The sequence below is a fragment of the Lissotriton vulgaris genome, chromosome 7 (assembly GCF_964263255.1).
Source record: "Lissotriton vulgaris chromosome 7, aLisVul1.2, whole genome shotgun sequence".
Taxonomy (NCBI): domain Eukaryota; kingdom Metazoa; phylum Chordata; class Amphibia; order Caudata; family Salamandridae; genus Lissotriton; species Lissotriton vulgaris.
This window is the reverse complement of record NC_141695.1, coordinates 310881213-311368799: the sequence shown is the minus strand read 5'-3', so window position 1 is coordinate 311368799 and position 487587 is coordinate 310881213. Positions and strand designations below refer to the sequence as shown.

Here is a 487587-nt window from a genome sequence, read left to right as displayed (position 1 = left end):
GTGAATATACACCTCCTAATCCTTGCCAACTAATAACATTATATAGATGGAGCGGCGGCTATCGAATTGCTGTCTCGCTTTACTGGATCTGGGTCACCATTTCGCAAAAGAGATTCATTAAAAAATGGTTGCGCTGTTATCCAATATGATTCATCCTCTTCTCAACCCTCCCTTCCCTCAAAATCATTTCCAAATAGACCGCTTAAAACATGAACTGTATACTTGGTTCATATCAAGGGAAATATGTATGCATGAGTGGTTTTAAACGGTTTTTATTTCTAGACACTTACATGCCTGACACTACTTTGTTATACAGCACCATAACATTACAAGATAGCTGAAATATTCCCCTGAATCTACAGAACTGGCACCCGCGATCACGTGATTTACGTGATGACGCGGGGAGCCTGACGAGGCTATAGAATAACAGTCAGAGCTGGTAATCGAATGGTGCCGAGACAACGCTCCACGCCACACGAGGTCCCGGTAAGTACAGACTAGCAAAGGCGGCAATGGCAGCACATAGATACAGTGCAGAAATACCAATTGAAGGGCACTCTATCAATATCATAACTAGCATGGCCAGAGAATAAAACTTCCATAGTGGCAGGCAACCGCTAGGAGACACGTGTAAAGTTCCCCCCGGTAGCACGTCAGCAATGGGGGTTAAACGCTGAAACATGGCAGTAGAGATTAGACTCCATAGTGGATTCAGTTTATCTTTGGAGACTAACTCATTATGCTTTATGTTTTTACAGGCTGACTGTGGCAGTACATGGGATTTAACAATGAGAGTGACTTATGCGCACACCAACATGAGCATACAGGTATAGGTATGCCTGTCGAGTGCCTAACTACGGTAAATCACTTGTGATATGCCAGGGGGAAGAGTTCCATAAAAAAGTATTTTTAAAAAAAGTCTTTTAAATTATATCAACTTAAGACAAATAGTGCCCACTGACAAGGTTGCGTTGTTTTCCTTTTATGTTGTTCACAGGTTCATACATGAGAATTGGTGCAGGGTGGAGTGATTGACCCATGCCCTGAAGAAGTTGCCGTAAGTTATCTAGGGGCAACGAAACATGTTGGCTTTTTAAAGTGAGCAGACACACAGCACTGAATAAAGATTGTTAGGCCAGTGTAGTCTAGCTCAGTTTTATAATACGGGATAAATGTGCCATAAGGTCCGGTACATTATTCCCCCTTTCTTTGTTTGGGTCCAGACCTGCGGTACATCAAGATTGTTGATCAGGCAGGATCTGACACACTAGCACCACACATTTCTCTTTTCATTCTTTGGTGCACTATCACACTTCTTTTTGTTTGGAGTAGTGGGCGCTGATGATGAGAATGTAGGCAGCAGGCGAGTACCATCCTGCCAGCCTCCATGGTGTTACTCCCGTGAGGCTCCACCACTCCTCTTCCACACTTTTTTCTTCCTACATTTCCTCTCCACTCACTTAAGGTCACTCTTTGAGGGAAGGGAGGGTTGAGAAGAGGATGAATCATATTGGATAACAGCGCAACCATTTTTTAATGAATCTCTTTTGCGAAATGGTGACCCAGATCCAGTAAAGCGAGACGGCAATTCGATAGCCGCCGCTCCATCTATATAATGTTATTAGGATTAGGAGGTGTATATTCACCGCAGGAACAGGTCCTGAGTTGTATAGGATATGGTGAGAGGGGGACGACCTGTTCCTTATCCCCTTAGCTCCCTGTTGTAAGTGGTGTTGTTGGTGTGCCTTGAGCATGCCATAAATATTTTGACTCCGGCATGCATTACTTGCATAGGTGTATTGCTCATACATTGTCCACTTTTTCAAATGTCCATTTATGCCTTTAAATAGGTTATGTTAACTAGGTTTTTCGGTCGAGCTGTGTCCTCTCTTTTGGTAAAAAAAACAAACAAAAGAAAAAACAGTGATAGGGAAAAAAGTGTGAGAGGTACACAGAATGAATCGTTCTCCATGATAGAACTCCTTCGTTTGAGGTCTGCCTCGTTTTTCTAGAGCCTTACCCTGCATGGGTTAAGAGGTTTTGTGTCTGGTGGCCCTTCTTCTATTGTTCTTATCAGGGCAAGAGCCTTATGTGTTCTTTTGTACCCATTGTCAGTGTACTTGCGGGTCACATAAGACACCCCGACTGTTGTGTAGGATTTGCGGTCCATTTTTTTCCCCCCACACTCGGTTTTTACTAGCTGGGATTGCCTGATCCTCTACTTGGGCTAGGCACTGTGGCTCAGAGGCAGTGTCCTGTGCTATTGATGTATTTCTTTACGACTTGGCGATGGTGACTTTATTCATTTTGTGTGCTTGGACAAATTCCATTCACACTTTTTCATCATATCTTAGTTTTTTCTTTCCACTTAGCGGTTTGCTGTGGCCCCTCTAGTGACCACTTTCTTTCACGTAAGGTAGCTGCCATCCTCCGATTAGTTGGTCTGGTGGCTCAGCCCTCTATTGTACACAATGCAGACTCCTCTGCCCATTCTACTGGTTATGTACCCACGTTCTATTGGGGCCAATTAGGTTTAGTTTAATTGGATCCATGCCGATCTTTCTTGGAGTTGGGTTACAACGGGTGTCTGTATTACGGTACCACTATGCCGGGGTAAACATGCTCCTTACTCTTGGTGCATATTCCTTGCTTGCAATTTTGTTGTGGTTGTTACCACCTTTAGAAGAGAGCTCTCTCTCTCTCTCTTCCTTATCCTTCCCCACTGAGGTGTGGCCAATCTTAAGCTTGGTAAGCCAAGCCTCCTGGACCTATTGTGGGATTGGCCACAGACCCTGCTCCTGAAGATTATGGCTATTGTATCTAATTTACAAGTTAAGGAATCTGTGGCTAGATGTCTCTATCACAAGAACAAGTTACTTTCCTTCGGTAACGATGTATCTGGTAGACATCACCTAGCTGCAGATTCCTTAACGCCCGACCATCCTCCCTGCTCTGTGAATGACCTTTAGGTCCGGTTTTGGTGTTTTTGGTTCACTTACTTACTGATGCTATAACCTTTGGCGTGGGAGATTTCTTCCCCCCCTTTTTTCCTTATTCTACTTCTGTTTAAGGCGGGGTTCTCCATAACTGCTGATCTGGTCTCTTTGACCTTATATGAAGTTCAAAATTATGCATTTGTCATCTATAGAGGGATGGGCTTTAAACCTTCATTTGCTTGCACCTAAATCACCGGATCGGCTGCATTAATCCCACTCCTCTTGGTATACGGTCAAAGGAGTTCCATCCTTCCCTTCTGGTATAGGGTTAAGGGAGTAAGAAGTGTTTTTCTTGTATACTGTGTCATGCGCCTCTCCGCACTGTCCTACATGATTTGTCATTTATTGACGTTTTGCTCTTTTCCTCAAGGGTCTTCTCTGGTATTATCTTACCTTTCTTTTCACTTTTTTATTTGTTGTTCTAAGAATGTTTTCCTCTTTTTAGAACACAGTTTCCACAGCCAGTTTCTATGCGTCTCTGCGCGGAAAGTTTCACAGAAGAAGCTGATGTCAGCGTGCCGGAGGGGACTTATATGGCTCTACTGAAGTCATATCAGGAGTCAACGTCATATGAAGCCATACAGTACTGCCCCCCAGCGCGCAGAAGTACTGCTGAGAAAACTTTCCCAAATCCAGTCTGACGCCTGGAGAGAATTCACAAGTTAAGGAATCTGTGGTTAGTCTCTACCAGCTACTTTGTTACCGAAGGTAACTTGTTCTTCTGCTCTCTCTACATTCAATCAACCTACTCAATATATACGATACCAAACTACTAGACCTTCTTGCAAATGTACCAATCCAATAAATCACTGAACATTGAGAAGACCCTCCTAACCACTCCCATTGGTGGAATGCTAACTGCTCCACACACAGAATGGAAAACAACCTACTCCAAGACACCGGGATGCCATTCACTAACTCTGTCTCCAAAGGTCATATCATATACAAGATAAAGGATAAATTGCATATCCCAATATTAACATCAGAATGTCTTCAGAATTCACTCCTACAACGACATGAACTGATGTGCTGATCTAGCTAATATTTTAATGATTTCAGGTTTATATTTATTTGAATATCTTTTAATACAAATCAAATAAACTGAAAAGAAAAGTTATACTTGCATGAGGTACGGAGAAATTGGTGCAAGGACTATCTGTGTAGTTTGGGTAGGCAGCTGCCTTCCACAAAAGATGACTTTATATAAACAATGACAAGTGTTAATTGTAAAGTCTGTTCATTTGTTGTGTATGCATGCCATTATAAATAATCAGTAATCAGAAGAAAACTTAAATAATATGTTTTCATCTGTACATGACCTTGTCATATAACTCACCAGGGAGGAGGAAACAGGGGCCACATGATCATAAACTATGACTTGTGATGTTTACAATAGGCTATAACATCATATTTACCAAATAAAACATTTTGCAACATATTTTCATTAAATAAATTCAACCTCTGAACCAGCGATAGCTCTCAGTTGTAGAAGAATGCTTTTTCCTAAGTTTACCAAGAGCCTAAACAATGTAAATATACAAAGAATACCACAAAAGTAGTACACCAGACCAATTTTTAAGAAATGTACCAAATAGTTTTATTTAAAAATGAAAGTAAATTAAGACAGTCTTCTGGTTCCATGAGAGCAATGGTCACTTCCTCTGGAATTTGAAGCAACGCACACGGATCATTGAATACTTCCCAGGTTACTCCCACAGCACGATAAATATCAACCATTGCCCATGTGCAACATGAGGCAACAGGGACCACCTGCCTCTGTGCATAGTACTAAACTGCTACACAATGAACAAGTGTGCATGCCACACAGAGAAGCACCTTGATCCACCTTATGCCATTGTCCAAGTAAGTGTATCCTGGTCCTCAGAAGTGACCAATGGGGTCAAAGGAGTTGCTTTGCTTCCTTCGAATTAGGCATATTTGTGGTTTTCGTCCCAGAGATTAAAATGAAATAAAATATAAGTTCTTTGGTTCTTTGTTGGTACCACACACCCAGATTAACATTTAGTGATTCTAGCACACTTGGCTCAGAATCAATTCTCCAACAGACTGTTCGCTGCTGTCCTTTTCAGCTGGGCTCGGCACGAGTGGAACCCCTACAGAGTATGTGGAAGGAGAAAGAACAAATGCTGTCAGAACAAACCTGCTGAATGATGACAAATTGCAACAACACAATGAGATGTTACAAGTCACACACTCCGAACTTTAGTCTTTAAATCCAGCTCAAAATTATGCATTTGTCATTTACAGAGGGATAGGCTTGAAACCTTTAATCTTTTGCTTGCACCTAAATTACCGGATCGGCTGCATTAATCCGATTAGACATTTCCTACTCTTTTTCAGTTTCATTCTTCAAAACAAAAGCACTCGAGACACAAGTAATACTGCATGTACATTATTTGGCTATTATCGAAGTGAAGCATTATGTTGGGTCCAAGCTCAACATTCATGAACTCAATTAAGAGTAGATTTAGTTTATCCAGTCTTTCTAGCTTGCCAATGATTATAAGAACTATGTCTCATAAAACTTTAAAAATAAAACCATTTCATCCAGGTGATTAATACCACATAAAAGAAAAAAACGTTATTGAGCAAAATCTAATTTACTCATTATAATATTGAGTTAATCATTACATTTGAAATACTCACATTCTTCCATGTTTTAAACCTCTAACAAAATAGTCAGCCACATTTTTGAATAATGCACCTATTCCCATTCAGCAACACCATTATCAATTCAAATAGGGAAGCTTTCCCAAGCACTTATACTGTACTATGGCAAGGTATGCCAGCTAAAATCCTCTACATTTTACAAAATGAGAATTGTAAAAGATTCAAATTGTAGTTTTTAACTTCAAATATTATTTATCTTCAGCTCTTTCAACTATGAATAATTCCATTCACGTGGTATAATTTTAACACCTTAAGAATTTATGGAAATAATGCTCTCCCATTTATTAGCTCAATTTTGATTAAACAGCTTGTCATGTATGTATGTATGTATAAAATATTTTATTACGCGCTCTGCTACTACAGAGTATCCTGGCGCGATATGTGAGCTAAAACAGAGCCAAACCAAAGAGAGAGGAAAAACAGCTAGATGCTGAGTTTAAAAAGGTGGGTTTTCAATCCTTTCTTAAATTCTATCAGTGTCGCTCGCAGAGAGAGCGGCAGGGTGTTCCAGGCTCGGGCTGTTTGGACAGAAATAGACTGACCACCCAATCTCACATATCTGAATTTAGGCATGTCCATCAGAAGGAGATTAGCTGATCGAAGTGCTCGGCGAGGGGTATAGAAAATGAACCTTTTGTGCAAATATTGTGGTCCCTGTTGGTGCAGGGCACGAAAGGCCAGAACCAAGGATTTAAACACAATACGCTGTGCCACTGGAAGCCAATGGAGCTTTCGGAGATAAACAGATGCGCTAGTTCTTTTTGGAAGAGAGAAGAGAAGTCGAACCGCCGCATTCTGAATAATCTGCATTCGGTTAATGAGGTATTTAGGGAGACCACTAAAGAGAGCATTGGCGTAATCCAGCCTTGATAGGATCAGAGCACGCAGAACCGTCTCTTTTGCATCCCTGTGGAGCAATGGAAGGAATCTTTTTAGTGACTTGAGGGTCAAGAAACAGGTCGCCGTAAGTTTTTTTAGGTGTGCTTCAAACTTAAGATCCTGTCCAAACCAGACCCCCAAGTTTTTAGCCAGGCCTCCAAGAGAGCTGGGGCAAGCAAAATCGGACGGCCAGATGTATCATGTATCATTATCAACCAATCAAAGTTCAGGAACAATCTCCACGCCACACACTTAGTTCTTGAATTACCACATACAAAGAATACTCTTGGTGTGTTCCTTGTGGTTTGCAGCCCATACTTCAGAATGCTTTTGCTAAATAGAACTACATTTTTGATTCATAATTGGAGACAAACAATAACTCCTGTCATGGAGATTCATAGTGCATGACTTGTCCTTAGAATTATAGCTCTGCTTGATAGCCCTCTTTCAATACTTTATAACCAATCCCACTAGACAAGAGGAGCAGAGCAGTACATTATAAACACTCCCTATGTGTAGTGAATCAGCCACTTTAGTGGTCTGATGCTCTGTGATGACCCTCGATCACCACCGTTGTGTACTGACTATAGTGTGCTATGTTACCTTAGCCTTAATGTAGGATGGTCTTGCATTACAATAATCTTGCCAAAAAATAGAAGGTATGGGATGTCGAGGTGCAGTGTTGTTGGTGATGGTGCACATATGTGCTCCATAGTGGATATTTAGGGATTAAGGGCCATATGTATCAAGCCGTTTTTGAATCGCAAAGGCCGAAATTTGCGGAATTTCGGCCTTTGCGACTCGCAAACGGCCGTTTTGTACGTTTTGGAATGTATGAAACATTCCCAAAATAAGGAATTGCAAACTTGTGCGATTCCTTATTTTTCCATAGCATTTAGGGAATCGCACATTTGCGATTCCTTAAATGCTATGTATGTAGCAATTTTAGCTTGCGAATTTTGTTTAAGAATTCGCAAATTACCACCAACTTTCAGTTGATGGTAACTTGCGAATTCTTCCAGAAATGCACAAATTGGCATTTTTAAAGGTGGCATATGATGCACACACATGCCCATAGGGCATGTATGTGCGCCATATGCACACACATGTTCTTTTCAGGGGTGCAGCAGGGTGTCTTTGAGACACCCCTGCACCCTTGCAATAATTCTCAAATTGCGATTAGCAAATTGCAAATTCGCAATTTGAGAATTATTTTGCATTCATTCCTATGGGCCTCCTGGCCCATAGGAATGCATTGGAAATTATTCCTTGATTGCGAATTCGCAAAATGCGAATTCGCAAATAAGGAAGCTTAAGGAATCGCAAATAAAAAGCGATTTTGTTCATACATACCATTTTGCATTTCCTAAATAGCGATTCCTTAAAATTTGCTATTTAGGAAATGCAAAATAGTTTGATGATACATATGGCCCTAAGTGCATAATGTAATTTAAAGGTAGGTGAATTAGGACTTTAGCCTATTGGCTTTGACGTGGTCTAATATCATTCTGCTTTCCAAGTATTAGAGGCCTATGCTTGAGCAATTCCATATTCTAAACTGCAGCCATCTTCTGAGCCTCTGTAGGTGAGAGGTTATATTTGAGATTACATGTGTTGTTCACCGGCAGTGAACCAGAGCAGACCAGTTCTTATCAAGAGGAATGTGCTTTCTTCGCAATGGCATCATAACAAAATGCTTGGCAAGCTGCTGTTGGGTGCCTGGTGTGGAAAGGTACAGGAATCTTGTGAGAAAGGTAGGCGGGTTCTCCCAGAAGCTTCGATAGAGGACAGAGTTCTATATTAGAGAAAGGGGGTCCGAGAGAGGGACAGATGCTGAGATGCTAGTCTGGTGGTTTGGCGGTCTGGTGATACATCACAGTGCAAACGTGCAGTCGTGTTTGTGCAACAGAGAGTCCCTACCCAACCAGAGAGGGAAAGAGAGACAGACCCTTCTTCAGATGACAAGACGCCTAAGATCATGGTGAGGTGTTCCATGTGTACTTATTGTATCTAACTATGTCTTATTTTCAGGCTCTACGTATATGTATGTGTTGGTGATTGCTACAAATGTCTATTGTGATGTCTAGTTATTTCTTACTTTTGTCATCCTATTATCATGTAATAAAGAACCCTTGGATAGAATTTGTTTGTATTCCATGTGAGGGAAGGTCGAGACCCTTTTTTACCAAGTACTGACAGAGGGATGGGCGATTCCCCGCTAATGGGTAATTGTTGATACGGGAGGGAAATCGGCTCCCATGAGGGATGTCTAAATTCTAATTATTCTATCCAATACATTGCTAGGAGGAGCATGCGCTGTGTACCCTCTCAGATGGGGAGGTGTTGTGATTTGCTGCGTACCCTCTCGGATGGGGAGGTGTTGTGATTTGCTGCGTACCCTCTCGGATGGGAAGGTGTTGTGACTTGTTATTTGCGAGCTCCTCAGCAATGGTTTTATATGTTGTCAGTGTTTATTCCTTTCTTGGGTAAGTATTGTGAAATGTGGTGTCTTTCTGGATCCTGAGAAAGGATGTGGTAAGTAATGGATTGGTGACTGACAGTAGCAGCAAAACATACAGAGAAGTAGGTCATTACACCATGAAAGCATGTATGAATGGTACAAGACAAAGAGAACATGGATAATTAACAATGTAAGGATTCCTACAAATTAACTTCCATAGTAACTCCCAAGCAACTCTGCATTATCATAACTTTGTTTTTTTCAAACGTAAATGAATTTGAATTTATTTTTGTATTGTTTGTATTTATTTGCCATTTTACAACAAATACAAACACATTTGCATAATTTCATCCTTGAAGTCGTATAGATTCCCATATCTCAAATTCACTTTTTGCAGCAATAACACATGAGGTCGATCCCTAAAGTCTACCTACCCCCATCCCCTTACACTTGCTTTATTTATAGAGTTCCAATCCCTTGGACCTAATAAACATTTCTTCATTGTGTGTCTCCTGCTTGTTGCCCCTCACCCATGGGCCGGCCCATGGTCGAGCCCCAGCCTCCAGCACCAAACCATAATACAACCCCCAACTACCCTGGATTTTCTCTGATTTCCCAAACTAGCCCCTTCCCTTGTAGACCATTCTCTACCTCCATACACAGATTTACATATTGAGCTCTTACCCACCCCTGAGCAATATCATTTTTTGCTACCCCAGACCAGCGGAAGAACCAATCACATGCGATTCCTTTAAAAAAATGAATACATTGTATTTCCTTTTTTCTTATTTTGCATATCAAACTACATACAGTTTCCTTCTTGTCAATTAAAGTTTTAATGCCCGTCTCTTATGTTACTAGTCCTCTCCTTTGAGCCTCTTGTGAACTTCCTGTCTTATCTAAATCCAAGGTCCCTCAGCTAGCTGCGCTAAGTCCCGTTCCGGACTTTGTCGTATTGGGCTTCCTGGTTAGGACTGGGTTCAAAATGTTGAATTTTGGATCACAGGTCAGTGTGTCGCACACTCTCCACCAGAGCCTCCCATGCCCTGGCCCTTTCAATTTTGCCTAGCCCCCTATGTGCATCCCTAAGCAGAATCCTGCCCTCACAGCTCAACCATTTCTCCAGTTCCCGTTTCCACCTAGCAATGCTTGGTCCCCCCGGTGCTTTCCATCGGCTAGTAATTATGTCACGCTTGGCTAAAATATGGTACACAGAACCTCCCGATCGATAATTTGAGCTGTTTCAGTCGTCACTTCCTGCCAATGTGTAGTCAAACCCTGGTAACTCCAGATCATATGTAGTAGGTCAGCTCCCAGCTCCCCCCACCGTGGGCATCAGACATCCTCCCTGTTGAAGTAGCGGTTGATGTGATTTGGGGTGAGGTTTACCCGGTGTAGGACATAGAAGCTGATAAGTCTAAAACTATAGTTTCTTGAGACCATGAGTTCTATCCAGTATGTTCTCACAATACTTGTCTTCTAGGGGTATACCTAGGCCTACTGTCTAATGGCCTCTCAACGTCACCAAAGGTTTGATGGAGTCTTTGCCTATTGCTCTGTAAAGGCAGCTGACAACCTTTATGGTGCCTCTCGCCTTTCCAATGTATCCACACGTGGAGTGATGGTCAGGTACTAAGTTGAACGTCTCCAAGAGCCTTCGTAAAGACCCTGTAATCACTCTATGGAGCAAAAACTGGCCTTGAGGCATGTCTCAGTCCGTTCCAACTGTTTTGAATGGTATTAGTTCTTCATCGCTGAATAGGTCTCCCAATTTGGTGGCCTCCGCCTGCATCCAGTCCTCTAATCCCCTCCATAGACCCCCATGCGGCAGCGCTCAGATCGTAATCAGTGGGAGGTCTGGAGAATAGGGTTGTTGTGTCTGTGTCTTCTAAAGACACCCAGCCCAGCCCGGTGTATCACTTTTTTGTTTGTCTGTGCATTCCCGCTGTGTTTCCGCAGTCCTCAGGAGGGAACATAAGAGTTAGTCTCTCTCGGTGGTGAAGGGCCCTATTTCTGTATCTGGTGTCAGTCTCAAGGCTATCCACTGTGTAAGCCTCTGTAGTTGCCCTGCCAAGTAATATGATTCGAAGTCGGGGACAGCCAGTGCCCCCTCTGCAGCCGGTTGTTTCAGTGTTGCCAGAGCCACTCTCCGTCGGCTAGTCCCCCATATGAAAGATGATAGGCATGAGTCAAGTTCTGCAAACTATGCCATTACACACAGGTAGTGTGGTGAAGAAATATAGCAGTCTGGGGAGAGCCCCCATCTTTAACAGGGCGATTCTACCCACCACAGACATATAATGACCTTCTGGAGGGGGCCTTCCTCTATTTTAAGGATCTTAACGCTCCTCCTATGTTCCCTTCCTGGACGTCTAGTTGTGAATTATATATTTTTACCCCCAGGTAGAGAGGTTCCCACCTCAAATCCCCCAGTCACCCTGGCAGGGCCCTGAACTCCTCCATCAAGTCTCTGACTCCTCGCAATTCCCCCTCCAGGTCCTTCAAGAATAAGAGTAGATCATCGGCATATAGCGCGATGAGGTGTGCATGCCCTCCCAGAAGTAAGCCTTGGTATCTACCGCCCGTTCGTGCTAAGCAGGCCAAGGGTTTCATGGCCAAGGTGAACAGCAGGTGGAGAGGGGGCACCCCGGCCATGTTCCCCTCTCCACACGGTACTGCTCCAATATCATGCAATTCAGAAAAGGGGGTGGTGATGGACAGAGTATCTGAATTAAACAGAACACTCATACCCAGTCAACAGATCAGGGCTTGATCCATCACCGTTTTTTAGCTTACTGCACCATCCCAGCTCAGAACCTGGCTACATGCAAATGAGTCTGTCCCTGGCCCAGTGCATCATGGGAACAGGGCAGACCAAACTACCAAGCCAATTCTTTTACTGGGAAGGAAACAAGCTTCCGGGGACCGGTTTCTGGCATTACAGCCGTCTTCGGCCCAGCTTGCTTGAATCCTGATGGTGCAATGAGCAAGGGACTCACATCTGAGTATACCCTTCCACGCTTATGGTGGACAAAACAATTCAGAAAAGGGGGTGGTGATGGACAGAGTATCTGAATTAAACAGAACACTCATACCCAGTCAACAGATCAGGTTCTTGATCCATCACCGTTTTTTAGCTCACTGCACCATTCCAGCTCAGAACCTGGCTACATGCAAATTAGTCTGTCCCTGGCCCAGTGCATCATGGGAACAGGGCAGACCAAACTACCAAGCCAATTCTTTTACTGGGAAGGAAACAAGCTTCCGGGGACCGGTTTCTGGCATTACAGCCGTCTTCGGCCCGGCTTGCTTGAATCCTGATGGTGCAATGAGCAAGGGACTCACATCTGAGTATACCCTTCCACGCTTATGGTGGACAAAACAATTCAGAAAAGGGGGTGGTGATGGACCTTTTCTGTATCGTTTTTGGCCACTATAGGTGTGGCAGGGTATACTCAGACATGAGTCCCTTTCTCACTGCATCATCAGGATTCAAGCAAGCCGGGCCGAAGACGGCTGAAATGCCAGAAACCGGTCCCCGGTAGCTTGTCTCCTTTCTGGTGAAGAATTGGCTTGGTAGTTTAGTCTGCCCTGTTCCCATGATGCACTGGGCCAGGGACAGACTGATTTGCATATAGCCAGGTTCTGAGCTGGGATGGTGCAGTGAGATAAATAACGGTGATGGATCAAGCCCTGATCTTTGGACTGGGTAAGAGTGGTCTGCTTAATTCAGACACTCTGTTCATCACCACCCCCTTTTCTGTACCAATATCATGCAGCCTGTCTGCATCCTGGACAGTGGCCTACAGTACAGCAGGCACACCCATCTTATGAAACCCTGCCCGACTCCCATCTGTTCCGTGACAGCATAGAGAAATCCCCGTTCCAGGCTATTAAATGCCTTCTCAATATCTATAGCAAATCTTGCCCCCTCTCTTGCCTCCAGCCCGCTCATCTCTAATATGGATAAGAGCCGCCTAATATTGAGTCATGTTCCTTCCCGGGATGAACCCCGCGTGGTCTGGGCGGACAAGACTGGGCACATAGGGGAGCATCACCAGTAGTTCGCTTAGTATTTTAAAGACAAAGTTGAGCATTGACAGTGGCCTGTAGGCTGCACAGTCTAGAGGGGATTTGCGTGGCTTGAGCAGTGGTATCACGAATGCTTCATGTGTGGTCTTTGGGAGGACTCCCTCTTCTCCGGCTGCTGCATACATCTCTACTAGTCTGGGGGCCACTTCATCATATGTAGCATAAAACTCCATGGGGAGCCCATCTGTTCTAGCGGTCTTGACCTTGGCAAGCCCTAATTTCATGCTCCCATATTTCAGTCCCCAGCTGGTCCGCATTATCTTTGATCAGGGTGCGGAGGGGGAGGAGGGACAGGTATTCCCTCGCCACTCCTCCTTCTTGAGTCCCCAAACTCTTGTATAATCGTTTATAAAATTCAAGGAATCTGCAATTTATTCCAGTCTGTTTGTATAGAGGGTGTCCCATTTGATCAACTATTTCCATTATGGTATTGCCTCTGGGGGCTGGGTTGGTCAGCCAGGCGTCTACCTACCTTATCTCTACGCATGAGTGCGTTCCATATATTTTTTATGGTTGAAACATCTCAGTTCTTCCTGGACTGCTACTTCCTCCTTCACATCCAAGAGCTCCTGTAGGAGCACTGGGCGTTCTGGTCTTGGTTTCTCTGTGTCACGTAGCTCCCGGTCAGCCCTTTCTGCGTCTGCAATTAGTGTCCGGGGGAACCCAATGGATGTCGCCATGCACCTTTTCCTGATTATAGCCTTAAAGGCTTCCCATTCCGCCAGCCTTGAGGTGATGGAGTTGAATTGTCAGAGAATTAGGAAGTTATGTGTTCCCTAGTCTCGTGAAGGAAGACCTGGTTCTCTAGCGCTTCAGGTTTAAGACGTCAGGTAAGGATAGTCTGGTGTTTCATTCCTCATTTTAGCCTTGTCAAGACCAGGTTATGGTTCGATATTGTGCGGGTCATGTATTCCACCCCCTGCGTTAAGGCTTGCATGTCAGGCGATTACAGGAAAGTGTTCAGGAGTACGTGTAGCTCATGTACATGCGAGAGGTAAGAATATTCTCGGTCTAGTAGGTGTGAGCATCTCCAGGTGTCCACCAATCCACACCGGGATTGCCACTCTCTGAAGGCCTCTGCCGCCCTACAGACTGGGGTGTACTGGAGCGGAGCGTGGGAATGATCTAGGGCTGGGTCTGCTATCCAAATAAAATCTCCCCCTAGGATAATGGAGCCTGGATGCCATATATCTTATCTAAGAAAGCAACATGATCTGAATTCGGCCCGTATATGTTAACTATTGTTACATCATGTCCATCCAGTCTACCTCAGGGTTAGCCCTGTGTCCCGTATGTTGGAAGGGGACCCCCGGCCTTATCCAGACTAATACCCCCTTGCAATTGCAGAGTATGAGGTGTAGTATACCTGTCCTTACCATCTATGGTGTAACACAGCTCCTGATAAGGCCAGGGTGTGGGTTCCCTACAGTAGAGCAATGTAAACCAGTCTGTTAAGGTGGGAGAATATTTTGTCGCTTCTGCATGGTATGCATTCCCCTAAAATTCCAGGACAAGAGGTTATAGGTCATTCCACTATCCATTGCTCCTTTTCTCCCCTGCCAAACTCTCCTTGTTCCCAGGCCCTGTTCGAGAGACGAGCCATGCAGTCTTTATTAGTATTTGGCCCTATATATTTCATCCAGAGCTCCCTGCAGTGTCCCCAACTTAAAACGTTGTAACCCTCATAACTCCCCCACCCCAGACAGTTGAGAAACTCTCCCCCATCCAAACTTTGCACATGTGTGCAAAAACTAATCGAAAATGAAACTCTAGCGGGGTTGATCCAGGCGCACAGGTCGAAATGAAGCAGTGCCCTCTCCCTCCCCCCTCCCCGAACTTTCCCCCAATCCAGTGTGATCATAGTTCAAGCAGTATGATGCGGTCCCAGGCATATGCATTTCCACTTTGCCAGTGCCCTTCCGATATGCCCCCGCTTCCCGATATCCCCTACTATACTTGCATGACAGCCACTGTTCATATGTCATCTGCTCATCTGGGGTCACCGACGGGAGTTCTTGGCTGGCTCTCCCCACTGTACTGGAGCACTGGTCTGAGTCAGAGTCTCTAGATTCTTCTCCAGAAAGCGAGTCTCCCCCATCCCGGTTGCACGGAAAGATGCTATTGCCGCCACCACCCTGTCCTTTCTCATTTTGTTGCCTCTTCTGAAGGGCCACCTATAGACTTTTCTCCTCTCTCCCTTTGGCGGTAAATTCCTCTTTCCCGCTTGTCCTGCCTGGATTGTCTTGATCATGAGGTGCCTGTTGGTCAATCCAGTCCCATTCCTCCAGCGGTTGAACAACAGCGCTCTGCAGAATTCCCTGACCCAGTCAGGAGGCGGAAGCCGGGAGCTGGAGGTACGATAACATTGGAAAAATATCGTGTTTTTAAACATTTGTGTGGTGTCACTTAGTTTGTTTACTCTGCTATTTTTAAAGTAATCTGTGCCAACAGCAAACCTTCATCAAGCACACAGCCGATTTGAACGCTGTTGCGCTATCCTCTTTCGTTGAGCGGGCCACGCCCACTATAGGCCACGCCCCCCGCACCAGTTAGAAATGTGCATGCACAGGAAGCGCAGCGGGAGCGCCTAAGGCAAGCCCGTCTGCGCCCGTCTACGCCAAGACCGTGACAGGCGCAGGAAACTCTGCCCTAACCTCCTCATACATCAGATACCTTCCTAGCGACCTACACCTATTACGGGGTATTAACTACTGCTCCTGCAAACTCGACTTAACAAACCTCTCTGGCTCGTTCAGCTGCAAGCATTGTCACTGGTCATCCATCAAAAACCCAGCCCATGTACTCACTCCCCTATCCCTCCCCAAGGATTCCCTGCCGCCCTTTAAAGGTGGTCTGATTAATGCCCGTTCTATGTGCAAGCATAGCCAAGACATACGCGACCTCATCCTCGACTCTGATCTTGACTGTCTCATGATAACAGAAACCTGGCTAACGGAAGACAGCAATCCGGATATAGCCATTGCCCTCCCCCAGGGTTATTCCTTCTTCAGACAAGACAGACTGAAAGGTAGAGGCGGAGGAGTTGCCATTATACTGAAAAATACCTTCACTTGTCACACGTTCAATTTAGATCCCTTAAAAGACACAGAAGGCCCAGGCTTTTCAATTAAACTCAGTGAATCCTCCTCCTTCTCAGGAGGTCTGATCTACCGCCCACCCGGTAATGCTTCCGAGTTCCTAGATTCACTGTGCGACTCTCTGGGACACTTCTTACTCAGATACCCACATTTTACCCTTCTCGGGGACTTCAACCTACACCTGGAGTCCAAATCTGACTCACAAACCATCAACTTCCTTCAGACCCTCGAAATGTTCAACATCCAGCAAAGTGTCATACTACCTACTCATTCGCTAGGACATACCCTCGACGGCGTCTGCACTAATTTCCTCCCCCTAACTTCCCTACCCACTGTTCCCCAAATATGGACAGATCATAGCCTGATCCCGTTCCATATAAAAAATGTACGCCCACTAACCTTCAGTAAAACCAACCCTCACCATGACAACCCCGTCAACTGGAAAAAGGTTCAAGAAAATCTTACTCTTAACCCTACCTTCCATTCTCAGTCCCCCACTTTATCTGGCAACGTCGAACTTGACGCTGACCTTTTTCATAACTGGATTTCACAAGAAATAAAAACTCGGATCCCATCCAAACGTCTCTGCACAACTCATAAAAAAACTAAAACCAACGCCCCTTGGTTCACCTCGGATCTGGCTACCTCTCATCTACTGTGTAGAAAAGCAGAGCGAAAATGGCGCAAAACATATGACAATGACGACCGCCTCTCTTACATCCAACTTAGGAAAATTTACCTCTCCAAAATTAAATCTGCTAAAAAAATCTTCTACGTCAACGCCATCAATGAGTCCAGTCAAAAACAAAAAACATTGTTCTCAATAGTAAAATCGTTCACCCAGCCCAAAGCACTTCAACCCGAAATCCCCCCATCCCAAGACTTTTGCGACAAAATATCAGACTACTTCGAGGACAAAATCGTCTCCATCCAAAGAAATTTGCCCCCTTCACAAACTACTTCAGGTGCTCTGATGCCCTCCCAACTCGAATCCCGAGCTGGTAGCCTTAATAATTTCTCCCCTGTTACCTTGGCTCAAACCAGAGAAGTCATCCTGGCGTGCAAGTCTGGTTCTCCGTTTGACCCCTGTCCTCCCAAAATCCTCCACCAACTCATCGATGTGGTGAACCCAATCATTAACGACATAGTTAACTCATCACTTCGCACCGGATCTGTCCCCCACCTGTGGAAAAAGGGTATAGTTAAACCTCTCATGAAGAAGGCCAACAAATCCCCGTCGGACCTGACCAATCTTCGCCCGATCTCACTCCTCCCGGCGCTGGGAAAAATAACCGAACAGTTGGTCTACAGAGAACTTAAACGTTATCTGGAAGCCAATAATATACTCCATCCCCAACAATCTGGTTTTCGTCCTAAACACTCGACCGAAACCGCTCTGATCGAACTATCAGACACAATTAAGACGCTGCAAGATCAGAGGAAGAATTCAATTCTCATTCTTCTCGACCTCACTGCGGCGTTTGACACCATTTCCCACTCCATCCTAATCAGCAGATTGACGGACATAGGGATTTCGGAAATCGCTCTATCCTGGATAAAATCATTTCTCACCGACGGGTCACAAACTGTCGCTCTTGGCCCTTTCCACTCCAAGGAGAAGAAGGTCTCCTCAGGGATACCTCAGGGGTCCATCTTGAGTCCCCTTCTCTTTAATATTTACCTCATGCCACTCTTATCCATGATTGAATCATTCGGCATACCGGTAACATCGTATGCCGATGATACGCAACTCATCGTGCCCCTAGAGGATAATTCAACCCGAGCGGAGCTCAACCTCAAGAACTGTTTGACAGCGGTCTTCCAATGGATGGACACTAACCATCTCAAATGTAACTCTAGTAAAACGGAGATCCTCCCTATTGGAAAGATCACCTCCTTCTGCCCAGCCCTCTGGTGGCCGGATGACTCAGTTGCACCCCCCCCAGACGGTAACAACAGCTAGGAATCTCGGCGTCCTATTCGACTCAGATTTATCTTTCGACCAGCATGCCAGGACTGTAGCTGGTCGATGCTTTGGAATAATAAAATCGCTAAGAAAATTCTTCGACTTCCTTCCACTCGATGCCAGGAAAACAGTAACAGTAGCCCTCATAATCTCACGCTTAGATTACTGTAACGGTCTCCTTGCGGGGCAAAAAAGACTACTCTGTCCAAGCTTCAAAGTGTTCTTCACACGGCCGCCCGACTGGTCCTAAAGCTGCCCCGAAAATCATCTATCTCCACAGCTTTAAGATCCCTGCATTGGCTCCCCCTACATAAAAGAATACTTTTTAAAATATTGATTGTCGCCTTTCGAGCTTTTAACAAATCCGGTCCAAAATATCTCAATAAACGCTTCCCCCACTACAACCCCAACCGATCCCTCCGTTCATCCCAGGACAACCTCATCCTCCCCGCTAGGTACAACTTGAAGACTAAGGGGGGAAAAACCTTAAGTTTCCTGGCAACTAAAGCCTGGAACAACCTGCCCAAAAATCTAAGACAACAAACTCACGAAAAACCTTTCAGAAAACTTCTAAAGACTTGGATCTTTAACCTTTCCTATGACTACACCAAAGCAGCCATCTAAACTCATTCTGCTACCAGGACTGGCCCACCAGGAATTTCAGCGCCAAGATGCTCCCTTCGGAGCGAACGCTGCGCTTTAGAAATACCCCCACAATTATCACAATTATCACTCAGTTTAACTAGGAACATCATTGAATATTGTATGTCCAGCTGGTGCAGTTTCCTTTTGGCCGCCACGTACGATGCTTCCTGTTTTGGACCTCACGTGAGAAATCTGGGAAGATTCTAATGGTGTTGTTTCCACTACAAGTTAGCCCTTCAAGCGGGCTTGGCCGAGCACACGGCCTCTGTCTTTATAGAATAGCAGGTGTGCCACCACAGGTAGTGGAGGCCTCCCAGGCGGGGGCTCTAGCTGGTACTCTCTGGGCTCTCTCCAGAGCAACGTTGGGAGAGAGTCCTTCTTCTGCCACCTTGGTGTGGATCCAGTTCTCTAGGTACACGACCAGGTTAGCGCCATGATTTTTTCAGGTAGGTCCACGATTCGAAGGTTGATCCGCCTCGCCCTATTTTCGGCATCCTCCGCTCTGAGTTCCAGAGAGTGCACCCGCTTCTCCAGCTCTGAAAATCTGTCTGAAGTTGTGGCCCATTAGGTTTCATGTTGTGAATATCACCCTCATTCGTGGTAACCCGTTACGCCATCCGCCTATGATCCACTCTCAGCAGTCCCAGGTTCGAGGCGCCAGGCGGTCCTACTGCTATGGCCTCCGTCGTCGTACCGAGGGACTCGCCAGTAAATTGGATCGTTCCAGGGACCTCCTTTATATCCAGGGAGTGCAGGAGTGTGCTGGCTCCTCTTTTCTTTGTTTTAGATTTGATCTTCCCCAATTCTTGTTGAGCTGCATCACCTCGAGGTCCCCGTGGGTGGTCGGGACCTTCATTTTGTGGCTCCCCTCCTCCTTCGCCCATTCCTCACAGATGGGGCTCTCTTTGCTTCCCTCCTCTTTGGGCCAGTGTTTCAGGGTTTGGGCCGTGACCAGAGACCTCTTTAGTCTCTGAGACCAAGGCCTTCCATGCCTAATCTTTACCATGGTGTCTTTTTGTTCCTTTTAGGGTTTTCGTTTTGGATATTTTTTTTTATATTTTCCTTTTCCTCGCAGGGGTCAGTCTCCTGCCTCCAAAGACCGCCACCTCCGCTGTTGCTCAGGGTGATGGTCATGTGCTATTTTCTTCTTGGTTTCCCCTACTAGGTCGAAGGCCGCCAGTGGTGGCTATTTCCCCCTAGGTCTCCCCAGCCGCTCCTGCGTACCTGTTTGTTCCTCGAAGGGAAGCCGCTTCTGTCTCTCGTGGCTCCGCAGGTTGCGGCAGTAGTCTCCCTCCTCCCTTTTGCTGCGCGGCTGGGTGTCGGCTGCACTCGCGGCTCCCCTCCCTGGATGAAGGCTGTCAGCAGTGTTTATTTCCCCTTGGGTCTTCATGGCCGCTCCTCCATCGTACCTGGTTGCTCCTCACAGGAATCCACTTCAGTGGCTTTGCTGGGTTCGGCAGAGGTCTCCCTCCTCTCTTAGCTCTTTGCTGAGTGTCAGGTGCACTCGCGGCTCAGGTCTAGGCTGCAGATGCAATTTTCAATGCGGCCACCATTGTTCGGGGGGGATGCCCGGTTGTCGAGGCACTCCCTCCACTCGTCCTTTCAGGGTTACATCTTGTCCAGTACACTGCTTCTTCAGGGCCAGAGCGGGGGTGTACATCATCCAAGGATCTCTCGGTTCAGGCTATCTGACTGCTGCAGGCCATCTTGCCTTTCCAAGGGGGTCCTCTTTCCGGTCGCAGTGAGTGGCTCTCTTCGCCCTAACAGTCCTCTGAGTCGGTCTATTAATGTCCACTCCTTAGCGGGGGTCGTGTCCCCTTTTGTGGGTACCTCGGACCCCTCGATTGCGTCATGATGGCACTGGATGGAGGATCGCCAACGGGAGCACAGGCTAAAACTCCCTACTCTAGCGGCGTCACACCATGCCCCCCCCATCACATGATTCCTAGTATAACAAATGGTGTGTGTGTGTGTGTGTGTGTGTGTGTGTGGCATTTTGAACTCTAGTACTATTTCAAGCTCTTGTATAATGATATTTCAATATTTTCTTATGTATGGGCAGTCCCAAACCGTGTGCAGGAATGTGCTTTACGCTACATGCCATCCAGTACAGTTGGGGTTCTGCGCTTTCCCAGTTTTTAACAGTCTGCTTTTATTGTAATGACTTCTTTGTAAAATCTTGAACTGTGCAAGTCTCAATCTAGCTTTGATCTCCAATTCCACTGGGTAAATCAGTGCCACATCCTTGTCGACATCCTCCAGGGGCCCTATTCCTGCTGCAGTCTCTTAAGGGTATCCAGTGTATTGTTGGTTATGGTTCGGCATTTAAGAGGTATTGCCTTGGTGTTAGGCTTCACCTAATCGCTTGCCTTCCTATGGGCTAAAATTTGGAACTTCCCCACAGGTAAATCTACTAAGGCATGCTTAAGGCTTTGAAGGATCTTATACCCTGCGATTCAGTCACCTTCTGATCGTCGATATGCTGCAGCTGGGAGGCCCAACATTGCACCCTAACATCTTGGAGGCCTATTCCCCTCCTGCACACTGTTCCTAGGAATCCCCCATCCCAGAGAAGCTTCTAGCAAAGTAGGACGCTGGTTTGAAGAACGGGAGTTCTGTAAGATGTACAATGGTTTTGAGAGTTTTCACGATTTTATTTATAGCCACTCTCCCTGCAAAAGACAACCATCTCTCTGCATCCATCGGAAAGTCCCGAAGGACCCTCTACAGGGTCTTCCAGAAAAACTGTGATTAATTTCCTAGAACTTACATTCTATGATATTCCCTGGACCCAACTGAATAAATGTCACCTGCATCCATAACAATTGTTTACCCCACTTAATTCTGTACCCACAATAATTCTCAAAAGATCAAAATACAGATCACGGCGTTTGGATGAACATCTCTGGATTTGTGAGCATTAGAAGATGTCAGTGTATAGCAATATCATTTCTGGTTCTCCCGTGATCTCAGGGAATCCCTCTATGTCCACACGGAGTCTAACCCATTACCCGGGGGCTACATACGTGGCACGAAGAGCAAAGAGTGCTCTTCCCAAGGAGAATAAATCTGACAGAACTCCATTTACTTTCACAGCTGCCATTGGACAACATTATATAAAAGTGCCACCCATCTACAGAACTTGGGACAAAATTTGAACAGTCTGAATCAGGTACACCCAGTCTATGGACTGGGGAGAGGAGTTGGCCAAACGGCTACGGCGGTCAACCTGGAATCCTGGTAACTGGTTTGGAGTCACGGCAGGGACACAACATTCTGTGATTCTGGGCAGCTCACTTAATCTCCCTGTGCCTAACAAAATGAATGTGTCCTTGTGAGAAGTTGGCCTGGTATATGGTGTTCACTATTCTAGCGGGCACCTTGCACCAGTCCAAACGACCCTTATGGTGATTGGTTGTAAGTTAACCTTATAGATCAGCTATCCTAGGGGTAGCATAGACAAAAGCAGTCTTAGGCTAAACTCAAGAGGGCATGTGAAGCCAGCTGTTTTACCATATGCAACCCTTTAAAATACCAAATGAAAGGACACCACACAAGTTATATATTACAAAATATATGTATTTATTTCTAGAATAATCCCCTTAACTCTTTATGATCACAGGAGCACAAGCGTTAAACAAAGAACACAGTATAACATACAATAAGCTGCACAATTATGGATAGGCCGGGTGGCCACTCAAACCATATATTAAGAAAGTGGTATAAGTTCCACGTCACGAACAATGAACAGGCCTAGGGCATCGCTGGGCCTACACCTGACTAACGAAGGTTAGGTCGGAAGAGGCCCACAGGATACGGGTGCAGAGTCTATAGGCAACCGCGTTTACCATACAAATCAATGGTGCGTAAAAATCAGAAAGTGTTAGGTTTCGGAGACTTCCGACTGGACTAGAACTTAGCCACTTAAAACTAGGACACTAGAGGTGTAAACCACTATAGGAGCACCGGAGTTATATCGGTACCTCACCCACAGGAAGCGGGTGCATAGGTGCCAAAGTGTGTTGGGTTTCGCCGTGAAGTTCTATGGAGCCTGGAGGAAAAGATGCTGCAGGCGGCCAGGATAGAAGAGTCCGGTTGGATCCAAGAGCGGATCGAAGATGTAGAGTACCTGAAAGCAGAGGGGACAGAGTTCAGGTCACTAGCCAGTGACCAGCGAGGAACCAGGCGATGTCGGGTTGCAATCAGGTGATGTCGAGGTGTTTGTCTCCGCTGCCACATGGACCAGGAAGGATCGAGGATGAGGAGCTGGTGAACACGAGCTGTCCCACGAAGGCTCTTGCTGTCGGCTCGATTCGGAGTCACCAAGCCTTGGCAAAGGCAACCCACGCAGGACTCGAATAGGTCTTGTTGATCGGACCAGGAAGGTCAGATCGATGGCTCCTTTTCAGGGGAGCTGGGGCCAGTCTGGAGCAACCCGACCAGCAGTGTAGTTTCAAGATTTCGTCGTCACAGAGGCCACTAGCCAACGGGCAAGCGACCGGACAGCGCGTTGAGCAGGAAAAGTGCAAAAGGGCCCCACGCAGCACTCGGTGAGTGTGGAGAGGTGGTCTTTGGAGCACAGGCTGCTCGGGGCTGGGGATTCTCAAACCCCAAAGCACAGCGTCGAGGGTGCCTCGGGAGCTGCACAGGAAGCACTTCGTCGATTTTTCAAGATGGCCGGTCCCACGTCTCTCGTCACCTCCACGGGTCTAAGCTTTGCTAGGACTGTGGATCGGGCTGTTGGAAGTCTGGGAGTCCAGGTCTTGTCGGTCTCTGTCGTTCGAGCTCCGGCGGGAGCAACGGCAAAGAAAGTCTCGTCGCACTGATGGTGCCTGCTTGCACAGGGTGGACACTCCTTGACCACAAGGGAGATTCTTCAGTCTTCTACGTTGAGTAGGATGTCGAAGGGTCCAGAGTTTCGTTTCAAAGTTTCAGTCAGGATGATCTAAATTGCATTTGCACAGCTCCTACCTTTATTCCAAATCAAGGGGCTGGATCACCTGCTAGGTCCCTCCTATGGGTGGGACCCAGGAAGGGGGTGCTTACACCCCTTTCCCTTTGTCCAGTTTTGCGCCAGAGCTGGGGCTGGAGTGCCCCAGCACTGTTTTGAACTGGGCTATGCATGGGACGCCTTGTGCGCCCCAGGCAGTGTCTAGTTTCATTCAACTCTCCCTGCTACAATCCACTATCTCCTGTCTGGGGTGGTGTAACACTTCCCTGTGACAGGATACCATTTGTCCAGGCTTCCCCTGCCGGAGTTTCGGTCAGCAGCAGGAGGCCAGACTTGTGTCTGTGGCAGCAGCATCCATTTTGTGATGCTGGGGCTCTGGTTAGATTTATCCACGTTTAAGCAAAGTAACATGTCTTCTCCCTCTAGAAGGGTGAAATGCTACCCCCGTCGCCAGAACTGGCGAGGGGGTAGTATTCCAAAGCGTATGACACCTTACACGACATGTTTTGATAAAGCCAAACCAAAGTTAGCAAGTAACCGCGAGGATTATAATGCACTTAAGAGTATATAGTATGGCAATATCCTGGAACAGCTAAGGGAGTTGGTCCCGAAAGCTGCAGACAGGCTCAGCTCATGCTAGAGCACCATCTCACATAAAACCAAGCACTCTGCCTCCAGGATTGATAAGGCCTGCCATAGGAGTGACTTATAGGTGCATATGTGTCCAGATATAGGTTTAGATATAGGTATACTATATCTAAGCAAGGGGTGATTACACCACCTTGCCCGAGCTGAGTGATCAGCCAGTTGTGTCATTTTGGATAGCCAAGAAGGGGTGGCAAAAGATGTGCTGCAGCCCCTGGTAGACCTTGGATGCACCTATGCCCTGGGTACCTATAGTACAGTGTACAGGGGCTGATAAGGTGACCCAATGTCCAATTGGTTATGTACCTAAAGTACATGGAGGTGAATTTAGAGAGAGAACAGCAGGCTGTGGGTCTGATTAGCAGGCCCACAGCCACATCAAGTCGAAAACCAGTGAAGCAAAAGGCAAAAAAATGGGGTGACCATAGGAAAGCAGACCCTACTCTCCTACAGTCCTCATGTAATGTAACTGGTGCTATGTAAAGCGCTCGGATACCCGATTCCGGTCATGTTTGTGCTATTTAAAACTCTGTAAAAAATCAATACAAAAAAATTGAATCATATGCCTTTTCAGCATCCAACGGTATAATGGCCATTGGTTGTCATATATTTTATCTATCCAGTTGTGTAGCCGCCCAAGATTCAGTCTGGTCACCCTCCCCGGCATAAATCTTGTCTGGTCTTCATGAATCAGAGTATGTATTATTCAGACTAGTCTGATAACAAGAAGCTTAGCCAACAGTCAAGCTTCACTGTTTGTTAATGAGCTAGGCATATAGGACTCGCATACATTTTTGGGCTTGCCTGGTTCATGTAGGACTACTTGGCTCAGTTTGATGGCAGCTCCCCCTCCTTCTCTATGTTCTTAAACATGTCCAAGAGATGGGGTCCGAGCAATTCTTTAAGTTTCTTGTACAGCTCTACTGGGAGCCTGTTGGGCCTCGGTGTCTTGCTGTTCGGAATTTGGATCAAGGCCTCCAAAAGCTCTTCTAGGTTGAGGCCAGCTTCCAGCTATTCCCCATCTTAACTGCTTAGGGTGGTAAGTATAATTCTCCCCGGTAATCGAAGATGCCACTCTCTTTTTTATAGTTTGTAAATGCATATGCTAAGGACCCATATGTGTCAGGTATCAATGAGCTCTCTCATATTTCACTCACTTAATTTGAGTCTTCCTCTCTTCCACAGCCAGGACAGAGGTGCTCAAATGTATCCCTTGTCTCTTATTTCAGGTTTACCGGTCTCTAGGTAGAAGATTTCTAGCTCTTTAAGTTCCTTCTCTAGGACGTCTACCATTAGAGCCTTACACGTCTTGATTTCTAAAATGAGATTTTGTTCTGTCTCAGGACTGCTTTGCACGCTTTCCACAATGTTAGTTACCTCTACAGACCCCTCATTTCTGAGACAGAAGTCAGACATGAAACTCCTCACTATCTCCTTGCCTTGTAGTGCCCATGCGTCCAGATGCCTTGCTCGTCTCCAGTGATACCCATTGCAACCCCCAAAACCTCCCGTGGAGAATGATTGTAAATGCCCCTAGAAATATCTCAAGGTCCGGTGAGGCTTCTGCTGTTGGGGAAAATATGTAGCTCAACAGTGAGAATGTGTAAGGAGTGCTGCCTAGCTGAGTGGTGCTGGAGTCTCCACACATCTGACAGACCCCACTGTGCTAGGTAAGTGGCCATGCAAGCAGATCCAGTAGTGGAAGACTACTTTCTGGGACATTGATAAAGTCCCACACCCCTACCCGTATGTGTGTGCCAGCTTTAGATTCTAGTGAAATTGGACCTATGGAGTCCACAATTTTATGTTTAAGGCTGGGCAGGAGATACACATTGAGAATCATAAGCGAGTGCCTTCCCCATATTCTATGTAACCCAATTTTTTTTTCATTTTTTAGTTTTATTGTTTTATTAAAGTTTTCTAAATCCAAACAATAGGAACTGCGAGTTCCAACAAAACCAGCCAGCATGACAATGCATTAATAAAATGGCATTACCGTACAATACAACGGAGTTTCACATATAGAGTAATACATCAGGTGAGCAGCTCGCACAAAACAGTGATCAATATAAACATTCACATATCACTATCTTCAATTTTAACCATTGCAGACCTGAAATATACATGAATCCTCGGGGGCGAACAAATAGCAGAGACCAGATAAGCACATTATATCGGAAAAATACATGTATATAATATCAAGGCAGTCCACAACAGTACCTGGAGGTCATACATCATTAATCATCTACAGGTGGGCTGGGTTCAGGGGAACCGGACCTACTGCATGCTCTAGGTAAGAATGGTTCCCAAATGCCACGTGGCCTCGAAGTCGAAGGCATTAAGTCACAGAAAACGCTGAGTTGTGTGCATTCATACGTGACATTAGTCAGCCAATCCTTTATACAAGGCACTCTCTTTCTCCCCCATCGAATAGCAACCTGTCTTCATCCAAACAATAAGAGGAGTGCATGTAATTTGTGCTGTTTTGGTGGTGTGTCTTTCACATATCCCAAGAGTCCCAATGCCGGGTAAGGAACATCCGCTCTGCCTACAATTTGGTTAACTGCGGTAAAAACCTCCAGCCAAAATGTAGTAATGTGTGGGCAATCCCAAGCAATATATAAAGAGGAGGCAGGGTTGTATCCGCAGCATCAGCAGCTCTCATCCTCCCTAAGTTTCATGCGATATAAACTGACAGGTGTACTATAATATCTATGTAAAAATTTTAAATGAATCAGACGAAGCCTATAGTTTGGAGAAAGCTCAGTTAGCTGTCTACAGCAGAATTCCCACTGTTTGTCTGTCAATTGAATGTTGAGTTCGTTGTTCCAATGTTGGAGGGACTTGGACTTAACCACTGGATTCGTAGCTTGCATATGGGTATACAGGCGTGTAATTAGTTTGCGGGTGGAGGGTGATTTCAGAATATTCTCTAAAGCTGGCAATAATGGGGGAGCCTCAGGAAAACCTTCCCAAAGTGCACGGCATGCCGCACGCAGCTTGTGATATAGAAATAGCTCTGCAAAAGCTACAGCCTGATCCTCAGTCTCGGCGGGGGAGGCCTAAACTTGCAGTTTGGGTACTGGTCTGCAAATGTGTACAGGTTCACATCACTTACCAAGGTCTTACTCACCCTGTCTTTAATGTAGGGAAGCATGGGGTTTCGCGCAAACTGTATGGATGGAGCGTACAGCAGAGGGACATTGGCCCTCCTCCGAAGCGCATTCCACGCCCACCGCAGAGTGCCCGCCCTATCCACAGCCCTACTGGGGCCGTGTGACGCTTGATAAAGCGCTACCCTAAGCGGCACTGGGGCCACCGCATCAATCTCCACTGCTACATGAGGTTGGTATGGAGTTGGGTGAACCCAGAAATACCGGAACTGAGCCTGGGCGCATAGAGAGTATAGTTGCATATCTGGAGCACCCAAACCACCCTGCCGCAACGGGAGAGTCAATAGGTCCCATGAAACTCTAGCTTTACCTCCAGCACAAACTAGGGACAGCAGTTGCGATCTCAAGGTTGAAAAAAAGTGTTGCGTTAGAGGAATGGGCACGTTGACAAAAAGATATAGGAACTTCGGCAATATGACCATCTTGGCCATCGCGATCTTCCCAGCAATGGACAAAGGCAGTTTAGACCAAAGTTCGACCTTTCCGTCTAGCCAAGTGGACGCCAGACCGAAATTCAAGTTCCATATCTCCTGCTTGTCCCTGCTTAGCCGCACTCACAAAAATATGACTGCCTTAGCCTCCCATCTCAAGGGGAATTCAGACGTTATTGTGGGTGTACCATCAGTCAGTGGGAAAATCACTGATTTCCTCCAATTAACGGAGATGCCAGCAAGTCCTCCAAATCTAAAATTCTCCAAGAACCGGGTCCAATTTTCTTGTGAGTTGAGAATGTATAAGGTCACATCATTAGCATAAAGTGAGATCAGGAGGCTCCCCTTACTGAAGCCGATACCTTGCGCTGAATGGTGTTGACAGATAGGCCAAGGGTTCCATAGCAATGGCAAAGAGCAGGGGTGAAAGAGGACACCCCTGTCTGGTGCCTGGCGTTATATGTAATGGGTCAGATAATCCCTGATCCGCGTCATTGGCATAGTATATAATAGCCTTATACGGTTTATGAATAGAGGGCTAATGTTAGCTAAGCCGCATACGTTCCACAAGTGGACCTTGACCTGCCCCACCTCTTTGTTTTACTTATCTGGGAAGCTAGGAGAATCCGTCCTTCTAAATGGACCGCCAATAAAGATTTCCCCCGGTTGTGAATTTGTGCCATATACAAATAAACTATGCCAATGAATAAACACTCCCATCTCAACATGTCTGAGTTGCAATGCTTTATGCGCACCCTTCCCTTCTGATTATATAAATGTAAACCTTACCCACCCAATAGTTCCTGTGTGCAGGCTGCAAACTACCTGCTTCCCCAACTTTGGAAAGGTCTGTTGCCCCACACCCATCAATAAACCTACGTTGAAACTCAAGGCAGTCCCAATAAGCCCAATCCCTCCTTACCCAGTGTTATCCAGCCTTCTTTATCACAACTACGCCTACTACGGCGTCAGTGCCCAGTCTGTCTGTAGTCAGTGTAAAAGTCCTTGATCCTTTTACAGTGTTCTGCTCGGTCTCAAGGTTGTAACTGCTCAGGGTTCTTTCTCCATTTCAATGGTCACCTATGGGATTCCCTCAGTTGTCATCAAGTATTCCCCATGAGTCTTTCCCAGCCACTCATGTCCCCGGTTTTCTGCTGAGTCTTTCGTGGGTCCTGTGATTTCCCTTTCAGACGACAGTCAGATTTCTCACTGACCTATGTCCATGCATCTTCTGGAGTGTGAAAAAAGCTGCACTTCGTTTTCACATATCACTTTAATTCGAGCTGGGAAAAGGACCGTGCACTGGATATGAAGTTCTCTTTTTCCATTCGACCTCTTTGAAGGAGCGGCGTCTTTATTGTACTGTCCTCATACAGCGCAGAAAGAACACCATCTTGGCACGTTCAGAGGCACTTTCCTGATGATCCCTACTATCTCGAACTACAGCAGCTCTGTAATTAAGAAATGTGAGAAGCTGGACTGGTATATGATGTCCACTAATGTAAGTGGGCATCTTGCACCAGTTCAGACAACTCTCATGGTGATAAGAGGTCTTACACAACCTTAGAAAGCTCTCCAAGTGGTAGCTGTGGAGAGCAGCCTTCAGGCTTAGTCCAGAAGGAGTGTATAGCAGCTTGTTTTACCAGAATGCAATCATAGTATATATTAAGTGAAAAAGAATCACACCAAGTGTTTATAAAAAATATGTATTTGTTATAGAATACTCTCCAGTACGTTCTAATATCTCTAACACTGAAAAAAACTATGCACACAATACTTGAGCAAAGAAACACAGTTAATAGCACGAAATACACAGTGGCTCCGGGGGGGACCAAACCATATACTAAGAAAGTGTTATAAGAACCACAACTAGAGTCAACACAGTGTAGAGATGACATAGAAGTGCCAGGACCCAAAGGAACCACCGATGGTGAGTAGATAGGGACCCCACGGAGAGCATGTGCAAGTCACGGTTGAATCTTTAAAGATTAAGGACCCTTCCCAGTGGACCCTGAAGAGACCCCTTTGGAAGACAGAAGGTTTGAGAGCCACCTCAGCCGTGGATACCCTAGTACCCATGTTACCTATTCCAGGGAAGCCGGGTGCGTACATGTGAAGTGGTGTCAGAAACCGATGTAGAACCCAATCGAGGACTTCAGGAGAAAGTGCTGCTGCTGGAAGAGAAGAAAGTGTTCATGGGAATCCAAATGTGGATTCTTGAAGAGGAGTACCTGAAAGCAGAGGGCAAAGAGTCTATGCCACTCAGGAGGGACCAAGACTATGACGAATGCCCTCCGTTGTCGGGTGCTTCACGAAAGATGACCATGACTTTGCAGCTGTGAGGGCCAGGCGACGCGGAGGAAGACCAGGACCAGAGTGTGAGTTGTCCCACGAAGGATATAGAGTGCTGAGGGGTCGATGTCCGGCAGAGCACCAACAAGCCTTGGCAAAGGCAAGCCATGCAGGAATCAAAGAAGAAGCAACGTTGGGACCAGCAAGGTCCAGGGGACTCACCAAAGGCAGGAGAGTCAGGGCAGGCCCGAGCATTCAGTGGAGCCCAAAAGAAACCAGTGTGACCCTCAAGTGGACCCACAGGCCGGAGGCACTGGAGTAGAGAGAGGACCTCAAACAGCTCATCAAAAGATGCAGGCCACAATGCACACAATGTGGAATGGCTGAAGATTCTGGTCACTGGAGTTGCGCGTGGTTGGGGCTACTTGGAGCCCAAAGATCTTCTTGCCAAGAATTCAACAAGCGTTTGCAACTGCAAGTTGGATAAGGTGCAGACAGAGGGGTTCTGTTATTGCAACTCCCACGGGGGATACTGGCCTCAAACGTGGTGAGAGGGCAGGGCAGTCCTTGTGAGTTGTGGAAATCCACCACCTGTGTTGCGGAGCCCATTGAGTCCGGAGGAGCTCTGGATCTGCAGACTGTTAGACTTCGTTGGGGTGTCTGCAAATGCAGGGGAGTAACTCCTTCACGCCAGGGGAGATTACTTCAGGTGTCTTTCTTTGCTTCACATGCGTTGGAAGGTTCCTGTATGATGCACAATCACAGATGATGCAGCAGACTGGAAGGGAGACAAAGTCGGGCTCAAACTAAGTCAAGAGTGCGCACACGGTAGAAGTGCAGTGTTGTCGGATCTGAATCTTATCCCATGACGAATCTAGGGACCTACACCCAGGTAAGACATTAATTACCATAGGGAAATGGCTGGGAAGATTCAGGAGACACTGCCAGGGGAGAGTCTGGACAGGGGGGGAGGTTACCCCATGTCCTTTGTCCAGTTTCAAGCCAAACAGGAGCCAACTGCTCCCAGAACAGGTTTGAACTGGACTATGCACAGGGACACCAAGTGTGCCCCTCATGCACACTTTCTGGCGCTCGCAAGCGCACCCACCGGTCCCAATACACTAAATCCTGTCAGGGAGGTGGTCATACCTCCCTGTGACAGGATGCCTATTGTTCCACTATCCTCTGCTTGAGCTTGGCAGCAGGAGGGGAGAAATGCATCTCTGGTCGGCAGCAACCATTTTGTACTGTCCGAAGCTAGAAGACTACTACCGGGAACACAGAGCCTAACAGAGGGGTGACTTATAGTTTTTAAGTGCAGTGACCCTTGGATATAGTAAACCAGTAGTGTGCGCACCAACAAACACAGGCTGCAATGGCAGGCCTGTAGATCATTTTTGCATTGTCTCCCAGGGGAGGCAAAATGCATGCTTCAGCCCGTGGGAGACCTCAGGGGTACCTATGCCCTGGGTACCTTAGTACCATATAATAGGGACTGATAAGTCCCTAGTATACAATCTCAGTTCCCAGTTTACAATCTGGAGTGTACCCAAGTACTCAACACACCAATTTAGGAAGAAAGCAGACAGATTGGAGTTCTGATTAGCAGGATCCCAGGCAGACTAGTTAAAATGCAGCTTAGCACCAGGCAAAAAGTGGGGGTAACCATAAGAAGCCGATCCTCCTCTCCTACAAGGAATATGAGAATAGGCAGATGAGCCAGGGGCCCTGGCGGTGGCTTCTGTATCAGGGCTCTGTGTGTTGTTACTATGATGAGGCACAAGGACAGTTTCGCAGATCTAGTCAGGGAGCTTAACTACTCCTCCAAAAAGTGTTAAAACTCAGTACCTTTTATCCCTTTTGGGACATTGATGAGGTTATATTAACTTGTCCATCCATCTGCCACTTCTATTATTTATTCAAGTATTTTTGTAGCCATGTTCAGACACTGCAAGGTTGTCTGTGTGAAAGAGTCTTCCAACTCTAAGATCGTAGGCTGGGTCTCTGTGACTCTTTCTGCCACTTTCCTCAGGTCTTGTCTCAACAGGGCAACATCTAGGTCCACCACCCCCTTTTCGGATTCTAGTGCGATATACATGTCTTTTATGGCCTGTACAATTCGCAGGGCACTAAATACTGGATTACCCCAGGTCGTGGTCAGATTCTGCCCTAGTTCTGGCATCCATCATGGCCTTTCTAGCATATGTATCCAGTTTACTTTGGGTCTGTGATTGGGTATTGTCTATCCCCATAATGAAACCAAAAGGTAATGCAAGCTGTTCCTGCTGTGTAACCTGCTGTGTAACCGGATGCCTCCGGGACAGACATAGGCTGATCCTTTTTTGGACCTGTAGGTGGGCCACCCAACCTTGAACCAGGAGACCAGATTTACTTTGGATCCTCACTGTGCGAGGATCACTCCAGACACTGGCCGATGAGAATAACTTTTCTAACTAAGGGGGTTATAATAGAAAGACAGATTAGAACAGATAAGTGGAAATACATCCAGAGCTTAGGCAAGTGTATTCCCCATGTTGCCTCACAGGCCATGCCCACCTTGTATTTGTAATCTAAATCTTAAGTTTGGTGTTATTTAACTTTTATTGGACTGTTCGTGGTATCGGTTGCCCTGCAAAAGTACGCTTTGACTTTGTTTAGTACTCTGTGTTGACATGTATAAACGCTTTATGCTCAGTCACACGGGTTCTCTTGCTTTTGCATTATCATTATTTTAACGGTTCAGAAAATGTCAAGTTAGTTATATTAAATATACTAGTCACTTGTAGCCTAATTTTAAGGTTTCAACTTTAAGGGTACAAGTCCGGTCTCCCTCAACGGATATCTGCTTAAAGGTGTGTATCAAAACAAAGAGGTCCAATGTAAAAAGGTAAACTGCTTTAATTTAGAAAAAGATGGGGCGTGGAGGCTAGAACTGCGAACTTGGAAACAGATTCGAATCTCAGCCTCAGCACTTGACTCAACATTTTCTGATTCTGGGCAAATAACTTCGTCACACTGTGCCTACAAATTTGATATTGTAGTGTAGTTCCTATTTTCCCTATAGGCCCTGCGCATTGGAATAACAAACAGTAGTATAGACGTAGAAGTGCGGTCTTCCAGGTCTCTACTGACTATGCTAAACTTAATTGGGTTTGTACCAACTAGCTCAGAGGTCACTGGAAACTTTCTTGACTGAATAGGAAGTGATCAGCTTCCCTGGTACAGACAAGAAGGGATTTAGTTTTCCAACAACCGCATAAACATGACAACTTTGCTCCTTCGAATAAGAGTCAATCTCTAGAGTCGTGTGAAACAATAGACAGTTATTTTACTCAGTCAGTTGTGCAGATTACTTTCACCAAGATGCTGAGAAATAGAGAGACGGGCGTTTTCAATAAAAAGGTATTATTTACTGAACAGTCTTTCTTCTCATGCAAGAGAAATAAATTGCCACAATTGCAAGACTAGTTATTATAAAAAGTGCGTACAGTAAAATGAGGATTGCGAAATAATACTGTAAAAGCATTGATATGGTTTCTTAGCCATACAATGGTAAAATGAATAAAATATATACATTCATATATACATTAGGCTAACGTACTCAACTGGTGCTTCGAACTACGCCTACCCCAGTGTACCTGACCTAAGCCTAATACTTGGGAGGGAGTAAGTAAGTAGCAGTTTTAGTTAAGTTGGTTTTGCCAAGGTTTGCTTCAAGAATTCTCTCTAAGGGTTTAGTCAACACCATACCTCTGGAATAGAATGTTGGAGGTCTTGTATCTCCTTCCAGGACTCTATATCCCAGTCACTCGCAAGAGTAGGCTGGAAAAGCAGGAGCTGGATTTTCTCGGCAAGAGAAAAGACAGCGTCTCTCTCAGCGCGTCGAGGAGGAGGAGGGGCAGCGTCCGTGGGCAGCTTGTATCTGCTGGGCTCTGCAAGGGACAGCTGTTCTGCTCCTATATTCACCACCGCTATCATCGATGTCGTTGAGACAGCGTTTGCTTAAGGCAACGTTGGTAATATTTATACCTGAAAGGTGCTTTGTTTGACGTAAGTTTTTGGACATAAGACGTCAATAAAGATGTCACTAGGAAGTGATCGTCTCTTAGTGCTCATTAGAGTTCTATTACTAATCAAAACATAGCAAGCGGGGCTTTCCCAGGTTGCTGAGCTTTATCTTGTTTAAGAACTTGGAGTGTAATCTAGGAATCTTAGATAGTGGCTTCTGCTGTGTCATCTGCTCTAATGAGCTGCAGAGGAAGAGATTCTGAAATGTGGCTCTGATCGTGTTAGGCCAGAGACGAGTTTCTGAAATATCGCTCTTGATCGTTTATGCCATTATAGGGGTACAAATGGATTATAGCCGTATAGGGGCATAAGGTCACAGTATTGATCGGGGTCCTGGATTAGAACGCGACAATATGTGATGTGTTAATTGTAGTTGTGTAATTCCCACTTGATGTACACAAAAATAATATAGTCTTCCAACCCCCCACATTATGTTCAATACTTCATTGCTTCCCACCTAAATATGTGCAATGTAAATACCAATACATACATGCATCACAATGATTAATTATTTTGTATGTTTCAATGGTGCCAAACAAGCTTATACATTTGTTTTTTTTTCAGTGCTAACCTTCAAAAGGTTCAACGTCAAATATGTTGTGAACGTGTCCAAAGAGAACGTAAAACTCAAGGGGTTTGTTGGCTTAAAACTTGATATTTTAACCAGTTGTTTTAAAAAGGTTCCACCTCCCTAGAAGGAGGAGTCTTTTTGTTGATAGTTGAAACATGCTTATGTGTAACCCTCCATAGCCCCTTTTCATATCCAGGTGAAATCAATGTCTTTTTCAGCTTAGATTGGACTGTAAGGATTCAAAAGATTCACAATTACTGGTTTGAAAACATTGCCAATATGACTATTTCATTCAGAATACTGTCAAACCCAACATTTACGAAAAAATGATAAAAAATTCAAACTAAAATAAAAAAGAAAAATCAATTATTGAAGGTGTTTGCAGCTGCAACATAGTTATATGCAGATATGTTCTCCGGACACCTCCACTCAAACAGATAAGACATTGGTATGTTGTCTAAAAGACATGTTGACAAGAGAAAAATCTTGCCACTCAAAAATAAAATGCATAGGTGACGTTCTTATTAGACAAGCATTTGCAATGCAATAGGTCTCGCATTAGGAAAGTGTGAGCTATTGGTATTGTAAATGACAATTTTTTTTAATGTGTGTAGGCTTTGTAAATATATAAATTAATAGCATTGTTACTTACAAAGCTGACAGCTTACACTTTCCTAATGCGAGTCCTATTGGCTATGGCAATGCTTGTTAGTAGCAAGCAAGGACAGTGCTGCTGTGGTCCTGAGTGGTGATGTGGTTGGGCTGAGTGATGTGGTGGTGTACTAGAGTGATGTGGTGGTGTACTAGAGTGATGTGGTGGTGTCCCCGAGGGATGTGGTGGTGCCCCCGAGGGATGTGGTGGTGCCCCCGAGGGATGTGGTGGTGCCCCCGAGGGATGTGGTGGTGCCCCCGAGGGATGTGGTGGTGCCCCCGAGGGATGTGGTGGTGCCCCCGAGTGATGGAGGGTGGAGTTGGAGGGTGGAGTTGGAGGGTGGAGTTGGAGGTACTAACTTTTAAATTGATGAAAAGGTTCATCAGAGGCTGCAGGAGCGCAGAGGTGACGCATGTAATTGTAGTTTAATGGAAGGCATGGCAGATGTAGACTACAGGGGCACAGATTTTGCGCCTAAAATACAAACCACTGCAAACTGAACGGAATAGGGAAACACATACAGCAAATACGTATATAATACGCTAAAGTACTGTATTTTGATGACAGAATTAGCAGAAGAAGTTTAGCAAAGAGGCACGTGTTGCATTATGACAGAAGCAGTTGAAAACTTAAGTGCACGGACATAATATATGTGTTTTCCTGTAAAGTAATATAATACTATTGAAAAGTACACAACAAACTATGCTTACTATTTAAATGAGCAAGCAAATATGCACATAAAAAGCATATATAAAAACGGCATAGCAGTTATTGCTACAGGAGTACGACAATAAGAAAAGCACACATTACGCTAGTAGAATGTTTGTTACATGGTGTTTTTTAACAAGGGACAGAGGTACAGACTTGTTGTTTGATGAGAAGCTTTATGAGTGTGAAAAGAGGCACCGAAGCATAGTTGAACGACAGTGTTGAGGAGATGGTACAGCATATTACGACTGACTTGTAGTCTTCTATGGAGCAGCAGAAGTATACGCTAGAGATGGTTAAAGGAAGTATGCTGTAAGTAAACTACAGCAGCTTGGAATTGTAGTTATATGGAGGATAAATGTTATTTAAATGTGAGGTATTGCAGGAATAAAGAGGAAGAGGAGAGACTACTAATATAAAGGGGATGTTTGTTGAGGGTACTGGTGAGGGTGAGATGTAGATTTTGGAATGTTTATGACTAGAATAAGCTGAGATGGTGCTAGTGAGACGGCCACTGAAGTTCCTTTGCGAGAGTTTTAACACTTGTGTTTAACAACAGAGCAGGAAACGAATTAACGTGGCATGGCGCCAGTTGCAAGTGAGACACATGCGGTCTTGCAACAGCAGATGCTAGCTCGTGTTCCATAAAAGTGATGTCTATTATTAAGCTGAAGGAATGCGACTGTACGCACATAAAAATAGTGCAGTGTTCAAATAGAAAGATAGTATGCTGTACGTAAATTGGATTAGTGGCTGGGCTAAAGTATAGGAGTTTGAAGGTTAAGTGCGATAGGAGTAATAACCGTATTCTAGCGTACGGGCTATGTGTATTGCTAAATTTAATATAAAAATATTAAAAAGCACACTAAAAGATCATGCTTTCGTAAAGATTCAGTAGTAAGTAATGTAAAAATGTAAAGAGCTACTGCGAAGGTATACACAATACGGCAAAGGTTCTATTGCTACGGGGGCATGTGTGAGTAGCTGTATTGGTGAGTGAGTGGTAATGTGAGTGGCAGCTTAGGTGTGTGAGTGGCCGTATGGGTGTTATATTATTTTAAGTTAATATGCAAAAAAATGAAAATTGTAAAATTTAGTGTAGTACAGACTATTTTAAATGTATTTTACATATTTCTTTATTTTTAAATTTTGGTTAATTACAGCAGTACTTTCAAGGTAGTACTGCGCTACTCAGTTACTTTTTCTTTTTAGTATATGCAAACTTATAATTGATGAAGTATATCACCAAGGAGTACCCCGGTGGGTGAGAGTTCTTTAAAGCAAATTATTATTTTCCCCTTAGGCCGACAAGAGGCTTTTTAGATTTATTGAATAGAGTTCGGCTCTTTAGTTTGTGTAAAGTTCTGCGTCAGAAGAGGGTTAGCTTCTTAAATTTGTTTACAGGTATCTGTTCAGGGACACACACACAGAAGGACTCCCGAATCTAACAGGGCCCAGCTGACTAAACAGATGCTAGACCCTGCAGGTCACCTAGCTGGAGTGAGACCTTGGGCCCAGAAGCCATGTGCTTTTTTTGTCAAGAACATACTGTCTGCACTTACTTCTTAAACCATTATACAGTGCCTGATGGAGGCCTCATCACCTGCACCTTCCACTCCTTGTCAAAATGTTAAGTCAGTACTGATAAGTCCTACAGTGGTCTTATGCTTTTTCTTATCATAACATTATCAAGGACAAAAAGAATGCGTTTTCTAAACAATGGTAGCTGTATCCTACTTCTGGGCCTTTGAAGTGGCTCAACTCTCCTGATTGGGCATGTCGCAGGCACATAAACAAGTAGGCTAAAGTAGGGCAAAGGTAAGCCACCTCTGTAGTCAGAGTTAAAATAAAGACTGGAGTTTTGTGCACAGGAATAAGACGTGTACTCACTGCGTATACTTATGCATTTGATTTTCCATTGCTTGGACATGTACACAAGACTGAGGAATTTGGCAAGCACTAATTTCGGTTTCATATAAAACGTTTTAAAAGGTTTCTCTTTTATAAGCAGCCCCTCTGAATGTTAGCGCTGCCAGTGGTTTTACATACGTGGGTGAAAGGAGTAAGATTCACATGCATTACCATTTTAAAGTTCATATGTAAATATGATGCTACTGCGAGAAGAGTAATCGTAAAGCAGGTCTCAAATTAAAAATCTAAATTATGTTATTCTTGCAGTCCATTTTGGATTTAGAAATGGAACAGCCGATGCCGTGCGCCGGCCAAAGGATTTTGTTTGTTCACAATGCATTCTACATACCCGCGAATAACAACCCCCACGGCAGTAAAATCCTTATGCGCGCCAGAGCTTGATTGCCGGATCTCCTCATATCTCCTCAAGTTACTAAGTGTTACCAGTTGCCTAGCAAGAAAGAGTTTGTCATTAGTCATACGTGACAAACACAGATCAGACTTGCAGTTGAAACAGCGGGGGATGGAGGTTGTAATAGTCTGAACTTCAGAAGCTTATTAGAATAATTAATCGGATACTTCTGAAAAGCATGTTTTAGGCCCCACACCAACTGTGCTGCATCTAGGAATGTTCGGTTCTGCCTTTGAATCTGCTGTGCTTGAAAGGAAGATGTGGCGATGAACAACATGGCTCCTTTTATTGAGGCCCCAACATTTACTTCAGAAAGGAAAACTGTTAATAAAATTGGTTTGTGAATTAGCAATGTTGCTGCCGAGTAGGAAGAACGCATACATACTTTGGGATGGAGCCGGTCACAGAAAGACATATCCGCCCTTGTAAATCCGCAATCGGAGCCCAGAGTGCAGCAGGGGTTAAATAAATATCTTTAAAAAAAACTGTTTTCTGTGCAATGCTCACGCCAAAGACACCAGTGATAAAACAAGCACTGACAACCGGCAGCCACGGCGCAAAGTAAACATTAACAAGATACCTGCAATGGAGGCACGGACCACTAAAAGGAACGATTTGCGGGCTGATAAATGTAACAAGAACATCGCCGAAAGAATAAAAAAAAAGCGGCCGGGAAAGGATCCATTTGAAGTGGCCTTGACAGTGAAAGCAATTAGGGGGAGGAGAATTGAGGCCAGCACGCACTGCGCATGCTGGGGAAGCCTGTGGGAGGGAGGCTGATGGCTTTGATGTGGGGAATTGCGCGTGCTTGTGTTCACGTGAACTGTTTGAAATCCGCCCGATGGTTTGAGAACTTTTTTGCCTCCTATAATTCTCGACTATCCATTCCTTGCGAAATGGGATAGGCGAGTCCTAAAAAATAATGGGGGCGGTAAAGGAGAAAGAAGCGGACTCGTCCTCGAACTATTTATAAATAACCAAAAATAGTCCCTCCATGAAGAGAAGAACAAAAGGAAAAAACAACAACCTCGTCGTGGAAAGGAAAAGGTTTTCCTTTTAAGTAACCATCACCCACCAAGGTTACCCCTTGATGGCATGCTTCATCATAGGGTTCCTCCCAAGCCTGCTACGGAAAGGGGCGTGCTACGACCAACACATGTGGGAGAACTAATAGTTTGATGTTCCTAAACACCTATGCTGATAGTAATTGAAGTGGGTTTTATTGAGCCTAAAAAGAGGTTTAAAATATCTGACTAGTGGGAAAAAGGTTAGTTTATTCACTCCCCTAGCCGATCTGACTCCTAGAGTATATGACCCAGCGTTTCCCTGGTGAACTAGTTTCAGGCCCTACATATATATATATATATATATATATATATATATATATATATATATATATATATATATATATATATATATATATATATATATCAGCGTGGATACCAGGAAAGATCTTTATTGGAGCAATTGGCATGACGCTTTTCGGCGAGTATGCCTTTGTGATATGCCTTTTAAACAACAAGGTTTCCCTCCAATCAGCTTTTAAAATGTTCGAACACTCCCACATTAGTAGCCGCAGTCCAGCTGAGTCTATCATCAGAGCCTTGCTGCCACCCACGTTGGTGAACTACAGGTCCCAGCAAGCATCTCCCTGGCTAACTAGGTGAGTATCTCATCCCGTAGTGAGGGATGGAAGTTGGAAAACAGCATTTTAAAAGTCCAAGTTGGTGAAAACACAAGGTCACGTGTGTTGGGACAGGTAGTCCTACTTCACTTTTTATGTTTTGAACACTTTAAATGTATTGACAAACAAAACTACTTTACTTGTGACCAAGGTGCGGCTGCACTGAAACGCGTCGGGTGTTTGGGCAATTTTGTTGTGAATAAAATCTTCACGCACCACGAAGCTGGGCTCGAGTCTGCTCCTATTCTGGATTTAAAAGGTTTGCGCACTAATAACCTTTTCGGAGGATCGCCCTCTCGCTCGAGCCCGCCGCCATTGAGTGGCTGGGAAACCGCCGAAATTGATTTTGAATATATATATGTATTTTTTTATGGCAGACATGGGGGTTTGAAGGCAAAGAAAATAAAAATACCAACTGAGCACTCAAATTGGGTTCGCATCCGTTCTTTCCCATGGAAGGGAAACACAGGACGTGAACATCACCTCTTTCCATGGCTGCCGAGCAGCGCTTATCAACACGCGCTCCCTTCCATGCCACAGTCTGGATATCAGTGAGTTCATCATTGCTCACGATCTTGATTTTCTCTTTGCCACCGAAACCTGGGGAGACTCGGGCTCAGGACCAGACTTTTGCCAGGCTACTCCTGATGGATACAGTGTTGTGAGACATGACAGACAAATAGGAAGAGGGGGAGGACTCGCTATCATTTATGAAAATCAGTACCGCACTACGCTTGACCCCATTCAATCCATTAAGTGTGAAGCGGCATCCTTTGTTATTAACATCAATTGTAAACAAACTTTCAAAGGTATTCTGCTATACCGACCTCCTGGACCTCGAAACTCTTTTCTTGGCTCCCAGAGCTAAATGATTACATTATAGGCTCGACTGATTACACGATACTGGGAGATTTTAACTTCCCTTTGGAGGAACAGGGAAATCACGACACCATTCAACTCACTGCTGATCTCCTAGCCCTAGGACGTCAGCAATTGGTAAAGGGAACCACCCACCAGGCAGGACACACACTAGATGGTTTGTTCACCAATAACCCTCTCATCTCTGTACAAGACATTCTGCCCCTTACATGGACTGATCACAGGGCAATTATTTTCGGTATTCATATTTGGCCGGTTAATCTTCCCCTCTCCAGGCCACCCAGCAGGGTAGGAACTCGCGCCTGGAAGACTGCTGATATCCCTCAGATGCTAGACATCTTGACACTATCCTCCTCTACAAGAGGATCCAACCTTGTCCCTTCAGCTTCCGATTTCCAAGATTGGATCAGGAACGCTGCTGATCAGGTAGCCCTGGAAAAGTCTATTCGACCTAACAGAAGATCTCCGTCGGCGGTATGGTATACAGAAGAGCTCAGACTCCACCGACAACATTGTAGGAACCTAGAAAGACGTTGGAGGAAATCCTATTGCCCCATAGCTAAGCAATCCTACAAAGATGCCTTGACAATATATAAAAAGGCTATCACTGCTCAAAAAACGACCTTTTTCTCGACCCAGATAGACAACGCCAGGAACTCTGCTAGAGAATTGTTTTCGGTGGTCACCTCCCTATCTACTCCTCCCTCGGGTCCTGGAGTTGAACCTTCCCAGCCTTTCTGTAATACGCTATCCACCTTTTTTTTTTTTTTTTTTAATTTTTGAAAACCTTTATTGTGCTAAAAGACAGTACAAATACGGGCCCACAACCATCCGGCCGGCCACGGTCACACATTTAGCACTGGTGCATACAATACGACGCCATGGTGATGCGGCACGACAATGGTTGCAATACAAGAGTAGACTGGAAAGCGCCGTCATACCTAGGCCCAAGAGCAATGTAGGTTAATTTTCAAAGTCTTTTTTTTTGCGCCAAGAATAAGGTCAGGTCATACTGCTCCGCACTCAAGCAACGAAAAAGAAAAAGCAAGGTCCATGTAGGCGGGACTCGACAAAAACATCCATGGCTAGCTGAGCAATTCACAACATGCAAGTCCCGACCAGAGGATGGCAACAGAATAGTAAGACCACAGGAAGCTGACCCAACTACCCATCTCCAATGGCGCCACCACCCATCCCCCAGCATACCAACACGGGCCTAAGAAAGAAGGGAAAATCAAAAAAAGCAAAAATGGAACCATAGAAAGAAAAAACTCAACTAATAATTAAACCCCCCACCCTACACACATGCAGAGGCTATGGCTGACCCCCCCCTAGCAGAGTGTCTGTCGCCCCGTAAACCCGAAATATAGGAAGAAAGGAGAAAAGAGGAAGAAGAGAAAGCGAAAGTGAAAGTAAGAGTAAAGAACTAATTCCAATGACATAGGGAGTAAGAACAGGAACCCCGTCCCTGAACGTCCCTAAGAAAGATCCGGGAGGAGGGTCAATTAAACATGCGCGCAAGCTCCGCCAGTCCAATAATCAATCCCCACCCCAATAACAACATCAATAAAGCTGCAGCAAGCAATACAGTGGGGAGTGAATCAATACGTAATAAGCAATAAAGCAAGCCAAGTTCAGGGTCCACCCTACCTCCACACACCCGCCCGGGAATTAAACAAAGAAAGTCCCTCATCCCTGGCCAGTTCTGGGGCTCAGTCTCTCACCCCCTCCGCTCGCTAGTCCGGTGCAGTGCAGGAGAACAAAGGAAGACCGCTCGAGGGAGGGGGGAGGCGCACGGTCGAAGGAAGAATGGCGTCCGATCACAGGAAAAGAGCCCACCGCAGTCCCAGTCCGCTCTGACACAGTCCAGCCGTACCAGTCGCAAAGCAGTACAAAGCAAATCCAAGGCAAGCATGCCGGTGGTGAAGCAGGAGAACAAAACACTGGTAGCCCAGGCCATGATCTCTCACACTGCTGCACACGGTTCTGCGTGGAGCAAGGGAGATACACTGTGTCATTGTTGGTAACAGTGAGAGGCAACAGACCATTATCGGCTCCCGCGATGGCTACAATATCTTCCACTGCAACCTCACGAAACAATGTTGCGGCTTCAGGCTGTAACAACTCCCGTCCGGAGTCTTGTCGAAGACAATGCCCCTGCTCCAGGCTGGATTCTCGGGAGCAGGCATCGAGTCGTGCCCCCAGCGCGTTACCGATGTCCCACATCTCCATTTGCACCTCACCCAGGGCTGCAACGACGTCGGCAAGGGTGAATGTGGGCTGCAAAGACCCCATGTTCGCAGACTCGTGGGGAGGTGCTGCTACGATCCCTTTCACGCCGGAGAGCTCGCTGCTGTGACGGGGGGCTGTGTAGACTGCGTTGCAGCAGGCAGCCATCTGCTGCGCCATCGTAAATTCTGTCCAGCCCAGTGCAAGGAGAGGCAGGGGGGGAAGCAGCGGGACGCGGTCAGGCGGTTGCCGATCACCCAGCGGTCAGCAAAGGGCCGCCCTTCTCAGAGGATAATCCGGGGGCCGACAATTGCTCGGGGGGGTCCGCAGATCAGGGCTGGGGCAGCCGTCGTCAGCCAGAGGGACCCGGAGCAAGGAGCAATAAAATGGCGGCCAAGAACAAAGGTCCCACTGGCGAGGCGCCCAAGCCGACCAGCACCATGGAGCCCGGAAAGTGTGCTGCGGTCCCCGTCGGCAGGCAGTACGCTGGTCGCAATCACCCAAGGAAGCTCCGTCCAGCCGTTTCACCCACCGTCACAAAGCTGCTGCAGGAGGGGGCGCGAGGGCAGCAGGGCGCCGCGGAAGAAGCTGGGTCTCGGGCCAGGGCACGTCCGTCCACAGCATCCGAACCCGGGCGGGTGGAGAGGCCGGCGAAGCACCGGCAGCAGCAGCTCCGTCTCCCGCACCTTTTAGCACCAAAACTGGGTAGCCGGGCAAGCAGGATCGTGGTGCGGGATTCCGGGGCCGGCGGAGCCGAAGGCTGCGCGTCCGTTCAGGTCGCCATCTTGGCTCCTCCCCCCCTATCCACCTTTTTTATCACCAAAGTGGCAGATATTTACTCATCCTTTGCCGGGGATGTAGGGACAAGATCCACGGTCAGCAGCAAGGAAATACCTGCGACAGACCATGACCAACTTTCTTCATTTGCTCCCACCACACAAGATCAAATTAGCAGACTTATTTCCACTACCAAGTCTGGCTCTCCCTTGGATCCCTGTCCTCCTTCAGTGATGGCTAATCTAAGTGAGGTGATTTCTCGCCCACTTATGGAAATCTGTAACATCGCCTTTCAAACTGGCTACTATCCTGCCCCGTGGAAGAAGGCAGTAATTAAGCATCTTTTAAAAAAAAACGTCCTTGGATCCCACTGCTGTGGCCAGTTACAGACCCATTGCTTGTCTCCCCTTTCCTGCCAAAATATGCAAAGCACTGATGAATAAACAACTCTCAGAGTTCGTCGATACTCACCAACTTCTAGACGAATCGCAGTTTGGCTTTAGGAAAGGACATGGAACCGAGACTGCTCTAATAAAAGCCTCAGATGAGATTAGAGCCATCATGGACCAGGGAGGTGCAGCCATCCTGATTCTTTTGGACCTGTCCGCAGCATTTGACACGGTCGACCATGCCATTTTGGTCGACCGTGTCACAGCTCTGGGGATAAACGGCACGGCCAGAGACCTCATTTCATCTTTTCTGGCCGACCGTACCCAGACAGTTAAGTTGGGTAATTTCTATTCTCCCGTCTCTGCACAACCTTGTGGAGTTCCACAGGGCTCCTCGCTAAGTCCCACGCTATTTAACATCTACGTAGCGGACTTAGCGAGGGTAATAAAGGCCCACGGGGTGCGACTAACATCTTATGCAGACGATACCCAACTGGTGCTGGCAATCCATAAGGATGGCACAGCGGTGGCAGCCAATTTCCAGGAGGCTATGCTTGCTGTTAGTACATGGATGTCCTCCAACTGCCTGAGGCTCAACTCGGACAAAACCGAGGTTATGACCTTTGGCAATCTCTCCCCAGAATGGTCCTCCATTTGGGGCCTAACCAGTTGGGCCTTCCACCTGTCCCAGTGGAAAAGGCGAGGAACCTGGGAGTTATCTTTGACAGCAAGTTAACATTCAACCTTCATGTCAACAAGGTTGTGTCATCTGCCTTTTTTATTCTAAAAAAAAAAAATCAAGAAATTGCTGCCTTACCTCCCTATTTCAGCTGGGAAGACCCTAGTAACCACCTTGGTGTTTTCCAAAATAGATTATGGAAATGCCCTATTTCTCAATTCCCAGAAACGTGTGCTATCTAAACTACAGTCTATACAGAACGCGGCTGCTAGAATTCTCTTAGACATTCCCCACCGCCAGCCTACTACTCTCGCCATTCGCCAGCTTCATTGGCTTAGAGTAGAGAGCCGAATTAAATTCAAGACCCTCTGCATTGCCTATAAGGCAGTGCATGGCGCCGGACCCAAGTTTCTGACTGAGGCTTTTCAGCTGTACAACCCTAAAAGGTCGCTGAGATCCGCTAACACTTGCCTCCTACCGGTACCCCGCACAAGAACGGCAATTTGGGGAGACAGACGCTTTCTAGTTGCTGCGCCAAAACTCTGGAATCTTTTGCCACCTACTATCAAAAACGCCCCTAACTTGATGAGTTTCCGCAGGCTTTTAAAGACATGGCTGTTCAATCAGTAAATTCTGTTGTTTTGGTCCCGCTAGCCCTCACATGCGCCGAGACACCTTCGGGTATTTGCGCAGTAAAAATTCCAAAATAATAATAATAATAATAATAATAACAACAACAAAGACAGTTGTTTTGGAGATTATATATATATATATATATATATATATATATATAAATATATTGTCCTTGTTTCCTGCAGAGACGAGTTTGGAGCTAATATATATATATTTTCACTTATCTACTTACATTTTTGTTGTAAAGGCATGAGCGGTAACAGCATATTTGTGGTAAAGACATGCATGGTAAAGGCAATGTGCGGTAAAGGCATGGAGTGTTAAGGTACTGCCGTGGTAAATGATGCGCTGTAAAGGCGGTTTCACTTTAAGTTGTAGTTGAAAGAGTGATGATGTCTAAAGCTCTGCTCAAAAACCCTTGTCAGTACTTTTAAATGTCAGCGCACCGAATATCTGGGCTGTGTAGTCGTAAATTAACCTCATGACTCTGCCATCCTTTATCAAACATGCCCTAACCCTCATCTAACGCAAGCAAATTCCTGCTTTCTTCCTTTGACTTTTTTTCCTTCTCTTTTTTCTCCCTTTCTACTTTTTTCTGCTATGCTTGTTTTTCCCTGGTTTGCTATAGGCAAATGTCTGATGAGGAAAAATAAGTGCTGGTCCTCAACAAACATTGGCAAAGCCAACAAGTCTTGCCAATGCAAGAGCTATTGGCGTTGCTAATATGGTTTAGCCATGCTGCACACCAGCGTGGGTGCAGTTCACTATGGCTAAAAGTTAGTGTGGCAAAGGACACTGGCGTGGAGTGTTGTAAAATAAAGTAGAGTGGAGTGTTATGCAGCGGCGTAGAGTTGTGTAAAGTAGAGTTGAGTAGTATGGTGTAGAGTGAAGTGGCGTACAGTGGAGTGGAGCAGTGCCATAGAATAGAGTGGAGTAAAGTGGCATGCAGTGGAATAGAGGGAGTTCAGTGGAAAACTATTGTAAAATGGCATAGAGAGGAGTTGAGGGTCACATCGTGGCGTATTGTAGAGTAGAATGGCCTAGAGTGAAGGGGCGTGAAGTGCAGTGGTGTAGAGTAGATTGGCTTAGAATGCATTGGTTTTGAGTAAAGTGTTATTGAGAGCATTGACTTAGCGTGCAGTGGTGAAGGGTAGAGTGATGTAGAGTAGAATGCAGTGGCATAGAAAAGACTGATTCATAGTAGAGTGAAGTGGCGTAGAGTGGAGTGGTTCAGGGTAGAGTGAAGAGGTGTATAGTGGTGTGGTGCAGAATAGATTAGAGTGGAGTCCAGTGATGAGTAGTGGTATAGAGTGCAGTAGAATGACGTGGAGTTGAGTGCTGCAGAGTAGACTGCAGTTGTGTATAGTACAGTGGCAGAGTAGAGTGGTGCAGAGCAGAGCAGTGCAGAGTAGAGTGGCAGAGAGTACAGTGATGGAGTGTAGAATAGAGTGGCATAGAGTGCAGTGACCTAGAGCGCAATGGTTTAGAGTGGTATAGCCTGCAGTGGTCTAGCATGCAGTGATGCAAAGTGCAGTGGAGCCGAGTAGAGTGGTATTGAGTTCAGTGGCTGAGAGTGCAGTCTTGCAGTGTAGAGTGGCGTACAGTGGCGCAGAGTAGAGTGGTGTATACTAGAGAGGCGTAGAATGGTGCAGAGTTGAGTGGCGTCGAGTGGCGTACAATTGAGTGGTGTACAAAAGCAGAGTGGTGTAGTGTTGCAGAGTAGAGCTTGTGAAGTGCAGTGGTGCAGAGTAGTTGGCATAAAGTGCATTGGTTTTGAGTTAAAAGGTGTTGTTTTCATTGGTGTACAGTGGTTTAGAGCAGTGCTGAGCAGAGAGGCACAATGCAGAGTACAGTGATGTAGAGTGGCACAGAGTGGAGTGGTGGTACGTTGAATTAGTTGTGTAGAATAGATTGTTTCAAAGTAGAGTGATGTGGCGTAGAGTGGAGTAGTGCAGGGTAGAGTGCAGGAGTATAGAGTAGAGGCGTAGAGCAGATTGGCGTAAAGAGGAGTGGCGTAGAGCAGAGTAGCACAGAATAGGGGCGTAGAGTGCAGCTTTAAAGAGTCGAGTGGCATACAGTGGAGCAGAGTGGAGTGGAGTGGAGTGGCTAAGACTGGACTGGTGTATGGTGCAGTGGCAAAGAACACAGTGGTGCATAGTAGAGTGAGGAGGGTAGAGTGCACTGACATAGAGAAGAGTGGTGCAAAGGAGAGTACAGAGGCACACATTGAAGTAGCATGGTGTGTTGCACCAGATGCCAGCAGTGCTTAAGCCAGCCCTGGTGGTAGGCTGTTTCAGTGAAACATGTTCACCTGTTGCATTGTTGATAACATATGCATCCACCAAAAAGTATAAAAACTATGCTTTAACATAGGAAGGATGTTTGAGGCTGTAGTATAAATAATGTAGTGGGTTTCCAGGCTCCTGTCTGTAGTTTTCTGGAAAGCAGTAATCAGTGTTGTCCCAGTTTGTATGGCACAGTGCTACTGCACCTGTTGCCCATACTGAGGCTATTGCTCATTAAGTGTAGTTGTGTAGGCTAACCTTTTGGCTTGCCGATGTGTGGTATTAGTAAAAGGGTTTGGTATGTGGACTCACTGACTGGAGAATGTCGGACAATCTTTCTGTTTACAGAGGGTCACATTAATAAAAAATTCAACAGTGCTTTGAAAGAAGAACCTAAACATGAATATTTGTTTAGGGCATGCACCTACACCCTGCAGGCCTGTTGTAGGAGTTATGTTACAGCCTTGTAAAATGGAGCATAGGAGTGGCACAAGTTGGCTGCATGGAGAGAGTAATCTGCATTCCTCATGCTTTCCTATAAACGCTCTCACTTTGAAGTCACTGAAAGAAAAATAAACCCCAAGCTCATCCAGAAGACGGAGCCATACATTTGACCCTTGTGTTTAAATGTACAGCAAATGTGACAAGATAAGAACAAGATTTCAAGGCCAGTTTAGACAAGGTGCGATCTCGGAAGGATATAGTAAACAAAGGTTTGGGCAAGAGAAAGAACGAACTCAAGCAGGACATCCTAAAACATATATGGACAGAAAATAAAAAGCAAAGAAATGTGAGTTACAAACCACAAAGCCAATAGTAAGCAATGGGCAGAATGCATTCTCGGGGAAGCTTTCTCAATGTCCCAAAGATGTCTTCAGCAAACAAAAAAGCTGTGCTGTTTAGGAGGATTCGACCTAAAAATGAGTGTCAGTGAGCCCCAATGGCTTGAATTAAGCATTGAATGTAGTTAATACAGGTATTAGTACTACAATTATAATGAAGGTTGTGGGGAGTCTAGGTACTTACTGTTACCTCTGACACTACCCACAGAAAGCCGAAGTGGTTTGAATAATTACTACATGTTATTCATTCCAGAATGGCAGTCAGGTATTGATGGTATTACTTAGCACCTCTTGTATGGTGAAGGAGATGGAGTAAGCTATTAAATAATAATTACCTCTCATACAGCTTAATTGGGAAGGTTATTACACAAGGTTAATACACAGTAATTACCTCTGGTATGGCGGAGGGGGTGCATCGTAGGTGCCAGAGGCCTCCAGTGCTTCTTCATACGAGGGCAGTCCGGGTGCATCAGGTTCCAACCCTGGCAGTACAGTCAGTGGTACACCTTCTGCAGTGGGCGGCACAACTCCAACGAGGCTGACGGGCGCTCTATAAGCAACAGAACACGAAAAAGGAATAATGAAAGCCAAACGTACACCACTCTCCATGGCCATGCAGTGCTTATGGGCAACAGTATGGTCATTGTTAAAATATTACCAATGTACTGAGAACAGGTTGCCACCTTTGTTAACAATTTGCTTTTATCACTGGAGGCAATGTCTACAGGCAGGGTCCATGCAAGATCATGGGAGGTCACGTGAGTCATTTCGAAATGCCATGAAATCAAATCACTAAATCCACCATATCTCCATGGAATTTGGAGTATTACTGGCTTCAACGCTAAGACCAACAATACTATGCCAACTGAAAGCTATCATCACCACAGAAGGAAGTGAGGCATGCAGAAGGGGTTGCACGGTGAAGCACACACAGTAAATGTAAATGTAGGTGTACTTATATAGCGCAACCTGTCACCCAAAGGGCATCCTGGCGCTTGCTTAGGGAACCCGTCCTGGTATTCCCCTGTGAGAGGCCCCGGCAGGGTATCCACAAGGTGAAAGCCAGGCATCCCGCCGCGAGGAGCCGTTGTGGAGATTAAGCAAGCTATTGCCCAGAGTCGCAGAGCGTGAACCCGTGAGTCGAGAAGGCACCGGAGCGAGAATTATCGAGACCGTGGAATTTTTTTAGCCAAAGACCCGCCGAGGCGGAGAATTGAACCCTGGTCCAGGGCCGATCTCAGCTTCCGGGTCTGCCGCCTCTAACCCCTGAGCCACACTTCTCCACAGTATCCATGCTTGTATTTACAGCCACACTATGTGAAGTAGTGTGGCTCACTGGTTAGAGGCGGCAGACCCGAGAGCAGAGGACGGCCCGGGACCAGGGTTCAATTCCCGGCGCGGCAGGTTTCTGGACCAGGGTCAGCGGACTCGATAATTCTCTCGCCTCGGTGCCCACTCTGATCAGCGATCACACTCGGCAACTCTGGGCATTAGCTTGCCTCATCTTCACCAACGGCCCCACCAGACCGCCGGGGATGCCTGGTCTCACCCTGGAGATACCCAATAAGGGACCATCTCTCAGGGAAGCCAGGAAGGGTTTCGCAGCGGTCGAAGCGCCTTGGGACCCTACGGGTAAGTAGTGCGCTATATAAATGCCTATACATTTACATACATATTCATCGATAGAGGCATATTGCTTCATTACTTTTAGCGTAAGTACTGTATACGTTCAGATACTTTGTGGGCTCTTACACCATGATCAATAGTGCGTATGTCTACACAATGGTCACAAGAATGTAAGTTTCCATTCCAGATGGGCCAAGCCAGCCTGGTGAGCCTAGTATCATTACTTTGGGGTAACCAAGCAACAATAAAGATGTAACATTTTGCTGATATACGGATGAAAGATCCTTCCATTTTTGGGGTACGGATGTGTGTTTTAGAAAGGCGAGTGAGAGGGAGAAAGTAGGCCTGGAAAAGTGTGGGGTGCACTAAGGCCGTAATGAGACTAGCAGAACTAGGAGTGTGGGCCACAGTATTGAAAGAGCATGGCAGCAACATGCAAGGATAAGGTAAGGGTTTGAATGCATCCGCAAAGCGGTTGGTTGTTACAACTGAAATAACAGGGGGGCCTGTAAGTAAGGATTGTGATGTATCAGAGCTGTGGGCGCCAGTCCTAAAATTAGTACAGGGTGAGGGCAGTCATGCAGTATTATTGCACTGCTCTGGAGCACAGTCGTGAAATAAATAATGGATGGAGATGAATGCAAAATTCGTCCATTTGCAGATATTTGAACACAGTTCGAGAGACACACCGTTTCTCTTCCTGTTACCTGATTGTGTTGTCTTTCAAGCCCCCAGCCTTCCATAACCCATGAATACCTGCAGGCAATCTGGAAACATTTGAAGCAAGGTGGTTCTGACAGTGGTTTGTACTTCAGTTTTTCAATGTCAACGCTGATGTGTGCTGCTGTATTTATTGCATGTCGGAAGTTGTAACGCCTTTTGAGTTGGAATCATTAGATTACGAAAGTAACACCCACTCGGAATTCCCTTCCCACTATGGGCACGGAATGCTATTAGGGCGATCACCAGTTCCACACTCCCTGCCTTCGGAGTCAACTTTTAATCAATCTTTAACATTAAATATTTACAGGTGCTGTCCGCATAGCTCGAAACCAATTTTAGATTCTTTGAGCGAAAGAAAAAACACAATTTTATTTTAGTTTCACAAGCAGCTCAAATAGCTTTTGTCAACTGAGCACCAACATCAGTGTCCGATACTTGTCCTCCCGTCTGAATGTTGTACAGTGCTGAGAGGTAGATAGACCCTGAAACTGCAAAAAACAAGTTTTCATCTACATCAATCTGGAAGCCTCCAGAATTGCCCTTGTTGCCATAATTGGAGAGAGGGGTTTTCCAACTCCTTAAGAATGCATTTGCATTTTTTCGTGAATAGTAAGGTGTTTGTTTTCACCACTGGAGAAAAGCTATAAAGTGCCATGTTGTTCTTTAGAGCATTGTCTGCATGACGACAGAACCCTGGGCACCACATTCCATGGAAGAGGCTGCTTCCTGGTCCAAGCGATCATTCAAGGAAGGTAAGCAAACAAACAATCCACAGACCGCAAGAACCAGCTGCTGTGCTGGTTCCTCCACTGCTTCATCTACCGTACTGCCAAGCTGAAGACATCTTATGAACTTTAAAGGGTTTCTATTGTTCCGCTGTGACGTCAGAGTTTGAAAAAAGCCACATGAACCCTTGGGGAAGTCTCCTGCCCAAAGACAGTCCATATAACAATTACTCTTTGGAAACATGCAGCGTAAAGCTAGCTTACAACCCAGACAAAGGCGTGGCTTAGTAAATGGCCTTTGGGCCCCCAGTACCGCTCAGCCCTGGAAAGGAAAGTGCAGGATTGCACTGGACGTGTTCCTAAACCCCAACCACCCTGCAGTGGTGAGATATCCCTATTAATCAACCGGATCTGTAGGACAGACTGGGGTATGGCAGAAGGGGACGTGCCGCTGAGGGAGTGTTACACGGGCCACACCAGGGCTGAATGCTGTACACACAGACTCTCACTCACTATCATTCACAAGCACTAACATTTTGCCTTACAGGGAAAAAGGTAAGATACTGCAGCCACTAGCACACAGCCCTGATGGTACCAACAGAGCGACACAATTGCATTATCTTTCTACACTTCAAACCTTTTTTTTGTCAAAAAGAGGGAGGAGAGGTGATCGTTTGATCAATGGACACTAAGTACCACTCAGGTTGGTGGAAGGTCCAGTCACAGCGTGTGCCCGTATCTGAGAATACAACAAAAAGGAGTTGCCGGACTGTTCCTATGTGTGACTAAGGGAAAATCTAACTGGCGTGACCAAAGGTGTAAGAGTAACACCCTGGGGCATCCATTTTGTTGGATGGATTTGCCTCACACACCCAGAAGGGTGTCATGCTTCATCATCGGCGGTTGCTCCTCGTCGGGGAGGCGGTGCAATCCCCGACGGGCTCACCTCAAAGAGGGGCTCTTTGGCGGAGATCTTTTTTCCAACAGCCTTATGGTGAGGTGTGGGTGTGTGGGCAGGATGGTGTGTGGTAGTGGAAAGGGATGTTAAAATGTAGCTAAGGGTACCGGAATTAACTTTATTCTGGGGGTCCCCTGGCTTCAATTAAAAACAGGGGGCTAGCTCACTAGGTGTCAACGAGTAAGGTCAGGTGACCCTAGATGGGGCTAGGGGTGAAGATGGTCGACATGTTTCTCGCAATGGGTAAAAGTTACCCGCGATTCATCAGGACCTATAAAAAGGTGACCAACAACATGCTGGTGTCATGTGTGAAGTGGTGTGTGTAATACCTCTGTGGGGTTTGTCCTATGCCTAAACATAGGGAAGAGATAAACAACAAGGGTTAAAAACAGTTTGCAATATGCAGACAGGTCACGTCATGGAAAGGAACTGTGAATAGTGTGGCATGCTGTTGGTGTACATGTGCTCAAAGCACCAGTCATAGCATGCCTTAAAGGTTGTATGTGCATATTGAGTAAGGTGGGGCACACACAACAATCACTGAGCTGGGGAGGTGGATTGTTGTGGGGTTGTGGAGGTAAAAAGGTTAAAAATTATATTAAAATAAAATATACAACAGCTATCCAGGCTCCAGTGTGCACCTGGGTTCATACCTTGTGCAGGCATTGTCAAGATGTAGAGTGAGGGACACCATTGGTAAAATCAGGTGGTAAAGTGAACACTAACTCACACACAATAGTTCTAAAGTAACCACAGGTTTGACAGGCGCATATCACCAACTCACCTCTAAGTTAAGAACTAACAGCCACCAGAGGGGTCGGCGGGATTAGACATCAAGGATGAGTTCCTGGGTCAAAACTAAGGCAGAGGATAAACAGACCGCCAACCGGTTATCAGCAGGTAGGTAGGTAGGTAATGTCTAAAACAACAAGGGACTCCTATCCTTAACTCCATGGTAGGTCGCTACAGCACTCCCCTCCAATCTCTTGTGTCCTGGCTTCTTGACCTACCCTTCTCCGCCGAGCTCGAGTAGATATGTGAGCTCGGCGGTCAGGGTATTTAAACCGGCAACAACAAATCGGCATGAATCGCGCGTCTCCGCCTTTTAGGCGTGTCACGTGACTTCAGTCGATCTCGGAGCGGCCATCTTGGACTAGTGTTATGGCAATACCAGGGATGCTTGGTTATTTAAAATGCGTTCCGTGGAACTACGAACAAGTGCCTCGAATATCTGATAATCAGATGCTTTTGGTCTCAGCGAATTCTGGTTTGACCCATTTCAAAAACCGCAACAAATCGGCATGAATCGCGCGCCTCCGCCTATTAGGCGTGTCACGTGACTTCAGTCAGTCGCGGAGCGGCCATCTTGGACTAGTGTTTTGGCAATTCCCGGGATGCTTGGTTATTTAAAAAGCGCTCCTTGAGTATCTTATAATCAGATGATTTAGTCTCATCGAATTCTGGTTTGACCCATTTTAAAACCGCTGCAGCGGTATTTGCAGTGGGACATTAGCCATCTATTTAGCGCGATATCGACTAGTATGGCGGCGGCCAAGTTTGACTGGTGCAACTGTGTCTAAAGCCATGAGTATAATCAAAGCTAAGCATGATTTAAATGACCTGGTGTACAGTCATGTGTAAGCAATGTAGTCGCTTTAGTGGTTAGGCGCTAATGGCTCATATGCTGTCCTGAGTAAAGAAAGGGGCGGGCTGCATCGCCTGTTACATGTATGACTAGAAAACAGCGACCCATGTACATTTGTCATAGGGGTTGCACATTGTTGCGGAGTGGCTGAATGACTGGTGATTAGTGTGGCAGTGGTACCACAATGGTAAGTGCACCACGTGGAGTGTGTGTGTAGTTCACTAAGGGATGTGTTACCAGCGGGGGGAGGTTTTTATTATAGATTCAGTATATAGCCTCATGGTTGTTAGAAGGCTGCATAGAAATGGTGGCAACAGTATCTTAATTAGGAATGGATGGCTCAGAGAGAGTGCCACGGGATGTCTTCATTGAGACCTTGTTTATCAGAAGATAAACGATGGACCCATCTCTGTTCTTTCTGAAAGAGAGCATTTTTCGGGCAGTTGGGGCTGGACTCAAGTACTACCCACTTCACAGAATCTTTGTCATGGCCGTGGTCTACATAATGTTTACACATTTTTGTGTGAGTCTTCTTGCAGCGAAAGTTGCTGCGATGTTCAATAATTCGGGTTTTGATGGGACGGGTTGTCATCCCGATATATTGTAAGCCACAAGGGCACGTGAGAAGGTATATACAGTGTGAGGTGTTACAGTTGGTGTGGTGCCTGATCTCCCATGTGAAGGTCTCAGAGAGCTGTATTGTTTTAACTGTCATGGTGTATCGGCAGACTCCACACATGCCACAGGGATAGTGGCCCGTGACCGGAGGTAGATGCCACAGTGTTTGTTGGGTTTCCTTTCTGGCTTTCTTAGGTCGGGTACTGATTAGGATATCCTTTAAATTCTGTGACCTCTTGAAGGCGAACCTGGGTTCTTCCAGGGTCATGTCACCTGTGTTCAATATTCCCCAGTGGTGTCTGATCGTGTTCCTGATCTGGTTAGATAGGGGGGTAAATGTGGTCACACACGTGATGGGTTGGTTCTCTGCGGGAACTCTTTCCTGGCGCTCTAGTAGTGCCTCACGGTTGTTATTCCTTGCCCGTTTCTTGGCTTTCAGGACCTCGCTTCTCGGATATCCCCTGTCGAGAAGGTTCCTAGACAGGATCGTGGATTCCTTTTTGTAATCATGTACATCGCTGCAATTGCGTCTTATCCGCAAAAATTGCCCAAAAGGCAAGTTGGTGCGTAAGGCCTTTGGATGGTGGCTTTTGTAGTGTAAAAGACTGTTGCGGTCGGTGGGTTTACGATACATGGTCGTGCTTATTGACCCCTCGTCTAGTCTTATCGTTAGATCCAGAAAGGGGATCTCCTTGGGTGAGGAGGTCATGGTGAAGTTTAGATGGGGGTTTAGTGTATTGATCCACTCTAGGAAAGCTTCATGTGAGGTTGTGGGGCCTTTCCACAGGATCAGGATGTCATCAATGAAGCGTTTCCACATTTTGATGTTGTCACGGAAAGGATTGGCCTCATGATGTATGTGAGAGCTTTCAAACTTAGCCATATACAGACAAGCTACCGAAGGAGCAAATGTACTGCCCATAGAGGTGCCTTGGGTCTGATGGTAGTATTTGCCCTTAAATTCAAAGTAGTTTTCTGTCAGCGCTAGGGTGGCACATTCCATGATGAAAGTCTGTGGAGTATTGGAGTTCCACCTTTCCAGGCCTAGTCTCTCCTCAATTACCTCTAGAGTGGCCCTCTGAGGAATGTTCGTGTAGAGGGCCTCAACATCTAGGGTAATCAAGAGATCAATCTCCTCAGCGTTCTGGATGGTGTCCAGAATGCGTAATACATCCGTGGTGTCCTGGATGTAAGATGGGATGCTTTTCACCAGGGGTTGCAGGAAGGGATCACAAAATTGTGAGAGGGGCTCCAAGACGGAGTCTATCCCTGAAACAATTGGTCTCCCTGGTACCGGTCTGGTTGCTTTGTGGATCTTGGGCAAGATGTAAAAGTAAGGGACCCTTGGGTCCTTTTTGATCAAGAAGTCTGCCTCTTTCCTCGTGATCCATTGGTCACACTCGGCACTTGTAACCAGGCTCGTGATGGTAGTTTGCAAGCGCTGGGTTGGATCGTTAGTGATGGGGGTGTAATATTTACGGTTACCCAGTTGTCTGTTGCATTCTGACTCATAGTCCTTTGTATTCATTAGAATCGAACATGTCGACCATCTTCACCCCTAGCCCCATCTAGGGTCACCTGACCTTACTCGTTGACACCTAGTGAGCTAGCCCCCTGTTTTTAATTGCAGCCAGGGGACCCCCAGAATAAAGTTAATTCCGGTACCCTTAGCTACATTTTAACATCCCTTTCCACTACCACACACCATCCTGCCCACACACCCACACCTCACCATAAGGCTGTTGAAAAAAGATCTCCGCCAAAGAGCCCCTCTTTGAGGTGAGCCCGTCGGGGATTGCACCGCCTCCCCGACGAGCAGCAACCGCCGATGATGAAGCATGACACCCTTCTGGGTGTGTGAGGCAAATCCATCCAACAAAATGGATGTCCCAGGGTGTTACTCTTACACCTTTGGTCACGCCAGTTAGATTTTCCCTTAGTCACACATAGGAACAGTCCGGCAACTCCTTTTTGTTGTATACACTTCAAACCTGCCATACACACCAGCATCACGCCAAGACAATGACACATGCTGAGAAACACTGCATTATAACACTGCAACAAGATGCTAGAGGTGCATGCACTTCCTGCGATATCTGGATGAGTGCAGATTGTGCCAGGCCGTGACTCTAAGATCAGAGTAAGCTCAGGTTGCTATGGACTGTGAAAGGCCTCCACAATGCGCATCAACTCCTTGCGCGGCATGTTAAAGCGCTACTTTTACAATTAAGAAAAGGAGGCAGAAATGGTCTGCTCAATCGTACACACCCACCGCATGGGCAGAGGAATCCTGCTCTAGTTGCTTTGAGTTCCAGAGCAGTTAGGTCCACTTGAATCAGTGGATCAAACCTTAAAAGGCCATCGAAGGTGACATTTGATGTATATTACCTCATGTTATGCTATGTTAAAACGGATTTTTTATAGCGCACGGCTACTCCGAGGAGTGTCTGGGCGCTTTGACAAAACCAGAGAAAGAAAATCGTGGGCAGATGCGAGGGCGAGCAGGAAATTTACTGGGTAAAAAGCCATGTCTTCAGCTCCTTCCTAAAAGCCAGTAGGTTGCTGATTTTCCTTAGAGAGACGACTAAAAATGGGCAGAGAGGGAGAAGAGGTACATGATAGACTAAATAAAACCCATTTGTGACACAGGGAAGAGGTACATCATAGATTAAATAAAACCCCTTAGTGACACACTGATGAAAGATCCTTTTAACCATTACTAATAAGATGATGTTATTCAATTTCCCCACACGGAGGACACGGAGTCCTGGGTAAAGTGAAGGGAAAGGAGGGTGCTTTCCAAATCTTCATCCAGTTGTTAGCAGAACGTGCCTCATGGCATTTTCTTCCTGAAGAAAATCGGACCAACAGTGGGAACAGTTGCACGGTGGAATTAAGGTAGGAGCTGTACCAAGTTTCCAGCCAAGAGATCAAATCGACTAGTGTCTCTGTTTCCATCTTTTTTCTCCGCCAGGGATCAGTGCTAAACTGAATAACGTGCTCCATGACAGATGCAAAGGCCCTATGTATCTCATGAACGCCGTTCTGGCTACAGCTGGCATGCCACTGGTGGAGGGTTGCTGATCTCTACAGGGATATTATAATACCCCCTCAAACCATGCAAGTAAGATCATTAGGATTCTGCTCTAGGCCCTGGGGGGCTGACAGCACCGGTATGTGACAGAGGCTCAGGGAACAGACTGAAAGAAATGATAATAAAAAGGTTAATGACAAAGGGATTCCCAGTCCCCAAAACGACCACAGGAAAAAACAGACCCTGCTACTGCTAAAGCTGCTTTCCTCTAAAAGAGGAGATATAAAGGTGGCAATGTGGCTCTGTGTTTCCCTGGCGCAAGAATACCAATCTCAAAAAGTGACAGTCTATGATGCATCACACAGTTGACTAGGTACCATTTTATCCTTATTTAAAGCTTCCAGGCCTGGTGCAAGATGAGCCGCGCTGCACATTGGTCACACTCCAGAGGAAGGACTGAGAAGATTTCTTGTTGCATTAGCTTCTCATACAATAGGGAAACAGTCCGTAAAAATAAAAAAACTTGGATTTTGTCAACCGGCAAAGATTTTTCTCATTCTCAATCAGTCTTACAATGCCAGATCCAACTTTTGTCCAGGAGATTTCCTTTGCATGCGCAGAAGAACAATTCTTTAGAACTCTGTCACACTACAGAGTTTCAAAATATAAAATAGGGCATGGCCTGCTTTCCCCCACCACCCCTTTTTCATCAAGAATGATAAGGAGGTTCACAATACAGCTGGTGGTAGCTACTACTCACCTACACAGAGATCTTCACACTAACCCATATGTAGACTGGCTTGTAGCAATATCTTTTGGCTCCCTAGCCAGCAGATGCCGATCAGCTAAAAGTACTTCTCCTACAGTTTGACCTCGGAGGACGATAGGCTGATCACGGTGGGTGAGACCATATTGGCTATAAAAACCCTCAAGAAAGGGAAGGCACCTGGCTTGGACAAGCTACCAGGAGACATGTATGGGGCGGAACCGGAAATATGGGGTCCCTTACTTACTTCAGTCTTTAATGCCATCATCGGAGGAGGTGAGATTCCGGGGTCATGGAAAGGTGCCAAAATCATCCCAATATACAAGAAAGACGATAAGGGGTCCCTGGGAAATTATAGGCCAATTAGCCTCATAGATGTCTCCCAGAAAATCTTTGGCAAAGTTGTCCTGGCCAGAATTCATCTATGGATCGAGGAACATAACATCCTTTCCGATCTCCAGGCAGGCTTCAGGATGTCCACGAGTACAACTGATCAGGTGTTCAGATTTCTGATGCTAGTCTCAAAAGAAGTTACCATCGCTAGAGGCCACCTGTATGTTGTGTTCGTGGACTTTAAGACTGCTTTCGATTCCATTGATCGATCCATCCTGTGGTCTGTTCTGAGAGATATGGGCCTACCCTCATATTTAGTTGACATCTTGATCCGTCTGCATTTTAATACCTTTGCCAGAGTTAGATGGAACAGTGATGGTGGCCTAACAGGAAAGATCCCGATCCAAAAAGGTGTCAGACAAGGGTGTGTCTTAAACCCCACCCTGTTTTCACTCTTTAATAATGGGATTATAGGTGATCTCTTCAACTGTGGTTGTGATCCTCCTAAAATGGCGGGTAGACACATTCCTAATGGCTAGAACCCCAAGGGGAATTCAGAATCTACGAAGTAGTTTCAAAAGGGCTTGTCGAGCTCAGGGAATGACGATTAATTGTAAGAAAAACAAGTATATGGTGTTTAACCCATTTAAACAGGATAAGGGGAAATTAATGTTGGATTCCCAAGTCCTAGAGCGTGTTAAGGTGTTCGATTATCTTGAGTATCAGTGAGAAACTAGCATGGTCCTATCAAATTGAAAAGAGTACCATTTGCCTCCAACATATAGATAGCGTGATTGGCAAGAGATCCAGAACATCCCCGTTTAGACCCTTTTCTCCGCTACTTGAATTGCACAGGGCCAAGAGCCTGGGAGCGGCACTATATGGAGTGGAACTGAATTTATCAGAGCCATTCTGAATCTGCAAAAAAATACTCCCTTGTTTCCATTGAGATTGGACCTGGGACTCAGATCGATTGGCCTCTTTGATATCCTTAGAGCCCTGATTTTTTGGATCAGCATCTAGGATAGTAATACACAAGTTCCCATAAAGGAAGCCTTCATAGAGCCGATTGATCTTCACAAACAATCAGGGCGTATAAAATGGCTAAATTTGATCAGGGACTGGCTACTCAGAATAAATCTGGCTTCCCTATGGGAGGATCCTGGCTCGATCAAAAGAAGTATGGTTCTTACATTAAAACAAAGGTACTGGGAATTTCAAGATCGATCTAGTCTTGAGTGCAATGTACATGGCTCCTTGACATCCAGCTTTTTTAAATGTGAAGGCTTTTTACGATTTTGAGGTATGTCTGGATGATATCGAGCCGCCCCAATCTAGAGTATTGTTTCTCCAATTTAGATATGGGACTTTGCCCCTTAATAGTTGGAGATCAAGTTAGAGAAACACTGGCTTAACTTCATTATGTCCTGCGTGCCTTTCGGCACCTGAGTCCAATACACATTTTCTTTTTCATTGTCATGCACATGATGACCATAGGAGACAATGGATTGTACCAGTTTGTAGGCTACTGTCTCGTAGTAGGCCAGCCGAAGCATTTAGAATATTTTCATCTGACACTACAAGGTGTTTGGCTTTTGCTTTTTCCAGATATTTGTTATTTGCTTGGTGGAGGAGATCCAAGATAATCAAATCTGCTCTGGGGAGTAGATTATGATCTCGATATGGTTTATAGAAGTCTGTATTGACGCTGATGTATTGTAACTGTTTTTTGAATCTGACTATGCCCACATAAGAACACACTGACCTTTGAATTATGACTGTTATCTGATTTGTTTATAATTAAGTATGCTGCTAAAGGGTCTTGGGATCAAATGTTTAACTAGTATTTTTAAATTGTTGTTTTATGAGAAGTTTTTATTATTTTAAACTGTATTCCTTTTTGCAATGATCAAGTGATTGATCGAATAAATATTCTTCTAGTTCTTCTACATCAGTCGGTCTTCTACATTAACACCTTAGCTGCTTCGCAAATATCCCTCCCTAGTGCTGCGCTGTCCATTGGAACTAGTGCTGAATGGACGTCCAATGGTCGTGCGCAGCACTGGGGAGGTAGCGCTCGTGACGACCGTTGGCTGTCAGCAGCGCTTAAGAGGTTAACTGAGAAACATCCTGTACAATTCCTGACTCACCTTCTTGTAGGCATCGCTCAACAAATCGCAAACCGAGGTGTTCTCAGTGGAAAATCGTATTCATTCAGAACAGAACTTAGATTCATCTTTTCTCAACAATCACAATGTGAGTGCAGCATTTTCAAAATTCTGCTCTCACAGTTCTGTTTTAGATGAGGCCTAACCATAAACATATAGGACAGATTCAGAGGCCACCTTTTCTGAGAGTCAATAATTAGTAATGATTTTCTAGTCAACCTGTGCTTGGATGAAGTCAAGTCACAACTCTGGGCCCTTAGTTACCAATTGTATCATTCTAATAACAATCTAATCAAATGTATTTAAAAATAAATTTCATACATTCTTTATCATGGCCTTTTAAATATAGAATACCTATAACTACCCATTCCGGGGGTATCTTTTTCAGTTTTATGAAAGACATGTTTGATTAAGAACAGGATTCGCTTTTGTTAATCCTAGTTATTATTATCATCATTATTGTTAATCACAAAAGCCCCCACCCCCTCGTCCTCAGGAAGGCATATAGACAGCTCCATTGCCAAACGTGTCAATTCAACAGTAGTAACTGACCTAGTAAGGTAATTTGCAAGATTGCTCCTGTATCAAAGGTTCAAGCTCACGTACAACAGAGATTGTGGCAAGAGTCAACCTCACCCTGGACAAAGCTTACCCTATTGAGGCCATGTTTGTGTGCATTTGGACCACAGATGGACCAGCTTAAGGAAGGAAATAGTTTGTCCTCATGCCATATTCGAATGTGGAGCTTTGTGTGTTTTTGGGCCTTGATTGTGCAGTAATCGGTCATCTTAAATATTGAGAACATACAGCTCAGCAATGTGTGTGTGTGTAATATTTTGCTTTCTACTCATAACAGTGATGGACGCGCGATCACAACTTAGATAGGCTCATGGTTTACTTGATTGGCGATTCTCTTCCACTAACATTGTTTTAGGAACTGAGACAATCAAGTTGGTGCTAGGACCTGGATTAAAGTGAATCTCCAGTGGTGGGGAGGGTGTGGACTGCAGAATAAATATGCAGACCGCATGCAGCACAAGTTTAGTACAGGAGCATTAAAACATATAGCGAAGTCAAAACCCTGGAAGGATAGTTTGGGCTCCGATTGCTTTTTCTTCAAATTCTTTACAAAGCAATCTCTTGACGCAACTTCTTTTTCTTGCTCTAAGAAAAGTGAGTCACGTAAAGGCTGGATCAAAAGACAAAAACATACAGAATGGAATGTAAGAGGGGAGAACTGGAAGGGCGCGGTCAGCTTTTTCTCAAACACGATCAACCTGTAGGCTTATATATTTACGTCTTAAATGAAAATGATAAAACACTGTATAGCAATTAGTTGATCCCAAATGTGGGATATATGATGTAGCATAACCATACCATACAGGCAGGGCTGTTGAGTAGGGCAGCTTTATAATATCAAACAGTACTAGTGTAGTTTGAGTTCCTTGGGTACGAAAAAAGGGGGTGTGGGCAACTTTCACTGATCTAAAGTAACAAAAACACCTTTGCCTTGCACCACAGGCTCTTGGTATGAGATCACATGGTCAAAATGTACCATATCAAACTTAACCAAATAAATATCTTCTTGAGTTTTTACTTGCGCCTCTTCATCAGAGGAATTCCCAGCTGGTCTGCACTCTTCTCTCAGTTGCCATATTTAAAGCAAAGCATGTCACCCAAGAGATTCAATCAGACTGACATTACAGCGCTCTTATCCATCAATGCTAACCAGTCATCTTAGGAAAGCTACTCCACCTTTAAACGGTAAGACGCATGCTGCTCTAGAGGCTCCTACCTGCTGCGTCGGCGCTCCTTGGCTCTGTACTTCATGCAATACATCGCCACCACAGCTATCATGATTAGCCCCAGGATGGCTCCGGTCAGCCCCGCGACTAGCGCCGCCACATCAATGTTCCTCACACTGGCTGCAAGAAACACAGAGCAAAATGTAACAGAAGTGATACGCTGGGAGGCTCAACACAGCTGACTATACCTCCCCCTATTTTGACTTACTTCAGTATTTATTATATATTATCTATATATGAAGAGAGAGATGACAGAGACAGTTATGATAATTTAATATGAATATAAACCAAGAATAAAAACACTTGGAATCTGCAGAAGGAGTGTGGACAATAGAGGATCCCACATCTCACATGGAAAAAGAAACCATTAAGGTTGGATGTCCAGTCCTGTGACTGCTATAGTTCCCAGAATCTGTGTCCTAGTATGAAAATATATTGTGTGAGGAGGCCAACGTCCATGTAGTGGAGTAGTCTTCTTTCTTTTAAATCTTTATTCGCCCAAGAAAAGGCCATAAAAGTACACACATCACTAATCATCCATGAGTACATAACCATATTAAAATCGTGATAAAACCTTAAAAACAACCAGAGTACAATACATTATAGTACAGAAATGTCCACCGATGTACAGCGCCCCATACACCAATTGCACATCATCAGTAAATACACAGCAATATCAAAACAGTAATAAAACCTTAATAACCAATACTTTTCCTGGAATGTATAGCGCCCCATATGTGAAGTGCAATCCTGACGCAATCTGGAGGGTTAATACTGCAAATATGAGTTTTAAAGCATCTAAATAGTCCCTGAAATCCTCCCAAGGAAAAGTGATTTTAAATACCATTCCCTCAAACCCTCGAAAAAGCAGCAGAATAAAATTGAGTGCTGTGTGCTTCGGACTGACACGCCATCACAAGCACAGGGTATAATGGCAGGTGGATGCTTTTTCATTTCAGGGAAGGGGAAAATGTGGTGAGCTACTCCCAATTGTAATCTGGTTAACACAAAGCGATGCAGGGGTTGTGTCTGCGCATAGCCCCACATGCCTCCCCCAAAAGTAGCAGTTGTTAAGCCTCTTGCTTTATAGATTATGACGATTACCATAAGTGGTTGACTGCCAATCTTTTGAGAATTTAAACATGCCCTCACACATGTTTCTCAATTTCAGCTTAGTGCTTAGGACATGCTGGGCCCAAAACCACTACTTGAGGATAAAACCCCAAGGTGGCAAAAGGACCTAACGTAAGCAATTGGGGCTCCCTCGATGTTAAACATCCTCTATATCTGCACTTTCCCACACACTATGGTAAATTGAGTAGTCAAACTAAACTGGTGTGCCACAAAATCTTTGTTAATAAATCCAGGATTGATCAAATGATCCTGGTCACCTTCACTGGGGATAAATTGCACGATTTTAACCTTCCCCCTGGGAGGATTAGACAATTATTGGCACCTTTACTAAGGATCAATCAGATAATTTTTACCTTCCTTTGAAAGGATCGCATGATCCTCAACACCTTCATTTGGATGGATCCCATTATTCTTTTCTTTCCCTGGAATGATCACAAGATCTTTAACACATTCACTGGCCATTAGTCAGATGATTTGTCCTAAACTTGCTCTGGCATATCGCACAAATCGTGACATACTCGCTAGGCGTGACCTAGACGAATCTGGCCTTCCCCCGGCAAGATCACGCAACGCTTAAACCTACACAGGATGAAAAGATCCTTTAAACTGTCACCAGAGATTTATGGCATTATGCAGTTATCTTCACCAGGGATGATTCAGGTGAATCCAACATTCCTCTGGAAGGGCTTTGAGATCAAGTGATGAACCACGATTCCAACATTACCCTCAAAGGGATCCTTGACAGTTTTCTTAGGGATCCATCAAATGTAATTCACATAGAAAGATCATGTGACCCATGACACCCTCACCAGTGGCAAATCACATGACCACCAGCCACAGATCACATTACATAATTTATTAAAGTTACAAAGATAATGAAATCTGTAATGGATTAAATAATTGTGTGATCAATCCAGGAGCAGGGTAGGACTCTTGTTACCTATGCTTGGTGACTACATCTAGCTAGGATAGCAACATCTGTCCTAGAGAGGGTTCAATAATCAGATAATCCTTGCAGCATTTCATCAATAGATCATGATTCTAGTTAACTATCTTAGGGGGCGAACCACATGTTTCATCAAGGGGTAGGTTCCAAGGGTTGTAACATAACATGAATGGATCCTCATAGGCTAGGATAGTATTTATAAAGTGCACTAATACCAGATGGTGTCAAGGCGCTAAGCGAACAGGGAGAAGTGCTAGCACCAACAACCCACTAGGGGGCCAATAACCAGGTCTTTGAGAGATTCCTAAAGACAAGACGCGAGTCCGCCTTGGAAATGGGAAGGGGCACAGAGTTCCAGAATTTTGCGGCTGACACCGAGAAGGAGCGGCCACCCCACTTGGACCTGCAAAATCTGGGAGTGACCAGTTTCAGTTTTTTAAGAGAAGAAGATCTCAAGGTCCTCCCTGGAGAGTACCACTGAAACCTAGTATTAAGATAGGACGAGCCATTAATATGCATAGCCTTGTACACCAGAATCACAACTTTGAAGGAGATGCGCTTCCTGATGGGAAGCCAGTGCAGGGCTCGGATTCCTTCCCTGGCTGACTGATATTTAGGGATGTTAAGTATCAGTCATGCAGCAGTGTTCTGTACCACCTGAAGCTTGTTCAGGGAGCCTGTGCTGATGTTGAGGTACAGAGCATTGCAGTAGTCCACCCGGGAGGTGACTAGTGCGATGATAGTGGGCCGGTGAAGTTTCATCGGGATGTAAGGCAGTGCTCTCCTCAGGATTTTAAGGATGTAAAAGCAGGTACTGACAGTGCAGTTCATCTGGGCATCAAAGTACAGGTTCACGTCGAAGAGGATCCCAAAGTTTTAGCGGTATTGACCGGAACTGGAAGGGAACCACAATCTGCGAGCCACCAGGCAGTGGATCAGATGGAATTTTGTGGTCCAAAGACCAGCACTTCAGTTTTCTCTGCATTGGTTTTTAATGAATTGTCCTTCATCCAGTGTATGATACTGATCATACAGAGATTGAACTTTTAGGCAACCGGTGTAAGGTCATTGGACATGGAGGCAATGATTTGTGTGTCATCCGCGTAGGAGAGCACATGGAACCCGAATGCTCTCACCAGTTTAGCCAGGGGGGTCACATAAAGGTTAAACAGAGTGGGGCTGAGCGAAGAAACCTGAGGGACACCACAAGAAAGGCCAAAGCCCTTTGCTGTAAAGCGTCCACAACAGACAGTGTGGGATTTACAGGTGATAAAGAAGTGGAGAAGCTGCAGGGCCCTCCTGCCAGACTCCTGCTTCCTGCAGTTGCTGGGTCAAGCGTACTGGGGAGATGCTATTGAATACTGCTGAAAGGTCAAGCAAAATCAGCACTGCAGATCCGCTTAGGTCGACCTGCATACGGATACAGTCAGATGCCGCTACCAAGGCAGATTCAGTGCTCTGACCGGCCCAGGATTCAGTGCTGGGAGCGGTCCAGGATTTCATGGGATTCCCAAATGTTTCATCAGCTCAGCATTGATTAATTTTCCAAGATTTTGGCTGGGGCAGGGAGAAGGGAAATAGGTCGAACGTTCTTCAGCTCTGAGGGATCGTCGTCGTGTTCTTTTAAGTAGAGGTGAGACAATAGCTTCCTAATAGATTCAGGATGGTGCCCCGACAGGAGTGCATTATTAAAGACCCTGCATAGGAAGTTAGCAATAAGGTTGGGAGCAAGGCTGAGTGTGGACAACATGCAAGGATGAGAGGGTGCACCGGACTTGGGGCCAAAGAAAAGTTCCTTGGCGCATAGGGCTGTGATAAGAGGACAGGGCAGGTTTCCTCGGGACCTGGGTAGCTCCACCATTGGTGGGTCTGCTTGTTCGCTTATGACTACCTCTGTGATAGGTTCATCCTCTGCAGTCGGAGTGAGCTCTTGGAAGATCTTAAGGACTTTCTCCTGGAAATAGAGTGCTATCTTGTTACAAAAATCTTAGAAAGGGTTCAGCAGCTGTGTCCCCAGGGGCTCAGCAATCCCCTTTAGGACTTTGAACAGAATGGTGGAGGAGTTGTCTGCCAACACTGTCTTGTTGGTGAGGAAACAAGATTTGGCCTGGAAGTTGGCGTGTTTATAGTCCCGCAGGAGAGATTTCTGCTTAGCCTTTTCCCGAGGGCAGGGGTCCGCCCGCCATTTCCGTTCTTGACTACGGCATAGGCGCCTAACAGCCACAAATTTTTTGTGAGAACCATTGAGACGAGGGTTTAGCTCTTTTAATGACTATCTTTGAATGAAGCAACTATATCCAATGCCTCGGCAATCCAGTTGCGAAAGCCCTCTGCCGTGGGGGGTGAGCGATAGGATTCCCGTCTGAGCAGGCAACTAGTGCCTCAATTATCTACCTATGGTGGATACCCGGAGCCATATTTCAATATCTTCAGGAAGGAAATCCACTGTCTCCTGTCACCTTCCAATAAAGATTTCTAGAAGCAGAAAAACAATCTGTTCCCGCACATTATCGGACCTGTGTTACACCAATATTCATAAAATACGGATTATAAACCATGGCCTTTTCAGGCACTCACCAGAATCGCCACCTTTTCCATTGTGAGGGTATTTATCCCAGAACTGCTTCTGTGAGGGGTGAAAAGAAAATTATACATATATAACTAGTCAGAAAATAATACTGTCTTTCCAAATTACATATTTATATAGTGGGCAACTTGGATCACATATGGTCAAGTTTAGTATCAGCACATATCCACATATACAATTATATAAACAATAAAAAATGGAAATACATTTACAGTTGAAAACAATTAAAAATCTTACCACATTTAAAGTTCCCTTTAAAACTGCTGATGCCAGTTCTATTACTGGGGTGCTCAAAGTAAATGAAACCAAAGCAGACTTAAATTGCTGAAAAGCGTTCAAATAGCATTACATTTGGGGCACAATAATAGGGCACATGCCAGAGACAAGTCACCCCAAGGTAGCACCCGCATTGGCACTAGTCCCATCAGCTCCATCTTCTTTTTACTTTAAACTGGGGAAAAAGATCCACATGCAGTTTAAACAGATGTTTCTAGAAAACGGGGGACAAGGTGAAATGAAAGCTCACATTTAGGGTAGCCTCAAAATGCTTCCTTAGTGTCTATTGGTTGCTTGCTATACAATTTAGGGCAGCAGCATCAGATTCTACAGTTTCCTTAACTGAATTCTAATAAATACTTCTAAAGTACTAAAAGGTGGGGCTAAAGTCTGAGCGACAACCTCATGCTAGATAAGCAGAGCATGAAGCTGCTTGTGATGCTGTTCATTCAAAGAATAAGTGCTGCTTTATAGCTCACGAAATTGAGCACCACCTAGTGACCCAGAATCATTCAGACACAATTTAGTAACACAATAAAAGTAAAGGCATATTTTTGCTGAAAATGTTCAAGACTACTGGGCAAGATTCGTACAGAGTCTACCCAAGCCCTCATCACCAGCCGCCTGGACTGTGGAAGTTCCCTCTACGCGGGCATCACCTCACAACTACTGAGCAGACTTCAAACCATCCACAATACTGCAGACAGGCTCATCCTCGATCAGCATGTACTTTGTTTGTGAGAGAATCGGAGAGACTTTATGTGTAAGAGTTGAAGCATGAATTTTATCCCAGTCAAGGTCTATTCCCGTATTATTAGGTTCCTCTTCCCATTTAACTTCGTTCCTTCTATGGGCTTTTCCTAGCGTTGGTAAAAGAATTTTATAAGCTTTCGAGACAAAGTGACCTGTATATTGTAGGCGTGGGAGTGTTGATTTCAGCCAAGGGTCTGAGGGTGCAAACGAGCGGGTGGAAGAGGCCGATTTTAATTTCAGAAAAGCGTAAAAGTCTATTGGTTGAAGGCTATATTTAGCTTGCATCGTAGAGTACGGTAGTGGTAGTGGCCCTTGTACAAGTCTGAGACCATGTTGATGCCGCTAGCTGACCAGTGATCCCAGAAGGGTGATTTCCCGTAGATTTGGATGTTTGGGTTATGCCATAGGGATGATGAGGTCGTCTTTTTTTATCTGCAGGCCAGTTTTATGTGTTTGGTCTAATCTAAGGAGTGCTCTTCTAGTGTTAAGCATAATGTACTTGGAATGTGTGAGGTGTGAGAGGTCCATGGTGAGTATCGTCGGAAGAGGGGCATTGCCTATGATGGATTTCTCTATTTCAATCCATAGTGGGGTGTAACTTGAGTTTTCAATAAACCAGTATACCCCCTGTTTGCACAAAAAGGCAGTTTGGTAATTCGTAAAATTGGGAAGGCCTAGGCCACCTTGTAACTTAACCAATTGTAGTTTTTTCATAGCCACCCTGGGTTTCTTCCCTTGCCATAAGAAAGTACTAAATAATGTGTTTATCTTTTGTAGAAAGTCTTCCGAAAAATTTATTGGGAGCATACTTGCCAAGTAATTAATTAGGGGAGTAATCATCATTTTTAGTGTTTCTGCCCTTCCCCACCACGATAGATATTTTGGAGACCATCCATCAAGAAGTTGGTTTATTTTTTAGGGTCGTGATTAGGTCTTTTTCGAAGTCTAAACCCAAGTACTTAAAGCTCTTGGGTTGCCAGGTAAGCCCGGAATCGCCTAGTATGTCGTTACTACCCATATTATTCAACAGCTAGACCTCAGTCTTGTTTTTATTCAAGGAGTAGCAAACATCGGAAAACTCCTGTATGGTGGATAGCAGGGCAGGAATCGCTTCTTCAGCTCGTTCCGTGAGCACTAAGACATCATCTGCATAAGCTGTGAGTTTTAAAATTCAGTCATTAAAGGGAATCCCTGGAATGTTATCATTGTTGCTGATTTGATAAAGAAAAGGCTCAATCCCCAATAGGAACAGAGAAGGGGACAAGGGGCAGCCTTGCCTAGTCCCTTGTTGTAGTTTAAATGGTGACGAAAAGGCCCCTCCCGCTCTTACCTTCGCCGTAGGGCAGGCATATAGTGACATTACCATTTTGATGAAAAATGGACCCAAGCCAAACTTGTGCAGGAAAGCCTCTAGATATGACCAGTCTACTTTATCAAATGCTTTCTCTGCATCAAGTGTTACCGCTGTAGTAGGTGTGGATAGAAATTTTGCCTTTTCAATAACATGTGCTAGGATTCTAGTATTGTCACTTGATAGCCTGTTTTTAAGGAAGCCGGCTTGTGAGGGGTGTATTAGGGTAGGAAGGACTTTCTGTATTCGTTTAACCAATATTGAGGCCAGAAGCTTACAGTCTAGATTAATTAGCGAGATAGGTCTATAATTCTTTGGGAGCTTAGGATCTTTCCCTTCTTTAGGGATAACGGCTATGACTGCTTCAGCTAGTGTTCCTGTCACTTCCCCCGTCTCGCCTATTTCATGGAACATGTTTAATATTGGTGACGTGAGTGAGTCAGAGAAACATTTATAAAACCTTGCTGTAAACCCGTCAGGTCCTGGAGCCCTCCCACATTTAAGTGATTTGATCGCACTTGAGACCTCCGACTCAGAAATCGGTTTATTAAGGGTCTCTCGCTCCACCGTGGAAAGTTCTGGTAGATCACACTTAGTGAGGTAGTGTCCCACCCTCTCTTTTTCTACATTGTTATTTTTGGCATAAAGTTTCTCATAGAATTCTTTAAACAATTCCACAATTTTGAGGGGGTCTGAATTGGGTACTCCTTTGTCGTCCATCAGGGAGTTGATTTTTTTTTGTATTTTAAATTTAAGGTATGCGGCGAAACCCTTCCCTGCCCTGTTAGACTCGCAGATTTTAAGCCTCTTTCTTCTGTCCAACCAGACTCCTGCTCTTTCACTTATCAGTTTATTGTAAGTATACTTTTGGTTTGTTCATTTATTAAGCGTTACAGCAGATCTATCTTTTAGATACTCAGTTTGGAGTTGTGAGATGTCTTCTTCTAGTTTTAGTAGAGCAGCATTGTTATTCCTATTTGCAGCAGACGTTATTTTTATTAAGAGGCCCCTAATGGTACTCTTTAGAGCCTCCCATCTAATGGAATCAGTGGTGTCACCCTTTTTATTGACTATCAAATATTCTTTAATGGCCGTTTCTATGGTGTCCCTTCTTTTCCCATCATTAAGGATGGTGTCATTAAGTCGCCACATTGACAGCCGTAACATTGGTTTTACATTTGTTATAGTGAGCGAGACACATGAGTGGTCTGAGACCACCCTTGGTTCAATACTTGTGTCCTCAATCCTGGCTATAGCATTTTTGGTAATGAATAAGTAATCGATTCTAGAGAAAGAATCATGTGGTGGGGAGTAAAAGAAAAGTCCCTACCAGCGGGGTTTTGTAATCTCCATGTATCTATCATGTTAAATCTGGTGCAGAGCCTGGTGAAGTCTTTATGGGCTTTGTTGGGTCGGAAATTACAGTTAGAATCCCTGTCCAGGGTGGGATCTAGCGGGAGGTTGAAATCACCAGCAAGGATATGGGTCGCTGTGTCCGGAATGGTTTCCAGTTGCTTTGTTAATCCTGACCAGAAGAAAGGCTCGTATGAGTTAGGGGCATATACGTTTGTAATGTAAAATTCTGTGTCATCTTTAATTAATTTCGCCGTAACCCATCTACCTTTTGAATCCACTGAGGAAGAAACTATATCTATGTTGGCCTTTTTTGCGATTAGTATTACGACCCCGTTTTTCTTAGCAATGGCCTCAGATCCCACAAATTCCGTGTAGAATTTGTTACGTAGTGTATGGAAGTGTTTAGTCTCTAGCTTTGTTTCCTGTAGTAAGGCTATGTCTCCTTTCTGTCTGCGAGGGTAGTCTAATATTTTCTGTCTTTTAACCGGATGATTTAAGCCTTTCACATTTAATGAGAGAATTTTAAGATTTCCTACTCTCGTTGTCCCTATAGGTGTGTCAATGGAGGCCGCCATCATGCAGTACAGGCAGATCTTGTGGGAGAAGAGATTGAACCCAGCAGCCTATGATACATTGCAACTAAGGAGCCCCATAGTGGGAGTAGGGTACCGGTCTTGATTTCCGTAGACAAGACCACAACAACAATAGCTACGTGAGGTAGTCCGAACTGTATTAGTAGGTTGATTAGTTGTGCGCAGAGCATCTGTATTAATGCGTAGATACTGGCATTAGAGTATGCAAAAGCACTCGTAGATTCGTGAAACACAGCAAAAAGTATCGCAAAAAATAAAGAGTGTAAAAGAAAGCAACACACAACATTCCCATCCCCTGTCCCTGGGCCCTCCCCCCAACCCCCACCCTCTCCCTCAACCCTCCCTTCCCACCCCAAATGTAGAAAACGAACATGGCGACTCGGGAACGACCACGAGATCGCCTCCAAGCAACTCACTGAATCAAATTACTTTTAGGAACTGCACATACATTTCTGAACATGAGAGAAGCAAAAGGGACCCTTAAAGAGCCTCATCAAGGGTCCAACCTTTGAACTTGTCAACAGACTGCTTAGACAAACCACTTATATGTGTCAGGTATATCTGACCAACCTGCAGACAAACCATACTTTAAGTCAATAAGATTTGCAACGTTCATATAAACTTTAGAGCATTACGCAACGAGCGAAGAACCGAGCATACTGTTTAGCAATGGAGAATCACAATGTGAACACAGTAGCTTAGGCATAGCAGATAGTGATCAGAGTTAAAGGACCAGAACACAGGATGAAGACAACTGTGTGTAGGATATATGCAACTGATATCTGGCAACTGGAGACCAGAGCGCATGAGGATAGCGTAGAGTCAGTGTTAGTTAGAGTTCTAAGATTCCAGTGGCAGGTAATCACTTGTAATCAAGTGCAGTCGCCCCCACCAGCTCCGGTGAGGTAATTTCCATGCTTCCGTCGTCTTGGTTATATATTAGGCGTCTGAGCTTTTGTGGGTCAGAGAAAACATGGGTTGCACCATTAATTGTCACTTTAAATTTCGCTGGGCCAATGAACCCATATTGGTGACCCAATGATTTCAGTTGCGGTCTCAACGCAAGGAATGCTTTCCTGATATCCATAGTCTCTTTACTATAGTCTTGCGATATGTATATTTTGTGCCCTTTCCATAAAACATGGTTATGTTTACGGACAAATGTAAGAATTTGTTCGACGTGCTGGAACCTCAGGGGTTTACATATAATCGCTCTTGGGCCTTTTTGATCTTTTGTTAGTCTCCCGGGAACTCTGTGCACCCTGTTGAACTCCAGTGGCTGGGCAAAAGTGACGTTCGTGGCCTGTGTAAACTATTGCTCGAGAAAGGCTACGCATGTGCCATGGGAGTCTTCCGAATTCTCTGGAATACCAAAAATTCTCAGGTTCCCCCTCCTGTTTCTATCTTCCAATTCCGTCAGTTTTCTGGAGAGGTGGTCAGAGCACAGGGTGAGATTTTTAATAGATCCGCAGGTTTTGTTTTCAGTGTCCTCCAACTTACTTATTCTACTCTCAGTTTCTGCCAGCCTAGAGTTGATATCTCTAATGTCTTGTCTGACCGCAACTACTTCCTCTTTAGTGGATTTGGCCAGATCCTTGACTTCCTCTAGCCTGCTTAGAATGAGTTCCATAGCCTCGCCAAATTCTTTCTTCCCTTTGAAAGGTGAGAGCGGCAATGGTGGATCTGCTTTCAGGCGCTTAGAAGTCTTCCCGTTTTCTTTATCCCCCATTTTAAGGACAAGGCGATGGGAAGATGTTTGGTTCTATATCACTCTTGTATGTTATCAGGCCCCAATTCACTAGTGTTTCTTAGCGTTACAGCATCAAACAGTGTCCTTACGAGTCATAGTAGCACATGCAGAACCCTGCAGTACTCGTTTTATGCACCAGATAGGCAGGTCTGGTCAGGAGACGAGTGACTAGTATTGCGCAGTTAGTCAGCTCTCGTGTTTAGCCTTAAGGGTGTTACAACATTAGCCGCCATTTTGTAAGAGCCTCCTGTCAGCCGACTCCACCACCGGGGCCTTGTTCGGCAGAGGTAGCTTCGAGCAGGCTTCGGGAGTCGATTCAGAGTCTCGCGCAGGTTCTAGCGCAAGGAACACACAGCGTTGTCTTCATTATTCACTAGCTCACTTGTTGACAAAGTCTGGAAGATGCATTAAGGTTCATTAAGCAGAGATCATGCAAGCACTGCGCCTTCATTGAATATGGTCTCCATTACCTCAATTACTAGCCTGCTCTCGTTGCCTTGAATGCTTGACTGCGTGGCACGATCTCGGTGCAGTGTTTGAGCTACCCGCTGCAAGTTACAAGGGTCCCGCTACTTGCTCCATGAGATAATAGTATTGGCAAACTTTTTGGCCATTATTTAGCCTCCCCAAGCCATCACTTGCCGGATATAGTGATCAATTCAGAAAAGGGGGTGGTGATGGACAGAGCATCTGAATAAAGCAGAGCACTCCTACCCAGTCAACAGATCCGGGCTTGATCCATCACCGTTTTTTAGCTCACTGCACCATCCCAGCTCAGAACCTGGCTACATGCAAATCAGTCTGTCCCTGGCCCAGTGCATCATGGGAAAAGGGCAGACCAAACTACCAAGCCAATTCTTTTACTGGAAAGGAAACAAGCTTCCGGGAACCGGTTTCTGGCATTACAGCCGTCTTCGGCCCGGCTTGTTTGAATCCTGATGGTGCAGTGAGCAAGGGACTCATGTCTGAGCATACCCTTCCACGCTTGTGGTGGACAAAACTATTCATAAAAGGGGGTGGTGATGGACAGAGCATCTGAATAAAGCAGAGCACTCCTACCCAGTCAACAGATCAGGGCTTGATCCACCACCGTTTTTTAGCTCACTGCACCATCCCAGCTCAGAACCTGGCTACATTCAAATCAGTCTGTCCCTGGCCCAGTGCATCATGGGAACAGGGCAGACCAAACTACCAAGCCAATTCTTTTACTGGAAAGGAAACAAGCTTCCGGGTACCGGTTTCTGGCATTACAGCCGTCTTCGGCCCGGCTTGCTTGAATAATTCAGAGGCTCTGTCCATCTGTCCATCTCCACCCCCTTTTCTGAATCGTTTTGTCCACCATAAGCGTGGAACGGTATGCTCAGATGCGAGTCCCTTGCTCACTGCACCATCAGGATTCAAGCAAGCCGGGCCGAAGACGGCTGTAATGCCAGAAACCGGTCCCCGGAAGCTTGTTTCCTTTCCAGTAAAAGAATTGGCTTGGTAGTTTGGTCTGCCCTGTTCCCATGATGCACTGGGCCAGGGACAGACTAATTTGCATGTAGCCAGGTTCTGAGCTGGGATGGTGCGGTGAGCTAAAAAACGGTGCTGGATCAAGCCCTGATCTGTTGACTGGGTAGGAGTGTTCTGCTTAATTCAGAGACTCTGTCCATCACCACCCCCTTTTCCGGGTATAGTGATCGGGCGTCTGCACAACTGCTTTTGTAACTTTCCGCAGCTATATGTACACAGCGTCTCCTGGGTGTTATTAGCGAAAATTCAATTCTAGTGCCCTGCCTTGATTTGTCAGAGGTAAATGGATTGGACTGGCTGTTTGAAGAGGTGATAAATGACTCCTGGAGTTAGGTGGCCTGTCTGAGAGTAGAGGTTGCTGGGCATAGGAACGCCAGAGCCAGGGGAAGTGGTAGTAAACAATGCTCTTCAAGAGAAGGAGACAAGCTGGAAAAATCACTTTCATTTACACCTCTCCCACAGCTGTATGGGGGGATTAAGGAGGAATTCCCAGATGTAAGGGGAGGGGACCTAGGTATATGAAGCCATCCTGTAGGCTGATTGAGTTAGTTCTGCTCCCTCTGCTGGAAAATCAGCCATGATGAATTTGAGAAATTATGCTCTCTTAGGAAAATAATGCCCCACTTTAGAGGATGTGTTCATACCCTGGAGCATTGCCCTGCACCTCATTGGACAGGAGTGTCCTCCTTCTTGACCCAGAGAACTTGGAATAAGTATCTGAAAGGGACAAAGCCTCTCAGATGATGCTGCTTCAAACTTGGGAGAAGAAGGGTCCCTGCTGAGGAGTTTGATTTGAACCAACCAGGCTCTGGACTGAAGATTGTGCCGGTTCCACAATATGGAATTACAGTCCTATGGACTACCTTGCTTCAAAAGGACTAAAGAGTGGACTCCCTGCAAGCTGAAGGTTAACAGAGCTAACCTGGCCCACCAAGAATCCCCAGCCTGGAGAACTACCAGTGAATTTGAAAGGGTTTTGTCCAAGTGGATTGTGGTAACTGAAGTCCATTTCAAGGACCATCTTGGAGATTCCAGACCCGTGGAGTAAGTTTTGGACACTTTGAGACCCTTTGGAAAACTTCAGAAAGACGTTCCAGAGGTTTGGAGAAGTTTGGAGCAACTTTGGTAAAAAGCTCTATAAGTGGACCGACTCACTCTGACCAGCCAAGCCGACAACCATCAACCATGAGTTGGCCTGCCGCCCAGGTTCTTCCGGCTGAAAAGCTCCAGGGGTCTGACTTCCAGAGTTTGATTGGGCGTAGGTAGAAACCCAAGCTGGCGAACCCTCACTGAATCTGGCCTAGTGAAAAGCATTGAGGGACCCTGCAAGAAAAAGCTCTGCAAACATTTTTAATTCTGAACTTAGAAAAGGTGACCGGGCCAACCAGGAGAGCCAAGCCACCCACCATCAACTGTGTGCCAGCCTGCATACCTAGCTCGTACCACTGGAAAGCTCCGCAGGTTGGACTTCCATAAGTTTGACTGGGAGTTCGTTGCAAGGCAAGCTGGCGAACCCTCACCGAATCAGGGGTGGCTGAGAGCTTCGACGGACCCCGTGAAGAAAAGCTTCAGAAAAGTTTAAGTCAGAAGGTAAAAACTTTGACCGAGACCTACCGCAAGGAGTAGCCCCTGCAGGGCTTCATCGTGGTCAGCCTGAAACTTTGACTTTGAGCAGGTGCAGCATGACCAGATGTACCAAAAGGGGATATAAGTTTCTATGTGCTATATCGTGCAAAAAATGTTAAAAGTCATATTCTCGCTTCCCTGCATTGGATTTTTTTCATTTTAAAGAAAAAAATATTTTTTAATTTCATAAATTGGTGTTGGATTTTTATTGTGTTGTGTCTTAATTATTTACTGAATTGGTGTTTTTAAATGCTTTACATACCTGCTAACAGCCAAGCTAGCAAGGGTTGAGCATGAGAATAATTTTCAAAGACTGGTATGGAGCTATATATGGAGGTAGTGTCCTTATTGCCGGGGACAGATATACATTTGCCCCTACTATTAACCCACTTTCCAAAATCCAGACCAAACACTCTTAAACAATACTGTCTACAAGTATGGATGACATGTGACTCCTACACCCTGTAGTTTTATTTAACATTTCCTATACACAGATTCACACACCTATGATTGACTGCCTCTGTGTAGTGTGAATGATGTAAAGTGTTGATACCCTGCACTGGTATGAGTGGCGCTATATAACTAATTGAATGCTTCTGAGAGAGTAGGTATGGAGACTTGGGCAGCACTATTAAAGGGTGGTAGTGAGGGAATCTGTGTCAGAGCTGGGTTGTTGAATACCAAGGCAGTCTATCTGATTTCATCTCCTGCCTCCTTCATCCACCAACATACTCTCCCTCCACATTATCTCACTCTTCCAGGTTCTTTCTCATCTTTGCTTATTCCTTATTCTCTGTTTTCCATATTTCCCCTCCTCCCTCTGCCAACAACTCTTGATGCCTTTCCCTTCTTGTTTTACAGTCTGATGGTTTAAATAATGTACTGGTCTCTAACAAAGAATACAGTTCGCCTCACCTGCAAACACCAACTTAAATTAAGCATCATTAGCTTGCAGCCCACAAAGTAAATGCCAGAGTGGCTATTCCGGCCCTTTCTGCATTGTATATCCTTCCTGAAGAGCAGATACACCCTTTTCTCTCCTTTCTGCAAGACACAAGGATCCTAGCCTTCTCCCTTCCAAATGGAAGGGAGAAGTGTGTGTGGCGATCGGTCTCTCCGAGTGCCAGGGAACCGCCCGCCATTGGAATATGCTGGGCAGTAATACAGTCATCAATGGTGGTGGGACTGTCAATGATGCGGTGATGTGGCAGTCCCACCACCATTATAATCACCCCCTGAGGTTAATGTGCATGCACATCCAACATTACCAACCCCTGGTAAGTTGCACTACTAGTGCTGAAAAAGTCCAATGGAGGTACCAATGACAAGGTGGACTGGCCTCAAGGGTCTTGTGACCTCAGTGACAGAGTCACTGTCGCTCTAGTGTGTGCTTCTTCGTATGCCTGCTCGCAAGACTGGAGATGAACTGCATGGATTGTGGTGGACAGGCCTGCAAGGTTAACCCACACTTGCCACCGTTAGGGTCAACCTGCTGGTGCTAAGACACCAGGGCTTCTAAGGTCTATCGGGCCTTCTAAGGTGTAGCATCGGAATGAGCTCTGTCAGGAGTGTGGACTGGTGGACTGGTCATGAAGGCTGAAAATAGTGCGCCAGTTCCAAATTTGGCAGCTCTGGCCAGAGTGCCACATCCTGTCCCCCATTGAACACCATACTGCCACACTGGATTAAACTCGCACTGCCTTCAGCTACAACCCAATTGTGCTGAGACTCAATTCAAATTATGCATTGGACAAGAGTAAAATGCTGCCTGAAAAAAAGTAACAACACCCTGTAAAAAGCAAACACTGAATGCAAGGATGAGCAAAGCATGTGAAATGTAAGCAGGAACAACAAGGTTACCTTAAATGTTTTAAACTCATTATTCAGAAATCAGAAAGTGATTTTGCCTGAAATGTTCTGGACATGACTACAGGGCTAGGAAGGGCTGTTTCAATGTCCATTGCTTATATCATTATAAAATATAAGCAGTTTGGTAAGCATGTTGGTTTAAAAAAGACCAAATCCCTCAACACAGAGCTGTGGTACACATTTTATAGGCTAAAATAATTAAAACAGTTGAAAACTCTCATATTAAACGTTTTCCAGTCCAGCCCTCAACCAGGTATTGCAGTCCCTTTATGAATGGTGCACTTCCCCACCCTGGGAAAACAATGTTGTTCAAAGAAAGAAGATAAAAAGAAAGTATCGCTTCACTGGAAAACTCTGTAAAGCAGCGCTAAGGTGCATGGGTGTAAATAACAATCTGGCCTATCTGCTGACCACTCTGTATTGCTTTATTTGGTTATTTAATAATTTTTCTTATTTTGATACTTTGTTCTCTCCATCCCGAGGTTGTACTTTGGAATAGAACCCGGTCAGAAAATTAGGACATTTTCAGCTAAAGTGTTCTGCTCATTTTTGGATCCATTTCACGGGGGAACAAATAAAGAAAAGGAGAGGCGAGAGAGAGTATGTAACAGCTGTCTTTTGAAATCCGCACATAAAGATAAGCGAGACAGCGACAGAAAGAGATGGAGGAATAAGGAGAGAGAGGGGGGAGGAGGGAAGCTACCAGAGGCTGAGCAGGAGAAGCGGACACTGCCCGTGCCTTCTCTGGGAATGACGGAAAAGAGACAAGAGTTTTTTTCCCTTCTCTGCCCTTCCCAGACTGGCCAAGCCTTACGGCAGAATAACAAAGGGCAGAGGGCGGGTGGCCTCTGACTGCAGGCAGGTGAATCACATGTCAAGTACAGGGCCATTAGGTAGCGCTTTCGCGCGCTAATGGTCCTGTGCATAACAGAAGGGAGAGGGGAAATTCTTTTGTCCCCTTGTCCCCCGTGTCGCCCCCACTCCAAAATCTGGGGGGGGATATATCCCCCAGGTCCCCCACAGTTCCTACGCCCATTTTGTCCACTACCTACCATTGGTTGGCTTCTTCCTCACTTTTTGTTCCCTGCTCCTTATTGGTCATCACATGCAAAAACTCACTTCCTTTTCATGTGTGTTTTTTCCTTTTTATGGGGCATGTGCCAAGACCTGATTAATTGGCCTTTATTTGTGTCCTGCTGGTGACACGCTTGCATTGAGGTTCTTTATTTTTCCATACCCATGTCATCATTTTTTCATTATCATTGCTTGCTTCTGTTGCTTACTCCTTGCACCTGCACCTCCCTGCTTTCCTTGCCGCAGGGCCAGTGACTGCTACAGAATGTTTCTGCTTCCAAACTCAAACCAAGTCTTGAAAATATGTTACTTGGCTTTAACAGTCATAACACTCACGCATTTTGCTTTTGGTACCTTTATGTAAAACTGCGCAATCTGCAGCATTTAGAAATATTGATACTTTTTTCAGAGCTTATATTATTGTTAGTAGTGTTTTCAAGTAGGTGTCCTGCTTATTTTTTATTTTATACAGGGCAGACAATGAGCTGGGGGCAGATCAGTTTTCAACTTTAATAGATCTTTCGGCAGAATATCCCCAGAGACACCAATGACAGCAAGGAAACATATTTAAGAAAGGTTTGAATATGTGTTTGGTGAGTAAGTGTTATAAACAAAATGAGGGAGGCGTATGAAAACGCTTAACATAAGCTGACTGAGAATTGCCCATCGCTGTGCACAGAAGAGAACCAAGAAATGAACGGCCAGCACGTGTCAAATCAAGACATTTCACGAACCTCTCCTTTTTATACAACATTACGAGCTATCAAAGAACTGTAGGTCAATTAGCGCCAGACTGGTCACGTCTTAGATCTCAATATGTTAAGTAAGATTGGCTTTCTCTAGGTCAATGGTTTACTCTATTATACGGCTATTATATACAAAGACCCCATAAAAGCCACTGTGCTAGATCAACACATTAGCGACAACTTAGAAGTGATCATATTCAGACTAGATCTTCATGCGCAATTAAGCTGGAATGGCGCTCTTGTTTATCGTCCCCCAGGTCCCATCGCCAATTCCATTTCACTCCTCCTGGAGATAATTGCCCCCCCTCCCCCACCCCCCACGTATTCTCTTCAAATAAACGTATCCTTCTGGGTGACTTCAATGTCCACAGCGAAAACCCCCTTGACCCAGAGGCCTCACACTTCCTCAAAGAAAAATGATGCACTCTCACACAGAGCTGGCCACACTTTGGACCAAGTGCTTTCCAACTCTCATGACCTAATCTACAAACACACGCTTCCTCTGACTTGGACAGATCACTATATAATCACTTTTGACTTAGTGGGCCCCAGTGAGACTATCTTAAATCAAAGACCAGCCACGCGCATCTTTAGACAATGGCACAAACTCACTCCAACGCTCTTTCGAGAAGCATTCACCACCCCCCTTCAACCCCCTGGCAATACAGTAGAGGAACACCTTAAAGCCTTTCACGATGCCATTAGACTCACTTTAGACGCCACCATACCTGCGAAAAAATCCTCCACCACTGCTCGCCGTCCCCAGGTCCCCTGGTACTCACCAGAGCTCAGAGCAGAAAAAAGCAAATGCAAGTCACTGGAACGCATATGGCGCCATACCAAAGAACAACAAAACAGGGAAAAGTTTAAAGAGATGTTAGAAAAATACCATGAAAACGTAAGATCCTCCCGCAAAAAGCATATAGCAACTCAACTTGAGCAAGCTGACAACACTTCCAAAACCTTATTTCAGATTCTGAACTCCCTCACCAACCCCAAAGCCTGTAACCCCAGGGCTTAATTTGAGCCGGAGCCTGCCGGTGCTCAGCACCGGCACTTAATTATGGGGGCCGGGTCTATCACGCGGCATTAAGTGCACCTGTCCTCCTGCCTCAGAATTTAATTTTTTAAGAGTCGTGACTCGTGCGTGTCACTGCGCACTGACTGGTGACTCTGGCACACACAGAGAGCGTGGCTGCGTGACGCTGCTGTGCTACTGCTGTTGTGCCAAACTTGTTGATTAATTTCATTCACTTCGATGATCATGCATGCACTGGCAGTACTTACTGCTGTGTCGGTGACGTCACGTGCCTGCTGCTCCCCGTTTACTCTCTCTCTTCCAGGCCGCGGCGCGGATCAGGGCCCCAGTGGGCGGGACACTGTTGAGTGTTGTTGCAATTGCAGGGGCCAGGGCAGGGCACTGGGCAGGGCTTTGCTGAGGGGGTTGGGGCTGTGCGCGCCAGAGGAAGCGACGCGTGCGCAGATTGCATGCAATTTAATGCATTGCACGCGCATTTTCTCTGCCCGCCCCAGCATACCCGCACCTCTCCCTGGCCCTCGGCGAGTATCTGGTATTCGCCGCCCAAAGTTGCTGGACTCGGAGTTGGGAGCGCATCCGAGCGCTCAGGATTGGTCTACCTACCACTGCTACGAGCAGCACCTGGACAAGATGGCCTGCCCTGGGGGTAGGCCGGCGCCGGCCGAAATAAATAATCCTCATGATGAGCAGAGCTGCGCTTCCGCAGGCAGGTGAGGCGAGGCAGGCAGGGCTGGCACTGGGCAGGGCCTGGCTGGGGCCGCAGGCACAGGATTACGTTTTTTAAAAATCAATTCTAGTACTTCAATCAATGGCCGTTAAACTTAAGTCTCCAGCGACGACCGACAACTACGTTGGTTGAGGATCGCAGGCAGCAGTAGTAGTGGGGCCATACTACACAGGCAACAGCTGCAGCACAAGGTGAGGCAGGCACTGCACTGCAGGCCTGCCTGGCCCAGTGTGCCCTTATTTTTCAGTTAACGCACGCACCGCAGTGCACTTTCTGCAGTCACTACGTGTCTACGTTCTTCTGGCTTTGCTGTATTTTCGAACACTGACTGACTGATGACCCATCCGGTCCCCGGCCCCCTCCCCTCTCCCCCAACGTTCCATTGATCCTACACCCCCCACTCCTTGAAAGAGTATGCTAGTCTACTGTAGAATGGGCACCTACCTGGCACATTGTCTGCGTGCGTCTGCGGTAGTAGTTCACCTCTGGCCTTAAAATGTTAGCACAATAATATAAACAAAAGAATGCATTTTATTTCGAATGCAAACTTTTTTTAGTAATCCAGGCCAGCCGCCCGGCCCACCACGTCAACAAACAAACCCTAAGTTTAAGTAGATGTAAGCAGGAAGTTGGTTAACTAAACAAGTAGTGTAGTAGCAAGTGCGATGTAGAGTAGCCACCATGCGCCTGCCGTCCATGCCATGATGATTGATGATCATCTTCAGCTAGACATACCTCTCCAGCGCTCCAGTTACACTGAGCACTTCATTGTCTGCCTTGTTTTCCCTGCAATGTCACCTTAGGGCCCACAACATCGCAGTGCGAATTTCCTTTCAGATAAAAAAAAGTTTTAGTTTTAATATGTTTATGTAATCTTTTTATCGATCCACTTAAAGGACATATTGCAGGTTTCCCATTGACAGAAAACACGAAGTGACAAACAAACATATTGTGGATAATGGCGTGATTAAAATGAGAACCCGATGTTCAATCCATAAGTAATTTAACAAGACTGTTAGTGCCTTCCAAGTCACTGCTTAATACTGCTTTGTTTTCGTCTCGTGTCTTCCGTGCCCCTGCTACCTCATCTCCTCTTGCTGTGTTCTCCCTAGCTGCTTTAAAAACACTCTTCAGATGGCCTTTTTTTAATGTGCACTGTTTGTGTGTAGACTGACTCATGGTCTATCAAGTTACCCAATCTGGTGGTAAGTGGTTTTATTTTATAAACTGTTGTAATTCATTTTAATTTTCAGGCTGTTAAGTTGTAGTTTCACTCATGTTTTTTTTTTTTTACTCACTTGTTTCACTTGTTCGAATGCCTGTTTCACTTGTTCAAATGGAATATGCATAATGATATTACTTTCACCCTATTAAATAACAAACTCGTCCTGCTTCTTTCTTTTCTAATCACACTTTACGCTCTTTGGCTTGTTACCTGATCCGCCATGTTTTATTGTAGAAAGAACACCATATCAGCCAAAATACTCCAAACAACAATTAATTTGCAATGCAACAGGTCTTGCATTTATGCGAATTCGAGCTATAGGCATGTAAATGACAATGCCTTTTATGTATGGTTTGGTTTTTAAAACATAAATAAAACGCATTGTCATTTACACTACCAATAGCTTAAACTTACGTAAATGTGAGACCTATTGCATTGCAAATGATTGTTTTGTCTGCCTGCACAGTTCAAAGGGTGCTTGACCTTAAGTGATCAACAAGAAAGAGCTTTCAGAGTCCTACTGAGACAGGGGCTCCATTCACATATTAATACCTCTGAAGACCTCGAAAAATCATAACCCCCAGGTATGCTAACTTGAAGAATCCTTTTGATCTGTCCTGTACATGACCCATAAACTGGTCTCATTATGTCATCCTATGCAAATATTTTATTTTTCATAGCCACTTTTTTCTTCATCACTTCAGAGAGCATGTTCCAATTTGTGAGTTCAGCATTCCTGCTGTACAAAAACATTTATTTGGTTTGATTTAATAGACTAACCGTTAGCTCTGTGCATAATAAGAATCTAGGAGGGGCTGAGCTACTATATTGGAAGGGGTTAGTAACCCTGTTCCAATGGTGGCTGGGATGCTGCTTTCAGGAAGTTTCTGTCTTTCCAGCCCTGAAAGCAACTCTCTCAGCCCTCCCTCATTCACAGCACACTGCACCCCAGTCAAAGCAGGAGTCCCTCTCGCCCCTTTGCTCGAGGGTGCCAAAAACAACCACTTAAGAGGAACCCTATTATTAAAGCAGCAGCGCATACACACCACTATCCCACCTTCAGCTCTGTGGAGAACACCACCTACTACCGTACACTACCTATGTTTGCAGGATAGATTATGTCGCAGCCATGTGCATTGCAGTGCGTGTGCAGTGAATTTGGAGATGTTATAGTGCATATGATGACTGTGTAAGCCTAATGCACCTGGATATTTGATGGACATGACCCAGTATGTTTATTTTTAAAGACATGACCCCCCTATATATCATGGAATCACTGGGTATTACATCTGGCTTTCCGAAGTGCCAGTTGAGGATGTGGGTACAGCCAATAGAGTAAGTGGGTGGAGCCAGTAGATGAAGTGGGTGGAGCCGGTAAAGTGGGTGTGGCCTCCCTCAAAAAATGTGAGCACCTGCACTTCATATTTTACAAATTAAGCACTGTGTAACCCTGAGGATGAACCGTCCCAAACTCTTTGCAACAACATTGCCAATCATCTGACTCAGAAGATTGAGGATATCTATACCAAAATTTCCACCCCCTGCAATCACATGACAGATCTGCCAACTGACAGTCCTTATCCACCCACCCAGATCTTCCTTAAAGAATTTCCCCTGCTCACAACATTAGAAACAGAAACCCTTCTTAAATCGGCTAAGTCAGGCTCCCCCAATGACCTCATCCCCGCTAAAATTGCTAAAACCCTCGCAGCCGATCTGGCAGAACCCCTCGGCGCTGTTCTTAACAGATCGATTACAGAGGGAAAAATTCCGATAGAATGGAAGGATGCACAAGTAATGCAAATTAGAAAAAAACGATGTCATCACCAACTACCGTCCCATCTCACTGCTCCCTTTGCACAGTAAACTTCTTGAAAAGCATATCAACAGACACCTCTCAGCTTTTGTTGAGACCTCCAGCTGTCTGGATTACTCCCAGTCGGGCTTCCGCCTCCGTGACAGAACAGAATTGGCCCTGGTTAATGTTGTGGACGACATTAGAATGCAGGCGGATGCTGGCCGAGCAGTAATCCTCATACTGCTCGACCTATCCGCCACTTTCGATACCATCTCACACCAGATCCTCTTAAACAGATTACAATCTATAGGCATCAAGTCACTGCCTTAGAATGGCTAACAGACTTTCTCAAGGATGGATCTCATACTGTCAATCTGGGACCACAGGGCTCTTGCCTCAGCCCCACCCTTTTTAATATATACATTGTCTGCCTGGCCGTACTGCTTAGGAAGATCGGTTCATCCCGATTTCCTATGCAGACGGCACACAACTGCTTCTGGCTTATGACAAAAACACTCCCAACATCCAAGAAATCTTTTCAGAAGGCATCCTTAAGTTCACTTTGTGGATGAGCCACAATTTCCTACAGCTCAATACCGCTAAAACTGAAATCATGCTGTTCACTGACGCGGTCACCAGCTGGTCCCCGAGTTGGTGGCCGGAAGAACTTGGAACGGCACCCTCTCCCAAACCAGAGGTAAAAAATTTAGGAGTCCTGGTCGACAACAATCTGAACATGGACGAACACATAGCATCCACCAAACGCTCCTGTTTCCACGCCATCAGCCTGTTGCGCAAAGTCTTCCATTTTCTCCCCCCTTCAACCCGGAAAACCCTCATACATGCCCTGGTACTTAGTCGCCTGGATTTCAGCAACACTCTTTTGATGTCCACCAAAGAGTCAGCCTTGCAGACCCTCCAAGTGGTACAGAATACGGCGGCTCGCCTGGTTACCAGTGCACCCCGCAGGACCCTGTCCCTCCCTCTCCTACACAAACTTCACTGGCTCCCCATCTGCAAAAGAATCCACTTTAAAACATGTTGCATTGTCTTCAAAGGTCTACACCAGTTAGGCCCTACCTATTTGGCTAACAAACTGACCACATACACGCCATCACACACTCTCCGCTCTGAAGTTAAAGGCCTTCTCGCCATTCCCCGCATTAGAAAAACCAGATGGGGAGGCAAATCTTTCTCTCACCTGGCGCCTAAAATGTGGAATCAACTGCCTGTGGAGCTCCGCCTATCAAACAACTGTCTAAGCTTCAGAAAAAAACTGAAATTGCTTCTGTTCTAATCACCCTGGTTTCATCCTTCTCCAGTCCGCAGCGTGGAGATACCCCATTTGGGGTGATTCAGTCGCTTTATAAATGTCTAAAATAAATAAATAAATAAATAAATAAATAAATACTCTTCATAGTGTGATCCAAAAAAACGAAGAAGTATTTTTTAAAGAATTTGCAAGAACAAATGCAAGTAAAAATCAGGGAATTATTCTGTACATCATTTTTAACATTTCTTTAGTCCTTTTGTGTTATCAATTTTAATTTTACTGTTATCCTATGGTTGTTTTGTGTTATTATCCCGGAATGTGATCAGCACAGTGATGAGGCCTGCATATTTTTGGAGTGTTTTTCTACTGGATCACATATTTTGGGTTGTGGGCTCAGGTCAAAGGTGACACCCTTAAGGAGTTTATGCATTTATACCCACAAACATTTTTGGGATATACTTTTTCCCTCAAAAAACGCATATTTAAAACAAATGCAGTACAAATAAGTGGACTCATCCGAGCTAAACCAGTATAAAACACCTCATAAAATATTTACAATCAATATAAAAGAAAAAACACACTTCTTAAATAAATAATAAAGTCATAACTCAAAAGAGAGCAATTTGCCTTCCCACTTAAATAATAAATCACCCCCAACACTATATTATGGGCACCTACCATTTTCAAATCTGCTTCAGGAATTTGAATGCTGTATTCAGACCTTTCACAAAGTGGTCGTAGTGGGCGGTAGCTAAGGGACACGACGTGCCCATACTTTCTTATTTTAAGAAAAACAGTTCTACTTTTCTGAAAAAGTCAACTGTCCCAGGACGATTCATTCTGAGAGTTAAAATTCTTCGGTTGAACTGCATGGCAGGGAGTCTACAGTGCAATGATACCGAAGGAGAAGCAGATAGCTAAACAAGTCTTCTTGCCAGGGTGCCTGCTTTACTGAAAGAAATGTAAATGTGCAAAACTGGTTAATCTTCAAATGCCCAGGGTGCTTGGAAGCCAGTATTGGCTTTAAATTATGGAACCATTTAACGCTTCCTGATAACACAGATTATTATTGAGAAGTATTTCAAGGGAGCTACTAGATGAATCGAGAAGTGCAAAGTTTTAAAGGGCAGTTATAAAAAAAAAAAAGGGCACTATGTACAGTCTGGCTATTACTGAAATCTAGATTTTGGAAGTACTTTTTATCTTAAACCTTTTTTGTACATTTTGGAGCAGCCTTTCTTATACTGTGTGTAATCCAAGTTTAAAATAATGACTTACATATTCGCAGTGCTTTCTGTAACATACTGAGACCTTGTAGCAATACACAAGCCACTTTTTCTCCCCTGCATCAAACAGGATTCAATTATGTGGCTCTCTGGTTACAGGCATAGATCTCTGCAGTGATTAACTAATAGAGGTTTCCTAATGTACAATGGTGCAATTGCTACTGATTAATTTCACTTGCATTTATTTTTCATTTAAGATGTTTCTTTTAGCTATACCTTTGGCCAGCACATCAGTGGCGTAACAAAACGTGAGTGGGGCCCGCCTACAAGATATTCTGAAGGGGCACCTCACACTCACATTGGTAGGGGCTGAGGGGAGGGGGGGAAGCCTCCAGTATGAGTAAGCCTGGGGCCCCTGCAGCACCGAGGGGGCTGCGGGGACCTATGTTAAGCCCCTGCAGCATATGTGCTCACTTACCCAGCCACTCATTGCACACAGCATCACAGTTCACATACTTTTGTTCAATGCACTTCGATCACTGCTGTCAGGTAATTCATGTCTTTTTAAAAACATCATTGCTTCATTTACTTGTGCTGATTGTTAGGTCATGCATGTGCTGTCGCTGGGCAATGACTATTGTTCATTAAACAAATAGTTTCTAAGTGTGAATCGTGGGATGAGCTGGGTCTTGTCAGTTCACCTCGTGTCCCCGGCTTTGATAAGCGCAGGGAGCTTCGTCTGGACAGTAGACTTGGCATTTAAAGTGAGATGACGAGGACTCCTAGCCGCAGCTTCAGCTGTGGGGGCTGGCTTTATGTGGCCCACTATCTGTGGATCACTTGGCTCGATGTAGCTGTTGCACATCATAGACCCTGATTAGAACATTTAAAAGCGTCTGAGTTAACATGGTATTCTGAGACGGTGCCATCTCCCTCGTGCTCGTGTTTTCTATGTTAAGTTGCACAATTTTTCTCTGCCTGTCATAAGATACCAGTCAGTCCCGCCTACTGAACAAAAAGTTTTGCTTCATCCACTTTTAAACATGCAATCGCCCTTTTTGCGGCTTTGGAAAGCTGACATTTGTACTGATGCGTCTCAACGAGTGAGGGTTTGCAGCGGCTTCAGATCTCTCCAGTAGCTGCAGTGCACATCGCTCTGCAAGTCCCACCATTTTTGTACCAGCCATTTCCCCTGCCCACAGGTGATTTGCACCCAACTTGTATATGTGTGGAGGTCACTACGCCAATAAAAGGCACGCACTGGCAGGTGCATAAAGTATGACTGGAGACCCCATAGATTACACCACAGAACATAGGGGATTGGCGCTTGCCTACTGCTCCGTCCCAAGTCTCTTCTTCACAGCCCTCTTCTTTGTCCATCTTCACACATTCCGGCCACAAAAGCAAGCTCCCTCCCTCTAGCAACCTACGATCCCTCCTGCAGTCACGACAGGGCACCCGAGAAAGACAAGAGTGTGGTATCTGCTCCAGCTTGCTGCTCAGCCTGTGGATGTCTGTGTGGAATGTTAGTATACTGGATGATGTCAGAGTGTTGTATGCAGCAAAGAGACTGCTCCTGTTGGGGTTCGTGTATCTACCTTACTTCTACCTAATAAACTACATATAAGCTACCACCAGGATCCGGTCATTCTTCCGTTACGACAATGGCGACGAGGATGGGGTATTTTAAATCAATTAAATCAATTTTCTAGCATCACTGCATCTGTTCCAAGAAAAAGGAAAGTACATGGTTGTGCTTTTTCTTCAAACTGTTGTAATTGCTGCATGATGTCTTCGTTGGTCATCTTTCGACTAAATCCATGGCAAGGTACTGTTCAATTTTGTTTGAGCATCAGCTGGTTACTACGATGACAACGGGGACTACTTTATTTGTTTTATCTTTATTATTTTTTGGGAACCTTGCTTTAAGTTTATCATTTTTGTTATGAACCATTTTTCCCCAACATGCATTCATTGTGTTTTTGCATCTTACGCTGACATTTATTGTCACATATTGTTAGTACTTGAGAGGGCCTGTATTTCAATGACTTAGTCCATCTGTTTTAATAGCCTACTGGCGGTATACCTTACCATACAGGGATGTCTTCTCAGTTTGTCGGTGAATCTTCATTTGTACTGTTATAGTATTTATTGCAACGTTAATTGAATTGAAAATTCCATATGGAATTCTTTATTGAGATCTACTAGACTTTTCTAACAGGTTACGTTATTTTCAAATCACTTATGCAGTTATTTGTTACAGTGTATTTTTGTGCCATTTTTAGTGACTTGCCAGGTCACTTCACCATGTTGCATTACGGTACATTCTTTTAATGGTTTTGTGACTTGTCAGGCCACACATATGCTTCACAGTTTGTTACATTCATGTTACGTGACTTGCCAGGTCACCTACAATGTTATCCATTTTGTATGTTACTTTGCCTTGTTCGTGACTTGTCAGGTCACTTTCACTATTCTTTTTGTTATGTGTGTTCCGTCTCTATTACTACGCTTCTGTTGTTCTTCTGTACTTTGTAGTATCTCTTACCTTTTAGCATTCGCTATTGTATTCTTCCTTTGCTCTTCCTACACATCACTCTTTGTCGTTCTATTAAAGGGGGAAGATGGGTGTGGGTTATTTGGTTATTCCAGGTCGAGGTACTCTTTGTCCTCGTCTTCTTTATTTAAGTGTTTACGTTCTCATTGTTATTATTTCCATTGTTTTATTGCATACTTTTCTATCATAATATTTGCAATATGTTCTCATTTAGTTACTTAGGTTATTTATTTTCTGACTACTTGCTTCTTCCTTATATTGCCGTTATTATGCTTATTCTTTGCATTTTCAATTTTTGTGTTTTTATAAAGGGGGAAGAAGTGTGGTATCAGCTCCAGCTTGCTGCTCAGCCTGTGGATGTCTGTGTGGAATGTTAGTATACTGGATGATGTCAGAGTGTTGTATGCAGCAAAGAGACTGCTCCTGTTGGGGTTCGTGTATCTACCTTACTTCTACCTAATAAACTACATAGAAGATACCACCAGGATCCGGTCAGTCTTCCGTTACGACACAGTGCTTTGGAAATGTGCAAAATACGCAAGACTTTGCAACCTCCCCCCTCCCTCTGCCCCCGGTTGCTGCTTGTTTCACATCTATACGGTTGAGCTGCTCTTTCATGAATGATACTGTGCAGGGAATATAGCGATCAGTCGCTCACAAGTTTTAGCATGGTGTACTGCTTCTGTGCAGCACTGCGGAAACTAACCCAAGAAAAGCGATCTGAAGCGGTGACTCGGTTATGGCACTAAACAGGTTGTACGCACAGCTGCAGTGCCCTGTACCACTTGCCTAAATAAAATACGGACAAAGCCAGTAGTTCTCGCATAGACTAATTAGCGTTGCCAATGCTTGTTTTATTTGCAGCAGTATTACGCCCGGAAGCCATAAGTCTTCTTTCTGGGCGTCGGCTCAACTTTCCGTGATTCTCGGCATTACTTAATCTTCCCGTGTCTTTTTGAAGAAAAAAATCTTACGTTCTTTAATGCAAGTTGGTGCTCGTGTAAAGTGATCTAACGTCCCTGGGCCAAGTTCGGGTCACATAGCCTGCTCGTAACAAACATAGAAGGGCGGCTGCGTTTTATAAGAGTTAGTTAACTAGAGATGTCCTAATCTACGTCAGAAACGCACACATTTCCCACTAGAGGGCGCTCTGCGATCACAAATGAAGGTTACCCCCTGGTTGCCCGAAATGGATCTTTCACCGTCCACCGCTGCATTTCAATACAGCTCATTTACCTTTAGTTGTTGTGCCCCAAAGAGCTCTTCACCTGGTCGGGTAAAGTGGATAGTAAACAATCTTCCATCCACTGCACGGCTGAAGAGCAGGTGTTGGCCGGCCCTAAATTGGTTTGACCGGGGGCGGAAAAAAACTAAGCGTTTTTTTGTTTGTTATTATTTTCAGTTATTTTTTATATAGCGCGAACTTGACCCGAAGGTATTGGAGTGCTTTAGTAATGGGGTTTCGCCTACTTTATATGTATTAAAGTCATGTTGGTGGTGTTCTGATTCTTAAGAATTAGAACAGTCGTGGTATTCCTTTTATATATAGAATTGTTGTAAAGTGCTGGGGCAGTCACTGGTTGCTGGAGCTTGCAATTTTAAAAGGCCGCGCTAGGGTTGTCTTAACGGAGAAGCTATTCTACAATTCATCTTGCTTCCATCCTGATTACTTCAATAATTTGGGGACGAGATGACAACCTCGTGAAGTCACAGCTTGGACACCAGGCCCGGCTCCAGGAATTTTTATTTGGGTGGGCCAAGGGTGCATTTGGATGGGCCACTGCGGGCCCGATTTGTCTCTTATATGTCTAGCCAGACCTGCATCCGGGCACTCCTTTATCTCTTCTTAGTCATACAAGGCCCAGTAAAATGCACTCTTTTCCAAATCTCTTTCTAAATATTATCACTCTCAAAAAGTGTTTTTTTTCTTCCATGTAATGTCCCTTTGATGGGAAGAGGAGGTTTCTCAGGTGGGAGTATCAGACAAGTGACACTACTGGGGCTCCCTCTATGCGACCCTTCAGGGAGAATCCCTCTTCATTACTACCTCCACCTGACTCAGCAGGGCACATCCTTACAGGCTTGACTATCCACTTTTCTACCACCCCTCTCCAGTGCACCTCATCTCATAGCTGACCTTGGGCCCCGGCCCCAGCCCCATACCAGCCACCATCCAGTTCCACTCTCATTGTTTCCGGAAAAAAACATTCGTAAAATCACCTTCAAACTTGAAACATTGAATATAGCAGTAAATGTAATTAGCATGTACTTTAAAGTATGTTCCACCGTTGCCCTAATGACCCGACTGTTAAATAAATAACCAAAAACTGAAAGGCCATGACAGGGCCGCTTTAGTGCTGGTGCAAAAGTCTTTTTTGGCACCCCACCAATGACCTCTTTCTCCGTAGATACCTTTACTATCACCCTCCCACAGTGCCCTTCATCTCTCCGTAGCCTCACCCCTTCATGACCTCCTCCTCAGACCACCTCACTACCACCCTCCACCAGAGTCTCATCTCTTCATAGCCCCCACACCCCATGACCTCCTCCTCGTATTACCTCACTGCCACCCTCAACTAGTGCCCCTCATCTCTCCGTAGCTCCCCCCCACCCCATGACCTCCTCCTCGGATCCTCTCTTTGCCACCCTCCAACAATGCCCTCATCTCTACGTAGCCTCTCCCCCTATTGACCTCCTCCCCGGATTCCCTCACTGCCACCCTCCACCAGTTCCCCTCATTTCTCCGTAGCCCCTCCTCCTATTGTCATCCTCCTCGGATTCCCTCTATACTACCCTCCACCGGTGCCCCTCATCTCTGTAGCTCCTCCCCTCCACCACATGACCACCTCCTCGGATTCCCTGTTTGCAACCCTCCAGTAATGCCCCTTATCCCTCCATAGCCCCTCCCCCTATTGTCCTCCTTCTCAGATTCCCTCAATACTACCCTCCACCGGTGCCCCTCATCTCTCTGTGGCTCCCCCTCCTCAGACTCCCTCACCACTCAGTAGCCCCTCCCCAATGAACTTCTCCTCAGATTCCCTCATTACCACCCTCATCCCTCCGTAGCTCTCCCTCATGAACTCCTCGGATTCCCTCACTGCCACCCTCCAATAGTGCCCCTCATCTCTCCGTAGCCCCTCCCCAAATGAGCTCCTCCTCGGATTCCCTCATTGACACCCTCCACCAGTGCTCCTCTTCGCTCTGTAGTCCCTCTCTCATATGCATTTCATTTTTTGTATAGCGCTACTCATATCAGTGTAGGGTGTCACAGTACTTTACATCAAGCACACATTATACAGAGACAATAAATAAGATAACAAGGAATGTCACATAGATTCATGAGGATTACAATGTGTAGGAATCAAGTCATCTGTACTGGTGGGCAATATATTTTAAGAGTGTTTGGTCTGGAGAAGCACAAACACAGGATTTAAAGAGTACTCCAGTGGTTGTGGGTTGGCTTTACTGATAAAAATGTATATCTGCCCGAACAAACTCCTTTTAGCAAATTATATTAATGAAAGACTGGGGAAGTTCCAAGTATATAACACAAAAAAACGAAGTTTGTATGCAGCTCTTTGATGAGGTCACTGTCCGATTTTAGGATTGCAACTTCTGAACTGCAAGTAACACAAGGATCACTGTGACAAAGGCAGTAACCCACTGAGCTATCCACATAAAATACATTTTATCTGCATTTGAAAACGACCAACAGACAAATGCCTGCTATCCGTCAGGATCATAAATCACCAGTTATCGGAATTTTTTTTATTGTTGTACATCAGTGGCAGATTCACTGCAAGGGCCAAGGTTCATGTTTGGGTGGGCCAGTGTCATCTTTGGGTGGGCCTGGCCCACCCGGCCCACCCTCTAGAACCGGGCCTGTTGGACACTATGGATCACAATTTTTTCTACTTCTACTTTGTGGCCGTTACTTCTTGTAATAAGTGGATCGGTAGCCGAGTTGTGATGATTCAAGTAGATTTATTGAAGGATAATTAGGTTGAATCATAAAGACAGGATAATAAGAAAGGCACGTGGCATCCAAACCAGGATACCACACTTCTGCTGGACTCTACGTTTCACCTGTAATACTTGAGGTGAAAATCTACTCTATCTCTGTGCTCATTGCTGGCACATGCCTGCTTCCGTGAAATTCCAGAGCTTTTATCGTCATTTGGGGGATTTTCTTTTGATGTATGACGATACAACGCGATCATTTAGATCGCGGTACATTACATTGCGGTTTTTCCAACGAAAGTCGGTAAAACAACTTTCGCTGGAGGGCGCTGGACTTAGGAATAGTGTGATTTACTATTCCAACACTAGTCTTCGTATAGTAGGGAAGGTGTTGGAATAGTAAATCACACTATTCCTTAGTCTAGAGCAACCTCCAGTGCAAGTCGTTTTGCGTTGTAAAAACAGCGATGTAAATGTATTGCAGTGTTTTGAACGCGTTGTAAAGGTCGATTTCTATTTTCTTTGAATTTCTATGTTTCTTCAAAAGAACAGGTAGGTCTTATTTTCACTTAAACTGACTTGCCGTTCCAACGATCGTCACAACTGTTCAATGAAAGCGATTGTAGAGCACGCGCCACCTTCTCGTGCACACACCTTGTGGATTCCTTTATTGTGATTACGTCAAGCGCTTTACGTGAGCAACAGTTACATTACACAAGGACACATTCGTTGGCGTTTGTTGTTGGGGCAGTCGCAGTGTGTCAGCAGGAGGTGTGAGGAAAGGTGGGAGGAGGGAAGGGGATAGATAGGGTGCTAATAATTATACTGAGGTACATGAGACAGGAGCGGCTTCTCCACTATGGTGGAGGGGCATAGCCCCACTGCTTTTCAGCAGTGAGAAACATAAAATGACAATAACTTGCAGTATTTGTCATTTTATGATTCGTGTCTTGCTGCTTTGCTTGGGGGAGGCAGGGCTGCTCTGCTCTCTATGCTGGGCAGGGGAGGATGGTTTGCATACTTCTTTCGTTAGGGGAATCCTATTCAATGTTATTGTCCCTGGATACAGATGAATTAATTTTCCGCACTAGCACTTTTTTTGAGAATCATAACAGGTGTACGCAAAACCATGGAAAGCCCTTGAAAATTGTCTTATGAGAAATGCTTCAGTTTTAAAAAATTTATGAATTTTTATACTTGCCTTTGTTGTGTAAATGTACGTTTTTATTGTGGTACTTTTATGAATTTTACGAAATTTGAATAAAGGTCTTTTGAACTTGAACTTGAAGTGCGCAATGCCCGTTTGGTCAGCCCTCTCTGGCCACCCAAACCAGTAATGCGCACTTCCCTGTTCTCATGCAGGCTGCATTACAGCCTGCATGGAGAACATGCCCATCCTTCCAGCCGCTGGCTAGACCCATCGCAATGTTGCATTGCAGCGTTGTGATTGGCTCAGGGGAGGGAGCCTGCTGCCTGTCGGAGGCAGGAGCAGAGAAGACACGGGACCCAGTCTCGAGGTTAGCTTTTTAAAATTTCCGATCACCCCTTGTGCGCCACCCGCGAGCCATGCCGGCTGCGACTGTACATGAGGGACTGATTACAAAGCCTTTCACTGGACCGAGTGAGAGACAGACGAATGCTGTGAGCCCAGCTCACCCATGCCCAAGGCCGGCCCTGGGGGGTACTCTAGTGGTCAGAGTTTTGGGGTTGTGTGAGAGGCCCAGAGTATGTGCTCCTCTTCAGGGCTGAGGCTTGTACCAGTAGCTTATGAAGCAGAATGCCATGGGAATAGGAGGGATAGCGTCATATGTTGGATTCATTCAATTCTTTAATAACGCTTTAAAGGCGAGGTGGCTTTGAATGCTCTCCGACAAAGTTTTTGGTGACAGAAGTGGCATTTCTAGAATTTGTGGGGCCCCTGTAATTTGCATGCAACGTCTGACAACCAAGGAAATTACATCACAGGAAGTGCCATTAATTCTAGTCGTCTTGCACCTTGAAGCGACTTTGTAAGACATAATTTTCCCTGCGTGGCTAGCAGTAAAACAAAACCAAAAAAAGCACAAAGAACCCCATTAAAAATCAGGTCCTGAATTTTTTGAAGTTCTGTTAAGTGGAAATTAATTATATTATTCACACTGGGTGGAAATGTTTGGCCTAGATCTCTTCAAAACGCATATTTTTTATCAAATGTTAACAAATTTGTCCAGATTAGTGAATTGGTATATGCATCTATGTGATAATTACTTAGCACAAACCTTGCTGAAAGGAGGCGGGCAGAAGTACATTGTCAAAGCCAAAGACACTGTCAATATGTGATAAGAAGGGTAGCTGGTTTGTGAACTGTTGCTGCATCACGATGTACTGCTCTTAAAAAAGGTAAGTATTTAGCTGTTTTATAAATTAGACTTGGTTGGGGCTGTCCGGATGGCCTTTTGCCTTGTTTTTTTGCATTTCATCTTCTGTCCGAAAGGAGATGGAGAACTAAGCATCCAAGTCGGCAGGGGATCCACAGTCATGTCGTCTTTGTAAATGATGCAACTGATTTTGAATGCGAAGTGGGCTGGCTCACTAACCTGCCTGTTTCCTTGGGCCTCAAGGTGCTGAACTATGACTGCAAGGCTCACAGGAGGGGACCAGGCATCTAGGGTTTCTACCTGGCCAGCATTTTACCATCATGGCTGGCATTTTCATTCATTTTGTTCAATTATGTTTTCATCTTTTCCACTTTTTATAATGCGATTTTGCTATTATTGGGGTCTATTGCAGCACTCTTTGCTCTTTTAGTATTTTGTGTGACCTCTTTGATGTCGGACTAGCCCCCTCCAATCAGGAGCAGCTCTTAAAAGGCTGTAACGCATGGAGTGCTCCAAGCCTCGTTTTCACACAACATTCTGCTTATGAAACTGCTTGGTAGGTACAGTATAGTGGGACAGCACTCCGAGCACATCGGAGTACGTCGTTGTGATATTCTGCACTTAGAATCACGCAGGAGACTTTGGGGACATATTTGAATCCCCCTGATATACACACAGCTGCAGTTAAGATGTCGTCAGACAAAGAACCCCATTTGTGGGTCGGAATTATCACCACAAATAAAATACTACATCTCAGAAGACATAGCCTTGATAAAGTCTTGGGACGATGTCACATGTAAGCGACGAAACACGTGTCGCCTGTTTGAAGACCCTGAGATTAAAAGAAACAAGAAAAGGATTCACCAACTTGTATATTATTTGTGCTTACACTGCACATCTTAATAGCATTTGAGACACCCTTGACGTGTGCTGAGGATTTCTATCTAATTGCTATCATCCTATATCCCTCATAGATTATAATGGGTAGTATTCAAATAATAAATAAATAATAAATAAATAAAGCCACATTTGTAAACCGCACAATCACCGCAAGGGTCTCTAGGCACTGGGGGCCGTCGGCAAGATTAAGCAAGCTATTGCCAGAGTCCCATGGTGCTGGGCTAATCTGCCGCCAGTGCTGGGGATCGAACCATGATCCCCAGATTCCGGAGTCAGTCGCCCTAGTAACGGCGCCACACCTCTTCCACTCAAAGTTCTATTAGTGTTAGCAAAGATTGGAAGAAAGAACTATTTAAAACTATTTGGGCATTCAGGATTACACCCAGTGGAACTGGCAACAGCCCATTCAGAATATTAAGAAGTAAGGTACCTTTTACAAGAGACAATGTCACTTGGAATCATAAGAGAATTTGCAGTGAATGGTCTCCAGCTGTTGTAAGAGCCAATCTTAAAAAACTTCAGGAGAAAAGTAAAATCCATTATGATCATAGACACAACACAGGGGATGTTTTTCTTTAAAAAAGGTGATTTAGTTAGAGTAAAATTTGGACATAAGCTTGAGAAACGTTGTAGTAAATTCTCTAAACCACTCAAAGTTTTGGAAGTGTATAACAAATCTGCTAAACGAAGTGACTGTAAAATCTGGCACTTCAGCAGGATGTCTAAATGCAATAAAAAGTTAAATTGGGGTAGCCTTAGTGAAGATGAAACCGGTTCTGCCACCAACTGGTTATGGGATGAGGTTACTGATTCAAACACTGATGGCTATACCCAGGGTAATTCATCCTCAAATACTCTTGTGATGATCTAAATGTGAATCCTATTGCTTCTTCATCAAGAAGTAGACAAATATTTCTTCCTAAGAAATGTAAAGATTTTGTAATGTAATTTATTTAGTTACTTTGTTAGGTGGGTCACATACATTCTTATTTTCATTCTTAATTTCATTCTTATGTTATTGTATTAGTTACTTTTACATTGCTTTCTTTACAGCGTAATCTTAAATGTCTTCATTGTTGAATTGGGGATACACTATTACAGTATAATCCAGGTTCAACTAATTTTACGATGTTGTATTGTATTTGTTATTATAATTATATTAAAGAGAGGGGATGTGGTATCTAGGTTACCTGTCTCCAGGTAACTGGATGCGACTAGTTCTGGAATGTTTTGCATAGAGTCAGTTGCTGCTGGCTGTGTAGAAGTGTGGTCACACTTGCCTGTTCCTGCAATAAATTCACTTCTACTTCACTTCTACTTCACTTCCCTCTGTTGGTGGTTACTACACGACAGTCGCGGTGTCTGCTATCTCAGGCAGCTGCCCCAATGGCTCTCGGAGCACAGCGCCATTTTCAATACGGGCCAGGTGCCAGACTCGCGCCTTCTTAACACCTCCCCAGGACTCTCTGCCGCTTATTAATGGGCCGATACCGAAGCAAGTAGAGAAACGGGATCGACTCCCCCCTAGATTCCAGGTGCTCGATGGAGTAATTCACCGATGCATGCCAGATCGGGCAGACAGGAGTGGGGAGACTCAGGGAAGCACATCTTACCCACTCGCTATCTTGGCCACGCCCCCCGGAACAGTTTTTAATTATTTATCATTCGATAATGGTTATTGTGTTAACTTGTTTTATCTTTTACGGTTCATCATTAACTGAATAAAGATTTTTTGATTTGAACTTACAATAGTAATTGACAGTTCTTTGCTTTCACATGAATACATATCATATCCATTACCATTCTATCTACTGGTTATGCTTCACAATACCATGTAACATTCCTTTAAAGCCAGAACTACTGGTATTACCAGTGCTCGTTTAATGATTTATGCTGATATACATTGCTTTCAATGAAAGCGCCATGTTAATCTGCATAAATGTTGTTAGCTTGTAATATACTTAGAACTGCAACTGTGTGCTTTGGACATAATTAGCATCTTTTTTGTAATGTCACTTGTAAGCGAGGATTTCTAAATGACTAGCTCAGTGGCTGAGAAAAGTATATTATCTGCATCATTTTAGGGTCCTCTTGATCTTTCTCATGACAAAGCTTGCCACCTACTGAGACTCCCAAGGTCCTTATTTTCTGTCAAGTATCTTATCTAGTACTGCTTAGATCGATTATTGGGGGCCGCTAAGGACATACAACAAAGATAGCAAGATAGATTCACAAATACTGCAAACGGATGGGAAACATTCACAAAAGAACTAGGAGACACATTTGCCATCTCAACGACGAGAAGAGATACACCACAGCAAGGATCGCGCCAAAGTCATCTCACTTTCACTCCTGGGCAAATAGACCAAGTCAAGGCACTTTAGAGAAGCACAAACTCAACACTTGGAAAACTTCGCTGGAATCCGTGCGACAACAGGCTGCAGCAGGATTTGGGATAGTACAAAGCAACACGGAAAAAAATTGTTATGGACAAAAAAAAAGGGAAGAAGACTCGCTTTGGGCAAGGCTCCTCTTGGACATAAAAAGTAATGATCAAGCGCGGTTCTGGCGTAGAGTAAACATGCTACAGCTTCCTACTCATCAAGGGATCAGCTCATTTGACTGAAGAATCTTTTTTTTTTTTACAAAAATTCACCTTGAGGAAGGGCAGAATCAATCAACTGCACTAAAAGAACCTCACTCGACTCGTCTAACAACATAACTAAAAAGGAAATTGAAAGTACAACCCATGCCCAACGCCCATTTCAAGGCCTGATCACGGACTCCCTTATACTTACTAGTCAGCAAATAAAGAGACAGATAGCCAAAGGAAGACTGGAGGGTGCCCCAGGCCCAAATGGGATTTTCCAACAGGTATCAGTGGACACTGTAATCACGCCCTCATGGAAAGGATCTATAATCTCACCGATCCACAAACACGGCGATAAGAGCAGCGCAAAAAACGATTGGCTTGTGACACTTATTGACAAAGAGGCCAAACACTTCACTGGCACCATTCTAGATGAATTAACATCGTGGACCTCAGCTAATCAAATCATCCCGCTAACCCAAACCAGTTTCTGCAAACATATGGGAAACATATGGGAATTATATTACATTGGCCCTTTCCTTACTAATAGATGGCTCCAAAAATGCAAAGCTACCACTGTATTTTTGCTTCATAGATTTCCACACCGCTTTTGACTACATTGATCGTGGTACATAAAGGACAAAGCTAGCTGACAAATGCCCCGCCTGCCCTCCTGAAGATACTGATTCTGCTGCACAGAGACACATGGGTGCAATTAAACTTAGGGAAAGGACTCATCTTTTAAGATTTATCCCAACCACCAAGGGTCTGGGGCAGGTCTAAGTCCTCGCCCATACCCCGGTCAATCTCTTCTTAACTGACCTAGCAACAAAATTAGATTGTTACAACTCCCACTGAAGCTGGGTAAGTTAGTCCTCTCCAACCTCCTCTATGTAGATGACTTGGTGCTATTAAGTCACTCCCCGATCGACTTGCAGCACAGTCTTGATTTCACCCAAGCATACTCAACAGAACATGGGCTAAACATCAACTTTGAAAAAACAAAAGCAATGACAGTCAACAGCACAAAAAGAAAAGCATCAAGCTGGCACATCACCTGCCAACGCCTGGAGTCAGTGCCGGAATACAACTATTTAAACATGATCAAAGATCAAAAAGGCCAATTTAAACTGCAGAAAGAGTCTTTTAAATGGAAGTGGGATGCCCTAGCCCTAAGACACCTAAAGAAGAAAGTGGCCGGCTCCACTTTAACATCACTGCTCCAGGTAATACACGCAAAACTGATCCCGAAAATAACTCATGGGAGTGAGCAATTACTTGGAATTGGACGCATCGACTTTGGATGGGATCATGGTCGGATCCTAGAGAATGATCTTCAGCCTTACCAAATACACCTCCCCAGCTCATATACAATTGAAGTTTGGACTTCAGAAACAATTCCGCACCAGGAGAGGCACAATTCCTCACCAGGAGAGGCGCATATATCAAGAGCTGTCACAAAATCAAGAATGCTGATCCAAACACACTAAACACATCCATGGCTGGTCTATCAGGAGCAACTCTCCTGCTAAGGCTTACCTTAATGAATCAGTCACTCTTCTTGGCCTGCAGAAGTATAAGAAATCACCGGCAACCAATGCCAGCTTTAAAAAGCTGATAATCAAACTATCAAAATAGTCTCGTCAATTGAGGACAAGGCAGTAGTGGTAGGTAGAGCCCATGGCTGGTATATGCTGCACAGTCACGATAACGCAATACCCAACCCTACTTTTACATGGGGTAATCCAACTCAATAAAAGAAAAATGTCTGAGATACTGATTGGGCATATTACCTTTGCTCCTAAACCACCTACCCTGAAAACATAGCACCACTACGACCGATTGCCGGTTGTGCGGAATAGGGAAAGGCGATATGGTACACTTGCAAGGAGTTAAAAGTTGAGCTAACTTTTTAACCAAAGAATCATCCGAACATGCAGAAAAGCAGCACTGGCCTGCTTTTTGCCCACAGCTGAACTGTCGCTTTCTGAAATTCCTTAGTAAGGCACAAAAGAAATTTCCTCTTGAACTGACCTTTTTGCACACAGAACATGTTAACGCCACCGCATTCTTTTTCATTTTAGAAAGCCCTAGAAAAAGTCACTATGCACATAGGTAATTTAAAACCTCAACATTTTATTTTTGTATTTAATCCTGCTCACTCTGCCGCAGAAATGTTTAATTCGTTGATCCAATACTAGTGACACTCAATGATTGGTGGGGTAAAGCCCCTGTGGTTAAACATCTTGCTATTTTGTACATTGTTTGCCTTAAATGTCTGCACTCCATTTGAAAAGATTTACAAAAATGTACTCTGCATTGTAGACCCCCTAGATTGCACCTTCAGCTTTCAAACTCCTATGTTCCAATATGCCTTAAGTTTAACCCTCAACAGTCTGCCTTTTTGGCACTCTAAGACTCAAAAGGCACTTTAAATATAATACAGGCTTCCACATATTTCAAATACATTGGAAAATTGCGGATTCAAATTTTGTTATTGATGTACGGCAACATCGCCACTTGAATTGTTTTAATCATGTTTTTTATTCGTTTTAATGTTGCATAATTTTTAAATAACTAAGCAATACTAAAACGTGAAAACGAGTACTGCTTATGGGATGCAATTGCATAAAAACTGAAATTGTGGAAGTTATTAACATTGCATTGCTCACTGTCTCAGGAGGTGAAGTGCTGTCTCTATGAAGCTTTTGATTTGCTTTTATTGTAGGTGGTAACAGATTAGACTGGCAAGGTTTTTAAGGGCAGTTTTGTTCCTGCATTTATACATCCAGAAAGCACGATTCAGGCTAACACTGTTCCATAATGGGAGACAACGAAGCAATCTTCTAGCAAGTCTTGTATGTGTTTTCCCCCAAAGCCTTTAGTTTAATGCAAGCGTTTCAGTAACTGGCTGGCATGAGTTGCAGGTACACCTGCCACAGAAACAGTTGCAATAATCAAGCCTGACGGTACCAGCAAAAGCCAACACCTGCAAACTACACTGCTGGTATTGGTGCAGAGAGCCAACAGTGAAACCCAAATGTTTTGAAGCGAATGTCGATATTTGCCCCAGGAAGTCAGGAGTTCGGAGAGTGGCTAGGCTAGTTCTATGTGTGGCCCGAAGAGACTGACCTATGTTTTGGATTTAAGGATGAGATTTTCCTTACGGATACCCGGCCCAGTACAGGCAGAAACCAAATAAAGAGTGGTGGAATGCTAGAAATCTCAGAATAGAGTTTCTTGTTTGTTGCATATTCTCAATTTTCTCTGCCCAGTTTCCCTTCCCTTACCAACCACCCAACACAAGTCACTCTTCACCAAAGATCTCTTGGACTAAATACTGGACTTTACGTTTGACCATCCAATCCTCTGTTTTATAGAGATCTCAATCCTTAGCTTGCTAAACTAGCTCTACATCACACGCCATGCCTCCTAGCTAAGCTTGGAACAAGATAGGATGGTTCAACACAGATGTAAAATTATGTAAAACAGAAACGTGAACCTTGCCCTCCATGCATTTATTAAAGCATTCATCAAGAAACCCGTGTATCAGTACCAACCAAAGCATCTTGAACTCGGCTCTATGAAATGGAGATTCCCTGAAGGACCTAAAACATTATACAGTAAACCCAAACTCAAGAAGCAATGACTTGATCAATCAGACCCGGCAAATTATACAATATTTAACAGACAATTTTTGGGTCAACCTATTAAAAAGGCAGCTTCCTCTTAAATCTCTGGCTTCACTGAACACCACAAGACTCATGTTACCCCTGTCAAGCTCTTCTTTGCCAGACCGACAAGGTTCAGACCAGGAAACAGTAGCGACTCAGTATTAGTGTCCATCTCTGAGGACTTAAGTGCACCATTGAAGTGGGTGGAGCAACAAAATCGTTCTTAACATATCATCAGCGTTTGACAATGTAGACCACACACTGCTATTTCACAGACTAGAAAACACAGGAAATCAGGGCACGGTTCTGAACTATAATAAATCCTATCACACTGAAATAGCCCCAAATATTAAATGTCCATCTTTCTGCTTTGCCAAGTTCATCTTCAGTAGGTGTCCTCTTTATGTATGCCTGCCCTGACTTCCTGATCTTGTTGGGTCCTTAAGGTTTATCTGCAGTAACAAGACTCAAGTGATGGTAGTCCTGTTATCTCAAAACCCCCAAAATACAAAATCAAGATGCCACGCTTTGCCAAACACCGGTCAGAAATGGACCTCTGGATGCTATAGAACCATGACCCCTACAGCTAGGTCATCCACCAACCACACAGAAGACGTAAATAAAGTAACTACAACATATCTTCTCTTATTTTGGCCTAATGCACTAGATTCAGGCATCCAATCTTGTTAGACCTGGACTGTGAAACCTGAGCAGGTGGTGTCCCATAAGCCTGATATTCAAAGCCCTACACCGATTACTGACAGCAGGAAGAATCTTTAACAAAGAGCACCGATTCCAACACCGAGCGATCCAGTGACCGGCACCATTTTCTTAGAGACAAAACTGAAACAGCGGAAGAGGAACTTTGAGTCAAAAACGTCCTATCTCCTGACTAGTCCCTCTGTTTAAAACCAGGCTGTTTCCGTAATCATGACTCAACAACCTCACTGATTACAAGTTACTTTGGTTTGCACATTTAGCATTTCAAATCATACCTCACATTCCATTCCAATATCAATTCATGTATAAGACAATGCTACATGCCACTGCATCAAGACTAGAAAACATCCCCTGGCTTCACACATTACCAAAACACACACACTCACACCACAACCAACATATTCCTGCAATCATACACAACGATTGGACTACCTACTTATGCTAACAACTGATAAACACTTCAGGCCGTATGAAGGAGTGTGAACACACAATACAATAGCCTTACACTGTGCATTCCTGTCTGCAATAAGGTAGATAAAGTATTATTGTGAATAAAGCTCAGCATTTACAAAAGAAAGAGCACAATACTCACTACAGAAACACTCAAATACTCTTCTACCTTGCATTGCGAACTATTTCCCAACCTTCTAGCAATCTTCTCTTTTAGATATTATCCAATATTTCAAAATAAGCTGGACATGGTGCAAAGAGCCCGCTGTAAAAGAAAGTAAGAACAGTAAGGGTGGTCCAACAATACTGCACGTTTACCATTGGAACTGGATTCCACTTATAAGTTTAGGAACCTTAACTTAAGTCTTTCTTCATCTGGTTATTAAAATTCCACAATGTGTACGTTTTTCGGTGCATTGTCATGATTATTGACCAGATTAAGATCTATGTATTACCTTCTTTCAGAAACACTTTGTTTATCCATGCAAGCATTTGCTCTGATAAAGGTTTATTATGAGCCCAAAATCCAATACGAGAGAATGGCTACAGAACTGCCCACACACAAATCAGAGCACACGTTTGAGACTCTTCCAATTGATCATTATTTAGTCTAAACCACAATACAAATATGGCAAAAGCAACCAAAGAGTTTTTTTTTAAGTCAATAACAAACTGGAATACTATTGAAGTAATTCTCCAAGAAGGTATACCAAGGCAGTGCAAGGGACAGCTATGCACAGCAGACGGATAGTAACATACATGAAGTCTTGTAGGAGCAAAACAAAAATAGATGAAAGACAAAAAGCCGCAATTTTGTAATGACTTCCGGCGAATGCTTAAATAAACAAATAATTAATTCTCATATGCTAGTCTATGTAAGTTATCCAGTGAGTTTTTATTTTTTTGTTTTGAAATCCTTAATTCCATTTTATGAACTACACTAGCAAAGGACAGTAGGCAGCATGAGAAGCAGACCATGGTGAATACAATAAGATGATGATACTGTTGGGAAGTGGGAGAATATTGTGCGGTGGACAGTGTCAAAAGCAACTGGCGCTAGTAGATTGGGACAGGTTGGTAATGTGGGTGGGCAGGAGAAAGGCGAAACTAGACCTGGTAACTGGTGGGCAGTAGAAGGAAAAACTGGCATGCAGGAAGACGACAGCACTGTTGTGCGGTGTGAAAAGTGGGCTATGGTAGACGTATGCTAACACTTGAAGGCCGCATGACGAGCTGGCACTTGTGAGCAAGTTAGGTAAACCAGGACGACAGATCAAAAAGCTTAAACTTGACACAAAATAATAGCTTTTTTTGGAAGAACATACCAACATTTTTTAACAACGATAGAGAATGTGGAATCCAAGTGTAATCATATTTAAGAAAGCTTGAAACTAGTTTTAGTCTTCAACCATCTGACACCAGAAGAAATACTTCTCTACCACTGCCAGTTGCTACACGGATTACATTTAGGGAGATTACCTCATCTGCTTTTGTGTGTATTCAATTTTGTTCATACCAGGCTATTTCTAGCTGGTAGCATCCTGTTTAAGTTTTTAGATGATCTGTAAACTATGGGTGTAGGCACCTCCTGTTCTTGCTTTTTTGTAGAGTTATTTGTTTCTTCATTGTGGGTAATGCGGTCTCTGAGAGAGCAGATGATCTTGTCTACGGCGTAGTGGGGTATTGTGCAGGTTATGCTGCAGTGTAGTCCTAAGTGTAGGACTGAAGAGGTTTAGGATTTGTTTTTTTGTTAGTGGTAGTGTTGGAGTGATGGTAGTCCAACATGAGGGACTGGCAATGTGCCATTTTCATGCTTCTGTAAGTCACGAAGTGAAAAAGATATTGAGCAAAGTACGTAAAAATGCTATGTCAGCAAATGCGTAGCGCACTCTTACCTATACAGGCGTCCTGGTGCTGGAGATGAGGAGTAGAACTGTACGAGATCTAAAACTGTAAAGTCGATTGAATGTACAGCCAGGCTGCCAAAGCCTTGCAGAAGCAAAATAGATCTCGGATTTTCCACAAAGTCATCAGGGTTGTATTGACCTCACATACCCTAAACTTGCAGCAGACGATCAAGCAGAATTAGAGGCTCCCATCACTAAAACTGAAATCAAAGAGGCCATCAAGGAACTCCCCCAAAATAAGTCCCCAGGTTTGGATGGCGTGCCGGCCTAATTTTATTCGGTGTACGTTGAGAAACTAGCCCGTGCCTAGAGAATCACGGCATTAGAAAAGTGAACTCTCCCGTTAACAATCATGCAGGCACTAGTTATCTTTCTCCCCAAACCGAACAGAGATCTGAGGGACATGTCAGGCTATCACCCTCTTTCATGGTTACCTATCGAGTATAAAAATACTTAGTAAAATACTAGCCAAACGTCTCCTCCCCTACCTTCCAAACTTGATCCATTTCGACCAATGTGGATTCATACCTGGCCGCAATACATCTCTTAATATTAGACACCATCATTATATAATGGAAACTGCTGCGGATCTCTTATACAAAACTGGATGTATCTCCCTCGATATGCAACAAACATTCAATACACTCAACTGGGCGTATATGCTGGCCTCTATGGAAAAACTTGGCATTCCAAGAGGTTATTTACGCTGGGTTGAAGTCTTGTATACTGCCCCCACAGCCCCGGCTAGGACTGGCTCTCATATTTCCCCTGTTTACTCCATAGCAAGGGGCACTAGGCATGGTTGTCCCTTGTCGCCATTATTGTTTGTCCTGGCGCTAGAGCCACTTCTCATTAAACCCCGGAAAGAAGCTACTGACCTGGGGATTCCAATTAGGAATACAACACACATGGCATTAGCAGATGATATTATACTTTAATTAAAAGATCTTACTACAGATTTGAAACCTATTCCATCTATATTTAAACAATTTGAACAGGTATCTGGCCTCGCAATTAACGCAAATAAGTCACATGCTTTCTATATGCGGTATAAAGACACCCCAGTTCCAGTTACATTTGGCGCCCTCACCCTATCTACTGCCCCACACACTTAAATATTTGGGTATACAAATATATAGGACTTCCCATGACCTACTAAATGGCAATTTATTGAAAACAATAGGATCAGTTCGAGCACAGGTCTCTTTTTGGACTTCATTGCCACTGTCCGTGATGAGTAGAATCGCCATCTCTAAAATGGTGATGCTCCCTCGACTCTTATATTTCTTCACTAATAAACCGGTCATGGTTCTAGCCAGATTCTTTAGCACACTTGACACACTTCTATCAGAACTTATCTGGGAAGGGGATGCAGAAGGGTGAGACTGGCTAAACTACAACCGCGTCTGGAAGAGGGAGGTCTTGGTCCTCCAGACTTTCGGGCATATTGTATGGCCAGTCAATTACAATTGTTATCTTACAGGCCGACATATACAAGAAATAAGTTATACAACACAGCTCCTTAGCCATGGTACCCTTCATTCAATATTGCTGCTGCATGCTAAGATTCCACATACTGCCCCTCCCCTGCTTAAGACCGCATTAATTTACTGGGAAAAAAGCCCTACAGTACACTAAAAAGACCTCCCCATACTCTCCTAACATTCCCTTGCTTGGGATACCTACAGCAACGGGGTTAATCTCAAGAAAAGCTATGGCCCCATGGGCCCAAGAAGGTGTGACGACGATTGGAATGTTATTTATAGAAGGTACTCTAGCCGATCATGATAACTTTACTCGAGCTCAGGGGGTTCCCCCGACACGGTTTCTCCTCCACGCTAGATTATCTCATTACATTAACTCCGCTGGTCCCCTTCTGGGGTCGAACCTCCTACCCATGAGCTAGTCTATGCAATGTATCTGATTGGAACAGAACGCCATCTTACCCGCTGGTTATACAGGAGTATTAGGACACACTTGAAAACCCTGCTAACCCCACTCCGGGCCAAAGGTCAATGGAACTTAAAGAACTGACAGATAAAGACTGGGCCTCTATGTTGGAATTTCCCAGGAAATGCTAAAATCAAATATATACAATATATGATTTTGCATAGGGCATACCTCACACCGCACTGCCTCAACAGTATGTACCCGAATGTGTAACTTTCTTGTCCTAGGTGTCGGGAGGCAGATGCAGACCTGCTTCATATGTCATGGGAGAGCCCATGACTGCGAGTATTTTGGAGCACAGCCAGTTACAGAGTGCCAGAGGTTACTGGCACAGATGTTTGGACGACAGCAGATCGTCGTCTGTTGGGACTGCATGAACGTCCAAAGGTGCAGAAGGTCCAGTAAAGATTTGCAGACATGGCAGTGTTACTGGCGAAGCGTGCCATCACCATGAGATGGAAATTAGCTTCTCCTCCTACAACACTTCCCTGGCACACAGAACTGACACGTTGGAGCACTGCAGAGAGAGCGATTTTTAGGCAGGAAGAATTTTGTGGTCTGCGCAGGATCCCTACCTCTATGGAGTGGGATCAGATGTTGGAGGCATTTAAAGCGATTGATCTCTTGTCTCCTCCGGCATCTCCGGTCAGGCACATTCTGCTCACACCTTCCATATCTCTAATTGCTCACCCAACTCAACCTGTATAATGTTTTATTATTGTTTTCGTATGCCTAGGGAATTATAAAGGTGTATGCTTTGTATATATCTTCGCTTTTATAAAACGAGTACAATCTGCTGATTCAGTCCTATTCAATCAGAAATCCAGTGAATCGGGGGTAGTTTTTGTTGTATTGTAACAAGTTATAGATCATCATATGAGTGCGTATCCTACTATATTTGGCTGTTTTATCTATATGAGAGATCCAAGAATCCTACATCGCCAGGAACGGTTCGGAAGTCATTATATACAAGGTAATCGTTTTAAACTCATTACCCAGATGTATCATTTGTACATTGAATTGCTATCTCAACACTATATACTCCAATGCCAAACTACAGGACATGTATGGATTACCCCCGCACTGAAATTTCGAAAAAGATCAAGATTACACTATGGCTTCTTATCAGATGAGAGTCCAGTTTTAATTGATTTTATTATTTTGAACACATCATTGTACCTAAAGAAGTGAGATAACAACATACACAGGAGGTGTCTACACAGCTCAGGAACCTGTAGGTTATGGTTACAAGAACAAAGATATTGTGGATACTTACGAGAGGAAACAACTAACATGAGATAAGGAAGGAAAGTGGCAACCAACCAGTGGCGGCTATAAAGAGAGACATTTATAATTTGTCTTGATAAAGATGGACTATCATACATAAACCATCAAAACGTGTTGATGCCCTATTTTACACAATCAAGGGAAACAGCATTTACATTAGATATGAAATTTGGAGCATGTCTAGGAATGGCTAGGAATCGGTTTTAACCCGGATGTGTCATTTCATGACAAAAATCATTGTCTGTCTTTTGTCTCTCTCTGTGGTATACTGCCTACAAGCAAGGAGCTTGTGGAGTGTAGTATAGCACTCTTTAGGTTTTTCTTTGTGTTTTTACAAAAAAAACGTTTGTCTTGCTTGATGAATTACGGTCTTATGTGTATGCAACATTATCGTAATTGTTTTTAATGGAAATGAATTTTTTAGTATGGATTGTTATCATATTTAGGATGCTGTTTTTAACCAAAAAATAAAGAATTCATTGTATCTATTTACCTTGTTTTAAATGGTGTTGGAATTTATTGTAAATTCTAATACATGGGCTGCAATTTGTGTGAAGAGCATATAGCTTTTTTAAAAAAGGGTTTGGTCCACCAAGGGATCCCTCTTTCTCTACCATGTATGTATTAAGAAATGTGAAAATGCAATAAAATTGTGTTGAAAAAAAAAGTCAGCAGGGTTGTATTCCACAGCTTAACTGCTGACACAGAAAAAGACCTACCTCCTAGAGACACTCAATTAAATTTCGGTACCACCACTGAAGAAGAATCAGTGGATCAAAGAGTGTGGCTAGCAACATAACAAGTAAACCTTCTCCTGAAATAGATTGTTGTGTATCATGGAAGGCTCTATGCACCCCGCACAGGGATTTGCTACTAATCCTTTTAGCCACTGGTAACTAGTGTCAGGAGTGCAGTGCAGTTGATGCAGAGGCCTAGCATAGAAGACCAAGGACTAATTTGTCTCTAGTGAAGCAGGCAAACCATTTGTTCTGTAGCTGTTTTTTTCTGACTCAGGTGTTAAGGCAAATAACTCTTCTCCCACATTCTGTGCATCCTGTGGTGGTCCAGGCGACTATTCCGAGTCACCTGGACTATTGTAGTGTACAATGTTTGGATGCCCCTACTGTTTGGATAACAAGGCTTCAATGCTTTCAAATGCGGCTGCTGAGATGGTCCTTCTCATTGGTGGGAGAATGTTCAGCCTTTTCAGATCTCCATAGGACAAGGTAAATAGTGCTGTGTGCAGGTATACTCTTCCTACCGCCACTACTCGGTTTCTTGTTCATAATTTGAATGCCAAGGCATTAAAATTATACCACAGTGGTTTTCTATCCAAGCCACTGTTGTTGATTTTAAATGCAAATAAAGTCCAGTATATTAGAACAGCCATTAACTCGAACATCAGCCACCCATCCACACATGCACACATGCACTTCACCCACGCACTGCAAAGCATTCCCAACAGGGTAAGTTAGAGTTCACGCCAGTGACAACTCTGCCCTCTCCCCACAGCCCCCCTAGCAATTATGTTTGCCTCCTCCTTAAGGACCCAAAGTCCCCAGACCTGAAAAGGAGCTACCCCTGCACTTCTTCCATTAATATTCAAATGGCCAATAAATTTGCACAACCATACAGTTTTACTGATAAAACTATATATTAGACAAATTATACTATGTGGAAATCAGGTGTCAGTGAAAATGTATTTGTGCATTACCAAGTAAAGTGTCTTAATTTGGTCTGATCCTATTAAAATCTATGCTTCCATCAGATTTCACATCAGACTTCAGAATACGTTTTAAAAATGTGCTCCATTTTTGCTTTCCTAACTTATGAATATGTATCGTTTATTTACATTTCATTGTGTAACGAACAAATCACAACCTACCGCCTTTCTGCTCACACTTTATGTACCCCAGCAAGATTGTCACATAATACATTTTACTATTCTTTCTCTCACTACAATGGGGGAGGGGGTTGTAAAGACCAGTCCTCATGTGAAAAAATAAGCAGCAGAAGACGTAGCCTGACATTTGACCTCTGTCTTTGAGGTCCAGCAAATGTGATAAGATGAATACAGAATTTAAAGGTATCTTTATTTATTGTTTGGACTTTTGACCCACCAAAAATCGACTCCCAATGACCCACAGTTTAGGAAACACTAATTCACAAAAAGTTTAGGAAAAGTTGTACACAATATAAATAGACTGTCGCAAAAGAGTGTGTTTAAATGTTTACAGTTGTCTTAAAAATTACCTTTTTAGTATCATGTTGGCTGTAACTAGTGCAAATCTATTATTTTTTTATCGGTTTCCATGAAGATTACAAAGTCCAGATTCTATTAATTAAAGCCTATACTGGCTCACTAGCCGCCTTTAGAGTTGCCGATAACAAAACCAATTTCACACATTTACATCTATTTCTGGAGCAGGGGCCTGGAGAGAAGGCTCGCTTCTTCAGCTACGTCTCCCTTCTCTCACTTCACAGGAGAGGGGTCTTGTCCTCTTTACTTTAACCCGTTTCAGCCCAGCCGTTCCGGGACGGAAGTTTTTTTTAAAATAACAAAGTATAGGAACTGCTTTCATCAATTTAATAAAGCTTGAGAACGTAGTTTCACAGCCCACTTTAACCTCTGCTGGAGCAGGAAGAAAGGAGGAGTAAAGATTACCCTCATTCTCTCTATAAAATTACAAATTCGATGGCTTGACTTTAAAGCCGCAAGAATACTAATACACTTTAACGGATGTAAAATATTACCTAATAGATCTGGTTTAATACTTACAGAACCCAGGCAATTTTTTTTATAAACAATTGTATTGATTTTATAACAATACAATATCACAGTCACATCTAGGTCACAGTCACTACCACTTCTTATATACAGAGATGTGATATATTCAATACTGCACCAAGGGTGGCCCCAGAGACAACGCTATGATAAAGACTATCACGGAGCCACATCGGCGTCTCCCCACCGTTTGTTCCAAATTTTACCATGTCTGCCGAACATCCTCTAGCCTCATACACCAGCTTCTCTTGCAGGGCACCCCAGTCAACTCCACGGCACCACTGAGCTATCATAGCAGGCTCAGAATGTTTCCAGCCGGATGCAATCTTTTTCTCTGCCCCTATAACTGACGTCCCCAGCAGGATCTGACCTGCACCATCGAGCACTCCCAGTTGAAGAAATGAGGGGGACAGGTCCACCTCCCAGCCCACGACCATCGAAAGTTCTGCAATCACTGCATCCCAGTACTGCCGTATGACGGGACAGGAGCAGAACATGTGGGGAAAATGTGCAGGTTCATGGGAGCATGGAAAGCATTTAGGACAGATAAGGAGCCTTGCTTTGAATAGAAGGTCCGGAGTAACTTAAGCACAATGGCGGTAATAGGTTTGTTTTAATCGAAGTTGGGAGGATATTGTAATCGTTCTGGGGGCCATCAGAGCGTCTCTCCAGTCGTCATTCTCTCTAGAGCACCCAGCCAGCCCTCCCATCTAAGACAGAGGTGTATAAGCAGGCGCCAGATCTGGGAAACTCCCCCTTTCCCAAGAGCACTCTGCATTACCTTAGCCTCGAGAGGGCTGAACTCCGAGAGGGATGTGACCTGCGGTATGTGTGTACTCAAAGCATGGGGAAGCTGTATTAGTGGAACATGGTCATCGACAGTGCATATATGTCCCGGAGATCTTGGAAGGAATGCATTTGTATACTGGACCAGACATCACCCAGCTGTGCAAGGCCGATGGCATCCCAGCAACCAAAGCCCTGCAGCGATGCCGCCTCCCTCAGCCATCTGCCCTGCCACAATGGACTTAGTAATTACTTGGAAGAAGCAAGGATGTGGTAGGTAGATTAAAAGCAGAGGAGGACTGAAACTATCATGGTGGGAAGCTATGGGTTGGTGGAGTGGGGGAATGGAGGTGGGACGCCCAGACACTTCCCCTCTACTCCTTCCCCTTCTACACTGGGGACAAGACTTCCATTTCTAGAATATATTTGTTTCAAATGTGGCATTCCTGGTCATTTATCCATTGACAAAAGATGTCCTGCCATTGGTCAAGTGTGCAGATATTGTAAACTAAAAGGACATTACACAAGGATGTGTAGAAACAAGAACAAGTTCAAGAATAGAAATATAGACTATAAAAACCAGAATGCTGAGAATGTGAAAGAAGTTCGAGGCGATATTGAGGATGATGAATTTTTATTAGCTGTTATGAAGTTAAAAGGAATATGAAAGATGCTCCTTTTTGGACTGTTGTAATTGGGAACAAGAATGTGAGAGTTATGGCTGGTTCCGGTGCCAGACATACTCTCAAAGGAGATGAATGGTTAAAAGAGCTTCCCGATGTATGTTTATTACCTCCGGATATCAAACGGGTTGGGTATGGAAGAAAACCTATTGATGGATTAGGGTTTTTCACAACTACTCTTAGCTTTAAAGGCAAATCCATTTCCTCCAAGGTGTACGTTGCAAGGGAAGGCTCATGTCTTTTAGGTGTGCCTCAACCAAGAGATCTTATGATGACTTTAGATCCAAACCATCCTGACCAGGGACTTGGGTACTCAGATTTGATTATTCGTGTTGATATCGATCCTGCATCTCAGTGGGAAAAAAGATTTCCCAGTGTATTTTCTACTGCCAAATTAGGCCTTCTTAAATATTTTGTTCGCAAAACTATTCTAAAACATGGTGCAGTACCCAAAGTTCAAAAGGTTAGGAATATTCCTTTACACTTAAAGAGAAGCTGTCATGGGAAAACTTGAAAAGATTGTGTAATCTTGATGTAATTGAGGAGATCGAATCATCAGAATGGTTGTCCTCCGTTGTTGTCGCACACAAACCAAATGGTAAAGTCAGACAAATGTAAGTTTGGTGTATCATCTGTATATTACCTAGGTCATTCCATTGACAAGCATGGTATTTCTCCTAAGCAAAATCTGATCAGGGCCATTGAAAAAGCACCAGACCCTCAAAATAAGGACCAGCTCAGATCCTTTTTAGGCCTTGCTGAATATTATGCAAAATGTATATTATTATTTGCTGACAAGACTGTACATATGAGAACCTTCATGAAGAAAAATAAGTCGTTTTTGTGGGATGACAATTGTGTTAGCGAATTCAAGCAATTGAAAAATTGCATTGCATCTGCACCTGCTTTAGCCACTTTTAATACGGTCTAGGACCCTGTAATTGTTTCTGACGCCAGTAATGTTGTCTTAGGTGTCTTTAATACAAAATCAAAATGGTCATTTAGTCACAATTTGCTTTGCATCCAGACCATTGACGGTTGCTGAATGCAAATATTCTACTCTAGAAAAGGAAACTCTTGCATGTTGGTGGGGTATTGAGTTTTTTTGAAAATATGTTTATGGCACTGTTTTCAAGGTTCCGTCTGATCACCGTCCTTAAGTAGATTCATTTATAACAAAAAGGTGTGGAAGAGCCACTTCAGGAATTCCAGGTGGCAATACAAATTACAAGATTTTCATTTCAAAGTCGAGTATTTTCCTTGGGTAAAAAACATTCTAGCGGATTGTCTCTCAAGACTACCATTAGCTGATGACAATGTGATTGAAGAGGATGGTGATTTAGAAAATGTGATTTCTATTTGTGAGGTATCCAACGGCTGCATACAGGAGAATGAGTGGAGATTATCATGTGACAATGATATTGTCCTTAAAGAAGTTATTAAGCACATCAATTCTTCGTGGCCTAGAAAGGCAGACTTTCAGGTAGCCCATGAGTTATCTTTGAAGAATGATGTGTTAACTGCATGCGCGCTAGCGGGTTTTCCCGCTGCGCGCTGAAATTTGAAAATCGCGTTACGTGACAAAGCCAGCTCGTCATGCGCGCAGCGCAGGTAACGCCCATGACGAGCTGGCTTTGTCATCCGCATCGAAGGGGTTAATGAGAGGTCTGCAACTTGCTGTACCTGTTGATTTACAACAAACTATCCTAGACATGGCACATGAAGGACATCCAGCATGACGAGTATAAAAAGAAGAATTAGAGTGAGTTTTGATGGCCAGCTATGGATAAATCTATTGAACACAAGGTCAGGGATTGCATTTAATGTTGCATTAGTGATAAATCTCAAAAGACTGTCTCTTCTGATCGTCTTCCCATCTCCAGACCGTCCTGTATGTGGCAATGTGTTTCCTTGGACATTGCGGGTCCGATGTGTTCGGGTCACAATCCTTTTTATGCCATAGTACTCATTGATCAAATATCTCAGTGGCCTGCTATTAAGTAAGTTCGAAATATTACCTTGAAAGTTGTAATTCAGTTTTTAAATGATGTGTTTGAAAGAGAAGTATTCCCAGAATCTCTTCTTAAAGACAGTGGGGTGTAGTTAACATCCACCGAGATGAAATGTTTTCTTGATGGTCATGGCATTGTTCACAAACCTTCTTCTGTTTATTATACCCAAATTAATGGAATTGTGGAGAGGTGGATCAACGTTTTTAAGGATGGGTTGCAATTGGCCATTTCCAATGGGAAGAATTGTAATCAAGCCATCAGAGAAATTCTTTGGCGTTACAGAAATACTCCCAGGTGATCTTTCTCCTTTAGATAAAATGAGGGGAAGGAAGAGTGTGTGTAACATGAGTCAGGCATGGATGAGACATTTGTTGTGTAGTAAAGACAACATATCTGTGTCTGTTCAAGACTGTCACAATAGAGTTGTTAACTCCTTGGACGCTCATGACGAGCTCAGCTCGTCATGATGTACACCTCCATACACTCATGACGAGCTGAGCTCGTCATGAACAATGGGAATAATCCAAAGCCAGCACAGGAGGAAAATAACGCTAGCATCGATGGTGTTAATTCTCCTGTAAAGATCTATGATTGGGTACGAGTGAAGAAAGGTAGGATTGTTAAAATCGTGTGAGTCTCGATTTTCACATCCTTTAAAAAGTGGTCCGAGTTGTTCGTCAGGTTGTAGAACTATCTGACGGGAATGTTTGGAGTTTATTCAAGGTGGTGAAAGTTCCTTAGTGGATGTGGCAAGTGAAAAGACTGTCGACTCTTCTTACGCTGTCTCCCAAGCTTTCATGCAATAGAACAAATTGGAGGAAGTGAATTTCTCCACAGCCTGGAAATCCAGATAGCCACCATGTGCAAAGACCACGTCAACATCCGGTCTGGTATAAAGATATCATTTGGGCAAGTGATGTTTCTTTGTATATTATTACTGATATGCAATTCATGTATACATTATCTTATGTTACTGTTTAATTACTTTTGTCATTTTCCTTGTATTATTGTTGTCTATCTGTTAAGGCAGAGGATGTGAGATGTACTGCTAATCTCACCTTGAATCTGGAATACCGGCTGTGTTCCAGATTCCAGTTTCGTTACAATGGGGTAACCCAGTATCCCTCAGAACCTGGGCAGTAATGAAGATTACACAGTTGGTTCTGTAGGGGGCGTACTATTACTTTAGGAATTCTCAAATTAATTTATTCACAATAAACCAGGCTTAATCAAAAGAAAAGAAGCCCAAATCCAAACCATACAGGATATTTCAAGAATTTTTATAAATGGCATCATTTATAAATACTTTTGTTTCAACATTTACAAGGCTGTTAAGGGCACATAGTGACATATAATATGTGAAGAATGTGACGTTCAGTGCTCAGTGATATCGTGAAGATGTAATATATACAAAGGTGAGAGGGAGTTGACCACAGATACAGGATTTTTAGGTAATTCTGCGGACTAAGTGAATGAGTCTCTTTGTAGGGTCCTATGGCTGGTCGAAGTATTGTAATGTCCAGGGCAGACTGTTTGGCCCAGGCCTACAAGACGGATCTGGCTTGTTATTCTCCTGAAGAATAAAGCTTCTTACTTCTACTCCTGTGTGCTGAGATACTTCTTTACTACACTTTGCTGTTTTATTGTATTTTTTCAACTTATTCAGGATTTTATCCAGAATCCCAAATAGTTTTTCTCAATCAAATGGTGCATTTAGTAGATTAGCTTGCAACTCTGGCTTAAACCGTGAATTTCTTAACCAGGGCTGGCGAATCCCAGGGATTCCTATCATTTGTCTTCCTGAAGTTTCTGCTGCATCCAGAGTATATTTTAAGCAGGTATTGGTGATATTCTTGCCATCCTCCGCCAGGTGTGCTGTCCTCTTTTGGTACTGTTTCTGAGAGATGTTTCATTAGTTTTCCTATTTCCTCCGGATGTTGGTAGGGTTGATGATTTAGCAGGGCGTTTGATTTTACATTCTACAATGGTTTGTAGCACTCTTTTGTACCTTTCACTTCATAAGGCCCATTCTCTTGCTCTCTTTATCTGGAGGCAGCCTTGTGGTGCTTAGGATGTTTGCTCTTTTTGTGGCTGTGGATATCAAATCTGCAGGGACTGTTCCCTTTTATATAACCTGGGTCTTTTGAAGAATGTCAATACTTATTCTCTGACCTAGGAGTGACTGCTTTACATGTTGCTGGTTCCTTAAAAACCTCCTTTCCCTGATCAAAGACACTGAGGAGCACTGGTTAAAACGGATTACTTGATTGTGTAGGCAGGAGAGTTTTGAATAAAAAATCATGATTGTTGTCTCTCCTCTCAACTGTACCCCATACCCCTCTGCTGCATTTTCTATTACCTGGATAAACATTCCAATATCATCAGGTGATAATGGTCTTGAAAGATATGTCAACCCGTTCTTCGGTGGGTCTTTTTCCAGGTCTTGCCATTGTGAGTCTTGGTACTCTGAAGTCTCAGAACCCTGGTAGATTTGCTCTTCCTCCTCACAGATCTCTTGATCTTGATCCTCTGGAGGTTCTGGATTTAAAGGCTCTATTTCTTTGTCCCCTTGATCCTTCAACGACGAAGACTTACTTGGGATTCGAAATTGTTCTAGAGTTGACTTTCGCCAAAGTCTTTCTTCCTTTGTTAAAGGCTGGTAATTTCAGCTTCGAGTCGTCTCCTCTTTTTCTCGAGCTAAGCTGCTTGTTGTTGTCCATTGAGATTCTCATGCGTACATTTTGACAACAAATCTTCCGAAGACAGGGGGGGCGTGGCTTGGTAACATGGTGGGCTAGAAGTGTCTCAGTGAAGCTCCAGCCCCGAAAAGCGGATATCCTACTGAATCCTGGCGTAAGGGTGCCCTCATAACGCATATAAACAGCAGTAACCTCCCCTACCGTGGCGATGCACTGAGCAAACAGCCTGCTGTGACGGGACAGCGGTGCAGGCCGAGAGAAACCCGGGGGTCTCCTGAGACACAATGGTGGCCGTCCTTTGTCTTTGAGCAGGAGTGCCTGCAGGACATTGGTGGAGGCCCATGACACTGGGGAGTCCAACCGAGTGGCAGAAACCGAGCCTTGATCCAAGGAGGGGGAACAAAAGAAAGCGGACAGGAGGCGCCAGGCAGCTGTGACTGACGAACGGTCTCCGTGGACTGGGGGAAAGTGATCAAAGAGGCCGCGGTGTGAGGTCTCTTTCTGGGTAGAGAGCTGTGGCGGCCTTACCGGACTCCTGTCCCAGTGTGCCGGGGAACTCCTAGTGGAGCTGGGGAGGTGCACATCGGGGGAAAGGAGAAGAGCCCAGGAGATCGCGGTGAGTCTAGCCAGGCAACTGCGCTGACGGAACAGCCCCCTGCTGCGGTGTAATTGACGACGTGCGGGAGGTAGCGGCTGACAGGACCTCGCGGGCCGGTGGAGTGAGTGACGCGAGGCCGAGGTGGTGGCAGCCTGCATGACTTCTGGCCGGCCGCATCTGGAGACTGCGAGGAGACCGCCTGGGGGCCTGATTGCCTATGGTGCTTGGAGGCTGCCTGTAGAACAATGGTTGCAGCATTGTGGAGCCCCATGCCCCCAGTGACTGCCCCCCTCGGATCCTTTCCATGATTGTCTAGGAAGGCCAGAGATAGAACTGAACGGAGGCTGAGGGGGCGAGGTGCGGCCTAACAGTGCTACAGCAGGTGGGTCGGGAACGTGTCTGGACACTTTCTTGGGGGCTACCCAGTGGTGCACAGAGCCGGGGACCGGGGGACGTACCCAAGGTGGTGAGGCATGGGGTTCCCCCCCTCCGATTAGAGTTAACCCCCTTGAAGTGTGGAAGTGGGCAGGTGGCATTCGTTCTGCGATTCCCCAGAAGGCCTGGCTCGCGGAGGTACCGCACAGGGGTGGGCCGGAAGAGGTTGAAGGAAAAAGGACGATTGGCCATGTATGTTTCGTGCTGCGGACGAAGGGCCTGCTTGCCATAGACAACGCTGTAGCCCCTAAGGGGAATTGGACTGTCGGTGGGAACCCCTTCCCTAGACTGTTGTCAGCAAGACTAGGCCACAGCGCCCTTCACTGGGACAGCCTCGCTGATAATGGGGAAAGACGTACCCCTGAGAGGCGCCAAAACTAACAAAATCATACACTACACTGTCCCCGGGCCAGCGGCGATGGACCACCCTCAGGTAAACATGGAACAGGGGCCTCACCAAGACTCAGCCACCCGAGATAAAGCTGACATATTAGAGGCGATTCGAGACTCCAGAGTGGCGTTAGAAACCAAAATAGATGGGATGGCCATCAACATCAATCATCTGCGTCTGGATCTCAGGAAGGTGGCAGACAGGGTTACGGTCACGGAAGGAGATCTATGCACGCTGCAGACGGAGGTCAGGCAGCTGCGGGAGACGGTGGCGGCGCTCCAGGACAATGCAGCCCGGCTAAAAGACAGGGCGGAAGACGCGGAAGGACGCTCTCGAAGGAGCAATCTCTGTTTTTTTGGAGTTTCCGGAGAAGGCGGAGGGACCGGCAGCAGATGTATTACTGGAAGCCTGGATTGGCAAAGTGTTCCCCACCTGAGACTGTCCAAAATGTTCGCGGTAGAACGGGCGCATAGATCACTGGGGCCGCCACCGAAACCGGGATCCCCACCCAGAGCCTTGATAGCCCGGATGTTCAATTTCAGGGACCGGGACATGATCTTGCAGCACATTCGTGCCAACAGCCCGCCCCGCTTTGAGAACCAAGACATTCACATGTATCCCGATTATACAAAAAGAGTGCAGGACATGAGGAATGACTTCTTGAGCGTCAAACACAAGATGCAAAGTCACAATATCAAATATAGCCTGACATTCCCGGCTCGCCTTCCTGTGCAATACGCAGACAGAGTCCACTTGTTTGGTACCCCATTGGAGGCAGCAGATTGGATGGATGCACTGGGCCTGGCCGGCCCTGACCAGAACCAGGGATGGCAGGAGCAGAGACGCCAGAGCAATCGCCAGAGGACCCAGAGACGCAGAGGAGATGGGCGGCGGGGGCAGGACCGGGCAGATGAGGGGCGCATCGTGGTGGGACCAGATGGCACTCTCCGTACGGAGCGAGAGGCGATCCCGACGTAGAACCAGTTTTCTTCGCTCAGTCTTGTACAGGAAACACAATCAGATGTGGATGGTGCCATGGGACCAGCTGGAGAGGGCTCTGGAAAAGAGTGAGCAGGGGGCCGGATGCTAAGTTGGGGAGGTGTTCAGTCACAGACACCGAGTACCGGGTTTGACCCTCGGGACATTTGACTTTACTAAGGAACTCCTGCGTATGGGATTGGTGCCCAAAGGCCAGGGGAGGGGGAAGGTTTGATAATGATTGGAGGAGGGTACACTATTTCGCCTATCTGCTGGGTAGGTTCGACGGCTGTGGAGCGCTGAGGCAGACTGGCTTGACCTCGGTAAGGCGGGTCGGCATGGTGCCAGTCAGTCGGCTGATTCACAGAGTCAAGGAGGGGAAGGGGGTTTAACTTCATTAGTGCCAGTTAAGAGTATTCTTGGTGCTGGGTGGAGCTTTGGGGCTGGGTTCTGAGTCCTCAAACCAGGTCTGGTTGCGAAAATGAAGGGCTACCGCCTGTGGGTGGGGGTCATTGGGGTTTCAAGTTGGTGGTTTGTTGGGGTTGCTGCCGGGTCGGGTCTATGTTGTCACGCAGCAGATTGAAGTTATCCTTACATGGGGGCAAGCTATGGCACTACAGGAGGGTCTTCACGCCAAGGGCAGGGGGTTGTGATTCAGACAATTGTTCATTCATGCCAGGGGATAACCAGACTTACAAACTGATTACGTGGAATGTCCAGGGGCTCAAAAACAGGGTGAAGCGGATCCGAGTGGCCTCGTACCTTAGACGCTATGGGGTCAGTGTAGCTCTACTACAGGAAACCCACATATGGGGAGTCTTAAATTCATCCAGCGCAGATGGAGAGGCCAGTTTTGTGCTACATCCTACTCTGGGTTTGCTAGCGGTGCGCTTATCTGGGTGGCACCAGGAGGCCCCTTTAAAGGCTGGACTGGGCAGGTTAGGCGGGATCCTGATGGGAGGTGTGTGGTGGTTGAGGGGACACTAGATGCGTACAGTATATGCCCCGAATAGTGACGATGGCGGGTTTTTTAACCGAGTTATGAGACAGCTGGACCTGGGTCCAGATACAGAATTGGTGGTGGCAGGTGGTTTTAATTGTGCCCTGGATGGGGACATTGACAGATTCCCCCCAAAATTGGAAGCCAAGCCTAGAGTCAGGGAAGCGATGGGCTTCATAATTATGGCTTACTGGATGTGTGGCGCCACCGTAACCCTAGTTATAGAGTATACTCATGCCACACACCTGCTGCCAATTCTAATAGCAGATTAGATTACTTCTTCATTCAAAAGACGACGATATATCGGGTAGTGGAGGCGCAATACCTAGCCCGTTATTTGTCCGATCATTCCCCGCTCCTAATTACTTACTTGCTGGCCCGACCGAGATCTATGGTACCGCTCTGGAGGCTCAATGTTGAAGCCTTTGGCGACCCGATTTATAAGGACGCCATATTGAAGGGGCTGAACGATTATATGGAGGTTAACTGGGGCTCCGCTAGCACGAGGGCGACTGAGTGGGATGCAATGAAGGCGGTGCTTCGGGGGATCTGTATGTCCATGGAGGTGGGGGTTAAAAAAGTGTTGCAGCGTGATCTGCAATGGCAGGAGGAACGATTGACGGCATTGGAAAAAGAACTTTCCAAGAATAGAGAAAGGTCGGCTGAAGGGGAGGGTGTGCAGCAGCAGATCGGGGACTTATGGGACTCACTCGGCAAATATGTCCGGACTGCGAGTAGACGTCGCTCGTATACGGAAGGGGATCAAGCAGGGCGGCTGCTGGTGCGTCTGATAAGGGAAGAGACACAGCCTCACCTAATCCTGGCAATACAAAATTACTTGGGACAGATGGTTTATGCCCAGCATGAAATAAACAATGTATTCCTGGCCCACTTACGTAAAATATACTCCGAGACACATTTACCCACGACCCTTGAGGCTGTGGAGGCCTATTTGACGGATGTGGATCTGCCTAGTATTGACGCGGACAGTCAGGAAGCTCTGGGGGCCCTCTTTAGTACAGAGGAAATAAGGGCGGCTATCACTCTCCTAAAGACTGCGAAGTCCCCAGGAATGGATGGTATGGCCGCAGAGCTCTATAAAGAGTGAAGCGATGTCCTGCTCCCCAAACTAATTGAGGTCACAGTGGAGGCTGAGGAAAGCGGTACGCTCACGGACTCCATGAGGGAAGCACTAATCGTGATGATCCCCAAACCTGGGAAAGACCACCTACTCCCCAGCTCATATAGGCCCATCTCTATGCTGAACGTTGATCTTAAAATTATCAGCCAGGTGTTGGCGTCCAGGCTCCTCCCCTACCTGCGGCGGCTGGTCAACGACGACCAGTCCGGGTTTATACCGGGCAAAAATACTCTGCGGAACATCCGCTGCCTAGCGCACATTATGCAATCTTTGGAGGGACGGGCTCACCGAAGCACCTTGGTGTTCCTCGATATCGAACAGGAGTTCGATTTCATCAGATGGGATTAACTCTGGCGGGTTCTGCTGAAAAAGGGTCTAGGGGAGGCGTTTGTCAACTGGATTAAACTATTATATTATCGTCCATTAGCAAGGGTCCGTACAGGCCAATTCGCATCAGATGCCTTTTCTATAGCAAGAGGGATACGGCAGGGCTGTCCGCTCTCCCCCTTGCTATTTGCCTTGGCAATTGAGCCGTTGGCATGTCATCTGCGCAAGATACTGGAAGGGCAGGGGATACGTGTCGGGGACTCGGAGCATGTGGTGACAATTTATGCTGACGACGCTCTAATATACCTGAATCGACCGACCCAGTCATTGCCGACACTAATAACAGTGCTGGCCAGGTTCGCGGACGCCCCGGGCTGTATATTAACAGAACAAAGTCTCCGCTTCACGCGCTTGGGACGGAGGTTGACTGGGGAGAAGACCAACGACCGGTACTAGAGCTTCCAAGGGCGGAGGACACGGTCCGATATCTTGGGATAGGTTTGCCCCGTCAATGCAACATGGGGAGGATACTCCGGGTGCTACGGGGTAGTATTTCCTTTTGGAACACTCTCAACCTTACCTTGATGGGAAAAATTGCAATGACATAGATGGTGGTCCTGCCCCGATGTCTCTATACTATGCAAGGCTCCTTCTATGAAATTCCGCACCGGGTATTCAGGGAACTGGATACACTGGTGGCCCAACTCCTATGGAATGGAAAACGATGCAGGGTCAGCTTAGAAGTCATGAAGCGAAGTTTGGGTACGGGTGGGGGTTTGGAGATCCCGGACCTAGAACTTTATTACTTTGCATCGCAATTGCAACATGCCATAGCTTGCTTGGATGCGGATCCCTCCTTTAAGAGGTCCCTGCTGGCAGGGACGTACGGAGACTGGCAGCTCGGGGCGCTGCTGTGGCAGGCCGGGGCTCACGGTGCGTGGTCAGGCACTTGGTGCGACTTGGGGCTGCAATTTGGAATCGAGAGATCCGTACAATAATTCAGGAAAGACCGTTTGCCCCGGAGGCGGACTTCTGGCAGATGCCGCACTTTGCTCAGATTGACCAGGTGATGTCGACAGAGGCCTGAAGGTGGGGGGCTGCCTGATGTGGTCATACCTTTATCCAATCAGGAGGTGGTGACTGCCTTTGAGTTGGGAGCAGGGCAGTTCTTGCAATATGCCAAAATTACGGCAACAGTACGGCAATTATGGCCCACATTTCCAGAGGCCCCGGGACACATCTGAACCCAGGTTACCAGGATTGCTATGGCGGGAGGGCGAAAGTATGTTACCCATTTTAATAAGGCGTTGAGGGATGATAAAAAGAACGGCCCTCTGAAAATAGAAGAAAAATGGCAGCAGGTATGTCCGCAAGAGGACACGAGGCATGATTGGGAAAAGATACACGGGAGTGTGAGGAAGGTGTCGGTGAGCAATTGCTTTAAGCATATCCAGTATAACATAATACATATGACGTACCTCTCACCTAGGAGGCTGCACGCCATTGATGGCTCCAGAGACCCTCACTGCCCCAGATGTCGCCATGGTCTGGCAGATTTTCTGCATATGGTATGGACGTGCTCAATGATCCAGACGTATTGGACAGCGGTTCTCAGGGAGCGGATTCGGATAACAGGATGGACAGTAGATTTGGATCCACTCGCTTGTCTTCTGGGCTCGATTCCTCGAGACCCCAAACACAAGATAAGTAGGCTCTTCCTGATCCTGGGTCTAGTTATAGCCAAGAGGCATATTGCGATCCACTGGTTAACTCAGCAGGGACCGCTATTGAGGAAATGGAGGACAGATCTTAGGGAGTGGGCCCTAGCAGAGGATGGGCATATTAGGGGCACCAGAAGGGATGCCAAGTTGCCCGAGGTGTTAATGGCGTGGGGAGTGATGATGCAGGAGATTGCGGGACAGACCTCCCAGTTTCCTATGGTTGAGTTGTTTTTGCATGTAAAAGGTACACAAAAAGATGTGGTGGATAACGGACGCTCTAGGGTCGGGAACCCAGACATTACTGCTAGCATGTATTTGAATTGTGATGCTCCCCACCTCGGCTGAGGTGGATGAAATGTATACATGTGGTTCTAGATGTGAACTGCTGCGCTGGAGAAAACCTAATAAAGATATATTTAAAAAAAAAATCTATTGAAGACAGCGTGTTCGGCGAACAGTGTCGTTTGGTTTTCAACCTCTACTGTTATGACGTCGATGCGTCTTTTCCTCGACCGTCCTTGAACGTCTTGATTTTTCAGGGGTCTTTTACTCTGCTGTGTCCTTTTCAAAGGAACAGAGAGTACTCTTCTCTGGTCATACTTCCAGTCTACGAATGCTTCAACGCCGATGGCGCCTTCAAGGTTTTAGAGTCTGATTTTCTTGGCTGGGGTGAAATTTTTAAGGAAGCAGTCTCTCTGACCTCTGATCTAGAAGTCATCTTGCCCCTGCTCGGTCGACGTCCACTATTGAAGGTTGGCCTCCGCATCCCCTCATGGACCTTCAGCGATGTTCTCTTCCTAAATCGCTGAAGAGTCCGAAATATCTTACAGATGAAGTATGATGTTGGGCCTGCATTGTATAGTGGGCTGCTCTCCGTCACGGTCTTATCCTCAGAGTTTTGGGGGCGAACACTGCACATGTGTTGCAAACTTCACTTTGATAATCTACCGACAGAGGTTGCAGACCGGGTGCTGATCCTTTTTAGCAAACTTAAGATGACAGTTCTTGCAAAACTGGAATGGTGTCTTCTCCATCAACAAGTATAGGGAGACCCCTACATGCGCATTTTCACTATCTGTCGCTGAAAATACCTTGTCCTACTCCCATAACTTTCCCGGTATCTTTTATTGAGGACTCCTTCGCTCCGGTGAACTTTAAAAAAAAAAAATTATTGGCATTTATAAGACTTACAAAGTCAACAGTAAATAAGCAAATTGACCCTCGCACAACAACATCAATCTTCCAGCTTAAACACAGTATATTAGACCTCCAAAATATAAATTTGATGACATAGCTTGGTACATGCATTCAGTCAATCTGGTAGACTTTCAGATATTCAATTAAATACTTCCAGTAATCTCTAGGTCTTGAACTCGCAGGCAGTTCTTCCTCATATGGTAATAGGGTGTCTTTACAATACGTCAGGTCTACAATCCATATGTCAGTAAGGCACATATCAGACATAATATCTTTTGGTGTGGCTAAAGCACGTTTGTGAGGCTCGACTGTATTCCCAGATCTGTCCAGGCCATCCTGTAAAGCAATATTAAAATCCCCGCCCCACAGAAACTGAACGTCTCGCAACTCACTCAGTGTACGCCACACTCTATGATAAAAGTCAGGGTCATCTACATTACGGCAATAGGTATTTACTAAAGCTAGTTTTTGCCCTCTCAAGACCCCTATCACTATAACATATCACCCTTCTTCATCCTTTAGGGCCTCTGACCTCTGTGAGAGAACTTGGCACTGCACCAACACCCACTGACCACACATGCAACCTGGGATTCATCCTGGACTCCTCTCTCACAATGACCAAGCAAGTCAACGCCATCTCATCTTCATGCTTCAACACCCTGCGCATGCTCCGTAAGATCTTCAGGTGGATCCCCACCGGAACTAGAAAGACGGTCACCCAGGCCCTCGTCACCAGCCGACTAGACTACGGCAACGCCCTATACGCAGGAACCACAGTCAAACTTCAGAAATGACTCTAACGCATACAGAACGCATCCGCATGACTCATCCTCGACATCCCTCGACACAGCCACATATCAGCCCACCTGAGAGACCTGCACTGGCTCCCCGTCAACAAAAGGTTCATGTTCAATGTTCAGGCTCCTCACCCACGGACACAAAGCGATACACCCCCTCCCCCCCCCCCTCACGGGCGAGTAGCTCGCTCTACAAGTGGATTGATTGATTGAGAAGTTAAAATTCAGACCCTTTCTAATTAAGATGAGGACCCCCCTAGAGTAGGAGGAGTAATTCGAACTATGTATTGATTCTGCCCATCTGCGGCCGATGTTATTAATTGTGTGAGGAGCAATGTGTGTCCTGAAGGAGGGCAATATCCACTTTCTGCCTAGCAAAATATGCAAAGATTAGTAGAATATTCTTTGGATTATTTAACCCTCTAACGTTCCAAGTCAGTAAGTTTATATGCTTTGGCTGTAATGTCTCAGCAAACATCTGTGGATCTTAATATCATACAGGAAATAGAGTGATAGCGTTACATATTGTAGTATAACACTGGAAATCTGCGTTGCCTCTCAAGTGCATTGGTCTGTAGAACAAAACCTAACCTCCCCACCCCCTCCCACCACCCACTTCAGCATCCCAACTATGCTAAAAACATACCCTTGTAAAAGCAACCTTGAAACCAAACAGTGGTTGGGGAGCACCCATTCGGGGGATCCGCCCGGGGCACATATCTGCATCCATCATAATGGATGTGACCAGGTACTCTTAAGCTACACGGATGAGGGATGATCTACGTTTGGCTGTTAAACAGTACAGACAGTAGGAATGCCTGGGTAAGAGCATTAACATTTAAGCATCTACCACCAGCCACTTGGATGTGTCTATGGAAACGGTACCACTTTTGCATGCAATATACGACAGTAATAGTTCGGTAGCTCTGGATTCAGTTCTGTTGTCTTCTCAGCGCTGTCAGCAACAGTCTTTTGACAGGTTAGAGATAGAGTGTAACCTTAGATAGGTGGGTGCGGCAGCCGGCTCAAGGGTCCCGCCAGTGTGCTCAGGATTTAAATATGACCCCAGCGATCCCCACCAGAGCAATACAGTGCATTGCCATAGGCACATGGCACTGGCAGTGTTTCTATAAAGTGGAGGTATCTGAATATGTCCAAGTCCTGTAATCCAGCATTACGGAGCAAGAATGACGACAGTCTAGTATATAAACAGTAGTGAGTGCGTGCAGCTTACCAGTCAATAGGCGCTGGAACGTATTCCCTCTTACCATACCGGTGATCACTCAGTCTGAATCTTGTTGCTGCTCTTCCCGGTGTCTCTCTTTGCGCCTGCGATTGAGCTTCTTCAGGAAGTCGTGCAGCCAGTGGAGTTTGAAGAATGGTCGAGCGGCCATCTTGTGTCACTTTAAGTCGTGCCGGGTCGAGCATGGCATATTCAATTCCCAGTTCATGTAGTTTCTTCTTCGCCCGGTTGTACTCTTTGCGTGCAAGCTACTGTGAAATCCGGGTAGAACTCCAATGCGTTGCCTTGGTAGTTGATGTCCCGCTTCTTGCGAGCCAGTCTCAAAATGGTGTCCCTATCTCTGTTTAGGATGCGAGCGACAATGGGCCGCAGGGGAGCTACTGGTTTCGGCCTCGGGCAAGGTATCGGTGTGCGCGCTCCACCAGTAGGACTGACGAGAAGGGCTTGGTGCCAAACACTACGGATCAACTCCTCCACGTAGGTTTCCATTCTGCTGGTATTGGTGGATTACGGTACACCAGTTATGCGCACGTTATTCCGGCGAGATCTTGCTTCCAAATCTTTTGCATTATTCCGGATGACCTCCAATATCTTCTCCATGTCTGAACATTTTTTTGGTGGTGGTACGAGATTCGTCCTCCACTGCAGAGAGTCTAGTTTCAGCTTCGACCAGGCGCTCCCAATGCTTATCCAATTTTGCCGCCATGCTGTAGACGCGTTGCGTAATGGTGTCCAGCTTCCCGTTTATGTCCTGGAGGCTCTGCTGGATAGCCTTTAACACTTGTTCCATACCTCTATTTGTCGCCGCTTCATTATCAAGCTCAGTGTCAGAGTGAGCTGTTGAGCCTTTGCTGTGTTTTTTGGCCTCGAACGGTAGCTTGGATTGCTGCTTCTCAGGCTTTCCCATTCTCACGTTTGGCGACACTGACAGGTCAGAGAGATGTCAATGGCACACTACAATTAGTGAAAGGACTTTCAGCACAGAATGCGCACACCCACAGAATCTGCAGAGCTGTCGAAACCCAACAGGTTATCGGGTTAGCTGCGGGTAGCGCCAGCTAGTATGATCACTGGGTATATTTACCACCCACGGTGTGGCAGCGAGGGGGACCCACAGTCAGCAGCTGTGCCACGCCGAGATGCATCTGCGTTTAGGATCTTAATAAGCAGAGCAGGCCGACACACAGCGTAGGAATCGCGCCATGCACGATCACCTCAGCAGCCAGTATGAGCATCCAGCTCAGCCAACATCAAGTTATTCTGCGGCACCTTACTGATTACTGCCAAATGTCCTTCGAATATCTCCTGCAGATACATGTGGTGCCATGTCAGAGCTCAGTGTCAGGAGCTTGTGCGCGTAAAAGGAGCAAGGAGGTGGCGCCAAGCATGCACCTCTGGCGTCCTCAACACTCGGGGCACACACAGAGACTGGAGGAGACTGAGGATAAGGGGACACATGACAGCGCCTGCCAGTAGCGTTGTTGTGTCGTGGCTTCAGAGTATGCTGTATACTACAGCTGCCAGTTATCAGCAGCGCGAGGCGCCATTTTATTCCAGCCTCACGCGATCCGCTTAATAAGCCTTGATCGTCTCCTCCACCCATGCTATCAGAGCCCTACAGCAGTTCCTCCAGGCTAGCTCCGCATATATTGCTCACTCAGTATCGCGGGTGGTGCATTCCAACGCCGTCCTCACCAGGATCCTTACCGTGCTCGCTCCGATCGAAAAACGCCATAGGACGCCGCCATCTTGCCACGCACTCCGTCCGCCCGGTGCCGCCGCTGTTTTCCCTCGGTTTACTTGCTGCAGCCGCGTTAATACAGCTCCATGATACGCTCACCTTGGAGCCCAGGTATTCCGATGTCCGTGCCTGTTTCTGAGCGCTTGTAAAGCATCTGTTACACGCACTTATTCATCGCAGAACGGACCTGGTCAGCGGAGTGGTCTGATCAGGCAGCCATTCCACTGTGCGCCCTCTAGCGCCCCCCACTTCGGTGAACTTTAGTCGATTTCTTATTGATTTCCGATTTTTTCTTCAGATTGTTTGAGATCCTCCTGCATGCAGCCAGACCCAACGGTGGAAAAAAAGAATCTAAAGATGGCGACCAAAGGTTGGAGCTTCTGAAGGAAGCACAATAAAGTCACAAGGGACACCAAATAGAGGTACGTTGATGCCCACCAACACCAAAACACAAAAATAGTAGGACAAACGTTTTTGGGAAGAATTCCGGGCCCAACCACTAAATGATTAATAATACAAAGTATGTGAATCCAGAAAAGATTCACACTGCACAATGATGCCAAAGCTAGACCTACAACTCCTCTCACAATAAGCCAATAGCTGATTTAAGTAATCTTTGGTAACCTTAAGTATGGTAGTAAAGCATTGGTTCTGAGAGAGAACTTTTTCACCAACTCATAGAACAACATTACAAAACAAGCCTTGGCAAAGCTTCGAGCAACTCACCGTCAGCTGGTCATTTTCAAAACACTCCCGAGCCTCTTCATAGCTGCAGATTTCCTCGTTACACTCTCGCTCCAGGCTGTCCGGGGTCAGGGCCTCTAGGTCCCAGTTGTTATACAGGAGTCTGCGCCCCAGAAAGTTGTGTGCAGATTCATCTCCAAGAAATACTAGAGTGCAAACGAGAAGTTAGGGATCAATACTACTAACATACTATATACCTTTTAAAATAGGACCATTTTAAATGGCAGTGCAGCACAACCTGAACTGGGTTCCTCAGCCTGTCAGAAGACTCCTCTTGTGCCCTTTTCCCGGATTTATTCTGTTTCTGAAATGTGCAAACAGACCCACAAACCTCTGGTCTGTACGGTGTTCTTCCAGAGCAAGCACAATTCTAGTATTGTGTCCTGAAGTACTGGAGAAACAGATGCATTGCGTGCCCAAGGACGGAAAGAACTGGTGCCCAATTTTCCCCACAACAACTGGGCGCTGTGCTGTGTGATGTCCTAAAGGGCTACAGAACAAGTTGGCTTGAATTTTCAATAACACAAGGATGAGCTGTATTGTGTGACGCACTGCACAAGGATGAGTTGTACTATGTGCCACATAACAAGAGAAGCTGCACTGCATGCCCATGAACTAAGGCTGAATGTTTCCTAGATAGAAGCTGCACTGTGTGAATAGGAAAACGGTGTGCTGTGGTCTTATTACACAAGGATGAGCTGCATTGTGTACCCCACTACAAAAGTATGACCCACATGTACGCCATGTGCCACAAAACAAGAGGCCAAGCAGCACTGCATGTCCCTTAACACGCATGCGTGTTTCTTAGGACATAAGGATGAGACGCATTATCTAGCCCAGTACCTACTACAAAGCGATTATTTCTACTACGAGCCGCAAGACATAGTGCACAGTATGGCCCGTGGCCATGAACAACACAGGTACAAGTTGCAGTGTGTGTAGAAGATAATGAACTGCATATATTTGCCTCAATACATGAAGATGAGCTGTGTGGTGCACTCCAGGCCACAAGCACAGACTGTAGTGTGCACCACAGTGAACACTGATGAACTCCACTCAGTGCTGCAAGTCTTTAAGGCAAGCTTTGCTGTGAGCCCTTGAGACACAGATGAGCTGCACAGTGTCCCTGGATACAAGGCAGTCCACAAGCATCTGCCTTCCATTCCTAGAACTTCACTATGCACCTGACACAGATTATTGCCATACAGCAACGTTCATCATCTAAATGCACAGCACTGGCACAAGATGAGTACTAACCTAGAGGTGAAGCAACATTCATCATCATTTTTTTTTTTAAACTAGATTTGTACGTTAAGCTCCACAATTAAACTCAACACACCTCTAGACCACTGTAGATTAGGAAAGGCCAGTCTCAGACAAAAATGTCTGATCTAAGTTGCTCTGCTGCACCCCTCTCGTTACCTTCCCCCAATCGTCCCCAGTCACCTGATTGCTCTGCTTGGATGGAGGCTCCCTCCTGCCTACGAGGCATCAGAATGTGTGCAATGCTCACTGCACAGGCCTGGAGCAGCAGGAGAACCGACGTTTGCGTCCACCACCGCATTCCCGCTAACCTGCAAAGGCAAAAAACTATTGTGAGAAAGCCTCACCACAGAACAAGAGAGAACACCACCATCTTAAAACCAGAAAGAGGACTAGCCAGAGATAGCACCGTGCTGAAGAGAATGAGGGAGGATGAGCAAAAACAAAAGCCAGACAGCGCATACTAGACAGTACCAGCCAGAGCAGACCAGGTAAATGGGCGGCAGGAGACAGCACCAGTTTAAGGAGACCAAGGCAAGAGAATAATAGAGGACGATGAGAAAAGGACAGCAGAACCTGGAGGAGACCAGAAAGGATGACAAAAAATTGCATAGGATGGATTTTGAGGAGTAAGAGCAAGAGCCAGCACCACTTGGAAGTGACCAGGAAAAAAGAGAAAGTGACCGTGTTACCCATGAGCAAAGAAAGCGTTACCATGGATTAGCATGATCACAGCCACTACAATCCAGGAAACCAGGGTCAAACGGTGGGAAAATAGATCCCAACAGATTGAGCAACAGGCACCATACGTTAAATGGGGATGGAAAATAGCAGCAGCAGCAGCAGCATCAACCAATTAATAGGAAAAAGCAACAGCCCGCTGCCATCTGGGGAATGCCGGGACGACAAGGGAGGCAGCACCAATATTATTAACTTGTAATAACAGATCGGGTTGTAGCAACAAAAAAGATCCACAAAAAGCAGCAAGAGGGAAAGAGTATACGGTCAGAATCTGTTGTGGATAAAACCAAAGACACCCACTTACACACCCAACCCCACCCACAGTTGTAGCAATGAAAGCTTTCATGGGTACAAGAATACGTTTAGAAAGCATGTTTAATATGACTCCAGTGTGAGTGGAAATATGTTTGCAGCACGTGTAAAAAAAAAAAAATCTCTTCCATATAATGACTGGTGCAGGTGCATAGTGCATCTCTTGGAGACTGTTCATTGGACTCTGGAAATGGTTAATGTTGTCAAGGATATCTGTGCTGTTAATGTTTTCGGCACGGTTACCGGCATCGAGGGTAACAGATTTTCTACAACTTCTCTGAAGACACCGAGAACTGGTCTGAGAGGTGAGTGCGTTCAGATCTTTGTTATGGGTAAAGCACAGTGGATAACAAAGCAGGCGATTTGCAGGTTTTTAATCCCACATTGAGCTTGAACTAAGAGAGGCAGACCACTTGGCTGAGGGACAACCCTCTATTTCCTGGGAACTTCAGGAGAGAAGAGTTGGCTGTTACTCACAAAAGTCCAGGATAAGAACCCTATGAAGACAGGGAGCCTTCCATCTGGGAAAGCTCAAGATACACAATTGTTGGCTCATGTGCATGTACTAAAATTAAATTAACAGCTACTGGGAAAAGAAAGAAGCATCGTCTTACACTGCCACCAAGACCAAAAGCTGTCCAATTTAATCCCACGCAGCCACAGCTGCCAAGGCTGGAGACACCAAATCTAACTCCATAGGTTAACTATAAAGCTCTACTTCCTGCAGGAGAGAGCAGTGTAGGGGAAGCGTGAAGCCTAGCATTGGTAATTACCAAAATCTAGACCTTTCATAAAAAGAACACATTAATTGATAGGGATAAATACAGCCGGTTCACGTTTAGTGCCCTGAGAATATGCTGATAGGTTGCTAGACATCATTATACCACCATACTGAAGCTGCCCCAGCTGCGTTAACAGGCCTACTGGATGAAAGGACCAGACTACGATTGGAACTTGGCCTTCCAAGACAATCCCTCACCTGTGAGGCGGACACCCTCAAAGTTTATATAAGGTTCCTAAAAGCACCTGCAAAAAGACATTAGAGAGCCCGGCTAACCCTTGGCACCAACAAGTTCAAAAAGCAATAGCCTTTCTATCAAAGGTCAAGCATTAAACTCGGACTTTATTCCTTACACAGCCTGGAAAAGGATTAACAGGCAGGTAAAGGGTAGCGAGATTAACTAGGGCTGCGAGCTGGTTTGTCAGAGAACACTACTTTGCTGGCAGAATACTTTTATCTAATCGTTATTAGGAGATTTTAAATTCGAACAACATTTTTATTCGGGGGGCTTCTAAAATTGTATATTTGAATGTGATTAATGCTTAGGAATACTGACACCCCTCTACACGCTATTATTTCTCTTCCCTGCCTCGCCCAGCAGTTTTTTTGATCCGGTGTTTGGCGGCGGTGGGCGCCACCTTAGGTGTGGCTGGGGGTGCGCTCTAGTCGCGCCGGCCCCCTCACCCTCCTCACACCCTATATAATGTGCATCTTGGCCAGACGGCGCAGCGGGCTGGCGCGCGCCGAAGCGAGCCTAAGCCAAGCCCGTCTGCGCCCAGACACAGCCCAGGGCCACAACCCCTGGTCCTGATGGTCGAATCACGTGGAGCAGGAATGATTTAGTAAGTCTGTGCTCTAATACTTGCACACTCGGCCATCATAGCATAAGAGTTGGGGAGGATGAAGGGTGCAGACACTGCCAATTTCGTTTCTGCACATTGACAGCAGATTACAGGGCCAGTTGTTTCTCTCTGTCCTGTGGTCTGCTCAATGTGAGGTCGCTTCGTCGCCACAAGCATGACATACACGATCTTCTTGCGGATAAACAACCTGATCTGCTGTTTATCACAGAAACGTGGTTGGATGCCAATTCTGACCCCGACATCATTCAGGCACTACCAGATGATTACCAGATGGTGAGACTGGATAGACCAGAAGGCAGAGGGGGAGGAATTGCGATTGGGTTCAAACAGCAACTTTCCTGTCAATTGGAACCAGTTAATCTGGCGGGAAGTGAGGCTGGTGTTTTCACCATAAAAATTGATGGCAGCACAACTGTGAAGGGCTTCTTAATCTATCACCCACCGGGACCTATGGCTAGGTTTAATGGCAACCTTTTAGAGTGCGTCACAGAAACAGCGATAAGGAGAGACAAGTTTCTGTTACTCGGAGACTTAAACACGCACCTAGAAGATTTGTCCGACAAAGGAGCAATTGAGTTCCGTCTAGAACTTCAGACCCTACAGTTAAAGCTAAAGGGGCAGCTTCCAACACACCAACATGGACACTTGTTAGATCCAATATTCGCCAACTGGGAGGAAGTCTTGGTTGCTTCCCCGGTGCCCCTGCCCTGGACCGATCATTTCCTTGTACCATTTTCAATCTTCCTTCCTAAACATAAAGCCACTGACCCCACCCCCCTCAACTACCCCAGGCGTAAATGGGCTAGGTTCTCCCTGCCAGAGTTTAATAAGGCTCTCACCGCAGAGGGGCCCCGGGAGGTGACAATGCGGATACGGCAAACAAACTGCTCAATGACCGTATCACGGCTGCCCTGAATTGCACGGCCCCATTAGGCCGGTCAAAGGAGGGGGCCCCTAGACAAAGAACTGCACCTTGGTTCAACGAGGCGTTGCGCTGTGCCAAGAGGGACTGTAAACGTGCAGAAAGACAGTGGAGAGTGGCCTACGATAACCAGTTGAAAGAGAGATATCTCGTCAATAGACGGGTTTATCACAATAAGATCCGGATAGAGAAAGCCGCATATTATGCTGACAAAATCCTGGGTGCAGAGAACTCAGCTAAGGAACTGTTCAGCGTATACAAATCCCTGTCCATCCCTAAAGCCTCGACAGGAGGGGAAGAGTACTCGGTAGCCACCTGCAATCGTATTGCTAACTATTTTGGGGATAAAGTGTCCAAGATCTACTCTGCCTTCCCTGTCCCACCCTCAGTCGCGGAAGTATCAGCAGTACCAGCAGGAGAGGAAGCTGGACAAAACCTGCTTCTCAACTTTATTACCCCCTCATCAGAAGATCTAATTAAAATATGCAGATCAGTGAAGTCAGGTTCCCCTCGGGACCCAGCCTCTTCTAAGCGGTTGGGGGACAGCCTGATGACACTCGAACCCTACATCAGGCATCTGCTGGATGTCTCCTTCCGGTCCAGCTCTGTGCCAGAGGACTGGAAACCGGCTGTGGTGCTCCCACTCCGCAAGAAGCCCAACATAAGCCCTGAGAAGCTGGACAATCTGCGTCCCATTTCCCTGCTACCTTATTTTTCCAAAGTGGCGGAAAAGTTGGCCAATATGCAGTCAATGCACTTTGTGGAGAAGACCAATTTTCTTCATCCCACCCAATTTGGGTTTCGGCCACGTCACTCCACGGAGTCAGCTCTCCTTATGGCAACTGAAACCATCAGGCAGGGTGCAGACGAGGGTCAAACTATGGCCTTGATACTTTTGGATCTCAGCGCTGCGTTCAACACTGTGGCACACTCCATCTTGCTACAGTGTCTGAGTAAAGGAGGGGTGAGAGGCGCAGCGCTGAAATGGATCCAATCATTCCTATCTGGCCGAGGCTTTCAAGTCAGGCAGGGTGACTTCTATTCGGAGCGTGCAGCTTTGGACCAGGGGGTGCCGCAGGGCTCATCCCTGAGTCCAACTCTCTTCAATCTCTACGTTGCTCCGGTAGCCACTATAGTGGAGAGTTACGGCCTGCGCATGGGGTCTTATGCCGACGACACACAGCTGGTCATCTCCCTGTCAAGTGCGCCCAGTCTCGCGGCGGACATCTTCAGATCGTGCATGCAAGATCTTGCAGTCTGGATGTCCGCCAATTGCCTCAAGCTCAACGGAGGCAAGACTGAGGTGCTGGTCGTAGGGGGTGGCCAGGCGGCGTGGACGTCAGCATGGTGGCCGCCATGCCTGGGACCAACACCTACCCCCTGCCAGGAGGCGAGGAATTTGGGCATCTGGTTTGATTCCAACCTGACCTTTGGCCCCCAGATCAATCGGGTGGTTGGATCCTGCTTCGGGACTCTCAAGAGCCTTAGGAAGGTGCTGAAATTCCTACCCATCAAAGCACGCCAACGCTAGTGCATGCACTAGTCACATCTAAGATGGACTATGGCAACCTTCTCTATTTAGGGACCTTAGAGAAGAATCTGAGCCGCGTGCAGGTCTTGCAGAACGCTGCTGCCCGATTGGTGCTCAGACTACCTAGAAGGGCTGCCTCTAAAGCGGCTCTTCAGACCCTGCACTGGATCCCGGTAAGAAGCAGGGTTGATTTAAAGCACTCTGCACTTGCCATCGAATCGTCAATGGTAGGGCACCCCTTCCATTGCAGGGACTGCTGACACAATACGAGCCTTCCCGTTCCCTTAGATCTTCCGGCTTGGGGCGTCTGTCCATGGCCAATGTGTCTAAAGCAAGGATGGGCGGAAGATCTTTCAGGCATCTGGCTGCGTTAAGCTGGAATAAACTTCCTGCGGCGTTGCATCTTGAGCCATCCGAACCAATCTTTAGAGCCAAGTTAAAAACAATACTATTCACCTGGTAACAGGTTCTGCCCCCCTGCAGTTTCCCTGCAAGCACTCGCTCCACAGCGCGGGGACAGGCCGCTGTGCGTCACCAAGCGCTTTACAAAACCCCCTATTATTATTATTATTAAATAAACCTCACACTTGCTGGGCACCCGCTCCTTAAAGTCTTCAAACATCCTCCCCCCCTTGAACAATTCCTACCTAACTGAGAAGTCACAGCCATACTTCTCAGAAGGCATAAACAGACAGGTCCGCCAAGACATTCTATTTAGGCGCTTGTTAGGCCTACCAGTGGCTGATTTTAACCCATGGGCTCAATCAGGCAAGGAGGGGGTTTGCAGATTCTGCAATAATAAGAAAGAACCATGGTTACACCTTCTGTGCTGTTGTCCCATGCACAAAGCCCCCACAAGATCTCTCCTGAAACCAATTTACCTAAAGAAGGAAATTTGCTCTTGCCTGGAGGCTTCGTCACTGTGGTTCTCCCACACTGATACAAGAACCTTATCGAGGTGCAGCAAACATGTCAAGAAGCTTGAGGACATACTCCGTCCCTGTCCTGCAGATCGTCCTGCAGATCCTCACTCTGTTACCTTCTCTTAAAGACTGATAATGGACAGCTTCACGATGAGAACCAGAATTAGATAATGGCACAGCAAGGGTCTCTCTGGTTTAGTAAATCACACTAAGAGGGAAAGTGGTCGCCCTTGCCGAACCCCCACTACACTCACCCCTAATATGCATCCCGCATAGGCACAGCTCAATTTCTTTAAACCCCCTAACATTTATCGGAGGCATCAATATTTGCGCTTTGCACTTTTATCATTTTGCTCACTGCCTCAGACTGGTCAGGTAGATAGGTTTTAGACCCTTATATACAGACTGCAACTAAGGTTTTCTTATTATTATTATTGTACAATATCACCTTTTCACATGGAAAATAATGGTGCTCTCATCTATTTAATAATGGTTTAATTGTTAAATTGGTATGGTTTTAACTAACTAAACAATAAATTCTTTTATGTTTACTGGATAAAAAAGCTGAAGCCAACCATATACTAGAAGGGGAAAGGGAACCTTCAAAAACTGTGCACTTGCCCTAGGACTCTGCAAATTGTGTGGTGGAGAGTACTCCTGCTTGAACAATATTAGTCCCCATGGCTCCCAATGGAAGCACCCGAAGAGGGATACTGTTAATACAAACCTACGTACCCACTCAAAGAAAGGTGCTGGACCAATCAAATCCCAAGGACAAAAGTTACCAACCGCATGACGACGCTGGCCAGAGGGATCTAGACTACCCAGTCCATTTGACCTACAGAGCCGGCCAAGTCTCCAGTGTCCATCTACAGAAAACCAAGCTTTTGTCAAAACAGGAAAGGAGTATGCGAGGACTCAAACAGCCCAATGAGCTGCCTTCGCTACTTGATAACAGGATGAAGCAGGCCCGTAGTGTGGAGCACTGAATCAGCCTTCCAGATGATACACTGTTCAAGAAATGATGTACACAACTGGCACTCTGTGCTGTTGATGGTTTAGGAGAACGCTGGACTGCTGGCTGCCATGACCATCTGAGAATTCCAAATTCTCTACACTTCCCAGATGGTGGTATGCCAAAGAAAGCACAAGGATATCATCTTTTATGTTGATTATTGTAGGCTCATCTGCTATACCAGTAATGTACCTTTGCCTGAGAGATATCCAATGTTTCTCTATCCTCAACATAAACTGCTATCCCAAATCCTGATGATGGTCAGAAATGCAAATAACTTACAAAAGCTAATTGAAGTTTGTACGCCAATTAGAAATAGGCTAGATTGAACTAACTGTTCAAAGACATTTACCATGACTACGGGTCACAAAGCAAACGAATCTAGATCCTTCATGGTTAATTAATGCAATTTGAGAAGTTTCTGAGTTTTCTTACTTGGGAGTAATTTTACGTTGCTCTGGCAAATGGAGTTAGCAGAGATAAGGCCCAGTTTTTGCAGAACCAGTGTGCTGTGTTTAAACTTGCCAGCAACTTGGACACCAAACCACTTTACCACATGATTAACATTTTTATAGTAAATATGTTTTAGCTGTGAGTTAAGGTGCAGGAAGTTAATGGTATTCTGAAGTTACAGTTCTCCTGGTTCATGAAAATAAATTTTGTCGCAACTTTTAAGTGACCCTCATACCACCCTGGGATTAATAAACCGGGTGGAGTTCAGATAGAGGTACTTGAGAGAATATATCAAAATTGCTCCATTATTGTTACATATTTAATTGTGGACCTACATGGCAGCTGAGCTCAACCGCACGATCATCTAGGATTGTTTAAGGCCATTATTTTTTTTAAAACCATGGTTTAAATATAACAGTAAGCTGGGTTCCAACTTGGAGGGGCCCGATAGCCATCCCTCGACAGTTCACAGATAGGAAACCGCTTGGACTAAGAAGACTTTTGATCAACTCAGAAACTGGAATAGAGCTCATTTTGAATTAAGAAAATACTCAGTGAAATCACATTTAAACAAAGGCTACACTAGGTATGAAACTTTATTTACCAATATTCAGGATGAACATTATTTACTTGCACATTTTCACATGTGGCATATTTTGTATAAGTTATGTTTTCCCAAATGTGGTTGGTTTTAAAATCCCTCTAACCCATGTCATAACTAATCAATCCACAACTCCACATACTATATATTCATTGTGTATTATGAGAACTAGACCGAAATATTTAGTTCCATTATTGAAAGCTGATGGTATGCATTTACGGATGATTCAATCCCTCCTGATTTGTTATACTGTCAGCTGTTAGTTAACTGTAGTTCTTCAACAAAAAGACTCAATAATTGATTAAAACATTTGTTGACCATCAACAGTTTAAAAGCATATTGCTTTTAGCTTTTACGTGCGTTTATTCTTGTTAACATTTTCTTAATTCTTTTTTGGTGTTTGTATGGTTACTTTTTACAGACCTTAATTAAATAAATATTAGGAGGATAAGCCCACATGATAAAGGTGCCTTGTGGGATTTGGAGGCTGGATGATGGACACAGGATTACTTACAGTTCATCCACGAACACCATCAAGGAAGTGAAGCTGCAGGCACGGCCCACTGGGGGAGCATTTGCGTACATGTACCTGCAGCAGCTGAGCACGGAGCACCGATGTCAGGAGCAACGAGTTCAGAGACCTTCCCCATCCTTCAGAGTGCCTGTACTAATCGAAGCGGGGCACTTTGATTTAAAAGCGGACAGCAGATAATTGAGAAGGTGAAAGGCATTTGATAAAGGCATAGGAGCCGAAACCGGTCATGCCGACCCTGCGCTGCTTAAATAAATTGAAAGTTTTCCTGTGACCTGCGTGGGCTGAATTCCTTCTGCAAAGAAGGTCTTGGAAAAATATATACATATATATATATATACACATATATATACACACATATATAACATTTGTTGAAAAATATATATATATATAGTTCTCAAAAAATGTTGATGGTGAGAAGCTAATAAAACAGCTTTAAACAAAATCTCTGGAGTGCGATAGTATTTGCTTTTTTGAGGATTGATTTGTTCTTGCACAATCGCACCAGCTGTGTTGCGCGCTACCCTTGCATCAATTGTTTGGGATATATATATATATATATATATATATATATATATATATATATATATATATATATATTTATATATTTATTTGTTTACTAAAGTTCACAGTGTGAACCAGCGAAAAAAGACTGTTGAAGAAAACCAAGCTAGCTGCAACTAGACTGATAACTTGGTCCCCTTTCACTAGATAACTTCCAAATTCAGTAGCACCTTGACAAGACCAACACGGATGCCGACAGCTTAACTAGTAGTGTACAACCACACTCTACTAAACAAACCTAGAACTAGATGGCAGAGGCTCCGGTGAATGCAGCATGCAACATTTTAAGTGGTCAGCCTGCTAGTGAGAAGTCAAAACATCAGAAAGCCATAGATTGTATGAGTACCCAGTCTGAAATGCACTGTAAGCGCACTGCTATGTAGTGAATCATGAAATGAATGTATTTTCAAGAGTTGAAAAAGAAGAGCCTGCAGGCACAAGTGTCTAACCTCTAAGACAAAGAAGCAATCGGCTCAGATGGTCTAGGAGCCACAAACTTGTATTATACAAGAAACAATAAAGACGAGTGGTGCATGGCCTGAATGAGCAGACTAGACATTTGGAGACTGACAAAACCTTGCAACTAACTAGGGAGATAAAAATGTAACTGGCTTACCCGAGAGGAATGAACTAATGTAAACTGTAAGCTCAATGAAGCACTCATTAAACCATTCTGAGGCTAGCGCCCTAAAGGGACTAACTATTCAAATGGGCTGGTGTATTTGTGTCATTGTAGATCAACAAAGAAGAAATCTGGTATATTCCGCTTATCACAGACCACTTCATCAGGTAAGCTCAGAATTTTGCAGCCAAAGACCAGAACGCATCCACTGATGCTTAAGTGTTTTGGGAGAATTCTTCATATATTATGGTGGCAGTCAGAATCTACAAATCTCTCCGAAGTCCAAGCTCGTCAAACAGATGCAGCAGCTGGTAGACCAAGAGAAACAGCACTATGCACTACCATCCACAGTGGGTTGCGCAAGTGGAAAGATTTAACAGAATCCAGCTTAACAGTTTGAGGATACAGAAACTAGAAAAAAGCAGCAATTTGAACAGTATTTGGTCACACTGGTCTATACATACACCTTCATCAAGAATGAAAACACCAGCTTTTCCACATACTCCCCAAAGTTTTGAAGAGGACTGCTAGTCTAGTGTTTCGGGAGTCCAAGTGGTGGCTGCTCAGGCATCCACTAGCAATGTGGCAAGAAGTTAAAATAGTGGGATCAGACACAAACGTGCTCAGGTGTTAACAGCTGTTAAAAATAATAGTAGCAACAGGGTGAGGCATGAATAGCACATTAAGGAGCAAGACACCTTAAACTTGAGATGGAGCCCTTGACTGCTGTTTAGTAGAAAGTAAGTAACAAGCTGGGTGACAAAGGAACTCCCATCCAAACTTTGTGCAGTGCAAAACACCTAGGATCCCTGGATACAGGATGCAGTAGGAACAGAACCACTGGCAATACAAAGTGCTCAACAAAATCACTTGCTTCCCGCTGAAGAAGACAATGAGTTGACAGATCAGACATCAGTTTCTCAGACAAAAAAAGAAAGAAGTTTAGGACCACAAAAAGATCTGCTGTGTACAATGAAGAAAGTCATGGTCTGAAATATAACCTCAGAAGAGCAACGTCCTTTCGGAAGAACCAGAGGAATCAGATTTCATTAGATCAGTGATGTGCCCAGATATTGATTACAAATTGATAGACATCAAGAATCACCCAAGTTTTCTAAACCAAACTCAACAGAAGCTCAGACTTAGAATGAATCTGAATGGGAAGACTTTGCCCAGAGATTTAACACTGGTACCTTTAGCTCATCTGAGAAGGCTGGCACTACTCCTGTGTGCAAAGCAGTGACACAGCCCTATAATCCACACACACCGCTCTGCCAATAGTCATTCCATACAACACACATCCCAACTTCATTCACTGCAATATCATCTTGTTATAAGTTTTTTTCACTTACCGTCTATGAAAAATAATGGAGCGCTGCCGCAATAAAAGGTGGACTGTGCTTTTGGGAGGCCTAGTAATGACTCACATGCAGCTCCACACAATTTAGTCTTCACAGGGACTGGAAAAGGAGGATGTGGTTACTTGATGGTCCTGTTGGAAACATCAAAGGAAAAAATGCATTAATAAAGAAACTGAATCTTATGGACTCCTTTTACTTACATAGTTCACAATAATATCATAAAATCAAACATTTGGCTCACTTGCATAATAAATACTGTGTTCTTCTATCTTCATAGGCCTAGGTTATCAATCACCTTTAAATTCCAATGGATCCAGTAACAAAAGTTGCCCGGCCCATCACAATTACATGTTTTGCTTCTCACTGGGAGATTTTGGCTGCTGAAAGTTGCGCAAATCTCTGTAGAACATAGGATGAGTGGCTGGAATTTGCACTGTTAAACTAATAACAGTGTTACCAACTGGCACTCCTTTGGGACACAGTCTCGAAAGGTGATCCTTGAAAGGAAATATATTTTGTAAAATAAATATAGTAGACTTTATTTTCTTCCAAGTTCAACTGTATTATGATTTAATACGTCATCATCATCATTGTTACGTCACAATGGTTCCATCCAATGTAAATTATATCACTGTTCATCTTGAAATTACATTTCACGTCAGTACATTAAGATCCTTGTGTACATATGAATTGTGAATCCCTATGCATTTCGGGACTAGGCCCTTCTTCAGGGGAAATATATGTAATCTGGAAAAATGGAAAACACACTATGTTGTAATCCAAGAATGTCTACTGTCCCACTAACTGACACAAAAAATCAGAGGTGACAGACCGTGAAATTAAAAGTGTGTTGGGGTCATTTGATGCATGAGCTCCGAATAGAAAAATGCGCGACTCAGTGGGTGTTTTGGTAAAAGTGCATCCAAAACACAGTGCTCTCTAATTGATGATATTACCGGTTAATACAAGTTGATGCTCTCGGAAAGCAAACAAGTGTTCACGAAAAAATGAACATTCCTGGTGTGCAGGTGGTTTTTTTTTGTGAAAGACAAGCGGAAAAGCACGGTGTCTGCGGATTAGTTGTATTGTCAAATTTGTGAACGAACATTACCGTCAATGTGTGCTCGTGAGCAAAGTTCAAACTCAGTGCAACAAAGATGGCTTTGGCAAAGTGACAAACGTCTTGTCAGTGTGTACTTGTGAGCGGAATTTAAACTCAGTGCAACGAATGTGGCTTTATCAAGGTAGCGAACGAAGAGTGACATCAGAGTGAAGAGCCGACAAAGATCTTGTCTTACCACATATAAGACGCCAAAAGTAAAACTCAATACAACAAGTGTGGCTTTTAACAAAATAACAGTCGCGTGCCATTCAAATGAAGAGCCGACAAAGGTCTTGTCTTACCGTGTATGAAACACCAACAGTCCTTCAATTCCTACGTCCCGTAAGCAGTGGCTGGTCTTGTGAGTGTTCACACTGATGTCAAATGACATCTAACGTTCTCGTTAAATGCTGTTAAGTTTCCCTTGTAATGTCTGTTGATGTCGGTCCCTGCCTGTTCTGAACGCTTATCATGCAGTGAAACTCGATAAAAAAAAACCGAAAAGTCGGAATCCACCATTTGATGTTAAATGGATGATGAGAACGGTCCGCACGCACAAAAAAGTCACATAGATTCATATGATCAAGCACTCTGATGTGCCATCTATTGACAAAAACAAAAGGACTAAACTCTAAGAGTCAGCCATCTTTAAGTGAGGTTCATACGATTTAAAAGAGTGCGTTTTGCAGTGTGCTGGTGTTACAGATTCCCTGAAGAGAAAGAAATAGTGTTACCGGTGTTATGATTAGTAGAACAAATACAGGAAAGTGAGACAAACATACTAATGACATACCAAAAGTGAATGAACAAAAAAAACATCACGGAAATAGCCATTTAAACATGCTTAATAAATGTTAAATGGTTACAGAAAACAGCTGTACTCCATCCGTTTATTGAATCCCTTTGGGTGACAAGAATCCAAATTTTTTATCCAATATAGTACGCGTTGTAAAAGTCTTTTCCTATTGTCCACACCCTCTTTCACTGGAACAACCTCCAATATCAGAAATCTTAACTGACATACGTTGTGCTTTTGGGTGGTAAAGTGTGCAGCTAGTGGTGCTTTCATAACTTGATTTCTTATTGTGTTCTGTCAATCGAACTATCATTTTTCTCTCGGTCTTACATAATGAAGCCTACAAGAGCATTTGAGCAAGTACATAAGGTTTTTCGTAACACAGGTAGCGTTTGTGAACAATCTGATACTTTTGCCCGTTGTGGGATGACTGAGGGTGTTACCCCGGATGATGATGTTGCAGTGATATTTCTTCAAAGTAATGGCAGTTCAGCAGAGTTGTTTCCCTCAAATTCTTTATTCGCAACTTCTTTTTCAACACAATAAAAAGACCGTAGCCAACGCATTTCTTCATCTCGAACTTCTTCAGGACAAAAAACACATTTACTTACGGTCTGTACTGAATTCAAAAAGTGTGGTGTCTCTTTTCAGGATCTGATAACATCTGATTGTATCAGAGATTTCAAGTGCATTGTGTGATCTTTACTATAAAATTGATTGTCAGTCAGTTTCAACCATCCTCTGTTTTATTCCCGGATAGGTTTTAGAACTTGAGTCGTCCTGCAGAGTAGCGTGGCATCCGTCTGGACGGACACCACGCTACTGGATAGGGTTTAGAACTTGGATCGTCCTGCACGGTAGCGTGGCATCAGTCTGTACGGACGCCACGCTACCGTGCAGGACGACCCAAGTTCTAAAACGTATCAGGGAATAAAACAGAGGAAGGTTGAAACGGACTGATGGTACAGGCAGGGCTGAGGGCCTACACTTGATTTTGGCTGGCGCAGCAGACTATCTTGTTCTGATCCTTGAGCAGAGTCAGTCCACAAAGAACCTCCTTGCCCTTGCCATAGGGGTGGCTCTTGGTGAATATAGAGAGCTGGGAGCCCCGCTGAGGACCTACTGACCTCCATGCCCCTTGACTTGCCTCCTGTATTGGGGATGATATACTACATGCCTAGACCGAAAGAACTGGTGATTTATGCAGCTCCTGGGGTGCACCTGACCATGCAGTTTACACAATCTGCCCAAGCAAAACCACAGCAAGTCTGTGACCCCCGCTGAGGGACTTCATAATCAACATATAAAGATGAGCAAGGCCACCAACAAACTACCCAAGTTAACTTTTGAAATCCAGCACAATCACAAAAAAACATTGAAAATGCAATAGGTCTCGCCTTTGATTAAGCTAAAGCCATTTTTGGTATTGTATAGCAAAGCAAATAGCTTTAACTTAATCAAAGGCGAGACCTATTGCATTTTTAATGCCTGTTTAATATAGTGGTTTATCGGAGATTGGGGGGTGGGAAAGGGGGGACGCGACCACTTGTTCCAGCCCCACACGCAGCAGCTTATAGCAGACAATGTTCTCACCGCTCCAAGAGACTCATAAAGCCTGCATCTCGACCCCACAGTGCAGGAGCGGTTTATCAGAGCTGTGGGGACGTGACCACTAGTCACAGCATCACATACAGCAGCGAGGGGGCCTCTAGAAGCTCTCCCTAGTGAGGGAACTGGGGCTGCGAGCTGCACGTGTAATGCGGTGATCTGTGTTGAAATTACCGATCTGAACTCGGAGCACTTGGAGCGTTTTTAAACAATTTTAAAATTGCATCATTTTATCCTGGGGGGCTTTTAGAATAAGGGGAATTTAAGTTACAGGCACTCTGACACCCTAACCAGCTACCTATTACTTGGCCAGCCGCTTCTCAGCCGATACTCGGCGGCGGTGGGCGCCATATTGAGTGAGGCGGGGACAGCGCTCTAGTCGCGCCGTCCTCCCGCCCTCCTAGATTATTTAATCAGTCTTCTTCCTGCGCTCGGTGCCTCTAGAAGCTCTCCCTAGTGAGGGAACTGGGGCTGCGAGCTGCACGTGTAATGCGGTGATCTGTGTTGAAATTACCGATCTGAACTCGGAGCACTTGGATTGTTTTTAAACAATTTTAAAATTGCATCATTTTATCCTGGGGGGCTTTTAGAATGAGGGGAATTTAAGTTACAGGCACTCTGACACCCTAACCAGCTACCTATTACTTGGCCAGCCGCTTCTCAGCCGATACTCGGCGGCGGTGGGCGCCATATTGAGTGAGGCGGGGACAGCGCTCTAGTCGCGCCGTCCTCCCGCCCTCTTCTCTCCCTTCCCTCTATATCATGTGTCAGGTGGCCAGACGGCGCAGCGGGCTGGCGCAGCGGGCGCGCCGGATGCACGCCGAAGCCGCGCCTAAGCCAAGCCGTCTGCGCCCGTCCGCGGCCGACCGGGTACAGGGGCCACGACCCCTGCCCAAATTATTAGCAAGATTCCAGACTCAAGCGGGAACTTTACTTATACACGCCGCGAATTGCTGGATCTGATTGGTAAGACGGCCATAAATGCATCTGACTGCGCTCACATGGGTCCGATGGACACTTACGGCCCATTTAGCTGTTACAACTGTAGATGGGAAAGCACCCCCACGCTGAACCCCGTGAAACTAAATTTACCTACAATTCCCCTTAAATGCATCTACACAAACGCAAGATCACTACCCAAACATTCCACCTATATTTGGGATCTTCTTAACGAACATCAACCTGATCTATTGTGTTTATCGGAAACTTGGCTTGATGACCACAATATCCCTGATATAGTCACAGCCCTTCCTCCTGACTATAACATACTTAATGTTAACAGAGTCGATAAAAAGGGTGGTGGTGTAGCCCTATTGTTCAGAGACCACCTTTCATGCAGGCAAGAGAGTATCGTGCCGGCTGAAAAATATGAAGTCCTGGCATTTACTGTGTCCATGAACACCAATGTGCTATTCGGAGGCTTTTTAATCTATAATCCCCCAGGTTGCACTTTAAACTTTAGTACACAATTACTTACACAAATCATGCGTGTCTGTTTGAAGAACAAGAATATCCTCCTTCTTGGAGATTTTAATATACATCTGGACAACAGCAGTAGCTCCTTGACGAATCTATTAGTGGAAGACATGGCTATCCTGCAATTATCTCAGAGAGTCCATCAACCAACTCATATTGCAGGACACACATTAGATCTGATATTCTCTAATATAGAATCTATAGACATCGACCCTCTAACACCACTGTTATGGACCGATCATTACCTGATTACCTTTCGTATTAATCTTCCCATACCCCAGACCAAAAAACACAGTGTATTTACAGCAAACACGAGAAATTGGAAATCTTTCACAATTGATAAATTTCGAAATCATTTCTCACACCCCTCTTGCACAAGCACCAATATCCATGAGGAGATAGATCTCTTTCACAAAAACATTAAAAATGCTCTTGAACATTGTTCGACCACCCAATCTCGTCGCACACCAGGCAACAGAAAATCAGAGAGATGGTACGGACCAGAGCTTAAACTTCTAAAAAGAAATTGCACTTCCTTTGAGCATAAATGGAGAATATCCAAAACAGATGAGTCCAAAGATAACTTCAGGAAAGCTCAAACACTCTATCACAGGGCAATCAGAAAGGCGAAAAAGGAATACTTCACACGTAGAGTATCTGAGAATAAAAATTCCTCAAAAGAACTTTTTAAAATTGTCAAAGAATTATGCAACCCAACCAATCTCTCCCTACATCTTATCCCCTCACAGGAAAACTGTAATAAGCTTAATGACTTTTTCTGTGAAAAAATTGATACCATCTATGCCTCCTTTCCAAATCACCTGACCGAAATCAATGAACAATATGTACCAACCGTTACATATACCAGCTGCCACGGTTTCGGCTCTTTTTCAGAAGAGGAGGTAGAAAAGGTCATGCTTGAGGTCAAGTCGGGTTCCCCACTTGACCCTTGTCCACATCACATTTTCTCCCAGTTAACCCCTGTAATATGTCCAGTAGTTACTAGAGTACTCAGTCTCTCCCTTAGTTCCGCTGAATTCCCAAATTCATGGAAACAGGCCCTAGTCACCCCTTTAGTAAAGAAGGCTGGAGCAGACGTAAACAATCCGGCCAATTACAGACCAATATCCCAGCTACCTTATTTATCAAAGGTTCTGGAGAAGTTAGTCAATAGAAGTCTTTCCACATTTTTGGAAGCAAATGGTCTGCTGGACGATTCACAGACAGGGTTCCGGACAAACAACAGCACCGAAACTACACTCTTAGCGGTGACAGACAGTATCAGAACCAAGGTGGATCAGGGTAGAACAGTCGCACTGATACTCCTTGATTTATCAGCGGCTTTTGATACCGTACCCCACAATCAACTATTGAACATCCTGGCAGAGAAAGGAATACTGGGCAAAGCATTAGGATGGCTACAATCGTTCCTAGCGGATCGAACCCAATCAGTGCGCTTGGGTGACTATACATCCCCTCCACTACTCATAAAATACGGAGTTCCCCAGGGGGCGTCACTTTGTTTAATGTATTAGTCTCCTCGCTGGCAACCATTGGCAAAAAGTGGGGTGTTGAAATGTGCTCCTATGCTGATGACACTCAGCTGATGGTCACCATTGATGGAAATGATGACTCCAAAACTAGATTGACGAACTGTCTGACTGAATTAGCAACTTGGATGCAGGACCATTGTCTTAGACTAAACGTCGACAAATCCGAAATCCTATTGTTCGGCAGAGGTACACAGGCCTGGGACAATAGCTGGTGGCCAAGTGACTTGGGTTTACCTCCCAATCCTACTGCTAAAGCAAAAAACTTAGGAATAACACTGGATAGGGACTTATCCATGAAATCCCATGTTTCCATAACTTGCGGAAGGAGCTTTGGACTCTTGAAGATGCTTAGACGTGTCTTCCCCTGGGTGCCAACGGATTGCAGGAAAACCTTAGTCCAGTCACTACTGATAAGTAGGCTGGACTATGGGAACTCTCTGTTTGTAGGAATGGCAGATTATCTCTTCTCTAAATTACAGATGGTTCAGAATGCCGCTGCCAAAGCCATCTGCAATAAAAGAAAATATGACTCAGCTAAAAGTTGCATGCGTGAGCTTCATTGGCTCCCAATGCGGCAACGAGCCATTTTTAAGCTGTTGTGTATTTCTCACAAGGTACTCCACGGCTCAGGCCCCACCATCCTACATGACAGGGTTAGATTTCATAAACCCTCTAGAAACCTACGATCTATGACGTTAGGAAGAGCAGCAATCACCCGAGCTCGTACTGTCAGGATGGGAGAGCGGGCCTTCTCTCACATTGCGGCAACAAAGTGGAACGAGCTACCCCCTAAAATTAGATCAAATGACTGCTTTGTCTCATTTAAGAAACAACTGAAAACATTCCTTTTTCCCAGGCTAGATCAATAATTTTTCAATCAGAGCTGATGCCAAATCACTTGCAACTTTCTTCAGCGCCGTGATGTCCTTTCAGGATGAATGTTAGCGCTTTACAAATAAATAAATACAATACAATACAATACAATACAACATTCTCATCATGCCAAGATTCGCATAAAGCCCACAGCTTGACCCCGCAACGTGACCCCGGTTTACTGGAGTTGGGGGGACGCGACCACTAGTCCCAGCACCACCCATGGCAGCAAGGGGCTGTCAACGTTCTTGCGGCGCCAGAAGGGGCATAAAGCCCGGGCGTGTCTGCATATGTCCGCCGCCGGAAGAGGCTGGGCCACATCTCTTTCGTTTGCTTCTTGGCCACAGTCCTGAGAGAGCTACTGTTGGGGTAAGTAGCTTCAAAGCCTGAGTTTGATTTACCTAAGCCGCTGTTTTGTCGGAGGCTGAGGAGGCTCTTTAGAGCCATATATCTGGTTTTGGGCCTTGTTTTGATGAACCTAGTGCTGAGCAAATTTGATCTACCGGCCAAGCAATTGGGAGGTGGAAATACCCAGTAAGGGCCCAGTCTCCACAATCTTCTCCAAAACCCACTTCGAATGATAGGATGTTACATATGGCCATAGGGGTGGTGGCTTCTCAGAACTGCAACCTCCAGTCAGGGTACCGACAGAGAGCCGTGCTCACGTCCTGAGATTTTGCCAGGTGAGGTCACTTACTCTACTGGTTTCACCAGTATATCATGTTCCTCCAAAGGAGACTACTGATGATTTAAGTTGTATCTGTTTTATCATTTCAGTTACATGGTTTCTCACACTTATATTCTTTTTCCACTCCACTTACAACGCAGAAGCATACATCTAGGTACTGAGAAAGGCTGAGACTTTTTTGAGGTCACGATGGCCAAACACGTAGACCCTCTTACTGGAGAGTTGCAGTTAATATTTCAGAACAGCACCAGCACTGTTTTTAACTCCGACACCAAGAGATAACCAATAAATCTTTTTCTCATTGGTAGTTAGTTTTATCTCACACTTCACGCTCTTTTTGCACTGCGACCATCACTCAGATGCCACTCTTAGCTTTACATCTTGTGGATTGTAGTAGATCCTAGGAAACAGTAGCATCTAAAACATCTCCAATCTCCTCTCTCACAGTGAGGGGGTTGCAGCCCTTGGCTGTACTAGGAGTTACAGCCGGGAGGAGATCCCAGATGATGAAGGATGCGACTTCGGGGGGTGATGGGATTTTGTCCTAAAGTAAGGACTCCCCTGTGTTTGTTTGAGGTAGTTCTTCCTTGTGTTGTAGCTGCTTCAGGGCTCTTTGCAGCTTTTCAGACCTGCGGATATACAGTTTGTTCATGTTAGTTGTATGAGGATAATATCCGCACTGGTCTTTAAATTTTCCCTTGGACCCTACCACCCCGCTTTGTAGCTTTTGCTCCATATGAACGCCTTTCTCTGAACTGTTCTCAACGGCATTGAAATATGTCAGGCAGCCAGGGGTCCCATAGTGTTAATCGGGTAGGATGGTAATCATTAGTAGATAACATCCTTGTTGATGTAAGGTTATGGCCCTTCGTATTAGATCTGGAAATTCTGCCCAGATTTGATAGCTATCACAATGCTTTGTCCCTTGATCTAGTTCTGCCTACTAGGAGTGCAACGGCAACATGAACTGATCAGTTGGATTGTAGACCGACTTCCTCCAGGCGCAAAATAATATCGATTGGGTTAGAGCAGTCCCCATACTCAATTGACACTCTGTATAAGGTGGTGCGTACTTCCCTAACAGATTTGAGCAATGATATTACATCGGACGGTAAAGTCTGCCAACTTATAAGGGTGGCCGCGATTCATGCCATGCTAGCTGGCAAACTAAAGGATTTACTTTATGCTGAAGCACGTTCTAGGGGTCCTAGACAGCAAAATACTACTAAATGGAGCCCATGAACTTCAAAATTGACAAGCAGGAGATGCGCTTGTTGGCTGCACAACAGCATATCTCAGATATAGAAGAAGGGGCACATAAGTGAAACAAAATCTCCTCAATATGGAGAAAGCTCTTTTCATTATTAAAATTAATTGAGGCGTAAAACCTCGAAATCCTTGGGAGTGACAAAGTCCACCAACTACTGACCCCACTTTTCAGAGTGGACTATTTTTCCAACTATTTGTTGTGAAGAGAGAACACCACACTTCTTCCTAGGTTTTGGAAGGAGCTTTGGTATGCCCAAAAACTGCACACTTGCTCAACTTCAGAGACCGAGACATGGCACTTCACCTCCCAAAAGTGACAAAAAAGGATTTTCCTTACAATGGAGGTTCAATATCAGTTTTCCTAGATTTCACAATAGCAGATGCATGAAACAATTACGATGCTTAAGGAGACATTCATAATTTATTTGCTTGCATTTCTGGTAGACAAGCTGGGGAGGCCGAAATTGTCTAGCAACTTCCACCGCTTCATATGCAGGATGCAGACTGCAGGGACGTAATGAGCATATGTCCTGAAGAGTCCCTGAAAATCATCATAGAGGGTCGAAACGTCACCAATTTTGACAGGGAGGGCCCGTTACCCTGATGAAATTGGAGATCGCAAGTAATGAACCCATACCATACTATTGCTGTGTAGAGAGAATTATATAGGACATCCCTGATGTATACATGTATCACTGTTTCATGTGAACACCATTGCACATGGAGCACGGCACTCTCTGCACCATTTTTAATTGAATATAATGAACTAAACCTATGTTGAAAATACAAAACGGGTTTTGATGAGAATTTGGCAGGAAGGTGGTTTGAAATTAGAGACAAAAGAGTCCCACAGAACCATCTGTTCCGCTCATTTCTGTATTCCATCCTGGGAAGCATCAAATTGTGCCTAGGTACTGTTGAACTGCGAAATTTAACTATCATTCACACTCCGTTCTTTTTGGCACTATTTCCACCTAAAACTTTAATTCACAACAGGATTTTTGTAATTTTGGTATGGTTTTATTTAGAAAATGTCCTCAATATTTCTAATTCGTTTTGAGATTTTCATTGTTTTAAATGTCTACTTTTTTACTGTTTTGGTACCGCCTAAATAATTTACACATTGACTCAAAGTTAAACTGATCTGCTCTGTGCCAAAGCCACCAGGGGGTTCAGCATTTTTATTGACTTCAGTGGTTCACCTTTACAAGGATTGTGATTATTACTTGAGGTTGGTACTTACCTCATTCAACTAATAACCACATTTCTTATAGTGATCAAGGGCAGTATGAGATAATGATCTTTGATCAGTTAATCACAATTCAGAACATATATGACTAACACTGATGATCCAGGTTTTTTTTTTGTTTGTTTTCTAGAGCTATGAAATAAAATAATTGTTTTATCTCCTGTGAAGATTTATGGGGGAAAGGGATTTCAACAAAACACTCGGCCCTACACAAGAAATATCAGCTATGACATGTGGGCAGGCCATAGCAGCCTCTGCTGCACTGAATGATATCCTCGAGGTACACAGACTGCTGGATTTCTGAAGACTCTGGCACCCTGAATCTCAGCAGGGTGCTTTCACATCGTTTAGTACACAACTCCTGGTCAAGGTTCGACCTCCGGCGACTACTCAAATATTTTTGTAATGAAGTGGGGTTAGTGGACTCTGGATTCACATGTGGAAGGCTTTCAAGGTAGTCATTAGGGAGGGCCAGCACTGAGCAGCGGAGAAGAGACGGCAGGTCCTTTAGATCCGGCATGAACAAAATGAAGCAGAATATCAATCATTTAGAGGCTAAGTCGGTTACGAACCCTGATCCGACCCTATTGATATCCACCTAAAACCAGCAGAATATAATTAGGCTGCATAGAGGGAAATTAAGAACTTTACAAGGGGCACACCATCACACAACTAAGAGTGAGAAAGACCAGGTTGATTGCTTGCAGGTCTGCTTAAACACCCCTGGGTTGCTAACACAATAACATCAACCACTCTGATGAAGGTCGGCTATGTCACAACACTTGGGATATTTTAAAATCTTCAACTAAAATATAAACTTGAACGCTTGTAAGTCCCATGCAGAGTAATGCAAGCAGCAAATTATTTTGAGTTGGTTGGCAAGAGGTAGTATAGTGTAATAACGGTCTGGGTGCATTTTACAGTAAATGAGATCTAACAGACAGCCTCAATTGGTGGTGAGCAAATTCACTCCCAGACACATGCCATCATCTCTTGGCCAATAAGAGGGCCACAGAAGGTAAAGGACATTCCAGATTATCCACCTACATACACTTTATTTAACAAGCATTTACAATGCAATAGGTCTTGCATTTGCGAGAGTTTAAGCTATTGGCATAATAAATGGCAATTCCTTTAATTTATGTTTTAAAAACCAACACGTAAAGGGCAGGGTAAGAGCTTATGATGTAATCAATTATCATGCAATTATCATGTAATCACTTATTGCTCCTACTGTGGTTTCCTTAGGAGAGCCTTATGTTAGCCTACACTCCACCAGTAGTTGGGACAAAAATATCCAGTCTCTAGCACGTCATGGGCAAAGCAAAGAGGTTCAAAGACAAGAGAGTAGGAAAAAGCATAGAACCCACTGTCCAAGTGAGGAGAATCCTGTCAAACAGAAAATACAACTGGCCCATAATATAAATTTGATGACAGTAATGACAGCCTTCAAGGGCATGGTGTACCAACTGCATAAGGGAGACTGCTTGGTTACATTCCTGGACAGAAATCACATCATTTGATCAGACATTTTACTCTAACACATGAGAAATGAATTTAAGATTCCAACCATTCCATACATGACTGTACAGAGAGCAAGCAGTCTTTGCTTCATCTTTCCTACCCTGCTGATTGTAGCAAATGAGGTCCAAAGAAGTTGGAATGTCAATGTGTAGTTGGAGAGTAACTACTAACATCTTCTACAAGAAACCTACAACTTACGTTACTACATGAGGAGGTTACCCAACTCCCGCTTTGATAGGCAGTACCTTCATTAGAACAAGTGGCCTTTTTACCCCTCGAAATTTATAAGTCATTATTTTCTGTTTTAAAAACTGATCTAGTAACGATGCGATCCGCTCAGAAGGGTGTACCCCCGGGGAGTTGGAGCGAGGCATGTATAGTAGTTTTTCATAAAAAAGGCAAGCCTGCGAATTTACCTGGGTCTTACCGCCCAATTTCGCTTTTAAATGCAGATTGCAAAATCTATTCGAAGATTTTGGCAAACAGACTATCCGGTGTAATTTCGAATTTAGTTTCTACCATACAGCATGGGTTTATCCCACAGCGAGGAACGGCGGATCATGTCCGCCGGGTAATTACTTTATTTGATTTTGTTAATGTTAGTCAGGAGCCTTTATGTTTAATTCTATTAGACGCCGAAAAGGCGTTCGATCGGCTCTCATGGTGCTTTTTATGGGACGTAATGAGGCGCAGGGGGTTTGGCCCTGATTTTATTACATCACTCCAAACGCTTTATTATCATCCTACTGCCCGTATTAGCACCATGGGACTAGTATCTAACCTAGTCCAAATACAAAGGGGTACCAGACAGGGGTGCCCCTGCTCCCCTCTTTTATTCTCCCTATATATTGAGCCTTTTTTAAGAATGCTGGACTCTAGTTCTAAGATCCATCCGGTTATGATACAAAACTATTCTTTTAAAGTTCTAGCCTACGCGGACGACGTTGCAGTAGTCACGCCATGCCCTGCTGCTGCAATGCAAGAAATAGAAAGTTTAGCTCTGAAGTTCGGGACATCAGCGGGTTATAAATTGAATGCTGCTAAAACTCAGCTATTATGTGCTAACTTGCCAAAATACTCTGATGTGAGGGTGTGTAAAGAGGTAACTTATTTGGGGATTAAGCTAAGGACCTCACCAATGGCTTTGGTTAAGGCTAACTGGGAGGATCTAATATTAGGAGTACGGAAACAGTTAGCTCAGGCGGAATGTCTACATCTCTCGTTAGTTGGTCGTTGCAGTTTATTAAAAATGATGATATTGCCACAAATATTATATTTTTTTAGGTGTCTACCTTTAGAAATCTCTACAGCTAGCCTGGCACAATTACAAACTCTTTGTATGCGCTTTATGTGGGCCGGAGGTAAAGCCCGCCGTGCTGGTCGTTATATGACCTTACCAAGAAATGTAGGAGGCTGGGCGGTTCCTGATTTCACATTTTATTACTACGCTTGCATGTTGCAAGGCATGAATGTTTTACTAACAGGGATAGGTCCTTCGAACCCGGCAGAGAGCCCGTCAATCTATCAGATGTTATTAGGCTCAAAGGCTAAAAATTGCTTATTTCTCTACCAGGATTGGAGTTATTATAAACGCACACGTTTTAAGGTTTTGATCGCTGCATATAAGATTTGGAGAACACTATGGAGATTGCTAGATATAGAGAAAATTTCATGGTATACACCATTAACATCCCCGATATTTTTGCCAATCGATTTATGGGATAGGGTTGTGTATGTTTGGTGGAAAAAAGGATTAAGGTTGTTGGGGGATTTTTATAGAGATGGTTCTCTTAAGTCCTTCGAACAACTACGAGTGCAATATCATCTCCCTAGGAAGGGTTTTGTAAAATATCTGCAAATTAGGAATTTCCTGTCTCAGAAAGTAATAATTCTCCAAGCGAATGCACTAATCGAAGACAATATAAAAAAGGCTAAAATAGGAGTGTTATACGGTCATATGTTAAGTACTAAATCTAATGACTTAGTTCAATAAAATATTAAATGGGGGAATAAATTAGGGAGACAGAATATACGGATAGAAAATTCTCTGGAGATGGCTTCGAATTTATTCATGTCAGCAAAGTTATCTGCACAGCACTATAAATCCACATTCAATCTATATTACACACCCGATAAGATTTCTAAATGGCCAGGTGACAATATGGGGAAATGTTTTCGTTGCGGATATGTATCTGCGGATGATCTTCATATTTTTTATAGCTGCCCGAGATTAACAACTTTATTAACTCAGATTCAGAACTATCTTTCTATCATTTTGGGAAGTCAAGTTCAATTAAGTGCAACACAGATATTATTAGGTTTAGAAATGGGTGCATCAGCTCCAGTTGCACTACAACAACATGCAAAATTAATATTTCTAGTAACAGCAGTATATCGGCTGGTAATAGCTTCCTGGTGGCTACAACAGGAACCGCCTTCTTTCGAAATATGGAGGGCCCGCTTCTTCGCAGTCCATAATATGGAGTACAGTTTATATGCACTTAAAGGGCATAGGAAAAAGAAACTTGGTTTAGAAATCTGGGGTAGAGTTACCAATTATCTAGAAGCTGCAACGTGATTTGTGGTCCTATTATCTTTTTTTTTCTTATCTTGATTGTATTGATATTGTTTGCATCAATGGATTATCTTAATGTATGGCTAATTCTGATTCTGTTTAACATATGTTAATGTATCCATTATGAATGATCTATCAAGTGTATTTTATTTACTTATACAACTTTTGGTGTATGTAAGAGTATTCTAGGCTACTCACTTTGTTAATTTCGAGTTATTTCCCGACCAATTCATGTATTTCTGCAAAAAAAAAAAACCAACAAAAAAACAAACGAACAAGTGGCCTTTAAAGAAAGCACTAAAGATTTCTAATCAGCGTAAGCTTGCTAGAGGTTTCTGCAATTTTGTATTAAGAGCCCTCAATCAGCCCCAAAGGGTGGTGATCACAGGGGGTGTCAGGGTGGGGGATGGATATGATTTGAATGAAAGACAACTCAACCGTCCTGCTATAAAAAAAAAAAGGCCACTGATCCGTGAACCCATTTGGCCCTGCCTCTCTACCTAAACCCTCCTCTTCGCCTTCAAAAGGAAGGACTGAACTAACAGCACCTCCACCATACATTTGGAAGTGGATAGGTCATCTCACATTTGTCACCATGTGTTGTGTGGTCTGGCAATAAAAAATAAAGACCCACATTTTGCAAAGTGGAGCTGGCACAGGCCTTTCATCTAAGTGGTCTGCATGGCATGGGTGATGGGCACAGGGCTCGGTTGGCTATTTCGGTACTCTGACATTTCCAAGGTAGGTTGCAAGCTACAGGGCTGATTCTAGAGCAAGACGAGCAGCAATGAACCAACCATGTGAAATGATCCATTTAACTCACAGCTTCCTGCAGTGAGGGGCTTGTTCTCTTGTTTTTGGAGAGGCTGTTTTTTCAGTTTCCAATTCTGCCTGCAGCCACATAGGGCAAGGCAGGAGAAATAAGTGACCCTTTTATTTCCCAGGATTATCACAGGCATCCTGGCACCCAAATCCCCACCATTGTAATAATAATTGTGCTTTTTTGGTGGCAAGGTTAAAAATTATTTGCCGTTCATTAAGAATTCAGGCTTGCAATCAGCAGTTTATGCATTTCTGGCTTTTTAGGTTTGACACTTTTACTCTTCATCAGGGTCCCGTAGTATCTTGTGTCTCCCAATGTTCTGTATGTCTTTGCTGGTGGTCAGATGCAACGGTACGGGGGTGTTTTGAGGGATATTGGGGAGGGAGTGTATTGCAGGTGTACAGTGGATGTCTGTAGATAGTTACAGTTGATGGGAGGATGAGGTCCTGACTAGAGCTATGTACCCAATGCTGTAGCAAAGGGATTAGCTTGTCAATAAACATGATACCCTCAATCTACCAGTCTAGCTCCTGACCCATATTTAGGACCATTTCTTGAAACTTCACAGGTCCAGCTTCCTTAACTCGAAGCTGCTCTGTCGCTTGGTTTTCACGTGTTATAAGTAAAGTTAGTGGTGCTTTGGTGCATCTAAAGCTTAAAATGCACATACGAAGTATTTATATACACACATTCCCAGTTCGGAATGCGCATGCCTCTCGTCTCCCTTCCGAGGCAAGTAAGTAGCAATGGATCTCGCTGGCGACAATGCCTCGCGCTGCAGACCTAAAAAAACAAAAATTATGTGGGAAGGAGACCTAGCTCAACAGATCAATCAGACTATGTATAAAAAAGGTGCCACCCTGGATGTAGTGATCATCAAATTTGAAAGCATTTGTATACACCATCATACTCCTGCTGCCTGATTACACTATTACTGCTTTTGATATCCTTCACTTGTCAATGTAAGCCAAAAATGTAAAGTTCCAAACTACGGACAGAGGCATAAAAAATAGAGCAAGAAAAGCTAAATTCAAAGTGACACTCTTACATTACCACCTTCTTACCCAACTGACCCGCTCATTCAATAAAATAGAAAAACGTCTGATCTATTCAAAGAAGCATCTGAGACCTGGGTTAAACAATCTATAAGATGGTGCATAGTTTTAAAAAGGGCAATGAACACAGATCCACAGAGCATTTAAAAGTAGATAGAAGAATTCCCCTCCTCCCTCTAAAGTCGCATCCCTTTCAAATGAAAGAAAGATGCAAAAAAACATCACTTTTACACTAAAATCTTTATTGTTTGCTGAAAACCCCATGTTTTTTGGAACAGACTAATAACTCTCAGATACTGCATGGACACAGACAATATGACTCCTCCAGACAGTGACAAACTTTCTAAACACTTCAGTCATAAAATTCAGGAGATAAGAGTTGATTTTTACAGCATTTTCCGCAATCAGCTCTTCACAGAGAAGCCGCATTTTTTTCTGGTCTACTTTCAAGCCCATCTCAGAATATGACCGTAGAACATCAAACCTATGGTCCAAACCCACTGGCCCAATCCCTCCTTCTCTTGCTAAGAATTAACTGCTACCGTCCAAGCTCTATGACTGGGAGTATCACACAGAACCATCCCCACTGCTCTACTCTTCAATCGTTTCCTACTCCTCTAATCTTCAATTTTATATTTTCTGGAAAAAAATGATTTTTTCTTTTCCCCTACCACAATCCTGACAACACACAGCCATACCTCAAGATCGACAGCACTGATAATACTGAAACTCTAGCGGATTCCTGACGATACTGGATCATGGATTTCCCAGCTGAAGCCAACCCCACAAAAGACAATTTTTACTCATCACTCCTACAAAAAACTATAGACTTTAAGCAATTTCCTCAAAATGATAAAATCTTCAAATAATTAATCTTCATATTAAATCTCTTAATCCCCACTTTCGTATTAAGGAAACCACGGCATGTTTGAGATTGTTACTGAAACGACTCAGGAGCATCACACACTCATTCCAAAGCAGGATTTCAAGTCTGCAGTACAAGCCCTGGCGGTATCAGAGTATGGCAACATTCTAGTAACACGAATGTTTAAGAAAGACTTATCGCCTCCCTAAGTAGTCTTTCAGTTCGCTACCAAAGTGATTATTTGTTTTAGAAAATTCACTCCACTCCTCCATTAAATAGAGAACACTTGAAACTCGTGCTACGTAACAGCCTGACTCACACTAAATCAGCAATTAGAATTCTATGGCAAATACAGAACCTTAAAAATAAATTGACTCCACCCCTCGGAACATCTTCCTGCATTAAAATCTCCAATCTCAAATGACCCTTTTTAGGTAATGCCCCTAAAATCTGGAATGCCTTCACCATCCATACAAGACGTACTTCTTCACGCCAAATGTATAAACACAAACTGGAGGCACATCTACTATAGTTGTAACTAACTATTCACATCTTGACCAGACTATAATTTTCCCCACATTGAAAAACTACTTAAAGTTTAATTTGTTTATATTATAATTACACTCTCTCCTTTTCACATCCCAATTCTACCGTTAGCTCCCTTTATACATATACTGTCACTCAGTGTCATATTTGTTCTCTCCCTGCTGCAAATTATATGCATTTCACGACCATGTTGTACATGTTCTCGTAAGCCTTAATATGTATATATAAAATGTGGACATTGGATGTTCAAAATGTGCATTTTACTTGTATGTTGATTGAACAGGATGCTCCACAGTTCTCTGCCACGCTCTGGTGTCTAACAATATTTTATCGTTTTTAATATATCAAGTAACGATGAAGATATGTTAATTGGGGTGTCACTCTAACTCCATCACCAAGAGTAAGTAGTGTTAGTGGAGATCAGGAAAGAGAGAAAATAACTAATAAGGTCTAATCATGCATTTGCCAATTAAACATTACAGTAGTCAGAAAAGAAACTGCAAGAAAATATTTAGCAGTCAGGGTTACGCTGAGCAAGATCTTTTTTCGGTATGTCAAGTGATACGACTGGTACTTCTGCGTGGTATTGGCACCACATTGTTAATTGGACCCGCATTAGTAATTAGAAAAACAGTGTTCTACCAATTAAAAGAAAAAATAATACAAAAATAAAATTAAATAAGATAAGAAAGGTAAAATGGTGCCAGTAAGATCCCTTGTTGACCAAAAAGACAAACACCATCAGCAAGCAGTGCCTCTCAATGATAGGCTGGCCACAGATTTTATAGACTACAGCATCCTACAAGGGTTGGAGCTGCTGTTCTTTAAAAGGATTTATTTCGGTTTTTGTATGGTGTAGGCATAACTCAAGAAAAAGCTGAAGTGATTTCAGATTACATAAAAAATAGCATAAAAAATACATTGGGGTAGGAAAGTGGAGTATTGTGTGGTGATGCTGGTTGGGCCTCACTATGCAATACTCTCAAAATATCCTAAATTGATCCTTTGAATTCACAATAATAAATCCCTAGCTCAGTCCTGGTAGAGTGGCACAAATCAATCAGGCTTTACTAGAGAAACATGTGTTAAGCATTTCACAGTACCAACAGGGACGATAAGTACTTGACATGACTGAAAAGAAATCATACACCAATTTATAAAAATATAGTAGATTTGAATATAATTTTAGATACCAAAATGAACACAATCAGATAAGTATAACCGGAGTTATAGATTATAGAAGGAAAAATAATGGAGAAACACACTAGTGACAGTCACCTTCAGGTGAAGCGCAGTGGAAACCACAGGGGGTACGGTGATGCGGGTCCCAGGGCCAGGCCACAACGGTCAGTTGAATTTTACCTGGCTCGTAAGGCCTGGCTGCACAGTTGTCCTGGCTGAACCTTGTGCTGAAGTGGGAGCTGTGGGTTTGCAGGCTGTACAGCTTAGACAGTGCTGGTGAGGAAGCAGATACAAAAACTCAACAACCGGGCCACGAAGGCAGCTGGTTGAAGATGCTGCTGGGTTCCCTTGAGGCACAGAGTCGAACAAAGGTAGTGGTAGCCAGACTGACCACCAAAAAGCCTTGGCAGTAGCAAGCTCAGCTTAGCATTGGGTTACTTCGATATCCTGGAGTCCGGGGGAAAATTGAAGCCATCTGACACTTGCTGGAGGTCAGGACTTCCCACAATGCACTACACCTTACCCTTTGGGTGATCCCTCGGTGGGCCTGATAGCCAGAGATTCTTTAGTTCTGGGACTGTGTTTTATCTGGGAGCTGCAGGGAAGTAGTACCTCTAGTCCAAGGAAGTTCTTGAATTGCCTTTTGTTCTCAGAGGAGTTTTCTTTTCCTTTGGAAGCAGGCTCTGGCCTGGGGCTAGTACCAGGGTGGTTGCCACAGGTGGAGGTTATCGCATCTTTGCTTTGTGCAGGTCCTGAAGTTGCAGACTCTGGTCTTTTTTTGGTCGCAAATCAATTCAGATGGGAGGTTCTAGTGCCTTAAATCCTAGATTTAGAGGTGTGGGTGCAAAGTGCTCATGGGTTACTAGCCCCCGTGGCTACTCCTCCCTGGAGATGAACACTTTGGGTGTGGTGTGGTGTGTGTGTGTGTGTGTATGTGGGGGGGGGGGTTTGGGGTGGTGCCACTTTTCCTACAGAGAATCCCTCTTCTGCCACTTAAAATGTCAGAAACCTTCCTTGGCTGTACTGACCAGGTAGCCCACTCGAGAGGTATATCTCCGGACTACCTAATTTCCCACCATCCCTGGAGCAAATGTGCCTGGGGGCAGGAGGTTGGCTGTTGCGTTCTTTGGGAGGCAGACTGGTTTCATATCAGAGGCAGTGTAAGCTTTAAAGCTCACCTCCTTGATGTGCCAGTTCACTAGCCATCCTGTCGGGGTGGGAGGTGTCACCTCATTCCCAGGCTGGCATTTGTTTGACTCCTGGGAGCTTTCACATCTTCTGGCAGGGGGTCAGATTCCTGTCTCAGCGGCAGCAGCTGCAGGCTATCAGCCAGGGCACAGGAAAGGTGGGCAACCGGGTGGGGAACCTCTAATCACAAGAAATCCGACTTTAGGAAGAAGTTTGATTTTTTTTAGATGAGCTGTTTGATATCAAACAGACACTTTTTAGAGGACCATAATGGAGCTGCTGACCTCTGGGTGCCCGGGTGTTTTCCTATGGCCCCCTGAAAACTTATAGTAACCATCAGTACTGGGAAAAGCGGGTGGGGGTGACCATACAAAAAGCGAACTTTTGGACAAATGGTCATACTAGCAATTATGAAAAAATTTACATTGGGTTTACTAAAGTGTGTACATGCGAAGGAACAATAGCAATAAGTAAATTTCCTCTTCTGCATCAAGAAATGAAGAAAAATTCAATAATAACAGAGTCCGGAAGAAGGTAGTCCATGGTATTGGTATTGCCTATAGTCAAGAATACTGGAAAAACGCAATTGTGCCCTTGTCCCATTGTTTACCACATAAATGTGAATTTGCTGCACTCGCCACATGATCCAATATGTGGTGCATAATTTGCACCCAAAAAGGGTGCAACACTATGCCACATTCTTTGCTTAATTTACTAAGTCAACTTCAGCTGTTGACTGCGTAATCAGATATTTAAAGCGGTGATCACATAGGATAGAGTGTAAACATCCCCCATTTGATCGGCTTGGGTAAACGGTTTTGTTTGTAGAAAGTAAATAAACCTTTAATACTTAAAAGGTAATAATACACACAGGTTGTGGTTTCATCTAAAAACATTTTCAAATTGCAGAATTTTCTAGCCACTATAGTTGGTCAATAGGCAAGTTAGACTTTCAAAGAATCACAAAACAATTCTTGAGGTCTCTTGACTCTAATCCTACAGTAAGTACCTCCAGGTAAAACAAACATAATAAATAGAAAATGTACTATTCTTGGATGCAGAGTTAAAATGTACTATTCTTGGATGCAGAGCTCTTTTCAATTGTAGACAGGCGTTGAATAATTTGGCTTTCCTTGCAACATCATTTCAAAATCCCTGCCCCATAAATTGGTCTTCCGCTGCTGCATATCAAGTTATGTGCTTGGTCAGAGAGATTCACTGTATTTAGCGCAATTCCTAAATACCTTTAAGAATCATTATTCCACAATTTTTAGGTCTCGCGACCTGCGTTGACTTGCGCAGCAGTGCTCGCGCAGGCTAGTGTCCTTTTGTCTGTGGTTCAGAAATGGACCCTGGAATCGCACACGCACGTGCGTGTGTTTTTTGTCTGCTCTTTTGTCATTGGGCTTTGCCTGCGTGCATTTTGTTAACAGAGTACGCAATAGGCCAAAGGAGAGCGCATTGCTCTACCCACGTCCTATTGGTGTCTGTTACGTGCACCAAAGCCCATGTGGTTTCAATTATCGGGCCCAGACACGGGTGCGATAATTGAAAACACATATGGCTCGCTGTGGCGCGCGCGCACCACTCACAGCCATGGTTTGGTTTTTTTGGGAGTGCTGCTTGTTTCAAAATAAATCTTTTTGGGAATTATAAAGAGCCTTTATACTATTTTTTACTATATCGTTGCAAGATTCACATTTCATATATTATAGTGAGGGCTCCACTCGAGCATAGATTCTTTGAGCCAAGCCTGAGCCCCGGCTAGACTCTACGAATTTGCTGCCCACCTCTATTGCTCATAATGTGCTTTGTAATGCACTTTCGCCGTTTCAAAGCACGGTAAATAATAGTTTCAAGAGTACATTTCAAGGATGTGCCCTCATTTCATGGACTTCATAATCATGGACTCCAAGACGGTCTTCCAGAATTCGAACATCGTACTCTGCAGGTCACTACCAGTATCAGAGCCATCGAGTTGATAAATTGATGTATTTTCTGTGTACTCTACAACCTAAATATATGCCCGAAGGCAACTGCGTGCTCGAATAGGTATCTGTACCACACTGCGCGTGACACTAGTTTCTTAAAAACATAATTGTATGAGTTGGAAAGGCACGTCAAGAAGTCTTCTCGTTTTTTTAATGGTTGAGCCTTTTAAATGCTGCGGAATGTTCGATAGCCAGCTCGCCACTCCCCTCGACACATACCAGAGATTTCCCTCCCTCTGCATCGCGCCTCCGTTGTCTCCACAACACACACCTTCCCCTGCCCTCACTCCCCGTCACACACCTCCCAGTCCACCTATCCAGCTCCTCCGACCTCTCACAGATCGCCTCCCCCGCCCTCTCTTACGCTCTAAGTGGTCCACTCCTTCATTCACCCTGCAGGCCTTGGGCTGTTCGGGGTCCTTGTCGGCCAAGGTCTCGCTGCTGCCTCCCTGCAAGTCCCGGCTGCGCTTCTGGGGGTGTGCGACTGTGAGCAGCTCCAGAACGGACAGCGAGCAATGCAAGCGCGATCGTGCCAAGCCTGGGTTTCAGTGCTGGGGCCCACCGCTACAGGGGCGTACCTCAACCCTCTCCTGGGCTTGTATCACAACGCCCTCCACTACAGGGTCGTACCTCAACACTGCCACAGGGAGTACGTCAACCCTGTCTCGTGGTCATACCTCACTCCACCCAAACCCTAGGGGGCTGCCCAAACTCCCTCTAAGTGCTACCTCACCCCACACGCTGTCCTACCCAAACCCTGGATGCTACGGCAACCCTTCTTCGACCCTTCCTCACCCTAACCCCAGGCATGCCCAGTTCCCCACCCAGGAAGCCTACAGCAGGCTACACTCGTCCCTGCCTCTCTCGGTCCAATTTACCACCTGGGAGATGTCTATCGCCCCCGGCTGTGTCTCTACCCAGACCACACTTAATTGCCCAATGACTAGCGTCACCCGCCTCTGTCTACTGGCCCCTCCCACCGACAGAGCTCATCCCGCCCCAGATGTCATGAGCCGTAGTGATTCCGCCCCACACGTCACTGAGCTGTCCCCTTTCGGCCTCAGAGAGGCTGTGCCCATCTCTTACAGCTCTGGGTTCTCCAGACACCCCCGTTCTGGGCAGCCTCGCTCCAGCCCGCTTTCACTCACTACTAGGGTTTTTAGGCGCCTGCCCCCTGCATGGGCCTGTCAGTGCCCCCTTCCCCGCCAGCTCCACTGTTGCCAGTGGCAACAGAGGGTTAATAGCCTCTTCTAGCCCCCAGGTCAACCTGTCCCTGAGTCCTAGTGAGCGCATGCGGCGCCTGGCGGTTCTTCGCCCCTAGCTGTACTCACCCCAACGTGCGCAAACAGAGTCTGGCATGTCCACTGCATGGGCCCAGTACCAGCACTGCAAAGCGGCCTGGGGTCTAGACTTCGGAAGACCACTCCTTCGGATTCTGGGACTCAAACTTGAATGAGTCACTTAAAGAGAGCAAGCAGGCCCTGAAACAAACAACGTAGCGTTTAAAAGATACAAACATTGCACCGCGCAAACTGCTGGTTGTGAACAGGATTTTAAGTATAATTTGGTATAATATTAAAAATGGCATTCACGTGACCTCAGACATAAAGCAATGCCCATGAGAAAAATAGTTTTTTATATAGCATATGGACCCTCCGTAATAATGTAGAACTGTTTCTCGGGCGTATGTGAACCAAAACACAGTATAAAACCAGGCTCGTGTATGTTTGACGTTCCTAACCCGACATTTCGATTGCGTTTTTATACGTGCCCTTACAACACAAAACAACAAATGTCTGGATGTAAAGAATAATGTAACAGGTGAGCCTGCCGCCCTGGCCAGCAGCATAACCTGAGCAGCAGCGTCTTCCAGAGCATGAAATCACAAGCGCAGCGAGGGCAGGCTTCAAGGCCCGCTTCTGAACGCATTGCGTGGTGTGTTTTCCTGAGTTATTAAACATGAATTAGTAACGTACTGTAGATAGAAATGTAGGTTTTCATCACTGTGAAGCTTAGCGCTGGATAAGTGTCACAAAAACAATGGGGGGGGGGGGGTAGAAACAATTGTGCAGAGGGGAGAGACCGTGTGAAGGCATTTGCCTCGCAACCTTGCTAAAATACAGGGGTCTAATGGACAGCGCGACAGATGCGGACATCAAACCACATATATAGATTTGGTTTCTTTAGTTAAACAGCAAAACCAAGGCCCGTTGGAGTGAAAATGCTTCATATAGATGACCTAAAACAGTAGTAACACAGTAGCAAGCGAAAAAGGACATAGTAGACTATTGGGTTAATTACACGGGGTATGATAAGAATACTAACTTGTGTTGAAGGGCAGTCTAACCAATATGTGCCTCGTTTACTGTATTTCAGAGTGCGGCGACTGCTGCAGGCACACCGCGCTCCTTGTATTTACTTATTTGACTTGTGGCTGCGTGTGGGGGGAGTTGTGCTTGTGAGTACTGACTGGTGCTTTACCACTCTGATGTGTGCTGTATCCGGTCTCTGACTTGTGCTTTACCCCTCTGCATGTGCCCTAACATCCTGATCAGTGCTTTGCTCCTCTGGGTGGAGCCATCCCTTCCGATACGTATCCAGCTCCTCTGATCTGTGATTTGCCTCTGTGGCTTGTAGTTTTCGGCCCTGACGTTTGCTTTACCCGTGTGACTTGTGTTTTATTATTCTAGTTTCTCCTTTACTCTTTAATGCCTGCTTTACCACTCTGCTTGTCCTTTACCTACACCATTTATTTTTACCTCTCCATTGCTTTAACCCTTTAACTGTGCTTAACCTCAGAATGTGTTTTAACCCTCGGATTCGAATCTCGGTGTCAGCTCACCATCCTGTGATTCTGGGCAAATCACTTAATCTCCCTGTGCCACAAAAAATTCATGTGACTTTTTGTAATGTAACTGCTGCTACATAAAAATGCAAATCAAGTGCTTTACTCCCTTTATTTGTACTTAACCCCTTTGATTTCCTCTCACCTACTACCCCCTCCCCGGGTGCACCATCCTCGGGATGTGTAACAAATCCTACTTTGGGGTGTGCTCCAGGCACCTTTTCCACAATTTGATAAACTGCGTTTGCTATTTAGGGAGTATAGGGCCTCTTGCCGGGCGGGGGCTTCCTTTGTGCCGTGGTAATCTCACCGTGGTTGGTCCGCTCAGTCTAGTGAATAGGGTGCGCCGCCTGCCCCTCCCACTGGGCTTCAAGTCATTTCTGAACCCAGAGACACTATTCCCTGGAGAGGGCAGTCACACTGAGGAACTTCCTTCCAGTACACCTAACCTGGCGGGCCCCCCACTTCTGCCTTCAGAACCCAGTAAACTACACGCTCTGGCTCGTGAGGACTCCCTGTGCGCTCCATGATTTATAGGGGCCCCTCTTCCCCACTACTGTCTGTTTTCTCAGTCGTCCGCCCATTTGGCGTGCTTGTTTTGTTAGGCACGGGGAGATTAAGTGATTTGCCCATAATCACAGGACGTTTAGCGTCGTTGACGAGACTCTAACCCGGTTCCCTAGCTTCAAGGTTGACCACTCTAGTTTAAGGCTACATCCTCTACCCAAATCTTACTAGTACAGGCAACGCCAACCACTGCTGGAATTCTACATCTCCAGACAGGGGGCCACCAACTTTTTCTGTAATTACAGCTACTTATATTCAGTGAAAATGATCCAGAGCTACTAATATTGTTGTTGTAAGAGAGACAACATCAGACAAGATTACACTAGTGGCAACTGCATGCGAGATTACCAATAATGACCTCAGTGCATCAGGTTAGGCTGTCAGCAGTAATGTAAAGGAGCATTTACTATGCATTAGGTCTCGCATTTGCGAGACTTTATGCTATTGGCATTGGAAATGACAATGCCTTTTATTTATTTGTTTCAAGACAACACATTAATAAAAGGCATTGTAATCTACAATGCCAATAGCTCCAACTCTACTAAATGCGAGACCTATTGCATTGTAAATGTTTGTTAAAGATAGTGACTGGTCGGTGTATGAATTTCTATCCCCCTTTATTTTATGATATTTTATTATATTTGTTGGTACGATTAAATATTTGGAGATGTTCTTCTAAATAAAACTTGCAAAAATATTGACCCTCGTGTCCACCTCAGAACTTATTTTAGCCAAAGCAGCGTCAGTGAAAGGCAGGTATGTTATTGAAGCCTTCCAGCCTCTGCCAGCTGCCTGCGCTCGTGGCTGGAGGCCTGTGACTCAGTCAGCATGGCCTAGGGTTCACCCGCGTCAAGTTGTTTACATTGCTTCAAGATGGCGTAATCTCACACTCCTGCTGCATGTGTTGCTTCACAGCTATAAACTCTGGCAGCCGGAAGGCAATAAGTGTCTGCAGCTTTCCCAGACACAATGATTGGGAACCTATCTTGCCGATCATGAATGGTCAGCCCACTTACCCTTCCATCCACCAAACAGGTTTTTCTTTTCCCAGGTTCAAACTATTTATAGTTCATTCGACTTCACAAACCCCATAAAACATTACCATACCAATCGACCATTCAACACAGAAATGACATATTTCAAGAAAAGCAAAATAGTATTTCCTTGGTTAGATCACTAAAGCACACTATTTAAATGTGGTTCTGTTCCAGAACCAAAAAACTAATTGCTGATGTTCTAGTGAGATGATGGTCTAAGAGGTTTTTATAAAGCTTAGTGGTCTCATTTCAGCTACTTCAGACCGATAACAGCAAGTAAAGAAATGAACAAAAAGGCGGAAAGGAGAGTAGAAACTAGTGCGACAGTTTATTAGCTCTCAGAATGTTGTCAATTCCAATCAGTGTGCCGAATGAGTTCCGTTCACGCCAAATGTGAATTTGTTTGAAGGCAAATGTGAATAGCTGTTTTCAGACGTTACCTGGCTCTGAATCCCGATTTGTTCATCAGATCTCAAGTTCATGCTGAGGGTATTCCAGAATCCAGGGACTTGAACAGCACGGTGATCTGCCTTGGTGTGTTTTGTCCTCTTGAAGGACATTTGGTACCCTGGACTTACATCATGTGGTGGCCTCTAGTTTGGGTGTAGCGAGGTGCCAGTCTCTGAAGGCAAAGAGGGCCTCTACCCTTGCAAACCTTGTGTATAGTGCACAGGACCTTATATTTCAATTCTGGCATCCAATGGAGGACAACAGAGAATTTTTGGGATGGTTTGATGTGGTCTCAGTTCAGAACCTGGGAGTCTGGTTTTGCCATAACCATTGTAAGCCTTTGAAGCCTAGCCATGCCTTTCAAATAATGTTTTCAATTACAATTGTTTGAGAGTGTGAAAAAGCAAGAGGAAAGAACTTGAACTTTTGTTTCAGAATCTTAAGATCCATATCAGAACATGTACTTTTTGGGGGGGTTCAAACGATGGCACCCTTAAACACCATTATAATCTGAATCTTGTTGAATGTGGCCAGGTTTATGCAGATGGAATAGTCAAATCTTTTCCAAAGCCCTACTTAATCCTTCAAGTTTACACTCTGTGGTATGCTAGCACACAAGTAATAACAGGCTGTGACATACAGAGCTTTAACTACTCTGTCATCGTGTTTAATTCAACAATCACCAGTATAAAAGTTATATTTGGAATAATGTTTTGTGGATCTTCGGGTAACAAATCCACAAGACCCGTGGCTGTAGGACTTCGCACTACAGCACACTTTTTGTTTGATATATTTACGAGAGCAGGAACATCTGTCAGATTCACCGGTAATGGGGTGCGGGTAGTGGGCAGTGATTAATATGATAAAATCACTCAGCAATACCATGAATATTTCCTTTAAAAAAAACATTTATTGGTTTTTCACATAACATAGTTTTGGGTCACATTTAACATTCCGAACAGCTGTGGTAAAGATACCGCTCACCTGGTCTCTCCCCCCACCACCCAATCATATACATCACTGTCTTCACATTGACACAGCAGTCCCAAGAGGTTCCCTTTTTAGGTCTCGCCTGTCGATGCGCATGCGCATCGAGCAAGCGAGACTATGGGGGATCATCGACTCTTTATCTAACTTGCAAGGAATCGTGGCGATTCCTTGCAGTGCCCGTGACTTAAGCTCAATGCGCATGCGCATTGAGCTTAAAAGCGCGTGCACGTCCGTCTTTGTTTACCCGCTCCGCCCCCTCCCCTTCCCGCCGTGTCGCATTTCTCCTCCCCCCTCCCCTCTCTTCCCTCCGTCTTGTTTATTTTACCCGCTCCGCCCCCTCCCCTTCCCGCCGTGTCGCATTTCTCCTCCCCCCTCCCCTCTCTTCCCTCCGTCTTGTCTTGTGAGTCTCTGTAACTGTACCCTGCCTTCAGCGTCACGCTGCCTACGGGGCCAGCCTCCTACAAGCATCCTTTCGCCTCCCCCCTCCCCTCTCTTCCCTCCGTCTAGTCTTGTGAGTCTCTGTAACTGTACCCTGCCTTCAGCGTCACGCTGCCTACGGGGCCAGCCTCCTACAAGCATCCTTTCGCCTGTTAGCATTAAGGGCGCTCCTACCTTGCACTCTCCTTACTGAATATTCGCACCTGCGAGCTCCCCTTCTCCTGCACTCTATATGCGAACACGTTGCTATTGCAAGCTTCCTTTTGTTTGCACTCGCTAGTGGAAATTTTGGCTGCTGCAAGCGTCATATTCCTTACACTCTGGTTGGCTGTTGCAAGTTTCACTCTGCTTGCAATCGCCGATTGAAAGCTTGGCTGCTGCACGCTTGCTTGCACCCTGTGGTCGAAAGCTTATGTCAGGCAAGTTTGCTTGCACTCTCCGGTTGAAAGCTTGTCTGGTGCAAGCTCCCTTGCACTCTTGTTGAAAGCTTAGCTACTGGAAACTTCATTACTCCTGCACTTTACCACACACGCCCCTAATCTCGCTGCACAGTGGTGCCAGACTACTGCAAGCTTCCATCCACACGCAGGCTCTCCTGCACACCAACGTCATTCTTTTCGTGTGACCCGCCACAGACCGACCTTTCTACAGGGCTGAGGAGGGGGTGGGGGCAGCAGGGCGTCCTTTGCAAAAGGTTTTAAACTGTACAGTTTAAATCGATAAACTTTCCATTTGGTGCATCAAGCAGGCATGCATTCCTGAATCAACACTGCATGACCCAGTTTGTGGTAATTGTACAGTTTTTCAATCCCTGGTTTAATTTCGTTCCTGTTTTTTTTTTTCATTTCTTCAAGTTGTCTCCTTAATTTAAGTGTAAGGCTTGCAAATTATTATAAACATAGATAAGAACGGAAAGACACACTCCTTTCACGTGCCCCTGGCTGTAAAAGGAAGTGACACATAGGTTGAAAGCCTACAGAGCGTGTTGTGCACATGAAAGTGACAATGCGGAAACAAAGCAGCTGGCTACTCTGGAGTCTGCAGAGATCTTATCGACTCTATAACCGTCTCCACCACAAATGGGCCCCAAACACTGTCGATCGCACAAACTGGCCGTATGTTAAAGTGATGCTGACACTCTAATGGATGTTTTCCACTTTGAATTCTCCCAGCTCTGCCCAGAAGAGAAACTTTTTCCTTTCAAACTGATTTGCCCAGTGCAGTTCTATTCACTTTAATCCTAAATGTGAATTCCTGCTTGCATACAATAATATTGTATTTGTGCACACAAACGAAATGGATGTGTTCCTAAAAAGCAGGGAATACATACATGAAATAAATGCACATTTGAATCGTTCATTAAGGATAAAAGCATATTTGGAAATTAATTTGCCAGAGTGCCTGTGTCAACCAGGGAGGCCTTGAGGACAAATAGCTGGGCTTTCAGAAACTTGATCCCAAACACGACTTGCTCATAATATGCGGTCTGTGTGCGGACACACATTTATAGCATATCTAGTTTTAAAAGCCACCATATTTTTCGTATTTTACACTGGCAGTGAGCTGCTCTTTAAGCAGGAGCTTCCCATGCCACTGACACTGCCCCAGCCCTTACAGTGTATCTCAAATGGCAATATGGAATTTTTTACTTTTACTAGAAAGCACCACAGTTTTCACCTTTTACAGTGGCAGTGAGTTGCACGTCAAGCAGGCTTTTCTATTCCGCTAATACTGCCCCAGCCCTTCCAGACTTTCCAACTCACACTCCACCTACACATAATACCAGTACACTCAAAATCACATAACTACTATCCATATAATGCCACTGCACACTATGCCACATAATTCCACTACACACATGCACCCCACACCAAACATTTACCCGTCACACAATTCCACAACTAACAATTCCAACCCAACCTACATAATTCCACACTGCATATATGTACTCGACTGCACAACACACCCTCACACCCTCTCACCCTCTCACCCTCACACACCCCCTCACCCTCACTCCCTCACCCTCAACCCCTCACCCCCTCACCCTCACTCGCCCTCACCCTCACTCACCCTCAACCCCTCACCCTCAACCCCTCAACCCCTCACCCCCACTCGCCCTCACCCTCACTCACCCTCAACCCCTCACCCTCAACCCCTCACCCTCAACCCCTCACCCTCACTCACCCTCAACCCCTCACCCTCACTCACCCTCAACCCCTCACCCTCAACCCCTCACCCTCAACCCCTCACCCTCAACCCCTCACCCTCTCACCCTCAACCCCTCACCCTCAACCCCTCACTCACCCTCACTCACCCTCAACCCCTCACCCTCACCCTCAACCCCTCACCCTAACTCACACTCACCCTCACTCACCCTCACTCTCACTCACCCACCCTCACCCTCACTCAACCTCACTCACCCTCAACCCCTCACCCTCACACAGTGCAATAGGTCTCGGAGCATTTGAGTTAGAGCTTTTAGAATTGTTTATGGCTTTTTTTTATTTGTAATTCTTTAGCATTGGCTACAGGAAACAAAAATGCTAAAGATTTACAAAAAAAACCCATAAACAATTCTAAAAGCACTAACTCTAATGCTGCGAGACCTATTGCATTTCCAATGCTTGTTGTTTGTCGGCGTCAGCCTCGAGCCAGGTGCCCTTCCCAGGACATGGAGATCATCTGGTCGGTCCGTGCCTTTTTCTCAGATACTGACTTGTTACCACACCACTGCTTACCCTTTCTAGGTCTCCGTCACCCACCCTCACCATAGGTTTTCAAATTTGTGGGACAACTTGTACCCTAATACACAATTTTGTCTCTTTCTCTGCAAATTTCTATTCCCATTACCCAAACCTGTAGCCTCAAGCAAAGAGTGCTGCCCCATTTCTGGGCCCTTAATCTGGTTAAGTCTCCCTGTATGTTTCTCATCAGCACGTCACGGGTGAGATATGGCTTTTGACGTTGTGTGTCGATCAAGCAGCCGGCTTTCCAGGGGGAGCCTTCCTTCGTTTCCTCCCCTCTTGGGATTATAGATTGTAAAGCATGTTGCAATTGTAAGTATTTGAATATCTGTGGTACATTCCTTGTATATTCTGCCCTTAAGTGTTAGTAAAGAATCATGCCATTTGTGTCCCAAACATCGTCTAGCGTGGAGAGACCAATCCTATTCCATTGTTTATCGTTTCTCCACTGGGCGAAGGCTCGAGTCCAGTCATAAAGGAGTTCCAGTAGGTAGTCTCTTCTCCCACCCCATTTCTCCAGTTTATACAATACGGATACCACAGTTATAGTGCTCGGTTGGGCATAAGCTGCCAGCTTTCCTGCATATAATACATCTGGTTCTGCAACATATAGGAGAATATTGTCACACATAATGATATCCGGTCTTCCCAGGAGTCACCCCAATTCCAACCCCATATCTGGGCATCTCCCCGCAACCACTCAGCTAGGACCTCTATTGCCAAAGCAAAGAGCATTGGCAACAGGGGGCACCCTGGTCTTATGCCTTTTTGTACAGTGAATCCCTAGATTGGATTCCATTCACTTTAAGCCAAGCTCTGGACGCTCGTATAAAGAGGCTGAGTCCATTTTAGAAATTTGGATCCTATTCCATTTCCTTCCTGAGTGGAATGTTTTATTTGCGTCCAAGAATGCACTCGCCAGGGGTAACCCAAGTTTGTACGCTGTTGCAATATTGTAGAGCCGTCACAAATGGTGGATCTGTGTGGTATGAACCCATTCAGGTCCTGGTGCACCAGGTCATGGATCACGTCCTGTAATGTATTCGATAATATCTTCGCTACAACTTTGGTGCACACATTAAGTAGGGAAATCCGTCTGTAGGAATCCCACCTGTCTGGAGGATAACCCACTTTAAGGATTAGTAGAACGAACTGTCGCAGTACATAATTCTCTGGAGAGTTCTCCCCTTCTGTATGCCTCCATATAACGTTTTAGTAATGGGGTTGCAACCTTATTTGTCATTCTCGTGAAAAATTCTTTCGGTATAACACTGGGCCCAGGTTTTCCAGAGTGGAGCTGTGTTAACCCCTTCGCTGCTGGCCCGTTTCCGCCGCTGTGCGGAAAACAAACGAACAGGGGCGGGCCATGACGAACCCCAGCCGTCATCAGCACACGAGCACCGTAGTGCATGACGGCTGGGGTTCGTCATCAGCATACAAGGGGTTAATGCTCGAATATTTCCTCTTTTGTTAGAGCACCTTCTAAATCTAGGGCTCTGGACTTTTCCATCCATTTGCAGGGGCAGACTCGAATAAAGTCCTGTAGTCATTAACTGTTCACCAAGCTAAAACTTACAACAAAAAAGGTATTTTTAATCAAATAAGCAAAATCTAATGCATTTATCAACGCTTGTTTATTTTGTATTTTAAAACATCACATGTAAACCGCAATTTTTCACCTAACTATAACGTCACTTTAACCTTTGTGTTTTTCATTGAATATTTAAATATATTTGATTGATTCATGAAGGAATAAAATCGACATTTTCTGAAAACCTACCACCTATCTCTGAGAGCGCAAGGGATTTATTTTGGTACATCTATATACATACACACACACACATACATATATACACATTTATATGTATACATACATATATATATATATATACACACACACATATACATATACACACACACACACACACACACACACATACATATATATATACACTCACACATTATATATATATATATATATATATATATATATATATATATAAAAAATCACAAACAACCTCCTTGCAAGAAAGAGCAGAGACCGCGTTGGGGGAGAACAGGAGCACACCTTTAATTCAATTCTGCAGGCGAATGCATTTCGGCCATCTCGGCCTTCGCCAGCGCCAAATTATTAACAGGTGGCATTTTCAACAGCCGCTTTATATGTGTCCCGCCCCTTGCAGGAAGAGCAAGGTACACCTCCTCCTTAAAGTTGTAGCTCACCAACAGTAGCTCACGCGTACTTCGTGAACTACCAGTCCCAGAAAGCATGTATTTAAGGTAAGTGGTGCCGGAGCGGACAAAACCAGGTGATTTTTCAGGCTTTGGCAGGGCACTGCGTGGTGTGAAAAGAGCCAACTGTCTGATGCAGCAAGAACCTGGTCGTCCTCCTGTGTCCCCACACGGCACCAACCACCAGGTCCGGAAATCATAACAGCGGGGCTTTTAAAACGGCAGTCCGAATTAGCCCAGCGTGAAGTCAATGACCCCCTCACCGCTCCATGTTCCTCCGAGCCCGGGGTGGGTCTGAGTAATCCATCCTTTGGAAAGCAAAAGTAGCCAAGCAGTTTGCCAGCAAGACTCAGGCCAGCTTGTAGTGCGGGGGTCTCTGAAACGTGCCACTGGCATGCGCGAGAAAATGTCACAAACAACCTCCTTGCAAGAAAGAGCAGAGACCGCGTTGGGGGGAGAACAGGAGCACACCTTTATTTCAATTCTGCAGGCGAATGCATTTCGGCCATCTCGGCCTTCGTCAGCGCCAAATTATTAACAGGTGGCATTTTCAACAGTATATATATCTCTAACATATATATATATATATATATATATATATATCTAACATATATATATATATATATATATATATATATATATATTCAATGAAAAAACCATTGGTTTTAGGCCATATATAGTTAGGAATTAGCATTTACAAAACCTTATTTTACTCGCATAAAACCATTGAAATTTCATATATAGTTAGAAGCGCTAACTATATATCGCGCACCCGCAATCCACTGCTGATGATGTCACATATTACATCATTCATGACATGGTCAGTGACATCACTGATGACATCACTGATGACATCTCAAATGACATCACTGATGACATCACTGATGACAACACCCAGTGACTGTATGTTTCTGTAAAGTTAAAATATGTCTTACATATTGAAGAATGAGTGGATGTATAAGTGTCTGGATGAAGAATTTAGTAGGTGCATGACTGACTGTATGAGTGAGTGATTAAATGTATCTCACTGAGTGCATGGGTTAGTGACTAAACTGTCTTAATTTGTGCATCAGTATGTTTGTTGTTGTGTAAGCTGCTGCATGTGTTGATCAGTAGCTATAAGAGTGGCCATATGGGTTATTGATTGGTTGCCCAAGTATTTGAATGGGAGGCTGAGTGTGTGTGTGGGTGGCTGGGAGGTGCGTGACTCTGTGCATAGATGTGTAAGCAGTTGATTCACTAGGAGTATGAGTTCAAGAGTGCATGTGGAAACAGCTATATGGGCGGTTGACTATGCATGGGTGTGTTGGTGAGTGAATGGATTTCTCATTGCTACATGAGCAAGTAAGTACGTATGTAAAACACAATACATGTGAGAGTTGAGATATATAAATAACTGAACATAAGAGCCAGTGAATGTGTGAGTGGCTGTATCGATCACTGTGAGCTTGTATCAGGGATTATATAAGAGAATAAATATGTGTTATTATATGTTTGAATAAGTAAGATGTGTATAACTTTATAGTTGAGGAAATGGAGGTGTGATTGATTCTTTGCATGACTGAGTAGGTGTGTGAGTAACTCCATGGATGAGTGACAGTCTGTGAGTGTCTGTTTATACTGAGTGTATGTAAGGTTATATTAGAGTCTGAAGAGGTTCATTGTATTATCACATAAGTGATGTGATCAGTGATGACAAATGAGATGTCATCAGTGATGTCATTTGAGTTGTCATCAGTGATGTCATCAGTGATGTCATTTGAGATGTCATCAGTGATGTCATTTGAGTTGTCATCAGTGATGTCATTTGAGATGTCATCAGTGATGTCATCAGTGATGTCACTGACCATGTCATGAATGATGTAATATGTGACATCATCAGCAGTGGATTGCGGGTGCGCGATATATAGTTAGCGCTTCTAACTATATATGAAATTTCAATGGTTTTATGCGAGTAAAATAAGGTTTTGTAAATGCTAATTCCTAACTATATATGGCCTAAAACCAATGGTTTTTTCATTGAATTTTCAAGGTTTTCTAAATGCAAATTTCTAACTATATATCCACTATAACCTATGGTTTTTTCTGTGAATTTCATTGGTTTTTTAATAGCAAATATGAAAAGCTTTAAAATGTCAAGTACGTGATAGATAAAAACATTTTCGTATTTATGCACGCTGATGTGCTTTGAACGCTGCACCCCCCCCCCCCTCCCCTCTTTTGTCTTAGTAGTACTCTCTCTTTGCAGATAGTGAAGGGTAGTTAACGCAGGCCTTTACCCCCGTTGTAATCCGTCGTGCCTCCTTGTCTCTCCATTTGATTGATTGTTGTCCAAGCATTTACTGTTTTAGAATTGGTTCTCTTTGGATCATTCTCTATTTACAAACAAGCACAAAGTCGCAATACTCTGTTTAGTCTTTGCAGATAGTGAAAAATCGTGTAAAATAATAAAAGTAATCGAGCAAAATCAGTAGGCCACTAATTAGATCTCTTTTTGACCTCGCTAAAATAGAAATATTAGGAACAACCCTTCATGAGAAATACGAAAATAGTGAGATGAACTGAGCTCCACACCATGAGGACTGCAAGACAGCTCGGCTCCATCACCCATACCGCACAAAATAACGACAAACCCTATGCAAATATTAAAAATATAAACAACACACCAGCAAAGAAACAGGGTAAAACATTTTATTAAAAAACTATTTACATAACGTTGTTTTATAAGATGATGTCAGCAGTGGACCGATGTGTGAATAGATCGAAAACAGCACAAGGCTCCAAGATCCAGATGGCAAGCTCCTGGATGTTGGGTGCCATAGTTTAGAGTTCTGAATTTCAGCCTTTTTCAATGCCTGTGCTTTGTTGAATCAAAATGGCGGCTTGACACAAAGCTGACTCAAGCGTTGCTACTGATGCTATGCAGACCAAAACTGGTTTTCAGTTTGTACATTTTTCTAGATTTTTCAATCCAAGTTTGGTTGACTTTGTAGAACGATGGCTTCAGATTTTCAACATACGGTGTGGTGGCGCTGACTGGGAGGGGGCGCTTCGCTCCTGCCCCCTCCCCAAGTAAGATTTTCATACGTGAAAGTACGTTAATGGTTTTGGTCCCTGAGATGCTTCGATGTCACTACCATTCTCAAATAGCATAAGTTCTGGATGTTGGGTGCCATAGTTAAGAGTTCTGAGCACTGCTTGTAACACTGTCTGAAGCTTATTTCCACCTACTGCAGCTTCACTATTCTCAAAGTAAGTGAGTGTCGTTTGTGGACCTGACTGCATTAGAAAACAATGTGATATGTTACCTTCCTAAACAGCTTGACGGAGGCCCCTGAGGGGCGGTGTGATGGCCATGGACTCGGAGAAGACGCTTGGCTCCGACACCCTCCCCAAGTCTTATAGCACTGGTGTAGCCTGAGATCGCCCCCGACATAGGCGGCCGGCTCCCGGGGTCCGGCGGAACTTTTTGCCTTTTGATGACTCTTCAATTCTGGACCTTGTCCCACAATCCGTTTGACCTGAAGACAAGCTGTAGTGGGGCGCCCCTTTATCGTTTTAGTTGCCATTCCGCCCGCTTTTGCTACACTGTGCCTCTTCCGCCATTCAGCTGTTTACCGCCCGCTCTTGCGACTACAGCGTCTCGCTCACCATGTAGTTGAGATGCGCCCGCTCTTGCGGTGCAGCGATAGGCGGCTGCCACAGGACTCTCAAAATGGCGGCCGGCTCTTCGGTTTTGGGCCTGGTCCACTAAAATGGCCCTGGGACACCTTGGAACTCGGACGCTTGTCTGCTAGGGCTTGGGTCCCATTCTCGAAAAGCGTCCCCTCAGCCGTGAAGATTCTACAAAAGTCTTGGGGGCCTCCGACTCCCGCAGGCTTCTGGTGGGGAGCGGCTGCCATGATTGCTCGTGGAATGGCCACGACGGAGCTACGAGATGGTAGTGGTCTCATGCTGACGCCAGCTTTAGTCTGAAACATCAGGAAACACTGTAGACTACCAATTCGATCAGTTCCGGTAGCGCCCCAACATGACCCGGAAGAGAAGAACTTGCCCTCCCCTCTTTGACTGATGGTTCTTGTTGCCTGTCCCCTCTGTTGTCATTTAACAGAACTTTTTGGACTGCTGAAAGGAGTTGTGTTCTGAACGCTGGTTGGTGGAGACATTTTGACTATATTCTTGACCTACGTTGTCGCGTAATGCGTTTTATGACACGCCGCGTTAGCGCACCCGGAAGTGATCCGAGGCGCGGCGCGCAGCGCGTAACGTAAGCATAACAGGTCATGTGACTTGTTAATAAAACTTTTCATTGGTTCATTTTACTTTTGTTAATTTAATGATGAAAAGCTTGGTCATATGACCTAAAAATTACGCTTTTTATTATTTTCGAACAATATTTTTTTTTCAAACATATGTTATAATATTCCAGGCTAATGTACTTTCCCGGAAAATTTACAACTGTCTTGCAAGTAAAATATATTCCTTTTTCGAGAAAAAGGGCGTTTCTTCCTTCCATGACGGAGCCGTTGAGTAAAAGAGATTCGACCTGCTGTCTTAGTCGCCGATACGCCTGATTATCAGATTCTTATCGATCACTTTATGTTGCAGGAGTGGAAAACACAACTGCCCTTGACCATTTATCTTTACTGCGTTCCTACATATTATACCTTTTTTCCGTCATGTAATTGGACTGCTTTATTTCACTTGCCTTTTACTGATTCGAAAACAGTCACTAAAAGTAAAAACTTTACAAATGAAAATACTACTACCGTGTTTTGTTTTAAAAACCTTTATTGTAAAAATGTCAGTATACAAATACGGGCCTACAACCACGTGGGCCGGCCACGGAGCAAACTGAAATCGTATATGATGAGGAGACATTTACACTGTAGAAGAACGTAACGAGCGGGCCATTAGGTTGCAATAACTAAGGTGTCTAACAGTTGCGGAATCGGTGGACGTACATTTTGTAATTAAAATACGACAGGGCCACTTACAATAACATTTTCTAGATATACATTTGCGGGCAAGGAGTTACGAGTCCCATTTATACCGGCGCCATTTTGGGCGAGGCCGGGCAGGTCCAAGATATAGTCAAAATGTCTCCACCAACCATCGGCCAGACCAGAACCCCTTTCGGCCCTTTATGCTACAAGATGGTGTCTTCCATTCAGAAAATATTGGTGGCAGCATTTTGAAAGGAAACAGAAACAGCCGTTCTCCTAGTGAGTTTCACATTCTTACATTTAGGAAGAATGTTGAAGAGTAGTATGTGGTAAATCTGAAGCCATTTTTCTACAAACTCTCAATCAGACTTGAATGGAAAAAAAAAACCTGAAGAATGTACAAACTGAAAACCAATTTTTGTCTGTATAGCACCAACAGTAACACTTGAGTCAGCTTTGTGTCAAGCCGCCATTTTCATTCAATCAATAGCGTCCCCCTGCACACATTCAGGGACCTGGTCGTGTCTTCAGATGAAACGCATTGTAGGAAAAGAAGCAGAAAAGAAAAGGCAAAAAGTTCCGCCGGACCTAGTGAAGCTGCAGCAGGTGCAAATAAGCTTCAGACAGTCTTCAACTTACTCTGATTCTTATAATAAACTTCAGATAGTCTAACAAGCACTACTCAGAACTCTCAACTGAGGCACTCAACATCCAGGACTTGCCATTCGGATCTTAGCGCCTTGTATTTTTGTTTTGTTCTTGATGGAGGGGAAACAACAAAAAACAGGCATTGAAAACGGCTCAACTGGAGCAAAAAAAAAAATTACTTCTTGGGTGCATTAGGGCATTTATGATTTTCGAATGCCGTATTCATCAGGTTGATGCTCATGTTGCCATAGGACAGCATAGCATTCACCTTCTTTGATCCAGGAGGGATGGAGAAAAACTGCCAGATGAAACTTGAAACTTGGCCATCCAGATCTCGGCGCGTTCGACTCACTGTACCGCAACAGTGACCGCAACTCAGCTGGACACGCCGTCTTTCGGCGCAGCATTGTAGGATGGCCACACCAGTGCGGCAATTTGCTAGACACCACCTCGGTGCCATCCGGATCTCGGCGCGTTCGAGTCACTGTACCGCAACAGTGACCGCAATTCAGCTGGACACGCCGTCTTTCGGCGCAGCATTGTAGGATGGCCACACCAGTGCGGCAATTTGCTGGACACCACCTCGGTGCCATCCGGATCTCGGCGCGTTCGAGTCACTGTACCGCAACAGTGACCGCAACTCAGCTGGACACGCCGTCTTTCGGCGCAGCATTGTAGGATGGCCACACCAGTGCGGCAATTTGCTGGACACCACCTCGGTGCCATCCGGATCTCGGCGCGTTCGAGTCACTGTACCGCAACAGTGACCGCAACTCAGCTGGACACGCCGTCTTTCGGCGCAGCATTGTAGGATGGCCACACCAGTGCGGCAATTTGCTGGACACCACCTCGGTGCCATCCGGATCTCGACGCGTTGTGCTGCCTTCGGCCTATTCGCACATCGGTCCGCTACTGACAGTGACCGCAACTCAGCTGGACACGCCGTCTTTCGGCGCAGCATTGTAGGATGGCCACACCAGTGCGGCAATTTGCTGGACACCACCTCGGTGCCATCCGGATCTCGACGCGTTGTGCTGCCTTCGGCCTATTCGCACATCGGTCCGCTACTGACGCCGCCTCACGTGCCAACGGATTTTCTACGCTTTTTGTAGCCCTATGCCGCAGAACAGGTCATGTGACTTGTTTATAAAACTTTTCATTGGTTCATTTTACTTTTGGTTTCCTAAAGATGGAAGGCTTGGTCATATGACCTAAAAATAACACTTTTCATTGGTTTAGAACATTTTTTTTCCCAAACGATGAAAGCCCCACCTTGTTTCTGGATCATTCAGACTGAAGCTGGCGTCAGCATGAGAGCACCACCATCTCGTGGCTACGTCGTGGTCATTCCGCGAGCAATCATGGCAGCCGCTCCCCACCGGAAGACTGCGGGAGTCGGGGGCCCCCAAGACTTTTATACAATCTTCACGGCTGAGGGGACGCTTTGAGAATGGAGCCCAAGCCCTAGCAGGCAAGCGTCCGAGTTCCAAGGTGTCCCAGGGCCATTTCAGTGGACCAGGCCCAAAACCGAGGAGCCGTCCGCCATTTTGACAGCCATGTGGCAGCCGCCTATCAGTCAGTCAGTCAGTCAAAATACACTTTATTCGATTTTTGTTAAAATCATAAAAGGCAAAACATACATGTATTTAAAAAGACATTTTAAAAATACCCACAGTTCATTTTGTTTATACATAGTGTCCATAAAAAAGTCACTGAATTGGTCACCATTATACATACGAAAAATAGCAGTTAATGTATTCATTTTTAATTTAAAACAGAGCAGTTCTAGGGATTCTTTTATTTCTACCTCTGTGCGCGGCTGTTAAAAAACTCGCTACACAAAAAGTGACATGTGCGTCCGGTAACCTTTGGAGGTAAAGCAAGGCAGGTCTCACTTGTATAAAGCCCAGTGTTTTCAGGAGGGGAATTAAGTATTTTCTCCTCTCAGTATCGTAAAATGCACAAAAAAACAGGAAGTGAAGAGTGTCCTGATTAGAGAACTGATCGCACTCACAGGGTGGTGCATGTTCTGGTTTACCCCACGTAGGGAAGGTGCCTAATAGATAGTGGATTAAATTCAATCTGAATCTGGTTAACAAGAATCTATGCAAGGGTTTAGAGACATATTGCAGGTATGGTTCCATTGAGGGGGAAGAGGACAAAACCAGATGTGCTCTTACTAACGGTTTATTAACCTCATATTCCTCTCTCTCTAAGCGTGTCCTCCCCTGGAATTCCTTCTTAATCCATGCAATGTCCGCTTTCCTGATTGTAGATGGTGTTGTGTATAAATCAGGTCTTCCGAGGGCAGTGAATGATGACTTTATATATCTCAGCCAGACTATTTTCATTGCCCCCTCCCTTGCAGTCACGTCTTTAAGGATTGTGTGATTTAAAGACAACTCGGTATTTAACCAGATATTGGCCCAAAAAAGTAAGGGGGCCATTTTCAGTCCATCTATAATATAAGGTAGGCCAACTTCCTCATGTATGGAGTATGTAGGTGTGGAGTTTGGGACCGACAGAATTCGTCTAATGAGTTTGTTCTCTACTATCTGCATACTATCCAGATTAGTATAACCCCACAGTGCTGCACCATATGAGGCTATTGAAATGCATTTACTTTTGTAAACTTTTAACACGGCTTCCATTGGTTTAGCCCCTAGTCTTTTAGTAAAATCCAACAGGGCTGCTGTGGACCTGGCTAAAGAAATACATTTGGCCTTGATTTGCGGGACCCAGGAGCCCTTCTCATCAAACAGGACCCCTAGATAAGGAAAAACCGGGACCCTGGAGAGAGCCTCGCCGTTACAGAAAAAGGTTTTTGTATGTGATTTGTTTTTTTGTGGACCCACAATCATTGTGTGCGATTTAGTTACATTGATTTTTAGATCCAATCTGGCCATAAAGGAGCCAAAGAGTTCCAAAAGGGTCTGTAGCCCGATTCCCGTGCGGGCGATGAGAACAGCATCGTCTGCATATAAAAGAGCCGGTATCTGCTTCCCATCTACCCGCGGGACATCAGCGTTGCCTGCTAACAAAGACTTCCCTAGATCATTAATGTAAATGGTGAATAAAAGTGGGGCTAAGATACAGCCTTGGCGGACACCTTTATTTGACCTAAAACTATCAGAGCATCGCCCATCCCTGGTCACCCGGACCTTCGCGGTAAGGCTTTGGTGCAAGCTTGCTATAAGGGCTACCAGGGGTTCCTCAATACCAAGCTCGCGCAATATAGCCCAAAGCTTGGCCCTATTAACCAAGTCGAAGGCCGAGGAGAGGTCCATAAAGGCCAAATATAGTGAACCCTCCCCGGCCACCGTGTACTTCGATATTAGGAGGTGTAAATTTGAGCATTGCTCTAAGGTTCCCCGTTTTTCCCTGAAGCCATATTGAATCTCTGCGAGATCCCCACAGGTCTCCAGGCTTGTTCTCAACTTTGTCAATAAAACTCTGCCCAGAATCTTAAAGGCAGAGTCTATCAAGGAGATTGGGCGGTAACATCCTGGATTCTCCCTGTCTCCCTTTTTAAAGATTGGTACTATGACAGATGTGTTCCATGTTACTGGAAAACATCCATCATTTGTTGCCCTGAAGACATTTGTAAGTACTTTAGACCAGGTAGTTGGGGCATATATAAAAAAGTCTACCGGGACACCGTCCGGGCCCGGAGCCTTATTTTTCGTGGAGTCCATTATGGCTTTATATACCTCCTCCTCATTAAATTCTACTGCCACTAGGCCCCTGGTCGGTCCTGTCTCATTATCATTTACAGGGTCATTGCCGCCATATATATTTTTAAAATGATCAACCCATTTCTCGTCACTGATGATGCAGTCGGAGATTGTGTTGATCTCCCCAGAGAAGAATTGGTTGTTTATGATGTCCCAGAATCTTTTACTATTCCGTAGTATGTCCACGTCAAGCAAATCATTCCAGGCATTCTTTTTAATTGTATTTTTCCTATTTTTAACAACCAATTTATACTCTCGCCTTAATTTAGAGATTAAAGTTTTATCCCTTGGCTTTATTTTAAGGGCATTTTTCAGTTCTTTATGGGCTTTAGAGCAATTCCTGTCAAACCATTTAAATGGCTTGGGAGGCAAATTAGAGTTGGGGACAGTAAGTTCTTCAGCCGTATGTGAGCAAATTAGATTAAAAGCTGAGACAATCTCATCATTGGAGGCATTTTGGTCTAAACAGATACGCATGGGTTCCTCTATCTTTGGGCGCAGGGAAGCCATAAAGGTTTCCTGGACCACCTTACCCCACTTGAGCCGTCTGCCCTGGTCACTGGGCACCGTCGATGTGCAAGCCCTGGGAAGACCCAGGTGCTTGCTCCATAAGTCACTCCAATGAACCTGTGCAGAGACTGGGTTGTGATCACTATGTGGAGAGGCGATTACCTCGTAAATCCCCATCCTAGAGGTTAAGCCCTGAGAAACGAAAATGAAATCTATCACAGACCCACTTTCAGACCCTTTGTAGGTGGGCAAGGATTCGTCACTACCAGTACTAAGGGGTTCAGACATGTTAAGGCTGGCAAGGAGAAATTCCAACGCCTCCCCCGCTTTGGTGTGAGCAAAGTGCAGATTGCCATTTTCTGTTTGACCATCCAGGTTGCCTAAATTACATTTTAAAACACATTTTTGGATGTTAAAATCACCTAAGATTAGGAAATCGAAATTAGTGCAAGATTTGTGACTATAATCAATAAGAACTTTTTCTAATTGATCCACATGGGCTGTGTCTGTTTGTCTAGCCCACGAATTATAAAAATTTAAGACCACTAAGACCCGCCCTGGTGAGATAATCCATTCTACCATTAAAATATTTGGGGAGCCTGACTCTAATTGTTTAAACGTCCCTGCCAATTTTAGCGAGAAGAGGAGAACTAGACCACCCTTAGCTCTTCCTGCACTACTAGGAGTTGCTGGAATAATAAAACTTGTAAACCCATCCAGACAGAAAGTTAGTGCGGTGTCCCATGTCTCTTGAAGGGCAATTACGTGGTTGCTGGTTATGAAATCTATCCATGTGGGATCCAATCTTTTGGCTCTAGTCCCCGCCACGTTCCAGCTAAGAAACCGACATGGGGTCAGTTCCACCCCACCCACTGGAGCTACGGGCGTTGTCTGAGTGTGTGTTAATTGTTCACTAATTACAGGCATAGAGTCCTCCGCCCTACATAATTGGGTTTGCAGGGCCGGGTCTCTTTGCACCACTGATGATTCTGCTTGGGCGCCCTCTTCTACCGTTTCCTTACAGGCCTTATCTATTTGTCAATCCACCCCCTCTAGATCATTTAAACAGTTAAACCGATTATAGGTTGGGAGTAATGGTGCCATTCTACCGGAGAGTGGCCAGGGATGAGAAGCCTGATGGCGCCCTCTTCTACCAACTCTCTCCCATCTATCATGTCGTTGGGGTGGATGTTGTAGGCCTGGGGTATTTGGGAAAAAGAAAGACACACGAAGGGTATGGATGGTAGATTCCCTTGATATGTTTTCCCCTTGACAAATGTGTGCCACCGTGCCCTTGTCCCTGAAACTCACCAATATACAGTCCCCAGTAATGGATTTCCGACTTCTCCCCACCCACGGGACCCTTCTTACCATTATAATCTCATTATTGAGATATATCGGGAGAGGTCTGTTTATGTTTAGCCACTTAATAACCCTAGTTTTTAGTGTGCAAAAATCCTCTATTTCACCTTCGTCTAGTTGGGGGACCCCTGCCATAACTACTGTGAGGTCGTTGGTCTCAGGTGGTAGGTTAGGGCGACGAGGTCTTGCAGGGGGCATTTTTTGATTGTCCGGGATGTTGTTTTCTATCCTATGTGCCTGAGGTACTAATGCTAGGGGTGGGTTGGGTGTGGTAGCCTGGGGGGGATTGGTGACTACAGGCTTTGGGTTTGGTGGTTTTTGTGGGACTGCCCCATTTGTGGCCTGCGGTGGGATTGGCGTTGGGTTAACTACCCTGGGTTTTAACCCTTGCGAAGCTGCGGTGCTAGGGATGGCAGTAAGATCATTTTCCTGTCGAACACTGCGGTTTTTAAGGCTTCCCAATGTGGCCTCTAGTATGGTTAATCTAATCTCGATCTTTTTTACGCTTTCACTGATCGGGAGTAACAGAGACCTTAAGAGGAATTCCAGGTTTCCCAGTGGCACAACAGAGAGGGTGACATTCTCACTACTAGTTCCTACATCTGTGCTCAGGGCGGGAGCTATAACTTCCTGGACGTTAGATTTAGAGTGTGACTCTACCGGCGGTATTACTGTGGGTACCTGGGATTGTGAGGCTTTCCCAAATTCTAGGTGTAGAGTCTTGGGTTTACTGCCACCCTGTGCTCCCTTTGCCCTTCTCCTACGTTTTTTTGGAGGGGGTCCTGGAATTACTTGTGTGGTGACTGCTTTCAATTTGGGATGCTTGTCTTTACGGGTTATGGGTGGTTGTGGCGTTAGGACTGTAGCCCCCCTAGCAGGGCTAATTCTAATACTACTAGGTGGAGCAGTACTCGTGATATCAATTTGAGAGGTGTTCATCCCTTCCCTTAACAAAACTGGAACATCCTCGATACGAGTTGACTCCTCCCTTAAAGTGATAGATAGCTCTCCCAAGGGGGTGTTTTTCAAGTTGTCCACTGATCGTCTCCGTTCCGCCCTTAGCCTAGACAAATTTCCCTCTTTATCCGCCTCCCCCACAGCCCGTGCAAAATAATTTTCAAGAGTCCCATTTTTCACACCACCCGGCTTCTGAGGGGTACTCTCCTTTGTTGATGAAGGCATAGTTATACTCCAGGGGGGTCAGACAGATTATTCCACCCTAAACGAGTGTAACAAAATTATCAAGTCTGTAAGTACCTGCACGATATGAGAAGCCAAGAGAGTGGGCCCAGCCCAGCCTGCTCCGGCCTGTGACGGCCTTGGACGGTCCCGCCCTTGTCCCGGGCTTCTCCCGGCGCCCTCCCGCGCGCTCCCGCGCCGCGGGCGTCTGGTCCTCCTTTAAGTGCTACAACAGTGTGATAGGCGGGGGGGCGTGGCCAGCGGGGAGAGCAGCCCAGGTGTTGCTAGTTGGGCTCGCAGGGGCTCCTGGTCGCTGGAGTCCCCTGCTTGGCTCGCAGCCCCGCTGGTGCACTTGCCTGCCCCCGCGTTCCTCCTGAAATCCTCTGGGCAGTCCTCGGTGATACGACGCGCTGCGGGACCCGCGAAGCGGGTCCGGCGAGTCGTGAGGCTGGAAGCAGGTCCGCTAGGCGCTGGTACAGTGAGCTCCTCCTCACGGGCAGCAAGGTACGTGGAAAAGTGTCCCGCTAACACTGAGGTCACAGCAGCTTTTACTCCGTTGGCGGGGGGGCGTGGCCAGCGGGGAGAGCAGCCCAGGTGTTGCTAGTTGGGCTCGCAGGGGCTCCTGGTCGCTGGAGTCCCCTGCTTGGCTCGCAGCCCCGCTGGTGCACTTGCCTGCCCCCGCGTTCCTCCTGAAATCCTCTGGGCAGTCCTCGGTGATACGACGCGCTGCGGGACCCGCGAAGCGGGTCCGGCGAGTCGTGAGGCTGGAAGCAGGTCCGCTAGGCGCTGGTACAGTGAGCTCCTCCTCACGGGCAGCAAGGTACGTGGAAAAGTGTCCCGCTAACACTGAGGTCACAGCAGCTTTTACTCCGTTGGCGGGGGGGCGTGGCCAGCGGGGAGAGCAGCCCAGGTGTTGCTAGTTGGGCTCGCAGGGGCTCCTGGTCGCTGGAGTCCCCTGCTTGGCTCGCAGCCCCGCTGGTGCACTTGCCTGCCCCCGCGTTCCTCCTGAAATCCTCTGGGCAGTCCTCGGTGATACGACGCGCTGCGGGACCCGCGAAGCGGGTCCGGCGAGTCGTGAGGCTGGAAGCAGGTCCGCTAGGCGCTGGTACAGTGAGCTCCTCCTCACGGGCAGCAAGGTACGTGGAAAAGTGTCCCGCTAACACTGAGGTCACAGCAGCTTTTACTCCGTTGGCGGGGGGGCGTGGCCAGCGGGGAGAGCAGCCCAGGTGTTGCTAGTTGGGCTCGCAGGGGCTCCTGGTCGCTGGAGTCCCCTGCTTGGCTCGCAGCCCCGCTGGTGCACTTGCCTGCCCCCGCGTTCCTCCTGAAATCCTCTGGGCAGTCCTCGGTGATACGACGCGCTGCGGGACCCGCGAAGCGGGTCCGGCGAGTCGTGAGGCTGGAAGCAGGTCCGCTAGGCGCTGGTACAGTGAGCTCCTCCTCACGGGCAGCAAGGTACGTGGAAAAGTGTCCCGCTAACACTGAGGTCACAGCAGCTTTTACTCCGTTGGCGGGGGGGCGTGGCCAGCGGGGAGAGCAGCCCAGGTGTTGCTAGTTGGGCTCGCAGGGGCTCCTGGTCGCTGGAGTCCCCTGCTTGGCTCGCAGCCCCGCTGGTGCACTTGCCTGCCCCCGCGTTCCTCCTGAAATCCTCTGGGCAGTCCTCGGTGATACGACGCGCTGCGGGACCCGCGAAGCGGGTCCGGCGAGTCGTGAGGCTGGAAGCAGGTCCGCTAGGCGCTGGTACAGTGAGCTCCTCCTCACGGGCAGCAAGGTACGTGGAAAAGTGTCCCGCTAACACTGAGGTCACAGCAGCTTTTACTCCGTTGGCGGGGGGGCGTGGCCAGCGGGGAGAGCAGCCCAGGTGTTGCTAGTTGGGCTCGCAGGGGCTCCTGGTCGCTGGAGTCCCCTGCTTGGCTCGCAGCCCCGCTGGTGCACTTGCCTGCCCCCGCGTTCCTCCTGAAATCCTCTGGGCAGTCCTCGGTGATACGACGCGCTGCGGGACCCGCGAAGCGGGTCCGGCGAGTCGTGAGGCTGGAAGCAGGTCCGCTAGGCGCTGGTACAGTGAGCTCCTCCTCACGGGCAGCAAGGTACGTGGAAAAGTGTCCCGCTAACACTGAGGTCACAGCAGCTTTTACTCCGTTGGCGGGGGGGCGTGGCCAGCGGGGAGAGCAGCCCAGGTGTTGCTAGTTGGGCTCGCAGGGGCTCCTGGTCGCTGGAGTCCCCTGCTTGGCTCGCAGCCCCGCTGGTGCACTTGCCTGCCCCCGCGTTCCTCCTGAAATCCTCTGGGCAGTCCTCGGTGATACGACGCGCTGCGGGACCCGCGAAGCGGGTCCGGCGAGTCGTGAGGCTGGAAGCAGGTCCGCTAGGCGCTGGTACAGTGAGCTCCTCCTCACGGGCAGCAAGGTACGTGGAAAAGTGTCCCGCTAACACTGAGGTCACAGCAGCTTTTACTCCGTTGGCGGGGGGGCGTGGCCAGCGGGGAGAGCAGCCCAGGTGTTGCTAGTTGGGCTCGCAGGGGCTCCTGGTCGCTGGAGTCCCCTGCTTGGCTCGCAGCCCCGCTGGTGCACTTGCCTGCCCCCGCGTTCCTCCTGAAATCCTCTGGGCAGTCCTCGGTGATACGACGCGCTGCGGGACCCGCGAAGCGGGTCCGGCGAGTCGTGAGGCTGGAAGCAGGTCCGCTAGGCGCTGGTACAGTGAGCTCCTCCTCACGGGCAGCAAGGTACGTGGAAAAGTGTCCCGCTAACACTGAGGTCACAGCAGCTTTTACTCCGTTGGCGGGGGGGCGTGGCCAGCGGGGAGAGCAGCCCAGGTGTTGCTAGTTGGGCTCGCAGGGGCTCCTGGTCGCTGGAGTCCCCTGCTTGGCTCGCAGCCCCGCTGGTGCACTTGCCTGCCCCCGCGTTCCTCCTGAAATCCTCTGGGCAGTCCTCGGTGATACGACGCGCTGCGGGACCCGCGAAGCGGGTCCGGCGAGTCGTGAGGCTGGAAGCAGGTCCGCTAGGCGCTGGTACAGTGAGCTCCTCCTCACGGGCAGCAAGGTACGTGGAAAAGTGTCCCGCTAACACTGAGGTCACAGCAGCTTTTACTCCGTTGGCGGGGGGGCGTGGCCAGCGGGGAGAGCAGCCCAGGTGTTGCTAGTTGGGCTCGCAGGGGCTCCTGGTCGCTGGAGTCCCCTGCTTGGCTCGCAGCCCCGCTGGTGCACTTGCCTGCCCCCGCGTTCCTCCTGAAATCCTCTGGGCAGTCCTCGGTGATACGACGCGCTGCGGGACCCGCGAAGCGGGTCCGGCGAGTCGTGAGGCTGGAAGCAGGTCCGCTAGGCGCTGGTACAGTGAGCTCCTCCTCACGGGCAGCAAGGTACGTGGAAAAGTGTCCCGCTAACACTGAGGTCACAGCAGCTTTTACTCCGTTGGCGGGGGGGCGTGGCCAGCGGGGAGAGCAGCCCAGGTGTTGCTAGTTGGGCTCGCAGGGGCTCCTGGTCGCTGGAGTCCCCTGCTTGGCTCGCAGCCCCGCTGGTGCACTTGCCTGCCCCCGCGTTCCTCCTGAAATCCTCTGGGCAGTCCTCGGTGATACGACGCGCTGCGGGACCCGCGAAGCGGGTCCGGCGAGTCGTGAGGCTGGAAGCAGGTCCGCTAGGCGCTGGTACAGTGAGCTCCTCCTCACGGGCAGCAAGGTACGTGGAAAAGTGTCCCGCTAACACTGAGGTCACAGCAGCTTTTACTCCGTTGGCGGGGGGGCGTGGCCAGCGGGGAGAGCAGCCCAGGTGTTGCTAGTTGGGCTCGCAGGGGCTCCTGGTCGCTGGAGTCCCCTGCTTGGCTCGCAGCCCCGCTGGTGCACTTGCCTGCCCCCGCGTTCCTCCTGAAATCCTCTGGGCAGTCCTCGGTGATACGACGCGCTGCGGGACCCGCGAAGCGGGTCCGGCGAGTCGTGAGGCTGGAAGCAGGTCCGCTAGGCGCTGGTACAGTGAGCTCCTCCTCACGGGCAGCAAGGTACGTGGAAAAGTGTCCCCCTATCGCTGCACTGCAAGAGTGGGAGCAACTCCACAACATGGTGAGCGAGACGCTGTGGCCGCAAGAGCGAGCGCAACTCAGCTAGATGGCCGCCACCTGGGGAGGCCCGTTCACGCCGCCTCCCCCCCCCCCCCCCCCCCGGGCCGCCGCACGCCAATTTTCGGAGCAGCATTGTAGGATACCAAAACCAGTGCGGCAGTTTACTGGACATCACCTGGGTGCCTGTCGTACATGTTGTGTCAGCCATGTGACACTGGACACAGACCGCTACTGACGAGGCCTCCCCCCGCACCACCCGGGACGCCCCACGCTGTTTTTCTGTGCTGCATTGTAGGATCCCTAAACCAGTGCGGCACCCAGGCGACATCACCTGGGTGCCGTCCAGAACTCTGCACGTTGTGCTGCCTTGGGACTATTCGCACAACAGACCGCTACTGACGAGGCCTCCCCCCGCCCCACCCGGGACGCCCCACGCCAATTTTCGGAGCAGCATTGTAGGATCCCTAAACCAGTGCGGCACCCAGGCGACATCACCTGGGTGCCGTCCAGAACTCTGCACGTTGTGCTGCCTTGGGACTATTCGCACAAAAGACAGCTTCTAACCATTGTTGCTTTTTGTGTTAAGAAATGTTTAAATGTTTTTAGTTTTTGTTCTGTTCATTATCGTTAAAAGTTAATAAAGTTTTATAACCTTAATTTGTTGGAGTGTTATCTATTTTTTGAAAAACGGGTGAATGGGGCCTTGAATCGGGTTATTGTCATGTGTGGGCTTTGGAAGTGTGCTGCTGCAGGATCGGACATTTCAAACTCAAATGCACGTTCTTTTTCTTACCTTTCCGAAGCATAGAGCGCAATAGCAGGCAGAGAAAGGGTGATGCACGTGTTGAACACTACCTGACCTGGCAAGTTGCTGGCAGTGCCCCCCCGCCCGCTCCTGAAAGAGGGCACACACACACCGCCGCCCCGAGTACTTCACAAATCTTTAAAAGACCATGCGCTTGTTCATGAGGCTTAAATGGTTTATCACCTCTTCTAGAACCCCTGCATCGACCCTCTGACGTTTCATGGAAAAATTACCATGTAACACAATAGCAAGCCCTGTCGGCTGAAACCCCCAAGGAATCGTGGGGCATATTATCAAGGGGGTTTATCTCCGCTTTTTTGGCTTTAAAATCCATGAAAGCGGAGATAAAATTATCTCCCTATTACCAAGCTGTCGCTAGCACCAGTTAGTGACAGCTAAAAGGAGATAGCGACCATCTTGGGCCCCGCTTTGCATGTCAGTGATATTTATCACTAATGACATGCAAAGTGGCGTGCCAAGATGTTAGCGACTGGAAACAGTCCCTAACATCGCTACCTTCTATTACCAACTTTTGGAGATATTCGCGCTAAGCGCGAATATCTCCAAAATCTAACACCTGCCCTGAGCAGTTCTTAGCCATGTTATCCAATGGGAGGTGGATAACATGGCTAAGAGCATTAGGTCAATAATACATGAATATCGCTGACTTTTCTGCGATAATAGCAAGGTTTATCTGCGATAAAAATCGCCGATGTGCGGCGATAATTTTTGTCTCTAAACAAGTTAGAGACAAAAATTATCGCTAGTTGTTCGTAATATGCCCCCGGGTTTTTGCTTGCAGAAATCGGGAGGCGGGAGACTAGCACTGAAATCAGTAGTCACACGCCTAAATCAGGAGGATTGGCATGTCTGAATTCTCTACAGCTGGGGCCATAAACTACATCCGCAGGGTTAGGTGATAGCCTGGGACCAGCCTGGCATCTAAAATGGCTGCCGTGCACGACAAAATTGTGGCATTCGAAAAAAAGCAAGATGGCGCAGCCGCTGGAAGAGATGTATCAACATATATCAGCCTCCTCAGCCACCCTCAGGAAACATAGGGGATTAGGATACGTCTCCCGCACCCCCTTATACCTAGTAATTTAATTAACGAAGCACAAAATGGCGAATTCCCGTTTCGCTACCAGTTTGCGGCCCAGTTCGCGGCCCGTGAAGCGCTTCTACCGTGAAAAATCATTTTTTTTTTTTTATTTTCCCCACGGGACCCTTTAATAACCCCAACAACATTCCTAGGGGGTGAAGAGGGGGATACCTTGCCCCCTTTCATTAAATTCCCCCTTAGTTTTTCACCTTTTCTTCTCTCTCGATCCTACCGAGAGACAAGATGGCGGCCGCTCCGGACTGTCACGCAGCAAAAAAAAAAAAAAAGCTCACGCACAGCCGCTGGAAGAGATGTATCAACATATATCAGCCTCCTCAGCCACCCTCAGGAAACATAGGGGATTAGGATACGTCTCCCGCACCCACTTATAACTAGTAAGGGGATTAGGATACGTCTCCCGCACCCCCTTATACCTAGTAATTTAATTAACGAAGCACAAAATGGCGAATTCCCGTTTCGCTACCAGTTTGCGGCCCAGTTCGCGGCCCGTGAAGCGCTTCTACCGTGAAAAATCATTTTTTTTTTTTTTTCCCCACGGGACCCTTTAATAACCCCAACAACATTCCTAGGGGGTCAAGAGGGGGATACCTTGCCCCCTTTCATTAAATTCCCCTTTCGTTTTCCACCTCTTCTTCTCTCTCGATCCTACCGAGAGACAAGATGGCGTCCGCTCCGGACTGTTTAGAATGTTGACAGACACCGGAGAGCCAATCAGCTTTCTGCGCGCAAAGTTCCGATAAGCGAAAAGTAAGCGGACCGGATCGCTGCCCAGAGCGCTGTTACAGATATATATCTTGGTTTGAACGTTAATTTCTCAAAAACTACTGGAGCACATATATTGAGACCTAGCAAAGGCACATCGGGCTAACAGTCCCTACAATTTTGCCAAGTTTCGTGCAAATCCATTCAGCCGTTCGAGCTAAAAGTGAGTCCAACCGCCCTATGGAAAACTCAATGCAAAAAACGCGTTTTGGGACCCCCCTTTTTTCTCGGCCCCCCCTTGACGAAACCCCCCCAAATTTTCAGGGGCTGCTCAGAATCAAAATGTGCCATTTTCCTGAAAATTTCAGCCGATTCCGTCCACAAACGCCAAAGTTATTAGACATAGAATTTTCAAAAGTCCCATAGAGAAAAAATTCTAACTATATATACCTACTGGCGATAGCCAGTAGGTAATATATATCTATATCTATATCTATATCTATATCTATATCTATATCTATATATCTCTCTCCTCCAATCCCGCTTTTATAAAAAACGGATCTGACACATGCTGAAGTTGCTTTTCGGGTAGATTTATTGCCACCAAATGCAGCACTGCAAAATGTTCACGCTGCCTTTCCGCTCAGCCCCAGGCAGACCGGTTTCGGCGTTGTGCCTTCCTCAATACCGGATATGCTGAAAAGTGATAGTCTCCAAAGACGTTCGTGGGCTGGTTAAATCCGCCAGGTGAGTCTAATCTTTGAGCCAAACGATGACATCACAGGGGGAGGGCTTCGAGTCTTTCCCCTCCCAAGGCTCAAGTCTTTCCCCTCCCAAGGCTCAAGATGACTCGCAGTGTGCCTTCCACACATTTAAAGGAACCGCAGACGTCCGATTGGTGATCCAGGTACAGTGACCTCTTCACAGACATACAATTGTGCCCTGACACAGTCAGCTCTCAGAATGTCCCGTTCCCCTTTTAAATATGTGTGGAACATGGTGAATAGCATCCCCCGAAAGCAACTCCTCGACAGACCAGCTGTCGCTCTTTCCCCAAATGCCCACACAGAAATCCAGGCTGGGGGGGCGCCGCATTTGTGCAGTCCATGCACGCAGTCCACAAAGTTTTGTCGGTAAATGCGGAGCACCAGATCAAGAGGCATGCCAGATAAGCGGGGCCGACCCACCGCCATTACTCTCTCCTCCAATCCCGCTTTTATAAAAAACGGGTCTGACACATGCTGAAGTTGCTTTTCGGGTAGATTTATTGCCACCAAATGCAGCACTGCAAAATGTTCACGCTGCCTTTCCTCTCAGCACCAGGCAGACCGGTTTCGGCATTGTGCCTTCCTCAATGCCGGATATGCTGAAAAGTGATAGTCTCCAAAGACGTTCGTGGGCTGGTTAAATCCGCCAGGTGAGTCTAATCTTTGAGCCAGGAGGCACTCACTCAGGCAAATTTCAGTTTTAGACCAACTGCTTTATTTTCAGCATACTCGTCCTAACCCAACGCGTTTCGCCTTCAGCCGAAGGCTTGATCACGGGTGTTGAGCTCTAACACGAGCCTACTTTTATTTTTAGTGCACAGTGAAAAAAACTTTACAGTGGAATGCATTGCATTGTGGGTAACGTAGTTTTTCACGTGAAAAGTGTGTTAAAGTGCTCAATTTACAGTGAAATTGCATCGAAGCAACTATAAGGATTTATGGACAATATAGAACACGGTTTACGGGGGGCTTCCTAGCACGCATTTCAGAGAAGTTGGCGCCCTGGCATGGTGTAGAGTGGCCCTATCTGGGGGCGGTGCTGGACAGATTTGGCATGGGCGATGCCTACGCGGACATGGTCGGACTACTTTACCAGCGGCTCAATGTGCGAGTGCGGACGGGCAGGCTGGTCTCGGAGGCGGTGCAGGTGCGTAGGGGCACCCGACAGGGCTGCCCCCTGTCGCCCCTTCTCTTCTCTCTGGCCATTGAGCCCCTGGCGGCGCTGTTGCGGGAAAGGGGAGCAGGATGGGGGATCCAAAGTCCGGAGTGTATTCGTTCAATCCGGACATGCGGGGATGTGACGTGAGCCTCGGAGGTGTTCGACTCACATGGTATCCTACCACCTTTAAGTACCTTGGAATGCATTCCAAGGTACTTAAAGGTGGTAGGATACCATGTGAGTCGAACACCTCCGAGGCTCACGTCACATCCCCGCATGTCCGGATTGAACGAATACACTCCGGACTTTGTCCAGTTGACCGTAAGACCCGATACCTCTTCGAATGTCTGGAAAATTTCTGACAGTGTGCCCGGCACAGCTGTAAGGTCTCGTACATACAGCAGCAGGTCATCCGCGTAAAGCGAAACTATATGCACACCGTCAGCTAGCGGGATCCCCCATCCTGCTCCCCTTTCCCGCAACAGCGCGGCCAGGGGCTCAATGGCCAGAGAGAAGAGAAGGGGCGACAGGGGGCAGCCCTGTCGGGTGCCCCTACGCACCTGCACCGCCTCCGAGACCAGCCTGCCCGTCCGCACTCGCACATTGAGCCGCTGGTAAAGTAGTCCGACCATGTCCGCGTAGGCATCGCCCATGCCAAATCTGTCCAGCACCGCCCCCAGATAGGGCCACTCTACGGAGTCGATACAGAGACACGCAGAACATACTGGAGGGTAACCTGGAGAGCGCTATATCCTCGTTGCGAGCCCAGATGGCCTTCTGGAAGACTCTGCCACTGAATGTGCCCAGCAGGATTGCACTATCCAAAATGATAGCATTGCCCAGGCTACTATATCACTTCGCAAACATCCCACTGTATGTCCCCGCAAAAATATTCTGTGACCTGGAATCAATGATCCGTACCCTGATCTGGAACACTGGGCGCCCCCGTGTGGCCCTGGCGAAACTCTACTCCCCGACTGCTGAGGGAGGGCTGGCAGTTCCTAACATGGAGCTGTATTACCTGGCTGCACAGCTGCAATGGGTGACACACTGGCTTAGCGGCTCGCACCTAGACGACACGGCTACCGCTGCCTACCAATGGACCCACACGCAAATATGCACTTTGTTCCATCCCCTGACTAAGGGACCCCGCCCTCTACCCCTGCACGTAGCCGTGGCCCGTAAATGCTTCATCCGTAGCCTAAAATTAACCCAGGAAGTCAGGCCATATGCCCCTGCGCTCCCCCCGATGGGCACCCCCCAGAGGGGCGGAACAGTGACATCACGCATTCTAGAGAGCTGGACTGCGGCTGGGGTGGAGACTATGGGCGACCTCTATGCAGATGGGGCCATGCTCCCATTTGAAGAGCTGACGGAGGGCACGGGTCTACCAGCGGGGCAATTCCTGCTCCATGCGTCTATACTGCGGGCATACACGGAGTCCTGGGGAGATCTTCAGGAAGAGCCGCCGATACACCACCTAATGCAATACCTACACGTCATGGGCAACGGCTCCCATATCATCCGCTGGCTGGCGCAGGCCTTCCTCATGCACACGCAACGGCCCACACAATCGATACGGGACAAATGGGCGGCCCACCGAGGGAGGGATTGGACGGACAAGTAATGGAACCTGGTTCTAGCTAGCCCCGTGAATATCCCACGCAACTCCTGCTTCCGGACAATTCAGTGATACATACTACACCAGGCATATTTATCACCAGACAGAATCAACAGGTACTTCATGATCAACACCGCCACCTGTCCCAGATGCGACCTGCTAGGCGCTGACATTTTGCACATGCTCTGGCACTGCCCCTCTCTAGCCACATATTGGGGGGAGGGGACATCTCTCCTGACACGTAGTGCGGGTCCGGGGCTGCCACACACATGGAGGCTTGCATTCTTGGATTATACAAAAGATGCATTCTTGGATTATACAAAAGAACCAAACTCAATAAGACACAAGCTAGGTTCTGGGATCTAGGCCTCATCACAGCCAAGCGGCTGCTCACCAAACACTGGAAACGGAGAGAACCGCCAATCCCTAAATACTGGTACGCATCCTTCATCAACTGGGCTAGAGCAGAAGGCACGGCACTACACCGGGAGGAGATAGTGGGCTTAAGGCAATTCCCGATTGCACAACTCTGGGACGATATCAGGAGATCCCTCCAGGGGGAGGGCACGGCCAGAGGGCTCATATAGGGATCGCCGCAAATGGGGTAACACTGCTGGAGTGGCTGTGGAGCAGCCAAGGACGCAGACTGCATCCCCCCCTCACGACACTCACCCACCCGGAGTGCTGGAGACATGGCGCTTACGGACTGGAGGAAGCCTGTCTCTCCCCCAGACGCCCTGAGCAGTGGCTGTACCATACGTCCGACACGCTGGCTGTGGATCCGGACAAACACCCACACGAAGGACCACTAATCCACGACATTTTAAAATATCCTCCTAGCCCCTTTTCGTGGCGTCGCTCCCGCAAGTACACTCCCCCCCCCCCCCTCCCGCACACACGCCCATGTTCATTGTTTCAGACTCTTGTCTCCCACATATAGCCCTTTCTTCCTTAAACGCCCCACCCGGAAGGCGTACTTGGACACCTGACCGCCCACCGTGCCAGACGCAGGTGGCGTCTCCTCAGTACACAGTCTGGCTATAACATTTATCCGTATGACGCATCACACACTCCATCGACAGTCCGTGGGGCCCTGCCGTTCTGAATGGCTGGCGTGCACCACAGCAAAGACGGACCGAACACGTACATTGCTAACCCCTATCCCATTGCCGCGCTTCCAAGGTCTGACAGTAAATCTTATGGGTTTCAGTACTGTGGATACCGGAATGCTACGTGACGACACAGTCAAAGATTGGGACACACCGATAAGATCTGTTCCGTTTACAGAGTTACAATGTTTACTTATAAAAAAAAAAGATAAAACAAGACGTCATTTGAAGGTATAACTGAACAATGAGCACACGGGGAACGAGAGATGCAATTAATGACTTATTTCCTAGGGTTGCAGTCGAAGGAAATGTATACCTTCCTCTCATATCTCTCTACTCTCACGATACACCGCAATGTTGCAGCCGGCCCCCAGGGTTGTAGGCTTCGCTATATGTACTGCTCTATTGAATACTAATAAACGTCTTACAAAAAAAAAATATATATAACACTGTTTATAGTTCTTGTTTCTCGGTCATTGGTGACTCGCAATCACAGCTGTGGTTGTGTCGTAATACATGCTCTCTGGTGAGCGATTTCCCGATAATCATGGATTAGTCAAAATTGCCTCTTATGTCTGAGTACATAGGTGATTAAAGAGGTATCATCTCTCCGGTAAGTGAGTCCTCTGAAGTTGTTATTGGCTGACAACAAGGTTATGTTTTAATGTTTCTGATGGTTTTAAGAGTGAATTACAGATGGACATATAGTTCTGTTTGGTTAAGGCCAAATGGCTCGAGGGTCCTGAAGCTGATGATATGTTTTGACTCCTTTTGTCTCAATGCTTTTCTGCGATTTCCTCCTCTTTCGGAGTTTGCTTGTTGATCAATTGCACAGTACTTGAGGGTTTCCCAGTTGTTGTCATGGTACTGTGTCATATGCTTGGCAATTGCATTGGACTGGTCTTGATGAGCAACTGCTCTTGTATGCTCAAGGATCCTTTTCTTGGCCTCAAAGATGGTGCTGCCGATGTAGTTTTTGGCGCAGGGGCATGTTACCATGTATACTACAAATGTGCTTTTGCACGTTAGATGTTTTATTTTCCACTTTTTTCCCCCAAAACATAGTAATTTCTTTTGTTGCTGATGCAATCCGGCAAACCTTGCATTGTTTGCATGGCCAGAAGCCTTCACGATGCATCCAATTTACGTTGGGAGTGTTTTTGAAGTGGCTGTGCACTAGTTGGTCACCCAGATTCTTTGCTCGACGAAAAGTAACATGGGGATGGTCTCCAATGATCTTTGATAGAGTTGAATCTGCACGTAAGATGCCCCAGTGTTTTTTGATTATTTTCATCAAAGTGCCCTTTTCTGCGTTGTAAGAGGTTATTAGTCTGATTTTGTTGTCAGTTTTGGTTTCTTGGACTTTATCTAAAATTACTTTTCTGTCTGTTTCAATCACTGTTTGGAGACATTTTTTCACCGTGTTGGGTTGGTATTTTCTTTTAATGAATCTCTTTGAGGCCTCTTTGCTGTGTTTGAGGAATTCTGATTGTTTTGAACAATTTCTTTTTATGCGGAGAAATTCTGCATATGGGATGCTTCTCTTTAATTTGTCTTCATGAAAACTTTGTCCATGTAGTACAGAGTTAGTTGCAGTTTTCTTCCGATGGAGTGTGGTTTCTAGACTGTTGTTTTCAATGTAGATCTGAGTCAAGAAACACTACCCTGTTGCTGCTTATTTCATAGGTGAATTTCAGATTTGTTGAGGTGTTATTCAGTTTTTCAAAATATTGTTCAAAATCTGTTTGTTCACCGTCCCATATTATAAAAAGATAGTCTATGAATCTAAGCCATAGTATCGTCCTCTTTTTCCACGCATAGTTTTCTGTTTTCCATGCCTCATTTTGTTCATACCAGCCCATGGTGAGATTGGCATAATTAGGCGAAAAGGAAAATACCATGGCACAACCCCGTATTTGTTTGAAGATGTTTTTGTCAAATAGGGTGTCGTTGTTGTGTAGGCATAAGAAGATCATATGGTTCAACATTTCATTGTGTTCCCAGTATTTTATGTTTCTTTTGCCCAGATAGTATCTGCATGCATTCATGCCAATATCATGCTCAATATTTGTGTACAATGATATCACATCCATGGTAAGGAGTTTAAAAGAAGGTTTCCAAATAATTTGTTCCAGTCGTTTTAAGAGGTCAGTTGTCTGCTTTATGAATGATGGTAACTCTCTGACTAGAGGAGCTAGAAATTGGTCGATGTAGTTTGACATTCCTTCAAGCAATGAGTTGTTCGTGGAAACTTTTGGCCTCCCAGGTGGTTTTTGGCTATTTTTGTGAGGTAATAGAATGTGGGTAGAGTTGGAAATGTATTGGTCATGTATTTTTGTTCATCATCGCTTAGGAGGCCAGCAGTAGTCCAGATCTTTAGCAGATTGATGATTTCTTTTTGTAGGTCTGCAGTTGGATCTCGTTTTAGTAGCTCATAGCAATTTTTGTCCATCAGTTGGCGTTGTGCTTCCTCTGCATAGTCCGTTTTGTTGATGATGATGATGATGTTCCCACCTTTATCCGCTGGTTTTATCTCTATTTTTTTTGTCTTCAGACAAATTTCTTATGATTGATTTTTCTTTCGAGGTAAAGTTGTTTTTGGTTTGGTTTGGTTTGATTTTGTATAGCTCATCGATTACAAGTGCCTGAAATAGGTCAATCTTATTCCCAGGTGGTAGTGTGGGGTTGCATTTGGATTTTTCTTTTAGACCACTTTCATTGGCACCTTCTTGTTCCGTGGAGTCTTCCATTGCAATAAGTTCTTCTTCTTCCTGTGTTATTGACTTGGCTCCCATTGTCATTAAAGTGGAAAGTGCCTCAGTATCTTCAACATTCAGATCTATATTGGATGTCTCTTTCGGTTGTGTTACTTTTATGGTGGTTTTTTCTGCATGGATCTTTGCCAGTTTAAGTTTCCGCGTGTATTTGTACAGATCTACACGGGTGTCAGCAATATTTAGGTGGTTCATGGGGCAGAAATTTTAATCCCTTTTTGAGTGTGTTTTTTTCTTCATCAATTAGGATTCTTGCTGAGAGGTTAATTAGGTTTAGTTCTTGGGAGTCATGAGATGGATTTTCTAACATCGAGGCTGTCTGAGTCTCGCTGTACTCCAGGAGTCTTCTTTTGCCTCGTTTCTGGCCTCTCTGGCCTCTTCTGGTTTTCCTCTCTTGCCTCGGGGACGTCCCCTGCCTTTGCCTCTGCCCCTTGCTGGTTGTTGTTGTAATGCTTTCTGCATCTCTATTAAAAAATTGGTCTTTTTTGGTTGTTGGACATTGCTCGGTGTGGTTTGTTCGTCCTGGTCGCTTAATTCTAGACTTGTTAGTGAGTCAAAGCTTGAGGTTTCATAAGCCTCTTGTTGTTCAGGTCGTTTGTTTTTCTTTTGAAATTGTTGTTTACCAAAGGTAAAAATACGTCCCTCCTCAAAATCCGCTTTATCTCTCGGGAATTTATGTTGTTTCAGTGCTTTTACACGTGCTTTGTGTTTTTCGAGATTTTTTAAGATGTCTGTTTTCAATTTTTGTTGATCTTCATTTAACGTTAGGGATTTAATTTCATCTTCTAATATTTTTAATTCCGTTGTTATTTCTTTTAGGATTTTTTCAATGTGTTTGATGAGGATTGCCATCAAGCCCATAGATGAATCTAGGAGGTGCTCGCCCCATTCCTGAAATAACTCACTTGTGTCTTGATGTCTTGGCATTAGAGTTAATCTTAAACCCCGGGGTATTCTTTTTACTTCCATATATTTTTGTAGGCTTAGTAGTTCCCACCATTTGTTGATTTCTCTCTTAGAGAGGCATTCCCATTTCGTTAATTTATCTCTGATGGAGTCTGAGGGTGTGCTAGTTTGGCCCTTTCCGTGTTTTTTGTACCCTGATATGTGAAAAAATTGTTTATGTCCGCTATCCTTTTTGCTTCTCTTTCTTCCATGACGAGTATTTGATTTTACTTCTTACTTGATTTTTTGTAGTTTGAACCAGCCGGTTCTTTTTCAATGTTTGTTGGTCGACAGTGGTTAGCCTGAGCCTGATTTTGGTATACAGTAATTAGGTTAGTGATCTGTGGATTTACTTGTTTACATGAAATTCATAGGTGGTCACACAGCTTTCTAATATGCAGATTTTTTTTATATCTATCTATCTATCTATCTATCTATCTATCAGATGCATAAAGCCCTCCATGTAGCTGGTCAAACGTCCCAGCTGCCCCACTTCACTGACAGTCAGTCCGGCTTTATCAGGTCTACACTATTCAAATGTATACACATGTAAACACACGTTCTTTTTTTCTTCTTAAAAATGCGACGTAACAAATGTTGGAATGCACTTTTCCATAATTCGAGAGTGGAGGGGTGTAGTAACATTAGGTGGCTCGTTATTTTTTCGCAGTTCGCAGCGACCCCCCCAACCCCACACATCCATCCAATCCCCCCCCCAATCCATCCATCTACAATCTCGATAAAAAAAGAACCTTTCGGATTTGCACGCCATTCACATATTCAAAACTATTAATGTTGACCTTGAACCCTCATTTCTTGAGTGCTAATCTAATGTTTAGCTCTTCATCAGAAATCGCGTTATTGTGGCAAATCCCTCCACCTCCCTATAGCGCGAATTGCAAGTATTTAATCAGCAACATATTGGCAAACTGAAAACTAAGTGTCCACATTCGGTTTTGCAATCGAATTTCAGCTGGGACACTGTTCTACGGGCAGAAACCTATCTCGTCTTTTCAAGTCTGGGAGCAGCAGCGAGTGTGGAGACCGGGAAACGTCAGACAGTGACTCCCCCCTCCTCCCCCTTTCCCACACAGAGGAGGCCTCCTTCCCGCCCGGTTGGCAGCAGGCCCCGGCTCCCTATCGGCTCGGCGGCCTCCTCCTGATACGCTCCTCGCCAGGGGTGATGGCCGAGATTGCCCCCGCCTGATAGCATTGTCTGCCAAATGGCGGAGTTTGCTCTGCACACAGCCTATCTTGCCTCCCGATAACGCTGTATCGCGCCGGGGCGGCGGCAGCGGGGGTTGTAGCTCCAAGAGACAGACGTGACCCGCGGGTAACAGGCTGGCCTGCTCCCATGGTAGGGCACAAAACATGACAGGGGAATGTGGCCCTGGCGTTTCCCGGCTGGTTGTGCAGGAGCCACTTTGGTTGGAGCGGGGCCCTTACACTACACGACCTTCCAGAGCTAATATACCCCTTTTCATGTCCCGCAAGGAAGTGCTTTCATTATTGTAAATTCGGAATCTATGCCTGTACAATCTTGATCATACTGTGTTTTTTGTGTGACTGCCATCTATTGTTTTATTTGACCTTTTTTGTTTCTCGTTTGTTTCTGTAACGTGTAAATATGTAATATTCTCCTCGTGTAACGTCCTCGTACTTGTTTATACTGTGAACCGTTCTGACACCTTTGGGTAAAGTCCGCGCTATATAAAAATGCATTCAAAAAAATGAAAATACATAAATAAGGACCTTCCGCGGTGCCTCTACGGGGCATGACTCCCCCAGCCCGGGCTCGAGGAATGCAGCAGGAGCCGGTTCTGGCACGAGGGAGGGGGCGGGGGCACCAGCTCTTCTTCACAGGAGGAAGTGAGAGTGGGAAAAACAGACACCAGGGAGGCAGACAAACCGAAAGCATTTCACCTTTCGCATCCTGCGTGCCTAGTCCAAACCCTGGAGGCAGCGGTGCCCAACCCAAGTGCGCCAACCTCGGCCACGCTATCCCCCCCCCTCCCCCACTCACCAACGGGGGGTAGGTTCTCATGAACACCTGGTAGTTCGACTTTGTGCACGAGCCGAGCCCTGAAAATGTTAGTCATGTAAATCATACAACAAACTTCACATACAAATTGTCACATCATAGCAATGCGCCAATAAGTTCTCATTAATGGGGATAGCTTTTAAAATTCACTTAACATCATTCCTTCTCCCGCCTCGGCGACGGTGTGATCAGTGATCCAAGACCTTCTCATGTGAACCCTGTAAATGGACCAGACTGTTATAAATAGAGCAAAATTACGGCATATTAAATCAAAAAAGGTTTTTGAACAGCTGGTATGCTGAACTCGTATCGAAGGTGATTGGTGAATTCATATGCGTTAGTGCAGAAAAAGGAGGACTGATAAAATATTGGCTTGAGATCACACAAAGGCGTAGACTGGTGTGCGGCACAAGAAAGCCAGTGTACGAAGCCAGGGGATGTCCAGCCAAACATGGTCGGGTGTGGGCAAATGGTTGGGTCATGTAGTGGGCACTTGCCATTGTGTGAGATGATTTGGATTGTCGCAAGCCGCAGTGTGTATCGTATACAATTAACTGGCTTCCCATGAAAGGTAGATGTATGTACAAACTGGCCTGCATCACACACAAAACCCTTCACTCACCTTCCCCCAACAACCTAAACAGCAAACTGGTAAAAGCAGGAAAATCCAGAACTCTGAGAAGCTCCAACTCACTTCTTCTCGATCCTTCTCTGGTAATGTACCCAGGGTGCGGAACTCACGCCCTAGAGACCTCAGATGCAACCCCTCCTTCGCCTGCTTCAAAAGGGACTTGAAACTCCATTTCCTCAAAAAATTCTTTACCAACCAAGGTTAACTAACCTAGACTCTGATAACTTAGTTGACTACACCCTCACTTAACCACCAAGGATAGGTGGTTACTGGACTGTGCAGACCACCTACTTTTTTTGTCATCCTCCACCGCACTGTCTGCCTAATTATTATGTTTGTCTATATCTTTTTTGCTTCCTCAATTTGGTTTTGTAATGCAACCTTTATCTCCTGTGAATATGTAAAGCGCTCTGATATCCACGGGTCAAGCTAGTGCTATATAAAACTTTTAAAATAAAATAAACAAATAAAAAATGTGACTGCAAAGTTAACGTATCATGCTTTGGAAGAATTGAACAGTTCTGTATTTTTCCTGTCAACAAAACTTAATAAAATTGGTTATCAAGAAAATATCACACAATTTGGTTAAGGGGGAAGATGCTATTAATCCAGGTTTTCTGGTTTCACTTTGTACAGGAACTCCACAATTACGGGAGAGTAAGGTACCCTTCTCACAAAAACTTCTTTTTGTACAAACCAGCCACTAAAGGAGTGTCTACCGGTACCTCCTGTTTTTTTAAATCTCAAATGTTAATACTTTGTTTTTACATGTTTGTGCATGAGGACAGAGAGAGGGTGGCATTCAGAAGTCATGTGAAAGCAGGACTTAGTATGGGCTTGAGGCTACAATGAGACCTAGAGCAGAGCCAGGTTTCTGGCTTGAGCTTTCAGCCGCTGGGCACCTCTACATGCCAACAGCGCACCTTCAGACACCGGCACCACTGAAGATCTTCGCTGCAGGACATCTGCTACTACACATGAGCCTGGTACCTCTGCCACCCAGGCTCCTAGCCAGCGAGGTAATATGCGACAAGAGCCGAGAGGTGCCAGCAGCACTAGCTGTAAGGGTGTCCTCCATATTTTTATCCCAGGTCTCCAAAGAGAGCAATTGGCTACCTGAAACAAAGACTTACCACGTGATGTCATCACTGGCAGGATAGTGAAAATTTGCTAGAACTGCAAAGCATTCACCTAAGCATACACAATGTTGGCAAAAAACAAGAATTGGTAAAGCCAATAGGTATGGCTTTAATGTGTATGCATCCACACTAGTACTGACACAGAGGTCACAGACAAGAGAAAAAACGAATTTAATGAAAACAATAAAAAAACAATGCTTTGAAAATGCAACTTTTTTTATGGTTTTCATCTTGAAGCCGAATAAAGTTTGGTGAATTGAATTGCAATGCTTTGAGTTTACAATGCGCGTATATATAATTTTTTATTCAACAACGAGGTGTATCAGCAGCTGCGGGGTGTGGCCATGGGAGCGTGCTTCTCCCCTAGTTACGCGTGTTTACACGTGGGCTGGTGGGAGAAGCCTATTCTGGGTCAGCCTCGGGGGTGTCTGAATGAAACAGACAGGGATCATCAACATGTGGCGGTTCATAGATGTCTTTATAATTTGGCATGGTTGTAAGGCTTCTACTGAAGACTTTGTTAAAGAAATTAAAAGCAACACATTAAATCTGGAGTTTACAGCCACTATAAGTTGTATCAAAGTTGATTGTCTTGATGTTGAAGTGTACATTGCCAATAATGAGATTAAGACCAAAATGCACAGAAAGGTCACGGAAGGGAATTCTATTTTGCATGCCCAGAGCAATCATCCTCGCCATTTAATTAAAAGTATTCCATATGAGAAATTTTTAAGAATTCAGAGAATTTGTAATAATGAGGCGGATTTGAACATCTGTCTGGAGGATTCTTTTCAAAGATTCTTAGGGGTTATGATAAAAATTAACTTACTAATTCCCAGAGGAAAGTGATGGCCAAAACCCCTATTGCCTCTGCAAACACTGCAGTCACTACCATTATGCCAGCAGAAATAGAGGAAAGTGGGGCTGAGAAAACTAAAATCAGGCTCATCACTACTTTTAATTGCCAGGAACGCAAAATTAGACAAATTGTTAAATCCAAATGACCGATCCTTATGACAGACATCACATTAGCCCCTCTGCTGGAAGAGAATCCAGCAATAACATTTCGAAGAGCACCATCAATGAGGGATGCTTTGGTTAAACCAAGTCCTGAAGTTACTATTAAATCGAATTGGTTATCCAATAGAACTGGATTTTTTAAATGCAGCTCCGTAGAGCATGCACATTCGGAGTGAATACCACAGAGTATCAAGAAGCATTTTCAGAGACTATTAGTAAGATTAACAATCTATACACATGCAAACCGATCATGCAGTTAGCGTCTTACAGTGGACTTGTAACCTACAGTACATTGGAAGTACGAAACTTCAGGTGTTTAACCGAATCTTACAACATTTACGGGCAATAGTCAACTCCGATTCTAGTTATCCAGTGGCGCGTCATTTCAAATTAGTTCACAATAACAATCTTAATGATTTGAAATATTTTGTTATTGACGCAGTCCCCTGTCTCCAAGAGAGGGGGAGATAGAGAAACAAGATTAAGACAGTTGGAGAGCCATTATATAGTACTTCCCAACAGCAAAAAATCCCAAATGGCCTTAACATGGGGGAGGACCTCCATAACTTTCTGTAAATGTTTGGTTATATATCCTGGAAACTTATTTAAGTTTTGGGATAATTATGAAGGTCCTTTGTGATTAGCTTCCTCTTTATGTAATAATATTATATAGTTTTTAGATCTTGGCTTTTATTAATATGTTATTAGCACGATTTTATAATGGTTTTACCGATTTTATGGTTTTACCCATTTTAATGCGTGCCGAGGATGATACTGTTGTTATTTGAAGGGGACGTTGCAATTAGAAATTAATTTTTAAAGAAGCTTTAATGAAATGTATAAATTACCTGTAAAGAATTACCGGCTAGGGTCTGTTATCCTACATCACTGTATGCACTATCCCCGAAAAACTTTCCTGCTGCTATTTTAAAGCAACATTGATAATTTAGCCGAGTTTACATCTTAATGCACTTTATCACACTTGGCACGTTACACATTATTATACGTATGCTGCTAATACCGGTTACTGTTTTGGTATTCTTGCTCATTATATTTTGATTCACGAGTATGCACAATTCATTTTTGCACTCTTTAGATGTTATGTGGTTCTAATTATATTGTGTGTGATACCTTTGAATCACAATTTTTTAAGAAATCCCTCCTAATTACATATTATACCCAACACTTTTCTTAGGGCACTTGCCCTTAATTGTTGAAACTGCTATATTAGTCCAGCTCTTCGATCCTTTTGGGCTGCATATGAGTTATTAATCCAGGGTGTATATAAAATGATGAATTTTCCTCAGGATTAGCAGTAAGAGTTATTGTGAGATTAACAATTTCATTAATTATGTAATGATTATATTGTATTGTCTGGCAAACATAAGATGAAGTATTGTGGAAATATGAATAAGTATGTTTTTTATTTCTATGATGGGTAGGAGGTGGAGTTACGCAAGGTGTGCACAGTATTTAAACCGCATGTTTCTCTGGGTATGTTATGTGATCAAGTCCGGGTTTCCCGGACGAAACGCATCATGCTGACACCCATCTTGGAATAAAGCACTTCTTTTTTTGCATCATCCATCGCTGTGGGCTGTACCGGTTTGTGCTCGTGTTCTCACTGGGATCCTTGTGCTGCAGGACTGTGGAGTACGATATATATATATATATAATGAATTATTGTGAAATGGCGGAGTACGTTTTAGATGAAACTTGACACTTTAAATATTGTAATGAAAGCATGAAACATACATTCTAGTAGATAATAAATAGTATGAAGTAGGCAACAATAATCTGTTTCGGAGTCAGAGCGCACTCACTACATATATATTTAACATATTAGTACCAATCAATAAGCAGGCAGCTATGCGGTCAAGCAAGCCCTAACAACACTGCTGTAAAGAACCAGCTTACAAACAGTGTAATGGTGATGTAGCCTAGGTCTTACACCCAGGCCACAACTGTAGATACAATCTACTTCTTATATCCAAGTCATAACTTGGGGTGTAAGCCACAAGATTCATCCTACTCGATGTATCCAATCAACCACCACAGATGCATCTTAAAACCTGCATCTTGGCCACACACTGTATTTTACTTCCTTGTATCAACCCATGACCATAATTACGCTGAACGTCTTTGTTTCCAAGTCAAAACTACAAAAGTAGTACTTTTGCTACCACTTCAAAATTCACTGTACATTCCTACCCCCAGTGTTCAGGTCACAACTATTCATAAATCTTCCCTTCTATTCGGGCCATAACCCTAAGCTGGAAGATGCCTTAGTATCCACGCTGTAAGTATTACCTCCATGTATCAAACCATGACCATACTTACGCTGAACGTCTTTGTTTCCAAGTCAAAACTACAAAAGTAGTACTTTTGCTACCACTTCAAAATTCACTGTACATTCCTACCCCCAGTGTTCAGGTCACAACTATTCATAAATCTTCCCTTCTATTCGGGCCATAACCCTAAGCTGGAAGATGCCTTAGTATCCACGCTGTAAGTATAGGTGTAACACACCCATTGTATCCAGCTGCATCTAGCCCAGACAACGCAAGATACCAACCACCGGTATCTAGGCCACACTTGTAGGGGCATGTTCACCACAATGATGAAACCATAAGTACACCCTCCTACTGTGTGTGTAAGTCACAATTTAAAAAACAGGAAAAGTATTACTACTGCAACATTTTACATACCCCAGAACTATAGATGCATCGTATCCCTTATATCTAGCTGTAACCTGCCCTTTATATCCCGGTACATAAACATCCCAACAATTTTTGCATCTTCAAGTAATATTTTATCTTCTATATACACACATATTGACTAAGCCTGGGTGGCGTTCCGCTATGCTGAACTCTGCAAAGTGACAAAAAAACTCTGCTGTGCGCACTACGCGGAGTTCCGCAAGCTATATAGTGCATTAGGGTGATGCTGTGATTTTGAGGGCTAGGTGTTTGTCCCACGCTGTAAAATAATAGCGAATGACAACATGCGCAGCTCAAGAGGGCGCAGCTTCCTTTCTGCTACTAGAGTAGATTATCTACTCGAGCAGCAGCTTTCTCAACGCCAACAGAAGGTTTCTAAATGGCAGTGGTCGTGACATACCGCGACCACTCCCATTGAGAAACCTACCACCCGCGTTGAGAAATCTCACCAGGAGATTGACTTTCCTCGCCCGCAAACTAGACCTTGGTGATCGTGAGCAAGGAAAAAAAGTTTTTGTGAGCTCCTTGTGCTCCGTGGAGTGCGGAAAACTCCGTGAACGGAGCAGAGTTCTCCGTCCAGGGTTAAATTTGACCCCGATTTTTCAATCTTTTCTGTAGTAGGCCCAGCTGGTAGAACAGCACGGAAACTAGATCTCCCCCAGCCATACCATGTGATTGGCTCAGCCTGAATTTGATTCACTGAGGCCTGACAAAACGAAGGCTTATTCCTTCTGGGGGTGTGGGTGCTCAAAACACACATGGTAATGATTCTGGACTGTGCAAGGTCAAGGGATTAAGGCTGCAACTGAGGCTTTTACGTAAATTCAGTACCACTTTCAACAACTACTTTAGTCCTGAACCAGACTTCAAACTGGAAGTCCAAGTTTTAGTGCTATCCAGACTTGACAATGGAATATCTTGACAGCCATCTTCAAAACAGACCTAACTCAATTAAACCTGTATGGCACATAACAGCATGAGTGACCTCTGGAATTCATCATCTCGCCAACACTGTATCAGTCTTGACCTCCATCTATTTATTTATAGCAGAAATCAGAGGCACATTCAAATTAGCTTGCACTTCAACTAAAGCTGTTCATTTCACCCCACCCAAACACCTTTTAACCGCCCCCCCCCCCCAAAAAAAAATTAAGTATCTAGGGCCGGTGGCCATCGTGTAGCAAATATGTCTTCTTCCTGGAAACTCCATGAGGATCCTTCCTCAATCTTTTTTCAGTTGTGCACTTCCTTAAGTACTTAGGGGCTCATTAGGATGGCGGACAGACCAGCGTCCGCCATCCGTGCAAATTAGGATGTGGCAGCCACCCTGGCAGTCACATCCTGTATTTTTAACATTGCGGCGGGTGCTGCTTGAAGCAGCACACGCCGCAATGTTAAAAACAGCATGTTTTCCTTTGCGTGCACAAAGCTGTAGGCACCGCGTGGTGCCGGCCGCTTCGTGCACGCAAAGGCAGGGGGGTACCATAGGTACCCCCCATGTGCAGCCCCCAAAGAAAAGTCTGTATGCCTTTCCATGGCGGAAATGCCACAGGCATAGCACCGCTGAATCTTAATATGGCTGGCGGTGTCTGAAAAGACACCGCCAGCCATGTTAGAGCTTTTCCGCCGCGGTCGGAAGGGGACCGCGGCGGAAAAGCGGCAGACGGAAAAAAGATCCCCCAGCCATCCTAATCTGGCGGGGGGTCTTTTTTCAGTCCGCAGCAGTTAATCCGCATCCTCCGGGCTGGCAGTGGCTTCCGCCGGCCCGGAGGATGCGGATTAACCGCAATCATAATGAGCCCCTTAGTTAGGTCCCAACTTTTGGAGTCTTCTAAAAAGAACTGAAGACTCGACATTCAAAAGACCCCGCCTCAGTATTATGTCCAGTTCTTGAGCCCTCCACATGCCTGCCTGTCATAATTAAGGATGTTCCAAGCTTTTCTCAGGTGCTGATCTGCAGCGGTCATTCTAGGGTGACCTACTCCACGGCAGACAAGGCCTACATGGTCTCAGAAACACCTGCAACTCAATAGCTCTCCAGGTCATTTTACTTCATTGGGGTTCACTAACTCACATAACAAAAATATTGGCTTCGCCAGCAGTAAATCTATACTCTATGCAATATAGTGATAGGTGACGTAATCGATAAGACATTTCTAGCAGGTTTATATTGGTTACTTATATCATAGCCTTTTACTCCTTGTACAACTCTACTGTATGCATATGAATATATGAAAGAGTGTCTTTATCAAAGTATTTTCACATACACGAGCTGAAACACTCCATAAAAGATTGCCAGGTGGTTCGCTACAGCTTGTCTACACCACCCCTGGACGTGGTCTTAGTCTACAGTGTATCTTGATAGAGGTTACGCTGGCAGTTTTTTCATTTCCCTTGAGGAAACAGTTTATCAAAATACAGACTCCTGAGCAAACGTGCACAAGGCAAGACACCTTGGTCTGGGTGAAAAAGAAGTATAGAATTTACCAAAATATGTAGGTTACCCGGGCAGGGGGACTGGGGAGAGAAACATGAACAAGCATTATTTTATTGTCCTTCCTAGGTTTCCAGCAATACTGGTCAATATTGACGGTGTTGAATTTGTAACACGTGAGATACTCCTGCTTATGTTATGGCTAAGTTTCAATCAAAAAAGAAATATAATACAAAAAATAAGTATAGAAACCCCAAAAAGTATGGCAGTTCGTAAAAAGACTGCCTATGGAAGTCCAGTTTTAAATAAAAGCCTGAGATTTTTCTCAGCTAAAAAACGTAAACTATTATTTCCACGTTGCATGCGGGCATATTGAATTTTCAGTAAAACCATATAGTACATTAAACAGAACTTGCAAAATTCTCTAGTCTTGCTCATTCAGGATTTACTATGCCTGTTATAAAATGCTGGCTCTGCTAAATCCTTATTTCCAGAGTAGTTCTGCACGTAATCCTGACACTTTTCAAACACAATTTCTTAAATCCTCTCTCTGGAGGCTTTCAGGATTAAGCAAGTGGGAAAAACAGACTTCGGAGAGCAAGCGAGCATGGATACATTCATCCAACATCAGTTACAGGAATCAAACAGACAAGAAAACTGCTACACTTCTGCTGCAATCACCACGCACTCACTCCCAAACCCAAACCTGGTTAGAAATCACGGTCAATCATGCTCTGAGACCATGATTGGACTCTACGGTTCAATAGAGACAAAATAGAAGGGCTCCAAATCCCCTTTTATCCAGACTTTACCCCTGCTCTACAAGAAGCTTGTCGATTTTTCCAAGAGGTCAAGAAGCTCTTCCGATCGCATGGGGTTTGGTACTCCATGCTTTTTCTAGCCAGGCTCCGTAGATAACACAAAAGGTAAAACCCACTTTTTTTTTTTGTTTAAAATTTCTTTTTTGAGAGTTTTTTTTGGTTTATTCGCACTTGGTACATCATTGTATTTTTGCTATTAATACATTTTGTCAGGTGTGCATGGGTATTCAGGCAATTTAAGCAGGTTATAGGACGACTCATACATTCTATATCTCATGCTACAGATAAGAAACAACATTGGTAGTACAAAAATTGAGCCTCAGTTAAGCTTACTTAAGGTTTAGCCACCTGACCCCTGCCATATGACTATATAGGAGAGTTTCCCTAGGGGTATAGGCTGGTGTATTGCCCCCCACTCCATTCTGGTGTACCACACTGTTTGGTGCCCGTGCATATGCTTCTATTATGTAGGAGCCTGCTCTCTGGTAATGTGGGGAAAACAAACCTATGAACTACATAAAGGGGGTGGGGGAGTCTGAAATGGGGTCCCGGGGGGCCAGCTTACTATATATACAGAATGATAAGGAACTGTTACATGGTGATGTCCATTCTTCTATGGGGGGGGGGTGGAAATCAGCAGTGTCAGACTGCGGGGGGCGGGGCATCAGGTCAAGGATAGTATCCGCTATCGGTGGTCGGGGCTCCAGCTTAGAGGGGTCCTAGTGCTCGTACAACCCGCCCTTGGATGTATCTATTGAGTTATGGCATTCGCTTCCGCCATCAGGGACAGGGGTGGAGTGTGGGACTGAGATGGGGTAGCCCCAGGTGAGTTTTCGTGCGCCGTCTCCTGTAGGAATTGGTATAGGAGTTGTGCCCATTCCATTGAGATAGGAGGTTTCCAGGTTCCTTTCACCTCTTCCTCCCTTAGTGTTGCCTCCTCTGCCGCCACCCATTTTTTGCCTGCGCCTATCCAGGCTGCCGCTGGGGGCCCTGCCGGCGCTCTCCAATACATGGCTACATCCCTCTTCGCTAGGAGCATAGCTAGGGATGCAAACCTGCACTGTACCTTCTCTGTCTTCCGCCTGCGGAAGATCTCCAATGCACAGGCCTCCCACGTGGCAATTTGTTGGAGGTGGACTGTTGCCTCAAGAGCCCAAAATACCTCCCCCCAATATGTCTGAATTACAGGACAATCCCAAAACGTGTTTGAAGTGTGCCGCGGGCGCTTGGCATCTAGGGCACGTAAATTGTGCATCTGGGTAGAAGCGGTGGAGCTTGTGGGGTGTTAAATAGGCGCGGTGTAATATATTGAATTGAATGTTTTTTTAATCGGGCATTCCGCGAAACCTTCTTTGGGTACTCTAACACCTTTACCCATTCCCGGTCCTTAAGCACGCGCCCTAACTCATCTTCCCATTTTTGGGGGAGGGTTAATAACTGGGTTGTGGTCAGTTCTCGGATTGCTTTGTAATGCCAAGTGACTAAGTGCCTGCCCCTGCCCATACGAAGGATAGTGTGAAGTACTGGGTGTGTCGGAGGTTCCCCGTCAGTGAGATCCCAACATTGTCGTGCACTATCTATCTACTGTCTATGTACCAGGAATTGTCCTGGGGGGAGGTCATGGTCGTTTTGCATTGGGGCATATATCTTCAACTGTCCTTCCTCCAATAATGCTTCCACTTCCGTCACCTCACTCTCTGTCCATATCCGGAGAGCCCCGGATGTGTAGGTATCGGGGTGCCACCGCGCTCCAGCCAAGCACCTGAGCACCTGGGGTCCCATGCTGATCTCCAGGGGAGCAAGGTGAGGGCTGAGAGGAAAAAATCGTCGATTTCTCCCAATGGACTCTGAGCCCGGATACCCCCGCAAAGTTCTCCAGTATTGTCCATATGGGCGAAAGATCTCTTGTGATGTTCCACACGTAAATTAAGAGATCGTCGGCATATACCGATACAAAATGCATCGTGTCCGCTACCAGGATACCCCAGGCGCCCCCCTCCTGTCGCAAGCAAACGGCCAGTGGTTCCACTGCCAGAGCAAACAGCAGGGGGGACCGGGGGCACCCCTGTCTCGTTCCCCGCTCCACCCCAAGTGGGGATGAAATGCACTTTCCCACCCTTAGCTGGGTAGTGAGGCCTTTGTAGAGACGTTTTGTATATGCCAATAGGGTCGGGCCGTCTTGCACCTTGCGGAGGGTAGCGAAAAAGTATGGCCATAAGAGTGTATCGAAGGCCTTTTCCAGGTCTAGGATTAAGCAGGCTGCCCTAGGGAAATATTCCAGCGCTCTGTCTTGTATGTGGAAGAGCCTTCATATGTTCAGCGACACATTACGTCCAGGGAGAAAACCATTTTGGTTTGGGTGGATCAGCAGTGGGAGAACTTGGATATATCGATCCGCCAATATTTTTCCTAATATTTTAACAATCAGCATTGAGTAGTGTTATAGGCCTGTATGAGGACGGCAGCGTAGGGTCCCTGTTTGGTTTGAGGAAGGTTACTAGGGTGGATTCCCTGAGAGAACTGGGGAGTTTGCATCGGTTTAATGCATCGTCATACATAGATACAAGGTGTGGGGATAACTGTCCCCAAAAGGTGGTATAATATTCGAGGGGAAGGCCATCCATTTGTGGTGCTTTTTGTCGCACCAGTGCTCTGATGGCGTGGGTGACGTCTGGGGATTTTATCTTCATATCTATTGCCTTTCCTTCTGCCAGTGGGATACTGGGCAGGGGTAAGGAGTGAAGAAATTGGGTTAGTGCCAGGTGTGATGGCAGTGGTGGGGCCCGATAAATGGTTGTGTAATAGTCGCAGAAGATGCGCAGAATATCCCCCTGTGATTGCCTGAGAGCACCAGTCTTGTCCTGCAATGTCGTGATTGGTGGCATGTCCGTGGCTCGTTTTTATAGCCAGGCTAAAAGTGTGCCTGCCCTATTCCCCTCACTATGAACTCTGGCAGCGTACTTTCTAAAATTGTATTTACGAAGGTGCGCCATAGCTTCCGTATAGACTGTTTTTGCTGCTGCCACCTGTTCGGGAGTTGCGTTCCCTTTATCTAGCTGCTTCGCCAGGTCCGCCAGGCTCGTTTCTGCTGTTTGATCGCTCCAGCACTTGTCTCACCCCTATGTGTTGGATGCAGTGGCATCGTGCTTCGACCTTGAATGCATCCCATTCTATTGACCTGGATGATGCTGTATTTGTGTTTAGTGTGAATTATTCCTGGATATGTGTGCCATGTGTGTGACAAAAAGCCTGATCTGTGAAGCATTCCCAGGGTAACTTCAATGTGGGTATTGGGGGGCGCGGTGGCCGCCATCTAAGGGTCACCGCATGTGCATCGTGGTCAGATAGCACCCTGCCTAGGTAATCAGTGTGCTGTATTTGGGGAAGTAGTATTGCGGAGCATAGAAATCGGTCGAGTCGTACCCTGAGATTGTGTGGGGCGGAGTAGAATGAGTATAGTTTAGCGTTGGGATTTTTGTCTCGCCAGGCATCTACCACTGACCATTGGGTAAACCATTGTTTAAACTGCTTTGCCTGTTTCGGTGCAGGTGAACATGCCGGAGGGGGGTGAGACTTATCCAGGCCGATGTCTAGGGCACAATTGTAGTCTCCTCCCAATAACCACGGCATTGTTGTGTAGTGTGCTGGTACCCCTGTGAGGCGGGTCCAGTACTGCTCTTGCTCTATATTAGGGCCTATCAGTAGATCCCTGCCCTCGAGCTGGCCCGCTATCAGGGATGATCTACCCTCTTTATCTACCAACTCAGACTGTTCTCGAAATGGGAGCCAAGGCCTGATCCAGATCAGGGTTCCCGTGGCAAATGCAGAATATGTTGTGGCACAGATGATCCCTTGCCATTTCTTACGTATGCGATCCACCTCTGTGCCAGTTAGGTGTGTCTCCTGGAGGAGCACTAACTGGGCTTGCTGTCTCTTCATATATGCATAAATTGCATATCGTTTGCTTGCCGTATGCATACCCCTGACATTTAATGTTACCACTTTTAGGTCCGTAGTAGGGACCCTACCTGTCATATCTCTTGTTATCAGGGTTATGTCTCAAACAATGCGCCATCTCCCGCCCCTCCCGCATCCCACCGCCTCCCCGACGTCCACCCCCTCCAACCAAACCATCACTCTGTGAATCATGTGCTCGTTCCCCCTGGTGTGTGGAAGGGTAATGCAACTGGGAGTGAATACTGTAACTTAACGGGAAACCATCCCAACTAAGAAACACCTATCCCTCGGGGCGATACGTCCAAACTGCACTACATGTGCTAACTCTAGTTCGTTATGTGGGGGAAGTGGTCTTTGGCTTCGCAGCAGCAGCCACCTGGTCGTTGTCTATATTAAGTAGGTGCACAACTATGTCCCAATCAATCCACCCCATGTGGTGTAGCCTGATGCTAGGGGGTGATTGTCCAGTTATCCAGGCTCTGGGTTTGACCACCATCCTTATCCTTATGTCGTGGCTCCCCTCAAGCGTAGCAGGCTCGGGGGTCATCCAATGCCATAGCCTGACGTGTCGGATTGAGAGCACCAGAACAACGTGGCTTCCGCCGGCCCGGAGGATGCGGATTAACCGCAATCATAATGAGCCCCTTAGTTAGGTCCCAACCTTTGGTGTCTTCTAAAAAGAACTGAAGACTCGACATTCAAAAGACCCCGCCTCAGCCACGCCACAGTATTATGTCCAGTTCTTGAGCCCTCCACATGGCTGCCTGTCATAATTAAGGATGTTCCAAGCTTTTCTCAGGTGCTGATCTGCAGCTGTCATTCTAGGGTGACCTACTCCACGGCAGACAAGGCCTACATGGTCTCAGAAACACCTGCAACTCAATAGCTCTCCAGGTCATTTTACTTCATTGGGGTTCACTAACTCACATAACAAAAATATTGGCTTCGCCAGCAGTAAATCTATACTCTATGCAATATAGTGATAGGTGACGCAATCGGTATGACATTTCTAGTAGGTTTATATTGGTTACTTATATCATAGCCTTTTACTCCTTGTACAACTCTACTGTATGCATATGAATATATGAAAGAGTGTCTTTATCAAAGTATTTTCACATACATGAGCTGAAACACTCCATAAAAGATTGCCAGGTGGTTCGCTACAGCTTGTCTACACCATCCCTGGACGTGGTCTTAGTCTACAGTGTATCTTGATAGAGGTTACGCTAGCAGTTTTTTCATTTCCCTTGAGGAAACAGTTTATCAAAATACAGACTCCTGAGCAAACGTGCACAAGGCAAGACACCTTGGTCTGGGTGAAAAAGAAGTATAGAATTTACCAAAATATGTAGGTTACCCGGGAAGGGGGACTGGGGAGAGAAACATGAACAAGCATTATTTTATTGTCCTTCCTAGGTTTCCAGCAATACTGTTCAATATTGACGGTGTTGAATTTGTAACACGCGAGATACTCCTGCTTATGGTATGGCTAAGTTTCAATCAAAAAAAGAAATAAATACATTTATTTAAAAAAATAAAAAAATAAGTATAGAAAACCCCAAAAAGTATGGCAGTTCGTAAAAAGACTGCCTATGGAAGTCCAGTTTAAATAAAAGCATGAGATTTTTCTCAGCTAAAAAACGTGAACTATTATTTCCATGTTGCATGCAAGCATACTGAATTTTCAGTGAAACCATATAGTACATTAAACAGAACTTGCTAAATTTTCTTGTCTTGCTCATTCAGGATTTACTATGCCTGTTATAAAATGCTGGCTCTGCAAAGTCCTTATTTCCAGAGTAGTTCTGCATGTGATCCTAACACTTTTCAAACAAAATTTCATAAATCCTCTCTCTGGAGGCTTTCAGGATTAAGCAAGTGGAATAAACAGACTTCGGAGAGCAAGCGAGCATGGATACATTCATCCAACATCAGAGTTATAGGAATCACACAGACAAGAAAACTGCTACACTTCTGCTGCAATCACAGTATGGAATTATTCAGCTAAGGCGGGGGATGTTCAGTCGGTTCCTAGATAGTGCCAAATCATTACTCCTAAAAACTCCAAGTTTAATCAAGCATTTGCACTGCAACAGGTCTCGTATTTACGAGAGTTTGAGCTTACAGCTTAAACTCTCGCAAATTCGAGACCTATGGCATTGCAAATATTGTTTTTGTTGTTAATGCCCCCATGCCGCACTTTCACGTGCATGAAGACCATACCCCTTTCTTTAAAAAAGCTGTGCCAAACAAAAAGTGCGTGGCTGGTATTAAAGTGAAACCGAAGCATAGAGCTTTTAAAAAAAAAAAAAATAGCCATCTGTTCGTCAAACTAATGCTTTTTTTGTGAAAGCCCCCATGCTGCAGTCAGCTGCGGCCCGTGGAGGGACTTCCGTGGGGCAGAAAGGTGGGGTGGGGGAGGGGCATGGTGGGGATGCTAAAATATGGATAATTGGAGTAAGTAAACAATTTAATAAATAAAACGAATTTCGTAGCGCCCTGCATCGCAAAATGCTGTATGTTTTAACCCTCCACCCTGCCCCTCCCCCACCCCGCCTTTCTCCCCATGGAACTCCCTCCACGGGCCGCGGCTGGCTGCAGTATCACTTTAATAGCGGCTGCGCACCTTTCCTTCGACACAGCTCTTCTAAAGAAGGGGGTGCGGCCTTCATGCACATGAAAGTGCGGCATGGAGGCTTTAACAACAACAACAAATATTTGCAATGCCATAGGTCTCGAATTTGAAAGAGTTTAAGCTAAGCTATTAACGTTTACAATGCCAGTAGCTCAAACTCTTATAAATGTAAGACCAACGGCATTACAAAGTAGCAGCCGCCATTGTCCCAGTTGCTTGGAAAGTGAAAGCGCGCATGGCACGCTGAATGTAAGGATAGCATGTCGTGCATGCAGTAGGGCAAAACCCATTAAAGAAAACAGTGCTTATAGACGAATTAAAACATACGGTGTCGCAACAGAAGTGGAAGGGCCAGTCGCCATGGGATGTCTCAAAAGAAGACAAGGCAATACTAAGGAGGGACTAACAAGGCAATTAAGGAATCAGGAGCCAGCATTTACAAAAGGACTACGACACAAGCCACTGAAAAATATGGGTGGAGAGTGAGCGGTGCTTCAAATCCCTAACTCAATACAGCATGGCTTGCAGAGCAGCGCATGCGCTGCCCAGGCTCGACCTAAAAATAAAAAGAAAACCAGCTTATGATCGTTCTTTGAAAATGAATGAAGAGTTTGGGACTCAATCCCTCTTGAGCAGCACTACAGGCTCACTCAAGCATCTCGAAACTAGAAGACTCTCACCTGGAGTTGGACCAAGACCTGAGGGAATCGATACGGGGGCTCAAGATTACTAAGGCCAAAAATGAGGACATTGAGGGCTGCTCTTAGCGTAAAATGAGAGAATTTTTGGAGTGCCTGAATCTGCTGGAAGATCCAACATGGAAATATTCATCACAACTCTTCTGGGAACACCGTTTAATCTCAGACGCTTCTCAGAGGCCTTCATTGCGGAAGAAGCGCACCCCGCACTCACTCCCAAACCTAAACCTGGTTAGAAAATCACAGACAATCACGCCCTGAGACCATGATTGGACTCTACGGTTCAATAGAGATAAAATAAAAGGGCTCCAAATACCCTTTTATCCAGACTTTACCCCTGCTCTACAAGAAGCTTGTCGCTTTTTCCAAGAGGTCAAGAAGCTCTTCCGATCGCATGGGGTTTGGTACTCCATGCTTTTTCTAGTCAGGCTCCGTACTTAACACAGAGGTAAAATCCACTTTTTTTTGTTTAAAAATTTCTTTATTTAGAGTTTTGTGATTTTTTTTTGGTTCATTCGCACTTGGTACATCATTGTATTTTTGCTATTAATACATTTTGTCAGGTGTACATGGGTATTCAGGCAATTTAAGCACATTATGCAGCGACTCATACATTATATATCTCATGGTACAGGTAGGAAACAACATCGGTAGTACAAAAATTGAGACTCAGTTAAGCTTACTTAAGGTTTAGCCACTTGACCCCTGCCGTATGACTATATAGGAGAGTTTCCCTAGGGGTATAGGCTGGTGTATTGCCCCCCACCCCATTCTGGTGTACCACACTGATTGGTGCCCGTGCATATGCTTCGATTATGTAAGAGCCTGCTCTCTGGTAATGGGGGGAAAACATAAACCTATGAACTACATAAAGTGGGTATGGGAGTCTGGAGTGAGGTCCCGGGGGGGCAGCTGACTATATATACAGAATGATAAGTAACTGTTACATGGTGGTGTCTATTCTTCTGTGGGAGTGGTCAGACTGCGGGGGCGGGGCATCAGGTCATGGATAGTATCCTCTATCGGCGGTCGGGGCTCCAGCTTAGAGGGGTCCTAATGCTCGCACAACCCGCCCTTGGATGTATCTATTGAGTTATGGCATTCGCTTGCGCCATCGGGGACAGGGGTGGAGTGTGGGACTGAGATGGGGTAGACCCAGGTGAGTTTTCGTGCGCTGTTTCCTGTAGGAATTGGTATAGGAGTTGTGCCCATTCCATTGAGATAGGATGTTTCCGGGTCCCATTCACCTCTTCCTCCCTTAGTGTTGCCTCCTCTGCCGCAACCCATTTTTTGACTGCGCCTATCCAGGCTGCCGCTGGGGGCCCTGCCGGCGCTCTCCAATACATGGCTACACCCCTCTTCGCTAGGAGCATAGCTAGGGATGCAACCCTGCACTGTACCTTCTCTGTCTTCCGCCTGTGGAAGATTCCCAATGCACAGGCCTCCCACGTGGCAATTTGTTGGAGGTGGACTGTTGCCTCCAGAGCCCGAAATACCTCCCCCCAATATGGCTGTATTACAGGACAATCCTAAAACGTGTTTGAAGTGCGCCGCGGGAGCTTGGCATCTAGGGCACGTAAATTGTGCATCTGGGTAGAAGCGGTGGAGCTTGTGGGGTGTTAATATACGCGGTGTAATATTTTGAATTGAATGTTTTTTAATCTGGCATTCCTCGAAACCTTCTTTGGGTACTCTAAGACCTTTACCCATTCCCGGTCGTTAAGCACGCGCCCTAACTCATCTTCCCATTTTTGGGGGAGGATTAATAACGGGCTTGTGGTCAGGTCTCTGATTGCTTTGTAATGCCAAGTGACTAAGTGCCTGCCCCTGCCCATACGAAGGATGGTGTGAAGTACTGGGTGTTTCGGAGGTTCCACGTCGATGAGATCCCAACATTGTCGTGCACTATGTATCAACTGTCTGTGTACCAGGAATTGTCCGGGGGGAGGTCATAGTCGTTTTGCATTTGGCCATATTTCTTCAACTGTCCTTCTTCGAATACTGCCTCCACTTCCGTCACCTCACTCTCTGTCCATATCCGGAGAGCCCCGGATGTGTAGGTATCGGGGTGCCACCGCGCTCCAACCAAGCACCTGGGGTCCCATTCTGATCTCCAGGGGAGCAAGGTGAGGGCTGAGAGGACAAAATCGTCGATTTCTCCCAATTGACACTGAGCACGGATACCCCCGCAAAGTTCTCCAGTATTGTCCATATGGGCGTAAGGTCTTTTGTGATGTCCCGCACGTAAATTAAGAGATCGTCGGCGTATAGCGATACACAATGCATCGTGTCCGCTACCGGGATACCCCAGGTGTCCCCCTCCTGTCGCAAGCAAACGGCCAGTGGTTCCACTGCCAGAGCAAACAGCAGGGGAGACAGGGGGCACCCCTGTCTCGTCCCCCGCTCCACCCCAAGTGGGGATGAAATGTACTTCCCACCCTTACCAGAGTAGTGAGGCCTCTGAATATGCCAGTAGGGTCGGGCCGACTTGCACCTTGCGGAGGGTAGCAAATAAGTATGGCCATAAGAGTGTATCGAAGGCCTTTTCCAGGTCTAGGATTAAGCAGGCTGCCCTAGGGAAATATTCCTGCGCTCTGTCTTGTATGTGGAAGAGCCTTCGTATGTTCAGCGACACATTACGTTCAGGGAGAAAACCATTTTGGTTTGTGTGGATCAGCTGTGGGAGAAGTTGGATATAGCGATCCGCCAATATTTTTCCTAATATTTTACAATCTGCATTGAGTAGTGTATTAGGCCTGTATGAGGACGGCAGCGTAGGCTCCCTGTTTGGTTTGAGGAAGGTTACTAGGGTGGATTCCCTGAGAGAATTGGGGAGTTTGCGTTGGTTTAATGCATCGTCATACATCGATACGAGGTGTGGGGATAACTGTCCCCGAAAGGTGGTATAATATTCGAGGGGAAAGCCATCCATTCCTGGTGCTTTTTGTCGTGCCAGTACTCTGATGTCGTGGGTGATGTCTGAGGATTTTATCTTCATATCTATTGCCTTTCCTTCTGCCGGTGGGATACTGGGCAGGGGTTAGGAGTGAAGAAATTGGGTTAGTGCCAGGTGTGACGGCTGTGGTGGGGCCCGATAAATGTTCGTGTAATAGTCGTAGAAGATGCACAGAATATCCCCCTGTGATTGCCTGAGAGCACCAGTCTTGTCCTGCAATGTTGTGATTGGTGGCATGTCCGTGGCTTGTTTTTATAGCCAGGTTGTGTGCCTGCCCTATTCCCCTCGCGATAAACTCGGGCAGCGTACTTTCTAAAATTGTATTTACAAAGGTCGCCCATGGCTTCAGCATAGATGGTTTTTGCTGCTGCCACCTGTTCGGGAGTTGCGTCCCCTTTATCTAGCTGCTTCGTCAGGTCACCAGGCTCGTTTCTGCTGATTGAAGTGATCGCTCCAGCACTTGTCTCACCCCTACTATGTGTTGGATGCAGTGGCCTCTTGCTTTGACCTTGAATGCATCCCATTCTATTGACCTGGATGATGCTGTATTTGCGTTAAGTGTGAAGTATTCCTGGATATGTGTGCCATGGGTGTGACAAAAAGCCTGATCCGTGAGGCATTCCCGGGGTAACTTCCATGTGGGTATTGGGGGCGCGGTGGCCGCCATCTAAGGGTCACAGCATGTGCATCGTGGTCCGATAGCGGAGTAGAATGACTATAGTTTAGCGTTGGGATTTTTATCTCACTAGGCATCTACCAGTGACCATTGGGTAACCCATTGTTTAAACTGCTCTGCCTGTTTCTGTGCAGGTGAACGTGCCGGCGGGGGTGCGACCTATCCGGGCCGATGTCTAGGACACATTTGTAGTCTCCTCCCAATAACCATGGCATTGTTGTGTAGTGTGCTAGTACCCCTGTGAGGCGGGTCCAGTACTGCTCTTGCTCTATATTAGGGGCATAGATGCTGCCTATCAGTAGATCCCTGCCCTCGAGCTGGCCCGCTATCAGGGAGTATCGCCCCCCTCTTTATCTACCAACCTAGACTGTTCTCGAAATCGGAGCCCAGGCCTGATCCAGATCAGGGTTCTCCTGGGAAATGCAGAATATGTTGTAGCACAGATGATCCCTCGCCATTTCTTACGTATGCAATCCACCTCTGTCCCAGTTAGGTGCGTCTCCTGGAGGAGCACTATCTGGGTTTGCGGTCTTTTCATATATGCATAAATCGCATATCGTTTGCTTGCCGTATGCATGCCCCTGACATTTAATGTTACCACTTTTAGGTCCTTAGTAGGGACCCTACCGGTCATATCTCTTGTTATCGGGGTTATGTCTCAAACAATGAGCCATCTCCCCCCCTCCTGCATCCCACCGCCACCCCGACGTCCACCCCCTCCAACCATACCATCAGTCTGTGAATCATGTGCTCATTCCTCCGGGTGTGTGGAAGGGTAATGCAACTAGGAGTGAATACTGTAACTTAATGGGAAACCATCCCAACTATGATGGACCTATCCCTCGGGGCGATACTTCCAAACTGCACAACATGTGTTAACTCTAGTTCGTTATGTGGGGGGGAAGTGGTCTTTGGCTTCCACCCGCCGCCATCGCAGCAGCCGCCTGGTCGTTGACTAGATCAAGTAGGTGCCCAACTATGTCCCAATCAATCCACCCCATGTGGTGTAGCCTGACGCTAGGGGGTGATTGTCCAGTTATCCAGGCTCCGGGTTTGGCCACCATCCTTGCGTCGTGGCTCCCCTCAAGCTGGGGGCATAGCAGGCTCTGGGGTCATCCAATGCCATAGTCTGACGTGTCGGATTGAGAGCGTCAGAAGAAAGCATCTGCCGCGTGGGGGGTCACCAGCGGTGGAGCCACAGAGTCGTCCCTGAGAGTATGTCCATCGCTACTCTCTTCTTCTGATGTGAAGATGTGTGGACCACGTTCGCCATCCGAGCTCTCTCCTGGGAGTCCCACCTATGCAGCCGCCTGCAGGGCCTTCCGGCGTTCTGCGATGATTTGCCGAGATCGAAGAGTTCTTGGTGGAGGAGACTGACCGCATGCATAGCTGGGTGACTGACCTTTTTCTGCTGTCGATGTTGGCGGCCTGAGGACCGACTGGCCGGTGTCCAACCACGGTTGTTCTCAGTCGTCAGGTGTTGTTCAATCCATTCACTGGCCACCGCTGGGTGCGAGAAAAAATGTGTGGTTCCGTCATGGATAATCTTCAGACGGGCTGGGAATAGGAGTGCATATTGGACATTTTTCTGCCGCAGGGTTTGCTTGACCCCTAAGAAGGTGGACCTCTGCACTGCCCTGGAATAGTCCGGGAATAATATAACCTGTTTGTCCTCCACACGGAGTGCACCCTTTTCCCTTGCGGCTCAGAGGATAGTGTCCCTGTCCTGATAGTGGAGCAACTTCAAAAGGAAAGACCTCAGGGGGAATCCCGTTGCTGGTCTATGAGACGGCACACGGTGTGCCCGCTCTATGGAGAAAAATGGGGTTGGTAAAACCCACTTCTTATTGCAACTTGCCTCTGCCTTAGAATTCCTCTAGCATCACATCACTACTGGTCCAGCCAGATCATCTGATCCCCCAATGCTGCCCTCTCATGTGTCTGGGAATGATGTGATACCCCGGTGGGATCTCAACGGCTGGCTACCTTGCCCACTCAGTGGATCGGCGACGCGAGGACTACTGAGAATTGCATAAAAAAAGTCTATCCAACAGTATCTCTTGGAGCTATCCTATGCTCTTAAGGCACCCCACTCTGCTTAGAGCTGATAACTTGCCCTGGGGTTTTGTGCTTCCTTTGCTATGTGCTCACTCTTTCTTATATTGTTCCTCCTTTCCTTTTTACCCACTTTGGTAGCCATGTTGGGGATTTTGCCGGTGTTTGGGTCTGGCAGGGTAGGTGGAGGGGATTGCTTCTTCTTTCGTATTTTGTCCACGTTTTTCTTATGTTTCTGCATTCACTCATATGTTCGTGCGTATACTCTTGGCTATGCATGGTACACTTGCTTTGTCGGGATAAAGTCTTTACTTTGTAAAGCAGGTCTCCACCAGTCTCACATGTAGATGCCCAACTTCCCAACCTGGAATGTGCAGGGTATTAAGAGCCCCCGTAAGGCTACCTGCATCAACACAAAATGAATGTAACCTTACTTTAGGAGAGCCACTCTTCCTCTTAGCACTTCAGCGTTTCCTTCCTCTTAGAACATGCACTGTTACTTCTCTTCCTTTACACTTACTCCAGAAGGGTGGCCATACAGATTCGAAAATCTGTCAATTTCTCATTATTGTAACAGATCAAAGACTGTGGGTCATTGGATGCTATCGCCGGCATACTGGATGGTAATAGTGTCTTGCTGAATAACATTTATGGACCAAACGTCAATAACCCTATGTTCTTTGAGGAGGTTATGCAGTTATGCTCTAAATATCGTGAGTGGCCCACTGCTTTGGGCGGCGACTTTTATCTCTCCTTTCTCACGGTTTACAACAGGTCACCAGAAGTCATGCGCCAGTCTGGTTTTCACCCAAATTATGAAGGTCCATGCCATGAAAGATGTATGTAGGGCGCTTCACTCAAACAAAGCGGAGTACACCTTCCACTCTCTGCTGCACAACACGTCATCTCGCCTCAACATGTGGTTGCTATCGGCTGCGCCTATGCATAGAGTGAGTAGCGGTGATATTCTTCCATGCACCTTATCGGAAAACTCACCAGTTAAACTGTCTCTCACGATTCACCACTGCTTCGCAGTCTTTTAACGTGGCAGCTCCACGGTACCAGTAGCGGGATGCAGTATTTTGAGACGAAGTTGGTAGTGCTATTGCTGAGTATTTTGAACTGAACTTAAAGACTGTTTGGGATACCCCTACGCTTTGGGAGGCCTTCAAGGCTTATATTCGGGGCATCTGTACATCCAAGAGTGCTGGAGTTCTAAAGTCAATCCACACCCGCCTCACACAGCTGGAAGGGTCCCAGCTTAAATCGCTTTGAAACGTATTACTTTGTCATTAAGGACACGTCCCTACTTGCGCAGCTGTATAAGACACTTTTAGAATATGAGGCAGAGTGGGAGGTGCTGTATTTGGGTTGAGACACCTGTGATTGGGCCTTTGGTGAGTGACACACGCTGGGAAGAACTTAGGTTTGGATTACTGGTCACAAGCGCGGGTACACAGGTATGTCCGCTATCAAATGAGCGGATGGCAGCGTCTCTACCGACCCCCGTTCTATACTGAATGAGTTTCAGTCATATTATGCATGCTTTTATACTTGTAAGCCTTGTAGGGCTTACTCAGAAACATCATCATATTGCAATCAGATAGCATTGGCCTGACTCGAAGGTGAAGCAAGGGAACTCCTGCACTCTCCTGTAATGCTTACAGATGTTACGAGTGATATAACTGCTCTTCCGTGAGGCAAAAAAACCTTGCGCCAATGGCCTTCCGGCACATTTTTATACAACATTCAAAGCCTAATAAAGATCCTACATCATACAAGCCTACAAGCATTTATCGTTATTTAATGTAGATAATAAGATCTTTGCCAAGATTCTTGCTCAAAGGCTACAGCCTTTAATGTAGTTCCTTGTATTGCTGGATCAGTCTGGCTTCATTCAGCAACATTCCACCTCCTTCAGTCTTTGCACATTGATGACTGGTAACCTGCAGCTCTCATCTGTTCTGCTTGATGCTGAGAAAGCTTTTGACTCTTTGGATTGCGGCTTTATGCTTGAGGTTGGCTTGGCATTGGTAAATATTTTTTGTTGCTTATAACTGTTCTATATACTGCCCCAGGGCCAGGGTGGGTGTAAATGTGTTCTATTCCGCTGCCTTTGATGTTGGAAGAGGCACACACCAAGGGTGCCCGCACTCTCCTTTAAGTTTTCAATTCAACTGGGGAGTCCCGGGCCTGCCATGTTTGGGAATTTTACTCACATCATGGGCTCTGTCTAGGCAGTCACTATCTCAGCTGTTCACTATACGCTGAATACATTATTCTATATGCTCAGCAACCAGACTCTAACCTCACCCCCATTCTCCGTAAGGTTGTCTGTTTTGGTAGATATTTAAATTACTAATCAACTGGTCTAAGCCAGAGATTTTTCTCCTTACGATGAATGCCTGCCCCTTCTCTTGAGTATCCTCTGAACCAGAGTCCTGCTGGTTGGTATTCATTATCTCAGGACCTGGGTCTTCTGTGAGCAGGATGAGTTGATTCGTAGTCATTTTGACACCACTCTGGGCATGCTGTCTGTGTCACCTAATCACTGGATACACTTGCCACTATCACTTTTGGGTAGAATGTCGTTGATTAAGATGGTAGAGCTCCCTAAGTTTCTCTATCTGTTTTTTTTTACATTCCTGTCCGTCTCCAACTGCACTTTTTTGCTCAGTTGAATCATGCCCATTCGTGTTCAATTTGGCGAGGTGGTCGGCCCAGAATTCAATGGGAGATTCTTACACGTTTGCTTCACGCTGGTGGCCTTGCTCGGCCAGATTTCCACACTTACTACCTGGTGACACAAGCTCATTATTTAACCTTTTCGATGCGTCGGACGGTGGGTGTGTTTGTGGGACAGCCGGGGGCTGTCGGATCAGCGCATGTGTCGGATTCAGCTGCATCCCGGCGGAATGTCCGCCGCAGCGAAAAGGTTAAAATACTGGATCGTACCACATACCACACCAACACATGTCAACGGTGGAGTGGGCTATAGCTCGGATGCACTCGTTGGGTCGCGACTGTGTACTGCATGACAGGATGTTGATGTTCTCGCCTCCACTGTCCGTACCTGGTGGGACATTGTAGGCGGCTTGCAATAATCGCTTCCATACTCCCCCTTGTAGAAAACCCTATGTTACCTCCCATGCGCGAGAGAGCCGTAAAGAGTCTGCCTCGTCAGAAAGGTCTACTTACCATGGGTGATATTTTATAGATAACATGTTCATTTCGCAGCACGCCTTCTACACCAGACCGATCATGACTCCTCCATCACCGTTTTGTTACCCAAGATTGTGTTCTTCAGCACTGGTGACGATTTCTACTTTCCCTACCACACTGTCCGAGACAACTCTTCTCACAGCTTACATCGAAAGGGTGGAACTGGGACTCTATCTCACTGCCAGGATGGACGCACTCCCTGAGGCCAGGGGCCGGTGGAAGGCCTCATTGAGCTACTTGCTTCCCGATAAGACCTGGGCACACTATTGCTCCCAAGTTAATAAAACTCCTTTCAATTACAAACATAAGCGGATACATTTTAAATTCTTCCATCAATACTATTACACAGAGGCTAGAATCACACAGTTCAGTAACACCGCCACTAGTAAATGCTTCAGGTTTGGGCTGGTAGACGCAGACATTTTGCACACAGTGCAGCTCTGCCCCAGTCTCACTTAATTCTGGGATGATATCTTTCAATCTTTATCTGAAATTCTCAACATCTTTCTCCATCTCTTTAGGTTACTCTGCTGGGTGACACGTCAGCATTACCCACCTCTTGCAGGCACCTTGCTTCTAATCTATTTGTGTCAGCAAAGTGATGTATTGCAAGGATTTGGTTGCAAAGTACAGTACACCTACGTTCACATTGGTTCTAAGATGCAGCTTGCTGCTAAGCCCTAGTAGATCAATATGCTGATATTGTACACCCTTCCTACCTTCCCTTACACATATGGGCACCTTTCAGGCTTTCTTACTTCGCACCACTGACCCCTCTTCGCAACCGGAGAGTACCGTAGTATCGTCACATTGAGTCACCCCAACGATTATTCCTTTTCTACCGTCCTTCCTGCCTATGCAATTTTACTCAATGCGCTGTATTCTACTGTATCCCACTTGTGTATGCTGGCTTTTAGCACTTACCATGCCTTGTACTGCATAAAATGTAATTAAAAAAAATAATATTAAAAAAAGATCCGTTCAGATTGATAGGATATTCTGTTAAAACGCACAACTTCTGCCACCTCTTCCATAAAACGTATCTACGGTTCACTTTGGGTTTCCTCTTCGCTGACTTATTAGTAACTCCATTACCAATATAGAAATAAATCTAGACTACGCCATCCGTGGGAGAGTATCCACGCTGCTCCTTTAGATGAGTGATTAATGTTAAACTTTTTCCATTGAAAACGTCACCTGGGCTGCCTCATAATACTGATGCAGTGAATGTGGACTTGATGAACCACCAGCAATGCCCAGCAGAAGAGTTTTTCTGAGGGCTCCCCTATTCCTAGACGTATCCTAGTAATGCAATGGGTGCTGCCTCCCACCCCATGTTTACATCCTCTCTCCCAATGAAGACATCTCCGTAACCAGACCTAGAGATAGACACCTATATCTACAGTCCCGTGCAGGGCTAAGCAGCACCCACCCCTTGCTATGAAGCCCTATACAGACCCAAAGACAGTTTGAAAAGAAATAAAGGATGGAAGTCAAAGAAGTATTGACAACGCAAGTGTGGATGGGAATTAAATAACCATTATGTACCTCTGTCTGTAGCACATTGGGCAGAAAGAAAAACACGATGCCAAATCTGATCTTTGTGTGCATTGCACTCACAGGATCAGTCTGTGTTGTTATGATTTCTTTATCAAAGGTTCCATCCCTTTGGGCCTAAAAATAGAGGGCCTGTGGCCTGCAAGAATTCACCACAGCCCAGGTGTATAGACTGATAGATATGGCCCATCTGTCCAAAGACGGGTAGGGCTCCCAAGTACAGGTAAAGGAATCCCTCACGCAAGCCTGCAGGCCCCCTCACTAGACCTACAGGCAGGCTCACCCAAGTCTACACGCACCTGTCCCTGTACTAACAAGCACCGGCAAAGCCAACAAGTGTGGCATTGGCTGCCAGCCTAACATAAAAACATTGGCGAAAAGCATTTTTTTGTCTGAAAATTCACACATTGCTATAGTAGTAGTCAAAACACCGATTTTATGTGAGGATGGCGAGGATGTGGTACTAGTGAAAGAGCAGATTGACGTCCCACACAGTGAAGTTAGTCAATGGCTGAAATGGGCTGACACACCCCGTGACGTATGCTAATGTGGGGGGAGCGGTAAGAAAAATAGTTTATATTGTGAACAGTTTAATTAAGTATAACTAACAATGTATATTATAAAAACATATGGTTTATTTTAACCACAAACGTTTAGTACATTGTGCAGTGGCCCATTTTGCACTGTGAGTATGTAATGAAGTTTCAAAATAAGGCCTTGTTTATTCACAATGCTTTTGCTCGCAGACTGGGACCTCTTAGCTCCAATAATTCATTATTATTTCTCACAGCACCAACCGGAACTCTGTGGCTGTCTGGTCACACAAACATCTGCAACGCTCACACTCACCTGGGTGCTACTAAAACATCATTTTTACGATTATTAAAACTGGCGTTTATTTTTTCTATAAGGGGACCAACAAAACAGTTGCAGAATATGTTGTACTTTTCAACAACAACTAGTTCACTTACTCAGGATCACAGTTCCCCAAAAAATTGTATGCACTTTTCCCGCTGGGGTGGTGTCTAAGAATTGGCTTATTGAAACCACTAAAGAAAACAGGCGCAGTCCTGGGGGTTACAAAACGGAAAGTTCACTTTTACACTAGATGAAACAGACTGAGATCAAATGAAGCCCCCTTTCCCATTACTCTCTTGCCAGGTCACCCCAGAAATGTCACCGTCTCCTCCAGAAGGTGAGACTCACCGGTCTTCAAGGCAGCTCTCCCCGTGATCAGAAGCACACTCCCCCAGAAGAAAACTTCTCCGCGTTCAGACACAAACTCCCATAAACCTGCCGTCTCCAGGAAGGTCAGTGGTGAAGTAACAACACACGCCGAAGTACGGCAAGCAACAGTGGTCATCCAGGGAGGGAGTCAGGAGGGCCCCCGGCCTGGCTCCATACTGGGGCTCGAGGCGCAGGCGACAAGCGGAGCCGGGCTAGGGGAGGCTGGGGTGCGAGGTGCACGAGGCCGACGGGGCGAAGGTGCGCGAGGCCCGGGGGCTAGCGCGAGGCCCTGGGAGAGCGGAGTAGCGGCCCCAGCACTTCCTGCTCGTCTCTGACACCTGCCGCTGTTCCCAGCACTGCTGCCCTCTCACACTGGCTGCTGCTGCGGAGAGGCGGGCCCGCCCCTGCCCCTGGGCTTTCAGGTAGCGGTGGGTGGGGAGGGCCGCGCCGACACGTGAGGCTCAGGCCCAACTGGTGCGCTGCACACGGAGAAACCCCCCGGGCGCTGCCTGCTCAGCTGGAATGTGCAGCGCGGGCTGGGGCCCGGCCCCCGTGGCTGCAGGGCGGCGCGCGCGGCTCATTGTTTGTTGTCTGTGCTGCTGGATGCAGTGTATACTGTGCTCTGCCTGGCCGCACTCAGGTCTGTGAGTGGGGGGGGGTCCATTTCAGGGTCTTTGTGGTCTGGTAAATGTAGTCCTTATGGCCTAAACACTGTGGCCCTAATTACGAGGCTAGGTGCTGTTTAGTGCATTTGTTAAGTAACTGCCCTACAAGTTATGTAAGGGGGTTATTTATCAGGTGTGATTAACATCTCCTATTACGAGTTTATGGGGACTGAGCTGGCATGCGGATTTTGGTATTTAATGCAATACAATCCTCATGATACATAGCTGCCAAAGTTTCAAATTGCTGTATGTGACATTGTCATAATATCTGTGTGATTGTGAGTGACATTTCAACGACTATGAATGACACATTCGCGAGCCAAAAGAAAGCAATGAAGACGAGGGAAACCTATAAATACCTGAAATTACACCCATTTGAGCAACGAGGAACTCTTACTACGAGTCACGTCATAGGTCACAAGCTGTATTATTTAAAAAAGAAACTCATTAATATAAACCTCATCACACCAGTTGCAGCGTATCAGAGGGCAGTGCAGTGCGACTGGTGTAGCCACTATGCGCTCAACTCGAGGTAGGGCGCTGTCCTTCGGCGGAAGCGCTTTGTTTGGGAATATTTTACGATTTAAAAGCCGCTGATGCTGAGTTTTTTGTGCTCCAGATTTCAGGCAGCAATAAAAATGTCAAGATAACTCTTGTGATTAATGTTCCTGCTGGAGAGAAACCAGAGTTTTGTCTAGTGTCAGTTTTGACTGGCTATAAAGTAGATCTGTATTTAAAGTGGATAGCTGAGTGGATTAGTAAAGCCAGCCTATGCCAGCGCTTTACAACAAATGCAAGAGAGGGGCTATGGAGAGACGAGAAGCCCTTTTGCCTGGTGGAAATGAGGAAATCTGAGGAGGAGGTCATGGGGGCGTGTGGGGTGGGTGCTAAAAAAAGACTGTTTGCACTGGCTACACTACAGGATCTGCTGACCTAGTTATGCTCGGTGAGCTGAGGAGTTAAGTTGGCAAGCACCACAGTGGCTCTCACAGTCACCCAACCCAAAACGAGTTAGTGTGAGCAACTATTAACACAGCTTACTGTCAGTGAGCAGACAGACTGCTGTTTAAAGCGCAGTTCTCAGCTGTAACAGCACGGGGCAGACAGGTGGCAGCTCAGAAGATGAACATCGGGGTGGAGTGTATCACCTGTGCCAAAGTTGTTTTTCATGGTTCTGTTATTTCTCTGGTATTGGATAAACTTTTACAGCATGTATGTAATTGGGCCTCATGGGCCAAGATTTCCAAACAAAATTCAATGTGTTAAAAAAAAAAACACAAGAAAACAAATGAACTATTAAGGGTGTTGCCAGGCTGGCCTGCGCACATGAAGAAAAACAAGAAAAATAAAAATGTGCTGTTAAATTCAGCCTAAAGCGGAACCTGCACTCCTTTCAAACTTCACAGAAACAAGCTGCTAAATGAGTACCAAGCAGTTCTTTGCAGTACGTTATGAAATAACTTGCATTTCTAACATAACGTGATGTGAATGTGAAGCCCGCACACTGCCCAGAGGAACAGAGAGGCCGCTGCACACATTTGTTTTCAGAAATATAATGCCCCCACCCCTGTCTGGTTATCCCTTGTCTTCATGAAGGGCAGGTTGAACCCCTTATCAGTGCTGCACCCTCCCACATCAGTTGTTTTATTTAGACCTGTGCTTAGCCATTTAAGACGGATTACATGGCTCAACCAGAAACAACCCCTGCTCAGTGCAGACCTTCTTGCCGCCCCCCCAAATGCTGCATTCTGGAGGAAGAGGGTGAACTGGCACTCTTGCAGGAGCCCCATCACGTCAACTGATCACCTCTCACCTACACCACCGGTTTCTAGGACTTTCCTCACAAATGCCTGAGTGTCTCTATGCACTGGGGCAGAGAGCAGACTAGCGTGGGAGACATGGACCTTTCTCCGGGTGGAAAACGGGCAAGGGCAAAGCCTAGCTCTAGCTTACTTCTTTCTACTGAATTGTTTTCTCCCACCTCCTTTGGTATTCATGAGGGACTAAAAAACGGAAAACGTTTTAAAAAAAGTTTGCTGTCAGTACACATTTAATTTCATATCGCATCAACGCTTTATATGGGCAGAGCAATTTGTTTAAATTGCACTGCTGCACGCGTGTTTTCTTTGAATATTTATTGTCAGAGCTGGAGTTAGAGATTCAAAATGACTTGTGTTACTAAAGCTTGCTTTTTCTTCGGCAACTGTTATGAGTGATTTTAGTTTTTCCTAGACCCTCTCAATCCCTAATGCCGTTTTCCAAGTAGAATCCCTAGTAAAATGCAGGTAGTTAGACCAGCATCACTGTGGCACACTAGCAATATTAATAAAATATAAAGCACATTTTGAAGCAGAGAGAGAGATACCTCACTGAGGCACTACTTACTTTGGAGGCAAATCAAGGAGCGACAATTCATACGGGCTACACCTCGCCGCAACAACTTCCACCGAGGCAAACACCGGCCCAGGCATGATTGTGAGGCTCAGCAGCAGTGGCACCAGGGCTCGAGTCGGGGTACCACGCGGGTGGACGGCATTCCCTCACTTATTTTACCAGGGTGGTCCCCCCCCTGCCAAACAACTGGACTTCACTCTTTGGCCTCTCTGGGACGAGGAGCTCAGCACCTTTCATGACATCACTCCCTGTTGTGACGTCATTTCCGGTGACAGCGTCCCCCCACTTATTATTATTATTAATATTATTATTATGGAATTTTGTAAAGCGCATGGTTACGCGCCCCGGCTTGTCCCCGCGCTGAGTGAGAAGTGTGAAGTGGACCGATCAGGGAGGTTACAACAGTGCTGAGCGGAAGAGGTGAGTTTTTAAAGCTCTGCGGCACTTGGCCTCAGAAGGTTCGAGGCGAAGTTCCATCGGAAGCATATTCCAGCTCTTGGCTGCAAGGAGCCTAAAAGATCTGCCCCCCATTCGAGCTTTATGGATTTTGAGGATGACTACCAGACCGGTGCCAGAGGATCTGAGCATCCGCTCCGGTCTGTAGGGGGTGATGAGGCTGTGTAGGGGGACGGTCGCCCTGCCTCCGATAATGCGGTGACACATGCATAGTGCTTTGAAGGTAATCCTTTCTCTGATCGGAAGCCAGTGAAGGGACTTCAAAGCAGCTTTAGAGGCCGTTCTCCTAGGAAGCCTCAGCACCAGCCGGGCTGTGGCATTTTGCAGTACCTGGAGACAATTGAGGCTTCTAGCTGTTAGAATAATCGAGTCTAGATGTGACCAAGGCATGCACCAGAGTCTGCCTGGCACTAACAGGAAGTAGGTCCAGGACCTTCCGTAGACTCTTGAGTATACCGAAGCACATTCCGACAACCCGATTAATCTGGGGAGCAAATGACAGGTCGGAGCCGAGCAACACCCCAAGATTTTTGGCCTGTTGACAAGGCACTGGAGTGGAGCCCAGGCATGCTGGCCACCATGCCAAGGACCACACATTCGGACCACCTCCCACCACAAGCACTTCAGTTTTGGACCCATTCAGCTTCAGGCAGTTGTTAGACATCCAGGATGCAAGCTCCTGCATGCAAGCACTGAAGCTGGATGCCGCAACATCAGGTGCCCGTGACAGCGAGATGACCAGCTGTGTGTCATCGGCATATGAGACTAGTTGGATGCCATGACTTTCCACAATGGTGGCTACAGGGGAAGCATGTAGGTTAAACAGGGTAGGGCTCAGGGCGGAGCCCTGGGGAACCCCTTGATCAAGATTGAACACACAAGATTAGTATTCTCCCTGTCTGACCTGAAAACCCCTATCGGTCAGGAAAGATTGGATCCACCTCAGCGCTGACCCAGTGACACTGCCTTTGTTGAGACACTGTAGCAAGGTGAAATGTGCTACAGTGTCAAAGGCTGCACTTAGGTCAAGTAGAATGAGGGCCATAGTATGCCCCTCATCTACCCCTTGCCTGATGGTCTCAGTGGCCATGAGCAGCGCTGACTCCGTGGAGTGGCGAGAACGAAAGCCAAACTGAGTTGGATGGAGCAGGTTGGCTTTCTCTACAAATGCCATAAGTTGAAGATTTGCCTCCTTTTCTGCCACTTTGGCCAGGTAAGGGAGGAGTGAGATAGGACAGAGATTGTCCAGCCTGTCCCAACTAAGATTAGTTTTATTTTAAGCGGGAGTACTACAGCCTGCTTCCAACTTTTGGGTACGGTGCTGGATCTGAAGGAAAGATCCAGAACATCCCTAATATAGGGTTCAAGGATCTTGATACTCTCTCCAAGAAGTTTCGGTGATGCCGGATCACGGGGGGATCCTGACTTAATGGAGCAGCATATCTGCTGGAGCCCGTCAGGTGATGGGGTGAAAAAGTTGTCCAGCCTATTAACACCCACATCCACCAGTTTACTCTCACTGAACTCTGTTCCCTTTTTCTTTCCCCCTGAAAAAGTGGAGTACATGGTGGCCACTTTATCAGAAAAGAAAGCGGCAATGCGGTTACAGGATTCCTCTGAGACCGAGGATGGGTCAACAGATGAGCCACAGAGAGAGATTTCCTTATAAATTTTAAATAACTCCTTGGTAGAGTTTTGGGCTTCTCCTATCCTACCTGAAAAGTAAGTTGTTTTGGCACGCTTGATCAAGCTATGATATTCTCTGCGTTTGTCTATATACCTCTGTTTTGCTTGATCAAGATAGGCCACCCTCCACTGTCTTTCCAGTTGTTTGCATTTCGCTTTAGCTAGACGAAGTTCATCACTGAACCAGGGGGCGGATTTATGGGGTCTACTACAGGGATTTTTATGACAAAGAGGGGCTATTTCATCTAAAGCATTATTAATGCGGCCTTCTAGTCTATCCGATGCAGTATCAGCATCCTCACCTCCTGGTCTGCCGCCTTTAGTCGGAGCAGTATCGAACTTGGCTTTGGAAAAAGCAGTCCATTTACGACTCATGTATTTAGAGTTGGTATGCTTTTGGTTATTGCTACTTCTGGTTATTGCTACTTCTTTTTTTATGATTTGTGCCCTGAGTTGCACAGGAGGTGCTGGGCTGCTGAGGAACAACTCTATTGGCTGCTGCGTTTCCTGCTGAGTTCAGTTGAGCTGCTGGTCGGATCCGTGTCATATTTGAGATAAAATAACCACGGCACAATGTGATCACGGTGTGAGCAGCACTGCCATTGCTACTGCCGGCCACTTAATTCGAACAACCGCTGCCGCTTACCACTCACGCACTCACCACCAACTAATCCGAAAAGCCAAGAAAACAGCATTCAAGGATCGACTTGACAACAACGCCCACAACAGCAAGGAACTTTTCAACATCGTCAAGGAATTTTCCAATCCCTCGGCCAACTCCAATGACATCACCCCCTCTCAAACCCTCTGCGACTCCCTAGCCTCATTTTTCCACAACAAGATTGCAGACATCCACAACAGCTTTGACAACCAACCCGGAAACCAACCCACCCTACCATTTGCTGATCATCTTCCCCCCGTGAACACCCTGAACGACTGGAACCCAATCTCCACTGAGGACACCATCCGCCTGATGAACTCCATCCACTCAGGATCCCCCACAGACCCATGCCCTCACCACATCTTCAACAAAGCAGACTCCGTCATAGCACCGCACCTCCGAGACGTCATCAACTGCTCCTTCAACTCCGCCACCTTCCCGGAAGACTGGAAACACGCTGAACTCACCGCCCTTCTGAAAAAACCCACAGCGGACCCCACCGAACTCAAAAATTACCGCCCCATCTCGCTTCTTCCATTCCCGGCCAAAGTCATCGAGAAAGCTGTCAACAACCAGCTCGCCGCCTTCCTCGAAGCCAACAAATCCCTCGACCCCTCACAATCTGGCTTCCGAGCAAAACACAGCACTGAGACCGCCCTCATCGCAGCAACAGACGACATTCGAACTCTACTGGACAATGGAGACACAGTCGCCCTCATCCTCCTTGACCTCTCTGCAGCATTCGACACAGTCTGCCACAGCACCCTTTTACAACGCCTCAATAACATCGGAATCCAAGGAAAAGCACTTGAATGGATCACCACCGGAAGAACCCAGAGAGTCCGCCTTCCACTATTCAAGTCCGAGGCCTCTGAAGTCATCTGCGGCGTACCACAAGGATCCTCACTCAGTCCCACCCTCTTCAACGTATACATGAGCCCCCTCGCGGCCATCGCACGCCAACACAACTTCAACATCATCTCTTACGCGGATGACACTCAACTGATCCTTTCTCTCACCAACGACCCCAGCACCGCCAAAACTAACCTACACGAAGGAATGAAAGAAGTTACGACTCCTGGTGGCCGGAAGCCCTCGGAAAAGCACCCATCCCGACAGACCACGCACGGAACCTAGGCGTCATCCTGGACTCTTCACTCTCAATGAACAGACAAGTCAGCGCCGTATCCTCTTCCTGCTTCAACATTCTTCGCATGCTCAGAAAAACATTTCGCTGGATCCCCTCCGTAACAAGGAAAACAGTCACCCACGCTCTAGTCACGAGCCGACTGGACTACGGAAACACCCTCTACGCAGGTACTACCGCAAAACTCCAGAAGAAACTCCAACGAATCCAAAACGCCTCAGCCAGGCTCATATTAGACATCCCACGCAACGAACACATCTCTGGTCACCTTAAAGACCTCCACTGGCTACCCGTCAATAAGAGGATCACTTTCCGACTGCTTACCCACGCACACAAATCACTCTATGACATCGGACCAGAATGCCTCAACTCACGACTGTCCTTCTACACCCCCTCCCGCCAACTACGTTCTTCCAGCCAAGCCCTCGCCACCGTACCTCGCATCAACAAGACCACCATGGGAGGCAGATCCTTTTCATACCTGGCTGCTAAAACATGGAATTCACTCCCCGCTTACCTTCGCCTTACCCAGAACCACCTAGCATTCAGAAAGCAACTTAAAACGTGGATATTTGACAAGTAATCCTCCTCCCCTTCCTAAGCGCCTTGAAACCCTCTGGGTATGTAGTGCGCTATATAAATTCTATGACTTGACTTGACTTGACGCTGCAGTGTAATGAATGTATAGTCATTAATCATGCTGCGGCACGTGTCGGGTGATTTTCTGTTACCTTTTAGCAGCTTATAGCTGCAGACTCGCCACCAAGCTGCCGGAAGCAGCACCCGCAGCATGTAGTCACTCCTGATGATACCAACTTTAGTTTCAATCAGTCAGTTTTGGTGCATGATTACTTAGCTCTGAGGAGACGCTTTTAAGTGTGACTTCGCATTTCAGAGCGGAGATGCGGACCACCACAAGGAAATGCGTTAGTCCAACACCTGGTGCGTGGTACATAGCAGGGCTGATGATACAGCAAATGCCATGTGCTTCTACCCTGTTAAATTTTGGCATTTGTGACCTGCTGAAATGTAATGGTTCTTGAGATATTTAATGCATTTGATAATTATCAGACAAATACCTTTTAATTTGTAATTCTAACTCATCGTAAACAGGGGTTTACGCATGGGTCAGAATACAACGACCACATCATAATCACGCCCTAAGGCCTTGATTACAAGTTGCTCGTAATAGTCCAACCCATGCGTTGACCCCTATTTACACATGAGTTGGAACTATGAATTTAAAGATATTAAACACATTCTATATTTATAGTCATTAAATAACTCAGCCTTTGTTAAATTTCATCATGTCAAACCTGACTAAATTAACAGGGGATTTTTTTTTTACTGTATCATGCAGATTTTGATGCATCAAAAACCTAAATCCGCATGTTATTCCCCATAAACTCATAATAGATGTTATTTATTGTACCCGATAAATAACATACGCTGTCGTTTCGTTATTTATCTGGGTCAATAAATAACACTTCAACTTGTATAATGCCATGGGGTATGTTATAATACATATCACAAGTTTGTGGGGAATAACATGCAGATTTTTAACACACCAAAATCTGCATGGCACGGTAAATAACGTTCAATTTACCTTGTTAAATTTCAGCGGGTTTAACCTGCCAACATTTAACGACAGCTGAGGTACTTAATGCATTTGATAATTATCAGCTGTGTTAAATGCAGCCAAATTCGTAATTCCGAACCCGTGCATAAACAAGGTTTACGCACGGGTCGGAATTAACCAACCTTCTTGTAATCACACCCTTAGGGGTTGATTACTATTATTCTGGAAAATTACGAACATTGTGCAGGGACCGTAGTTAGAAACTGCAATTGTTTTTCACATCTAGGAATTGCTACTTGCAATTAAGTTTGGACCCTTCAGTGCATAACTGCAGGTCAAACCAGACGGAATTTAATGTGGTGGGGAATACCTGGTATTTATTGTGATGTACAGATTTTGGTGCGATAAGCACCGAAGTCTTCATGTTATTCTGACAGTGGAGAATACTTTGAATAGGTACTCTTTATCATACCCAAATTCCTCCAAGGCACCTATATTCAGGGTTTTAGGCTTTGATTAAGGTCGGAAATGGTTGAGATAATCGCCAACCTCAGCAGAACTGAATTTCCAACTTCAGCAGCACCATCGCAAATGTATTCCACCCCACATAGCCGTAACACAGGCCCCTGCATCCCCCGTGGTGTGGGGCCCCCCAGCTGCAGGGGGCCCCCTCAGCACAGTACTCAGGTCTGAGCGCTCCGGATAAAATCTCGTGCGGGGGCCCCTCTGGGGACATTGCTGGGAGAGGGGGCCCTTAAACTTTTGTTATGCCACTTATCCTGTACTCAACAGCTTCATCTTCCTCAGTGACCTCAATTCCCACTTGGAGGACTTCACTGATCCCAACACGACCATCCTCCTGGAAGACCTGTCCAATCTCAGACTCAAATCAAACATCCGTCTAAAAAACACCAAATCAGCTTTATCAGCACACTTTGTAGAAGCGCAACACAATGCTTCCCAAATAAAGTACATCATTCTTGAGACTGTCCAGAAAATTGAGGGACGAGACAACACGAAATTTTTACTGAGAAGAGAGAACTATTGGATTTATAAACTTTCTACCCAAAAACCACTGGGTTTAAATGATAGAATTGAATTTTCATGTTATTTATGAAAGTACTTTCTCAGAAGACTGCTGCTTGTGTATACTGTCTGTATGTTCATGACAATCTGACACCTGTATATACATACTTCACCATAATCTTCCACATACCCTGTAGCACAACTTATAACTACATCGACCCTCATCCCAGTACTTAAGAGTTCGTGACTCCTATCGAACCCTATTATTTTGGTATTTATTTTGATCTACCTTTTTTCCCTTTTTTATCGTAGCTGCACTACGTTCACAAACGAGATCACCAACAGTTCGCCACATATTTAAGAATCACATTGTTTTGATTCTTTAGACCAGATTAAGTATTCCCCGGTCGGGGCGAAACAACACGCTAGTCTTTCATCACTTGTCACGACCACGTGACTCTTCACGTGACCGCAACTTCATTTTTAAACTTCTTTTCAAACGCGAAAAGCGCGGGCGGAATCTTCCGTAGCCGTCGCTACGTGAGACGCGCGAATGACAATAACAACGCTATTCCGACTTTGTGAACAGGTCAGTCCACCTTGTTAGACACGCGTCTTCTGACCCGTGTACACCACTCCGTTTCTTACTGTGTTTAAACCCCGTGTAACACAGTCAACCTGACACCATTTTTTTAAACATTTCATTTTCAGATGTAACATCTAAATGAAGAAAGGCATGTAAGTAACTGGTCCCCATTTACTCCTTTTAGCACACAACACTAACATGTCCCACAGTTTGTAACACTATATGTCTATGAATAGATGTGATTCAATGCAATTGAACCGATTTCAGTTATTTGTGTAGTAATGTTACCCCATTTCCGTTTTTACAGTGTCTATTTCCCTGATGAAGGGCATGACCTTTGAATGCCCGAAATGCATTGGATATGACTAATCAGCATGACATTGCCTGTATTATAAATTGATGAAAAAAAGTATAAATATCACAGAAAGCCAAAAAAAATGCCAAAAATCAATCCAAAAATCAATAAATTTGTTGTTTAACATCAAACATGGAATGGAAATCTTTTCTATCTAGAAAGATAATTCAAGTGTGCCCAACAAGGGATGACCCTAGAGACCCTCTAGGTTCACATCTTTGCACCAATTTATTCGACGCCATTGGACCCTTGGCGCCACCTTTTGGAGCACCTACAAAAATCAACTAACAATTCAAAAGCTCATCAAGATTCCACATTACAAAATCAGCTGTGCATCTATCCACCTTCATAATTATTTTCAATCTCAGACTCACCCAGTGAGTGAAAGGCTTGACATATTCCACTGCACACCTACTGGACCCCGTCTTCACCAGCTTCAGCGACATCACATTAGACAAATCCACAAAGATCACGTGGTCTGACCACAACCTCATCAATTTCAGCGTAGTCATTCCCAACCACAGCAGAAACACCATCACCAAATCTTCACAACAATACTGGAACAAGATCACAGAAGAATCCTGGTCTTCCAAACTCCACCAGCACCGGCCTTGATACAACAGTGTCCTCCCTGAATCCATATCCAACTTCAGCACTTGGGTCACCACCAGCACAGATACCTGGGTCTTCTCAAAGCCAAAAAAGCCCTGAGTACCAGACCACAAGCAAGCCTGTACATGGAAGACCTCAGGCTCACCAAACGCGACTGCAAGCAACTTGAACACAGACAGAGACACAGTCAGAACAACACGAACAAGAGCACCTACAAATCTGCCCTCAGACGGTACCATCATTAAATCAGAGCCATCAAACACGCCACAATCACCGTCTGCAAGTAAAACAACACCAACAGCACCAAGGAAATCTTTGTGATAGTGAAAGATTTCACCTTCCAGGCACCAAGCTCGACCAGCATAGCCCTCTCTGGGGTCTTCTGCACCCAACTGCCCCTTTATGTCAGCAACTAGATCACCAGCATCTACAAAAACCTTTAGCCCCAACTGGACCCCTAGACCCTTACAGCCCTCCTGACCATGTTCACCAACACCCAGATGCCTCCGTGACCACTTGGCGAACCATCACCACTCCAGAAACTGCAAGGACTATGCAGTGCATATGCTCCATAACACCCATGGATTCCTGTTCTTGCTACATCTTCATCATTTGAATGGACCCCAGCAGCACAACCCTCATCCCAATTCTGAATGTATCAATATTCACAGTCACCTACCCAGATTCCTCGAAACACGCCACAGTAATCCCCCTCATCAAGAAACCCTCAGCAGACCCGAAGAGCTGGCCAACTACTGGCCTAACTCCCTGCTGCTCAACATGGCAAATGTCATGGAAAAGATGAAAAATAAATGCCTCGTCATCCATCTCACTAATAACCACCTCTTCGACACCACTCAATATGGATTCGGGCCTGACCACAATACAGTGAGCACCCTCATCGCTGCCAAGGATGACATCTGGAAGATGATGGATAGAGGTCACATCACCGTCCACATCCTACTGGAACTTTCTGCAGCTTTCGACATCGTCTTTCACCCCATCCTTATCCAACAAATGCACGGAGACAGCTTTCAAGATTGCTTTTTCCTGACAGGTTGCAGCCAGTTGGTCAGCCTGGCTCCCTACCACCGATGGAATCAACATCATATTCTATGCTGGCAACACCCTGCTCATATTCTATATCTCCGACAATACGTCAAACTGGAAACATCGTTTACAGAGCATGCGATACATCGCATGCCATTACAATGCGGTCATTACAACTGCGTTGTTACATCGCAAACCATTACAAAGCAAGTTGGTACAACGACTTGCTGTAGGAGACAGAGGTGTTGGATTTAAAATCCAACACTTTCCCTACTGTTGCACATACTGGAGTTGGAATAGTACATTATACTATTCCAAAATCCAGTGCGCCCCCTACAGCAAGTTGATGTAACAACTTGCGTTGTAATGGTATGCGATGTAACAACGCGGTCGTTGTAATGACTGTGCTATAATGGCATGCGATGTATCGCATGTGTTGTAATGTGGCCTATTCACGTCAAATACATCGAGCTAATTTCTCAGCCTGCTTCATCGAACTCACCAGATGGATGAAAAACAACTGCCTCCAGCTTAATGCAGACAAGACAGAAGTAGTAATCCTCAACAAAGACGCCTTGCTCTGGGACTCCACCTGGCAACCCACGCAAAGAATCTTAGAATAGTGATGGAAAATGATCTCACCATGACCGGCCAATTAAATGCAGTCTCCATCTCCTCATTCCACCCACTTAAGATGCTCAAAATCTTCAAATTGCTCCACACCTACATTCAAAAAATGTTACCAAAGGCTTCATCACCAGCAAACTGGACTACAGAAGTGCACTCTATTCTGGAATCAACACTCAATTGATCAGAAGACATCAGACCATATAAAACCTAGCTGCCAGGCTCAGTCTTAACTTCCCATCCTGCACTCACATAACCCAGCACCTCAAAGAGCTCCCCTTGCCCCCATTCCACGAATGAGCACTCTTCAAACTCCCCAGACACACATTCAAAGACTTCCATAACTTTGCCTCATGTACCTCAACAACCGCATAAACTTCAACAAACCTGCCAGACACCTTCACTCAGCCAGACTCCTAGTCATGCATTCCCCGCATATGCAGAATCAGATCCAGTTGTTGTGCTTTCTCAAATACTTCCCTCCTAGAACCTGAAAAAACCAGGCCCTGTACATCATTCCGCAATAAACTGAAGATCCGGCTCTTCACCTAGCCCTGACCTTGGCTCAGTCCATACAGCTCCAGCACTAGGATACCTTCCCAGGTATGTTGTGCACTATGCAAATGCACAGAACATATTCACACAGCGCAGAGGTCGAACCTTATCATGTATGATAAATAAACCCCATTATGATTTTTGCCCTCCAAATTGGGCTTAACATACAGTTTGTTGTTTCCTGAACCACAATATGCATGGCCTGGTGTTTAGCAGCTATTTTTCCCCAGGTTAACTATGTCAGGTATGACCTTGGAAAAATTTGAGGGGTGTGGTACATATATCGCACAACTTGTAATTGTGATGTGTTCTTTTCACTCTGTAACTTGTGCTCTTCCAGTTGTCAGTGTAAGCTCTGACTTCACTCACATGCCACATTGTCTGGAGAGATTGCCATATATTAGCTGCCAGACTTTGTCACCCCAACAATGCCATGTAATCAACATCTTTTTGTCTTCTAATTGGATACTTGTCCTTGAAATTTGGGGCCAAGTTCACTGTGTGCCATAGGTGATTATCTAGTTTGATATGTCATGGGCCACCTTAAGTAGGTGTGTGTATGTCTGTGCTCAGTGATATTTTCACTTTGTAGTGCTGTATTTCTTAGAACAGGATTTGTCTCTATATTTTGATACAGTAACTATCTCATTCTCTTTTAGCAGTATGCTGAATAATTATTTTTCACGACTAGCTCAGTCGAGGCTCTCATATAAAGTGGAACCAAAGTTGAGCCAGACCTTTGGCCTGAGCCAGGTTCAGTTCTGACTTGGCTTTTCCACCTCTGTTTTCCTTGTGAGGTCCATTTTAGAGGTCCTACCAGATAACACAGTGTATTCTCTTCTCACTATGTCTTGTTATCACTGCCCTTCCAGACAGTACAGTGGGCTGTAAAGTCAGTGCTTCACCAGATTCATCCAAAACAAATTAGGAGTCTCTCCCATTTTGTGAGGCATGAAGAGAGCTCAAAGTGAGAAACACTGACGCAAGAAGTCAATGCCGGAGGCCAGGCAAGGTCTCCAGGTGCTGTAATATTTGGCCTGGTCAGAAGGACGCTGATGTTATACCAATTAACTGATTCACAATGTCAGACTCAACAAAACACAGTGGTAGAGCAACAGACCCTGGGTAGACTTCCCTGCAAGATAAAAGTAAAAAATACTTGCTGTCCTGATTAAGCATTGTAAATAATTGCACACGTCAATGTTTGCCTCAAATAGAGTATCTAACATGTTACAGGGACTCCCGTGAACCTGTGTCTTCTTGTCTGATTGTAAGATCCAAGAGGCTAGAGGGTACCTGTCATGTCAGGGTCAGGACATTTCGTAACACAAGGAGTTCTATCAGCTCCAGAAACAATTTAGGGATTCAATAATCTGTCAGCAGACTACACCAGGTGCTCTCAATGGCTGCCTTTGAACATATCAGGCTTCAAAGGAAACACCATGGGGTCGATTCCGATCCTGGTAAAAAACCATCCTTACGATTTGTATCCGGAGCCCTTTCCGTACGAATCGTACCTGTCCGCCCGAGTCACGTAGTACGATCCGCATTCCGCAAATCCGTCCGAATCGTCGCGATCCGTACGTATTGCAAGGCTGAAACCATGAACCGTATGACTCGTACACACGCCGTACGACCCAACGAGTACAATTCGGACCGGGGAATCAGGACGCGATTCGTACGGTCCAGGTCAGGTAAGGGCGCTTCGTACGGAAAAGCGCACAATCACATACACACCGTACGGCGCGTACCCCCCATGATCGCAGGGGTACGGCGTGTTACCCTTCGATCATGGGGGATATGCGCCGTACCCCGCGATCGCAGGGTGTATGCACCGTACACACAGCGAACATGGGGTACTGTGCGTACAACCCAAGATTGCGGGGTACGGCACGTACCCCCCATGATCGCAGGAGTACGCGCCGTACCCCTGCGATCATGGGGGGGTACGTGTCGTACCCGGGGGGGGCGTTCCGTACCTGTTTCAGGGCGAACTCTGCTTTTATGGCTGTTTTCAGCTCTCGTAGGAAAAGGGTCGTACGGTGCGTACCCGACACGAATCGTACTTGTCGGGTCGGAAAAAGCAGCCGCGATCCGTACAGATGTCACGTACAGCGGGTTCCGAAGGAGAATCGTGCGGAGAATCGAGTAGTACGGTCTTTGTACGATTCGTACGGAGTCCTGCTCCTGGTACGAATCGTACTTCGTCGTACGTACGGGGGACGTTGCAGGGTACGATTCGTACTGGAAAAACGCTCTGTGCGGCTAATCGGAGCGCTTTTTCCAGGATCGAAATCGGCCCCCATGTTGTTCTCTAGATTGTTTCTCTAGTCTGGTGGTCTTCAAACCATTTTTTATGTCAGGCTGCCCCTGAGGGCAGAAAAAGTTGTCCGTTCCCCTCAACCACCCCAATGCAAGTTCTCCTACCCCTTCAGCAATCCTCAGCAAGTCCTCAGTACTGCAGTTCTGTTCTGCTGGGGCTCAGGTGAATGAATGAATGAATGAATGAATGAAACTGTTCTTGTATTGCGCAAACTTAGCCCAGTGGGCGTCAAGGCGCCTAAGTCAAATGCAGAAGCTAGTAGCCCCCCCAGTTCTATTCTCTCATAGGTAGGCCCTCTTAAAGAAGCAGGTTTTGAAAGCCTTTTTAAACGACTCGATTGAAGGGAGAGTTTTTATTTCAATGGGGATGGAATTCCAAAGCTGCGTGGCAACCACGAAGAAAGCTCTGGCTCCCCATCTAACAAGTTTGACACGGGGAACAACCAGCTGACAGAGTCCCGCAGAGCGAAGGCTTCTTGTAGGGATATAACGCATTAGAAGAGAACCGATAGCACTAGAGGGGCCTTCTTTCAATGCTCTGTAGGCCAGACACAGAATTTTAAAGGAGATTCTGTGCTGCACGGGAAGCCAATGAAGGTCCTTCCTGGCTGAGGTGGCGGAAGAGGCTTTCGGAAGATCCAAGACAAAGCGTGCTGCAGCATTCTGCACAATCTGCAGTCGGTGTATCAGGCTTTTATTGGCTTCCATGTACAGGGAGTTGCAGTAATCTAGCCTCGAGCCCACCAGGGCGACTGCAACCTGTTTGCGCGCCTGGGGGGAGAGATACCTGCGGATTTTATTAAGTATCCTGATCACACCCCAGCAGGTGGCCACAGTCCTGTTAACTTGCAGGGACATAGAAAGCAAGGTGTCAAATATTACACCAAGATTTCTGGCAGATTGGGAGGGAGTGGGGCAGATGCCAAGAGAGGAGGGCCACCACTCATTAGACCACACATCTTGGTCCTTCCCAAAGATCAACACCTCAGTTTTTTCGCCGTTCAGTTTGAGGGAATTTATAGTCATCCAGTCTGCCACATACTGCATGCATACCCTGAAACTGGCTGCAGATGTGCTAACAGAGGTGTGAGCTAGTGACACCATGATCTGGGTGTCTTCTGCGTAGGACACCACCTCCATCCCCTGAGATCTAACTTGTCTTGCCAGGGGAGCCACGTAGATGTTAAACAGGGTCGGACTTAAGGCCAACCCTTGTGGCACCTGTTGGACCCGGCCCATTAGGCAGGTTCACCCCTAGACTTTTTTGCTTTTTCCTAGCCTGTTTCTGGAACCTGGTGTTGGTGATTTTAGGCCCCTGCGCACTTTTTCACTGTGGTACAGTGTAAAGTGCTTGAGCCCTCTGTGAATGAATGTTGAGTGACCTGCCCTCCCATAGGAATGAATGGGGAATATGTATGCCCATGGTAGTTCCTGATGCGTGGGGAGTGCAGGGGCGAGTTTGGTATGAGCGAACTCGTGAGAATGAATGCTGCAAAATGATGTATGCGGCAAGACTGTGTCTAGTCTGGAAGTACTACTTTTGGAAGTTGGCATATTTGTGTAGGTTGTTGCTAGCGTGTGATTGGCTGGTGAGCCTGGCCCAGAGTGCATGGGCCTGCTTGTGCATTGACTGTCTGGTTTGAGGATGACAGGGTCTGGAGAGCCCAGGAGGTTGTCTTGAGTCAGCCCATGGATGAAAGGCAGCATCTGCTGCCAGGGAAGTGGGAGGAGATGGCACCTGATAGTGAAGGGCTGTTCCTGTGTAACTACAAAGCTGGCTCCACCTCCCGCTGGGCGACTGACACCTCTGTCCCTGATACTGAAGGGGACTTCCCTCTAAACCAGTCCAGCTGGTTCTCACACTGCCTGCTTCAAAGGACTTCAAAGGACTTCAAAGGTTTTTCACTGTATAAGAAGGGGCTGTGTCCCCTTCCAAAATGTTCTTGTTTCTGACTTGAATCTACCAGGGGCAGGCGCTGCCCAGCCCCTGGATGCCTGGAGGACTGCTGGGGGACTCTTCCTGCCTGTCCCCCTGCCTGCTGCACTTCCTGGAGGACTCTTGTGTGCTGGGGGCTATGCTGCTCCCTCTCCTGGACTGCTAAGGTCCTGGACTGCTGAAGGACTTTTGGCTTGCTTTTGCCAAGGCTTATGCTAGCCTGGAAGTGCCTGGAGGACTTTGCTGCTGAGTGCGCCTGGGAGCGCTGTATTTTTAAACCCTTCTTGGTCCTGGTAGCGCTGGGGAAGTGCTGGATGTTGTCTCTAGCGCTTATGAGCGCTTCATATGGCTGTAGCGCTTGGAACGCGCTGTATTTGGATTATAGCGCTTAAGAGCGCTTCCGCGGACTTGCCGCTTATTTGTCCGTTTCTATTTTGAAGCCGGAGCCCACCCGGCATTACCTTCGTGGAATCACCGCCGCCGGCCCGGCGATCCGAGGCGCTGCACCCGCCTCCCCACTGAGGGCCGCGCTGCCATTGGCGGCCCTCGAAACCGGAAGTCAGGCAGGCCCGGCCGTGACGAAGGCGGGGCCTGCCATGGGGCGGAAGTGAAGCGACGAAGGAGCATGGCGGCGCCGGTGTAAGCAGGACTCCCGTGTCTTGGGGAGAGCCCTGCTGGTGATCTGGATGATGTTGCCGGTCTCCCGTGATTGAGAGGGAGACCGGAGAAGAGGAGAGCCCCGACGCGAAGGCCGAGAGCAGCTGAGCTTGCAGGCGGGACTCCGTGGTGGAAGAGGAGCCCCGCGCTGCACAGAAGAAGAAGCCGCCGCCCGGAGGAGCCCCGCCCAGGAGAGCCCGGTGAGTTGAAGGGCTGGGGGGCTCCGCGTGGGCCACTGTTGGTGCCTGCTGAAGGCACAGTGACTGCGAAGAGCGGCCCCACTTGGCAGCGGGCCGCTCTAGCACCTGGGGGCATTTTCAAGAAGTTAGAGTCCCCCGTAGGGGACTCCACCGTGAGTGGGACAGAAGAGAGGAGGGGCGCCGGGACACGTTGTCGGTGTCCGCCCCTCCAGCAGAGCGAGCTCGTGCCCCTTGTTCGTGGGGGGGCCATGAGAGCTTCAAGGGCGGCCCCGGTTGGCAGCGGGTCGCCCCAACGCGAGTAGAGCCCCGAGAGGCTCCTTGCCCCTATCGTTGTGTCCAGAGCCGTGGAGGCTCTAAGGGGGCAGATTTGTTTTACGGGCCCAGAGAGGCTCGAGGTGCCCTACGTGATTTGAGAGCCCAGAGAGGCTCGGGGGCCATTTCCATGACGTCGAGCCCCAGAGGGGGCTCCAACGACCCCACAGATGTTCTAAGAGCCTGCTAGGCTCAGAGGGGGTATCTCTTGAAGAGCCAGAGGGCTCCAGGGGCCTATATGTGTCCCAGAGCCTGTGTGGCTCCAGCAGGGCGCAGTTTGCGCCCAAGGGTCAGTGAGGACCCTGTCGCAGTTTATTTTATTGTGATGCCCAGGTGCCCAGCACTTTGTGGTCACCTGCCACGTTTAGGCTTTTGTACTTTGGACTGGCGCTGCATGGCAGCGCACCCTGACTTTGGACTCAGGGCATCTTTGCCCCACAAGGCCAGTTGGCCTAGGGACTGCCACAGGTAGTGGCTTATGTAGTGTTGGCGCAATGTGATTTCTATGCTTTTTAATAGTCATTGCTAATGTGAGTTTTTGCGCTATTGATTTATTATGCACCTCTGAATGTGTTACTGCATCATGTGTCTTTCTTTCCATGCGCTGCACCTCTGAATGTTTGGTCATCATGTGTCTTCCTGCGCTGCACCCCTGAATGTATTTTATTGCATCATGTGCTCTATTCTTAACACCTCTGAATGTTTAGTCATCATGTGTTCTTCTTTATTACTCCTCTGAATGTAGGTTTATTGCATCATGAGTAATGTATTCTTTCTTAGACCCCTAAATGCTGAGTGATACTTGGGTGGTTGTCTTTTCTACTCCTCTGAATGTAGGTTTATTACATCATGAGTAATGTATTCTTTCTTAGACCCCTAATGCTGTGTGATACTTAGGTGGTTCTGCTTTCTTAGTACAGGTGGTCCTAGTAAGGTCCTGGTTCCTGTTACCAGTGGTTACTGGTTGTTATCTTTGATTATTATTTTATATTCTACATTTTATCTAGAAGTGCTATATCTGACTATGACAGTGGCCCATGTGGCCCTGTCTTGTGTACATAATCCCTGTGAATATTGCCCGTGCCAGTTGGCACCATGTATATTGTGTGATTTTATCTGATGTGGTTTTTACAATACAAAAGTTATTTTTATAATAACCTTGTGTGGAGTCTCTTTTGTGGTGTGCCTAGTATGTTGTTGCTGTTGTGCGCTGGCGCAAATGCTTTACACATTGCCTCCGAGTTTAGCCTTACTGCTTGAGCCAAGCTACCAAGGGGGTGAGCTGAGGTTATCTTGGCGTGTGACTTCTTTGCCCTGACTAGAATGGTGGTTTCTGCCTGGCTTTGGCGTCAGCCTTAGCCTACCAGAAATAGCCAGTTCTAACAGCACCCCACACTGCAATGACTTGGCAGGGGAGAGGTGGTTCCCAAGCATCACTCTCTGCTCCCTTTCAGTCAAGAAGGAATTTAGGAGGCTCAGGGCCGGTCCCATGACACCAGCTTCCCTCAGCTGAGATGTAAGAATGGTGTACACTACCTGTGCTCAGAGTCGGCCAGTCCCATTAAATTGACTTTTGTCTTTCCACAAGGACCTTTAAATTACCTTTAGCCTATCACAGGTTACCAACGTAGGCCTTTGAATGTCCAAGAGACCTTTAATTGTCTCCAGGAGACCCTTCACTAAACCTGAGTTTACTCTCACGTTTTCTCAACCAGCCAGGTATTCATTGGCTCACAGCTGGCATTTGCACTCTGGTAGCCACCAGAGCTCTTAAAACCTCATCTACTGGTTTTTACAGTCTACCTCCCAGCACTGCAGAACATCTTATCCTACCCCAAATATCAGCGTAGCACCTCTGCTAGAAGACAGACCCGCTCTTTGAGGCATCAGAATCTTAATCCCTCATCTGCACAATTCTCAGCTCCCCAGCCAGATGAGTCCCCAAACATCTACATACAACTCCAACGACATCACCCCCTCTCAAGCCCTCTGCGACTCCCTAGCCTCATTCTTCCACAACAAAATTGCAGACATCCACAACAGCTTCGACAACCAACCCGGAGACCAACCCACCCAACCATCTGCTGGACCTTCACCCCCCTCAAACACCCTTAACGACTGGAACCCAATCTCCACTGAGGACACCATCCGCCTGATGAACTCCATCCACTCAGGATCCCCCACAGACCCATGTCCTCACCACATCTTCAACAAAGCAGACTCCGTCATAGCACCGCACCTCCGAGACGTCATCAACTGCTCCTTCAACTCCGCAACCTTCCCGGAGAGCTGGAAACGCGCTGAACTCACCGCCCTTCTGAAAAAACCCACAGCGGACCCCACCGAACTCAAAAATTACCGCCCCATCTCGCTCCTTCCATTCCCGGCCAAAGTAATCGAGAAAGCTGTCAACAACCAGCTCGCCGCTTTCCTCGAAGCCAACAAATCCCTCGACTCCTCACAATCTGGCTTCCGAGCTAAACACAGCACTGAGACCGCCCTCATCGCAGCAACAGACGACATTCGAACTCTACTGGACAATGGAGACACAGTCGCCCTCATCCTCCTCGACCTCTCTGCAGCCTTCGACACAGTCTGCCACAGCACCCTTTTACAACGCCTCAGTAACATCGGAATACAAGGAAAAGCACTTGAATGGATCACCTCGTTCCTCACCGGAAGAACCCAGAGAGTCCGCCTTCCACCATTCAAGTCCGAGGCCACTGAAGTCATCTGTGGCGTACCACAAGGTTCCTCACTCAGCCCCACCCTCTTCAACGTATACATGAGCCCCCTCGCGACCATCGCCCGCCAACACAACCTCAACATCATCTCTTACGCGTATGACACTCAACTAATCCTTTCTCTCACCAATGACCCCAGCACCGCCAAAACTAACCTACACGAAGGAATGAAAGAAGTTGCCGAATGGATGAAACACAGCCGTCTGAAACTGAACTCAGATAAAACAGAAGTCCTCATATTAGGTACATCCCCCTCTGCATGGGACGACTCTTGGTGGCCGGAAGCCCTTGGAAAAGCACCCATCCCGACAGACCACGCACGGAACCTAGGCGTCATCCTGGATTCTTCACTCTCAATGAACAGACAAGTCAGCGCCGTATCCTCATCCTGCTTCAACATTCTTCGCATGCTCAAAAAAACATTTCGCTGGATCCCCACCGAAACCAGGAAAACAGTCACCCATGCTCTGGTAACGAGCCGACTGGACTACGGAAACACCCTCTACGCAGGTACTACCGCTAAACTCCAGAAGAAACTCCAACGAATCCAAAACGCCTCAGCCAGAATCATATTAGACATCCCGCGCAACGAACACATCTCTGGTCACCTGAAAGACCTCCACTGGCTACCCGTCAATAAGAGAATCACTTTCCGACTGCTAACCCACGCACACAAATCACTCTACGACATCGGACCAGAATGCCTCAACTCACGACTGTCCTTCTACACCCCCTCCCGCCAACTACGTTCTTCCAGCCAAGCCCTCGCCACTGTACCTCGCATCAACAAGACCACCATGGGAGGCAGATCCTTCTCATACCTGGCTGCTAAAACATGGAACTCACTCCCTACTTACCTTCGCCTTACCCAGAACCACCTAGCATTCAGAAAGCAACTTAAAACGTGGATATTTGACAAATAATCCTCCTCCCCTTCCTAAGCGCCTTGAGACCCTCTGGGTATGTAGTGCGCTATATAAATTCTTTGACTTGACTTGACTTGACTACATTCAAAATGCAGCCATGCACTTCACTTACTAATCTGATGCTTCTTGCCAAATGTAGACTTTGAAGCACTAACCATGAGACATGACTATTTGCAGTAACCCTTTTCAAATACACACATTGGTATTTAACATATGCAGCCTATTTCCACAGTCTTGCAGTTTAGTAGCAGAGTAGATTAGCCAGCTGTGCAGCAAGGGCACATATTGTAGCAAGATTGCTCCAAAATTGATTGCTCAGTTGGTTCACGATGTTGCTGCAGTTCCTTATTTAACTGCGAAGTCAAAAGTTCCAATCCTGGGAAATGCTCCTGCTGGTTTATGCTCTTGTTTGAAACGCCTGTATGCCATCTGCTTTGCTTCCGAATGACAAGAATTGTATTTCTTTGGATGTTGAGAAAAATGATTGGCATTGAGTTTGTTAGTAATATTCCGTGTACATGTATAATACTAATGACCTATTTAATGTTACGATTCATGCCACACTTCCGCAGTTTCTAAGCACTGAATATATCCGGAATTGTTTTCATAATGTAATGGCTCTCATGTTACTGCTTTTGGAAGGATGGAAGGCTGACGCTAGGATTTAAGCTCAAGATTTTGTTATCTCCACGTTTCTGCAGGGATTATTTAATTGAATGAGTCGCCCTGAAGCACGGTTAGTTTAATTCACATAATTTGCATAAACATACACACCCTTGCACACATACACCACAACTGCTGCCACTAAACTCACATTTCAACGGAAGTAGGGAAATGCCAAGCATGCGTGGCCTGATTAATTGCTATCTTTGGCGTCCAGCTGTGTTATTTCCCTTGAGGCGGTGTTTTTTACGCATACTTAGGAGCATTCATGGGTGCATTTTCAGAGTGGCCTGATTAGTGGGGCGGAGAACTCAGCCTTTAGTTTTCCTAATTCGTTACTGTAGGTCATGGCAGGAAGCACACAGTCTGCACGGCCACTGCGACTGACTAAGCAGAAGCCATTGTCGTGAACCTGATCATGCCAGGGCACAGTAGCTCTGTGTCTCTAGAAGGCCGGTGCAGGGATCAGCAGGTCGGTAACCTTTTACATTACCTGGTCTCCCCTGACCTATATCATACCTTTCTGACTTTGTACCACAGGTGTCACCTAGTAAGATACCCCAGTCCATAGCACAATAGTTAGGTCACAGTGCAAATAAGGCATAGGCATAGGCCCTTTATTTTAAAGAACAGGAAGTGGATGTTCATGTGTTCCATCCTCCTGAAATATTCCTGTCCTTGGGTGGTAGAGGAATACCTGGTTTATCAAGAGAATTTAAGTGTTATTTGTAAATCCGTAGGGTCCCAGAGTGGATGGTCTGTGCCTAGCGGCAGAGCCCAGAAGTGTGGCGGAAGTCTGGGGCTAAAGCAGTGCTTAGTTTGTAAAAAAGAAAGAAGTGCCAGGGCTCTTATCAGGAGGCCACTGCAGCTTGCACCACCCAATTGCAGCTGCCTCCACTAGCAATAACAACTACTAACCATGGCACTTCTACAATGGGTGACAATTTGGACGATTCCAGGTCACTCAGAGATATAAGAACTGCTTGGGTGGCTGGTATTAGTCATTTGTAATGTGTAAATATTTATTTATTAAACACCTGTTGTTGTGCTCATTTCAAAATTGGACAGACAGTGCCACCGTACTGGTGGACTGTCATAAGTACCAGTGGTGAGCACCTGAAACTACTGTGACAAATTAAGCACTGGCTATAAAGGATGTCACCTTTGAGGGTCCCTCCAGTCTTTGTTGTTGCCGGTGCACTTCTAATGTCTAACCGCGCGGACTGTGGTAAGAAAAGACAATCATCTTATCGTGTGCAATTTTGTAAATGTATTGCTGTGTTTAGAATAATATTGAAATCAAATAGTTTTGCTTAGCCGGTCTTGCAGCGAGCAGTTGCAATTGCTCAATACCTGGCCCCCTCCATAGCCAGGCTGCATGTGTGGTTTCTTTTTTAGGTCTCACGACCTATCAATGCGCGCAAGCGCATTGACCGGAGCGAGAATTTATGTCTCGAAAATCCTCGTCAAACCAAGGGCTTCGTTCCTGCGGTTTTCTTGAAGTTCACGTGAATCACGTGAGCAAACAAGCACGCGCATTCACGGCCAGCCGAGCACATCAAAGGGCTTCTCCTCCCCTAATTATTCATGGCCGGCCGCAGGCCGGCTGTACTTTCAGTTTCCCAAAGGCTTCTCCTCCCCTAATTATTCATGGCCGGCCACAGGCCGGCCGTACTTTCAGTTTGCTTCTCTTCACCAAGAGTTTGTCCATTCATCTTTACTTTATTTTTTGGTCAACCGCAGCTCTGTTTTTTACCAGCCCTGAGCAGTATGAATATTCTAGGCATTAAATCTCAGTAAGCCTTAAGACATATTCAATGAGTGCTTGTTTTGCGAGTTTATTATTTCTTACTTATGTTTTCAAAATATTCAGCCCTAGGCACCAGAACCCGTCATCAAAAGTGGGCAGTCGAACCAGAGCAGCTTCCCCTCTAGCAAATGTGATCTTGGCTTCCCGCTTAAGGGCGGGTATACACTTCATCTTGTCCTTATTCAACCCTCGCATGCGTCTAGTCAGTTTCAGGAGGGTGAGTCTAGTACCCCCCATTAGACTTCACGCAAGAGAGAGGGCTGATATCTCTAGCTCAAAGAAACTCGCGGTCCACTTAAGGTATCCGTCATATGTTCTCCCTTGAAACGGAACGCGGGGCTGTTCATGATTACTGAACCCTTGAACCGGAATCCGACTCGGTTTTGTAGCGGTATTTCCTTTTGTTCCTGTCTTTCCGGCGGCCTCCACTGTTGCTGTGCTGTTTGTGATCCCCTTTGAGTGACAGCTGAGCAGGGCTGGGACATTTTGCCCCATCCCCCACCGCCGCCACCACTGCTGAACTCCTTGGGGAGGGCGCCAGCTGGGTCTCTGGGATGTAACAACGGTGCTGCATTCCAGGCTCAGGCAGGGCAGGCCTTCCTCCGGGAGCACGCATCCGGGGCTTGTAGAGCGGGCCACCAAACTGGCCACTCATTTGAAGTTTTGTTCCCTTTCCACAGCGTTGCAACGCCACTACAGATTTACCACACCTCGATCGAGGTTTCACTGTGTTAACGTATTTTTGAGAATCTGAATCCTACACGCGATCCACGGCTACACACCTCCTCTTAGTTTTTCAGACCACATCTCCCTCTCATGTTTTCCCTTGAAATGGAACGCGGGGCTGTTCATGATTACTGAACCCTTGAACCGGAATCCGACTCGGTTTTGTAGTGGTATTTCCATTTGTTCCTGTCTGTCCGGTGGCCTCCACTGTTGCTGTGCTGTTTGTGATCCACGTGGAGGCGGCCGGGTGGGAGGTGTCAGCCAGGGTGGGAGATGCCTTTGAGTGACAGCTGAGCAGGGCTGGGACATTTTGCCACATCCCCCACTGCCGCCACCGCTGCTGAACATAAGCAGATGCTTGGGGAGGGCACCAGCTGGGTCTCTGGGATGTAACAACGGCGCTGCATTCCAGGCTCAGGCAGGGCAGGCCTTCCTCCGGGAGCACGCACCCAGGGCTTGTAGAGCGGGCCACCAAACTGGCCACTCATTTGAAGTTTTGTTCCCTTTCCACAGCGTTGCAACGCCACTACAGATTTACCACACCTCGCTCGAGGTTTCACTGTGTTAACGTATTTTTGAGAATCTGAATCCTACACGCGATCCACGGCTACACACCTCCTCTTAGTTTTTCAGACCACATCTCCCTCACCTTTTTCATGCAGAAATGCGCCTGTGCCTTTGCGTGGCTGTAACCTAAGTGGAAAGTCGGGGCTCACTCTCGCTTCTGTCGGAGCCTCTTTAGTTCAACTCTAAGAACCACACACACAATCACACACAACTACACACACAACTACACACACGCAACCCCACACACACAACCCCACACACAACCCCAAACACCCACACACACCCACACACACACCACAAACAACCACACAACCCCACACACAACCCCACCACCATACACGCATACAACTACTCCCACATACAACCACTCACACATACAACCACTCGCACATACAACCACTCACACATACAACCACTCACACATACAACCACCCACACATACAACCACCCACACATACAACCACTCAAACAACTACACACACAACCGCACACACACGAACACACACATCTGTCGCCCTCACTCTATCTATTGCTCTCACTCTACCTCTCTATCGCCCTCACTCTCTATCATTATATCTATCTATCTATCTATCGCCCTCACTCTATCTATCGCCCTCACTGTCTATCTATCGCCCTCACTCTGTCTATCTATCTATCGCCGTCACTCTGTCTATCTATCTATCGCCCTCTATCTATCTATCGCTCCACCACAGCATCACTCAGGGGCACCACAGCATCACTCAGCACCACCACAGCATCACTCAGCACTACCACAGCATCACTGGTTCAAATATGTTCTCTCAATGTTTGAAGATTTATTGCAAATGTCACCCCAAAAAATTAATATTTCACTTCTGTTTTTGGATTTTAGTCACTGAACATAATCTTCACAACAGTTATTTACAAAAGTTTAAGCTATTGCCATTAAAAATTACAATCACTTTTATTTAAGTATTATTTAAAAAAAATAAAAGCCAATGTTAATTGTAATATCAATACATCCAAGTAAAGGCAATACAAAACATGTGACATTACAAATACTAAAAGTGTCACATATGCTAAAGTTAAAAGTATTGGCATTGTAAATCACAAAACATAAATATAAAATGTCATTTACAAAACCAATAGCTCCAACTTTCCTACTGCGAGACCTATTGGCAACGACAGTGCTTGTTTATAACATATTGTATTGAATTTTTTACAGTACCGCTCGGGACGGAGACCAACATAATCATTTGTATACAAAACATCAAAGAAATAGTAGCAGTGGAAATATCAATGGGTACAGTTTGTATGTAAAACAAGAACAAGCATTGGAAATGCAATAGGTCTCGCATTAGGAAAGTTTGAGCTATTGGTATTGTAAATGACACTTTTTTTATTTATGTGTTGGTTTTGAAAGTAGCAAAATTAATAGCTTTGTCAGTTACAATGTCAATAGTTTTAACTTTTGCAAATGTGACACCTATAGCATTTGTAATGCAATGTGTGTTGTATTTACGTGACTTAGATGTCTTGATATTACAAATAACAATGGCTTTTAATTTTGTAAATAATTAATACTTAAATAAAAGTTATTGTAGTTGTTATGTTATGGGTGTCTTATATAGCGCTCGGCTACTCCAAGGAGTGTCCCGGCGCTTTCTGACCCATAGCTGAAAACAGAGAATATAAGAAACAAGAAACAGACCAGTTATTGACTATAAAGCCAAGTTTTCAGACCCTTTCTAAAGGCCAACAGATTTGGAGTGCAACGGAGTTCCAAGGGGAGGGAGTTCCACAGCTTGGGAGCAAGATGTTTAAAAGAGCAGCCACCTATCCTAGCTTTTCTAATGATTGGGACAGTTGCCAGACCAAGGGACTCAGATCTAAGGGATCTTGTAGGCTTATAAAAAGTAAGCTGTTTCTGAATGTAATTGGCCCCAGTCACATGGAGTGCCTTGTGGGCCAATGTAAGTGCCTTGAAGACAATCCGCTTCCTGACAGGAAGCCAGTGAAGGGAAAGTAACAGCTTCGATGATCTAGCATGGCGGGGAAGACCAAAAATGGCCCTCGCCGCAGAGTTTTGGACCACTTGAAGTTTTTGCAGAAGGTAGTCCGGGAGACCCAAATAAAGAATGTTAGAATAGTCGAGCCTGGAACAAATTAAGGCCTGTACCGTCAGCCTCCTATGGACCAAAGGAAGCAAAGGGAGGAACTTTCAAAACATTTTCAGGAGACCGAAGCATGTGCCGGTAAGGCCTGTTATCTGGGACTTCAATGATAGATTGTTATCAATTTTAACCCCGAGATTTTTAGCCACCGAGGAGGAAGATGACGGAGGAAACATATTCACCCGCCACCAGTCCTGCCAAGGCGGGTCTGCCTGACAACCAAAGAAGAGCACCTCCGATTTATCAGGGTTGCACTTGAGGCCGCTTCGCTGAAACCAGTCGAAGACAGCCCCAAGGCAGCCACTGATGCTCTCTCCGTCAAACTCAACACCCTTTTTACAGGTGAAGAGAAGCTGGGTGTCATCAGCGTATGATATGATCTAGGCTCCAAAAGACTCCACCAGCACCGCCAATGGAGTCATAAAGATGTTAAAAAGGGTCGGGCTAAGCACCGACCCTTGGGGGACTCCGACCTCCAACGGCGGTACTTCGGCAGAGTACGGGGGGGCCCAGACGACCTGTCAACGACCCGCTAAATAAGATCTAAGCCAGCGCAACATCGTCCCTCTAAGACCGATCTCATAGAGTCTACTCAAGAGACCCTCATGGGGGACGGTGTCGAAGGCCGCCGACAGATCTAACATCACCAGCATAGCTCTTCTACCTAAGTCAAGAACTTCCTTGATGGCTTCATTTACTTCCAAGAGAGCGGTCTCTGTGCTCAGATTGGAGCGAAAGCCTGACTGGGTGGGGTGGAGCAGACCATGATCTTCCAGGAAAGTGGAGAGCACAGAGTGGACGTGCTTTTCCACAATCTTTGCCAAACTCGGTAAAAGGGATATTGGCCTATAGTTTACATACTTCTCAGGGTCAAGACCAGGCTTTTTCAGAAGTGGAACAACCATTGCCTTTTTCCAGGCCGGGGGGACAGTGCCACTTGCCAGAGATAGATTTAGAACAGGATTTATTAGAGGGTTCAGAATCTTGGCGGTACTGGCCAGAAAGGTCCTAGGACAAGGGTCCAGAGGAGAGTCTGACTTGATCCTGAGAAGGAGATCCAGAGAGGTGGAAGTAGACATAGCTGGAAATTCCGATAGGACAGGACTGGATTCGGTGGACAAGGTTGATGGATTACTATCAATGAGAGCTGAGCTCAGGCCAGAGGAGGGAAAGGAGTCTTGGATCTGTTTAATTTTTATAGTAAAGAAGTTGGCCAACGCAGTGACCCATGATTCAGGGAACTTGTACTGAACTGCACTGGCTTTGGGAGAGACAAACTCCTTGACAATAGTAAAGATTTCTTTACAGGAGTTGGATGCTGACTCAATTCTGGTGGAAAAATAACTCTTTTTTGCCGCCAGAATATCGGCATGATATAACTTAATAGATGCTTTGTAAGCGGTCTTGGCTTCCGCATCATATTGCTTACACCACAGTCTTTCGGCTAATTTACAGTTACGCCGGGATAGAGCCAGAGACTCGGAAAACCATGGCGCCGAGCTCCGCTTGGTGGATGAGCGGGGCGTAGAGAGTGGGGCAAGGTCATCTAGCCGCTCAGTCAGCCATCTCTGTAACGTATCAAGGTCACTCTCCAGATTACCCGATAAGATGCAGGGGTGTTCCTGACAGGCTTGGGCCAGACTTTCAGGAGTGACCTTATGGTATGGCCTACTAGGGTGCCTGAGATAGTTAGAGTTTATCACAAAAAAGGTATCAGAGGGTCAGAATTTCTACAAGTGATTATTGGAGACAATAGTAGTGAGTTATTACCACTAGCCATACAACAGATCTTCTTTAGTGAAAATAACAAGAGCCAGGTCAGGTCAGTGTCTGGTCTCTAACACCCATCAGTCACCACTCGGAACCGCCCTTCATCATTTGGGGCTCCGAGGACCAACACAGCACCTGGTCTTATCTCTATCAGGAAGGGGCTGACCTTCCTGTAGGCAGGGCGCGGTCGCTTTCAGTTGGAAAGATTATGTATGAGTGATGTAACTGACGGGGTGAAAAGTGCAGTGCAAAAAACAGTGTGATATCAAAGGGTAAAGAAACAGTGAATAAAATTGGTTTAGGAAGCAAAAAAATCTTTAATTGGATATAGCTCCCAATGCCAATGTTAAAAATAGCCAAGACAGGGAAAAATGTATAAACTGTCTAGTGGTGGAACGTGGTCAACATGTTTCAGCAAATAATGGCCAAGTGGCCTTGCTTTTTATACAGTCAAAGAACAGGTTTTTAAGTGTTCAGAAATATGGCGCTCAACTTGTCACGGTAAGTATTAAAGTGTCGTGGTATAGAGTTAGGTGCTTCTTGGCAGAGGAAAACCTTAACCTCTGTAAGAGAAGAGGTTCTGGGACCTCTCTCTAATGTAATTGGACAAGAATCCAGAGCACACTTAGTGTATCACATCAAATTTCAATCTTCAAATGGTCAACTGTTCGAAGCAATGGGATAGATCAGACACGCATAAGTATTTCAAAAAGGTTTTATTGTTCAACAGTGTTCTTTCCTCAGAATCACTGTGTTTATCACTCTAGCCTACACGTGTTTCATCACAGCATGTGGCTGTGAATCTTCAGGGCTGATCTGAATGATCAAGGCGCGTTATCGGGAGACCGGTGATAATTCCGTCCCGGTCCTAATCGGGATGTTTATGTTTGCAGGAGAACGGTACCGAAAGTAATCGGTTGTCGTTCCGTCAAAAATGGGGATGGTGTGTATAAGTTCACACAGCGTCGGTGCTATTACGGGCTGTTTGCTCGTGGGTTGAGCCGAGTGCAGCTCCTGTTTCCGAATGCGGGAACAAAAAAAAAAAAAAAAAAAAAAAAAAAATCGGAAACAGGAGCTGCACTCGGCTCAACCCACGAGCAAACAGCCCGTAATAGCACCGACGCTGTGTGAACTTATACACACCATCCCCATTTTTGACGGAACGACAACCGATTACTTTCGGTACCGTTCTCCTGCAAACATAAACATCCCGATTAGGACCGGGACGGAATTATCACCGGTCTCCCGATAACGCGCCTTGATCATTCAGATCAGCCCTGAAGATTCACAGCCACATGCTGTGATGAAACACGTGTAGGCTAGAGTGATAAACACAGTGATTCTGAGGAAAGAACACTGTTGAACAATAAAACCTTTTTGAAATACTTATGCGTGTCTGATCTATCCCATTGCTTCGAACAGTTGACCATTTGAAGATTGAAATTTGATGTGATACACTAAGTGTGCTCTGGATTCTTGTCCAAGTGGCCTTGCTTTATTCAGGACCTTAAAATGACGCTACTGCAAACTAAAAAACCCCAAAGTGTGAAGAAGTGTTTATTATAAAATTTTTGAACAACTTAGATACTGATATATATGTCACCTGGACCCCCTAGGTGTACTTGTTCCGTATCTTCTCACAATTTCAGTTGTTCACTGATTTGTAAGAAGTAGAGACCTCACCCCACCTGGCTGCGGCTCAGGACATAGGTGAAGCACCGCTCTCTCCGTCGGTACTCCAACGCGGCATCTGTGCCGTCTAGTTAGAGTTTATACAGGATGATTTGCTTCTGCCCTGAATTAGAAAACAGATCAAAAAATGGTCAGACCAGAGAACAGGGATGGGACAAGTCATGACAAGGGAGCCGGTGGAAAACACTTGATCTAAAGTGTGGCCCTTATCATGAGTCGCACCCGACAGATAGGGAGTTAGACCTAAGGGGGCGGTGATGTCATTGATTTTAATTGCATCACCATCCAACTCAGCGTCCATATGAATGTTAAAATCCCCTAGCACTATGCAGTGTTCAAACTTCAAGCAAAGTGTGGTAATTACTGATTGCAACTCATCAAAGAAGGGACCCCGCAGGCCGGGAGGTCTATAAATCGGAACCCAGAAAACGATTGATGGGGGTACAAAGTGATGGAAAAGACAAGGGATTCGCAGCCAGAGGTGGACATAGATGGCACGACCACACAAGTGGCAGATCTTTGGACTACAAGTGCAACCCCTCTACCCCTACCCAAGGATCTGTCCTGTCTATAGAGTATATAATCCGGCGGGATGGCTGTAGCAATATCTGGGTTGGAAGACTCACTAAGCCAGGTTTCGGTAAGCATTAGACATAATGGTTTTTCGGTTGTCAACAACTCAAAGATGTCCAAAGCATGTCTGCACAGAGAGCGGGTGTTAAGTAATAGGCACTTGTAGTTGTCAACAGGGAAGGGACGAGGCCCCTCAGATGCCCGGTAGATATTAGGGTGCCACCCACAGCCGGGACAACAGCATTTACCTTTGTAACGCCCTGGAAAGACAGGCCGACAGGTGTCGATATTAGTCCTGAGAGACAGTAGATCAGCTGCAGTATAAGTAAGCTTGGAGCCAACGCCACCTGCCGCGCCGTCCGCTGCCGATAATGGCAATAGCTTAAACGCTTGTAAATAACTTTTGTGAAGATTATGTTCAGTGTATTTTATTGTGACGAAAATCCAAGAACATTGCATTTGCACCTACACACACACAGAGCCACACACATATAGATGTGGTGGTGGTGGATCTGGGGGATATGGTGGTGGTGCATGTGGTGGTGGTGGTGATGGTGGATGTGGTGGTGATGGTGGTGGATGTGGGGGTGGATGTGGTGGTGGATGTGGTGGTGGATGTGGTGGAGGTGGTGGATGTGGTGGTGATGTGGTGGTGGTGGATGTGGTGGTTGTGGGTGTGGTGGTTGTGGGTGTGGTGAAAGTGGTGGTGGAACTGGTGGTGGATGTGGTGGTGGAAGTGATGGTGGTGGGTGTCGTGGATGTAGTGGTGGCGGATGAGGTGGTGGATGTGCTGGTGGATGTGGTGGTGGTGGATGAGGTTGTGGATGAGGTGGTGGTGGATGTGGTGGTGGATGTGGTGGTGGATGTGGTGGTGGTGGATGCGGTGGTGGATGTGGTGGATGCGGTGGTGGTGGTGGTGGATGTGGTGGTGGTGGATGGGGTGGTGGTTGTAGTGGATGTGGTGGTGGGTGTGGTGGTGGTGGTGGATGCAGTGGTGGTGGATGTGGTGGATGTGGTGGTGGATGAGGTAGTGGATGAGGTGGTGGATGAGGTGGTGGATGTGGTGGTGGATGTGGTGGTGGTGGATGCGGTGGTGGATGTGGTGGTGGTGGTGGTGGTGGATGTGGTGGTGGTGGATGCGGTGGAAGTGGTGGATGTGGTGGTGGATGTGGTGGTGGATGTGGTGGTGGTGGTGGATGTGGTGGTGGTGGTGGATGTGGTGGTGGATGTGGTGGTGGATGTGGTGGTGGTGGTGGATGTGATGGTGGATGTGGTGGTGATGGTGGATGCGGTGGTGGTGGTGAAAGTGATGGTGGTGGGTGTGGTGGATGTAGTGGTGGTGGATGCGGTGGTGGATGAGGTGGTGGTGGATGTGGTGGTGGTGGATGCGGTGGTGGATGTGGTGGTGGTGGATATGGTGGTGGTGGATGCGGTGGAAGTGGTGGATGTGGTGGTGGATGTGGTGGTGGATGCGGTGGATGCGGTGGTGGTGGTGGATGTGATGGTGAATGTGATGGTGGATGTGGTGGTGGATGTGGTGGTGGATGTGGTGGTGGATGCGGTGGATGCGATGGTGGTGGTGGATGCGGTGGTGGTGGTTGTAGTGGATGTGGTGGTGGGTGTGGTGGTGGTGGTGCATGCTGTGGTGGTGGATGCGGTGGTGGTGGATGTGGTGGATGTGGTGGTGGTGGATGTGGTGGTGGAGGTGGCGGTGGATGTGATGGTGGATGTGGAGGTGATGGTGGATGTGATGGTGGATGTGGTGGTGGTGGGGGTGGTGGATGTGGTGGTGATGGTGGATGTGGTGGTGATGTGGTGGTGGTGGATGCGGTGGTGGATGTGGTGGTGGAAGTGATGGTGGTGGGTGTGGTGGATGTGGTGGTGGTGGATGCGGTGGTGGATGAGGTGGTGGATGTGGTGGTGGATGTGGTGGTGGATGTGGTGGTGGTGGATGCGGTGGTGGATGTGGTGGTGGTGGATGCGGTGGTGGATGTGGTGGATGTGGTGGTGGATGTGGTGGTGGATGTGGTGGTGGTGGTGGATGCGGTGGATGTGGTGGTGGATGTGGTGGTGGTGGATGTGGTGGTGGATGTGGCAGTGGTGGATGTGGTGGTGGTGGATGTGGCGGTGGTGGATGTGGTGGTGGATGCAGTGGTGGATGTGGCGGTGGATGTGGATGTGATGGTGGATGTGGTGGTGGTGGATGTGGTGGTGGTGGATGCGGTGGTGGATGTGGTGGTGGTGGATATGGTGGTGGTGGATGCGGTGGAAGTGGTGGATGTGGTGGTGGATGTGGTGGTGTTTGTGGTGGTGGATGTGGTGGAGGATGTGGTGGTGGATGTGATGGTGGATGTGGTGGTGATGGTGGATGTGGTGGTGGATGTGGTGGTGGATGCGGTGGATGTGGTGGTGGTGGATGCGGTGGATGTGGTGGATGCGGTGGTGGTGGTGGATGCGGTGGTGGTGGATGGGGTGGTGGTTGTAGTGGATGTGGTGGTGGGTGTGGTGGTGGTGGTGGATGCGGTGGTGTTGGATGTGGTGGTGGTGGATGCGGTGGTGGATGAGGTGGTGGATGAGGTGGTGGATGTGGTGGTGGATGTGGTGGTGGTGGATGTGGTGGTGGTGGTAGTGGTGGTGGTGGATGTGGTGGTGGTGGATGCGGTGGAAGTGGTGGATGTGGTGGTGGAAGTGGTGGTGGATGTGGTGGCGGATGTGGTGGTGGATCCGGTGGATGTGGTGGTGGTGGTGGATGTGGTGGTGGTGGATGTGGTGGTGGATGTGGCGGTGGTGGATGTGGTGGTGGTGGATGTGGCGGTGGTGGATGTGGTGGTGGTGGATGTGGTGGTGGATGCGGTGGTGGATGTGGCGGTGGATGTCATGGTGGATGTGGATGTGATGGTGGATGTGGTGGTGGTGGATGCGGTGGTGAAGTGGTGGTGGATGTGGTGGTGGTGGATGTGGTGGTGGATGTGGTGGTGGATGTGGTGGTGGATGTGATGGTGGATGTGATGGTGGATGTGGTGGTGATGGTGGATGTGGTGGTGGATGCGGTGGATGTGGTGGTGGATGCGGTGGATGTGGTGGTGGTGGATGCAGTGGATGTGGTGGATGCGGTGGTGGTGGTGGATGCGGTGGTGGTGGATGGGGTGGTGGTTGTAGTGGATGTGGTGGTGGGTGTGGTGGTGGTGGTGGATGCGGTGGTGGTGGATGTGGTGGATGTGGTGGTGGTGGTTGTGGATGTGGCGGTGGATGTCATGGTGGATGTCATGGTGGATGTGTAGGTGATGGTGGATATGATGGTGGATGTTGTGGTGGATGTGGTGGTGGATGTGATAGTGGATGTGGTGTTGATGGTGGATGTGGTGGTGGATGCGGTGGATGTGGTGATGGTGGATGCGGTGGTGGTGGATGGGGTGGTGGTTGTGGTGGATGTGGTGGTGGATGTAGTGGTGGTGTGTGTGGTGGTGGTGGATACGGTGGTGGTGGATGTGGTGGTGGTGGATGTGGTGGTGGATGTGGCGGTGGATGTCATGGTGGATGTCATGGTGGATGTGGAGGTGATGGTGGATGTGGTGGTGGATGTGATGGTGGATGTGTTGTTGATGGTGGATGTGGTGGTGGATGCGGTGGATGCGGTGGTGGTGGATGCGGTGGATGTGGTGATGGTGCCTGCGGTGGTGGTGGATGGGGTGGTGGTTGTGATGGATGTGGTGGTGGATGTAGTGGTGGTGGGTGTGGTGGTCCTGTGGGTTCCATAAGGGTTTGTGACAGAGAAAAGATGATCTTATTTCAATAACATTTAAATTTGTGTCTGTATTTGTGTCTAAGACAGATTCAATTCTTCCGGAATTTAGAACAAAGAGTACATTACACAACCAACGGTGGAAGCCATCCCGAAAAAAACCAAGCATCCTGCTGTGAGTTAGAGGCAATTGAGGACCGTGCTGTAGGGGTGGCCTGGTCGTCGCGCTCCATGGAAGGCTGAGAAGGAAGGCCAAGCCCCCAACGGGGCATTGGTGCTGTAGCCTGCGGACGCCTAGGTTGGCAAACACCAAGCAGGAAGAGCGCAGGAGTAGGTGAGGCTCCTAGTGCTAGCCATTGGTGCAGACTTCACGACACGGGCAGGGGAGGGGGCGGAGTGGGGAGAGGGTGTTAAGCAGCAAATAAAATATATACAACCGGGCGCCTGCTAAAATATTAAGCGCGGCGCCCATGTAGTTAATACTTAAAGTTACAATGCAGGACAACGAGGAGCAAATAGTGGAAAAGAAAGCGCAGTGGTGCACCCTAAGTGCGGCGCCAGAGTTGCCAAAAATAAAAAGAGATGTTAACAGAGTTGGGCAAGCCGTCCGGAATTACAATGAGAAACAAGACGGATTGAAGGCAGAGAAGGGGGGCAGGAGAAATGCGACACGGCGGGCAGGGGAGGGGGCGGAGTGGGGAGAGCGTGTTAAGCAGCAGGGGCCTTTGAAGCTTCACTTCAAAGGTGTGGGAGGAGTGCGGCTGAGGGAACAGATGGCGATTTGATGATGTGCACGCGCATTTTAGGTCAATGCGCTTGCGCATTGACCTAAAAGCCACGGGCACAGCACCAAATCGCCCAGTCTAGGTAAAGCTTATTTAAGCCCCTATATATCTTCGCTCCCGCTCAATGCGCATGCGCATTGAGATATGTCGCTCGACCTAAAAAACGAACTAAAATCTGTGCGCAGACATCCCCACACCCCCAGCCATGATCAGTAGAATTCAAGATGCACAGATGGCCAAGAAAAGCATGTGTGTTTTTTAATGTTACGTTTTAAGTGGTAGGGGTAGCCACACCGGTGGGTGGGTCTGGTGTATGCAGGATTGCTACCGAGAATGAGCACATGCGCTGCCTGAGTGGATAGTGACTATTTACACGGCAACAGGTAAATAAGAAGGAGTATCCATTATTTGGCCAGTGGCTCTGCAAACAGCAAACAAAGTTCATAATGTACCACCCACCCACTAAATAGTAGACATTGTGAACTATTTGGCAGGTAGCCGATAAATTACAGGAAATTTCAATACAGACCCAGAAGTTTGCTAAATATCAGACATTAACTATAATATCCTGGCAGCCCGATAAATAGCAAAGAAACCTTACTATTTACCCAGTTGCTTGCTGCATAGCTGAGGTTATGCATAATTTGCCCAGTGGCTATGCAAACAAACTTCACTATTAGACGGTGAATTAGCAGAGATTGTCTGATTTGGCTAACTGCCCTGCAGCTTGCAAAGAAAGACCACTATTATCCGGGAGGCAACCTGACAGCAAAGATTCAATACTATTTAGCTAACAGACAGACAGATAGCAAAGAAACACCTCTATTTACAAAGAAGCCAGCTAAAAAGCAGAAATTATGCACAATTTGGCCAGGCAAATAGAAAACCTTTACTTGGGTGGCAGCTATTTAAACAGCAATCAGGAAAATAGAGAAATGCCTTTATGTTTCTGCCATCGCTTTACAAGCAAATAGAAATACTTCACATTTACACTGACTGCTGGCCAGATTGGATCACTTTTAAAGTACTAAGCCAGCCGCCATGCAGATAGTAGTTCTTCAGCTGTATACGGCCATTGGTCAGAAAACACAGGATCTCAGCAATTTTGCTGGTCTATGGGAAACAAGTGAAGTTCCTCTGCTGTTTGCTCAGGCACCAACCAAATATTGGAGAATCTCTACTGTCTGCTGGCTTAATAGTACACCATCTCTGCTATTTATACTCACTACAGCTAAACAATACGGATTGTTTGTTATTTTCATGGCTGCTATTTTTGTAGGGATATTTCTGTGCTACATATTCAGCTGGTGGTTAAATAGAAATAATTGTTCTGCGTATCAGTAGCTGCAGGCTACTAGAACATCAACTTTGCTGTTCCCAACATCTGGCTAAATAATACAGAATCTCTGCTCTTTATGAGGCTGTTGGCCTGTGGGTAAATAGCAGAGATTCTGAACTGCCTGGGCAACAGCAGAGCACATAGCAGAGAAATATCACTATTTATTGGCCAGACACATAAACAACATATGGTGTATTGTTCAACAAGCAAATTGATAAATAGCAGTCAATTTGAACTAAGAAATGGACCGTACTGAGTGCAGTTAAGCATTATCCACACAGCAAATGGATTTATCCTAGAAAACTGGTGCTATTTCACCAGGAAAAGTGATGTTTTGCTATTTGCTTTTCTTCTCTAAATAGTAGAAAATCACTGCTATTTCGCCAATGGCAGTCCTCAGCATTTTGAAAAAGTGCAGCACCGATGCTAGGATTGCAAAGTGCATGGCCTACGCGCATTTAAAACCTTTTTGACGATGTTGGCACCTGCGTGCCTGTCTTCAGGATAGTTACTTAGGCTGTGTCTGGGCTGCTCCAATCAATCAATCAATCATAGCATTTGTATAGCGCGCTACATACCCGTGAGGGTTTCAAGGCGCTGGGGGGGGGGGGGGGTGGGGCAGGGGGGAGGAACGCTGCTACTGTTCGAAGAGCCAGGTATTGAGGAGTCTCCTGAAGGTTAGGAGGTCTTAGCGGCGAGGTGGGAGAATGATCTGCCACCGGTGGTAACTCTTTGGATGCGGGGGACGGTGGCGAGGACGTGGTGTGCGGAGCGGAGCTGGTGGGCGGGGGTGTAGAGGCTGAGGCGGCTGTTGAAGGGTCCGATTTTGTGGAGTGCCTTGCGTGCGTGGGTGAGGAGCTTGAAAGTTATCCTCTTGTTGATGGGGAGCCAGTGCAGGTCACTCAGGTGGGGTGTGATGTGGCTGCGGTGGGGGGTGTCTAGGATTAGGCAGGCGGAGGCATTCTGGATGCGTTGGAGCCGTTTCAGGAGTTTGGCCGGGCTCCTGCGTAGAGTGCATTGGGGTAGTCCAGTCTACTACTGATGAGGGCCTGGGTGACCGTCCTTCTAGTTTCGGTGGGGATCCACTTGAAGATCCTGTGAAGCATGCAGAGGGTGTTGAAGCAGGAGGAGGAGACAACGTTGACTTGCTTCGTCATGGAGAGTTTGGAGTCGAGGATGACCCCTAGGTTTCGTGTGTGGTCGGTGGGTGTGGGGGGTGCTCCAAGTGCTGTCGGCCACCAGGAGTCGTCCCAGGCCGAGGGGGTGGAACCGAGGATGAGGACCTCTGTCTTGTCCTAGTTCAGCTTCAATCGGCTGTTCCTCATCCAGTCGGCGACGGCCTTCATTCCTTCGTGGAGGTTGGTTTTGGCGGTGTGGGGGTCCTTGGTGAGTGAGAGAATCAGCTGGGTGTTGTCGGCGTAGGAGATAATGTTTAGATCGTGCCTTCGGGCGACGTGGGCGAGTGGTGCCATGTAGACATTGAACAGCGTTGGGCTGAGGGATGAGCCTTGGGGTACACCGCAGATGATCTTGGTGGCTTCGGAGCGTAAGGGGGGAGGCGGACGCTCTGGGTTCTCCCGGAGAGGAAGGAGGCGGTCCTGTTCAGGGTCTTCTCTTGGATTCCGGCATCATGGAGGCGTGCTCTTAGAGTGCAGTGGCAGACTGTGTCGAAAGCGGCTGACAGGTCCAGGAGGATGAGGGCCGCTGTTTCTCCGTTGTCAAGCAGGAGCCTGATGTCGTCGGTGGCGGCAATGAGGGCAGTTTCCGTGCTGTGGTTGCTGCGGAACCCGTACTGGGATGAGTCCAGGGTGTTGTTCTCTTCGAGGAAGCTGGTCAGTTGTGTGTTGACGGCCTTTTCGATGACCTTTGCCGGGAACGGGAGCAGGGAGATGGGTCGGAAGTGCTTGAGGTCCTTGGGGTCCGCCTCGGGTTTCTTTAGTAAGGCATTGATCTCTGCGTGCTTCCAGCTCTCCGGGAAGGATGCTGTCTCGAAGGAGGTGTTGATGATTTTCCGGAGGTGGGGTGCGATGGTGCTGCTGGCTTTATTGAAGATGTGGTGTGAGCAGGGGTCTTCCGGGGATCCGGAGTGGACGGTGTTCAAGATCTTGATGGTGTCGTCGTCGTTGATATTCGTCCAGGCGCTTAGGCAGTTGGTGCGGGTGGTGGTCGTGGGAGTGGGGGTGTCGGCGGTTGCCGGGGTGGTGACAGCGTCGAAGCTGTTGTGGATGTCTGCGATCTTGCGATGGAAGAAAGTGGCCAACGAGTCGCACAGGTCTTGTGACGGTGGGATGTTGTTGGTGTTGGAGCTGGGGTTGGAGAGTTCCTTCACAATGCTTAAGAGCTCTTTGCTGTTGTATGCGTTGTTGTCTATGCGGTCTCTGAAGGCGGTCCTCTTGGCGAGTCTCATGAGTTGGTGGTGTCGGCGGGTGGCGTTCCTGTGGGCTGTGTGGCTTTCCGGTGTTCTTTCGCGGGTCCAGTTTTTTTCTAGATTTCGGCAGGTTCGCTTGGAGGCCTGGAGGTCTTTGGTGAACCAGCTGACTCTCTTGATGGTGTGGGTGTTGGGGGGGCTTCTTGAGCGGGGCGAGGGTGTTGGCGCAGTCGCTGATCCATTGTCTGAGGCTGCGGGCTGCGGCGTTGGGGTCGGTCGGATCTGCGGGATGGGCTCTGGGCGAGGGCGGTGGTTAGCTGGTCCTCGGTGATCTTGCCCCAGCTGCGGCGAGGCGTCTGCTGGGTGCGGTGGTGTGTGGTGGGTTTTTGTAAGGTGAAGTGGATGCAGCGGTGGTCGGTCCAGTGGAGTTCGGTGGTGCAGTGGAAGAAGACCTGAGTGCTTGCTGAGAAGATGGGGTCAAGCGTGTGGCCAGTGGAGTGCGTGGGTGTTGTGACAAGTTGTCTGAGTCCAAGGTTGCTGAGGTTGTCGATCAGGGTGGAGGAGTTGGCGTTGTTGTTGTTGTTCTCAAGGTGGAAATTCAGGTCCCCGAAGAGGATGTAGCCTGTGGAGGCGAGGGCTTGTGTGCTGATGAAGTCGGCGATGGAGTTGCTGAACTGCGGTCAGGGTCTGGGGGGGTCTGTAGATGAGGGTGCCTCTGAGGGTGGTGTAGGGGTCAGTGTGGATCTGGAAGTGCAGGTGGTCCGCGGTGCTGAGTGTGTCGTCGGCGTCTCTCGATATTTTGAGAGTGTTTCTGTGGACGATGGCGATTCCTCCTCCTATTCCGTTGGTGCGGTCCTTGCGGGTGATCTTGTAGGCTTCCGGGATGGCTATGGCGATGTCAGGTGCCGAGGAGGGGGTCAGCCAGGTCTCCATCAGGAAGGCGACGTCTGAGGCGTTGATGTCGAGTAGGTCCCAGAGTTCGACAGAGTGTTTGAGGGCGGAGCGGGTGTTTAGCAGGATGCATCTGAGGAAGTTGGGTTCCTTGTTGGGCCAGTTGGCGGGCCAGATGCTGGTGAAGCTGCAGTTCCAGCAGGTGAAGGGTACTTGGGTGCGCTTTGGGGCGGCCAGGCAGCAGGTGCGTGATCGTCTGGCGTTGAGTGCGTGGAGGGTGCTGGAGTCGTAGCGGAGGCGGGCATTGTGGTGTGTGGGGGGCAGGGTTCCTGGTGCTGGGCGCGGTCCAGGCGGAACAGGCGCAGATGGGTTTGCCTTTGGCGTGCCAGCTGTGCGCCTGCTGCACGCGTTCGATGCGTGGCCTTTGCGCGGCCTCCATATGAGGGGATGTGGGAGGGAAGAGCAGCTGGGAGGAGGGAGCTGGGTGGCAAATGGGAGTACAGGGGCGTGGGGCCGCAGGGGCGGGAGACACTGAGGGGTGAGAGGACGGGGGTCACAGAGGGCACATGGGGATAGTCGCCATAAGTAGGGGAGGCAGGAGGAAACGAGCAGCTGGGAGCGGGGGCGAGAAACAGCTGTAACAGTAACAAGCGCACAGTGAGGGGGGCTGAGAGGGGAGATGGGCACAGGCGGCGAGGAGAGAAAACCACAATAAGGGACAAAAATGAACAAAAAGCACAACAATGGATTACTAGATAATGGCTACTTCTCAATATATGGAAAAACAAAGAATTGACGAAAACTATAGTACTTAGTGAATGGCCCCAAACTAATTTTGCTCCAAGTTCCTAATTAAATACCCACAATTCATCTTGAAACCAATGACGCATTGATTTAAGACTACAATCCTGCATAGGATTTTCTCTTCAGACCTTGTCAGCAGGGCTTCTAAATTGGTATTGCCAAATTGGGGGACATAATTTTGTTTCCACCAGCATAATTAAAAAATATTATTATTCAACCCTTGAACTAGTGATAGGGACAATAAAAGTCCACTGTTATGCTTGAGTGTGCACATCTGTGTAAGAGAGAGTAAAAAATAGAGCAAGTGCTTGTCATAGCATGTTGAGAGTAGGGCGTGAGGAGAAGGTTAACCTAGAATAAATGTGAAAGGAGAGTGTGAGATACAACAGAGAGATGGCTGTCACAAAGGTTAGTGTGTTCATGCGCACGGGGGTGAGTGGTCAGGTTTGGCGGATTGGGAGGAGCTGGGTTTACAAATGGTGGGCGACTTGTTTGCTGAGGGTACGTTACTGCCATTTGATGTGCTGCACAACACTTTTGATCTCCCGCGCGGGCACTTCTTTTACATGCGGCCTTGAGTGCGGCCCTCCAGAAATATTGGGGTACAGGTTTGTCTGAACCCCCGGTTGGCGGGGCGTGCCAGTACGTGGTGATAGCGGCAAGAACGCACAAGGGGATTACGTGTCTGTATAAACGTATGTCGGGAGACGGCCTTGTCCCATTGTATAAGTTGCGCGAGCAGTGGACGGAGGGCCTGGGGAGGGAGATCCCAGATACTGCTTGGTCGCAGATCCTTCGTAGGGCATGGAAGGGCACTAGGAACGCTCGGTTTCAATTGATCCAGTTTTTTGTGTTGCGTATTTTACACCTGCTAAAATTAACCAGTATTTCCACGTTACTACGGCGAGGTGTCCCCGTTGTAGGGCTGAGGGTGAGGACCTGTGCCATATGCTGTGGGCTTGCCCACAGCAAACCACCTATTGGGCGGAGGTACTGGGGGCACTAGGTGAGGTAACAGAGCGGCAACTAGGAAGGGATATGGGGGTGTGTCTTTTGCACTGGTTTCCGCATACTGCTAAGAACAAGATAACTAGTAAATTCCTAGACTTGGGCCTTATATTGGCCAAACGAGAGATAACATCGCATTGGAAGGCAGTGACTGGCCCTAGCTATCTTAGATGGAAGGCTGCATTACTACTGTGGGTAGGGGCGAGAGTTCCCTTAGAATGCAGCAGGCGCACAGATCTCATTATGACAAGGCGCTGGAGGCCGCGAGGGAGTGGGAGACCCTGGTGCTAGGACTCCGAAGTTTGGACACTGATGGGGACTCGGACTCTGGTTCTTCGGCAGGGGAAGGAGGGTCCTGGCCTGCACTTTTAACATTAGGAGGTGAGAGCGAGTAGAGGATCCCTTTAGCATGACGGGTGGTGCGAATTATTGCAATTGAGAGTGTGTTGACCCCTGTACCTACTATATGAGCGGATGGTGAGACCATGACCTTATTTTTTTTTTCTTCCTTTTTTCCCTTCCTTTCCTTTTGACATAAGGCTACGTCAGTTGGGGAAGTGGGGGGAGTTAAGGTGCATTAGGGGATATGGACGGAGTTTGATTGGAGCAGATGTGGCAGGGGGGATTTGGTGTCTGATGGTTATGTAGATCGGGGAGTATTGGAGGGAACATTAATGTGGGATCGACTGTTGTTGCCTCCGGGAAGGATTGTTGGGTCTACTCTGATACCTATATGGTGATTAATGCTCTGTCAAGTTGTACCATTTGTGCGGGTTGTTTATTTGTTTTTATAACAATAAAAAGATTTAACCAAAAAAAAGAAAAAGAAGGTTAGTGTGTTTGGTGAGCTTGAGGGAAGTGAGAAAGATATATATATATATATATATATATATATATATATATATATATATATATATATATATATATATATATATATATATATATATATATATATATATATATATATATATATATATATCAATCCAAAATACGAGCTTACTCGTTCGCAGCGCATCTTCCCAGCCACTTCTTGACGGCGGTCCGTGACGAGGCAGGCAGCCTCTTAACAAATACTACATGGTGGTTCTCCTTTGCGAAAAACAGCAGTCACGGACACCCAAGAGATTGATGCAGCAAACCTCTATTTATTAAGCACTAGGTCTTGCAAGAATAACACTCAACGCGTGTTATGATCACTCCCTTGTTCACGAGTGCCTGATCCTATGTTGCTTTCCATTTTATGAAAACACTTGTGATCTCTTGGGTGTCCGTGACTGCTGTTTTTCGCAAAGGAGAACCGCCGTGGAGTATATAAGTCCAATGCTCTCTCCCACCATAGGAAAAAAGCGCGACACAGCTCCGGGGACAAACCAGGCTTTTATTCCTTTAAACTCGCAAGGTCAGTGAAGTCACGAAACGCTTTGGCAGACGCGTTTCAGCCATCCCTTTGGCCTCATCAGTGCCGGTTTCATGTGCTTCTCAATGTTCCTGAGAGTGGAGCGTTGTTAAGCCGGTGTTAAGGCCACTCCCAGTCAGGTGGTCACTTGCTCCTCCTCTTCCTAAAGATTGCAACTACTCTTGCGCTGTTAGATCTTACAGGTGCATGCTGGTCACGGGAGTCCGAATTTCAGAGGCCATATACAGTGATAGGTTCTCTTAACATCAAGTGATGCCCCAATTTCCATTGGATTCTGTTTCCCACGAACAGTCAAATTACCTGAAAAGGTTCAGCCTCGTCGTTGTCCCCTTATCAGGCAAACAATGTTGCCTACTTCTCCCCTTCAGTCCCAATTGCCTCAGAACCGCAGGGGGGGGGCGCCGCGTTTTGCATTTCATACAAAGTCCGAGAAGTGTTGCAGGGATAACGCGGTGCACCAGAACGAGAGGGTGTGTCGTTTACCAGTGCCTGCTTGCCGGCTAAACACAAAGTCCAATGCTCTCTCCCACCATAGGAAAAAAGCGCGACACAGCTCCGGGGACAAACCAGGCTTTTATTCCTTTAAACTCGCAAGGTCAGTGAAGTCACGAAACGCTTTGGCAGACGCGTTTCAGCCATCCCTTTGGCCTCATCAGTGCCGGTTTCATGTGCTTCTCAATGTTCCTGAGAGTGGAGCGTTGTTAAGCCGGTGTTAAGGCCACTCCCAGTCAGGTGGTCACTTGCTCCTCCTCTTCCTAAAGATTGCAACTACTCTTGCGCTGTTAGATCTTACAGGTGCATGCTGGTCACGGGAGTCCGAATTTCAGAGGCCATATACAGTGATAGGTTCTCTTAACATCAAGTGATGCCCCAATCTCAATTGGATTCTGTTTCCCACGAATAGTCAAATTACCTGAAAAGGTTCAGCCTCGTCGTTGTCCCCTTATCAGGCAAACAATGTTGCCTACTCTCTCCCCTTCAGTCCCAATTGCCTCAGAACCGCAGGGGGGGGCGCCGCGTTTTGCATTTCATACAAAGTCCAAGAAGTGTTGCAGGGATAACGCGGTGCACCAGAACGAGAGGGTGTGTCGTTTACCAGCGCCTGCTTGCCGGCTAAACACAAAGTCCAATGCTCTCTCCCACCATAGGAAAAAAGCGCGACACAGCTCCGGGGACAAACCAGGCTTTTATTCCTTTAAACTCGCAAGGTCAGTGAAGTCACGAAACGCTTTGGCAGACGCGTTTCAGCCATCCCTTTGGCCATCCCTTTGGCCTCATCATATATATATATATATATATATATATATATATATATATATATATATATATATATATATATATATATATATATATGTCGAAATATATATATATATATATATATATATATACATATATATATATATATATATATATATATATATAGAGAGAGAGAGAGAGAGAGAGAGAGAGAGAGAGAGAGAGAGAGAGAGAGAGAGAGAGAGAGAGAAAGCAAGGTATCCGAGGATGGATAGAAATGTGTGTGCGAATGCAAAGTGTGAGACAGGGCAGTGTGTGAGACAGAGGAATGGAGGTGGAGGGTTGAGAAGAGAAAGTGTGAGGATCATTCATTTAAGAAAAGAGAGTGGGTAAAGGATAAAGAAGAGAGGAAAATGTAATGACTTGTTGACTTCGTGAAAATGTAAAACATAGCTAACAAGTGGCTTAATGTCACGCATAACACCATATGAAGACTCTTTCTTGTAGCAAGGAATCTGCAACTTTTTAATTACGTTTGATCAATATGAGTTAGAAACAAAATGTCTTCAACTTTTCAAATTATGTAGCAGATGGTCCATTATGTGGCAAATGAGGAATATACATGCGTATGTGGAAAACACTGCACCCGCGGAAAAACGTAATTGCAGTGCAGTGGTGCTCACTGTATGTCATAGTGCCAATTGTCACAGCGCTGAAATGCAAAATAAAATGCAATTCCTGACTTACTGCCTTCTGTTTTGTAGGAAATCAAGGGTTAAATAGCCCAGTGGTGAGAGGGCAGATGGGGCCTTTCCAAATATAACTGCAAGCTACAGACTGCTAATGTGCCATTATTAGCACACACTGGATAACAAAATGGGTGTGTTAGAAACTAAACAATGCAAGCAGCAGTTAAAGTTTCTGAAGCGAGAAAAACAATGTGCTGGCACCGCTCCCCCGAGCACATCCTTGGCCTAGAGGTTGGTGTGAATTAGGAATTAGGTGGAGCACCTGTCTGTGACCCTACCTTGAACAAGTGCAGCACGAGCTGTCACACAAAGGCCGCCAGTGATTCAAGTAATGTGGAGGTATTTTTTGTTCTTGACCGGATAATCTAGAAAAATATTTACCTTTTGTTTCCATTATTAATAATGCAGTCACAAATTGAAACATATATGCAGACAACACTTAAAACAATGCAGCTGAATAAAGGCTGCTTCATCTTAAAATAAAATGATCTATATTTCAGTGCAATTTTTTTAACTTTGGTAGATATTTTCCATTGGTTCTGTTTCTGAGAGAAATTTCAGATCTGCAGTGCAAAGGCTCTGAGCCTCCTCTCAATGGTTTTTGTGAACACAAATCCAAAGTAGGGGTGCAACGAAAGCATGTGCTAAATTAGATTCCACATACTGATTCAGGGAAACTAGATTGGTGGATGTTTATGTTCATGAGATCCACCTTTGAGTGTGGCCATTCTGATAACAGGAATAATTAGCGGATTTATGAGTTTAGGGAGAAGGGCATGACTCTTTATGTTTCATTGTGGGGCCCAGTGCAGTAGATAAAAACCCACCCTCTTGTAATTTATGGACACCCATGTTTAATGGAGATTCGCAGAGAATAAACTACGTATGCTCCAGGCATAGAATCCTGATAAACACAAATGTTACCATCAGTAGTGCTTCCTGGTACTAAGCAAACCAGGAAAAGCACAGTTCTTCATCTCAACTAAGTCTATAAAATACCGTAAACTCATGCGCATTTGCGTTTCATGCACACACAAAAGTTGCATACATTTTGAAGCTTGAAATGCTAACAAAAATATGACAGTGCTAGATTTGATACACCAGTAGGAATATTTGTGAATCCACAAAAAATGTAAATCTGGAATAAAGTTCTGGCCTTTTAATTTGGTCCTTTGTGAACTGGGCGTATTTATCTGCCAGTTAGCCATTAGTTCAATACACCAGGCTTCACTCCCTTCCTTTCAAGACAAAGACACCTGTGTGTCCCTTGCCTTATCCAGTGACTGAGATTGTTCTTCAGAATTGCTCTGCTATGAACAGCGCTATGGGAAGTAGGTGGGGTGCATTACATATATATTTTTTTTTTAACAACAGATTTCATTGATTTTCCATAGTACCAGATGGGCCAAACCCGGCAAGCAACGTACATTTGAAAGGCATATTGTAGAAACTCTAGTTACTGAAAATTTCCCACTCTTGATGTCTGCGGAACATCAGACCAGAAAAAAAACACCCCACCTCCCTCCCCCAAACAGGCACCATACATACCATAAAAAAACATGATATAGACACATCAAATGAGTTTCCGTCTACATCTGTGTAACTCTGTCGCATTAAACTGGCAAGTCATTCACCACTAGCCGTTCAATAGGGTCTTCGTTTACTGGCTGCGTTATTAAGGATACCTCTGTACTTGGCCCACCTAGCCCAGAGTTTCCCATGCTTCTGCGGACAGCCCCTTGCCTGAAACACCGCAATCTCCGCTGACATGCACCGATCCATGGCCGTTTTCCAATTTCCTATGCAGGGTGGGGACGTAGCCTTCCAATGCTGCGCAATGTCTCGCTTAGCCGATGTGAGGCCCAAGAACAGAAGGTGTCTTTTATATCTGTTCCCCCCAATGTCTTCTGTGCTGTGTAGGAGCATCAATCTAGGGTCTGCTGAATGTCCCATGCCAGTATCCGCCCCATGCAAGACAAAACGCCTGACTAGAAGTGCTGTAGTGCCCCGCAACTCCACACTGTATGAAGGAACGACCCCTCGTCCGAGCCACAGCGGAGACATGTGGGGGACTGAATAGCCCCATCTTCCAGAGGAGGAGGCGGATGTAATATATTCTGTGGAGATATTTAAATTGGTTCAGCCAGTATCTAGTGGAAACAGCGGAGTACCTGGGGCTAGCCAGTGCCTCTGCCCAATCGTCGTCTGACAGGGCAGGCATGTCCGCCTCCCACACCGCCGGGGTCCGATGTATAGTGCTTTTTGAGTGTGTAGTGAGGGTTTGATAATTTGCCTGATTTTGTGAGCCCCTAGATCTCCCATCAACAACCGACCTTCCAAAGGGTGAAACACTGGTAAGGACTTGAGAGGCAGTGTCAGGGGGGACAGTGCATGACGGAGCTGCAGGTACCGACAAAACTGGGATTTGTGATGGTCGAAATCTGCCTGTGCCTCTGGAAGGACTTAGGCGTGGACCCCTGCATAATGTCTCAGAGAGTTGATATCCCAATATCGTCCCACCTACGAAACCCCACTAATGTCGAGACAGGCTGGAGGTGTGATCCCTGCCAGAGGGGAGTAGCAACGGTCAACATACCCCACCAACCCATACATCGGACCACCCACCTCCGTATCTGAATAACTGTCCGGCAGGCCGGGGGGAACGCATCCATGAGCAAGCAACTGTACAAGAGGTGGAGCAGCGGAGTATCCGCCATAAAGAGCCTTTCCACAATATAGGCCGGGTCTGCCTGAGAGCCATACCACCATTCATTGATCACCAGGAGGTGCGAAGCCCAGTAATACGCCTGGCCGACGCAATACCACTGCAGTACGTAGACTGGATACATGTTGCAAGCGCCACCCAGACCGCACCCCCCTGCCAGAGGAATCTATTTAGGAGTGGATTCATTTGGAGAAACCATGACGGGAGATATGATACGGATAATTCGGCAGCCGATAAAGTAAGCGTGCCAGAGACACCGTTTTAAAAATGGCAGACCTGCCGTGTAGCGGAAGGGGTAAGTGGGACCAAATCGTCATTTCATCACGGACGGCGAGAAGCAGCGGAGCTATAGTGCACGTCCAAGCTTTGTTAGGACCCCGCGTGATGTATACCCCGAGGTTCTTAGAGCCCGCGTCTGCAACTATCAGTTGCGAGGCCCAAGTCTACTCCTCAGCTCGCCGCAAATGGGTAACAGAATAGATTTGGATAGGTTAGCGCATAGACCGGAAGTCTCCCTGAAAATCCACAGGATTTGGAGCACACTAACCCGGAGGCCCAATGGTCTGATATGAAGTGCAGGGCGTCATCAGCATATAGCACGATCCTGCCTGAGCATTCCGGCGACCAGTCCAGCCCACAAAAGACAGAGTCCAGGCACACCCATGGGGCTAATGGCTCGATCGCTAAGGCGAGTAAGAGAGGGGATGGGGGCACCTCTGTCTTGTGTCCCTGCGGAGAGGGAAGAGAGCCAAGCTGCATCTGGCCGCACGAAAGAGGCAATGAGATCTGTATATAACAGTTTTATATAGGCCCTAAAGCGAGGTCCCAGGTTGACAGCTTCTAAGAGCTTAAAAAGGTAGGTCCAGCTCAGCGAGTCGAGTGCCTTATCTATGTTCACCAACAAGACCGCCGCGGGGCGACCAGACGATGAGCCTCCACCACGCGTTCTGGGCCCTTCTGATGTTGTGTCTGGTGGAGCGTTGTGGCATGAAATCAGACTGATCTGGATGTACCAGATCCTGAATACATGTGCGGAGGTGGTCGGCCAGGACCTTCCCCAACAGTTTAGGCTCAAAATTCAGCAAGGAGATGGGGCAGTACGAACCCGGATCTTCAGGAGGGCGGCCAGGCTTGAGGAAGACAACAATTTCGGTGTGTTGCCAACCTAGAGGCAGAATGCACTGCTCAGAGGCCTCATGCAGCGACTCAAGCAGATGAGGTCCAAGATTCCGCATATGTGGAAGCAGGAAGTCACATGGGAACCCGTTTGGGCCCGCTGTGCGTCCCAGGTGGATATTGGATAACGATATCCGCAGTTCCTCTAGGAAAATGGGTTTGTCTAGGGCGTTGCATTGCTCATCAGAAAGGCGATGAAGAGGGATATTCATGAAGAAGTCATCTATAGGGATTCGGCAATTACCTTGCACTCCTCATATAGTGCCGCATAGAAATTGGCAAAGGCCTGAACCATGGCCTCGGGGAAGATGCACATATCATCGTCCGGGGACCTCAAAAGGGGAACCTGCGTCGGTTGCGTTCTGGCCTGGCAGAGCCTGTGGAGCATCTAGCTGGACTTGTCGCCCCATTGATAAATCCTATATTGGGTTGCCAACCAGGCCTCTTTAACGCTATCCGTATGGAGCTGATGGAGCTGCTGCTGAACATGCAGCAGATTCCGACGGGCGCTGGAGTCAGAACCTTCCACCATTTGGGATTGCAGTTGGACCTGCCGATCCTCCAGTTCCCACACCTGTGCCAAGCACCGCTGCTTCTACCCCAAGCGATAGCTTATATCCGCACCTCTAAGCGTGGGCTTGAAAGCCTTCCAGAGGGTGACCGGGGAAGGGGAAATTCCAACATTGAATCAAGATAGTCGGGATTTGCCCAATGTAGCATCTCATGATACTCTGCGCCACGGAGCAGCCATGGAGAAATGCGCCACCGATAGGGAGCTCAACGGGTCTGTAGGCACAGCTTGAGTGGAACCGGCGAACGATCAGAGAGACCCCGGGGCATAATGAAAGTGTGTTACTCTATGTATATAGTTGTGTGGGAGGAACAGATAGTCCAGGCGTAAAAGAGTGGGGTGGACTGACGATGCATATGTGAACCCGGCCTGCGAAGGGGTGAAAGGCCCACCACTAGTCTGCCCAGCCCAGTGTATGTGCCAGTATGTTCAGTTTGGATCTAGAAGGGGGTACATCCGGCTGCCTATTCCGCAACCTATCATGGGAATTCATGATGTCATTCCAGTCACCACCCAGTATAGTCAGGCCGCCTGGGAGATCTTGCCATAGCTGTGTTAGTCTGTCTTTGAATGTCTGGCCTAACGGTGGAGGGGCGTAGACACTCCCAATTGTGATCTGTTCACCGGCTATGGTGCCAAAGATAACCGTGAAGCGGCCACCCAGATCTGACCAGTGCTGTGTAACATGAAGCGGCACTCTGCGGTGGTTAAGAACTGCTGCGCTGTGCGCACCCCTCGTAAAGCCGGAGTGGTACCCCGTGGCGAACCCATAGCGGGAGAGGTAGGGGGCTTTAGTTCCCAGAAAATGAGTCTCCTGTAATAGTAGGATGTCTGCCAAATAACGTTTCGCTAAATGAAGCACCGCCCACGCTTGACCTTGTTCAGCAAACCCCGCACATTCCAGGCAAGAATGTTGAGTTCCCCCAACGGAGAATTACCTGCTGTGTGGGTCATTCCTAGTCGTCAAAATGTATAGTGACAAACGATGTGAGAGTGACGGCGCATGGAATTGTGTGCATGGTGTGTAAAACATAGAACTAACAACAAACGGCCCCACAAGACCCCCCTCCCGACCCTCACCCCCATACTTTCAGGAACAAGGAGTATCTGTCGTGGTGGAATCCCGTCCCAGGCCCCAAACGTGATGACCCAAGCGGATCCTCCAATGGATCCCCCCCACTCAACATTACCCTAAACGTCAGGACGTACAATGTCCAACACCTTCCAGGGATGGTGATAGAGACCCCAACCCACAGGATCTGGAGCAACCCAACATGAAGCCACCGCCAACGACTTCGCCCATTCATTGAAGAAGAACAGGATAAGATATATCCATATGCCCAAAGCTACCTCAGTCCGAAGTGCCCGCCTGGCACTAGGCTCCCCAATTGGAGCTGGATCTATGGCACCTCAAAGCTGTGTCTCTATCTTGCCAACTGCTCCGGTGTGAACCGTGGGGGGAGTTCGAGTCCATATGGAGCGGTGAGTGAGGTTACGTTTCTCATCAGTCCACGTGAAGACTTTCTCCGGGGTGTCAAAGAAGTAAGTCTTGGCATTGTAGATCACTTACACCCGGGCGGGAACAGCAGCGCATAGGATAAGTTCAACTCTCAGAGTCGTCGCTTGGACGCCGCGAAGAACTGGTGCTGCTGCTGGACCAGCCTGGTATAGTCAGAGAAAACCAGGATGGGATGAGATTCAAAAGTCATTTTGTCTTTATGGAGTCTGGTATACCGAAGGATGGCATCCCGATCAGCATATTTGAGGAGCCGGGCGATCACTGGCTTCGGACGCGCCCCAGGCGGCGGCTTCTTGGTCAGAGCGCAGTGGGCCCTCACGATCACAAAGCATGCAGACATGGCCTCAGGTGGCAGCAGCGCCGTAAGCCAACCCAAAAGAAAGTTATCCATCGATGTCCCCTCGCAGCCCTCTGGAAAACCCACCAGGTGGATATTGTTGCGGCAGGCCCTACCCTCCGCGTCTTCAACACACAACGCTTGCTCCAGTGACACCATGGCAAGCTTGTCCACTTTCTTCTGGTGGGTGGATACAGTGTCTTCCTCAGTGGAGACCCTTGTCTCCGCTTCAGTGAGTCGGCCTACCCCCTTCCGAAGATCCTGGCGGAGAAACGACAACTCAGAGCCAACGGCCCCGATCTGGGCCTCGAGAGTGGTCCGCAACTGGTTGATCACCTCCAGCAGCGTCGCCGTGTCAGAAGACAGGCCCTCCGCAACTTCATTCCCAGCGTGGGCGGTAGTGTAGTGGTCCACGGTGTTCTGTTTGCCAGCCGCCGCACCATGCTTGTCCTTAAGCATGACAGCTGGAGGAGCAGACCTAAGAGGCCCGCGCCAGGTCAGCCTTCACAGAGGGTAAAGATAAAGGGGGAGGCAGCTGGAGAATGGCGGCCGGCTGTCATCGGTGAGAGTCACTCCACCCCGGGTCCAATATCAGGGTACTGCCCTAGCGCCTCCAACAGTCGCAGCCACAGAAGCTCCCGGCGAGTGCACGGGCAAGCCCTCCGTTGTCTCAGGTAATCCGGGAAGGGCCCGCCTCCAGAGCAGCCCAGGCGCTGCAGAGAGGCCTCCACTCTGGGGAGAGAAGCGACCGCAGATGATACATTCTGGCCACAGTGCTGGGCAGCTCGGGTCCACAGGCCTCACGTCACACCCCTCTCACCTGGGAAGCGTGGCGCGGGAGTAGCAACGGGGCGCCACACAGCGGAAGCCAGTCGCAGGTCGGGTCACTCACCGGCAAGGCTCCAGGGCCACAGGCGGCGCCAACACCCCAGCAGAAAAGCGGTCACTTCGGCGTAGTCGACCCAGGCCGGGCGCAGACAATGACTGCCACTGATCCAGGTCTCCCGGCGCACCCCCGCGTGGTCGCTCCTGCATTAGCGGGAACCATAGCCCCTGGGCAGGACAATCGGTCCCAGGTGGCATTCGGGGCAGTTCAGGCAATGCGACGGCCTCAGAGCTCCGGACCCCGTCTGGAGCCCCACCCGGCCCGGAGAGTTTTCCCCGCAGGCGCCGATGCTCAGGAAGGTGAGGGGATGGGCCACCACAATGGTACCGCGGTGGCGTTGCAGGTCGTCTGCCAGTCTGCACACCAACAGCTGCTCCACTGTGTCCGGTCAGCGTCACACACCCCCAAGGCCGCACAAAACAGGATCACCGCCGCAGCAGAAGTCTCTCAAAGCGGTTGTGGCAAACCGCAGCCACGGCACGGCCCTCAGCCTCATGCGCGGCCACTGCCGATCACAGCCCTCCACCGCCACCAAACTCTGTCACCAGGGTCACGGCTTGCTCCTCGGTGAGTGACCCACGGTAGCAACAGCTGGGGTCAAGGATTAAGCAGGATACTGGCCCTGAGAAGGAGCGAACTTGCGGAGCTCTAAGGAGACGCGTCCGCCACATTCGGCTCCAAAGCCACGCCCCGCATTACATATTTTAAAGCATAACATTTACATAGAAAGTATTTTGGATGGAGAATGGAGCCACAGTTGAATGGTCTTTACTCTGACAGTGTAGATCATCTAACTAGACCTATGCTTATCAATATTTTTGATTGTATCATCTGGCTCCAACTATGCATAATAGTTTTGTTTGGAAGTATAATAAGATGACTTGTGACAGGGGAGACGTATACAACAAATTGCAGATGCCTTCTGCGCTGCACTTTCCTTGTCAAGCGACCACATTTAACTATAGCACTGTCTCATTCAGATACACGTCCACAAACCAGACTAGTCCAGCTGAAAAAGCCCCAGTGCCAATTTAACACCTCTAGCACAAACAGCTCTCCCTTACCTAATCAAAAAGGTCCCCTCCAAGCTTCTTCCTCACAAGTATTCTGAGCCCTTTCAAGGCTTTTGGGTCTATCAGAGTGGATGCTGGCTTTCTGAACTTCCCTTCTGAATTTTAGCTCCCTTTTCTACTCCCTTCTATGAATGCTTAGATATTGCAACTCTGCTGTCCTCTAAGTTCATACACCCTCAATGTCAGAACAGTAACCCTTCAAACAGCCATCAGGCTCCCACCAGCCATGCTCCTTCTTTTTACCAGTATTTAAAAAGGTTGAGATGTTGAGACACTAGATACTCTTCTGACAGCTTTCAGACCTCACTGTACCCCACTCCCCCAGATCTTCGACCCTAAAGAAATATTGAGCCCTTTTGGCTGGGATCCCAGACATCTGATAACCCGCTCCCTGTCCTCACATCGCTGAACACCTCTACCGCCGGCCACAGCCCCACTGTTGGCTTATGAATCCTTCTTAATCTTCAGATATAAATATTGGAATCCCTCCTTTTAGACATAGGTACCACCCTCCCCCAGTCCATGCTAAGATCACTTCAACACGCTTCTCCTAGACCCCAGAACCCACATTACTCTTTTTGGCAGTGCTTTGAAAGGTCATGGGGTCCTCAAACACCAGATAAGAAATGCTTTTTCATTTATTCAAATGGGTCGTCAACCCCCTAGTTCCTTCTGCTACACTTCAAAGCGCCATCAAGACTTGTCAGACCATTTGCAGTTCTGAGTTAAATTCTGCCCGCTTAATCATGTATTCCCATCTGCTACTATTATGTGTATTCTTACTGCACTTCTGCCAACCTCAGAGCCCCTCTGCTCTCTCTTCAGCTGGTATTCATACTCGTATCAACCTTCAGATTTCCACTTATGTCAGTACTCGGGCCATCTCTGCCTGAATTCCTGACTGCTAATCAATTCCTCTTAAACTTACCGACTGAGCTCTCAAGATTATTGCACTGGAACTCCAACCACCACTATGTGCCTTAGCTCTCGGTGCCACTACCTCTAGCCATCAAAGCCTTCTTCTAGTCCCTTGGGTCCCTCCTCTGTGGATTGTTTCTGACTATTGTGACCAGACTGTATTTTCTCTCTGGTCCTGAGGAATACTTGTTGTGTTTTTACAAACACACTTGGTGGATAGGATCCAAATGTCGATGGGAATAGGTGTTTGTTAGACCTGGCCCCCTTGGCGTGGGTCTCCTTACATTACTCTCCTGGGCCACCCACAGTAGCCCCGTATGCAGCCCCCTTGATGTAACCCAGACCTCTGCCCGCACCAACCCGGGGGAAGTAAGAAACACCCCAGTATAGCACCCCCGATACCCCGGACTCATGAAGCCTAGCCATAGAACGAAACAGTACCAAGCCGAGTTAGACTTCACCCGTCCTACGACCCCTGACTCCAAAAAACCCCCACGCAGGGCCCCGAACCAAGAAGAACAGGGGCGCCAACCGCCCATGCCAGGCCGAGAGTAGCGAGCCTTTCCCAAATGAGGGGGGTGGAGGAGTTTCGATCCCACCTCCTACCTCCCCCAGAGAAGGCCCCACTCCCCGCCGGTCGTCTGAGAATCAGGTGACAAGACTTCAAAGAAGCAAGACACCATCTGGCAGGAAGCCCTCAATCAACACCGGAGCACCAGAGACCCTCCTACGACAGCTCCGGACTTCAAAGGAGAGAAGGACTATAACTGGCCGCCGGGCGGTGTATTCTGATGCTGTTGTTTGAGAGAGTCCTGCTGACCTGGTCGCGGCTCTCCCGGTGATAGGAAACGAAGGAGGAACCCTGGAACCCGGAGCAAGCCCAGCAGAGGCAGTCGCAGCCCCTCCAACTTGGAACGGAAGGAATTGTACTCTCGGTACCTGGAGCGAGCCCTGCTGATGTGGTTGCGGCTCCTCTAACTTCGAAGAACCCTCTGTACTCCCCACTCGAGCCCTGCTGATTTGATCGCGGCTCGAGCCTGGTACTGGCCCGTATTTGCACTCAGAAGGAACCCCGCCAATCTCCGAGTGCGAGTCGTACACTTGGTACGCTGTGCACCGTCATCCGCATCGTGTCCCGCGGCTCGAGGAGTACGAGCCGAGCCAGCGGTGTGACACGGACTCGGAGCTGGAGTAAGAGCGTTGCAGACCTCCGAGTGCGAACCGTACACTTGGTACGCTGCACACTTGGTACGCTGCACACTGTCACCCGCATGGTGTCCTGCGTCTCGAGGAGTACGAGCCAAGCCAGCGGTGCGACACAGACTTGGACCTGGAGTAAAAGCGTGGTAGACTGCCGAGTGCGAACCGTACACTTGGTACGCTGCGCACTGTCATCCGCATCGTATCCCGCGGCTCAAAGAGTATGAGCCGAGCCAGCGGTGCGACGCGGACTTGGAACTGGAATAAGAGCGTTGCAGACCTCCGAGTGTGAATCGTACACTGGGTACGCTGCGCACTGTCATCCGCCGCGTGTTCTGCGGCTCGAGGAGTACGAGTCAAGCCAGCGGGGCGACACGGACTGGAAGCTAGACAAGACCGCGGCGAACCACGGGGTGTGAATCGGACACTGGGACATTGCGCCCGGGAGATACCCACACGACGCGCGGCTCGAGGATTGAGAGCCCCACGCGTGGTATATCCCTCTTCTGCCAACCACCCCTCACCCCCGTGGCTCGAGGATTGAGAGCCGGCAGTGCCCCTGCTACTGCCCACAGCCCCGAGAAACCGTATCCAACGTGGGGTACCTCGAGCCCGGATGCTGGTTGCCCCCCTCTCTTGTCAGACTGTGAGTACGACCAAAGTGATTACTTCTTTGATATAAAGAGCTTGTTATTTGTACCATCAACTGGCGTGGTGTCTCTTTGTGGGGGGTGAGACCTTACTGTACACAACCATAAATGCCTAACCCTCCTCTATGAGGGTCAGACTGTAAGTGCTCTGCAACGTTCCTGGAGGAGGAGGGTCCCTGGGTGGCCAGAGGTAGCGACCCCTGCAATCCCGAGAGCCTCCCCCTCTAACAGTGTTCTGTATCATTATTTCACACACCTATCAACAGGAAATGAACAAATATGTTCAAGTATATTGATGAACTGTAAACGAACACCCAATTGAATTTTTCTGTTTTTTGTATGTTGTCATGAGTCTTGTATTATGTTACATGTTGAGCACATTTTTGTACGGCACTAATTTATGTTATTTATGTCAGATAACAATCCTCTGGTTTTTTATATGTAACATTTGTGTTTCTCTAAGATATATGGAGAACTAATATATCTTGATTGATTTGCTTGTGTCAGTATCAAGTACGTTCTTGTGTTTGTCAAGATATATATCGCACTCCATACATTGGTATTCCCTAGGTTACCAGGATATAAATGATTCCAAATAAATGTTACACTTCCCTACAGAACCAATTGTTCTCATATACACATAACACGGCAGCCATCTTGGGCCACAAGAATAATAACCGTGCCAAATTGACAAGACCCTCCTTGGCTTTTTCCTTGGTGGCGAGAGAGGATGCCCTTCCGAGCTGTCCTGGAAAGGAACTGAACAACCAGAAGAAACACGCCAACTTACCTTGCTACGTTCCTTCCGTTCCTCACCAGCGCTACTTCAGGAAGGAACATGAAAAGGAGAAAGGCACTAGAAAGAACACGTGGTGCCCTGCAAAGTAACCAAGCTAGTGCACTTACCTCTTGATACAGAGGAGGTTTCAAATAACTTAGTAGAATGTCCTGGAGGAGCACAGTAAGAAAGAATGCAACGCTGTGTCAATGATTTTTTGCCACACCCAACAATCAAAGACAGATTGGATTTGTAACTGTGCTGAAAAGGGAATCACCTGTGGTTCAAGACTGCCCCACACAAATAAGCGGTCTCACGAAGTAAGCCGAGAAGAACAGAACGCCATGCGGGCTTCTTTCTTCGTCCTTCTCCTAACCCCTCAGGAACATCTGCTGGCACACAGTGTAATTCATGCTATACCATCGTTACTTTGGTGGACAACAAAAGTAGTCAACTAAATTCAAGTTCATTGATTATTTACTCTTGACTTTCAAAAGTGCGTAGTGTTTTCAACTTTTTTTACAAACATATTCACAATTCATTTTCATTGAAAATATGATTCACTTTCTTCTAACAAATGCCAAACTATTGCAGATATAGCAAAGTAATTTCATCAGAACTCGCGGCGACTCCCAATGCATTTCGATGCTTCAGCATCTTCGTCAGGGGAGGTACTATGTAAAAAAACTATTGCATGAGAACAGGTAACAGTATATACATATTTCTCAATTACTGTCTTCACGTATCAGCTTGTGCTCATGCACTATATAATAAGTGAACACACACCCTAAGTAATCATGCAAATACATTGTCTCATTTTATCCAAGCATATCAGCAATCCAAGCAATAAAGTGCTGCTATTATTGTGGTTGTACCCTATACATGCCATCAAGTGTGGTATAGTGCACCCAACGTGTGTATCACATGTACCAGTGCCTAATATAAAAAATGAGAAGAAGAAGAAAAAAAAGAAAAAAACGTACCCTCCATTCGAGTACTATGTCACCTTAACCCTTTGCATGCTGATGACGGAACCGCTCCGTCATCAGCTGCGGGTGCGCTGTGCTGATGACGGAGCGGTTCCGTCATGGCCCAGCCGCCGCGCCTGCGCGGCGCTGATTTCGCGCCTGCGCGGCCGTTCTAAAGAGCGGGGCGGGTCATGACGGAACCGCTCCGTCACCAGCATAGCTCAACCGCGGCTGGTGACGGAGCGGTTCTGTCACCAGCATGCGGCCGCCGCGCGGCCGCCCCGCCCCTTTAGCGCTGCGGCGGAATAGCCGCCGCAGCGAAGGGGTTAATAGAATTTCGTAACAAAAACGACTGTGCCTGAAAGCAAAACAGGACCACTATGAGTATAAAACGGGACCGATGTAAGTATACCAAAATTCAACACTACGCACTTTTGAAAGTCAAGAGTAAATAATCAATGAACTTGAATTTAGTTGACTACTTTTGTTGTCCACCAAAGTAACGATGGTATAGCATTAATTAATGCATGTACTATATTACACTTCTAGATGTTGAAGAAATGTTGAAATAATGTTGAAAAAATGAAGTAAATGAAGAAAAAAATTTGTTGCACCTGGGCAAGTTCGAACAGTGCATTCCTGCACTAGACATAGTTGTGTCTGAGTGTTCAGTTCATTTAGGGACCTCACAGGGGTTAGTCAGGTAGCAGGTCTGCACCGATTTGTTTAAAATAAACAGCATTAAGGTTTAAAACAGTGGTGTGCTGGTTACACACATATCTTTGTTCATTACACGGTGTAAATCCCCAGAATTAGGAGATGTTCTGGAGTGGATGGCCCATCATTGCACCTGTGAAAGCCCCTGGAAATTCGGGAGAGTGTCGGCCGCAACACTACCTGGTCTTTGTCCTTCTGGTCCTGGTGATTCTGGTGAGGCCCTTCCTTCTGGTGCCTCACGCCCTCATGGTCCTCGAAGACCCTAATCTTCCTTCTCTTAGCATTCCTGGTGTTCTTGACCTTGTGTTGGCCCTCCTCCACCTCTATTGCCATTACTACTCCTGGTTCTTTCAGACCAGGTCTCCCTGATCACTTAAGTTCTGGCCCTCCTATTTTATCTTCCTAGTTTTCCTGCTCCTCCAAACCCTATTTGTACTCGCCCTCCTCCTTATGGGGACTAAGTCATCATGATCCCCCTGCTTCACTTTCTCCTGTCCCTTCTGTTCCTGGTGAAGGACTTCCTAGTAGTCCTGATGCTCATGGCCTTGTTGTGTTCCTAGCCCCCCTCTTCAGCAACTCATTGTCCTGGTCCTTTATTAATATTTTATACCTCCCCCCGTGTCATGATGATAGTGTTGGCACTGTGTAGGTCTCTGGGTCCACATTACTGAACCACAATTTTGGTTTGCGACCACATATCTAATCTGCATTTGGAAGGGGCATGTGCAGGGCATCTCTTCTAAATACGGATTCAGAATGGGATGTAGAAATGATTTACAACTGAAATCCAGTCACAGAACATTAATATATTACTGACTACACAAAGATAGTGGTAATCCATTCGCAAACGGCAAGGGGTCCCCTCAAAGGGGAGGGTGGTTCTTGGGGGGTGGGGGCTTTGAGGATGGAGTGAGGTGTGACTCAGAAACGGGGGCTATTCACCTTAGCGACACGGAGGGAAGAGGGCATCTTGACGCTGCACCAATGATTGCTGTGAGGAAGACGCTCGCTGTGGGGGCTGCACCGAGATTGTTGATAACCTGTTGCATTGTGACGTCATTGCTGCTATCCTCCTGATTGTCGGGCTTATGTAGAGGCACTGGCCCCTCCTCCTTTTTGTTGTGGGTGTTGACAATAATAAACAAATTAAAAAAAAAAGGGGGTCCCCTCAAGGGACCTTTTCTCTTTTGTGGATGTTGACAAAACTATTTTTAAGAGAAGATAGTGGTCCTATGTTTGTTAATTTTTTTTTTTAAACATACTGTTTTCTTTGGCACTTTGATTGATTTAAAAGCAGCCACATGGACAGTGGTCTGCATATCCCAGCAGGCCACCATCCCTGTGATGGCTGCAAATCGTAGTGGGTCGCAATTTGCAACCTACCTCATTATTATGAGGTAGGTCAAACTGTGACCCACCACGATTCTGTATTTTGCGTACCAATCTATTGGTACATTAGTTGGTTTGCCAAATACTGGACTGGTCCCAAAACCTTCTCACCAGTGCAATGGTGTGTGTAGTACATGAGCATTCTGACAGAACAGGTCAGAGCAAAGAAAAGATCACCCCGGAGCGTTTTATGCATAGCTATAAGAAACACGCTGGGGTACAATTTCTTTCATGCAAAACCAGTTTATACATGCATGATCTTAAGTGATTTATATCGCTTTGGCATAATGGATTTAAAGTGGAAAGAATGTGTACCATCTGACTGTTTACCTGCTTAACAAGCAGACAGCAGTGATTTATTTCAATGTATTGTGTTGCATGTTTTTAGTCTATCTTAATGGAAAAGCATTGACGACAGTGACTATAATTTTATCTTTTAAAGTTTGTTTTCATAGCTTCTCAATATGTCGAATGTTCAACCTCCATTGCCATTTTTGGCAGAACCTGGAGATCCTCTGTTGAGGGTGGACCTCTTCCGAAGATATGTGGATGTGCTGGAGGAGGATGGTGGCATTCCTCAGAGACAACTCCATTTACTGAAACATTGTTTGGGGACATTGGTGTCAAAAGAAATGAAAAATGTAACCACTGTTGAGAATACAGGGAAGTTAATTGTTTTTTCAGATTGCCACTAAGCAGCTGCATGAAAGATATGGAAAAAAGGAAACACTGTGTATGAACCCTTCATATTTTATTCTTTGGCTCTGTGGGCAATAGTGCTGGCAGGAAACGAGGGTGGAGGGCCGGTGAGTGGCAGAGGGGTACAAAATACAAAACCAAAAAAAAACACTTACCTTCTCGCTGCATCTCACCTCCGTAATCCCTCCGCTCTGGCCGGAACCAGAAAGCACACCCACGCTTCCCTAAGCGAATCACAACTCTGCAATGCATCAATGTGATTGGTCTGAGCACTATGGTTCGGCGCTCAGACTGGCAGTGGGAGCCTGGGCATGTTCCTCATCAGGTTGTGCAATACAGCCTGGTGAGGAACATGCAATGGGCGCAAGAGTGTTTGGCAGACCCAAGATGGGCAGCCAATCCATTGTGCACACTTGAAGTGTGCAAACCACTCCTCCACCTGTGCCACCAGCCCGCTCCACCCTAACCCAGCCCGAACCTGGGAAATAAAATATGATAATAACGCCATTATCATTTTATTTTTCCTGCTCTGAGACCAGTGGGGCGATGCTCCTTCGCCTTAGCGGAGGAGCCGCCCCTGTCTGTGAGAAGGAGAGACATGTCATCAGTATGTTTCTACATGAAAAGTCAATGCAGTGTCATGTTTCCAAAAATATTTGCCAGTAAGGATCCTTCGTGAGAGGGTAATCGTGCTTCAATGTTTTCTTACCTCCACTATAATACTAACATCATTACAACTGATTACTTTAGATATGAAATCCCCATTAATAATGTGTTGATTCTGCTACGGCTGTTAAAACACAACAAATCAATGTTACTAGTTTTGTTATAAATGTTTTGCCCTGTATTTCAGGTTTTTCACTAATCGTTTCCAGTTAATCAAAATGTTGTGACCAGGTGTTACTGCACAATCAATGATTCCTTGATTTTGCAAGGCAACTTAAAATGTGAAAAGACAGAGAGCATTTTTGTTAATGAAATAGGTAATTTAATATAATCTACTGAGGAACGTAACTGAATAATACCAATGCACAGCTCAATAACAACGGTTTTCAATTTGCAGCACCGTAAACCATTGGACGTATTGTGAAGTTTAAATACTTTTAGGGATTGAAAATATTTGAAATATTTATGGCTAACATTACACAAATGGGTGGACATTATATTTCAAGTGCTGCAGTCAGAAGCTGCACTCTCAGGACAGAAGCGTTTTCAATAAACAAGTTCAGCTTGTTATACAGAGGTCTCTGACTACCATTCCAAAGTCCAGTGCTTTTTGTAAACTCTGTAATTCAATTGTAGAATTTACTGGTCTCATACAATCTTGCTGCTCTTGTTCTAAAAGCTCAAAAAGTGGCGTGCATGTCCGGGAGGTACAACCAGGGCAACAAATTGCATGCTCTGTCCCTATTTGCGCTGCAGCTCATGTTCAATTGGGTGTATTCAGCGCAGAGCGGGAAAGTACATGTGATTACAGTAAACAAATGTGCTGTCTTTCAGGCAGGCACAAACTCTGGAAGTTTGTACCTGGACTGAGGAAAGCACTTTAGTGAAAGACTGGGCCAATTAAAACCACGGATCCATTTTTCAATAGATGGCCCAGCCTTTGTCTAAAGAGGTGGAAATGTATCCCCCTGCAGGTGGATCAAGTGCATTATTGGAGTTTCCTGCGAGGGTATTGAGGGGTGGTCCCCGGGACACCCTTTCCACCTGGTCAAAATCGGTCACTTGCGGGTCGGGTTGCGTTGTACCCCGTGCAGGGTAAAGGTGAAGCAGGTCCCAGGACCAAGCCACGACAGTCAGTTCAATTTTACCTGGCCCGTGGAGCTCAAGTGCAGAGTAGTCCTGGCATTCCCTGGTGCTGAACGGGAGATGCAGTAGAGCTGCTTTTACCGGTTTACATGGTACTGCTGTAAACAAGATCAAAAAACACAAGAGCAAGGTCATTGCCAATGTCAGTCACAGGTACTGTGGAATGCCCTCTTGATGCAGCGTTGAGTTAAGGGGTCGGTTCCCGGACTGGTGACCAACAAGCCTTTCAAGCTTCTTCGATGTGTGGAGGTCCAGGGAAAGACAGCAGCATCTTGAAACTTTGTGGACGGTCGGACTACAATTCCCACAATGCACTAGTCCATCTGGTTTCAGCCGATCCTTTGGAGGGCCCGATGGGCAGCGATTCTTTGGTTCCTGAGGGTCGCTTTACCTGCAGTTTGCAGGGACTAGTGCCACTAGTCCAGGGGAGTCTGAGTTTGCTTCTGGCTCTCCTAGGGGAGGACAGACCTTCAGCCTAGGACACGCCTCGTTCATACAGCTCTAAGACGTTTTGCCACAGGTTCAGAGTATCACTTTCTGAGTTAGTGCAAATTCGGGTTGTTGGTGACACAGGTCCCTTCTGTGTTCTCTTTGCTGCAAGCTGGATCAGGATTAAGGTTCTGGTGTCAGGTGTGTTCATTAAATCCTATCTTTAGGAGAGTTAGGAGTGTGGGAACAGGTTGCCAATGGGCTGCTAGTCCTGCAGCTAATGTGCTCCTGAGGTGACCACATCTGGGGTGTAGGTTACCTTTTCTACCTAGAACTCTCTAATCAGCCACTCCTGAAGAAGGCCGAAGTCTAATTTTAGTGTACAGACCAAGCTTCTCAACCTGGAGGTGTGGCTAGCCTTCTGGGGGAATACACCTCCTCATCTAACTAATTTTCCACTTGTCTGGGTGCAAATGTGCATGGGGCGGGGAGAGGGCTGTTTCCTCCAAGGGGAGCCAGCGTGATGCATATCAGAGGCGATGCAGCCTTTGAAGCTCACCACCTTGATGTTCCACTTTACTAGTCTGCGGGGAAGGAGGGGGGTATGACCTCCTTCCTGTCCAAGCCTTTGTTCTTGACTTGTGGGAGTGATCACACTGCCTGGCAGGAATTTAAAGCATTTCAGTGGCACCAAATGCAGGAAAAGCTGGAGCAACCAGGTGGGCAACCTCTATAGTAGCCTTCTAGGTGCATGCCACATCGCCCTCGACACAAGATTCATATCAAGGACGAGAAGGCACGTTGTTTGAAAGCAAACACAACATATTTAGGTGGTACCATAATGGAGCTGCCAGCCTCGGGTTTGCTCAGGGGCCAGCCCATGCTATCCTATGGATTGTCTATCTATCCCTTATAGTGTCCTTTAGTGGGAAAAGGCACTATAAGATCATATCAGCTTGCACTTGCATGCCCACACCTTTAATATAAGGCACCCTGCCTCTTGGGATTTAAGTGTCCTTCCTTGGGGTGAACTCTTCGCACTCTGCCACTCTGGATCGAATAATCATTGTCATCCCCATGATTTGTTGTGAGGGTGCAAGGAATATATATGTCGTACATGCAAATTCTCCCCCTTCTGTGGGGCTTGGGCGTGGTGCCCTGAGAGCCCCCATTAGGGAAGCATGTAGTCAGCAAGGAGAAATCATTCAATTTAAACAGAATATTCTGATGTGTATCAAACCTAAAAAAAACGTGGCCTCTCCTGATTTGATATAAAAATATATATTTAGTAAGTCAAAATTTAATTTCAACAGTTGGTAGACTCTCTACCATACTCATAGTTAAGGAAGAGGTTGCTTCAGGGAAAGGTGCATGGAAAGGAGGTGCTCAAGTGTGATAAGTAAAGGCAAAGAAAATAATCTTAAAAGAATCAGAAAACAAACATTACTCTAGTTGTTCTGGATATAACTGATAACAAAAACCAGTTGGAATCAAGCCTGCCCAACATAGGTTGATTTAAAATATTTAATACAATTGATTTTGCAAACAAAACAGAGACAATTATCATCTGTAATAAGGACGGGGTGAGGAGGACGCGTGAAGGTGATCCTCATAGGTCCAAACAATCCAAAGCGAATCAATCGCCAACAGCGTAGGACTGTGCAAGGCACTGACATCGCTCTGAGCTCCTTTGGACATCTCACTAGGTTGGCAATTGATTCACTTTGGATTGTTAATCAATTGAGACAAAGGATATTGTCCATAGACTGCAATGTGAATGCTGATGGTGGTTACTTACCTTACAAAATTGAATGGACCTATGAGGATCCCCTTCTCTACTATTTTTCGATTATTGGAATGTTGGGTCCACTTTATCCACAATGCGTATGTGGGTGATTACCCCGGAAGCCCTGATATGCATAATTTCTTGAATAGGTTGTTTCTCTATTGCCCGAGCCTTGAGGAAGATCCGCCAGCTGAGGCCTCAATTACCCTCTATGCTACTAAGTCAGGTCAAAATGTCGACGCAAACCCCCTAGAAGGCATGTACAATGCGCCCCTTCACCCGTCCTAATTACAGATGACAATTGTCTCTGTTTTGTATGCAAAATCAATTGTATTAATTATTTAAAATCAATCTATGTTGGACAGACTTGATTCCAACTGGTTTTTGTTATCAGTTATATCCAGAACAACTTTAGTAATGTTTGTTTCTGATTCTTTTAGAATTCATTTTCTTTACCTTTACTTATTACACTTGAGCACCCCCTTTTCATGCACCTTTTCCTGAAGCAACCTCTTTCTTAATTATAGGTATGGTAGAGAGTCTAACAACTGTTGAAATGAAATTGTGACTAAATAAATATATATTTTTATATCAAATCAGGAGACTCCAAGTTTGTTTTTAGGTTTGATGCACATCAGAATATTCTGTTTAAATGTAATGATTTCTCCTTGCTGACTACATGCATGCATCAAGTTATTTATAAACTATTACTTCTGTCAGAAATTGCTTTTTCTATAAAAAAAAAAAGGTCCAGGACCAATTGTTTTCTGTATTATTCGATACCCAGGTCCAAGGACTCTATTGGGTTACCCCATTTCCTTATAATGGCTAATGCCCATTAGGGAAGCAGCAAATGGGAAGAGGAAATGGAAGATGAATTATTGTCTTCTCCTTAACACCAGGTTGCTCATTAAGAATAAATACGAATTTGTAGATTTTCTGAGCCAGCATAATCCGGATATCTCATTCCTTACAGAGACCTGGGTCAATAGTGGGTCTGACCCAGACATCAAAACTGCCATCTCGGATGGTTTTAATATAGAAAGGCTGGTCAGAATTGGGAAGAGGGGTGGGGGCTGGCAGTTGTGTATCGCAGTTCGCTGGAGGCAAGTTTCACCCCGATTCATCATCTTGATTGTGAGCGCTCATGTTTAGCATAAAACTGAATGAATCCCATACATTCCATGGAAAGTTAGTCTATCGACCTACAGGCCCTGATGCAGATTTGTTTGATAGAATCCAGTCCTTTATGGAATCCTGCATGACACACACTAACTTTACACTGTTATGGGACTTTATTTGTAATCTAGAACAGTCTTCCTTCACGGATATGGGTAATTTAGTTGACACACTCAACGGTTTTAATCTACCCCAACTAATAGACGTGCCTACTCACATGGCGAGTCATACGTTGGATGGAATCTTTACCAACAATGCAGCCTTAGTCATTGACAAGATCTTGCCACTTCTTTGGTCTCATCACAAGGCCATTCTTTTCTCAGTCACAGCTCCATATTGCAAAGTGGATAGAGCCAGTGCAACTAGAACTATCAAATACAGGCCTTGGAAGCGCATTATAGTGGCAGCCTTATGCGAAGCTCTCTCACAATCAGTTCCAACGCCCGAGTGCAATCTAGAGTGCGCAGCCACAGGGTTTGTGCACTGGCTGGATACAGCTTTTACCAAAGTGGTACCTGAAAAAATTATAAAGAGTCACAGGAAAAATCCTTCGGCCCCCTGGTTTTCATTAGCATTAAAAGCAGTACAGCTCAAATGTAGGTTGCAGGAGCGCATTTGGAGGAAATAATACGGGTCAGAGGAAAAAACTCAATACAAGAAATGTCTTTTGGAATATAAACAACTAATTAAAGCTGAAAAAACTAAATATTTTTCAGAAAAAATTTGCCTAGCTGCAAATTCCACCAGGGAATTCTTTAAAACGGTTAAAAAACTTGTTTCATTGGAAAAACAGTAATAATTTCGTACCTGGTGCATCATTTTGCAATAAATTGGCTGATTTCTTCGATTCAAGGTTAACTCCATCTTCCAAGCTTTTTCCTTAAATGCCTGTAGCTCCGTGCTCGCTCATCATCTGGTGGAGGCAGTTACCCAGGCGGCATCCTCAGGGGACAGAGCGCCCCCGGTATTTGTGGAGTTCTCCCCCCTCTCATGGGATAAAATAATCAGTCTTATGAGCTCCATCAAATCAGGTGCTCCATCGGATCCTTGCCCCCCTATGATCTTCAACCAGGTGGCCAGCCTGGTCAAAGGAACAATGAGCGATCTTTTAAAAGCGGTGCTTAGCTCGGGGCACTATCCAAATATCTGGAAAAAAGCCTCTATTCTGCCCTTAATGAAAAGAACCCTCTTTTTACCACATGTCTGTGGAAAATTACAGACCTATCTTCTGACTTCCTTGCCTTGCTAAACGGCTAGAAAAGGCCATGAATGATGAAATTCTGTTTTTTCTTGACAGACATCAACTCCTTGACTCTGCCCAATATGGTTTCAGAGCAGGTCATTGTGTGGAGTCAGCTCTCGTAGCAGCAATGGAGGAAGTAAGAATTAGGGTGGACAAAGGCGGCAGAGCAGCACTAATCTTATTGAACCTCTCCGCCCCCTTTGATTCAGTCCACCATGCCCTACTTATTAAGCGTCTGTATGCCTTAGGTTTCAGGGGCACTGCACTCACATTGCTGAGGTACTTTCTGGCCAACAGGACACAGTGGTTGGAGTTGGGAGACGCAGAGTCTCATAATTTCTCACTCCCCTGTGGGGTGCCACAGGGCTCGGCACTTAGTCCCACTCTTTTTAATGTGTATGTTACCCCTCTGGTGCAGCTCATCCACATGCGGACAATAAACAGATTGTGGTATCCATCTCAAATCAGGTTGAAAAAGATGCAGATAACTTTTGTAGATGTATGACGGCAGTGGCAGGTTGGATGCAGAATTACTGCCTTAATGTTATGTTAGGTTATGTTAATATAATTTATAACGCGTGCGGCTACTCAAGAGTGTCCCAGCGCGAAAGCCAAATGATGGAGGGAAGGAGCTGGACAGAGCGACACGTTTATGCAAACCGCCAAGTTTTTAGCACTTTCCTGAACAACCTTGGATTAGTAGTCTTCCATAGTGTGTAAGGTAGAGCGTTCCAGGCTTGAGCCGCCTTGAAAGAGAGTAAGCTGCCCCCCACTCGTACCAAACAAAACCGAGGGATCACTGCCAACCGCTGAGAGGATGAACACAACAGTCTTTGTGGCACATAGAAACTGAAGTGATTCCTCGAATACAGGGGTCCCACGCCATGGAGGCCTGAATGGGCCAGGGTGAGAACCTTGAATTTGACCCGTTGGGTCATGGGAAGCCAATATAGGTCCAGCAAATATTGCTTCACACTAGTTCTTCCGGTGATGTTTAGCAGAACTCTGGCTGCCACATTTTGTACAACTTGCAGCTTCCTCAGCTGGAAGTCTGGCAGACCTATAAACAGTGCATTGGCATAGTCTAGGCGTGAAAGAATCAGTGCACACATGACCATTTCTTTGGCTCCCCTGGGTAGCAGGGGTAGAAACTTCTTGAGAATCTTCAATGTACCAAAACACTGTCCGGCCAGTTTCTTTATTTGTGTGGAGAACCTAAGGTCCTTGTCAAACCAAACACCTAGGATTTTGACAGGTTTGCCCACAGAGCTAGGTAGAGGGCAGTTTGTCGGCCAGAGGGCTCCCTAAAACTGCGCAGGAAAAGGCCCATAAAGAGAAGCTCTGACTTCTTTTTGCTACACTTCAGCTGGGCCAGAGCCAGCCATTCAGAAACTGCCATTAGACAGACTTTGGCCTGGACAGGAGATACATCTGCCTCCCTCCAAGTGAAGAGGAGCTGGGTGCCATCCGCATAAGCGATGATCTTTGCTCCCAGTTCCTCTGCAAGATGTATCAACAGGGTGACATAAATATTAAACAGCAGAGGGTTCAGATCCCTGCGGTACTCCTGTGGACCCCTTTTGCAGGACCAAGGAGGAGGGAGGGAGCCGTACTTGCTGTGCTTGCTCTTCTAGGAATGACTTGAGCCAATTCCATGCTCTGCCCGAAATACCGATGTTGGTGAGGTGAGCAAGAAGCTGGGAGTGTGGTACCATATCGAAGGCGGCAGAGAGGTCCAATAAATTCAGAGCCGCTCTGCCACCAGCATCCAAACACTCCCTGATTGCTTCAGACATCTCCCCCAAAGCTGTCTCGGTGCTATACGTAGCTCTAAACCCTGATTGGGCTGGGTGCAAAAGGTCAGATTTTTCTACAAAATTGGACAGCTGTTTGAACACTGCTTTCTCACACACTTTTGCTATGGCAGGCAGATGTGAGATGGGATGGAAGCTAGCCAGAGAAGATGTGTCCAGTGTTGGCTTTTTAAGTGAGGGAAGGAGTTTGGCCTGCTTCCATTCCAAGGGTATAATAGCTGTCTGAACGGACACATTAATCAGGGTATTGACCTCAGGGTTAACTACCTCCGTCACGGCAGCCAGCAGCCTGGCGGTACAGGGGTCCACAGGAGATCCCGATTTAAGCGAATTGAGCATGGTCTGTGAATCCTGGAGAGTAATCAAAGAAAATTTCCGCTAAAGAGAGAGATGAACTAGATAGACATAAACTGGGTCCAGAGGTAATTGTAGAAGGAAGTCCAGCCAGGCCTATACTACCTTGTCCCAGGCTGGCCTGAATCATCTGGATTTTATCAATGATTAGCCAGTTTTTCGCACCATGTGTCAGAGGTAGGAACAGTAATGTGCTCAGCACATGGGGAGACGAAACTCTGAACAATTGAAAACATTTCTTTGGCGTTACTTTTGGAATAAAAAATGCGCTCCGAAAAATGGTGACTTTTAGCTATACTGATAGCAGTATAGTAAGCTTTCTGAGCCGTTCTAAGAGCAATTTTAGCGAGGAGGTAGTAAGCCACCCTCCAGCTTCTTTCCTACTTTTTACAAGGCTGCTTTTGCTCTTTAAGCTCACTAGAGAACCAGGGTTTTGAAGGAGAAGTTCTGGCTCACTTATGAGCGAGGGGAGGGGATGATGAAGACACCGCCTGAGAGATCCAATTGAAAAACTCTCCAGAGCTCCACCCAGATCTGTTGCGGCAGAAGGCCGCGCCTCGAGCAATGCCAAACTCAAGGCAGAAGGGTCTATTCTATGAGACGGTCTGCTCTGAGAGAGGCTACTAGCTGATTTGGACATTTGGACTTAAGTTAAACTCAGATAAAATGGAGGTATTACCTTTTGGGAAATAGACCTCCTTTTGTAATGCGACCTGGTGGCCGGCAGAACTGGACAACCTTCCGAAGCCCTTGGAGAAGGCAAGAAACTTAGGCGTTGTTTTCAACACTAAATTGTGCTTCTCTGCTCAAATCAATGCAATTACTTCTGGGGGTTCTTTATGCTAAGAGTTCTCCAAAAAGTTCTCCCGTATATTCCATTTGACTTACAGAAGATTGGGTTGATGGCCCTCATCATTTCCAAAATGGATTATTGTACTGCACTTTATCTCAGCACCTTCAAACATCTAGTAAAAAAAATGCAGTTTCATCAGAACGCTGCAGCTTGTACACTTTTTAAAATTCCTAAGTTTAAACTGGTGTCTCACTTACTGCATGGATTACACTGGTTGCCAGTAGAGAAGAGGATCTCCTTCAAGGCATTGTGCCTTATGCACAAGGCTCATCACAAGACAGGCCCGTCTTACTTTCAAGAACAGTGCTCATTGTACCGGCCAAGCAGAAGCCTTAGTTCCAGTTCTGCCTTCATGGTCAAGGTTCCAAGAATCAACAGAGTAAAGTGGGGAGGTAGATCGCTAGCATATCAGGGGAAAAGCTATAGAACTCCCTTCCTCTGGCTCTCTGCTCACAGCCAGCACTGCATATATTTAGAAAGTAGCTTAAGACTTGGCTGTTTCTACCTAAGCAGCTTGATTGCCCAGGTTTGAGCTCTCTTTAAACCATTGGTACCATCTCTCGGACCCTATCTGCGTAGTGCTAAGACAATCTTGGGTAATGCAGGCTTTACAAAACCACCTCATTCATTTATTCATTCATATGAGAGATAGTGCACTGAGTTTGTCATACATGGTGAGAGCAAAGCTGAGTTTGAGCAGTTTGCACTGCTCCTGCGATCTGCAATGGCATTAATTTACTTGGGTCACTCAGGGTGGCACAGTCAGTGCTACAAGCCCTAGGGACCCCTTTAACACTCATATCCTAGAGACTTATAAGTTAGATAAAATCCTTGTCAATTGGGATTGCCAATTTACACATAACAGTTTTAGGGAGACAGCACTGGCACTGGGGCCTGGTTAGTAGTCTACAGTGCACTGTCAGCATCTAATAGTCCAAATGGGGGCAAAAAGTGTAGGGCATCTGCAAAAGGCCCTGTTTTCTTACACAGAACACGGTGTAATTACAGCTAAAGTTTAAACAACAAAAATGTAAACTGGTTGTTTATTCTGTATTTTTAAAAGCAACAATAATTAGCTGATATTTAGGGAACATGTTCTTTTTTTTGCACACTATTTGTCAGTATAGGAAAGATGGATTCTTTCTGCATGTTTCTACACACGAGCTACAACATTTTTTTATCTGACATATACTGATTTAATACCATTTTGCAGCACATTACTAACTGGTTTTTGTTGTGTTTATGAATGCACTACAGACTTCTCTTCTGCTTTTCTCCTGTGCAATCATAGTATGTCTTTCATATGAAAGAGCTAGGCACGGAGGATTTAAGCAGTTTGTGGGAAAGGTGTTGGTGTAGTCATGCATTTTAGGGAATAGAATACCCTCTGCTGTGTGTTAAAAAGATACTGCAACTCATTTCAGCGTTCCGTGGCTTTATAAATGAACTTGGTTTTCTCCGTCATTCCTCTATGGTCATGGAGCTCCTCAGTGACTTGTAATATACTTATGATATATGGCATGGGGCACTTACTTTATCCCACATATAATATCTCATATCGCCATATTTGATGTGTTACATTTTAGCAAGGCACAAGTTGAATTTGACTTTTAGTTTTGTATTACCTAGTTTTAAAGAGATTACACTTACTGATATACCAATTGACTTGCTGTTTTTTTTGCTAGGTGCAGAATATATTTTTCTGCCAGATGTTACATTTCCTTGTGTTGTGTCAATGTCTTTGTGAAGGGATTCCAACTATGATGGCTGATATTTTGCTAAAGCTTTCCTACTTTTCAAGGGGTGATATAGCTGGTGACATATTGCCTTTTATACAGTAGGGGCCATATGTAGGTAAATGGCATTTACCGAATCGTAAATACCGAATTTTACCGATTCAGTATTTACAATTCGGTAAATGCCATGTAGGTAATAATTCTTTAAATATTACCGAATCGGTAATATTCGGTAATTACCGAATCTGTATTTACCGATTCGGTAATTGCCATTGATTCCTATGGGCCTTGAGGTCCATAGGAATCAATGGCAATTACCGAATCGGTAAATGCCGATTCAGTAATTTTACCGATTTGTCAAGGGGGACAGGGTGTCACTTTGACACCCTGTTGCACCCCTGATTCTGGCTTGTGTGCAATGTGACACACATACATGCCCTTAGGGCATGTATGTGTGCCACATGGCACAGGTGTACATGCACAGATGTGCATGTACACAGAAATTCGTTATTTACCATGGCATTGTATTTCATGGTAAATAACAAATTTCTAAGGGCCTGTGGCACTGTTTCCAGTGCCACCTACATCCCAAATTACCGATTCTGTACATTTACCCATTCGGTTATTTACCGATTCGGTAAAATTACCTTTTAGACGGGGACCTGGAGGGTCGGCCGAGTACAGGGGGAGAGGCCTCCGGTGAGGACCGTCTCCGGCGATCGTACAGACAAGTAACTTCCCCCCCACAAATGGACACCACACAAGGATAAGATCTGCACACTTTATATAGGATTCTTGAGGCAAGGTTATCAACGATACAGTGGGGGCAGGACACGAGGATCCTCCCAATTCTAGTCTCTGTAGGGTAAGGGGTAGCGGGACAGTCTTGGGTACCGGTCCGGTACCAGGGCGGCCAGAGGGAGCTCACAATCCTCGAGCTCGGAGGTCTGAAAGGTCGGGCCGCGGCAGCGCCAGCAGGCTAGGATGAAAAGTCTCTGCAAGGAGGGCCGCGGCAACGCCAGCAGGCTAGGACGATGGTTCTCGGTACGGTGGGCCGCGGCAGCGCCAGCAGGCTACGATGATGACTTCTTTGCAGAGGGGCCGCGGCAGCGCCAGCAGGCAAGAGCGATGGTTCACAAGGATGGGCCGCGGTAGCGCCAGCAGGTCCAGACGAAGATGCACGTTGCAGAGGGCCGCGGCAGCGCCAGCAGGCTTCAGAGATGGTTCACAAGGCAGGGCTGCGGCAGCGCCAGCAGTCCGTCAGGGATGAGTTCTTCAAGGTGTCTCTCGACTCCAGGATACAACTGCCTTCCTGCTCTGGAGCTGCCCCAGTTATAGGTCTGGTCTCCTTTGATGTCCGGACCCTCGCGCTTGGAGGTCGGGAGGTCCGGTATGAGGGAGTCCAGACACCCAGCAGGGGCGTGGTGCCAGCGCCCAGGGAGGCCGGGGGCGATCGGCACCTGGCGGGGGAGAGCCATCGACACTCCTTTCTCCCATTGACCTGCCAAGTGGTCTCTTCACCTCCTGGGTGGATGGTGGTGCCTCGATGTCGGGGCCTGGCCAGGCCCAGGGTTGGGGTCAAGCTGAGGCCACGCGGCCTCGTGGTGCAGTGTCCAAGATGGCGGCTGGGCCGGGGCAATGGTGCTGACGGAGGCCCAGGTCAGCCGATGCTGGGGTGTTCGGGAGCAGGTGTCCCATTGGGGACGGATTGCGGGTTGCTTCGGTGGGTTGCAGGGGTGGTTCCTTCTGGGGACACCGGGAGAGCCGGCGTCCGAGTCTTCTCAGGCGGGGAGGGAGCGGGCCTTTCACGAGGCCTGTCCAACATGCATCCCCCCCAGCTGAAGGCAGGGAGAGTCGCCCATCCTCTTTGGTTCTCTCCTCGCCGAGGCGGAAAAAGCGTGACAGGCCGTCCGCGTTGGCGTGGTCCTGGCCAGGACGATGCTCCACAGTGAAGTCCATCCCCTGCAGGGAGATGGACCATCGCAACAGTTTTGGGTTCTCCCCCCGCATTTGCATCAACCATTGCAGGGGTCTGTGGTCTGTCTGCACCCTGAAATGGGTACCGAAGAGGTAGGGCCGGAGTTTCTTGAGGGCCCACACCACTGCGAAGGCCTCCCGCTCGATAGTGCTCCAGCGCTGTTCTCGAGCTAGCAGGCGTCGGCTGATGAAGGCCACTAGCTGGTCGACTCCCTCTGCGTTGAGTTGAAAGAGGACTGCCCCAATGCCATGATCTGAGGCGTCTGTCTGGACTATGAATTCCCGGCTGTAGTCGGGGGCCTGGAGCACGGGGGCGGTGCACATGGCGGCCTTCAACTTCTCGAAGGCCGTTTGACAGTCCGAAGTCCAGTTGACGGTTTTGGGGTTTTTCTTGGATGTTAGTTCTGTGAGGGGCCCCACAATGCTGCCATAGTCCTTTACAAACCGCCGGTAGTATCCGGTGAGCCCTAGGAAGGCCCGGACCTCGGTTTGGGTGACAGGTGGTTGCCAGGACTAGATGGCAGCGATCTTGAGTTGAAGGGGGGCCACCAGACCGCTCCCCACTTGGTGTCCGAGGTAGGTCACGGACCCCTGGCCAATCTGACATTTGCTGGCTTTGACAGTGAGGCCAGCCTGCTGGAGGGCGTGCAGGACTTCTCGGAGGTGGTGAAGGTGGTCCGCCCAGTGGCGACTGTACACAGCGATATCGTCCAGGTAGGCGGCGCTGAATTCTTCGAGGCCCGCCAGTACCTGGTTCACGAGTCGTTGGAAGGTAGCTGGAGCGTTTTTCATGCCGAGTGGCATCACTTTGAAGTGGTAGTGGCCATCCGGGGTAGAGAAGGCGGATCGTTCTTGGGCCCTGGGGGTGAGGCCGATTTGCCAGTAGCCCGCTGTTAGATCGAAGATGCTCAGGTAGCGGGCAGCCCCCATGCGGTCAATCAGCTCATCCGCCCGGGGGATGGGGTGAGCGTCGGTTCTGGTAACAGCGTTCAGGCCCCGATAGTCTACGCAGAACCGGAGCTCGGGGGCAACGCCCGGGGCGGCAGCCTTGGGGACCAGTACGACTGGGCTGGCCCAGGGGCTGTCGGATGGCTCGATCACTCCTAGGGCCAGCATCTTAGTGACTTCGTTCTGGATGCAGGTGCGCACCCGATCTGGCACTCGGTACGCCCTGTGTCGAATGGGTGGACTATCCCCAGTGTCCACATCGTGAAGGCACCAGGGGGTGACCCCAGGGGTGAGGGAGAACAGGCTCGCAAATTGTAGCAGGAGAGCCCGACAGTCTTGGCGTTGTTCTGGGGACAAGGCATCGGAGAGTCTGACCCCTTCCACTGAGCCATCTTTCTCACGGGTCCTCAGTAGGTCAGGGAGGGGCTCGGAGTCCTCTTCCGTCCCACTATCTGTTGCCATCAGTAGGCTGAGCTCCGAACGTACGAAGTGGGCTTGAGTCTGTTGGCGTGGAGGACTCGCAGGGGGTTCCGGGAGGACTCCATGTCTATTAGGTAGGTGACAGGGCCCTTGCGCTCTATCACTTTGAACGGTCCTGTCCATTTGTCCTGCAGGGCACAGGGTTCGACTGGGGCCATCACCCACACTTGCTGGCCTGGTTCGAACTCGATGGAGGAGGCATGCTGATCGTACCATTTCTTCATGTCCTCCTGACTGGCCTCAAGGTTGGCTTTGGCGAGTTCCCTGAATCGCCGGGTCTGGTTGCGGAGGGTCAGGAGATACTTATAGACATCTGGAGGGGTCTTCTGGGGGGCCATCTCCCATCCTTCCTTGACCAGGCTGAGGGGGCCCCGGACGGGGTGTCCGTACAGGAGCTCAAAAGGACTGAAGCCGAGGGATTTCTGGGGAACTTCTCGATAGGCAAAGAGGAGGCACGGGAGCAGCACGTCCCATTGGCGACGTAGGGGTTCTTCCAGGCCCATGATCATTCCCTTGAGCGTGCGGTTAAACCGCTCGACCAGTCCATTTCCTTGCGGGTGATAAGGGGTCGTGAACCGGTAGGTGACCCCGCACTGTTGCCAGAGAGACCTCATGTACTTTGAGATAAAGTTCGTGCCACTGTCGCTGATGACTTCCCGGGGGAAGCCCACTCGAGAGAAGATCCCCATCAGGGCTCGGCCTACCACGGGTGCTGTCACTGTCCGAAAAGGTATGGCCTCGGGATAGCGGGTGGCGTGGTCCACCAGGACTAGGATGAACCGGTGCCCCTGGGCCGTTCGGGGGTCTAGGGGCCCCACAATGTCTATTCCGACCCGCTCGAACGGGGTGGTGACGACGGGAAAGGGTTGCAAGGGTGCTTTGATCTTTCGGCCGCTCTTCCCGCTGGCCTGGCAGGTAGGGCTGGCCCGGCAGTGGTTGGAGACATAATTACGCATTTTGGGCCAGTAGAAGTGAGTCACCAGGCGGTTGTAGGTTTTGTCTTGCCCCAGGTGCCCAGCAAGGGGGACATCGTGTGCCAAGTTCAAAAGGAAGTCTCTGAAGCGGAGGGGGACCACCAACACCCGACTGGCCCCTAGTTCAGCAATTCTTTGCTCACTGTGGAGCAGGTCATTGTCCCAATAAATCCAGTGGGCCCCTGCGGTGTCTCCTGCGCTCTGGGCGAGGGCTTGCTGCCGGAGTCCCTCGAGGGAGGGACAGGTCCTCTACTCTTGTCGGAACTGCTCTTGGGTGGGACCACCCTCTTGCCGCCACTGGGCCAGTTCGGGAAGGTCCTGGAGTTGAACGGGCCCTTCTTCGGCCTGCTCTGGGGGATTGGCGCTTAGGGCGGCTCCCTCCGGGACGATCGGGGGAGGAGGTTCTGGCCATTCTGGTTCTTCGGGACTGGAGATGGCGCGGGCGGCCATGGACCGGGTCGTTATGCAGGCCCATTCAGGGAGGCCCAACATCCCCAGGTGCTCTCTTCTTTCGACGGCTGCCCAGGGGGAACTTTCGAGGTCGCTCCCCAGGAGGCAGTCCACTGGGGCATCATCGCGGACAGTCACCTTCAGCATTCCGGACACTCCTCCCCACTCGAAGGGGACGCAGGCCATCCGACACAGGCTTTCTGAGTTGTCGGCTGACCGGACGGGGCACAGGACGTTCGGCAAGATCTTCTCCGGGGTCACCAGATGACAGCGGACTGCCGTCACACTGGCCCCGGTGTCACGTAGGGCTTCAGCCTGGCGCCCGTTAATGTTGACCCACTGGCTGTATTTCCGCGTATTGGCGGGTAGGGGAGCCCGCGGAATCATGTCTCTTTCCCCTAGGCAGACCAGGGACATGGCGGCTGGTTCCCACTCGGGCTGGTCGGCCTCGTACTCCTCAGCGTTTTCTGGGATTTGCTCTTCTCCCAGGGCGGCGGCCGTGACCTGGCGTGGCATAGGGTTCTGGTTCTTCGGGCAATTAGGGTCGTTGGCGTAGTGGCCGGGTCACTGGCATCGGTGGCAAGTAACGTTGGCTCGGAACCCTGGACGCATCGGGGGGTTTCCCCTGCCGGCCGGGGGCGGGGCGCTGCTGGCGGGAGCCACCGGGACGGCGTCTCTGCCCCGACCCTGGCCTCCTCCTCCCCCTCGGGGGCGATGGTGTCCTTGGTTGGTTCTGTTTGGTTCGCTGGGCCCGTTTCTGGCAACTCGGGTGCTTTCCCATCGGTCAGCTTCGGCGGCGAGTTGCCGAGGTTCAGTTAGTTTACTGTCGAGGAGGTGCTGCCTGAGCTCGACGAAGCAGTTGTTAGAGAGGTGCTCCCACACAATAAGGTCAAAGAGTTGCTCGTACGTGGTCACCTTGCTGCCCTTGATCCACCCTGTGAGAAGGTGGCCTGATATGCAGTGCTCACTATTCTAGTGAACACTATGTATCAGTCCAGCAACCCTTATTGATGATTGGTTGAAAGTCAACCTTATAGACCAGCTATCCTAGTAGCGTGGATACGAGCAGTCTAAGGCTAAAGACTCGAGAGGGCGTGTTAAGCCAGCTGTTATACCACACATATACCCCTTGAATACCCAGTGAAAGGACACCACACAAGTGTTATGAAAATAAACAAGATATTTATTAAGAATCACAACAGCCCTGTACTCTTTATGAGGACAGGGTACTAAGCACAACACAAAACTCTTACGAAAATACTTAAGTTAGCACAGTATATACAAATGCCCGAGGGGCACGGAAAACCATATACTCTGAAAGTGGAATGCGAAATTACTAGCAGGTAAGTACAGTACTAATAGGCTTTGGAATCGCTAGATCTTGACTATAGAATCTTCAGATTACTTCTAGGAGGCCTAGGGGACTCGGGTGCAGAGTGTGCACTCTCACTCGTGATGCGGGACAAAGTCTATGGTAGCTAGTAATGACAAAGTTAGTGTTCTCGGGCGAACCCGACCTGGTAGGAGGAAAACGAAAGTGGATTCTGACCCTTGGATAGTGAGGCTATGCTGGGGCACCGAAATGCCGGAGTTACCTAGCCCAGGGGCTGCAGCTGCATAGGTCTCAAAAGACGTCGGGAATCCTCGCAGACGGACCAGGAGCCTGGAAGAAAGAAGTTGCTGGCAGGCGACCAGTGAAGAAAGTTCTATGGATCCAAGCCTGGATCGAAGGAAGATGACACCTGAAAGCAGAGGGGACCAAGTTCGAGACTACTAGCCAGTAGTCAGGTGGCACCAGGAGGGCACCGGATGGTAGTCACCTCGACTAGGTGAGTGGGCGACGCTGTGCTCTGCAGATCTCACGGACCAGGAGGCGTTGTCGGCGACCAGGATGGAGGAGCGAGCTGTCCCACGATGGATGAAGCTGTCGGCGTCGCTGGACCCAGGATTGGGTAACAAAGCCTTGGCAAATTCAAGCCCACGCGGTGGACTCAAAATGGTGTCTGGAGTGGACCAGGAGGGTCCGGGGTGCCTCTCTTGAAGAAGGAAGCAAGGGCCAGTCTGGAGCAACCAGACCAGCAGCAGTGATGTCGTCGGGCGTCGTGAAGAAGGCCACAAGCCAGCCGGCTAGTAGCCACACAGCGCGGTGAGCAAGCAAAAGCAGAAGGGCCCCGCGCAGATCGTGGAGATGCTGGAGGGCTGATCTTCGGTGCTGGAGCTGCTCAGGGTTGGGGCTTCTCGGACCCCAAAGCACTCACCAGTGGAGCACACGGTGGGCTTGTTGCAAAGAAGTCGTGTAGTCTTGGCGATCGTCGGTCCCTCGAGGTCTCGTCGCACTCACAGTTCTCAGCTTTGCTGTAGAGGTGAGTAGAGGTCAGAGGTGCCAGGGAAGCCGGGTCTCGTCGAGCTGGGTCTTCGGATTCCGGAGGAAGAACTTGCAGCAGACCGCAGTGTTCTTTAGGATGGTGCCTGCTTGATGCAGGGTGACTACTCCTTAGCCACAAGGGAGAATCTTGAAGAAGGAAATCTTGATGTCTTTCGCAGAAAGTCGTGTCTTGATTCCAAAGATGATCTAATTTGAACAGGGGGCCCGCTCCCATCTTTATACTAAAAAAGGGGGCTGACCCGGTGACTAGGTCCTGCCTATGGGTGGGACTAGGAGGGGGGTGGTTACACCCCTCTCCCATGCCGGACTTTCCCCAGGCCAGGGGCTGGTGTGCCCCTGGAACTGGTTCTGACTGGCCTATGCGTAGTGAGCACCGGGGTGCCACTCAGCAGTCACCTTCCTGTAAAGCCCTGCCTACCCAGGATACACAAAACTCTGTCTGGGACGGTGCTAGCACCGCCCTCGACAGGAAACCCTTTGTCCAGGCTCCCCTCGCTGGAAGGACTCCCAGCTGCAGGGGGTCAGACTCGTGTCTGTGGTGGCAGAATCCATTTTGTGGAGCTGAGGCTTCAGTTAACTTTAACCGGGGTTCACAGTTACATACATGTCGTGTCCCTCTAGAAGGGTGGAATGCTAACCCCGTCGCCAGAATTGGCGAGGGGTTAGTATTCCAATTCGTATGACACCTTACTCGACATGTTTTGATAAAGCAATACCAAAGTTAGCATTTAACCGCGAGGATTATAATGCACTTAAGAGTATATGGTATGCGTTATCATGGAACAGCTATTAGGACTTGGTTCCGCAAGCTGCAGACAGGCTCAGCTCATGCCAGAGCACCATCTCACACGATTCCAAGCACTCTGCCTTCAGGATTGTCAAGGCCTGCCATAGGAGTGACTGATAGGAATCTGTGTGTCCATTTTTAGGGTTAGATATAGGTATACTATATCTACAGCAAAGGGTGATTACACGACTTTGCCCCAGCTGTCATGCAGCCAGTTGTGTCAAATTTAGGAGGCCAGCCAGGGGTGGCATAATACATGCTTCAGCCCCTGGTAGGCCCTGGGTACACCTATGCCCTGAGTTACATTTTCGTACATTTGGAATGAACTTTTGGTTAACCCTCAGATTTATAGAATAAGACCTGCCGGTCCCCTCCAGTGGTGCTTAGAGGTGCTCTCTCCCAAGAGGGGGAGCAATGTATTAGTTCCTGCGGATTTTTCACTGTTTGGCCAGACAGCGATCTCCTTTTCGAGCACACTACAGAACTTTATAACTTACAACTTTTTGAACAACAAGCTGTGCGAGTTCCACTCTTCTTTAGTCCTTACTATTTTCTGACCCAGGATCTCAGCACGCCGTGATTATGAATTTCGACTCGGTCTCCGGTATGACCGATCAAAAGGCGAGTACGTTCGCTTTCAACACTGAGGATGCAGATAAAATATATGGCCTGATCCAAGATGACATCACCTCCACTGGAAACACTCGTAGTGTGGAGAGCAACATCAGACAATTACTCTACTTGCTCAAAAAAGAATCTAATCAGAAATTGCACGCCAGCACCCTTGTACGGTACTATCGTGCCCAATGGATCCCGCGGGGCCTGAGGGTCCCTCTAAAACCTCTACTCTGCAAAAACAATGTGAAATTTGTTGAGCGATGGTATTCCATCCTCAACAAGTGCTCCCTCGACCTGATCGTGGAAGAGCTATCAAAAACACTGGAAGAACTGTCCCATGAGATAACGAACGTAAGAAAAGAGCTGGACGATGCCATGTCCGCTGAAGAGCTCACCAAAATGTTGGAGGATGTCAACACCCAACTGGATAAACACACACGGGAAACACAGGAAAGAAAGTTTCGGAAATTCAAACGAGATACCATAGACTATAAGCTCGGCGAGCTGTACACCTGGGCAGAGGTGTATGCCCGCCGACGCCCGAATAAACCATACAACCCTTTTTCTGGAAATGAAACATCTTCTTCAGAAGAAGACAACAGACAGAGACCTATCCGCACTATACCTAATACCGAACCTCAGACACCGAGCAAATCCACTGATTCTACGGTTCATTTTTTAGAACCGGGCCAAGATCAACCCATAGATCCCGGGGGGGAAAAACCCGCCGAGGTAACAGAAAAAACTCCGCCAGCAACCAAGAACAAGAGAACCAACAGAAGACGATGAATTTGGATGATAATTTAGTCATTAATATTTCCTCCACCCCACTATCCACGGAAGAGATCAACACTCTACAAAAGGGACAATCATTTGTGCCTACCACGAGAACTAATACCTTGGAGTTAGAAGTTAGTGCTTTCAAACTTGTACGGAATATCCGACTGCGACATTACTTCCAGAACATCTGTCCGATGCCAATACAAGAAGAAGATATGCTTAGAGGACTTCGCCCACACAGCACTTTCTTGGCACCACAAAGTCACAAAAACATAGACTCTTTTGAGAACTTGATCAAACAGGAGATTCTAAATTTACCATTTCAACAACCCATGAAACATGGGAATTTGTCGAAGAAAGAGAGAAACATCTAACAAAAGTTAGCTGACAATCCTACCATCACCTGCCAAAATGCAGATAAGGGCGGCGCCCTGGTGATCATGGATACCATCTTTTATGACAAACAAATCCAAGCTCACATCATGGATAACAATACCTATGACACCCTTCCGGGGGACCCCACTTTGGAGTTCTCCAAGAATTTGACTCAAATCATCAACCATGCGTTTGACAATGGTACAATCAACGACAAAACCAGAAGATATCTGGTACCTACTAACCCGAAACCACCTGTGCTTTATATGCTACCCAAGATGCATAAACATCCCACCAAACCACCGTTTCGACCTATTGTGTCCACCAAAGGTAGTATCCACGAGAACACAGGTAAATTCTTAGACAAATACTTTCAACCTTTCGTCCTTAAAACTGGGTCTCACGTACGAGACACCACGGATTTCCTGTTGAAGCTGGAACCCACCATGGAAGAGTTAAAAAACACTGAACTCATCATGTGTACAGTGGACGTCTGTTCACTCTACACCTCCATACCTCACGATGGAGGCATGGAAGTCATTGAACAGGTTTTATCTTCATCTGATCTGGACCCAGATCTTAAAGTATTTTTAATGCAACTGACCATACTTACCCTCTACCATAGTTATTTCACAGCACAGGACAAGTGGATACTGCAACTCAATGGCACGGCCATGGGAAATTGCGCAGCTCCTTGCTACGCGAATATCTTCATGAAACATTTTGAGGAGACACATATACTGAGTCAAAGCAGTTGGCTGGAACATGGAAAATTGTATCTCAGATACATTGATGATATCTTTTTGCTATGGGGCGGATCTGCTGATACCCTTGTTGCCTTTCTCGGAACTTGGAACAACATCAATGAGAGAATACAATTCACGTGGGAATACAATGAGAATTGTGTTCATTATTTGGATGTGGAGATACACAGAGAACTGGGAGACTGGTCCACTACCATCTTCCGCAAACCCACCGATAGGAACTCCACCTTACACTAGCTTTCATCGCTTGGGCTTAAAGAACAATTTACCTTACGCTCAACTACTTCGAGTTGAACGCATCGTCTCTAAAGAACAGGAGAGAAATAAAGAGATGAAGATCACATTGGAGAGATTAAGGGCACGGGGATATCCCCCCCCCCCCGATCCTTGACCTGGCAGTCAATAGAAGCAAGAAAATGATGAGTAGAGAACTCCTGCACCCAAAACCTAAAACACACACAGACCGCATGGTGGTGGTCTCGAAGTATTCAGTGATCTCAAACCACTTCCAACGCATCATTTGTAAACATTGGCCTATACTCACAATGGAACCTGACTTTCAAGGTCTGTTCAGCCAACCTCCGATGTTTGCCTTTACCAGAGGCAGAAATGTGAAAGAAATACTCACCCAGCCCTGCAAACCAGACTTACAGATCACCTACAAAGGTCTTAAACCGTGTTACAATTGTAGTAATTGTAATAACTGTATCCCTGGTAACATGACCAACCACCCGATGAAGGGACAACCTATCAAACTCCGAGTTAATGCCACCTGCAACAGCAGCAATGTCATATATTTACTGAAATGCCCCTGTGGGAAATGTTACATAGGGCACACTGAAAGAAAGATCCGTGCCAGGATCTTGGAACACAAGAGTAATATTCGAACCCAGAACCTTAAATCTTCTGTGGCGATAAATTTTCATGAGAACAGACATAGCGTGGCCCAGTTGAAATTCCAAGTGTTGGAGCAAGTCAAGGTCACCGCGAATAACAAGAACACCTTACTTAAGAAAGAGAACTTTTGGATCCGATTTATGTCCACAATGGTGCCCCATGGGTTAAATGACCGCATGGAATTTCTATGTCATTTGTAATCTTTACCCTAACTTTGACCTAGTTCATCTTTGTAGATTCATGTACTTTCTATTTTTACTTTCAGCCAATGTGTTCTCCTCTATGCACTTCGCTTCCCACTCTTTTCCCACTCTTTTGCCTGTTACATCATGGCGACCACCAGAAAGGCCTTTTCTCTCTTTAGTCCGTCCTCCCTGTCAACTCTTTTTGCACTTTTAACCTAGTCGATCAGCAGTTAGCTTGGTTGATCGTTCACGGTGCGGAACTCCGCGGAGTTCGAGCGTAGTCACGATATAGTAAGTACCCTTCTCGGGACCTCACTGTTTCAATGATTCAACCGCTTGTCGAGCCTTCGGTTCGTACATCACACGTTATCTGATCTTACCACGTATATCACAAATGTTTATATATGTTTTATATATTTTCTTTGAACACAGTTTGCCACTCCCACTGGGTGATCACTTGGTGGTTTGGGACTTAGTAGGCTCTCATGATAATTATAGACCCTTCCGTAATTTTACTGGTATTGTTACTCCGCTTACCTCTTGGTTTCCATTGATAGTCTTTCTTTTTCACTTTTTGTCATTTTATACCATGCAACTAGCAGCCTGCCCCAGCGTTGCCTGGGGCAGAAGGGGCTGGGGGCAGCATTTCAGGCTTGCGTGCCTCCCGCCCCGGCCCACGCCCGCCACGACATTGTCTGTGTCCCGGACAATGCCGTGGCGGGCGGGGTCTGGGGCGGGAGTGCACGCAAGCCTGAAATGCTGTTCCCCCCAGACCTGAGCCTTACCGCAGTTGTTCCAGGCCAACCTCCCGCACCAGCTCCCTCCCGTCCCGTGTCCCTGAAATGCTGCCCCCAGACCCTGAGCCTTACCGCAGTTGTTCCGGGCCAACCTCCCGCACCGGCTCCCTCCCGTCCCGTGTCCCAGAGCCTTACCTGAGCCGCCGCTCCTCCCCGAGCTCCTCACTTCACCGCCGCTCCTCCTCGTCATCACGTACGTTGAGGCCAGCGCTACGTCGTGGCCGTCAGCGTCGCGGCCGGTGCTACTTTCAGGGCACTACTTTTTTTTGAAGTTATATTTTTAAATTTATGTTTTTTTTAATTTTCTATAGCCTATGTCCATCTGCACACCCTGAGGATTATAACAATGTATTGGGTGTGTGGATTGGCGCTGTGGTTCCCGAGTTTACCTTGCCAAAAGGTTTGTGTTCTCTCTTTATAATAGTAGTATAGATGAGGAGATGTGTTAGATTTTAGTTTTGTGTGTTGGAACTAGGATACAGAGTTGATATGTTTTATTTCTGTTTTTTGCTTGCAGAGTAATCCCCTGAGGACGGGCGTGGCCCGAAATGCATCAGGATGTGTGATTATATGTTACAACGCATTAGTGATCTAAAACATTTTGTGAACACCATCTATCCAGTGATTCAACTTAAATCATGAATTTACAATGAGTTTAATAAACTGTGATTGTTGGAAGAACATTTTCGTACATTTGGAATGAACTTTTGGTTAACCCTCAGATTTATAGAATAAGACCTGCCGGTCCCCTCCAGTTGTGCTCAGAGGTGCTCTCTCCTAAGAAGGGGAGCAATGTATTAGTTCCTGTGGATTTTTCACTGTTTGGCCAGACAGCGATCTCCTTTTCAAGCACACTACAGAACTTTATAACTTACAACTTTTTGAACAATAAGCTGTGCGAGTTCCACTCTTCTTTAGCACTTCCAGGGCATCCCAGTCTTGTGGGGAAATGCACACCATGTTTATGGTGGCTAGGAGATCGGCCGACTATGAGGCCTGAGTGGTGTTTGGGACCTTATAAACCCCTTCAAAATGAAATGCAAAGGTATCAGCAATTTTCAGTGGGTCCGTTAAGAGTGCGGCGTCAGGGCCACCTTTTGCACGTACCCATCGTGCTGACTGCTCCTTATGTTCCAGCCACGCCAAGAGTTTGCCTGTATGCTCGTCCTGTTCGTAGATCCATTGGCAGGTAGAGATGGAGCGCATCGTGGCCTCCTCCGAGAGAAGTTGTCTATAGTCCTGCCGTTTAATTTTGAGATTGTGTTGGAGATCGGGGTCAGGGGCCCCCTCCATGGCCAATATGTCCTCCTCCATTTTGACCGCCCTTCTGGATCGTCCGGTCCTATGTCCCACCATTAGAGACAGCGCCCTACCCTTTATGACTGCCCCAAATGCACCACAGAGTGTCTCGGCCGAGGCAACCGATCCCACGTTTTCAGCGAAATAGTATTCAGTATCCTGCTGTAGACCTTCTTTGATGTGGGATATCTTTAGCGCCCATGGTTGTATCATTATTGAGGCGGGACATCTGGTGGGTAGTAGGCCGAAAGTCGTCAGAACAGGGGAGTGATCGGATATCCCCCGTGCCAAACATTGGGAGTTAGTGAAAGCGTGTATATCTTGAGCTTGGGTAAACAGGTAGTCAATACGAGATTTGTTGCCATGTGCACCCGATTGAAACGTGAAGTGAGTGTGTAGTTTACACTGTCCTCTGGTAATGCCTTACTGCTCGACCAAGCTACCACTTTTGAGAGTAAGGTCAGCCCTGACTTTAAACTCTGTTATACCTCTGGGGTTTGTGGTCTCTATACACACTGTACCTTACTTTGGTCAGGTATATATAAAGCCACTTTCTCACAGCAGGCGTGTCACGATCGCGGAATCACCGCGAACTAAAATTCCCGGCATCCTCCGGGAAAGAACTACCGCTCCCGGCATCCTTTGCGGTGCATCGCACTCCCGCGAGACTGTACAAAGGGTGAATGGCGGCCGGGGAGCGTTGTCGGTGATTCCGGACCTGATGCTGTGATCGACCCCTGAGTTCTGTGTACTGGGTGCAGTAAGAGTGTTGTCACCGCTGCGCTGAGAGGCTAATACTCAGCGGCGGACTGAATCTTACCCACCTCTTGCTGTAGATAGATATTTTGGAGGCCTAGATAGGTCTTATTCTAGCTGTGTGTATTGTTCCTTGGATTTGTCCCGGTTGGTATTTTCGGCCAACGGTGGTGTGACTTTAGTAGCTATCGAACTTTGGATAGTTACTACTTTTGGTTCTTCTTTTCTTGTTGTAAATACGACTATTCCTGGAACCCAGCTAAGACGTATTAGTTGGGGGGTTTTCATCTATGGATCTTCCAGAAGAGCTTTGTGTGAAATAATAACATTGTGTGTGGAAAGGGTATCACGGATCATATATATATATATGTGTAACTTGATATTTGACTTTTGTATTAACAGGGGTTTAGGAGGTGTGGGACACACTCTACCCCTGATGTTTAGTGGAGTCATATCTAGGTAGGTGCATAGAGCAGGAATAGTTGGGTTGTATAGAGCACTGTTTTATAGGTTCTTCTAGATTACTTATGTTCCTGAATGTTCTGTATCCTTATAGTTACATCATATCCAACCCTACGTGCCTCTACACATCCACAAGGCTTAATCTTTTCTTTTACAGGTATGAACCCTCATAGCAACATTTATAGAATGGAGATATTTACAGTATAGGGATCCAGTCTTATGTATGTGTTCTGTTTATGTCTTTCAGATCTCCCTCCCTGCTGTCCCCTTCCTTTCCTTCCTTGATATTTCATATTTTCCCCTCACTTAATCCTGTGAACACTCTGTGCCATAAAGGCAATCCAGGTGTTGGCTAGATTTAGAGGTGGGCTTACCTTGCAACAAACCGATCCTGAGGACTACTCGTAACAGAATCACCGACCCACGAATTCTTGTCCTCCCGGTCGGGTTGTGCTGGTATGGCCACTTTAGAGGATGTGATAGAGGCTCTGGGAGCATTACAGTTAGAGGTAGCTGCCTCTCAGTTAGAAACAGCAGATCTGAGGGCACGTGTTGATGTGGTCCAACGCAATCCCTTTGATGTAGGGAGTACGCCTCCACCTCAACCGGTTGTGGTAGAGATGCCCGTATCAGTACCACTGGCTTCACCTGAAAGGTTTGGTGGGGATTCGGATAAGGTGCAGGTGTTCCTCACCCAGATAGCGTTGCACTATTCCTGTAAGCCCAGATCTTTTCCCACAAATCAGGCGAAGGTGGCTTTTCTGATTTCTTATCTGGCGGGCAATGCGGCACAGTGGGCAGTCCCATAAGTAAATCGCAACGATCCATTGTTGCATGATTGGGAAGCCTTTAAACCGGAATTCCTGAGGGTGTTCGACAGAAGGGCCAATTCCTATACTGCCGACAGAGAATTATTAGAATTAAGGCAAGGAAAAAAGGATCTTGTAACATATTTGAATGCCTTCAGACGTTTGGTAACTGAAACCACATGGCCCGAAAACAAACAGGCGTCTTTGTTTCATCAGGGTTTGAATGACAAACTCAAAGATGTGATAGCACAAATCAACCCCCAGCCTACCACTTGTGAGGGTTTGATTAACTTGGCCCTACGTTTAGACCATAGGCTGGGCGAGCGAAAAGGGGATAACCGAAGGAAACCAGTGGCAGAGACACATGCCTCTAAGGAAGCTGGTTCCGGTCCTTCGTCTGAGCCTATGGAAATAGGGGCAGTGAGAACAGCCTTGACACCAGCCGAAAGGGAATCAAGGCGTAAACAGGGCCTTTGTTTATATTGTGGTAAGAAGGGCCACTATGTAAGGGAATGCCCTGTGAAGCCTAAAACTAACCGATTCAGGGGTAACCGAGTGGCCGCGGCTGATGCAGAAAAGGCATCGGAAAACTAGCAGACTCTAGGAAACAGGAAGGGGTTTCTTGGAGTCCTCAATATGTCCCTTCATTGAGTAACAAAGACCAGTATGTGACGAACCATCTATATATGTCCATTGTACTAATGTTGGCTGGGAAAGGGATAGAAACCTCAGCTATGGTGGATTCTGGGGCAACGGGCATGTTCATAGATTATCAAGAGGCTAAACGCCTAGGAATAGTGTTGGTTCAAAGAGAGAGGCCAGAAGAGGTGTATGCTGTGGATGGGAGGAAGCTGAGCATGGGTCCTATTAGTTATGAGACAGAAGTAATCGAGGTGAGGTTGGAGGACAAGCATGCGGAGATGCTTACTTTTGGTGTGATCAGGGCTCCTCAATATGGCATCATTTTTGGACTGCCCTGGTTGGAGAAACATAACCCCAAGATAGACTGGGACTCGAGAAAGGTGCATATGAGTTCTGAGTATTGTTTGCATCATTGTTTCCAGGGAGCTATGAGACCTGCTCAGAGTTTGTTAGGGGGGTCTTGTATCGCCACCGCAGCTGAAAAATGTGTGCAACTCCCTGCTGCATACCAGTCGTTTGGCCAGGTGTTTAATGAGGAACAAGCTGAGGGGTTACCGCCGCATAGGCAGTACGACTGTCAAATTGATCTGGTTCCGGGTGCATCTATTCCGTGCGGAAGGATTTATGCCCTTACAGAACCTGAAAACCTGCATCTTAGGGAATATCTGGACAAGTTGTTAGCATTGGGTTTTATACGCCCATCCAAACCCCTAGCCCCATCGCCTCTCTTTTTCATTCCTAAAGCAAATGGAGAGCTGCGCGCATGTGTGGACTTTCGCGCATTAAACGCCATTACTATCAAGAACAGGTACCCTTTGCCCTTGATCAGTGTATTATTAGAACAAGTGAAAAAGGCTACTATTTTCACGAAACTTGATCTCAAGGGAGGGTATCATCTGGTCCGCATGCGTAGCGGGGATGAATGGAAGACGGCATTCAAAACCAGATATGGACTTTTTGAGTACAGAGTAATGCCCTTCGGGCTCTGTAACGCCCCTGCGGCCTTCCAGTACTTTTTAAATGCTGTGTTCCGTGACATCTTGGACCACTATGTGATCGTCTATATAGACGACATACTGGTGTATTCGGAATCGGAGGACCTGCATTACCAACATGTCACCAGCGTGCTTACTATTTTGCAGGCTAATCATCTATACTGCAAAATCAGCAAGTGCGATTTCCATGTTCATGTGGTGGAATTTTTGGGAGTAATGCTGAGTCCGGAGGGTCAAGAAATGGCGGAAAGGAAGGTGGCAGCGGTACGGAACTGGCCTGTTCCAACTAGTGTGCGGGAAGTACAGTGCTTCATGGGCTTCGCCAATTTCTATAGGCGTTTCATCAATCAGTTCTCTCGGTTGGTGGCGCCTATCAAGTCAAGTCAAGTCAAAAGATCTTTATTCGGAATAAAAACATCCATAAAAGTACATGCAAGTGCAGTTTCAAAACAATACAGTACAATAATGTGACAGCTGGCAAAAAGACATAAACCAGTCAATTAATCAATTTCATAGTAACACACAGAATGTCTGTCCCTTTTTGATAAAAACAGCGTTATATACAGGTAAAAATATTTTCTAACAAACAGAGTAAAAATGGATGAAGAATAGTTGCAGCATTAATGGGTCCACGTCAGAAATGTGCAAAAATGCAAAATGTGCAAAGAAGAGTTATAAAGTGCATCGAGAGTACAATGTGCGGATGTTATACATCAATATATAAAGTGGCTCGTGATCGAACGGCAGCTTTGAGAAAGCAGCTCACTCTGAATATTACTTCATCTGATCCCAGTAATAAAAAAGACCTCAGTGCTTTTCTAAAGTTAGTCAACTTATGTTTTCTACAATAGGGCATTAAGTAATGAGCGGAAAGAATTTTATAGAAATCGCAGAAAAACAAAAAGTGCATAAGGCTCTGTTTCATATTAAGGTTACAAGGACAATACAGAGTTTCAAGATGTTTGTTGTAACCCAAAGGGAAGTTTAGTAAATTTACTATACTCCCATTTCGAAAGCGAAACAGTAAGCTCCTATTCCATCTGCCAAGGTGTAAACGTAAATACCTGTGTGGAGGGCCTGGAAATTTAATTTGAGGTTCAGAATAGCCCATGTATTTTATAACGGTACACTTTGACAGGTTCTTCCTTTCCCGCTCTTCTCTATACAGATGATATAGTGCCCTATGAATAATAGTCTTATGTGAGCGATTTATTAAACTGGGTGAAGAAAACAAATGACCATGCCCTACGCTATCAAGGCATTCTTTTACAGCTTTTAACCATGGTATACAGTTTGCCCTATCACATTTTAAACAGTCCAAGATTATATCACGGGTCAGAGTGGCAGCCGGGTTAATCCATATCTTTAGCCAGAAGAGTACTGGTCTGGATCTTACAAAATCTTCTATGTATGAGATGTTCAATTCTCTATGGCATATATAGTGAGGGGAACAAATGACCCCACCCAGCACCTTCCTATTTTCTTCTGTCTGGATATGGATACAGTTTGTGTAACCCCAAACCTCGGCGCCATAAGTACCAGTTGGGATGCATTGGGTTTGGTAAATCTTTACTAGTGGTGTAATCACATCAGCGTGGTTGGGTTGTCTTAAGGGGGTGACACAATTTATAGCTTTACCCAACTTATTCCTAGCGTAAGAAACATGTGGTTGCCACGAACCAGTATTTGAAAATAGCAACCCCAGATAGGGAAAAGTGCAAGTGCTTTTCAGAACATTTGACCCTGATTTAATCTCAACAATGTTATACTTTTTGGGGCCACAACTCATGATGAGAGATTTTTTGAAATTAGTGGTCAAGCCTAGGTCTGCCATAAAAAGGACAAAACCTGATATTAAAGTGCGAAGTGCCTTTGGTGTGCGGCCCATTAGGACCGCATCGTCAGCGTTAAGGAGGGTGGGTATGGGGACTCCGTTCACATGGGGTACATCTTTTGATAAAGTACTCAGCGAGCAGCTCAAATTGTTAATATAAAGAATAAAGAGGAGGAGGGCCAGCACGCACCCCTGTCTGACCCCCCTGCCAATGTTAATTTCGTCAGAAACTTCGCCAGATTGGTTAAGGCGCACACGTGCTCTTAGATCCCTATGTAAAAAAGCTAAAAAGTGGACTAAGTAATCATCCAAACCATAATTAAGAAGGGTGGACCATAAACGGGAACGGTTAACAAAATCAAATGCAGAACTTAAGTCCATGAAACCAAAATATAGGGGGGATTTTTTAGCGGTGTTATATTTTGCCATAATCAAACTCAAGTTCAAACATTGTTCCACCGTGCCAACATTGCTGCGAAAACCAAGCTGGCTAGGATGTAAAATCTTACTATCATCAGCCAGGTTCTAATCCTTTTAAAGATAACCCTCCCCAGGACTTTCAAGGTGTTATCGATTAACGATATAGGGCGGTAGCACCCGGGATCCAGCCTGTCGCCTTTTTTAAAAATAGGCACGATAGTACTACATGACCATGTTTCTGGAATCTGTTCATTCGTTAAATTATTGAAGACGTTACATAGCAGTGGGGCCCAAAAGTTAGGTTCACACTTTAATTGATCAATTGAGAGCCCATCGGGACCAGGCGCTTTATTTCCTGCACTTTCAGCTATAGCATCCTCGACCTCAGACACCGAGATGTTGAGGGGGCTTAAGGGGAGGGAGGTTGAAGCGGGGTTGTCCGGTGTGGCATACATTTTAGCAAAGTGTTCAACCCATGCAGATCCGGTGATATTACAATTAATTGCTGTTAAGTTTGAACCTATGGATCTTAGGTTCTTTACCTCCCTCCAGAACCCAGTGGTGTCTTTCAATTCTGCCGAGCGTGCCAGGGAATCCCAGTGGGTCTTGACCAATTCATTGGTTCTAATACGTAGGGTAGATTTGTACTCTGCTCTGAGTAACCTTATTTGAGGGATGTCCCTGGGATCAGATTTTAGGGCAGCCCTTAGCTTCCTATTTGCCTTAGAGCAAGGGGCATCGAACCATCTAGGTATTTCCTCAGATTTTCTCGAGGCAGGTCTCGAAATCTCACTTTTTATCGCAGAGCAGAGTTCACTAAATGATGTAATTATATTACCCCCGTGTTCGTCAATGGTTAGACAGTTGTCAATCAAAGCTGGATGTTTTTTAATAACTTTTGCCAGAATTCCCCTGTTATCCGCTCCCCTCCAAATTACCCTCAATTTATCAGTTGAAACTTCCAAGTTTCTTGCACCTATTTCGTTTTGTGAGCACTTACCCCCCGGAAGTAGTAGGTGGATTACAATAGGGTAATGGTCGCTATATACTTTACACACAACCTCAGCCTTTGTTAAGACATTAGCGATAGAGGATGAAACAAATACATGATCAATCGTAGTACCGCTACCATGACCAATAAAAGTGGGAAACGGGGCAGCGCTGATTTCGGTACCAACATACTCCATGCAGTTTACAAGTTCTCTAGTTGCAAGGAGATTTGACAATTCTATACCTCTTCTACAGGGGGGGTTTCTAAGGTGTATATGTGCATTGAAATCCCCTCCTAAGCAGATACCGTCAAATTTCCCATATTTCTGTCCATCCATAATTTCATCAATAAAATCAAACAAAAAGATAAAATTACGATTAGGTTGGGACAAAAAGTCGTTATTGTAGAAATTAATCAAACATAGCCTTGTCCTTTTAGTGTATGCCAATGCCATAAAACTTGGGCAGTTAGTTTGAAGTGTATCTACTTTGGCTTCTGCAGATATTTTAACCCAAATGGAGAGACCCCCACTAGGACGGCCTAAAGGGGGGGCCGGCACAGTCCTGTTATGACAACAGTACCCCTCAAATAGCAGGTCTTCAGTGCACCAGGTTTCTTGGAACATTAGTACATCATGACAGTTGACCCAGTCCTTCCAAGATGTAATTTCCATCTTAGCCTTCAGGCCGGCAATATTCCAGCTAAGGATTGACAGATTTTTTTCGGCGCCTATCACTCATCTGCTGAAGAAGGGGAAAAGGTTTGTGTGGACGGAAGAGGCGCAATCCGCTTTTTCATCCCTTAAGGAAGCATTTGTAACAGCCCCTGTGTTATCACATCCAGACCCGGGCAAGCCTTATATTGTGGAGGCGGACGCCTCGGAGGTGGCCATAGGGGCAGTCTTATCTCAACGCCATTCTGATACGGGTCAGTTACACCCAGTGGCGTATTTCTCACGTAAGTTGACTCCAGCAGAATTAAACTATCACATAGCTGAAAAGGAGTTGCTGGCCATACGTGACTCTTTTCAGGAATGGTGTCACTTTTTGATAGGTGCTCGTCATGTGGTCACTGTTTATTCCGACCATCGGAATCTGCAGTTCATGTCTGCTGCGCGTCATCTGTCTCCTACACAGCTCAGGTGGATGATGTTTTTCTCCGGATTCAATTTCATCATAACCTTCCGCCTGGGAGCGGACAATAGGAAGGCAGACGCTCTCACTCGCCAGTCAACATGCAATCCGAATGAGGAAAAGGCTGAGGCAAGCATCGTGGCTCCAGAGAAAGTGGTGTGTGTGTTACAGCCAGATACTTTCTTGAGGGATGTTCAGCAGGGAGTGAACTCCTTTGTCTGGAAGACTTGGTTGGGTTGCCATCAGTAATGGAGAATGCATGGGGGCCTGCCGATGTTCCGTAACCGGTTGCTGGTGCCTACACGAGCTTTGAGAAGGCAGGTATACGTCTGGTGCCATGAATCGCCTAGTGCAGGACATCTTGGGGTGGCCAAGACACTGGAGCGTGTATTGAGACAGTTCTGGTGGCCCTCGGTGAGACTTGATGTGGGGCGCTGGGTGTCCGCCTGTGCTCAATGTGCTAGAATGAAATCGGACCACAGCTGTCCGCAGGGGTTGCTGCAGCCTCTCCCTACTCCAACGATTCCTTGGGATGGGATATCGGTGGACTTCATCGTCGGCCTTAAAGCAGACAGAGGTTGCACGGCCATTATGGTGGTGGTCGATTACCTGTCCAAGATGGGGCATTTTGTGGCCTGTAAACAAGTACCTTCGGCGGGTCAGTTGGCAGTGCTGCTGATGGTCAACATGGTGAGGTTGCATGGATTGCCAAGTGTCATTGTATCCGACAGAGGGTCGCAGTTCACTGCTCAGTTTTGGAAGACATGGTGTTCTTCGTTGCATATAGAGTCCGCCCTTTCCACCAGTTTCCACCCGCAAACTGATGGACAGACTGAGCGGTTGAATCAGACCCTTAAGCAGTATCTAAGATGCTATGTGGACAATGACAAGGAGAATTGGGTGGACTACTTGTGGCTGGCAGAGGTGGCTTACAATAATGCCACACATGGTTCCACCAAAACCTCTCCGTTCTACTGTTTGTACGGCAGACACCCTTGATTCCTTCCCTTTGTGCAACCTAAAACTGACTCCTTGCTTCCTGGAGTGGCTCATAGGGTGGCACATATTAAGGAGATGATGGTCAAGGTACAGGAACATCTGCGAGCTGTGAAAAGCAAGTATAAGGTTGCGGCGGACAAACACCGGAGGCAAGGACCTCTATACTGTGCAGGGGATGAGGTGTGGTTGTCTACCAGGAATTTGCGTTTCAGGAAACACAGTGTGTTCAACCCTAGATACATAGGACCTTATAGGGTACTGAAACAGGTAAATCCGGTGGCAGTGAAGCTCAAACTCCCTTCTCATCTCCGCATACATCCGGTGTTTCACGTTTCTTTGCTGAAACCATCATTATCAAAGGGCCATTATCGTCCTCCACCTGTATTGGTGCAGGGCGAGGAGGAGTATGTGGTTCGACGTATTCTGGACTCCCGATTCAGGAGGAGACGTATTCTGGACTCCCGATTCAGGAGGAGTAAGTTGTGGTATCTGGTGTCCTGGAAGGGGTATGGGCAAGAAGAGAACTCATGGGAACCTGCTCTGGGTGTACATGCCCCGCGGTTGGTGTCCGCCTTCCACAAGAGATGTCCCTTGAAGCCGGGCCCCTGTCCCCGCGGTTGAGAGAGGGATGTACTGTCACGATCGCGGAATCACCGCGAACTACAATTCCCGGCATCCTCCGGGAAAGAACTACCGCTCCCGGAATCCTTTGTGGCGCATCGCGCTCCCGAGAGACTATACAAAGGGTGAATGGCGGCCGGAGGACGTTGTCGGTGATTCCGGACCTGATGCTGTGATCGACCCCTGAGTTCTGTGTACTGGGTGCGGTAAGAGTGTTGTCACCGCTGCGCTGAGAGGCTAATACTCAGCGGCGGACTGAATCTTACCCACCTCTTGCTGTAGATAGATATTTTGGAGGCCTAGATAGGTCTTATTCTAGCTGTGTGTATTGTTCCTTGGATTTGTCCCGGTTGGTATTTTCGGCCAACGGTGGTGTGACTTTAGTAGCTATCGAACTTTGGATAGTTACTACTTTTGGTGCTTCTTTTCTTGTTGTAAATACGACTATTCCTGGAACCCAGCTAAGACATATTAGTTGGGGGGTTTTCATCTATGGATCTTCCAGAAGAGCTTTGTGTGAAATAATAAAATTGTGTGTGGAAAGGGTATCACGGATCATATATATATATATATATGTGTAACTTGATATTTGACTTTTGTATTAACAGGGGTTTAGGAGGTGTGGGACACACTCTACCCCTGTGATGTTTAGTGGAGTCATATCTAGGTAGGTGCATAGAGCAGGAATAGTTGGGTTGTATAGAGCACTGTGTTATAGGTTCTTCTAGATTACTTATGGTCATGTATGTTCTGTATCCTTATAGTTACATCATATCCAACCCTACGTGCCTCTACACATCCACAAGGCTTTATCTTTTCTTTTACAGGTATGAACCCTCAAAGCAACATTTATAGAATTGAGATATTTGCAGTATAGGGATCCAGTGTTATGTATGTGTTCTGTTTATGTCTTTCAGATCTCCTTCCCTGCTGTCCCCTTCCTTTCCTTCCTTGATCTTTCATATTTTCCCCTCATTTAATCCTGTCAACACTCTGTGCCATAAAGGCAATCCAGGTGTTGGCTAGATTTAGAGGTGGGCTTACCTTTCAACAAACCGATCCTGAGGACTACTCGTAACAAGGCGACTAGAAGGGGGGCCTTTTTCCAGGATTTACATCTTAAGGCACTCCCTAGCCCGGCAGCTCCTAACAGTCTGCTGTGGGAAGTTGGCCTGATATATAATGTTCACTATTCTAGTGAGCACTTTGTATCAGTCCAAACAACCCTTATGGTGATTGGTTGTAAGTCAACCTTATAGACCAGCTATCCTAGTAGCGTGGATACGAGCAGTCTTCGGGCTAAACTCTAGAGGGCGTGTTAAGCCAGCTGTTATACCATCACATACACCCCTTGAACACCAAGTGAAAGGACACCACACAAGTGTTATGAAAATAAACAGTGTATTTATTAGAATAACAACAGCCCTGTACTCTTTATGAGGACAGGGTACTAAGCACACAACAAAACTCTTGGAAAACCATATACTATGGAAGTGGAATGCGAAATTAATAGCAGGTAAGTACTGTACTAATAGGCTTTGGAATCGCTAGGACTACGTTACTGAACCTTCAGATTACTAGTAGGAGGCCTAGGGGACTCGGGTGCAGAGTGTGCACTCTCACGCGGGATGCGGGACAAAGTCTATGGGAGCTAGTAAAGACAAAGTTAGTGTTCTCGGGCGAGCCCGATAAGGTAGATCGAAAACGACAGTGGATCCTGACCCTTGGATAGTGAGGCTATGCTGGGGCACCGAAATGCCGAGTTTACCTAGCCCAGGGGCTGCAGCTGCATATGTCTCAAAAGACGTCGGGAATCCTCGTAGACGAACCAGGAGCCTGAAGAAAGAAGTTGCTGGCAGGCGACCAGTGAAGATAGTTCGAGGTGATCCAAGCCTGGATCGAAGATGGATGACACCTGAAAGCAGAGGGGACCAAGTTCGTGACTACTAGCCAGTAGTCAGGTGGCACCAGGAGGGCACCGGATGGTAGTCACCTCGACTAGGTGAGTGGGCGACGCTGTGCTCTGCGGATCTCACAGACCAGGAGGCGTTGTCGGCGAGCAGGATGGAGGTGCGAGCTGTCCCACGATGGATGATGCTGTCAACGTCGCTGGACCCAGGATTGGGGCAACAAGTCTTGGCAAATTCAAGCCCACGCGGTGGACTCAAAATGGCGTCTGGAGTGGACCAGGAGGGTCTGGGGTGCTCCTCTTTTGGAAGGGAGCAAGGGCCAGTCTGGAGCAACCAGACCAGCAGTGGTGATGTCGTTGGCCGTCGTTAGGAAGGCCACAAGCCAGCGGGCTAGTAGCAAAACAACGTGGTGTGCAGCAAAAAGCAGAAGGACCCCACGCAGATCGTGGAGATGCTGGGAGGCTGGACTTCGGTGCTGGAGCTGCTCAGGGTCGGGGCTTCTCGGACCCCAAAGCACTCACCAGAGGATCCCTCGGCGGTCGTGCTGGATAGAAGTCGTGCAGTTCTGATGATGGCCGGTCCCTCGAGGTCTCGTCGCACCTAAGGTTCTCAGCTTAGCTGTAGAGGTAGGGAGAGGTCAGAGGTGCCAGGGAAGCCGGGTCTCGTCGTGCTGGTCGGTCGGATTCCTGAGGAAGGACGTGCAGCAAACCGCAGAGTTCTTAGATGGTGCCTGCGGATGCAGGGTGACTACTCCTTAGTCACAAGGGAGAATCTTGAGAAGAAGTCTTGAGTTCCTTTCGTAGAAAGTAGTTTCAGGATTCAAAGATGATCTAATTTGGAAGAGTCCCCGCTCCTGCCTTTATCCTAAAGAAAGGGGTGGGTACGCGACTAGGTCCTGCCCTAGGGGTGGGACCAGGAAGGGGGGTGGTTACACCCCTCTCCCGTGCCGGACTTTCCCCAGGCCAGGGGCTGGTGTGCCCCTGGAACTGGTTCTAGCCGGCAGATGCGTAGTGAGCACCGGGGTGCCACTCTGCAGTCACCTTCCTGTAAAGCCCTGCCTACCCAGGATACACAAAACCCTGTCTGGGATGGTGCTAGCACCGCCCCTGACAGGAAACCCTTTGTCCAAGCTCTCCTCGCTGGAAGGACTCCCAGCAGCAGGAGGTCAGACTCGTGTCTGTGGTGGCAGCATCCATTTTGTGGAGCTGAGGCTTTAGTTAACTTTAACCGGGGTTCACAGTTACATACATGTCGTGTCCCTCTAGAAGGGTGGAATGCTAACCCCGTCGCCAGAATTGGCGAGGGGTTAGTATTCCAATTCGTATGACACCTGACTCGACATGTTTTGATAAAGCAATACCAGAGATAGCATTTAACCTCGAGGATTATAATGCACTTAAGAGTATATGGTATGCGTTATCCTGGAACAGCTATTAGGACTTGATTCCGCAAGCTGCAAACGGGCTCAGCTCATGCCAGAGCACCATTTCACACGATTCCAAGCACTCTGCCTTCAGGATTGTCAAGGCCTGCCATAGGAGTGACTGATAGGAATCTGTGTGTCCATTTTTAGGGTTAGATATAGGTATACTATATCTAAAGCAAAGGGTGAGTACACCACCTTGCCCCAGCTGTCGTGCAGCCAGTTGTGTCAGATTTAGATGGCCATCCAGGGGTGGCATAATACATGCTTCAGCCCCTGGTAGGCCCTGGGTACACCTATGCCCTGAGTTACAGGGTCTGATAAGGTGGCCCAGTCCCAATTGGATAATGCACCTAAGGTACACATGTCAATTTAGTGAGAGAACAGCTAGGCTGTGGGTCTGATTGGCAGGCCCACAGCCAGGGAAAGTCGTAAACCAGTGAATCAAAAGCAAAAAATCTGGGTGATCATAGGATTGCAGACCCTACTCTCCTACATGACCCCCCCCTTCCAAACTTTGGGACAATAAACTAACCTTGACCAGGTGAATCTTCTTGCTCTAAGTGGAAATACCTGGAGAGCCCATCTGCATTGCCATGATCAGTGCCAGGTCTATGCTCCACTGTAAAATCTATCCCCTGTAGGGAAATGGACCACCTAAGCAGTTTGGGGTTTTCACCCTTCATCTGATTTAGCCATAAGAGGGGCTTATGATCGGTCTGAATCTTGAAATGAGTGCCAAACAAGTATGGCCTCAGTTTCTTCAGGGCCCAAACCACAGCAAAGGCCTCCCTCTCAATAGCTGACCAATTTTTCTCTCTGGGGGTCAGCCTTCTGCTTATAAAAGCAATGGGCTTGACTTGACCATCAAAATTCAGTTGAGATAGAACAGCTCCCACACCCAACTCAGAAGCATCTGTTTGGACAATGAATGGTTTGGAGTAGTCTGGACTCTTGAGGATAGGTGCTGTGCACATGGCCTGCTTTAGGTCATCGAATGCTTTTTGACAGCCTGCTGTCCACTGAACCTTTTTTGGCATTTTCTTACTTGTCAGTTCATTAAGTGGAGTCACAATTGATCCATAATTTCTGACAAACTTTCTGTAGTAACCAGTCAGGCCCAAGAAAGCTCGAACCTGAGTCTGGGTGGTTGGAGGAGCCCAGTCCCTGATTGACTGTATTTTGCTCTCCAGTGGCTGAACTTGGCCTCCACCTACAAGGTGGCCCAAATATACAACCTGTGTCTGCCCTATCTGGCACTTTGTGGCCTTGATAGTGAGACCTGCTGCTTGCAGTGCCTCTAACACTTTCCTCAGGTGGACCAGGTGATCCTCCCAGGTGGAGCTAAAGACAGCAATATCATCTAGATATGCTGCACAGAAGTCATCCAGCCCAGTGAGAACATGATTCACCAACCTTTGGAAGGTGGCAGGTGCATTTTTCAAACCAAAGGGCATTACCACAAATTGATAATGGCCACCAGGGGTAGAAAATGCTGTCTTGGGCTTGGCATCCTCAGCTAACCTGATTTGCCAATACCCAGCTGTCAGGTCAAATGTAGTTAAGTAGCCCTCACTTAATCCTGTCAACACTCTGTGCCATAAAGGCAATCCAGGTGTTGGCTAGATTTAGAGGTGGGCTTACCTTTCAACAAACCGATCCTGAGGACTACTCGTAACAAGGCGACTAGAAGGGGGGCCTTTTTCCAGGATTTACATCTTAAGGCACTCCCTAGCCTGGCAGCTCCTAACAGTCTGCCTTATCGGATGCAACCCTGTCATTCTCCTTCTTCTAAATGTATCATCACCCAAATAATGTCCAGAGAACTGTGTCATACTGTGTTTATACTGTACTTTGAAACCTTTGTTGTTTCCTAGTTGTGCTACAAGTTGTGCATGTTTTATTTTTCGGCATTAATTTTGTTTTGTCATTTTCTTTTAAAGGCGCTAGTGAACTGAATTCAATTTGAATGAGAGTACCTTGCACTGCTGATGTCCAAACTGAACCCATAGTTGGGATGTGGCCCCCATGGCATGTGTTTCACATAGGAAAACAAAAAAGTGATGGTCTCTATTTGGCGTCATAGTCAGTGATTTTAATGGGCAGGACCTGTCCGGTATTCAGTAGCTGTTCTTCTATCATTTATAAGGGACAGTACCTGCAATTCTCAGCACAGCTGTAACAAATTTAATGGGCGAGTACCTGCACTGCTCAGGAGCAAACAAGTTCTCTAATTAACGAGTACCTGTACTGCTTTTGTTCAATTTTAAGCACTGGGCATAAGAGGTAAAAAAAAGCGATGGTGAGGATAGCGACCTGAATAATTAATAGTGGCTGAGAAAAACACATGCATTCTACCCATCACTTTTCTGTTTTTCTCCATATCACGTGAGACATCTTCAGTCCTTTCGGCTTTCATACCAACAAAGCACTAGGATTTTATAGGTCATACTTTCAGTGTTATGAGAAAACAGCAAATCCCACAATGCAACTTGTGGAGGTTAAAAAAGACGACTAAAGGGTGTAAAGCAATGGGTTTTAGGGGAGATGGGCTTGCCCAGTCTACCCCTGGGCTTGTCAGGACTGTGCTGCACTCTGGCAGCGCACACAGGAGCCCCATTGACCAAGGTGTCAATAGGGAGAGAATGTGGCCTCACAGCTAGGGCAGTCGACCTCGGAACTGGGGAACCGGGTTCTAGTCTCAGCAGGGACGCTCAACATTCTGCAATTCTGAGCAAATCCCTTAATCTCCCCGTGCCCGAAACGTAAATGGTGCTCATGTAAAACACTCTGATACCTACGGGTCTACTTTTTGCTATATAAAACTTCACAAAAAAGTAGGTGTGGGGTGGGTGGGATATTGGTGGGGTTTTATAAGGGGAGGATGGGTTGAAGGCAGCCTTTTTGGCTTCGTCACACTCAAGGGGACGGAGTTTGGTAGGGGTGACTCATCCTGCTCCTGACTTTTTGACTACCTTTGGTTATCCCTAAATTCTGTTATGCTGGTATGTTTTAGTAGGGCAGGGAGTAAGGTTGTAGTTTGTTATTACAGAGTTTTATATAGCGCGAACTTGACCCAAAGGTATCTGGTATCAGAGCGCTTTACATAGCACCAGTTGCATTACATGAGGACACATTTATTGTCGTTACGCACGGGGCGATTAAGTGATTTGCCCAGAACCAAAGGATGTTCAGCGTCATTGCCGAGACACCAACCCGGTTCCCCAGTTTCGAGGTCGACTGCCCTAGCCGTAAGGCCAACTCTTGTTGCTGCTAGTAGGCAGGTCTGGTGCTATTTTGAGTGTAGCGAGAAGACATCTGTTGGGTGGGAGGGGGTGTGAGCTAAGGCCAGGGAAATGGGAGAAGACCAAAGGGATGGAGGGGAAAATGGTAACAAGGGAATTTGTGAGAACGTCAGAGAGGACCATGATTGTGTCCAATGTTGGGGTGGGAGGGGTGAGTTCAGTGGAGGTTAGAGTTTATAGGGGGTGGGGTTTGTAGGAATTACAATTTATTAGTGAGGCTGGTTAGTTTTGTAAGGCATTCTTTACCAGGTGGCTAATATTACAGTTTCCAGACCAGTTCTATTATAGCAGCCTTTTACCCCTTAATATATGCATGGACGCCGTTTTAGCGCACCTTCTCGTCCGACATAGGGCCATCTGGACTGGCAAGTATCCCTGTTCAGTGAAAATAAGGGAAGTGTATGCTATTCTCAGTTCAGTGGCTTTAAAAACCGGTTATTAAAAATCGAAACCTTTTCCTTATCTGTTTACCTCGCCCACGTCTCTTATTATTTGTTCTCCTCTTCTTTTTACGTCTTCCTTCCTACCCCACCACTGATATTGTTTTCAATCCATCTCCTTCAGTCCTCTACCCTTCGTGTTAATTTCAGTCCTCTACCCCGCGTGTTAATTTCGGCAAATTTCGTTACCCTCCTTTCTTTCCTTCTTCTTTCACACGACTCAGTTTCTTTTCCTCATTAATTTCACACTTCATTATCTGTTTTTATGAGCTACTGCCAAAAAGCCACTAAAGAGCAAGAAGTCAGAGCTTAAATCAAGGTGAACGAACAAAATCCCTTAAGCGCGATATAGAGATGCTGGCTGTGTGATATAATCAGAAAAGTAATAACTTCCCCAAACAAATCGTCATCTCTGCGCGTTGCTGCTCTGACTGCCTTCTCAAGAGGCATGGCCGAGGAAGGCGTGTCTCTGTTTGAGTAGGCGGGGCTAATATAGGGCGTCCGACCGAGCTGTCCAATAGGGCAGAGTTCCGAAGATAGCAGAGGAGCGGGAGGATACAAATTGTCCACAACACCGGAAGTAGTTCTGGTTACCAGCACCGGATGTTTTGAAACTGCCTGTTGACAGTTTCCGGTTTGCGCTGAGTAAAAGCGACCACTGTAAGTTGTAAACCCTTCTACTTACTCTTGTTGCATCCAGTACCCGTCATCTGTGTATCGATGTTTATGCAACTGCCAGATTTAATGTACTGTATGTTTATTCACGGTTGGTGTGGTTAGGAATGTAGTAATCTCGCGTTGTTTTGAATTCAGTAATTACTATTTAAATAATCAAGCAATCCCTGTTTCTGTGAGCTGGCGTCTGCAATCCTGCGAGTGAAGGATATAATGGAATGTTGATGTATGTGTGTGATGTGGAAGCTGGTTACATCTGGCGGGAGCCCCCTAACTTGACATGAAATAAAGACCTTATCTCGACATCAATCAATCAATACGATATTTGTAAAGCGCTAAGGGTCCCAAGGCGCTCGGGGCTGTCGGGGAGATTAAGTGAACTACTGACTGACCAGAGTCACATGATGCCGAGCTGCTGCCGGGGATCGAAGGTTGAGCTCCACACACTGGAGTCAGCCACCTTGGCTGCTGCGCCACACCTCACTCCTTGGCTACAGACTCTTTTATGACCACCAATTACAACATTTTGGCAACAACTTCTGGGGCCACAAGTGAGGCGATGCAGCTGGACTCGTTGGCAATAGGTCCTGATAGAGTCTAAAAGTGTAGAGCGGTCCTATGAAGTGACTGGAATAGTCTGTGCTGCGCAACATCACATTCAATGGCAAGTTGTGCTATTGAGCAAGAGTAGCCCAGTAAGGAGGATGGGTAAGCTCCAGAAGGAGAGGACCTGAAGCCAGCTGAGCATTAGGTCTGTAATTTGATACAGTAATAAGAAGTCAAGTCAAGTCAGAATTTATATAGCGCACTACATACCCAGAGGGTCTCAAGGCGCTTGAGGAAGGGGGGGGGGAGGTTTACTTATCAAATATCCAGGTTTTGAGCTGTTTTCTGAAGGCTAGGTGGTCTTGAGTAAGGCGGAGGTGGATGGGAAGGGAATTCCAGGTTTTGGCCGCTAATTAGGAGAAGGATCTTCCCCCCCATGGTGGCTTTGTGGATGCGCGGAACAGCGGCGAGGACCACCAATTACAACATTTTGGCAACAACTTCTGGGGCCACAAGTGAGGCGATGCAGCTGGACTCGTTGGCAATAGGTCCTGATAGAGTCTAAAAGTGTAGAGCGGTCCTATGAAGTGACTGGAATAGTCTGTGCTGCGCAACATCACATTCAATGGCAAGTTGTGCTATTGAGCAAGAGTAGCCCAGTAAGGAGGATGGGCAAGCTCCAGAAGGAGAGGACCTGAAGCCAGCTGAGCATTAGGTCTGTAATTTGATACAGTAATAAGAAGTCAAGTCAAGTCAGAATTTATATAGCGCACTACATACCCAGAGGGTCTCAAGGCGCTTGAGGAAGGGGGGGGGGGAGGTTTACTTATCGAATATCCAGGTTTTGAGCTGTTTTCTGAAGGCTAGGTGGTCTTGAGTAAGGCGGAGGTGGATGGGAAGGGAATTCCAGGTTTTGGCCGCTAAGTAGGAGAAGGATCTTCCCCCCATGGTGGCTTTGTGGATGCGCGGAACAGCGGCGAGGGCTTGGTTGGACGAACGCAGCTGGCGGGTGGGGGTGTAAAAGGAAAGGCGCGTGTTGAGACAATCGGGTCCAAGTTCGTATAGGGCTTTGTGTGCGTGGGTGAGGAGACGGAACGTTATCCTCTTGTTGACGGGGAGCCAGTGAAGGTCTTTCAGGTGAACGGAAATGTGGTCTGTGCGTTGGATGTCTAGTATGAGTCTGGCTGAAGCATTTTGGATGTGTTGGAGCTTTTTCTGCAGTTTTGCGGTGGTACCTGCGTAAAGGGTGTTTCCGTAGTCCAGACGGCTTTTAACCAGTGCGTGGGTGACCTGGCGGAGTTGAGGGAGCAGTTGATGACGTCTCGGAGATGGGGTGCGATAATGGAGTCTGCTTTGTTGAAGATGTGATGGGGGCATGGGTCTGTAGGGGATCCTGAGTGGATGGAGTTCATCAGGCGAATGGTGTCTTCTGTGGTGATTGGGTTCCAGTCGAAAAGGTTATTCGGAGGAGGTACAGGTTCGGAGGTGAGTGGGGTGGACTGGTTTACGGGTTGGTTGTCAAAGCTGTTATGAATGTCGGCGATTTTGTCATGGAAGAATGAGGCGAGGGAGTCGCAGAGGACTTGAGAGGGGGTGATGTCGTTTGAGCTGGCGGTGGGGTTGGTGAATTCTCTGATGATGTTGAAAAGTTCCTTGCTGTTGTGGGCGTTGTTGTCTAGTCGGTCTTTGAGTGCTGATTTCTTGGCTGTCCGTATTAGTTGGTGGTGTTTGCGGGTGGCGTTTTTGAAGGCCGCTTGGGTGATAGTGTTTGGGTCTTTTTTCCAAGTTTTCTCAAGGGAACGACAGAGCTTCTTGGATTTCTTAAGGTCATCGTTGAACCAGGGGGCATTCTTGCTTCCTTGCTTGATTTGATGTTTTTTCAAGGGTGCTAGTTTGTCGGCGGTTTGGGTTAACCATTGTGTGAGGTTGATGGCGGCTTGGTTAGGGTTCGTTGAATAGGCAGGGGTTTTTTGAAGAAGCGAAGTGGAGATCTGGTCGATGGTGATTTTGTTCCAATTTCTTCGCAGAGTTGGTTGAGGGTGGTTGTGGATCGTGGTCTTATTGTAAATGAAGTGGATGCAACTGTGGTCCGTCCAGTGGAGGGGTGTGGTGTGCGTGAAGGAGATATGCTTGCTGGAAGTGAAGATAGGGTCGAGTGTGTGTCCTGCATAGTGTGTGGGGGTGTTAACAAGTTGTTTGAGTCCGAGATTGGCGAGATTGTCCAGAAGGGTGGTAGTGTTCCTGTCGTTGCTCTTTTCCAGATGGAAATTGAGGTCTCCCAGTAGAATGTATTCTTCCGAGGGGAGGGTGTGTGGGGTGATGAAGTCAGTGATGTCTTCGCTGAATTTTGTACGGGGTCCTGGTGACCTGTAGAGGAGGGTGCCTCTGAGTGTGGTCTTGGGGTCGGTGTGGATCTGGAAGTGAAGGTGTTCGGCGATAGCGAGGTTGTCTTCTGAGCTGGTTGAGACGCGGATGGTGTTCTTGTGGACGATGGCGATGCCTCCTCCTGTTTGGATGGTGCGGTCTTTACGGATGATCTTGTAGCCGTCCGGGATGGCTATGGTGATGTCTGGAGCTGAAGAGGCATTCATCCAGGTTTCTGTTAGGAAGGCGATGTCCGGAGAAATGGTGTCGAGTAGATTCCAAAGGTCGATGGCGTGTTTGTGAACCGAGCGGGTGTTGAGAAGGATGCATTTAAGGCGGTTGGTGTTGGATCTCTGTTTGGTGTTTGTGGGTTTGGTGTGGGTCTTGATGCAGGTGAATTTGCAGGAGTGGCAGGTGAAGGGTCCATGGGTGTGTCCTGGTGCTGCTTGGGCGCAGTTAGGGAGTCGGCCGGGGTTAAGTGCTAAGAGGGTGGAGGCGTCATATGTTATGCGGGAGGGATGGGTGATGCGGGGACCAGGGGGTGTGACGCTGGGCGCGGTGCAGGCGCGGACGGGCGTAGACGGGCTTACCTTTGGCGCGCCTTCAGCGCGAATGGGGCGCGACCACTGCGCGTGGACGCTGCGCTTAGATGCATCTGTCATAAATGGAGGGAGGGGGGGGCGGAGCGTGGTAGGGGCAGCAGGGAGGCGGTAGCGTGGGGGGAGGGACGGGCTGGAGGCACAACAAAATGGCAGCAACAAAAACAACAACAAACACGACGATATTGGGGGTAAATAATGTCAAATTCTGCCGTTGGCACAGTCAGGCAGCCTCAGGGGGCAATGCAGGCAATGCGAGTGGTGGAGCGCCAGGAGCACACACAGGCACAGACAATTAATACAGTAATGCGAGGCGCAGGTAAGCACAAATTAAATCCAGGCACAGATTAAAGGCACAGGCAGCGCTACGATACCACGAGATGCGAGGACAGGCACAGGCACAGATTCGTTATGGCAGCAGTGAGGGGAGAGCAGCGCTACGATGCCAGAGGAAGCCAGGAGCCAGGGGGGTGCGACCGCTTCTGCCGTGGACAGGCTGGTCAGCAGCAAGTGAGTGACCTAAGAAGCGATTAACAAAATATTTGATCACCCACCATATGTAAATGTAGGCGCTGAGGGGAATCTTTGCAACTATTGTCGAATGATCTGCATGAATGAATGATTAAAACTTTAATTTTGGTTACTCAAAACCATTAAATAAGACATCAAACTTTAAGTAAACATTTTTATCATGTCAGAGGTAAAATGATGAAAAATGAAAAGAAATAAACTTAAAAATGAGTAAAAACATGATTAAAAACTAAATTAATTAGTCCCTTTCTTCATAAGCCGATATGTCTCCTTGATTTTGCAGTTAGCGGCCGCTGGCCTAGTCATGCGGGGCCATCAGCTTCCGGCGTGCCTGTTGAATGAATTTGACGAACACAGCCATATCTTTAACTGTTTCCATTGTGAATAGATAGTGGACCGCCTCCTTTATCGTTCTAATTCCTTGTCTGAGTAAAATTGGCTTTAAATAGCGATTACGCTCACCGGACAACCCCAGGCAGCAAAACAGGATGTGAGCGAAGCTCTCTTGTTTATACTTGCATAAGCGGCACTCAGAGTGCATTATCTCAAGTCTCCTCGTGGAGTAAAGCTCTTTGAGGGGAAGAGGGTGTAATCGGAGCGCTAAAATCCTGTTAACCTGCGCCTTGCCCACTGCTTGGGTGAGGTGTGATTTCGACGTCTCAATTTTATATGCAGTTCATAATTAAAACATTTTCATTGCATAATCTAATTACGAATATATGTACTCTTAAAATATGCACGAGTAAAATCAGAAAGCTTGATAGTAAAATATCTTGGCCTTTTTTAATCTTCAGGTTTTCATTAGCTATCTCTGAAACACTATGTGTGGTTATTTTAAGAGTACGTATATTCGTAATTAGATTATGCAATGGAAATGTTTTAATTGTGAAATGTATATAAAATTGAATTTAGATATAAATGTGGTTTCTTTAGGATTATTGTAAATTACGTTATGTTAAATTCCAGTTACCCCTGACGAAGAGCATATAAGTGCTCGAAATGCATTGGGTCATGAATAAAGGAATGCTGCTGAGAACTACTTTTTGCGTACGGATCGTATTTACAAGGAGGCTTGGATAGGCACATGTCAATACGCTAAGTTCCCAAAAAAACCGCAATCTGGTGAATATGTGGAACAAACGGAAATAATGGAAGTAATTTGACAATCTTTAATTAAACTTGGTTAAATATGTACGAGGACAAATGGACACAAATATGGTGGATCTTGTATCCTCAAAATAAAATGCAGTGCATCAGGGTGTGGAGCGTGAATGTTGCGCTCTCCACATTTGGATCTTACTTGATGAAAGGCATTTCAGAATGCCGGCCTTGTACACGTTTGACGTTGTTAAAATTTCCCTAAATTGTATCTTCTGAGAGAGCCTAATATATATGGAGATGCCTCCAAACGGTCTGCTGAAGATGTTCTCCTTAACAGTTGGTTTGTGATATACTTCAAATCCCCTGATAGAGATTGGTTTGAAAGCCCACGTTTCTTGCATGCAGATTATATCCATTCCTGCATAGAACAGGGATGTTGCGGGATATTGTATTAGTTTTAGTATCCCAGCTACGTTCCAGGACATAATAGATAAGTTCTGTTTGCCAACTGTCGCCCTTTTCTGTTTTATGCCTGGTAAATCTGCCTGCCAATGCAGTGATGTAGTCTTAATTGCAACAGTACGCAGTTTAGGAATTATGAGCTAAGGCTCGTGGCACCCAAGACCAACCTTCAATAGAGTTGTTTTGAATAGAGCAACTCCGGATACCTTTGCCCAGGTTTGTAGTGAACTTGATTAACCCATCACTTATCAATTTTTTGTTTGTTCCACTGTCGCTCCCATGGAGTTTAGAGAGTGTTTTTAAGGGTGGGAGTGGTAGCTCTACTGTCGAGATCTCTCTTTGTGTGTCCGGTGTTCTAGAATAATTTTGATTCTTCAAGTGGGCATATTTCAGCGGCATAGGGTATTTTATTGTCGGCCGACTCGTGATCTTTCTGCTCCAATCTTCCAGTAATTGATTATTTCTTTTTAGTGTATGGACTATATCTGGGTTCGAAAAAAACAATTCTGTGGATTCATTAGTGTCACCTGGTCCTTGCATGAGAAAGGAGACAGTGTCGATATCGGATGACTTTATATTTTCCAGGCCTGGGATGTTCGCAAAAAGTTTTAGTAGGTTGCTACGGTTGAGTATGTCCCAATTGCCCTGTGAGGCATATTCTGGGTAGAGATATAGTTTCAGATCATCCTGTGTGTGGGGGGTCTGGGTCTTATATGTCCCTATTGTGGGTGAGTCTTGACTCATTAAATCCTGTCGGGTTTGCCATGCCACAGCATTGGCTTCATCGATTACATGTGTTGTAGTGCCCGTTTTTGTTATCGGCAGCAAAACCTCACTTGTTTCATTTACTACTATCTTGTTGGAGTCATGGGAGTCCTTCCAGCATATTCTCTGGTTGACTTCCTTTGCTGAAATTCTGGTCTGGTTGACTTCCTTTGCTGAAATTCTGTTTTTGCTATGTAAGGCTTTATCCGTCGCGTTGATCAGCGGGGGGCTATCTCGATGTGGTACCTGGAATTCTGGCGGAGCCTGACTGCCTGCCCGAGTTGTTTGTTCCTCGTGTAGATTAGGATGCCCGCTGAATATTGCGGCTCTTCCTTCCCAGTTTTTAGGGTGTTGGCCTGCACCTTCGTATGTATTACCCGGGATTGAATCAAGGTTAAATTTACCTGGGTTATTCAGCCAAATAACTTTTCCATCTGGGGTTGATGGAATTTGGATTTTTAAGCAAGGGTCACCTAAGGTCTGCTGCGTGGGTACTAGGTGTGCCAGTTATATGGAGCTCAGTGCATGTAAAGGGCAAGTCCGTGCATGCCTATTGAGGCTCCTCTTTTCAAGGTGCCCATTGTAGGGTTAAGCGCCCGCCAACTTATTTTTACAGTTTTATATAGTGGGAACTTGACCTGAATCGGGTATGAGAGCGCCGTACATAGCACCAGTTGCATTACATGAAGACAATTAATTGTTTTTTGTTAGGCATGGAGAGATTACGTGATCTGCCCAAAATCACAGAATGTTCAGTGTCATTGCTGAGACTTGAACCCTGTTCCCCAGATTCGCGGTCGACCTCCCTAGTAAAGTCTAGGGTGGTCGACCTCGAATCTGGAGATCCCTCCCTCTCCTGTACTCCATGTTGCTTTCTTCTTGTGAACTTCTTTTCAACCCAAAGTTTCTCTTTTTTATGTACTACGTCCACCTCCTCCTCCCCACCTTTTCCACAACCTTTTTAAATTATTTGTTTCTTGTGTAGGAACGGGGAGCAGGCCCTGCGTCTTAAAAAAAAAAAAAAAAGGTGTTATGACTCTGCTTCGTTCTCCTCCTTTTTAGGTTGAGCATTTGAGACCTCTTGTATATACTTTAGTCGAGTGAACAAGCGGCGAAAGCCGCGAAACGTGTCTCTGACCTTTTGGGCAATAAATAATTAAGGCTCCAAGACTGGGTCCGTGTCCTGTTTTGCTGGCGGCAGTGAGTGAATGACTACGCGGTGGCTGAGTCGACAGGATTTTCGTGATACTTTAGTATATATTTATATGTGTATATACTTTGTGGGCTCTTGAGATCAGCCCTAGGACTTGTCTGCTTCCGCTTAGGGACTTTTTTTCTTTTAAACTGCCTCTATTTAACTGTCTTGATAGAAAACGACCAGTAAAGGACAGTAACATACTAGAATTGCTTTCCGCTGAGGGACTGTTTTTTTAAAAACATTTTTTTTTGGCAGCTGCCTCTATTTAACTTTCTTGATAGAAAACGACCTGCAGAGGTCAGTAAAATACCAGAATCATTTTAGGCTTTGCTAGATTCCAGTCCATAGAAATTGGCTTCCACAAGCACCCGTAGACATTAATATTTTTTTTCAAATCTTGTGTTTTTTAGTGATATGACCACCGAAGGCCCTGATTTTATATTAAAAACAGTGCTTTGGACTATACAATTTCCTGCCTGAAGGCAATGTTTCTCTCCATGTGTTCCCATACCGGCATGTCACGCAATTTGGTGATTACTTTCCCTCCATGTTAAAGAATAGTAGATGTTTCAGCACCCAGGCTAATGTGCTGCATAGCTAAATACATATAAGGTCCCAAAGGCGAGACCGATTGCATTGCAAATGCTTGTTTGTTTAATTCACTGTTTTTACCAATGCTATGCATCAGGGGCAAAAGTAAAAAAATTACACTACGTCATTTTGTAGGCACAGGTCTGTGTCTTTATGCATGTTTCTGCTTATAAAATGGGCAACTGTACAAATGTACTGCCATTTAACAGTGAACCCTTCATACAACAAACAGCACATCGTTCAAATAGCACCACCTACAAAAAAAATTTGAATTCATTAAACTTTCCTTGAGGAATGCCTTGAAGTGTGCGACTGGCACAACTTTCAAGGAGGAAGACTTTGAATGTTTTGTAAATTTATCAACCGCATAAAAGTATGTCCAATAGAGAAAGATATAGGTGAACACTTTTTTGGGATACAGAGACTCCAGACATCCCAGATCTTCTGGTGTAAGGAAGTGATATTAGTGTTGTCCGTGTCTATGGGGCTAGGTAAACTCAGGAGACCTGAAAGCGACCCTCTGACCTACATCCAACTGTTGTTGTTCGTAGTGTGCTTTATTGCCAACATAGCAATGGAGCCTAGAGCATGGTCAAGGCTCAGTGTGCTCTCCAAGCTCTGGGTCTCTCTTAATGAGTGTCTGCACATTCAATATTAAAAGGGCTAATTAATGGACCGGGTCATGTGAGTCACTAAAGATGAAATCCTTACACATTTATACAATGTTTCATGTAAACCCAGAGAAACCACCAGGAAGCTCACATGAGACAAAATCCAAAGTGAAACCGTGATGCTTTATTAGGTCTCTGCCTGCGTAGGCTGCCCTTGCGCAGTCTGGGTGGCGAGATCTTATGTTTCTTAGTGTGGGGCTTGAACCCGCCCCTCTTCCCTCTTCCCATGGGCTGGAATTTTACATTCCAGTCAATGGGAACAGGAGAGAAAGAAAAACACACCCCCAAATCCGAAAATGACGGGGCGTTTCTCTGAAGCATTTCTACATGACCTCGGAGGAAGATGGTGATGTTCATGAGCCGCGGGAGTTCAGATTTCACTGAACCTGGTTGCAGCCCTTCTCCGCCCTCAAGTTTACATTTTCCCTGGCTTGTTTTAGGTCTTGAGCCTCGAATACAGTTTAGGGGCTAGGAGTTCATAAGTAGTTTACGGCCTTTGACGTGTATGTTAGCAGCCTAATTTAAGACCTACTCCTCAACATTTACCCCCTCGGTGCAACCGGACAATAAGCCCGCTCGCGGTCAAAGACTCAATCAAGGGACGAGTCTGCTCTAGTATTTATCCAGCAGGTGGAGCTGTAGTGGTGGTTTCTATGGGGATGGGTGGGCTGTCTTTTTTTCTGGGCAGGTCGTTTTGTCTAACCAATCGGGCGGCTTGCTGGAAAGTAAAGCCTCAAAAACCCTCCTTGTGCCTCCCCATAGCCTGTCAATCTGTTTAAAACCATCTTTATGATTACCTTCCCTAGTTTTACCGTATCAAAGTGGTTTGGAGTCAATAGGAAAGAAAAGACAGTCGGATGTTTGAAATCTGCTGTCGCTTGGAGACGGAAGGTAAGGCCCATTTTCGCGTGCTTCCTGCTTGAGTCAGGAGGTTTGAGATGCAGGTGCTTTCACGTATGTGATTGTACTTACCTAAATGAGATGATGTTTTTTCACTATCGTGGCCCTGTCTTTGATCGCGTATTGACTATTCCAATAACGTGAATGATACCAAGTGTTTGTATGTAATAACCGAGCCATTGCTTCCGTTGTTAGGGTAGAAATCTGCCGAAGCTCAAGGGTAGAACCCAGAGTGCAATCAGTACCGGTCACAACATGTCCTTATCAGTTTGTGATACTACTGGAGTTGAAGCTATGAGACAATTCCATATTGCCCTTTAGAATAATTAATTTACATGTGCATTAATAATTATCGTCCGTGCTGGAATTGGAAATAACTTACTGCCGAAACTCATAAATTGGGGGTCAAAGGTATAGAGGAGGAAAGGGGCTGAAGTGACGAGGGTTGGAGCTTGAAAAGCAGTGTCTGACAGACAACAAACCTTGCTTGTGCTCACTTTTCTTGCCTCTGGTCCCTGCCTGTGCATGATTTTCTTGCCTCTGGTCCCTGCTTGTGCGCGATTTTCTTGCCTCTGTTCCCTGCTTGTGCGTGATTTTCTTGCCTCTGTTCCCTGCTTGTGCGTGATTTTCTTGCCTCTGTTCCCTGCTTGTGCTCTATTTTCTTGCCTCTGTTCCCTGCTTGTGCGCGATTTTCTTGCCTCTGTTTCCTTCTTTTCAGCGTTTTTTCTTGCCTCTCTTCCCTGCTTGTTAGCGTTTTTTCTTGCCTCTGTTTCCTGCTTGTCAGCGTTTTTTCATGCCTCTCTTCCCTGCTTGTCAGCGTTTTTTCTTGCCTCTGTTCCCTGGGGCGTTACAGGGCAGAGATGGGCGTGTGGCTGACCTAGACTGAGGGATGTCTGTACTTTATCTTTTATGTGAAGTGACGACCCCACCTTCGAGGTAATATATAATTCCTTTAATATTCTCAGAACCCCGAATTTTATCCTTTTAATGAATTGTGAGAAGGTTGGCCCGTGCATGCTCACTTGTAATTACGTTTAAAATGCAGAGTCTCCTTGTGCTACCTTACGGATTATTCAAATAATAGTTCCATTGTGCTTGCTTTTATATTCTCTTATGCATAGCTCCCTTTCTTGTCTACGGTCTGCATCATTTTCTGCAGTTTTTTCATTTATTTAACAATGTTACAGACTTTAATAATTGTCTGACTTTGCAGCTCTTTTTCTTTTTAGTGTTTCTTACTTAGATAGGAGTCCCTTTACCTAATATGAATGAAGGGGTGCTGACGCGTTGTTTATATGCTCCTCTCTCTGTAGTTGGTGTAGCTATCAGTTTTTTGTTGTTGTTTTGGTCTATATATACTGTAGCCAAACAAACCTAGAGTTGAGATAAGAAAGGTAGCTAAGGAATATGCTGTTTCATCCTAGGACATTACATAGCCATCATTCCAGCTCATCTCTACCCAATAGACGTGCGGCAGCCCTAACCGTCCAACACAAACAGAAAGAGAAGTGCTCCAGAGTCTGCAGAAGGGATCAAGTTCCATGCTTGATCAGGTCCAACCAATGTATACACTAATTAATACGCTCATGTTAAAAAAACTATAGTAAGCACGTCACGTTATGGCTCTTTTTGCTTGCTGTGGTTCAGGTGAAGTTTGCCATTTCTGGTTGGAGCGGCTTCGGCCTTTGAAAAAAAGCACATTTCATGCGGGTCCGGGGCTGCGAGGCAGGAAGTCATTAAGCCGGAGTCATCTGCCTCGCGGTCTCGGACACGGAGCCTGGGAACGAAGCAGCAAACGGGACTCCTCGCCGGATAAAATCTGAGTGTCTCGGGCTGAGGTGGCCCGTCTGCAGCTCCCGGAGGCCCTGGAAGTGTCCGCCAGTTACAGTGGAGCTCGCGAGACGGGGCCTGGGAGGAGGCTGTCTGCAGGTCGGGGCGGCCATGGGCCCAACTCCACAGGGACCGGTGATCTGTCCCGTGCACCAGATGGTGCGGGTTCCCAAAGCCTCACCAAGCACAAACCTATATTCACATTCCCCAAGCCTCACAAACCCCATACTTCTGTACATACTCACACGCACACACACTCACTCACACACATTCACGCACACAAACTCACACGCATACACACCAGCAATATAAACATACTTTCGCAATGAAAGATGCGCTAAAATGCCCACACACAATCCAAAGAAACAACAATGCACACCCAGGTGCGTACTCTACAATTTGGCCGTCGCACGCCAAACTGCACAGGAAGTACACTGCCTGCGGCACACACAGACCACACACATACACAAACCACGGTTGTACATAAAAAATGCAACGCACACACATGCATCCTCAAACGCAGACAAACCTGCACAGATACACAACAGACTACCCACACCAAACAAGGCCACACACACACATTCAAGCATGCGCACACGAACACAAATTACCTCACGCAGAGAAACTGTCATACCCCCAGCCCTGCCAAACACACACCAAAAACCAAAACCTCAGGGTTATTTTCCTATTCTGACCTCAGTTAGGGGTGGAAGAGAAGTTCATTCCCGGGAGCCGTCCTCCGTGGAAGGAAAGTACCCCTTGCTCTGTTTACATCAAACTTGTCTAAGCCCCGGTCAAGGGGCAGGGGATGGGCATCTAGCTTCCTGTTTGGTCAGGCTGACCCCTCGTGCAGGGGCAGTGTTATAAATAAGTAGATGAAGACAGCAGGATACTTCTTAGTAGTTTCAGTAAGATTTATTAAGTTACAGCAGAACAACACAACTCGCGAGCTGACCACACCATCAACTGACACAAGTAGAACACTCAGGTACAAGTTAGAACACTCACAGGTATTTTGGGAGGCAGAGGAGGTAAGAACACTAAGAAAGGGCTAATGACCACAGTCAGCCATATTACATGAAGAATCAATATACAACCGGCAGCTACTTCCAGAGCGAGTTAATCGACTATTTCTCTTATACTTTGGAAAAGCGTCCATGACATTTCCCATCTGACAGAGCCCCGAAAAAATGACATTTAGTATCTCACTCTGAAGGACTGGAGTTCAGACTTATAACGTCTATCCCAGATCCGTATGAAACTATCTTTTTATAATTCACGCTAACACACTGGAAAATCTGACTCTTAGCATTGTTTACCCCCTGGAAACACTGACATTTTACATCTAACTTCGAGATGCCGAGGGTCTGACCATAAAACCTCAATTTGAACCACTAAAATATTTGGCGTTTTACATCGGACATCGAAAAAACGAGTCTGCTGCCATTGGCACGTGGAAACACTTAAAAAAGATTGTCATTTAAAATGTCACCGTGTCCACTGGCGAAGCTGACATTCTATATAAATTGTGAAACGCCGGGAAAGCTGGCGTTTTACATCGGCCCGCCTGCTCTGGCTTATGTCACTGGGTCTGCTAGAAAAGCCAGCATTCGTTTGATATCTCTCAGAGGAAACATACTGCGAATTCTGGCCTTCCCTGCTACATCTTGCGCTGGTCAAGTGAAAAGGATGGGCCCGCTGCAGGCTGACCTGGGTATCCGGCCTGCCCCGTGCCCGCAAAGGCTGCGATCATTCGGGTTTCAATAAAGATGTGTTTAATGCTTCCCTTGTGACAGGGTACACAGATCGCACTTCACATTGTTTTACTTTGAGAGATGGCTGATAAGTAATAGATGCATAGAGCAAATTCCCTAATAGCAGCGCGTGCAAGCCAGGGTGACGGCAGCTATCTGCAGCGCTTAGAAACTGTGGATGAGCGGCGCTATAAGATAGGTTTTAACACACAGCTATACAAACTCCTTGTGCGGGGGAATTATGGAGTTTGGCGGCTGGGTCCCTCTGCGGCAGCAAAAACTGCAGGAGCCTAAATTAAGTCCCTTGGCAGAGGTCACTCCAGGTCGGGCGAGCGGTGAGGGGGGGGGGGGGAATAGGAGCAACAGGAAACTGCCATCACAATGTCAAGGCACTTTGTACTCCTTGTAAGACACAGAAAACAGAAGCGTGAGGGGGCCCCGGGGAGCCATAATGCAGAACAAGCAAGAGCTGGAACCTGGGTACGGCCTGTAATTAAAGAGAAACAGGAGCTAAACAGAGCGAGTGTGGGGCGGCTCCCTCCTGGCCCCCAAAACTGGTGTCCCCAGACAGGGATGTGTATCTTGTACATTAGATGCTTTTAGGGGGTTGACCATTAAAATGGCTGACATGACGGTATACATTGCCTTTAAAATAATATAATTAAAACGGATATGTGTGCTTCTTTCACTGTGTTGGGAACCCACCCCCGGGCCCACGCTTATCCCCCCGCGGCCCCCAGGCGTGTAATGGTATCGGGAGAGAAACACTGCGCACGTTCGAGCTCTCATTAAAGGCCTGGTTTCCGGTCACGCGCTGATGGCATCGGGTCCAGGATAGGACACAGGCGGCGCTTTGCAGAACGTAGCTCCTCGCTACCCCAAGGACAAGACACAGTCAGCGTTATGTCGAACCTTGTTCCTATCGCTGCGTGCCAGGATAGGGCACAGAGGATGCACGGACGGCGCTATATGGAACATAGCTCCTCGCCGGCCCAGCATACACATGGCGCTATGTGGAGCATAGCACCTCTTTGGCCTCAGGATACAGCCGCGCATTAAATGGAAATATAAAAGTGCTGGTACTCTGTGTGTACAGTACCTGTTTCCTCCTAGAAAGTGATGGTACTCTTCCACCAAATGTATTGTACTGAAAAGTGCAGATACTCTCCCATTCCAATTCAAGAAGTGCAGGCACGCAGAACCGGAGAATACCTGCCCATTTCAAGTACTGGGATAGGGCTCACAGGCTGCACTATATGGAACATTGCTCCTCCCCAGCCCTAGTGAGGTGCTATGTCATACATATTGCCTTGTGGCCCCCAGGATAGGGCGTAGGATGCGATATGCGGAACATTACTCTCTTTTTGGGCCAGTATACGGTGCTATGTGGAACATACTTAGCTCCTCATCAGCCCCTGATTGTGCACAGTCGGTGGTATCTGGAGCATTGCTCCTGGCCGGCCCCGGATAGGGTACAACAGGCGCTATATGGAATGAAGGCCCTTTCCACCCTCTCCGTCTCCGCATAATGCACACAGGGCGCTCTATTAGATGCTTCCCCAGCTCTGCGGTGCTGAAAGCGAGCTTCGTTGGGGGCCGCAGCCCCGGGCTCCACATCCGCTTCGGATTTGCGATGTGATGGGCACAGCTCAGCACAACAGCGCTTGTATCTGGAGCTCAGCTCAGTGTGCCACCACAGCGGATTCCAGTCAGGGTCGGGTCTGACGTCAGCAGGCAGACACTAACCCCTCTTTAGTGGCGATCGGTGCTTCGGGGTGCTTGGGTCGCTCACTGCCTGCTTCACGTAAAATTAAAGACCCAAAAGTAAAATGCAAACAAACGTGTCAATAAATAAATCGCAGCTCAAATGAACCATTACTAGGCTAGATTTCTGGTTTAGAGACTCCTGTTCTACGCCACGCATGATATGTAAAACATAACCATAATACCAATAATGCTCTCTGAGAGAGAGATAGAGGGAAGGGAAAAAATAGTGCTTCCCCAGTAATTAAATGCCATAGTGTAACGCCGTGGGTAAAAGATCCAATCCCGGTGGGCGTGGCTAAAAGGAGACAAGATGGCAACAATTTGGGATTGACATGCCTTCAGTGCAATCATTGCACGGCCTTTGGCATAATTCGTGACGCAAAACGACGCGCACAAATCAAAACTTAAGGCGGAGCTGAGACGAGGCTTCTGGAATCGTATCGATTCCAAGAAGTCTCGTATGACGAGAGCAGTGCATGTGCTGCTTAAGTCAGGCAGAGACCTAAAAATGCATAAATGTGCATTTTTCAAAGTGCCATGTGGTGCATTTATGCCCTTAGCACACGTGGTGCCCACACATGCCCTAACTTACCGTTTTTGGGGTGCATCAGGGGAGCCTTAGGCCCCCTAGCACCCTTGCAATTGGATGCGCAATTGCGATTACCAATTTGGTATTCGCAAATTGCGAATGCATTCCCATTCATTCTGCTGGTGTCTGCTGGTGCTGGTGTCCACCCCCACCCACCTCGCCGGACACACACTCGACGCCGTCTTCTCATCCAGCAAAGACATCGCCTTCAGCCACGCCACAGGACTCCACTGGACAGACCACAGCTGCGTCCACTTCACCTTCAGAAGAACGACGATCCACCACCACCAGCAACAGGTTGCCCGAAGAAGCTGGAACAAGATCACAGCCGACCAGCTCGCCGCTTCCCTGAGCCAGCACCCTCCTGCCAGCTCAGCGAACCCCAGCCAGGCCGCCAACAACCTCACGAAGTGGATCAGCAACTGCGCGGACGAACTCGCCCCACTGAGGACCCCGCCCAGCAGACCCGGCAGCAAGAAAGCCCCATGGTTCACCGACGAACTCAAGAGCTCCAAGAAGAACTGCCGAGCCCTCGAGAAAGTCTGGAGAAGGGAACCAACACCGGACAACATGACCACCTTCAAGCTTGCCACCCGGAAGCACCACCAACTGATCCGCGCCACCAAGAAAACTGCATTCAAGGACCGGCTGGACAACCACGCACACAACTGCAAGGAACTCTTCAACATCGTGAAAGAGCTCTCCAACCCCAACGCCGGAAACAACGACATCACCCCATCGCAAGACCTCTGCAACTCCCTCGCCTCCTACTTCCAGAACAAGATCGCGGACATACACAACAGCTTCAGCACTCAACCGACGCACGCCACGACCGCACCAACGCCCCCCACCACCACCCTCCGCGCCTGGACTCCGATCAGCACCGAAGACACCGTCCGCATGATGAACTCCATCCACTCCGGATCTCCGACCGACCCCTGCCCTCACCACGTCTTCAACAAGGCCGACGCTGTCATCGCACCCCACCTGCGGGACATCATCAACACCTCCTTCGACACCGCCACCTTCCCGGAGAGCTGGAAGCACGCAGAACTCAGCGCTCTACTAAAGAAACCAACTGCGGACCCCACCAAACTCAAGAATTACCGCCCCATCTCGCTCCTCCCGTTTCCAGCCAAAGTCATCGAGAAGACCGTCAACAAACAGCTGGCCGCCTTCCTCGAGACGAATGGATCCCTCGACCCCTCACAGTCTGGCTTCCGAGCCAACCACTGCACCGAGACCGCCCTCATCGCTGCCACCGATGACATCCGAGCCCTGATGGACAACGGAGAAACAGCGGCCCTCATCCTCCTAGACCTCTCCGCGGCATTCGACACTGTCTGCCACCGCACCCTAGTGCAGCGCCTCAGCAACGTCGGAATCCAGGAGAGGGCACTGGAATGGATCATCTCCTTCCTCGACGGAAGAACACAGAGAGTCCGTCTACCACCGTACAAGTCAGAGGCCACCGAAGTCATCTGCGGCATCCCTCAAGGATCCTCGCTGAGCCCCACCCTCTTCAACGTCTACATGAGCCCCCTCGCGGCCATCGCACGCCAACACAACCTCAACATCATCTCCTACGTCGACGACACCCAGCTGATCCTCTCCCTGACCAACGACCCCGCCGCCGCCAGAGCCAACCTTCACGAAGGGATGAAAGACGTAGCCGAATGGATGACGACCAGCTGCCTGAAACTGAACTCAGACAAGACGGAAGTCCTCATCCTGGGCTCCTCGCCCTCCGCCTGGGACGACTCCTGGTGGCTCCCCGCCCTGGGCACCGCACCCAAACCGACAGACCACGCACGCAACCTGGGCTTCATCCTGGACTCCTCCCTCTCCATGACCAGACAAGTCAACGCCGTCTCCTCGTCGTGCTTCAACATCCTGCGCATGCTACGGAAGATCTTCCGGTGGATCCCCACCGAGACCAGGAAGACGGTCACCCAGGCCCTCGTCACCAGCCGACTGGACTACGGCAACGCCCTCTACGCCGGAACCACCGCCAAGCTCCAGAAGAGACTCCAGCGGATCCAGAACACCTCAGCCAGACTCATCCTCGACATCCCACGACACAGCCACATCTCCGGACATCTGAGAGACCTGCATTGGCTCCCCGTCAACAAAAGAATCACCTTCCGTCTCCTCACCCACGCACACAAAGCCCTACACGATCAAGGCCCAAGCTACCTCAACAACCGCATCAACTTCTACGCTCCCAAACGCCACCTCCGATCAGCCAGTCACGCCCTCGCCGCCTTCCCCCGCATCCGAAGAACGACTACAGAAGGAAGGTCCTTCTCCTACCTGGCCGCCAAGACCTGGAACTCCCTCCCGACCGACCTGTGCCTGACCCAAGACCACCTCTCCTTCAGGAAGAAGCTCAAGACCTGGCTGTTCGAGCAGTAGCAGCACCCCCCCCCCTCCCCCAAGCGCCTTGAGACCCTCCGGGTAAGTAGTGCGCTCTATAAATGTCTTGATTGATTGATTGATTCGATCTTGTGGGCCTATAGGCCCATGGTAATGAATGATACTGTTGTATAGCATTTTTAGGTCTCTGCTAGGCAGCGCGTATGGGCCTTGTTGAAGGTGCTACTGGATTTTCCTGCCAATTGCTACTGTTAGGGTTTGAATGCCTGATCATTTGAGACCCAGGCTGGTTCTCACTTCTTTTCTTGCCCCTAATTATCCAATTTTCGGTTGTTCTAGGGTGTTGTGCCTGATGGTGTCATAGCTTCTATGTTAAATAAATACACTTTTTCGTTAAATAGCACAGAAGGAAGCCCATCCTCGAGTGTGTGTGATTGTTCATCAGTGTCACGTGAAGTAACAGTAGGTGTTGCAGCACCCAGGCTAATTTGCTGTATGGCTAAATACTTATAAGGTCCCAAAGGCGAGACCTATTGGCTATGCCAATGCTTGTTTGTTGTATGTGGCTGACTGCTGTAATTGCAGCTTCCTCTGCTCAAGAGTGATGCCTTGTCACAAGGGAAACCTAAAGGTAGCTGTGTCGCATGTGCTGCAGTCTGCTAATGTCGTAATCAGGTGGATTCTTGAATGGAGGTGTTATAAATTAATTGGGACATGGTGGTCACTTTCATAGGTTTCTTTCTGGTTGGGTGACTGTAAACCGCGTGAGGTTCTTACTCCTCGAAAGACCTTAATTGCAACATTTTAACACTTTGAAATGTGAATCTTCATGGACTAGTCGCGTTGAGTCCGCACCCAGGTTCTTGAATGGAGGTGCTGGAAAAAAGGTAGAGCCTTTAAATCAAACCAGGCAAATAGAAGAGGTTTGGGGACCAACTTACCCTAGATGTGTACCTTGCTCTCTATGTTCCTTTATAGTGCACATTTCTTCTATTCCAGGTATAGAGCTGTCAGGCCATTCTGTATTTTCTCTCGTCCACTTGAACATGCTGTATCACTTGGGAGTTTGCAACCTAAATGAGGGAAATCTGTAATGAATGTTCCGATGACTATAGGAGTAGTTTGCTATAGTCGTTGAGCTTAAGAGGAGAGGGGTCAGTTCCTTTTGAAATACCACAGCCCAAAGCTTGTATTTTTGAGAGAGAAGGTGCACTTTAGACTTGCATGCATTCCATGTTTGCCCCGTTCAGTCCCTGCAATGGATTGAGAATTATGGAACTCAGTTGACTTTTTACATTTCCTTCACACAGGTGCACGTCTCTGGCCTTTTACTGCAGATCATCTTTCTAGAATTGCTGCACAATGACACGTCATGGGAAAAACTGCACTGCTGGGGCTGTGTACACTTACCACGAGAAGAAAAAAGATACAGGTAAGTGGCTGGAGAATAGGAGCTCTGAGCTGTGAGAAACACTCATGAATCTGGCCAGGTGCTTCAGCTCCATGGCTGGTAGCGGTTCCAGCAGCTCAAGAGTGGGCTTCGACCCACACCAAACGCCATGGTCGGGATTAATTCTTTATTTACTGTATTTTGGTGTTCATATAAATACAAATATTAGAAAGAAGCTTTCAAAATATTTACTTGCAGACACAAGCACATTGTTTGTTATCTACTCAGAGACGACATCAGTATTATTGGATAATTAACGTTTAGATCTGGGACTGCGCCTAAGTGTCAATTTCGCACCCGCGTTCGGTTGGTCTGTTTTTCTGAACTCAAATATACTCCAATAAAGCAAATCATAGTTTAGTATTTCAGTATAATATAATACAGGTTTACTGTTTTATGGTAGCCATTTTTTTTACATTTGTCTGTGTGTGTTTGTTCATTTCTATACATTTTATCTGTGCTTATCCATATTTATTTTGTGGAATAAATACGTTGTGAATAGTGCACGGCGCAATCCTCTAACCAAAAAAATGTACACCATGTCCACCTGCATGTCTGTTTACAGTGCTATAACCAGCCAGGCAAAATAGACTCTACCGGACCACAGAGACCGATCCATGAAGCACCCATAGGGATCACAGTAAAAAAATACATTTTTGCCATGGATACCAAGCCCATTACTGAAAGAGGCAGAGCACTCCAGAAATTTCAAAAGTTAATTGAGGCCTTCAGGCCCGTCAACACTGCCTGTTTTCAATTTATGTCTGCTTGCCTGGTCGTGCACTATTTTGTTCCTAGGTTTCAAAAGCCTGTGGTTACCTAAGCAAGGACCAGTTCTGGCAGTTCATTATCTGCCTGCCCTTTAAACCCTCCTATGGTAAAAGCCACGCTCTTTCCACTGCTGCCTCTCTCCGCACTCTTCTCCTGCCTCTCTTGTGTGCTCTCTTGTTCTTTCTACCTCGCTCTTTCATAGTTTGTCACTTCTGTGCATCTCCTTTCTCGCACCTTTGTTCCTTTTTCTTTCTCTTTCACACTTTTTGCGCCTTTTCTCTAATTTTCTTTATATCTTTTGCCCACTCTTGTCCCTTTATTTTGTGCCACTTTTTACTCTCGTAAGTTTGTGCCTTTCTTTTGTAACGTTTCCATCTTTCCCCCACATACACCACACCCCCTCTTGCGCTATTTCCTCCACCTGCCTACCCCCACTCCTTACCTGCTCTCCCGTGTCATTCTGCTTCTTTCAATGTCTTCTTCCTGCCTCTCCTTATCTCCACCTACTGCACCCTCCCGGGACGTATTTCATGCAGGGCCCACCAGTGCCTCTCCCTGGTCCAATCACCCACCACAGCTACTCCGCTGCGTCTCTCCACTTGCTCAACCCAGGACGCTCATCCACCTGCTGCTGCCGGACAGTACCTTACAGCATGGCAGGACGTTTCTCTTGCTCCTACAGTCACTTTACCTGCAGCAACTCCCCCTCTCACACTCTCCATACTCTGACTCCCACGTTATCCTCTGACCATCTCACCAAACACCCACCACACCTGACCTTCAGCAAACTCTCACATGCATTCTTCAAAACATCCTTTAACTCAAAAAACTTCCAATCAAAATGTGGGGCCTCCTCAGCAACAACACACCTGACCTCCTCTTCGTAAAACAAACTTGTATTCCAGGACCTCCTCCACTAACCAGGCGGGGGACTAGCATTCATTTACCAAGACACGCTCAAATGCACAAGTACCACAGACCCTGACACCCCTTCTTGGAACACATGTGTTTTAAACTACAAAGGACAGCCCCACCCCGAAGGGCACCCTGGCTTATTGACTAACTGGTGCACGAAGCATCCTCATCTCAGACTTCATTGCCCCCATCACCATGAAATCTAAGGACTTCCTACTTCTAGGCAATTTCAACTTCCACCGGGAAGACCCCTCAGACCACTGCTCCATCGACCTCTTTGAGAGTCTACAAAACAAAGGACTTTCCCAGCTCATCATGGACCCCACACACAATGCAGGACACATGCTACACATATTAGAGGCAATCTTCGCCTCCGACACAGTATCAGCTACCACTCCGCCTCGCCACGCGCATGAACACTACATCATCCATTTCAAAATCTCTACGTCACAAGCCAAAGCTCCCATCCACACCAACCAACCCAACTGGAACAGAATAATGGAACCTGACTTGCACTGCACTCTCAAAACTTGCCAACCCAACACCACCAACAACCTACCCGAGGACATCACCCTCTTCAACCAGTGGATCTCTTAGTGCGCTAACACACTGGAACCCATCAAAACCCACAAACAATGCAGAACCAACAAACCGGCCTCCTGGTACACAGAATTACTCCAAGACTCCAAAAATACTGCAAACCGCTAGAAAAGAAATGGAGAACCAACCACGACTGATGCCAGAGCAACCTATAAGTACGCCTTTCGACACTACCACCTCATTAGAGAAGCCAAGAGAAGATCCCTCACAAATCAGATGGAAGCCAGCTCTAACAACGACAAAGATTTTTTCCATCTTCAAGAAATTCATCACCCCAGAAGCCTCAGCCAACTCCATCACCCCTTCTTAGGAACTCTGTGACAACCTCCCAAACTGCTTCAACAGCAAAATTGAAAAGACCTATAATTCCGAAAAACAACAAAACCCTGAGGACATCATCGGCAAGCTGCACACCGACCACTCGGTTGGACAACTTACTAACTGGTGAACATGCACAGAGGAAGATACCACTACTATCATAAAAAACGTCCACTCTGGGGCACCCACAGACCCATATTCACATCACATTTACAACCTAGGAGGACCTGTGATCAGCAAATTCCTCTTTCACATCAAGTCCTCTATGAAGTCCACAACGTTCCCTGGGAACTGAAAGCATGCTACAGTCATGGCCTCCTTTAGAAACTGTCAGCAAACCACAACAAACTGAGTAATTTCCGTCCCATCTCCCTACTACCATACCCAGCTACAGTGATAATAAGGCCGTCAACCTGCAACTCCCCAACCATTGGAGCGCCACAACCTTCTCGACCACTCCCAATCTGGCTTCCAAAGCATTCACAGTACAGAGACAGCCCTCATTGCCCCCACAGATAAGATCCGGATCCTTCTAGACCAAGAATTAACTGCCTTCCTTATACTACTGGACCTCTCGGCTGCATTCGACTCAAAGTCACACCCCACCCTCATCAAAAGACTACACGCAAAAGACATCCAAGGTCCAGCTCTCGAATAGTATTGCTCCATCTTCACAGGGAGAACACAGTGAGTCAGACTCCTTCCCGACACATCAAGCCCTGCGGAGTACCTGGAGGATCATCTCTCCGCTCCACCCTATTCAACTTGTACTTGACACCACTTGCCAACATCATCGGTCTCAAAGCATCTGCATCCTCTCATACACGAATCTCATTCTCTCAATGTCAGACAAGTCCCCAAAGGCCTGATTCAGCTTCACCAATTGCATGATCTGCATAGCAGAATGGATGAAAAACAATTGCTTGAAACTCACCTCAGACAAGATAGAAGTGCTAATCTTCGGGAACAAGAACTCCTCCTGGTACTCCACCTGGTGTCAATCAGAGCCTGGCCCAACACTATCGACAACTAACCATGCAGCAAATCTGGGAATCATCTTAGATTATAAACGTGACATGGTCTACTAGTTGAACACAGTTGGCTCCTCCTGCATACTACGCATTATCAGAAAAATCTTCCCATGGATCCCCAAGACCCCAAAGCGTACCATCACTCAAGTCCTAGTCACCAGAAGAATAAACGACCTCAACGCACTCTATGCAAGAATCCACAACCACCTTCTCGAGTGACTCCAGAACGCCACAACCAGACTCATCTTGGTCCTCCCATGGCACACCCACATCATGCCTCACCTCTGAACTCCATTGGGTTTCAATACACAAACGTTGCCAATTGAAACTTCTCACACATGTATTCAAGGCACTGTACAACCTAGGAACAGATTATCTCAACTGCCACCTCCACTCCCACCATCCCACCAGACTCCTATGCTCTGCCTAACACTTTCTCTCGGGCACCCCGCCCTCGCATCTGCAAAACAGGAGGCCTTTTTTTTACACCCAAAACTTGAAATGACCTCCGACACATAAGAGCCACCTCCTCTCTTCTGGAATTCCGCAAGAAGCAGATGACCGACACGCTTGCTCTAGAACCTAGATACCCTTTGGGTGATGAGCAGCGCTTTACAAGTCCAGATAACATAGCACACCACTTGGTCCCTTATTGTATGACATGGTGGATTCTAGCGGCTCTCAAATATAATGAAAACAGCAGATAGTGGCAAGTCTCAGGTTAGATTATTTTGGAGCTCGGATGATATTAGTTTCCACAAAATATCCATGCAGGGTCGTTCCCAACAGCGGCCAAGTTTGATCCTGTGAAGGCACACCATTGGATTTGTGTGATCCTATTCCCCATGTTACATCATAATATAGGACTTGTTTGCTTGAAATCCTAACTCTGTGGATCGCATTCGGTCATAACAGGACAGAACCCAAGCAGCTCCCACAGTGGATAAGATCTGATTCTGATCCCAGTTATTCCTTCAGTAGATATCACTAGGTCCCAAATCGGATCTTTGTTAGATTGCAAACTTCACATTGGATCTTAATGGTGCAGGTCCTGTGTAGAGTCATGTTGGGATTGGTCCAGCGAGTCTCATCTAGAGTCATGAGTGGGTAAATCTGAGCAGGACCCACATAGGGTAATTACTCTATGGGATTGTAGATGATCCAACATCAGATCATGTCAGTGCAGTGTTCCAATAACAATGGTCTGCTTTTTGGCTTTGAGGGTCGACTGTGCTTTTATATTTACTTTGGGAGATTTTCAGGTTGTGTTGCCTACTAAGTGGTGACTTTCCGGCAGTGTTGTAGTCCCTTCTATCTTACCTGCTCAGTTTGAATGCTCTAAAGCCTTACCTTCCTTTCTTTCCACAGCTGCATCTGGCTATGGAACGCAGACCGTCCGCCTGAGTAAAGATGCTGTTAAGGACTTTGACTGCTGCTGCCTGTCCCTGCAGCCCTGCAAAGACCCAGTCGTGACGTGAGTATCATGGTCTGGAGCTTGTTTGACTCTTGGGGACATCTTGAATGTCTGTGTTGGGAGGGAGGATTTTGGATAGGAAATGCAGAGTGCATCAGGTATGGAGTAAATAAGGCATACCTCCTTCCTATCACCATGCTCTTGCTCATACTAGTACTAAAAGAGGTAGGAGCGAGAGAAGAAAATGGAGGTATAAAGAATAGTATTGGAAAGTGAAGAAGGGGGAGAAGGAAGGTAGGGGGCGAAATAGGGCTTTGGGGATAGCAATAAGGTGGAGGAAGGTGAGATAGCTATAAAGATAGATACAGAGCAGTGAAACAAGCAAGAGGTAGGTACAGAAAAGAGCAAGATGGATACAGTTTTAGAGTGAGGTAGAGAACTATAACTAAGGAGAATAACATTTAGAGGGAGAGTATTGGGACACAGTGAGATAAGATAGGTAGGTAAAATAGAAAGATGGGAGGTGAAGGGATGAGGCAGAGAAGAATATAGACATGCAATGTAAATAGAGAGTGATGTAAAGGGAAGGGCAAACTGCGAAGAGACCTACAACAGGTCAGAAAAAGAGTAGTGAGGCAGAGAGAAAATGCAAGGTGAGTAGGAGACGAAGAAATAAGGTGTAGAGAGAATAAGGTGAGGTGGAGAAAGGTGAGGTTGATGGAGAGGTAGAGTGAAAGAGTGTACAGTTGTGAGGTAGAGACAACGGAGGGGTAGCTAGATATATAAATGGAAGCAAGTATAGAGATAGATGAGAGAAAAAGGTGAAGTAGAGAAGGATGTGCACAGAGGGTTGACAGAAATGATGAGATAAGGTATTGGTAGACTAAAGGAATAAAGTAGGGAGCGGTATAAATAAACAAATAGAATGAGAGGAGGTGGAGGGGTGATGTAACAAACATGATGAAATAAATTCAGAGGTTAGGTAACGATAGACTGGGTAGAGAAAGGAAGTGAGAGAGATGTGTGGTAGAGAGAGAAATAAGTTAGAGAGGTGCTGTAGAGAGAGGGCTGAGAGTTGGATAAGTACAGAGAACGATTAAAAAAATGGGGGAGAAATACTGTAGAGGTAGACGCAATGATCAAGAAAGAAGTGAAATCCTAACAGTGAGGTGGAGTTGATGGAGGTGTATTGAGGAAAATGCAAATTAGCCATTGGTGAGGTAACAAGAGATGCAGAGGACGGTATGTACATAGGTTTAGAGAGCGAAAGCTAGAGAAAAGGGCGAGGTAGAGGTGAGAGAAAGTAAGGAGAGAGAGGGAGATTATCATTCAATTTAAAAGCCAACAATTGCATGAGAGTGCAAGGGTACTAGTTGGCAAATGGAAGCTTGCATGGCCAGTTATAAGAATAAAATAATCTGTTTTTTCACAGATTGTTATTCTAGTAATACGGCGGATTGTCCTAATCACTATACTGGGGGAGCCTTATAAGGTGGGGGCCCTGGGCAGTTGTCCTCTTTGCCCAGGCCTTAAAATGTATCTGCTCACTTAGGAGGCCCTGTACTTTTCACATGGAAACCCTTGTATTTTGTAGTCCCCTGTGTCTCATGGATTATGCTTTCCCTGGTCTATTTCCACACTGAGGTTGTCTGTGAAGGTAAGGGACTAATAGATTTACTTAACAGATCTGTGTTTGTTCCGATGGTCACATTTGAATTCGGGCAAGTCCACTCAATCGTTCATCCTCCCAGGGTTGATTCTATAAGTAGCATTTAGTTGGATAACAATAAGCATAAACATCTACTATCTCTCAGCAGTTCCATTATACTGCCTCGTAAGTGAATGTTGTACACTACAAATATGCATGTTATGTTACGCAACTTAGCTGCCATAGCCTCTTCTCACATGGCTTTGTCTTATGAGAGGTTTCTGTGACCAGTATAAGTGAGGTGTCCTTGGCGAGCACTGTCCCTGTAACAAAACTCTGGGAGGGTGACTGTAGGAGCAGTGCTTCTCTGTTGGACTTCAGGATGGTGTTTGATCTCTTTTTAATCATAGGATTCAGAACTGAACTGTAGATTGCCAAGATAGATAGGTATCTGTACCCTTGGTCCTGGCTGATCACTGTGGCTTGCTCTTTGTCAGAGTCGCCACCCCCTGAGACTGCCCATATAGCTTTTTCCAACTTGCTTGTTGTGACTAATCCTAAACCGCGATCCCAGTAGATTAAAAAGATTTTTAGTTGTTGTTAATTTGTTTATTCAATTTTCAAAGAAATAAGACATTGCAGCATAGTATAATCATGTACATACATATTGTCAAAGTGCGATGAGTGACTAAGCAGAAACAGGAGAGTCTCGAGAAGGTGAAAGGATAGGTAGAAGACAGAACAATCAATCATTCAGTCGATAATCAGAATTCCATAAATTCTAACCTTTGGGTCCGTGAAAGTTGAGCATAAAACCAAATGGTAGGAAAGTGGAATCTGCTTTCATGGTTCCACCCACTTTTTGCCTGGTGTCTGTGTTTTGTACTGTAGACTGCTGGGATCCTGCTAATCAGGACCCCAGCAACTATATAATGGCTACACTGAACCTGGTCATGTTTGGTAACAAACATGTTGAAATCGTACCCTAAACTGAATCCGGTGCTGGAAGTATGATCCCATGTACTGAGGACCCCCTTGCGCACCCCCTTTACTCGCGGTAACAGCCTTCCCGGGTCTGACAGCAAGCTAGTGCTGCTGCCGACCACAGACCCGATTCTGCCCTCCCGCTACTGAGCTCGAGCAGGGAAAGGTAGAACAATAGGTTTCTTGTCACAGGGAGGTCTGACCTGAGGAAATATAAATTCTGGTCAAGTTGTGTTCCCTAGCGTGTACCCCACCGTCTCCATGTACGAGTTAAAGTGCATGTAACTTCCCTCCTGTACCAGCTATGAAGACGCAAATACATTTGCGTCCATCGTCAACATGTCCTCTTTCAGACCCACCCTGAATGGGTTGGATAGCCCGTTCCTAAGTATACTATGCCAACGTCTTTTTGTAGTGTACTCTACATGTTTTTCAGCTCTGGCAAAGTAGGCCCAGAATATCTGCCATCGAGCCTTTTTCTCCTTTCTGACTCTGGGAGCCTCAGGCCAGGCTGCCCCCGTACACGTGAACTCTGCCTTACTTCTAGCGCGGCCCAGCGCGTTCAGCTCAGTCTGCTGCCTGCCAAGATTGACTATAACCTTCGAGTTATCTGTTCCGCTCCTCGAAAATACATTCCTGCCTGCTAGCTTCAGTAAACACCCCCTCAGCTACAGGGCCAAAGGGCCGACCTGTCTCCGTACACGTAATTCATAGCTTCTGTTTCCATGCTCCCATGGAAGGCCCATGCCCCCACGCTTCTCATACAGACACTCAGGCGCTTATACACGCACTCACAGTCAGTATAGAATAGCTTCTGCCCTAGAGACCTTTCTGCCCAGATAGCTCAGTTCCTAAACACCAGATATCAGATATGATAGAAGCACAAGTTGATCTGACATGCCAGACTTTTGTCTCTTTCCGGCAGTGCAAATGTCAAGCCCCCTGCACCCTCCAGTTTCACGTCCATCACACGTCATGCAGCTGCGCGCGCATCCAAGCTTCCGATTTCTGCTGACATTGCAACATTTCTGTTTAGCGCCACCCCTTTTGTGACACCTATCTGTGACGTTTCCAGCACACGCCTAGTCCACGCCTTCTGATTACGTACTAGTAACACGTGGCTACTGTTATCTTGTCTTCTCTCAGCTGTTACGCCTACTGTACTGTTTTTCATGTCATGAATTAAGTATATAAGCTATGTACTGTCAATAAAATGTAGCGCGTGCTCTCTCTATCCTTCCTTCCACCCCTGTGGTGGGAAGAACATGATATCCTGGTCTAGACCATTCCTTTTTAAGGAATAAAACCCCTAAGAACTCTAACACCACGGACTCTGTTTTCTTTCTTTCTGATTGAGTTATTATTGATTAAGTACTTACCTGCATAGAAATTACGACGGTAAATTATATATTTACATCATTTTGGCGCCCGAATAGGGACCCCTCCCCCACCTCACACGCCGGTTGGTGCGTTGTAAACTCTGTCCCCTGCCATCAGCTAGAAGGAAACTACGCGTACTGGCAGGATTTCCTGTATCTCCCTCTGGCCCACGGAGGTGGCGAAGATTACGATCAGTACCCAGACGAGGCGGTGAGGAGTGCGGAGGATCCCGACCAGAGCCCAGCCGAAAGAAGCAAGGTCCGAGGTGTCGAGAGGCCCACCAGTTTTCCGAAGTTTTCCGAGGTTTTCCGAAGTTTTCCGAAGTTTCCCGAAGTATCGAGTCTAGTCGAGTTTTCCGAGGCCTTCTGTTTCCGTGCTTCCCGGTGAGTACCATCGCTGGGACGTATCTAGACGGGTTTGGGTACACAAGTCCGGTCTGCACTGTTTTAGACAGTGTATCTGTACTGTTTAGCAGTACATCCGTTCTGCACCGCTTTAGCAGTGTATCTGTGCTGTTTAGCAGTACATCCGATATAGGGGGTAGTCATATATGTTTTCAAAATGTCTTTTCATGTGATTAATGTCGTGGTATGAGTGTGACTGTTTCCAAATGTGCATTTATGTTTTCTTGTATAACTAGCCGTATTCAGTATTAAGTAACAAGGATTGAGCATTCAGTACCAAGTAAACAAGATGCCGTTTTTCAACAAGTTAAAGCAGATAGGAACTAGGAAAGGGATACTAGAGGAAGAAATTCCTATCCCCCCTAGGGACACCCCAGGTAACTTTATGTACCACAAGCATGGCCTAGATGCCATATTATATCTCGATTTATGGGCTGACTATACCAAACATCTAGACGAAAGACACAGATGGCCCGTTAACGGGACATGGGATGCCGAGTGCATTATGAAGGTAGAGGAAGCACTATGGAAAAAGAAAGCCAGACAATCTCAGAAAGACGCCATAGAATTTTGGCGTAAGGAATCACATAAACGTGCTGAAAGAACATTACGTAGAGAAGACAGACTTAAAGAATCAGAGAAAGCCCAAGAAAACGAACTAGTTACCGAGGGGATCCGAGTAAAAACTGAACAGATAGACCGCGCACGAAATAATCTTGTAAACGGTATGTATCTCGTGGCCGAGGGTTCACCTGAGGCCATTTCAGAATTACCGAAAGACCTACCGCCCCCATTGGTTCCAACTAAAGTAACTCATAGGACCACTAAAGACATATTCCTGAATTCCTATCTAGAGGATGTAGCACCTGCTTACACCAATCTGCCTGTCCGCGCCCTGCCTAACGACGGGGACGGGGGTGGTAACCCGCCCCAAAACCATATTCTACCAGTATCACGACAGGTATCCCCTGTTCCACCAGCTCCACCACTTCCCGTACCTAAAACTGATCCACCGAAACCACTTCTACCTGATCCCACTAAAAGACACATTCAAGTTCAGGTACAGACTCCACAAAGAACTAATGCTCAAGCTTCCACCTCAGGGGGTGCTACCGGGGGTCTTCACACCCCGCCACCGACACGCAGGTTACCGCTTGGGGACTTGCGGAATCCTTTTTCGTTTAAATCACCCCGTCTTGACGTGTTTAAAGAAACCATTTCAGTTTGCAGATATGATCCAGTACCCGGCAAAGACGATACAATGGTGATGGCATCATTACGGTTAAGATCTGCTACTGATTCCCTGCTGTGTTATGCAGGAATGAAGGAGCGCCTAGATAGAATATATGAGTTCATTCAGACTGGGAAAGACCCCGACAGTATTAAGGATGCCATGGAGCGTCAGAAAGTTGACATTCAAGCACAAATACTACGTTTTTTCATAAATTGCCTAATAAGAGAACGAGATAGGCCTGGGACCGACCAGAGTGAATTAGATGCATTAACCAAGTGGGGTCAGAATATATCTGAAGGAAAACACGATAAGGGGACTTGCATAGCTAGTATGTATAAGAAAATTAGAAAAACAGTGATAGAAATACACCAAAAAGAGAAAGAGAAGGCTTCCTCCGAGGGGGAAGAAGAATGTGAAGAACCAGAAGAAACTCTAGACACTATAGCATATGTAGGTAAAGGAAATTACCTTAGGAAAGGCATCCGTCCAGAAAGCAAGAGAGTTCTTTTCTGTGGCTTAACAAACCCGAATTCTGCTGAACATCAGTTCCAGGAAACTGATAGAAGGCTTCGAGATCGAGTAGGGTACCATGTACTCAATTCTATGGATGAACAAGAACTAGCCCGGTCAGCCATATCATGGGCCGAAAATCCAGACATATATAATGATGACACTGTAGCACAGACATTTCTGAACCTCTCCCCAGACGAGCAGAAATTAGCAGGTGTATACATGATTCAGCACCTTCTCATAAAGTACAGACATCAGCATTCGGATCCAGGTCCCTTACCCGAATTATTAGAAGTGCTACTCATGGACAGATGGAGAGGTCTAAGTACCAAATTAATTCAAATAATTCTAGAACAACGCCGTAGATATGACACTTTCATAAGCTCCGAATATGTTCCTGCTCCGCCCCCAGAAAGAAAAACGTATCACATGCAATGCCTGGGTGGCATTGAAAGTCAGAACCCCTTACGTGAAGTACACCCAGTTATGGGTACGGACAATATCTTGAAGCGTGTATATGTACACACGCCATTGACCAAGTTAGAACTGTTAGAAATGAAGAAACTAGTCCCGAGCCATGATAAAGACCCTGCAGGTTTCCACAGAGAGCTTAAAGACATGTTACTGATGGGGGATTACACATATGATGATATCATGAAAATGTTAAAAGTACTACTGCCCACGGGCATCTACGAGAAACTAAAGGAAAAAGAATGGGAGGTGGGAGACACAAAGATTGCATGGGCAGAAATAGAAGATGAAGAGAACAAACGGGTCCCAGGGGTAGGCCTTGGGGACAAAACTAAAGCATTACCAGGTTTAATAGTACAGGTTCTGCCACGATTATTGGCAACTAGAAAAGAAGACTGGGATGCAATCTCAGCATGTAAACAGAAGCCCGACGAAGATACTAGTGACTTTTATTCAAGATTCGAGAAATGTTTTATCATTAATAGTGGTCTTAAACCAAGTAGCGAATCGTACCCGCATCTTTTTGTATCAAAGTTAGTCGAGAATTCCCTGTTAGCGGTCAAGAATCGTGTATACAAGGTGGAGAGTACATGGCAAGCAAATACGCCATCTCAGATGTTACAAATGTTACAATACCATCAGAATAGAATTAGAGAAGAACAGGATCAAGAACAGAAACGTATGAAAGACACAAAAATGAAAATGTTAGTAGCCCAGTCGGTCCATACCGACGGGAATAGAAAAGGTACGACCCAGACAGGTCACGCCACAGCTCCCGTTAAAGGGACATGCAACTACTGCAAGCAACCAGGACACTACGTACATGAATGCCCCGTTCTGAAACATAACATAGCAACAGGTAAAACTAAGGAAAGGCCGCATCCGCCTAGACAAGACCATAACCAGCATCAGTCTTCACAGAATACACAGAATACACAGCCTATGCATGCTTCTTCACCTCCAGCACAGACAGTAGCGGTATCACAGCCACAGCCCATTGCCGCATCCCAGCAAGTTTCACAACAGATGTACCAGTATGCCCAGTCCGCTTACCCTGATTATCAACGATATACATGAAACAGCCTAGAGAGGGAATTTGGCTTGCCTCTTATTGAAATTCCTGTAGATCAAGAAGGTCCTTATGTACACAGTCAAGTATTGGGAAAAGACAGAAAGTTTTTAATTGACACAGGGGCAAGCCGCACCACAATAAGTCATAATGAAGTCCCAGGGGCACCCCTCTCAGGCTCACAGAATGTTTCCCTTGGCTTTTCAGGACAGCCCATTGTAAATGAAGTATCAGAACCAGTCCCCCTGGCTGTGGGTCCATTATCACGTGTTACAGACTTGTTACTTACAAAATCATGTCCAGAAAATCTGTTAGGAATTAAAACATTGAAGGCTCTAGGAGCTATAATCTGCTGTTCCCCGGAGGGAGTTAGACTCTTTCTACGGGATTTCAAGGGTCATTATGTTTTGCGAGAATTCGATGTCAGATTGAAAAATGTACCAGAGCACCTGTGGGCAAAAGGCCCAACTGATGTAGGTTGTATGCATATCACACCATACCGTGTTACACTCAAAACAGGAGTTGTACTACCACGAATCAGACAATACAAGTTACCACCCAATGCTGTAGTGGCTTTACTGGAAATCATTGAAGAGCTTATAGCACAAGGAGTGGTCGTAGAGACCGACTCCAATATCTGTAATTCACCCATTATTCCGATTCTTAAACGTACTGATCCCAATGCACCGCCAGTATATCGGCTGGTGATTGATCTTCGAGAACTGAATAAATGCATTATTCCACAGTACCCTGTGGTTCCCGATATCTCATCCTTATTGACTGCTATTGATTCAGAAGCAACGTTCTTTACTGTAATTGACCTCAAGAACGCCTTCTTCAGCGTGCCTATTGATCCAGAGAGCCAATATCTCTTCGGATTCAGTTTAAATGGACGCAGTTTCAAATTTTCACGCGCACCTCAAGGATTCACAGAAAGCCCCAGCATCTATAGCAAAGCACTGAAAAGACAACTTGATTGTATCACAATGCCAGTTAACACCGCATTACTGCAATACGTCGATGATCTGCTGATCACCGCACGAAGTGAGCCCGAATGTGAACAAGCATCACTGACAGTTTTACATTTTCTGGCAGACAAGGGACACAAGGTGTCTCCTTCGAAGCTACAATTCTGTGTTCAGCAAGTTGTGTACTTGGGTCACTTGCTGTCCAAAGTGGGGAGACAGCTCACTCCCGATCGCATTCAGTTAATTGCAAATATGCCACAACCGCAGACACAAAAAGAAGTGCGGGCCTTCATAGGCCTCACCTCGTACTGCAGACAATGGATTCCTCAATATGCATTTTTAGCTAAACCACTCATTCAGTTAACAACGCAGGAGGCAGCAACCTCGACTGTCCTTCCTTGGACTCAGGAACATACACAAGCCTTTGAGGAATTAAAGAAAGCATTATGCCAAGCACCAGTTTTAGCGACACCATGTTACAGCAAACCGTTTACACTTTTTGTTACAGAACGTGATGGTACAGCGTTGTCTGTCCTCACCCAAGATCAAGCAGGTTCACATAAGCCTTGCGCTTATTTTTCAAGTACACTGGATTCAGTAGCCCAGGCACTCCCTGCGTGCTTAAAGTCAGTAGCAGCAACAGCACTAGCAATCAGACAGAGCGATTCAATTGTTTTAGGCCATCAGTTAACCGTACAAGTTCCACATTCTGTTGAGGTTCTTTTAAACAGAACCCAGACTCAGCACTTGACTATAGCACGACTGACAGGTTATGAATTAACGTTATTCCAGCCACACATAGAAATCAGATGCTGCAGCATTCTGAACCCCGCAACACTGTTACCTACAATTATGACAGATCCAGCCCCGCATGATTGTATAGAAATCATTAATGCAGTAACAAAGCCACGACGAGACTTAACAGATGTCCCACTGACAAATCCAGACCTGACACTTTATGTGGACGGTTCATGCATGAGAACAAGTACAGGAGAATTAGTGGCCGCGTATGCAGTGACCACTGAAACTGAAGTTAAAGAAACACATCGTATTGACACACTGTCTGCTCAAGCAGCAGAGCTCATCGCTCTGACCCGAGCTTGTATACTAGCCAAGAACAGAAATGTTAACATATACACTGATTCCCGTTATGCGTTCGGAGTCGTACACGACTTCGGAATGTTATGGCAAGAACGAGGTTTCCTGACGTCTCATGGTACCAAGATACAACACGGTCCCCTCATTCAAGCACTGTTAGAAGCAATACATTTGCCCTCGGGCATATCAGTCATGAAGTGTAAAGCACATACTAAGGTCACAGATTCTGTCTCCCAGGGTAATGACCTGGCAGATCAGACAGCGAAACATACAGCATTGACTCACACTCAGACAACTGACGTGACAAAGACAATAGGACCGACATATTGCATGACAGTTAGGGATCCCGCACTAGATGTTATCGATATTCAGACACATGCTACCCCAGATGAAATAAAGAAATGGATCGAACTAGGAGGGATCCAGACAGATCAAGGTTGGATGACGAAGGGAAAATCTACATGGTTTCTCCCTGACTCTATGGTTCAAGTCATAATCAATACAGCACATAGCCCAGCACATCTAGGAGAAAAAGCAATGTTAGATAGTTTACAGAATCTCTGGAGCAATAAACACTTACGAGCAGCAGCAAAACAGAAAGTGCGTACTTGCATGATCTGTTGTCAGTTCAATCCAGGTAAAAGCGTCCCTGTAGAGCAAGGTGGATTTCATCCTCCCGATCATCCTTTTGAAGTCCTCCAGATGGATTATATCCAGATGGACCGTTGTCGGGGATTTAAATATGTCCTCGTAGTTGTTTGTGCACTGTCCCGTTGGACCGAAGCATACCCAGTCCCAGATTATACTGCTCCGACCACTGCCAAGCAGCTGGTTCGTGAATTCTTCCCACGATACGGCATGCCTCGTGTCGTGTACTCAGATAACGGTCAGCCATTCTCATCCGAATTAATGAAGCAGGTTTCCTTGCTGCTAGGATATCAGTGGAAATTCCATTGTGTCCGACATCCCGAAGCCGCAGGCCTTGTAGAAAGGCATAATCAGACACTAAAGACACGTCTTGCTAAAATATGTCAAGAGAAAGGGGTCGACTGGATAGTCGCCCTGCCAGTGGCACTGTTCTACATGAGAATGGTTGCCCATTCGAGATCAGGACTATCCCCGTACGAAGTGGTCTTTGGTAGACCACCGAATATGTGGGGGACGCCCATTCCTAAAAGAATTACCGATGTTGATTGCAATATGTTGACCGATTACCTTGCCTCCTTGATGTCTGCACTCCAATCATGTCGTTCACAGGTTGCCGCTGCCTTCCCTGACAACACTGATGTAAAGCCACACGATGTCCGTCCAGGGGATCTGATCCTTATCAGGAACTTCGACCGGAAAAGTCCGTTGGAGCCCCGCTGGAAATCGCCGAAGACCGTTCTACTTACTACGAGGACAGCGGTGAAGGTTGAGGGCAGGAAGGGGTGGGTCCACATGAGCCATGTTAAGCTGTGTAATGAACTGAAATCCGACCCAGGCTCATCCACCCCTTCCAAAGACTGTATCGAGCCCAGTGACTTTGAAGTTTCCAAACGAGAGAAAACTCCTCAAGAGGAATACAGACTCAAGCTTCGATCTAGCAAGTCAGACAGTTTAATTGTTTAAGTCCTCCCCTAGGTGAATCGGTTAAATAGTTTCTGACATGTATCCCCTAGATCGAAATAGAGAGAGAGAGCGAGAGTACAAGAAACGTACATACTGTAAATCACTGCGTAGTCACTGTATAGTGACATTATTAATCATGTTTTTTCTAAGTATTCTGATAATTGTTGCAAGCGTACTTCTCCCTATCTACTGCCCTATTTTCAAGAATGGACAATCTGCTTATAATGTGTCTGCTGAACACTCTTTTAGCGAATTACCTCTACACGAACTCTCCTACAGACTTGCGCTGCGCAACAACACATTCATTAGTATGCTGCATCATTCCCATCAGACTAACAATGCTACAGACTGCTGGATATGTGGCCGACTCCCTCCCTACCAGAATTACAAGGGAGCTCTGCCCCTCTTTCCGTACCCATTCACTCACAATGGCTCCTGTGGGGCATGGTTTAAAATAATTAATTCCTTAGATCCTGATATTGCTGTTTTCGATGGGGGCTGGGTTTGGGGAAACTTGAACTTAGTCCTGCTTGACGTCTGTTACCCTGATAAGGAGGGACTCCCCACTCGAATAGGAACTGATCTAGAAAATGAAGTATATGGATTAGGTAATTACACAATTAGCCTTATGATCCTTACTGTTGAATCCGAGGCTGCACCAGTACTACCCGCTATGCTAGTATTACCAGTCACTGGTAAATTATGTGTCAGAAAGAAAGGTTCAGTACACTTAGGTCATAGTAAATGCACTACTGTGGTCGAATTCAGTGATCATGGTAAATCGTCCTTCAAAGCTATCAGTCACTCTTATTTTGTTTGTGGTCATACCGCATACATACGTCTGCCTCCAGATTGGGATGGTACTTGTTATATTGCATTCCTTCTGCCACCTGTTTTTCTAGCTCCTCCTGATTACCACAGAAACACAAATCTAGTAAAGAATAGACTCCGAAGAGATCTTCCGCTTGTCGACTATACAGAAACGGCATGGGAACAGTACACCGATTTTAATAAGGGATTCTTTTTCTTTTTAGGCCCCGTTCAAAACAGTAAATTAATACGTAGATTAACTAGAACACTTGAAGCTGTAGTACATGAAACTGCCTCCGCCTTAGGTAACCTAACAGAGGAGCAATCTGCTATGCGGGTTGTTGTCCTTCAAAATCGTCTTGTTATTGACGTCATCTTGGCAGATAGAGGTGGAGCCTGTAAGGTCATCGGGTCAAGTTGCTGTGTTTTCATCCCACAAAACGCGCCGTCTGTATATCAAGCCATTACCCGTCTGCATAAAATTGCAAATCAGATACATCAGAATCCAGGCACCTGGACTTGGTCCGGTTGGTTCTGGACAACGTTAACTGCTTGGGGATGGAAGATCCTATCCTTCCTAGGTTTTGGCCTTGTCATAGTATTCAGCTGCTGCCTGTGCCTACAGTGTGGGCCGGCGATATGTGGACTGTGTGCCACATCGTGCATTGAACATTCCAGTTTTCTCTCAAATAGACAACGGAAGAGAGACGAACAAATTATGTTACAAGAACAAACTGATCAATTTATGATGATTGATATATCATGAAGGGTCCGTAGGGAACAAGGAGGGAATGAGGAAATATAAATTCTGGTCAAGTTGTGTTCCCTAGCGTGTACCCCACCGTCTCCATGTACGAGTTAAAGTGCATGTAACTTCCCTCCTGTACCAGCTATGAAGACGCAAATACATTTGCGTCCATCGTCAACATGTCCTCTTTCAGACCCACCCTGAATGGGTTGGATAGCCCGTTCCTAAGTATACTATGCCAACGTCTTTTTGTAGTGTACTCTACATGTTTTTCAGCTCTGGCAAAGTAGGCCCAGAATATCTGCCATCGAGCCTTTTTCTCCTTTCTGACTCTGGGAGCCTCAGGCCAGGCTGCCCAGGCTGCCCCCGTACCCGTGAACTCTGCCTTACTTCTAGCGCGGCCCAGCGCGTTCAGCTCAGTCTGCTGCCTGCCAAGATTGACTATAACCTTCGAGTTATCTGTTCCGCTCCTCGAAAATACATTCCTGCCTGCTAGCTTCAGTAAACACCCCCTCAGCTACAGGGCCAAAGGGCCGACCTGTCTCCGTACACGTAATTCATAGCTTCTGTTTCCATGCTCCCATGGAAGGCCCATGCCCCCACGCTTCTCATACAGACACTCAGGCGCTTATACACGCACTCACAGTCAGTATAGAATAGCTTCTGCCCTAGAGACCTTTCTGCCCAGATAGCTCAGTTCCTAAACACCAGATATCAGATATGATAGAAGCACAAGTTGATCTGACATGCCAGACTTCTGTCTCTTTCCGGCAGTGCAAATGTCAAGCCCCCTGCACCCTCCAGTTTCACGTCCATCACACGTCATGCAGCTGCGCGCGCATCCAAGCTTCCGATTTCTGCTGACATTGCAACATTTCTGTTTAGCGCCACCCCTTTTGTGACACCTATCTGTGACGTTTCCAGCACACGCCTAGTCCACGCCTTCTGATTACGTACTAGTAAGACGTGGCTACTGTTATCTTGTCTTCTCTCAGCTGTTACGCCTACTGTACTGTTTTTCATGTCATGAATTAAGTATATAAGCTATGTACTGTCAATAAAATGTAGCGCGTGCTCTCTCTATCCTTCCTTCCACCCCTGTGGTGGGAAGAACATGATATCCTGGTCTAGACCATTCCTTTTTAAGGAATAAAACCCCTAAGAACTCTAACACCACGGACTCTGTTTTCTTTCTTTCTGATTGAGTTATTATTGATTAAGTACTTACCTGCATAGAAATTACGACGGTAAATTATATATTTACATCAGACCACCTCTCAGACAGGACTTAGTGTATTGGCCCGCTGTGGGGGCGCTTGCCAGCACCAACAGACTGCTTTGAAGGGCACATTTGGATACCTTGCATACCCTTTTTTGATCCAGTCCAGGAACCCTTGTTTCCTCAATGGCGCAAAACTGGACACTATGCCGAAGTGGATCCACTGGGTTCATGAGGAGCTAGTGAGTGCCCGTTCTTAAATAACATGTGCTCATCCGGTACAGTCCTTAAGTCTAACTCCCCAGTAGGAGCAGTGTCACTCTACTACCCACTCCCCCCCCCCTCCCCAATGACCGGATCCACTTTGCCCTATGTCCACCCAGTGTGTCCAGCATGCTGCACCAGACTTGGAGATCCCTTTCCGCATGTTTGTCAGTGTGTACCCTCCGGAGTGGACATTCCTCTGCTACTGCCCACTCCAGAAAATCAGTCCTCCACTTAGAGAGATCTGGTGAGGTAGTTCTGGCCCCCTTATGGCTACGCTGCATCTCGCCAGCAGGAGGCCCAAATTTGTTCCGCATCTTTCTCCCCTTCTTGGGAAGAGGTAACAGCAGGCAGTAGTGTATGGAGAGTATGGAGAGTTCCACCTCCACCACTGTTACCCTCTGCCCCGCCTGCTATCAGTTAGGGAACAGCCAGCCGATTAAGGAACGTTCTCCACCCCTGGAGCCTCCACTGGTGCCACAGCAGTATATACCATAGCGAGTTGATCATGTAGTAGTCTGGTAATGGCCACCTGACCCATTACCATTAAACCCTTTGCACCACGAAGGGCAGAGTTATTGGTAGAGGGCGCTTTTCTCTTGAGGACCCAAGCCAACATTCATCCTGATCTATGGCCTTTTCTATGAAGTCATTGCCTATAATCTTTCTGGATATGGCAGTCCAGTCTGTCCCAGATGGTAGCAAGCATCCTATGTGCCTCTGCCAGTGATGCCTTGCTCAACTCCCACCCCTTCGTTTGACTTTGCAGCTCGAAAGTTGTTCTTCCCTTACGCCCAACTCCCGTTCTAGCTTCCTCCTGATGCCTTATTTCTTACGAAGACTCGCACCACTCACAACTTCCTTCAGTGCCCCCCATTGTGCACCACAAGAGTTTGCAGTGTGCCAATTCATGGTGAAAAAACTCTGGAGTGCATCTTGCTAGTAAATGGCATATCCCGGGTCCCCCAGAGCCTCCGGTTTAAACCTCCACATTGGGATACGGACCCGATGACTCTTCACGCTACACCCCAATAGTTGTTGGGCATGGTCGGAGAGAAACCGTACCAGGTAGGCAACTTCACGACATTGAGGACTCCCACAGTAGATTAAAAAGATGAATTGCATTTTGTGAAAAGCAGTGATGTGTCTCTTTGAAAATTCACTTCTTGGAACCCTCCGGTGTATTTTTGTTGTTGAGGGTATGTTTGAATGTTGTGTTTCTCCCACTTCTTTAATTTGTCTCTCCTTTGCTTTATTTTAATTTTTTACAGCCCGGATGGTTATATCTTTGAGAAAGAAGCAATCTTGGAATATATTTTGCATCAGAAGAAGGAAATTGCTCGTCAGATGAAGGTACCACATATTATGTGTATTGGGTTATTAATAGTATGCAGGTCCGGAAACACACACGCTCACAGTGCCTAAATCGTCCTAGGTAGTGCTAGCGAGGATTTGCATTATATGTTAAGGTCCCATGCAGGAGAGTGTGCTTTCTTCCTGCAGAAGAGGGGGTGAAAATGGGTCTTAGTGTGCTTTCACTTAGCAGAAAAACATGTATTGCAAGACCTTTAGAGATTTTGAAAGGGTCAGAAGCTGTGATTTTCGTGAATCACTGGTAGTGTTTCCTGTCTGCAAAAGGGCATAAGAGACAAGAACTTGAAGGGTGCTTTTTCCCTGGCTGAGGCTACAGATGGTATGTATTCATGGGATGCTTTTCTCTTCATAGGAATCTCTGAGAAGGAGGTCACTGCATGGTTTTTTGCTGGCTGATGTAAAGGGTAGAGCCTAGAGAGCTTGTGTACTACTAATGTGGTTGTAAAATGATGTCACAATTTGTGCACCACCTTTTTGCGACCCAAAAATTATTTTACAAACCAACCTATGTATGGAAAAAGTTGAATCGCAAAGTAAGGAATCTGAGTGGTTCACAATCCAACCTACTTAATGATTTTGAGTGAGGTAGGTCACAAATTGCCACTCGCTGTGATAGGAGGCCGTCTGTGAATGCAGCCCACCATGTCTGTAATGCCTTTTAAATAAAGCAAAGTTGTTTTTTTGCAGTCCATTTTACTTAAAGGAGACAGAGCTGCATTTCAAAAGAAAATTACTTTTTACCTGTTTGCGAGTTTGCAGTGGTCCCATAGACCCTTGCCTACTCCCCAACAAACTGTTTTTTCAATGTTGAGAATGGGGAAGGGTTCCCAAGGTGGGACCGATTTCCTTTTGCAAATGGGTTACTACCTCATTTGAGCTATAGCTATTAGTAAGTTTGGAACTGAATTTTTTTCACAAAACATTGATACACAGCATACTGATTTTGTCATCTGGAATGGTCGCCTACAACATGTCTGTTCCAAATAACAAATCATTATCTATTTCTACACATATTTAGTGATTCACAAACTAGTTTCCGAATCACTAATTGTGGTTAGTAAGTAGAAAAAAAGGGTTTTAACTTTTGCAAACCCTCTGAATTACCGATTCAGATGGTTTGCAAATGCTAAACCCCTTCGTACATGAGATCCTGTGTGTTTTCTCCGTGGAAGAGCCTCTGCAAAGAGCGACTATGGATTCCTTTTTTCGCTTCAGGCTTATGAAAAGCAGAAGACTCAAAGAAAAGCAGAAGTGCAGGAGTTGCAGAAAGCAGCAAAAGAATCTAAAGTTAAAGGATTTCTGGAAAAAGAAACATCGATCATCAGCAAACCCCTAAATCCTTTCATGGGTGAGTAAAATTCAGAGTGTGGAAGGTGATCTCATAGAGAGATGTGTGGAGAAAGAGAATCAAAAATGAGGGAGAGTTGAGAAATGCACACTACAGGAGATATTTGTGTGAGTGAAGGGCTTGTCATATCATTGTAGTTTTCCACTTATGAAGAAATTAGATAAAACCTGCTCACAGATAATCGGGGACCTCGCACAGTTATCCATAAAAAAAAATGTAAACAATTTTAATACAGTTGAAAGCATAGAGTCATCATTACAGTACAATATCATACTTCAATTGCAGTGAAATACAGTACATCAATACTCATAGACTATGACCGTTATCCATTTTCAAGCATTTTTCCAGATGTTTTTCTAGATGCCAGACAGGCATTTACACCCCTTTGCCCTCTTTAACATCTCAGTTTTTAAATTCGTAATTTTCCTTACTAGTAACTGTCCCGAGCTTCTTATTTCTAGTACATGGCATTCAAAGTAAGGCCTGCTTAGAAATTAGCATCTGCAAGAACAGTTTTATGCTTCTACCGTAAAGATACCTGGCTAGCTTGTGTGGGAGAATCCTGTGCTTTTCATTGAGGGAGGGCTTTTTAAAAATGTTACTCCAGACTAGGTTTTATGTAACTGGGTAGGCGACCTTCATTATAAAGGATCCCAAGGGGCACAATGTTTTTTTTCTCCTGTAATTACATTGTTTTCTTCTTTAATTCTTTTTTTCAGGGCTTGAGCCATCTCTGTCTTGAACACTTTATTATTAATGGAGCTGATTTTTATAAATAAATGATTGAAGAGATTACCTATCCAGGCCCTATATTCGGAGAGCGACTTTTCGGCATATGCACCTACTAGAGTAGAACGCCCCTCTCAGTTGAGCTGGACCACAAGCAGAGTAGCTCAGGCAGAGCCCCAAAAATAACCAGTTAAAATTATTCAAGTGAGCCGGGTGTCAAATTTTCTGTGATGATGCCAGACAACTGGCTTCCATATTGGGCATGAATTAACAATCTACATTATAAAGTATGCAAAGTAGTACTACTTGTATTTTGTTATAAGTTACAAACCTCGAGGGGTAAAACTCCACCTCCATGTCTCCTGTCTTTTCTGTGGAGGGATCCTCTAACATGTAAGTTTACTACTTAGTAGTACATATAGGAGGGACCAGGATGAGTGGCTGAAAAATTGGAAATACTTGGTACCAAATGTTAAGTGGTTAGGGAGGACCAAGGAGGGGTTTACCACCAAATCAGCTTGGAGTACAACTCTGACATATAACAGACTGGCCCCTGCATTATAGGGATAACACTATCATATGTTGAATCCTGAAGGGTGAGTTCTTGCAGTGTGTTTCTAAGCCAGTGGTGACTTGTAGAACATCTGAAGGCCCCTAGATCTGGATCTGACATCTTCAAAACTTTACTTGCACTACATTTCTCTGGTGGATGTTTAGCTCTTATAAATAGTAGTAGTAATATTATTGTTATGTTTCCCCATGGTCTAGGAATAGTGTGGAAATGTTAACACTTCTTTCACTGTGTAGTTTTCAGTGTAGCAGTCTTTATCACTATGTTCAAGCTTTTGGAAATATTGCTAACCTTTGTGATGTTTTGGAGATTTACAGGAGGAACCCAGCCCAGCACAAGTAACAAGCTCAGTCGTGAAGAACAGGATAAACAGCTGCCCAGCTTCTGGATCCCCTCACTCACTCCTGAGGCCAAGGCAGCCACCTTGAAGAAACCCGTAAGTTGTTCATGGTTAAGCTGATGGCTGTACAAGCCTTACTATAGAGAATAAACTCCCAAAGGCTGCACTAGGAGAACTGTAGGGAGGGTTCTCTTTGGTCTAGTGGTGGTTGTTAATATAGATTAAGGCACCATGCCCTCTAGAAGAAAGCTTGGTATAGGAGGATGTTCTAGAGTCAGAATAAACTTTATTAAATCTAAATAAATGGATCGTAAAGGTACAATAAAAGAAAATACATTAAAATACAATTAATATCCAACCGTGTCTTATGCAGTACGTCATAGAAGCAATTCCTGACGACGCTCTATCATGCCTTAACCATCACTGATCCATGAGAAACCCGTTTAACGACATTACATATTTGAATTTAGTGTAAAAGGAATGGAAGGGAATTATAAGCCTCAACTAGGCATCTGCTATGCGCTCTCACCAACACAATTGTCACTTCTGAATGTCTAAGATGTGCTAAATTAGCTGGCTCAATATGGGGACCACATCACTGGAGTACAAAACCATATTCTTACACCTCAGGACATGAAAACAAATACAAGGGGCCACAGCCCTGAGATGTGTGAGAGGCGAAAAGGGCCACGAGGAGTCAACTAATTAAGATGTTGGTAGTTCAATACAGGAATTAAATAAAACTTAAAAACAATAATCACTTGTCAGAGCGCAAGTCTAAATAAATTAATTATATTATAAAGTGCAGATTCACAATCAGGCCCTTCTCCTTGTGCAAAAACTACACTCCAGCACTGTAATGTAAACCGAACAAAAGAGAGCGAAATCCATATAGTGGGCCAACAGAGACCTGCAACATCATATTGTCATGGGTTGTTGGTCATTGAGGGACCAAGCGGTAACTTCCCCACTAATCCCCTAGGACACGGGTACTCATAGTACGGCCCGCGGGCCAGTGGCGGCCCGGCAAGCCTTCCTTTGCGGCCCGCGGACCTTGCTGACATTGTCCCCGTGTTTTTGGAAAAAATGTTTAGAGTGTCTGCAAACACTGAGTGTTTCAGCAGCGCAACTCTGAGAGACTCTGAAAGACTCTGCTGCGGGGCCAGGGCGATTCCAGTGATTGAGTCGAGCTGCAGGGGCCTAAGAAGAGGTGAAATGCCAACAAAGCCCCATTAACATGCAAATGGTCTTTTAAAGACCTGTTAATTTCTCGAGTGCGGCTGTGTGTGTCCCGGAAGCTGCCTCAGCCAGGGCAGCTGGTAGGAGGGGTCCTTTGGGAGAAGATCGCCGTGCTCCCTTAAAGCCTTAAACTTTTTTCATTGAAATGACAAGTGTCTATGAACCCAGGTCACGTAATCAGCACCTACAAGGCACAGTCATAATTAATATATTCGGAGTAGCAGAAAACCACTCTACCTCATGTGAAAATACAAATGAAAATACATGCTACAAAACAATCACATATTATCATAAGAAATTAAAATGTATATGTGTGTTTATTTACAAGTTCTTAACTAAACATCGTATGACTCACTGGTATGCTTAGCTCCTGAAATATATTCAAAAAGTGTTAAGAGTAAGTAAAGTACATAGTTATGCATATTTTAAAAACAGACAATGAAAAATAAAATGTATTAAAGTTGCCAGTCCCGGTTAAAGTCACTTTGAGAAAAGCATGCTAATTTTTCAAAACGGGAATGTCAGAGGTAGGGTTTTGAATTGTGAAATGTCATAGTTTCAGCATCCAATAGCCCGTCAAGTGTCAAAACGCATGCTGGCTGGTGAGGTGGCCCAGTCCTCTATGCTGCTCCGTGATGCTGTCTACGAAGCGAGGGTCAGGGGAGAATATGGAGCTCTACGGGTGCCCCCCGCCAAGACCAGTGAGCACAGAGGATAGTGCGGGCCCGCTGGGGAGGAGGGTGGTGCCGGAGCAGTTCCTGGCCAGAGAGCTCAGCTCGCAGCTGCACTCCGGGGATCTGGACGGCACAGTGTGATCTGTGCGAGCGCAGCGGGATCCCTCCTCGTCTTACAACAGAAGAAGGCATAAAATACGGGGGATGTCCCAGCCCGACGCGAGTGCTCTCTGCATCTCAGTGGCGTGCCCTCCTGTAAAGCAGTGATTCATCATTGCTCGTACCTGTGAAGCATGGGAGGGGGCCACACCAGCAACCTGAGGAGTGAGGAGGAGGGGGTTGCTACCTAACCCCACTAGACCAACAAGCTAACAGGTGGGACCAGGGTGCGCAGTGGACACAAGCCCATTCAACTAAGACCCAGAGCCACGCAACCCCCCGCCTGGTGCTCAGTGACATCACAACCATGGGACCAACATAGAGCAGCAGAGGACGACAGGGAAGGCGTTTTGAATGAATGAATGATGATACTTGTAAAGCGCACTGTTACCCCATCTCGGGGTGTCCTGGCGCTGAAGACCGCTGGGGAACCCGTCCTGGCTTTCCCTGTGAGATGGTCCCTTCTGGGTATCTCCAAGGTGAAATCAGGCATCCCTGGCGTCTGTGGGGGGCCGTTGTAGAGATGAGGCAAGCTTAATGCCCAGAGTTGCCGAGTGTGATCCCTGGTTAGAGTAGGCACCGAGGCGAGAATTATCGAGTCCGTTGACCCTGGTCCACAACCCTGCCGCGTCGGGAATTGAACCCTGGTCCCGGGCCGTTCTCTGCTTCCGGGTCTGCCGCCTCTAACCAGTGAGCCACACCACTCCACGAGGCGCGTGTCCCAGAGGGAGGGAGACAGAGAAAGGGAGAGGCAGGCAGAGAAAGGAGAGAGGCAGGCAGAGAAAGGGAGAGGCAGGCAGAGAAAGGAGAGAGGCAGGCAGAGAAAGGAGAGAGGCAGGCAGAGAAAGGAGAGAGACAGGCAGAGAAAGGGAGAGTCACTCTGACTGTCTCCCACCCTCTGCCTCCCTCCCACACTCTGCCTCCCTCCCACCCTCTGCCTCTCTCCCTTTCTCTGCCTCTCTCCCTTTCTCTGCCTGCCTCTCTCCTTTATATATATATACATATATATATATATACATACATACACATTTGTGTATGCCAGGCTCAGTGGACGAAGGCGTCCGCTGCAGGGACCTGTGATCAACCTCATGGTCAGTTTTTTTTTTGTTGCTCTAGCCCCGCCCCCTTCCCCACTGACCACGCCCCCACTGGTGCAGCCCTCGGACACAAACCACACTGTATATTTGGCCCCTGAGAGAAAGTTTGTGAGTACCCATGCCCTAGGACCTTCTAATCTTTGTTACCAATCTGAAATGGGTATAAACAGTTATTATAATTTCCTCAGAATTGAAGCGTTGAAGGAAGTAAAGGACCTGCGTACAATGTCTTAAGGAGAATTTGTTCAAGAGAACAGTACATGATCTGGGTTTAGCGTAAAACATACAAAAGAAAGTAACATTTAAAGTATTTTGTGGAGAGATTGAATCCCAGGGGCAAGGGTCACGGTAACAGTTAAATTAATTGATTCTAAACCTCGAAAGGAGGAAATTCTGATGGTGGTGGGCATTAAGTAGCAAATATGGTCGTGTACTTTCAGAAGGGCTCAGCGAACTATAAGATATGACAGAGGACCTGTTTCTAATCTTGTCAGACCTTGTGGCCCGGTACTTTGCATAACACAACTCCCACAATGACCTTTTGGTATAGGTGAAAAGGGTTGAGGGATTTTCAAATTGCTCTGGTCTGGGGAGGCCAGAGTCCAATCCCTAATTTCCCTCCGCCAAGGAATATCAGGGCCCAGGTTCAATGACAGGCAATTTTTAATGATCGCTTGATTAGTACTAGAGACTTATTGGTCCAAACTCGCCACCACAACATAATAGGGCGGTCTGTATTTTGTCCTCCAGGGGATTAGCCCCACTACCTTGGGTGTAATTCCAAAGCCCAAGAGAGTGGTTAAAAATCTTGGGGTCCTGATGGATTCATCCCTTTCTTTTAAAGACCTGCCACCTGCTTTGGCCTTCTGCGGGGCCTCCGGCCCGTTCTGAAGTTCTTTGATCCACCTATAAGACAACTGATTGTTCAGGCGACTATGCTTTTTTCTGCCTGGATTATGCTAGCTCCCTACTCTTGGGGGCGAATAAGGCGGAAATACTTAGGAAGCAGCGTTTGCAAAATGCTGCTGCCAGAACCTTGGTGGGTCTTCCACGCTTCTGCTCTGCCACCAATACCACCTATAGGTTGCACTGGCTCCCTGTGGAAAAGCGGATCCATTTTAAGACTCTGTGTCTTTCCTTTAAGATACTGAAATCTGCTAGTCCTGATCTTCTGTGCAATTTGCTCACCTTCTATGTCCCCTCCTGTCGGCTGTGCTCGGCGGGGCAACATCTGGCGCTTGTGCCTAGAGTTAGGCTGTCCCGTGCTGGCGGACGCTCCTTCCGCCACCTTGCCCCCAGACTGTGGAACTCAATGCCTGAGCATATTCGTGGCATAGACTGCTTGCTTGCTTTTAGGAAAGCTATTAAAACTTTTCTCTTTCCTCTAGTGTAGCTTTTTACTGGACTAACTGCCACTTTTTAGACTGTTGTTGTCTGTGCCCTCACGCGGCCTGCGCCGGGACGCCCCTTTGCTGGGGCAGCTGTGCGCTCTACAAAACCCATTAACATAACATAACATCTCTTTGAGACAAATAAATTTGCAGTGTATTGAGCGAGGGAGAGCAAGTGATGGCCAAACCTATTTTTGGTTATCCGTTACCCAGTTACTTTATTGAAGCCCCGGATCCCATCTCATAGTTGGCCATGCTTAGGAATTTTGCCAGCTATATCGCTAGCAAGTCATGTACTAGTCTCCTTCCTTATTTGAAGGCAGATCGAAAGAGGGTGTTAATACTCATTCCAGACACACTGTTTCTGGTTTCCAATTGCTTGTGCCAACACCCAGAGTGATTAAAGACCAGACCCAGATAATTGAAATTATTCATAGTTTGGATGGGTTTAGAAGCAGAATTTGTTTTTATTTACCTGCAACTTTAGGACTGCAAGACATAACAGTTTACTGATGTTAACTTTAAGTTAAGGCCCAATCCTTTCATGAAGGCTCTAAGAGGCTTTTTGCAGTTTGAGGCTATACACCGCAATGCATGTACGGGCTGCCAAAATCTTTCAATCAAACATTTATAAAGCAGGGTCTCGAGGCACTGGAGATGTTGGTTGCTGTGTGTAGGTTTGTTAATTTGAACATCCATTTAAGTTCAGATAGTTTTCCTTCTTTTAAGTATTCTTAGATTATTCCTTTAGGCATCAATAGCCAGCGTTTATTACTTTAATGAAGATCCGTAAACTTTGATTACAAGTAGATGGGTTTTTCTTTTGTGAGACCTATCAAATACCATCATGCATACATTAGAAAGTGTGTTGAGGAAACAGCTAATTCTTACTCTGGCATCTTCCTACATGCAGTTTTCTCAAGGTTAATAATACAACATGGACTGGGTTCAAGATATTGTTGAATAAGATATCACTGTCTGTGTTGATACTGAACCCAAGAAATTTAATGATCAACCATTATCGCAGAAAACAAATCCAATGCATTAAACCCCCTTTCAGGTGCTGTTCAGATTTTGAAGCACAATGTTCCTGTGACCTCTAGTGAAAACAACTCCGTCCAGTTCATCTTCTCAGAAGTTGTAGGTCAACTTCACTTTGTTTTGAGTTAATCAAACTCGAAAAATCGAACCTCATGCACATTCTGTGAGAAAACAGTCACCCATTAAAATTCTTCCCTAACCGACTTTAAAAACTTTTTTAAAAAAATGTGTTACTCTTTGCCTTTGCTCTTTTGTGTTTGGAAGAAACCACTCTCACTTTTGAAAATAATTCTTGACTCTCCAGATGTCTATAGGTAACAGCCCTAATTATCTCTGGTTCAATGAGGATACGACCTTTCCTCTTACTTGCCCGTGACACACAATCCTCCCTACTGAAAACCTAAGAGGCTTCCCCTTCATCATCCAGGTTTCCTATTACTCTCGCTACACATTTGATGAACCATCATTTTCATAACCTCTATATTAATCTGGTAATCCACTCTTGTAGGATAAAACTGTCTACTGCCCCATGAGCGGCAAAGCATTGAAGATGAAGGATCTCATCCCTGTGAAGTTCACACCTGTGGATGAGACATTGGACCGAGTTGGCCTCATAAATAGGCAGGACCGCTATATCTGCGCTGTGACCCGTGACATGCTTGGCAATTCTGTTCCATGTGCGGTACTCCGACCATCGTAAGTAGAAGTGGTTAAGTTCACCTTTACTGCCATAATGTTATTTTGGCTGCCTACCTGCCTACTTTGGGAGAAAAACTATTAAGTATTTTGTGGTGATAAGCAGTGGAAGCAGAAAAACTGTCACTGAATAATTGTAGAGATATCAACTGATTAGTATGGCGCCATGGGGGGAAATCAGTGGGCTAGAAATAAAACAAATTTTTCATGACCTTGGGAGCAAAATTCTCTGCAGTGGATGTGTTTACTTGTTGATTATTCTTAGATTCTGGCTAACAGGTTGGCGAGAGGAAAAAAATGTGAACACACATGTACAGTGTGTTACTTTTACATGTCTGTGCACAGCACAGAGATGTGAAGTGTTACCAGCTGGGAAACTGCCTTTACAATGCGGTTGGAACCACACATGCCTTTACCACGCAGGCTTTACAAGGCATGTGCCTATTTTTGCATGCCTTTACTACACCAACTCTTACAACAAATATATGCTTTTATCACACAAGTCTTTACAACGAAAATGTAAGTATTTCACAGGTAATTGTATTACCGGCAGTCGCCAGTGTGTAGTTCTAGTTAGGACTGGATTTCTATTAAAAAGCAGTTTTTCAGTTGTCTATATCTTTAGTGCCGGTAGAAGAATCTTCAAAAAGTTCCCCCGAAAAATCGACACTCATGCCAGCTTGTGTCTGGAAAGTTTTTTGGGTTAGCCCGTCAAGTGGGCGCTGAGAAAAAGGGGGAGGAGCGGTCACAAAACACGCTTTCCCCTTGTTAATTTCCATAGGACCTTTGAACAAGCCTACAGCCCAAACTGCTGGATGTAATTACACCAAATTTAGCAGAAAGGTAGATTTGGTTAAGCAGATCACGCTTTCACTTATTTGGTGTTAATCCATTCAGTCGTTTTAGAGATCCTAACCGGAAAACAGATTTGTATATATAGGGACGTGGATCCACCCGCGGAGGATCTGTGGTCATGCGCTACAGCAAAGTGCTGATTGGCCTGCCGCACCTTCACAGAAAATTTGCAGCCACCATTTTGTTTGTCGGTGAAACGGTTGCTGGGTTGAAAATGTGTTTGCAAATTGAATAAAGGGGTCAGTTGAGATGTTTCCTGACCTCTTGTACATGTAGTAAAGGAGGCTGGAGTATGTATCCTGGGCTCAGAAATAAGAAAATACTTTTCTTTTTGCCACTCTGAAATCTAGGGATCCCTCGTGGGGCTCAGCACCGGCCCCCATGTAACTCCATGTGGGATTCGCAAATTTAGCACAACGGAAACAAATATATATGTTTTTATACTCTTGCTTCCTGTCGGAACAAGTCACATAGCCATACAGACACTGTCACACCCATTCACAACCCCATATAGAGACTCGCGCATTAATTCGCAAACCCATACAGAGACTCTTACACCTGAAGTTACACTTATATTGACACTTTTACGCCAACTCACATACCTATACAGACACTCTCACCCATTCAGATATCGTACAGACACTGTTACACCCATTCATAAACCTATACAGAGACTCTGACACCCACACTTAAATCAATACAGAGACTTTCACAGCCACTCACATACCCATACAGACTCTCTCACATCCACTCTTAAACCCATGCAGACGCTGTCGTACCCATTCACAAACACATCCAGAGACTCTTGCTCGCATCCACACCGCAGTTCCATTGTGATCACATGATCGGAATACAAAGCCATAGAGTTCTGGCTGAATAGCCTGTCTCACCAAAGAAGTACTGCAGAACTAAAAAAGAAAATGTCTAGAAAAAAATATTATCATATTTTGAATAACAAATATTGCAAATAATTTTTATTTAAAAAAACTGTTACAAAATGTATTATAAATATGTTTTTTTTATTAGTTTTAAAAAAAATGTACAAAAAACCCAGCTTTTATTAAAAAACAACAACTATAATTGATAATCTATATTTTCACAACTAAGCTGGCAAATCTAGAGTAATTAAGCAGTTATAGTTACCTGAAAGAACTATAACTTACGGTCCCGCAGTGCACTGCTTATGACCTCACTTATTACATCACTCATGGCATGGTCAGTGACATCCGTATTGACATCAATGATTACATCCTCCACAGGCACACCCACTCACTAAACCTCTCATACCCCCACACTCAACCACACAAATACCCATTCACAGACCCATACCAGTAATCACACACCCTCTCACTCTTCCCTAAAGCCACTCACTCATACAGACACTCCCACAACCATTCATTCACCCTTACAGCCACTCATAAAACCAGTCATTTACCCATACAGCTACTCGCGCAGCCTTGAAAACATCCGCTCACACACCCATACAAGCTCTCACTCACATATCCACAGAACCACTTGTACACATTCACACATCCATACAAGCATTCACACATCTGCTCACTCACCCATACAGCCATTCACACGGACACACTTCAATCAGTCTCTCACACACCAACTCATTTAACCAAACACCCTCTTACCCATACAGCCACTGTCACCACAACTCACCCATACAGCCACTGACACCCACTCATTCACCAATACAGCCACTCACAAAGCAACTCACTTAACCACACAGCTACTCGCGCACCCATACACACAAGTCACACAACCACTCCATGTTAGAAGCAGTATCACTCCGTAGTAGTGCACCTAGTATACTAATTTTACTTTTGTAATAGGTTAGTATATATGTTTAAAAATCATAAACTCTTAGAAAATACTTAAACTCACTGGATGATGTCATCAGTGATGTCATTTGAAATGTCTTAAGTAAAGTAATATGTGAGGTCAAAAGCTGTTCATTGCGGGTGTAATTTATATTTAGCTCAGTAACTAAAACTGCTGAATTTCTCAGGTTTTGTACGAGTGTAATATCAGCTTAAGTACAACATCCCTGTAACCTTTGTTTTTTTCAGTGAAGATATATATATATATATATATATATATATATATATATATATATATATATATATCCTACTGGCAGTCGCCAGTAGGTAGTTATAGTTAGGACCTGGTTTCCATAGGAAATCCACAACATTCTATTGGGAATAACTTTGGCGACGGTTATTGAAAGCTTTGCAAATTTCTCAAAGAAGATGGCCCGCTCTGCTCCGCTCCTTCCCTGAAAGTCTCAGGAAGATTCGTCAAGCGGGGGCCGAGAAAAAAGGGGGGTCCCAAAACATGTTTTTCCTATGTTAATTTCCATAGGACGATTAGACACGGCTACAGCCCGAACCGCTGAACGGAATTACACCAAATATGGCTAAATGGTAGAGTCTGATTCGCAGATCGTCCTTTTGTTTAAATAGTGTAAATCCCTCCAGTAGTTGTTGAGAAAATCGTATTGGAAAACATTTATATATCTATAAGTGTGCACCTTGCGCGCGCGGGTCCGCGTACGTGCGTGCACCGTTCGTGGACCTCTCCGTGCACGAGCTGCATGCTGATTGGCTGCCACTGTCTGTCAACATTCCAAAACATAAATTGTTGGCAGCCATCTTGTGCCTCGGTAGACTGAGGCACAGGAAAGCAGAAAAACAAACGTGTAGAACTCAAAAAGGGGGCAGGGTAGAAGCACCCTGACCCCCTAGGCCTGCTCACGGGGGTCCCACAAGGACCCCCAAGGCCCAAAAATTGTTACATTTTTTTTTAAATCGTGGGGTACGCGCACCGTGCGCGTACCTCGCTTAGGTACGCGTACGGAGCGCGCACCCCGCGATTCCCCCCCTCCACCCCCCCAAAAAAAAATAAACCCCCTCAGCAGGCCAAGGGGGTCAGGGTGCTTCTACCCTGCCCCCTTTGCGTGTTTTCCACCTTTGTTTCACTGCTTTCTTGTGCCTTGGTTCTACCGAGGCACAAGATGGCTGCCAACACTTCCTGGTTTGGAGTGTTGACAGACCGTGGCAGCCAATCAGCATGTCTTCACGAGAAAGCAGCATGCTCATTGGCTGTCAACACTTCTAACCAGAAGTGTTGGAAAACATCTTGTGCTAAGTAGACAGAGGCACAAGAAAGCAGAAAAACAAACGTGTAAAACAAAAAAGGGGGCAGGGTAGACACACCATGACCCCCTAGGCCTGCCCAGGTGGTCCCACAAGGACAAAAAAGGCTCAATTGTTTTGTTTTTTTAAACCCGGTCTGTTCTTAAAAAAATTACCCCCCGGGGGGATCAAATCGCGAGGGCATAGTGATAAAGAAGTGTGGGGGGTCCCCAATCCCCACACACTGCCCCGGGGACCGCTGCCCCATGGGCAAAGCAACGCAGCCCCCTGGTGCATACTGGAGGCTCCTGGTGGGCTAGTTGGCCACCAGGGACCCCCAGTATGCAAGGATAATTAGTTCCCCCTCTGCAAACACGCCCGGGGGCTGCGTTGCAGAGAGGTGTAAAAAAAGGGTGTGGCCTCATTACACCTCTCTGCAATGCAGCCCACTGGAGCATACTGGAGGTTCCAGGTGGGCTAGTTGGCTCCCAGGGACCCCTAGTATGCAAGGGGAATTAGTTCTCCCTCTGCAAACGCGCCCAGGGGCTGCGTTGCAGAGAGGTGTAAAAAAGGGTGGGGCCTCATTACACCTTTCTGCAATGCACCCCCCTGGCGCATACTGGAGGTTCCAGGTGGGCTAGTTGGCCCCCAGGGACCCACAGTATGCAAGGGGAATTAGTTCCCCCTCTGCAAACATGCCAGTGGGCTGCGTTGCAGAGAGGTGTACAAACATTTTTTTTAATGTAATTTAAAAAATAATATATCTAAAAATAATTTATAATAATGTAGTAAATCAGTATAAAAAAAATTATTACATTTAAAAATTATCATTTACAAAACCATTGAAATTCACTGAAAAACCATAGCTTTCAGCCACGTTATAGTTAGGAATTAGCATTTTAAAAACCTTTGAAATTCACTGAAAAAACCCTAGGTTTCACACCAGTTATAGTTAGCTGGTCATTTTACTCATACAAAACCTATGAAATTCCCCTGTTCTAGTTAGTTCAGCTATCTATAACTCGCGCGCCCGCAATGCACTGCTGATGACGTCACATATTACATCACTCGTGACATGGTCAGTGACATCACTGATGACATCTCAAATGACATCACTCATGACATCACTCATGACATCATTCTTGTGGCAGACCTCCTCTCACCGTAATATACCCTTTGATACACATGATCAAAAATAGAAAGTAACTTTTAAAAAAAAATGGAGATACCATTTCCAGTTAGAACAACCTATTCAGTAATTCCAAAATCTACATACATATCCAGTCATTCACTAACAGTTCCCTATAGGCACTCATACATGTACTCACTCATCATATGTACTCATACACCTATACATCTTATTGCACACCGACACTCATCTATAGAGTTACTCACACATGCAAATAAACTATCAAACATCCATTAACTTGCATATACAGTTATACACCGACCACTACACTAATTTCTACAGAATTGTACACATACTTACTCTCTAAAACAATCACTTATAGAAACACATACTTATTTATACAGGAACTCTTACAATCTCTCGCTCTCACATATACTTATTTATATACATCAATACTCACACAAACTAGTTTAAAACATATGTAGTTACTCATAAAGATACTTTTGAGACAGTCATTCACTCACTAACACACCCATACACACACACACACACACTCATCCACCTATACAGTCCTGCACACATGCTGTCTTCAAAACACATACAAACATTGAGTCAGTCATTCATGCATCTGTGCGCTAAGTAATACTCCCCACCGAACCATACAGACACTCATTCTGATATTTAAAAGCACAACTAATAACCCATATACACACTCGTATAGCTACTCACCACCCCTTGCAGCCTCTTATATACAAAGTGAGACACTGATACAGATATTTAAATATTTAAAGATTACTCGCTAATACACCTATTCACTAAGATATACTTAATAAGTCAGTTATACAATCAATTTTACAAAACAAACATCCATTTAGAGACTTATTTACCCATTCAATCTTCCATCGACCTTTAGATATAGATATATAAAAAATATTTATTTTTCAGAAAGAGACACATTCACTGGATGATGTCATCAGTGATGTCATCAGGGATGTCATTTGAGATGTCATGAGTGATGTCACTGACCATGTCATGAGTGATGTAATATGTGAACTCATCAGCAGGGCATTGCGGGCGCACGAGTTATAGTTAGCTGAACTAACGATAACAGGGGAATTTCATAGGTTTTGTATGAGTAAAATGACCAGCTAACTAGAACTGGTGTGAAACCTATGTTTTTTTCAGTGAATTTCAAAGGTTTTTAAATGCTAATTCCTAACTAAAACGTGTGCGAAACCTATGTTTTTTTCGGTGAATATATATATATATATATATATGTGTGAGGTTTTGGCTGGCAAGGGTATTTTAGAGTGAATGTGGGATTTATGGGCGTCAAGGGTGTTTTTAGGGTGGGTATGGGTTTTTGGGTGGCAAGTGTATTTTTAGGGTTTAGGGTGGGCATGGGTTTTTGCGTTGCAGGGGTATTTTTAGGGTGGCTATGGGTTTTTGGGTGGCAAGGGTATTTTTAGGGTTTGTGGTAGGTATGGGTTTAGTGGTTGTGTTTTCTTTTTTTTAAAACCTATTTTATTGATTTTAATCAGCATACAAACCAGAATAGTTTCCTCCACATTTAGGGTCATCAAACATGTCTTAAAGGTAACTCCCAACTAAACCCCTGGATCCCTCCCCCTTTTGGCATTTGGTGTGGGCACATTTCAAGTACATTCTTCAAAACGTCGCACCAGCTATATGGACATTATTCATGACATAGTGCGCATTTGTAAGTATCACATGCACAGTTCGGACAGTTGGGGGGGGCGCTAGAGGGCGCACTGCAGAATGGCCGCACTGCCGTGAGGCTCCTGCCGCCCGGAGCTTTTATCCGTGTATTGATCCTCTTGGCCATCGCTGATCCCTGATCTGACCCCGGATTCTGGCTAGTGTAGCTGTTGTCCACACTTGGTCCAACTCCTGTGATGATCGGAGCCTGCTGACTGAAGTTACGGGGGCTTGAAGTTTTCCCCGCCTGCGGCTCCGGAGGTCGGGTGCTCCGAGGCCCGGCGTCTCTGTCTACTCCAGACCGCGGCTTCGCACGTGGGGTGTAGGCCCTGTTCACCTCCCCCCTCTGGACTCTGTTGGCGGCTGGGCACTCTGCTGGGCACTCCACCGCAGCGAGCGATTGTGACCGCCACCTGTGACCTGGGGACGCTCGCGTGGTGAAGTGGTGTAGGAGATACACCGAGTCCTGACGGTGAAACACGAGGGGACCACGTCTTCGGCCCGAGGTGAGCGGCGGCCATAACTAAGGCGGGAGTGGCGGGGTGTTCGCGCCTGCTCGTGCCCCCGGCTGTAGTGATTTTGTGTTCGCTAGGAAGTTGCCTGCGACGTGACTGCCATCGCTTTGTGAGCTGCCCCACGCTAGGAGCGGGTTATTATGGGGAAACCGGACAATAAGCAGCCCAAGCTGTCCTTCGACTCGGTAGCGGCCAGGAGGGGTACGCGCCTGGTGCAGGATGCCGGGAGCTCGCGGTCCTCCCCCCCGCCTGTCGCTGATGCTGGGCTACAGCCTCCCACCCCGGACTTTCAGCAGATGATGCAGGAGATGAGGCAGGGATTTGCCACTATCGTGGATAAAGTAGACAAACTGTCATCGCGCATGGATGCAGTGGTACAGAAACTAGATGTGCATGAAGAGCGCCTGACCTCGGCGGAGCAGCGCATCTCTGATCACAACGATACTGCCGCCACTCATACCACCCAGTTGGCGAGAATGGACAATATCCTGCGGGTGATAGCCGCTAAGAATGAGGAGTTGGAGGCGAGGAGTCGGCGCAACAACATACGCGTGGTAGGTGTGCCGGAGACGACGAATGTGGGAAAAATGGAGACGTATGTGGAGAGACTCCTGGTTGGTGCTATTGGAGCGGAGCCTTTCTCTGCGAAGTTCATTGTGGAACGAGCGCACCGTTCCCTTGAGCCGCGACCGGCCTCAGGGGCTGCCCCGCGCCCCATCATGGCGCGTCTCCTGAACTATCGGGACCGAGACGCTGCCCTCCAGGCGGCTCGCACTAATCGCACGCTCTCCTGAGGGGGTCAACTTCACCATTTACCCTGACTTCACGCCAATGGTGCAAGAACAACGTCGTAAATTCCTGGCGGTCAAGAAAAAACTTCGTGATCTGCAAGTGGACTATGCTTTGCTTTATCCTGCTAAGCTGAGGGTGACCCATCAGGCAAAGCAGCATTTCTTTACGAACCCGCAGCATGCGGAGGACTTTGTGAAACGCCTCAGGAGGGAGCAATCTGCGCAGGACCGACAGGATGAGAGGGAACAGGAGGCACACCGATCGGCGGGAGAGGAGGAGGACGCTTGAATATGGGTTCTGTTTTTCAGCGCGGCGACTTTGGCGCGCATTATGCGCGGACATTTGTATAACTGCTCCTGTGGCCTAGGCACTCCCAGCCTGGTATTGTTGGAGATGGACGTGATGGTCACTGGTTCGGTCTTAGCGGCCGCTATTGGGGGTCAGTAAGGGGGCGATGGCTGATGACATTGCTGTGCTCCGGGCACCCACCCCCACACTACGCCTGGGCCGTGTGTGAGCCCTGTGGTCCGGAGTGCGGCGTGGTGTGTGGGAGTGGTGATGTGCACCTCTGGTGGACACCCCATCGGGAATGCCCCAATATTTTTCAGTTTCTTGGTGCGACTGTTTTGTTGGTCGCATGGACGGATGAATGGGGGGGGAGGGGGAGGGTACCTGGGAGTCCTGACGGTTGGGGTTTGGTCAGGTGGGTGGGGATGGGGGGGGCTGTGTTGGCAGCGCGTGCTCGGCTTGCTTCTTGTGATGGTGGCGAGCTTGGCTACAGCCGTGTGCTTGTCCTGACATTGGCCTGTGACCACTGCTCTGATTTGTCCTCGGCCGTACCGGGCCTGTACTGTTCTACTGCGTATGAGGGAATGACTGGTTTGCCCGCGTATGGTTGCCATTGTTGCAGAGGAGAGGGTGGACATGGGCGGGCTACTCCTGGGACGCCTATGGTTGGTGCGGAGGGGACAGGGTGTGTGTGCTACGCGTTACACTTTGTACTTCCGGCGTGCCTGTTGCACGGCTGTTGTTGTTTGGGACTGGGAGGGGGGTATCTGGTTTGTTGGATTGGAGATGGCTGGGATGAATGTGGAGAGCGGTTGTTGGAGTGGCCGTGGTGTGCGATAGTGACATTTCGCTGCCCTGCGCTGAGGGTCTGGGACAGTGCACTGTGTCCGTGTGCCCCGTGGCACCTTGATCATGGGTAATGTCGATTGATACTGTGGATAAGATATCGATTTTGTCTTGGAATGTGCGTGGGCTTAATGATGCCAGGAAATGTCAAAATGTAATACAGTATTTGGATAGACATGCAATACAAGTGGCTTTCCTGCAGGAGACACATCTGCGGCGTTTGCCTGCTCCTACGTTTGGTGGGAGGTGGGCTACAGTGAGGACATTTGCATCGTATTCCTCATATGCTCGTGGAACTGTTCTTCTTATTAAGAAATCGCTCTCCTTTCAAGAATTGGGGTCACGAGTGGATCCTGAGGGGAGGTATGTGTTACTGTGGGGGAGGCTCGGGCAGGTCACTGTGCTCTTCTTGAACTGTTATGCACCTAACGTTGATACGCCTGCCTTTTTCCTTACCCTTTGGGGCCACGTTCTTGCTGTAGAGGCCTCACATATTGTATGGGGGGGGATTTCAATCTGGCGGTGCAGGCTCTGGAGGATAGATCGGAGGGTAGTCCTCAGTACAATACACAAGCCAGGGATGTTTTACGGGGCATTGTGGAGGAGGCAGGGCTGATCGACAGCTGGAGGTATGCTCACCCGACTGATAGAGAGGGCACGCATTTCACTGCACAGGCTCGCTCATGGGCGCGACTGGACTATGTCTTCCTTTCTAGAGGGCTAGTAGCGGGGTTGCGAGAGGCGGTACACCTGGCTAGAACGTACTCTGACCATTGCCCGGTTAGAGTGGTGCTCTCGGTGCCCAGGCTGCACAGGCCGCGCCCACCCTGGCGGCTCTTTCCAACTGCCCTATTGGACCCCGTTTTTAAGGCGGAACTTGGCGAGGAGGTGGAAGCTTTCTTTCCTAGGAATAAAGGATCTGTTGATAGTGTGGAGGTGATATGGGAGGCGTTTAAGGTCACGATCCGGGGTGTCACTATCTCCAAGAGTTGTGGGATGCTTAAATCTATTGTTCGAACTCTTGAGGGCTTAGAGGCTGATTTACGACAACTGGAACGCAGATTGCAGGCTGGTTCTGATCCCGACCTCTTGGGTCGGTTTCGGAGTAAGCTATCAGAGTATGAGGAGGAGGCTGCCAGGGAGGCTAAGCATAGGGGGAAGTACTGGACGGCTAGGAGATACTGTGAGGGGGAGAGGCCTGGGAAGGTTCTTGCTGCACTTACTAGGCATCAGAGATGTAGCTCGGACGTGTTGGAACTGGACTTGCCGGATGGCACTCACTGTAGAGACACGAAAGAGATTCAGGAGACATGTATTCACCATTACACCCACTTGTACACCACACAGCAATCGAGTGATGTGCGATATGGCGGATTCCTTGATGATCTAGCACTTTGCTGGCTGTCGAATGATCACAGGGCGTTCCTGGGTAGGCCTCTTGAGGTGGAGGAGATCAGGGGTGCCATCATGTCCTTGAACAACGGGAAGGCCACGGGGCTGGACGGCCTTCCCGCCGAATTCTATAAATGTTACGTGGATATTATGGCTCCTGTTCTTCGCGAGGTTTTTGAAGAGTCCCTTGAGGTAGGAAGGCTGCCTGGTTCTATGAGGGAAGTTGCTATCACCTCGTTACTTAAACCGGGTAAAGACCCCCGAGACGTGGGTTCCTATAGGCCCCTTTCATTGCTTAATTGTGATGTCAAGATTCTGGCGAAAGTGTTGGCGGTTAGACTTTCTGAGCTCATGCCTGTTATTGTCTTGCCTGATCAGTCCGGGTTCGTGCCCGGCCGGGCGACTTCCCATAATCTTCGTACATTGTTTTCCCTTATCCCGACCATTGCTCCGGAGCTCCCGGTAGCCGCCGTTTTCCTGGACGCCACTAAGGCGTTTCATTCAGTGGAGTGGGGTTACCTTATTGATGTTTTATGCAGGATGGGGTTTCCTCGGATCTTTATCTCCTGGGTCAAACTGCTGTATACTGACCCGGTTGCGAGGGTGGTGGTGAACGGTGTGCTTTCCCCCCAGGTCCCTATCACAAGAGGGACCAGGCAGGGATGTCCCCTTTCTCCCCTCCTGTTTGCCATTGCCATAGAGCCCCTTGCCTGCCGGATCCGCCAGCTGCACCAACAGAGTGCATTTAATTGTTTCCAACGCCAAGTGGGAATCTCTTTGTATGCTGATGATGTCACACTTTATGTGAAGGATCCACAGACGAATCTTAATGCGCTTTTGCGAGAGCTAGTTGCCTTTGGGGGTGTTTCTGGGATACATATCAACTGGCAGAAATCCCAATTCTTTCCGCTCACTGCGGCAGTTCAGCGATTTCTGTTGGACTACCCTTTGGAGTGGTGTGACTCGGAGCTGCGATACCTTGGTATTGTGGTCTTTTTGTGCAGAGAGGAGACTATTAGACTTAACTATGGCGTAGCTATCACTAAACTGGCGGATAACATCACGAGATGGATGTCATTACCGTTGTCCATGGCGGGTCGGGCGTCCCTGTTCAAAATGGTGGTCTTACCCCGTTTTCTGTATCTTTTCCAGAATATTCCATATCACCCTGGAGCTTATTTTTTTAAACGGCTCCGCTCAGAGCTCATTCGTTTGTTCTGGGGGGGTAAACAACCGAGAGTGGCATGGGCTACCTTAACGTTGCCCTATGTCGATGGAGGCTTTGATGTTCCTGACTTTGAACTTTACTACCTAAGCGCTCAGACACACTATGCATACCACTGGATGCGTCCCACGCCGTTTATGCCACAAATTGCGGCCGAACAATGGGTCGCCCATCCTCTCCCGTTAGAAGGTATGGTGCTTGGTAATGTGGACGATGTGGACACCCACCAGACAACGGTGACATGCACGGTGGATGCTTGGACACGTGTGGCGCGATTACTGGGTCTTTCCTCTACTCACCTGCACTGCCCCTAACTTATCATCCGGCTTTGTCCCTGCTACAGGAGACAGGGTTTCAGCGTCTATGCAAGCGTCTTGGGGCACTTACTTGGGGAAGCCTTTTTCACGAGGGCACTTTCCGCACCCGGGACCAGTTTTTTGGTGATGTAGTCTGTTCCCCTTTGGAGTTGTTTTATTATGTCCGCCTGCGACAGGGCCTGCGTACCTTACTGCCGGAATTCCCTAGGGAGCCGGATGTGACCTTACCACTCCATGTACTGCTAGTCTTCGATGGGCGGCATTTGGTTTCGAAGCTATATGGTGCCATCAGACGGCAGCGTGCTGCCCCGGCTAGTAGGGTGCGGGAGCAATGGGACGCTGAACTAGGCATTACTATTTCTGACGAACAGTGGAAGTACTGTTGTGGTGTTACTGCTAATATCTCCTCTAGTTGCCGTTTGAAAATTATATACTACAAATTCATCCAGAGGTTTTATTATACCCCGGCCAGGAAAATTCGGTTTCGATTGTCAGAGGACGATAGATGTACCCGATGCCGGGCAGTAGGTGCCGATTTCCTGCACCTGGCATGGGAGTGTGCGGCCGTTTTGGAGTACTGGGTGCAGGTCCATGCTGCTCTTCAGATTATGACCGAGGATGGGGTGTTGTTCGACCCCATGGTCCTCCTGTTGGGGTATACTAAGGAGGTGCCTGCCATCCACCGTAGATTTGTGGATGTGGCCTTATTACTGGCCAAACGGAGAGTGGCTTGCTGGTGGGGGCGAGGCAGGGTGCCACAGTTCAAAGACTGGTTACGTGATATCACTTATTGTCAGGACCAATACAACGTGTATGCGGAGCTGATGCCCGTTCGATGTAGGCCTAAGGACTTTTGGAGCCCGTTACAGGTGTACCTCCTCACTAGGACGGTGCAGGACTCTGACTCTGAAAGTGAAGACCGGGTTGGGGTTGGTTAGCTGTACTTATTATGTATGATATACTGTGATGTCCCTGTGTGAGATATGCAGGGCCAGTAACTGCTGTGTTTCTGGTGGTTGGGGGGGGCCCTCCTCTGACCACATGGGGAATGGTGGTTGGTCGTCCACTGGGTCGCTATCTGTCTCCCTACCTTACTGACTGTGAGCTACAGGTTTATACACCTGCCATCACCTACTGCTTTGTTCGGATGTGCCCCGCGATGCACGTTTACAGATGTTATATGTCTTTTCCATTACTGTCTGCACTGTACTATGCCTTGATATGAAACCTGGACATTTCGATCATATTGCCACATTGCACTGTCTCTTACTATTTGTATGGATTATGACTGTACCACTGCTGTCTTTTGCTTGTCTCCAAATAAAGGTTTTAAAAAAAAATAAAATGTACAGTTCGGACAGTTCAATCTTCCCCTTCCCTCTGGGACCCCTGCAGAGCCTTCACCAATGTGTCCCAAGCCTGGGCCAAATCTAGAGCCTTTTCATTGGCCCTTCGCTTAGCCTGTCCAAACCTAATGGAACTCTCGCTCCTTGCCCATTTATACAGCTCTGTCCCTCCATCTCTTGTTCGACGGCCCTTCCTGCGACTTCCAGTGCCAGTGCTTGGCCAAGCGGGAATCAGAGCCGCTTTGTCAGTGCTAGCGGCTGCCGGAGGTTACTTTCCCGAGCTGAAGCGAAGGTCTGGCCACACAATCCGCTGCTATTGGGACCTCTTAACTGATGCCAAAATGACCATGAGGGGCCAAAAAACCAGGAATAAAGCATTGACGCCTCAACTGGAGGAGGAGAGGGAGAGCGAAAATCCTACACAGCAGCAGCAACTACAGCAGAAAGGTAAGAGGGACTTGGGGGCTATCAGAAAGACTACCAAGACTAATACTGTTACGGGTGCAGGCATCTCCCCCTCCATCAGTCTCCATTTCCCTGTGGTTTAGCCAGCTAACTCAATTTCGTTGGAGGGGGGGTGGGAGGGGGGTGATGGAATTGATAAGAGCACACCCACTTCTAGCCCCCAAGTTCCTCCCCCGGATCCTGAAATATCTATCCCAAGTGGGGTGCAGGAGCAGGCAACATCCATAGCTATAGGGGAGAGTGGTACCCAGCCTATGGAAACCCGCACTAGCGGAATCACAAGCTTGTACCCTGGTCAGGGGTCCGGTGAGGGAGAAGATATGGGCACATGGCCTACTCAACCTCCTGGCTCAGAACCCAACACCGAGAACTTTTACTCGGTCACTGATGGCTCACTATCAGAATCAGGCTCTTGCAGTGAGGAGACCTCGTCTGCAGAAGGGCAGTCAAAGATAATGAGTCTGAGCAAAAAAGCCTCCTCCCTAATAAAGCGCCTAAGCCATATCAAAGTCTAAATGTCTATCTGTGATCTCAGTTATGAGCGCCCCTACCTCCGCCCAATATCGTCTCAGAGCTGGACAGTTCCAGAGCATATGCTCCACCCCCTGCTCAAAACACCTGGGACATGCGCCATCATTTACCTGGAAATACCTCCGAATCTTCCCAGGGGTCAAATAAGCCCGGTGCAAGATGAAAAATTGCACTTGTTGGAAGCGCGCGTTCCTACTCCCCTTCCAAGTTCTCCTCAGGATGTGACCCCATCCCGTGTCCGGTATCGGTTTGCCAATGCTCGCCTCCCACTTCAATTTAAGGCCATCTAGTGGTCGGAGTCCCTCACGCAACATCCTAGATTGAAGGCATGTAACTGCCTTGAAAGTTTCTGCGGCCATCACGACATACTGACAGGCCATGGTAGTTGCCGGTTCCACCTGCCCCTCCTTCCAATGCTTTTGAATAGCCGCTGTTACCGCCGCATGAAGCAGGAAGCCTCCATCAGGGAGATCATGTCTCCTGTAGGGCTTGGAATGGCAACAGCCCTCCATCCTCATATAGATCTCCTACCATATGAAGTCCCTGTCGTTCCCACTCCATAAGGGGGGGACCATTCTTCACCGTGTGGCAATGCAGTTAGCATCCCCAACGGGATCTCCGGTGCGTACGGATGCTCCACCCCAGCTCTGTGCCGACTCCTATTCCAGCAGAGCCTCAGGGTGTTCTCTTCCATCGTCAAGTCCTTTAAATCAAGTTTTTGCTGTAAGACTATGTACCAAAGGATATGCCTCTGTATCCCTGCCCCTCGCAATTGGTCGGGACCCCGAAATTCCGCTGCAACGTTTTGCGTAAGTATCTGCAGTTGGGCAGCTAAATAATAAAGCTCAAAATCGGGTACCGCCATCCGGCCTTCAGCCCGCATCAATGCTGCCAATGCCACACTCCACCGTCCCTTACCCCACAGAAAGCCAATGACCATGGAGCGCAGTTCCTTAAACATACGCGGTGGGACCCAGACTGGCAGAGTCCGGAAGTAGTAAAGCAGCCTGGGCAAAGCCACCATCTTAAGGCGGGCCACTCTTCCCACAACCGAAAGAGGGAGCGTGGACCAAAACGCAATGCTCCCCTTTAGGGGACTGATACAACGACCCACATTTCCTTCCAGCATGTCCGCCGGCTCATGATAGATTCGGACCCCCAGATACGTCAGACACGTCGGGTCCCACTTCATTATCCCCAACAGCGGTGGTGGCTGTACATACACATGGTCGCAACAGAAAGAGGCATGTCTTACGCCAATTCACCTTCAGGCCCGATAGTGCTCCATACCGCTCTAGCAAAGACCCTGCGCCCTGCAACGCGTCCTCCGTGTTGTCCAAAAACAAAAGCAGGTCATCTGCATACAGCGATATATAAAGGGGTACGTCCTGCAACCACAGTCCCCGATAGGCCTGCCCCAGTCTAGCCTGCACTGCGAGGGGCTCTATCGCTAGGGCAAACAGCAAAGGGGATAGCGAGCATCCCTGTCTTGTCCCTCTGAGGACTGGGTACTGGGCAGATATCACTGCCCCCAACCGCACTCTAGCCGTCGCCGAGGAGTATAATACCCTCGGCCAGGCCCCAAAGCTTTCCCCCAAGCCAAACCGACATTGTGGGGTAATAACTTAAGTGTCAACAGCAATCTTCCACTCGTATTTAGAAGGATACTCAAATGCTACTGTATCTAAGTATCCTTCTAAATACGAGCGGAAGATTGCTGTTAATAGTGGTGGGTTCCTGGTAACCCTCTCAGACTGCCGCATCTTAGTCTTGTTTAAACCGGGCTTGTAGCTGGATGGATATAGAGATATAAAAATGTGTTTTCCCCATGCAATTTTCCATAGGAACCTTTAATCGCAGCTACAGCCCAAACTGCTGAATGGAATTACACCAAATTTGGCAAAGAGGTAGTCCTTGGTTCACACTCGTGCCTTTTGGTCAAATGGTGTAAATCTGTTCAGTAGTTTTTCAGATATTAAAGAAAAAAATATATCTATATATATCTGGGCGGAGCCTAACAGCACATCTCATCGTGAGATCTGATTGGCTGTCAGCACTTCATCCAAGAAGTGTTGGCAGCCATCTTGGGACCAATATACATGATAGCACCTCATTAAAAAGCATTGCAGTTAATAGAAGGTTTTAAGACTTTAGTTGCATTATAAATCATTTGTTGATGGTAACCTACTCATTTTAGGAATTGTGGTGTGTTCTAAGGTGATTTTACCATGTGACAAAGCCTTCTGTTGGGATATCATGAATCATGTTTGAGAGAACTATTTTCTCATTCTTTTCCCACAGAGGTGTAGAAGGTGATCTATAAGCTAAACTGAGAGAATATTTTTGTAAATTCACATTATCTTTCTCCGTCATGTGAGAATGAAGTCTGACATTCTCAATAAAACATGTACATCCAACAAGGGCAGAGACTGTCAGTTGATTCCTTTGTGTTCTACTGAAGCTTCTCAGAGTGTTCTAAAGAACAACTAGAGTGATAGCAGCCTTACATATGACAAAAGTATAGCACACCTGAAGCCATCTTGATTGGAATAAAGTGGTAACTCTTAAAACATTTAATTTAAAATGGAACAAAATGAGAGGGTTCATTTTGCCATAGAAAGTATAATTAGTGCTGCAGAAAGGAAAAATTAGGGCACATTTTGAGTGACTTCTCAAATCCTCTTCTATTTAATTAAAAAAGGTCTGACGTGCAGACTGAAACATGCACTTTCAGTACCAGCAGCAGACTATCCCTGGTGAGCAGTAGCTTTACTACAGTGATCTAATGAGAAACTAGAGTGCTAACATTCAGAATTTATGGCAAAGGTGTGACACATCTGAATGCCTTCTTGATGGAACCAAAGTAAAACACTGAAAGTATTTCCTACTGAGGAGACTGTAGTAAATGAGGAAATTAGGAAACTTCATAACAAATAAGTCTCCCCAGATGGCCACCAGAGATAAAAGTAGCACACATACCACCCAAACGTAGTAGAAGAGAGTGAGTAGTAGAGAGTGCTAGAGAGTGTGTAGTACAGAGTGAGTGGTAGAGAGTGAGTGGTAGAGAGTGAGTGGTAGAGAGTGAGTGGTAGAGAGTGAGTGGTAGAGAGTGAGTAGTCAGTCGGTGTCAGTGTGTGTCGGTCAGTGTGTGTCGGTCAGTGTGTGTCGGTCAGTGTGTGTCGGTCAGTGTGGGTCAGTCAAGTGTGGGTCAGTCAATTGTGGGTCAGTCAATTGTGGGTCAGTCAATTGTGGGTCAGTCAATTGTGGGTCAGTCAATTGTGGGTCAGTCAATTGTGGGTCAGTCAATTGTGGGTCAGTCAATTGTGGGTCAGTCAATTGTGGGTCAGTCAAGTGTGGGTCAGTCAAGTGTGGGTCAGTCAAGTGTGGGTCAGTCAGTCAGTCGGTGTGGGTCAGTCAGTCAGTCGGTGTGGGTCAGTCCGTCAGTGTCCGCTAGAGCAGCTCTGCTGACATGGTTCTCTGGCTGTAGAGCAGCTCTGCTGACATGGTTCTCTGCCTCTAAAGCAGCTCTGCTGACATGGTTCTCTGCCTCTAAAGCAGCTCTGCTGACCTAGGTTCTCTGGCTCTTCAACGGCGCTGCTGACCTGTTCTATCAATCAATCAATCATAACATTTGTATAGCGCGCTACTCACCCGGAAGGGTCTCAAGGCGCTTGGGGGAAGGGGGCCGCTACTGCTCGAACAGCCAGGTCTTGAATTGTCTCCTGAAGGCGAGGTGGTCCTGGGTCAGCCGAAGGTGGATGGGGAGGGCGTTCCATGTCTTGGCCGCCAGGTAGGAGAAGGTTCTGCCTCCGGCGGTGGCTCTTCGGATGCGTGGTACGAGGGCGAGGCTGGCGGACCGTTGCTGGCGGGTGGGCGTGTGGAAGGTCAGTCGGTCGTTGAGGTACTTGGGGCCCAGGTTGTGGAGAGACTTGTGTGCGTGGGTGAGGAGCCTGAACGTGATCCTCTTGTTGACGGGGAGCCAGTGCAGGTTCCTCAGGTGGCCGGAGATGTGGCTGCGTCGAGGGATGTCCAGGATGAGTTGGGCGAAGGCGTTCTGGATGCGTTGGAGTCTCTTCTGTAGCTTGGCTGTGGTTCAGGCATAGAGGGTGTTTCCGTAGTCCAGACGGCTGGTGACGAGGGCCTGGGTGACCGTCTTCCTGGTTTCGATCGGGATCCATCGGAAGATCTTGCGGAGGGTGTGAAAGCATGAAGAGGAGATGGCGTTGACTTGTCTGGTCATCGAGAGGGAGGAGTCCAGGATGAAGCCCAGGTTGCGTGCGTGGTCTGTTGGCTTGGGGGCGGTGCCCAGGGCTGGGGGCCACCAGGAGTCGTTCCAGGCGGAGGGTGATGGTCCTAGGATGAGGACTTTCGTCTTGTCTGAGTTCAGTTTCAGGTGGCTGTTCTTCATCCACTCGGCGACGTCTTTCATCCCTTCGTGGAGGCTGGTTTTGGCGGTGTCGGGGTCTCTGGTGAGGGAGAGGATCAGCTGGGTGTCGTCGGCGTAGGAGATGATGTTGAGGTTGTGTTGGCGTGCGATGGCTGAGAGAGGTCTCATGTAGACGTTGAAGAGGGTGGGGCTGAGTGATGATCCTTGCGGGACGCCGCAGATGACTTCTGTGGCCTTGGAGCGAAACGGGGGGAGGCGGACTCTCTGAGTTCTTCCAGCGAGGAACGAGATGATCCACTTCAGTGCCTTCTCCTGGATGCCGGTGTTGCTGAGGCGTTGGACTAGGGTACGGTGGCAGACAGTGTCGAACGCGGCGGAGAGGTCCAGGAGGATGAGTGCCGCTGTTTCCCCGTTGTCGAGAAGGACTCTGATGTCGTCGGTGGCTGCGATGAGGGCGGTCTCGGTGCTGTGGTTGGCTCTGAAACCGGACTGCGAGGGGTCGAGGGATCCATTCGTCTCGAGGAAGGCGGCAAGCTGTCTGTTGGCGATCTTCTCAATGACTTTGGCAGGAAAAGGGAGGAGCGAGATGGGGCGGAAGTTTTTGAGGTCGGTGGGGTCCACTGTTGGTTTCTTCAGTAGGGCGCTGAGCTCTGCATGCTACCAGCTCTCTGGGAAGGTGGCGGTGTCGAAGGAGGTGTTGATGACGTCTCTGAGTTGGGGTGCGATGGTGGAGTCGGCCTTGTTGAAGACGTGGTGGGGACAGGGGTCAGTCAGAGATCCGCAGTGGATGGTGTTCATCGTGCGGGCTGTGTCTTCGGTGGTCACCGCGGTCCAGGTGCGGAGGGTGGCGGTGGGGTGCGTTGGTTCGACGGTTGGGTGCGAGGATGGTGCGCCGAAGCTGTTGTGGATGTCGGCAATCTTGCGGTGGAAGAACGAGGCGAGGGAGTCGCAGAGATCTTGTGATGGGGTGATGTCGTTGTTGCCGGTGCTGGGGTTTGAGAACTCCTTGACGATGCTGAAGAGTTCCTTGCTGTCGCGGGCGTTGTTGTCCAGTCGATCCTTCAGTGATTTCTTCTTGGTGGTGCGGATGAGCTGGTGGTGCTTGCGGGTGGCGTGTTTGAGGGCGGTCATGTTGTCAGTGGTCTTGTCGAGGAGCCAGGCTTTCTCGAGGGTGCGGCAGGTCTTCTTGGAGTCCTTGAGTTCGTCGGTGAACCAGGGGGCCGCCTTGCGTCTGGGTTTGCTGGGAGGGTTCTTCAGTGGTGCGAGGTCGTCGGCGCAGGCGGTCAGCCACTGCGTGAAGTTGCGGGCTGCTTCGTTGGGGTCCGGTGTGCTGGCAGGTGGGTTCTGGCTGAGGGAGGTGGTGAGTTGGTCGGCGGTGATCTTGCTCCAGCTTCTGTGAGGAACCTGTTGCGGGTGGTGGTGGTTTTTCAGAAGCTGAAGTGGACGCAGCTGTGGTCTGTCCAGTGGAGTCCAGTGGAGTGGCTGAAGGCGATGTGCTTGCTGGATGAGAAGACTGGATCAAGCTTGTGGCCGGCGTAGTGGGTGGGAGTGTTGACCAGTTGCTTGAGTCCGAGGTTGGCAAGGTTGTTTGCAGGGTGACGGTGTTGCGGTCCTTGTTGTTCTCCAGGTGGAAGTTGAGGTCCCCTAGGAGGATGTAGTCGGCGGAGGGGAGGGCGTGTGGGCTGATGAAGTCTGTGATGTCTTCGCTGAATTGTGTGCGTGGTCCTGGGGGTCTGTAGATGAGGGTGCCTCTGAGGGTCATCTTTGGGTCGGTGTGAATCTGGAAGTGGAGGTGTTCGGCGGCGGTGTAGGTGTCGTTGGAGTCGGTCGTGATGCGGATGGTGTTCTTGTGGACGATGGCGATGCCTCCTCCAGTCTGGTTGACGCGGTCCCTCCTGATGATCTTGTATCCATCCGGGATGGCGATGGCGATGTCGGGGGCTGAGGAGGCGTTCATCCATGTTTCAGTGAGGAACGCAACGTCTGGTGATGTTGTGTCGAGCAGGTTCCAGAGTTCGACGGCGTGTCTGTGGACGGAGCGGGTGTTGAGCAGAATGCACTTGAGGTCGCTGCTGGGGTTTGGCTTGGCGGGCGCGGTGCATGTTCGGAGGCAGGTGAACTTGTAGGTTGTGCAGGTGAAGGGTCCGTGGAAGCGTTTCGGGGCGGCCCGGCAGCAGGTGGGGGTCCGGCCGGTATTGAGTGCGTTGAGGGCTGCGGCGTCGTAGGTTTGGCGGGTCGTCTTGCGTCGGTGGGGGCCAGGGGTCCTGGCGCTGGGCGCGGTCCAGGCTCAGACAGGCTAACCTTTGGCGCGCTTAGGGCGCGCCGGCTGCGCGTCAACGCTGCGCGCTTGCCACTCTGCCATAAGTGGAGAGTGGGGGGGGCGGAGCGAGGGAGGAGCAGCTGGGAGGCGGGAGCGGGGCGGCGAATGGGAAGGGCGACAGAGGGAAGGGGGCGGGGCCGCAGGGGGCAGCGGCGGCGAGGTGGCAGGAAACTCAGCAGGGGCTGGGCACAACAAGGGGTAAACAGAGGGACAAATACACCAAAGTTGAACAAGGAACAAAATTAATACAGCAATGGTCAGACAGGGGGAGAAATACACCAAAATTAAGCAAAGAACAAAATTAGCACAGGGATAATACACGGCAGCGCAAACAGGGCAAATGCAGCAACAGCGGTCGGGGGCCAGGAGCACAGCTGCGGGCAGCGGCGGCACTCGGCGGGAACGGGGGGCAGCCTGGGCTCACTCACGAGGAGTGTGCGCGATGCGTGGGGTGACCGGCCCAGAGAGTCAGAGGTCTATGGCTCTAAAGCAGCTCTGTCCACTCCTACAATCATCCTGACAGAAGCGTGTCCTTATCTAATCAATCTGCTGAAACAGAAGTCCTTATAAACGTATCCTGCTGTCAACTACTAGCACTCTAGGAAAATATTCACGGTCTATGCACTTGCAGAATGAATCCAGCATTGAGACAAGCAGTATTACTTTCAAATGTGCACAATGTATGCGGTCCCTTAACCCCTTGCATACTACTGAGTCAGTCCTGCAAAAGTCCAGGTAATAGTCATGCTTTTCTGGAATCACACTGTGAGTCTGTGTCCACTCCTACAATCATCCTGACAGAAGCATATCCTTATCTAATCACTCTGCTGAAACATAAGTGCTTATAAACGTATCCTGCTGTCAACTACTAGCACTCTAGGAATCCAGTCATTGTCTATGCACTTGCAGAATGACTTGGGCATTGAGGCAATACCTAAGCACTTATAAATTAACTGAGCACTCTGTTTACAGCACTGTCATCATTCTAGTTACTAGTGATGTTCTTATAGAATGACCTAGGCACCAACGCAAGTACACGTTCAATATTCTGTGCACAATCACTACAAACCTCTAAGCAGATTCATACTATTGGTACGCTCCACTAAATACTCTAAATACTGAAGTAGTACTCATGCAGCCTAGAATACCTCCTGTCAGTCTCATGCAGTTTGTCAGTCAGCCATCCAGCACTATGTACTTATTGTATCACTCTGCCAATACCTAAGCACTTATGGGGCAGATTTACAAGCCCCCTACGCCACCAGTGCGTCATTTTTTGTAACATAGTGATGGCGCTGGGGACTCCTCCATATTTACAAGGAGAGGAAAAGCCACCCTGCATGGCTTTTCCTGTCCTTGAAAATACGACCCATTCAAACGCAGCACTTTGCGTTGAATGGGCGTTCCATGGGTGTTGCTGTGTCTGTTCCCACACAACACCCATGGTATAACACATCTCAAGACTTATGCGAAAGTGTAAATCTGTAGATACGTGTGAATGGTGGGCCACCCTAGAAGGGGTGTAGCGAGGAACAACAAGGAAAAATGTTTTCATTTCTCCTCGTTTTTTCCTCTTTCAATACATGCTGCATTCCACAACACACATTGAAGGAGGTAAATGTCTTTAGTGATTGTTTTTGTGCAGGAAGTAGTCCCTGCTATTAAGGTGTACTGGTCCGGCGTTGTGGAGTGCTTTGTGTGCGTGGGCGAGGAGCTTGAAGGTGATCCTCTTGTCAACGGGTAGCCAGTGTAGGTCTGTCAGGTGGTGGGTGATGTGGCTGTGGCGGGAGACGTTGACGATCAGTCGGGCGGAGGCGTTTTGGATGCATTGTAGTCGTCGTAGGTGTTTGGCTGGGGTTCCTGCATAGAGTGCGTTGCCGTAGTCCAGTCTGCTGCTGACGAGGGCCTGTGTCACTGTTCTTCTTGTTTCGGTCGGGATCCACTTGTAGATCCTGCGGAGCATGCGGAGGGTGTTGTAGCAGGAGGAGACTGCGTTGACCTGTTTAGCCATGGAGAGGGAGGAGTCCAGGATGAATCCAAGGTTGCATGCATGGTCGGTGGGTGTTGGTGCTGTTCCCAGTGTGTTCGGCCACCAGGAGTCGTCCCAGGCTGAGGGGGTGGGTCCGAGGATGAGTACCTCCATCTTGTCCTAGTTCAGCTTCAGACGGTTTCTCCTCATTCAGTCGGCGATGGCCTTCATTCCCTTGTGGAGGTTGGTTTTGGCGGTGTGTGGGTCCTTGGTGAGGGAGAGGATGAGCTGGGTGTCGTCGGCGTAGGATATGATGTTGAGGCTGGGCTGGCGGGCCACTTGTGCGAGGGGGGCCATGTAGATATTGAACAGCGTCGGGCTGAGGGATGAGCCCTGGGGGACGCCGCAGATGATGTTGGTGGCTTCGGATCGGAAGGGTGGGAGGCGGACGCTCTGGGTGCTGCTCGAGAGGAAGCATGTGGTCCAGTCAAGGGCCTTATCTTGGATTCCTGCTTTTAGGAGGCGTGTCTTTAGAGTGCGATGGCAGACCGTGTCAGAGGCGACCGACAGGTCCAGGAGGATGAGGCCTGATGTTTCGCCGTTGTCTAGTTGGCGCCTGATGTCGTCTGTGGCGGCGATGAGGGCTGTTTCGGTGCTGTGGTTTCGTCTGAATCCGGATTGGGATGGGTCTAAGATGTTGTGGTCTTCCAGGTGGCGGGTCAGTTGCCTGTTGACGATTTTCTCGATGACCTTTGCCGGGAACGGGAGTAGGGAAATGGGCCAGAAGTTCTTGAAGTTCTTGGGGTCCGCCTTGGGCTTCTTGAGGAGGGTGTTGATTTCCGCGTGCTTTCAGATTTCCAGGAATGTTGCTGTTTCGAAGGAGATGTTGATGACCTTCTGTAGTTGGGGTGCGATGGCTGCATCTGCTTTGTTGAATACGTGGTGTGGGCACGGGTCTGACGGAGATCCTGAGTGGATGGAGTTAATGATCTTGCGTGTCTCGTCGTCGCTGACGTTGGATCAGGAGGTCAGGCGGATGGCACTGGTGGTGTTCCCAGGGAAGGTGGAGTCTGGCGTAGTCTGGGCGGTTGTGGTGTTGAAGCTGTTGTGGATGTCAGCGAGCTTGCGGTGGAAGAAGATGGCTAGTAAGTCGCACAGTTCTTGTGAGGACAGGATGCCGTTAGCGCAGGGGTTGGAGAGTTCCTTTATGATGCTGAAGAGTTCTTTGCAGTCGTGTGCGTTGTTGTCCAAGCGGTGTTTGAAGGAGGATCTCTTGGCTAATCGGATGAGGTGGTGATGCCTGCGGGTGGCGTCCTTGTGGGCTGCGTGGTTGTCCGGTGTGCGTTCGTGGAGCCATATTTTCTCCAGTTTCCGCGTTTGGAGGTCTGGAGCTCGTCTGTGAACCAGGTGGCTTTCTTGCTGGTGCGGTTGTTGGAGGGTTTCTTGAGACGGCCGAGGGTGTTGGTGCAGTCGTCGGTCCACTGTCTGAGGTTGCGGGCTGCGGCGTCTGGGTTGGTGGGGTTGGTGGGTGGGTTCTGGGCGAGGGTGATGATCAGCCGGTGACTTTGCTTCAGCAGCGGCGAGGCAGCTGTTGGGTGCGGTGGTGCGTGGTTGGTTTCTTGAAGGTGAAATGAATGCAACGGTGGTCGGTCCAGTGGAGTTCGGTGGTATGGTCGAAGGCGACGTGGGTGCCTGCGGAGAAGACGGGGTCCAGCATGTGGCCGGCAGCGTGGGTGGGTGCGGTGACGAGTTGTTTGAGGTCAAGGTTGGCGAGGTTGTTGATCAGGGTGGCAGAGTTGGCATTGTTGTTGTTCTCGAGGTGTAAGTTCAGGTCCCCGAGGAGGATGTAGTTCGTGGAGGCGAGTGCGTGGGTGCTTGCGAGGTCGGCGAAGGAGTCGCTGAACTGATCCCAGGCTCCAGGGGGGTCTGTATATGAGTGTTCCTCTAAGGGTGGTGTTGGGGTCGGTGTGGATCCGGAAGTGCAGGTGTTCGGCGGTGTCGAGGGTGTCGTCTGCATGGGTGTCGACCTTGAGGGTGGACTTGTGGACGATGGCTATTCTTCCTCCGATTCCGTAGGCGCGATCCCTGCGGGTGATCTTGTTGCCGTCCGGGATGGCTATGGTGATTTTGGGTGCCGAGGAGTAGTTACACCAGGTCTCGGTCAGGAAGGCCACGTCTGGGGCAGAGGTGTCGAGCAGATCCCAGAGCTCGACGGCGTGTTTGTGTGGGGAGCGGGTGTTGAGTATGCAGCGGAGGAGGTTGGGTCCAGTCCTTGGAGGTTTGGTAGTTCTGTCGCAGGAGAAGCTGCAGGTGCGGCAGGAGAAGTGTCCGTGGGTCTGTTTCGGGGTAGCCTGGAAGCAGGTGTGGTTTCAGCCGTCGTGGAGGCTGCTGGCGTCGTAGTGGAGTCTGGTGTCGTGGCGTTCGCAGGGTCTAGGGGTTGTGGTGCTGGGCGCGGACGGGCGCAGACGGGCTTGACTTAGGCGCGCCAGCGGCGCGCCGCGCAGCTGTCTCCATTTAAGGAGAGCTGGGAGGGAGGAGCAGCTGGGAGTCGAGAGGCAGAGGATAGCGAGTAGGCGCGGGCGGGCGGGCCGCAGGGGCAGCGGCGGCGGGAAAGTGAGCAGTGGGTGGGTGGGGGGCGAGGAAGAAACAGCACCCAGGAATGGGCAGCAAGAACCAGCAGAGAAACCAGTGAGGCAGGGCACAAGCGCAGGTGGAGCTGCAGCTGTGGGGGAGCGACCTACCTGGAAGGTCAAGGGTCGCTTTCCTCACCGCGCAGCTGGCACCACTTAAAAGGGGAGCTTGGGGGGGAGGAGCAGCTGGGAGGCGGGAGCCAGAGGATAGCGAGTGGGCCCGGGGGGGCCGCAGGGGTGGGAAATTGAGCAGTGGGTGGGGGGGGAACAGTGCCCAGGAATGGGCAGCAAGAACCAGCAGAGAAACCAGTGATGCAGGGCACACGCGCTGGTGGAGCTGCAGCAGGGGGGGACCTACCTGGAAGGTCATGGGTCGCTCTGACATCACTGATGACATCTCAAATGACATCACTGATGACATCTCAAATGACATCACTGATGACCTCATCCACATGACAATCTGATACACCTCATCACACACTAGTATAACCTTTGATCACTCACTGTAAAATACAGAGTACCATATTTGAAAGCATTGACACACACATACCCGTTACTACATACACACTCACTGATTCCTAAGTCTACACACACAACTGTCCATTCACCCACAGAATCACATATACATGCATTCATTGATCAATGGTAACACTATCAAATGTACTCATACACTTATCTAGACATTGACACATCAGTAGTCATCCTAGTCTGTTATGCAGTGATGCTACTCACTCATGAAAAGAATCAATCACACTTAAATTTACTCACCTACACAGTTATACACACACCTTATTTATACATACACATAGTAAATCATAGTTACTATGTTAAACAAGCATTTGCAATGCATTTGGTCTCGCATTAGGAAAGTTTGAGCTATTGGTATTGTAAATGACAATTTTTTTATTTCTGTGTTAGTTTTGAAAATAGCTAAATTAATAGCTTTGTCATTTACAATGCCAATCGTTATAACTTTCGCAAATGTGACACCTATAGCATTTGTAATGCAATATGTGTTGTATTTACGTGACTTAGATGTATTGATATTACAAATAACAATGGCTTTTAATTTTTTTTAATATAGATAGAGTGAGGGCGATAGATAGAGTGAGGGCGATAGATAGAGTGAGGGCGATAGATAGAGTGAGGGCGATAGATAGAGTGAGGGCGATAGATAGAGTGAAGGCGATAGATAGAGTGAAGGCGATAGATAGAGTGAGGGAGGGCGATTGATTGAGTGAGGGAGGGCGTTTGATTGAGTGAGGGAAGGCGATTGAGGGAGGGAGGGCGATTGATTGAGGGAGGGAGGGAGGGCGATTGATTGAGGGAGGGAGGGCGATTGATTGAGGGAGGGAGGGCGATTGATTGAGTGAGGGAGGGCGATTGATTGAGTGAGGGAGGGCGATTGATTGAGTGAGGGAGGGCGATGGATAGGTGGTTGTGTGTGGTGGATTTTGTGTGTGGTTGGGGTTGTGTGTGTGTTGTGGGTGGGGTGTGTGTTGTGGGTGGAGTGTGTGTGTTTCGGCTAGGGGGTGTGTGTTGTGGGTAGGGGGTGTGTGTTGTGGGTAGGGGGTGTGTGTTGTGGGTAGGGGGTGTGTGTTGTGGGTAGGAGGTGTGTGTTGTGGGTAGGGGGTGTGTGTTGTGGGTGGGGGGTGTGTTGTGGGTGGGGGGGAGTGTGTGTGGGGGTGTTGTGTATGTGTTTGGTTGTGTGTGCGCGATGGCTCAACAAGATCTAAAAAAGTAGACACTACATGTAAATCGTTTTTTCCATTTTTTAATCCGAGATAAAAAAATCAAACTCCAATTCGAGGGGTAATGCTTGCTGGGTGAAAATAGTGTACCCTTACCTCCCTGAAAAAAAAGACGAATGGTAGGATTCCATCGTTGGATACAGTAAAATAATCAGAGTAACAGGAAGGATGACTTCCATAATAAAGCGAGAAGGGCAGACGGAGTCAGTGTTGACATTAAAAGAAGGCTCTTGGCAGATCGTCAACGCCTTAAAAAAAAATCCAGGTCAAAGAACGAGATGGGCACTCACAATAATGCAACGAGGTTGTATCTGAAGGGAGGCTCTCTTGGAGGGGGAGGGGAGGAGTAGAGAAGATGTGAGCGGTAAAGCTCCATGATTGATACATTTTATTCTGGCACTGCAATAGTGTGCTCATTCTTTCTGAAAGACATGCTTCAATGTAAATCTAAATAAACTCGAGCATTATCTCAAACACGTAACTTCATTTACCAAGGAATAGTACTCAATGGGACCTCTTCTTCATTGAACATGACGAACGGGGCTAAGGCTACTGCATTTTCTAGGAAGCCGTGCAGTTCAGAGGGGGCGCAACAAAAACTGTGGCGTTCCAGTGCCTAGAAGACAATATCAGCAATTACAGACAGCTGATTCGTGGAAGGCAGCAAGGCCGACACCCCCACGGGCACTGCCTCAAAACATCACACGCTTCACTGGCATTAAAGCAAAGTCCGTGCCATCGTTTGTCGTGGACAGTCGGATTCTACAATAGCATAACTATTAGTGGGGGTGAGACATTGTATCTCCTAATGAAGAGCTTTTTCTTTGTTTTTCCAATCAAAAGAGTTAACAAACAAAAAAAAAAGGTTGTGGCACCACTGTTGTGTGGATAATAACGTTTGACGTGAAACAATATACAGGGGAAACACTGATTTACCTATAGTGGAGGAATGGCGTTGCTGAATAAACACGGCAGCCGTTGCAGGTCACAAATAGTCATGGCATGACCTGAGCCGTGAAATGTATTATCCCGCGCTATGCCTCGCTAAGCGTGTCACTTTATTCCCGCTGTGCGTGCGCTTCAGCACCGGTGGCCATGGAGTTTGTATTCCATCTCCTCAAGGCACTCTCATTCAGAGGAATGTGCGTGCTTTAATTTCATGAGGACTGAGCGTCAGTCACCCAAGGCGTGAGCCTTATCAAGCTGATGTATTAAATAATTAACCAAAATAAGACCTCGAAAATCGGTCTTGGAGGTAAAAAACAAGCCACCATAAGATAATTTCCCACCTCTCCAGAGACGGTGGTTGTCCCTGGAAGGAGGGGGGAGAAGGGGAGCTGGTGGCGCCAAGCAGAAAGCGGGAGTGTATCAGCGTCTCAGCAGCAGCTGGCCTGCAGAAGCGACGGGGACTGCTCATGCAGAACCCGGAAGTGGCCCACAGGCTGTCCGACAGGCACCAGACCTATGTGATCATGAACCCACTGAACCGCATCAAGACGGGCGGGCGGCGGCTGCAGGCGCAAGCGGAAAGTGCAAGTGATGCACTTAATATAGATTAATGCTATAAAAGCGCCAATGTAAAAGATGAAAACATCCGTTCAAACTGATTTTATCACTACTTTCTCCCTTCAGCTTTTCTTTGAAACCTCAATTTAATATAAAGACCCTAAATGGAAGTCTTTTTTTGGCTTAATGGCGAGAGCCGACTCTGAAGCAGGTTCGAGTCTCGGCAGAGACTCACAAACATACTGTGATTCTGGGCAAATCACTTAATTTCCCCTGGCCTTGAATGTATCAGGCTCTAATGCAACTGGTACTCCTGTAAAGCGCTCTGATACCTTCGGCTCGAGTTTGCGCTATATAAAACTGCAAAATATAAAAAGAGAAGCAAGGCCAGGACTTGAAATGCTGTGTCTATGATGACATACAGTGAGGTGACCATTCTACCAAAACAAGGACTAACTTTACCCTCCACAGCAGATTAAGTGGACCAATGAGAATGAGCTGCCGATACGCCAGGCTAACCCTGTAGGAGCTAGGAGCACTAAGCTGTACACAGGGTGCAGCCCCCCAAAACTTTCATAGTATTCAGAGGATGGATCACCCAGCAGGATCCTCTTCCGATGTATCGCTCATGCACAGATCGGTGCTCGAGGGGTTGGGTGGAGTGCACAGATATGCCCCCCCTCCAACCCCACCCAAGCACCAATCAAAGTAACAGCAGTTATTGTGACGTCAGTGCGCTGCACAGGACAGTAAAAAAAGACCAAACAAAAAAACACACTCTGATGCGAGGGAAGTTTTCTCTTTTGTCCTGTTTAAAAAGAAAGTAAATCCTTCTTATGCTTACAGCAGAAGGACTTTCTTGTGCATTGAGGCGGAAGAACCATCCACATTCGCCGCAGTGAGACTGTACTACTGTGGACATAACCAGTATAAACAGTTCATCTACTGAAGCCAAGGGGTTAAGAACTGTGCCAGTAAAGATTGTGTGCGAGGTGCCAGTAAGGATTGTGCGTGAGTTGCTTTAAACCAAAAAGGGTTTCTGTATCTGTTCCATGTACACATTACTGATAGTAAGCATCTCACTGTTCTATTACAATTATATGTAATATTTAATTTTAATCATTTTACATTTTAATTCCAAGCATACAGCACCATGTTTTGGCGATGGCATGTTTTCTTTTACAATTTTTCTGATATTTGCATCAAATAAAATAAAACCTAACCATTGCACAAACTTACACAGGCCAGCTACATTAGTTTTGGCAATGCTCGTTTGTTTACTGGTATCCCTCAAAGTGAACTGTAGCTACACGAGTCCAAGACTACTTTGAATAAATATTTAGCCTTTAGTGTCAAAGAAAAACAAGCTCTTGGCATTGCTGTGGGGAGGAGAAATGCGAGACACGGCCTGGCGGCCGTGAAGTGTGAACAAGCAACAAATGGCTTTCATGTGGTGATGCAAGGCAGGCGGATAGAAGCACGTTCACGAGACCACATGCCCTTCTGGAAATCCGCATTTTTTCAGAGCTTAGTTTAGCTCTTAGTTTAGTCCCAATAGTCTTGTCCTATTTATTCCTTGCGGAATGGAATATGACGAGACCTAAAAATCACTATTACAATTATACACTCATTCATACAGTTACTCTCACAATCACTGACTCTTACGTATACTTATTTATATACACCAACTCTCATATACAATGGCTTTTATTTTTCGACTTTATTGGAGATGTACCACTCACACATATATTCACTTACCAACACACAAATAAACACACTCAGACACCCAAACTACTGTTTCCATAGACACTCCTATACCCATATGCCTAGACAATCAACCACTCCCACATCTATGCATTGAGTTACAACTCCGCCACCCAACCACAGATACACTCAGTCTCCATTACAAATACTCAGCCAACTGAGTAATTGATGCAGCAGGTTATACAACAACCGAGACAGTGATGCACACATTCACATAGTTTGATTACTAACCCATATATTTAGTGAGACACATTTAATTACTCACTTAAACAAACAGTCAGACAGCTTCTAAATCCTCCATCCAGACAGTTATATATCCACTCAATCTTCAATACAGATTGGTATGTATATATAATAGATATTTAAATTTCAAACAAAACCACATTCACTGGATGATGTCATCAGTGATGTCACTGACCATGTCATGAATGATGTAATATGTGACATCATCAGCAGTGCATTGCGGGCGCGCGAGTTATAGTTGGCACAACTAACTATAACAGAGGAATTTCTATGGTTTTGTACGAGTGAAATGTCCAGCTAACTACAACACTCATGAAACCTATGTTTTTTCAGCCCCCCCCCACACAGGTTTCTTAATTTATAAAAATTGAAGCCCCAGGAGGTGGTGGTCCCCGAGGCTGCGGGAGGGACCGTGTGCCCCCGCGAATAATTAATAAAAGCCCCAGGGGGTGGCGGCCCCTGGTGCTCGGCGGGGCCTCCCCACACATTAAAAAAGAAGCCCCAGGGGTGGCGGTACCCGGGGCTGCGGGAGGGCCGAGTACCCTCCAGCACATAATTTTAAGCAAGCCCCGAGGGGTGGCGGTCACTCTTACAAAACCATATAAATTCCCCCGTTATAGTTAGTTCAGCTAACTATAACTCGTGCATCAGTGATGTCATTTGAGATGTCATCAGTGATGTCACTGACCATGTCATGAATGATGTAATATGTGACGTCATCAGCAGTGCATTGTGGGGGTGCGAGTTATAGTTAGCTGAACTAACTGTAACGGTGGCATTTCTTTGGTTTTGTAAGAGTGAAATGTCCAGCTAACTATAACGTCCCTGAAACCTATGGTTTTTTTCAGTGAATGTGTATATATATATATATATATATATATATATATATATATATATATATATATATATATATATATCGCTAGATTTTATACTTACCTGTAAAAAACATAAATTTTCCTTGTAAAGCCATGCAAGGTAAAAGGTTTTGTGGTAAAGACGCATGCATTGTAATGACAGTGTTGTAAACAACCTTTATAGCTTGTTAGTCGTGGATTATCAGTTAGCAACAGCTTGCTGGTTTTCAGGCGTGCTTTAAATTTGTTCAAATCGATTGTCAGGAATCCAATTCCATAGAGAGCCCCATGGGCTGGAAAATTTGTACCCTTGCATTGATGTAAGACAAAATGGAACTGGAATCATTAAGCAATTAACAGAGGATTAAAACAAACTTTAGACTGGATCCTATGCTCAACGCTTAGTCAATGTAATTTTCGCCTTGCCCAATTACATACGGGAGCAAATTTCTCTATGTTTTAGGCACCTGGCCCCTACCTTCTGAGTATCCTGCAGCATAGATAGTAGCCCTTTTGCCATAGCCACATGTCGCATATCAGCATAGTTAACCTGTAATTGACTTGGGTGCCAGTCTACACTAGTCATATGTAGTAAGAATGCAGTGTATTATTTTTTGCAGTGAAAAAATGGTGAGGAAGACCCCATTTTAATACCTTGCTGAAGTAAAGGTGCATAGTATGGTGTGTGCCAATGATCGCTTTTAGGTTATTCACCCCACCTGCTGGCGGCACATGAGAGATTATCCCCAGATGTTTCAAAAAATATATTGGTTGCCTGGTAGTAAACAAAATATGTTTACTGTATTAACCATTTTAAGACAAACTGGCAGTTTACTTGTTACTTTTGCTGATTCATCTCGATCCGTTAGAATCTGGGCATTGTTACTGTAGCTCTGAGACTAGACCCCTTTACTGAATGAGGAAATGAGGGTTTCAAATGTTCATTAAGTTAGCACGGTGGCAGAGAATGGTTCTTAATGCCTCTTTTGACTTTGTTCCTCATGCACAGTTAAACTCCAGAATTATTGTCCTTCTGCCTGTTGCTGGATTTTATAGCATATTGTTTAGCATTGTTGAGGTTGTTCTAGTTTAGCCTAGGTAAGATGGCCTTCTCTTAGTCTTATATCCTAGGATTGGCCTGACTGAGGCTACCATACACATCTTTGAGTACTACCACAAGACATTGTCCTCTTCAGTCTGTTTCTCTGTATTTCTTGTTCTTTTCTCTCGCTCTTTGCTTCTATGATATCCATCCTTTGCTTGTTTCTGTTTTCCATCTCAGCTTGAATGTTCTTTCTCAGCAATTCTCTTATTAAGGTTCCTCACTTGATTTGTGTTCAAATTGTATTTTTTGATGGGTAGACTCTTCTACTATACTTAGGCTTTACTTAACATCACAAACTATTTAAGTACTTTGCTTCAAGATAAATATAATCTATTCTGAATCATACTGTAATTGTAATGCCTGCAAACTTGTTTGACTTTTCTTATTTCCATTCTCTGATGATTAACTTTTTTGCTTATGCATACTGACAGTTGTTCTCTTAAAGCACTTAGGCGTATATTCCAAATTTCCTGTGTGTAAAACCGTCAGTCTTCCTTTACGGACACCTCGCCTACAGTTTGCTTGTACACTCTGTGCCATGTGGGGCTGCACCTCTTCAGTTCCATTCAAGCTGATCACTGGAAAAACGCATATTGTGCTAGACTCGCCATTTGATTTTAATGCCACATCCTTAGTGCTGTCTTTCACTGTACAGTACTTCAACCCGTTGTGTATTTAAGTTTACGTTCTCTTTGGTTCTAATATTGAAGTTTGTGTTGCTTTCCTAGAGGTGCGGTTGTGACTTTAGAGTGTGTGGAGAAGCTCATTAAGAAGGACATGCAGGATCCAATCAATGGAGAGAGTCTCAGTGAGAAAGACATCATAGTCATCCAGAGGGTAAGTCTACAAGTGCCGAAGATCAGCAGCTCGGCTGTAAGGAAGGATGCTCCAAAGTGCACACAGAGATACACCCCTTGTCAAGTTCCACCATTTTGTAAGAATAACTTAACACGGCTGCTAGTGCTGCAGTGTTGTCACTAACTTGTGTTTTCTCAGCAGAATTTTAACTTTTTCGAAAAGTGCTGTATTAATGATTTGGCTCTTGAAGCTGTTTTTTGTAATGCTTCATATTGCCAACCAGCAATACTTTTAACAAGAGGCATCCTTGTTAGTGTTACTCCTGTGAGTGCATTATTAATTGCAGTTTGTGCGTTTGGAGTTATGAACTATTTTTTCAGCAGCTATCGCAACCCTAAAACAACATTCTTGGCAACACTAATTGGCAATTTACAGGAAGGGTCCTCTTTATCTTGCCTAAGGACTGTTGAGAATATTCCACATCCTAGGCATTCATACATCTTTTTGATTTCTTCCAGGGCGGCACAGGTTTTGCAGGGTCTGGTGTGCAGCTAGAGGCGAAGGAATCGCGCCCAGTCATGCAGGCATAAGAAGGTCTGTGCTTTTCCTCTGATTCCCATCATCTCCGTTGTGCTGCAGCAGGACCTGCTAAGTTTACACATACACCCGCTTTCTGTGCAGATGCTGGTTTTGTCTGCAGCAAGGTTAGGCCGGTGCGCCTGTTTCAACCAGGACCAGTGGATAATGTGAAAACTGTTCTCGCTGAGTAAATGGCGCTTTTCTGTTTCTAAAAGGGATGTATTTTATCACATTAAAGTCTTTGTGTAAATATACTGTTATAATTCAATTATTTGTTTTCTCTTGCTATATTTGCAAGATAAAGCAGGCCAGAGCAACAGAAGAAGCATAAGTAGCACCTGATACATTTGTGGCCTTTATTGTTTTGGTTCCCAATCACTTGCAAAAATGTCCTTTCTTCCCCAAACTCTCATAAGTACGGCGGACAGAGCCTTCGAAAGTGTAAATTTAGCCTCAGTTTCAAAGGGTCAAGGGGTGAAGGACTGAACTGTCCTGCAGGCTGTATGGATCGTTGGCTGTGCTGCTATCCAGGCCATTTCTTTGAACTGAATCTGTACCCTCGCAGGAGTCCATGGACGTCGAATGTTTCATAGTCTGTTACTGACCCATCCAGTGTGCAAATTTGTGTTTTTAGTTGTAAATCTTCAGAGAGTGAAGTCTACAAAAGTCAGTCTCACTCCATCTTTCTGGTGCCAGTCGAATATGGACGTATCAAAGCTACATTTTGGAGTAACATAGTACAAAGTGGGATATAGATCTTTATTTTTTCTTTAAAGCCCTATGACAATTGCCAGAATGGCATGGAGTCTGATGTTCAACGTTGATTATCTGTAAACAGAAGATGATTTTTAAGAATGGTTGGGCATTCCTTTGGAACTTCTAGCCCGAAAAGGTATATTTTTATTTTATGTAAGGACAAAATAAAGCAAAGTGAAAACATCAGCTACATTGATCCTGCCGAGACATAGGAAGAGAGGGAGTTTTATTTTTTGTAGAGACACTAATTGGTGCGTAGTATTATAGTGTAGTCAGCTACTTGACTTATCCGCCAAAGACGAACCAGGAGTTTGTATCTTGACCCCTGAAGATCACAAGTAGAGAGACCCACCAATATCAGACCAAGCTAATTCGATTTGTCCCACTCACCTGAGTAGACCTTGGCATAATTTGTATTCCTGTGAAAGACGCATACAAATCCGGACATATTGCTGCAGGTACGTTTAAAAGAGGAAGAGTGAGATCTGGGAAATTTGTTTTGGTATCAAAAATTGAATACATGATCCCTGTTGAAATCTCAGAAATTTATAGCATCTAACATTCACCCCCATCAAACAACTGTCCAAATTAAGTCATAGATGTGGCTACATGCATATACAACACCATTACTTTGTTTTTATTTTATTTTTGTACTCTCCGTTAAAAACCTTTCATATTGGACCATCATGAATTTACAATTGTTGGAACCTAATGTTGTCAGGTCACCTAGGGTAGCCTGGCCTACGGTAAGGCAATATCAACAGAGGCACATGTTTAAAGGTTGCATACCAATCCAATCCAATCCAAAAATTCTTTATTTCGGCCATATAGACCATAAAAGATGCAGTACAAAACATTACATACAATAAAATACATTTAAAAATACATTATATAAATTTCTTACTCATCCCGCGAGGAAGGGAATTATAATACAGTAAAATGGTTCAGGGGGCTTTTTTCTTTCTGATCAGCCGTACTGCCATTAAAAATTTGGATATAGCGAACACAATGTGACCCAAAGTGCTGGTTTTCATGATTCTAAATGCCTGAGTATACTTTCTAAACCCCAGGTTTCTACAAAGTGGCGCTATCCAATATTTTCTGGGCCTTTGATAGGCAGGGCACACAAACAAGATGTGGAGGTCATCTTCCTCATAGATGTTACAACAAGGACATATTTTGTCTCCCCCATTGGTCCAGTTGTGGGTAAATGTTTTAGTGGGGAGTGTGCCTAGCTTCCATTGGACAAACAATTTCCTCGCCAGGATAGGAAAGATAAAATCCATAAAAGGTTCAAAAACATAAGAATTTTTGGATTCCAGGAATCGGGCAGTAAGGGTGCCACTATTTTGAGCATCCATCATGTGTGCAAGTGACCTGTCTTTGTAGATTTGGGTCAAAGCTTTGCGTGAGATCCTTTGGCAACCTCGTGCAGGATCCTCCCATAGCTCAGCAAGGTTCATGGTGAGCAGTTCATTTTTTACAAAGGCAAGCCAGGGGATTTTGCTATTGCAGTTCAGACTCATGACATGGGTAAGATCCTCCCTATAGCAATGAAGTTCATTTGTGGACCAAAGCCTGTGCCAGAACTTCACTGGCCTTGACACAAGCTCCTCCTCAATAGGGGGGAGACCCATGTCCATTCTCAGTGGCAGGAGTGGCGTGGCTCGTGGTAGAGCTAGTAAGCGCCTTAAAAAACTGTTTTCCACTATCGGTAGATCTTTTCCTGCTTTGTACCCCCAAAGCTCACTACCATACATGGCCGCTGCCTTGGCCTGAGACCTATAGGTTTCAAGGGCCGGGCTTATAGGCTTGAAGTTGGAAGTGTTGGCCACCTTCAGGATTGCGCCAGACAGCTGGGACAGTTTGACCCTTGATCTAGCTATCTGACGGTCCCATGATAAATTTTCCTGCAGTGTTACCCCCAGATATATGAAAGTAGACACCCTCTCAAGGCTAACAGTACCCAGGGTGGGATTGGGCCTGGTTTTGTTTGGTGGATTAAAGATCATGAACTTAGTCTTCTCTGTGTTCACCTCCAAACCATGTTGACAACAGAAGAGACCAAATCCATCCAGGATCCTCTGGATCCCCATGGGGGATTTGGAAAGCAGGAGGGTATCATCGGCAAACATGATTGCCGGAACTCTCCTGCCTGCCAAATATGGGGCGTCGTTGTCCTTGACATTTTCCAGATATGAAATTACATTATTGATGAAGAGACAAAACAGGGTCGGTGCCAGGACACAACCCTGCCTTACCCCTCGACGAACAGGGAACCTGGACGAAAGGTTGCCATCCCTCCCACACCTGACCTGCGCGTAGTTATTCTCGTGTAGCCTGGTTATGATGTTAAGTAACTGGGGGGGTACTCCTATCTTTTCCAACACCTCCCAAAGTTTCCTGCACGGGACTAGGTCAAAGGCTGACCTCAGATCCACGAAGACCATGTACAGTCTTCCCCCCTCAAGCCTCACCGTCTTCCAGTAGAGGAGGGCGAGGCGGAAGATCTGATCTATGGTCGACGTGTTTTTTCTAAAGCCAGCCTGCAGGGGACTCATGATATCATTATTCTCTACCCAGTCTAAGAGATGGTTCAAAATGAGGCGCGCAAAGAGTTTTTGGGGGACATCTATAAGGCTAATCGGCCTGTAATTGGCCGGGAGCAAAGGAGACCCCTTCTTATAAATCGGCACAATTTCAGCCCCTAGCCCAGAACAGGGGACCGCCATACCTCCTAATATAGTGTTAAAAAGGATAAGAAGGTACGGACCCCAGATGTCAGGATGGTGTCTAAAAATATCCCCGGGTAGCTTGTCCAACCCCGGCGCCTTTCCCAGCGCCAAGCGCTCCAGTGCAATCACCACCTCACCTAAGGAAAATTCAAGGACCATATCCGAGGTGCAGGGGGACTCCACCGCCGTGCCTTCGGGCCATAGAGTGGTTTCTTGATAAAGTGCTCCGAAGTGAGCCTCCCAAACAGATGGGGCGATGTTAGGTTCTACTGCGGTTTTGAGTTCCCCGTCCCGTTGTTTATCAGGGCCCAAAATTTCCTAGAGTCTTTAGTTTTTAGGGCTTCAGACAGCTCATGCCAGTGGTTCCAATCCCACTCTACCCTTGCATTGGCCATTGCTAGTTTGTACTCCCTCCTGAGGACTGCAACCTTCTCCGTGTCACCGCCCTCTTTAATGGCGGAGATTAGCTCAGATTTAATTTTCCTACAGGAAGAGGTATACCAAGTGGGGGTACGAGTCTTTTTCCTTCGTGCTTGTACCACCGGGTGGAAGACCTCTGCAAGGTCCCTCACTAGTTCCTGATGAATGCTGGCTAATCTCTCATTGTAATCAAGGGGTCTCGATTGATTTATGAGAGCATCCACCTCCTTAAACCTGGGGAGTGCTAAGCCATATAACTTGTTTATTGCATCTTCTTTGTCAATCAGCCTCCCCCATTTAACCCGGCGCCTATTTGTAGTAAGGAGCATGTCCCCTTGGTCATCACCGCAGGCAGTAGTTGGCGACCCTGCTGCGGGGACTGGATGCTGGATCTCCAATAAAAGGGAATTGTGGTCACTATCTGTCCTCGGAGATACCCTGAAATCGTGAACTTTAGGCCACATAGTGATGTCTATGAATATATAGTCCAGCCTTGACTCGTGGTCCTTTCTATTGAATGTGCACAATGAGGGAGTGTCGGATGGGGTACGCCCATTGCACGCCCTCAGTGCAAAGTTCAGGGTGAGGGACGTAAGTTGGACTGCCAGCGGAGACCAAGCTTTGGGGTGAGGTGAGGACGAAGGTGGGACTCCCCAGTAGTCATCCTCAGCAGTGAGAGCACCCTCCTTAAGACCTTCTAAGGGTTCGAAGTGGCAGTTGAAGTCCCCTCCCATCACTATTTTAAGGTCACCTGACAATTGACCTAGGAAGGAAGACAATTCATCAAGGGTGGGGGATTCATTGGCCGCTGCGACTGGTCGCGAGTAAACATTAACAATGGCCCACGTTGTTCTGCCAGGCCATCTAAGCAGCACACACTGGATGTCCTGTGAAAGTGTGACTATCTTTTCCGCCTGACACCCAATGTGACTCGCAACCCAGATTGCTAGACCTCCCGAGGGTCTCCCCCTCCCGTTCCACTTTGCTGGAATTTCAAAAATATCAAACCCCGTTCTAGTCTGTGGTTCCCTTGCCCATGTCTCCTGGAAAAGGAGGATGTCGCAACCATTTACCAGGAGATCCCAGTCCGGTGTACCTGCCTTGCTTGTGATACCTGCCACATTCCAGGAGAGAATTCTCAACCCTGGACCTTGTGGTTGCAAGCCTGGCCCACAGGAGAGGGACGGTATAGTAACTGTAGGGGGGGTCAGGATCACACGGGCCAGTTGTAATAGGCGAAACAGCCACCTCCACTGTTTGCGTGTTAGAGGCGATCAGTGTGTGAGATGATACCTCTAATTGACCCGGGATACTTTCAAGGGAGGTCATTCCCTCATTGGCAGGGACCTGGACCCTTTTATCAGTTACGGGCACAGATGTAACTTCCCCCTGGCTGGGACCCCATAGGCAGATTTTTCTGGAGGCTGTTGTGTATCTCCCGTTTGTGGTCAATCTACTTGGTCAAGGCAAGAGAATCTATTCTGGTGGATGAAGTTACCATGCTCGGGTGGTACATTATGCTTGGGCCTGTATCGTGAGCCATCTACTGCAAAGCCCACTCTAGTCCAACTCTCTTCCCTCCCCACAACTGAATTACCAACATTTGGATAGAAGTGTGAGAGGGACACTAGTTCGATGTTAGACTTGTCAGGCCTTACCAGCCAGTTGCAGATATATGGGGCAACCAGTGGGCTTTTGAAGCTGACTATGATGCAGTCCCCGCCCTATTCTTAGGGGTAAATCCAATCCATGGAATCCTTCTGACCATCAAAACATCTCCTTTTAGGTTCGGGTGGAGGGGCCTATTGATGTTAAGCCAACTAATTACCTTGTTACGGAGCGAGTCCTGCGGCTCTCTAGCATCGCCAGTGAGCTCAGGGACTCCCACCATGATCGCCGTATATGCCACTGCCTCGGGGGGCAGATTGACCGCCCTACGCCTAGCGTTAGGGCTCATGGGGTGGCCAATGTGTCCGTTAGCAGAGCTCCCCTCACCTGTTTGTTGGGGGGGTGTGGGTTGCTTGGATCTCCTTGGGGCCGGGACAGGGGGCCTAGACGTTTGGGATGACGAAGAGGGCATTTGGGGGGCAGGACTACCAGTAGTGCTGTGTTGTACCCCTGACTGAACTAGTGCCACATTTGGAGCCTGGTTGCTTGTTACAGCAGTAGGAGGTCTATTCCCCAATGATTCCCGAGGGGCCGTCTGTACATTTGGACCCACCCCCGGACCAGGACTATTTCTTTTGTGGGCAATTTCTAAAGCCATAAGTCTAGCTTCTATGGAGTCCAATTTTGCAGACAAGGGATTCAATAAGTTCTTAAGGATGTCCGTGAATGAGCTGATAAGCAAATCTGCAGTGTTAGGAGGGGTCCCACCAAAAATAAATGGCCCTGAGCACCCTGGTACAGCTGTGGCAGGTGGAAAACCAGAGTGATCTGACACAGTTCCCGGTGAAGTGACCTCAGGAGAGGCCGAAATGTCCGTACTGGCGTCCAGATTTTGCTTGGTTATATCCACTTTGGCCCTTTTTGCCCCTCTTAACTTCCTTGACCTTTTTCTTTTCGGTGGATAGTCCCCTCTACTGTTTGCGGGTTCTGTTAAGACTACAACCTGGCCCACATCCTGCGACTCAGTTGTTTCTGCACAGTCCACAGTGGAAGATGGTTCTACAACCCCAGAGAGGCGTAATGACTCTCTGTCCCTCTGGAGATTTGACGGGGTCCTGAGTTGTTGTAGGACTGACTCAATGGTCTGGTCGATGCTATCCATGAGTGACAGATGGGTGGCCTCAAGAGGTAGTGGGGTGCTAGCATCAATTGAGGAATCTGAGGAGTCCACTGTCAAATTTTCTGTACCCACCTCAGGGTGGGTGTCTAGCACTATTTGACCTTTATTGGCCACAGCACTGGCCTTGGGGAAATTTTTTTCCAAAGTGCTAGAACACTGTTGGGCAGCCTTGCTCCTGGACACTCTGGTAGCCATGGAAAGTGGAAAAGGCCCCAACCCTGAGAGGGAGAAGAAGTCTTGGCAGGAGCACGTCGTCAGAGGGGAGGCCCGGTCCGGTCTCTGCCGGCCTCTAACGGCCTAAAACGGCCCGCTCTTTGCCCGCGCTTCCGTCCGCGCGCGTCCCGCGGGCCGGAAGTGATAATCCAACTATATAGTTCCTGTTGGTGTAGCCACACCCCTAATTCCAAGGGCCAGGGAGGAGTCGGCGGGAAGAGGACCAGCTGTGGCAGGTTACCGCACTGCCCGCTGGTCCTCGCAGTCCCGCAGCCCTGATGGAAAGTGGATTTGGTCCCTGGTCCGCCGCTAATGAAGGTCCCTGCAGGCAGAGGGCAGGAAGGTCACAATCACTCGAGCGGCTCCCGCGGAGCGGGGGCCGCGAGGCGTGGAATCAAGCTCCAAGGTGAGGCAGCACAAGGAATAGAGCGTCCGTGCAGCAGCCCGTTCAACGTGGGATCAAGCTCCAAGGTGAGGCAGCACAAGGAATAGAGCGTCCGTGCAGCAGCCCGTTCAGCGTGGGATCAAGCTCCAAGGTGAGGCAGCACAAGGAATAGAGCGTCCGTGCAGCAGCCCGTTCAGCGTGGGATCAAGCTCCAAGGTGAGGCAGCACAAGGAATAGAGCGTCCGTGCAGCAGCCCGTTCAGCGTGGGATCAAGCTCCAAGGTGAGGCAGCACAAGGAATAGAGCGTCCGTGCAGCAGCCCGTTCAGCGTGGGATCAAGCTCCAAGGTGAGGCAGCACAAGGAATAGAGCGTCCGTGCAGCAGCCCGTTCAGGGTGGGCGCAAGATGCAAGTTGAAGCAGCAAACAGGGTTAAGTGTCCGTTCAGCAGCCCTACAAGAGCGCCGGAGACTTACAGTCCCCAGTTCATCGCCGTCGGGACCGTTACCTCGAACCCGTCCAGTACTCTGGAGAATAATGTTTATGCTTGCATACCACCCAGCAGTAACTCAAAGTAATTCCACTCAAAAATGACGCTACACCAGTCTTTATGGAAAAATACGAATTGTTTTATAAAAATAAGTTTGTTTCTCTTTATCACTTTGACACCAGTATTTCTCCTTATTCAGTAATTTTACTCCAAGAAACGTATTACCCTTTACAACTTCATCTATTTCTGCTCAATACATTTACATCAGGATACAATACCAATCTCACCCCACCCTTAACCCATAAAGAAATGTACACAACCAGTGAGGAATGTCAGTGGTTACATTAGATTTACATATGCGCTTGTAACCCCTATGAGGACCTTACATTTTTCTTAGTCAGAAGGTACTTTTAGCACTACTTTGACAGTTGATTCTACCCCCAGATTCTGGTTCAGTGGCCGTTCTTCCCTGGACCTGAAATCAATGAGGATTACATCATCATGCTAATCTCCACCTACCAGGACACAGTAGGGGGGAAAAACGAACAGTGTGTCTGGACTATGTTTACATGCACAATGACTAATTTTTCCCCACACGGAAAGACCTTCTAAGAACACCACTCCTCAGTCCCTTGAGGTGATTAATCCCTGGGGTTCAGACTTCCCCCCCCTTCCCACACTCTCCTTACTGTACAGCGGAGACTGCAATGCCCAAGTCTCCAAGTGACTGAGCTGTCAGGCGGGCTCTGCAGAAGTTCCAGCCGGCAGCTGCTTGATCCGCTTCCTCCCGCCCAGCCAGCCACTCGATCTCAGTGCTGGCGCGGGGAGGATTGGGGAATGACTTCCACTCCGCCCACTCCGGGACCAATGGAGGATACACCAGGGTCGCGCTACCCAGTGGAACGACTCCCTCACTATTCCTCCGCTCCTCTCACTTCAGGACCGGCGGCCACACTACCAGGCTTGCGCTGTTTACCTCACGCTGGCTCAGGAATAGACAAGATCGCTTTCTCTCCTCTTCTGCTCCCACAGCGACCGCTGCTCCAAACACACGGACCCTGTCTTCCCCACTTAGACAGCTGCTCTTCTCAGCCAGCAGTCTGCCACTACAGGTAGGAGGAGGGATTCCGTTTAGTTATGTCGCCAGGGGAAATCAAGGGCAACCACGAGCAGAATTCATTTGAGGAGCTAATCGAGGGGGCCACAAAGAATAACCCCTCAGCCTTAATCCTCTCTTCTTCTTAGCAACACTCTGCCAGAGTCTTTCTAAAGTCTTTCCAACTAGGCAGAGGACTGCGCTCCACAGCGCCGCAGTCTCCTTCACCCACTCACACCCCTTTCTTCCAGGCTAGGGGTTGGTCAGGCGCCCAGGTCTCCAGTAATCCTACGCAGCGGGGACAAGTCAAGTAACCCAAGGGAGGAAGGGTGGTGAATCAATAAGGAAGCGTCCCTAGACTGGGAGGTCAACCCATTGACTATCCTACCCCCACCTTCTGCTACAGCCTGTCCTCCAGCTGACTCTCTCTGGTAAGACAAAATGGCTGACCAGCATTCCGCCTTATATAGGCTGACCCTCAGAGGTCCAGAAGGGACCAGAAGGTTCTGGAATGCCCTACTCTATCCTATGGGACAGGTCCCAGGTATGACAGTTGTGACAGTTGGTAGCCACCATTTTGTGACTCCAAGGGAATTCCTGTCAGGAAAGGAATCTAGGCCTGAGGTGAAGAACTATGAGGGCGAGAGAGCACCTATCCCCCAGACCAACACCATAAAAATCTAGTGGACACAAAAATAAATAAAGGCATGAGGGGCAAAAAGGGGACAAAATAAATAATAAATTGGAGGGACTACGCAAAAAGGCCAGACGGGTCTAACAACAATGTTATGATGATAAACGCAGAAGGAGCCTGCGTTGCAGAATTTTCGGAACGTTGGATCTGTGGCCATTCAATATTTCACCAGTTACCATACTGTGTTGTTGCAGCAACACATTGAAGTGCACATGAAAATTCTGAAAAGGAAAGCGTAGGTTATTATTGTTTGCATTGTGGTCTTGCATTACAGGACTATTGTTTTGAGACAAAGTTCAGGATGTGCACAAGTATGTCTGCAGGGGGATGTTGATCTTGCCATACCTCTGTAGAGATGGCAGCTTCCTGGATAAACTTTGCTATTTGAAGATAGGATTTGCATTGTACTCCTCTTAAAACACACTAGAATAGGCTTTTGTTGCTTGGTTGTGGTGCACCTAAATCACAGAAAGCTTTCAGTTCAGACTTAGTTGGAGTGTGTGTCTTTCCAATGACCCTTAGTGTATAGGGATGACTACAGGTGTTTGCTGATTCTTTTATACCTCAGATCCTTGGAGCACGTAGACAAATATTTTTTCTGAAATAGCTGGGCTTGGTATCCTGCTGCTACCTAGACAAGAAGTTTTCAAGTTATGGTTGCTATGTGTTACGGCTACCGTGAGGCAGAGAGAAACATAAATGAATATTGTACCCAGACTGTGCCGCCGGTAAAATGACTTACCTGAGGTGTGTGGCTCTGTCTGATGTCGCACCCAATGCTTTTCTCCATGATTAAGTCTTGGGTTTTTCTGTTGTCGCTCTTCCCTTTTAGGAGAAAGTTGGATTTTTTTGCTTCTTACATCTTCCTTCTATGCTTGAAGTGCTGGTTCTAATAAACTGCTAAGTGTGAATTCAGCTACACAGAGAATATAGTTTCCGTGAGCCAGGACCACAGGAGCAGAAGAGATGGTCTGTTGGATTGATATGAAAACTCTTACCAGGAAAAAAAGCTTTAGTTTTTTGGTGATAAAACCTGAACACATCTATCTGGAGTGCTGTGCACACATTAAGGACTGACTTTATTAGTGACTGAATAAAAGATAGGATCGATATGCACTAAATATCTGCCCCGTGTAAAATCTCAGAACACTTGTTTTCAAATTAACCACATGGTGGACCACAGCATGTATAGTATATGCCATTTACAATAGAGTAAGGCCCAGGCACATGCTGTTTCTTGAGCTGGCAGTGGTGACTCACAAGTAGGGTAAGTAGCTACGTAGGTAAGGTTTCTCAAATAATTAATTCGGCAGGTAGGTGATTAAAACCATAATTTTACATTTGTCTGTCTGACTGCATGTTGCATAATTAACTTTGCTATTGAACATTCTGTGCAGACCTCACTTTTCATTTTAAGTCCCTTCCTGTATTATGTCACTTAGAGGCTCTCCACACCGAGCTTTTCATAATTGGTGGCTGGTCTGAAAGGGTCGGGAGCAACCTATTGGATCAGAAGAATATAAAAAGACCCATTTTTCTGTCTGACAGCACATTTCACTTTTAACTTTATTATGGATCACTCTGTGCTTCTCTTGTTGGACTCCCTGCACTGGATCTTCCAGGAGACCATGCTGATCAGAGAGGGGTGGAAGCATCAAGCATTATGATGAGTTAACTCATTTGCTCTAGCAGTCTTTTTTAGGTTGTTAGCCTACCTGGTTTGCTAATGATACATTTTCAGAAAGTTGACCTAGGAATGCCTTCTGCCTGTTGCTTGCTATTGGCTTTGTGGTTTGTAACTCTTGCTTTCTATTTGCTGGCATTATTTGCTTTAGACTGTGCCGGTTCAGTTTGCCTCTACCATTGCCAAAGCTGTGTTTTTGATATTCTTCCACAAACTTGTTTTATGTAAACGGGCCTAAATCTTGTTCTTACTGTGTCACATTTGCTGGGTATTCTAAGACCAAGGTCAGATGTCACGCTGTGTCTTTGAAGGAGCTTGATGTTTATTTTGCTTTCAGCTGACTTCCAAGTGAGAGTGTTTATAGGAAAGAGGAATGCAACTTACTCTCTCCAGGGAGCCTGCTTGTACCACACGCTTTTTGATATGACTAATTTGTTCGCAAACTGCTCAAAACATTTTGTCTTTCTGCAGAACATGACGTTAGCTGCAGGAATGCTAGGCACCTCCCTGGAGCTGCAATGTCTCACTTCCCTACTTTTCATTATCGGGCTCTGGCGAGAATTTTGTGATTATTAAAATACCATTGTGTACATTTAACAAATGCTATAATATGGAGCTGAGAACAGTACTGGTGCAAGTTCGAAGAGCACTACAGCCTACAATGAAAAAATGACGGTTGGGGTCATATTTGGCTACTTCCAGGGAAGTAGTGCAAAAAAAAAAAAAACACACCAAAACATCTATTCATTTTCCTTAGCTCGTAAAATCACATTCATAGTATATCATCCAGCATAATTTTGTAACACGTATTTCATCTCCTGTATTTGTTTTTAGTGGGAAGTATACATTACTGGAGAGTTTCAGATGCATATTTTATTGTGTTTTGGAATTTTGAAAAAGCTAAGATTTAATTCTCTGTGTGATGGGTAATATGCCTGGCTTATAAAATGATAAAACTTAGCAAATATGGGTACATGTAAATAAAACTAGTATTACAAAGGATAACCTGTAAATTAAGTGGAAAGGAAGCCAGACACCAAATGTTTGATCATTTGAAAGGGAAGCGAAAAAAGTAAATAAATGCCACAATCTTTTCGGCTTGTCACTTTCCGTGTTACCAGGGATGGCTATAATATGACTACTTAGAAGACTACTTAAAAGACCAGAACAGGCCCCTGGCGCAACACTACACGCACTCAATCCAGAACTCCCAAAATAGATGCCCTCAGTGTCGGTTCGAGATCCCCTCACCCTCGGTCTCCCCTCCTTGCCGCAAGACAACATCCAAACTTCTTCTGCTCAACTGCAGATCCCTACCCAAACCCCCTAGCGAACTCTCCATCCTCTTAATTGACGAGGCCCCTGAAGTTCTATTCTTGACAGAAACCTGACTTAATGATCGCTCTGAGCCAGACATCGTCCAAACCTTACCTCCAGGATATCTAATCCAGAGAGTGGACAGAGGGGTCGGAAAGGGTGGGGGAATTGCCATCATATATAAGGACCATCTAACCTGCCTCTTGCTTGGCATCCCGCTATCAGATTGTGAGAATACACACTTTGTGATTGATTTTACCCCCTCCATCACACTCTCTGGTATCCTTATCTATTGTCCGCCCGGAGCAACAGGACAGTACTAAATCACTGTTAGAAACAGCAGGGAGTCTCGCGCCCAATTTGACTCTTTTGGGGGATTTTAACCTACATTTTAAATACCCTACGTCCGCACCGGCCATCGAACTAGCCCTGGACCTAGCAATATACCGACGTCTTCAAAAGGTTTCTCTCTCACACCCACGAAAAAGGCCATCTCCTGAACCGCCTTTTTCTCCAACTTAGAAAATCTAGTAGGCAATAATCCCATCCCCCTTCCATGGTCAGACCATTTCTTAATACCCCTTCTTTGGACCCCCCCCCAAAACCCTCACTCTCACCCGCCGCGCACACTAATCCGACCCTGGTCCAAACTTTCCACAGAGAGATGTACAACAGAACTGAATAAATCGCAACCTTGCCCCGCAACGGTTCTGTGATCAACAACAAGACCTTTCATGACTGGATCGAGTGGGTCCCTCAACCTGGTGCTCCCAAAAGTCTCGACCCATAAGAAAACGGGCCCCACACGCTCCCAATGGTACACCCCCAAACTCCACACTTTAAGGCAACAGCGCAAAAAAGCAGAGAGAAGATGGAAGAGAGACTTTTCCCCCACAAAAAAGCTAGAGGCTAGGGCATCCATACGCCATTATGAAAATTAAATTAGAGCGGCCCAGGCCTCCTTCTACGAAGGAAAAATCGTAGCAGCCAGTAACTCCCTCAAAGAAATTTTCCATATTGCCACTAAACTTATGAAGAATCCTGGTCCCTTGGCCCCTGACACCACCAGTCACCGTTGCAACGAATTGGCCAACTTTTTCTCCACTAAAATCCAGAACATTGTCAAACACTTGCCTCAAGAAAACTCGGACATAAACACTTCAAGCATCAACTCAACTAATCAATACCTCCTTCGACAAATGGTACGGGTCCCCCCGAGTGGAAAAGGGCAACGGTCCGCGCCCAGCTAAAAAAACCTAACCTAGATCCCACGGATCTAGGCAACTACCGACCCATTTCACTCCTGCCGGGCATAAGTAAAATAGCAGCAAAACATGCCAACCGGGCACTTTTGGCCTTACTCTAAAGTAATGGCGCTTCACCCCTCTCAAATGGGCTACCGCCCCGGTCAGGGGACAGAAACCCCCATACTATCAGTAGTGGAGGAAACCAGGAAAATCATGGACGCAGGAGGTACAGCTGCAATCATCCTCCTGGACCTAAGTGTGGCTTTCGACACGGTTAACCACGGTGTCCTGATCCACCGCCTTAGCGGGGCAGGAGTGTCCGGAACAGCGCTAACATGGCTGCAATCCTTCTTAGAAGGAAGATCTTTTCAGGTCTTCTAAAACAACCTCACTTCACGAACCATGCCATTAGGGTGCGGAGTCGCACAGGGTTCCTCGCTTAGTCCCACCCTCTTTAACGCATATATGGCTCTACTAGTGGATATAGTAGCCCCATTTGGAATACACGTGGTTCTCATCCAGGGGATACTCATCAATAGTCATAATCTATGAATAATCCCCGCCCATGTGCGGGATCCCGGAGCATATAGAAAATACATATAAATATATATGTATAAATATGTGAAACATATAATAGCAGCCTAAAAAAACAGTTTCTAACTGGCAAAAGTGCCGCAAAATTACATAAATTAGTATACATACAGTAGTACCCTTCCAAACCCTAAGGAAGAAAGAGCAGAAAACATTTGTATACAACAATGCTTTATTGCCATAGGAAAACCTGTAATTGCAGGCATTTGCCAGTAGGCTGCAGTAGAGTATAAAGCAAACAGAGAAAACTGACACCTTGCCTTTAAGGCATTAGAGTAGGGGTACCGTGCCTTTAAGACCTGAAGGCAACCCCCTGCTCCCATGGTGCACCACAGGTGACAGTTGGGTCAGTTCTTTTTTCCGGCTCCTTCTGTGAGGATCCTGGAGCTTGAGCTCTTCAGTTTTCAACTGAAATTGGTTTTTTGAGAGAGTTTTCTCAAATTATTCGACATTTTTTGAATAAATAAGGCTTCTGATTTATTTTTCTGTGGTAACCCATAGGAATTTCCTGTCAGAATGCCTGCTCTTTTTAGGAAATGTCCTTCTTGTGACAAAAAGATGGCTCAGAATGATCCACACTCTGTGTGTATTGTGTGTCTTCCATCTTCACACATTCCTGATCAGTGCCATCATTGTAGAAAATTTAAAAGTCGGACTCTTCGCGACAGGGAGAGGATTCGACTTCATGCCATGCAGGAGATGGACAAGAGTCACCAGGTGGGTGCTTCCTCAGCCCCTAGATCGTCTCCTACAAGCAAGCATGCCCAGAAACGGCGTCATTCCACCTCTCCTGTCTCCAGAAAGAGGAATGAAGGTCGAAGATCTCCGTCGACGTCGAGGACGCCGTCGAAAAGGCCCAGATCATCTTCATGACGTCGAAGATCTCCGCCGCAGTCAAGTAAGTCGGCGTCGAGGCACCATGCTTCGGGCTCGAAGTCCATGGCTGCTGCTACTTCTAAGTCACCGTCGACGTCGAGGCTTCCGTCGACGTCGAGACACTCTCTGCCACCCCGGGAGGGATCGGCGTCGAGAGTTAGGACGGCATCTAGGTCTCCGCTGGCAAGCGGGCCGCCGTCGAGAGGGACTGTCAGATCCCATCCTTCGACGTCAAGGAGGTCGACGCCGAGGCGACGTCGGGGAAGGTCATCGTCGAGACGACGTCGAGCAACGTCGTCGACTCGACGTCATGAAGTACCTCAACCTGATCGACGTCGAGGAAGATCGACGTCGAGGTCTCCTGATCGACGTCGAGGAAGATCGACGTCGAGGTCGGATCGACGTCGAGGCTCTCAGTCGGCCTCTTCACGGCGTGATTCAAGACACCGCTCAACGCCGTTAGTCACCCAGACTTCTTCGACGTCGAGGGTTTCGCTGTCGAGGGATAAAGTGACTGCAGAGGTGGAGTCACCGGGTTCAAAGTCTTCAGGAGGAAAATCGTCATCTCCTGGCTTGAACATTGTGCAGGTTTCTCCAGAATCTACGCCCAAATCAGGGGGCAGCTTGATTTCTCATCCTCAAGGGGCTGTATCTGGACAGAGTAGTCCGGGCTCGGACTACTCCCGTACATATTCACCTTCTAAGGCGAAGACTCCAGCTAGACCAGCTAGATCTCCTCGGAGCCCCAGGAGGTCACCCAGACCGAGATCGCGAGTCAGATCACGTTCTCCAGTGCGGTCAAAAACACCTGCCAGATCCAAATCTCCAGTCAGGCCAAGACCAAGATCAAAATCTCCAGTCAGGCCAAGACCAAGATCCAAATCTCCAGTCAGGCCAAGACCAAGATCCAAATCTCCAGTCAGGCCAAGTCCAAGGTCTCCATCAAGACATCGGTCTAGATCTAGGGACAGTCACAACAGGGATCGTGACAGGTCCCATAGGAGGCGACGTACAAGGTCTTCCACAAGGTCGTCATCGACTAGATCTTCTTACCGAGATTATTCTCCGACCTATTCCTCTACGCCACCTTCCCGAGTCTCTCCGATTGATGACCTCGCGACTTTCTCAGATGTATTAGTCAGAGGAGCAACAAAGCTTAATATCACACTGACCACTCCAGTGGTTCCCACTTCCGTGATCTTTGATACCCTCCGTCATCGTACAGCGCCCAGACCTCTACTTCCCCTGGTCCCTGGCCTCCTAGAACCAGCTATGGCTACATTCCTCACACCAGCAGTGGTGGGATCTGTTCCATCTCGAATAGCCAAAAAGTATAAGGCCCCTGCAGAGGATCCCTTGTTCCTCAGATCGGATCCTCCTGCGGATTCTATCATTGTGGCGGCTGCCATGAAGTCCCATGCAGGCTCTACGTCTTCCTCAGTACCACCTGAAAAAGATAGCACGCTTATGGACTCTTTTGGAAGGAAGGTATGCAACACCTCTTCGTCCTTTATGAAGGTGGCGAGTGCCTCTGCCTTACTTTGAAGGTACGACAGGTCTCTTTGGGACTCCATGACTCGTTTTACAGACAAGCTCCCCAAGGAAGATCGCCAAGATTTTCTGGAGACTTTGCAGGAGGGAGGCCTGGTAGCCAATCAAGCTATTAGCGCCGCAGTTGATGCCTCAGATCTTGCGGCTCATGGCTACTCAAGTGGCATTTGTTCCCGTCGTTCAGCCTGGCTCCGCCTGACAGGGCTCAAACCAGATGCCCAGAAGAAGATTTTGAATTTGCCCTTCAACGGGAAATCTCGGTTTGGTCCACACGCGGACGACGAAATGTCCAAAATGAAAGCTGAAATGGACACCGTCAAAGCTGTGGGATTAGAAAAGCGCAAGGAGTTCAAGAAACGCTTTCGCCAAGGTGACCGGAAGGCCTTCCAACAGAGGGTTCAAACCCCTCAGTGGCAGACTCAGTCGCAACAGAAGACGCAGTTCCAGCAGCGTCGTCCTGGCAGAGGAAGAGGTGGCAATACCAGACAGCAGTTCAACTCAAAACAACCTCCTATGCCCTGAGCCATTGCTTCCTCCAAGTCTGTTCACCACTCCGGTGGGAGGGAGTGTTTCTCATCATCTGACAGAGTGGCAATCCATTACAAAAGACAGGTGGGTGCTGAGTATTGTGCAGCATGGTTACTTGCTGAGGTTCAAATCCCCTCCTCCTCAGCTGTTTCCCCAGTTGCAACATCTTCCACGTTACAAGGTTCAATTGCTACAAGATGAAGTCTCCGTCCTTCTAGAGAAAATGGCCATAGAAGAGGTTCCCTTGATTCACAGAAATCAAGGAGTGTACTCACGATATTTCCTGGTTCAAAAACGAGGATCTGTCAAAGAATACAGGCCCATCCTAGACCTTCGAAGGTTAAACAAGTTCATACGAAAAGAAAAGTTCTGTATGCTTGCCCTGCACCAGATCTTCCCACACCTACACCAGGGGGACTGGATGTGTGCCATCGACTTGCAGGACGCCTACTTCCACATACCAGTGTCCATCAAACATCGGAAGTTTCTAAGATTTCAGATCGGACGACGTTACTACCAATATCGAGTACTACCGTTTGGCCTGAAATCTGCACCTCGGACATTCTCAAAATGCATGGCGGTGGTGGCTGCTTTTCTCCGCAAAAGAAAGATCTTCGTCTATCCATATCTAGACGATTGGTTGTTGAAGAGCTCCACTCCGTCTCTGCTTCAGAACCATCTCTCGTTCTGCCTCAAACTGATGAAGTCGTTGGGCCTTCACGTCAATCTGAAGAAATCAGTTCTCAACCCCTCCCAGCGGATCCACTACCTGGGTGCTTCTCTGGACTCACTTCAGGCAAGCGTGTGTCCTTCGGAAGAGAGGTTGTCATCTATGCTTCTGAAGGCTCGCCTTCTTCTGGACAATCAGGCCCCAACTGCCAGACAAGTGTCCTCTCTGCTGGGATCGATGGCATCATGCATTTACATTGTGCCCAATGCTCGCCTTCACATGAGACCTCTGCAACAAGCCCTCGAGGATCAGTGGTCTCAAAGATCGGATCAGTGGGAAGACCGAGTCATGCTTCCTCAAGGAGCAAGGGACTCAATCAGATGGTGGTTGAAACGATCCAATCTTCTACGAAGAGTTCCGTTTCATCGTCCTCCTCCATCTCAGTCAATTGTCACGGATGCCTCCCTCCAAGGCTGGGGTGCTCACATGGACCAACTCCAAGTTCAAGGCCTTTGGTCCGAAATAGAGCAAGGCTATCATATAAACTTCCTGGAGCTGCGAGCAGTCCATCTTGCTCTCAAGTCTCTTTATCCTGCCCTGCGCACCAAACACCTCCAGATTCAGACGGACAACACAACAACGATGTCCTATCTGAACAAGCAGGGAGGCACAAGGTCAAGAGTCTTGTCTCTGGAAGCACAAGCCATCTGGCACTGGCTCCTAGCAAGAGGCCTGTCCGTCGTGGCAGTTCATCTACCAGGAATTCAAAACGTCCAAGCAGACTGCCTCAGCAGAATCTTCGTCGAAGCGCACGATTGGGTGCTCAACGAGGAAGTGGCTCAAGAACTTTTTCGGTGTTGGGGCGTACCAGACGTAGACCTGTTCGCAGACGCGGACAACGCAAAATGCCCCGTCTTCGCGTCCAGGTTCCCCCAACAGGGATCACTGGGGAATGGCCTTTTGATCAGCTGGTCTCAAACGTTACTCTACGCCTTTCCCCCCCTGCCTCTGATCCCGGCAGTGATCCAGAAGTTCTACAGGACCAACACCAGAATGATCCTGATAGCACCAGAGTGGCCACGCCAGTGGTGGTACCCCGATCTCCTTCAGATGTCGGAGGTTCCTCACCGGCGCCTACCATGCCGTCCAGACTTGCTGACCAAAGACCAGGGGAGGGTGTTGCACCCCAACCTTCCTTCCCTTCGCTTGACGGCATGGCTCCTGAGGTCATCCAGTATGGACATCTAGACCTTCCAGCAGACTGCATGACTATTCTTAAAGAATCTAAGCGACCCTCCACTAGGAAGTCTTACGCTTTTAAGTGGAAGAGGTTTTTCATATGGTGTCGTGAACATTCTCTTGACCCGGTACATGGCCAAGAGCAGGTGATTCTTCCATACCTTTTGCATTTAGCAAGATCAGGCTTGAAATATCCCTCCATCAGGGTTCATTTAGCTGCCATCACAGCATATAGGAAGTCTCCCAATCAGACATCTTTCTTCCTTATGCCTGTAGTTAAGGATTTCCTAGAAGGCCTGAAAAAAGTCTTCCCACCGGTGAGGTCTCCCTCTCCTCCCTGGGAGCTGAATATTGTACTGACTAAGCTGATGAGTGCTCCTTTCGAGCCTATCCATAAGGCCTCTTTGCAGCACATGACCTGGAAAGCTGCTTTTTAGTGGCGATTACCTCTGCCCGTAGGGTCAGCGAAATCCAGGCCTTGTGTTGCAAGGAACCTTACACGGTTTTTCATGCCAATAGGGTGGTTTTAAGAACACACCCAAGTTTCCTGCCTAAGGTGGTTTCAGACTTTCATATCAACCATTCTATCACCTTACCTACCTTTTTTCCTAATCCTTCCACTCCCCCGGAGAGGTCATTACACTCCCTTGATCTCCGGAGGGTCCTGAAGTTTTACTTGTCAAAAAGCCTGCCTCTGAGAAAGTCTGACCGGCTTTTTGTTAACTATGGCAGTACGAATACTGGTCTGTCAGCTTCCAAACGGTCAATTTCTCGCTGGATTGTCTCCTCTATAGCTTTTGCTTACCAACTAGCTAACAAAACCTTGCAGGGTAGACCACATGCACATTCTACCAGAGGGAAAGCTTCCACTACAGCTCTCCTTCGTAATGTTCCTATCTCTGAAATTTGTAAAGCGGCAACTTGGCGGTCTGTCCATACCTTTACCCGCCATTATTGCCTGGACTCAGATACTCAGGCCGATGCCAGAGTAGGGCAGGCCTCTTTAAGGAACTTGTTTGCTTAAGATGTATTGTCAATATATGTCTTAGCTCTTCTGTGAAGTTTTTTACACTTCTTGCTCGTCCGCGAGACTTTGGGTATGAGCTTGCTAATCTATTCATAGATTATGACTATTGATGAGTATCCCCTGGATGAGAAGGATTAGTTACTTACCTGTAATCCTAGTTCTCATCCAGGGGTATACTCATCAAAGTCATAAGCTCCCGCCCACCTCCCCGGACGAGCAAAGTTACTAAGTTATGAGATGTTTTATTATTGATCTCCTCAGGTGTTATTCACCTCCAAAAAGAACTGACCCAACTGTCACCTGTGGTGCACCATGGGAGCAGGGGGTTGCCTTCAGGTCTTAAAGGCACGGTACCCCTACTCTAATGCCTTAAAGGCAAGGTGTCAGTTTTCTCTGTTTGCTTTATACTCTACTGCAGCCTACTGGCAAATGCCTGCAATTACAGGTTTTCCTATGGCAATAAAGCATTGTTGTATACAAATGTTTTCTGCTCTTTCTTCCTTAGGGTTTGGAAGGGTACTACTGTATGTATACTAATTTATGTAATTTTGCGGCACTTTTGCCAGTTAGAAAATGTTTTTTTAGGCTGCTATTATATGTTTCACATATTTATACATATATATTTATATGTATTTTCTATATGCTCCGGGATCCCGCACATGGGCGGGGATTATTCATAGCTTATGACTTTGATGAGTATACCCCTGGATGAGAACTAGGATTACAGGTAAGTAACTAATCCTTACCTACGCGGAAGACACCCAATTGGTCATAGCGCTGAGCCACCCCCGCCAACAAGCTAAGGGCCTCCAATCCTGTCTGGAGGAGGTAGTAAAGTGGATGAGTCTCTCCCACCTGAAACTCAACGGGGAGAAGACAGAACTCATGATCCTGGGTGACCAATCAAGCCTCTGTATATGTACCCTCTGGCCATCCTCGATGGGTTCATTGCCACCCCCAAAACATAAATAAAAATTCTAGGAATATAGCTAGAACAGAACCTCTCTTTTAAAACCCAGGCATGAAAGACAGCTGCATCGTAATACGGCCTTCTCAGAATTATTCGTATGGCCCTTTCTCTTACCCCCTCTCGCTAAAAGATTAGTCACCCAGGCCCTGATTTTGTCCAGATTGGACTATGGCAATGCCCTTTACCTAGGGGCCCCTAAGGAGGTCATCTCAAAACTACAGGTCATACAGAACTGTGCTGCAAGGTTGATTACTGATACCACCACTCGTTGCTCAGCAAGACCGTCACTACGCTCGCTCCACTGGCTCCCTGTGCAGCAGAGAGTACATTTCCAAGCACTCTGCATAGCACACAAGTCCATCAACAATCATGATCCACCAATCAACAGGGCGATGATCCGACCATATAGAGCAAATAGGGCACTCTGCTCGAATGAGCTCCATCTAGCGACTATTCCCAGGACTAAGAAGGCCAGAAGCGGTGGCAGGCTCTTTTCACTCAACGCCTCCAGACTATGGAACACTCTCCCGCTGCAGCTACTTAGTGAACCCAACTACCTGAAATTCCGCAAACAACTGAAGACCTGGCTGTTCATCTAGAGCCCTCCCCACCTACTCATATCTACACAGCGCTGGGATGCTTCTGGGTAGCCATGCGCTATACAAATACCAATAACAATAACAACTTCGCTAATAAAATATCATTAGCCAATACGAGGCATCCTTGTTTCCATATTTAAAAATTTGTAAAATTCTTAGAAATTGTAAAGGTGCTATTTGTAAGATTATTTAAAAGCATGTTTTAATTGAGTCACAGAGCCTGGTAATTGCTGGTTTATAGCTTCTCACTTACTAAATATCTGTGCACCCTTTTCCTCATCCCAGCTTACCCCCAATACTGCCAGTCCAGCATAGAACTGAAGTCTTTCAAAAAACACCTGTGGCATAACATGAGCCTACTGTTCTATTCTGTGATCAGGCAACAAGTGGACATGTCATTTCCCATGAACACAAACCTGCATACATAAACAAGATCAAACAGACCCAAATTCAAATCTTGGTATAGGTGTATGTTAGCGCACACAGAAATACAGAATTCAAGACAATCTCTGACATACTGTAAACGCAATAATTCACACACAAAAATAGAAACAACCACACACAGATACTCATACATACATACATGCATGCATAAACAAGCACACATTTGTTATTCGGCTTCCGGGAAGCCCATGGGATTTTATTGCAGCAACCAAAGACCTTGATCTAGGCGAAGGAAGGAAGGCAGTCCTGATCTGATTGGACCTCTTTGATACGGTTGATCATCATATACTAACTAACCGGACTTTCTGAGGTTCTAAAATCTTTCATCTCAAAAAGGAACAACATGTGGCATTAGGCCAATTCACCTGGGTTAGTTTAAAGCTACCTTGTGGGGTACTGCAGGGCTCATCATTGAGAACTACCTTATTCAATCTATACTAAGTCATTCGATCTAATGGCTTTTCAGCTGTATCCTACGCAGATGGGCTCAGATTATTGTATCCGAGTCTAGCGATTTGCGTGAAACAGCTGAACTCTTTAATATCTGCATGAGCCAGATAAACAACTGGATGCAACTTAACTGCCTAAAGTTAAATTCTGGCAAGACAGAAGTTCTTCCCCTGGGAAACTATACCTTTTTTTGACCACCCATTTGATGGCCCAAGGTCATGGGTGCGCTTACCTCCCCTGTAAATTAAATTTCATAATCTGGGAATTATCATTGGTAATAAGCTGACCTTTAAAGATCAGATCAATGTTGGGGTGCTAAGTACCTCTGTACCTCTCAAACTCCTGGGCCCCAATTGCTACTGCTCTTGCAACACTCTTGGCACCCGTGCCCCAGAGTGATTGCCAAAATGCCTAGCTAAGAGCTTGCATGCAGTGTCCAAACCTACAATTTAATAAGAAGCTGAGGCCCTGTGCGAAGGAGGACTCAACAGAATAACCAGCATTGGTAAAGCCAATTGGCTCACCTACGCAAGACCTATTGACTTTGTCAGTGTTTTTCTCTAGCCATGTTACACAGGAGCATGGTTAAAAGTAGAAAATAAAAGAGTTATGACGCGGCGAGTGGTAAGTATCATAGCGTTAAAAAAAAAAAAAAATCCCTTTCAAATATGTTGCACAGCAGCCGTGCTGTTGTACAAAATGTCAAAAAAAATCACTGGCCAAGCCAATAGATCTCAATAGGCAAGACCTATTGGCTTTGCCAATGCTTGTTTTTTAACTGGTGCAGTGCTTCTGTGGCGACACAACAGGAACATTGCTCAGTGTGAAAAGTTAATAGAAAATGTTGTTGGGTTTGTGTTGTGTTTATGGAAATATGCAGTTGTACCTTTAAGTGTGTTGTTCTGGTTGCAGTGTTTTCTACATTCTATGTTGATGTCCCTGGGGTCGCTTGGTAGGGTTCCAGGGGGGGCATTTGTTTAGGGTTGAGCCTGGAGTAGTTGCAGAGAGACACCGGTGCTGACTTATTTTGTCTGATGAATATACAACTGACTTCACTCTACATTTGTTGATGGCTGTTTCCTTTCAACTAAATAACATGAATTGGCGACCAAATTATAGGAAGTCAGCTCGTCGGAACCCGTTATAGACGTGCTTATCTTCTGACTATCTTGTTCTCCTAATTAGAAACAGTCTGCCCTGGAAGATGCAGGTTAGCGGCTCACAAGGAGTCCAAAGAATTCAAATTAAACAACATTGAGCTCACCACAACACACAATCTGGCCACACGATTGATCAGACTACATATAGAAAAATAGATATTTTTTACTCATTTTAGCTTCGTGGTGCATTAAAGATTTAAATAACAATGCAGTGTGTAACATTTCATATTTCACAAGGTTCCATAACAACCCCACCTCACCCTCTCAACAACCATCCAACATCATCCTTTCTATTCACTTATACCTCCTTTCACATTCACACAGCTAACCACACATAACACAGTTCATACAGCATCTTCATAATCGATTAAGAAAAGAATACATTTAGGGACCCAGGAGGGTCTTCTCGGCACGAGGCCGGAGACCCCAGATCAAACAAGAAGGATCCGAAGAAACTACGCCGACGCGCGTTTCGGTGCTGTGCCTGATCTTATGGCTGCACCTTCATCAGGGCTTGTGCGGCGGTGGGGTGGGGTAGATCAAGACAGTCAAACCAGTGGCCAGTCTGAAAATTAGGCTGGTCTGGACCAACAGCGAAATGTCTCGTATACCTGGTATCAACATTAGTGGAAAGAGATACAGTAGTGCATCGGATGTATACCTGATTAAGAATTCATTTCCAAACAATTGTTTAGGTACGAAAACCTAGTTCCAGGTATATCAACCTCCGCGGTTCAAACAGGGCCAGTCTACAGGCAGTAATCAAGAGCGTGTGTGCACCCAACAGGATGTCACATGCTTCCAGGAATTCGTCACATGGACTCGTAGGCAAGTTTCCAATGCAGGGTCCGCCGGTGGACAAATACTCAGTTCCGATAAAAGGTCACGCACTGCGTGTATGCGGCTGACCGGAGGTCACGTGGTCGCAAGGGCTTGTTGCAGGGGCTCGTCAACAAAATTCCGGGGCAATGATTGCAGGTTCACAGACCTTCAGATTCAATTTCAACGGTTCTCTTATAGATACTGATAAGTCGAATCCAAGGCCGAAATCATGCCGCTTACCAAGCCTCTGTCACGTCAGGAGTGCTTTAATAAAAAAAATTAAAAAACTCCTGCCTGTCCAGAAGTTCACTCTCCAAGTACTTTAGGATTTCTAACAGTGTCAGAAATCTTAAGACCGCACTGAAGTAGAAGCCACGCATTTCCCACACACTACGGGTGGAGCACGAGGCACTTAGCTATCTACTTGCAAATCAGACACAAGCAGTGTCATCCATGCAGTCTTTTTGCCCTGGGCCACGAGAGGCTACACCGACGCTGAAGCGGCATGAGCCATGCTGCATGGTATTGAATGTGCAGGTTGTATGCGTTAACATTCTGCGAGCGTACCAAGAAATACCGGCGATTGTCTCAAAGTTGCAATACATCCTGCTTGCGCTTGCTGTTATTGGAAAAGCGTGTCATCGACGTACTGCTTCCTGCTTCATGATTTTGTTGTGGAGGCTGAGCTGTGAGGAGCGATGTGAGCGTGTCAGTACAAGGCATGTTACATCAGAGTCATTAACTCTAATGCCTTAATTTGCAGGCATGCTTGACTCTGTGTCTCTGTCTTTAAGGCAGAAGTCCAACAGTATCTGATCAACGTGTCCTTCGATGAGGAACACCTCTTTGGGCCTCAAGTTGATCAGATGTTTCAAAAAGAGACAGACCTCGCCAAAGCAATAAGATCTCTCCAATCTCCATTGCATGTGCAGATATTATTTGTTCTCAATTCAGTTGACTCTGAAGGCTTTCTTCTGCCAGATGCATCATTAAACAGTCCTGGTCAAACAGACAACATGACTGTTATGAATTAACTTTGGAAACAGGGGGTAATCCCTCTCTCCAGCTCTGGCTGCTAGCACAGTACATTTTCCATTGGGCAATCCACCACAGAGTACATCTGCAAGTGAAGTACCTTTCAGGAGCAGATGACGACTTTGCAGACCTACTCAGCAGGATGTGGCAACAAGCCTACAAAGGAGAACTCCATCCCCAAGCCTCGCTTTCATACTTCCAACGTTGGTGGTTTCCCGATGTAGATTGGTTTGCAACTGCCCAACACGCCAAATGCTTAAGCTTTGTCTCCAGATTTCCACACCTACAGTCCATGGGCGATGTACTATGGATGAACTGGGCAGGCATATTTGCCTTTCCTTTTTCACCTCTCCCACTCCTTCATTACATGGTTCAGAGGCTATGGCAGACCTCCCTCACCCTCATCCTAGTGGCTCCCACGTGGTCCAGGCAGCCGTGGTTCACAACCATCCTAGAGTTGTCCATAGTCACTCATGAAAAGCTCCCCAACCGGCCGGACCTTCTCCCTCTACACCAGGGCATAGTCGGCATCCAAACTCCAGGCAGCCCATCTAACGATTTGTCACTTGAGGTCTATGAGTTTGGCTATCTCAATTTACCAGTTGAGTGCATATCCATCCTCAAAGAGACTCTCCATCCCACTACCCGAGCCTGCTATGCAGCAAAGTGGAAAAGGTTTGTCCACTATTGCCTCCCCAAATACATCAATCCACTCAAGCCAGCAGTGCAAAAACATTGTCTGCTATCTGCTTTCCTTACAACACTCAGGCCTGGCTTACACTTCTATTCGCTTGCATTTGGCAACGGTAGCAGCGTACCTGCAAAACAGAGAACACTCTTTATTATTCAGAGTCCCGGTTATGGAACGGCTTAAGATGGTTTTCACCACCTCTACCCAATAACCCCTTACTCTTCTTCTGAAACCTCAATGTAGTCATTGCTAAGCTCACAGGACCCTGTTTTGAGCCCCTCCAGTTTTTGTCTTGTTGGAAATTCTTGTTTTTTTTAATCATGATTACTTTCCTCGGATGGTTGAGCGAGATTCAGGCTCTCATGCTGGAAGAGCTTTTTTTCAATCTAACAATGGAGCCAATGCCCATGCAAATTATCAGTCTTAGCATGAGCCACTGTACCATGTGAATCGAAAGACTTCTTCAAAGAAAAACACGTTGCACACATCCGAACCAAACACTAGATCGCATACGGATGCAGAGCATGTGAATCTACAACACTGCATGCCACAAACAGATGCTTACAGAGTAAGTAACGTTTTCCTTTTGTTTTGTTGGGGGGAGGGGGTGAATATCCATCTCAAACAACAACCACAATCCCTGTCTGGGTGAACCACAAATAGTCTCTAAATTAATCTGTGCTTAACACTCTGGTAGCTTTACACAAGAGCAGTCAGGCCTAACTCAGAGGCAATGTGTGAAGTAGTTGCGCAGCACACAAACAGTTATAAAGGGAAAACACAACACAAGGAAAATGCCACACCAGTTTAGAAAAATAGAGTAGAATTTCTTGACACAAAAACAACAAATATCCAATTAGTAGAACCAGAGGTATGCAATTTCAAAGTGTGCGGTAAGTATGGCACCCATAAGCACAAAACACTTGCGGTCATCTGTGCATGCTAGACTGTGGAAAGGCACAAGTTCAGGCTGACCACAATTGAGTGCAAGTCGGATAAAGGGATCAGGTTAGTCTTGTTGAAAACGTTACCTTCTCGAAGTCCAGTGAGAATTTTCAGTTAGCAGTGGAGGAGAACGCGAGGAGCAGGGAGAGCATTATGGATGTTCATCTCTAATGTGAAGAGCATGTTGGACATTGCAGATGATTGACGCTGGAGCAGGAAGATCCTGTCGGACAGTTGTTGCTGTTGCAGATCTTGTGTTGCTGGTCGCTGTAGCATGAAGAGTTGCTCCAGGAGTGTAATGAAGAGTGGGTCTGAGGGTCCTATTTTTGTACTTGGTGCCAGCTTTGAAGTGGAGGAAACATCTGGAGTTTTGTCCCCGCCTTCCCCAGATGGGTCCATAATTTCCTTTCTCCCTGTTGTGGTCCCAGAATATCTGGGGTGACAAAAACGAGTGTATTATGTGAGTAAGTGATCTCTTTCTGCATGGTTGCCCCCACTTTTTGCTGAATTGCTTATGTACTTTGGCTGAGTGTACCCTGGGCTCCTGCTAATCAGGTACCCAGGGCCTATGTTCTTTTCCTAAAACTGCATTGGAGCCTAAACCCAATTGGCATCTCTGGTCACAGGTCGCCCCCTGGTAAATGGTACCATAGGTACCCAGGGCACTGTGACCAGAGAAGGCCTCTAAGGACTGTAGCAGTTATTGTGCCACCCTTTGAGGTCCTGCACCCTTACACTCACACACTTCCTTTGCATGAATGGCACACATCTATGTGTAAACAACGAAGTAACCATCCTAGGTTCCACCAAGCTGCACAGCCTCGTCACTCCCTGAATCCAATGAATTAAATTCATCCGTTCTAGACTTCATTTTCATTAATTTTCATCCTTCTTTTGTTCAATTCATTTTATTCAATCCATGTTCAACGTTAGTGTTCAAAGAGGCTCAGAAGCATAAAGTGGGTTCCATGTCATGATTTATTTTGTTGTCACAAACCCAATGCATTTCGGTAATGAATTCCCTTCATCAGGGGCATCATGACATGCTGAATGATCTATGAACCGCCATAAACGATTCCAAATCTGTAACCTCTCTTTTCTCTTCTCCAGCGTGCCGAGGCGCGTCGGTCTTGTTTAAATGAAAACATATCTGTGTGCCATGCCTACAACCCACTGCCCTGGCATATGTCAGTCACCCCTCTAGCTGGGTGCAGAGGGTACAGGTGTATGAGCCGTGTACCCCTAGTGTGTCTAATTACATTCTTAGACATTGTAAGTGCAGTGCTGCCATTAAGAGTATATGGTGCTGGGAGTTTGTCATTATGAACTCCACAGCACCATAATGGTACACTGAAAACTGAGAAGTTTGGTATCAAACTTCTCAGCACATTAAACCCACACTGATGCCAGTGTGGGATTTAATTTAAAAATGCACACAGAGGGCATCTTAGAGCTGTCCCCTGAAAACTAACCTACCACTAGTGTCCAGGCTGAGTGGCTGCTTTCAGCTGCCACCATCAGACATGTTCCTGGACCCCTGGGTTGACCGCCTGCTGCTCTCAGGGGCCTGAAACAATGCATATCCTGGGACGAGGTGCCAAGCTTCCTCCTCAAGGATGGGCAGGGTTCACGAATGAGAAGCTTCAAAGGCTTGCTGCCTTTGTGAGCATCCCCAGGCCACTTACTGCATTCAGCAACTGGTCACCATTGGTTCTGACCCCCACACTGCAGCCCGATGCTTGCCGACACCACACCTTATTGACTTCAACGCCGTCACCGAGGCCACTGTCTGCACCGGAGCAGAGGGCACCGTTTAAGATGCTCACGACGCACTGCCCCGCTCGCACTGCAGCCCCGACTTTACAAATGCCGGTGCTTCATCATCGCTGAGGCAATACCTGATGTTGGTTTACCTCCCGAATTCATCGCCTCCGCATCATCGGACGGAACCGACGCCTCGTCGCCACATGACATCACCTCCCCAGTAACAGAAAGGAACTATCGCCTCACCTCCACTGCATCGCAGTAAGGAACCAACGCCTCCCCTCCCGTGTGGTCGTAAGGAACTGAAGTCGCCAGGTGCCAATGAAGCCTCACCTCCCCAATCCCGAGCACTGTCTTTGTTTTCATTGTTTACCAAGGTACTGTTCTTTGGTGTCCATGACGCCATACTTTGGGATTTTCACCTGTCATGACATCATAATAGCTCCAGGTGGAGTCATGTGTTGCTACAAGCTTTATTTGTGTTAATAACCTATTTTTGGTGAAATCTGAATATATGTAATGTGGATTTTTGTCATTTTGGTATTGCTAGGTTTAGATAAAGAGTACTTATTTTTCTAAACTCATGTGGTGGCCAGTAGTGTTTTCACTAGATTACTGTATGTGTGCACAAATGCCTTACACACTTCCTCTGAGATAAGCCTGTTTGCTTGTGCCAAGCTACCAAGGAGGTGAGCAGGGGTAATCGAAGGACGTAATTCCCTTACCCTTGCAGTTATTATGAGGAGGGCTACCCATTATAGAGGTGAAGACTAATATGTTAACTGAGGTTCTTAAACCAGGTCAGACCATTACAGAGCTCCTGTTACCATTTGACGAGGCCTTCACTGCCACACTTTTTGGCACATGTCCATTAATTCAGGTCTGCTGGTTAATAGTCAGGTCGCTCATCACCATCGTCCTGCACCAGGCAAGGCTGGCTTTCTTACACAACTTCCAACACCAGAAAGTTTGGTGGTACAGGCAAAGTAAATCCCAGCACTTTTCCTTCCACTGCACCTGATTGCGAAGGTCAGTGAATGCCAGCTGCTTTTTAGGCCACTAAGCTCCTGCTCTTTGGAATACAGAGGTACAGCTTTTACTGTCTATTCCAGACATCCTTCGTACGTCCGTTGCATAGGCTATTCAAGATGGCTCGATGCTGTGAAATTTGCCATCTGCTGTGGCTTCGACACAAGTGACTGCTTAGAAAGAGCGATGACGAAATAGTAGACTCAGCCCTGCATAGTTTAAGGATAGCAGAGGTACAGTGGATTCCCTAGGTCTTTCTGCTCCATGTCAAAACCGCCCCCCCCTCCAACCCCGCCCCCTCTAGGGATCCAGAGTGGCCTCACGGGCAGAGGGCTACAAACCCAGGTTAGGCTCACTGCTATAGAACCCCTCTTGTATCCTATATCCACCCTTTCTTCCTAGTCTCTCTCTTTCTGTTATCCTTTGCCTAATTTTCCAGCAAGTCAAAATAGAGGAAATTAGCTAAACATGTATACCAAAGTACCTGTAACTACTGCAACACAAAATATGTTTGGCTAGAACCTCATAACAGAAATGATAATGTACTTGTTTATAAAAAACAAAAAAACGTAGAAATTAAAAAAAAAGGTCTTTCTGCTCTACGAGACAATTCCACGAGCAGTTTTGTCCTCTCTGTGCCGACAGTCCAGGGTTTTCATTTTGTCAATGCCAGAATCCTCCACCAGCTCAGCAAGCTTTTCAGCCCGTTCGTGGTTCAGACCGTGGTTCTCACCAGGGACAACGTGCAGGTCAGTCCCGTGCAATTCGGCCCATGGATATGCTGCAGGTGGCCCCTTTCCTTAGGGTTGTCATGGAAGATGTCAACATCATTAGAAATACGGTCCCCAGACCCTCTGTCAAAGGGGGGAGTTGTCCTGTATAGTCTAAGGGATGCTTTGACGATTTTCCTTGAATTCAGATGATTTCAGCTTTCTTCTGAGCTTTTCCGTGTTTGGCAGAGTCCAAGTACTTTGATTGTTTTGTCTCCATATTTATTTATCTAGGCTTTCGTTTGGTTTTCAGTAGGAAGATCAATTTGTCACTACTAAATTAGTAGGTCCATGCTGGCACGTAGTGAGTGACAAGCTTTTGAATGGGTTCTGGAGATGGGTTCACAACTTGAAAGGCGTAGAAAATCATGCAAAGACCTTGAACTTAAGTTACATCTGTGGGAGCCAGTAGAGTTTCCGCGGCAGCAGGGATAACATAAGGAAATCATTTAAATGAGTGTGGTCTACCCTCGTGCATTTGCCTCGGTGATGAGTTCAGGTCTAGTTTGTAAAACGTTTGCGGTGCAAACTACGCTTCTGGGCCCAACACCATAGCACTCACCTTTGCACAGAACTACCTGGTATTTTTTTGCAGTAGCACAATGAGTTGGTGTGGTGTTCAAGGACACTTTATAGCGCACTTTACAGCATAGCATCTTGTGTTGCTGATCGTATCCATATTGAAGGCATGGATGACAGTGGAAAGACTAAACAAGCATTAGCATGCCCAATAGATCTCGCCTTTGGGACCTTATAAGTGTTTAGCCATGCAACATACACTCCAAACAATACCACTCAGTGCCACATAATTACACTCCACATAATTACACTGCACTCAATGCAACATACACTCCAAACAATACCACTCAGTGCCACATAATTACACACCACATAATTACACTCTACTGAATGCAACACATCGCCCTCACTCTATTTATTGCCCTCACTCTATTGCCCTCACTCTATCTATCTATAACCCTCACTTTATCTATCGCCCTCTATCTATCCATCACCCTCCCTCTATCTATCACCCTCACTCACTCTATCTATCTATTGATCACCCTTACTCTATCTATCTCCCTCACTCTATCTATCTCCCTCACTCTATCTATCGCCATCAATTTATCTATCCATCTATCTATCTATCACCCTCACTCTATCTATCTATCTATCTATCGCCCTCACTCTATTTATTGCCCTCCCTCTATCTATCGCCCTCACTCTATTCATCTATCGCACTCACTCTATCTATCTATCTATCTATCTATCTATCTATCTATCGCATCACCACAGCATCACTTAGCACCACCACAGCATCACTCAGGGGCACCACAACATCACTCTGAGCTACCACAGCATCACTGAACGCCACAGCATTACTCGTCGCCATCACAACATCACTCGTCGCCACCACAGCATCAATCTATGCAACCATTCAACAACAACTGGTTCAAATATGTTCTATCAATGTTTCAAGCTTTATTACAAATGTCACAAAAAGATGTTAATATTTCACTTCGACTCTTGGATTTTCGTCACAATAAAATACACTGAACATAATCTTCACAAAAGTTATTTACAAAAGTTTAAGCTATTGCCCTTATAAATTACAATAACTTTTATTGAAGTATTAATTATTAAAAAAAAATTAAAAGCCATTGTTATTTGTAATATCAATACATCTAAGTCATGTAAATACAACACATATTGCATTACAAATGCTATAGGTGTCACATTTGTGAAAGTTATAACTATTGGCATTGTAAATGACAAAGCTATTAATTTCGCTATTTTCAAAACCAACACATAAATAAAAAAATTCTAATTTACAATGCCAATAGCTCAAACTTTCCTGATGCGAGACCTATTGCATTGCAAATGCTTGTTACATTGTGCACTCTAACAAATACAATAGGAAGGGAGTTTGCATTGAAATCCCCTTGCCAACACCATAGTAAGGGACTTTACTCTGTGGGCTTTTATGTAGTTGTGTGTTCATTTCAATACTTTGTTAAAGAATGTTTGCCTGAAAATTTATTTTATTTTTTTGTGCATTGCTAAGCTTTGATTTTACCAGCCACATCTCCTTCCTGCGTCAGCCTTGGACAGCTTTGCCACATTTATCCTTTGATTCAAATGCTAAAATGAATACTTTGTTTGAGGGACTGAGTATAAACCCCAAAGGAGAAAGACCCCCGTGACACAATTGGAACTAATAAGAACTGACTGCTCTGGCACATCAAACCAGATATAATAATAAGGGGTTTTGCATAGTGAACTCTCCGATAAATACAAAAGGAAGAGATTTGACGCTCTGAACTCCTTGTCAAGCACCTTAGGAAGGAGATTTATTTTTTGTAAATATATTTTTATTGTTTTAATACAAACACATGCATCTTCAATATGCTAATAATTATGCAATCGGGTTAGCATGCAATGAGGCGTAGCATGAACTAGGACAATTACGAACAGGAAGTAAATGTTCGTATCGCTATAGATCGCCGTCCCCAGAAACATCTACCTATATGTCCCCGCCGCTCATCATGTCGATTTAATCACAATAATCTCTCTTGTCAAAAGGTAAATATATGCGCCCCCCCGTCATGAACCTGGTATTGCTTAAATGCAAACTTCCACCTCTCCCCTGTATCCCTCCCCCCACCCTATTGGCGTAACAACTACAGTCACGTATTCGTTATTACATGAGTCAGCCGCATGGACATTAATCAAACATATAGCATCAAGCAATGACACAGTTCTCGTCTGCCAGAGGTAGCTCCCAAACAAAATACTAGAGTGCCCATCTCCCCAGGATAAGGCCCATCCTCAAGGAGACACATCTAGTGCAGGTGCGTCCGAGTCCCGATCAGAGCTTGTGTCTGGTATTTTTAATAATACCACCAATGCCTCCAAGGCCCTCACCATCTCTATTGCCTTTTCATAGGAAGGAGATTTTTGTTCTGAATTCTGTAACAAATACAGCCAAGAAAGGTTTCTAAATTGTGTACTCTGGCAAATACAATGAAGAGGGCATATCAACTATCACAAATAAAATAGAAAGGGGGTTTATAATGTGAGATCTGCTGTAGGAATTTATTTTACATTGTGAACTCTCTGACAAATGCACCAGGAAAAATGTATAATTAGGGGTTTATAACATCTGTCTCTTTTTTTGATCTAGCACCAGAAAATGATTGATATCTCTAACGCAGATGTGAAGTTCATGTCAATGTATACTTTGAGTCTCTCTTAAATGTGTGATAGGTCTATCTAAAGCAGAGACCACATGGTTATGTTTATTTATTTTCATGTTTTATTGATTATTAAATGTGGTGACAAAAGCAGTTGCCCTCTCATTCTACATTTTGCAGACCAGATAATTTCTATAGCCTTAAACGTTTTTAAAGATGAAAAGACACAAATTTTCCAAAAGGCCCATATAGGAGCATTGCTAGTTTTTTAGATTAAAACCTGCCAGTACACAAATTGCCACAAGCTACCTCTCTGATAAGTCTATATTTAGGTGGTTAGCCTCCCCTAGTGATATTTCTTTGGGGTATGTGACTTGCCACTTATTGGATCTGTGAGGCCTTTAACAAAGGAGGTCCTCATTTTGTAATTCCATTTTAAATCTTGTTAATATTTACAATAGCCAGTATAGCATTTAGTTGTATGTACATTATAAAGTGCTCTGCCCCCTAAGTAAAATTATTTAAAGTCACCCCTTCAAAAAAAACTTATGTCAAGAATAGGGGAGGACTGAACACAGGGGGCGTTGCTTAGGCTTATTAAATAATTTCTATAGCTCACTGTTGAGTACAAATTCACTGAGGCGAGATGTATTTGTACTAGTTTATTGTCTGGAGCTAATAGATGTCCTTCCAACTCCTCTGCATCAGTCACTTCATCAAGTGAACAGTCCATTCCTCTTCACATCATAACAATTCTAATATGGAACATTACTAGTTACCTAGCAATACTTAAAGTAACAATACAACACATCCCCAATCTTATTATAAAATAACAATACAAATTAATAAAGAATAAAGACAAATACAATAATTACCTTTAAAAAAAAACAATCAGGAGTAATTACATTGCATTACACAGTCATTGTGGTTCCCGAGCCTTGACTCCTTCGACTACATAATCTTCCAACCATTTAGGAGGTCTACTGGATCTTCCAATCTTGTGGTCAATAACGCAGATGTTGAAGGGTTAGATTCTTCACAATTCACTTCACTGCCTAGCAGTGGATCGGCAGACGAAGAAGCAATTGGACCATCCACATTCACAGAACTATCATGACCATCTAACTGAGAAGGAACTCTAGAATTTTCCACTACTTCATCACCTGGAGTATTCATGATGGCACCATCCATACCCACATTACTATAATCCAGGTCATCATCCAACCAATGAAAATTGCCAGGAATTTTGGTTTGTGACATTACATCTGCAAACAACTTGGAAGTTAAGGCAATGCTGTGCATGTTCCACACCTTTCCACTCCTAACTCTCACAGCATTGTTAAGTACTTTCACCACTTCGTCTGGCTCAAAGAATTGGCTCTCTCCTTTTTTTTCCTTGCAAGGTTTTTTAATACAGACCCAATCACCAACATTTACACTTACAGGTTTGGCTCCACATTTGTTATCACTGTACGCCTTAACCTTCTCGTGACGTTCTACTAATTTATCATGAACTACAGAAGGAGACCAATGGCACACTGTAGAATCAGAACACCAAATAGAATTGTACTTGGACCTTGGTTTACATGCTCTCATCATCACAAACGGCGAAAGACCAGTGCACTCATTTTTTGCCACTCTGTAAGCCCACACTGCTTGGAATAATTGAGTTTCCCAATCAAGTCTAGCATTACACGCTGCCTGAACAACACCCTTGATCACACCATTAAATCTTTCTACAGCGCCATTCCGCTTGGATTGTTAACAAAGTAGTTTTATGAAAAACACCAACCTTCTCAAAATAATTCTTGGCCGCATTAGATAAAAACTGAACACCATTATCGCTTAAAATCGTTCTAGGTAATCCAAACACGTTAAAATCACAGAGATATTAATTGTTTCAACCACTTCCACAACTGGCCATTTTGAAAAAAGATCAAGTAAAACAATAACATACTTTTGCTCATTACCCACAGGTCCAAATAAATCAATAGCAACAGAGTCCCAAGGACATAGAGGTGGTACATATTCCAACATAGGGGGGCATACTGTTTGCAGGGTTTTATCAGCTGAAGAACAATTAATACAATTCCTCACATACTTTTCCACCACGTTGTCTACTCAGGGCCACCAAAACAAATATCTCACCACACTTTTAGTTTGTACAATGCCAAAATGGCCATCATGACATAACTGTATGATTACCTTATGTAATCCACTAGGTGCAACAATCCTCTCACCTCTGAAAACGGTATAATTTTCCATGCTCAATTGAGACTTTATTTCCCAAAATGATATTAATGTCTCATCACTCTTCGAATAATCAGACCAATTATTATGAATGCACTCAAACACTCGTTTGAGAATTACATCCTTTCTGCATTCAGACAACCATTCCTCTTTGCTCACTGCACAACCACTTTCATCATGAACAAAAGCCACCGGAAAATTATCATAAATATCATCCTCACAATCTTCTAATTTGACCGGCAATCTAGATAAGCAGTCGGCCAATAGATTGTCTTTGCCAGGAATATACACTACTTTGTCTATGCATATGCAAGATTTCATTCACAATCTAGAAATCCTAGCTGATGCACTCACAGGACCTTCAGTTGCCAAAAGTTTAACAAGGGGTTTATGGTCACAAAATATGTTAACAGGTTTTCCCCAAACATATGCTCTGAAGTGATTGAGAGCCCAAGCACAGGCTAAAGCTTCTCTCTCTATTGCAGGATATCTGGTTTTAGCAGGTGTTAAAGTTCTTGATGCAAATGAAATAATTAATTCTTTGCCATTAATATCCTTTTGAAACAAAACTGCTCCAGGTCTGTTTCCACTGGCATCTGTGGAAATGTAACTGTCCAAATTCGGGTCAAAACCTTCCAGTGCATGAACTTTGTCAATGGTTGATGTTAGGCATTAAAATTCTTCCTGACATTCCTGTGACCATACAAACTTAACGTTACATTTTAATAACTGTCTTATATTAAAAGATTTTGAGGCAAAAGGATGAATGAACTTTGAGCAATATTCAACCAATCCTAAAAAGGACCTTAACTCATCCTTATTACTTAGAACAGGAGCTTCTTTAATAGCATTACCTAGGGTAGCTTTGGGTTTGACACCATTAATACCGATTTCATGTACCTAATAGGAAACCTTCCCTTCTGCAAATATGCATTTGGACAACTCCACAGTGAGCCTCTCAACTTTTATGGTGTTAATGACATTTCTAAGTGTCTCATCATGGTAAGTTCTATTTTCCCCAAAGACAAGAATGTTGTCTTGGAAGAATCTGGTGCCTACGGTCTTGCTGAATAAACTAAACATTAGTCTTTGAAAGACCATGGCCCCAGATGCTAACCCAAAAGGCATTCTTTTAAATTGAAAACAGTCAATAGGGGTAATAAAAGCAGTACGTTTCCTAGACTCTGGTGCTAAGGGAATCTGGTGATAAGCAGACGTTAAATCGATTGTTGAAAAAGCCTTAGCACTCTTTAAACTGCTTACCATCTCGTTGAACGTTGGTAAGGGAAAGCGGTTGATTAGAATGTTCTCATTAAGATGGTGAAGATCGACACCCAAACTAATTGTACTGTTGCTGCGTCGTGCAACCACTAAGGGAGAAATCCATTCAGAACCATTAATAGGTTCAATTACTTCAGCTGCCACCAATTTATTTAACTCATTGGTTACTTCTTCCCTAAGTAAGATGGGAATGTTTCTACACTTGTGAATCTTAGGAGTAGAATTCTCCTTTAAAACAATGCAATGTTCGAAATTTTTTAATTTGCCTAACACATTGCTAAAGACTTCTGGAAACAATGTTGACATAGTGTCAGCTACTCTAGTTCCATCATCAATTACTTTGACCTGATCCTCACTATTAGGATCCAATACAATATGTAGTTTGCCTTGGTCTTACCACCCAAGTACTGGTGGCTGATCTTCCTTTAAATTTGAATGTGACCCACCTATAACCTAGCATATCAATTTTCTCGCCAGAATACCCTTGAAGGTGAATATCCGATTCAAGTAAGGTATCACCAACTTTATGTACAAATTTGTTATTCCACAAATCTTCGTTAATAATGGTGTATGGTGATCCTGAATCAGCAACATTTTTTGTCTCGACACCACCTATGTTAAGTAAACACTCCGGTTTGTTCATGATCACATTAGCATCAATGTTGAGAACCAATTTATCAGATAGATTTAAGACATTGCCAATATCATTGTCATCTAACGCTCTGTCATACTCGGCTGGCAGGTTTTCCTCTAGAACACATTTAACACCAACTTTTTTCTTGTTACAAACTTTTGTATAATGGCCTACAATACCACAGTTAGAACATTTGTTTTTTTAAGGCAGAACAAGACTTGCTGTGAGCTAAATGGTCCCTGCTGTCACATCTAAAAACACCTAAATTTACTAACAATATTGGTTTTATTTTGTGGTTTATACTGCCTTTGAGACTTTTGAAAAGTTTTACTGTTGATCTAGGCCACAACGGTTGGGTTATTACTTTTATCCATTAATTCTTTAGCACACCTGCCAGACATCTCACCCTTGCGAGCAATATTAATAATAGCATCCTGGGGAGAGTCACCATTAATCCATAAGCGATCTTGGATAGATTGGTTATTGGAATGCATGACGATCTGATCGCGAATAAAATCATCAAAATGGTTCCCAAAGTTACAATCCATTGCCAGTTTTTTTAACTCCGAAATATATTGATCAATAGTGTCCCCAGACAATTGTTTGCGTTGAAAAACATATACCTAATAATTCCATTGCATACCTTGGGAGTGAAATAAGTATCAAGGTCTTTCAAAGCTGCAAGAAAAACATTAGTATCACCAACAACAGTTGTCTTAGACATTTGGTTATAGACTATTAACCCATAAGGACCAAGTGAGTGTAATAAAATACGTTTCTTTTGGGCTAGGTGCATTTTTCTAGATTCATCAATAGCCTCTATGTAATTTAAAAAATAATCTTTCTACTCACTCCACTTAAGGGTGGGATCCGCAAAATGCATGGGGAGTAGAAATGGAAACATTCTGAGTAGCCATTGGATGATAAAGTTCTGTACATGACTAAGGTACGGTAGAGTTTTACACTTCTGAAAAAAACTACAGAATACAAGGTACAAGAAGTAGAGAAAAATCGTTTGTCCTGCAATTGAAAGAAGGAAAAGAAATTGTTGTAATAACACGAGTCAAAGTACCTTAAATTCTGCTAAGAAGTTCATAAATAATGAACGTGGATGCAGCGTTGATGCGACCGTAAGCTGCAAAATAAAAATCACAAATCCACCCGCAAATGCGATTACGATGAATAGCTGACAGGAGAGTTCTCTGCGACTTTGGCAAGTTAACACAAATTGGATGCACGTACGCGTCATGTAAGGTCACGCTCCTCTGACCTTGCATAGCATGACGCGTAGCGCGAAGTGACGTGCAACACTTGACAAGACGCTCCAAGAACTCCTGAATGGAAGTTCCATCAAAGAGTCACGAAGGATTCCAAGACGCGCGCTTTGAGGCCTCGAGCAGCAACAGCAGCAGCGGTTGAAAGTCCGCATTGTTCAAAGGTAAACAACACTCGATTTTTTTTTTTTCTCTCAAGGGATATTTCTCATCTTACCAACACTTAAACCACGATAATCACCACAACTTAATATAGTAGATATCGTAGTGGCAAGACCGACAGCATGTAGGTGAGATGCCTTGAAGGAACGACGTATGGACAAACAATGTTTTCTTTGGTTACCAACCTTTGCGCGACCAGGCAGTCCATCTGAATGTGGAAGGGTAGCAGAAAGTTTAATTAGTAGAAGAAGAAGAAGTAGAAAGAACTTCTCAAAAATTCCAGTTAAAATCCCCCCAAAAAAATTCTTGACAGTAATCACGTGGATTCTGCTCCAGACAAATCGTCGCCAATTTGTTAAGTACAAATTCACTGAGGCCAGAAGTTTTTGTACTAGTTTATTGCCTGGAGCTCATAAATGTCCTTCCAACTCCTCTGCACTGGTCACTTCAAGTGAACAGTAAATTCCTCTTCACATCATAACAATTTTAATATGGAACATTGCTAGTTACCTAGCAATACTTAAAGTAACAATACAACACTCACGACCAAAAAACACTATGCGCATAATTGGGATGTTCCCCTCAAGCTCCGAGCTCACAATGCAACTGCACCTGCTGCACTAATGTTTGATGAGACTCTGAGTAGCAGGCTAACTCCTCTGCCTCTTCCACCCCTTCCCCACCAGACCTGGCCTTCATTTCTATCTTGAAACAGACTTTGTCAATTTCAGAAGAACATGAGCTCCCCTGTTTTGCCCACTCTTTGCAGCAAGGCTGCTTTCTGCCCCAACGCTAGCAAGGAAAATGAGACCCCATGACAAGCTGACAGTCCTATCTGTGATGCAGTGAGACCCTCACAGTCCTGGGCCCCACTGCCTTTACACAGGCACAGGCTTCACTAAGGATAGCAACTGCCTTGCGAAGTGGGCATTCACCTCAGCCCTCTGTCAAAAACCTGGAACCCCCCCTATCTAGCCACTTTACCTCTCTGCAGATTCGCTGAGGCCCAGCTAAAATATCTCCTCTGCTTCAATTTCCCCATCCCTTGGGTCATTAGTTCAATGCCCAAAGCAACCCTGGCACAGCAAGGCAGTACTGGGCCCTAATGCATGCAAGGAAAGATAATAAAACAGCCAAAGATAATAAAACTGCCAAAGTTGGGGTTTAGTTGGCCTTTTACTCCCCATGCCTCGATGCCACTGTACCTGCAGCATTAATGATACCTCCAGCCTTGTAAATCAGACTGTTTCCTGCCTACTTCACTGGGCCATCACACCTAGGCCTGAGCCCCAAAAAAGGATGGTTGCCTCTTAACTTAAAAATGTAATTTAAAAAAATGAGGGGAAAGTCCACTGTTGTTTACCCTGTTCCCTGTGCACAAGTGTGATCTCAGCTCTGAAGCCAGCAAGGAACAAGCACTGGCGTTGCCAATAGGTCTCGCAGTAGGAAAGTTGGAGCTATTACAATTGCAAATAACAATGCCTTTTATTTTTGTTTTCATTTTAAAAACATAAAGGGCTTTGTCATTTACAAAACCAATAGCTCCAACTTTCCTACTGCGAGACCTATTGTGCACTGCACAGTGTGGGTGAAAGTGGCACTGCGTGTGTGTGAGTGGCTTTGAGTGAGTTGCGTTGCGTGGGTGAGTGGCGTTGCATGTGTGAGTGTTGTTGTGTGGGTGAGTGGCGTTGCGTGGGTGAGTGGCGTTGCGTGGGTGAGTGGCGTTGCGTGGGTGAGTGGCGTTGCGTGTGTTGCGTTGCGTGTGTGAGTGGCATTGCATGGGTGAGTGCGGCGTTGCGTGTGTGAGAGTGGGCTTGCGTGGGTGTGAGTGGCGTTGTGTGTCTGAAAGTGGTGCTGTGTGGGTAAAAGTGGCACTGCGTGGGTGTGAGTGGATTTGCGTGGGTGAGTGGCGTTGCGTGGGTGAGTGGCGTTGCGTGGGTGACTGGCGTTGCATGGGTGAGTGGCGTTGCGTGGGTGAGTGGCGTTGCGTGGGTGAGTGTTGTTGCGTGGGTGAGTGGCGTTGCGTGGGTGACTGGCGTTGCGTGGGTGACTGGCGTTGCGTGGGTGGTGTTGTTGCATGGGTGAGTGGCATTGCGTGGGTGAGTGGCGTTGTGTGGGTGAGTGGCGTTGCGTGTGTGAGTGGCGTTGCGTGGGTGAGTGGCGTTGCGTGGGTGAGTGGCGTTGCGTGGGTGAGTGGCGTTGCGTGGATGAGTGGGGTTGCGTGGGTGAGTGGTGTTGCGTGTGTGAGTGGTGTTGCTTGGATGAGTGGCGTTGCTTGGGTGAGTGTGGCATTGCGTGGGTGATAGTGGGCTTGCGTGGGTGTGAGTGGCGTTGCGTGTCTGAAAGTGGTGCTGTGTGGGTGAAAGTGGCACTGCGTGGGTGTGAGTGGCTTTGCGTGAGTGAGTGAGTGGTGTTGCGTGGGTGAGTGGCGTTGCATGTGTGAGTGGCGTTGCGTGGATGAGTGGCGTTGCGTGGATGAGTGGGGTTGCGTGGATGAGTGGGGTTGCGTGGATGAGTTGCGTTGCGTGTGTGAGTGGCGTTGCTTGGGTGAGTGGCGTTGCGTGGGTGAGTGTGGTGTTGCGTGGATGATAGTGGGCTTGCGTGGGTGTGAGTGGCGTTGCAGTGGCGTTGCGTGTCTGTAAGTGTTGCTGTGTGGGTGAAAGTGGCACAGAGCCTTTGATGTGGCCTGGCGCAGGAGAAATGCTGCTGCTGCTAATTAAATATAAAAAGTGTTTAGGGACTCACGGCTGCCGAGAGTAACAAGGCAGTGCTGGGAGGGGGGCTGCGCACCAACTGAAGTGCTCTGGTTGCACGGCCTGTGGCCGGCCGTGTGAAGTGATAAGCCTTTGAAGTGCACAGGCATGCTGTGACGGAGGTGTGAGAGGTCTGGCAGGGAACAGATGGCCTGGCTGTGAAGCAGGGGGCGGGGCAGCGCTGGGGAAGCCTGTGGGAGGGTGATTGATGCCTTTGATGGGGGAGGGAGGAGAGCCTTTTAAGATCCTGCAGGAGAAATGCTGCCGATGCGCGTGCATGTTTAATCATGTGATTCACGTGAACTTAAAGAAAACCGCGGCTGAAAGCCCGTGGTTTGAAGAGGATTTTGGCCACTTGAATTCTCGTTCCCTCAATGCGCTTGCGCGCATTGTAGGTCACGAGACCTAAAAAAGCCTACCACACCCCCTTAGCTAATAAGACCACCAAACCTGGGGTGCAGTGACCCCTCCCAACTCTGGCCACTGCACCTGCTGAACTAATGGCCCTTTTTTTTAGATAAGAAAAAGAGCCCCGATATTTCCCCACCTTCCTCAAGGAAGCGGTCTCAGTCTCTTTGTAATTGAAAAATGAGCCCCTACATAGCGCCCTTTCTTCTGCACCATTTCTTTGATGCTATCTAAGGATCTCACTGGGTTCCTGTTTCTCCTGGGCCATTACCCTGAAGACACTGGGGTCTGCTCAATCTCCTCTGCTTCTGAACGTGAACATGCGGGCCATGTCCTCTTTGACTCACCTGAAAGGACATCTGCATGTAACCAGAGGTAGACCGACATGCCCATGCGTTTTTTATCTTACAAAAACAGTTTCCATATTTTTGTTTTAAAAACTTGGGGAAGGGGCTTGATGAGTGGGTGGATTCTCTTGTGCTGTAAAGTATAGGGAGGGACAGAGAGCTAAAGAACAAATAGGCCTTCTTACCCAAGTGCCTACTACTACTAAAATTAAATGTAAATGTGTTAAACTGATTAATCACCAAATGTAAAGTCTGCTTCACACCCAATATAAGTTTTTGTTGATGGAGTCATTTGAGGCTTCATAGGGTTTAAGCTGTGTTCTTTTTTTAAATGAAATGTAACCGGTTAGCATATGAGTTCTTGGAAAGTGTACTTTTGATGAACACTTAGAAAAATGTTCACACTAAGCACAGTCTGATTAACTATTACTAATATATATACTATGAAAGCACTCGTTTTTATCTTAAACACCAAATCATTATGCAGCAGCCTTATACCTTGTATATTGCATTTTTAAAATATTAACTTGCTTATTCACTGTTACACCCTGGACCTCGCAGCACTATAAATACCCAAGTCACTATTGGTGCAGATGGCGTATCTCTCCCCTAAGAGGCTACATTTACATACTAATATATATATATATATATATATATATATATATATATATATATATATATATATATATTCACTGAAAAAACCATACGTTTCACACACGTTATAGTTAGGAATTATCATTTTAAAAACCTTTGCGGGCGCGCGAGTTATAGTTAGCTGAACTAACTATAACGGGGGGAATTTCAAAGGTTTTGTATGAGTAAAATGACCAGCTTACTATAACTGGTGTGAAACCTATGGTTTTTTCAGTGAATTTCAAAGGTTTTAAAAATGCTAATTCCTAACTATAACGTGTGTGAAACCTATGTTTTTTTCAGTGAATTTGCAAGGTTTTTAAAATGCTAATTCCTAACTATAACGTGGCTGAAACCTATGTTTTTTTCAGTGAATTTCAAAGGTTTTTTAAATGGTAATTCCTAACTATAACGTTGTTGAAACCTATGTTTTTTTAGTGAATTTCAATGGTTTTGTAAATGATAATTTTTAAATGTAATAATTGTTATAGTTTTTATACTGATTTACTACATTATTATAAATTATTTATTTTTAGATATATTATTTGTTAAATGACATTACATATTTTTAATATAAATTGAAAAAAAATGTTTTTATACCTCTCTGCAACGCAGCCCCCTGGCGTGTTTGCAGAGGGGGAACTAATTCCCCTTGCATACTAGGGGTCCCTGGGGGCCAACTAGCCCACCTGGAACCTCCAGTGTGCGCTAGGGGGCTGCATTGCAGAGAGGTGTAATGAGGCCACACCCCTTTTTTTTTGTAAACATTTTTTTCACATAAACAAAGCATTTGGGACAGCTATTGCAAAATTCTGTTACATCATATGTACTCAAGCCAGCAAGCACAGAACAGTTACAGTCAGTCCGAAGCTTCGTGTGAGAAACACAAATAGCATCACAGTTCAGCATATCATAACCCCATCTCCGCGCGCCACCCACACAGTATCAGTCTAAGTCCTCATCATTCCCAGTGGTACATGGTAGCTCACAAATGTAACCTCTAAATTTGTTCCAGGCCCCCCAGATTCCTTCCCAGTTTCCCGGGCAGCCACGGTGGACAAAGACAGCTTTCTCTGTTACCATCGCCTCATCCATATCTCTACACCATTTATTGAGTGTCGGGGAAACTGCCAACCCCCATAGCATAGCAATGTTGCGCTTCGCCATCATCATGCCTAACATCACCCAGCCCTGCTGGCGATGGTTCAAGTAGTTGGGTTCCCAAACATTCAACAAACAGCGACGAGGCTCCGGCAACAAGGATATATCTATCGTTTGGGAAATTGTGCACATTACTGCTGTCCAGTACGTTGTCATGCATCTACAGTTCCAGATAGTGTGGAAGAACGTTCCCTCCTCCCCCCAAGAACTTATGTGTAGCTTTACCTATTTTATGTAGGGTCGTTCTAGTGTAATACGTATGGTGCAATCCCTTTAGCTGGACCAGCTTTAACCTGGAGGGGATAGCAGTTTCGCGTGGTGAGGAGAGGTCCTCCTGCCATTCGGAATCGTCAAAGGGGACCACCTCCCCAGCCCAGTTCTGTTTCAACGTGGACATCACGTCTGGAAGGTTATTAATAAGTTTCCTATAAGTAAAGGAAGTGGCCTTGTCCGTCATATAGTCTATTAGAAGCCTATCTTCAAGCGGGGACGACTCCTGCAAGACTGTGCCCATTGGTATAGCCGAGTGTAACGCATGTTTAATTTGTAAGTATCTGAACTGCTCCGTCAGTGACATCTCATACTGCGTTTGCAAGTGGCTAAAGTCAACCACGTCACATTTCTCCCAGAGATCACCCACCACTGATATGCCGATGGAGTCCCAAGCCTGGAACCCCTTGCTGTTACGGAGGAAGCCTAGTTGCCAGGAGTCCCACAGTGGTGTCAATTGGGTGATAGTGTCCAAACATTTAAGACGTCTATTGGCCTTTGTACCACAACTGTACTGAGTGTTGTGCCGGACCCACCAATTCCGCAGGGGGGCGGCGGGAGTAAAGATTACGAAGCAGACCCCGACCGTCCAGGGAGTGTCTGTCAGCGAAGTACACCGGTTCGGTCTGTGGGGCATGCAGCCAGAAATTAATCTGCTTAAGATGTGCCTCCCAATAGTAGAGTTCAATATTTGGGAGCGCTATCCCCCCCATCATACCAGCTTCTGGTTAACTTATCCTGGGCGATTTGTGGCGGCCTCCCGCCCCATAGCAGATGAGATACTGTGGCAGCTATCGCTTTAAAGTAAGCCGGTGGGACCAGAGAAGGGGAGTTTTCAAGCACATAAGGAAGCGCGGGAGTGCCATCATTTTGTACAGCGCCGTCTTGCCTAAGAGCGTGAGGGGAAGAGCCTGCCACACTTTAACGTCGCGTTTAAACCTTTCCAGCAGTGGTCGGAGGTTCAGATCATAAAATTCGCCGGGGTCTGACGTAATAAGAATACCTAGATATTTGAATGCTGTCGTCACGGTCCATAGGGGGCTTGGGTCCGAGCGTGTACCAGTTCCCTCTGTAGGGTCAGGACCTCGGTTTGTTTGAGCTGAACCGCACGGGCAGCTCCCGGAGATGGGTGAGCCTCCTGATCCGCAACGGCCAGGGACAATTACGCCTCAAATGTAAATGTGGGATACTTGTAAAGCGCACTGTTACTCTACCCGAGTGTCCTGACGCTATAGACCGCTGGGGAACCCGTCCTGGTTTTCCCTGTGAGATGGTCCCTTTTTTGGGTATCTCCAGGTTGAAACCAGGCCTCCCTGGCGTCTGTGGGGGGCTGTTGTGGAGATGAGGTAAGCTTAATGCCCAGAGTTGCTGAGTGTGTTCCCTGGTTAGAGTAGGCACTGAGGCGAGAATTATCGAGTCTGTTGACCCTGGTCCAAGACCCTGCCGCGTGGGGAATTGAACCCTGGTCCCTGGCCGTTCTCTGCTTACAGGTCTGCCGCCTCTAACCAGTGAGCCACACCACTCCACAAGTCCAAAGTCGCTCGCTGCTCCCTCTTGTGCCCCGTGATTGAGGCCATTGCTTGTCCCCGCAGGACCACCTTATAGGCCTCCCAGAGCGTACTAGCAGAGCACTGAGCCTTGATTTTCTTGGAAGAATTGCTTAGTGGTACGTGTGAGTGCTGTCATGAAAGGGACCACCTGAAGGAATCCGGCGTGTATCCGGAACATTCGCCTTCTACCAGTTTGATGATGGGTGTATTTTACAAAAATTGGGGAGTGAAATACCCCTTGGATGTATAGTGACCTCCTCCACACCTCTCAAGGCGTCCGCACACACTAGAAAATAGTAAATGCGTGTGAGACAGGTGTGCATTGGGGAGTAGATAGTAAAGCGTGTCTCATCCGGGTGTTTGAACCTCCATTTATCTGTAAGACCAAGGGCGTCCACCAGACCAAGAAGACGTCGCCCACACTGTGGCATCGCCCTAACAGGGAATTTGTCCAGGGTTCCGTCAATGATGTCATTAAAGTCGCCCCCCACCAAAAGTGTCGCAACCGGTAGTGTCAGCAGAAATGCCGTGAGAGCTGAGTGAGCTTGTGCGTGGAGTGCCGGGGGTACATACACAGAGACAAGATTGAACAGCTGACCCTCCCATTGACAGGTCAGCGCCGCAAATCGGCCCTGATCGTCCACTCGTGTTTGCTGCACCATCAGGGGGAAGTTTTTCTTTACAAGTATCCCCGTGCCCCTAGAACCTGAAGAGAATTCAGCATGGGCCACCATCTTATAACCCCACCTATCCATAGCCCGGACTGTCGACCCCACCAAATGTGTTTCCTGCAGAAAGACCACCGCGGGGCCACAACGTTTCAGATACTGCAGCACAAGACCCCTCTTCACCCTATCTCTCAACCCACGGACATTCCAGGTAAGCAGAGTGAGAGCCGGCAGAGGAGCCTGCAATTCCTGCGAATTGGTTTCAGCCATTAGCAGAGGGGAGGCGTGTCAGACATCCAGTACTGCAAGTGTCCCGCAGAGCTGACCTAGCGTAACATAGAGCTGTCCCATAAAAAGGAATGTCAACAAACCAAAGGAAAAACCCCACCCATTCAACAGTGACAACAGAATCAGATGCAACAAGTACCTTCCCACCCCTAGATCCATCCCCCCTCCCTGCCTCCCTGCTCAGCGAACCTACAACTGCCCGCCACCCCAACTTAGCAGAGCGCTTCTTCCCACCCGCATTTGCAATACTTGCGTTTCAGGGGAAAGAGTCCTACGAGGCTTCAGCCTTTGTTGGACTCCCACAGGCTCACCCCAGTCCACGATCATAAGACAGCTGGAATGTCAACAGTAATGTTGCCGCATCTGATACAAAGGAGTAGACGCAGCACAGTCATTCTCACTCTTCCTCCGGGGTAAAACCCTGGTGGGGCTCTTGGCCACCAGAGCCCAGATCATCCGGTGCGTCTTCTCCCTCTCGGCGGCGCTGTGATTTAGGTCTTCGTTCCTTTCTATTCACCGGGCGCCATCCCTCCAGTCATTCGTGTGCCGCCTCCGGTGTATCAAAAAACCAGGTCCATCCATCATCCACCACCCGCAGCTTAGCAGGGAAGAGCATGGAATATGGCACCTCCTGCACCCGGAGCAGTTGCTTAACTTCGACGAAGCTACGACGCCTCCTCGAGACGGCCGCTGTGTAATCCGGGAAGAAGGAGACGGCTGAGTTCTGTACCCGGATAGGAGGAGAGATTCTTGCCGCTTGCAGAATGGCATCTCGATCCCTAAAATTAAAAAGACGGGCCAGGACAGGTCTCGGAGGGGGGGGGGGGGCCCCGGCTTCGGCCTTCCTCCAGACACTCGATGGGCATGTTCAACTGAGAAGAAATGAGAAAGTCCCTTTGGCTGCAGCCTGGTCTTGATCAGTTCTTCAACATAAAGATCCATAGCCTGGGTCCCCTCCGTCTCCGGAATACCTATAATCCACACGTTGTTCCGTCTCGCGCGCCCTTCTTGGTCGTCCAGCTTTTCCACCAGCACCTTATTTTCTTTTTGCAGACAGGCCACTGATATGTGCAAGTCAGAAGTATCCTGAACCAGTGATTTTGCCACTATATCCACCTCCTTCACCCTATCCGCCATTTTATGGAGGTCCGCCCGCAGCAGAGAGACGTCCGTGGAAATTGTGCCAACTGTCGTCTGGACATTCACCAGCGCCTTCATGACGTCTTCTAGCGTGATCTTCTTCCCTCCATCGCCTTCCTGGGGCTTACCCTGCCGTGGCGTCGCGTTTGGCCCCTTGTCATAAGCGTACTTGTCTAGCTTACCCTGGACGGTCTGGTTCCTGGGCCCTCTGCCCGCCATGATGACGCTAGTTGTAAGGTATGTCGCAGAAACAAGCGGAGTGTATCCACCAGGGGACGTCCAGGCAAGTCCGGGCTATTCCGTTGTTTACGCCACAGACCCCTAGGTTTTTAAAGGTAGGTGCCAGGGGGGGGCCCATTTCTGCAAGACGGAAAGAGCGGAGGGAGAGAGGTATGTCCTGCGCCGGGGTCAACACCTCCGCAGTTACCGTGGAAGCGGCCCTTAACAAACAGGGGACCGACCCAGTCCAGGCAGTATGTAACTGTGCACACCCCCAGGCGGCAGATCACATCCGGCAAGAGTAGCTGTTCAAGGCCAGCACACCACCCAGCTCCAGCAGCAACAGAGGTCCAGTCAGAGGTTTATCACAGCGCAAGAGCAGTGTTGTAAGGCCTGCAGGACAATTATGGAGCAGACGCTGTGAGGCCCACTCGTGAGGCCGACAGTAATCAGGGAGCTGAGTGGCAGCGTAGCTCAATGCAGCACGATCGTGAGCTTAACGGTCCAATCCGAGGATGCCCTCAATCAAATGGGGGGATGGGGAAGACGCGGCAAAATCCAGGCTGTCGCCGTCACTCACCCGATCCCGTCCGCCACTGAGTCGTCAGGGTCGTCCCTGAGCCAGGTAGGAGGACCAGCTAAAGCAAGAGTGCCGCCCGGGGAGCCAGAGCACGTCTCAGGATCCACGCCCAGAGGATCAAAGAGGGCACCGCAGGAGGCGCGGAGGGGGCCGGAGCCAGCGTCAGTGTGACCCAGGTCCTCGGCGCTGCGGACCCGTGCGCCTGTGTGTATCCACCGCCGGCCGCTATAATTAATACAGTCCCCGGTCTAGTAGGCCTCACTAGGCCACAGTTGTCCAGTCGGCGGTATCTGTAGATGTTGGCAGCCGATTTTAACCGGAACCACTCCGGTGGATGCTGCTTGCGTTCCGATGCTGGGGAAGCCCCTCAGTGGACTCCAATTCTGCGGATTAGTGTGCGCATTTTATATCCGGGCTGAAACGACCCCGGAGCTCCAGGACTAAGCGGCCATTTTCTTCAGCCGGTAGCCACGCCCCTCCACACCCTTTTTTTACACCTCTCTGCAACGCAGCCCCCGGGCGCCTTTGCAGAGGGGGAAATAATTCCCCTTGCATACTAGGGGTCCCTGGGGGCCAACTAGCCCACCTGGAACCTCCAGTATGCGCCAGGGGGCTGCATTGCAGAGAGGTGTAACGAGGCTATGCCCCTTTTTACACCTCTCTGCAACGGAGCCCCCTGGTGCGTTTGCAGAGGGGGAACTAATTCCCCTTGCATACTGGGGGTCTCTGTGGGCCAACTAGCCCACCCGGAACCTCCAATATGCGCCAGGGGGCTGCATTGCAGAGAGGTGTAATGAGGCCACACTATTTTTTTACACCTCTCTGCAACGCAGTCCCCTGGCACGTTTGCAGAGGGGGAGCTAATTCCCCTTGCATACTGGGGGGCCAACTAGCCCACCTGGAACCTCCAGTATGCGCCAGGGGCTGCATTGCAGAGAGGTGTAATGAGGCCACACCCTTTTTTACAACTCTCTGCAACGCAGCCCCCGGGCGTTTTTGCAGAGGGGGAACTAATTCCCCTTGCATTCTGGGGGTCCCTGTGGGCCAACTAGCCCACCTGGAACCTCCAGTATGCGCCAGTGGGCTGCATTGCAGAGAGGTGTAATAAGGCCACACCCTTTTTACACCTCTCTGAATTGCAGCCCCCGGGCGTGTTTGCAGAGGGGGAGCTAATTCCCCTTGCATACTGGGGTCCCTGGGGGCCAACTAGCCCACCTGGAACCTCCAGTGTAAGTCAGCGGGCTGCATTGCAGGGAGGTGTAATGAGGCCACACCCTTTATTACACCTCTGCAACGCAGCCCCCGAGCGCGTTTGCAGAGGGGGAACAAATTCCTCTTGCATACTAGGGGTCCCTGGGGGCCAACTAGCCCACCTGGAACCTCCAGTATGCACCAGGAGGCTGCATTGCAGAGAGGTGTAATGAGGCTATGCCCCTTTTTACACCTCTCTGCAACGCAGCCCCCTGGTGCGTTTGCAGAGGGGGAACTAATTCCCCTTGCATACTGGGGGTCCCTGTGGGCCAACTAGCCTACCTGGAACCTCCAGTATGCGCCAGGGGGCTGCATTGCAGAGAGGTGTAATGAGGCCACACTATTTTTTTACACCTCTCTGCAACGCAGTCCCCTGGCACGTTTGCAGAGGGGGAGCTAATTCCCCTTGCATACTGGGGGTCCCTGGGGGCCAACTAGCCCACCTGGAACCTCCAGTATGCGCCAGGGGGCTGCATTGCAGAGAGGTGTAATGAGGCCACACCCTTTCTTACACCTCTCTGCAACGCAGCCCCCGGGCGTTTTTGCAGAGGGGGAACTAATTCCCCTTGCATTCTGGGGGTCCCTGTGGGCCAACTAGCCCACCTGGAACCTCCAGTATGCGCCAGTGGGCTGCATTGCAGAGAGGTGTAATAAGGCCACACCCTTTTTACACCTCTCTGAATTGCAGCCCCCGGGCGTGTTTGCAGAGGGGGAACATATTCCCCTTGCATACTGGGGGTCCCTGTGGACCAACTAGCCCACCTGGAACCTCCAGTATGCGCCAGGGGGCTGCATTCCAGAGAGGTGTAATGAGGCTATGCCCCTTTTTACGCCTCTCTGCAACGCAGCCCGCTGGCGTGTTTGCAAAGGGGGAACTAATTCCCCTTGCATACTGGGGGTCCCTGGTGACCAACTAGCCCACCAGGAGCCTCCAGTATACGCCAGGGGGCTGCGTTGCTTTGCCCCGGAGGGTGGCGGTCCCTGGGGCAGTGGGGGGGGGGGATTGGGCACCCCCACACTTCTTTATCACTATGCCCCCGCGATTTGGTCCCCCGGGGGAGTAATTTTTTTAAAAAACATACCGGGTTTAAAAACAAAATAAATAAATTGGGCCTTGGGGATCCTTGTGGGACCACCTTGGCAGGCCTAGGGGGTCAGGGTGTTTCTACCCTGCCCCCTTTTTGTGTTCTACACGTTTGTTTTTCTGCTTTCTTGTGCCTCAGTCTACTAAGCACAAGATGGCTGCCAACACTTCCTGGTTTGGAGTGTTGACAACCAATGAGCATGCAGCTTTATCAGAAGGGTACGCAGATCGGTACGCTCACCCCACGTTTTTTTTTTTGCCTTGAGGGTCCCTGTGGGACCCCCTGAGCAGGCCTAGGGGGTCAAGGTGCTTCTACCCTGCCCCCTTTTTGAGTCCTACACCTTTTTTCTGCTTTCCTGTGCCTCAGTCTACCGAGGCACAAGATGGATGCCAACAATTTCTGTTTTGGAGTGTTGACAGACATTGGCAGCCAATCAGTATGCAGCTCGCGTACCGTGCCGCATGGTACGCGATGGTGCACACTTATAGATATATATGTGTTTTCAATTTCCTCAACAACTACTGGAGGGATTTACACCATTTAAATAAAAGGGCGATCTGCGAATCAGACTTCAACATTTTGCCAAATTTATTGTAATTCCGTTCAGCCGTTCGGGCTGTAGCCGTTTTTAATCGTCCTATGGAAAATAACATGGGGAAAACACGTTTTGGGACCCCCCCCTTTTTTCTCAGCCCCAGCTTGACGAATCCCCACAAAACTTTCAGGGAAGGAGCGGAGCGGCCATCTTGTTTGAGAAATTCACGAAGATTAATCCACCGGCGCCAAAGTTATTCCCAATAGAATGTTGCGGATTTCCTATGGAAACTAGGTCCTAACTATAACTACCTACTGGCGACCACCAGTAGGTAATATATATATATATATATCGCAATAAGTCCCAGAGTTGGGCCAGGTGCAGTGCAACTGCAGCAGAATTCCTGCCGGTGGTGCAGCACTGCCTGGATATTGGGATATATTGGAGGGAAATACTGCATCACATAAAACATGCAATGGGCTGGGAGGTGCAGTGCACAATCAAGCAGTAAGTGCTGGGACTGCTCCCAGATAACCCAAAGAACTAACATTGGAAATGCAATAGGTCTCTCCTTTGATTAAGTTAAAGCCATTTGCTTTGCTAATAGTATTGTATAGCAAAGCAAATGACTTTAACTTATGGAAAGGCGAGACATATTGCATTTTTAATGCTTGTTAATTCTGTCTTTTTACCCTTCCTTTACTTTTAGAGTAAAATTGTTTGCACTCAACAGAACATAAGCTTGCACGTCTATTCATTTTTTTGTTCTCAGTTTCAGATTTACCCTCCATTTACAATATTGGACCGATGGAAATACATCAATAGTAAGAACGAAAACAGTATATAACCTTTCATATTTACTGTGTATGTGTGTTAGTAGGGGACACTCTAGGATTCAAGATAACAGTCCTTAAAAAGAGATGCAGCGTATTCGTCATTCTTCATCTCTGTCTTTTACCTGTTGCACAGTGTATCTGAATTGAGCTTTTCATGTCCAAGAAGCAATTAATTGTTGCACCCCGCTTAAATTACATTTAATTATTTTCAAGTTATTTTTCAAACTGCTTGTAAGAAGCTGGCTCTTGATACGATATACCAAAAAGAGGTATATTGTGCAGAGTCCAGGTCTCCCCCTTACTAGTGGACAGGGGCTTGCTTTAGCAATCCCAAGTTGCTTTTCTAGGGGTGTAGTGTGGTCGAGCAGCCTTAGGCTTATTAGAGAGGAGTGTCAGACATCTGCAAATACACACAGTAGTTAATAAATTATGCACACGACTCAATAAAGAGATCCACACCAATTTATAAAAATAACACATGTTTTTGACCTTTAATAAAGCTTTTGGGGAAGAGCTCTTTTGTGCTCGAGTGCTTCTCGATCTGTTTGACACTCCCCACGAGCATGAATATATATATATATTTTGGCACTAGAATCGATACGATCAGGTAAGTACGTTTTGCAAGAGAAATACTTTACGTTTTAAAAATGTTGGCACATTGCATTTTTCAGAAGCTGGGAGGAAAAACAAGTACAGCATTAAGGTACAGTACAGTGACTTACAAGACCACATTTCCTGGACTTAAGGTAAGTGTGGGGCAAGGTCCAAAGCACCAGCAGGTCACCTCCAACAGCACTAGGGCAGCCGGGTTCAGTGGTACAATACAGCGTCACGTACCCAATGTGGGGACTGTTATGTTGCAAAACAAGCTGCAGGTTTGGATTGGGGGACCAGTGGGGTTGAACCAACCAGAGGGTTTGAGTCTTGCGATACTAGGGGACATGGAGACACCAGCTGTCCTCTTCTCCTTGGGGCGGCCAGGTGCAGAGAGTCTACGTGTTTGAGGGGGCCTGCAAACAGAGGCTGCAGGCGGCATAGGAGAGTTCACGAGGAGCAAAACAAAGGTGGACTCTCTCTTGAGTACTTGGGGACTGCGCTGACACCATTGGCCCACTTCGAATCGGGCGGCGGGCTCGGGTGCAGTGATGCTTGGCAACGCCGGGTTTTGGTGGTTCTAGAGTCCTCACGATTCTTCTTGGGGTGCCTGCAAGAGAGCAGTTTCGTTCCTCCACAGGACTTCAAGTCTTCATTGAAGGCAGGCTGTCCTCCCAGGCTTTGTAGACACAACAGCTGCAGGATGAGACGTATTTGGTGCAGTCTCGACAGGTAACAGCAGACATGCCGGCAGATCTGGTGCCTTGTCAGTTGCTCTTCTACAGTCTTCTGCTTTCACTCCTTTTTAGTGTCCTTCTTCGTAGGCCACGAGGATCTGATTTCCTACTGCAAGGGGCTTCCCTTAATACTGAATTTAGGGGTGTTGGCGAAGTGTCAGGTAGTAGCCAATACGCTACATCACCCTGGGGTCACTACACCCGCTATATGACCACTTCCTGTGGGAAATGGGCATAACCCTGTTGCAGAGAGCCTAAGTGTTCCATCACCTCCACTTCAGATAGCCCAACTTAGTGGTTGTACTACCCTGAGGGTGGGCACACGTATTTGACAACTAAATGTCCGCCTGTCCAGGTGCCAAAAGGCTCTGGACACAAGGGGTCAGAGAAACCAGGCTTGCATACCAAACGCGGTGGGGTCTTTGAAGCTCCTCTGCCCTAGAATGCTAATCTGCAGGTAATCCTGTGGAAGGGCCAGAGCAGGCTTTGTTTCTGACCTCCTGAGAGCCAAGGCCCTCACCTGGAGGGTGTGTGTCAGAAACTTGTTTCTGGCGGCAGGTTGGCAAAAACCAGCCCGTAAGCACACCAGTACCCTCTGGATGCATTTATTAACAAATCCAACACTGCCATCAGTGTGGGTTTTTTAATACGAGATGTTTTGATACCAACATCCCTATTTTCAGGGAAGCCATCATGTAGCTTGGGAACTTGTTTTCACCAGTGTCCAACCCATGTACTTAAAATGGCTTCCCTGTTCACGTATACTGGGAGTAACTGAATTGACCAGCACATGGGCATATCTGCTCATGCAGTTATGCCCTCATATGTAGTATAGTGCACCCTGCCTAAGGGCTGTTTTCACCAGTGTCCAACCCATGTACTTAAAATGGCTTCCCTGTTCACTTATACTGGGAGTAACTGAACTGACCAGCACATGGGCATATCTGTTCATGCAGTTATGCCCTCATATGTAGTATAGTGCACCCGGCCTAAGGGCTGCAAGTCCTGCTGTAGGTGTGACTTACCTATACTGCATGCAGTGTCTGCAGGTATCGCACACAAGGACGTGTGCCATGTTGCGTTTTCACTTGTGTCTGCACCAAGACACACAGCCGGCAGTCTGTATGTGTTTGGTGAGGGGCCCTTTAGGGTGGCACATTTCATGCTGCAGCCCTAGGTACCAGGAGAATCACTTACTATGCACTTACAGGAGGGTGCTAAAGGTATTGCCATTTGGGAGTACAATTGCAGTTTTGAGAAACAGATCTGGCACTGGGAACCTGGTTAACAAGAACCCAGTACACTTCTATTCGAAATCACAGCAAATTTCAGGCACAAAAAAGGGGGTGACCATGTCAAAATAGGCACTTTCCTACACTCCTGATAAGCCTTTCTTTGGTTGTATTGTAACATTTATATTGTGCTTACTACCCTTATCTGTGGTGGGGAATCGCTTGCCTACATAGGCAGGGGTTTGGTTGAGAGTGGCATCTTTGTTTTCATCCTATGTGGGCAGTGTCACCATGGTGTGCGTGATGACCACTAAGGTGCAGTCATCGTATTATTGGATTCATCATTTAGTAGTGTGCTGGATGATGAAGTGAGAGAAAGGGCCCCCTCTCGTGTCCGGCAGCGCCACTGTTGCCAGGCGCCAGGCACTACTCGAGAATCTTCAGGCGCCATCTTGGCCTGGGAAAGGATCGCGGGACAGATCTCCGCCCCTCCACCCTCCTCCCACTCGTTTGGATGGATATAAACAGACTACCTTCCCGTCCGCGCAGCGGGCGCGCCGGTGGCGCGCCAAAGGCGGGCCCGTCTGCGCCCGTCCGCGCCGGAACCGGGCCCAGGGCCATGACCCCTGGCCTTTGTCCACTACCTCCACGTGGGGCGTACTCTCCCAGCCAACTCAGGAACTGCCGTCCCCCACGAGACCCTCTATGCGCCATATTTGATCAACATCACCTTGAGGGAAATGCCCGCCAATGTTGTCCGAACTGCGCCGCCATAATATCTAATGGCCATGACCTCCCTCGCAGGAAACCAAATAAAATTCCCTGTACCTGCTCTATGGCCCTCATTAATGTTCGCTCATTAGGTAAGCATCGACATGAAATAGCAGAGCTTATGGTAGATAAACAACTAGATGTACTGTTTTTAACAGAAACCTGGTTGGACAATGCTTCCGATCCGGATCTAGTTATTGCGGTTCCACATGGGTTTTCAATCCATAGACTGGACAGACAACGCAAGAGAGGGTGAGGGATAGCCATAATTGCCCGGGAGACCTATGCAGTCAGAACTAACGAGATACCGCTTCTCTCTTGTGAGGCTCTCCAATTCTCCATCAGACTCACTCCCTCGATAAATCCTTCTTTACCGTCCCCCAGAGCAAAGGTCAGCATTTATCTCCGATATTGGTCACATTCTGGAAACAGCTGCCCTGGATGGTTCATTTACTATATTAGGTGATTTTAATTTTAATTTTGACAAAATTGAAGACAATGATACAGCCGCCCTTCAGGCATGTCTAACAACATTCGGATTTTCCCAGCTAGTGAAAGCCCCTACCCATGAAGGAGGCCACACATTGGATGGCATCTTTACTAATCTAAATAATTTACAGATCTCAGCCATCTTCCCCATCATTTGGTCAGATCATTTTGTTATAATGGCTAACCTAATCAATTATGCCCCAAGAATAGCTATGGAAAATGATAACCATCGCCAGACCTTCCTGGATTGGAAAAATATTGACAGCAATAGCTTACAATCACTTTTGATTAAAACCAGTCCATCTCTGTCAAATGATGCTAAAATGGCTATTTCCCAATATAATGAGTGGGTTGCTTCCGCGACCACTCTATTGGTTCAGTCAAAACAATGCTCCAGAAACAGATCATCCCCCTCTGCCCCCTGGTACTCGGAAACTTTAAGGACACAAAAGCAGTTGTGCCGGAGGAATGAGAGGAACTGGCGCAGACACTATTCCGAAGAGGTTAAATCAACATACAAGCAATCGGTCACTATATATAAAAATATGATCTTAGATGCTAAGAAGTTCTTTTCAGAGAAAATTGAACTCTCTAAAAACTCAAGCAAGGCTTTGTTTGAGACCACCAAACAGTTGGCTGGATGCTTACCTAACCTACAACCCCCCTCTTCCCAATCATTTTGTGATGCATTGGCTAATTATTTTTACAATAAAGTCAATGATATTTATGCTGTCTTTGCCAACTGTGTAGAAACACAACAAAACATTGCTCCTGAGATGGTGAGCTCCTCCATGACTGGCCCATCTCTTTCCCAGTTTAAAGAGGTCTCTATCAATCAGGTCAGGGACATTGTGTCATCCATCAAATCAGGCTCTGCCCTTGATCCCTGCCCTTTTAAAGTACTGCTCCCAGTCTCAGAAGTACTGCTTCCAGCTATTACATCCATCTGTAACACCATGATTAACACAGGTGTTTACCCCTCTGATCTAAAAAAGACGCTACTAAAGCCTCTACTAAAAAAACATAACCGAGATAGGAACGAGCTGAAAAATTACCGACCGATCGCCAACCTACCTATCTTGGCTAAAATTGTTGAGAAGGCCCTAAATAATCAACTATCAGCCTTTATAGAAACCCATAATCTACTGGACGACTCCCAGTTTGGTTTCCGCCTAAATCATGGGACAGAGACGGCCCTGATCAAGGCTACTGAGGATATCAGAACCATTCGCGACGCGGGTGGTACAGCAGTCTTGATACTGCTGGACCTATCAGCGGCATTCAACACGGTCGATCATGCCATCTTGATCGACCGTGTCGAAGCATTGGGGATTAGACACAGGGCTAGGACTCTCCTGGCGTCCTTCCTTGCCGAGAGAACTCAGGTAGTCGCCATAGGGCCTTTTCAGTCCACCACACTGTCCTTGCCGTGCGGTGTACCTCAAGGCTCATCCCTGAGTCCGACACTCTTTAACATATATGTGTCGGACCTTGCCAAAACCATTCGTGCCCATGGGATGAGCCTTACATCTTACGCCGACAACACTCAGTTGGTTTTGGCCATCAAAAATGACGGCCAAAAAATCGCCGATAACTTCAATCTGGGCATGCAGGCCATAGGGAACTGGATGGCATCCAACTGTCTCAAATTGAACTCGGATAAGTCTGAGGTGGTCATCTTTGGAAGCTTAACCCCAGAATGGTCCTCTCGCTGGTGGCCACAGTCCATGGGTCCTCCCCCCATCCCTGTCAGCAAAGCGAGGAATCTAGGTGTCATGTTTGACGATCGTCTCACGTTTTTCCCCCATGCAAATCAGATTGCCTCCTCTGCTTTTTATAAGCTACGAATCATTAAAAAAATTCTCCCCTTCCTTCCTGTCTCTGCTGGTAAAACCCTGATCACGTCCTTGGTCCTGTCCACATTGGACTATTGTAATGCCCTATTTCTGAATTCCCAAGAAAAAGTTCTCAATAAGCTGCAAACCATCCAAAATGCAGCTGCCAGACTGCTGGGTGATATCCCCAAGTTTCAATCAGTCTCAGGAACCATCAGAGAACTTCACTGGCTTTCCATCAGGAACAGATCTAAATTTAAAGCTTTGTGTATTGTTTATAAGGCGTTGCATAACCAGGGACCAGCCTTTCTTACTCAACAACTTGTCCCCTATCGGCCCACCAGATCCCTGAGGTCTGCTGACCTCCTCCAGCTGGAAATACCCCGCACCAAACTGGTTTCATGGGGCGACAGAAGATTTCTCGTTTCAGCACCCAAGCTCTGGAATACTTTGCCACTATCTATAAAGAGCAGCCCCTCTCTGTGGTCTTTCCGAAAGCATCTTAAAACGTGGCTATTTGATCAATAATTACATCCTTCTCTAAGGGAGATTCAGCAAATACTTAGCGCCAAGATGCCCACGGGCCTTTGCTGCGCTTAACAAGTGTTTAAATAAATAAAGGCCCGCAGTTCTTGGTTTTCATTAAGATGGCAGCTTCAAGCAGCTCTGCAGGTCAGTTTTTGGCATTTAAAAAATTAATGTTTTATTGATCAGTTACTTATTACACGTTGCATTATTTTTACAATACAGATTGCAATAGGGCGTCTTGGAAACTTCTCTAGCAATACACATTATACCCATGCCAAACTATTGCACTCCCTACTCACTGTCCCCACCTAATACTCCCTCTCGGATTGGCAAAATCCACCCTCCAGTACTCAGTAGGTCCTGTACTTTTCCCACATGGTCCAGATTTTCTTGCATTTTTTTGGGCATCCTCTACTCTCGTAGACCACTTTTTCGGCCTGTTGACACCAATCCAGGTCTCGCATCCACGGCCCCACTGTTGGCGGCTCTACTACTCCCACGCCTTTCTAAATTTCTTTTTGCCACACCAGTAGCAGCCATATTTTTGTATATTTAGTCCATACAATCTTCCCCGTCACTCAACAGGTGCCATCTGCCTCAACCAGGACCCGTGAACCAACCACTGCTGCCATCACTCGGGAAACCCCTTCCCGGTATCTGAATCATGAGGCAGGCCCACAGAATGTGAAAAAAGGTGCCCACATTCTCTGGCACATTGACTAGATTCACATCTGCCCAGTGTCTGCTGCAGTGTGCGAGCCATAGAGGATCTATGCCGAATCCTAAATTGCACTAATATAAATCTTGCACATATAGCCATTTCCCAAGAGCTTTGTATGGCTTCCGCCCAGTCGTCCTCTTCCAGCAGTCCCACATCTGTCCCCCACCCTTCTCGTAAGGGGCCCAGCGGGTCCGCCAGATTGTTCATAAGCGTGCAGTACATGAGCGATACATCCTTACCCACCATCGGGTCCATCAGCACTCTGTCCTCCAACGGAGGCACCTGCACCCCTCCCATTACATGACATTTCAGAGCACGTCTGATCTGTAGGTAGCGGAGCCTCTCCCCCCTCCAATAATTTATATTCTGACTGAAGATTTGCAAATGTGCACATCCCGCCAGACATCACCAAGCTTTACAATGCCAATGAGTTTCCATCTACGGAATCCATCCAGACGTCCAACCTCTGCCAATTGATCACAAGCCCACAACAGGGACTGTCTGGTCAGCCTCCACTCCCACCCCACCTTTTTGGCATTTATTATGTTCATAGTCCACTTAGCCGATGTACTGGGTTGTTCATTCAGAGATGTCATTCTGTGCCTGTTCAATTGGTGATGGGTGGTTTATTGCTGTGGATTGATATTAAGGTGATGGGCATTAGCAGTTTTGTGTTATATGAGTGCAAGCGTGTCTGGCAGTAAAAGGGAAAAATTAATCTCCCTGTATGAACTACAATTGACTGTCTGGCTGCTGTGTGTAATGTATTGCAATTGCATTACATGGCACTTGTTAGCCCTGATGAGGCATTGTTGTGCTTTTACGCCAGGCAGCATGCTGCTCCAGGTCTAAAAGTGTCTTTTTCCCCCCCAAACTTATTGTTGACTATTGGGATTAGTTTTGTGCTCTACAGGAACCCTTCCATGCCTATGCTCCAGTTTCTATGTGGTAGGTTACATTAGTAGGGATGCGGGAATTCCATATATTGGCTGATGGAAATAATAAATGAGCTACAGATGATTAGCTGTTGATAGCGCGCTACTTTTAAAGGAGAGGTTGTGCTCTTTGAAAAAAGGTGAAGGCGTTTTGCAACGATACAATAGTATTGGTAATGGCAAACATGAATTAGGTTTAGAGTAGGCTGCTCTCAGACTGCTGGAGGCATTCAGAGGATGGAAAGGAAGGGGAGAGTCATTAGAAAGAATGAGAATCCAGTGTTGGAAGTTTGAAGTCGGTCAGTTTTCATGCAGGGTTTTTGGGAATGTTGTGAAGGCTTTTGATACATGCGGTGTACCCCTCGTAGCCCCCCTTTTAATTGGGAGAGTTTACAGTATCTGGGTAAAATTGTCACCTACTGAAAGGACAAGGGTGGCAAGTCTATATTTATATGGAAAAAACATAATACAATTTTCAGTGGCCCTGGCTTAGTCTTGTGCAACAACGTGCTTAGTGTATGTAACAAATTGCATTTTCAGAGTGGGAGAGTGTTACTTTGTTACTTTTTGTCATGGACAGTACTAGATTAAAATGCTGACTGTTTTCCTTCCTACAAACCTTTAACCCTCCGCATTTGTGACCCGTTCAGCATAATTATACACAAATAACAACTCACACTTCAGTCAGTTAAGTGGACATTTTATTTATCCTTAGTGGTGTGCCACCAGCCTGGAGCATGGAGAGTCATCTGCTGAGCTGCTGTGAAGAGGAAGATTCATCTCCTGATATGCACTAGTGAAGGGCCTTGGATTAACTCTGCCAGCATCACAGCTCCTCATGCTGGGTCATCATGTGGCCATAATCAGTCAGGGTGCTTGATACAAACATTTCATACTTTTCTAGGATCTCCTCCTTAGAGAGCTTTCCGTCCTGATGGGGAGAACAGGGAATGTGAGGTACTGTACAGACCTAAGACCACTTTATTGAATCCTACATACCTATGCCCTAGTACCACTGCACAACAGCCACACTGACATGTACTCTGCTGTACCTCTACACAACAACTACACAGACTGACCACTACATACATAACCAATATTCCAATAGAGAGGCATGTTTCTACCTGGACAGCACTACGGAACAGCCCCAGAGTAACTGAGCTACTCCCATACCACAATGATTCGTGAGGCTCTTGAATACATTTGACCCATGTACCGCTATAGTACAGCAAATGTGTATAAACAGGCCTACTACTATACAATAACCACACACTGTACAGAAAGCATATTCTGCAAGAATACACAACTCCTATGCAGTTAAACCCACACCCCTACAAAGACGCTGTACAACATGCACACGCTCAAAGCATCATTGAAGAGTTCAAGAGACACGGTAGAACGTGCCACACCCAAACGACCAGAGTCTCTGATTAACATGGCTATCCATGTCCCACCATATATGATCTTGAGAGACTTGCTAACTAGTGGGATCCACTTCATCTGCCAGTCTGAAGCATTTATCATTCTTACACTTACAACAATTCAATATGCTTCGGATAACCTCAGCTTTTTCCTCAGATTCTGGGCATGCATTGAGAACACGATTATACAAATCAGGTAGTCTCCACAGACTGTGAGCGATGTTAGACCAGGTTGGGCAAGTTTCCCCAAACTTAAGGTGCTCTGTAAGGTGGCTCAGTGGTCAACATTTTTCCGGTCTCTGAATTTACAGAAAGCCATATGTGTGTGCTGTGCCAACTCCAAGACTATGACACAGTGACCTGAACACATTACTGGCTATGGTAAAGAACTTTCCTGACAGGGGCCATCAATTCCCCCAGCCACATCTAGGACGTCAATCAAGAAAGTCGACTGCTAGATCCCCAATGATGCAAACATTATAGGAGGCTCGCCTGAGTTCTCTTAAAGCTCCCCATGCCATTCACACACCACTGTCGAGGCCTGCAACCACTTCAGCCATACTGTGCAGCAGCACTATCCCATCGCGCTCTCTTATTTCTCCAATAATGATATATACATGAAATCAGGCACACTTGCTTTTAAAATTCACTTGTGGTTCGATGCATCTAGTGGAAGGACCAACTTATCAACATAACTCTTACGCTTTCT

The 487587-nt window shown here is 46.6% G+C and overlaps 3 protein-coding genes across 9 annotated transcripts in view; 1 reads left to right on the top strand and 2 right to left on the bottom strand.

The window, feature by feature from the left end:
- Nucleotides 1-4568: 4568 nt before the first annotated feature.
- PRRG2 (proline rich and Gla domain 2) lies at nucleotides 4569-235822 on the bottom strand. The gene is made up of 8 exons (XM_086930125.1): nucleotides 235274-235822; nucleotides 144407-144546; nucleotides 133378-133505; nucleotides 131914-132077; nucleotides 68098-68146; nucleotides 63431-63560; nucleotides 49431-49589; nucleotides 4569-5110 (listed from the first exon to the last, which is right to left on the bottom strand). Exons 3-8 carry the CDS (start codon nucleotides 133493-133495, stop codon nucleotides 5083-5085), a joined length of 648 nt encoding a protein of 215 aa, XP_086786251.1. The 5' UTR covers nucleotides 133496-133505; nucleotides 144407-144546; nucleotides 235274-235822; the 3' UTR covers nucleotides 4569-5082.
- Nucleotides 8370-424368, top strand: NOSIP (nitric oxide synthase interacting protein). Of its 4 annotated transcripts, none has more exons than XM_086930122.1 (9): nucleotides 8370-8547; nucleotides 359382-359503; nucleotides 364525-364630; nucleotides 380260-380341; nucleotides 381578-381710; nucleotides 383328-383446; nucleotides 389460-389647; nucleotides 423468-423576; nucleotides 424056-424368. In XM_086930122.1, the coding sequence occupies exons 2-9, from the start codon at nucleotides 359434-359436 to the stop codon at nucleotides 424125-424127; spliced, it is 879 nt and encodes a 292-aa protein (XP_086786248.1). In that variant the 5' UTR covers nucleotides 8370-8547; nucleotides 359382-359433; the 3' UTR covers nucleotides 424128-424368. The 4 variants fall into 4 exon arrangements, with proteins under 4 accessions (XP_086786248.1, XP_086786250.1, XP_086786247.1 ...); XM_086930124.1 differs by lacking the exon at nucleotides 8370-8547 and adding an exon at nucleotides 293116-293134; XM_086930121.1 differs by lacking the exon at nucleotides 8370-8547 and adding an exon at nucleotides 339932-340012.
- A 61773-nt stretch (nucleotides 424369-486141) lies between these two features.
- The window catches only part of LOC147701445 (reticulocalbin-1-like), a 19514-nt gene continuing 18068 nt past the window's right edge, over nucleotides 486142-487587 (bottom strand). For 2 of the 4 annotated variants that reach the window (XM_086930117.1, XM_086930118.1), the window contains exon 7: nucleotides 486142-487587. This exon is cut by the window's right edge and continues 365 nt beyond it. Coding sequence is in view for 2 of the 4 variants with exons in the window: in XM_086930119.1 (XP_086786245.1) it covers nucleotides 486284-486388 (105 nt within the window). In the remaining 2 variants the exon portion in view is untranslated. The other 2 variants (XM_086930119.1, XM_086930120.1) reach the window with 1 other exon arrangement.

Excerpts from the sequence above, each read along its gene's own strand:
- NOSIP (XM_086930122.1), top strand. The coding sequence starts at position 359,434 with ATGACACGTCATGGGAAAAACTGCACTGCTGGGGCTGTGTACACTTAC. Across the intron at positions 383,447-389,459 it reads CAGCCACCTTGAAGAAACCC|GATAAAACTGTCTACTGCCC; the intron begins GTAAGTTGTTCA and ends CCACTCTTGTAG. Across the intron at positions 389,648-423,467 it reads TGTGCGGTACTCCGACCATC|AGGTGCGGTTGTGACTTTAG; the intron begins GTAAGTAGAAGT and ends TTGCTTTCCTAG.
- PRRG2 (XM_086930125.1), bottom strand. The coding sequence starts at position 133,495 with ATGCGGTGGTGGACGCAAACGTCGGTTCTCCTGCTGCTCCAGGCCTGT. Across the intron at positions 132,078-133,377 it reads CATCCAAGCAGAGCAATCAG|TATTTCTTGGAGATGAATCT; the intron begins GTGACTGGGGAC and ends TTTGCACTCTAG. Across the intron at positions 5,111-49,430 it reads CCCCCTCCGCCATACCAGAG|GGGTTCCACTCGTGCCGAGC; the intron begins GTAATTACTGTG and ends CATACTCTGTAG.